Source organism: Globicephala melas, chromosome 5, assembly GCF_963455315.2.
Source record: "Globicephala melas chromosome 5, mGloMel1.2, whole genome shotgun sequence".
Lineage (NCBI taxonomy): Eukaryota > Metazoa > Chordata > Mammalia > Artiodactyla > Delphinidae > Globicephala > Globicephala melas.
In genome coordinates, this window is record NC_083318.1 from 113,539,095 (window position 1) to 114,026,681 (window position 487,587).

The following is a 487,587-nucleotide window of genomic DNA, read 5'->3' on the forward strand; positions in this document are numbered from 1 at the left end:
AGAATGGCTATCATCAAAAAGACAAACATAACAAATATTGGCAAGGATATGGAGAAAGGAGAACGCTTGTGCACTGTTGGTGGGAATGTAAATTGGTGCAACCACTACAGAAAACAGTATGGAGGTTCCTCAAAAATTTAAAAATAAAACTACCATATGATCCAGCAATTCCACTCTTGGATATATAACTGAAAAAAACAAAAACACTAATTAGAAAAGATACATGCACCGCAATGTTCATAGCAGCATTGTTTATAATAGCCAAGATGTGGAAGCAACCCATTGTCCATCAGCAGATGAATGGATAAAGATGTGGTATGTATGTGTGTGTATATATATCTACATATATACAATGTATATATGTATATGTATGTATATAATATATACAATGGCATATTACTCAGCCATAAAAAAGAATGAAATATTGCCATTTGAGACAACATGGATAGACCTAGAGGGTATTATGCTAAGTGAAATAAGTCAGACAGAGAAAGACAAATACTGTATGATCTCACTTATATGTAGAATCTAAAAAACAAAATGGAAACAGACTAATAGATACACAGAGCAAACTGGTGGTTACCAGAGAAGAAGGGGGTGAGGGGATAGACAAAATAGGTGAAGGGGATTAAGAGGTACAAACTTTCAGTTATAAAATAAATAAGCCATGAAGATAACAGCATAAAAATACAGTCAATAATACTGTGATAATATTGTATGGGGACAGATGGTTACTAGACTTATTGTGGTGATCATTTTGTAATGTATTTAAATGTCAAATCACTATGTTGTACATCTGAAACTAACATAATATTGTACATTAACTATATTGCAATTTTATTAAAAGCAAATCTGTTAAAAATTTTAAATAGATAACTGAATAAAATATAAAGACATTTACTTTCTCCAGATTCTTTAGGATATTATACACTACAGTGACAATAACCAGTATTTTCAAATGCTTATCGAGTTATTAGGTGCTTTATATATAGTCTCCCATTTGGTCTTTGCACTGACTCTGTAGGAAGTGCACTATTACTGCCCCTATTTAACTAAGGTGCTTAAAATAGGTAAGTGAATTGCCCATGTTCACAGCATATGTGGTGGGACCACGAACTTGAACACTGGTCTGCCTGATTTCAAAGCTCTTAAACACTAGTAACTGTCACTTTTTTTTTTGCACTATGTGGGCCTTTCACTGTTGTGGCCTCTCCCGTTGCGGAGCACAAGCTCCGGATGCGCAGGCTCAGCGGCCATGGCTCACGGGCCCAGCCGCTCCGCGGCATGTGGGATCCTCCCAGACCGGGGCACGAACCCATGTCCCCTGCGTCGGCAGGCGGACTCTCAACCACTGTGCCACCAGAGAAGCCCTAACTATCACTCCTTAAATGAAGTTATCACACCTCCAGCAAAGTATTTGAAAATTTATGCCCCACATTAGCAACACACAGTATGTTAGAGAAATTACACACAGCAGTACGTTAGAGAAAGCTCCAAGGAGATGATTAGAAACTTTTTGTGTGTGTTTTCAAGGTGCAACACCCAAATCATCAGTTCACAGGTGTAAGTACTATGCAAACCAACGGTGTTGGAAGGCAGAGGGTATGCTTTGGAATTAGGATTTGAGTAATTTTGTGTCTGTTTTCCTTTGTTCTTATCTCAAGATCAAGCATACCAACACATATGACAGTGCAACCTTGATTTGGCCCCTTAATTCCCATCATATCAGTATCATCTTAAATGACACCTAAAGGTGTGCTCAGTATTAAAAGTTTGTGGAACTCTTCCTTTTGAAATATGAAAGAATATCTTTGCTTCAAAGTACAGTCAAGGGCTTCCCTGGTGGTGCAGTGGTTGAGAGTCCACCTGCTGATGCAGGGGACACGGGTTTGTGCCCCGGTCCGGGAAGATCCCACATGCCGCGGAGTGGCTGGGCCCGTGAGCCATGGCCACTGAGCCTGCGCGTCCGGAGCCTGTGCTCTGCAACGGGAGAGGCCACAACAGTGAGAGGCCCGCGTACCGCAAAAAAAAAAAAAAGAAAAGAAAAAAGAAAAAAAAACAAAGTACAGTCAATCCTCATTATTTGCTGATTCCATATTTGCAAATGAGCCTACTCACTAAAATGTATTTGTGAACCCAAAATCAATACTTGTGTTGCTTCTGCTGTCATTTGCGGATGTGGGAAGAGTGGTGAAAATTTCAAGTCACTTGATGCACACATAATCAGCTGAGGGCCAATAAGGGGACACTCTGCCTTCTTGATTCAGCTCTCTTGCTATTTATAAACAAGTGTCCTTCCTCCTTCCTCCTATTTAGTGTCACTTTTAATTTTTTTTTCATCTTTGTGCTTTTTTTTTTTTTTTTTTTTTTTTGGTGATTTTGCTGTTTAAAATGGCTCTGAAGCCTAGTCCTGAAATGCTGCCTGGTGTTTCTAAGCACAGGAAGGTGTGACGTGACTTGCAGAGGAAATGTGTGTGTTAGAATAAGCTTCATTTAGGCATGAGTTTTAGTGTCGTTGACCACAAGTTCAATGTAAATGAGTCAACAATATGGTACATCCAGAGAAAGGAAGAGGAAATTCGCTCCTCTTCACATGAGGCTGCTCCACAGAGTGCTAAACTAACATCCGTAGTGTGTGATGAAGCTATGAGACAGATGTAAAGGTGGCTAAATTTGTGAATTCGTGAGATGATGATTCATAAAAAGGTGAAGTAGACAGCACTGCTGGGAGGGTAAAAGCCAGAGAACTTTACAGTCACATCCCCCAGGGTAAAGAAAATGTTAAACTCCTGGCTAGTGCTGGCTGTTAGGCTCATTTCAAGAAGTGATACAGCATGAAACATGTTAGACTTGCAAGCAACCAGGTTCTGCAGATCAAGAGGCTTTGGAAGAATTTAAAAAACACTTGCTAGGTATTATACAGGAAAAAGGTCATGTGGAAGAGCAGGTTTTCAATGCTGCTGAGATGGCTTGTTTAAGGAACTTGTGTAATGCAAATGCTGTCTTGGTTGAGAAAAATGTGGTCAGAGACTCATAGGAACCTAACCCTGTATTTCCCCTAGGAACATTGGGTCAGCATTCACTAATTCAGTGATTGTGGTGACTTCATAGAACTTAAGTGCCACAGATAACCAGAATGGACTGTATCTTCACCAAAGAAAATGAAGAGGGTTCTAACCCTCTAATCACCTGCTATTCATCTGGGACTGAGGACTTTTTGTCTTTCAACACATCTTTGAGCTTGCTTTCTTTCGCCATATAATGGTGCCTTCATCTTCATGATGTTCTCAAATCAATTCCATATAAAGGAAGAGATTGTCCTATTAGAACTGACCACCTGGGACTCAAAGGACCATGACCGCACATGCCCCTATCACATTATTTTGAAATAAAACAGTCATCTTCTTCAGTCAGTGGTTTTGTAAGCCTGAGTACAGTGTTTGGCCAATTAGGGGAGGAGAAACACAGTGGTATAAGCTCTCATTTTGGATTATTCTTTTGACTTGGGAATCATGGAGCAGCATTGACTTATTTAGCAGACATGTGAGTGTGCATTAATGCACAAGGCATTGTAAGTGTCTTGTGCCATCCCCTAAAAAGCAAGGAACTTCAGTGAAAAGTATAAAACTTTGGTGATAAAGAAACAAAGATGTATTCTTACAAAGATATATTCTTTAGGGGCCCACTTTCTGGTTTTTATCCTCTCTGAGGACCAGAACCTTGATTTTAATAGTCAGGAAGATTCTACCCAGTTGAGGTATCTACCTATCATAATATCTGGAGGGGTGATTTAAGTAAGTACTTTATAAAGATAGCAAAAGCTTATAATCTAGTCAGGACTGGGTAGAAAGCAGACACTGACATATTTATGAAATGGGTAAATAAATGAATGATAATTAACAGTGTGGGGTGGTAAATATATATATATGTATGTGTGTACACACACACAGAAAGTGACAAGGAACGTGTAAATGTGCTGTGGAGTCTTGCTATGTTTTCCAGTTCTCTCTTCTTACAGAATTGTACTGGAGTATAGCTTGGAGGATATATTCCATCCTGATCTAGTTTGAATTCCTCTTTTTTTAATTATCCAAATTCCTGCTGTACTATAAGGTCTACAAGGACAGGCATTGTATCTGTTTTGTTCATGAATGTATCTCAGGTATCTAGAACTGTGCCTGGCACATAGCAGATGCTCAGTAATATTTATTGGTTAAATGAATGAGTACTTATCCCCTTCTCTGTGTACTAGACTGTTGTGGTCCTATGCTTTCTGTACTGGAGTGTTAGGATACACTCACATATCAGTGCCCTTGTGGGTGAGTGGGTAATGGTACTTCTTCCGTTTTTAAATTTTTAAAAATTGTTTTTTAGCTCTTGCAATATAATTGACATGTAACATTGTATAAGTTTAAGGTGTACAATGTGTTGATTTGATGTAATATTGCAGAAACATTACCACCATAGAGTTAGCTAACACCTACACCATGTCACAATCACTGTTTCTTTTTTGTGGTGAGAACATTTAGGATCTACTCTTTTAGTAATTTTCAAGTATATAATGTTGTTAACAAAAGTCACCATGCTGTATATTAGATCCCCAGAACTTATTCATCTTATAACTGAAAGTTTGTACACTTTGATTAATATCTCCCTATCTCCCAAATCCTCAACCAGCCCCGGCAACCAGCATTCTACTCTATGTTTCTATAAGTTTAGTTTGTATAGATTCCATAATATATTAGTGAGATCATACAGTACTAGTCTTTCTCTATCTGACTTACTTCACTTAGCATGATGATCTCAAGATCCATCCATGTTGTTGCAAATGGCAGGATTTCCTTTTTATCTCATGGCTGAATAATATTCACACACACACACACACACACACACACACACTCACACACCACATCTTCTTTATCCATTCATCTGTTGATGGACATTTAGGTTGTTTTCATATCTTGGCTACTGTGAATAGTGCTGCTATGAACATAGGAGTGCAGATATCTCCTTGAGACCCTGATTTCATTTCCTTTGTATATTCCAGAAGTAGGAATGCTGGACCATAGGTAATTCTGTTTTTATCTTTTAGGAACCTCCATACTACATTCCATATTGACTGTACAAATTTATATTCCCACCAGCAGTGCACAAGGATTTCCTTTTCTTCACATCCTTGCCAGCTCTTGTTATTTCTTGTCTTTTTGTTAATAGCCAACCTAACAGGTGTGAGGTGATATTTCATTGTGGTTTTGATGTGCATTTACCTGATGATAAGTGATGTTGAGTACCTTTTCATACACCTGTTGGCCATTTGTATGACTTTTTTGGAAAAAATGTCTATTCAGATCCTCTGCCTGTTTTTTGATCAACTAATCTGTTTATTTGTTTTTGTTGCTTGTGCTTTTGGTGTCATATCCAAAAAATCATTGCCAAGACCAATGTCAAGGAATTTTTCCCTGTGTTTTCTTTTAGGAACTTAACAGTTTCAGGTCTTATTGTTTAAGCCTTTAACGATTTTGAGTTAATTTTTGTGAATGGTGTAAGATAGGATCCAGTTTCATTCTTTTGCATGTGGTTATCCAGTTTTCCCAACACCATTTATTGCAGACACTATCCTTTTCCCATTGAGTATTCTTAGCTCCCTTGTCAAGTATTAGTTGATCATACACATGTGCATTTAATTCTGGGCCCTTGATTTTGTTCCATTGGCCTATGTGTCTATATTTTATGCCAGTACCATACTGTTTTGATTACTTCAGCTTACAATATAGATTGAAATTAGGAAGTGTGAAGCCACTAGCTTTGTTCTTCTTTCTCAGAAATGCTTTAGATGTTTGGGTTCTTTTGGGGTCCCATACAAATTTTAGGATTGTGTTTTCAATTTTTGTGAAAAATTGCATTGAAATTTTGGCAGGAATTGCACTGAATCTATAGAATACTTTAGGTAGCATGGATATTTTAACAACATTAATTATTGGTATCCATGAACACTGGATATCTTTCCATTTATTTGTGTCATCTGTCATTTCTTTCATCAAAGTCTTATAGTTTTCAGTGTACAGATCTTTACCTCCATGGTTAAATTTATTCCTATGCATTTTATTCTTTTTGATGCTATTATAAATGCAATTATTTTATTTCTTTTTTAGATAGTTCATTGTTTGTATATAGAAACACAACTGAAGTTTATGTAATGACTTTGTATTCTACAAATTTATTGAATTCATTTATCAATTTTTAAAAAAATTTTAAAATCTTTTTTTAACATCTTTATTGGGGTATAATTGCTTTACATCATTTATCAATTCTAACAGTTTTTTGGGGGGGATGGAGTCAGGATTTTGTATGTATAAGATCACATCATCTGCAAACAGACAATTTTACTTCTTATTTTCTGATTTGTTGCTTTTTATTTCTTTTTCTTGCCTAAATTGCAATGGCTAAGATTTCCAGTACTATGTTGAATAAAAATGGCAGGAATGGGTACCTTTGTCTTGCTTCTGATCTAGAGGAAAAGCTTTCAACCTTTCACCATTAGTATGATGTTTGTCATATATGGCCTTTATTATGTTGAGGTATGTTCCTTCTATACCCAATTTGTTGAGAATTTTTATCGTAAAAGGATGTTGAATTTTGTGAAATGCTTTTCTGCATCTACTGAGATGATCAAATGATTTTTATCTTTCATTCTATGAATGTGATGTATCACATTAATTGATTTGCTGTGTTGAACCATCGTTGCATTCCAGGGATAAATCCTACTTCATCATGGTGTGTGATCGTCTTAATGTGCTGTTGAATTCAGTTTGCTAGTATTTTGTTAAGAATTTTTGCATCTGTATTCATCGGCGATATTGGCCTGTACTTCTTTCAAAGCTCAGAGCCTTTATTACGTTTTGCTAGAGTCATCTGCTTCACATCTCTGAACAAAACCAACTGCCTGCTTTAGTGACCACATGAGAATGTTTATTGCTGAAGTTTCTGCCTCTCTCTGATTGTGGCTGTATTTCTGGATTTGTACTCTGAATAATGTGGAAAAGAAAGAGGCATTTTAGACTTTCTTTAACTTGTGTGTGTTCCATGTGGACAGTGTGTGGGAAGATACAAAGAAGAGCAGCTGTGGCTTTCGACCAACAGCTGAGGTTATGTGGATTAAGCAGGCTTCTTATTTCCTAATTGGTAGGTTATTTCTTAAAAGGAATGCTTATGTCCAAGGAAGGACTTATCTAGTCATGAGCTAAAGGGTAAAATGTTAAAGGTTGGGTACAGTTTTTTAACTTTGTTGTCTTGAAAACATATTGCTTTGACTTTTAAAAGCTGGAGAGCTTTTTAGAAAATACAGTTTTTCAAACACTGCACTCATTCAGTTGGTCTGGGGTTATTGCAATGATAGGTTTAAAAACCACAAACAGCACTTATTATGATAGAGAGGGAGTGAGGCAGGGAAATGAATTCAGAGTGGAAAGGGATATCCATTATATCTTGTGAAAGCCTGCTGTCCTTTGTAAGAATGCTCCTAGGAGATCGTTCATATGCCCTGTGTGTTGTATCTTTGTGACTTAGGGTCCATTGGGGTTTGTTGAAAGGCTAGGTGAGGCTGTGCCCTGTCTGCTGTAGAAGTTGCTTCTATGGTGTCCAGAGTGCATCCCTGCCCATCTGAATTCCTCTCTTCGCTCTCTTCTGGGCTGTCATTCTGCTGGGAGCACCATGGGGTTCTAAATTGGCAATGTTTGTTCATAAGGAATTGGACTTGAAATAAGCTAAGCAAAACATTTTTAAAAAACTGTACAGCTCTGTACACATTTGGTGTATTATTATTACTACTAACAAAAACAGTAACTATTATTGCTGAATCTTGTGGGTGCTTTGAGGGATGTAGTTGGCAACCTGGACATGGGAAGTAGAAAGGCCTGAATGTGGCTGGTGGATGAACCTTGGGTAAATGCCAACTATGTAAGATAAATTGACTTTGCTTATGTTCTAAAGACCCATGAGGAAAATTTTTCACATTGTTTCCTTTGGCAATATTTAAAAAAAATTTTTTTCCAGACTTTTACTTGTAAAGTTTGTATATAATCCCTATAAAGCTACTCCTTATCAAATACATTGCTTTTCTATCAGATTTCTTTATCTTTTTTCATATACACACATGTTTTACATAATTTTATTCATGGTACAGACACAATTTCCTCAACTGCTTCTAATCTTGCTAATTATGATCCTAATGGCTACATAATATTTACTATTTTATTTGGTTGTTCTATTATTAGATAGTTAGGTTGTTTCCAAATTCTGCTGTTATAAATAACACTGAGATTAATAAGATATCTTCATGTCAACAGTGCAAAGCTGTTGACTTCCACCCTATTTGAATGCTTTCCTTTGTCCACACTTTCACATGTGAGATTGTAGTTGCAAAAGAGAGAAATATTTTTCCAGGCTCCAGATAACTACTAGAAAAATTATCTGTGCTTGGTTCACTCATCCCTAATAATATGTGAGGTTATAATAATATGTCAGGTGTTTAGCACAGGGCATTTGTTAGATGCTGACTACCTCTGTGGCCTCCTCCATCAACCCCATGCCTATCACTACCACTATTACTACTACTACGTACTATTATTTTTATTATTATTTTGATGAAGATGGGCTTTATTTTAAGGAATGAAAACATATATCTTAATACAAATTTAATCATCAGATTGCTCACATAGATGTTTTGCTTTCTCCTTGTCTTTTCAAGATGATTTGTAGGCGGTTTGGTTTTTGTCCTTCCGCCTCAGTACCAGAGCTCTCCCCTTAAAAGAATTCTTCTTAATTTTCACCTTTTCCTTTTCTTTTTCTCATGAAAATACTTCCACCTGGGAAAGTAAAATATATATATTTCTTATGTTTATATATAACTTTCTTATATTTGGTGGTGATAAAGCTAATTTGAAGATGATAACGGGGTGCTGAGAAAAGAGACACCATGGTCTCAGACCCAAGTTCAACATCTCTTGGGGACAGATGTAAAAGTCTGACCTCTGGTGGCTGTGAGCTGCAGCTGTAGGTCAGATGTACCAAGTCTGAAATGCCATCCTCCAGCAGTAGCTAAGCTGGTATAAGGCTGATTGGTGTTTAAAGCTCTTTTGTATTCATTGTGATGGTTCCTTATGTCAATTAAAACACCTTGCTCTCTTCCTTACAAAGGAATTATCTTAAAACAGTGTTCCTCAAAATGTAGGGCTTTAAGTACGTGTTGCAAGAATTGTAGTCTCCAAAAAATATTTTCTGAAAACCACCAACCACCATCACCATTACCACCACTTGATGATATATATGTAGAAAGTTCAGAGGGAAAAATGAATTGCTAAATATTATAAAAACGGAACACCAGAGGATTAAAATTCTATTTTTCTTAATTTCAAAACATCTTTAAATGAAAATTTATCTTATCTCCTAATCAAATATCATCAATTTTTTTTTACCTTCCAGGATTCAGTTTTTTTTAAAAGTAAGCTAAAAGTCTGAAAAATTATTTTCTGATATCATTATTTATCATACAATTAAAATAGAATAATATGAATGAAGAAAATAAAAATTAGATCTAAGATGTCACACAGAGTTTGTGAGAATACACATAGGATATTCTCATGGTTTAAACTGTTGTTAAAAATTATACGGGAATAGTGTCTCTTTGCTTATGCTTGAGAATAAATGCTTATGTTAAATTTTAATTATTTTGCTTTTATAAAAATCTCAGTTTTTGAGGTGGTTGAATTGACAGGGCACAATTAATAGTTAATAAAACTAGTTGGAAAATGAAGAATTTACTTAACCCTAGCTACTGGTTTAAATCACACAAAATTATAGAATTTGATGCAGTTGACATTGAAAATGATAGATTCTTCCATACTTTCTAGATGGATGACATATTCTTCTTTGGTCCCAACCCTAAGCAGATGCCAGTGTCTATGTTATTGTCTGCAGTCAGGAAGGAACTATTATTAATGACATGTTCTTAGCAAATTGGTTAATCAGCCCTCCCCAGCATTCGTACTAGTGACCTTGACTAGTGACTTGAACAAACAAGATTAATGCCTTCCTGCTAAAATAGGTTCTAAATCTGAGTGTATCTCTCAATTTCTTCAATACCAAATTTTAAAAGCAGAATTTATTTTCTAAAAGTTTACTAATGTTTTCTGTTATTTGAATATGTTTATTCGAATTCTATATTTTAGTTATAGATCATTTTTATATTTGTATGCTCATGGCAAAAAAGTTCAGAAAATATCAAAATATACAAAGAAGACAATAATATCTCATTTTAAAAGTATTTTGAGGGGGGAATTCCCTGGTGGTCTAGTGGTTAGGATTCAGCACTTTCACTGCTGTGACCCAGGTTCAATCCCTGGTGGGGAAACTGAGATCCCACAAGCCGCAGGGCAAAGCCAAAAAAAAAAAAAAAGTATTTTGACATTACTACAGTATAGTTGATTTGAAAAGGTCTTTGGTTTTCTTATCACTTGAGCAGAATTAATTAGCAAAAATAAATAACTAACTTTTACTGCAAGTGACTCTGTTCCAGGCACTTTTTCAGTCTTTACACACACATGTTACCTCATGTAATGCTTACACCAATCCAGTGAAGTAGGTACAGTGTTCTCCCTTATATGCAGTTTTGCTTTCCGCAGTTTCAGTTACCTGTGGTCAACCCAGGCCCAAAAATATTAAACAGAAAATTCCAGAAATAAACAATTCATAAGTTTTAAACTGCATGTCATTCTGAGTAGCATGATGGAATCTCATGCTGTCACTCTTCATTCTGCCCCGGGTGGAAATCATCCCGTTGTCCAGTGTATCCATGCTGATTATACTACCTACCCATCAATTTAGGAAAAAACATAGTATATAGAGGGTTCTATACTATCCACGATTTCAGGGATCCTCTGGGGGTCTTGAACGTCCCCTGTGGATAAGAAAGGGCCATTGTATTATTATGATGATCCACAATTTTATAGATGAAAAAAAATGCAGGAAAGTTGCCCAAGATGACATAGTAAATGGCTGAGTGAGACCCTGAATCCAGGTCACCTGGCTGTAAAGCCCATCTCTTACAGCACAATGCAATTTAAAGTTATAAGATCTGCATGTAGAATAGTAATCTGCCCATGGCCATGCCTTAAAACACCCACAACCAGACAGGTAGAACAGCTTAGTTTAAACCAGTTGAGATAATTGGAAGATATTCTATGCTATTAGTGAATTTTACTAGTATACAATTTATTTAAAACAAATCAGAAATATATGCATATATATGCATACTTTGACAATATACGGTCAACATCATTTCTTTCATACTGTAATCTATCCTGGGTATTTTGAGTGGCCAGGAATTGATTTACAGAAGGAATTTCTTCTTTACTCAAACCTTCTTCTAGTTCCAATCTTTTCAATTGACTGAACTTAAAAAATAAATCACTATCAGTAATTTTTTATATTTTTGCTGGAAATTAATTGCACTTCTGGAAAATGGTTTCCTTGTCTTCTCCTTCCTGCTTGGCATTTCCTTAGCTGAATCCATATCCAAACTCCCATCCCCACCCAATCAGTCCTGTGTGAATAAGCAAGAGGAAACAACAGCCACGGCAGGCACACGTGGGCAAAGGAGATTTAGGGATGGCAGGAGAGGCTCCCTCTGATCTGGTGTAGGATCAGAGGTGAGGACAGGTTTATCCCCTTGGGTCCGGAGGCTGTCAGTGAGCCTGGATCACTTCCTGAGTGACAGGCCCAGGGAGCCCCGACTCCCCGCTGACCGGGCTGCGTACCTGCCTCGGGAGCAGCCAGGAGCAGCCTCCTGCCTGCTAGCCACCGTGCAGAGCTCTGGGGTCCCGAGGCTGCAGCTCGCAGTGGCCCTCGGAGAAGCAAAGGGACACGGGGATTAGGAAGAGAGGGGACTCCATTTATAGGCTTCAGTTTATGGAGTTTCACGTGATGGATGAGACAAAGGCGATGCTAGCAATGCAGCTTCTCCTCTTTGATGTAAATCTTGCCCCTGATCCACAATAGAGCCGAGCAGAGCCCTGGGTCTGTTTGCTAACTAACGCCTGCATCTCCTGGTCTCAAGCTGCTCCAAGTGAGCGGCTGTGAGCAGTAACTATGGTTATTTCATTGATTCAGCAAATACTTATTTGATGCCTACTGTATGCCTTATACGGTTCCAGATACTGGGGATTTGGTACTGTTCAGGAACTGCTCTAGGTGCTGGGGTTGTAATGCCGTTCAGGAACTGCTCCAGTTACCAGGGAGGTAAAGCTTTCATTCAAAGCCAGTTTACAGAGCTCCGTCTTTTTCATCTTGTCCCCCTCCCCGCGACACACAGTTAGCATGGAGTCTGGTACCTACAATAGGTACCCTTGGTTCCTTGAAATAAATGGAAGCAGTGAAAAGTGCCAGGGCAGAGAGGAGCCACAGAGGATCGGAGGTCAAGGGTTCAACCTGATGAATCATGTCACCTCGCTGGTTCCAGTTTCCGAGCTGTGCTGAAATGGGCTTTCCCTCCACCTGGTTGCTCCCTCAACCTGCGGTGACTTCTCCTCCATTAGTGTTTTAGTTGAGCCTCTCCTTTTGGCTGCTTGGAGCTGTCTTCAGAACCTGATGGATGCTCCAGCGGCTTCCAGCCAGCTCTGAAAAGCTGGAGAGTCTGTGGTCTAGTGGAGAAGGATTGTATTTAGAGCGCCCGGGAAGGAGAGAGTCAGGGTAAATAGATAGAGGCAAGTGCCCCAATTGTCAAAAGTGACAGGAAACCCCAATAGATGAGGCGAGTTCTCTTTGCTATAGTCAGATGGCTGCGCTGTGTTCTGTTCCAGGGAATGTGGATAGAAACAGGATTCCAGAATCTATCGGTGGAGGTGTGTGAGTGATTTCCACAGAGACTGCTTCATTTTGCTATTTGCCTATTCAAACGTAAACACTCTGTCCCTTAAACTACAGCACACAGGTGTTTCTGTTCCAGAGTCAGTTTCAAAAAAATTTTATTGGAGTATAGTTGATTTACAGTGTTGTGTTAGTTTCAGGTGTACAGCAAAGGGAATCAGTTATACATATACATATATCCGCTCATTTTAAATTCCTTTCCCATATAGGTCATTACAGAGTATTGAGAAGAGTTCCCTGTGCTATACAGTAGGTCCTTATTAGTTATCTATTTTTTATATAATAGTGTGTATATGTCAATCTCAATCTCCCAATTTATCGCACCCCTCCCCAATTTCCCCCCTGGTAACCTGCAGTCATTTTTTAAGGTAGATCATTGTAGCCCAGGGGATACCCCCTGGCTGCCCACAGCTACTGGCCCTTTCCCTACCGGGAGGGGATGGTGACTGCTTCCTGGACGTCTTGCTTTTTCAAGAGCAAACCATTTGAACGGGCTGGAATCGCTACTCCTGCCGGCATGGTTGTGCAGGTTAAGGGCGCCTAGACAGTGCATCCGTCACATTTCATGTTATGGAGAGGTCGTAGGAAACTGCCTTGGCCGAAACCACGAAAATGTGGATGTTTTCTAGTTTTGTTTTTGCCAGGGGCAGTGTCAGCAGTAGATTCCCCCAGACCAAGAGGCTATTCCTGGTAGTTTGAAAGTGGGGTCAGGGCTAAGGAGGACCATGTCTGCTGCAGCAAAAGACAAAGCTCCTGGTCTCAAAGGCCTTTCCCCTGTCAGCACCCAATGTACTGCTACAGCCTCTGTTCTTCTGTCTGAATGGCGAAGTTCTAGAATGGCTGGAGAATCCAGGGCCACAAAGAGCACATCCAAGACCTGGGCCTGTGGCCTGGATGAGTCTTCTGTCAGATGCCAAAGACAGTTCTTGCTTTGAATCTATGGGTCACAGTAAACTCTCCAGTGAGCGAGTTTTCGCCTGTTTTGGTTTTAGTGTTTACTCTGCAGTTGTTATTTCAGAAATGTGGGCTCGGTGAGCACATTAAGAATGACACAAATTTAGGGCCCATTTTTCTTGTTAAGTGACAAAACTACAAGAGGATATTTACATGTTGGTTGCTACTCTCTCCTCTGAGTGCTAAGAGGCTCCTCATTCAGGGTCCTGCATGGCCCAGCTGATTAGGTCTAATGAGGTCTAAAGAGTCTGTGCTTCTGGAAAGCCACTGGAACACTTTGAGCAAATGACGGTTCCTAGTTGGTGACACACAATGGCATGTGAGCAGATTAAGTAAGCTGCATTCATGACTCAGCATTTAGGTGGATCTTGTATGGTATGGGTCTGGGAAAAATTAGAAAGAAGTAAAGTTTTTTTTTTTTAATTAATAGACAATTTTTATTAAAAAAATAATTATTTATTTGGCCGCGTCGGGTCTTAGTTGCAGCATGCAGAATCTTTCACTGCAGCACGCGGGCTTAGTTGCCCCATGGCATGTGGGATCTTAGTTCCCCGACCAGGGATCGAACCCCCATCCCCTGCATTGGAAGGCCAATTCTTAACCACTAGACTGCCAAGGAAGTCCCAATAGACAATTTTTAGAGCAGTTTTAGGTTTACAGAAAAATCAGGCAGGAAGTACAGAGTTTCCTTATGCTCTGTCTTCTCCTGCATATAGTTTCTTCTATTACTTACATCTTGCTTTAGTGTGCTATATTTGTCATACCTGATAAGCCAATATTGATACATTATTATTAACTAAAGTCCATAGTTGGCATTAGGGTTCACTGTTTGTGTGTGTGTTTATGAGTTTCAGGTGTACAGCGTTATAATTTGACATCTGTATACACTACAGAGTGATCACCACCTAAAGTCTAGTTATCGTCTGTCACCATAGAGTTGACCCCCTTCACCCCTTTCACCCACCCCATATCCCCTTCCTCTCTGGTAACCACTAATCTGTTCTCTGTATCTATGAGCTTGTTTTTGTTTTATTTTGTTTGTTCATTTGGTTTTTGCACATAGGAGTGAAATCTTACCGTATTTGTCTTTCTCCTTGTGACTTATCTCACTTCGAATAATACCTTCAAGGTCCTTCCATGTTGCAAATGGCAGGATTTCATGGAAAGAGGTGAAGTTTATCTTTTCCCCCCTTATGTGTCTTTCACTTGCTTTGCCTACATAAAGTTCAGGGATGTATATGAGTATCTGTGTGAATGCATGTGTGAGTCTGTGCTGTGTCTGCTGGTGGGTCCAGTCCCAGTCTTCCAAAAATGATAATCAGCTGTTACCTTCAGTGTATCACTGGTTAAGCATTCTAAAGCCCTTAGCTAACAATGGTTCTGTACAGCATGGATAGTGTTGTTTTGTATAAGAAATGTTTGTCTACGTTTTCCCTCATTTAGGTCTTTTTTTTTTTTTTAAGAATCCTCAACTCTGATATGCTGTGGTTTAATTTAGTCTTTAGTCAGCATTTCTCTCCTGAATGGCAGTCAACAGCACTTCTAACCCTTTCTAAAAAGAAAATATCCAAGTAATGCCTAAGGGAAAATATAGACCAGGGTACAAGGTCAAAGGGGAAATAACTCTGATTATATTGAACCCTCAAGAAGATCTGTTGACTGACCAGAGTTGACCATCACATAACTCACAACCACGGAGGACAGGGAAAGTCAGTCAGGGAAGTATCATGCTTTCTTAAACTATAAAACATGTCTAAATGCAGACAAATTATGGTTAATTTAAAAATATGGATAAAACTCATAGGCAAATTACAGCAGTATTTTAAAAATTGCTCTATAATTTCCTGTATGTATGTATGTACCTACCTGCCTATCTATTTGTTTCTCTATGATGGCTATGATGTAAATTGGCATTCCTCAAAGTGTATTCCATCTGGTATACACTCAGGGAAAAATGGTTCCATAGTGAATACATTTGGGAATAACTGTCTGCTTTCTGTATGCCTCTCTCATTGAGAGATTCAAAGGACTCTTAGATAGAGAATTCTGAGTTCTGCAATAAGCAAACCTATTAAACTTCATTCAGTCTAATGTTTCCCAAATATACTTTAATCCAACTCCTCTTTTTTCAACAATACCTGCTTTACTTTCTTCCTTTTGATAAGTGCAAGAAAATAGACAAATCTGTTTTAATGGGGAGCTAAATTTTACTAAAATTGATACACAGAAAGAAATTTTAAACAACAGTTTTTAAAAGAAATCTTAACAGATCAATAATTAGGAAATGAAAATTTCCACTTAAAAAATTTCTTATAGGTTTCTAGGTTACATGTTTTTGTAGTAACTTGTAGCAATCTTTAAGGACCTCATATTTCTTATACTGTATATTAAAATAATAAATTGTTCTGGAGCATATAAAATGATAGACAATATCCTTGCTACAAATACCTGGAAAAGATGCTCCTCTTCTCCCCCTCCCTCCCAGCCAAAAAAAAAAAAAAAAACTCAGAACAGTTGTTAGGAATGTATATACAAAGAATCTTTAATAATAGTAAATCATATTCCTTGGTATATTTAAGAAGAAATCCAACATAATTAACTCACGTTAGCCAGGAATGTAAGGGTAGTTTATTTATTAGGATATCTATTAACATAATTATTTCAAAAGTTTAGTAATGATAAACCATATGATTTTGAGAAATATTTTGAAAGCCCATGATAAAATGAAACCTCTAATTCTGTATAAAATTGTCTGTGATCTCGTACTTGAAGAATAATTCCTTAACAAGATAATTAGGCCTCACCTCAAAGCAACTGCCAACATTTTATTTAATAGTGAGAAACTACAGGCATATCATTTAACATCAAAAATGGGATAAGGGTGTCATTACCCTTAACATTTACATTTCAAACCAATATAAGATACAAAGCAGAAACAGGTTTATCCATAAAAATAAAAGTACAAAATTATTATTATTTTAAGATAATATAAATTACTCCAGAAAACCAAGGGAAGTCATCTAAAAAAGAATTCCAGTAGTTCAATATATCTGTCTGGTATACAGTAAATGCAGAGAAAAAACTAGAGTATTCGCTAAATACCTAAATACTCTATTAGCTGAAAGTAAAGATCTCACTAACAATATTAGCAATAGCAACAAAATATGATAAATCCCATATAAAGAAAACTTTAAACATTTACTGAGTAATTTTCCTTTCCATAAATAGTGACTCTAACAAATGAAGGTGTGATCTGTTCTTAAACAGTAGATTTATTCAAATAAACATAGCGGTTCTTCCCAATTAATTTAAAGTGTTAATGAATTCTAATTTAAAATTCAGAGTTGCTTTAATTTGAAAAAATTCTAATATTAATTTGCAAAACTAAACAGATGAGGAAGAGCTAAACTATTTTGAAGAAGAAAAGTGGAAAAATCTATCCATTTAAAAAAAATTGTATATTGCAGAACAGTTGGGCTGTTACAGGAAGCCCAAATGAGGCTATTTTAAATGGGTTTTCAAAAACTGTATAACATTACATAACCTTGATTTTGTTCACATATATTATGAATCTCCAAGATTGGAGTTTAATATGTCACATTCTCACACTCATTTAAACATGAAACTTTTTTTTTTTTCTTTGTAACCAGAGCATCATTGGAACCATTGTTTCTTGAAACATCCTTTGCAAAAGGCTGGCAGAAACCATCTAGAGACAGAAAATATTTGCTAAATAAGAAAGCCTCTCTTCCTCACTGCACAGTCTATAAATGTATCTCCTTACTGAGTGCTTTCTGCCAACCTCTGTATATGTTCCTCTCAGTCTGGAACAACAACCTTCTCTGTATCTCACAATTTTTGCTATTATTAGAATGCCCAGCTTCCTCTTTGTGCTACTATTTGGTTGCACCGGGAGAGTGTATGGCAGCATTTACTACTTAGATCTTATTTTTGATTATTAGCTGTACACATATAACATATATAAGCAGCATACAAATGTAATTAGCATTAGAATGTAATTGCACAAGAGATATTCTTAACCTACATATATACATATAACATATATATTTACATATGTGTGTGTGTTTGTGTGTGTGTGTGTTGTGTGTGTGTGTGTGTGTGTGTGTATATATATGGAGTTCACAAGCGGGGCCTGAGGAGAAGGTTAATTCATTCTAAATGGCATAGTTTACTAGGAGGGTCCTGAGAACAGCCGATAAGACAGTGAGTTTTGGGATCCTCTAGCTGTGGGTCCATGACTATAGGCCCATGGAAATTATAAAATTAATATGAAGGTTTGGCCAGAACTGTTAGATTACTTATTTGTTGTAGGTTTTTTTTCTTTTTTTAAGACAGACCCTTGTGTTGAGGTCTGACTTTCAAAAGATCGCAGCGAGGGAGCTACTTTTTCAATTTTAATTTGAACCCTAAGATAATACCAAAGACCAATGAAGTTAATTTTCTCATTTAGTAGTGTCACTGTGGCTATTCTCAGTATAAGTAAAAATATGCTCCTTGACCCCATTTCCCACCCACCTCACCTTGTCCCCACAGGTGGAACTGTTGACACCTGGTAAATACCATTTTTCTCCTCTGTCATATCATCTGTGTTCACTATTGAAATTTAATCCCTTCCTGACTTTTTATAACTCCTTTCCTCTCCCCACTTTCATCTTTTCATCTCAATCTTATGACTAAATCTTCACAGGTTGGCTGCTTTCTTATACACACTGTTTCACTGTCCCATAAGCAGGGTCACCACTGAGGACCAGAGCTTTCCCTTTCCCTTTGTCCTTCCCAGGGCTGCCTCGGAGTCACACATCTTTGGTTTAACATATCTCGGAGCTGAAAACAGCTTGAAGGTACAGTGAGCTGAGAAAGTTTCTTGCATACCTATGGATTTAAAATCCATACCATTCAGTGGAGTTGACTGCCTATATGGCAATATGATTATCATGTCCAGTATCAAGCAGCTGACCAAATGGTTCTCATTAGCATAACCCGACCGTTCCGCCTTTGTACCGAGCCTTACTCTATCTTTGAAAGATGGGAGTTAAGTCAGCAGTTCAACCGACTGGACACGTGTATTATGGAAATTTTAAAAATTAGTTCCAGCTTCCTCTGAAAGCTTCAAGCAACTTAAAGTAACATTGGGGGGAAAACGTCTAATCCATCACACCAAACTCCACGTGTCAATCTAATCAAGAATTTGATTGTAGATGAGGGACATTTTTCCCCAGGGGAAATTTATTCATTTGAGTTTAGGGAGCAAAGTTTCAGAAGAAGTAAGAGGATATATAATAGATATTATTTTGGTCAAATATTATGTTTCTTCTGCTTTATACCAAATATTACAAAACATTTTCCAGACTTAAAAATCGGATAGCATTTGTTTTAAATTATTCCTTTTCATAGACTATCACTGGCTCCATAAGCCTTTTATAATAAAAACGATATGCATAATTTAATTACATTATACTTTAGAATGTGAAAAGGTACATTTTGTCTTTTAAATGAAAGGCAGAATCTCAAGGTAATTCACTGAAAACAAATATATATTCAGTGATTAGATTGGTAAAAGTATTAAAGCACTCTAAGTGAAAAATATAAATTTTTATGAGTTAGCCAAAGGAAAACCTTCAGTGGAATGAAAAACTATATGGTAAAAATTTACATTTCTCTTGATGTGGTGCTAAAAAGCAGACCGCTTATGAGATTTGCTGTTTATTCCTGATCTCCACATGACATGAGGTGTGCCTGAGATCGCGGCCTGGAAATATGCTTACCGAGGGAAGAATACTGACAGGACCAGGAGCTGTGGCATTACTAAATCATAAGCCACACTCTAGGAGGGACACGCATTCACTGTCATTTTGTAATGCAAGCAGAAAAGAAAAAATTACTCCTGAATCTCATATATTAGTAGAAAAAAATGTGTGTTGTTTCAAGATAAAGAGAAAATAAAGGTAAAATAGAAAAAAGGATTGGGAGAATTTCCAACAAGGTTGGAAATTGATCAACACTCACTGTCAGCATCTTTCACACAATCAAATCCATTGTTTAAAGGTGAAGTTGTGGTTAGTAAAACTAACAAATTATATAACGCAGTATTGTAGCCTTTATTGAAATCTGTATTGTACATTATATCGCAAAATCTTTAAGATTGGTGTATTGTCATATTTTTTTTAAATAATGGACTTCTGAAAAATAAATACAAGTAAAATATACTGCTAAAATTACTGCAGTTTTAGTGGTCTCAGAAAAAGGAAAAGCCTATGAAATGTATATAAGTTAATATCAGAGAAAAATAATGAATTTCTTTCCATTTATATCAGGGAAGAGAAATTACTCTCTCCCTTCCAGGAGGAAAATGACATTCTGGTTTGGCCACTGTTGAATTTCAAACTAGCTTATTTTAAATCGAACTTCATGCAGAAATAGGGTGAAATGTGCTAGTTTTAAGAAATGACTACACATATAGTTTACAAAAAATAAAAACCTTCAAGGGGAAAAAATAAAATCAATAATATCTGGCTCATTCTTTTTTTGAGCTACACAAAAGTGAATAATCATATCAACAGTTTCACTTTTTAACTGGTTATTATTGAAACACATTCATGCTATTGAAATGCAAAGGTAAAACAGAATTGGTAGTACATCTGCGACTAAATAGTGAATGTTGTTAAATGTAAAGAATAAATATACTTCCACAAATGTGAAACATTAATAAGGGGTTTAACGTATTAAATCTATTTAAATAAAATCTAACAAAATAAAACTATATAGAGAAAACTTGAATACAGACATACGCACATCAAATTTCTAACACTGTCTATCTCTGACAGTGAATACAATGAAAAGAATGAATTCTTTACAAAGTTAACATTTTGTAAATTGATTTTCTGATCTCATTAAAAATGATAAAAATGCCATCAATATTCTTAGTTTACATCAACACCCAATAATGTGCATAAAAAATTAAGAGAATTGAAGAAAATGGCATTTGCCAGGCAGTAACTGTAGAGTCCAAAGAGCTCGTTCTATCATGAGTAAAGCCAGACTTTCCTTAAAACTATGGTGATTATGAAGAATTATTAGAATTTTTCATGTTTTTTTCTATTAATTATGAAGCAATTGCGATAGACCTGCAATCCTCAAAAGCTTTTCAATGACAAAGATGCTATGGGTGGAGCACTCCATCTGCTCATGGGAGATGGATAATCAGATAAAATAAATCTTTCCTCAAAATTGAAAGGCTATTTTTGAAATTGAAAAGGCTAGTTTTATGTTTTATGAAATACCAATAACTCACTAAATTTTATTCATCTCAGATAAATTGGTAACATAACAATGGTAACTAATTATCATTAGTATGATAACAGTGATAATAATTAGTTATAATGATTAAGATTAAAAAATGATAAATCACAATTCTGAAGACATCTTGAAGGCCTTCAGTGTCCATGTTCAAAGCATTTAAGAGCCGTTCTCTTCCTCCCCTGAAAAATTCTGTCCTAAGTCCATGGAGCAAAGATGGAGCAAAGCAGACATCCTAGATATGTGTGTGTCAGGGAGGGGTGGCAGGGGCTGAGAGTGCAAGCAGGGTGAAGGTGGTCCACACTAGGACACTGGTGTCAGAGCCCTAGCAGGGCAAGAAGGGTATCCCCGCAAAGAAGAGGGGAAGCTTGGGTGGGGAACCAGAGCCCCATCTGAGTAGGGAGGGCATCTATGCAGAGGAAATGGGAAGCTGGCATTGGGTGTCAGCACCTGAGCAGGGTAAGGGGTGTCCTAGGGCAGGGAGTTTGAGCGTAAGCAGGATAAAGAAGAGCATCTTCAAGGAGTGCTCGCCTGGTGCTGGTGGCAGAGCTCAAGCAGGGACAGGAGAGCATCCATGTTGAGAATGACCTCGGGTGGGGTGTTGGAGACCAAGTAGAGGGGAGATGGGGGACATAGTGAGGGGTATTAGAGCTCCAGTAAGATGAGGAGATCTTCCCTGCAAAGGGGAGATAGGAAGTGTCAGAGCCCAGGTAAGGTGTGAAGCTGTCCACGTGGAGGACAGAATATGGAATCAGAGCTGTGACAGAGAGAGCAGATAGCCACACAGGGAAAGACCTGTCAGTGGGATTGACCAATTAAGTAAGCATATTAACAATAAGTGGAGACAGCTTTCTCACTTTAGGAGAAGGGAGTTAGAAATCCAAAAAGGGAGGAAACGAAAATAAACCCTGTAATGTTGGACTGGACTTGCAAGTATTCAAGTGAACGCAGGGTCTGTGATAGATAGATAGTAGATGGATAGGTAGATGATAGGTAGATAGGTAGATAGATGATGGGTAGATATATAGATAGGTGAATGATAGGTAGATAAACAGACAGATGATCAATGGTTAGGTAGGTAAATAGATACAGAAATAATTAAAGGTGTAAATGGATGGATATGAAAGTGATTTGGATATGCATCCACTGACATATATTTCCTGGCTCTTTCCAGCAAAAGAGCCTTGGGGCAGTGACACCACAACTGCAATGAGCACATCTAGCACTCGGATCTTAGCTTTTAAATACTGTTTTCCAAGCAAAGGAACCAGGGCTCTTTGAAGAAGTGGATAATTCCAGCGGTGAGGCAGGGAAAATACGAGATAGGACATATTGTGCCAGAAAGCAAGGAAGTACTAGAAGGATGTTGGGGACATGTCAAAAGGAAACAGAAGCCACCATGAATAGCCTCCTTCTGTCCAAATTTGGGACAACTTGAGCATAAAAATAAAACCCATTGAATAAAATTGGAAATCCACTTAGATATAAATAAATTCATGACTAAATTGAAAATTTGAAGAGCATCAGGATATTCATATAGTCTTAAAGTAGCTCCCTGCAAAATAATTATTAATTTCTAAAGGGAAAGGAGGAACTTTACAGTAGAGAAGCTTTGCAGACACCACTTCACCCAAAAGATAAAAGTAAACATAGTCAGTAATGCACAAATAGAAATCACTTGCCATCTGATGGAATTAAGTGAGAAGAACATGTTTTCACTTCTGAAATATTCTTGCCAGAATTCACAATCTGAATCTAATCAAGAGGAAATATCCAATGAAGTCCAAGTGAGGGACATATTACAAAGTAGCTGGTTTGTAATTTTCTAAAGTGTCAGGGAGGTCAGGGAAGACTGAGAATCTGTTCCAGACTGAAGGAGGCTGGGGACAGCACAACCAAACCTGTGATTCTGGACTGAATTTTTTTGTTATAAAGGATGTTGTGGGGAAAATGTGTAAAATGTAAAAGGAGCCTGAGAATTAAAATGGTAGTATCATGGTTAATTATCACTGTTAATTTCTTGATGTGATGGATGTATTGTGGTTACACAGGAAAATTTTCTTGTTTATAGGTAACACACAATAAAGAATCCATGGGTAATAGGGCATCTGTTCAGCAACTTACTCTCAAATGGGTAAGAAAAATAAAATGTTCTGTACTGAACATCCAACTTTTCTGTAAGTTTGTGATCATTTCAAAAATATATAGATTGTTTTTTAAATCTAAGTGTGGTCAGAGTCCCCCAGCCAGCAGAGGCTGCAGCTATCTGGTGGTACTTCTAGGACCTACCACTTGCCTTGGCAGCCTCCCCACAAGGAGCTGAGGAACCAGCCTCTCTGCAGTCTTGGCTCTTGGAGACACTTAGAGAAGAATGTCCTAAGAAGAGAAAGTTCCTCTATCCTTTGGAGACTAGCACTTGCTCAAAAGTCCAGGCTTTGACTGACAGCTGTAGCCCCAGTGACTCCTGCCCTTCCTAGCAGTTGAGGCTTGGAGATCAAATAATCCTTTGTCTAAATAGTGAATGTTGTTAAATGAAAAGAATAAATATATTTCCACAAATGTGAAACATTAATAAGGGGTTTAACTTATTAAATCTATTTAAATAAAATCTAATAAAATAAAACTATATAGAGAAAACTTGAATACAGACACACGCACATCAGATTTCCAACACTGTCTATCTGACAGTGAATACAATGAAAAGAATGAGTTCTTCAGCTGGGCTCCCTAGTGAGCAAAACTGAATCCAGTCTGTAACTAAATCCTTCTAAGCAGCCTAAAGTGCCTACAACTCCAAGGCGAAAAGTGTGATTCATTCTTTGGAAACCCTGAGGGCAGCTGAATGCACCATGCCTCACATCTCTAACATCCTTGATCAGCACGTAAGACCTATGACCCTCCAGTTATTTCTTTTCTCAGGTATTCTTCTTCCACGAGCCAACCTTGAATGATTCCCCACCATCTCAGATTTTCACCTGTGACTCGTGGAACCCTCCTCGGTAGTTAACCAGCATCATTCCATCCTCCACCCATCTCTGTTGGTTCTGTCCACCTCCTGGCTCAGATTCCTGGCTGCTCCTAAGGAAATCGCTATCCCCAAAGCTCTCTCAAGTAGAGTCAGGTGATTTGTCCACACCTCATTTATCCACTCCTCAGGCTGAGCATCACTTTCTTTTGCTTCTTTCAAACTACTACAGTAAGTCCTCTACATGCGAATGAGTTCCATTCCGAGAACGTGTTTGTAAGTCCAACAAAGTTAGCCTAGGTACCCAACTAACACAATTGGCTACATAGTACTATACTGTAATAGGTTTATAATGCTTTTCACACAAATAATACATAAAAAACAAACAAACACACAAAATAAAACATTTTTAATCTTACAGTACAGTACCTTGAAAAGTACAGTAGTACAGTACAACAGCTGGCATACAGGGGCAGGCATCGAGTGAACAGGCAAGAAGAGTTACGGACTGGAGGAGGGAGAGGAGGTGGGAGAGGGTAGAGCTGAAGGATCCTCAGCAATAGGAGACGGAGGCCAAGCTGCATAACCACTTGTAGGGGATGCACACGTGTGACAGTGTGTGCCAGACACATGAACTAACTTACGTGATTGGACATGCGAACGCACGTTTGCATCTTTGAAAGTTTGCAACTTGAAGGTTCGTACGTAGGAGACTTGCTGTACTCATCCACCCTCACATAAGAACCACTGCCCCGTTGGGGCTCAGGCTATCTGACTGTATCATCTTTATCTCTATTCATTGAACTTACTTGCCAATGTGACCATACCCTTGTTTACTCAAGACGTTAGCAGCTATTTGTCTTCCCTGGGTCCGGCCGCTCCTGCATGTCTCAGTAGATGACCACCAACACCTTGCCTCTCAATTCCTTAACAATCTTATTTCCAATGACCTTCCCTTCCAGGTCTCTTCAGCTGTTCCCTCCCTTGTATACAACTGGATCTTGTCATCTCCTGGCACTTGTCTCCACCTCTGAATATTTAAATGCATTATGCAACTGTTCCACATCAACCTCCCCTCCTTCAGGATCTCATACATAATGACCCCCATTGCACTTGACCTCCTACTTCATAGAGGTCGTTTCTTGCCCCTTTTATTATCTCCATCCGTCTTCCCCATCCTGATTTCATTTCTTTCCAGCTTTCACTCCATGCTTTACCCTTTGGGTCAATGTCCTCAGATTCATTTGCCCTTTTGTTCTTCCTCCATACCCACCTTAAAGCTAGGTCATTCCAAATGTCTGCTCTCTAGAGAATTCACACAACTGGCCAGATTCGTGCCACTAGAAAGGTATGGCTTTGCTCTCAACCAAACGTTCAGCGTTACCCAGAGACTCTTCTGTGTGTACTCGGCATCCCTCTGTGCCATTTTCCAGCGTGGCAATTTCAGATCCCTTGCTTTTCTCAGACTTCTTACCCTAATTCCTCCCCTGTCACTCTTAGCAGCAAATCTTGCTAGAAGATCTCAGAGAAAAGAAAAGCAAGAGAATTCCCTCAATTCCTGCCACTGAATTTAAAACTTAATCTTCATCCACGTCCACCATTTCCTCTTTCCTCCTGTTCCAACGGGAGAGGTGTCTCCTCCAAGGCTGCTTCCTCAGTCTGCACTCTGGATCACAGTACACCTTATGTCCTCAAGGACTGCTTTACTGATTGTCCCCTCTCTTTATATCTTCAGTCTTTCATGTGGATTTGTTAACATCAATATTTAACATGCTCAATTTTCTCCCTTCCTGATAAACAGTCCCTCCTTTGGCCTATGACACCATCGCTCTGACCACCTTCTGCTTCTAGATGAGCTACCATCATCCATGTTTTCCTCCAATCTGTTTTTCAGTCTGTAGTCAGTGTTACTGTTTAAAATAGAAATCTATTTTCATGGCTGCCCTGCTTAAAAACTTCCAAAGGCTCCCCTTGCCTCCAGGATGAAATTCAAAATCTTTAATGTGGCTTATGAGACCCTTTACAACTTCTCCTGTGCTTACCTCCTTGAAAACTTGAGTTCAGTCCGCACCTCCCACCCCTCCCTCCCACTTCCACTCCCACTGCCCACCCCCCAATATACATAGCTACATACTTGTAATTTCTGGAACGTATCTCTCATCTCTGGAATTTTGAAAATATGTCTAGTTCTGATTAGGACATTCTTCCCTCTGTTCTCTACTTGGATAAATTCTTGTCATCCTTTATGTTTCAGTTTGATGTTGTTTCCCCTCTAAGATTTTCCTGACACCCCAAGACTGTCTGATAATGTGCCCTCATGGTTCCTGGTACTCATCTTCTGTCTTGGTCCTTGACACACTCTTGGAATTCGCTGTTTACTCGTGTTCACTAGGATGTCAGTGCCTCAGGGCAGGATCGGTTGTGCTTGATTGTCTCTCTCTTCCTATTGCCTAGTTCCGTAGCTGGCACAAAGTGGATGCACAGAGTGGTAAACATTTGTTGAATGAATGAATGGATCCAATCAAATATAATTTAAAAAATTATATTATGCTGGCAAAGAAATTTTAAAGTTAAAAAATTCGGGAAACTGAATGATTCAAATGCAGCTAAAATGCATCAAAGTTGGCGAGCGGGATCTTCTTATTTAATGCAATAATTATAATTAAGGGAAACCATCTCACTTTGGCGGGGTGGGGGGATGTTGTAGAGATGATGAGGGTGGAGAATTTTAGGAGAAGACATTGATACTATTTTAAAGACCTGTCTAGAAGTTTCTTTCCTTATCTTTAGGGATTAGAATACCTGTTCAAAAAAGGGATAAAATAAGTTTTACTTTAGAAGCATTCACTGAACTGTGATGGAGGGATAAGTGGAAAGAAAAAGAAGTATTTAATCAATCATTCCAGAAAGAACTCAAGGCCTTAACTGCTCCTATTTCTCCTGTTTTATCAACCAGTCCTTCCCTTGACCTGACATCACTGCTACGATCACTGCCTACTTTCTACGGGTTACTATAGTCCACATTTTCCTGAAATGTATTTTCAGATTTGTAACTTATTTATCTTTTTGTCCACAGTGCCTGACGTAGTACTTGGCACAAAGTACCCCCCAATAAATACTTGTCAAATAAACAGATGAAAGAGAGCAATGGCTTCTTTGATCCAAGTCTATAATTCTCCTTTCCAGGTTGTTCTTCAAAAGGAATTGCAACGCTTTTCCTTATCATATACTTTCTCCTGTGAGATTTTGGGAATATCTAGATGCTTATCATGATTAACACCTCATATTTTCACACAATTCTATTGCATGTTCAGTGGTTATACAACATTTTTATGAGAAGCTCTCTGCTGTGATGATAACTACAATTATCACATTCAGGTTTCACTTTGCCCATGTGAAAGCATGAATCTCAGGAAAACGGTGCCTCCTGTAAACTTCATTATTTAAGAAATTGGGAACAGTCGACTTCCCCCGCCTTTCCCCTTATCAGTAAATTGGCCATTATCTGCATTCTCCCAGAATGACCGTACCATGATCTTTACCTTTTCCCTTATCTTCAGAAACATATTTCGGTGTGTTTGCTCACCCAGTCTCTTTTCCCATTTTCTTCCTATCCCGTTGACTGGTCATGAGAGCAAAATTATATAAGATTGAAACAAACCCAGCTCCCAGGGCTGCTGACCAAAAGCAGGTCACAGCCCCGGGGACATCTTCTCTGCAGCACTCAACCTCACATTCCATTCTGGTCATGCTTTCCCTTGTTAATCCTGGCTCCACATGAAACCCACTTTAGAAGCCAAAGTTTGGTTAAGCACTTTTCCAGTGACCAGCTTTGGCTCTGATCTTTGTTGGCAGAGATAATTTTCAACCTATGTATATGAGTCATCTAAGTTGGCTGTTTGCTGAAATACTGCTACTTTACTTAACAGTATTTGTGAACTTCTTATAAAGTCATCACTATCCGGGAGAAAATCCGCAGTACTTTACCTTAATACATTAAGGAAAAATTATTTATTCTCTGCTCAAGGACAATTTTCTCAGGAAATTGCCCTGCAAAGGAGTAGCTTAAACTATACCAAACATGTCAAAGACACAAATAGCCTCCTGGAAAAGTTCATTTCCCGGCGAGTGAAGCCAAATATAGCTCTCTCTGTTTGTGTCAGTAACTCTGTTTTCTCTGGTTTAGTTTGTAAAGGCTAATGGCCTACCTCAAGACATTCGTCAGGATGTCCAACCCCTGACACACTCTTATCCCAAAGTACCTGCTATCTGGGTCTTGTTACATTTTCCCATGGCTGGGCCACAAGAGTTGGAATTAGCCCCCAGTTTTCTGTTCTTGTTCTGCTCATGTATTCATTCCATACCTATTTATTTTGTCCTTCCTATGTCCCAAGCATTATTATAGGGGCTGAAGATACAGCTGTACACTAGTAATTTCCTCTTTATATCCAGTGGGAGGGAATCAGAAGACAGGTGATGAATGGGGAGCTGGAGAAAAGATCAGATAGGGAAAGTGCTGTGTAGAGTCTTAAAAAGGGACTCTGAGTGAGAATAAGTGAGGGTTTGGGGAGAAGGGGTTTTAGACTGTGTGATTAGGGAAGGCTGTTCTAGAGAGACACTTAAGCAGAGAGCTAATGACAGGGACGAGCCAGGCCAGATGAGGCGATGGCCTACCCCACACAGGCCCTAAGACAGGTATAAACTTGGGGTGTTTGCAGGAGAGAAAGAAGGCACCCGAGTGTGATAGGAAAGGAGGAGGTAGTTTAAGATGAAGAAGGGTTTTCAGAAGAGCTTTACGAAGTAGAATAAGAAGATTGTGTTTTTATTCTAAGGCTCTGGAGATCGGATGGCCTGGCAGCTCTGGGGAGAATGGAGGCAGGGAGGAAAAAGGGAGGCCAATTAGGAGGCCATTGTGCGAGTCCAGGTGAGAGGGTGGCAGCTGAGACTGAGATGGTGGTGGCGGGGACAGACAGAGTAAGCAAATTTGGGAAACCTTTTAGGGGAGATACAGACAGCTTATGCTCAGATGGGGTGTGGGGAACTGAGTGAATCAAGGATGATTCCTAGGTTTTTTTTACTTCCTTTCCCTTCAATATTTGTGTTGTGTGAGCTTGAGAACCTTAGAAGTATCGTCCTCGAGAGTAAACAGGCATCCAGTGTTCCCAGAAATAACCACAAGGAAGCTTCCAGAATGAGGGAGCTAGGAAACAATATTTTATATTTTCCTCCAGACTGGGGAGGTGTGATTGATTTTAATTCGCTGGGGAAAATTTTGGGAGAGCTTTTTTGTTCACAAAGGAATTATTACAAGCAGGGAATAAGAGCTTCATTTAAGAGATATATTTTATGGAAAGCTTCTGGCATTTCATCTTAAAACAGACTACATTGACTCTTTGTCCTCAGCTCTTTTTGATTATGGAGAGACATGTGATTAACGTTTGTTTGGGGTTTTTAGCACTACTATGGTTACAGCGTGATGGTTGAAAATGTTATATCCAGCACATTATTAGTTATTCCATCTCTTGATAAAATGGACATTTAAGAACAAGGCAGAGTCTGGGAGGGCAGTAGGGGGGTGGGGAAACCCAAACTCTGTGAAATGTTTAACCTTTTCACATAGTTCAACAAAGTTTAGATTTCTGGCAAAACGCCTAGACTTTGCGAGGCTGTTCATGGTTGCAAAACCCGGCAAGACCCTAGTGCTTAAATTATTCTGGCTCAAAATTTGAGACAATGTGAAGAGAGCAAAAGGAAAGAAAAACATACACACACCCTGATAGCTACAGCTGGGCTCGTGGTACAGAGTAAGTCATTTGGAAAAGGATGCAGGGGGTGGTGAGTATTACAACCTACGATGCCTCAGAGGTACATCAAATGCCTCTGCTGAGAGAATAAACTATCCCCAAAGGGAAAGCAAGTTCTGCATTAAAGGTAAGGAAAGATCTTAAGAACACATGACCATCCAAGTATGTCATAGATTAGTAAGAATTGTTTGTTTTACAGAATCACAGCAATGTCCTTACAGAGAGCAGCGGCAAAGACCAAGGTGTCATGTCTCAAGCATTTAGTCTGGAAAGAGTTGTCTCCATCCAGAAATGCACATGTGGGTTACCATGGCTGCCAGTATCAGGGGTTGAATCTTCTAGCCAAAGAAAATGGGGGATTTGTAACCAGCTGGAAGTAATCACAAATTTCGCTACTACTGCCTTGTTGCCTTTCTTTGGTATGTGTCGACATATCTGTTGATTTGAATTCCCTGGGAGTTTCTCTAAAAGTTGTCAGAATGTATCTGTCTTTTGCAAATAAGAAAATATAAAACAATAATTATTAAAATATTAAAAATATTAATATTAAAATTATTAAATATTATGGGTGAATGTAGTACGTGTTTCCCACATATGGTCCTCAGAACTCTTAATTCTGACAGGTGGTCAGTAAATAAAGGGATGGCTTGAAAAATCAATTCAGTGGTCAGTATGATTGGGAAATATCTGAATGTCATCCCAATTTCGCTATTACATTTATTCTTCTTTTCAAAGTCTGCAGTAGTTTTACGTGTATTGCAAAGCTCTAGACAAATAGACTATCTAAGGTTTTCCAAATATATTTGGTCACAAAATTTCCCTATTCTCTTCCTCCATTTTCTTTTTTTTCTTTTTTTTTTTTTGGGTGGAGTATATCATCAAACATATGTTCTGAGGCACATACACTAGTAAACACTAATTTATATTTATATTTTATTAGTAGAATATATATCATAGATATGTCTGCAAAATAGACATACTTTCACATGTGAGTCTAAGAATAAGAGAGAGAATCTGACAAAGAGAAAAATAAATGAAGAAATAAACCACAGTAATGCAGGTTGGCCACCAATGGGTTATAAGAGATAAGAATGCTGTTACCTACAGAAAAATCCAACCACATTGACTTAAATAAACAATAAGAAACTGAAGGTAGGTTGTTTCTTGTTTTATTTCAGCACCTTAACAATGTTAGATCCAAGATTTCTGCACTTCTCTTGGCTATTCCCTCATAGTTGCAATATGGCTGCTGTGACTCTGACTCTCACATCTGCATCCTAGGCAGGAGAAAGTAGGAGAAAGGGGAAGGGTTTGGGAAAGGCTGTTCTTTAAATAAAGGAGTTAAAAATGTTTTCAGGAACCCCACAGCATAGTTGTGAATATATCTAATTGCATGGGACTGTGTCACAGAGCAAAGAGCTGTGGGAAAGATTACATTGGAATTTTATATTGATTATTGGGCTTTTTTTTTTTTTTTGGCGGTACACGGGCCTCCCACTGTTGTGGCCTCTCCCGTTGCGGAGCACAGGCTCCAGACACGCAGGCTCAGCAGCCGTGGCTCACGGGCCTAGCCACTCTGTGGCATGCGGGATCCTCTCGGGTCGGGGCACGAACCCACGTCCCCTGCATCGGCAGGTGGGCTCTCAACCACTGCGCCACCAGGAAATCCCCTATTGGGCATTTTTTGGTGTGACTTATGCAGTAACAGAAATGAGGCAAGTACAGGAGTTTGGAATGATTTGTATGTACCTGTATTTTGATCTATAGAAATATGGAAGTAGAATGTGTTATTTTAGGTACATTCCTTTAGGCGAATTTTTTGACGTATCTAGGTCCTTCTGAAACAAAGTGATAAAATATCCCACCTTCTTTTGCTGTCTGGGGAATAGTATACTCTCTTAAAAAAAACACTCATGCATGCAAACACACATACAGTTTTAAGCTGGGTTGGGAGCAGACATGCCCTCCATCCCTGGAAACACTGTCTAGTGTCTTGTCATCCAGATCTAGGTCAGTCACTTGCTGGAGGACAAAATGTTCTGGGGCTTTTCCTCAGGTTACTAGTAGACATTGTTGCTTTTACTAGATTGGATCTTTCAGGACCTAATTCAATCCATGGCTTAAAACATGAAAGCATTTAGAGACCTCTAAGATAATTACCATTTTTTTTCACTCTTGGAGCTCTTAATGGGGATAAACATACAGTTGGAAACAAATTGGTTCAGTTTGCTTATGAAATTTTCTTTGATAGTGAGACACAAACATGTTGCTACAGCACTGTTCTCCCTGAAATGGAATTTATTAAAGGAAATCCCATGATGAAACTCATAGAAGGGGCTATCCACTATTAGTCTGTGAATTACCAAAAAGCAACATTTGCTATAAAGTGATTTCTTCTAAAAAATGGCAATTATGTGGACCTCAGATTCATGTTACAACAAAATTCCACTAATATTCCTCTGGCATAGAAACTCAAAGCCTGTTTCTTCTTATTTTTCATTATAAAAGTAATATAAGCCTCATTATCAACATTTTGAAACATAGAGAAAAATACTACTCTGAATCCAATAATCTTAAACATGATTGTGAAATCTTCTCTTCTTTATGTTTTTTTTACATCTTTTTTTCTTCACTCACTGCTGTGTTGTAAGCATTGTTTTCATGATAACAATCTAATCTCATACTATTATATGAACAATTAGTCTGTTTCCTTTTTTTTTCTCAAAGTGTTTTGAACCCATATTATCATTCCTCTTATAGTAGTAGTGTTCTTGCCCATAGATGCAGAAGTTATTCATTAATACATTTAATCCTTCAATGTATGTATTGATACCTACTCACCATGTGCCCAGAAACCATGGGGAGTACAGAAGAGCAATAGTGGTCCCTTGAGTCAGGAGTATGTGGGTAAGTAATGCGTAAGGGGTTCACAAAACTACCCATTTATAGAAGGTAATTATAAAAGACAGTAGGTGCTATGAGGGGTTGACAGGAGTGAGAAAACACTGAGATTGGAAGTGAAATCACCATGTAGCCTGGGTATGGTGTGGATTTAGAGAAGTGGAGACAGTCCAGCTAGAAGCCCTTCCAGGCACAGGCAGAAAAGGGTGGAAAATCAGGGACTGTGTTTAAGGAGTAGTTAAATTTATGCCTGGTCTGCATAATGGAGTTTATTTTAACCTCAGTTTCCTGCATTTCCTAAGGAAAATGATCTGGAGCCTTTCTATGCTGAAAATGACCTCAGTTCTCTTCTTTACTTGCATGTACAGATTCCATCAGCGAGTGCGTGTTCGACAATGACTAGACACAAGGTCTCCTTTGTTCTAGTGTGAGCTGCTCTTCCCAGATTCATGCTCTTTGCTGTCATCTTTTGCAAAATCTAAAAAAGGAAAGCCTCATTTCAAAGAAAAATATCAGAGCCATTTGTACCTTTGCATACTCAGCCTTACGAGAACGTTCATATTGACTCATGTATTTTAGGTAAAAGCTGGAGCTATTATTTAATCTGAAAATGCCTCTGTGTTTTATTTTGTAAGAACAGTATTGAAATGTACATGCAAGTTGGGGAAGTTTTAGAATCAAAGTGTCAGAGCTGGAGAGGCCCTCTCACAGATTACTTATATCACCCAGCCAATGTTTCTCCAACACTGCATTTCTTTAGGTGTTATGTTTTCCTATTAAATGGAAACATTACCTTTAGGACCAAATGCAAATTATATAAAACCAGATCCTTAAGCACAGTATCTGAGTCCCTAAAGCTTCTCAGAACACAGATTAAAAAGTACTTGTTTCATCTTTCTGCTCATCTTACAGATAGGGAAGTTGAGTCCTAGAAAATGAAGAAGCCATGAAGGATCTATTGCCTTGAATTCCATTGTGAAAGCAGGTATATTCAGGGTCCAACTTCTTGGCTGACTTTAAGCCTTTAAATCAGAGATGAATGCATTGGGCTGGGCCATAGTAAGTAGCTCTACTCTTAATTCTTCTAACTTCCTTCTTTGAGAGAAAAGAAAAAAACAATCGCTCTCTTTTCTAGGGCCAGGATGCAGGGGCGATGAGAAGGGTATTCCCTGGTAGTCTGCCACACCCTCTACTTCTGGTTCGTCTGGGTCGCCCACATGTGGGCTTCCTCTTCCCAATGGAGCTGGGAGGCTCCTAACAGCACATCTGCTGGTTCAACAAGGTACCAAGCAAGACTGGGTCCCAGAGCAGTAATTCTCATTCTTAAAGAAAGACGTGGGACCGAAAAAATAATTTTTATTTTCCTGCTTGTTCCCAGTTGTGAACCTTGAAATTCTTCTAGTGAGTTGATTCTATTATACTAGACAATTATAAGAAAAATATTTAAAATGTAAAGACTTTCTGGTTCAGTACTTCTACTGGTACCTAATACGCCCTGATGCTTCACTGGCAAAAATGTTACTAAGGTAGGATTACCTTTTCATTCACACTGATAGTTTTTTGATTAAATCGACTCACAGGACAAATGGCCATGTTTACAACACGGCTGACCTATGTTAGGTGTATCTTGCAGGGACCGCAAATTACCGAACTGTGAACCAAATATAGCACACAGATTTGCTCTTAAAACTTAAAAATTAAGAGATTTCATATGAATATCCAGTTTCCCAGTGTCTCTTGAAAAAAATCAGAAGATTGGGCAATACTGTGTCCAAAGTCTTAAGGATTGCTGACAGGGTAACATTTGACCAAAGCTGTGCAGCATCTCGCCCCTGTAGACGGGACATGCATTCTTCAGTTTGCTACCATTCCTGGTGGGTAGGCTGGTGCTTTCCTTCTGGTGGACGATATTCATTTGTATCCACGTCTTTATTAAAACTGAGACAGGAAATAGTTGACATGGGCGGGGGCATGTTCTTTTTATATAGAATTTGACTAATGTACATAATTTATATAATGTACATGATTTTATGGGCATTTGAGTCTGCTACCCCTGTACAGTGTGAGAACAGGTAATACTGTGTTCTGCTAATTCTAAGATGCGCATTTTCCCTCATATTTGAGCATCTCTGAAATTGAGAGCCATTGTAGAATTGCTGTCAGCCAGGCAATAGTCATGATGAAGTGGCCACTGCCTGCAGACTTTGTCATAACTGTTTTTGTTGTTGTCACGTCGACTGATATTATGTGCAATGTTGGGGAGGTGCATGGTGGGTGTAATTGTTATGTCAAATGTCTTCAACAAGAAGCCCGTTATTCAGCCTTGACATGAAAAGTGACTGCCTGTGCAGAAAGACAGCAGCTGGCCATGAATTTGATTCTAGTTGAAGCCAACGTTCTTTGTGGGAGGGATGACTGCAATTCCTTCTTTTCTTGGAAAGAACAACCAAATGCTTTAGGGGACTAAGAAGGGAAACAATCCTACAGGTCTAGGAGGCTTTGTTACATTTTGTTACTGAGATAAGTGTAGAAGAATTTTCATTACAGGCCAAGCAGTCAATAGGAGGCAAGAGCAAATGCCAAATAACTTGGAAGAGATAAAAGAAATTTCCAGGCAAAGAAGGCTGTGTGGCCCACCCAGGCTTCAAGTAGAGCTGTCACTAAGGTGTTGTATCATAGATTGATTGGAAGTGTATATTCTTTTTCGTATTGCTGCATAAAATGGTGAATCTCTCAATCAATGTCTTAAATTCAAGAAAATATGGTAAAATAAAGGTAGAAAACAGTGTTGAGTGAAGAAAAAAAAAAAAGCACAATGTGAGAGTTGTGAGTTAAGTTTTATTTGGGACCAAATGAAGACTATAGCCTGGGAGACAGCATCTCAGATAGCTCTGAGGAACTGCTCTGACGAGGTAGAGGGGAAGGTCAGAATATATGTGATTTTGGTGAAGGGGGACGTGCAGTCAGGCACACATTTTGGCCGAGGTTTGCTGCTGGTCATGAGGAGCAGATGTCACCGTAAATGATTATAGTGCTTTTCTAGATAAGAGAAGATGCAAGAAATTGAGCTCATAAAATCTTCTCCTGAAATTATTTAACTCTCTGAAGGCCTGTTCTGCTATTTTTTCCCAGAGGACTGAGTGCCTCATTCCTGATCTGCACCCTGAGCTCCTTTCAGGGCATTGAAGGCCAGCGACTGCAGTGGCTAGTGACTTCACTCTTGTAGACAAGCGACCGTTTTTAATTGGCAACAGGAAGGACTTGTCGTCCGTGCTAGCCATGGACACCGTCTCTTCGCCTACCAACTACCCACCTTTTCCAAAATTGCTTCCTATCTCTTCCTGACCACTGAGTCAAATGAAATGAAAGCAAAATGAATAAATGGCATAACTCTTAGGAAACAGTAAATGCTGATGAAGCAGAAAATAGAACCTGAAATTAGTGCTCGGTCATAATATGTAACATAACCACCCAAGCTGCCTGTAAAGCTTTAAAGGAAGAATAAGACGAAAACTCCAGAGAATGTCTTCCCAAGTATTTCGTAGTTTAAAAAGGGCAGTTTTTCAACCCTAAGATTCTTGTAGGGAGCCACAACTGAAGGGTGAGGTGAACTTGGCCTACTGCCTTTACAGGCATGAAAACCCGCTGTTCAAGACAGTGACATATCCATCCCCTGTCACGTGTTATTACTTATAGTACGTACCATGGGACAAATGTTTGTTGTTAGCAGAAGTTTCATGAACAAGTTTTATCACCCATTTTCTGGTCCACACCAATTTAACAACAATTTTCAACAATTTGCCTGCAGGCTAGAAAGCTAAGTTTATGCCAAAGACATTTCTATTTTCGCTGTCATGGCCCTAAATGAACATTTTGTTTTGAAAAGAAACTGGAAAAATACATGCAAGAAGGGGAATGTAATTTATTTTTTGACGTTTTCTAAAATAATTTAAAGCAACTCCAACCAACAAATAGCTGCTTCCTTCAGTTGTCTTTCCAGAAAGTGAGATACTGGCTTTGGTTTGATTGGAAAAGATCTGTTTTTTTTTGGGTTTTTTTTTTTTGTGGTACGCGGGCCTCTCACTGTTGTGGTCTCTCCCGTTGCGGAGCACAGGCTACGGACACGCAGGCTCAGCGGCCATGGCTCACGGGCCCAGCCGCTCTGCAGCATGTGGGATCCTCCCGGACCGGGGCACGAACCCGTGTCTCCTGCATCGGCAGGCAGACTCTCAACCACTGCGCCACCAGGGAAGCCCAAAACATTGTTTTTTTACTCTGCAGAGGTCCACCTGGTTAATGCACATATTTGGGGTGTTGGCTAGTTTTATCTCTGTTCAAAAATCCCCTGAAATGGCCTTGGAAGGTATGAATTCACTTGGGTATTTTGTGTTTCTTACATTTTTAAGCTGTGACATCAACCAAATAAAATTCTAATTGGGATTGGCCTCAACCTATCCCTTTTGGTAAACTCCTTGACTTCTAGTCCTAATTACATCTTTTATTTGTAAAACAGAATGGAAATGACCTTTTATAAAAGTTAACCACACAGACTCCTCTCTTCAGAAGGAAAACCAGAGCTCAAGGTAAAAGTTGACTTTCTGTAGCAAATTTCTGCTTTTACTTTTAAATTGCTGAATGATTTTGCCTTTGGGCTGACATTTTGTCATACCTTTTACAATTTTCTAAAAGTGAGATTTTGATGATTGAGTTTTGAGAGTGTCATAGAAAGCCAATTGAAAATAGCTGCTGTTCATTGCTGGAAATTTTGCCCTTGAATAGAATTAAAGCTGGGAGGTGTCAGAAGCTTAGTTGGGCTGGAACATGTCAACGTAATTTTACTTTGTATGGTGTGTGATACAGAGTAGGCGTGTAATAGATATTTGTTGAATAAACTCTGCAGCATATACATGCACAGATGCCTCTATATGAGCTATACACACTATCTTTCAATAAAATTTGAAATTAAGACATGTCCTACAAGTAAAATATTTATGATTACTCAACAAGTGAACTCAATAATGATAGCCAGGGCTTCCCTGGTGACACAGTGGTTGAGAGTCTGCCTCCCGATGCAGGGGACGCAGGTTCGTGCCCCGGTCCGGGAAGATCCCACATGCCGCAGAGCGGCTGGGCCCGTGAGCCACGGCCGCTGAGCCTGTGCATCCGGAGCCAGTGCTCCACAACGGGAGAGGCCACAACAGTGAGAGGCCCGCATACTGCAAAAAAAAAAAAAAAAAAAAAAAAAAGATAGCCATAATAATGACAATTTTTATTATAAGTTGTAAATGATAATGATAATTAGCTAAGTTCATTTTCCTCGCCAGCTGTTAACTCCAACTCAGATAGTGCCTCCAAGACCTCAGTAAATTGGAGGGAAATGAAAAGTCTCCAGAGTGATCACCAGGTCCAAACTATGCTAGGCCACAGAGAGCTGCATCTTTATCATCTGATAGAACAAGACCAAGAAGGATCTTTTCACTGGTTATACTTGGTTGGGATGAGAAGAGCAAAAAGACAGACCATTTATTTATTCATTCATACATTCCATATATTTATGCAAAAGGGGCAAGTTATATAAAATTTCAGGTGATGGAAGAAAGCCATTTCTACACATACCAGAGCATCCCATTTCAACTATACCTAGAAATTCTCAAGAACTTCTCAGTGAATTAAAATTAATTTGATTTTGGAGGGATTTGGAAAAGTTTAAGAGTACAAATCATATTGATAGGGAGAGTCAGTATGTGGCAAACCAGGTGCCGTACAAGTGTGGTCAGCCAGGAGAGACTAACACCAAGATTGTAAAACTTATTTATTTAGATGTAAATATTCTCATAGCTTGTTTATAGACTGTAATTATTTTTCTTTTCTTTTTGAATTTTATTTTTTTATACAGCAGGTTCTTATTAGTTATCTATTTTATACATATTAGTGTATACATGTCAATCCCAATCTCCCAATTCATCCCACCACCACCACCCCCGCCCCCGCTTCCCCCCTTTGGTGTCCATACGTTTGTTCTCTACATCTATGTCTCTATTTCTGCCTTGCAAACTGGTTCATCTGTACCGTTTTTCTAGATTCCACATATATGCATTAATATATGATATTTTTCTCTTTCTGATTTAGTTCACTCTGTATGACAGTCTCTAGGTCCATCCATGTCTCTACAAATGACCCAATTTTGTTCCTTTTTATGGCTGAGTAATACTCCATTGTATATATGTACCACATCTTTATCCATTCATCTGCTGATGGACATTTAGGTTGCTTCCATGACCCTGCTATTGTAAATAGTGCTGCAATGAACATTGGGGTTCATGTGTCTTTTTGAATTATGGTTTTCTCTGGGTATACGCCCAGTAGTGGGATTGCTGGGTCATATAATGGCTGTATCAATTTACATTCCCACCAACAGTGCAGGAGGGTTCCCTTTTCTCCACACCCTCTCCAGGATTTGTTGTTTGTAGATTTTCTGATGATGCGCATTCTAACCAGTGTGAGGTGATACCTCATTGTAGTTTTGATTTGCATTTCTCTAATAATTAGTGATGTTAAGCAGCTTTTCATGTGCTTCTTGGCCATCTGTATGTCTTCTTTGGAGAAATGTCTATTTAGGTCTTCTGCCCATTTTTTGATTGGGTTTTTTTTTTTGATATTGAGCTGCATGAGCTGTTTATATATTTTGGAGATTAACCCTTTGTCTGTTGATTCATTTGCAAATATGTTCTCCCATTCTGAGGGTTGTCTTTTCATCTTCTTTATAGTTTCCTTTGCTGTGCAAAATCTTTTAAGTTTCATTAGGCCCCATTTGTTTATTTTTGTTTTTATTTCCATTACTCTATGAGGTGGGTCAAAAAAGATCTTGCTGTGATTTATGTCAAAGAGTGTTCTTCCTTTGTTTTCCTCTAAGAGTTTTATAGTGTCCTGTCTTACATTTGGGTCTTTAATCCATTTTGAGTTTATTTTCACGTATGGTGTTAAGGAGTGTTCTAATTTCATTCTTTTACACGTAGCTGTCCAGTTTTCCCAGCACCACTTACTGAAGAGACTGTCTTTTCTGCATTGTATATCCTTGCCTCCTTTGTCATAGATTAGTTGACCATAGGTGTGTGGGTTTATCTCTGGGCTTTCTATCCTGTTCCATTGAACTATATTTCTTTTTTTGTGCCAGTACCATATTGTCTTGATTACTGTAGCTTTGTAGTGTAGTCTGAAGTCAGGGAGTCTGATTCCTCCAGTTCCATTTTTTTCCCTCAAGATTGCTTTGGCTATTCGGAGACTTTTGTGTCTTCATACAAATTTTAAGATTTTTTTTTCTAGTTCTGTAAAAAATGTCATTGGTAATTTGATAGGGATTGCATTGAATCTGTAGATTATTTTGGATAGTATAGTCCTTCTCCCAGTATTGATTCTTCCAATCCAAAAACATGGTATATCTCTCCCTCTGTTTGTGTCGTCTTTGATTTCTTTCTTCAGTGTCTTATGGTTTTCTGAGTACAGGTCTTTTACCTCCTTAGGTAGGTTTATTCCTAGGTATTTTATTCTTTTTGTTGCAGTGGTTAATGGGATTGTTTCCTTAATTTCTCTTTCTGATTTTTCGTTGTTAGAGTATAGGAATGCAAGGGATTTCTGTGCATTAATTTTGTATCCTGCAACTTTACCAAATTCATCAATTAGCTCTAGTAGTTTTCTGGTGGCATCTTTAGGATTATCTATGTATAGTATCATGTCATCTGCAAACAGTGACGGTTTTACTTCTTCTTTTCCAATTTGTATTCCTTTTCTTTTTCTTCTCTGATTGCTGTGGCTAGGACTTCCAAAACTATGTTGAACAAACTCAAAGTAAGTAAACTGTAATTTAAATTGCTAAATTATTAATTTAATATTTGATTCCAAGTCAATGTAAGTATGTTAGATTACAGTAGTTAATACTATGAATAGTTACGACCTCTATCACCGATTTAAATTTTAGGGAATAGACAGTTCTGTATTGGCCCACAGAATGTCAAAAATAATAATAATTGATTTCCACTGTAATTTTATGTTTTTTATTTTATGCATTTATCCATTGGTTTCACCAAAGTGTTGAAGAGGTCCATGGCACAAAGATGATTTTTAAAAAAGGAAACCCTGAAATAACTGAAATAACTTTTAAAAATAAAATGTATGAGGGAGAATGTGTTTTACATGCCTTAGCTTGGTAGAACTTTGAACTGATGGTCAGATCAATGACTGTCCCTTTCAAGACAGCATTGGAAAGGACACATTGATGACCCAAGAGCAACATGAAACAAGTTGGTGTGATTTAAATCTGGATGGGGAGTTATGGGCTTGCTGTCCTGGATGGTACCAAGTGCAGTTCTACAGTAAACTGTAACTGAATTAATTTCCAGGGAAGCTCAAATTTGGACATTAAAGGGAAATGGCAAAAATTACAAAATTTGGCTCCTGGGAAATAAATGTCCTTTGAGGTACAATGACATGGCCCAGTTGATTAATTGGGAGAAAATGGTTTGTTTGTTTATTTGGAGGACTAAATATCTAACTATGACACATATCTACAGTTAGGGATATAAGGAGAGAAAAGAAACAATGTGAATTTTGTATTCTTACTTCGGTGGCTGACCAGATGTTGGACTGTTCACATGTATTGAGCATCCGTATTGCTCAGTAAATGGGCCCGGCATTGTCCTAGCTTTGGGGGAGTCTATAAAAATAAGTGAGACAATTTTAAAAAATGAGTGTATTATTTGGGCACAGAGAAGGATCATTATTTCCTTAGAACATGAATATTTTGTAAAAGGACATTGTTACGACTTTAAACAGTTAATTCTCCTTCTACTAAGATTTCTTATCATCAGGAAACAATTGAATTAACTAGTTTTCCTTTAGTCTAGAAATTCCCAGACTGTTAATATTCTCTGTCATACCAAGCATCAGATGTGAACTCCCTGAAGAGGATAACACATAGAAAAGAGGCCTGGTTGAGTTGGTGAAGTCATCAGATATCTATGAGGCTTGGCCTAGGGGACTAGGAAGGTGGTCTTGACCCAATAGATCTCTCCTAGATTGTCTGAGGTAATTCACTTTATTGAATAGCTCTTCATAAGAGAATCATTGGAATGAGTGAAGCCTCCCTGTTGAGACTGGCCTCAAATGAGGACACACAACTTCTGGTACATCTTCAGAGTACAGCTAAATGCAAGCAGGAATTTTGAAGAAAATTTTATTAACAACTTATGGCTATCTGAAAGAAAATAGAAACAGGAACGGTGATTTGCCTTATAAGGAATAATTCCTGGAGATATCACTGAGATGGCAACATAGAGTCTCCTGAATTCAGGCAAAGAACCTGAATAGACATTTTCCCAAAGAAGACATACAAATGGCCAACAGGTACATGAAAAAGTGCTCAACGTCACTAATCATCAGAGCAACACAAGTCAAAACCACAGTGAGATAAGACCTCACAACTGTTAGAACAGCTATTATCAAAAAGACAAGAAATAAAAGTGTTGGTGTGGACATGGAGAAAAGGGAACCCTTGCACACTGTTGGTGAGAATATAAACTGGTACAGCCACTATAGAAAAAACAGTATAGCAGTTCCTCAAAAGGCTAAAAATAGAACTACCATGTGATCCAGCATTCCACTTGTGGGTATATATCCAAAGGAAATGAAATCATTACCTCAAAGAGATATCTGCACTCCCATGTTAATTGCAGCATTATTCATAATAGTCGAGATATGGAAACAACCTAAGTGTCCATCAACAGATGAAAATGTGAGATATATATGTATAACATTCCATTATATATAATATTTCTATATATATATAGTAATATTATTCATAAGAAAAGGAATATTAAGAAATATTACTCATGAGAAAGAAGGAACATTAGCCATGAGAAAAAAGGAAATCCTGCCATTTGTGACGACATGGATGGACCTTGAGAGTATTATGCTAAGTGAAATAAACCAGACAGAGAAAGATAAATTCTGCATCGTATCACTTATATATGGAATCTGAAAAAAAAAAGTTGAACTCATAGAAATCAAGAATAGAATGGTGATTGCCAGCAGCTGGTGGGGTCAGGGGAATAGGGAGAGGTTGATAAAAGGGTACAAAATTTCAGTTATAAGTTACATAAGATCTGAGGATCTAATGTGTACCATAGTGACTGTAGTTGATAATACTTTATTGTATAAATAAATTTGCTGAGCCAAGAGAGTAGAACTTAAGTGTCCTCACCTGGAAAAAAAAAAAAAAGACAAATGGGTGAAGTGTAAGAGGTGTGTTAATTAACTCGATGAAGGGGACTTTCACAATGTATACATATATCAGATAACTTTGTACACTTTAAATATATTACAATTTTATTTGTCAAATATATGTCAATAAAACTGGGCGGGGGTGGGGCGAGGAATAACTCCTTTCTCTTCAGGTTGTGGGTCTGGCTCCGGATGGCAGAGACCATGCTTCTTCCTCCACCTGGGGGCGCCCTCCAGCACTTTCAGGCCCACTAGGCTCATCGAGGTCCCGACCACAAAAGGAAGCCCAGGGAGAAGAGATATCACTCCATGGACTGTAACCTTCCTGACGCCAGAGATCACACGTGTTTTGCTCACATTCCTTCATTGAACAGTTGTTCATTGAGCGCCCACCCTCTGCCAGATGCTTGGGATACATCGGGAAACCGAAGAGACAAAAGCAAAACAAAAGTTTCATCGAACAACAAACAGACAATCACGAAACATCGTAAGTTTGCTTAGAATGAATTAAGTGCCATGGAAAAAAAATAGAACAGGTTGAGGGAGATGGGAAATGCCGGCAGGGAGTTTGTGTGTTTGGGGTGGGCTGTCATTACAATACAAGATAGAGCAGTCGGGGGAGGCCTCCTAGAGAATGTAAATCTGAGAAAGATTTGAAAGAGGTATGAGAATTAACCATGCAAATATATGCTGGCAGGGAAAGGCAGAGGAAAGAACCAGCACCTAGAGCTTAAGTTCGTAGCTAATTAGAGGAAGGGTGCAGAGGCCAGTGTGTCTTGGGGAGGGGACATGGGATGATGTCAGAGAGGTGACAGGGAGCAAGTGGTCATGGGAGACTTCAAGGCCATAGTAAGGACTTTGGAATTTTCTTGAGTGAAATGTAGAGTCACTGGAAGATTTTGGGCAGAGGTGTGGCCTGATTTGAACATAAATTTTATCAGAATCATTTGGGCCATTGTGCTCAGAATAGACTATAGGGAAGAAAGGGGAAGGCTGAGAAACTGGTGTGCAGAGTGTTATAATACTCCAGTTGGGACAAGTCCACAATTGTCCATCCTACCAGAGTTTTAATGGAGGAGGTGGTAGAAAGGGGTCATGCTCTGGGTATGTTCTGAAGGTAGAGCCAACAGGATTTCTTGCTGGATTGAATGTGGAGTTTGAGAAAAGGGGAGGAATCAGGTCTGTTGAGCAACTGGAAACAGAGTTGCTACCAGCTGACCTTGGGAGCACATGGGGGAGTCAGAATGTGAGACCTTTACTTATGGACACATTGGATTGGAGATGCCTTGCTGAGTGGGTGTTGGATATATGATCTCAAAGAAGCCCAGAACATGCTACTCCAAAATATGCCTCTCTGGCATATTGACTATTTTGAGTTAAAGGCACTTGAAAAACAGCAAATACAAGGAAAACACTCTGATCTTCCTTCTTTTTCTTAAAAGCAGAACATGAAATTCCTATATGAAAGATGTCCTCCTTATACCAAAAGGAAAGTAACACTCTCAACCTCAAGGATGAGAAGCTGAGATGGAGAGAATCCTATACAGACATACTTTGTTAAAATAATTCTTATCTTCCTTCAGCCTCCCCACATAGTTTAGTCATTTTTCCACAATTGCCCCTCTTTGTTCAACCTAATGTAAAAAAGCAAATAGGTTTTGCCATTTCTTTGGGTCTTCATTCCTTATGAAGAACCCCGTGTCGCATAAAATTTCTACTAAATAAATGGGTGTGCTTTTCTCCTGTTGATCTATTTTATGTCAATTTAATTCTCAGGCCCAGTCAAAAGAGGGTAAAGGTACAAGTTTGTCACTCCTACAGCCTCTAGTTTGGGCAACAGTTCAGGCTGGAGAACACTGCCAGGTGTATAGTCAGCACTCAATAAATATTCATTGAATGAAAGAATGAATGAATTTAAGGTTTGTCTTCCAAGGTCCAGTTTTCTGACTGAGGACTTTCCTCTTCCCCAGATAATTACCACAGAAATATTAATTCTCTTTAGTGGAGACATCAGTCTGTTTGACATCACAAGAAAACATTGTCAAAATATAGCAGAGTGAGTCTAGCATACGTACAAAAGTACAAATTTATATATATGTAGATTGGTTGGGTGTAGGTGGGTGTGTTGGTTGGACAGGTGGCTATTATAATTTTTGCAAGGTCATTGAACAAATGGAGATTAGCGTGGAGCTAAGGAAAGTGACATAGGTAGTCTCAAATACATAGGGCATTCTTCTAAATTTTGCCTGGAGTTTCCTTAAAGGGGATTGAGAGACTTACATATCAGTATCATGAAATCAAAGACCTCTTGGAGGCCCTGTAAATTACTGTTTGACCTGAAAATGTTCTCAGTTATTCAGAGAGGGCAGAGGTGAGCATCTAGGTTTTAGATTCTATGATCTAGACTCCCTTCTTTCCCCATTTGCTCCATTTCTTTCTCTAGAAAATTTGTCCTTGTAGGAGGTAGCTTAGCTGTTGGAGGATTGGTCTCAATTGTAGTAATACTGTAGCACAACTTTACTCTTTAAAAATGAAACTTCCCCATCCAGTCAAAAATCATGTAGGTCTTTCATACACAATGCATTTCTATATAAGCAATTAAAACAACATAAAAGAACCACCAACTTGGTGCAGAGTCTTTTTAAACAGACCAACTAGTTTGTTTATAAATGTGGTTTTCTAAGGACATGCTTAGAATTCTTTGCAAATAAATATTTGCGTGATATTTTTGTACAAAGATTAATTTCTCCTGGGATAACATGAGTTTTTAGAAATATTCTGTGCATAGCTTCACACTGCCTTTCAGTGATATTAAGAATTTATAGAAATATTTCTATTAAGTGAAAATTGGTACACTGAACATATTATTTTGGTGAAATTAATTTAAAATGTGGACCATATTTAAACTGGAGTATGCTGTTTTAAATAATTCACCATTCAGATAAAGGAAAACAAAAATACATCTGTATGACAGTAGTTTAGCCATTTTAAGAAATCCATCTCACTAGTGGCTAGGTTACCCTCTTTATGAGATCATAATTTCTAAAGCACAAATATTGAGTTCTACTACCTATCCCTGAGAGTGACTGTACATCTGTGGAATATTTTTTAAAAGATAATCCATCTTTTTCTAAAAAGAAGCACAAAATTGGTTGTTGGACAAGGCTATTTTGTACACAAAATATAATTTTTTTGCCTAACCAGAAAAGGAGATTTGAAAATTTTGCATCCGAATCTCCTTGTTTTTCTTCTGCCCTAACCTATTCTTTTGTTTGTATCATAATGATCATCACTGAATGTGTTTTACTTGGTCTGATGCATATTTATTTTAATTCCCAGACATTCTATTTGTTCTTACATCAGTTATCTTATGAAAAGTGTAGAATATGTGGGTTGATTTTGGCAACAAGAACTCTTACAGCTTTACTACATGTTGAGTTGAATGTTGTCGTGAGGGAAATAAACAAAACTGGAACATGGAGTAGGTAGCAGATCTATATTTATCAAAGTACAGCAACTGAAACAATGAATTCAGGTAGCCGGTGGCTAGATTTGAGCATTAGCATCATTTTAAATGATTATGATTGTGGATTTAACCTACAAAAGTTTTAATTCCTGAAATATACGAATTTGTAAATAAGATCTGGCCTCCTAAGCAGGAAGATGGTATTGCCACACACAGACACAAATAGATCCTAAAGTAAGGTCTGTCCTCTGGCAGAATTTAGTTGAACCCAAACAATATCCTGGCTTGAAGGATGAGCTCAAGAAAGTATGTTTTTAAAAGAAAACCAGGTCCAAGGAATGATTTCTCACCACGAATTAAGCTTCATTAGGCTTAGCTTTCTTCCTAGAACTTGATGAGTGGGTTCCGTATAAACATCCTGATCCCTCCGGGGGCCAGACTTCTTCAGGCTTATCCTTCATTCACTTCAGTCCAATTGGCACGGAGCATCCTTGCCTGCATAGCTCTGGGTTCATGGTAACAAAGCCGGAGTTCTCTGATGACTCCAACTGCTCAAAGAGCAGTTTCTCTATCATCATGCATCTTTCCAGATGATTCTTCTCTCAGCTAGAATGGAGGAAAACTGCCACGAGGAAGGACAAGTTATACTCCTCTCCAACCCCTCCTTCTTTGCTTCTCCTTTCCTTTTTTTGTTCTACTGCAGGTAAGGGTCGAAAGGGACCTGCACTAGGGTGCTCGAGGAGGGGGGAATAAAAGCCTAACATAGGGCTTCCCTGGTGGCGCAGTGGTTGGGAGTCCGCCTGCCGATGCAGGGGACGCGGGTTCATGCCCCGGTCCGGGAGGATCCCGCGTGCCGTGGAGCAGCTGGGCCCGTGAGCCGTGGCCGCTGGGCCTGCGCGTCCGGAGCCTGTGCTCCGCAGCGGGATAGGCCGCAGCAGTGAGAGGCCCGCGTACCGAAAATCCTAACATAAATCCAGAGACACTTCTGTCCCATAAACAACGTGCTATCTGTGTTACTGAGTCCAAGCTTGTACTGCTCACTGCACAACAGGCCAAGATATCGAGAGATGAGTTTTTGGGGCAAGGAATAGTGACTTTATTTGCAAAGCCAGCAGATACAAAAGATGGTGGATTCTTTTTGCGAAGAACCATCTTGCCTGAGTTAGAATCCAGGCTTCTTTTATACTAAAAGGGGAGGGACTAAAGTCAAACACTTCCTAGTTCCGGTCAGCCTCCGCAAGGGCTGTGTTAATTTCTTCCTGCCTGCAGCCATTCACAGGTGGGCCTGGTCAGGGTGTTTCCTGTGTGCTAAACAAAGGTATTTTAGCTCAATGCTCATTACCTGGGAGGCAGGGTTTCCAGAGATGGGCCATCACGTATAATTAAACTTGTAGGCAATATCCCTTTAGTGATTAACTTGTAATAGAATGCAAACGGTTTTCCCTATTACACCTGGAGCTTCATTTCCCTGAAGTGTGTTACTCCAGATGGCAGGTCTCAGCTCCCTACTCCCTGTTTCTAACTTATATCACAGCACATAATGTTTTGAATAGTGTGCTTAATCAGAAAATCTAATGTTTGAAGACATTTGACAAAGGGGCTTTTGCTTGTTTGTTTGAGAGCAGTTTAAAAGACATAAATCATCCCACACACTTCTTTGGTGTTCTGGGCATAGGTACCCAAGGATATTTTAGCAGCCAACTGAGCTGGTAGCATCGAGGTAGACCTACCATTGTGTTAGGGCTTGTGAGATTTCCTAGTTGACAATACCTCTACATTCTTCTTTTAGGTAGTGAAATTATAATCAATTTATTTAAGCTTCGTGTTTTATGGAAAGCAAAAGGCCTGGATGAGTGAGCAGGGTTGGAGGCTTTTCTGGCTAGCTAGGTGAGTTTGAGTCACGAAGGATGGGACAAGCCAGCCAGAGACGCTAGGCATGGCTCTACTCTTACCTGAACAGGGTATTTTCAAGATCAACTGTCCTCAACCAGGACCAACAACCTCTGAGACTTCTGTGCTCCCTGAGCAGAAGTGATGCTGGAAGGGAAGGTTTTCTGGGCTGGGGGCGAATTAGCTGAACTGCCCAAACTCTAGAGCAGTGATGGGGGTGCAGGGAGAGGAAACTGTGGGGGAGAGGTGGGGATTCCCCACTGGTGGTCTGCACCGGCCTCACTTGTTCTGGCCTCATGCTCGACAGCTGGATGAGACAACGAGACGTGGGTGCTGGAGAAACTGGGCAGGGTTATGTTTTGATATGAACCTCCCCTGGACTGGACATCCTGATCCCACCATCACATTCGCAGCAATCTGAGGTCACAAGTTCCTCTCCGAGAGCAGAGTGTACTTGTCAGGGGTAAATGTTCCCTTAAAAATGATCAGAGAGTGGCAATAACATTGTAATCGGGGTACAGAGAATACTTTTCACCTCTGCCAAGTTTTCCTACTACGCTCTTGGAAGTACATGTTCTCATTTTCATGAATTCTCTTGTCTTAGGAGAGTTTAGAATTCTTCCTCTGCAAACAACGCCTTATTGTGTCTGCAGCTTCGAACAACTTTCACCTTTCCAATTGCCAGTGTGGATTGTGAAAGTGAGAGAATTTTGTTGGTTATCCTGCTGTTCTAATCCTGACCTGATCCTGGGTGCGAGTGAGGCCTGCTATGTGCTTTCGGGAGGTGTGTTTTCCAAATTGACACATTTCCCTAAAGTGCGTTTCCCTGGATAAGATAATTACTCTCATCTCTGTAATGACCAATGGTTCAAATACATTGGCAAAGGAAGGAAAATTGTGTAGCTATTAATAGAGATAACTACGTGTCAGATTTTATCTTTTAGAATATCCACTAGCTTAAGGTACTTTATTTTATTTTCTATTTACCTTGTCATTCAGGAAGCTTATTAGATGAAGAAATGAAAGACCCTGAATGGGAGAGCAAATTCCTCCTAACATGGATGCAATAAACCTCAGAGCTGGGATCACATGGTGGCTCGCAGCTCCAGTTTTGCTGTGCATCCTTCCTCTGCCCATTCTTGGTTATGTGACGTTGGACCAGTTCCTTAACTAGTCTTGCTATTAGAAGCAGTGACTGAAGGGGGTGGGCATTATAGAGAAGTAAAAATGCGAAATCAGTACCTGGAGCAGAGTGGTTGCTCAGTACACGTGTGCTGGTTGAATGAAATGACAGACAGGCTAGAGCATCTAAGTCTGGAGGAAGGGCAGTGCTCTGCAGAGGGTAACTAAGTGAAGCTATGCCACGGTGGCAGAGCAGGTTCTGAAGCAAGGCCAGGTGACCTGAAAGCAGAGCAAGCTGGGAGATGCTCCTATTAACAATTGGGGGCAAAAAGAGGCCAAATTCTTCTCTGCATTTATGTAGATGATGTCGATTGTGATATGTCACAAGTATGTAAACATTCCTTTCCCACACTTCCTAATCATCTATACCTGTACTCTCCAACCAACAATAGGGTTTGTGTGGGCAGCAGAGGCCCATATTTAAAAATACATATTATTTGTGGGTTTCTTTTTTACTATAAATAATCTAGGTTTTAAGATAAAATTTGAAATATTATTTTTCATAAAGTAAAGAGACTTGAGTTTCAACTAGATTGCATCTAGTGTACATTTATTTCATCTCTGTTTTGGATGGTCATCGAGAGAGGAAGCTTGAGTTTCGTGTGAGTTTTCCAGGTGCATTTGAGGCTGTTATCCAGAAAATGATGTTGAGAGGAGCAGAAGAAGAAACAGTGTCAGGGGGCGTGGAGTTGGGGGGCGGCGGGAAGAGGATGGAGAGAGTCCTTTTATCCTCCAGACATCTGAGATTTGCTGACAAGGAAAAGATTACATTTGCCTTAAAATGAAGAATGGAAAGGGAAACAGAGTTGTATTTTAGAACCTGATTGTTTTAAAAAATCTGAAATAGGTGAATTCCCTGGCAGTCAAGTGGTTAGGACTTTGTGCTTTCACTGCTGGGCCCCAGGTTTGACCCCTCGTTGGGCAACTAAGATCCCACAAGCCGTGTAGCACAGCCTAAAAAAAAAAAAAAATTAATTAATTAATTTTAAAAAATGAAATAATTAATTTAAAAAATCCGAAATAATGAGATTTGCCAGACTACACAGGGTCAGTAGAAAAGTCACCACCGTAACCATGTCTGACAAGAAATCGAAGGATCTACAGGAAGAGAGTAGAAAGCGTAAGAGTCATGCTGTTTTGACTTTGAGTTAAAGGAAGGAAAAATCCATAACCCAGGTGTGATTCAGGGAGGTGAAAAGCCAGAAGGCATCAGCTAGAACGCTGGCTTCTTTGTAGAGCAGCAGCTTGGCAGGACGAGCTCGTGGTGATGGAGACACACTACCTTGTCTCACCCAGAGAAAGCCTCCAGCTCTGAGCTTAATCATGTTGGCAAGGAAGAATCAGGGAGCTTAAGAGCTTGTAGCTTTGCTGGGCTGTGACTGCACCTACTGGAAGATAAATAACCCCAAAGCTCCCCACCACTCTTTAGCCTCAATAAGGATTATATTTCTCCAGATGGATGGGTATTTTTAAGCCAAAAAATGAGAGTGGGAACCCATCCACTATGGAAAGAGATAAGCTTTGGCCTGCTTAGACAGCTGAAGATCCGGAGAAACTAAATCCCAGGCCAAAATGTCACCCTGAGGAGTTTGAGGGGAAATTCCTAATTACAGGCTGGATGACAGACTGTAACTGATTCCTTCGGCAAATGGAATTACCTGGGACATGGTCCCAAAAAACAATAGACACATTTGTCTTAGGCTTAATATTTTTATCACCTATTACTTGGTCAGCCAAAGGTTTGGCACAATATTAAATGGTTTCGAAAGGGATGTGGCCAAAATAAAGGCAGCGTTTCTTTAGAGATGCAGCCTGGTGTAGCAGGATGAGCATGGCTTTGGGGGCCAAAAATGTGGGATTAAATCTGAAATCGTCATCCTCCTTTGTGATCTTACATAAGTTACTTACTATATCTGATCCTCCGTTTTTGTTTTTTTTTTCATCTGGAGATGTGAAAACCTGCATAATGTTTTGTGGTGAGGATTAAATGAGATACTGCTATGAATGTCCTGGGCTCAGAATAGACATGATAAATGACAGTTCCTAATATGATGTTGTAGGGGTTTGGGACATAATCTGAATCCTGAAATTCTCAGATGTCCTGAAATGACTTATTTTTTCTCTTCTTAGGTATAGAATTGGGAATGGGGACGAGGATGAAGTAATGGGAGAATTATTTTAAAATAAAAATAAAACATCAAAGTTTAAAAATAAAACTTAGAATGTGTTCTCGGTCATCTTCCATTGTTAGGTTGATCTGCTTTAGTGTATCCAACTCTAAAATAGGAATATCATTCCTTACAGTTGTGAATAATTTATAACAGAAGACAGAAGAGTAGCTGGCATTGTGCTTCTCCATGTCACAAGATCCACATTTTCAATGTTCTGTGCTCTTCTATCTTTACCTGTGGCAATCAAAAACATGAGGGGGGACTTCCCTGGTGGTGCAGTGGTTGAGAGTCCGCCTGCCGATGCAGGGGACAAGGGTTCATGCCCCGGTCCGGGAAGATCCCACGTGCCGTGGAGCAGCTGGGCCCGTGAGCCATGGCCGCTAAGCCTGCGTGTCCGGAGCCTGTGCTCCGCGACGGGAGAGGCCACAACAGCGAGAGGCCCGCGTACCGCAAAAAAAAAAAAAAAAAACATGAGGGGTTTTGAAATATCCCACTAAAGTGGACAGATTTTCTCCTGCTCTAGAAATGTGAGATGAGGTATATTCAAGTGGTAAGTCAGTGACACCCAGTGGCTGCTGCTTCTATATTTACCTTTTTCATTTTCAATGTAACTTGGGAAGGTTCTGCCCCAGAACAAATTGAAAAGGTGACGAGAATATGGAAGTCATAGAGGTCTTCAAAGAAAGAGTTTCTCAGCAGTGATACAGCTTCCCTAGGACATGGGAACGACCTAAAAGCAACACCAAAAATAGAGAGTGCTGGAAGGTGGGGAAAACAGTTCTGGGAATTTACTGCCCCATCATTTTGCATTTTATTAAAGCGTGTACTCAAGCTTTCCTGTCAATGTTGGATTTCCCGAGAAACATTCCCATCACTGAAGTGGCAGGTCAACTGCCCAAACTCCCCCCAAATCCTAATCTGTTAGAGACAGTTGAGAACATCCCCTAGAAATTAGACTTCCTAGGTGTAAATAAAACTTAGCTGGAGATTTAATCCAAAGCCCCCCAAAGCGCCTCTCCGACATAATAATGGTGGAGGGTTAAAAGTCTGTGAATTCCTGCAAATGCTCAGTGCTCCATGGATGAAATTGAGTAGATGCTAGCGTAATGAAACATCAGATCCCAGCTTGTACTCTGTTGTTGGATGCTCTTGGGCCACTCATAACCGCTTGGAGCCCTTATTTTTTCATCTGTACAATGAGGGTAATGATACCTAACTCATAGGATGTTATAAGGTTTTAATGAAATAATGTACAGAAAATGATGGGGCGTACAGCAGGCACCCCATAAATAGCAATTGTCCTTGCCCTTATTTTTATCAGCTGAGGTTCTCTGTCGACCCTGGTGTAAGATGACATCTGAGAAAAACCCTTCTCTGAAAGTGGATGAGTCCTTTTCAGGTGTTCTACAATCTGACTCCTCTCTCAGGTGACAGCATGGGTGGAAATGTACTCATTGTCATTTTTATAATTGGAGGCAGGACTATTTTCCATATAGGACTGATTAGGCTAAAGTACTTTGGGTTTCTTAGATGAAAGACTAGAGAAATAGTGCATTAGAAAATTGTTAGCTAATAACGTACATTGTAAGGATTAGTATTTTCCCCGCATAAAACACAGAAATATGTTAAGTCAGGCAATTAGGTAACACAGTTCATAAAGGATTCCACAGAGGGTTTGTTAAAACAGAAGACTCTTCTAGCTCTTGGTTTGCTGCTCCTTTTAATTGCTTGATAAATATTTTCAGTGAATGGTTTATTAAACTATGTAAATAGGAATATGGTAGTAAAATTCACAAAACATGGTCTTTTTCTCCTTCCTTCCTCTCTTCCTCCCCCTTTCTTCTTTCTTTCTTTCCTTCTTTCTTTCTTTCTTTCTTCCTTCCTTCCTTCCTTCTTTCTTTCTTTCTTTCTCTCTCTTTCTTCTTTCTTTCTTTCTCTCTTTCTTTCTTTCTTTCTTTCTTTCTTCCTTTCTGTCTTCCTTCCTTCCTTCCTTTCTTTCTTCCTTCCTTCCTTCCTTCCTTCCTTTCTTCCTTTCTGTCTTCCTTCCTTTCTTTCTTTCTTCCTTCCTTCCTTCCTTCCTTCCTTTCTTTCTTTCTTTCTTTCTTTCTTTCTCTCTTTCTTTCTTTCTTCCTTTCTGTCTTCCTTCCTTCCTTCCTTTCTTTCTTCCTTCCTTCCTTCCTTCCTTTCTTTCTTTCTTTCTTCCTTCCTTCCTTTCTTTCTTTCTTTCTTTCTTTCTTTCTCTCTTTCTTTCTTTCTTTCTCTCTTTCTTCCTTCCTTCCTTCCTTCTTTCTTTCTTTTTCTCTCTTCTTTCTTTCTTTCTTTCTCTCTTTCTTCCTTCCTTCCTTTCTTTCTTCCTTCCTTCCTTCCTTTCTTCCTTTCTGTCTTCCTTCCTTCCTTCCTTTCTTTCTTTCTTTCTTCCTTCCTTCCTTCCTTCCTTTCTTTCTTTCTTTCTCTTTCTTTCTTTCTTTCTTTCTTTCTTCCTTTCTGTCTTCCTTCCTTCCTTCCTTTCTTTCTTCCTTCCTTCCTTCCTTTCTTTCTTTCTTTCTTTCTTTCTCTCTTTCTTTCTATTAGTTGAATATGTGGGATGGTTAAGATGCCACGCCTTGCACCCATGTGAACTTGAATTTGAAAACTGGTTTTTCCACGTACTGGTTTACTTAGATTCTCTAAGCTGCAGTTTCATCCTCTATAGAATAGGGATGATAATGCCCACCTTACAGAATGGTTGAGACGAGTAAAGGGCAGCAAGTCTGGAAAACATTGAGTGCCTGGCACGTGGTAACTGCTCAATGTGGAGAGGGGAAAAGTGGGGACTGTCCAGAGCAGTAGCTCTTATCCTTACCTGATTTCAACTCTCTTTGTATAACAATCAGTTTTTATTCTCCCTTTACTATCTTAAAATGAAATTGTAGAGCTAATACTAGCCACCTACTACATTCTTTAAATATCAATGCAGTGCTCTAATTGAAATATAAAGGAGAGATAAAGGAGACTGACTTATGGTGAAATAATATGCATTTACATATAATGCTTGGGTACACCTGCACCAGAAGGCATAAGACTGGTGCTTCCATGATTGCCCTGAATGACAGCTAACCATGCAGACAGATTCAGCAGTGTGACACAGCTATAAAACGTAGTGCCGCTCTTGGTGACTTTTTGGAACTAGGGGAAAAACTCTTGGTGATATTGTAAACAAGGAAAAGAATCATCTTCTCTCATTTATACATTAGTTGCATTGCTGGAAATTTTATACTGGTTTATATCAACTAAATACATGGTTTATATTTAAACCATGCTGAAACAGTTTGTGAGAGTTAGGTTTTAAGCTCATAAAGTTGTAGATTTTTCATCTACACAGACTTTGGAAAGAATGATTTTTCATTATGGAACAGCCTCTTTCATGACAGGATGTTGAGCATCCTTGGTCCTCATCTCCGAACCTTGAGCTGCCCAATTTTTGTGACAACCAAAAGTAACAGTACAATTTTCCAAAATGTCCCCTAGAACCATTGGCCTAGAGAAGCTTAAATCTCAAAGCTGATTTTCTTAACTTCTTTGGAAAGCCAAAGGTTTTGAAAAACAGGCTGTGGAGAGCTAGCCTGACAAATTTCTAATAACTAAGCTTCTTTAAAATTTCAGGAGTCAGGGGCTTCCTTGGTGGTGCAGTGGTTAAGAATCTGCCTGCCAGTGCAGGGGACACGAGTTCGAGCCCTGGTCCAGGAAGATCCCACATGCCACGGAGCAACTAAGCCCATGCGTCACAACTACGGAGCCTGCGCTCTAGAGCCCGCGTGCCACAACTACTGAGCCCGCGTGCCACAACTACTGAAGCCTGCGTGCCTAGAGCTCGTGCTCCGCAACAAGAGAAGCCACCGCAATGAGAAGCCTGCGCACGGTAGTGAAGAGTTATCCCTGCTTGCCGCAACTAGAGAAAGCCTGGGCACAGCAACGAAGACCCAACACAGCCAAAAATAAATAAATTAATTAAAAAAAAAATTTCAGGAGTCAGGACTGGCTGGCCAGTTTGCAGCGTTTTCATAAGGGAATCCTGGCCCAACCTCCCACCAGGAGGTTGTTAGAAGGAGGGGAAAATGAGAGAGGCTGGGTGAAACACTTATGGCCCCACCTTTCCTCTTTCAGATTAGGTGCTGTGGGGAGGAGAGGTGTTAGGTTTAAGGCTGAGGCTGTTAGGTTTTGCCCACTTTGGAACTCTGCTTCCCTATGGACCAACAATGTCAACACTGGATGTGGGTTGGCTACCTCTGAGTAGATTCAGTGGCAGAGCAAGGTTGAACAGGGGGCACGGGCTTATATTTCCCAGGCCCATTACTTAGTCTGTTCAGGCTGCTGTAACAAAACTACCATAAACTGACCATAAGCTGGATATTTTCCTTACAGCATCATCATTCATGGTCAGGTTGGAGTCTCTTTTATGAGGGCACTAAACTCATTCATGAGGGCTCCACCCTCATAACCTAATCACCTCCCAAAGGCCTCCCCTCCTAATAGCATCACCTTGGGAGTTAGGATTTCAACAAATGAATGTGTGTGTAGCTGAAGGCTAGGGACACAAATCTCAATCTGTAGCAGTTCCCTGGGCTCTTCCAGGTGTGAAGGGAGTTCAGAAAGCTCCACAGGCCTCCAAGAGGAGCCAGTGAGTGGGCCATGGAGCTACACAGGGACAAGGGTGAGGAGGTAACCCCACAAAAGAGTGGACAGCCTGGCCAAGGGCAGATGGAAGATGAGGCAGACACTCCGATGGGCCAGCAGCACTTGTGCAACATGAACTGAAGCCTGGAACACAAGGGAGGCCACAGAATCCCACACATGAAGCCTGGAAAAACTGCGTCCTTTCAACAGCAGATGACGGCAGGAAGCCCAGAGGCGAACTCGTCATACCCAGTGTTTAAATCCAGCCTGAACAAGTCACTGTCTCCAAGGGGTCCATGAGGATCCAGAGGACACCCTCCGGTTCCATGGACTACCTGTCCCCTCTGCCATCATATGATCATATAAGCCACATTCCCTGATAATAGAACCAGAGATGATTTAGGGTGACATTTGAGAGACTGACCTTGACCGAAAGAGATAGAGCATTTACTTAAGGGGTATTTTTTTAAAATTTATTTTATTGAAGTACACTTGATTTACAATGTTTGTTTCTGGTGTACTAACCAGAAATTAACAGTTTTGGGTAAACTAATTCAGTTATACATATGTATAATAGTTTACATCTGCTAATCCCAAACTCCCAAATCCATCCCTTCCCCCCAACCCTTGGCAACCACAAGTCTGTTCTCTATGTCTGTTGAGTCTGTTTCTGTTTCATAGATAGGTTCATTTGTGTCATATTTTAGATTCCACATGTAAGTGATATCATATGGTATTTGTCTTTCTGTTTCTGACTTACTTCACTTAGTATGATAATCTCTAGGTCCATATATGTTGCTGCAAATGGCATTATTTCATTCTTTTTATGGCTGAGTAATATTCCATTGTGTGTATACAACACAACTTCTTTATCCATTCCTGTGTGATGGACACGTAGGTTGCTTCTGTGTCCTGGCTATTGTAAATAGTGCTGCAATGAACATTGTGGTACAGGACTCTTTTTGAATTATGGTTTTCTCAGGGTATATGCCCAGTAGTGGGATTGCTGGGTCATATGGTAGTTCTAGTTTTAGTTTTTTAAGGAACCTCCATACTGTTCTCCATAGTGGCTGTATCAATTTACATTCTCACCAGCAGTACGAGAGGGTTCCCTTTTCTCCACACCAGCATTTACTGTTTGTAGATATTTTGATGATGGCCATTCTGACTGGTGTGAAGTGATACCTCATTGTAGTTTTGATTTGCATTTCTCTAATGATTAATGATGTTGAGCATCCTTTCATGTGTTTGTTGGCAGTCTGTATATCTTCTTTGGAGAAATGTCTATTTAGGTCTTCTGCCCATTTTTGGATTGGGTTGTTTGTTGTTTTGATATTGAGCTGCATGAGCTGCTTATATATTTTGTAGATTAATCTTTTGTCAGTTGCTTTGTTTGCAAATATTTTCTCCCATTCTGAGGGTTGTCTTTTCGTCTTGTTTATGGTTTCTTTTGCTGTGCAAAAGCTTTTAAGTTTCATTAGGTCCCATTTGTTTATTTTTCTTTTTAATTCCATTTCTCTAGGAGGTGGGTCAAAAAGGATCTTGCTGTGATTTATGTCATAGAGCGTTATGCCTATGTTTTCCTCTAAGAGTTTTATAGTGTCTGACCTTACATGTAGGGCTTTAATCCATTTTGAGTTTATTTTTGTGTATGGTGTTAGGGAGTGTTCTAATTTCATATTTTTACATGTACCTGTCCAGTTTTCCCAGCACCACTTATTGAAGAGACTGTCTTTTCTCCACTGTATGTTCTTGCCTCCTTTATCAAAGGTAAGGTGACCATATGTGCGTGGGTTTATCTCTGGGCTTTCTATCCTGTTCCATTGATCTATCTTTCTGTTTTTGTGCCAGTACCGTACAGTTTTGTTTGGATATTTGCTCAGGACTGGGACTGCTGGGTCATATGGCAGCTATATTTTTTGTTTCTGAGGAACCTTCATACTGTTTTCCATAGTGGCTGCACCAATTTACATTCAAGAGGTATTTTTAATTATTGTGCCAGAATGAGTTGATTAAGAGATTTTTCTCCCATCCTCCAGCAGGTGGAGGAGTGTAAGAAAGAAAGACCCAATTATAGGGGGACGTTGAATATATGTTTGCTTTATGTATGATTACAGTGTGAATAAATTTGTGATCCTTCTATGCTATTATTAACACAAGTTTACCCCCAGGATCTAGACATTACCCTGTTAGAGCTGTTTTGGTGGGAGATGGCTTGAACTCACATATCCTAACTGCTTGATTTACAATATCAAGTCTGATTCATGTTTGGGGCCAGAATTTACCTTATTGACAGACAAAAGCAGCTCAGTAACTTCCACTGGAAAATTAAGAGACAATGGAATTTTTGTAGGAAAACCGGGTGTCATTTCTTAAATATAACTCATAGGCAAGTTAAGCTTGAATCTTATAAAAACTTAAACTTTCTTTTCCTTTGGTATGATCAAATAATGCTTCATAATTTGATATTACTTTTATAGGACAATTTTTTAAAAGTCACTCCCTAGACAAATATCATAATTTCATCTCATTAAGCTTTTTAAGAAAACATCCTGTGAGTTTTCCATTTCTAATCAGGGTCAGGGGTCAGATAGCACTAAAAATTAAGGGAGGTAGAAAATTACAGAAACTTAAAACGATTCCCATTATTATCATTTCACTGTAGGAAAAAAAAAAAAGTGCCTGCGTTTTGCAGTTTTCATGAATCTTCTCTTGTCACAGCCAGGAACAGGGACCTACAAGGAGAGGCAGTACTTCTTCTAAGGCAATCACAACCTCGCATCTCCCTCACCCGTTCCCTCCTCAGGGGACACCTCCTTGAGTCTGCCGGTCACAGTGGCCACGGCTGAGCTCCCACAATTATAAATAGACCCTTAGTGGTTCTGGGAAGGGTACCAGAAAATAGAGCAGTTCTGGGTGGGGTGGGAGACTGAGGCCGGGAGGTGGAGAAGGACCACGATACAAGTTAAATTGATGCCAGAACCCAGGGCTCTGCTATTAATAGTGTTTTCTTTCTCAGAAGGGACTGGTTGGGCAATTCTTTGACTCCGGGGGACTTTTTTCCCCTCTTGCCAAATCATTTGATTTCTGCTGGTGCACGCCCTCTTTGCCTCTTCCTGGTAAGCTCCAGGGCTGATTTCCAATCGCTTCTCCCAATGGGCACCCTCTTCCAGGGTCGTGTGAGCTCGTGGAGTTGATTTTTCTCTTCACAGTTTTTGGGCTACATTTATTCTACTTGGCTCTTTAAATACCACCAAAAATGCACATTTCTTAAAAATATGTGTACATTGGGAAAAGTATAAGTTTGAATAAAATGTAATGACTCGAAAAAGTTTACCGTAAAACAAAGTTTAAAAACAAGACAAAACTCTGCACCCCCCAACCTTGAATCGACTACGTGGTCCAAATTATGTAATAATATAGGCGTAGACTAAAGTTTATTTACTGTACAAATGCATAGACAAATGCAATGGCAACATAAAACTTGGAAGGAAATATAACGAAATGTTTATAGGAATCGACCTCTATGATGTGAATTACAAACGATTCTGTTTTCTTTATAATTTTCTTCACTTTCAAAATTTTTCTGTAATAAGCATCTATAATTTTTATAATAAGGAAAACTATTTTAAAACCACCAGCTATTTTTTGTTTCCTTTTTCATATCAGCTAGGATTTACATTTTTCTAAAATGACAATAGATATGTGTATGCCACTGCTGGTGGGTGGAGAGCATAACATAGGAAGAGGGATGGAGGAGAGAATAGTGTTTTCAGAAGGAATGAATTTAAGCTATTGTCTTAGACATAAAGGATTTTACTTGAATTGCTCCAAACTTCTCATTTACAAACATGGGTTATAAACTGTAATGACCATTGGCTGGATTTTGACAATGCAAAAGGCATTTTGCCCTTCTTTTTCTTAAATTTTTATTTTATATTGGAATATTGTTGATTTACAATGTGTTAGTTTCAGGTATACAGCAAAGTGATTCAGTTATACATATATATATATATATATATTTTTCTTTTTCAGATTCTTTCCCATATAGGTTATTACAGAGTATTGAGTAGAGTTCCCTGTGCTATACAGTAGGTCCTTATTAGTTATCTATGTATTTTATATATAGCAGTGAGTATATGTCGATCCCAACTGCCTATTGCCTTTCTAATAAGTTATTTTTTTCCAGAAATGACCTTTTACCCAGTCTAGTTCCATTGTTATCAGGGGTCCCACGCTTCCCTGGACTGGGGGCAGGTACATAGACACAAGTTTAGCCCGTTCCCTACAAATTTGAATTTTGAACAGAGGAAAAAGGGACTGAGGACTTGGTGGAACTCCATTAGCTGCTTGCAGCGCCTTGTCGTGCTTGCGTCCTTGTCTGGGACCTGAGTTGTTATTTAACAAGTTCTGTAACTGTTCTCAACTGTAATCCTCTTGCCTTCCTTGTGAGATCCCTCCAAGTAAATTTCCTTTTGCTTAAGTTGATCAGAAGCAGTTTCCTTTGCTTGCAGTCAAAGCACCTGTGTTGTAGGGTGATTTTACAGCTGGACTGGAGCAGCTCTTTGCTTATTTCCACAGACCCCTGGAAGTCTGGCTTTGGCTCTTGGCCAACTGAAGGTCAGTGGGCTAACTAACCAAGCAGCTCATGATTTATGAGGCACTGCTAACAGTCTGAAACTCCCCTGGTGAAACCCAGGGCCAGATTGTTGATAGCTCTCCGCTGGTGTAACCAGTTAGCCTGGCTTGGTTAAGGTGACCAAGAGGCATACAAGACTACTGGGAACTTATGCCTGGAGGTCTTGGGAAACCAAGATTCACAGCACAAATCCTAGTGGTTTAATCTGGAGACCAAGCAACTCCTTCTAAAAATAAGAAGAACCCTGGAGCCCTTTGCCTGGAAGTTTCTCAGATTCTCAGTGCTTGCATGTGCCTTCTCTTGGTAAACCAGGGCCTTATGAGAGTGTGCTCTGTGAAGTCTCCTGAGTCCTTCAGCCTAACTGAACATGAGAATCTTTATGGGACCCTAACCGGCATGGAAGTGAATAGCAGTTACAAGCTGGCGGAAGACCCTAGATGGTGGGCAGAGCCTGGGATCAAGAGTAGGTGGAGGTACCATTTCAGATGTAGAGAGGGACTGGGGGAGGCTAACAGTCTTTTATTTTTTTAATTGAAGTACAGTTGATTTACAATGTTGTGTTAATTTCTGCTGTACAGCAAAGTGATTCAGTTATACATATATATACATATATATATACACATACATATATATACATATATATACATTCCTTTTCAAATATTCTTCTCCATTATGGTTTATCACCATATTGAATATAGGATATTGAATATAGTTCTCTGTGCTAAACGGTAGGACCTTGTTTTGTATCCATTGTTTTTAACCTCAACCTCCTACTCCATCCGTCTTCCCAGTCCTCTCCCCTTTGTCAACCACAAGTCTGTTCTCTATGTCCGTGAGTCTGTTTCTGTTTCATAGATAGGTTCATTTGTGTCATATTTTAGATTCCACATATAAGCAATATCATATGATATTTGTCTTTCTCTTTCTGACTTACCTCACTTAGTATGATATTCTCTAGTTGCATCCATGTTGCTGCAAATGGCTTTATTTCGTTTTTTTAATAGCTGAGTAGTATTCCATCATATATATGTACAACATTTTCTTTATCCATTCGTCTGCTGATGGACATTTAGGTTGTTTCCGTGTCTTGGCTATTGTGACTAGTGCTGGGGCTAGCAGTCTTTAGTAACAGCTCCAGAGAGGGGAAATGTGCAGTAATTTCTTCATGAGTGGGTGAAAAACTAAGGGGCACCCTAGACAATTTTCCTAAGATACTGTAAATCATAATGACATTAGGAAAGATCTGGAACATCTTCTGCATATGATGTAAACCCCTTCTGTCGCTGGAATGATGTCACAGCCATGGCTTAATGGCAGAGCTAATGAGCGTGTGTTAATTGTTCTTCCTGGCTGCTTCGTCTTGGTCTTGCCTCCTCCACATAATTCCATTCGCTGGTTGCATCCTTTGTGCCTCTCTACTATTCTGCAGTTGCTTGGTGAATCTTAATCTAAGGTCTAGTGGGCTTTTTGAGAATAAGTAAACTGTATGTTCCAAAAATTCTGTTTATGCCTTGTGGTCAAGCTGTAGACTAATTCTGGTCCACAGAGAATTACAGGATACACAATCCCCATGACTCTGTGCCTCTCATTTAGAAGGAATCTCTTGCCTCATTGTACTATCACAGTTATTTTTGCATCTTTTTTTTATCTCCCCTACTGGCTGTGGGCATCTTAATTGCAGTGACTTATCATTTATCTTTCCATCCTCAACACCATCCAGCAAATGCCTTGCACATAGTAGGTGCTCAATAAGCATTTATAGACTAAATATACATGTGTTTGTATCTATACATTTGATGGACAAACTACCAAAAGCCCCCCAAAGCCTATGTTTTGCCTTCTGCTCTATTGTCATAATTTTGAGAGTGACAAAAAAGAAGTATAATAAATTGATACAAGACAGGAATTTTAAAATGCAGCATCTAATATTTGGAATAGAATGAGTTTGGATCATGTACATCATTTGTTGGCTTTGAGTCCCGGTCCAGACACAGCCTAATCTCTTTCCTGATCCAGCCAGTATAGTGCTGTGGGGTGAAGACCTACATTCCTCATGAGGAGCCAGAGGACTCTAGATCCCCCAAAGCCTTTAAATTAATCCAGGAAAATGCATTGCGTTCAATATCATTTTACTTGTGCTTTATTGAATTTTAATTCTTGAAAAGGGCTGAAGTTCCACAGAGTAAGGCAGTTTTGTACAGCAGCTAGATGTATAGATTCTGGAGACAGACTGCTTGGAATCAAATTACATTCCTACGATTGCTGGTCATGGCCTTGGGCAAGTCACTTAACCCTGCTCTGCCTTAACTTCCACATCTGTAAAATAGGGGGAATAAAAGTACCTACCTTTTAGGGACTTATGAGGATTAAATGAGTTAATTTATCTAAAGAGTGAAGAATAGTATCAGACACGTAGTAAGCCTTTCCCTCCTGCTTTCATGTACTTATTCAAAAAACTCCATATCTAAGGCCTCCCCAGCCAGGAGTTTTGGATACAATCTAGAAGACTGCTAGTAACCTGGTGTTCTCTATACCTTTCTCTAGGTTATCCTTATATATGTTCTCTCTGGCAGGTCTTCCAGTGCAAATACATGTTGGAACAGGCTGGGCATAGTCCTATTTCTACTGGCAGGGCACCTTTTCATTTTCATAGGACTGGATAACAAATACAGAGGCCTAAATCAATTAAGGAGGAGGAAATCTTGAGTAAGAAGGCCTTTTATTCAGATAAAGATGGAAGTGTGTCCCATTAAATGAAAAGAACAAGGAACAGTTAAGTCCCAGGCATGATCCAGGTCTCCCTCTAAGAAGTTTATTTGTGAGTTTTGCTATAGAACAGTCCTTTCTAGCCTTTCCTGGGGGACCCTGCTTCAGTGCATAAGACAGGCTATTTCACAGCTCTTTGAAAGACAGCATTACACCCTTCGCCTTCACCTTTGAAAGCCAGCATATATGATGGCTGCCCCAAACCAGTCTTGAAACCCTCAGAAAAAAAAAAAAAAAGAGTAACATTCAATTTAAGAGATATCATGACCTAATTGAGATCACTTAGACCAAACCAAATATTTAAAATTAAAATAACTATAATTGTCGAATAGCATGCCTTTTCTTTGACAGATGCCTTTCGCTTCCTCTCTGATGCTATGCGTGCTAACTTCTAGGGACGAGTGTACGTGCACGTTTTGACATGAAATCCTCCCTCACCCAAATGACTTGGGAGCCCAGCTCCATCACACGATGCAGTGCTGGGAACACGGGAGGCTTCTAGATGAAATACCTCAAGGAGTAGTGTACCTCCCCTGAGATGTCAGTGGTGGGGAACCCCTGTAGAATCTCCCCTTTAAAGGGTTTAAGGGTTCAGGCAGCCTGAGCAATCAGCGAAACCAATGGGGCTGCTACCATTGTGAAGGATGGTGCCACTGATGGTTTGAGAGGCCTCCTGGTGTTAAAATTCACCTCTGAACCTACACAAATTACACAAATGTCAGAAAGTTTACCATGTTATTTTTTAAAAAGCCAAACGAAACACAGCTCTGCTGTCAACTGACCACTACTGGTGATGCTAAGACTAGAAGCTGACACGAGGTTCAGAAAGCCTGGCTGTAGTAATCTGTAGTTTAGAAAAATTATTTCAATAATAGAAGTCTTTATTGAAATTTGTTTACCTTCTTTCCTTAGGGTTCACTTCCTCCAACTTGGCATTTCACAAGACATTCTGATTCTTTAATGTCTCCACTTGACCACTAGATGGCAACATTGTTCTTTCATGTCACAACTCTTGACTCCAATAAACACGACGGATTTATTTTTCTAACAACCAAATTTAAAAAATTAAAAAGCAAAGACTAGTAATTCAAACGCATCCCTCTGTGTCCTAGGAAAGGTGGAGCATATTAAATTATGAATTTGCAATTTACATACCTAGAAAGTGTACTAAACAGCGTTCTGTTTTTATGCCTCTTTTGAAAACAGGTGATTTGTGCCCGGTGCTTATAGAACATACAGTGGTCTCAGTTCCTCTGGGTTTTGTGGCTGCAAGGAACTACCCAGATATTGGATGATGTTTTAAAAAATCATTTAACAGCTCTCTTGATTTTGCAACATTCTGGAGCAGTGGTTTCCAAACCCAGAGGCATACTATTAAATAAATAAATAAAAGATTCCAGGGACGTTCCCTCAGAGACTCTCATTCAGTACATCTGAAGTGGGGCATGGGTGTCTGGATTCTTAAAAGCACCTTCACATGCTTCCAATTATCAGGAAGCAGGGAAGTGGACCTAGCGTCCTTAATTTCTCTGGCACCAGAATCCTCAAAACAAAATGTGTTAACTCAATTTAATTTAAAATTGCCATATACACTTTTTTTAGAGAAAATGTCTTAACTAAAAATACTCAAGCATCTCAATTACAAAAAAGTCAAAACTGTAGAAATAGTAGAGCTCTAGTAATTGAAATGTTTATTCATCTGATGTATCTAAAACAATGGTTACCAAACCTGTGTGTGGGCCGGCATTGACGTGATGAGAAGGTAGCTCGGGAACAATGCCCTCTCTCCTGTGTGTTTTTTATGAATGAAGATTCTCAAACTGGGGAGTGGTGGATTTCTACAGAAATGATTTCAGATATTCCAGAATGATGCCCCTCTATTGTTATTATATTAAATATTAGGATGTATATCTTTAAAAATCATTAATTGTAACTTGAAAAATTTGAGGGGCCCATCAGCTATATGAAGAACTGGTGGTTTTTTTTGTCATTATTCGTTTTCCCTCTTCTCCCCTCTCCTCCTCTGTCTGTCTTTCTCTGCATTTCCCTATCTCTCTTTCTCTCTGTTATTTTTTGCTCTGGGTCCTTATTTAGTTTTTGTTTTAAGGTGATAGGTTTAGACCAACTCATCACTATTCAAGTATTATTTGCCTTGACTCATCTGAATCCATGGACCTCATGATTTTTTTTCCCTCTATCTAATATGATCTTTTCTGTTCTGTAATTGAAAGTATCATGGTGATTAGCATTAGAAAATAAACACCACCGTTTCTCGTGTTAACTCATGGTTTTAAATAAAGGCCCTCATAATGACAATTTAAAGAGAACGGTGCTTTCTTGAATGTATTTAAAATGAAACTGCAGATTCTTTTTAAACATTATAGAACTATTTTATTTTCATTGAAGAACTCCAGAATGCCATACCACGATTCTCCAGTTTAAAAGAATCAAATCTGCTGCTCACAAGACTATACTTACAGGACTTCTGCTGCTAGCAGGCAAGATTCTGGGAAACTTACTGCTTTGTTAAATTCATGTGTCTTCGTTTGTTTCTTTGGTTCTTTAAAAAATCCTTGAACTTAAGGACAAGAAGATTCCTACAAGCTTTCTAGTTCATAAAAGGCACTTCTAATTTTTAAAAGACAATTGCAAAAAAAAAAAAAAAGCCTATGAGAAGATAGAGCATGAACTGAAATGTGCATTGGCTTCAGACTCAGGCACAAGTCAGAGGAACCCTCACTCAGGCAGCTGCTCGTTCTTCTTGTCCTAAATGGTGTCCACACGTTCCCCTCTCTGCATCCCAGTGGTGGTCCTGGGTGGTAGGAGCAGAGTAAACAGAACATTCTGTTTGGGAAGTTTTAATTTAGAGGCAGAATCTCTGAAGGCACACCGATGGGAGACGCTCCTGCAGAGCTGAGCCAGCAGAGGGACCTGGCGTTCCGCACATTTGTCCAGGGTGGCATGGGAACCTGTGTGTCCAAATAAACATTTATTGTCTGCGAATTGTATTACCCGTTCCTCTCCTTTAAAAAATGCAAGAGAATTATCTGCAGGAAAACATTCAGATTTAGATCAAAACAGAAAAATGAAGCTGTGCTCTGTAGTGAGAAAGCTGTACCTCTTCCCTCCTGAAAACTTGGCAGTGATTTTGATTAGCGGGAACCACTGACACTACAAATCAACCCTGTTTTAATTTTTAAAAGACACTTGAGGTGTGTTTCACAGTACCTTGTGCCTGTGAAAGCTAAAAAATTAAAATAAATTTTAAAAGTATTTGAAGCTAGAAAAAGAAGTGTGTGTGTGTGTGTGTGTGTGTGTGTGTGTGTGTGTGTGTATGGGGGCGGGGGGATTGCGGTCTCTAAATTTAGAAGATGCCAGGTCTTAAACACCAGAAAACCCTGTCCTGGTTTCCAAATGTTTACCTTTCTGCAAAGCTGGGCCCCTGATTACCTTCTCTCTTCAAAAGGAAATCCTGGCACCTAGAAGATGGGGCTGACAGTATTACAACGACTTGTTTAATGAGCAGCATGATTGAACCATGTGGGGGGACGCTGAGGAATTTTCTCGAAAGGACTAGGTTTGGTGTTTGCATCTTGTTATGTTGCATGCTTCCACTGCACCTTATTTTGACAAGCTATCGAAAAGTTTGGGATGAGCATGGGCAATTTTTTCTGTTTGTTTTTAAACCCAGTTGCTAAAAAAGAAACGGTACCTTCCCTCACCTGCCTCTAATGGAATCTGGAATCCAGGCTGTGCCCTTTAAGAGAGCACGTGGCATTAATACAGCACCAAAGATTCTCCAGGTCTGTATATACTGATGGGCAGGGACCTCAGGAGATGTGCTTATTCTTTTAAAACACTAAGCCACCGTCCAAGAAGTAAAGGCTATTTACTGAATGGTAGGCAAATTGCAGTGCTGAGGGCTGGCAGGAGCTCATCTTTAGAAATCATTAACTGCATTCCAGGCTTCTTCTTAGAGCTGCAGCTCCGTTTCCGGTGTCTGCAACCTCCCTCCTCTGAGATGAGTACTACTCATCTCCAGTCTTTAATTCCTCCATAGACTGTACACGTTCTGTCTCTCACATGTAAGATCACTTGCTTTAGGAGTCTACCTAAATTTTCCTTCACAAATTTACAGTGATTACCTTTTTTCTTATTAGAAAAATATAGAACATCCCTTTCCTTTGTCAAGAAAGAACTCCAAGTTCCTTTAGTTTTATGCATTTGTCATTTTGCTTCTGAAGTTTGGATGTCTTTCTCAGCTAGTTCAGTTTATCTTCTGAATCATTTGGAACTTTCTCCCATTTCCCTTATTTATGGAGCAATGAACTGAAAATAAGAGAATATGAAGTGACGAGGAAATGCTGAATCAAAAGAAACTTAGGATAATATACTGAAAACCATACATAGAAATATAGTATAAACCTACAATTATAGAATTCTAAATTCCACGGTTGACTAGTAGAAAGAATAAAATTTCATGTCCTATTAGTAAGCAGCTTTATTCCCTCCCAATTGATAGAATCAGACTTATTTACTTAACAGAATCCCTTAAAAGCAAACAAACGGGTTATAAATAGACTATAGACCCCAGACTCTTCTTTTTTTTAATTAATTTTTATTGGAGTATAGTTGCTTTACAATGTTGTGTTAGTTTCTGCTGTGTAGCAAAGTGAATCAGCTATATGTATACACATATCCCCTCTTCTTGGGATTTCCTTCTCATTTAGGTCACCACAGAGCATTGAGTAGACAGCCTCTTCTTCTTTTATCCTAGAATTTTCAGATTTTTGTGTATAATATTTTCTTCTTCATGTCTTCATGGCAAAAGGGAGTCTATATTGTTCAACAACTACATTATTTACCTAGTTCAGAGTCATTTTGCAAGAATGGTTTAAAGATCGGGACATAACTGCAAACATCTGCAAGACAAGACGTGTATATTTGTAAAAAACATGCATAGTTTGCAAGGCCTTCAAAGGAAAAGACTGTAGAACTGATTTTGTGAAAATTCAGCAATAATGTGATTAAATTGAACATCTACTCTCCTTTGGATAGACTTCCGTATTCACAAGGTGGAAGTTTCCCTCCACAGAGCTGTAGACGGGATGGCGTAAAATAACCGTAGTCGGGTTTTAAGGGGAAACGCTTCCAAGATCGGGAAGCCCATATTGCGACCAGCCGTAACTAGTAAAAGGTACAGTTGATTCAGAGAAAACTCTTCAAACTGACTCAGAAAGCAAACATGCAAACTAGGTTGCAGAATGGACGGTAGCACCCGTCACAAAAGAATGGACGGTAGTGCATGCGCGCACGTCTGTGTATGTGTGTGTGCGTGTGTGTGTGCGTGTGTGTGTGTGTGTGTGTGTGTGTGTGTGTATGTGGTGTTTTCTGTGGCTGAGGGCTTTTCTCCTCTGAGGCAACAGACAGTAAGAGGGGGTAGTGGTAGCCAGAATTGCTTGGGTAATTCTTTCTCAGTTTTAATGATCAAGACCCAAACAAATCCAAACTTTTAGAAGGAGAGCGGGGTGTTAACGTCTTCTTTTAAATTGAAGTATAGTTAATTTACAACGTTGTGTTAGTTTCAAGTGTACAGCAAAATGATTCAGTTATGCATATATGTATACATATATATATATATATTCTTTTTCAGATTCTTTTCCATTGTAGGTTATTACAAGATACTGAATATAGTTCCCTGTGCTACATAGTAAGACCTTGTTGTATATAGTAGTGTGTATCTATCTGTTAATCCCAAACTCCTCATTTGTCTCTCCCTCCCAGGCAACCCCATCCCCTTTGTTAGCCATAAGGTTTTTTCTATGTCTGTGAGTCTATTTCTGTTTTGTAAGTAAGTTCATTTGTATCATTTTTTTAGGGGGAGGGTGTTAACTTCGAAACAAAACCACGGGAAATGGAACCCCGAGGAGAGCAGCCATTGACAACCAGGGAACAGTAGAGCAGAAAGGATCCTTGGGACTCTGGGATGTCCAGGTTATGGAGGAGGAAGCTGGGCCCAGGTAATGTTGTCTGGTCAGGGATCCCTCAGCAAGACCGTGCTGGCCAAGTCAGCTCCCTGCACACCCTGCTAGGTCACTGCCCTTCTAGGTCAGATGGGTCATGAGTCCTTGCCTTTCTTTCCCCACCAGCTCTCCTCTTCCTTACTCTTCTCGAGGGGAAAATGCTCTTGAAGTGACAATATGAATACTTGCTGGATTTGATTTTGGTGAATTAAGTAAACGGTTTAAGCCAGATCACCGGAGAACTGTGTATTTCACCTGGTTGAGAATGGACTTCGGTGAAGTCTGCTTTTTTGTGATGCTACTAACTTGGGTTGTATTGTATCTAGGAGGAGGCTCTATGAAATCTGCTATCCTGCTCCCTGCAGGGATTCCCAGGCTGCCCTCCACAAAATCAGGCCCCTGGGAATGGTTTGACATGACCCAGGGGAAGGTATTTTTAAAGTTTCAGAATCCAGGAAAAGCCCTGTTTCTCCCCAACAGTTGGTATGTGTTTTTTTTTCCGAGTCTGTGAGTCTTGTAACTGTTTCTTTTTTGATCAGGCGGTTAGGAAGCATGATTTGTTACTAGAAAAGCAGTATAGGGTGGTGATTAGAGCTCAAACCTGAGAACCAGAAGGATCCAGGTTGGTGGCTTGGCACCCACACTTGGCCACTGGAAGCCTTGGTTTTCTCATCTGTAAAATGAAGATAATCGTAATCTTCCTATGGCTCCGCTGTGAAGAATAGACTTTTTCACAATGATGAAAGGAGGTAAAACCTTGGGCATCTTTTGTGGCCCATGCTAAATGCTTAATAGATGTCAGTGATTATTATTTATTCATGCAACAAACAGTAACGTACAGTTAAGCCATAATACGCCAGGCACTCTGCTAAATGCTGGGAATAAAGTACAGAGCGACTTATTTCCAGTTCCTATTCTCAAAGAGTGTGTTATCAGACAGCATAAGCAAGCTATTAAGTAAATGGTCAAGTGTGACAGATGCCATGAGGAGGGTGGTCAGGTGAGAGCAGGCACACCTGAATTGTTGACCAAGGTTCCATGTGGCCGGAGGGATGAGGTTGAGGGCAGTAATGAGCCAGGTCTCGAGAGCCTTGTAAGCTACAGGGAAGAATCCTGACATTATCCTAAATACAGCGGGAAGCCATCGCTGTGCTGCAAGCAGGAATAAGACCTGATCTGATTTGATTTTTAAAGGTACTACTCAGGCATGGAGAATGAGATTAGAGGGGGCAGGGCTGGAGGCATAGAGGTGAATTGGGCCTCGTTGGGTCCTGGACCTGGACCGGGCATCCACAGAGCCAGATGTACACTTCCCGCCTGCCAGCAGCCATACAGGAGTGAGTGGTTTACATTTATATATGTTGGAATGTTTCCTTTGACTTTCCTTGGCTTTAATTTCAACTATTTATCGTATACTTTTGCACTGTGTGACTTTTGGTTAGTCTCCTCAAAGATGTTTTGTGGAATGAAGATGGAGAGGAAGAAAGGAAAGAAAGATGGAAGAAAGAGAGGAGAGAGCACTCGCGGACTGGTGCCCCCTTTAAAAAATACATATATTTCAGTCCCAATCTCCCAATTTATCCCTCCCCCCTTTACCCCCTACTATATATAAAATAGATAACTAATGAGAACCTGCTGTGTAGCACAGGGAACTCCACTCAATACTCTGTAATGGCCTATATGGGAAAAGAATCTAAAAAAAAAAAAAGAAAAGAAAAGAGTGGAGATATGTATAACAGATTCACTTTGCTGTACACCTGAAATTAACACAACACTGTAAATCAACTAGACTCCAATAAAAATTTTTAAAAAACACGTGTATTTCTAAAGAGCTATAAGGTTTCTGATTCGGGAGAAAGGCCACAGAGCAGACTCTGTGGTATGTTTCCACCATCAAGTGCATTATATCCTTGTTGAGGATGTAACCCAGATGGCCTTACCATTTTGGGACAAACCCCAGCTTTTCTCCTCTGTTAAACATCTGACTATAATTCAGATATCTGTGTATTTAAGCCTGTGCAGCCGGAACAGTTTATAGAGTTCACCCCCTGTTTACCCAGCAAGGTGTGTCAGGGAGAAAGACCTGTGTAGCCAGGTGATACTCAGTTGCATAATAGGCTAACCTGAGCCCTTTGAATTCAAACAAAAGAAGTTCTCAACCTGATTGGATTTAACCTATGCTGACTTCTGCCTCATCTACCCTAAAGCAGGGATGATACAGTCAGGCAAGCAGGGAACCTTTTGGATGTTAATGGGGGGTTTTCAAGTTTGTCTTGCTTTTCTTAAACTATTAAGAAAGAACAAAAAACATTATTTCGAATGGAATCCGTTTCCAGGAAGGAGGAAAAAAAACCCTGAGAATTTATTATTAAAGAAAGAAATAGAGCCAAGGTGAAAAACATGCCTCCTCACATCTCCTGGCCAGGTGCTCCGTGCATATAAATGTTTCAAGTTAAGCTTTAAGATCAAGGGAAAGTCTTGGGAGCCTTGTTTCCTGGAGATCTGCTTGCAGGAACTGCTCCTGAATATAGGCTGCCCATTTTTATTTGGTTATTAAGGATTAAAGGGGGTGATGATTCTGGAATGGTAGTTCCTTGGTTTCCATTAACTTTGTCCAAGAGAGTGAAATACAAGCTTCCAAGGCAGGGTTTGCATATGTATTTTGGGCTATCAGTTCCCATCCCTCCCTGTCATCTTGTGTGTATGTTTAACATGAAATTGCCCTTCCTCTCATGAGCTCAAATCAGAAAGCAGCTTCGCTGCAATGATTGAGAATCTCGGTGCCTCTCAGAAATCCTCCTGGTTTGCACAGGATTGTGGAGGGAAGATGAAAAGAATTTCACATGAGATGGCTGGTTGCTCCAGATATCTCCGCTGAGCAATCGCCTTGGAAAGCAACTCGCCCTTCCCAAGTTTGCTGGGCTTTCAGCGTCTCTGAATACAGGAGCAGGGAGGTGACCCATCACTCCATGTCCGGATATAAAATTTTGCTGTTTTATTGCTGGTGTCACAGCGTGTCCTCAAAAGTAAACCGTGTCTGAAGCTACTTTTGTAAAGTGCCTATGAAAGTTTAGTGATAAAATGACATAGACTTGAAGAGAATGCCTTGCCATTGTCGTGGGTCATTTTATTACAAAGATCTCAGAGTTTGGGGTCATGAATGCTTATTGCAATAATAACCATTAAAATAAAAGTACCAATAAAGAGCTCAGCCATCAAAAAGAATAAAATAACCCAAATAAAAACCAATTCCTGATTTCATCCACTCCTAGCAGAATGAGGACTCAGAGTTTATAAAGATTTACAGTCTCTGTCATGGACAAAAGTTTTCAACCTCACAAGTACTCAGGAAGTTAAACCTATAGACCAACGTGTTGAGTCTAAGGGACCAAAGTGACTTGTCCCATGTCACGTGACTAGCAAATCATCCAATCTGGAATGGAACCTATATGTTTTCACTCGGATTCTTGCGATTTCAATACTGCACATTTTTCTTCGAGTATTCCTGTTTTGTAGCACAGAAGTAGGCTGCAAAGTGTGAATAGTGAAAGACTGGCTACAGAAATATAGTTCTGGAACGGTATCTCTTACTGACTGTATGTTTTTCACTGAAATTTGCGTATGCTCAGGGCCTAATTTATTTTATATTCTACCTTCATAGTTTCATGTTCGTGGCTACTCGATATCATGGCTATTTTAAGAGTTGTAATCAATGATTATACGTTCATAGTCATTACTTCTTAATAATGGACACAGTTAAAGATGATAAACGTGTAGTTTCACTTCATAGTTATAGCAATCTTCTACTAAAACATGAACTGCTTCTGTTTGAGATGGAATAATAGCCTAGAAATTAAGACTTAATATTTTAGTCATGCTAATCCTTAGACCTCTGCAAGGCATTTGCTTGTTCACTGCTTTTAGAATGCTCTGGTCTCTCATACAGAGTGAAGTAAGTCAGAAAGAGAAAAACAAATGCCGTATGCTAACACATACATATGGAATCTAAAAAGAAAAATAGTTCTGAAGAACCTAGGGACAGGACAGGAATAAAGACACAGACATAGAGAATGGACTTGAGGACACGGGGAGGGGGATGGGTAAGCTGGGACGAAGTGAGAGAGTGGCATGGACATATATACACTACCAAATGTAAAATAGATAGCTAGTGGGAAGCAGCCGCATAGCACAGGGAGATCAGCTCCGTGCTTTGTGACCACCTAGAGGGGTGGGATGGGGAGGGTGGGAGGGAGACGCAAGAGGGAGGAGATATGGGAACATATGTATATGTATAGCTGATTCACTTGGTTATAAAGCAGAAACTAACACACCATTGTAAAGCAATTATACTCCAATAAAGATGTTTAAAAAAAAATTGCTTCTGAATGCTGCTGTTCCAGTCTGGGATATAGAGGCATTACAGAAACCTCACCTTGAGAACAGCATTGTTCAGAGCAGATGACAGTCCATTTTATTTACTATTTGAATAAATCTTAGGAAAAATTCATACACAGGCATTTGGGGTGCTGAGTTTAGCCACGATCAGATGTGGGATTTGACTCCCTCTCTCGGTCCCACTAGCAGTGCCTTAACATGTGGGTCTTTAAGGAGAAGAGGCGAGTCAGCCTCACTCACCCACACAAGTCTCCATCCCTTTTCCACTGTGCTTCGGGCACTGAGCTGATCACCCAGAAGTCAGCTAGAGAGAAGACATCACTGACCTCAAAGAGCTTTGAGTCAGCAGATCCAGCAGTCAATAGGAGGCTGGTGGGAAGCGGGCATACTCAGTAGGCCGACCCTCGTGGAAACGCTGAAGAATCAGTATTGTCTCAGCATAACCATCACTGTTACGGAAATGAATGTGATGGCAATAAACTAATTATTTTCTACTGTAATTCTTGTTGCCAATGCACATGGTGAAAATTTGTAAAATAATTTACCATTGTGTTGCACCAAAGTTTTTCCGAAATAGTATTCATTATTGTAAGACAACTCTGCTTCGGGTTGAATTGTTTGGGGATAAGAATGAGAAAACATAACGAGAATTAAGCTAACAGACAAACCAATACAATGAAAATTGCAACTTGGGTGATCTAAGAAAACCCAGACTGCAAATTCCACCAGGGCCAGTAATAGTTTCCCTTTAAGTTTTGTTTTTTCCAAAACTTCTGTTTTAGTGTTACAGCAACAACTGAGATTCCATACAACTGCATGGTTTAGAGTTCATTCCCATGCATTTTTATTCCTAGATCTTTAAACAACCCTGTGACTATGACCTAGGCAGAGCAGATTTTAGTATCTTCATTATATAGAGGAGTAAACTACATTTACTACATTTATCCCTGTAGTAAACTACAGGGATACATTAAGATACCAATTAGTAGTAGAGACTGGAACTTAACTTCAAATCCAATCATCTTTCTACTACCTTCTACCTTTCTACTCTGAATTCTAACTCAGGTCTTCAAAAAATTTGAATATGATCAGCAGTTGTATCCAGAATTTAAAATACCCAGTATGTCTAGGTAAGTAGCTATTTGGGAGCTAAGTGATGTTCAAATTACCCACCCTTCCAAGCAACTCCATATCAGAACCGAGAGTGAATTCAGGAGTTTTTCCCAGCTTCAGAATAGAGGATTCTTTGGGAAAATAATTTTAAAGGTTGTGGATCACCAGTCAATTTTGACTGGTGATTTATTTTAATTAATTAATTAATTTATTGACTGTGTTGGGTCATTGGGTCTTCGTGCCATGCGCGGGCTTCTCACTGTGGTGGCTTCTCTTGTTGTGGAGCACGGGCTCTAGAGCGCAGGCTCAGTAGCTGTGGCGCATGGGCTTGGTTGCTCCATGGCATGTGGGATCTTCCCGGACCAGGGATTGAACCTGTGTCCCCTGCGTTGGCAGGTGGATTCTTAATCACTGCGCCACCAGAGAAGTCCTAGTAATTTTTTTTTCTTTTAAACCAAACCATCTGGCAGTCATGTCTTACTTCTTTCTGCTGCCAATAGCTGGACCCACACACGTTCAGACCTCACACAAAAATGCCAATGCCTGCACATTTTGTCACTACGAAGAAGCATTTTCAGTCAAAGCAGAGAGAAATGAGTCTCTGCCTGTCTGTTGCAATAACATTAATATTATCTCTGTAAAGATGCTTTTAGAAGTACGAAGTTAAATGCAGAGCCCTGGAGATGCCTAGGAGCACACATGAGATAAGCACAGCCATTCACAGAAGACCTAAGAAACTGAAAATTTGCAGGATAAACTTTTCACCATGACAAAGTAGAGCAATGTTGTCTATTCCAATATGAGATTGACAGCAGGAAATAATGACAGTAAGGTTAATGTAGGATGTATTTGTGATACAGAGAGGTGGAAGAGATATATATGTGTGCATTCTTGGTCAGAATAAGTCACGATATTATTAACTACCCATGTAAATTTAGGCTTCGGGAATAAAAAGGCTGAAATTTGAGGGAGGCAAAGTCAGTGTGGCTGTAGATAAACTAAGGAAGAGTAGATATGAAATAAACATTCACTGCAGGTGCTTTGACAAGGAAGACTGTTATATTAATGGATAGCATTTCAGAATTCAGAGGAGCAGAGGGTCAGCTTTGCAACCAGAGTTTCAACTGCTGAATGGAATGTGCTGAGTTAAACTGGCCTGAGATGGCCCTCACAAAGACAGTGATGGGCCAGGCTGGCCCCTGGGGATGGGGAAGAAAATGCTGGTGTCCAGTGGCCTATTGACCACTTCACCCAACTTTTCAACTGCTGTTAAGTGAGAAAAGGATTTTACACACACATACACATGCACATCTATATACATGCTTGCTTATTTATGTAAGCAAAATGTAAGACAATTTTTTTAGAGCAGTTTTAAGTTCACAGCAAAATTGAGAAGAAAGTACAGAGATTCTCCATGTACCCCCTGCCCCCATACATGCGAGGCCCCCCCCATTATCAAGATCCCCCACCAGAGTGGTACATTTGTTATAATCAATGAACCTACATGACTCATCATAATCACCCAAAGTCTATAGTTTACATAATGTTTCACTCTTGGTCTTGTACATTCTCCGGGTTTGGACAAATGTGTAATGACATGTATACATCATTATAGTATCATACAGAGATGTTTCACTGCCCTAAAAATCCTCTGTGCCCTGCCTATTCAACTCTCCCTACTCCCCCACCCCCAGTTCCTGGCACCATTGATCCTTTTACTGTCTCCATACTTTTGCCTATTTTCAGAATGTTGGAATTTTACAGAATGTAGCCTTTTCAGATTGGCTTTTTTCACTTAGTAATATGTGTTTAAGTTTCCTCCGTGTCTTTCATGGCTTAATAGCTCATTGCTTTCTAGTGCTGAGGAATATTGCATTGTCTAGATGTACTACAGTTTATGTATCCATTTACCTATTGAAGGACATTTTGGTTGCTTCCAAATTTTAGCAATTATGAAGAAAGTTGCCATAAATATCTGTGTGCAGGTTTCTGTGTGGACATAAATTTTCAACCCCTTTGGGTAAATACTAAGGAATGTGATTACTGGATTGTATGATAAGGGTATGTTTAGTTTTGTAAGAAGCTGCAAAACTGTCTTCCAAATGTCTGTGCCATTTTGCATTTCTACCAGCAATGAATGAGCGTTCCTGTTGCTCCACATCTCATCAGCATTTGGTGTTGTCAGTGTTCTGGATTTTTGGCCATTTTAACAGGTATACACCTGTATATTATTGTTGTCTTAATTTGCATTTCTTCCATGACCACTGATGTGGAGCATCTTTTCATATGCTTATTTGCCATCTGTATATCTTCTTTGGTGAGGTGTCTATTCAGATCTTTGGCCCAGTTTTTAAATTGGGTTGTTTGTTTTCTTATTGTTGAGTTTTAAGGGTTCTTTGTATATTTTGAATAACAGTCCTTTATCAGGTGTGCCTTTTGTAAATATTTTCTCCTAGTCTATGGTTTGTCTTGTCATTCTCATGATGTTTTCTTTCACAGAGCAGAAGTCCAGCTTATTAATTATTTCTTTCATAGACTGTACCTTTAGGGTTATATCTAAAAAGTTATCATCATACCCAAGGTCATCTAGAATTTCTCCTATGTTATCTTCTAGAAGTTTTATAGTTTTACATTTAGGTCTATGATCCATTTTGAGTTAATTTTTGTGAAGGGTGTAAGGTCTGTGTCTAGATCCATCTTTTTGTATATGGGTGTACAGTTGTTCCAGCACATTTGGTTGAAAATACTATCTTTGCCCCTTTGTCATAGATCAGTTGACTATATTTATGGAGTTCTATTTCTAGGTTCTTCCATTGACTTATTTGTCTATTCTTTCACCAATAGCACACTTGATTTCTGTAGCTTTATAGTAAGTCTTGAAATCAGGTAGTGTCAGTTCTCCAACTTTGTTCTTCTTCAATATTGTGTTGGCTCTGTTGGGTCTTTTACATCTAACATAAATTTTAGAATCAGTTTGTTGATATCCACAAAATAACTTGCTGGGATTTTGATTGAGGTTGCATTAAAACTATAGATAAAGTTGGGAAGAACTGACATCTTGAGTCTCCCTACCCATGAACATAGAATATCTCTTCATTTATTTAGCTCTTCTTTGATTTCATTCATCAGAGTTTTATAGTTTTCCTCATATAGATCTTGTTCATATTTTCTTAGCTTTATACCTCAGTACCTCCTTTTTTGGGGTGATAATGTAAATGATATTTTGTTTTGAATTTCAAATTCTACTTTTTCATTGCTGACATACAGGAAAGTGATTGGCTTTTTTTGTATTAACCTTGTATCCTATCCTGAAACTGTGCTATAATCCCTTGTTAGTTCCAGGAATTTTTTTTGTTGTTGATTCTTTCAGATTTTCTACATAGATGATCATGTCATCTGTGAACAAAGATGATTTTATTTCTTCCTTTCTAATCTTGGAAAGGATACCTTTTCTTATCTTGTCTTATTGCATTAGCTAGTACTTTTAGTACAATGTTAAAAAGGAGTGGTGAGAGGGGACGTCCTTGCCTTTTTCCTGATCTTAGTGAGAAAGTTTCAAATTTCTCATCATTATGTGTAATGTTAGCTGCAGGTATTTTTTAAATGTTCTTGATCAAGTTGAGGAAGTTCCCCTTTATCCCTAATTTGCTGAGAGTTTTTATCATGATGGGTGTTGTGTTTTACCAAATGCGTTTCGTGCATTTATTGATGTGATCATGTGATTTTTCATTTTTAGCATGTTGATGTGATATATTACATTAACTGATTTTTTAATGTTGAATCAGCTTTGCGTACCTGGAATATATCCCATTTGGTCATAGTATGTAATTCTTTTTACATATTGTAGGCAAGCATATTTATTTAATTTCCTATTTACCCTTCTAAATTTATGAGTGAGAGGAGAACATTTCCTAGACATTTAAAAAGATCTAAATGTCTACAACTGTTGGTTTATGTCATGAACTGAATATGAGGTCTGCATTTTCACGTTGATTTTGATCTCTATACTGAATTCTGCAGATTAACGAGGCTGGAAGTTTTCTCTTTGAAGATGATGGTAGTGATCAGACTCTGCAGTCTTGTACTTACCTAAAATTTGATACTATGGCCAAATATTATAGTATATTCATCTTACTTTAAAAAAGTACAAACTGTGTTTTTAGGAATATAATTTTAGAATTTCAAGTATGTGCACTTAGCAAAGATTTCACTACCCCACGATTTATGTCTGCTTTTTATTTTCCATGTAAATAGAACCAACATGTCATTATTTTCCAAATTAAGGGAGTTAGAAACTGGCATCTAGAAATTAGGAAAGCTGAAGATCAGTCTTGATTTTGTACTTTAACCACTATGTGTTTATTGCATTTTATAGTTGGATCATTTATTTCCCCACTCTTGTGAAGAGGAGATAACAAGATCAGTCACACATTAAGGATTTTATTCAACATCTATTGATAGCCAACTATATACCAGGAACTATGATAAATACTAGGGATCCAGGGATGAATAAAACAAGGCCTCTGTCTTAGGGGAGCTCACAGGTAAATGAAGCAAGTGAGTAAGCAGATAAATAATACGAGTGCTCTCATTGAGATATGACTAGAGTTTTCTGAAAATTTAGAGGATAAAGAAACTCTGCCTTGGGGAGTGGTGTTTGACTTGTGTCTTGAGTACTTTTTACACATGCTCATCAATTCTCTCCAGAAAAACGAAGCAAGGATCACTCTGTCTTCACGTATCTCACAAACCCTCTCCCCAAATGACCGAGATGTGCTTAAAACTGACTATCCCTACTGTAATAATATAATTTTTTCTTCAGTTTGCAGAGCGTTTTCTCATATAAGTTTCAGTGAACTGCCTGTAGCAGGGACATGGTTCTCCTCATTTTACATGTGAGAAAGCTGAGCACAGAAAGGTTAGTAACTTGCACGAGGGCCTGTTCAGTACAGCCTGGCTTTGAACCTTGGCTTCCTTCTGATTCCCCAAAACTGAAATCTTTCCTCTTGTTTAACTCTGGTTACATAAGTAATAAAGTCCGACAGCGCCTTTCATTAAGCTTCCTGTTTAAAATGGAACATTTTTCATTTATGCGTCTATTGAAGAGATGGGCGTTCATGTAGCCCAGATACCCATTTATTTAAAATGAATTTAGGAACCACTCTGCTGGGCAAGCCTGCCGTTCCATCCAACCCAGTATTTTGTTGACAACAGAGGCCTCGAGGGATTTGCCAGGAAAGGACAGAGTTTTCCTCCCTGACATTAACCTTAAAGGTTAGGTGTACTCTCAGTAGCCATTTATGGCTCTGACATTCATAAATTTGGTCAAAACCTTTATGAATCCATTTATATTCCTTGCCTGTACCTCTTTTGTGGTAATGAGCTCCATGCGTTTATTATTTTCTGATAAAGTAATACTTCCTTTTATTTGTCCTTAACTCACCTTACTCAACGTGAAGGAGCCTTCCTCTTCCAGTGAGGAATTGAGAATTATGAGAATAATTGCACTGGCATTTATTTTGCACATGATCTCCAAAATTCTCTAGGTTTATTTTATTTTTTTTCTTAAGCAAGAATAAATAAAATTGTACATTCTATTTCTGTTGCAGAGGGACCAATATTTTATTTAAAGATTAGGATTCTGTCCTCCGGCATGTTTTCCATACACTTTTTGATGATGCTAAAATGTGCTCTAGAGTTCCCTTAGAATAACCTCATTTTGGTATTCGTAATACATATTTGCATGTAGAAGGCAGCTCCGATCTGGCCCTAGGGAAGCTTGAGGTAATTTTTGTTCTAATCTACAACCACTTTTGGAGAGTAAGTGTATAGTGTTTTATGTTGCATGTATTTCATAACTGATTATAACTGACATATTATAGAACATCATAACATAGGAGAAGAATACAGGCCAGGGGGTGAAGAATCTGGTGTTCTAGAACCATCTCTGGACTGTGGTTTCCAAATTTATAAAATTAGGGGTTGAATTAAGTAAATTTCAACATCTCTTCATACTTTAAAATTCAGAGTCCCTGATTTCCTTGGCCACTGACTTGCTGATTTAACTGAACCCACTGAAATCTCTTCTCTCTAAGCCCCTACAGCTCTCCCCAAATTTCATCACAATTCATTTGTTCTCAATATTGTCGAAGGCAACATTGGATGCCTTCCAAGATGGATCACACACACTGTTTACTTTTATCCATGTTGCCTCCTTCTTACTTCAGAGATCTCTAGTAAATGAAAAAAATTATAAGTTCCCCACCCCACCCCCTTACAGAAATGATGGCCTTTCCTATAGGTTATTCTTAAGTGATGGGTTTCCTTTAGTTTCCCCAAGCTTGTCTAGTTTGGAGGTAAGTCTTGAAGGCCTCCTCTGGATCCCTTCTGTTTTAGGTGGTCACCCTTGTAATTGATCAGTATCATCCTTTAGGAGTCGTTATTGACAAGGGTAAATATTGACCCAAGGTTCTCCATTTGCATCTTTGAGTTTGCTCCAAATCTTAAGGCCAATGGTATCTATCCCAACTGTATTTTTTTGTTGACTTGGGTTAAAAGCTTTTTAGCATTGGCCACTTAGTGGTTTTCCCATGAAGAGTACACATTTGGTAAGATTTATTTTCTTCACTCTTTTTCAAATAGCAAATGCAGGGCTGTAAAGTTCTGAGTCATTTGAATACAACATTACTCTGCTCAGCAAATGAACACTCATCATCCATGCATTTGTGACCAGGTGTCTGCCTCTTCTACCCGGAGGCCCTAGTACTTCCAGTACACATTCGTGCCGTGGTGAAAGCCCATGAACTCACAGGCCCAACGATCTCATCTGTAAAATGGAGCCAGTGACACTCATGTCCTGGGATTGTGCTTGAGGAACGCACAGTGCATCTCTGACAAGAGGGTATTTCAGTTTATGGATGTTGTTTTTCTCCCTGGTGCTTTCTAGGTCTTTATTTCAGCCCTCCAACAATGCCAACAGGAATGGGCCACAGTGGCAGGGGGGTATGAAAGCAATAGGACCCTGAGTTCAGAAGCAATGTTGTTCACAAATAGAGAAATGCTCTGGTCTCTGAAAATATAAGTGGATTTAATGACTTATAAAATTAACCAGACTGATTATCATTGTTTTTAGAAAAGTTGCTTTTTATGGTCAGATTGGCTCTGGTTGTCACCAGTTGCTAGATGCTTCTGACTCTGCTGTGTAGCTCCTATTAACTGCGATGATCTGGGTCTTTCTCCTAGATAGCCTACTTTATTAGGCTATAAAGCTTTATCTGTCCAGGTTTGAAATCAGAGCTCCTTCTCCTTAAATGATTTCTTTTGACAGTTGAACACTTCTCCCAGCCTCTTTGTGCTGTCAGAGCATTACTGTCAGGAGAGAGTTGATTTCTGCCACCTGCCCTAGTACAGCCCTTAAAGGACTATTTTCCCCTTCTATTCACTACCCAGTACCTGTATCCTCTCTCTGAATCCCTGAATGGAGAGATGAGGGGGTTGGGAAGAGGGGAAAAAAAGGAAGCATAAATCCTGGCAAAATCTTCTGAAAATCCTCATTTCATACAGCATAATATTTTGGAAAATTACTCTCTTTTGGTATCTCTAAATTTAAAAATGTAACAATTTTAAAATATCAATAGAAAATAATGAATGACTTCATTACAGAAAAGATAGGCTGTGTATGTATTCATAAAGATACTCCACTAATGCTAGAGGATTCATGAGGTTGATTTTTGATATTTTAAGAAGCTCAGGGCTTCCCTGGTGGTGCAGTAGTTAAGAATCCGCCTGCCAATGCAGGGGACACGGGTTCGAGCCCTGGTCCAGGAAGATCCCACATGCCACAAGCAACAACGCCCGTGCACCACAACTACTGAGCCTGCGCTCTAGAGCCCGCGAGCCACAACTACTGAAGCCCGTGCATCTAGAACCCATGCTCCGCGACAAGAGAAGCCACCACAATGAGAAGCTTGCGCACCTCCACGAAGGGTAGCCTCCACTTTGCCGTAACTAGAGAAAGCCCGCGCCCAGCAACGAAGACCCAACACAGCCAAAAATAAATAAATAAAACAAATAATTTTTTTTTAAAAAAAGCTCAAATCTCTCTTTGAGGTTCCTAGTGGAAAGAACTTGGTAGACATTGGTGATTATAATGATGAATAAAACACAGGTGTTGCCTTAATTCCATTTATAGTCTGAGCAAGGAAGCTGGGCATAGACTTATATATCCAAATAAAAAATAATATCACGTGGGGCAACAGGATAAAAGTCTACATGTGATACAGGTGAAATGCTACTGGAATGCAATGGAGAGAGAAACCAGCTGTGAGGTGGGGGGAGCTGGGAGCTGGGGGTTTTAAACTGGGCTGCAGAAAGGACAAGATTTAGGCTGGCAAGCTGTGGGGAGAGTGGCACTACCAGAAGGACTATTTGAGCAAAGGGATGTGATGAAATTTTCCCGTGTTCGGAGAAAGGCAAGTAGACTTGCTTAGAAGGATCTGGGGAGTGTGAGAGAAGGATGTGGCAGAAGACGGCCATGGAAAAGCTGTCCAATTCTCCTTTTCACCTTTCTCCTAGCTACTTCTTCTGACAGCCATTGTCTCATCTAATACGCAACCCATCAAGACTTTAGATCTCACACTCTAATTTGAAGAAGGCAAAGTGTTTTCTAATGCCACTTTGTGGTCTGCTATTCTGAATATACCTTGGTGGATAACAGGATGATAGCTCAAAAATTCAGTTCGGAACATTTCTTACTGTGGTGTTAAAAAAATGCGGGTGTCTTTGTGGCTAGCAAGAGGAAGTTGGCAGGTTTAGGACGTGATGGTATTTTATTTATTTTCTTTTTAAGAAAATACCTGATGCTCTGCAAACAGACTGCCTAGGTTTGAATCCTGGTTTCCTGATTCCATGTCTCAGTTTCTTCAGCTCTAAAGTGGGGATAATAATAAGACCTACCTAGCATACCGTAAAAAGCGAAGGATCTGTGATTTAATAGAACAGGAAATCCAGAGGGAGAGCAGTTTTAGGGCTTACTCAGCAGAGAGCATGTCCCGGAGGACCCAGCTCCTTTCTTTCTTTTTCTCTGCCATGCTTAAGCAAATGGCTTGGTATTTAGGCTTCTCAACTAATGGTCCCAGTTTGACCGCTGCAATTCCCGGTGTGACATGGCTATTTCCTGCTAGTGCCTCTTCTGACCAATGAGGGAAATCTTTCCCAGAAATGCCCAGAAGACTACCTCTTATTTCTCTTGGTTTATAGCTTCACAAGGTAGAATATGCCTACCTTGAATCAATAACTGACAAAGGGGATTATTGACAGAGACCAAGCATGACTGCTCCCCTAGGACTGGGGGTAGAATAGACTTCTCTAAGCTCTTGGCAAAGGGGTGGTAAACACAGGAAAAAATACTGGGGCTGAGACAGCAAGGAGGAAGGGAAAGCAATGGCTTTGGGGCTGGCAGCAGAGTATCTGCCTCACTACCTCTGTATCGTTTGGAGGCTTAAGTGAAAAGATCCGTAAAAATAATTAGCAAAGTGCCTGATAAGCCCATGATAAAATGATAAAATTTAGTGGTTATCCTTATTCTTATTGATATCAGTATTTAATATTATTCACTTAAATGGGCATTTTCTCTGAGTGATGTGGGCAGAATCACCTTTCCCCTTATAGCTGGTTTTATCTTAAAGTGTGGTAACTCTGATATTCTCTCAAAGATGCAAATTGGGAATTCATCTGTTTCCCAGCCTATGTAGAATGGCAATATTTTTTTCTTCAAGGTACCTACTCTTCAGGGTATATACTCTGTAGGTTCAGTCTGAGCCATATAGATAATAGTGTTCTGCTGCTTCTTAGCTGGGTAACCTTGAATAAGTTACTCTGTGTCTTCACTGCCTCATCTTTAAGTGAGTGTAAACTTGATACCTACCTCATTGTGTTCTTATGAACACTAAGTGAGTTAATTCATTTACAGCAGCACTTAAAGAGTGCCTAGTATATAGTAAGCACTCAGTGAATGTAAGCTATAAGAAAGTCAGGCATTCAAGGACCTATGACTTAGATTTTCAACCTGTTTTCTGGAACATCATTGTTGGCTTACATTAATGTTTTACTTCAGGTAGATTTTGGACTAACCCCACTGTATCCTGATGGGTTTCTGGTGACAGTACATAGGGGAAAGAGAATGGGTATAACAAACATGTGTTTGCATGGTGACTTGATCAGAGTATAAACAGCTATTTTCATTATAAATGCTTTGGGCAGCAAACGACAGAACAGTTGTCTACGAGGTTTAGAGAAACAGGTTTATTTTTCTGCCACAGCAGAACGATGGAGCTACCTACTGATAAAAGAGATGCTTAACAGTCTCAAAATGATGAGTGCAGTTCTAGGAACATGTCCACATTCAAGCAGGAACAAGGGGAAGAGGGCAGTACAAGGCACATCTTTTATATCAGGAAAGCAAAAACTTCCCCAGACTCCCCCAGCAAAATTCTTCTGTCTTATTGGGCAAAACCAGGTGACAAGCCCATGCGAGCTTCAAGGGAAGCTGGGGAAATGAATATTCTCTTTTGCTAGCCTCTAAGTTAGAGGCGGGGCAAGGGAGAAGGGAGTTGGGAATGGAGAGTGGGACAGCCAACCTATGATGTATGCCATAAGAGTTTTAAATGTACGAGCCCCAAATCAATGCTTCATATTTTCACAAAGTCCAAGGCAGAGAAAGCAAAAAGCAGACACAACTGAGTGAAGATACCACTGCTCTGTCAAAACGGTCCATCAGGTATCTTCTAATTTGTACAGTTGCTTTAAGGAAAAAAATTCTCCATTTGGTTTTACCATGCTGAGTTTTCCTTAGTCTCTTTCCTTTTCCATAATTTATTGTGCAAACAGAAGAACACAAGGCCTGCCCTTTGGCAGGTGGGAGAAAAGCCATGAGTTACCTTCTTTTTTAAATATAAAATATCCTCTTGGAGTCCTACCCTGTGATGCTGGGAAGTCTGAGCCTTTCCTCTACACACCAAGCTGGGCTCTCATGTCTTTCCTAGAAATGGTCCATTTCCCATCTCACAGTATTTATAACCCTCTCTTAGAGAAGAAAATGGGCTGTACTAGGAAGTCATATGAAGATAGAAAGGGGATTTAGGCCGCCTCAGTAGTAAAGGATAAAGACATAATTTAAATTCATTTGGTTGCAAAGATAAATGCAGATAAAAGCCCAGTAAACAGGAACCAGATGCCCTGGCCCAGGAAGTAGACAGACAATGGACTTGGCGGTCAGCCACTGAGCCCTTCACCTTTGCTGGGCTTTGGTTCTGAGCAGCTGCAGGCAGGTACCTACCACTGGGCTCCATACTAGTGCTGTGTGAGGATGCTGAATGAAACCGCTGGGGGGGGGGGGGGGGACGGGCAGAAAGGGATTCAAGAGGGTAAGGAAGCAGATGGGCGGAGAGGGAGCCCACGAGGCTTCAAGAGCTACACAGTCAAAAATAGCCTTGGGCTACAGGGCTCGGAAAACTTTTTCAAATATGCCCTTTGCTTTTAGAAAGAAAACGCAGAATGCCTTTGTCCTTCTTAGTAGTGAAACATCGTGTTTAACTGGAAAATATCTTTATTTAGAAATAACTGAAAGAATGCTATTGACACCGCCTGGGCAGTCTGTGGCATTTTGCAGGAGCAGTGTCATACTTTCTGTGGTTCAGATCAATTCATTAAACACTGGCTGAGTGTAGGTTATGAGCCAGGAACTCTGCTAGTTTCTGAGCTTAACAAGGTGAAAAAGACAAGGCACAACCTGGAGTGGTTTATACTATAACTGGGGGTGATTTTGTGCTCCTGGGGGACATTGGGCAACATCTGGGAGATGTTTTTGGTTGTCACAACTTGGAGAGATGGTCCTGGAATTTAGAATTCTTCAACTGTGCTGAGGTTGAAAAACTCTGCACCGTCTTGAAGATTCATGGGGGAAAGTGAAAATAAAAAATAGTGCAATTGTAGAAGTGTGCACACAGTAAAAAAGTGCCTTAGAGACAGGATTCAGAAATTCCATCCACAGGAAGCTATGAAGTATATAAAAGTGATAGCAGTTTTTAGTGAGTTTTGAAGGTTGCTTAGGAGTTCACCAGAAGATGGGGGTGAGAGGGATCTCCTTAAGGGATTACATAAGGAAGAGAAGATAAGACTGTAGGCAGAAGCATATGCAAAAGGAGAATGCCTCCAAATTGCATGATGTGAGAGGTAGGAAGTACTGGGAAATGATTCTAGAGGGTAGACAAAATCAAATTATTACTAGCCCAGGGAGCCAGTCTAAGGAGCTTGAACTCAGTTCTATAACTGTTGGGGGACAATTGAAGAACTACAAGCAAATGAGTGATATAACCAAAATTTTAGGTGAGATAAGTAACTACGACATTCTGAAATAAATTGAAAAGGATTAGAGTGGCCCAATTATCCTAGCCATTAGCATTCTACCAGGTTTCTCTCTGTCTCTTTCTCTTTCTGTCTCTGTCTCTCTTTTTGCCTTTGCCTCTATCTCTTCCTCATTCTCTTTCTCTGACACACACACACACACACACACACACACACAAACACACCTCTGATGATATATCTCCAAAACCATCTATACTTTTATACTTTACTGAAATTGTTGGTGATCAACAAAGAGGTCTGGTCTAGAAAGAAAGTAAAGCAGGGAAGTGTCTAATCATCTGGGAGAATGTTGAGACACTGAGAGCTTAGAGATCGCTATGGAGCCAAAAGAACAAAGTTTAGCAGGAAAGAGACCATGAGAAAAATGATGAAGGACAGGAGGTTGTGGCTAGAGAGTAGAATATTGGAATCTAAGGGTTTTTTATGTAGAGCAGATCCAGGTGAGCCAAGGTGCCTAAGATGTCAGTGAATGAAGCAGAGGACAGTAACCATTGGGTCTGAAGAGAGCAATGAGTCGTTGGACTGAGGAGTTTGGTGGCTTATTCATGTGACCATCAAAGATGCCTGAGATGATGACAGGACTCGAGGTAAAGATGAAGAGTTTGAAGCAGGTATCAAATGTATCCATGAATACGATGGAATGGTTGGAAGATCACAGTGATGAGAGGGAGTAGAAGATATCCAATGGCTTCAACTGCAGAGCAAGAAGGAATTTTACAACCTACTGGGGGAGTAACTCCCTGGAAATAGCAACAGGGAGCCAAGAATACCAGCTTAGTACTTGATGACCAGTATTCGGAAAAGCCACGTGGATAACACTATCCTCAAGGGAGTGCCAGAAGTTGAGAAATTATTTGGTGAAGAAAACAAAGATGTTGGGAAGTTTATGTAGCGTGGAATGGAGGTTCCAGAGGTCACAGCTAACAGTTTTTACGAGAATAAGAGCAACAGATGGGCTGTATTAGTTTTCTAGGGCTGCATAACTCAATACTGTAAACTCGATGGCTTGAACAACAGACATTTATCGTCTCCCAGTTTTAGAGACTGGAAGTCCAAGATGAAGGTGTCGGCAGGGCTGGTTCCTTCTGAAGGCTGTGAGGGAGAATCTGTCTCGGGCCTCTCTCCTAGCTTCTCGTGGCTTGCTGGCCATTGTTGGCGTTCTTGGGTTTGTAGATGCATCTCCCTAATCCCCTCCTTCACCTTCACATGGAGGTCTCCCTGTGTCTCTGTCTCTTGTGATCTTTTTATAAAAACACTAGACTGAATTAGGGGCCCACTCTATTCCAGGATGACCTCATCTTACGAGTACATCGACAATGACCCTGTTTCCAAATAAGGTCGCATTCTGAGGTGCTGGGAGTTAGGCTGTCTATGTATCTTTTATTTTTGGGGGGGAAGTGTTGTCACAATTCAACCCATAACATGAGCAGTATTGGAAAAGACTAAGGGAGAGGAAAGAGGGCTAGAGAGACTTTCATTTTAGCCTCTGATCAGGAATGGCAATCATGTGAGAGTCAGTGGAATAAGCTGGCCATATGTCTCTAAATGTATCTCCAGTGGCGAGGTTAAGGACAGTTGAGAATGGACTGGGGCCTATCCCAGGACATGCAGGCTGGGCACTGCCTGACGTCAGGTGGCACCATTTACATAAACAGCCCTAGGTTACCGTGTGACTGGTGCTCTCTTTTGGCAGATTCTGGGACTGCAGTTCACCAGCCAAAGCTCGAGTGTAGATGAGGAAGTTTGCAATTGACTGCATAGGCCTCTGAGCTGGGAAAAATATCTCAGTGCCTATTGTGATGCATACTAGTGTAAAGGCTTTCAAGAGGCCTTTCTCTCTAAGCTAAACCCCTTGAGAATAGGAGCTATATCTTATTCACATGCACCTCCCTAGTGCCTGTAAGTCTGACACAAAGTAAGCGCTCAATACATAAATGAACTAATTCCAATTGGTAATAATATAGTCACACTTATTAACAATGAATTCATAGGGAAATATTGGGAATTGAAAGATTTCCTTCTTGAAGATTAACTCAATATCTTTGAGAATATGGTAGATATTTCTGAAGGATGCAATATGTCTATGGTATAGACTTTAGCAGACTCTCTGCAATACATTCTTTTCTCTTACATAGTCAACCTCCAGAAGCATTTTCTACTTGAACGTTTCTAAGAAGTTGCAAACACTTTTATCTGAAAGATGTTTGAAAACAAGCTTTCTGAAAGGCAAGGTTTGGGGTGTTTTTTGTTTCGTGTGTGTGTTTTGGTGTTGTTGATTTCTTCCTTTCCATTACTGTAAATTTTATAATTCAGTTTTGCCTGGTTGCATAAGAAAATTGTTTTGGCATCATTATCTCAATGGGAGAATTCAAATGCCTATAATAATGGGTTATGGTAGGTAAGTGATCTGATTAGTACCATCAAGTTAACCCTAAAAGTTATAAACCATTTAGCTGAATTTATCGAGATTATATGAGAAATGGAAAGAAAAAAATGTTCTTGAATGATATATTCCAGGATTTTAAATGTCAAAATTTTCTAGAAGGTTAGAATTATGCATCAGTTAGGACACTTTTTGCTGTGAGTAAGCAGCAAATTCAAATTAAAGTGACTTAAACATCTTACTGTCTCACATGACAAGAAGGAGGTAGGCTGTGCTTGATTGATGGATTCCACAGCTCAGGGATGTCACAGAGAATCTGAGTTCTTTCTGTACCACCTTCCATCACAAGTCAAGAAATTCCTTTAGCATCACAGGATGGTTGTAGCAGCTCTAGGCATAATGTATATTCATTTATTCCACAGTTAGTTGTCAAGTGAATATTGGTGCGAAGGTTCTACGTACTGGGGATATGATAGGACGATGTGGACCCAGTGGAATAAGTTGCCCGTAAGTTTCCAGATAGATGTCCTACTATATTATCAGATAAGTTTCTGTGCTTTTATCAAGTTTACATTCTAATGGGAACTGAGGCCCAAAAGAAGTGGGGGTGAGGGAATAAATATATATTTCAAGCAGTTGAATAGTGAAGAGCAATGAAGCTGGGCTTGGTAATACAGGATATTGGAAGGGCTACCTTGTAAATGATTGTCCAGGGAGTTTTCCTTGGCTACAAGGAAAGACTTGAATGAAGGAAGGGAGTGTATATGGGAACTTCTCAGGAAAGTGTTTCCAAGTAAGTGCCTCTAGGGTAGGAGCATGGTTATGATGTTTGAGAGACAGCAATGTCTCTCATTTCTCAGTGATAACAGGAATTTCTCAGTGATAACAGGAGGCCAATGTGGCTGGAAAGTAGTGAGTAGGGAGAGGATTTATAGGACCTGAGATCACCAAGGTAGGCAAATGTCAGATCATGAGGGCTTGACAGGCTGTGGTTAGAATATTGAATTTTATCAGAAAGTGGGAAGTTTGGGGAGAGTTTTGAGCAGGTAGGTGACATGATGTATGTTTGTAAAGGATAGATTCTTCCTGCTTCATGGAGAATTAACTGTGAAGGGGTGAGAGGGGAAATACAGAGGGTGCTTATAGGCTGTTGAAGCAGCCCAGGTGAGAGGTGACTGGGTTATAATAGAGGGGGGAAGGTGAAGTGGTCAGATTCAGGATATACTCTGGTAGACTCACTCCTCAATATCCTGAGATCAGAACAAAAGGAACGTTCCTCCACTGTCCCTTTTTGAGTTTGAGGAAAGGTTTTCCAGGAACTTCCCAGCTCACCTCTTCCTGGTTCTCATCTGTTTGAATGGCATCTTCTACCTAGATCTAAACCAACTTCCTGGCAATTGGAGTGAGACTAAAGTGTACGGCTCAGATGGATAAAAATGTCCTCTATCCTACAGAGGGGACCAGACTCTCCCGGAGGACTGGGCCACCTGGAGGGCGGAGAATGTTTGGGGGAATCTGTGGAGCTCAGTGTGAAATAAAAATGTGGAGCCCTTTGTTGAAAACTATGGAGAAGTTCAAGGTGCACCACTGGACAACAGAGTGTTAAACCAAGTGCAGGGCCCTTCTAAACGTGGGGCCTTGTGATGCTGCCAAGGAAGCCAGCCCTGGCTGTTAGCAAAGCAGTGGCTTTGGGTGACAATAAACATTTTTGTGTCACATCAAAATTATTTTCTAGGAGTAATTTACACAGTCTTGGAGGCAACATCAAGGCTTTCAGGTCATTGAATTCTTGGTTATTCTCCTCCTAGCCAGAAACAGAAATTAATGCCTACTTGATGTATCGGCTAACACTAAATTCCGTCTAGTTTTTATTCTCCTTTCACTGTTGCATTGAGGTGAATCCCTTGTCCACAATCTCAGAAACAGCGAACTCGTCTTCTACTCCATTTCCTGACTTAATTCTAATTTCTTTAACTCCGACCACTGGACTCCTTTCAAGTCTTGCTTCTCTCCTTAGACCTATATGTGTTGTAGTTCCTCTTTCCCTCATCCTTTAGGATTTTTTTTTTTTTTTTGCAGTACGCGGGCCTCTCACTGCTGTGGCCTCTCCCGTTGTGGAGCACAGGCTCCGGACGCGCAGGCTCAGCGGCCATGGCTCACGGACCCAGCCGCTCCGCAGCATGTGGGATCTTCCCGGACTGGGGCACGAACCCGTGTCCCCTGCATCGGCAGGCGGACTCTCAACCACTGCGCCACCAGGGAAGCCCCATCCTTTGGGATTTTTAGCCATGTTTTGACTATGCTTTTTGGGCTCTTACAGGATATTTACCTTTAAGGACGTACCCGGGCCGCTGGCATCATGATCAGTGTTCCTGCAGGGTTTCCCTTAAGCACCCACACATCCTCTTTTCAGCCAATTTTAGTTTGCGTTTTTTTTTCTTGGCCACCCCATTAGCAAGATGTCACTGAAGTACACACTACCTGCCTCCTCAGAGGAATTCTTGACAGTTATCACTGAATGTATTACTTACCAATGTACCTTTATAGCTTCCCAGGATTTGAACTATATTGTCAATGCTTGTGGGATTTCACCATCAGTGGGGACAAGGAACGGAGGGGGAAAATATCTCAACAGAGTCAACATTGCTACTTTAGAATGAGCAATTGTTTTCTGGGGAAAAAAGTATATAACTGCTGGCCAGTATGTGGAACAAAAGAAAGTTCCCTCTAAATAGGCAAAATTTGGTTTTTGAGGGGTAAGAAACTTCTTGCCTTTTAGGGCATGATTTTTTGTATCTTCAACTGCCCTGATGATTTAGATATTCACCAATCAGAATAATTTGGATGTCACTCCCTGAAATCAACGCTCTTCAGTTTTTCCTCTACCTTAGGTTAGAGTTCCAAGCGAAGGCTGTGGGTTCCCAGAACATTATTCTTTCAGAATAAGGACAAGCCCAGCAGCTTGCAAGTCAGGGAAGCCTAATTCTTGAGGTTTCCGATGGCTAGTGGAACTCAGTGTTCTACGTGATAATTCCTGTTATCACTGAGAAACGAAAATTATCTCAGTATGTTCAAAGATACCTGGCAAATTGTTTTTGTCTACTGAATTATTATCATCAACTAATCATAACAAAATACTTATAGGATCATATCTATATTTTATTTAATTTTTTTGATGAATTCTTTAAATTTTCTTCGGAAAATCAATGGTGCCCATCCAACCACTTTTGCTTGGGTAAATCCTTTCCTTGGGGCTGAGTGTAACCCTCTAATCCCAGCTGTCATTTATGACAAATTAGGGCTTCCAGGCCCACAAACACAGATCCTGCAGGTCACATGTCCCACAGATGGAGAATGTGCTTCCTCCCAGGGGCCAGCTCTGCAGACCATTATATCGTCTCACACTCTGAGACAGTCTCCCCTTCCCAGACTTACTGAGCACCCTTTGATTGTACAGCATCTCTGTCTCTGACCTCTAAGCAGGGTCACTGTTGTAACAGCCAAGAGAAAGCTTTCAGGAACGAACGAGTGCTCGGAGAAATCAGGGAGCAGGCTCTGTCCAGCACGGTGATCATTTCCAACAATGCTGATAGAGGGACTTCTTCTGCAGTCCATTGATTTCAGTGTCAGACAGATGGAAAGGAGCATATTGATGGGCCTTTGTCATTACTTTGCCAAAGGTGTCTTGTCAGATAAAAGACTGATAGAGAAAACCAACTTAAGACAGCCCATCGCATCAATTTTCTTGGTGCTGAAGGGAAGGGAATGAGCGGTGATATTTAAACTAATCGATGCCTGTAAAGACACTCTTAAACTCTTACAATAAATTGTTTTGACTTGCAGAAAAAAAAAAAGAAGAGTGGCATACAAAAAGGATAAAGGAAAATGGGCCACAGGTGTTGAAGTAAGAGAGTTCCATTCACAATGACAATGAAATTGCAACTGGGACTCTTTTTTTAACATTTACCTATAATTACAGGCTTATCAGTATAGCATGATAGTGTAAAACACCTTGTGGGATCTTTTTTAACTTCCCAGTATTGGCTCCTAGAACTCACAGCTGACAGCAGAAGCCACTGTGTGTTCTGCATTCTAAATTCAGAGAGAACTTCAGGCTGGGCTGCCAATCACCCTCCTGAAGGGCTTGCTGAAAGGTACCATTTCAGCAGAATCAGAGATGGACACTTTTTCCAACCTTTCTCATCCCACTGTCCACTTAGCCTCTCTTTATATAAAGAAAACTGGAAAAGGGCCAGGAGATAACTTTTAGAGGCCTTGACCTCCTGTGACTTTCCTAAAGGAAAGACAAGCAGGCACTTACTGGTTTCTCCTCTGAAGCCAAAGGGATTGGGAGATAAAAGACTTCCTCATAATGTTTGTAGGTGTTAGCAAGAAATAGACACTCTTCCCCACGTGATGTCTCCTAAGTAACAGGGCTTGCTGGCTTGCTCTGGTGTTCGGGGGCTGGTGCACTGAGGAAAGATGGTGGGATAATAAAGCTGGATGGAGGAGGCATGAATTGGATCTCTTATTTCAGGGTTCCCATGAATGGGCTGGGAAAGGATGCAGAGTAGAGAGGAGGTGGGGAGAGGCGGCTCTGAGCTTGCTGGGGACCACAACAGGCTGGGATGTGATAGGGTGGTCAGGTGATGCTTGACTTTTGAAGATGCTTTTGGATTTCTAAAGGAAATCCCTTGGAGTTGAGTCCAGTGCCTGCAGGGTCTTGGGACGTCTTCCTACCCACTTCTGTTTCAGAGATCACAGCTTGACGAAGGAAGCTGGCCACAGAAAAGCAACAGGAAATTTTGCACTGCTGAAGTGTGGTCGCTCACATCAAGGAAGAGTAGTTTGGGCCAACAAAGAAGAGGACAGCTTATTTGCCATGCATGTTGGGAGACAGATCTCCCTCCCTCTTCCCCGCACTGACACAACCAAAGGCTGAGCAAACTTCATGCATCTCAGGGGAAAAGCCTTGACTCTAACGGGAGGTTGGTCTGGACCACGTGTGAATAACTGAAGATGACAGCAAAGCCATGAGATTGGATTGAGAGATTGTTAACGGGAGGAGAGCTGGCAGCACAACTGATAGAAATGACTGGAAAATAAAATATTTCCATTCCTAGAACTCAAGGATTGGAGACCTCAAATAAACCAATACATTATTTTCTTTAGTGAATTTTTTAAGCTGAATAATTACAAGTGTATTTTTAAGAAGACAAGGAGAGGATTCATGGTTCATCCTCAACAACGAACACATCCTAAAATCATGATAGCCAACAGTGTAAATTCACCCCTTGATATAGGGAGGACACTGAGGTGTCCCTGTTCAAGGCCAGCCTGCCTCTGCTGATCTCACATCTGACTGCAGACACAGAGAGAACTCAGGTCAAATCAGTCAAAGTGGCCCAAACTGCTAACTGCATATCTGTGAATGAAATAGTTTATTTGTGTTTATGCCAATAAGTTTTAGGGTAGTTTGTTATGCAGCCAGAGCTATCTGATACAACATTATTATTTGATGTCTGGAAATCATAAAGAACCTTTAAAATAAAATCATCCCATGGTCCTATCATCCTAAAATAGCTCAGCACTTAAGAATTAGTCTACTACTTACGCTTGACCTAAAATTCCAATTGGAGATGTTATTCTTACAATTTCTGAGATGACATAGATATTCTGACCAAACTATACTGTCTTTCTAGCATGTATGCCCAGACATGCAGAATTCCCTTTTACGACACTGGCGTCATTGAGCAATTGCTTGTGTTGGGTCACCTTCCACACCAGTGCCTCAGCTCAATGAGGATTCCATCAAATTTTTACAGCTTAGCTATATCCTTGGTCAGATCAGAGGCCCAAATTGCTCAAAGTGCGTGGTGATGGTGGCAGCAGAACTGGCAGAAGCAGAAGAGAACACCTCGGCTAACCTGGGTGGCCACTGACATGAACGTTCACCCTGAAAAATGTTGTTTTCCGTGATTCTTTCAGTCCAATATCATTTTATGGGAAAAAATACACATTTTTTTCTTTTTTTGGCAGCGTCGCGTTGTGTGGCTTATGGGATCTCAGTTCCCCAACCAGGGACTGAACCCGGGCCACGGCAATGAAAGCGTCGAATCCTAACCACTAGACCACCAGGGAACTCCCCATCTTTTCTTGTTTTAAAGAATAGTCAGTTTTGCCCCCCAGTGCAATGAGATGCTTTTACACTTTAACACTCTTTTCTCCAGTTGGTCAGTCATTCAATGGCAGTTAATCACCTCGGGGCCAAGACAAAAGGTCTGCTTGGCGTAATCCAGGAAATAGCTTGAGACCCAGGCAGGAGCCTGGAGCTTCCTTTTGATCTTGGCTGCATCCCTGCTTAGTGGAACGCGAGAACAAATCGCTTTACTCCACGGTGCTTCAGTTTACCCCAAATTTAGAGTGAGAAGAATGTGCCTTAACTGGCTCAAAGTGCGGTAACGAGGATAATATGGAGAGAAACCACCTGCCCCCAGACAGGACAGAGGGTGTGGGTGCATGGACTTGGGAGGTAGGCGGTGCTCCAGGCGTCTTGTGGATCCAGGAGGAACAGGTGTGAATTCACATCCAGAAAATCAGCTGTTGTCACATGGTGTCTCCTTCCTCTCTCCTCCCTCCCCATTCAAAACAAGACTGTAGTCGATTGCTCTATATAGAAATCACATTCATAGATGAGCCAGCATGGAAACTTGAATCAAAAGGTACCAATTTCGACAAGCAACAAGAGTGTTTAACAGCTGAGAAAATCAAATTAACAAAACAAACATAAGTACACTGCATAAGTAGTAGTAATATCTTTATCAGGACAAGATAATCTCATTAGGGCATTTACAAAACAAAAGTAATTTCTGTTAAGTAATTAACAATATAGGAAATGAAATTATGATTGTAAAAATTAATAAATCCTCAAGAATGAATATTTATATGTACAGTCCCACTCAGAGTCAAACAAAATGAATAAAATATACAACCTAGGGACGTCAAAGTTCAGGAAGAAAATGATTTTGAACTCCAAATTCTACACATGGCCAAACTACAATGAATAGATATGGTAGAAAAGAAATGAAAATGCTATAAGAACACACAAATAAAGAGAATAGGAATGAGGTCATTAAGGGACCATAGACTTTCTAACATGTATTAGAAAGTCTATGGTCCCCTATGGTACAGACCATAGACTTTCTAACACGTATTAGAAAGCTTGAGAGCAGGTGGAAGGGTGGTTATCAGTGCAGCGGGGCAGAGAAACCAGGGCCTAGAGCATAGACAGCAGATCTGTCCTCCAAGAGAGCCAATTTGCTCCAAATCTATGGTGCCTGTATGCCAGCGGGCATCAGAATCGCCTGTCATGCTTGCTAAAATGCAGATTGCTAGTCCCTCATCCCACAGTTTCTGATTCAGTGGGTCAGAGAATTCAGAGCCAGAGAATTTGCATTCCTGATAAGTTCTCAAGTGGTACTGATGTTGCTAGTTTGGGAACCACATTAGAGAACCTTGGGTAATAATCTTGGGTAGGCTCAGGACTTTAATCACCAGTTGTTATAGAAGGCAACCACGAGACATAGGCCAGAAAACAGGAAGCTTACCAAGAGTCTGTGTACAGAAGAGTTAATTGTCCAATCTGCTCTTCAAACATGTTCAGCATGCTCTATAACCAGGAAGATTTCCTCAAACAAGAAATCCGAAGTTTTTTTGGCTGAAGCTCCAGTGAAAAAGCCTGGTGGGAATTAATCTGTATTGTTTAATTTTCCTACAAAAATAATATATTCATGTAGGATTTGTGCAATTAAAAACCAGAAACAGATGCTATACAGGAGTGGGATTCACTCCTGTCTCCATCTTTACCCTGAAAGATCAGGGAATATGCTAAAAGGGTATTGGTCCGCAAGAAAGAGGCTTTCACAAAATGAGCTTTTTGTATCTCTAGAAAAATTGAAAAGAAAGAAAAGAAAACACCTTCACCCACATATGGAAGAGTTCATTTCTATGTTTGTCGAGAATTAGCTTAGAGCATGGGCATATATGAATGATGAACCTTTTAATATCTGTATTTATGATGAAAACGTCTGCTACTAAGGACTAGAATAACTTAACCGCTCTATTTGTAACTGTTTGTGATGTGTCTTAGAGCCCAGATTTTCCTCACTAAAGTTGCATTATTTAGGGCCAGACAAGAAAGCTACAATTCATGAGACAATAATCATTTTCTCACTAAAAAATGAATGAGTACTAGTATATATGAATACTGGCTTGTGTTAAATAGTTCCAGTCAAATCTTTATACCTTCAAATGCTACTTTTGTTTCTAAAAATCCTATGACTTAACAAATGGTTCTTTAAAAATGTAATTGTCTAAATTCAGATCCACTCTAAACTGTATCCATCTTTGTGTGAACTTCAGTTTCTATTATGAGTTTCAACAGAAACCAAATGTATAATTCCAAGTAGGTTCAAGGAAAGAATTTTGCTTTGGTCCTCAGTAATATGGAACACTACCAGACCATGTTCCCTGGTACCCAAATTGAAATCCAGCAGAACTATTTTCCTTCCATGGGGACATCTTGCAAAGCAACTCTTTCCATCCCAAGAACTCGAGACTAAACCAATTTGCATTCCAGGCTTTTATGCTTTTCCTGTATAACTTCATTTTGTCAGCCCATTGCCAGCAGTGTAATGAAAAAGGGATGCCAGGATATCATGTTGCCAAAATATCATAATTGACGTAGCAAAAGTCTAGTCTTTGCTGCCTCGCTTGACTGTATGACTTCTATAAGAGTTCAAAGGCTATTGGGGATCTGACTTGGTATGTGCTCTGAGGAGGGAAAAAGGGTCCTTACCAGGTGAATGCTCTGACAGTAAAAAAGGGAGAGAATGAAATAGCCTCTTTAAAAAAAAGGAGGAGAGAGGGAAAAAGAGAGGGATTTTGTACCATCTTTCACACCCAAACACTCAGGGACAAGGTAATTCTAATTATCATAATCATTTTTGGCTTTAATTTTTTCAAGTTGTGTGAACTTTGTACATTCGAATCAGATTACTAACACTCAAACTAAAAATATAGAGAGAATATCTATTACTCTCCAGACACTGTTCAAAGCCTTTCATGTATTGCCTCCTTTCACTCTCATAATAACTCTTGAGGTGGGAATTATTATAAATCCTCGTTTTACAGATACTGAGGGTCAGAGAGGTGAACTAACTTGCCAAAGTGAGGTAGCTATTAATAGTGGGACTGGGCTTCAATCCCAGGTCTGTCTGACTCTGTCGCCCATGATCTGAATGCAGAGCTCTATGGCAAGCAGACAATAAGATGCCAAAGTTATGAAAAGTGAAAAACACTTTTAATCCATCACCTTGATATTTGGTGTGACACAAACTAACCTCTTACTGATAAATTGAATTTACCAAATGCAGTATGATGGATCATTCCTTATTGGAACAAGATGCTCCCATTTTGTCTCTTCTAAGGTCTGGTCTGATATGAGATAATTTGTGGAGGATATGACGTCCAATGTTATCTAATAGCATCAGTAGCTCCAGCTTGTAACAATGCATCAGCTAGCTAAGCCTCTAAAGCAAATACAAATCTTTCTCCTGCCTAGTGTTACTTCTTTTTATTGTTTGGTTTTTTATTTTGGTAATTTTTAGTGGAGTATAGTTGATTTACAGTGTTATGTTAGTTTCAGGTGTACAGTGTTACTTCATTTTTATAAAAGGAGAAACCAAGGCATTTATTTAAATGAAAAATAAATTACTGGCTACAGTACATACCAGAACCAGATTCATTCAAATGTCTCTGAAGGATTTTGCTTGCTATCAGCTCTGTTTTTTTCCCTTAAGAAAAGTGTTTTACAGTCTAATGGGCATTTTGTGTAGGGCTTCTGCCTTAGGAAAATGATATCAGTAATTCTGCGTGAAAAAAACTTAAATAATAAAAGGGTGAATGAACGAATGGGACACCAAAAATTTGATATAGGCTGACAATTAACATTGCAGGATAGTAGCAAATCCTGTCTGAGTTGTTTGGACTTCGGCACAATTCCCAACGTTAGAAATGACTTCTGACTAAATTTCAGAGGGGAGATATTTTTAAGGATTAAAAATATGATACATTTTAAGTGGGTTAGTAACCAATTCTGACTTTGCTGCCTTTTTTTTTTTTTTTTTTGCGGTACGCGGGCCTCTCACTGTCGTGGCCTCTCCCGTTGCGGAGCACAGGCTCCGGACGCGCAGGCTCAGCGGCCATGGCTCACGGGCCCAGGCGCTCCGCGGCATGTGGGATCCTCCCGGACCGGGGCACGAACCCGCATCCCCTGCATCGGCAGGCGGACTCTCAACCACTGCACCACCAGGGAAGCCCTGCTGCCGTTTTTCTTGTTTGAATTTTTTTTACTCTTTATGTAAAAATTCTCTGATATTTACCAACTCTTTAGAAAATTCTCCCTTACCAGTTCTATAGCCCAGCTCCCCACTCCGCCCTCTCCTCCTTCCCAGGCACTACCGTGTTATTGGACCCGACATCATTCCTCATAGTCCTGGGTAGGTAGCCTCAAAGAGTTAATGTAGTTCCCTGAGACCTTCACTTAGCTGGCTGGCAGTGGGGAGAACTGAACATATTCACTGTGAAATGCTTCAAGTGGAAGTGTATTTACTACCATGTGATCCAGCAATTCAACTTCTGGGAATATATCCAAGGGAAACAAAAGCACTATCTCAAAAAGATATCTGCAATCCCCACATTCATAGCAGCATTATTTGCAGTTGCCAAAACATAGAAACAATCTAAATAAAGAAATAAGTTGTGATATATATATATATATAAAAATATATATATATATAAAATTCAGTCATAAAAAAGAGGAAATCCTACCACAGTGACAACATGGATGGACCTTGAAGCCATTATACTAAGTGAAATAAGTCAGACAAAGAAAGACAAATACTGTATGATCTCACTTATACATGGAGTCAAAAACAAAACAAACAATCCACACCAAACTCACAGAAAAAGAAATCATATCTGTGGTTACCAGAGGTGGGGGAAGAGGAAGGGGAAATTAGAGGCAGGTGGTCAAAAGGCGCAAACTTCCAGTTATAAGGTAAATACATGCTAGGGATGTAATGTACACCGTGACAACCATAGCTAACACTGCTGTGTGATACCTAGGGAAGTTGTTAAGAGAGTAGATCCTAAGAGCTCTCATCACACGGAGATTTTTGTCTTTCCTTTTTCTTTCATCTATGTGAGATGATGGATGTTAACTAAGCCTATTGTGGTCATCATTTGACAATATATGTGAAATCAAACAATCATGCTGTATACTGTCAACTTGGAAGATTTTAAATACGTGTTAAAATTAAATTCATAATTTTCCACTGGAAATGTATTATATCCTGTGACATGTAAGACTACCACCCCAATGTACCCAATTTCACCTGTTTCCTGACCAAATTCCCAGCTGCCTGACAAACATCCTCCTTCCTTTGCAGACATTTCGAATTTGACGTTTCCAACATTTAAATAGTCATTACTCCTCTTTACATAAACCTTGCTCTTTTCTGAAGGAAAAATCCAAATGTTGTGTCACAATCACACGTTTTGTGTGGTAATTTGTTGGTAATTTGTTGGTAATTTGTTGAATTAAAGTAAATGCTGAAGGTAAAAGTTTTCTACCTAAAACTTGTAAATAATGACACCTGCCCATAGCTACATGGGGGTGGGGGACGATGCTTAGAGATTGTCAGAGATGTAAATAACATACTTTCCAGCTCAGGGATATGAGAGCTCTGTCTTTTCATTTTTTTCCTTCAATTTGTTCAAACATTTCTTTTTTTTTGTCACTCATAACTCCAAAATGGTTTAATGGAAAAACTTCAAGTGTTATATATATATATTGGTCCTTGATGAGAACTCAAATGTAAGACTAATTTTACCAACATGAAATTTAAAGTGTTTTTATTTATTGAAGGTTAATTTTTCTTTCCACGAGAGAGCCCCATGAAGTTCCTATGGATAAAATCATTTCCACCAGCCATCTGGCAATAGTTTCACTAATCTAAGGTTTCATTTTGAAAAATAAAATGCCCAGTCCTTTCTTTGAAAGGACAAACTCTCTGCCATAAATTGGTTTCCCGTGGGTCGAAGTTTGTCATATTTACTTCTGCAAAGTGGCAGGTTATCCCACGGGTTCTATTTTCATTTGCTCCATATTTCTGCTTCACCTTTGCTTGTAGATCTTTCCAGTGGAAGTCAACGTAATGCTTCTGTCTGGAGAAATGTGTGTTTACCAAAGGGAAAGACTGGGTCAACTAAGAACAAAGATTGCAACGAGCATCACCTCCCCAGATACCCTCAAAGCAAGGCTAGCCCCGATTCAGGAAGCAGAAGTAGTTTTCCTAAACTCTTCTATTCAGGTTAGATCTCTCCACCTCAGTGATTTAGTGAGCAGGGAAGTTCAGGCTTTCCCCCAAGAACGCCTGAGTTGTATGTCCCATGAATGAGTGTGGTCTACTGCTTTTCCAGTGCTTTCTCCAAAGAGGTATTGGGTCTAATGGAGACTCCTGGGCAGCAAGTAGGAAGGAAAATTGAAGTCACAGCTTTCAGGGCAAGTGCTTTCTCTTCCCACACATGCTACGTATTGCTTAATGCTCACACAAAGCCTGTGTGAGCCGTAAAGTTCCTTCCAGAAAGTCCCTTCAAAGAAACAGAATAAACCACAACCTGCCCATTATGGAAGGCTAGTAGGCTGCATCATCCTGCAGGGATGAAGGGCCTTTGGCTCCTAAAAGTCTCAGATTTTTTTTCAGCTTGATTTGTAGAACTGCTGACCCATCATCTCTAGGAAGCAGGAGATAATAATAAACAGGTAAAGGAATCGTTAAGGCCCACCTTGCTCATTGATGATGTTTCCTCTATGTTCCTTTTATTAAATGCTTTTAAAGCTGGCCGCCAAATAGGTTTACAATGCATTAAAACTCCTGCTGAAAGGATCAGCCTAATATAATATGGAAAAAGATGAAGAGCCATGAAGTACTGCATTGAGCTTATTGGCTTAGACGCGGAATAAACATATTTGTGGTTCACGCTGCCATTATAAACTCTTCTTGCGGTATGTAATTCTTACCACAGTCAGTGCAACTAGCAGACAAGATGTGGACTATTAAGCTCCATTACAAACAAAAGGGTTTTTTTCCTTCCCAGGAAAGCATACCTCCCCATACCGTTGTAATGATCGATATGCAGGCCTTCATCAGCTGGGATGCCCTGTTCTATCTGGACTATCACTGTGAACGTTTCTATTAGCATCAGTTAATCCTTGCCCCCGTCTTGTGTTGCTATTTCGGTTTCTTCCAGAGGGTGAATGGATGCTACAGAGTTTAGCTGCATTAGCCAGTACATCATGGAAAAGGATTCCAAATAGGTTCTGTCATATGTGCTGCTTGTAGGGGTTGTGGATTGGTTGACTGTTCACTTCTAGCATTTTTGCACCCTGAGTATGATCAAGGAGTCACCAAAAGTTGGTGAAAGAAAAACAAAAGTTGTTGACAGCATAGCATAAGCCCCAATTGGGGAATTAGATTGGACTGGAAGAGCTGCGAGGCCAAATAGGTTAAGGAGCAATGAACCTTAAAACAGCTTTAAAAGGAAACAGATGGGGCTTCCCTGGTGGCGCGGTGGTTGAGAGTCCGCCTGCCGATGTAGGGGACACGGGTTCGTGCCCCGGTCCGGGAAGATTCCAAAAGCCGAGGAGCGGCTGGGCCCGTGAGCCATGGCCGCTGAGCCTGCGCGTCCGGAGCCTGTGCTCCACAACGGGAGAGGCCACAACAGTGAGAGGCCCGCGTACCGCAAAAAAAAAAAAAAAAAAAAAAAAAAAAAAAGGAAACAGATGAAAAGAATGAAGAATTCACTGGAACACACACAAGCCTAAAGGCAGACACAGAGGAATCATAGCAATACCAACAGAAAGTATGAACTACTGCCAGAGGAAGAGGAATTCAAGCTGGCTGTGGGCATTTCAGAAGGAACACATTTTTTGCAGGCAGTCAGGAGAATATACAACATTCTACAATATATATTTCAGCTAATGAAGCATGAAATTGGGTAAACAGATTAACAAGAACTTAACATTATTCAGTTTTGTAAAAATAATAAGAAAAATTAGAAATTTCCATAAGAACTCAGATTTCCAACCCACTTCTTATCACATGCCCCTCTTAGTTGCTCTTTGAGCCCCTTATGAACATAGACTATTTATTTCTTCTGTTTTTAATTTTTTAAAATACATTGCAGATTTTAATTTGCAGATACACATTTTTAGAAGTTTTGTGTATATTTGTAATAGGCTATGGTTAAGACTACTGTTGTCCTAGTGATGCAATAAAAACACCAATATATTGACACAAATTGTGTCACTGTAGTATAGAAGGGAATTGCTTTATATAGTAGTAGAGAAACCCTTGAACGATGATAGGACCCCTCTCCATTTTTTTTTTTTTTTTTTTTTTTTTTGCGGTACGCGGGCCTCTCACTGTTGTGGCCTCTCCCGTTGCGGAGCACAGGCTCCGGACGCACAGGCTCAGCGGCCATGGCTCACGGGCCCAGCCGCTCCGCGGCACGTGGGATCTTCCCAGACCGGGGCACGAACCCGTGTCCCCTGCATCGGCAGGCGGACTCTCAACCACTGCACCACCAGGGTAGCCCCCCTCTCTCCATTTCTAATGTATAAATGGAAACAAGCTGGTGACAGATGGAAACAAGCTTTTTTGATGTGTGTTTCTCATCCTGCCCTCTCTTCTTTCAAAGCAAAACTTAGGAAGCACTTCTCTGGGAAACTGGGCAAGAACTGGGAAGCTGTATCTAGTTTCTCACTTCTGTCTTTATCTCATATATTTGTGTTTTATCTTCTTACTGGTTCAACAGGAAACTGAAATGAAGCTCACCATCAATTAGATTTGTCATGATTCCTACTAGTCTTTGAACTTAATCAAACGTTTCTGGTCCAGCCTCATTCTATATTAAAAGTAAAATTGGCTTATAATTGTTTTTTGTACTCTTCTGATTTTGACTTAAACTTATATTAATCTTATAAAATTACTTGAGATGTTCTTTATTTTTTTTAAGTTTGGCATAAATTGCTAATAGTATTACTTGGCCTTGACCTTTTGATATTATTCTTTGTGTTTGTGTGGGTTGGAAGGTATATTTTTATCTACTGATTCAATTTCTTTAGTGATCATTGGTATTTTTAGGTTGTTTCTCTTTCTTCTTAAGTTAAATCTTCCTAGAACACAATTTCTTTGTCTAAGTTTTCCATTTTTTTTAGCTTAAATTTATTTACAGACTATTTCTTCTTTCTGCCCTCTTGAATAGGGAAAGACGCTATATTATTTGGGATTCTTTTGTTAATAAATAATCAAAATCTGACTCCAACTCTTTCATGTTGTTTTATGGAAGATGGAAAAGTACTGGTTCCCAAAACTGATGTTCAGATATGACTGGACCCAGCTGCTCATAAAATATCATCAGGTATCAGACTTAATTTTTAAAAATTTCTTGATTCTGCTCTTCTATATAGGCTTCATTCTACTGATTTTCCCTTAATGGGAAAGAAATGCCCAACCCTAGCTCCAGGCTTATATTCTAAGCACTTAGCTACTCCAGAAATAAAAGAGAGATGCTCCTTTTCCCAACCTTTTCAGTTAAATCCCTCCCATGTGAATCACTTTATTACTGATAAAGTCATCTGTCTATCCCAAACCAGTTACTATGACCAGCATGCGGCGTAGGTGGAGACATGCACATCTTTGATTGGCGAGTCCTAGGAAAGTGTGGTGTGCTGCTCTCAGAGAGGGGAAGACTGGATACTGATCAGGCTAAAGAAACAGATGACCACTGCACATGCTCAGCAGCCAGCACTTTTCTCCATCATCAACTTTCATTGCATTCGTGCTTCACTAAAGTGATACTTACAAAAATGTAAGGCCTCCTGGGAACCACTTGTTTGCTATAGGAGAGTATATGGGTAATTGATGCTAGACTTTACTCCACTGAATTAACTTCTTTATTAAAGAAGTTAACAGTGAATTTGTACAATGAAGATTGTGTGAGGTGCGGTGGAAGTTGGAATTGCTGCTTTGGGAAGTGGGAGAAGAGGTTGATGGAAGACATGTGAACAATTTATAAGCAGTATTAAGGGTCGAGGTAAGATTGGGAACCCTAAATTTAGAGTCCTTTCAACTTAATGTGGTTTGAGATTTTTCTCTAGTTCTGAGTGAAGTAAAGCAATGTTAGAATTGGATCATGTTGGGAATCTTATCATGGTTACCTTGGAATGGGGAAGAAAGCCAGAAAGTGATGGACTATTACAGTGAAGACAGCAGGAAGATACTCGCTGAAGGCAGAGCAGTCTCTTTTCCGCATTACACGACCACTGAACACTACCGTCCCTAATACTTACCAAATGCACCTGAGAGGAGTTGACACATTCCTTTAACGCCATCTGCCTTCACACAGTGACATCATCACTCAGCTACCAGGCTTTTTAAGGAACACAGAAGCATCTTCTTAGATGAGGCTGAGTGTACAATGTTGGATTAAAAAAAAGTCCCAATTTATCTAATATAACAAGCTGTTGAAAGGGTGGAAGGTAGTTTGCAGTCTTTTCTGAGATCCTTGTTGGAGCTCTGCAGTTAGAAACAAGACGGGGAAAGAAAGTGTGGCTGGGGGTTATGGGGCAGTGATCGACTGAGAGAAAAGGGAAGGGGTCAAAGCTGGAATTTCAGCAAAGTCAGGGTGTTACAGCAGGACAGCATTGATAGTCTGGGATGTTAGGAACCTGTGGTCAGGGTGAGGAATTCAGATTTAGTATTTTAAAGGTGGCTCAGGGCTGGGGATGCGAAGTGATGTGTCTCAAGAGGTGCTGACAAAGAACTAGTAACATGAGTAGAGATGACAGAATGGCCATCTTCTAGCTGCATGTATCAAGGGGAACTTCATGGAGACGGTGACATCTGAAAGAGCATGGAAGAAAATGGGGAATGATGATTATTATTATTTACTGAAGCATAGTTGATTTACAATATATGTCAGTTTCTGGGGTACAGTATAGTGATTCAGGATTTTTACAGATTTTACTACATTGAAAGTTATTATAAGATAATGGCTATAATTCGTTGTGCTATACAATATGTCCTTGTATCTTATATATTTTATACCTAGTAGTTTGTTAATCCTGTACCCCTATTTTCCTCCTCCCCCATATTCTCTCCCTACTGGTAACTATTAGTTTGTTTTCTGTATCCATGAGTCTATTTCTGTTTGGCTATGTACATTCATTTCTTTTATTTTTTAGATTCCACATATATAAGTGATATCACATAGTATTTGTCTTTTTCGATCTGACTTATTGTACTAAAGAAAATATTTTCTAAATCCTTCCGCATTGCCCAAAATGGCAGGATTCCATTCTTTCTTACGGCTGAGTAATATTCCACTGTAAATGCACACCACATCTTCTTTATCCACTTGTCTGTTGATGGACACTTGGTTTGCTTGCATATCTTGGCTGTTGTAAGTAGTGCTGCTATGAACATTGGGGTGCATATATCCTTTTGAATGAGTGTTTTCTTTTTTCCATATATATACCCAAGAGTGGATCATATGCTAGTTCTATTTAAAAAATTTTTTTAACATCTTTATTGGAGTATAATTGCTTTACAACAGTGTGTTAGTTTCTGCTGTATAACAAAGTGAACCAGCTATATGTATACATATATCCCCATATCCTCTCCCTCTTGAGCCTCCCTCCCACCCTCCCTATCCCACCCCTCTAGGTGGTCACAAAGCACTGAGCTGATCTCCCTGTTCTATGCACTGCTTCCCACTAGCTAGCTATTTTACATTTGGTAGTATATATATGTCCATGCCACTCTCTCACTTCATCCCAGCTTATCCTTCCCCCTCCCCATGTCCTCAAGTACATTCTCTACGTCTGCGTCCAGCCCCTAGGTTCTTCAGAACCATTCTTTTTTTGTAGATACCATATATATGTGTTAGCATAAGGTATTTGTTTTTCTCTTTCTGACTTACTTCACTCTGTATGACAGACTCTATGTTCATCTACCTCACTCAATTTCATTTCTTTTTATGGCTGAGTAATATTCCATTGTATATATGTGCCACATCTTCTTAATCCATTTGTCTGTTGATGGACACTAAGGTTGCTTCCATGTCCTGGCTATTGTAAATAGAGCTGCAATGAACATTGTGGTACATGACTCTTTAAGAATTATGATTGTCTCTGGGTGTATGCCCAGTACAGGGATTTCTGGGTCGTATGGTAGTTCTATTTTTAGTTTTTGAAGGAACCTCCATACTGTTCTCCATAGTGACTGTATCAATTTATATTCCCACCAACAGTGCAAGAGTGTTCCCTTTTCTCCACACCCTCTCCAGCATTTATTGTTTATAGATTTTTTGCTGATGGCCATTCTGACTGGTGTGAGGTGATATCTCATTGTGGTTTTGATTTGCATTTCTCGATTAGTGATGTTGAGCATTCTTTCATGTGTTTGTTGGCAATCTGTATATCTTCTTGGAGAAATGTCTGTTTAGATCTTCTGCCCATTTTTGGATTGGGTTATTTGTTTTTTTTGATATTGAGCTGCATGAGCACCTTGTAAGTTTTGGAGATTAATCCTTTGTCAGTTGCTTCATTTGCAAATATTTTGTCCCATTCTGCAGGTAGTCTTTTCATCTTGTTTATGTTTTCATTTGCTGTGCAAAAGCTTTTAAGTTTCATTAGGTCCCATTTGTTTGTTTTTGTTTTTATTTCCATTTCTCTAGGAGGTGGGTCAAAAAGGATCTTGCTGTGATTTATGTCATAGAGTGTAAATATATAAATAAATAATAAATGAATAAATAAAGGTATTAAAATAAAAATAATTATTAGAAATAAAAATTTAAAAGGTAATTTAAAAAAAGAAAAAAAGGAAAGAAAGAAGGAAAGAAGAGAGCAACCAATCCAAAGAACAAATCCACCAACGATAACAAGCAGTTAAAACTATGCTAAAACAAAATCAAAATCAAAAACAGACAAACAAACAAAAAACCGGATAGACAGAACCCTAGGACAAATGGTAAAAGCAAAGCTATACAGACAAAATCACACAAAGAAGCATACCCATACATATTCATAAAAAGAGAAAAAGGAAAAATATATATATATAAAAAAAAATGAGGAAGAGAACGACCAAGTCAATAAACAAATCTACCAATGATAATATACTCTAAATACTAAACTAAGGTAAACATAAAACTAGAAACAAATTAGGGGCAGAAAGCAAACCCCAAGTCTACTGTTGCTCCCAAAGTGCACTGCCTCAATTTTGGGATGATTCGTTGTCTATTCAGGTATTCCACAGATGCAGGGTACATCAAGTTGATTGTGGAGATTTAATCTGCTGCTCTTGATGCTGCTGGGAGAGATTTCCCTTTCTCTTCTTTGTTCACACAGCTCTTGGGGTTCAGCTTTGGATTTGGCCCTGCCTCAATGTGCAGGTCACTTGAGGGCATCTGTTTCCACTCAGACAGGTTGTGGTTAAAGTAGCAGCTGATTAGGGGACTCTGGCTCACTCAGGCTGGGGGTAGGGAGTGGTACAGAATGCGGGGTGAACCTGCAATGGCAGAGGCCGGCGTGATGTTGCAACAGCCTGAGGTGCGCCATGTGTTCTCCTGGGGAAGTTGTCCTTGGATCACAGGACCCTGGCAGTGGCGGTCTGCACAGGTTCCCAGGAGGAGAGGTGTGGATAGTGTCCTGAGCTTGCAGACAGGCTTCTTCGTGGCTGCAGCAGCAGCCTTAGCATCTCATGCCGGTCTCTGGAGCTCGTTTCGGCGGTGCTCTGAATCCCCTCTCCTCGTGCATCCCGAAACAATGGTCTCTTGCCTCTTAGGCAGTTCCAGACTTTTTCCCGACTACCTCCTGGCTAGCTGTGGCTCACTAGCCCCCTTCAGGCTGTGTTCACGCAGCCAACCCCAGTCCTCTCCCTGGGATCTGACCTCCGAAGCCCGAGCCTCAGCTCCCAGCCCCCACCTGTCCTGGCGGGTGAGCAGACAAGCCTCTCAGGTTGGTGAGTGCTGGTCAGCACTGATCCTCTGTGCGGGAATCTCTCCGCTTTGCCCTCTGCACCCCTGTTGCTGCACTCTCCTCCATTTCTCTGAAGCTTCCCCCTCCGTGACCTCCCGTCTCCACCAGTGAAGGGGCTTCCTAGTGTGTGGAAACTTTTCTTCCTTCACAGCTCCCTCCCAGAGGTGCAGGTCCCATCCCTATTCTTTTGTCTCTGTTTTTTCTTTTTTCTTTTGCCCTACCCAGGTACGTGGGGAATTTCTTGCCTTTTGGGAAGGCTGAGATCTTCTGCCAATGTTCAGTAGGTGTTCTGTAGGAGTTGTTCCACATGTAGATGTGTTTCTGATGCATTTGTGTGGAGGAAGGTGATCTCCACGTCTTACTCCTCTGCCGTTTGGAAGGTCTCCCCACTGGTAGTTCTATTTTTAGTTTTTTGAGGAACCTCCATACTGTTCTCCATAGTGGCTGTACCAATTTACATTTCCACCTGTGGTGTAAAAAGGTTCCATTTTCTCCACATCCTCATCAACATTTGATATTTGTAGACTTTTTGATGATAGTCATTCTGACTGATGTAAGGTGATACCTTGCTGTTTTGATTTTCATTTCTCTAATAATTAGCAATGTTGAGCATATTTTCTTGTGCCTATTAGCCATCTGTATGTCTTCTTTGGAGAACTGTCTACTTAGGTCTTTTGCGCATTTTTTGATTGGGATATTTGTTTTTCAATGTTCAGTGGCATTAACTGATTGTTCAATTTGGATATTAACCCCTTGTTTGTCATATCATTTGCAACTACTTTTTCCTATTCATTAGGTTGTCTTTTCAATTTGTTGATGGTTTCACTTGCTGTGAAAAAACTTTTAAGTTTAATTAGGTCCCATTCATTTATTTTTGTTTTTATTTCTTTTGCCTTAGGAACAGATCCAAAAAATATATTGTTGCAATTTATGTCAAAGTGTGTTCCGCCTATGTTCTCTTCTAGGAGTTTTATGGTTTCAGGTCTTACATTTAGACCTTTAATCCATTTTGATTTTATTTTTGTATATGTTGTGACAAAGTGTTAGAAACTCACTGTTTCACATGTAGCTGTCCTGTTTTCCCAGTACCACTTTTTGAAGAGACTCTCTTTTCACCATTGTATATTCTCGCTTCCTTTGTCATAGATTAATTGGCCATAGGTACATGAGGTTATTTCTGGGATTTCTATTCTGTTCTATTGATCTATGTGTCTGTTTTTGCACCAGTACCATACTGTTTTGATTATTGTAGCTTTGTAGTATAGAAGGAAGTCAGGGAGGGTGATACCTCCATCTTTGTTCATTTTTTCTCAAGATTGTTTTGGAAGTTTGGGTTTTTTGTGTGTGTTGCCATATACATTTTAGGAGTATTTGTTTCAGTTCTCTGAAAAATGGGTATTTTGATAGAGATTGAATTAAATCTATAGTGTTTTGGGGGTAGTATGGCCTTTTAAACAATATTAATTCTTCCAATTCAAGAGCACAAGATATCTTTTCAATTTCTTTGAATCATCTTCAGTTTCCTTCATTAATGTTTTATAGTTTTTAGGGTATAAGTCTTTCACCTCCTTGGTTGAATTTATTCCTGGGTATTTTATTTTTGATGAGATTTTAAATAGGATTGTTTTCTTACTTTCTATTTCTGATTGTTCATTATTAGTGTATAGAAAAGCAACAAATTTCTCTATATTAATCTTGAATTCTGCAACTTTTCTGAATTTATTTACTAGTTCTAATAATTTTTGGGTGGAGACTGTAGTGTTTTCTATATAAAGTATCATGTCATCTGCAAATATTAACAGTGTTAGTTCTTCCCTTCCAATTTGGATGCCTCTTATTTCTTTTTCTTGTCTGACTGCTGGGACTTTTTCTTGTCTGTGGCTGGGACTTCCAATAGAATAGAAGTGGTGGGAGTGGGCATCCTTGTCTTATTCCTGAATTTAGGGAAAGGGTTATCAGCTTTTCACTGTTGAGTATGATGTTACCAGTGTGTTTGTCATAAATGGCTTTTATTATGTTGAGATTTATTCCCTCTGTACTCACATTTTTGAGATTTTTTTTATCACGAATGGATGTTGAATTTTGTCAAATGCATTTTCTGCATTTACTGGGATGATCATGTGATTTTTATACTTCCTTTTGTTTATGTGATGTTTCATGTAGATTGATTTGCAAATATTGAACCATCCTTGTGTCCCTGGAATAAATTCAACTTGATCATTATGTATAACCCCCTTTACATGTTGTTGGATTTGGTTTGCTAATATCTGGTGGGGACTTTTGCATCAATATTTATTGAAGACATTGGCCTGTAATTTTCCCTTTTTTGTAATATCTTTGTCTGGTTTTGGTATCAGGGTAATGGTGGCCTCATAGAATGCATTAGGAGTATTCTGCCCACTTCAATTTTTTGGAATAGTTTGAGAAGGATAGGTAGTAGCTCTTCTTCATAATTTTGTAGAATTCCCATGTGAAGTCATCCAGTCCTAGATTTTTGTTTGCTGGGAGTTTTTTATTATTATTATTATTATTACAGATTCAGTTTCACTACTAGTGATCAGTCTGTTCAAATTGCCTGTTTCTTCTTGATTCAGTCTTGGAAGTTTGCATGTTTCTAGAAATTTGTCCATGTCTTCTAGTTTGTCCAATTTGTTGGCATAAAACTTTTCATAGTATTCTCTTATGATATTTTATATCTATGTGGTATTGGTTGCTATTTCTACTCTTCCATTTCTTATTGTTTATTTGGGTCCTCTCTCTTCTAGGTGAGCCTAGCTAAAGGTTAATCGGTTTTGTTTATGTTTTCAAAAAAACCTGCTCTTGGTTTCATTGATCTTTTCTATTGTTTTTTTAATCTCTATTTTATTTATTTCCTCTCTGATCTGTATTATTTCCTTCCTCTGCTGACTTTGGTTCTGTTTGTTTTTCTTTTTCTTATTCCTTTAAGTTTGTAGGTTGGCTTGTCTATTTGAGATTTTTCCTGTTTCTTGAGGAAGACCTGTAATACTGTAAACTTCACTTTTAGAATTTTGTTGTATCCCATAGATTTTGGACTGTTGTGTTTCCATTTTCACTTGTCTCAAGGTATTTTCTGATATCCTCTTTGATTTTTTCATTGACTATTTTTTAGTTTTTTAGTAGCATGTTGTTTATTCTCCATGTGTTTGTTCTTTTCCCATTTTCCCTTCTGTAATTGATTTCTAGCTTTATACCATTGTGGTTAGAAAAAATGCTTGATATAATTTCTTTCCTCTTAAGTTTATTGAGACTTGTTTTGTGGCTTAGTGTGTGATCTATCCTGGAGAATGCTCCATGTGTACTTGAAAAGAATGTGTATTCTACTGTTAGGGGATGTAATATATTGTAGATATATTTAAGTCCAACTGGTCTATTGTGTCACTTAAGACCACTGTTGCCTTATTGATTTTCTATCTGGATGATCTATCCAGTCATATAAGTACGGTGTTAAAGTCCTCTACTATCATTGTATTATTGTCAATTTCTCCCTGGTAGTATTTACTTTATGTATTTAGGTGATCCTGTGTTGGGTGCATATATGTTAACAAGTGTAATATCCTCTTCTTATGTTGATCACTATAACATTTTATAATGCCCTTCTTTGTCTTTTGTTGTAGCCTTTGGTTTAAAGTTTACTTTGTCTGATATGAATATTGTAAAACCTGCCATAAAGGAATATTTACTTTTTTTTCTGGAGAATCATAAAGACAAAAGTTCCACTGTTTCTATTTATCTAAAGATCCCAAGACACTATTTTCATTAAATTTAAGTTTATTCTTATCCTGTTTTATTCAGATTATATTATTTACAAATTTCCTTTCCATGACAGATGCATGTCTGTTGTTACCATTATTATTAATGTCTACTTGGATCAGGCCCTGCAGAAGACCTGGTGTACCAAGATAGAAGGGCTCAGACCCTGCCTTCAAACTGTCTATCCACTGCTGTTGGAAACCAACATACACACAGACCATAATATGATTAGAGATGTGCAGAAGGTCCAGAAGAGAAGAAGAAAATAGTACTTAGCTCTTTTTAAGAGAGGCATTCACAGAAGTGGTACTAATTAAGTTGGGTCTTAAAGAATAATAAAATGATAATAATCATAATAACATATATTTATGCCAGTCACAGTTATAAGTGCTTTACATATATTGACTTTCCTTTAGTCTTCAAGGCAACTGTATGAGGTAGGTTCTATTATTATCCTCAATTTACAGGGGAGGAAACTAAGTCACAGGAAGTTTAAGTAACTTGACCAAGTTCATATAGCTAGTAAGCACTGCTGCCTGGGTTCAAACCAAGGCAGTCTGCTCATAACCACTACCTCACATTGGGTAAGTAGTTGTTTCCCTAGGAGACAAATATGGGAAGGCATGAGAGTATGGAATGTTCTGTAAATCACAAGCAGTTCAGTATTCTGGATATAAATTACATAATTGAAGGTTGGAGGTAATTAGGGAGAAGGACATCATCTAAGGGAGTTTAGATATTAGTCTGTTGACCATGGAGATCATTGAACAAGGTAGAGCCAGAGAGTGCCCTGTATCAGGTTTCCCTCTTAGAAAAACTATTCTGGGCAAAGTATGGAGAGATTGGAAGGAGGCAAAAACTAAAGACGAAAAGAGCTCTGCAGAGTTTTTTTGACAGATACCAGGTGAACGTGATGAAGTGAACCAGGACAATTGCAATAGGCAGTTAGTTACCAGGCTGGTTTGGAAGCATTCTTGCCATTTGTGCTCTCAGATCTGTTCCCTGCCCAGATCATCCTTATTCTCTGTTCTTGTGGTCAAGAATTGCATTTCTCAGATTTCCTCCCTTCTGGCTTCCAAGTAGCCATGGGCAATGGAAGACAATAGCTGAGATTTAGAGAAAGGGAAAATCCAGGGTATTTCTTCTTTCTTAACAGTGCTGCATCTTCAGCAATAGCTGCATGTCCTCCATGGCTCCAAATCAGCTGGACAACCTCTCCCTACATGACCCCAGTTCCTACAGGACGGCCTCTGCCATGTTATAGTTCTTACTCAAAGGTCCCACCTTCTGGCTTCTGACAGCACTACCTCTTCCATTTGTCCTTTTATCTCTAAGGCTGATAACAGCTTGTGGCTGTTACTAATTGCTGAGTTGTCTCACCACCCCCTTGTTGGCCACTTTCTGTCACCTGTGTAGCGAATGTCTTACATTAAATTCTCCACTGGAAACACCTAGAGTGATTTCTGTCTTCCTAACTGGACCCAGATTGATGCATATATCAAGAAGTCCAACCACTAACACCAATACCTCCCCAGGCTTAATATACAAATAAAGTTAAGAAGGAAGTTAGAAACTGCTTGGGAGGAAAGGGTGACGAGACACCATACTGCAGCCTGAATAGCTCATATGCTGAGGGACATTTTTGTAATAGGATTCTAATTTTTTTCTCAGTTTTACTGAGATATAATTGACATGTAGCACTGTATTAGTTTTAGAGGTACAAACTAATGATTTGATAGATGTCTATATTACAAAATAATCACCACAATAAATTTAGTTAACATCCATCACCTCACATAGTTACAAAAAATATTTTTTCTTGTGATGAAAAGAATTATTTTTAAAAAATAGATATTTTGACCTTTGTTTAGGTAATCTGAAATTAGACCTTATATGCCTTTTAAAGAAACAAAAAGGTGCTAAAATTACCTAAAGAGCTGAAGTACAAGTTGCAGTCAAGAGAATAAACTCTGTTTGAACTGTTGTCACTTTCTTAGCTCTTTTACAGATCTTTGAAGTTTTCATTAGTTATTTATCTGTCACTTGTGTTTTATTCTGAATGTCCTCAGGGATGATGCTCTTGCGTATTTCAAGAGAACTGTGAAAAGGCCCATTTACATATTATTGTCAGTTAATATTGACAATATTATTGTCCTGATGATCATTATTCTGAAAAATATTGATTAGGAACACACTATTTGATATTGTACCATTTGTTATCTTCAGTACGTGAACGCTTCAAAAGGCTTATTTTTTTTAGTTTTTCAAACTTATTATCATAATGCATATTATGTATAATAGAGCATAATATAATATAATTTAGTTATTATATTGTCGTAACTCCTAATATAGTATGATGCATTAAATTATAAAATTCAGCAGATAAAAATGATTATAGAAACTGAGAGTTTTGTCACAGGTTGACATCATACTCTTTGAGTTCTGATATATTTCTTGTATTTTTGGTAACATTTTTGACTCTTCAATTAATGAACCTATTTATATAACATGTATTTTTATTAACAAGAGGGAAACTCAAGGCTATGTTCTTCCAAGTTTAAGTCGTACCTTTCCTATAACTAGCATCTTACTATTATACAGAAGCTTGGAAATTAAAAACAAAATTAAATTCAACTCAGATGTTCCAATATGGCTTGGAACACGAATCTTGGAGAGAAACCACTTTTTTATGTGACTAGAGTCGCAGTAGTAAAGCAACTAATTGAAATTCTAGCTCTAAGGAAAGCCGTTAAGGTTCACATACTTCTGGAGGGAAAAAAAAATTCTTGAGGCAAAGGAATGCTTCCTTGAAAATCTCATACAGTATTTTTAAAAGAATCTTGATGTAAGTACTTTTTACCTGGTGGTCTTTAATATTTATCTCCTGATTTTTTTTTTTTTTTGGAGTGTGATTCCCTTTTACATTTCCTTGTTTTGTTTTCCTTAGAAATGTTGCATCAGTATGTACTTTTAGACCAGACAAATGGACACATTCCTCCTAAAAAAAGCACTGCTGAGGGGATGGAGCCCACAGAGTGTACAAAACAAAAGTGTATACAGGCAAGAACTTCCATAGTTTGCTTTTTGTCACGATTTACTTTTCTTGATTAAAGATCCTTTGCTCATAAGACTTTTTTAAGTTACTCATATTTTTGTATATTTCTTCTGAATAGATTTTCCCACCTCCCAATAATTTTATTTTTTGTGAATTTCTTTGCAACTTTACCACTATTTTACATTTTCACTTTCAACATACTCTGAGTTAACACAGCCAACAGACCTCCAAACTGCCAACCTTCTGAATTCTCAGAGTCCTAAATATGTTATTGGTTTACCTTAGGCAGCAGAATTTGTAATCAGATGCTTTTTCAGTTAATCCAACTAATTCGAAGAGTCAGTTTTCTCCATCACCCCATCTTCAAGCAAAACCCCCAATTTTGTATTTTAAAATTAAGAAAAAATAGCATTTGGATTAAATATAAAGACAACCAAAGTCACAGTAAAATTTTGTGCGCTCTTTCATCAGTCTTAGGCGTTTTTTCAACATCTTGTTTCGTGCTTTAAATTTAACCTAAGGAAGTTGTAGCAGGTTCTTCCTTTCAGCATTGCTCTCTGCACTCCCTCTAGTGATCCCACCATGTATAAACATTATTTCTGTGTGTGGGAGAGAATTTCCCCAGAGGCCCACAAAACACTTAATGAAGTGCTAAGCACAAACATTTCATTACAACATATTGTGTATTTTTGCCTTTAATAACTACATTCTTCATCCGCGAAGTCTCCATAGCTTTCAAAAATGAGTTGCAGGAGTATTATTTTTCCCAGAATACAGTTTTTCCATGACAGAAACAGCACTTTCCTAAAGTATTGTATTTATTAGCAACCTGTTGCCCTTCGACACCAGAGCCGTTTTCATCCACCCCAATTGAGTATGGATCATTTAAACTTCCTTTTAAAATTATTAAAGTAGTTTTATGTTATTGGATTCTTTTTTTCTTCACTGTACACAACCACCACCTAAAATGACACCCGGAGAGGGAAAGTGTGAATTCGTGGAATATTATGTTGAGTGGAAAAGAACGTTCTCCACTGCCAAAGAGCAAGCATTTAATTGAGGAGTGAGGGGGTAGTGGGGGCACCTTTCCCATGACTGAGCACAAAGGAGGCAAGTAAGCTCTGAATTCCTGCATTTTTCTACTCAGCACTTTGGTCCCTCCAGAGAAACCCTCTGTCTTCTGCCTTCAGTCTCTTCCTTCACAAGGCGGCCTCCCATTGGCTCTTTTAAACACATCAAGTGATTAGGAAGCAACTTGCCCTATTGACTATGGGCTTGTGCCTGTTAACAGAAGCTGATCGTCGTCCAACTCGATAACTCCAAAGGGACATTTAAAAGCTATCTTAAATGTTCACAGTGTGTGTGTGTACCTGTGTATTGTATCCTAAAACCACCTTTTCCACAAAATTAAAACAAACCCAAACAACAATAAAAACAGACCACACAAGAACCTGTGGCGTGTAAGGAGAAAGCCGGCCCTTTTCAGTAGGTGTATATTCTTAATTTCAAATGATGTAGGGTTCCTCAGATGAGGTGGGTTATGTAATGGTATTTTATATTATGGCTTTCTATTTCCTTTGGAATCATAGCTGCATCTCATAGCTTCCCTGAATATCGGTTTCTACTAATAGTCTGTTCAGAGTTATGGGAAAATTAAAAGGAAAATTTTGAAAGTGATATAGAGTTTTACGTGGTTTAGGAACATGTTTGTGCAAGCAGATATAAAGCTAGGTTCCTTTCTTCCAGAATCTTTTTTTACTACAGTGAATTACCACAGAGCTTGGAAAATCAGCTATCTTACCTCTACCTTCTCTAACAAAGCAATATTTCACTAAGCAAAAATATATTTTTTCGGTTTCTTGAAATATTTCATTTGTGTTTTTTTATATAAATTTATTTATTTATGGCTGCATTGGGTCTTTGTTGCTGCACGTTGGCTTTCTCTAGTTGCAGCGAGCGGGGCCTATTCTTTGTTGCTGTGCCCAGGCTTCTCATTGCGGTGCCTTCTCTTGTTGTGGAGCACGGGCTCTAGGCATGCGGGCTTCAGTAGTTGTGGAACACAGACTCAGTAGTTGTGGCTCATGGGCTTCAGTAGTTGTGGCATGAGGGCTCAGTAGTTGTGACACATGGGCTTAGTTGCTCTGCGGCATGTGGGATCTTCCCGGACCAAGGCTCGAACCCGTGTCCCCTGCATTGGCAGGCAGATTCTTAACCACTGCACCATGAGGGAAGCCCCTCATTTGTGTTTATTAAAATGGGAGATTTTTATCCACCTTTATTTCCATTAGATGTGACCCTAGAAGCTGCTTTTGAATCTCTTAATAATCCTGGTATTTGAGTGATGGGCTGCCATTAACTCATTAGGGAAGGCAGAAGGGACTAAAGCTTGTTGGTAGCTGTGAACTTAGGGATGGCAACACTCAATGACCAATATTATGAATATGATGTGAAATACTTTGTCTTTGTTCCATGATAGCCTTCGTGGCTTTATCAGTGAGTTATCTAAATGTTATTTAATATTGTTGATTTTTAATTCACTTTTTAATTGTTAATAGTTTATGTCTAAATTATCATTAGTACAAAACACCCATTTTTTTTACTTTCTTGGATTTTTTTCTTGGATTTTTCTTAGAAGGTAACCTTTTAAGAATGTTATCAAAATCTGTTCCTTACTTGTGAATGAAATTAAATTAGCACATGATAAGGTTCTCTTAGGCAGATTTTGAATAGACGAAATAAGAAAAGTTATTTCAGTGATTTATAAATCTATTATGTATATATTACATATATCATCAGTTGTTTAAGCTTTCATTCTTGGCCTATAAACTTTCCGAAAAAAAACCACATCTTTTTTTATTTTTAGAGGCAAAATGAACAAATTGCTGTTTTCCTTGCAGTCAGAGCATCCAAGCAATTTTTCATCAGTGGTAAAAGAAAAAGGAAGCAGTTGATGTTGAGGACCCTCTTTCTCTGCCACTTGCTTCTTTCTTCACAGCTTTCGGTAAACAAGGTAACTTATTTTAAAGGGTGGTAGTTTGATGATTTAAATAGAACTCTTAAATGAAACATCGAGGTTTTTACTGACTCCGGGTCCCTTTTCTTAACTCTCCTTTGCCCCTGTTTTCTATACCGTACCTGTAATATACATTCACTCAGACATTCATTCATTCAAACACAGTCACTGAGCAACTGCCTATGGGCAAATGGGAAACACAAAGCTGAACAAACATGGGTTCTGTCCTCAGTATGCCTACTAGACCTGGTAGATCTTGTAGGTTGGATTAATCTTCCCTGTCCCAGTTTTGTCATGCCTTTCTGTATTATAGAGGATGGACACCTAGGAATAACATTTCTCAGATTCCCTTGTAGCTAGAATTCCATGTAGGCACTAGGTTTCACTAAATAGATGCACCCACTTAAAACTTTGAAAATGGAAGTAAGTAACATGAGCTAGGGGTCACGTGTGGGGAGATTGAAGGTTGTGGTGGAAGTATTTGGTTTTCCCAAGACATCGATTTTAGACTCTATGTTTTGTCCTTGGTAGTTACCATGAATTGAGAGGAGGCAGTAGAAATGGAATTTCTATGCAAACAGTCCCTTTGGCTGCATTGCTCCTGGATGTAAATGACCTATGCTTGATTCCCTGGCCTTCCCAGTAATTCTACAAGCTATATGTTTATAGTAATTCTATAAACTAATCTATATGTATATATTACATATATAATTCTGTATGTAATAATCTGTAATAAATGCCATTCTGTGTAAGATAGCTGGAGTGGATTCTGTTGTCTGCATCGAAGTACTCTGACCTTTACACTATGCGAGTGGCAGGTGTTGTGGGCACAGATTATTTTCATATCAAGTAAATAATAACGTGCTATGGAAAGGGAAATATAAATTTGTAAGAAAGATGGGAGAAAGAGTTATTATTTCTTGCTTGGGTGTTCAGAGAGAAAGAGCTATTGATTCTTGAGAAAGGCTTTGAAAACTTCTGGAATGGGGGAAATGGCACACCACATGAAGGAAGAGCATAGAATAAGATATAAAAATAGGAGTAAAGCTGGAACTTAGAAACATAATAAGCAATCATGAAACAATGAGATATAGTGTTAGAAAGATAAAAAGAAAATAATGAGACACTGACATTTTTGTGTAGGATGGAAAAGAATCATCGACTGATTTGTTCATTTAACAAGTGTTTCTTGAGACCCTATCCTGTGCTGTGCGTTGTGCCAGACAGAACTCTGCCTCATTATGATTAATTTCATAGCAAACTAAAGAATAAATTTTAGTGATAAGAGCACTGAAGACAGGGATCCAGGAGACTTTTACCGTAGTCTAATGACAGATAATTAGCAGTGGCAATAAGAATGGAGTTTACTATTGTTTTCATTGTTAACTTCTTTACTTGTCCATTTTTATTGCATGGCACGATTTTTGACTTCGTTATAATAGTTTAAAAATTCTGATGTATGTATTGACACACACGTGATGAGTTGTGGCTGGCTTAAACTTCGTGTATGCCTGCTTTATCACCTCCCATGAGATTGCAAGTTCCCAATGAGTAAATGACTCATATTTTAGGCATACAATAGACACAATAAAAGTCTTGATAAAAATCCCCAAGTCTACATAAGATTTGCAGAAACTATCTGAGAGCTCTATGACCCCATGAAACCACATACAAGCCAGATATTAGCATGGGTCATCCAGGCTTTTGTGATTTAAGAAAAATTGGTTCAAACCTCCATCTCACCTGCAGTGGAAGACCTGGCCTCCCTGAGAACCTCTGAGAGTCCTCATGGGATGGGCTTGGGGTGGGTGAGGAAGGTTGGGATTATCCAGGTCTCCTCTGGTCCCAAGTCCTGGATCATCTAACTGTCCCAGTTTTGCCATTCTCTCCCATAGTGAACAACACCTGGACTCGTTCACTGACCAAAATACCGATACCAGCCTTGATGTAAACATTCTGATGGGTTCGAGTCACAGAGATGGTTTATATAGTTTATATTAAAGTAGACAAGTGCTTTTCAGTTGGTTACTAAGAAGTCCTGTTTCTAATAGTCTTTTTAAGCATCTGTCAATCTTTCTGCATTCATTTCTCTGTCAGATCCAGCTTTTTAACATGCTGTTCTCTTTTTTGGTTCTGTTTTGTTCTCCTTTTCCTCCATTTTACTCCCATCTCCAATCCTCATTAACTGTGTGAATGAAACAATCCAATTATTTGTTGGTTTACTACTCTCTCCTCCAGGCCATCCTCTTGGATTAAGTTAAGACCCAACTTCCTCATGCAAGGCTGCCATCCATCATGGAATTTTCCTAAACAATCAGGGAAGCTCTTGTGTTAACTGATAAAATATATGCATTCTGCTATGCAATAGTAACAAAGACAGTATATTTCAGGAGATTCTTCTGTTAGAGGAGGACTTGTATTCCTGTCAGGAAAAAGGAAGTAAAATTGATGACGGAGAATTCTCATCAATGAGAATAAATTGACGCCAAGTTATGAAAAATCATGTAGATAGAATTAAAGTGTCAATTGTTAAATTGTGATAAATTCTTGAATTCCATTCCCTATGGAAAAAAAGGAGTAAGCTATTATTAAAATTTTCTTTCTCTCTTTTTAAAAATTTGTCTAAAACTGTAAGAAGCGAACCTAATTTACTAGTCAATTCCACTATGGCAACACTGAAATACCATAGGGTTGTTGTGCTCAATAAAATGTAAATTTGTTTCAATGCCTTTAGAAGTTTAAATTCCAAATATTTTGCTACAGATCAACCAAACTTCTGAAAATTCTAAAATCCTTCCAAAACATAAGATTTTAATGTATTAGATGGTTTAAAATAAACAAAAGCCGTATTCCTTTGCCCATCTGTGAGCCAGAAATATATTGGCTTCTAGAAAGTCACAAATCAATTAACAAAGGCATCAGAGGCTTCTAAAGCAAGGGAAAGCATTCAATTAAGCCAGAAAAGCTCTGTCTGATGAGTCCTCTGTGGCTGGCTCACACTGATACTTCGTAAAACCTGAAAAAAGAACATCAGACAGTGCCAAACGAGGAATTTTTCTCTAACCTACTCATTGGCTTCCAAATATGCTGCTTTGCCTCATGAACAAACAACCCTCATGCATCTTTCTTATTTTGGGTTAATTCAGGCTGTCAGTGGTTGATGTCATGTGACCTATTTCAATTCACTTCTCTGCGCATATGCAATACTTTCAGCTCAGAATTCTCACTACTTTGGATAACTTACAGTCATTCATTTTTGAACAAAAGATATGAGTGCCTAGGGAGGGAAATGGTCTCAATTCCCCCTAGCTTGAACTAGGGAAAGGCATTTCTCTAAGGCCATATTAAAAATAGAGTTTGTTATATACTTTTTCTGAATATGGAAATGATACATTTTCATTTTGGAAAATATTGAAAAAGAAAAAAGTAATCATCATACCCAGAAATGATCATTGTTATTATTTTTCTGTTTTTACTCTAGTCTTACAAATACATTTAAATGTGTATAAATGTATGTGTCCTATTATACATAAGAGAAATCATACTATTTTGTAAACCTTTTTTTATATAATACACTGTGAGATCTTTCTATGTCACTGGATATTCTCCTAGATTATTATTTTCACTGGCTACATAATATACACATATACCATCATTTATTTCGATCAGTCCCATACTGTTGCATATTTTGTTTGCTTCTAACTGTTTAGTATTTCAAATCATGTTTCAAAAACTGCATATGCTTGCAAGTATGTATGAAATTGCACCTACTTCATTATAAAATAAATCCTGAGAAGCACAGTTTCTTCATTGAGAAATGGTAAGGTTTTTAACTGTTTTTGATAAATAATGCTAAATCATTCTCAAGAAATGCTATGCTGCCAGTGGTGTAGGAGAGTGGCCATTTTTTAGGTGGTCATTTTGATTGACATTGTTTACCTTAACCTTGCTTATTTCAATATTTATCATTTTTATGCTTTTTCTAGAAATTGCATTATATTAGCTTTCTGTTACTGGTATAACAAATTACCACAAATTTAGTGGCTTTAAAAAAAACCCCACAAATTTACCATCTTATAAGTATCATCTTATAGTTCAAGGCCAGCAGTTTGAAATGATCTCATGGGGCTAAAATGAAGGCATCAGTAGAATTCTAGGGGATAATCAGTTTTCTTGCCTTTTCCAGCTTCCAGAGCCTGCCTGCCTTCCTTGGCTAGTGGCCCCCACTCCATCTTTAAAGCCGGCAAGGGCTGATTGAGTCTTTCTAATAACACTATCTCTATGGTTCTGATTCTTCTGCCTCTCCATCCCCTTTTTATGAACCTTGTGTTTACATTGGCCCACCTGGATAATCCAGAATAATTTCTGTAGCTGATTATCAGCCTAAGTTCCATTTACAACCTTAATTTCCTCTTGCCTTGTAACACAACTCATTCACGGGCTCCGGGGTTAGGACATGGAAATCTTGGGGTGGATGGGTATTCTGCCTACAACTTGTTTCATCTCTTACAAGGAAAAATACAGCATAGCAAAGAATTTTTGATGAATCGGTACATGCAGTTTGAATTCTACATTCACATTACCTACGTGCAGATATATATATGTATGTATATGCATGTCATTTTATGTATACAGATGATCCCCAACTTAGATGGTTCAACTTACAGTTTTTTGACTTCATGATGGCGTGAAAGCAATACGTATTTAGTAGAACCTGTACTTCACATTTTGAATTTTGATCTTTTCCCCAGCTAGTGATATACGGTAGGATACTCTCTCATGATGCTGGACTGTGACAGCCACAGCTCCCAGTCAACTGTGCAATCACAGGGGTCGACAACCCATACACTGTTTGTGACTGTGTAAAAGTGACTTTTGGTACAGTAATCAATAAATTACATGAGATGTTCAGCACTTTATTATACAATAGGTTTTGTGTTAGATGATTTTGCCCAATTGTAGGCTAATGTAAGTGTTCTGAGCACTTTAATTGTAGGCGAGGCTAAACTATGATACTCAGTAAGTTAGGCATGTTAAATGCATTTTTGACTTACAATATTTTCAACTTACGGTGGGTTGATCAGAATGTAACTTCATCCTAAGTCGAGGAAGTTCTGTATTGTGCTTCTATATGTATGGCTCTGGAAAAAAATCCTTAAGCTTCCTTCTGGATGATTTCTCCATTAAAAATGGGACTCTGATAGGAGCTCTGTCAACTTCACTTGGATACCTATGTATTTTGATAAGCAACAGTGATAGTTGAGCTTTAAAAAGTAAATCTTGAGGGATCACTATTTTGAAAATAAATTGCCACATTGGTAAATTCTGTACTCCAGCACTAAAAAATGTTTTGGTTGTACTTTCCTGGCTTTCCTTTCTGTCACTGATGCCCTACAGGATCTCAGAATACCTTCATTATTTTTGGCATTGCTTTATGGCAAAGGACAAATAGGTTACAGACAAAACAGCATATTGAATTTTGCAGTAGCCCTTTGAAATATATTCAAATCCAAATGTTTAGAAGGTGTATTACTTCTTTTTTGACTGTAAGTGATCTAAAAAATAGTTTTGTAGCTTTCCATGCACAGGATACATGCCACAGAGATACAGAGATGCCACAGAGATCAGCGCTACTGTATTCTACTGAAATATACAGAGGCTAGAGCAGAGTGCCAAGAAGAACCAGCCCAAATTAATTTTGAGGAGCCTCCCTGTAATAAAGTTTAAAGTGAAGTGATTAGAAATATTTTTTCCTTTAGAGTACACTTGAAAGGAAGGGCAGAAAGTAGGGAAAGCCAACCACCATGACATAACTTCATCAAGAAGCACTTAAAAGCAAGAGAGAACAGCCCAGACAGTTTTAACACCTCTGGTTTTCAGAACACAGTTGGATGTAATGTCAACATCAAGGAACTGACAGATTGAAGCTAACTGGTTTGAAAAAAATCCACCCCACTCCTTCCGAAGCAGCTTCTAAATACCAGTTGTCTAAACCTATTGATAAGCATGGGTACATTATTAATGAAGCCAGCAGTCTGCCTGGTGCTACTCAGATGGTTCAAGCATTTAGTAGGAAACATTTCTGTGAAGTTCTGCACAAAATAATGACAGTGTCTGTCTTAAATCGAAACAAATGGCTGTTGCAGGCTCTGGGGAGGCTGGGAGGAAGCAGCTGCTTTCCAGAGAAAGGCAGAGGGCCACCACCTGCTGAAGACAGACGGGCAGGCAGTGGTCCACTGAATATTGACTACTTAATAATTCAGGATAACAGGAACCCCTGGCTCTTCAAACATGGCACTGCTCCTTCATCACAGGGTTTTCATCACCCTAATGAGCTACTTGAAGAATGAGATGCTAAAATGTCTTCCAGCAATTCTCCAAAGTCTGGGACTCAAACTGCCACAATGGAAAGTTCTCCTCTGGAACTAAAGGCTCTGTTTTTCTACTTTCTCTCTCTCTTCCTTTCTCTTTTTTTCCTTCTCCCTCCCTCTTACCCTCTCTTCTTTCTTTTCTTTCATTGTTTGTATTTCTTCCATCCTTCCATTGACATCATAAGTATGTCAGGTAAAATACTAAGTTGGAGGAAAGCTTGAGAATCACTTTTCTCCATAAACTTCTGATGCATTAAAGGAACAAAAACAGATACCTGGGTAGTCTGACTAGGTCCCTGCAAGAATCATTTGGAAAAGGTTGTGTGCTTGATGGGGTGTTTCTCTCTCTCGGAGACTTTCATAGCCAAGCTTGCAGATGAATCCAACTTTCCTACCTTGTCATGCAGAGGGAGAGAAACTCTTGGGTTCAGCAGATTGATTCCAGCCAACTGAACTGCCTCGGTTATCAGATATGAAGCCTGATTCTTGTGACTCAAACAGATCATAACTGTAAGAGGGGATTTAAGATTTAACTGGTCACACAAAAGGAAGGTATTGGCAAAGTGATGTTTTTATTTATTCATTGAATAACAATTTTCTTGGTATTTTTTTCCTGATTTGTTTAACAAGGGTTTATTGAACCCTACAACACGTTAGGCATGAGAGGAGGTTCTGGGAAAACAAGAGTGTTGAAGGCTGACCTCTGCTCTTATGGGGTTTACACTCTCTTTAGGGATATACAAGTAATAAACTAATAAGCAATACATAAAAGCAGCAATTAGTGACTGTGTTAAGTGGTTTGGGAGATGAAGCAGGGTATCATGGAGAGAATAACAGGGTTAGGGATGGAGGCTCTTACAGACTAGAGTTGTGAGGACGGTCTGGCTGAGGAGATGGCATTTTACCTGAAAAGTGAGAAGGAGCCAGCCGTGGAAAATGTCAGATGACAAACTTTCAATGGAGAAGGAAAGCACTTGTAGGAATTCTACAGGTCCTACCAGGAAGCTATTATGTTTGGAGCAGAGTGAGTGAACAGGAGAGGGCATGAGATAAGGTTAAAAATATTTATCTTCGGGCTTCCCTGGTGGCGCAGTGGTTGAGAGTCTGCCTGCCAATGCAGGGGACGCGGGTTCGTGCCCCGGTCCGGGAGGATCCCGCATGCCGCGGAGCGGCTGGGCCCGTGGGCCATGGCCGCTGAGCCTGCGTGTCTGGAGCATGTGCTCCACAACGGGAGAGGCCACAACAGTGAGAGGCCCGTGTACCGCAAAAAAAAAAAAAAAAAAAAATTATCTTCAAGTATATAAGTCATTTCAGCATTACAGAATGTGGTTTTCCCAATATCCATTCTTCTCTCATTCCTTACTAACAAAGTCATGATTTTATTCCAAACAGTAACATGCCTAGATAAAGATTACTTTAGTTTACTAAACTAAAATGTTTATTTTAGTTTAGTTTTTAGTGCTTGTTATCATTGGTGGATTTGTTTTTTGGTTTGGTTGCTCTCATCCTTCTTTTGGTAACGATGGTTAATGAAGTAGAAGCAGAAGATATTAACACATTGGGCAGGATTTCTAGGAAATCTCTTTAAGAGAATTGACTCAGCTAGGAAACATGACTTTTTTGTCCTTCTTCCCCTTCCTCTTTTTTCTTGCCTGGAATTCAGTAGTTAAGCTGGTGCTCCAGCAGCTATGTTGGGCCATGTGTCAATATTGAGAATAAAAGCTGTGACTAAAAACAGTAGAGCACAAACTAGAAGAAGCAAAGTCCCTGTTGACTAGGGCATCTCCATATTAGCCAATGAGTGCCTAGCCCCCATATAAGAAAATAATAAACCTCTTATCTGATTCAATTTATACTGAATTGCTATAAGCAATTAGTGGAACATAATTCTTTCAGAAACACCACACCAAGTTGTGTTTTAGATTTTACCTTCTGGATGCAAATACTGGTTGTTGAAAGAATGAATATGATGTAGTTTACTAGGAAAAGAGACATTGCTAAGATTTTTTTAAAAAGAGGAATTTTGAAAAGAATTTTCTCAGTACTAATAATCTTGGAAAATTATTTTCAGAGATGACTCATATATACATTCTTTCACCCTTTTAACATTTAAAATGAGACAACTTGAAAGATCTTACAAGTAGAGAAATGAAAATCTCAAAATGTCTTATGAGGGAGACCCTACAAGATGGTGGAGGAGTAAGACGTGGAGATCACCTTCCTCCACACAAATACATCAAAAATACATCTACATGTGGAACAACTCCTACAGAACACCTACTGAACGCTGGCAGAAGACCTTAGACTTCCCAAAAGGCAAGAAATTCCCCACGTACCTGGGTAGGGCAAAAGAAAAAAGAAAAAACAGAGACAAGAGAATAGGGACAGGACCTGCACCTCTGGGAGGGAGCTGTGAAGGAGGAAAAGTTTTCACACGCTAGGGAGCCCCTTCACTGGTAGGGACAGGGGGTGGGTGGGTGGGGGGAAGCTTTGGATCCATGGAGGAGAGTGCAGCAACAGGGGTGCAGAGGGCAAAGTGGAGAGATTTCCACAATGAAGATCGGTACTGACCAGCACTCACCAACCTGAGACGCTTTTCTGCTCACCCGCCGGGATGGGTGGGGGCTGGGAGCTGAGGCTCAGGCTTCGGAGGTCAGATCCCAGTAAGAAGACTGCGGTTGGCTGTGTGAACACAGCCTGAAGGGGGCTAGTGTACCACAGCTAGCCTAGCGGGAGTCTGGGAGAAAGTCTGGACCTGCTGGAGAAGCAAGAGACCATTGTTTTGGGGTGTGCGAGGAGAAGGGATTCCCTCCCTGTGTGCCCACAGAAGGCAGAACACTGACTCAATGATCTCCAGAGACGGGTGTGAGCAGCAGCTATCAGCTCGGACCACAGAGACGGGCCTGAACCGCTAACGCTTGCTGCCACTGCTGCCACCAAGAATCCTGTGTGCAAGCGCAGGTCACTACCCTCAGCCCCCTGGAAGCCTGTGCAGCCAGCCAATGCCAGGGTCCGTGATCCGGGGACAACATCCCTGGGGGAACACACGGAGTGCCTCAGGCTGTTGCAATGTCATGCTGGCCTCTGCAGCTGCAGGCTCGCCCCGCATTCCAATTATGACTACCATACCCCTCCCTTGCCCGGGCCTGAGTGAGGAAGAGAGCCCTAATCAGCTGCTGCTTTAATCCCCTGTCTGGGTGGGGAACAGATGCCTGAGGGCGGCCTACACATAGAGGCATGGCCAAAACCAAAGCTGAACCCCAGGAGCTGTGTGAACAAAGAAGAGAAAGGGAAATTTCATCATGCAGCCTCAGGAGCAGCGGATTAAATCCCCACCATCAACTTGGTAAACACTGCATATGTGGAATACCTGAATAGACAATGAATATTCCCAAAAAGGAGGCAGTGGACTTTGGGAGCAACTGTAGACTTGGGGTTTGCTTTCTGCATCTGATTTGTTTTTGGTTTTATGTTTATTTCAGTTTAGTTTTTAGTGCTTGTTATAATTGCTGGATTTGCTTTTTGGTTTGGTTGCTCTCTTCTTTTTTAAAAAAAATTTCATTCTTTTTATAATTTTACTATTTTTATTTAAAATTTTTTTTCTCTTTTTGTGAGTGTGTATGTGTATGTTTCTTTGTGTGATTGTGTCTAACGTTACTTTTACCATTTGTCCTAGGGTTCTTTCTGTTCAGTTTTTTCTTTTTGTTTGTTTCTTTTTAGGACTGTGTATGTGTATGTTTCTTAGTGTGACTTTGCCTGTATAGTTTTGCTTTTACCATTTGGTTTGGGGTTCTTTCTGTTCTTTTTTTTTTCTTCCTTTTCTTCTGAGCCGTGTGGCTGGCAGGGCCTTGTTGCTCCAGCCAGGTGTTGGGCCTGAACCTCTGAGGTGGGAGAGCTGAGTCCAGGACACTGGACGACCAGAGACCTCCTGGCCCCATGTAATATGAATTGGCAAGAGCTCTCCCAGAGATCTCCATCTTAACACTAAGAAACAGCTCCACCCAATGGTCAGTAAGCTCCAGTGCTGTATGCCCCATGGCCAAACAACTAGCAAGACAGAAACATAACCCCACCCACTAGCAGAGAGGATGCCTAAAGTCATACTAAATTCACAGACACCCCAAAACCACACCACTTGCCATGGCCTACCCCACCAGAAGGACAAGATCCAGCCCCACCCACCAGAGCACAGGCACGCCTCCACCAGGAAGCCTACACAAACGACTGAACCAACTTCACCCCCTGGGGACAGACACCAAAAATAACAGGAACTATGAACCTGCAGCCTGCGAAAAGGAGACCCCAAACACAGTAAGTTAAGCAAAATGAGAAGACAGAGAAACACACAGCAGATGTAGGAGCAAGGTAAAAACCCAGCAGACCAAACAAGTGAAGAGGAAATAGTCTACCTGAAAAACAATTCAGAGTAATGATAGTAAAGATGATCCAAAATCTCAGAAATATAATGGAGAAAATAGAAGAAATGTTTAACAAGGACGTAGAAGAACAAAAGAGCAAACAAACAATGATGGCAACACAAGAAATGAAATTAAAAATACTCTAGAAGGGATCAAGAGCAGAATAACTGAGGCAGAAGAATGGATAAGTGACCTGGAAGATAAAATAGTGGAAATAACTGCTGCAGAGCAGAATTTGGATTTATACTGTATAAATGAAAATGGAAATCAAAAGAAAGCTGGAGTAGCAATTCTCATATCAGAAAAAATAGATTTTAAAATAAAGACTATTAAAAGAGACAAAGAAGGACACTACATAATGATGAAGGGGTCAATCCAAGAAGAAGATATAACAATGTAAATACTTATGCACCCAACATAGGAGTACCTCAATACATAAGGCAAATGCTAACAGCCATAAAAGGGGAAATCAGCAGTGACACAATCATAGTAGGGGACTTTAACACTCCACTTTCACCAATGGACAGATCAACCAAAATGAAAATAAATAACGAAACACAAGCTTTAAATGATGCATTAGACTAGATGGACTTAATTGATATTTATAGGACATTCCATCCAAAAACAACAGAATACACCTTCTTCTCAAGTGCTCATGGAACATTCTCCAGGATAGATCATATCTTGGGTCACAAATCCAGCATTGATAAATTTAAGAAAATTGAAACCATATCAAGTATCATTTCCAAGCACAATGCTATGAGACTAGATATCAATTACAGGAAAAAAAAGTGTAAAAAATACAAATACATGGAGGCTAAACAATATGCTACTAAATAACTGAGAGATCGCTGAAGAAATCAAAGAGGAAATAAAAAAATACCTAGGAACAAATGACAATGAAAACATGATGACCCAAAACCTATGGGATCCAGCAAAAGCATTTCTAAGAGGGGAGTTTATAGCAATACAATCCTACCTCAAGAAACAAGAAACATCTCAAATAAACAACCTAACCTTACACATAAAGCAATTAGAGAAAGAAAAACAAAAAAAACCAAAGTTAGCCGAAGGAAAGAAATCATAAAGATCAGATCAGAAATAAAAGAAAAAGAAATGAAGGAAACGATAGCAAAGATCAATAAAACTAAAGCTGATTCTTTGAGAAGATAAACAAAATTGATAAACCATTAGCCAGACTCATCAAGAAAAAATGGGAGAAGACCCAGATCAACCAAATTAGAAATGAAAAAGGAGAAGTAACAACTGACAGTGCAGAAATACAAAGGATCATGAGAGATTACTACAAGCAACTATATGCCAATAAAATGGACAACCTGGAAGAAATGCACAAATTCTTAGAAAAGCACAAACTTCCGATACTGAACCATGAAGAAACAGAAAATACAAACAGACCAATCACAAGCACTGAAATTGACACTGTGATTAACAATCTCCCAACAAACAAAAGTCCAGGACCAGATGGCTTCACAGGTGAATTCTATCAAACATTTAGAGAAGAGCTAACCCTATCCTTCTCAAACTCTTCCAAAATAGAGCAGAGAGAGGAACACTCCCAAACTCATTCTATGAGGCCACCATCACCCTGATACCAAAACCAGACAAAGATGTCACAAAGAAAGAAAACAGCAGGTCAATCTCACTGATGAACATAGATGCAAAAATCCTCAACAAAATACTAGCAAACAGAATCCAACAGCACATTAAAAGGGTCATACACCATAATCAAGTGGGGTTTATCCCAGGAATGCAAGGATTCTTCAATATACACAAATCACCCAATGTTTACACCATATTAACAAATTGAAAGATAAAAACCATATGATCATCTCGACAGATGCAGAAAAAGCTTTCGACACAATCCAACACCCATTTATGATTAAAAAAACTCTCCAGAGGGCTTCCCTGGTGGTGCAGTGGTTGAGAGCCCACCTGCCAATGCAGGGGACGTGGGGTCATGCCCTGGTCTGGGAGGAACCCACATGCCACGGAGCGGCTGGGCCCGTGAGCCATGGCCGCTGAGCCTGCACGTCCGAAGCCTGTGCTCCGCAATGAGAGAGGCCACAGCAGTGAGAGGCCCGCGTACCACAAAAAAAAAAAAAAAAAAAGAACTCTCCAAAAAGTGAGCATAGAGGGTACCTACCTCAACATAATAAAGACCCATATATGACAAACCCACAGTCAATATTGTTCTCAGTGGTGAAAAAGTGAAACCATTTCCTCTAAGATCAGGAACAAAACAAGGTTGTCCACTGTCACCACTATTATTCAACATAGTTTTGGAAATTTTAGCCACAGCAGTCAGAGAAGAAAAAGAAATTAAAGGAATCCAAATTGGAAAAGAATGAGTAAAACTGTCACTGTTTACAGATGACATGATACTGTACATAGAGAATCCTAAAGATGCTACCAGAAAACTACTAGAGCTAAACAATGAATTTGGTAAAGTTATCAGGATACAAAATTAATGTACAGAAATCTCTTGCATTCCTATACACTAATGACAAAAAATCTGGAAGAGAAATGAAGGAAACACTCCTATTTTCCACTGCAACAAAAAGGATAAAATACCTAGAAATAAACCTACCTAAGGAGACAAAAGACCTGTACTCAGAAAACTATAAGACACTGATGAAAGAAATTAAAGACAATACAAACAGATGGAGAGATACACCATGTCTTGGATTTGAAGAATGAATCAATACTGTGAAAATGACTATACTACCCAAAGCAATCTACAGATTCAATGCAATCCCTGTCAAACTACCCATGACATTTTGCAGAGAACTAGAACAAAAAATTTTCAAAATTTGTATAGAAACACAAAAGACCCCAAATAGACAAAGGAATCTTGAGAAATAAAAATGGAGCTGGAGGAATCAGGCTCCCGGACTTCAGACTATACTACAAAGCTACAGTAATCAAGACAGTATGGTACTGGCACAAAAACAGAAATATAGATCAATGGAACAGGATAGAAAGCCCAGAGGTAAACCCATGCACATTTGGTCACCTTATCTTTGATAAAGGAGGCAAGAATATACAATGGAGAAAAGACAGCCTCTTCAATAAGCAGTGCTGGGAAAACTGGACAACTACATGTAAAAGAATGAAATTAGAACACTAACACCACACACAAAAATAAACTCAAAATGGATTAAAACCCTAAATGCAAGAGCAGACAGTATAGAACTCTTAGAGGAGAACATAGGCAGAAGACACCATGATATAAATCACAGCAAGATCCTTTTTGACCCACCTCCTAGAGAAATGGAAATAAAAACAAAAATAAACAAATGGAACCTAATGAAACTTAAAAACTTGCACAGCAAAGGAAACCATAGACAAGATGAAAAGACAGCCCTCAAAATGGGAGAAAATATTTGCAAATGAAGCAACTGACAAAGAATTAATGTCTAAAACATACAAGCAGCTTATGAAGTTCAATAAATGCCTGCTGTAAATGACTTATAAATGGCTGTTGTGAGACCTCATCATGTTCACATTCCTACGATATACCATCCATATTAGCAATGGCTGTTGACAAACTTTGTTCTCTGCTTTTAGCTGGAGAAAAGTAAAAATGTAAAGGTGGAAATATAATTGTTCTCATTGTTGCCCTATTTGTCAAATGGAATTTGAATTACTTTACTATTAACTTGCTTTCTCAAATAGCAAAGATTTTAGACATTTCAATGAAAATTCTTGTAGAGAAAACCATTGACTTCTTTACCAATTGTGTTTAATAAGTGGAAATATCCTTTGTCTATTAAGTTATACAATTTACTTGCTGAAAGGAGGTGAAGGCAGGGCATCAAATAAATATGGTCCAAAATTTAGAAAACCCATACTGAGAAAAATACCCCAAACAATCAGAAGTGTGGTTATGAAGGTGACAGACCTCTATATACCCAACCTTGGTTCACACCAAGATGGGATTGATAATATAAATAAAGTGGTACTGTAACTCCAGGAGAAATTAATTCTGAATATGAGAATCAAAGAAGTCTTCTGAGATGGGAAGGAAGTTGAGTGGGGTCTTGAAAGACAAGAAAGATTTTGAAAGTCTGTAGATTGTGAGAGCACTGTCCAGGCAGGGAGCAGTGTATTTGCAGAGCCTGGTGGGGTGGAAATGCTTGGTAAATTTGGGAGAACAGGGAAAGTTCAATTCTTGGAGGCAGGAGATGGGGGAGTGGATGTGGGACTTAGCACGACTCTTGTTCTTGAAAGCCACATCTTATTAAGCATACAGACATGAGACAAATACTTGAGTGATTAGGGAGGGAAGAATGAAAGGGGAAATAGGGTGTTAGGAGAGAGAACAGCCAAAGTAGGGCCCTGCTTGGGCAGACTGCCTGGCCCTTCCAGCAGTAGTGAAACAGACCTGAAAAGAACCAGCCATGGAACGTTTGGAAAGGATCACTTAGACAGAGGGAGCAGAACACAATATTTTTAAGAGACTGCAAGTGTGTTGAGAGGAGTTGAGCATTGATGGTGGAGTGGTGGGAGGTGAGGTTGGAGGCATGTATCAGCATCAGACCATGGCCAGCCTCTTGTGCCATGTAAGGAGCTTGGGTTTTATTCTGAGCACAGGTGAACCGTGAGTATTTATACATGGAGGTGGCATGATTTGGTTTATGATTTACTAGGTCATTAACTGACTTACAGAGAATAGATTGAGGAGGAAGCAGAAAGACTAGGAGGCCACTGCAGGAATCTGAATGAGATATGGCAGTGGGTTAAACTGAGGGACGGAGGTGGATATGAGAGACACTTGGGAGGTAGAATCAAGAGGATTCACTAAAAAAGCTGAACGTTGGGTTAGGGCAGTGGAGAGGGAGCAATCAAGTACGATTCCCTTAAAGTCCCATAACTAAAGTTATAATGAAATTCCTAGAGTCATCGAATTCGGGAAGAGGTTCTCAAAGAAGTTGGAATTCTCTAAAATTTTCAAGATTCCCATTCTACTTAAAAATTATAGAACAATAAACAGAGATAGGGACTCTGATGTTATAAAAGTCAGACCTGTTTAAATCATAGTCTCCCTTCAAAGGACCCAGTACTCTAAGCAAATTATTTTTGAACAAATTTATCTTACTGACAGTCTAAAAGTGGGTGTCCTAAAATAAATATAATAGTTGTGGTAGTTGTAGGTTAATTTTTTATTTTTCTTGCCACATTTTTGAATGTCTTCTTTATGCCAGTTACATTTTCTTGTTGGTTCTGACAATTTATAGCTTAATCTCTTTTTTTCTGATGTTAATGTTGAAATATTTATCTCCTGTGATGGTGGACAGATTCAGCTGAATAACTGAATATTTCAAAACTAATTTTAATCATCTAATTATTTTTCCTACCAAGACTTTGGTTTGTTACAAAGAACAAGGAAGAAGGATTTATTGCACTCCTCAATTTTGCACTTGATTTGGTGAAATGATGATCTGAGCAATCCCAAAAGGAGTAGAAAAGGAACTATATTGTTTGAGTGCCATGACTTTACCCATATAATTGATTTTTGGCTAAAACTTATTTTTAAATAGTCTACATATTACTACCTCATGCACTGACAGATTTTTAAACATCTGAGAAGCCACACATCTCTTTTTATTTTCAAATTTCAAAAGAAAAGTTTTCAGAGCTCAGGTAAATGAGAAGGTCAGTAATATTTTTCTTGATTACTGCTGTTCCACCATCTAGAAAGAATTTCTTTTGAAAGATGTATTTTTAAGTGTCTTTTAAAGAAGTTTGGATTTGGACTCCTGGTGGTGTCCAGGAAGTAAAATGAACCATAAATGAGACACATCAAAAGTAACTTACAAAGAACTTTTTTAATATTAAAGTGATGAATCAGAGCTCAAATTAACAAGTAAAGGAATCCACCTATAATGAAAATCTTTTTCCAACATAACACTTCATTATAAAGGGAGTTTTTCTATAATAGAAGCAAGTGTAATTACATTTTTATATATAATTAGGACATTATTATCATTTCACCATATCAAAGTTCATTATGACATCTCTGATACATTTTTCATAGAGCAAAAATAAAAAGAGAACAGGAGTCCTTCAATTAGACTCGTATAAGGACATCCACAGAGACTGAAAGAAGCTGATCAAACAGCTTACTTAGCCCAAAAGGGACCAGGTAGAACCCACGTTGCTTTTATGACACAGAAGGTGCTTTTTTTTGTATCCCGTATAATTTCTAATTATAGTTTTTCACCCCGTTCATATTCAGCCATAAGAAATTAAAGGTGCAACATTCCCAGCTGGACCCAACTTTCTCCAACGTTTCAAGCTCAGCTCCCCCGTGTTTACTGGGCTGGGCGGAATTCCTATTGTGCCCAGTGCAAACACCTGTCAAACGTGAGGCAATCTACAAACTGTTCTGTTTTGCCAGTTTTATAAAAATGGCTAAGGTTCCCTTCTTCCCTTGCTCCCACCATCTTGTAATATCTTTGGAAGATAACTAAAGTAGCTTCTAAAAATATTGAAAGGTTCCATATTTTAGAGCAGATTATCTAACAGAAATGTCTAGTTGAGCATGAAAAATGTGTCACGGGTCAGGATTTGTAAATGTGTGATCAAATACATTTTGACTTGTATAAATTAGCATATTAACATGTTCAAAGTTAATTAAAACAAAATGCATTTTTTATGCATGAGTTTACAGTGAATGTTGCTTTCGGTGCAGATGAAATGTTGAAGATAGCATGGTTTGAGGAACTGACTCTTAGTATTCCAATCTCAGAAATTTTTGCTCTTCAGTTTGTTTAAGACCACTCACTAAGCAATGCCCCCATGAATTTATCATTATGTTCAGCTTGGTTTTAAGATCTTCAGCCTCTGCTCTACATGCAGGATGTGTGGGAAGTGCCAGAGAAAGATTCTTTCCGACCCCGTAATTGGAGCACAGGAAGATCAGCACTGGGAGGGGTCAAGGGCTTCGGCTTTGTACAGATGGGGAAACTGAAACACACAAAAAGCCATCCCTGCTCCTACAACTGGACTTTCCTGACTCCATGGCCAGGGACCTTTCTGCTCCACTGCATTCCAATGGCACTTGTCATGTTTCTCTACAATTCTCAGTTTCAAAAAAGATTTTTTAAAAATTAAATTGTTATCTCTACTGCATTAAGTAATGTATTTTTATTTTAGAGATTTTGTGTGTGTGTGTGTGTGTGTGTGTGTGTGTGTGTGTTTACGCTATACCACTGCAAACTTCCCACCCTTTTTTTTCGATAGCAATTTGGTATGAATTAATATCTGTAAACAAACAAAAGACATATACGCTATCTCCAAAACTAATGATTCAGAAGGTACTTCAAGGGTGCCATATATATAATTCTAAATAGCAATATTTTTTATTATTTTTAAACTATTGACAGAAATATCACAATTAGTTGGATTTTCTGATTAATATAATTTAAATAAATAATTTACATATGACAGTTTTATCTGGGATCTATTGATCATTTTGTTCTTCGTTTTTGATTCTGCTGGATGCATGCTATTTCTTATAATATGCCCATAGACTGTACATCAACATGTTAAAGAAGAGGACTTTCCTGGTGGCGCAGTGGTTAAGAATCCGCCTGCGAATGCAGGGGACATGGGTTCGAGCCCTGGCCTGGGCAGATCCCACATGCCGCAGAGCAGCTAAGTCCGTGCGCCACAACTACTGAAGCCCGCGCGCCATGCTCTGCAATAAGAGAAGCCACTGCAATGAGAAGCCCGTGCACCGCAACAAAGACCCAACGCAGCCAAAAATAAAAATAAATTAAAAAAATTTTAAAAAAATGTTAAAGAAGACTCTAGAAAAACGGATCATTTATGGCAGAGATGGATTTGAAATAATGCTTTTATTATTTAAATCTAACCACACTGCTTTTCAAAATAAGTGGTAACTCATAGATGTTACAGTTGTGACTAACTTGTTTGACCATTCACTTACACAGCTGTAAGTATAGCTGTTCAGACAGAGTGAATACTGTTAAAAATTAACTTGTCTCCCGAATTTCTTAACCCAAATATAGAGATCAGTAATTTCTTACTGTACTCATGTTCCTGCCTGTAATCCTACCATGTATATGATTGTATCATCGTTGTCTTATGGGTTGAATCTTTATTAAAAAAAAAGCAGCAAGTATTTCTGTACTCAGATAGACCTTCTGCTTATTCCTTTAGAATGTTTATGAGATTTGGCTGTAACTATTAAAATTTTCTATGAGAAATTATTTCTTAGAACCAGATTCTTTCTTCTTTCTCTATCCTACTAAAATGTTAAGATGATTATAAAATTAAGATGATAGTCTCCGTTAGTGATTCTTAATGTAAGGGGGGAGAATCTGTTAAGATGCTTTTTTATTCCTTGCCTTGTAAATTTAAAATCCCTATATTAGCATAGAAATGTGTCGCATTTCCCTCCAATTAACCTAAAAAATTATCTTCTTTCTGGTACATTCTTTAAATATTTCAAGTTAAAAACCTACAAACTATCTTGGCGTGTTTCTAGTAGCTTTTCAATAGCTAAAGTAAAATTCATAGTCTGTGCAAGACAATCAACAGAAGACTGTAAATCAATTATTGGATTAATTTTATTAAATCTTTATCATATTATCAAACAGTAGAACTACTACCTTAACTCACAGTAAATAAATGCTTTGACAGAAAATGACCAAGTTGATATTGTGGACAGAACTGTCATGCAGCTGTGTTTCTGTGCCTGGCAGCCCAAGTTTGGAGGCCATCTCATATGAAATCAGCCTGCCAGTGAGGTGCCTTTGCACAAACTTGTGTGTATTCACTTGTGCTTGGTTTTGCATGTGCTGATTTTTAAAGATTCACATGCATTTGTTTATATATGTTTCTTCCATTTGACTATAGGCCTTTTGAGAAAAGGAACTCATTTGCTATTTTATTTATACCTTTCCATGGTACCTGGTAAAGAGCTCTGCCCATCACAGGTCTTCAGTAAATATGATTGAATCATTTTCCAACTGCTGATTACATTATGGTTTTTTCTTTCTTTCTTTCTTTTATTTTAGTTCTGTAGTATTGCTATCTCCCAAGTAAGCTGAAAACATCTTCCCTTTAAGAATATATGAATGCTGGTGGGGAAAACTGGGCCTGAGGAACTATAATGTATTATAATGTCACCACCACATTTGTGATAAATACATTCTAAGGTTTCAGATGTCTTCCTAAGGAAATGTCAAGTAGGTGCTTCTTATTTACAGCAGATGCATCTTTTCACGAATCAAAGGAAGTACAGGTTTTCCAATTTGCTTTTGGAGTACAGGGCTGGATGAAGCACCTGTTTTAGCCTATCAAAGGACTGATCCCATGGTCAGAGTCTGAAGTTATGTGGATTCATATTTAATTATGTTGGCCAATTATTTTGCTACACTCACAGGAGGGGAAGAGATTGTGACATAGAAGAGAATTCCCAGACCACATACTATTGTTATTCCTCTCAGCCATCACTCCAATACTATCTACATATTCCTGTATCCTTTTTTTAAAAATATGAAACTTTCAAAAAATAAAAAAATAAAAAATGAAACTTTCATCTGTGAAAAGAAAGCGTTAACATAAAGCACAACAGGAGGAAGCTGCATTTGGCATTGAGCAATGTGCTAGAAGGGCTTGCAGTTTAGAAATGCATGTTTTGCTTCTTCAGAAAGAAAAGTTCTTAATCTCACTGTGTTTACACTAGAAAGCTCTTGACGTGTTTTTACAGCCTTGACTCAAAATTGGACTGATTTATTACACTTGGAAATGGGAACTCTGCTCTTTTTAACCTTTAGCTCCTTGAGGTTAATATTAATTAATATTTTTCACAAAGAATGTGTGTATTATATTTGTATTTCTTTCTAAGTGGTGGCTATAATTGGGACAGCATTCAGGTAAAATTGAAAAGGTGCTTTGCAACACTTAATGAAGTGACCAACTCTCAATTCAGTATGTCATTTTCTTGTGCAAGAAACTAGAAATTTTATGATAAATTTAAGTATCTAGATCTATTCCTTTTATTAATATTTCTGGCCCTAGGTAAGGGGCCATTAATAAAAGACTGAAATTATTTTGTTTTAAGGTTTTGTTTGTGTCTTCATATATAAGATAGAGTAAATCCTGTTGTAATTCTCCAAGTGAACTTCTAACTTCATATGTCTACTCCAGAAAATTAGGTAAACAACAGTGAACTATCACTCACAGGAGAAGATCTTTTTATTTGACTGTACAACCAAAGAAATAGACTTAAAATGTTTTTTCATCCATGACACCTGTTCTTCTTTTTAACTTCTTTATTGGAGTATAATAGCTTTACAATGTTGTGCTAGTTTCTGCTGTATAACAAAGTGAATCACCTATACATATACATATATCCCCATGTCCCCTCCCTCTGGCGCCTCCATGCTACCCTCCCTATCCCACCCCTCTAGGTCATCACAAAGCACTGAGCTGATCTCCCTGTGCAGCTGCTTTCCACTACTTATCTATTTTACATTTGGTAGTGTATATATGTCAATGCTACTCTCTCATTTCATCCCAGCTTCCCCTTCCCCCTCTCCGTGTCCTCAAGTCCATCCTCTGCGTCTGCATCTTTATTCCTGTCCTGCCCCTAGATTCATCAGAACAATTTATTTTTTTAGATTCTATATTATGTGTTAGCATATGGTATTTGTTTTTCTCTTTCTGACATACATCACTCTGTATGACAGACTCTAGGTACATCCACCTCACTACAAATCACTCAATTTCATTTCTATTTATGGCCAAGTAATATTCCATTGTATATATGTGCCACATCTTTATCCATTCATCTGTCGATGGACACTTAGGTTGCTATTGTAAATAGCTTTTGCACAACACAGGAAACCATAAACAAGACAAAAAGACAACCCTCAGAATCGGAGAGATATCTGCAAATGAAGCAACTGACAAAGGATTTATCTCCAAAATATATGAGGCTCATAAATGTCAAAAAAACAAACAACGCAATCCAAAAATGGGCAGAAGACCTAAATAGACATTCTCCAAAGAAGATATACAGATTGCCAAGAAACACGTGAAAGGATGCTCAACATCACTAATCACTAAAATGCAAATCAAAACCATAATGAGGTAACAGCTCACAATGGTCAGAATGGCCATCATCAAAGAATCTACAAACTGCTCCAACCCAGCGCTGGGGCCTCTGAGGTGCCTGCAAGCAGCTGGAGCAGATCTGGGGCTTTGTGATCCACTTTCTGGGTGTCAAGGGGCTACTGGGCTGGGGCCAAGGCAGGGAGCAGCCCTCGGAGATGGTGGCTTATAGGTGCTTCTGCCAGTCTTCTAGGATTGCCATAATAAAATACCAGAAGATTGGGTGGCTTAAACAACAGAAATTTATTTTTTCACTGTTCTGGAGGATGAAGTCTAAGGTCAAGGTTTGGTTTCTTCTGAGGCCTCTTCCTTGCCTTCTGTGTGGCTGACAGGGTCTTGGTGCTCTGGCCAGATGTCAGGCCTGTGCCTCTGAGGTGGAGGAGCCGAGTTCAGGACATTGGTCCAGCAGAGACCTCCCAGCTCCACGTAATATCAAACAATGAAAGCTTTCCCAGAGATCTCCATCTCAATGCTAAGACCCAGCTCCACACAACAACCAGCAATCTACAGTGCTGGACACCCCATGCCAAACAACCAGCAAGACAGGAACACAACCTCACCCATTAGCAGAGAGGCTGCCTAAAATCATTATAAGGTCACAGATACCCCAAAACACACCACGGGACACAGTCCTGCCCACCAGAGAGACAAGATCCAGCCTCATCCACCAGAAAACAGGCACTAGTCCCGTCCACCAGGAAGCCTACACACCCACTGAACCAAACCTAGGCACTGGGGGCAGACAGCAAAAACAACAGGTATTATGAACCTGCAGCCTGCAAAAAGGAGACCCCAAACACAGTAAGTTAAGCAAAATGAGAAGACAGAGAAACACACAGCAGATGAAGGAGCAAGGTAAAAACACAGCAGACCAAACATATGAAGAGGAAATACGCAGTTGACCTGAAAAAAAATTCAGAGTAATGATAGTAAAGATGAGCCAAAATCTTGGAAATACAATGGAGGAAATAAAAGAAACGTTTAACAAGGACCTAAAAGAACTAAAGAGCAAATGAACAATAACAGTCTTAGAGAACACAGGGACAATATTAAACACACCAACATTCGAATTTAGGGGTCCCAGAAGAAGAAGAGAAAAAGTAAGGGTATGAGAAAGTATTTGAAGAGATTATAGTTGGAAACTTCCCTAATATGGGGAAGGAAATAGTTAATCAAGTCCAGGAAGCACAGAGAGTCCCATACAGGATAAATCTAAGAAGAAACATGCCAAGACACATATTAATCAAACTATCAAAAATTAAATACAGAGAAAAAATATTAAAGCAGCAAGGGAAAAACAACAAATAACACACAAGGGAATCCCCATAAGGTTAACAGCGGATCGTTCAGCAGAAACTCTGAAAGCCAGAAGGGAGTGGCAAGACATATTTAAAGTGATGAAAGGGAAAAACATGCAACCAAGATTTCTCTACCCAGCAAGGATCTCATTCAGATTCGACGGAGAAATTAAAACCTTTACAGACACGCAAAAGCTAAGAGAATTCAGCACCACCAAACCAGCTTTACAACAAATGCTAAAGGAACTTCTCTAGGCAGGAAACACAAGAGAAGGAAAAGACTTACAATAACAAACCCAAAACAATTAAGAAAATGGTAATAGGAGCATACATATTGATAATTACCTTAAATGTAAATAGATTAAATGCTCCCACCAAAAGACATAGACTGGCTGAATGGATACAAAAACAAGACCCATATATATGCTGGCTACAAGAGACCCACTTCAGACCTAGGGACACATACAGACAGAAAGTGAAGGGAGAGAAAAAGATATTCCATGCAAATGGAAATCAAAAGAAAGCTGGAGTAGCAATTCTCATATCAGAAAAGATAGACTTTAAAATAAAGACTATTACAAGAGACAAAGAATGACACTATATAATGATCAAGTGATCAATCCAAGAAGAAGATACAGCAATTGTAAATATTTATGCACCCAACATAGGAGCACCTCAATACATTAGGCAGATGCTAACAGCCATAAAAGGGGAAGTCGACAGTAACACAACCATAGTAGGGGACTTTAACTAGGGGACTTTAACACCCCACTTTCACCAATGGACAGTTCATCCAAAATGAAAATAAATAAGGTAACACAAGCTTTAAATGATACATTAAACAAGATGCACTTAATTGATATTTGTAGGACATTCCATCCAAAAACAACAGAATACACTTTCTCCTTAAGTGCTCATGGAACATTCTCCAGGATAGATCATATCTTGGGTCACAAATCAAGCATTGGTAAATTTAAGAAAATTGGAATCTTATCACGTAACTTTTCTGAACACAATGCTGTGAGACTAGACATCAATTAAAGGGAAAAAAATCTGTAAAAAATACAAAAACATGGAGGCTAAACAATACACTACTTAATAACCAAGAGATCACTGAAGAAATCAAAGAAATCAAAAAATACCTAGAAACAAATGACAATGATAACACGACGACTCAAAACCTATGGGATGAAGCAAAAGCATTTCTAAGAGGGAAGTTTATAGCAATACAATCCTACCTCAAGAAACAACAAACACCTCAAATAAACAACCTAACCTTACACCTAAAGCAATTAGAGAAAGAAAAACAAAACAAAAAAAAACCCCAAAGTTAGCAGAAGGAAGGAAATCATAAAGATCAGATCAGAAATAAATGAAAAAGAAATAAAGGAAATGATAGCAAAGATCAATAAAACTAAAAGCTGGTTGTTTGAGAAGAAAAACAAAATTGATAATCCATTAGCCAGGCTCATCAAGAAAAAAAGGAAGAGGACACAAATACAAAATTAGAAATTAAAAGGAGAAGTAACAACTGACACTGCAGAAATACAAAGGATCATGAGGGATTACAACAAGCAACTATATGTCAATAAAATGGACAACCTGGAGGAAATGGACAAATTCTTAGAAAGGCACAACGTTCTGAGACTGAACTAGGAAGAAATAGAAAATATAAACAGACAAATCACAAGCACTGAAATTGAGACTGTGATTAAAAATCTTCCAAAAAATAAAAGCTCAGGACCAGATGACTTCACAGGAAAATTCTATCAAACATTTAGAGAAGAGGTAACACCTATCCTTCTCAAACTCTTCCAAAATATAGCAGAGGGAAGAACACTCCCAAGCTCATTCTATGAGACCACCATTATCCTGATACCAAAGCAAGACAAAGAAGGAAAACTACAGGCTAATCTCACTGATGAACGCAGGTGCAAAAGTGTTCAACAAAATACTAGCAAACAGAATCCAACAGCACATTAAAAGGATCATACACCGTGATCAAGTGGGGTTTATCCCAGGAATCCAAGAATTCTTCAATATACGCAAATCAATCAATGTGATAAACCATATTAACAAATTGAAGGAGAAAAACCATATGATCATCTCAATAGATGCATAAAATGCTTTTGACAAAATTCAACACCCACTTATGATAAAAAAAAAAACCCTCCAGAAAGTAGGCATAGAGGGAACCTACCTGAACATAATAAGGGCCATATATGACAAACCCACAGCCAACATCATTCTCAATGGTGAAAAACTGAAAACTTTTTCTCTAAGAGCAGGAACAAGACAAGGTTTTCCACTCTTACCACTATTACTCAACATAGTTTTGGAAGTTTTAGCCACAGCAATCAGAGAAGAAAAAGAAATAAAAGGAATCCAAATCGGAAAACAAGAAGTAAAGCTGTCACTGTTTGCAGATGACTTGATACTATACATAGAGAATCCTAAAGATGCTACCAGAAAACTACTAGAGCTAGTCAATAAAGTTGGTAAAGTAGCAGGATACAAAGTTAATGCACAGAAATCTCTTGCATTCCTATACACTTATGATAAAAAATCTGAAAGAGAAATTAAGGAAACAGTCCCATTTACCACTGCAACAAAAAGAATAAAATACCTAGGAATAAACCTACCTAAGGAGACAAAAGGCCTGTATGCAGAAAACTATAAGACCCTGATGAAAGAAATTAAAGATGATACAAATAGATGGAGAGATATACCATGTTCTTGGATTGGAAGAATCAGCATTGTGAAAATGACTATACTACCCAAAGCTATCTACAGATTCAATGCAATCCTTATAAAACTAACAGTGGCATTTTTCCCAGAATGAGAACAAAAAACTTCACACTTTGTATGGAAACACAAAAGACCCCAAATAGCCAAAGCAATCTTGAGAGAAAAAAAAAATGGAGCTGGAGGAATCAGGCTCCTGGACTTCAGACTATACTACAAAGCTACAGTAATCAAGACAGTATGGTACTGGCACAAAAACAGAAATATAGGTCAATAGAACAGGATAGAAAGCCCAGAGTTAAACCCATGCACATGTGGTCACCTTATTTTTGATAAAGGAGGCAAGAATATACAATGGAGAAAAGACAGCCTCTTCAATAAGTGGTGGTGGGATAACTGGACAGCTACATGTAAAAGAATGAAATTAGAACACTCCCTAACACCATACACAAAAATAAACTCAAAATGGATTAAAGCCCTACATGTAAGGTCAGACACTATAAAACTCTTAGAGGAAAACATAGGCATAACACTCTATGACATAAATCACAGCAAGATCCTTTTTGACCTACCTCTTAGAGAAATTGAATTAAAAAGACAAATAAACAAATGGCACCTAATGAAACTTAAAAGCTTTTTCACAAAAAAGGAAAACATAAACAAGATGAAAATCAAACCTCAGAATGGGAGAAAATATTTTCAAATGAAGCAACTGACAAAGGATTAATCTCCAAAATTTACAAGCAGCTCATGCAGCTCAATATCAGAAAAACAAACAACCCAATCCAAAAACAGGCAGAAGACCTAAATAGACATTTCTCCAAAGAAGATATACAGATTGCCAACAAACACATGAAAGAATGCTCAATATCACTAATCATTAGAGAAATGCAAATCAAAGCTACAGTGAGGTATCACCTCACACCAGTCAGAATGGCCATCATCAAAAAATCTAGAAACAATAAATGCTGGAGAGGGTGTGGAGAAAAGAAAACATTCGTGCACTGTTGGTGGGAATATAAATTGATACAGCCACTATGGAGAACAGTATGGAGGTTCCTTAAAAACCTAAAAATGGAACTACCATACGACCCAGCAGTCCCACTACTGGGCATATACCCTGAGAAAACCATAATTCAAAAAGAGTTATGTACCACAATGTTCATTGCAGCTCTATTTACAATAGCCAGGGCATGGAAGCAATCTAAGTGTCCATTGACAGATGAATGGATAAAGAAGATGTGGCACATATATACAATGGAATATTACTCAGCCATAAAAAGAAACAAAATTGAGTTATTTGTAGTGAGGTGGATGGACCTAGAGTCTGTCCTACAGAGTGAAGTAAGTCAGAAAGAGAAAAACAAATACCGTATGCTAACACATATATACGGAATTTTAAAAAAATGGTTCTGAAGAACCTAGGGGCAGAACAGGAATAAAGATATAGACATAGAGAATGGACTTCAGGGCACGGGGAAGGGGAAGGGGAAGCTGGGACAAAGTGAGAGAGTGGCATGGACTTATATACACTACCAAATGTAAAATAGATAGCTAGTTGGAAGCAGCCGCATAGCACAGGGAGATCAGCTCAGTGCTTTGTGACCACCTAGAGGAGTGGGATAGGAAGTGTGAGAGGGAGACGCAAGGCAGAGGAGATATGGGGATATATGTATATGAATAGCTGATTCACTCTGTTATAAAGCAGAAACTAAGACACCATTGTAAAACAATTATACTACAATAAAAATGTTAAAAAACATCTACAAACAATAAATGCTGGAGAGGATGTGGAGAAAAGGGAACCCTCTTGCACTGTTGGTGGGAATGTAAATTGATATAGCTACTATGGAAAACAGTATGGAGGTTCCTTAAAAAACTAAAAATAGAACTACCATATGACCTAGCAATCCCACTAGTAGGCATATACCCTGAGAAAACCATAATTCAAAAAGAGACAGGTACCACAATGTTCATCACATCTGTTCATAAAAAGCTCTCTCGTCAACTCTCTACACCAGGGTGTATGTGTTGTTTTTTGCTGTCATCAAGCTGTCTGTTCATTCATGCCTGATACATGCTTTCATTCAGAGAGTTGCTTAAGGCCTAGCCACAATGCTAATAACTGCTCTTGGGGAGCTTCGAGCCTGGCATTAAAGCTCACTAGACAAGCACAAACACGAGATTAATGCTTTTTATATTTTAAAAGCAGTATTTGCTTGCTTTTCCTACATCCTCCTCCAGGAGGGTTGCTTTGCCTGGGAGACTTGCCCCAGGGTTGAAACAGCAGCAGCAGCAGCGAATCTGGTGGACAGAACCTCTTCTCCAAGAGAAGATGCAGCCCCAGCTCTGAAGCTGTGAGTTGCATCTCAAGGGCAGCTTGGACAGCTGTCATGGCCAGCTCATCTCTCATCTTTTCTGACCTCTTCTGACCTCATTTCATCCATAAGTAATGTCTGAAGTTTCATGCGGTGGACGATGCTCTGGCTTTGATAATGTAATTATTAGGGTCCCGCAGTCGACCAGTTGGCCAGATGAGCATGGAGAGCATCTCTCCCAGATGCCCTCGGCGCCTGACAGATGGCTGTGTCAATTGTGTTTAAAGACACTGTGTCCTCCTGTTCCCTTTCAGGTTCTTTTAAAGCTGTACCAGCCAAGCTGAGTGAGAGAGAAGGTGTAAACATCAGGGTTGAAATGAAACTCGAAAACCACTGAGAAAAGAAATGGGGAAGATATTTTGAAAGGACGCGACGCAGACTGGCGATAGGTATGATTGGGGCATTGTCTGTGAAACTGGTCCCAGCAATATGCTTTTCCATTCATTCTAGTCCTTTTACCTTGAGTCCAGGATCCCATTCTCCCATCCAGCTCTTGATTTAAAAAAAGAAAAACCCTCAAGATGGACACAACTCTTAGATTTTAGTTGCCACTTGCCCATCGGCAGGGTGTCTTGGTGCAGTGCCCAACCTACCCACTGTCCCTGTCAGCTGTGTTCACCTACTGCTTCTTCAGTAACATCAGCAGAAGGCAATGGATCTCTTATAGCATCAGGAGCTCACTACCTCCAAAAAGCCCAGGCCTGGACAGTCACTCCCTGAAGCACGTTTACCATGTAACCACATAGACCTGCTGTGTGTGCATCACTTGGAAATCTGGGAAATCAGCATTCTAGGTCACTACCTAAAAACTTAGTTTATACTTAGTTTATTTCTGCGAAGAGGTGGGCACTCATTTCAATAAAGCACCAGAGCATAGCTTTTTTATTGTTTACAATAAATTGATCACTTTCCTTCTCTCAAAATAAAAAAATTAAATTTTATAATCTAGCAACTATTTTAAACAAACACAATGTGTTTTTACAATCTGGATGGGGAGGAGGGTGTTACACTCCAGTTTTGTCACTCATTTTGATTCATTCATTTGGGAAAACGTCATAAATGTGTTCTCTTCAAAGTTCTATTTAGATGCCATCAGAGGTAACGAAGGGGATAAGGCATGGCTGCTGTCTGTGTTCACAAAGCTCAAGGTGTAAGAGGGAAGACCAATAAGATTTTTTTCATGTATCTTATTAGACCCTTATGCGCTGAGTGCATTTTACCTGGAAAGGAGCCTGGGCTTCCGAGCAAGTTACCTTGGAACTGCAAGATAACTGTAAGATCATCCTGGAGGGGCAGGGGGACGATGTGGTTACTGGCAAAAATTTTGAGCTGAAGCTCAATTCTGCTCCTCTAAGTTTCTCAATAGTGTCTCTTGAATCCAGCCTTTTTTCTTCAGCTAACTATTGTCATCACAGTCTGGAGAACTGCACAGACGTCCTAAACAGTCTCTTCTAGAGGGGCCATGTCCCTTCCTTACAACTATCATTTATCATAGAAGGGACGTCAGATTGTGTCACCCTTCCCCTTTGCCACAAGCTTTCTGTTGGCTTTCTGTTGCCTGTAGTGTAAATTCTAAATGCCTTAGCTCAGCATAAGAGGCCATGACGGGCTTCCCTGGTGGCGCAGTGGTTGAGAGCCCGCCTGCTGATGCAGGGGACATGGGTTTGTGCCCCGGTCCGGGAAGATCCCACATGCCGCGGAGCAGCTGGGCCTGTGAGCCATGGCCGCTGAGCCTCCGCGTCCAGAGCCTGTGCTCCGCAACTGGAGAGGCCACAACAGTGAGAGGCCTGCATACCGCAAAAAAAAAAGAAAAAAAGAGGCCTTGTAGAGGCTGCTTCAAACCCTAATCTTATTGCCCGTCATTCTGTCCCCCAACCGTGGCCTTCCCCTAAATACAGCTTAAGCTCTTGCCATGCTGACGTCCTGATCACTCCACAAAGCTCTGCTCATCCATGACTCCAGGCCTCAACACATGCTTCTCCATCATGTCTGTCCAGCTGGTATGTTTCTCCTCATGCCTTAAAGGTGCAGAACTCAGATGTAGTCTTGCCCCATGTGGTCTGGCAGACAGAGCCATTCCCTCCTGGGAGAACCCACAGCACTTCTTCCTTCCTTTAAAAGATGATATTATTGGTTTTCTGCTTGCATGTGTCTTCTCCACTAGACTATGAGTTCCTTGAGGGGAGGGGTTTTGTTATATCCTAGGGACCTAGCAAGGTCCCTGGCATAGAGTGGCATGTTGACAAATGCTCCTTGAATGAACAGATACATGAAAGAGAAATTGCACCTGCTCCAAGGTCTTATGTCATCAATACCCCCTTTTATTCATTGTTTAAAAGAGCTCAATGACAAAGTCATTCCATGGACGTTTCCAGAGTGAGTATGTGACCACCTCTGGCACACACCTCATTCAATATCAGGTTACTGATGCTTTGAATGTAGCTACAAAAAGCCAAGTTCAGTATACAAGCAGATTACTTCTTAAGCCCAGAACCTCTGTCCCTGCTTTCTCTCAGCTCCCCCATCATTAGCATCTGGGTCAGGTCTCTCTGTACGGAGCTGCTGACAGTCTTTATTTTCCCTATCTTTTTTTTTCCCCCTGGCTTCGAAGAAGTACAGCAGTGCTGTTTGGATGATTGTGGCTCTGTGATGCCAAGATATTTTAGAACAATGTTATGATGCCTGGTCACACCTACTACCACTGAGACAAGCCCAGAAGTTAAATTATGAAGCAAATGTAAGCTTTGAAGAAATTTTTATTTAATCTGTATTCCCCTGTTTCATCTGCACATCCATCCAACACAATCTGCATCATTATTAGCCACATCAACTTGCTAAAAAAAAAAAGAGAGAGAGTAAAAAGTAAGACATCTGTGTTACAGCATTAATATATTCAAAGGTTTTTACTTTCATCTTGCAGGCATTAACATTGTGTAAATGCAATGTAAGTGCAACTTACAACAGCACTAAGTTAGCAGAAGGAAAATGTACTCGGGAGCCTAGCCAAAGAAGGGAGCCAACAAAAGAGAAGAAAAAAAGAAAAGGTATGTTTGTGTGGAGGGGACAAGCAGGTTAGGAATTATGTAAAAAGCAGAATTTTACCTAGAAATAGAGTCTTTTGCCTATTGCTCTCACAGAGCTTCCTTTCTAATTGCTAGCACAATTTCTAAGGCACTGAGGCAACCCTCAAGCAGTGTGCGGAAGGTGTGTTTGTGCTCCTATGCCCTCTGGCCTGGCTGCCAGCCTATTCCCTTAGATCAGAGCCAGCAGGCAGACTGTTTTCGAATACCGATCACTTCACCCGGACCTAATCCTTTGAGTTCTCTTTGGCATCCATTCCTTCTGCCAGTTTCCTCTTCTGTTCCTCTCTTTTCTTCTGAAGTTGACAACAAAGACATCCTCGGGGCCCTCCTTGATGTAAGACCACTCTTGATGTTATTACAGTGTGTTTTTTTTTTTGTACCCTAAAGTTGCGCTACTTTTATATTCAACTAGCACAATATTTGCACACCAGAAGATAAAGAACATGTGAATAAGTTATCCAGAGTGATGGTTTCTTTTTAATTTGTACCCCTCCGTGTTTTTTTGATGTAAACCCTTTCCTTTCCCTGTCACTCATCTCCATACCTGATCAAGAACCCGAAGGTCTCTCTTTAGAGACGATGTTACTTCTATACCTTAAATTGGCCTGACCTGCCACTTTTAATTTCAAAACTATGGCTGTATGAGATATGGATGAATATGGAATTTCTATGAAGCACAAAACTTTTGAACAGTTCCTGTCCTCTGTGATAGTGAGTTTTTAAAGAGAAATCTCCAAAGAGCTAATTAGTAGACAAGTAGAGCTCAGCCTGAACAAAGCTGAAAAGATAGCAGGTAACTAAAAGGACCTGGCCATAGCTGACAAAAATCAAAGCCCTGACAGAGAGCTGGCAGTAACCTTGGGCTGCTAACTGACAGAGACAATAAAAAAAAAAAAACCCCTCTGAACCTGGCGGAGAGTGACAGCCCCACTAGAGATTCTCCAAAGAGCACAGGATCTCCACTGCAAGGAAGTGGTAATCTTCCAGCAGGCAAATCCAAAGGCTTTTACTGCCCATCTCAAGTCTAAAAGATGTGAACTGGTTCTGCTCCGACCATCCCTTATGGAGGAGAGAGAGAGAGAGAGAGAGAGAGAGAGAGAGAGAGAGAGAGAGAGAGAGGGAGAGAGATGAGGCCCAGGAGTTTTTTTAAGTTACTTGAAAAGTTCCATGCTGACCGTGAACTTGAGGATGGAGTCGTGGGAAGGAAGACTGTGCAGCAGCCCGAGGTGGAGAAGAAGCCTGACTGTTCCTGGGGGTTCGGGTGGATGGCAGTGAGGAAGAGCCGGGAGCAAGTGTCGGTTGGCAAAAGCCAGTGCAGGCCAGGACTTAACGAGCCCAGCGACCTACAAAATATGGTTGGAAATAAAAGGGATTGCCGTTGAAAGAAACCTGAGGCATGACAGGGATAAAAGAAAGTGGGAGTCAAGGAAAAGAGTCACAGCAAGGGCGAGAGTCATTCCTTATTAGAATACAGACTTTATAAGAAGGGTGTGGAGCAGAGAGCTGCATTTTCAAAGTCCTAGAAGCAAGAGAAAACACACAAATAATGATCTTTCTTTAAATTAATTTTTATTGGAGTATAGTTGCTTTACAATTAAAGAAGGTTTTTAAAAGATCATTATTTTTGACACAACATTGTAAAAATAATGATCTTTTAAAAACCCTCTTGAATTCACTAAGAAGAGAGAGCAAGCTCTTGATGGTTTTGTTAGGTTTAGGCACTCATGGGCCCTCTTCTAAAATTCCGAGGGTGCAAAGGGAGGTAAGAAAGGATGCTTCCGTTAACTGAGAGATCTGAAAATGTCTTTCTGTAAGCATGAGATTCCGTGGTGTAATTCTGGGCATACAAATAATTCTATTTAGGAAAGAAGCCAAGCTCTAACAAAGTGCTATAACTACGAGGAGGGAGAAAACTTGAAAGCGAGCAGTTAAAAAGCATTCTGCTTTGAAACCCAAATGCTAATAACATACATTAGGTGGTTTTCATTATCCCTAAAGAAGGTCTTAGTTCCAGACGAGTACTTCTGCTTCTATATTTATTCCTCCCCAAGATACTGAACTCTGAATCCTTACAGACATTGCAGCCCCTGAAGACACGACCAGTGTTTGCAGACCCCAGGGACATCATCTCAGAGGCAAATAAGCAGGACCAGGTGAAAGCTTTAAAAGGATAAACCCAAGGGATGGTTTTAAAAGAAAGGCATATAAATATGCTTACATTCAGGGAAACATGCATCTCAGGTTTCTTGCTCAGACTCCAGTGTCTGTAATCATATACCTCAAAATGTGTATCATATAATTATATTTTTATGGTAAATATGATTATATGTGTCATTTATCTTAAGAGTGTCATCGCCTCCTCCCTGCACGGCAACCCTATTTCCACGAAGAACACGTTTGATGAGTTAAAAAGCTTGGCTTTACTCAGAGTGAATCTGATCTCAGACATCTGTCGGAATCTGAGCAGGAATGACAAATAATTGAGAAAGGTCTCCCTGAGTCAAGCAAATATCTGAAGACTTGGATCATGGAAAATCTGCCCTGTGTTAAACTTGGAGTAAAGGGAAAATTTTCTCTTTTGATTTGGGCTTGAGATTCAACATCCAGTTTGAAAAACATAAATGTATATCAGAACACTGTTTTATTAAAAATATATCTGCTCATAGTTAGAGCTGAGAATATAATCTAAGGCAAGTTTTTAAAAACAATTATTTTTTTTTAAAAAAGCAAGTAACTTAGAAGCTATTACAAAGCACAGCCTAGCAAACTTTGGGTTTTGGGTTCTCCTTAACTGACATCTGTAAGAAAAACTAAGGGTTCTCTCTTTCATATTTAATAATTCAGGCATGGGGAAACATGTAATGAGTTATTTTCTCTAGGAATGGAAATAGATTTTTGGTGAGCCATTGATGGGGCTAAGTCAAACATCCTCATCCCAGGGGCTTCCCTGGTGGCGCAGTGGTTGAGAGTCCGCCTGCCGATGCAGGGGACACGGGTTCGTGCCCCGGTCCGGGAAGATCCCACATGCCGCGGAGCGGCTGGGCCCGTGAGCCATGGCCGCTGAGCCTGCGCATCCGGAGCCTGTGCTCTGCAACGGGAGAGGCCACAGCAGTGAGAGGCCCGCGCACCGCAAAAAAAAAAAAAAAAACCCAAAGAAACATCGTCATCCCAGACCACTAGCACATATTTGGGGTGCCTGCAGGATTCAGAGTAATAATAGGGAGAATCTAGAAGGGTTTTGGTCCCCTGCTATACAGATGAGGTTCCCACGGCCCAGAAAGGTTGGGAAACTTAAGCCGTGTGTTAAGCTGCACAGTGGCTAAGCCAGAAGTAGAGTGCAGTCCCGATTCTCTCCACCAGACCTTTCATCATTAAGAGACACACGAATCACACTGGTTTAGTCCTCTCTAGCTTATTGGTCTGCTTTAGTGTAAATCAATTACTGCTTTTTTTGTTTGTTTGTTTTGTTAGGGGTAAAAATAAACCTTCCAAATATAAAGGCCTTAATGACCATCTCTAAGCTGTGTATCTTACTGCTGAAATCCCCCTGCCCCCGACCCCTTTCTCCCCTGAAAGTACCCTCTCTGGCTCTCTTAATCTGCTTGGGCTGCTATAACAAAATGCTATAGACTGGGTGGATTAAACAACAGATCTTTATTTCTCGGTCTGGAGTCTGGAAGTTCTCCAGCACAGGGTGCCAGCGTGGTTGGGTTCTTGGTGGGGGGACCCTCCTCCTGGCTGCTGTCTTGCTGTATCCTCACATGGCAGACAGAGAGCAAGCTCTCTGATCTCTTCTTATAAGGACACTCATTCCATCCTGAGGGTTCTTCCCTCATGACCTCATGTAATGCTAATCACCTCCCAAAGGCCCCACTTCCAAATACCATCACACTGCGCGTTAGGGTTTTAACATGAATTTGGGGGAAGGACACGCATTCAGTTCATAACACTTGCCATCGTTTGTAGTTCTCGTTTTCATTTACCTTCCTAAGACATATCAGTTTGAGAAAACACAAGTATGATTTTGGTTTTTCCCCTCTAGCATCTATAGTGGTTTCTGGCATACAGATACTATGATAGCTGGCATGCAGAAGGTGTTCAATTATATTTTTTTGAATACGTGGATGAACCAGTTTTCAGTTCTTGGTTGAAAATCAGACAATAACTCTCCACACAAATCTTAGTTAGAACTCATGAACATGATCCTAATAGGCTCACTGCTCCTCTCTCAATTTTCCTGGTGGTTATGCCTTCCTGATTACCCATCTATAACTTATTGATTGAAACCTCTCCTACAATGGATTGATTGACACAAATGCTGAAAATCCTTCCTGTACTTAGTGACTTTTTCCTTTGTGGTTCCCTGTGACAAAACCTTGATGTATGTCATAGCAAAATGGAAGAGAGAGTTGGAAACACGGTCATGTTGACACAGATTATTTATGCTTCATTTGCATAATGTCTGACAGACTGCCTTTTTTTTTTTCTCTCTGAATTTCTTCAATGGGAACTCTTTAATGAATTCTTCAGATTCTTCAATGACTTTGAATAGATGCTTCCCAGTCGTTTTTTAGCCATCCAACTCAGCATTTTTTAACAGACTGCGGCAGCACCCATGTACATTGCTATCAACATAATATACAAATACTACATTTTCCCAGTCTTCACACATTTTCTCTTTCTTTCTTCCTTTCTTTCTTTCTCTCTCTTTCCTCCCTCCCTCCTTCCTTCCTTCCTTCCATCTCAATATATCATTTGAAAGTATGGAAAAATCATGTTTGAGATCTTCTAAATACATTCGTTAATGTGATTTCCTTTTCTTCCTTTTTAAAGATTTACTTAAGTCCATGTATTTCAGTGTAGGCTACATTATACCAATCATTAAATTGCATTTAGAGATTTCTTGCAAGCTAAAATTGCCTACCTTGCTTAGATTGGAGTAAGGATTCCTGATGGGAAATTTTTCTCTATATATTTTTATATGAATGCTCCTACATTTCTATGAATGGAATAAGTCACAAGGAAGTTATCTATAAAGTTGATGCTTATAATAAGACCAAGACCTCTGGTTCTAGAATAACTTTTGCTAGCTATTTAAAAAAATGATTTAGTTTTTTTAATGATTAATTATATGTTTTTTATAGATGTAGAGAATAAATGTAGAGAGTCCTTTATGGTCGTTTTCTTATTCAATTTTACAAGGTTTTGCCTCATGAAACAGAGGAAATAAATTAAAGATCTTAAAGTGAATCTACATAATCAAGTTAAGTTGACAAAACTAGTTGAATTAAATCAGTTATTCTCAGAACAAGCAGTGGAATTCAATCAAAGGCTATTTATAAAAGAACTCTGTTTAATGAACTCTTTTCATGTGTTTGTATGTATGTGTGTGTACATATCCACACATATGTACAAATATTCATATAGAAGAGATAGATAATCTCTAACTCTCAAAACAGTACATCACTCCTAAATACACAGCTCCAATATCATAAAGAGCATGTAGACTAGTCCATGAAAGCCAATTTAATAGGAATGGTGCACATTGGCAGTGAAAATTTGAATATATCCCCTTAGCCACATTTTACCTTTATAATTTGAAAAATGATAATTGTGCTTATGACACAGCTTTTATTGCCCTTTATCATCTAAAATAGGATTTATTAAATTTATACTTCTCATTTTAGCTGGGTGGGATTAAGAATAAAATTTATAAACTGATGAGTTGTAGTAATATATCCTTCTCTAACTCACTGTGACTTTGTAGGTTTCCCTTTCCTCAGTTATCTTATTTATAAAACAATGATTCCAATTAGAGTTGAGAAATACATACACTCAAAAAAAGAGAGACTACTGCTTGTAATGATTACATTAGATGTCTCCCAAGCTTCTCCACTTCTCAAATACATAAACTAACACCAACAGAATCTATTGTACTACGAGATCTCCAATTAGTGGCAAGTACAAATCATTATGGTGTTTCAATTTAGAACTGTACTCTGAGAACTACATTTTGTATATATGTGGTAACAATTTCCATCTTAAAGTGCTTCATGTAAATGCTTGTCGATGATCTCCCCACTCAGTTTTATAGATGGCAAAAGTAGGGAGTGTGTCAGCAAAGTTTTAAGTTCATGATTTCCTGATTCCCAGTTTATCCATGAGACCCACTCTGGTGATTCAGTTGCCTCTTTGAACATACTGATGAAAAATGTGCTGTCTCCTCCATAAACAGCCACAGAATAATATTTAATAGTAACATAATTTTTAATTAAAAAAGTAAAATAGCTTTCCAGTATAATAGCCTAATGCCTTTTAGTATAATTACTTCAAAGTTAATTTTTCTAGGTGAAGATAAACATACCATGCTTTTCTCTAGACAATGCTTTTCTGTATTTTATCATCAAATCAAATGATGCATATATCACAGAACTGACTAAATAATGCTCACAGTAACACCAACAATGGCTGCACTCAGCATTGGATTGAAAGCATTGTAAAAGCCAGCAGCTGTTCTATGTAAGAGGCAAATTATACATGATGAGTGTCTAATTTGAGAATAACACAAAGCTCATTTCATCCAAACAGCAAAGAGATTGATGTGACATACTCAATGTATCTTATGGAGTTTTTCATTGACCTCACTAAGATGAGGAATAAGGGAATGCCAGTCTCTACTTGTGGCTCAGAAACCAGGGAAGGGGGTAAATTTTCCTCTGGGAATGACTTCTGACTTGTTCATGCTGCTGAATAATTCCAAGTACCTTACTATTTAAATAGGAATTTCTTGGTTCAGTACTGAGATGCTGTACGTTGTCATTGAAGGCCAGTGTTGCCTTTCCTCAATACCTCTGCAAACTATAAAAGTACCCACTGGGTAAGCACGTTGATGAATTCAGAAAATCAACCACAAACTTTTCCTTTAATGACTTGTCTCATATTTATGAAATATCATGGTTGAAGTCTATCTGAAAAAATAAATATTTTAAGCCTGACTAAATAGAAAACATTACTATCCTGCTGCCTTCTTTAAATTTCATAAATTATTTCAAAGAAGCAGTAGCTCTTTGTACTTGGTTTCTCATACTCTGAGGCAGGCTGCATGGAACCATAGACCACTTCAGAGTCCAGAGGCCAATCTGTGCTCTGCTGTCCTCTGTAGGACATTTCCGTCTTGCTTGTCACTCTATCCCAAATGTCTATCCCAGAGCCTGGCAGATGGTTGGCAATCAAAGTAATATGTTTTTGGTGAAAAAATTGAATGGATGGAAAGAGAGCAGTTATGGCTAACCAATTGCTTTGAGGTCTAATGATGTCATGTCTAGGTAGTTGTAAGGACAATTTCTTACAATTTCCCGTTTTTTTCTAATCACTGTTTTGCCTTCTACAGGGGATATAGCATCATATATCACACATGGTGAGGTGAGACCCTTAGAGGGTTGAATCAATCAGATGATGTACTATCACCAGGTAAATGATAAGACCACTTAGAGGAAAGAACACATACCTTTGAAACAAATAGATTTAGGCTTGTATCCCAAGATACTTCAACTCTCAGCCCCTTGGGTACCTTGCCTTAAAATACCCACCTTGAAGAATTATTTTCTTAGATGAGAAAATGAATATACACTCTATAGCATCACACCTAATGATAGGTAGTAGATCTGGATTACATATCAGCTCCTTCCCTCTCCTTTATAGCTATATATAGGCGATTGTTATAGTCATATGGAGAATTTGAGGGAAAGAATTCTTGAGAATGCATTAAAATACTAACCTTCCATTTTAGCTTCACTATAACCTGTGAATTATGCATCATTCTGCTGTTTCCACTTACAGCTCCGGACGGCCTATCCTCTGCTTATTTGATCTAGTCTCTTTACAAAACACAGAACGTGACTCTTGCCTTAGATGGACTCATCATCCAAATTAAGCAAAGACACATAGACATAGATTTTCAGCGAGAAGAGAAACAGTTACTTAAAGGAAATCAACATTAAACTCAACAGACCATATTAAACCCACATTAAATCCACCTGAACTGCACTCTCCTCTTGACAGGGTAATTGCAGGGGTGAGTCCTGAGGCTGGAAGGTGAAGTGATTGCACAGATGGTGGGAGGGGGAGAGACAGGTGTTTGAGTAGACTCACTAGTCTGTCCACCTCAATGATTTTCAATATATTTTTTTTGCCCCACAAGCTCCGTTTTTTATTCGTATTGGTTCTGCAGATGGTCACTGAGTAAACAGATACAAATGACAGTAGAGTAGGTTTAAATATTAAACACGACATTGACGTGGACTGATCTAACCATTGGAAAGATAATTGTGTACATGGTGTCCTTTCATGATGAGAGGCTCTCAGTGTTTAATGCCATCAGTGGGCATGAATTCTGAAAGCTACAAGCAGGTTTGGCTGTCAGAAGAGAATCACCGAATCCTAACAGTTTTATCTGATCACTTATGTTGGAGTTAGCAGTGCACTGTCTACCCTACTCCCCGTCAACACCAGAAAGGAATAAGCATGCATAATAGGTCAGCTGATGTCAGTAATTTTAAAAGAATATTTGGGGACATAGGAACACAACTGGAAACTGCATTAGATTGAATCTGGCCCTGCTGGAGACTGTCCCAACCCAACTGGCAACATTTGGTCAAAAGTCTTTGAGGATCCTGGGATGTTAGAAACCAGTCATTGCACTGAGAAGCACAGATTTTTTTAAAAATTGAAGTATAGTCGATTTATAATGTTGTATTTGTTTCAGGTGTACAGCAAGGTGATTCAGTTATACATATATATATATATATATATATATATATATATGTATCCTTTTTCAGATTCTTTTCCCTATAGGTTATTAAAAAATATTGAGTAGAGTTCTCTGTGCCATGCAGTAGGTCCTTGTTGGTTATCTATTTTATATATCGTAGTTTGTATCTGTTAATCCCAAATTCCTAATTTATCCCTCCCCCCTTCTCCCTTTCATAACCGTAAGTTTGTTTTCTATGTCTGCAGGTCTATTTCTGTTTTGTAAATAAGTTCATTTGTATCATTTTTTTTTTAGATTCCACATGTAAGTGCTATCATATGATATTTGTCTTTCTCTGACTTACTTCACTTAGTGTGATAATCTCTAGGACCATCCATGTTCCTGCAAATGGCATGATTTCATTCTTTCTTTACGGCCGAGTAATAGTCCATTGTATACATGTACCACATCTTCTTTATCCATTCATCTTTTGGTGGACACTTAGGTTAGAAGCACAGATTTTGGATGTCGTTGTTTCAGAATAAAGCATGAGGGCCTGGTGACCAGTGTGAAGAAGCTGTGCAGTTGCACATCAGGGGAGGATAATAAGAGACTTGCTGCAAAGAAAGTGGTGTCAAGGAAGTAGAGAACCAAAGATACTGTCTCCTTTATTTCATACAACGTACTAGTCATTCTTCTCTTTCTTCCAACTACATTCTGCCCTTCAGCCAGATTCCACCTTAACTAAAAAGCACCGCAACTCTTCTGCCTACAGTGGCTGAAAAGGTGGTGAATACTGAGCATCACATTGTTTTCATGGGGGGACAATGACCGGCACCGCTCTGCACGTAGAAGGTTTGCAAGCTTGCTACTTCCATCCCTACCGTGGTGCTGCGATCTGGAGCCTATCCAGAACAATTCTACCTGGGGATGCAGAAGGGATCCTCTCTCTCCTCTCAGCAAATGAATGCATTGAAAACATTGTATGTGCTCTACCTGAGGCAGACACCTTGGGATGGAAACAAATCTGGGTTGTTGGAAATGCAGATCTCATTTGTTCCTTCACCCAGTCTATTTAGTGCTTGTCATGGGATAGGAACTCTGGCGGACACTAGGGAAAGAATGATGGGTAAGATACGCCGGACTTGACTTTCATAAGACTTACCACCAACTGGGGGTCACAGACAGCACAAATATGTACACAAATAAGTATTAAAGTATGTGACTTGGTATATAGAAGAAGCAAAATATTCCAGAAGCACGTGTAATAGAATGACCTGGCCTAGGCTGGGGCGGTCAGGCAAAGCTTCTCTGAGGAAAACAGTATTAATGCTGAGACAGGAAGGATGAGGGTTGGTTAGCCAGATGGAGAATGGGGAAGAGTGTTCCAGTCTTAGGACAGAACATGTGCGAAGGCTCTGGGATGAAGAAGAGGGTGGCACATCTGAGGGGAAAAAGGAACATGAGCGGAGTTGAACATAAAGATGAGATACACAGGGGCAAGATTGTGTAAGTCCTTATGGGAGCTTAGGTTTATCCCTTGTGCAGTGGAAACCATTGAAAATTTACATACAGGCTGAGGTACAATATTTTTAAAAGTTCACTTTGGATGTATTGTGGGTAACTGGAGAGATCAAAGGTGGAAAGGGGCTAAGAGACTCTCACAACATTTCAAGTCAGAGAGAGATGATGGTGAGTCGAACGAGGCTGGGGTGGTGAGGTTGGAGAGAGAAGCCTGTGCATATGTGAACTGGCTTTTCTGCAAACTTGACCTGGGCTATGTCCTTTTTCACAGCTAATTAGGCCAAAGCATTTAAGCCAGGTCATTTCCTGGGTAATAATGGCTCCCCTTTCTGTAAAATGGTACATCCATACTTATTTCATCACAAACAGTGCTTAGCACAGCCGGACACCACCAGGAAGATTCCAACAATGTAAGGTTAATCCACGTCTGAATAATAATAGATTTTAAGTGAAGTGATCTCACTTCTACCCCTTGATAAGGGAACCTCAATACACGATACATGGAAAATAATTGGTTTCGTGTAATGAATAAAATTATAACTGTAACTTAATAAGATTAAATGGAACACCCAGATGTATCAGAAATAGCTTAAACCATCCGAATTATAAACGAACAACGTGCATTTTATTTAGACCGCCAAGCCTTCCTTAAGTAGGTCACTGACGGTGGCTCCTCGCATCTTTATGCATTTGCCTCCTGTCTCTTTCTCTTTGCCCACCCGTCCCTGCTGGGCAGTCTGGTGGGATCCTCTGCGTTTCACCACCTTCTTGCTATGCTCATTCTCCTGCGCTCAGCTTTTCCGTTGCATTTCCTCCCTTTTTTCCTCTTACTTTGCAGCTCTCTCTTTTGTTCTCTCATTTCCCTTTGGCCTGATCTGCCCCTTCTCTTCTGCCGCTGCTCCCTGCACTGATTTCTTGCCCTCTCCTTCTGTTCTTTGTTCTTTCTTCTTTTCTATCCTCACTCATGGTTTCTCTCAGGAATCTCTGCTACTTTCCAGAGGAGAGAAAGAAGTTAAATTCCAAACTTACCCAGTTGGGAATGAAGCCTGTGTCTCTAATGCAGTCAGGAGAAAAAGCTGATTGGATTAACCAGAGAGCTCCAGCCCTATTTCTGGGAAGCAAAAACAAGAGATGTTTACCAGGGACTTTTCAAGGCTCCATCAGCACCATTTTTCCCCCCAAGAAGTTAGCCTTGATGCCCGAGTTCTACCACTAAAGCTCCTCCTTTGGATGAAGGCTTTACCTTCTTCTTTACCCTCTTTATTACCAGATAGGGGGTAACTATTAGCACATTTTTTGATAAACTAATGTCATCACACATACAGCAAACTGAAACAAACACACAGTCACACAAGATCAGAGTTTTTAGAATTGCAAGGGACGTTAGAAAAGTTTGAACAGCACGTTAGTTGACAAGAGTAATTAGGTCTCACCTACCAAGGAGGAGGCTTTAGGCAATAAAAGTAAGGACAGGTTCATTTTTATGGCATGTAGAGTAAAGGACAGCATGAAGGGAATGAAGAATGACTCGGCTGTGCTCAGGGTCCCTGGGAAGAAGATCCCAGGACAGAAGCCCACCAGCATAAGGAAGGGCAAAGAACACAAGTGCTTCCCACTTTGTCTCTGGGCATATGCGGTAGGTACAGCTTTGACAATGGAGACTATATTCACTCACTGTGAATTTTCACTGCTCATATCCTGAAAGTCACAGAAAAAGGAATATGAAGGCTTGAAGTCATTTATGTATTCATGCCTTTAACAAATAATTATTAAGCCTTTCCTTTGTGCTCGGTACTATTCTTGACAAAGAGAATACATAGTAAACTAGACGAAATTTCTGCCCTTAAGGAGCTTATGTTGTAGTGAAGGAGACAGATAATAAATCCCTAAACCTATAAATGAACAACTACAACTATTATTCCTCTTGTCATTACTACCACTACTGTTCCTCTACTATTAATAATGATAATCAACCCTTATCTGATGCTTACAGTTGGCCAAATATTGTTCTGATTCTTTTTTTTTTTTTGTCTGCGCCACGCGACTTACGGGATCTTAGTTCCCTGACCAGGGACTGAACCTGGGCCCTTGGCAGTGAAAACGCAGAGTCCTAACCATTGGACTGCCAGGAAATTCCCTGTTCTGATTCTTTTACATATATTAACTTCCTTAATTCTCACAACTCTCTTCTAAGGTAGGTGGTATAATAATTCTCATTTTTTTTAAACTAATTTTTTAAAATTTATTTATTTATTTATTTTTGGCTGCATTGGGTCTTCATTGCTGCGCGCGGGCTTTCTCTAGTTGCGGCGAGCGGGGGCTCCTCTTTGTTGTGGTGCACAGGCTTCTCATTGCCGTGGCTTCTCTTGTTGCAGAGCATGGGCTCTAGGCGTGTGGGCTTCAGTAGTTGTGGCATGCAGGCTCAGTAGTTGTGGTGCATGGGCTTAGTTGCTCTGCGGCATGTAGGATTTTTCCAGACCAGGGATCGAACCCATGTCCCCTGCAATGGCAGGCGTATTCTTAACCACTGTGCCACCAGGGAAGTCCCATGATTCCCATTTTTACAGATGAAGCATAAATAGGTATTTGTGGTGTCAAGATCACCTGGCCATAAGTGGAAAAGTAACATAATGTCAGTGATAAATATTATGAATAAAAAGTCCGTGCCTGCCATCTACGATGGAAGTAATAGAATGCAGAGAGTAACAACAGTATAGCACTTGGAATCTGAGATCTTGGGTCAATGTGCTATATCTGAGCTCTGTGACTTTAGGTAAAACGTATTGCTTATTTGGGGCCTCAGATTTCTCATCTGTTAAATGCGGATAATGAAACCTAGTTATAACTATAACTAGTTATAACCTAGTTATAAACATAAAATCAGATTGTGTAATGATCATAAAGGACTGAGCACAGTCATGGCCTTCAATATATACATAAAAATTAAACAATGGGGCCAAAACAAAGTGAGGAGAAAACAAATTGCTTGTGGCTGAATGTTTCTGGGACAGGAAATAATTGTGTTTTCTTAAGGATTCAGTAAGTCAGAAGACTAAGAAGAAATAGAGGAGACTCAGATCTTCCTGAGGGAAACGAACTCCTCAAGAAGTGATCATTTCCGGCAGATGTGTGAGGAGCTCAGGCTGGCTAGGAGAGAGCATCAGAGCAGAGGGAGAAGCCAAGCCCTGGGGGACTGTGGGACTTGACACACCACAGGGGCCCCTGGAGGGATCTCACAACCCCTGTTGGTCCTAAAACACAGGCTGAAAAAAAAACAAGGGCTGGACCAGCCTGGGGCCTTGTTACTGAAAGACATCTCACCTCATGGTGTATAGGTGGCTCTTTATAGAGATCTAACAGGAGAGAACTTGGCCTGAAGCACCGACGTCTATTTTCATTAGTCTTAGGCAACCTCATAATCCTCCCTTTTGCTTTTCCCAGACTTAACTCTGCTCAGCAGGGATCTAGATAGTGTTTCCCATTATCATAAAATGAAAAGAAAAATCTTTAGTTGTCACTAATGTGTTCCTCGGGTTGTTTTCTCCTTCCTGTAATCATGTTCTTTGCTTGTCAAACAATTCTGCTTCATTATTACCAGTCTGAGATGTGGCCAAGTTCATTCAAAGGATATTGTGGAGAGACATTTTATTCTTGGTTGGTTAGTTGGTATCCTGAAGAAATGTAGGCTTCGTGATCCCAGAGTGATTTTCTTGGTCAGTCAGAAAGACTTCAGGAACCATGACTTCTGCCCAAGGGCAAAATAAAAAATGTTTAGTTCTGGTGTTAGAATGTACATTAGCATTGGAGTCAATACTCATGGTTTGGAAGTAAAGATAAATGGATTTTATGCTGGGTTTTGCCAATATAACATTTTTGGAAAGCTGTTTAGCCTGTTTATGACGTGCTTTTTTCAGTGGTAAATGGGGATAATAAAGGTTCATCAGATGAGTGTATTAGACTGTGGTGTGGCTTCAACGGGATTTGTCTTAACTCATACTGGGGCATTCAATCAAGAGAGAGTAACTTACTGCAATAACTTTGTGGGGACAGAAGACACATATGGTACAAGGTAAACTTTGTTATATTACAAAACATGGAGTTTAACCCATGTAATATCCTTAATAAAAAATGTATTAAAAATAAATACATTCTTTCAAACTACTTGATTTTATTTAGTGCACTTGAGAAGTATACTAGGTGGAAAGTGCTGAGGGAAGAATTACCATATATTTGTCATTATCAGTATTAACATGCTTCCTTAAATGACTGAGTATATATCATCCTTTGTGGAATACCTAAAACACACTTGCTGGTGGCATGCGTCAGTGAGGTCAACCTTGATCTAGCTTCCTTGGTTTACCAGATGGCCTGTGGGCACTTTTGAGTGACTTCTAAGTGAGTCAAAGTTGGAGCTCTCAATTGCTTTCTGGCCTCTACTTTTTAAATTATGAAATTAATAATCAATTAATTTCCAGCTTTGACCTCCCTATATTCTCTTGATTCAAATGCCTGACACTTGTTAGTTAAATTTTCTGAGACAAATAACCTGGAATGACTAATTGTCACCACAGCAACTTCAAGTTTTATTCATTAATATATGTTCTTACCTGTAAATCTAAGTAGGTGCCCAATAAATACATGTAAGTCTATTATTAGTCATCACCAGTGTGAGTGATTGATGCTCTCCTCCTTTACTTGAAAGACCCTGTCCTTTGAGTGTGAAGCCATTTGGACATATAATTGATGGAGAATCAACACTTGATAGAGAGTTTTGATTCACTCAGAGGAGTTACAATAAGAGATTCAAAATGGCAACAACACACACAATATTTTTAAAAAAGCTTCAGGGAAACTGGTCTGTAAACCTGACAGGTACTTTGAGTGGCATTGGGATAGTAGTCTTTATGGAAAGACACACATTAGTAGCTCTAGACTGGATTGATGGACTTGTAGGCAACATCTGAGCAAAAATGATTGATTGCCTTTTCAGTATAAAAAAAGTCAGTTTCACATTCACTTTTCAAACATTTTTTTTGCTGAGTTTCTAGCAAATCAAAAGCATCATCCTTCATTTTTTAAAAAGTAGAGTAGAATCTGTGAAATATTTTGAGCTCTTGGGATATAAAAACAGAAATACTCACGTTACTTTTCTTTTTCCCTAAGTTTATTAGAGCCCACTTTCCATAATGGCAGTTACCTAAGCTAACTCTGCCTCTCTCCCCACCAAGGTCAATAGCAGGTTATGGAAGGAATGGTAGCAACGTGACGCCCCATTCCGTGAGTGCGGGGTGTCATTTTGCTCTACTCTTCCTGGGTAACTACATTCTTTCATTAATTCAACAATTATTTATTCAGAGCCTCCTATGCCAGATGCTGAAGTAATTTATGGCTGAGGCAAGCCCACCAAGCCAAGTGGGTTTTTTCACTGTTTCTTGTGTAACCCTTTCAAAGAGAAAAACTTACCTGTCAAATACCCACCCCTATATCATCCTGTCCTATGAAGGCATATTCCTCGTATTAAGTTTTTTTTTAAATAAAGGATGAAGCTTTTGATTTGCTAGAAACTCAGCAAAAAGTGTTTGAAAAGTGAATGTGAAACGGACTTTTTTTATACTGAAAAGGCAATCACTTTTCTCAAACGCTGCCTACAAGAACCAGGGAGGCCAGATGTGGGTGTCCACGCTTTCTAGTCCTTGTTCATGGAGAGTAGTGTTTGCACGCTGCTGTCCTGCTTGCAGTGCATCTGCTTCTCTCCCAGGACTGAGGTGATGCTACAACAAAGTACTCATGGAGCAATACAGAGTAGAGGTCAAGAGCTGGGGTCTTGGAGCCACCCTGCCTGGATTCCAAGCCTGCTTCTCCATGTGTGAATCTGAGACCTTGAGAAATTTGCTTGAACTCTCTGTAACTCAGATTCTTCCTTGTAAATAGACAACACAAAAATAAATATATACTGTCAAAAAGATAAGTGCTATGCAGAAAAATAAATGATGGTGAGAGACTAGACAGATGGAGTCATCAGAACAGTCTTCTCTTAGAAGATAACATTTAACCAGAGGTCTGATTGTAGTGAAGAATAAACCACATACGTAACTGCTGTTCCTTTCGTAGAAACATGCAGGTGCAAAGGCCCTGAGGCTGAAGTGTGCTTGGGATAATATTACCTATTAAATACAGTTGTGCGTTAATTCAGTTAAGAACTTTAAATAGAGCCTGTACATAAATATTTCTTGATAAATGCTAGTTGTTAGTATTATAAGACTGCTTCATATATTATAGCCCAGCTAGTTCAGATCCCCACCTGATGGGAGGCCACCTGATGTTTGGGAACACTGCCACCTGCTGGAAAAACTAGTTCGTATGTGTAAAAAGTTGAGACGCCAGTGCTATGTCTCATCTGGGGCTCATCCTTCCTCCCGTGTCTTGGTTTCTACTGGCCAGACATCCATTCAACTCCTTACGTCAACTCTACCTTCTGCTTCGTATGAGATTTCTGTTGCCAGTACTGTCTATGTCACTTGTCAAGCCCCAGCCCTCTCACCACCATCGTGCCAGGGATCCAGGACAATTGTTTATCTTGTAGGGAGATGTCTTTAGACACAGAATACATGTGTCATTGGGGCCTGTATTTTTGTCAAATGGCTACTTCTCTCTTTGAGCTTAAGAAACCCTACAGAAGAATAAAGACACCCAATTATGGTGGAGTTTATTAGACCACCCACCTGCTCCAGGGGGGCTCTGGTGGTCTCATGAAAGAAAACTAGACAAGCTCCCACAGAGCTACCACTGTCTCAATGCACTCACCAATGGGGGCTTGCACCTGCTCCCCCGGACTCAGGGCCTTCTGAAACAGTTCTGTTGAATGATTTGTCATTTTTAGAAAATTATACTTCTGGGTACCTACCATCTTGTCCATAGTTGGAAAAGTGACAAGTAGAAAATCGCCTTCTAGTCACACCTTGGTCTGGCTGTGCGCACAATGGTGCCATTTGGTGTTTTCGTGTGTAAGAGTGTGGGTATCTACAGAACTTGCTTAAGGAGCACATCTTATATGACCTTGTGTTCCAGCGCCCTAACATAATCCCCTAACATGGTATACCATAGTCAATTACAATAACATCAGCAACAGCAGATATTAATTGTGAGCCTATTAAACGTTAGATATTATGCTAAGGTTTTTCCTTTGTTACCTCATTTCAACCTCACAACAATCCCATGTCACCCAGAAATTCCATACTTCGGTAGCACCATTAATACCCAGGTCGCAATCATCTGGGTCTATACTTTTGGTCACTATCAGATATTCAGCATCTTTACCAGTTTCCCTTCCATGAATCTGTTGGAACCCTAGGAAATTCTTCCCACCCCCAAACCTGGCTCTCTAGGCCATGTCGGTGTGGATTTGGGCCACCCCTGGGCTTTTTGCAGGTCTCCTTCTCCTGCCCTGAGATTTGTTTCACTCAGGCAGCAGCTTCTATTCTCCCTGGCACAGCTTTGTCTCAAGTGTAGGCTCAGATGCTTCCCATATTTCCCTTCTGTGGTAGGGAAGGTTGAGCTGTGATGTTTTAGCGAGACTCATGAAGGCTTTGCGGAACAGATGGAATAATACACAGAAGATTTAAAATTGGTTACTAGGTATGATTGCTTTCAGAGTCCTTGGGCCCAAGCCCCTCTGAGGCCCCTTCTGAGACCGAAGCCCCTACCATGTACTGATCTCCCACTCCTTTCTTCCAACGTGTTGCAGAGGCCAGCTCATGTTGGCAATGAGACTTCCTCACAAATGCGTCTTGTACTCTGATTCCAAATTTCTCCTTCAGTTCTAAAGATGGACCAGCCATGGGGGCAGTTATCCCCATTATCTGAAACCTAATCCTTGGGCTCTCATTTTCCACCCCAGGATGAAGAACAACCTGGTCCCTACGCACAAGGCCTTTCCCTAAGCCCTACCCCCATAGGCAATGCACGAAAACACAACAAACCAACATCAGGACGTTTGCTAATTTCTGAGTTACTTCCTGTTGACTCACCTCACATTTGAGATATAAAGAGAGACATCCAAATTCAGCTTCAACATTCCCAGCCCAGGCCCTCATAAACATGAGACTGAGACTAGTGACTGTATCCTCCTGACACTTCCAGGCTCTGCTCCCAACCTCTACAGTACATGTTATCCCAGTGGATTCCCACCACAGCCCTATGGAATAGGTAGTATAGGTGTGCCTTTTGTCATTTATTATGCATAAACATTGATGAGATTGGAACTATTATTAGGTCCATGTAACAGACAAGGAACACCCGGTTTAGAAAGTTTAAATAACTTGTCAGACATGGTGGACACTTGTGCACAGAGCGCATCCTGGGTACTACACGTTCCCTCATCCAATGCTACCCTCTTGGTCAAGGATAATCTATCCTTATAAACTCCTTGGCCATTTTGAGACAGGCTGGGACCTGGGACCTGGGATCCTTTGCTGCAGTGCTTGCACCTGAACAAACATCTCCTCAAGCAACAAAATACAAAGAAGCTATAAGGGGCTAAAAATAGCTGTATGTATGCACAGTTGGGGCAAATTATGGACAACAAGATACAAAAAGACCAGAAAAATCCAACTGCCACTTCTGACGATCTGAGAGAAAAACAGGGTGTCAGGAGAAAAAACAGGGTACAGCAGCACGCCCCCTGCACTCAACACCACCAAAGGGGTGGAAAAACCACCTAAGACAATCCTCGCACCTCACCCCTGGACACATACCTACCCTCACCCCATATAAGGAACCAGTTCAGCTCATCCCTCCTCAGGGAGTAAAGCCTTGACTGAATTTCTTGACTGGCCTCTTATCAATTTCTATTGATTGGGGAAGGCCAAGAACCCTGATCAGTATCAATTTCACTAACTACCACTGTGTCTAGTTTGCTTTCTAGCTTTGGAGTGGGCTGTACAGATGTGCAAGCATGTCTCCAGGTCTATACCCACGGACTAATCACCAAAAAACACAAAAACCACATTTTCGAAACATGCCATCCCTGATTTATCACTCATGGACAACACAGCCCTCACTCCTCAACCTTGGGGTCTCTACAAAGACTTTTTTGGACTCCTTGATCCACAGAGACCTTCTTTGTCTGCACTGCTATAAGCACTTCTTTTTATTTTCCTTAAACCACAAAACACGGCGTTTTAGTATGTATTACAAAAGGTCTTTCTTAATCACTACATTTCATCATACTTTGTTCCCCTATGCTTTTTATTTCTATATGTGTTGGACTTGTCTTCCACATAAAATTAGAACTCATTTGAAGGTAAGGACCATGTCAAACTTATGTTTTCTCCGAAGAATTTAATATTATGCTAAGTTCATACAAAAAGCTAAATGAATATTGGCTTGATATATTGTTAACAAGAATTAACCAAAAAAAAAAGAAACTGGTACAAATAATTTTATAATGTCCCTTAAAGTGTATGTTTTGAATTATTTTCATATGGACAAAACATTTATAAGTGCTACAAATTGTCAGTGATCACTCTAGAAGCAAGCAGTAAAGCCTTTTTATCTTTATTAAAATTTTTCAGAGATGAATCTTATAGTTCATAGATAAATGGTGGAAAAGGAAACATCCACTTATGATTTTTAATAACTTGAAAGAAGAGTTAAGTTTCTTAGGGTTTCTGAGTAATAATTTTCACACATTAATTGTTAAGTAGTCTTTTTTTTTTAAAGCTTGGTGCTATTTTAATATTGATTGATTGATTGAGTTTTGGCTGTGTCGGGTCTTAGTTGCGGCGTCTGGACTTCTCTCTAGCTGTGGCGCAGGGGCTCCAGAGTGTGTGGACTTTGTAGTTGTGGCACACGGGCTTAGTTGCCCCTCGGGCATGTGGGATCTTAGTTCCCCGACCAGGGATTGAACCCATGTCCCCTGCATCAGAAGGCATGTTTTTAACCACTGGACCACCGGGGAAGTCCCAACTGTATGTAGTCTTATCTCAACATTTTCTAAAGTGTCTCTAGATGTCTTAATCATCCACCTTATATAAACATATTAAAAACTTGAGCCTTGCAATTATATATAAAAAAAAGGAGGGTAGCGTTTTGGTTTGATTTTGGTGACACTGCTTCATGAAGGCAAATGCCAACACCTCCTGTTGAAGCATTTCAGTTTAATGAAGTTCCTTTTAACATATATTTAATAAAATACTGTATAAAAAGCTCAGGTATTTTACTACGTGCTTTGTGAGCAGCACTTCTCTTTCTGCCTTTTTGGGAAACTCTGCTGCCTTCTGATTATAAATGATCTGTATTTTGTGTTGTTTCTTAATGTTTCCGGAGTCTAACATTATGGAAAAACAAAACCTACCTCAGGAACATTAACATATAAAGCCAAAGATTATCTTGCCATGAGCCATCGCTATGCCCTTAAATGATATAAATTTGATCAAAATCAGGTATTGAAGTAGACGACATTCACTGTGGAAAGTTGGCATTCCTTTTCCTACTTTCTGAAAATCCCCAGAAACTTGTTTATTTCAGTAAAGAGCCCACCATCCTCCAAACACATCAGCCTTTCGAAAGCTTTATTTAAATACCTCTGCCAAATGAAAGGTTCCTTTCATGCCATTTCAAGCCCTGAAGTACCAAAAGGGTAAATAACTTGAAGTATCACTTTTGACTGACTTGACTTTGAAAGAGGCACAGGCTGGGTAAACAGCCGCTCAGCCGCCAGACGCTCACCTGCCTCTCTAAACAGTCATCTGCTAATATTGGGAACAATGATCAACACCTTAATTCACCCGATTAATGAGTTAGAGCCCATAGAAAAGGACAAAAACCCATAACTTTTCCACAAACTTAGTTAAATGTCAAGGTGTTTAAAGGCCTAGTTAGCAAGTATATTAGATGAGATATGTCAGTTTCCCAATTTATGACTCTGACTTGTCTCTTGTGATTCCTTATAGCCTCTAGCCATTCTCCTCTTACCTGAGGCATTCTCTGGCAAAAACCTGATGCTTCCAGTCATTCTGCATTCTTGTGTTTCTTCAAAAATAATTGGACAGGCACCTTTCCATAAACAATCATCATTAGTTATATACAGTACACAGATCCGAACACCACACAAATAAGTTTCAATGGAATGTCTTGAGCCAAATAGTAGTAATTTGCCCTGTGTGTTACAGATGTGATTGACAGAGAGTTAATGCACTTAGCACTTTTCCAGGAGGCTCTGAGCATCGGCTCCTTGATGCTCAGAAAGTCCTGCTCCCAGAAAAGTGACATAGACATTGACCATTGAGTTTGTTGCTATTCAATAGACGGTCCGTTTCCAGAATCTATGATTAAAGTCATTATAGGAACTGTCAGCGGGGGAAAGAAATGGAAACTGTCACAAGAAGCAACTGTCTGAAATGTTCATGATTCCCATAATATTTAACAGTTTTAAAGCAGGGGATTTTAACCTAATGAAGATCAACCTAAATTATAAAGCTGCAAGCTTCAAATATTTTCTGCTAGGTTGGTGAATCCCACATCCCTTTATTTTTCTTGACTTTTAACCTCCTTGGGAAAATTCCGAGAAAATAAAAATCAAAATAAATCTTTGTACTTATGGCTATGAATGAAGTTTACAACAAAAATGAATTAACATCTTTCAAGTATCTGTTATTAGAAGCAGGCATACTCTGTAAAAAGATTGAGGAAATAAAGCTGAAACTGAGTAAACTAGTAGCACATAATTTGAAAGATTTGAATCATTATTTTTATATTCAAAGATGATGATAACTTTAATTTGATAGAACACAGTATTTCTAATCCGGCAATGATCCTGGACATGTTTATAAGTTGCCAGCAGGTTTTTTTTTTTTTTTTTTTTCTGATGTTAAAAATGAAAATTTCTGATTTAAAATCAGAATTTGTTATGGTTTTTTAATCTTCTATAGAGAGCATTGGCTCTACAGACCGTTAAAATGATTTATAAGTTCAAACATATTTTTTGAAATGCATTCATTCCAAAAAGATTCTAAGTATATATTTCGAGTGTTTATTACCACCTATTAGACGATCAATGACTAGTTTAGCTCACTTTGTACAGTATTTAAAAACAAATGGCATGTCTGAAAAACTGTCACAGACGGGAGGAGCTTCAGAGACAGGATGACTAATTGTAATGTGGTATCCTGAACGGGATCCCAGGACAGAAAAGAGACATTAGGAGAGGCTAGTGAAGTTGAATAAAGCATAGAGCTTAGTTAACCAGCACTGGTTCCTTTGTTGTGACAAATATGTAATAGCACTTAGAGTATGCCATGGGACACGTATACTAAAAAAAAATGATTTGTTGTTTATCTGAAATTCCAATTTAACTGCGTGTCCTGTACTTTATCAGCTAAATCTGGCAACCCTAGGAGTAACGTAAGATAATAATGTTAGGAGAAACTGGATGAGGGGTATACCGGAACTTTCTCTAATATCTTTGCAACTTTTCTGTAAATCTAAAATTATTCCAAAATAAAAAAGTGTATTTACATTTTTAAAAAGCAATGGGAAAACATACAGCCAAGAAATGTAGTTTGCTTCACTATTTTAGTCAGAGCATTTTACACACCTAAGAAAGATTAAAATCTGACACCAGCCTAAACTTTAATTTTTTTCAATATGTAAACAAGTTCACCCTTTAAAAATAATGTATGTTTTAACCTCATTTGTCATTAAAAGGAGAGCCTAGTACAATAATACTAACAGTAATATTCTTCTATTTATTTTTCGTTCCTCACCTGCTACGCCCAGGTTTTGACATTAAGAATATTGTGTTTGATATTTTCTGCATTAAAAGCCACTTTAGGCTTTGGTTCCATTTTACTCCCAGTCAGAAAGATCAGAAAAAGCTCAGGTCACACAGTGAGAAACTTTATCCACTGAATGAGACATTATCCATTCCACCAGACTGCAAATCAAAGAGTATCTCTTAGGCTGCTTAAAAATTCATTTTAAAATCTGATCCTGATTGTACTTTTATGGTAATTTCATACCATCAATCATCCTTTTACCTTTAGTCTCTGGGTCCACTGGTCTCCCCATAGATCTCATTCACTCTCCCTCATTATAATTCTTTAGGTGAGAAAACAGGGGAAGAAACCTTAACAGAAAATGAGGGAAAGATGTAAATTTCTTGAGAAAAGTCAGGTTCACTAAGAAGCAGAGCTAATGATATGTTCTGATCTTCCCTTCTTTGGGCAATTAAAAGATGGGAGGAAAAAAGAACCCCAAAAAGGAAAAAAAAAAAAAATCTCCCATGCAAATAACGTATTTGTAATCTGCATTTGATCTTACTAATAGACCTCATAGTTTTAACTTATCAGCCTCCTGACTTGTTTTTGCCATTGGACGTGAACAAAAGAAATATTTTTGAAACTCTTGAGAACTCTTTCATTGTGTGATGCTTGCCTGCCCTTCACCGGGCTGCCTCCTTTCTAATTCTGTTTTTAGTAAACGGAATTATCAGAGTGTAGAATTATCAGCAGGCAGCTATGAGCCACACAGAGTAGGCCCCTCTCTAGGTATATAAGTTCACATAGAGTTATGGGAAATCAATAATATAACTTTGGTTATTATTCTCCATTTGGCAATGTATATATGCCTGCTCCAGCTAACAATTAATCACTGGAAGGGAGTAGCATGGGGCTCTGTATCAGCCAGAAAGCACTCGTGGCAAGTGAAATGATTTCTAACATCCAGTTTAAGTCAAGCATTCAGTCAGCCTTTTCAGCATGATTCAATTTTACTAACAGTAAATGCTATATTTTGGCTCCATTGATTTGAATGCTGACTCCGGTGTAAAGCATATTTCTTAGAGCAACAAGAAATGTAGCAGGTAATAAACTCAGCAGCGAGCTCAGCCTCGGTACATTTAGATTGGAATAAAAAAAAGAAATGGCCATTAACCACAAGGGAAGCGACTGACTTCACTGAAGCCCCAAGTCCAGCTGCACCATCGTTTTTAATGCCTTTAACAAAATGTTGCCATAAACCACAGAATGCCAATAATAGCAATAATCCCTCCAAAATGGGTTGTTACCAGCAGTTAGTGACCAGTTTCTTAGTTAATGGCCTGAGGGGAAAGGCTTTAAGAAAGCCGCATTCGCTATTTCCTCTCAGGCAATTTAACTGGATGCATTAAACTGCATTTTCAGTGGGATTTCAAAATGTTTGTGCTCTGACAAGGCACTCATCTTAAGGTCTTTTGATTAAATCTCCGTCTCCCACAGTCTTAGGAAGAACAAATAAGCAACCCATCGAAGTGTGGGAGGGGGATAATTTGAACAGTCTCTTAATTAATATCAAGTGACAATCTGAAATATGTAAAAATATATTTGCCGATATCATGCAGAGGTTCTTTGTTCTGATGTAACGCTCTCTTATTGATGAGCCGTAAATGGAAGCCTCCCCTCCACCCCCACCCCCACCCCCGCCCCGTTCATTCATTTCTTCATGCAAATAATAATCTCGCTGCTATCTTTGTGGGGTTGACTGTGAAGATCAAAGGCGATTCTATTTGTGAAAGAGATCTTGGTGATGCTGGGTACCAGAGGCAGGAACTGCTAGCCAGCCTCCACCTTCATCACTAGTAACCAGATGTGCTTTGGCACAGCTACCTGGTTGATTCTCACATACGCCCAGAGGGTTAAATGCTAACTTCCCTTGCAAAGGCAACTGGGGGTGGGAGTGAGGAGGTGACCAAGGAAATGAGCTTTTGGTAACTGCTCCCAGCCAGAGTTTAAGCCCATTCAAATTTAGATTGAAAAATCAGGATTTAAGGGATTCCGTTTTTACTTTAGGGCTTATAAAACACCAACCCCACTTCTGAAAATGTAAACTTTTGATCAGATGTCTGTTTCTTATAGGATAGTTTCCGTTAGAAAGAAATTGTGCTCAGCATGCAAATTAAATCAGGCCCATAGACCTGGGACTTTGAAGTGATTATGAGTTTTAAAGTTCCATAAGTGAAATAATAAGAATGTTGTCATTATTAATATTGGGACAAACTGTCTGATGCTGTTCTTATTGGGCACCATACTGTACATGAACACAGAGGTGTTTTACTCACATGTGTGAGAAAAGCTGACTTAAATATAGTTCAGGTGATAATACAGTATACCATAGCTGAGATGGTCATAACTAAATAAGAATAAGAATAATAGTAATAATGCATGTAACATTTTTCTCTCAGAAACTCCAACATAATATTTCAAATGCCGTCTTTTTTGATGCATTGTTTTTCCTATTTACACCTAAAGTAATTTCTTCTGATTCATAGTTTACATATGCAATTAACATATTAGCATGAGGCATGGCCATCAAAACACTTCTCTTAGTTCAACACGTTAATCACAGGAATACACTTCTAGATTTTTTTTTTTTTTTTTTTTGTGATACGCGGGCCTCTCACTGTTGTGGCCTCTCCCGTTGCGGAACACAGGCTCCGGACCCGCAGGCTCAGCGGCCATGGCTCACGGACCCAGCCGCTCCGTGGCATGTGGGATCTTCCCAGACTGGGGCACGAACCCATGTCCCCTGCATCGGCAGGCAGACTCTAAACCACTGCGCCATCAGGGAAGCCCCTATACTTCTAGATGTAAACTCAAATGTTCTGACACTTTTTATATACCAATCATTCAGAAAGGTGAATAGGTTAGGTAGTATTATCTAATTCATCTACTTCCACAGTCTATTGGTTTTAAGTGAAACACTTCAGTTGTTCATTATTCGCAACCATTTATCTAACTTTGCAAATTAAGACAAAAATGATTGACATTACAAAGAAAATGGCCTGCCTCAGGCACTGGTCTGCTGCTACTCATCAGGTTCAGTGCAGTCTCAGATTACAGATGCTCACTTTTATGTGTGCACTGAGGGGACAAAAGTAAAGGGCATGCCGTTTGTACCATCTAATCTATCTATCATCATCATCTTTTATTACATATTATATGTAATATGTTTCATATTTCACTGTGTGGGAAAAAAACAAGCAATATAAATGAAGCCTTACGTAATAAGTTTATCAAATTGAAATTGTATTTCAAGGAAAATCAAATATCCATTTGAAATCAGAAGTTCCTGTTTTCCTCATAACCAAAGTTCAGGTGGGTCTAGCACCAATCCCTTTTAAAGGATGGTTGGAAAATGACAGAGGGCAGGGTTTGTCCCCTGAAGTGGATGTGTTATGAATGAATGGAAAGGAAGATGCTGCCCCACTCTGAGGCGCCATTTGACAGTGTGAAGGGAGGACAGTGTGAAGGGCAGGATTCATCTGCCAGCTCGAGGCAGATGAATCGGAATCCTTGCCCCAGAAACAGAGTTGAGCTTGTGCAGAGGAGGGAGGTGCTGAATCCGCTTCCCTCAAATCTGGCCTTTCTCCCCCAGCCCCACAAATGGCCATTTTATAGATGTCTGAAGTTATTGTAGGGTAGAAAACGCTGTTTATCCTGCAATGCACCTCAGGAGAAAATGATGATGTAAAAGGTCTGGTTGAAAGTGTGTGAGGTCATGGCTTCTGCAGGGGAAGAATGGAGGGATTCTAAGTGTGGGCATGGATGCATGAGGAGAGGCTGTGGACGCAGTGACCCAACTTTGCAGCTCTTCGGTGTTTCTTCATTTGGCCAGTCCTTTTGCCTGTAAATGCATCTCTCAGGAACGTTATACAGATTCTAAAATAGATTAAGAGTGCTGAATTCCTCGGAAGGAAGATAAGCAAGCATTCCACTATGACCACGTCTTGAAAGATTACGCAGAATGGAGAGAAAATGCCATGTCTTGCATATAAAACATAACATTAATTCAGAATTCTGCTAACTTAACTTTCTTTTATTTGACACAGTGCTAATGTATTATAATCCGAAGAGTAAACAAAAATGTGAAAGGAACGTAACGAGTACACATTCTTTTGGAGGACCCAAGTGCTTTGTTTTTTGTTTGTTTGATGTTTTGCGGTACATGGGCCTCTCACTGTTGTGGCCTCTCCCGTTGCGGAGCACAGGCTGTGGACGCGCAGGCTCAGCGGACGCGCAGGCTCAGCGGCCATGGCTCACGGGCCCAGCTGCTCCGCGGCATGTGGGATCTTCCCTGAGCGGGGCACGAACCCGTGTTCCCTGCATCAGCAGGCGGACTCTCAACCACTGCGCCACCAGGGAAGCCCCCAAGTGCTTTGTGTTCACTCAAAAATGTTGCCATTAGTGGGAGAGAGTGATGAGGGGTCACAGGGAAGAGGAAGACAACATGCTGATTGTACTGTTTGGTGTTTTCTTACATATTATTACAGTTTAATTCTCAACTACGAGGTAACTATTATTATCTCCAGTTTACAACTGGGAAAGCCATGGCATTACGCCCAGGCTAGTATTTTGCACAGCTAGTTAACTGGCTGAGACCCCAAACCCCACACCAAGTCTCCCAGAGGCCAACACCCAAGCTCTTTCTTTGGCAATAATTTAGGGTCCCAGTACATGCAAAATCAGCCTAGCAGGGCCTCTGCCTACAAACCCGTCGATAACAATTAATTTGAATAATTAGAACATATCTGTTATTGCAGTTACATTTTTAAATACCAATTTTAAAGTCTACATATTTCCAAAATAAATTTTCCACATATAGTTTTGATCCCTGACATAAGTTTCCATATCGTCTTGGCCGGAAAAAAAAGTCTTTGGAAAGGATGTTTTTACCTCCACTCATGGCCTACTTACTTTGCCAAATGATCAAAAGATTAAAAAGAGCTTTTCTGAAAGGTTTTCTTAGGATTATATAGTATGTACATTTCTTTCACTCACTGCTCCCTAATCTGCTTTTATTTTCAGACTTTAAGAGATTTCCTAGGGACACACTTTTCCAAAGAATCTGACACCAACCCTTGGGCTGCTTATGGAAATGGAACTGCAAACACACAGCCCTGGTACCTTGGGCTTAGCCAAATGTGAAAGATTTTTCAAATTACAAGGTTATTCAGTAACCTAAGCCATTTAATATGAAATCACAAAATTTTAGGGCTAAAAGGGACCCCTAAGAACATCAAGTTCAACTCCTCAAATGTGTTTGAAATCATTAAAGTGAAGCACAAAGTACCAAGTAAAGCTGATTTCTTCAAAAGTTTTTATCTCAGTGTGGAACCTCCTTGCTAAGGACACTTTACTACAAGAAATTCTCAGCATTCTGGCTGGATAACAGTCCTTGAATGTGAACAAAGTAATCAAATCAGATTTGTGCACATAAACTATATTATAACAGGGCAATGAGTTTCAGACTCTGCTCCCATTCCACAAGCTGGACCGTGGGGCCTCACTGTTAAAACTTAATGAATGTCATCTTTTTTCAAATATGTAGGAAAAAATTTAATCGATAGAATTTTCTCTGCTAAAATTTTTAGCCCCCGGCATATTTTTAAAGCCTTCTCTGTATAAGACTTTACTATAAACTATCTCGTTTAGAACCAAACTGAATTTGTCCCTTTAATATTTCATTATGTTTCACGTTATGACTTTTAGTTGTTCAACTAGTTGAATATCTTTGGGACTCACAGTAATAGCAGGCTACTTTCCTGACCAAGAAACTGGTGCCACAAAAATAAATTATTTTCCTTTTTAAAAAAAATTTTATTGAAGAATAGTTGATTTACAATGTTGTGTTTAATTTCTGCTGTACAGCAAAGTGACTCAGTTATACATATATTATTTTCCATTATGGTTTATCACAGAATATTGAATATAATTCCCCGTGCTACAGAGTAGGACCTTGTTGTTATTCCATCTTATGTATAATAGTTTGCACCGGCTAATCCCAAACTCCCAAATCATCCCTCCCCCACCCCACCTCCCCCTTGGCAATCACAAGTCTGTTCTCTATATCTGTGGGTCTGTTGTTGTTTTGTAGATATGTTCATCCGTGTCATATTTTAGATTCCATATATAAGTGATATCATATGATATTTGTCTTTTTCTGCCTGACTTACTTCGATTAGTATGATAATCTCTAGGTCCATCCATGTTGCTGCAAATGGCATTATTTCATTCTTTTTAGTGGCTGACTAATACTCCATTGTATATATGTACCACATCTTCTCACAAAGATACCATTTAACCAATTGTCAGAACTACTTTTACATCACACAGCATAAAATGTTCTAACCACATTTCTGTAAATGGTACATTATAAATAACATTCTGTAACGTGTTTGTTAATCAAATAGGGAAGCAAGAATGATACACATCACCAATGATACACATTTATCCAATAGATTCCCAGAGAAGCAACTGAGGACTCCTGGGCTTGGGCCTGTCCTGGGTGGGCCTGGACCAAGGGGTCAGGTCAGCAAATGGGGGGAGGGGTGAGATGCACCCCAGCAGGTGGTACAGTTGGTTCATTCTCTTCAATAAAGAAAGTAAATAAATAACATGGGTATGATTTCCAGGATTTTGCCCATATGGCTCATAGTAAGTCATTTGTGAGTCAAGAATGAATCATAGTATGAGTGATGAAAGCACAAAATAATAGAAAGGATTCTATTGTAAAATACATGAAAAGAAAGTCTAATAGGAAAAGTTGAGTTCATAAAGTAGAAAGGAAGTGGTTACTGCTAATTCTTCAAAGAACTGACATAGAAATTTGAGACTTTTTTTTTAATGGATCTGGAAAGACCTATAAATTGTGCCTGACCTGGAATTTTTCAAACAAGTTCCTAAGGCTAGTATTGTCTCCTTTTGTTGGCATAGCATTGTGATTCTCATTTAGAATGTCCAAAGTCAATGTAGGATTGCAGGATTAGCTTCCCGACTTTTAGGTATCAGAACAGAGGTTAGATGCTGAAAAAAGCCACCTAAGAAAAATGGGGCAGAAAGGTGGTAGTAACATATATTAGGATTCAAGCCTACATAGCAAGTTGTATGGGTGTCTCATTCAACCTCGGCAGCAGAGCAAGTCAGGGGAGCTGAAAGTAGGAAGAATTCTTCTCCTAGCAAGTGTCTGCGGAAGCTCTCCTAGTTGGTCCTCTAATTGGCCATGAAGATGGATAAGAGGATATGAATGAGATGAAATCAGCAAATAGAATTCTATGGAATAAGGATAGACTATAAGCAGAAAAAATAAACTAAAGGATAGAATTCTCCTGGCTGTACATTTTAATCCCCCAGGTTTTTTTTATGCCTTCTCTGTGTGAGACTTTAGCCTAAAATAGTATCTCATTCAGAACTTGTTTCTTAGGATGAAGTGGTTTGGTTTTGATGACTGAGCAAAATGATGTGTTGGAAACAGCTGTTCTTTATCCTTCAGTGTGTCCTTACCACCTTGCTCTGCATCTGACACGTAGTAAGTGTGTAATAAACTATCATTAGTGATAAAATAAATGAATAACTGCTGTATGCATGGGATTCTGATGAGTGGAGAGGGAGACGATTCTAAAGTCGAATATTAGTACTACCTCAAAAGGGTTGTAATTTCAAAATTTCTTTCCATTTCCACTGCTACCGCCTTGGTCCAAATGTTATCATCTCTCACGTCAACCACTGCTAGTTGGCCTTCCTGCTTTTACTCTTGCCTCTTACACCATTCTGTTCTCTGCAGAAAGGCTGAAGTAATCTTGTAAAAATATGAACCGTATCGTGTCATGCTCCTGCTTTAAACCCTTCGATGTGTTCCTGGAGCAGTTAAAGTACAATCCGACCTCCTCACTGAGCCTACAAGGGCCCTGCCTCACCTGGCACCTGCCTAACTTTCTTACATTTTATGCTTTGCTATCTGCTTTAACCCCTGTGCTCATCTTACACTTACCTTCTTCCTATGCCAAGTATGTGCCAAACTTATTCCCACCACAGGACCTATGCGCTAGCTGTTCTCTCGCCTGGTAAGCCCAGATGCTCAAAAAGCACACTCCTTCCTATCATGAAGCCCTCAGCTTACACCTCCTCTTTGGAGAAGGCGTCTCTGAACGCTCTGACCACTCAGCCAAAAAAGTTCCCAGGTGTCCTCTAGGATATCACTGATTATCCTCATCATTTGGCACCTGTAACAGTTTGCTCCTTTCTTGTTAACTTTTTTATTGTCTGTCGCCCCTGTGTTAAAGGATAAGTGTCCTGAGAACTTATTCCAACATGCATCCCCAGGAACCAATCTGGCATTTAGTAAGTGTTCAGTAAAAGATTGTAGAAGAAAATGGACAAATGAGTCGTCTTGTCGTGACTATGCAAAGAGAAGTGCTTAGAGGAGTTAGTACATCGGACGGGGGCGCCGCAGCGTGTGGACACAGCACAGAACATAGCACGGGCCGCCGCCGGCGGATTGGGGAACTGACGGCTGAGTGGAACCCGCAATCCGCTGCCCACTCGCCGTTATGGAAAAGCACGCCACGCTACACTATTGGCTGTTCTACACCAGCCGAAAGAGGGAGGTGGGTCTACACTCCTGTAAGGGCCGGGGTGGGGTTCTCGTGAAGCCCCCCGGGTGAAGGGGACGCCAGGGGCAGGAGGGGTGGGCAGAGGAAGGTCTTGGGGAATCCTGACAAAAGAATGGATGTTCTGTGGGCTTATGGGTATTCCTTTGCATGTCCCAAATGTCAAACAACAGATTAACACAAGGGAGACATCATTTAAACAAGAATATTTTTGGTATCATGGAGACAAAGCAATGGCTTCTTGAATGGGATTCTTTTCTTTTCAGCCTTTTGTTTGGAGCACTCCTCAGATGTGAACTATTTAAATTTCATCTGAGCACGTTTGAAACAAAGTTTTCAAGGGGCTGTTTTCTCATAACTTCTGGCCAGTTTCACAAAATCTATAGCGTTTGGGTGGAAAGAAGGGAACCCTCCTACACTGCTAGTGGGAATGTAAATTGCTGCAGCCACTATGGAGAACAGGATGGAGGTTCCTTAAAAAACTAAAACTAGAACTACATATGACCCTGCAATCCCACTCCTGGGCATATAGCTGGAGAAAAACATGGTCCAAAAGGACACATGCACCCCAGTGTTCATGGCTATTTACCATAGCCAAGACATGGAAGCATCCTAAGTGTCCATCAACAGAGGAATGGATAAAGATGTGGTACATATATACAATGGAATATTACTCAGCCATTAAAAAGAATGAAGTAATGCCATTTGCAGCAACATGGATAGACCTAGAGATTGTCATACTGAGTGAAGTCAGACAGAGAAAGAGAAATATCGTATGATATCCCTTATATGCAGAATCTAGAAAGAAATGATACAAATTAACTTATTTACAAAACAGAAACAAACTCACAGACTTAGAGAGCAAACTTATGGTTACAGGGGTGGGGTGGCGAAGGGTCTGGGAGAGGGATAGTTAGGGAGCTTGTACACACGACTATATTTAAAATGGATAACCAACAAGGACCTACTGTATAGCACAGGGAACTCTGCTGAATGTTATGTGGCAGCCGGGATGGGCAGGGAGTTTGGGGGAGAATGGATACATGTATATGTATGGCTGAGTTGCTTTGCTGTGCACCTGAAACTATCACAGCATTGTTAATCAGCTATACTCCAATATAAAATAAAAAGTTTAAAAAAAAATCTGTAGTGTTTTAGTGCGATTCTTGCCAGCCAGTGCAGGCAGGATGGTTTTCTGTGTTTCAGGTGTATAAAATTGTTGACAAATAAACACCGACTGTGTCAGGAGCTAACATATTCCTAGGCAGGGTGTTCTAATAGGAATTTGCGATGGGCTGGGGGAAGGGGTGTGGGTGATGAGGTGGAAATCTGTCCACCCACACTGGTGGAAAACCTACTTTAAAACTCACCCAGCACCAACTGTACTTAATACGGTTGTTACAGGGAGTATGTGTGCTATGATGGCAATGTGTCAGGCCTAATTGGGACCTTCTGAGAGCTAAGAGGACGTGCAATTCTAGCAGGAAAATGTTAATTCAGTCACAAACACTGTATTCACAGGAAAACTTCCCTTCAGCCCTCCCTGACTTTCTTACTTAGCTATTCAAGGCAAGTGATGGGTGCATGCAAACTTATAAAAATTTAAACTATTTGGGTGCTTTCGGAAATGAGTTACAGAGCCCAACTCAACAAAAAATATTCCTCCATGAAAATGTGGTACTTAATAGGTACAGCTGAATCCTCTCTCACACAGGGGCAGGTCCAGCCAGTCAGAAAACCACCTGGATTTACAGGAGTGACATTTGCAGGTGATTCAAATACAAACCAAGCCTACCCTGTGAATGTAAGCCCCAAGGAATTCACAGCTCTCGGCATTCACCTTAATTTCCAATTTTAGGTTAAGTGTTCGCCAAACCATTTCTGGAATGATAAATGGAAAGTGATATGAGAGAGACATCTCTCCTTTTCTGGCTTAGAGGGAAGCTGAGGAGGGGTGGAAGGTTGTCTATGTTGATATAATCAATTCTGATGTCATTAATACCCAGAGAGGGGGCTATTCCCTGCAGGGGGCTGACCAAGCGTATGGTTTCCATTGGTCTTTTGCTGAAGTAGAAGCAAGGGGTCAAGGTACTTCTCAGGTCATGAGATGACTCTAGAGGTCATAACCTTCACATCACCTTGCTAATTAACAAACAGTGAACGAGAAAAGCAACAGCTCATAGATGCCAAGAAACAGTTTCCACTTCTCACTTGTGGGCCATACAGTGTGGCCCACCATGAAAAGAAGCTTTGACCAATAAACCGTGAAGACTATAAAGATAGATCTAAAGGGAATAAAGCCAGAGAACTTAGGGAAAGGTACTTTACCATGTCTCTCCTTTGTATGTGAAAACAAAAAAAAACTCTATGGGGTTTCATTGGGAATCTAGATGTATTGGGGAAGTTTGATGTAATTATTGAATATTTTTTGTCTTGGCCTGTCTGTAATAACATTCACTGATCACATACTATGTGCCAGATACTACCCATGGGCTTTACATTCAATTCTCACAAAGCAAGTATATTACTATACCCATTTTCACAGACAAAGGAGGTGCACTAAATTGCAGCACTCCAATGAGAATAAAATCCCACCTAATGTATTGTTTTCCAAAAAGGATTTGAGCAAAACTGGAAAAATATTTTGACTTGCAAGAAGTGCAGACTAGACGATCCTTAGGAAAGGACATTGGCCACGATGAGGAGGAAGAGAACAGCGTTCCAGACTTAAATGAGACTTTCAGACACGGGGTATGAGCACTCGTGAGTCAGAAGCAGAGCTTCCATGGATCAGAAATCTTGCAGTCAGACCTTTTCCCCTGCTACCTAAAATGAAAGAGGCCCTGGTTCATAGTATTTGCCTGGACTGCTCACCTGTGTCCTGATAGCTGTTTACTAATGTGTTTGCTTTGTTTGTATAAACATGTTATCTCGAGGGCTGCAAGGGGAGTGATGTGGTAAATCTCCGTAACAAGAGCTCTTCTAGGAGATCATTTGTTTCCCTGCATCCAGTGTATAACCACACATCACTTCCTGATCAGTTACATTTAGGATGAGGTGGGGTGATGTGTCCTGCCAGGTTCCCCAGAAGCAACCCTTTGTTTATCCAGATTTCTTCCAGATCATTTCCAAAGATCTGTCTACTTGTGTTTTAGTTCACCAATGTTTTGTTTACAGCATCTCACGGAGACCAGGCAGTATAGAGAGGGACGCTGTGTTTTGTGATGTTTTCCTTTCAAAGCTTCAGGCTCAAAGAGAATTGACTAGTGTCAGGTGACCTTTAGCTGAGGCTTAACAAATCAGTACCATCCTCTGAACAGAAAACAGCTTTATTGGACATCACGCACCAAACCAACCACAGCAGCTTAAGTCGTTCTCAAGGATTCAAAGTTAGAATAATGCCTATTTTAAAATAAATTTTAAAAATTTCCCTTGGGGAATTTTTGTCCCTTAAAATATTTTTCCTCTCTGATGAAACTTATACAGAAGTAGCAAACATTACTTTTCCAGCCAGAGACACTAACTCCCACCTTGTCATACAAGCTAAAGTGCTCTCTCTATCTGCCATGCCAGCTCGAAACTTACTCAAGGGAAAAAAAAAAAAAAATCTCAGCATGAAACTCATTCTGACTGTAGGAGGCCCCATGAACCGTGTTTAAAAATTCAGCAGAAAATGTCCTCATCTCATATGTGAAGTTCTTTTTATAAATGCTTAATGCTTTGAATTTTAGGAGCCACTTTCATGATTGTTTTTCTGGGGAATCTATGAACTCAAGAAAATATGCTATTACAGGTGGCATTTTCGGAGAAGACGGCATGCTCCTGGCTTAAGAAGACCATGCCGACACTGCTGGTCCTTGTTGGATTCACACAGTGAATGCTTTTAACATTGTCTTGGAACGCTTATTTCTGAAACTGATGAACCAGCCGGTGGCAAAATGGGGAATATTGCAAAATAGTTTCGGACACGGAAAAGACCAGCTTGGTGAGTGTATCGGATACCTGTATCCCCAGTCTACACCCACACACAACCCACATCCCCCATTAAGGTGGAGGGACACAATAGTCAGGTTTCTAATGTGTAGGATAACGTATTCAGGGACAGTTGTCAATGCTACTCGATGCTCCATCATCAGTAGTAAATGTAGAATTTTCTTTCTTTTGTACTTACTCTCCCCGATTCATCTCAGGCATCTCTGCTTCGGGTCATATGCATCTGTGTCAAGGCCCTCTAAAAGACAGGGCCAGGGAGATTTCTCTCTCTCTTTGGGGTGTGAGATAGGTCACAATTCCCCCAGAGCTGAATGGATATGATGGGATACATAAACTTAAGGACATAAAAGGAGAAGCAAAGCTTTAGATTCCAATGGTCCAAGAAGACTGACTAACTCACCAGGCCCTGATGGTTTTCCATGGTGACCCACTCAGCACCCCTTCTAGAAAACAAGGATTCTTTGTTACTTAAGATAATCCAATGTGGATATTTTTAGTGTCCTCCTGGGACCAAAATCACTTACCATGGATACTCATTGCTCTAGGTCCACAGCAGTGAAAGGGCATTGGGGAAGGATTTGGGCATGGCCAGGGTGTAGACTCGGGCTGTCTATGAAATTAACATCTCTAGCATGATGGTTCTCAAACTTTGCAGCCAGAGTTTAGAAGACACCGACACATGTCTTGTGGCTCTTGACAGAGGCAATCTGACTGATGCATCCTTTGCATAATCTGCCTATAAAGAATAGCAATTTTTTTGTTTCATCCGTTTGTTTTTTGTATTGAAGCCCTAAGATTGTGCAACCAAAGGGCAGATTACAATGACTTGATTCTGAACAAGAACGCAGAAATTGCTTACCGTAAATCTGGGAGCCTGAACAAAGAGGGGAGGGTCAAAACTTTATGATATGTGTCAAATATATTCATAAGTCAAATTTTGGTAACATGCTAATATATGGAGGTTTAGGCATATTAAGAATAATTTTGGGGGCTTCCCTGGTGGCACAGTGGTTGAGAGTCTGCCTGCCAATGCAGGGGACACGGGTTCGTGCCCCGGTCCGGGAAGATCCCACATGCTGCGGAGCGGCTGGGTCCGTGAGCCATGGCCGCTGAGCCTGCACTTCCGGAGCCTGTGCTCCGCAACGGGAGAGGCCACAGCAGTGAGAGGCCCACGTACCGCAAAAAAAAAAAAAAAAAAAAAGAATAATTTTTGGAATGGCAGACTGTATTGTTCATATATGGAATCATACCTTAAAATGTGGAACACTTAGCATTGCATGTCATTTCCATATCCTCTTGTCCATTTACTCCTAATCAATGTCACGGTTAAGACCCTCAATAATTAATGCATTCCTAGTTTCCCCTCCTTAAATTTCTTCTAAAGTACTAGGAAGACACAATGCCTCATTACGTACATCCTTTATCACCTCTACATTTACCTGGTCATCAGAATACTTATCCATGTGAAGGATTTCTCTACTTCTATAATAAAACATTTTGAAGTATTAAAAATGTTTACTTGAACTCATTGTATGAGAGAACATGAGGTGTTCCTTTCAAATTTCAGCACCTTACACAGTGTCTGGCCCATAATGGCACTCAATAAACTCTTACTGAATTGATTTAAAAAATTTTATTGCTGAAATGAAACAGGGGTATTAGCCTTTTTACACAGCCTCTCATATCCTCCTCTTCGAAAACTACAATATGCTCACTGCTACCTACTACTTTCACTTCCAAAACTGTGATTTAAAAAAAAAAAAAACCTTATCGGGAATAAAAATTAAGCTGTTCTACAACATTGAGAATGCTAAATTTGAGAAGATTTTAAAACACTTCTGCAGTGAAAAATGACACTTAAATATTCATATTAAAACCATCATATAGGAGTAAGTTTTCTTATCAACTTGTATTTAATATCAAGAGCTTCATATCTTTTGAAAAACTATGAAAGAGCAAAGATGAAAGAGCAAAGATTTAACTTATAAAGGAAAATGGCATTTGAGAGGGGTCTGGAAGAGCAGGCAGGTCTTTATATTGAAGAGGGACAAAGATGGGAAGCCAGGTACTGGTCAGTGTGAGATCAAGGATTATGTCTTACACATAGTAGGGCCTGGCACATAGTAGGTGCTCTGTGATTGTTTAGTGAAGGAATAATGGAAAGAAAGCTACAAAGGTGAAACACACAGAGACTATTTAAGAAACCACAAGTTGTCCCATTTGGCCAGAGAATAAGTTAGGTCAGAGTTTTCCAATGTTGGTACTACTGATGGTTAGGACAAGATAATTCCTTGTTGTGGGAAGGGATGTTCCTCGCATTTCAGGATGTTTAGCAGGGTCACTGACTTCTACCTACTAGATGCGAGTAACATCTCCCAAGTTATGACAGCCCCAAACATCTGCAGACATTGCTAAACATCCCCCAGGGGACAAAAATCATTCCTGGTTGAGGACCATCGTGTTAGGTAATTGCTGGAAAACAGAGGAGGAGAAGGGAGGTAGGATCAAAATTTGAGAGCTCTGGTATGTCAGGATAAGGTATTTGTACTTAATCTGATAGACAAAGGGTATTTACTAAAGATTTCTGGGCTAGGGAATTACAGAATCAGGGTTGTGATTTAGGGAGAATAATTTGACAGTTTCTATAACTGCATTTTTGTAAAATATATAGAAGTATGCATATACTACATATCAAATAACTGAATTACTTAACATTCTTGTGCTTCAGTTTTCTCATATGAAAAATGGGGATAATTGGGGCATTATAATGATGATTAAATGGGGTAAATCATATAAGTACTTGGAACAGTGCCTGGTACTTTTTTTTTTTTTTTTTTTTTGGCGGTATGCAGACCTCTCACTGTTGTGGCCTCTCCCGTTGAGGAGCACAGGCTCCGGACGCGCAGGCTCCGGACGTGCAGGCTCAGTGGCCATGGCTCACAGGCCCAGCCGCTCCGCGGCATGTGGGATCTTCCCGGACCGGGGCACGAACCCGTGTCCCCTGCATCGGCAGGCGGACTCTCAACCACTGTGCCACCAGGGAAGCCCAGTGCCTGGTACTTTTTAAGTGAAAAACAATTCTTTTGTCATTATTGTTAATATTATCAAAAATCAGGGCACTGCTGCAGCTCAAACGACTTTGAAATATTTTTGAGGTACAACTGCCATTTCTAATATGAGTCGGTATCAAACCATGTGTTCCCAAACTAAGTCCAAGTATAACCCAAATCATCACATGCAAAAGGATTGCTATTCTCATTTCTCCTTAAATCCTGGATGAAAAGCTCATCAAATCACAAAAAAATAAAATGGGAGAAAAGTGGAAAGGAGGAAGAAAACTGATTTTAAAGCTTATTCTCGAAGGACCTTCAAGATGGCAGAGGAGTAAGATGTGGAGATCACCTTCCTCCCAAAAAATACATCAAAAATACATCTACAGGGCTTCCCTGGTGGCGCAGTTGTTGAGAGTCTGCCTGCCAATGCAGGGGATGTGGGTTCGTGCCCCAGTCCAGGAAGATCCCACATGCCACGGAGCGGCTCGGCCCGTGAGCCACGGTCGCTGAGCCTGCATGTCCAGAGCCTGTGCTCCGCAATGGGAGAGGCCACAACAGTGAGAGGCCCGCATACCACAAAAAAAAAGAAAAAACATCTACATGTGGAACAACTCCTACAGAACACCTACTGAATGCTGGCAGAAGACCTCAGACTTCCCAAAAAGCAAGAAACTCCCCACGTACCTGGGTAAGGCAAAAGAAAAAAGAAAAAACAGAAACAAAAGAATAGAGACAGGACCTGCACCACCGAGAGGGAGCTGTGAAGCAGGAAAAGTTTCCACACACTAGGAAGCTCCTTCACTGATGGAGACAGGGGTTGGTGGGGGGGAAGCTTCGGAGCCACGGAGGACAGCACAGCAACAGGGGTGCAGAGGGGAAAGGGGAGATATTCCCGCACAGGATCGATGCCAACCAGCACTCACCAGCCCAAGAGGCTTGTCTGCTCACCCCCTGGGGCAGGTGGGAGCTGGGAACTGAGGCTCCAGCTTCGGAGGTCAGATCCCAGGGAGAGGATTGGGGCTGACTGCGTGAACACAGCCTGAAGGGGGTTAGTGCACCACAGCTAACTGGAGGGAATCCTGGAAAAAGTCTGGAACTGCCTAAGAGTCAAGAGACCATTGTTTTGGGGTGTGTGAGGAGAGGGTATTCAGAGCACCGCCTAAACCAGCTTCAGAGATGGGTGTGAGTGGCAGTTGTCAGTGCGGACCCCAGAGACGGGTATGAAATGCTAATGCTGCTCCTGCAGCCACTGAGAATCCTGTGTGCGAGCACAGGTCACTATCCACAACTCTCCTCCCAGGAGCCTGTGCAGCCCACCACTGCCAGGGTCCCATGATGCAGGGACAATTTCCCTAGGAGAACACACAGTGGGCCTCAGGCTGTTGCAACACCATGCCAGCCTCTGCCGCCACAAGCTCACCCTACATTCTGTACTCCTCCCTCCCCCTGGCCTGAGTGAGCCAGAGCCCCCGAATCAGCTGCTACTTTAACCCGGTCCTGTCTGAGTGCAGAACAGGTGCCCTCAGGAGACCTACATGCAGAGGCAGGTCCAAATCCAAAGCTGAACCCCAGGAGCTGTGCAAACAAAGAAGAGAAAGGGAAATCTCTCCTAGCAGCCTCAGGAGCAGTGGATTAAATCTCCACTATCAACCTGATGTACCCTGCATCTGTGGAATACCTGAATAGACAATGAATCATCCTAAAAATGAGGCAGTGGACTTTGGGAGCAACTGTAGACCTGGGGTTAGCTGTATGCGGCTGACTAGTTTCTGCTTTATATGTTTATCTTAGCTTAGTTTTTAGTGCTTGTTATCATTGGTGGATTTGTTTATTGGTTTGGTTGCTCTTTTCTTTTTATTACGTTTTAAATTTTTTTATTTTAATTTAATTTAATTTAATTTTATTACTTTTTCTTTCTTTCTTTTCTTTCTCCATTTTCTTCTGAGCCTTGTGGCTGACACAGTCTTGGTTCTCCAGCCGGGTGTCAGGCCTGAGCCTCTGAGGTGGAAGAGCTGAGCTCAGGACATTGGTCCACCAGAGACCTCCCGGCCACATGTAATATCAATCAGCAAGAGCTCTCCAAGAGATCTCCATCTAAATGATAAGACCCAGCTCCACTCAATGACCAGCAAACTTCAAGGCTGGACACTGCATGCCAAACAACTAGCAAGACAGGTACACAACCCCACCCATTAGCAGAGAGGCTGCCTAAAATTATAAAAAGTTCACACATGCCCCAAAACACACCATGGGACGCGGTCCTGCCCACCAGAAAGACAAGATCTAGCCTCATTGACCAGAACACAGGCACCAGTGCCCTCCACCTGGAAGCCTACTCAACACACTGAACCAAATTTACCCACTGGGGGCAGACACCAAAAACCATGGGAACTACAAACGTGCAGCCTGAGAAAAGGAGACCACAAAAACAGTAAGTTAAGCAAAATGAGAAGACAGAGAAATACACAGCAAATGAAGGAGCAAGGAAAAAACCCAACAGACCAAACAAATGAGAGGAAATAGGCAGTCTACCTGAAAAAGAATTCAGAGTAATGATAGTAAAGATGATCCAAAATCTTGGAAATAGAATGGATAAAATACAAGAAACATTTAACAAGGAACTAGAAGAACTAAAGAGCAAACAAAAAATGATGAACAACACAATAAATGAAATTAAAAATTCTCTAGAAGGAATCAGTAGCAGAATAACCGAAGCAGAAAAACGGATAAGTGACCTGGAAGATAAAATAGTGGAAATAACTACCACAGTAGAGAATAAAGAAAAAAGAATGAAAACAATTGAGGACAGTCTCAGAGACATCTGGGACAACATTAAACACACCAACATTCAAATTATAGGGGTCCCAGAAGAAGAAGAGAAAAAGAAAGGGACTGAGAAAATACTTGAAGAGATTATAGTTGAAAACTTCCCTAATATGAGAAAGGAAATAGTCAATCAAGTCCAGGAAGCACAGAGAGTCCCATACAGGATAAGTCCAAGAAGAAACACACCAAGACACATATTAATGAAACTATCAAAAATTAAATACAAAGAAAAAATATTAAAAGTAGCAAGGAAAAAGCAGCATATAACATACAAGGGAATCCCCATAAGGTTAACAGCTGATCTTTCAGCAGAAAATTTGCAAGCCAGAAGGGAGTGGCAGGAGATATTTAAAGTGACGAAAGGGAGAAACCTACAACCAAGATTACTCTACCCAACAAGGATCTCATTCAGATTTGATGGAGAAATTAAAACCTTTACAGACAAGCAAAAGCTGAGAGAGTTCAGCACCACCAAACCAGCTTTACAACAAATGCTAAAGGAAGTTCTCTAGGCAGGAAACACAAGAGAAGGAAAAGACCTACAATAACAAACCCAAAACAATTAAGAAAATGGTAATGGGAATATACATATTGATAATTACCTTAAATATAAATGGACTAAATCCTCCAACAAAAAGACATAGACTGGCTGAATGGATACCAAAACAAGACGCATATATATGCTGTCTACAAGAGACCATTTCAGACCTAGGGACACATACAGATTGAAAGTGAGAGGATGGAAAAAAATATTCCATGCAAATGAAAATCAAAAGAAAGCTGGAGCAGCAATTCTCATGTCAGACAAAATGGACTTTAAAGTAAAGACTATTACAAGAGACAAAGAAGGACACTACATAGTGATCACTACATAGTGATCAAGGAATCAATCCAAGAAGAAGATATAACAATTGTATATATTTATGCATCCAACATAGGAGCACCTCAATACATAAGGCAAATGTTAACAGCCATAAAAGGGGAAGTCAACAGTAACACAATCATAGAAGGAGACTTGAACCCCACTTTCACCAATGGACAGATCATCAAAAATGAAAATAAATAAGGAAACACAAGCTTTAAATGATACATTAAACAAGATGCACTTAACTGATATTTATAGGGCATTCCATCAAAAAACAACAAAATACCCTTTCTTCTCAAGTGCTCATGGAACATTCTCCAGGATAGATCATATCTTGGGTCACATTCAAGCCTTGGTAAATTTAAGAAAATTGAAATTGTGTTGAGTATCTTTTCCAACCACAATGCTATAAGACTAGATATCAATTAAAGGAAAAAAATCTGTAAAAAATACAAACACATGGAGGCTAAAAAATAAACTACTAAATAACCAAGAGATCACTGAAGAAATCAAAGAGGGAATAAAAAAATACCTAGAAACAAATGACAATGAAAACACGACCCAAAACCTATGGGATGCAGCAAAAGCAGTTCTAAGAGGGAAATTTATAACAATACAATCCTACCTCAAGAAACAAGAAACATCTCAAATAAACTACCTAAACTTACACCTAAAGCAATTAGAGAAAGAAGAAAAAAATAAACCCAAAGTTAGCAGAAGGAAAGAAATCATAAAGATCAGATCAGAAATAAATGAAAAAGAAATGAAGGAATCAATAGCAAAGATCCTCTTGGACCGGGGCTCATTGCAGCTCTATTTACAACAGCCCGGAGATGGAAACAACCTAAGTGTCCGTCATCGGTTGAATGGATAAAGAAGATGTGGCACATATATACAATGGAATATTACTCAGCCATAAAAAGAAACGAAATTGAGCTATTTGTAATGAGGTGGATAGACCTAGAGTCTGTCATACAGAGTGAAGTAAGTCAGAAAGAGAGAGACAAATACCGTATACTAACACATATATATGGAATTTAAGAAAAAATAATGTCATGAAGAACCTAGGGGTAAAACAGGAATAAAGACACAGACTTACTGGAGAATGGACTTGAGGATATGGGGAGGGGGAAGGGTAAACTGTGACAAAGCGAGAGAGAGGCATGGACATATATACACTACCAAACGTAAGGTAGATAGCTAGTGGGAAGCAGCCGCATAGCACAGGGAGATCAGCTCGGTGCTTTGTGACCGCCTGGAAGGGTGGGATAGGGAGGGTGGGAGGGAGGGAGATGCAAGAGGGAAGAGATATGGGAACATATGTATATATATAACTGATTCATTTTGTTGTGAAGCTGAAACTAACATAACATTGTAAAGCAATTATACTCCAGTAAAGATGTTAAAAAAAATTAGCAAAGATCAATAAAACTAAAAGCTGGTTCTTTGAGAAAATAAACAAAATTGATAAACCATTAGCCAGACTCATCAAGGAAAAAAGGGAGAAGACTCAAATCAATAGAATTTGAAATGCAAAAGGAGAAGTAACAACTGACGCCACAGAAATACAAAGGATCATGAGAGAGTACTACAAGCAACTCTAGGCCAATAAAATGTACAACATGGAAGAAATGCACAAATTCTTAGAAAAACACAACCTTCCCAGACTGAACCAGGAAGAAATAGAAAATATAAACAGACCAATCTCAAGCACTGAAATTGAAACTGTGATTAAAAATCTTCCAAAAAACCAAAGCCCAGGAACAGATGGCTTCACAGGCAAATTCTATCAAACATTTAGAAAAGAGCTAACACCTATCCTTCTCAAATTTTTCCAAAATATAGCAGAGGGAGGAACACTCCCAAACTCCTTCTACGAGGCCACCATCACCCTGATACCAAAACCAGACAAAGATGTCACAAAGAAGGAAAACTACAGGACAATATCCCTGATGAACATAGATGCAAAAATCCTCAACAAAATACTAGCAAACAGAATCCAGCAGCACATTAAAGGATCATACACCATGACATAGTGGGGTTTATCCCAGGAATGCAAGGATTCTTCATTACATGCAAATCAATCAATGTGATACACCATATTAACAAACTGAAGGATAAAAACCATATGATAATCTCAATGGATGTAGAAAAGCTTTTGACAAAATTAAACACTTACTTATGAGAAAAATTCTCCAGAATGTAGGCATAGAGGGAACGTAACTCAATGTAATAAAGGCCATATATGACAAACCCACAGGCAACATCATTCTCAATGGTGAAAACCTGAAACCATTTCCCCTAAGATCAGGAACAAGACAAGGTTGCCCACTCTCACCACTCTTATTCAATATAGTTTTGGAAGTTTTAGCCAGGCAATCAGAGAAGAAAAAGAAATAAAAGGAATCCAAATTGGAAAAGAAGAAGTAAAGCTGTCACTGTTTGCAGATGACATGACACTACACATAGAGAATCCTAAAGATGCTACCAGAAAACTACTAGAGCTCATCAATGAATGTGGTAAGGTAGCAAGATATAAAATTAATACACAGAAATCTCTTGCATTCCAACACACTAATGATGAAAAATCTGAAAGAGAAATTAAGAAAACACTTCCATATACCATTGCAACAAAAAGAAGCCAATACCTAGGAATAAACCTACCTAAGGAGACAAAAGACCTGTACTCAGAAAACTATAAGACACTGATAAAAGAAATTAAAAATGATACAAACAGATGGAGTGATATACCATGTTCTTGGATTGGAAGAATCAACATTGTGAAAATGACTATACTACTCAAAGCAATCTACAGATTCAATGCAATCCCTATCAAATTACCAATGGCATTTTTCACAGAACGAGAACAAAAAATTTCACGATTTGTATGGAAACACAAAGGACTCTGAATAGCCAAAGCAATCTTGAGAAAGAAACATGGAGCTGGAGGAATCAGGCTCCCGCACTTCAGGCTATACTACAAAGCTACAGTAATCACGAGAGTATGGTAATGGCACAGAAACAGAAAGATACATCAATGGAACAGGATAGAAAGCCCAGAGATAAACCCATGCACATATGGTCACCTTATCTTTGATAAAGGAAGCAAGAATATACAATGGAGAAAAGACAGCTGCTTCAATAAGCAGTGCTGGGAAAACTGGACAGCTACATGTAAAAGAATGAAATTAGAACACTAACACCACACACAAAAATAAACTCAAAATGGATTAAAGCCCTAAATGTAAGGCCAGACACTAAAAAACTTTTAGAGGAAAACATAGGCAGAACACTCTATGACATAAATCACAACAAGATCCTTTTACACCCACCTGCTAGAGAAATGGAAATAAAAACAAAAGTAAACAAATGAAACCTAATGAAACTTAAAAGTTTTTGCACAACAAAGTAAACCATAGACAAGATGAAAAGACAACCCTCAGATGGGAGAAAATATTTGCAAATGAAGCAACTGACAAAGGGTTAATCTCTAAAATATACATGCAGCTTAATATCAAAAAAGCAATCAACCCAATCCCAAACTAGGCAGAAGACCTAAATAGACATTTCTCCAAAGAATACATACAGATTACCAACAATCACATGAAAGGATGCTCAACATCACTAATTTTTAGAGAAATGCACATCAAAACTACAATGAGGTATCACCTCACACCGGTCAGAATGGCCATCATCAAAAAATCTACAAACAATAAATGCTGGAGGAGGTGAGGAGAAAAGTGCACTGTTGGTGGGAATGTGAATTGATACAGCCATTATAGAGAACAGTATGGAAGTTCCTTAAAAAACTACAAATAGAACTACCATACGACCCAGCAATCCCACTACTGGGCATATACCCTGAGAAAACCAAAATTTATAAAGAGTCATGTTCATTGAAGCACCATTTACAATAGCCAGGACATGGAAGCAACCTAAATGTCCATCAACAGATGAATGGATAAAGAAGATGTAGCACATATATACAATGGAATATTACTCAACCATAAAAAGAAACGAAATTGAGTTATTGTAATGAGGTGGATGGAGCTAGAGTCTGTCATACAGAGTGAAGTAAGTCAGAAAGAGAAAAACAAATACCGTATGCTAACACATGTATGTGGAATCTAAAAAAAAAATGTTCTGAAAAACCTGGTTCTGAAGAACCAGGACAGGAATAAAGATGGAGACGTAGAGAATGGACTTGAGGACACGGGGAGGGGGAAGGGTAAGTTGGGATGAAGTGAGAGAGTGGCACTGACATATATACACTACCAAATGTAAAATAGATAGCTAGTGGGAAGCAGCCGCATAGCACAGGGGGATCAGCTCGGTGCTTTGTGACCACCTAGAGGGATGGGATAGGGAGGGTGGGAAGGAGACGCAAGAGGGAGGGGATATGGGGATATATGTATACATATAGCTGAATCACTTTGTTATACAGCAGAAACTAACACAGCATTGTAAAGCAATTATACTCCAATAAAGATGTTAAAAATATATATATATAAAGAGGTTGTGGACAGTGAAAATAAATAAATAAATAAAATAAAACTTCTTCTCATACACATATGGGAGTGCCCTGAAACCATGTAAAGACAGACTGAAGGCAAGAGCCGAAAACTGTTTGCTCTACAGGGGCCATTTGAATGGGCTGGCTTCCACATGTAATTGCTAACAAGCCACAGGAGCCAGTGCTGGCCTGATTTTGAAAAGAGAAATGACAAGTCTTTACCCATCATTCATCCCAAGGTGCGCTTGTCATCTCTCATAGCACATAGCGTGTTACCTTTTTATTAGTGGCTTTGGAAATGTTTTCGCAAGTGAGAAGCTGCAGCACCCTTACCCGCAAAACTGCTCGTAAATGAGACTATGCTGGATGGAGGATGTGCGATCCACCTGCCAGGAGGATGAAAGTTGTGTGTGCCAAATCTCAGGCAGTCGGATTAGGGACTCTTTCCTTCCTGCCTGTCTCTTCACACCGGCCAAAATGATGGGCACGTGTGCTTCTCCCATCTTCCCAATTTCCCTGAGCATCTAACCTGGAAATAAAGAAAATACTTTAGAGTTTTAAAATACAAAAATCAAGTTAATTTTACTGGTTTGTTTAATAATACAATCTTATGTTTAGTTTTCAAAATGCTTTCTCATGAGTCATTTTGCTTGAGCCCTACCAAAGCTCTTAAGATGAATATGATCTACTCCTTACAGAGGAAACGGAGGTTCAGTGAAATTTAATGCCTTGTCCATGGAAATCATGGAACTTGAGAATAGAAGGCGAGTTTTCTGATTCAAGGTTCCAACACTGTGACTGTGGGCAAGTCTCAATTATTCTGCACCACCATGTCCAACCATATTCACATATCGCTTCCTTTTTTATTCTAGCCAGAGTCATATTTCCAATTAACAAATTTATAAGAATAATTAGACCATTCTCATCCTTTGACGATCTTCATAAAGCTTCTTGCTTGGTCTTCATGCCTTTATTGTGACCCCCTTAAATCTCTCATCACCCACTGCTGTCAGAGTCAACCTCTCAACACCTTGGCAGGATTCCATCAATTTTCAGGTACTTTCAGTACCATTCATGTATTTAAGTACCATTCATGTATTTAAGATTTGTCCTTCTCATCCTATCTTTTATCTCAATCTCGTCTAAAGCTCTTTTTTCCTACTCCCAATGTAAGTAGGATTTAGCACTATAGATTCTAACATGGCAGTAAAAACATTATCTGGGTCTCCCGTGTGTACTCTCCCTCCCTCTTCTAGGTTAGTTCCTCCAGTTTCGGGATGGGAAAAAGGGAGAAAATAAAGAATATCTCCTAACTTTACGAAGCTGCAAAGATTGCAGACAGCAGACGGGAAGAAACATTATAAAATTGTTCCATGTTCTGGAGCTTCGACTGGCACTGTGTTCTTGCTGACCTGCTGATTCACTTCCTTCGTGTGAAGCAGCAGCTGGGCCTTCAACTACTCTCTCTTTGCCCCTGGATCTTCCTTCAGTTTCTCTCACTCCTGGGTTCAGGTGTGTGTGTTCACCTCCATGAAGAAGAGTCCTGGCTTCTGAAGGAGACACTCATCATCAAGGTCAGAGGCAACAGGAATGGACACAAGTTTCAATCTGTCCTTGTAGGGGTCCATCATCTTCCGTTCTCGAGTGCCTGCCTGCCCACTTCCGGCTTCAGCATTTGACAGAGACATTTTCACAGAGACTGCTCAGCCAGCCCCTGCAATTGTGTAAACCGATTCTACCTCTTGTGTAAATCTATGGATGTGTGTGTGTGTGTGTGTGTGTGTGTGTGTGTGTGTGTGTAGACTTCTGGTTCTGCTTCTCTGGTCAAATCCTAACTATACAAAATTTGGTTGTGGGCGTTAAGAGGCCATTGCTTTAAGGATGATAGAAATGACTGCATACCTTTAGGCTGATGGGAATGAAGCCAGAATTGTAGGGTAGTGGGAGAGGATGGCTGGAGCCACACCCTCGAGTAGCAAAAGGGGATGAAGCGTGGTGTATACGAGAGAGTCCTGGCCCTGGCTAGGTGCGTGAAAAGGTCATCTACAACAGCTAGAGAAAACTAAGGCTCATATGGCTCGGATGTTTGTAAGTGGATAATTATGGTGCTGGCGCCTTGTGGAAATTTTCTTTAGAGCATTAAATCGAGTGGACATACAAAGTGGAATTTCTAAAATATGTACTTCAAGAAGAAGGAACATAATATGATCCTAGAAAGAAAATCTGAGATACAAAAAGTAATCATGAGCAAAGAAAACGGTAAATGTGTGGGTAAAACTAACAAGATAGGGCTAAGTGGGCCTATACACTTGAATTAAGATCCACAAAGAAAACTGCAGGCTGAGATGGCTTCGGTGGTGGATTCTACCAAAAATAGATGACAGAAAAAAGTACTAGTTTTACCCAAACTATTCTAGATAATAGAAGAAGAGGGAAAACACCTCAACTCACTCTTTGCAACCAACATTACACTAGTGACCAAAACCAGACAAAAACTCTTAACATTTTAACAAATCAAATCCAGCAGCATGTAAGATGGATAATATAACAAAAGGAATTTAACTCAGGAATGCAACATTACCTTAACATACTAAAATAAATTATTATGATTCATAGTATAGAGTTTAAAAAATAGTAAACATTTGATAAAATGTATCACCCATTTGTAGTAAAAGTTCTCAGTAAAGGAGACAGAAACTTTCTTAATCTGATGAATGACATCTACTAAAATATGTAGATAACACCACACTAAATGGTAAGAGACTGGGCGGGTTTTTTTTGTTTTTTTGTTTTTGTTTTGTGCGGTACGCGGGCCTCTCACTGTTGTGGCCTCTCCCGTTGCAGAGCACAGGCTCCGGACGCGCAGGCTCAGCGTCCATGGCTCACGGACCCAGCCGCTCCGTGGCATGTGGGATCTTCCCGGACCGGGGCACGAACCCGTGTCCCCTGCATCGGCAGGCGGACTCTTAAACACTGCGCCACCAGGGAAGCCCGAGGCTGGGTGTTTTCCCCTTAAGATCAGGTATAAGGCAAGGATATCTGCCTTTCTGGTTTGGAAATGTTTAAGTAAAATTTTTTATGTAGAAGCAAACGAAAAATCATGCCAACATGGGTAAATGAGTTAAGCAACGCTGCAGCATTCAAAAATTAATGGTATTTTTATATACTAGTAAGAAACAATTAGAAATTGAAATTAATAAAATAAAATCATACGAAGTAGCATTACAAATTTGAAATAAATAGGGAAAATTTAACAAAATATGTGCAAGATCTGTACACTGAAAACTTCAATACATTACAAGAGAGATCAAGAAACACCTAAGTAAACGAGAGGTATGTCTTTTCCATGGGTCAGAAGACTCAATATTGCTAAGATGTCAATTATCCTGAAACCGATTTAGAGATTCAAGGCAATTCTGATCAAAATCTCAGCAAGATTTTTACTGGAAATTGACAGGGTAATTCTAGAAGTGTATGGAAATCAAAGAACCTATAATAGCTAAACTATTTGGAAGAAAATAAAAACCAGCAAAGTCAGAAGACTCACACTATTTGATTTTAAGACTTACTATAAAGTTAACAAGGATTCTAGTAAGGCTAAACCTACAAATCAATGGAACAGAATAGAGAGTTGAGAAATAGACTCACTCATAGATGGTTAACTGAGTTTCCATAAAGGGACCAAGGACACTCAAAAAAAGAAAAAATTGCTGGAACAAATGGATAATCTTAAGCAAAAAAAAAAAGAAAAAATATTAACCTTGATCCTTGCCTTACTCCATACATAAAAGATTAACTTGAAATGGATCACAGTCCTAAATGCAAGGGTAAATCTATAAAACTTCTAGAAGAAAACAGAAATTTTTGTGACCTCGAGATAGACAAAGATTTCTAACTAATTTTTATGTCTCATTTCAAGGATACAAAAAGCACAGATCATAAAAGAAAAAACTGTTAGATTCAGTTCATCAAAATTAAAAACATTTTCTCTTTGAAAGGCACTGTTAAGATTTAAAAAAAGCAAGCCACAGACTGAGAGAATACATTCACAAAACACATTTGGTAAAAGACTTGTTTACAGAACACATAAAGAATTTTTACAACTTAATAAGACAAAGCAACATGATTAAAAAGCAGTAAAAAGCTTTGCATTGACTCTTCACCAAATAACATATGCAAAATATATACATAAGTGGCAAACATGCAAGAAAAGATGCAATATCGTTAGTCATTAGGGAAATGCAAATTACACCCCCATTAGAAAGGCTGTAGTAGAAAGAATGGCGATAAGAACCAAGTATTGCCAAGAACTCGGAGCAATAGGAACTCCTGGATGTTGCTCTTGGGAAAGTGAAATTATATAGCTATTTGGAAAATAGCTTGGCAACCATAAAGTGAGATGTTTACCATATTACCCAGTAATGCGATTCCTAAGTGTTTTCCCAAGATAAAGATATATATATATGTCCATACAAGGACTTGTACTCAAATGATCACAACAGTTTTATTTATAACAAATTTAAAAACAGAAACAACCCAAATATCCATAAACACATGAATTGATTTTAAAAAATGTTGCATATTCATACAGTGGACTATTATCCAACAATAAAAGCTACAAACTCTTATTTGAAAAGATACATGCATCCCAATGTTCATAGCAGCACTATTTACAATAGCCAAGACATGGAAGCAACCTAAATGTCCATCAACAGATGAATAGATAAAGAAGATGTGGTACATATATACAATGGAATACTACTCAGCGGTAAAAAAAAAAAAGAATGACATAAAGAAGAATGAAATAATGCCATTTTCAGCAACATGGATGGACCTAGAGATTGTCATACTAAGTGAAGTGAGTCAGACAGAGAAAGGCATATACCATATGGTATCACTTTTATGTGGAATCTAAAAAAAAATGATACAGATGAACTTATTTACAAAACAGAAACAGACTCACAGACATAGAAAACAAACTTATGGTTACCAAACGGGAAAGTTGGGGGAGGGATAAATCATGAATTTGGGATTGGCAGGTACAAGCTACTGTGTATAAAATAGATAAACAACAAGGTCCTACTGTATAGCACAGGGAACTATATTCAATATCTTGTAATAAACTATAATGGAAAAGAAATTTTTAAAAAGACCCACTGCCTAGCCCACTCCAGCTTAAGGAGACTTTTGTTTGGGACTCAATTTGCCCATTTGGCCAAATCATTGAATAAATTGTTGAATAGGAAGAACAGAAAGAATGGGTGAAGGATAATCAAATGCCAAGTCAATTACCTTGACCCATGAGATAAATTTTCTCTTGTCATTTACAGTATGTGTTGCTTATTTAATAGCAAGCCCACCAGGCAGAAGCCTTATGTTTCTGCAAGTTTATCATGGAGTCAAAATGTCATCAGCACTCATTGAAAAAGAGTAATATACTGAAGCGAGCTACTTTTTTATAATTGTTCATAATGCTGCATTACATCCAGACCATACAAGCAATTATGTATCAGAAGGTAGAACTTTGTGGCTCTTGGTGATAAACTATCATATGAATTTTTTTCTTTAAAATCATCATGGCGAACATTTAGCATTTATTGCATGCTGATAGTATACTGAGCACTGTACCAAAAGGAAAAATGACAATCTTTCTCATAATATATTTTCTATCTATAATTCACTGATACAAAAAGAAAGAAACAAACAAACAAACAAAAAACAAATACTCAAACCCACAAGAAATCTCCGAACTCACTTGCGTGCACTGCAGAGAATGTTCGCCAGCCTTCTCTGATAGGACAGGCAGCTAACTAGGGTACCGCGGGAGCCTGAATCTGCCCTCTGCTCAGTTCATGTAATCAGAGACCCGAATATTCTTAACCTCTTCTGGGTGGATGAACAACAGATTAGGAATTTCTAATTGCCTTCTCTCTGAGGGCTCTCTCCCAATCAAGTGGCGAAGGTATTAGCAGAAAAGTGTTGTGCTTCCAAGGTGATGTTAACTTTTTGTGAAAGTAAGAGACCTTTATTTGAAAACAACTTCAATAGCTAGAGGCATAGAATAGAAAGAAAGGTACTCCAGGCTGTAATAATTGCTGGCTGCCCTGGGAAATGGCTCCAAGGCTGGAGCAGTCGTGGTTTCATGCAAGCACATCCTCTAATTATTGAAAAACCGATGTCGAGTCTACATGTTAATCAGTCTCTCAGAGACTTCAGCTTTATGTAGTTAGTGCAGATTTATAGCACTTTTCTTTTCCTGTTATTAAAACTGATATTTCACAAGGAAGAAACTATCTCCAGACAACTGTTAAAATGCGAAGTTTCAGTCATAATAGAAAACTGCCAGATTATTCTGAGAAGATTCCATAGAGATTTCCAAACAAGGATAAGAAACAACACATCAAAGACAGGCGGCGGGGCGGTGGAATTCAAAAATAAAAGGGCATGAGTTTAAAACGTTAACCAAAAGACTCAACAGTTGGCCCATAGAATCAAGAGGTTAGAGTGTAATTAATTTAAGTGCTTGTTACAATTATGGAAATAAACATTTCATGCATAAATGCAAACTGAATTATACATAATTATGAAGGTACTAAACTAATTGGAACATTTGGATTAGCATAGTAGAAGCCAAATTGCCTTTTTAAACCAATGATACAGTGCTTTGTACGTATCCTGCATGTGCATGGCAAATATTAGTTAATAATGGAAAGGAGCATGTTTAGAAACATATATTTCTATCAAGCTAGCATTTTGTTTCTCTTGTAAAGTATACACAGATATTTATCGATTAAATTATGTGATTCTCACTGAAGAAGAACAAGGCTAGAGCTGGCTGGTTGTGTCCATTGCAGCTGATTTGTAAAAGAAGACCGAGGACAGAGACTTATGTTCCAGGCTCAACTCTCCTTCCCACTCACCATCGAATACCCCAAGCTTGATGGGATACACGAGGATTGGTGGCAGGAACTGGCGATCTGAGAAAAGTGAAAGAAATATGTACTTAGCTGGGATGAGGCAAAGAAGGTTGAGGATGAGGTTCTCTCTCATCAAGTCTAAATTTAAAAGCTTGTCTGCACTTTCCTAGCTACCTTCTGGCATTTTTCAGCATTGTCCATTAATGTGCTCTCTCCTCTCCCACATGTACCACATCATTGCAAGACTTTAAGGCTGTGCAAATCTTTATCGGTATATGCAGACATGACCCTCCCTGAAGTGTCCTATGTTGCAAAAACAAAAAGAAAAACAAACAATTATAGTGACAAAAATTGTCCTCTTTCTACACTTCTTCTATCATTCAAAACTCACATTCCTATAGAGAAGCAGAATCTAATCATCGCCTGACTTTAGGAAAGCAATCTCATTAAAATACATTGTACTAAGGTTGAAATGACTAACAAGATCCTTTTTAACTGTCTCAGTGATAACATGTTGTTAATCCAAGTGACTCTGTAATTAGGTGGAAACAGTTCCCCAGACATGACATTTACATCAGATGAGGGATCATATTAACAGTAGTGACTCTCATCTCACTGGCTTCGACTCTGTGTGTTCATACATCATCTCATTCCCTTGCAAGACCTCACTTCATGATTTCTATAGTCCCGGGGAATATCTTCCATGTGCTTAGGTACGAGGTAGCTGGTTACAATATGTAGTTACGCACCATGGTCCTCCTGTCCAACTGTGGTCTTTTTCATTTATGTGCTCTCTGCAAACCCCCTCACTATGACCATTGTTCCTGGTGCCCTTAATGAAAATCTTGGCCTCAGACAAAAAGTACCAGGTACTCTTTGAGAATGTTAGGAACACAGTCATTGGGGTCTTCAGTGATTTAAAGCCATTCTACCCAGTAGTAAGGACAATGTTTTCATTTCTAACCCTAGGTCACATGTAGACACCAAAGTAACCCCATGAACATATGTCTCCTGGAATCTCATTAAAATAGTTTCTTGAGCTTTTTTGCTTCAAGTCCTCTTTACACAGGGCTCTAATACAAATTTCTGGAGGTAGGTTGCATGAAGCAACAGACTCAACCTTCAAGCCTATTCCCTCCTTTCCCAACTCTTTTATCCAGACTCTCAACCCCACACAACTCAGTTTATAAAATTAATTGCCTGTGGGCCTTTGCCTCACTAAACCTTCTGACTTTCAAACCTATAACTGTGTCTGGAAAATAGCAAGGGTTTGGTGAATCTTTACAGAATTGACAAATAAATGAATCAATGAAAAAAATAGAATATTATAGATCCCAGTAGTAGACATTGTTTAAGCTATCGCTGGAGCTACTTTTATAAGCAAATTTCCAGAGGAATATAAAAAAAGTATAGCAGCCTTTCTGAGGCTCCTGAAACCCACTTGCCCCTCTACCTGAACACAAGCACACACAAACACACACATATATATATGGGACTACAGAGAAGGAAAAGAAGATTCTTGGTAGTCCTGGCCCTTCCTTCTCCTTGGGAAGAGCCCTCTGGTAATGTTTGCCCCCCTCTTTTTTTTAACATCTTTATTGGAGTACAATTGCTTTACAATGGTGTGTTAGTTTCTGCTGTATAACAAAGTGTATCAGCTATATGTATACCTATACCCCCATATCCCCTCCCTCTTGTGTCTCCCTCCCACCCTCCCTATCCCACCCCTCTATGTGGTCACAAAGCACCGAGCTGATCTCCCTGTGCTATGCGTGCTTGCCCTTTTATTGCCAGTGTTAATGCCAGGTTACTTGACTGTGGGTCACGGTCAACTTGATGAACCAGGACAAGAGGATCTGTCATATGCTTAGCAGTTGGGGGCCACAGGGCAAAAAGGAAGGAAACTACAAGTAGATAATCAAAGCTTTGAAGGGAGACAATCACACCTGAAGCTGGCTACTTATCATTGAGGACTGAATATTTTATTAATGTTATCTGGGTCTCTGAAAAGTTATAAAACTTGCCTAAAGTCACATGTCTAGTGAGATTCGACCCTAGTCTGTTTGAATCAAGAACTTAAGCAATTTCTACTCCCATGCAACCTCAAAGCTAGCATGTGTATCATAAAGTCTGATCCACAATGAATAAGTAAATGGAAGATAATTATCATTTGATTCTATAAATGTTACCTTTATAAGTTTTCCTCTTATCCTGAATACATTTTTCTTTTCATTTACAGAAAAAGTACTGTCCATTAAAACGAGATGAGATTTTAGTCTTAGTCTAGCATCCTACTTATTTAAAAGTTGTAATCTTTAGTTAACTTTAGTAAAAATGTTTTTTATCCCGTCTATTATCTATCCCTAATCAGAATCTCTAACCTTTATTCAATAATTGCTCTGGGGCTTCCCTGGTGGCGCAGTGGTTGAGAGTCCACCTGCCGATGCAGGGGACGTGGGTTCGTGCCCCGGTCCGGGAAGATCCCACATGCCGCGGAGCGGCTGGGCCCGTGAGCCATGGCCGCTGAGCCTGCATGTCTGGAGCCTGTGCTCCGCAGCGGGAGAGGCCACAACAGTGAGAGGCCTGCGTACCGCAAAAAAAAATAATAAATAAATAAATAAATAAAATAATAATAATTGCTCTGTGTCTGGCACTTTATACAGAGTATTTTATCTAATCCCTTTACTGTTGTTATAAAGCTATTATCATTAATCTCATAAAGTAGATGAATAAACTGATGTCTAGAAAATGTAAGTATCTTGCCAAGATTACATGAAGAGAAGTGTCAGGGCTGGAATGTGCATTTGGATTAACAAAATGTGTGCTCCTCTCCAGATGGAAATTTTAACTGTCTTTCACCTCTTGAATTCCCACTTATTCTCCATTTTACTGATAGCATTCTGAAAGTCATTTTCCCTTACTGTGGAAACATTTGGCAGTGTAATATTGTAACATATTGATCGATTACAGTTTATAGTGTTCTTAGACATCCAAGAGCTCATCAGCGGACTCTCAGGGTGGTCTTTTAAACCTAACCATTTCCCCCTTCTTTTCTCAGCTGCCCTTAGACATGTTCATCCTTTGCTACTCACTGCACTTCATCATTTTTTTTTTAGTTTATTTATTTATTTATTTATTTTTGCTGCATTGGGTCTTCGTTGCTGCGCGCGGGCTTTCCCTAGTTGAGGCGAGCGGGGGCTAGTCTTCGTTGCGGTGCACGAGCTTCTCATTGCGGTGGCTCCTCTTGTTGCAGAGCACGGGCTCTAGGCACGCGGGCTTCAGTACTGCCGCACGCAGGCTCAGTAGTGGCTCACGGGCTCAGCTGCTCTGCGGCATGTGGGATCTTCCCCGACCAGGGCTCAAACCCGTGTCCCCTGCATTGGCAGGCAGACTCCCCACCACTGTGCCACCAGGGAAGCCCTGCACTTCATCTTTTTTACTTCCTCTCTCCTATTGCAGGTTGAACTGCCAGTAGAGAAATTTGGATATGATTTATTAGATAGTTTTAACCAGAAGCATCTGTCCAAAAAGAGGTGGCCTGACTGCTTTGCCCTGGGTGGACTTCTCAGACCAGGTGTGTTTCCCTGGAGGGGCTTAGGTGTGATGGGACAGGTAAGCCAAGGGTTTTCCACCATAGTAGACTCCCCACAAGCTGTGGACCAGCATCTGCTGCTTTACAACATTGCTATCTACTTACCCTGTGTTTAAGCATCCACCTGCAATTTTTTAAAGTTTTATAGAATTTTTATTAGAGCTAGAATTGCCTAAAGAGCCAATATTCCCCACTGGCCATCAGTGGACAAGCAAGGGACAATCTTTCAATCTAATGGTTGGTTGATTTAAGTATTAACTCTTTTTCAGAAGATTTCTAAAAATCATGAGAGTAAAAATAATCTACTCTCATAACAAAAGGATAAACATATGCATAATTAATCATTTGATCTTAATCATATTAAGTTCAATAGCTCCAAATGAATACAAGATTTAATAACTAAAGACACTTTTTCAACAGATAATTGAAAGGTTAACAGACACATGGACCCAGCCCTGTATATTCTGATTTAGTACTTCTCAGGTAGGACTTGGGTGCCCACATAAAAAATAAAAACAACTCGTAGATGAAACAGTAAACAGATGCATATATAAATGAACATATATCCAGGGTTGAGAAGCAATGATATACTATGTACCATTTCTTAATAGATACCACTTGCCTTTACAACATCTCTTAAGTGGAAATGGCACTCAGTTTAAGAGAGAGAAGCTGCCACCCACACTGGGAGAAAACAGAGTAAGCTCAAAGCTCCTTATGAAAAAAAAAATGTCATCCATCTTTGTTGGCCTCTCCCTTGTGCCTTGCATTGGTCAGAGTCCAGGGATGGAGGAGAGAGGAATTAAGTAAGCCCTTAGGCAGCCCAGCCAGTAACAGCCTGGCTGTTCACCTCGTGAGAAATAAAGCCACTCTCAATGCCTCCTGGTTCTCTCAGAAGAAACCTAAGGGAACATGCCTTAGGAACATGGTCCAGCTGGTGAGGTAGCTGTTCTTTCCTGGGGTTCTTCAAGTTGCTAGAATCACTTACCCTGTCCTGCCAGGGCCCTGGAGTTTTTTTCACCCAATCTGGAAGAGTGGCATCAAACCCTTTCATCTTCTTTGGGGTGAGGAAGCCCTCACTGGGTGTGGAAAAGTTGGGGGAGCATTAAAGGTTGCTTTGGTTTTACTCTGTTATAGGGTCTGTGAACCTGTGTAAAAAGTTTTTTCTTAGTTTTATTTTGGGAACGAGAAAAGGAGTGTTTCATAAGACAGACTACCGTAGCTCCCTTTCTACCTCATCTGAAATTGCTACCATTAGAAGTACTTCTACAAATTCAGAACTCAATATGGGGACTTTATCCTCAGGAAGACAAAGTCGATTGGCACAGGTCACTTCAGATGGGAAAGGGGTAGGAAAATTATTAACTACACAGATAACTTTGATATTGTCAGTTTCCAAGTGAATAGGTAACGAATCAGGCAAAGTTGGATGGAATATGGTGCCAGGGAAAAGGAACGTAACAGGAGAATGTTTAAACACCTCAATTCTAGTTTCAGACCTGCTATGAGTTTGCTTAAAGACCCCATGCAAAGTGGAAAGGTGCTGGATTGTTTCACAATTTTTGTGCCCTTGGTTGCAAAGCAAACATATAGGGCATGGACACCCACAAAAAGTATTAATTCAGAAAGAAGGAGATTGTAAAATTAGAAGGAGGCAGATGCTGCGTATTAATTTAGAATTATTAAATCCTGGTATCCCATTGATTGGAAATGACCACAGAAAGCATTGATTCATTGGCGCTCCTTGTACAGATGGAAGAGATAGCCACCCCTGAAGTTAAACAATATGTTCCAGGCTGCAAAAACTAACACATATATATGGAATCCAAAAAAAAAAAAAAAAGTTGTTCTGATGAACCTAGGGGCAGGACAGGAATAAAGACACAGCTGTAGAGAATGGACTTGAGGACACGGGGAGGGGGAAGGGTAAACTGGGACAAAATGAGAGAGTAGCATGGACATATATACACTACCAAATGTAAAATAGATAGCTAGTGGGAAACAGCTGCATCACACGGGGAGATCAGTTGTGACCGCCTAGAGGGGTGAGATAGGGAGGGTGGGAGGGAGACGCAAGAGGGAGGGGATATGGGGTTATATATATACATATAGCTGATTCACTTTGTTATACGGCAGAAACTAACGTAACATTGTAAAGCAATTACACTCCAATAAAGATGTTAAAAAAAAGCATACTTTATAAAAGTGATGTGTGTGTATGTATGTGCCTGTGTGTGCGTGTGTGTACTTTAGGACAATGAAGATGGAGTTAAATAGACATATTAGAAAAAACTCCACAAAACTATTGATCCAACTAAAACCGTGGTTGTCTGATTCCCGCAGTTCAATGTTTTCCATTTGGTTTAGAGCCAGTCCTGATTTCCAGCTAAAAGTTTTATTTTCAAGACTTTCAGTGTAATGTGGTTACTCTCAATAAGTAACTTAGCCCCTCTAAACCTCAGTTTCCACATTTGTGACAGGCTTGGACCAGTTTTTCCTACTACCTTAATAGGTCCTCCAGAATCTGAGACCATGATTCTTGAAAGCAAAGCCATTTTTCCATCATCAGAAAAGAGCTGAAGTAGGAACGTTTGCTACGTGGATGCAAACTTTGCAGGCACATGTGTTGGAAGATGAATGAATCCAAGCCTTAGCTAATCTTTCTTGTCTCCAATTCCTGTTGTTCTTATTTTCCATGTCTCTCAAGAGGTATTTATCACTTGCCTTACACATAGTTAGAAGTACATATATGTACATGTTTACACACAGGTTTACTTGGAGTCCATGGAAGGCGGGAACTGTGACAAAATTCTTCAAATTCTCAATACCTTGTACATAAACGTATAATAACCTTTTGATGGCATGAAGTTAGATGCTTCATTATAACTTTCTTAATAAAGACATAGATGGTAAATTCATAGGGTATCTGGCAGGATCATTTCCTTACAACTAGCTCAGGTTCTCATTGGTATGGACACATCTCTTCAGATTTCCTTCTCATTGCAAGGGATACGGATGGGAGCAAGGATGGGCCTAAATACAGAACCAAACTGCAGAACCATTAAGCAATCTAAAAGCTTCGCTCTCTCTCATTTTTTTAACAAAAGGAAACAAAAGTAGCTTTATTTTTGCAATATTCACATTGCTTAATGAAAATGTACATCATATGTTCACACGGCTATATTTAAAATGGAAAAACAACAAGGACCTACTGTATAGCACAGGGAACTCTGCTCAATATTATGTAACAACCTAAATGGGAAAAGAATTTGAAAAATAATTTAAAAATAAATAAATAAAATAATTTCTAACACAACACTAGAAAGTTGCATTGTGAGAACTTTTCTAGGCAGCCTTCCCTTTTCATCTCTCAAAGAGAATGGAGGCGTGTGTGATGGGAAGAGTTTGGGTTTGTACCAGATAAGGCAATGTGACTTAATTTCTCTGAGTCTCAGAACCTCCATCCTGAAATGGAAGCAATAATGCCTTTCAGGAAATTCTTGTGGGAATTAAATGGAATAGTCCAGAGGATCCAGAATTGTCCCTGGTCCATGACAGGTACTCAATAAAATACTTGAGTTTGCAAGAAAAATGGACAAGACAACTATACTACTTGTTCACCGTTCCCAGCCAGTCGCTTTTCTCCTTAAAATACTTATCACAATACTTACTTTTTTGCAAATGTCTTAATGAAATGGAATTTATCCTTCATAACTAGGAAGCTGACTATATACAGATACACACATGTACACACACACTACTGCTCTCTCCTGTAAGTTAAGAAAATTTTAATATTTATGCATACATATGGTCCCTAGTTTTATATATGTATGTATTGTATACATATTATATACCTATTATGTAGTCATATCGAATGTAACTTCTTTAAGTACTAGTTTAATTCTGTTTAGCTCCTCTGGATATGAGAACACTACATAAATGCTAGAATATTATGTTAGAATAAGAGTTTCACTCACCACTGACTCATCCCTCGAGTGTTTCATATTCTAAGCAATTTTTTCCTCCCCAATCCTCATGCCTCCTCCATGCATTTGTCTTTATATTTACATTGTCTGGTAATTTGGATATTTTTATTTGAGATTATTTGGCCTATGTCAGGTATTCTTCTCTGTGGTCCCCAGGGTCTTGTATCTTGTTTTTAACTTCTTCTTTTGCCTTGCTCTCTTTTTATCAGATGTCATCCATTGTGCCTCACTGTTTTACCCTTGGGTGTTTCAATTATGCATGAATGAGATCTGCCTCACAGTTGCACGTTTCCATTTTCAGTCTAAATAACTGTGCACAAGAATGAAAGTCTCTGCATTGCACTTGAGGGGCTCTCCAGCTGCTTGCAGGTTTCATTTGGGCTCACTCTGGTCCTCTCCCAGTAGCAGTTGTAGGGTTGTGTTGAAGTCAGCTGTCTTCGGCATTTACCCTGCTGTTAGTATCACCCAAGCTCTTGCATGCAGCTCTCTCCATCCCTTCCTCCCATATTCCAGCTAAGCCACTATTTCCACGTTCGTGTATTTGTGATGACTGTGGTTATTTGAGTTTCTTTTCAAACAAGCACCAGATAATTTAGCAGCAGATTCCCTAAGAGTCTTAAATCAATGACCAGTGTTTCAGCAGTACCGATAAATCACTATTCCCCTAGAAAGCCCCATGGTTTAAATCAGTCAGTTTCTCAGAATTTCAAACTTACTATGCTTCTGGGGAGGCAGGAAAGAAAGGGATGGAAAATATCGTCTTAGTTAGCCTTAAAAGGTGTGTGTGTCCAAGGTAGGTATGGAGAAGAGCAGAAAGGGGATGAAGGTTAGGGTTGGTTTCCCTTTTGTGAATCATCAGTCTGGCCATGAATTATATTGTAGCTTATAGCTCTCAGCTGCCCCAGCTTGCTCCTGACATAGAACTTACCATTTTTTATTAATTATTGTATTGCATTTGTATGATTTTGTGTCTCCAATACCCTGCACAATGCCTAACCCATAAAAGAAACTCAGTGATGGATGAATGAAAGAATGAATCTCAAGGACGTTACAACTCTGACAATACAAAGAATTATTATGCTATGCATTTTAATTATACAGTGTAAATTAGTAAAGTAAATCTGAGGTAGTCAATATAAACAGCTGACCTCTAAAATCCTAGCTTTGGAACTAGAACAATTTTAGGGAGTCTTTTTCTTGAGCATGATTCTTGTAATCCTTTGAATCCCACAAAATGATTTTAAATATGTAAATGCCATCTTTATATAAGGAGGCTTCTTATATATTAATACAATCAGAGTGGCTTGTGTGGTTAGAGAAACACAATACAAAGTAACTCCTCGCTTGAGAGAGCAAGGTGGGTATGCCTGCACTTAGAGTCATACCTCAGAGCATTTGTAGGGTACTTTTCAGCCCAGTTAACGGTGTAATTCTCCTAACTCTGCAGAGCCCCAGACATGGTTCATGCTGTGTAAACAATCCTTAGAGGCAGCGTATAGAGCAGAGTCAAGGTCTGGCTAACAGTCTCATTTAGAAGAGAAGCACGTGCTGCCCGGGCAAACGCGTGTGCGGATTCCTGAGTTGTTCTAGCTCCATCCCATCAAAGGAGAGCACCTCCTTTAATGACTTTGTGTCAAACACTCCAGTAGTGCCATCTGGTCACAGAGATCAGTACCCTGCCCCATGGAGGTGACAACAACCATGTGTTCTCCATTGCGTAGACATACACTCTTACCACATCAGAGGGGTGACTAGCATTCGGAAGCCGTAGCATCAAACATAAGCAAGAAAGCTGTACGTTAGGCCAGCATTTTCCAGGCATTTTCATAAGACAGACAATTTCAAAATATTTTTTAAAAGAATGAGCAGAACCAACATAGAGGCCATTAAGAAAACAAACACATGCACCAGACTATTAACTGTCACCATCATACGTAGAAGGATAAGTAATGCTAATAAATAAATAAATTGGGAAGGACATTATTTCAGTAGTTCTATAAGTGGCAGTTCTTTGGTTTTTGTTTCTGGTTTTTTTTCACAAGTTTTGGCCCTTGTGGTTGAGGGTTCATCTTGGCAACCTCCCAGGGAAGCCACCTGCCTCATCCTCTTCAGGAACAATTGTGTAAGTCCTGTACTGAAGAGCTCACCAGCCACTTCTGTTCAGTCCTGTGTGGGCACACAAGACATGTTTAGATTTTTACTGTTTCTTTAAATAACCAAATAGAAGTCTGTGTTTGTCCTTAAAGTAAACATTCAAAACCCACTCCACTAATACCAGAGTGACCCTCTTGTCCTGTGGAAATCTATGGAATACCAGGACTAAGAAAATCCCTAGGATATACAAGCATGTAAAAAAGATGGAAGACTGAGTTTTTTTCACTTGCCATCTGTGTTTTTTTCTCTTAAGAGGCTTCATTGTCATTCAATCTGGTCAATAATTACTCTTGAGTATACATTTTCAAGGATACTAAACAAAAGTGTTCATCTGTGCTGTGATCAGCAGTGCTTCTAACTGGATAAGGAGGAGAAGCAAAGTAAATACACATCAATAAACAAATGACTTTAGAAAAAATAACACCATCCCTCTAGGGAACTTGAGAGAAAAAAAAAAAAAACAGAAAACAATCAACTTGCTCAAAAAAGACTGGGTATAAGAGACATGATGGTTAGTTAAACCATCTTAATGAAATGTACAGACCTATGTGCTCTTAGATAGATAATTCACGTGCAATTTTATCTCTCAAGGTTTAATTAAATATTTGCATTTTGGCTAATCAACAGCAATTAATAAGAGATGCTTATAGTCATACAGCTTATAAGAAATGGGGACGGGCTTCCCTGGTGGTGCAGTGGTTGAGAGTCCGCCTGCCGATGCAGGGCACGCGGGTTCGTGCCAGGGTCCGGGAGGATCCCACATGCTGCAGAGCGGCTGGGCCCGTGAGCCGTGGCCGCTGAGCCTGCACGTCCGGAGCCTGTGCTCCGCAATGGGAGAGGCCACAGCAGTGAGAGACCCGCGTACCGCAAAGAAAAAAAAAAAAAATGGGAACATGGCCTGCACTTGAATTTTAATGGTCTTTTTTTTTTTTTGCCACTCCGCGGCATGTGGGATCCTCCCGGACCAGGGCACGAACCCGCATCCCCTGCATCGGCAGGCAGACTCTCAAGCACTGCACCACCAGGGAAGCCCCAATAACAGGCTTTTTAAAAAGCTGGCTGTTGATTTCACTCAGCCCAGTTACTCTTCATATCTGAACGAGGTTATTCCTCTTGCATTTTCCACACACAGCACATTCATTAAGTGATCAAACTTAGTTTTCCCTTTAGAAAAAGAGAGAGGAATTTCCCAGTCTTGGGCACTAGAGAAAAGAAAGAAATTGTTTTAAAAAACAAACAGGAAAAAGAAGCCACCCCTTTCTGCAGGGGTTACAGTCCTGGTTGGGGCACAAAGCAGGCAACTGGAAATGGGCTGGATTTTAGCCCTCACTTCACATCCCCTCTCCTCAGGAGTCTCTGTGACAGGTCTGAGGCACACAGCGGTGTCTTTGACCCTGTACTCATGTTCCTGAAGGGTCTGAATGAGATATTTCACATGACCATATCTGCTAGGTAAATTCAGTATCTTTCTCTCTTTCTGCTGATGGGAGTTGTTATCAAGTTACACAGCATTATCCTAATAGATGGATATATAAAGCTTTTTAACAAAGAAAACTTCAACTCACGCAGCAACAACCAGAAATGGATTGTTTGGGGGAATAGATCAATTTTCTACTCTTACATTCTGCTCACCCTTCCTAGAATCTGCATCTAAAAAAGCCAGGAAGAGGCTAGCTACTCACAGAAACAGGAGATGAGCCCCAGAAGAGTCACCCTGGTTAGCAGATGGGGCTGATTTGGTTAGATATTTCACCTTCAGACCAGACCTTTTCAGGGGTCACTTTCTTTTTCTGGATCCTCTATCCATTGCTCTGAGAATTAGAAAAATCCTCTTTTTCCTTGCTAACAGGGAGACAAGCCAGGAGAAAATATCTGAAACTCTGGGTAGGTCTGGGCCACAGGAGTTGGTAGTTGCTCGGAAGGATGGGAGGAAATTTTTGTTTTTTAACTTTTTATTTTATATTGGAGTACAGTTGATTAACACTGTTGTGTTAGTTTCAGGTGTACAGCAAAGTGATTCAGTTATACATATACACATATCTATTCTTTTTCAAATTCTTTTCCCATTTAGGTTGTTACAGAATATTGAGCAGAGTTCCCTGTGCTACACAGTAGGTCCTTGTTGGTTATTCATTTTAAATATAGCAGTGTGTACATGACCATCCCAAACTCCCTAACTATCCCTTCCCCTCACCCTTCTCCCCTGGTAACCATAAGTTTGTTCTCTAAGTCTGTTTCTGTTTTGTAAATAAGTTCATTTGTATTGATATCATTTCTTTTTAGATTCTGCATATCAGTGATATCATATGATATTTCTCTTTCTCTGTCTGACTTACTTTACTCAGTATGGCAACCTCTAGGCCCATCCATGTTGCTGCAAATTGCATTATTTCATTCTTTTTAATGGCCGAGGGAAACGGTTTTAAAGGCCAAGGGATGGGGATTATCTGGGATTGGGAGGGTGGGGCTGAGATAAAAGAGTGTCAAGGAAGATGGACTCACCAATGACCAAGGAAGCTCTCTTAATACATGGTGGGGTGGGGCTGGTGTGGAGGATGTGAGCCCAAGAAAGTCGGTGTGGGTAAGTTAGCCACCCCAGGAAAACACTCTCGAGGACTGTGGCCCTTTGGCGTCTGTCTATCTGTCTGTATTGGTGTGTATGGAATGACAGCTCTTCAGGAAGAAGCGGGCCGATTACACGTCCCTCGTGTGTGTGCGCATGCTCGGAAGTGGAAAGGAACACCTCAGTTTTCCTCTCCCCAGTCTGAAGATCATCTGTTGCCTAAACTTGTCCGGGGCAGAAGATGGGAAGGTGAAGGAATCGTGCACGGAAGTGACTCACCAGTAGACCATTTTCATGTTCAGTTACAACCGCGCCTCTTGTGATGAGAGTAATTGTGCCTCAGTTTCCTATGGCAAGTTTCAATCGATTCTGGGGGAGGCTGGCCAGTCTTTATATTCCAGAGAAATTGTTCTACCAGGTCCAGATTCACCTGTGTTCTTTGAGATCTGAACATATGGTGAAGATTTTTGATCTGTACCAAATAAATACCTTAGTGTTAGTCACATTGGGGCAGATGAGTCACTTGGTGGGTTTTTCTGTATCCTTTGTTTTCTCTCCTTTCCTGATTTTTTGGCCGTTTCACTGCTCATTAGCAACCCCGTAAGAAATAAAAGAGGAAATAAAAGAAGATAAAACTCTGATCAACTATGTTCTATTATTTCTCTCTGATTTACTCTGATTTAGCTCTGGGGAAAGTTGGACCCGTTGGCTGAAAAGTTCAGGGCTTATCTGTGAATTTCAATGATCCGTGGAAGGATTCAAAGATCCGTCTCTCTAAAGGAGAGAGGGTAGATTGTGTGCTGGAGAGAGGCCTGGCCTTGTAAGAGCTGGATGACCTGTGTTCTTCTGCCTTTGCTTTTAGCTGGATGCTCATGTCATCCTTTGGACCTCAATTTCCTCAGTTATAATTTGGACTGGATGATCTGTATATACCTAGAAAGCTTCTGTTGAGCCGCTGGAAGTTATGGAAATGTATTTGCAACTAAGAGTCCTTACACCTGTCTAACCTCCTTGTGACTGTTAGGCATCATTTTTGAGAAAGGCATCACTTTATGGAAGTTTGGTGCAATTTTTTGGTCATAAAACAGAGCCAGAAATCTGGCCTTGCTTTCGTTAATCCTTTGCTCTTTCCCCTGCTCTCACCTCCCTACAGAGCTCTAGCCAGTTCCTGTTGCCATGCCTTACTCTCCTTGTTCTCAAGGACTAATCAGAAGTGCCACTTCTTCCATCCTCAGTGCTGGATGTGTGAACTTTACTGTGAATAACTCGCTCAATCCTACAGTTCAGGGCCCTGGCTATCCAGTCTACCTCTTGAGCGTCTCTAGACTTCAAGTTATGTAGCTAACACTTATTCTAACATAACTCAAACATGTATTCTAACATAACTCTCTTATTCTATTATAACTCAAACATGCTGTTTCTGTCTCTTTTAACACTTTATTTTTTTTCTTCCAAATAGTCCTGTGGAGCCTTTAGCCAGAGAATGCAATTTCGGTCTGTGTCTGCGTCTTTTGGAACTCACTTTGACTTTATCCTAATTTCATTCATGGTATGATGTATGTTTCTTCATAGGGAGCCAGTGTTCATAACCAACTATATGAATGCATTGATAAGATAAAAGAAACTCACAAACTACTTAATGTAGTTCATTTAAATACACGAATACCAAATTCACTTGTTGTATGCTACAAACTAGAACGATTTTGTTGAAATGTAGATCATATGCAGTACAGCTTAATTTCTTCCATAAAAAGTATTCATATTGAATAATTATTTTTATTCCCCACCAATTGTTCCACACGTTATATAATTTTGCTAATTAATAAATTTTTTACTTCTTATTTTTAAATAATTATTACAAAATTTAAAATGTGCTATTACTAATGATAACTAGAACCCTCTTGTTCTCTGAGGGTAAACTTTCCTTGTTATGCATCAGACTATAGATCCTTCTTCTTTGCCACTTTTTCCATTCTGTTTCATTCTTTTTTACCATAAACCCTCTGTTTTCATTCTCTTTCTGAAAAGGTGTATTGAAGTTTCTAAAGCTTTCAGACTCATATTGCATACCTGTGTCTTGAGAAATAAATGCAATGAGGAAGTTTGATATCTTTGTAATGATAATTTAATGGCTGTTCCACTTGATGTTAGAAAATTCCTCATAATAAAATGGTCCGAATGATATTACAACGTGTGCAGTCATTAAGAATATCTGATAGGCATGGTATGAATCATATATTAAAATGCATTCTGACTTAAATTTAAAGCATTAACTTAAACAATTCTCTGCAGAATAAATAGTATCTTGACCTAGATTTTGATTATTATCTTTCATTCACTCTTGAAGAAGACCTTCAAACTCACTTGCCTGAGGCACTGCTGAGCTCCAGGCTTTTTTCAAACTCATAAAAGAAAGATAAGAGTCACTCTTGAGAAGTGAGAAATCCTACCGTAAAAACTCAGTGTGGGATTATCTGTTTCCTTTAACCAAATCACATCTTTGTAGACCCTTGGTTTATTTTCTTCAATTTGTTTGACTCTTAAACCATAGTCCATGGCTGTCACGTGTTGGCATTACCACAACTAAAGAGTAAGAGAGGGTATAATTCAAATGTGTACCATTAGGTCATTTTATTTTGGAAGGAATCATTTCTAACTACTAAATTAAAATGGCAATTTAACAGGTATGACTAACAGCTGAAAGCAAGGAAGCAACGAGATCACACAAAACTAGGAAAGGGTGAAGGTAGATTAGTAGAGATGGCTCACCAGGGCTGAATCAAAGGCTCAAATGGAAACAGGGGTGGTGATGATGGGGGAACAGGAAGGGCTACCCAGGGAGGAGCTGGCCACCAAGATGGCTGCAGTGGGACTTCAGCCAACCTTGGTTTCACTATATCTACATCACTCCCATTCTCCAAATTCCAAGCAAATACTAAGGGCACATAAAATAATTATTTTATGAATATTGTTGAACATAGTGATAATAGCCTACTGATAGTGTATCTTCTGATAGTGTATCAAGTTCTTCTCGCCCACTTCCTCTAACCCAGCCCTGGTCTACTCACCATCTGTTGGAAGGATAGCACAAGCCCCTTGCTCTACAGCTTCTCTCACCTTTCATTTATTCCCACTTAACATGCTCTTTCTCCCCAACCTTCCTGCCCCACCCCTCCTTCCCAAAGCCCCCTGACATAGGTCCTTTGGACTGAGTTCCTCAGGGATGCCCATGCCACCCCCAGCTCCTCTTGGCATCGGTCTGAAGTCCAACCTGGGAGCTGGAGACTGGGTGTTTGCAGACATCTTCCTTCAGTTGTATGATCCTTTCCCATGGGCTTGATTTTGCCCTCAGTAGTTGGGCAAAACTCTGGGCTGTCCCAGACAGAAAAGCTGATCAGCACCGAGGCACAGAGCTCTGTACATGGAGCTCTCTGCACACCTACATGGCGGGGCTCTGCTTGTGCTCCTCAGAGCCCAGAGCTTTCCAGTGCTCCCAGAAGGCATCAGAAAAAGACAACTTGAGTTTAACTGGCCTGACACCCTTCTCCAGGGAAAACCTGTGAACCTGAGCCAAAGGGCTAGTAACACTTGTTTACTGTGTAAGCAAGAGGAGAAGAATGTGTGATGTACAGTGGAACTTTGTACAGAAAACATAATAGATTTGAGAAACAAAAAAAAATGATGTTGACAAAGCAAAATTCTCTATTCAGTGTCAGAAGCGACATTATATATTTATTTAATTTTTTCCTTATTACATATCATATTAACCCTTTGATGGTTTTCATCCCATTTTTGGTTTTAACTACAGTCGGTGTTTTTTGTTTTCTTTTTTTTTCTGTTTTTTTTTAATTAATTAATTTATTTTTGCTGTGTTGCGTCTTTCATTTCTGTGCGAGGGCTTTCTCTAGTTGTGGCAAGCGGGGGCCACTCTTCATTGTGGTGTGCGGGCCTCTCACTATCGCAGCCTCTCTTGTTGCGGAGCACAGGCTTCGGACGCACAGGCTCAGTAGTTGTGGCTCACGGGCCCAGTTGCTCCGCGGCATGTGGGATCTTCCCAGACTGGGGCTCGAACCCGTGTCCCCTGCATTGGCAGGCGGATTCTCAACCACTGCGCCACCAGGGAAGCCCTCCCAAGTCGGTGTTTTAATTACTTCCAAATATATATCACTCATACTGAGTTCCAGACCTATTTATTCAACAGCTTCCTTGACAACTTACCCCTGAATATCTCACTGACATCTCAAATTTAACATGTCAAAATAGCACCCTGGATTTGCCCTCTTTCTGTTCCACCTGAGAAACCCAGCAAAGGTCTAGGATTTTGTAGACTGCATTCAAATGTCTCCTGACTCTTCTTTCTCTCTCTCTCTCTTTTTTTTTTAACCATACTCCATTTCTACCACCCTCCTCTGAGCCACCACATTCTCTCACCTAGATGAATGAATGCAGCTGGCTTCTGAGAAGTCTCCTTGTTCACTCTGGTCAGCCCATAGTTCACCCTTCACAAGTAACCAGGAAACTTTTAATCATGTCACTCCTTTGCTTAAATCTCCGTGATGACTTTCTAATACACTTCTAGTAAAATCTGATTCTCTTACCATGGCCTGAAGTTCTATGTAGTCACCCTTCTACCTCATTTCAAATGTACTCCTATCCCCTTGGTTCATTACCCTCCAACCAAATGTGTATTCTGACTGTTGGGCCATGAATTGACTTTTATGTTCTGTAACAGATTGCTACAAATTTAACAAGTTAGAGGAACAACACATCTATTATCTCATAGTTTCTGTGGGTCAGGAGTCCAGGCATGGTTTACCTGGATCCTCTGCTTAGGGTCTCACATGCTGCCATCAAGGGACTGGCTAGGGCTGTGTTCTCACATGGAGGCCCAACTAAGGAAACGTCGGTTTCCCCACTGGTGTGGTTTTTGGAAGTATTCAGTTCCTTGTGGCTGTGGTTGTTCCAAAGCCAGCAAAAGAAAAAGAGACTAGAGTGAGTCTGATAGCAAGATAGAGTCCTATGTCACATAAAACAATCATGGAAGTGACTGCTTATCATTTTATTGGTTAGAAGTACATCACAGATATTACCTACACATATGGGGAGAGGATTATCCAAAGATGTAAACACCAGAAAGAGTCAATCGTAAGGAAGCCCCTGAATTGTCTGTCTGCCACAGGCCAACATACCGACTCTGTTCCCACCTCTGGAGCTCTGCTTGTTCTATTCCATCTACCTGTGATGCTCTCTCCCCAGATCTGTGCCTGACTTCTCTATTCCATCATTCACTCAGGTTTCAGCTCCAATGTTACTTTCACATGGAGGCCTTCTCTAAGAATTCAGCCCCCAAACACACACACACACACACACACACACACACACACACACACACACACACACACTACTCTTATATTATCTTGTTTTGTCTTATTCATAGCCCTGAAATCATCTTGTTTACTTATTTACTATCTGTCTCCCATTTCCCCCACTAGAATGTAATGTCCAAAAGGCCAGTGAGACTAGAGACCTGTGTGTCTTTTTTCGCACTGTGTTTTCAGCACTTAAAAGTGGTATGTACTAGCATGAATAATGTTGTTGGGTAAATTTAAAATAATATTGGATTAAATAACTGATCGTTCATAATTTTACTTAGCATAAAGAACTGAAAGATTATAAGATTCACATCTGAAGTTTTTTTAAAAAATGAATAAGTTTATCAAAACCCTGTTCTAAAAATTAATCTGTTAATGTGAGCAACAAAGTATAAAATAAAATACTTGGACTATGAAAGTCTAAATTAAAGCTTATGATTATTTATGCCTTCTTATTTAAAAGGATTATGAAAGAAAAAGATAGGGCTTATAAAATTTTTATCTCTGCTGTGATAATTCTATTCCTAAATACATAATATTTATTTATATGAAGATTAGCATCTCCACGTATATATGGTAGTGTGTCATTTTGTAAATTGTGCAGACTCTAATCACGAAGTTTCATCTCAATTTAGATAACTCCTATGCCTTTCCAAGTTGGAAAAATAGAAAAAATGAATGGTTGTAATACTTACTGGAGTAACAGAGATACCGAAGTAAGCTGCTCTGTAGAGTTTCATGGGAAGGCAACCTTTGGTGGAAGCACCAGCTCAGTGTCTGGTTTATAGCCCTGCAGTTTCCAAAAGAAAAATATTTCCCAGTTCACCAAGAAATAATCAGGAAACAGAAACCGATTTACATTAACCAAACATTGTAAAAGCTAGTTTATACACCAGATTGCCAATTTATGTTCAAATCTGTGTTTGACCAGGCAACAAATCCTGATTACTTACTTAGGACATAACTTCCCATTTCACGGCAGAAAGCAAATTGTAGGTCAGAAAGTCCACTGGTGAGCACAGAATAAGAATGGTGTCAGATGACCTTACAAGACACATCTGCCAAGCTTTGGCCACCTATAGGACCGCATTACTCTAGGGAGATCTCTGGCTCCATGATTGGAATTTGCCATTGGAGTCAACCCCAGCTTCTCTGGAAACTGCTACAGGACACATGGCAAATTTTTCTTCATCTACTGCTTTCCGTTTTTGTCAGTCATGACATTATCTCTTCTAGGCAACTTATATTTCGGTGGAATCAATTACAGCACAATTTTCCGAAAATACTACTAGGCCTTGATAACCCCAAGCCCTCAGTCTCAGAGGCAACACTGTTATAAGCCATTCATACAATGGGCTACTTTTACAGGGGTTTCATCTGCCCATGAGAGTTGATTTTCACAGCTCTCTGTTTCACTTGATAACTTCTTCTCACTGTTCTCAAAACCTCTTGGTAACAACCTCTTTGGTACCTGTAGCTTCCTATGAATTGACTATAGGCATTGTTCTTTATTTTATTAAACAATCATCTGCTTCAATCGTTTTGGTGGCACTAACAGGAAAACTAAAAAATATTTTCATTATGAATTTCATCAATATTTTAGAAGAATAAGCTATTGGAAAACATCTGAAACTTTCTATCACAATTTTCAACTTTTTCTCTCTGGAACAGAAGGTGATGAAGAGAAAAATGAAAATACTGAAATAAGCAATTTGGTGTCAAATGTATTGAAAATATTTTACTCGTCTTTTGATGTGTTATTGGAAGTGAAACATGACATCGATATGCGCTTCTGGAATTTATGTGTTTAATGACTTGTGGGATGAGCTCTATCTACAGAGGACACACACAATGGTAGTTTATTTGATCTTTGACAGCTCTGCTGTCACCATCCCATCTTTAAATCTGAACATTTTTTAAAGGGAGAGGTGATTTAGAATGGAAACAAAATGTGTCTCTTGGTAGAATCATTTCTCCCTTTGTTACTGAGAACTCTTAACTCAGCACATCTTGGAGTTGTGTTGCTGAGAAGTAAATTTTTGCAAATGGTATACTAGGTGTAATATCAAGCAGTACCATTCATTCCCTCTTCTACCTCTTGGTTCTTGGACCCAAGTATCCTGGCTCTGGTACAAGTACTCCTGGTTCAGAGTACATGCTGTATCCTATAGCACAATACCCCAAGCTTAGAAAGAAGTGTATGCCAGCTGTTCAAGCCTTCATTTGTTTCTTTCTATAAGATCCAGTCTTTGTGGATGACAGGTTATGTGTAAAGGCAGTTTATCCATGAATATCAACCCCCTGACTTAATCCTCGGAAGCCATCGGTACTGTGGCCATAAATAAGGCATTTATAAGTCCATAGGTGATGCTGCTTTCAGAAGCATAGCCGATAAGGAAGGCAAACCTATATACGGAATACATGTCTATTCTAATTAGGACAAGATACTGCCTCCTCTGTGATGGAGGGGATATAATATGACCAACTTGCTACCATCTAGTAGGTTGGCCCTTCCAGGGTATTGTGTCAGGAACATGGGGTTGCCAAATGGGCTTTCAGCAGTGGGAAAGACCATGTCACTGTCTTGGGGAGGGCAAATTCTTGTTACTGTGCCTGACCATGTATAACCTCCAATCCTATCAATACGACCAAGTTGTTCATAAATTATTTAGTAAACGTTGGAATAAATTTACCTCCACTGAGCAAGAAAGTATGTCTACCTGGTTATTAGGAGCCTCTTCTGTCCATTCTGGGTCCATTCTAAGTAGTTGTCCATGTAACTCTTTCCCCAAACCCCATGTTAGCAATCGTGCTTATTTCAGGTCTCTGATCATTCAGGAAAGCTACTAGAAAATGCCCATATATCAGTGTGGACTCTTTTCTCAGACACTTTCTCCATCTGGGTAAAGTGGACAAGAGTAAATGCCATTTAATGGCCACTGGCAGGATTAGCCCAATTGGCATTCTGACTTTGAATATCAAGACATAATATGTTGATAAGAATTTAGTTAAGTTTTTAGAGGTACTTGTCAGGTCCTCCAAGAGCTGATGCAAAGATGGGGTAATATGCAAGGGTTTTATCTGAAGATATTCCTGTTGGAGAGAAAATAGGGAAGGCGCTGAAGAAGGCTAAAAAAGCCATCAGACTGTGATGCAATTCTGACCCCAAGGAGAGAGGGAGAGGTCAATTGAAAGTAATCTTAGACAGCTAGGAAAACCATAGGGGAATCCTTTAGCCAAAGTTGGCTTTCTGGGGAGTGCAGTGTCTCTCATGAATGGGTTTGCCTTAGTACCTTTGGTGCAGAGTCATTGGCTGTGAGTGACCCATGAAAGGTGAGGAAACAAATTTCAAAACACAGTAACTGGGACCCTTGATTAACTACACACATTGTAGTTAGCAGCCTATAAGGTACACTCTCATGACCACTGCAATGGATGATATATCCTTAATTATCTTATTATCCTAGAAAAATATTAAGAGGTTACTGCTGAAGTTGTTTATAGAACCACTGAAATTATTGTTTTTTGAACACTTTGGTTTGTAATATCCAAAATTCTGCCTTCCTAGCTACGTTACTAATTAAGTTTCATTGATCTTCTATTTTCTCTTATGGTTCTTCATGGTACTTAAAAATTTTTAATAAATCACATGGACTCATTATTAGTAGTAATAAAGAGGGTCATGATAGAGGTATTACCAGGAGAAGTCAATGATCACTAAACTGGCCAGTATAAGATGATCCTTCTTGGATAGATTACCCTAGTCAAAGACGTATTCCTCAATTTTGGAAATCCAGAACCATGACTTTGAAGTATACCCAGAGGTGATCGAGCTCAGTAAAGGCTTTAACCCTAAATAACCAAACTCACACATATTGACACACAAACCAAATGCCGGTGTATTAATTTACAGTGAAAATATAATTTCCAGGAGAACATAAATATTCATGTTAGTTAGCCAGAACATAATTTCCACCCATTTAAGAATCTCTACACTATACATAAATTATGCTTATGAGATTGCTTGGGAAGCATGGGATTAGTGGAAAAAGAGTTAATTAAAAGCATAATTTAGGAGAAAAGCTTTAGAGTCAGCCAGACCAAGGTTCTTTGTAGAATGTTTTTTATAAGTAACCAAATTTCACCAATTTCATAAAGGACTGATGAATCTTTTATTTTATTTTCAAAGAATGACTTTATTTCTCTTTTCTTTTTTAAATTTATTTATTTATTTATTTTTGGCTGCATTGGGTCTTCATTGCTGCACGAAGGCTTTCTCTAGTTGCTGCGAGCGGGGGCTACTCTTCGTTGCAGTGCACAGGCTTCTCATTGCGGTGGCTTCTATCATTGCAGGGCACAGGCTCTAGGCGCACGGGCTTCAGTAGTTGCGGTGCCTGGGCTCAGTAGTTGTGCCGCACGGGCTTAGTTGCTCCGGGGCATGTGGGATCTTCCCGGACCAGGGATTGAACCCATGTCCCCTGCATTTGCAGGCGGATTCTTAACCACTGTGCCACCAGGGAAGTCCCAGAATGACTTTATTTCAATCTTCTTGAGGGGTATTCATAATTTTCCCATGTCCTAGCTATGACAAATACTATAAAATCAGCATCTATTCCAATTATAATCCTAAATATGCTACATTAATGAATATGTTGCTGTGTGTTCAGGTTTTCATTTCCTTTGTTGGAGCTCAAAACGTTTTACTGCTATATTTTTTTCTGTGGGATAGATTCATCTTCTACAGCTCTCTGCCTCTGTATTCTAGAATTGGTGGTATCCCCAAAGCTAAGGTTTTCTGCACTTCTATTCCCTTCAGTACACCTGACACACCTCTACTCTTTTTTTCAAGGCTCAAAATCACATCTCAAGAACTATCCCCTCTGTGAACACTTTTGTGACTGACAAACTTCCACTCAGTCCTGGGCAGCAGTGTGGTCCTTCCTTGAGGCACCAAACGTGATACCACTTTTATAGCACATGTTATGTGGACTGTGGATGTCCACAGGACTGGATGATCCAGGGAGAAGTATCAGTCACAATGGTCTGTGCTGTACCAAGTTCCATTGGGATAACTGGTTATGAAAACTGTCTGGAGGCAGGTAACTAATGGGGTATAAATGCCTGGGAGGCCTGAGGTCAGTACTAGAGAAGAAAGCGTCCCATCTAAGTGCCAAGTTTAAGACCCTATATAAGAAATGAAACCCGTCGAAAACCATGCTTCAAAAAGATACATATATCCCAATGTTCATTGCAGCACTATTTACAATAACCAGGACATAGAAGCAACCTAAATGTCCATCAACAGAGGAATGGATAAAGAAGATGTGGTATGCATATATACAATGGAATATTACTCAGCCATAAAAAGGAATGAAATAGTGCCGTTTGCAAAGATGCGGATAAACCTACAGACTGTCATATAGAGTGAAGTAAGTCAGAAAGAGAAAAACAAATATTGTATAATATCACTTATATGTGGAATCTAGAAAAATGGTACAGATGAACTTACTTGCAAAGCAGAAATAGAGTCACAGATATAGAGAAGAAACTTATGGATACCAAGGCGGGGTGGGATGAATTGGGAGATTGGGATTGACATATATACACTACTATGTATAAAATAGATAACTAATGAGAACCTACTGTATAGCACAGGGAACTCTATGCAGTGCTCTGTGGTGACCGAAATGGGAAGGAAATCTAAAAAAGAGGAGATATATGTATACTTATAACTGATTCACTTTGCTGTACAGCAGAAACTAATACAACATTGTAAAGCAACTACACGCCAATAAAAAAAAAAAAACAGCAAGCAGGAGGAATAAGTCCAACGAGGCAGGAAGGAGCCTCCAAAAAGCCAGCTGGAAGAGTCTCATGTAGGAAGGAAGGTGCATGGAATTCACAGACGTTGAACCTGAAAAGGCAGGAAGGACTGGAACAGAATTAACACAGGTCACCGTGGAGTTGTGTTAAGGTGTTGCTAGAAACTGGGAAATGAGTTCATGAGAATAGAATGATCCTTACTGATGTGAGGGATCGCATGGAGCCCAGTCACAGATAGTCACAGTGATCAACTGAATGTATAGTGTAAATTGGTGGAAATAATTTAGTAATTTATTGCAGCAAATTAGATGTTGGAATGAAAGCGTGGTTATGGTTGTTATGCTTGTAGTCCAAATAGAATCGATTTATGGTTAGTAGAATGATTGGTGTGAGCAGTATTGCTGGCTTTCCTACAGTGCGTGACAGTAGGCAATGAATAAAAGCCTTGCCTTCCAGCACGTCTATATTTGGTGGAGTAAAAAACAACAGCCTCACTCTCTTGCCCTCTATCTGTATGCGACAATGAGCTAGGAAGTTCACTTTCTTACATTTATATGTGAGAGGAGGGATGAAAGCATGGGCTGGGATTAACAGGCTGACATTAAGTGGGTGTAAATATAAAATCCTGAGTTTCAGGGGAAATTTTAAAATATATACATATAAAGACAGGACGGAGGAGGAGTCTATGTAAGAGACCTCGGGTTTTTAGCTCACCACAACTCAAAATTGGATTCTCTTTCTGGAGACAGGATTGGGAAAGGTATTTGCATGGGGCTGGGAAAAGATGGTTCTGACAGCAACAGAGGCTAAGGAAGGACTTATTCAGCTGGTTAAAGTGACTTCGGGTCTTGATGGTCTTGATTCCCAGCCTGAGCGTTTTTCCATCAATCTGTGGACGACAGGGAAATGTTGCAAAATACTGAGGATTCGGTGCCGTGAAGGAAATGATTCAGGGCGGCAAATTCGAGGCTCTTCGGTTGCGTGAACTAATTTCTGAAATAAGTCTAACTTCTGAGAGCAGTCTGGCGGGAAAAGCCTGCTGGGTCTGGAGACCCAGCGCACGGCTCAGTAGGCTCCGCCCCCTATAGGCTCCGCCCCCGTGCCCGACGAGCCAGGAAACTGCCCCAATCCCGAATCCCGGTTTAGCCTAACCCCGCCCCCGCCCGGCCCTCCCCGCCCCCTCTGTATCCCTGGAAACGCTCTCGCGTCTTCTCTCTGCGCCTGCTCTGCAGGGTGCGGAAACTACCGCGGGAGGAGAGGGCAGCGCCGGCGCCCAGCACCTGCTACCGGTCGGGGATACACTTAGGCGGAACGGAAAACCAGAGCTGTTCACCAGGGCCAGTCCCTCGAGGTTCGTGACGAACTCTTAGAAGAGACGAGTCGTTCTTTCGGGCAGTCCTTCCCCTGACCCCGACAGACCTTCCTCCGTCAATCTAGGGACTCAGGCTTCCTGAGCCAAGGCCCTCACCATTTACTTCAAGAAATGCATAGAAGGAGGAGCGCAGAAAGGCGCTCTTCTCGCCGCCCAGTTCACCCTGTGAGGGCAATGGAAAAAATAAACAGGAGTAGGAATAAATCAATTAGTCCTGTTTAGAACTGGATGGGAGCACAAGGGAACTGAGATGCCCTCGGTTTTGGTAGATAACCCAGTCTGTCATAAGTTTGAGAGATCCCTAATGTCACATTTGTATAAGAATATATCAAAACACATACATATTTCAGATGTATTGGCATTTCATTGAATTAGTGATTAGTTTCTTCCATAGGAGCTATACTTTGTAATTTTTTTTATGGTTTGCATCTTTAATCATCGACATAATAAGTCATCTATCACAGCAGGATTTTTTTTTTTAAGTTTATCTAACTGTATAGTAAGTACCTGGTTTTTGTTGTATGAATAAATCTTATTCCACTATTTGGAGCAGGAAGGGGGGTTATTCCTTTAACTAATTTTTAACTTTTTTCCTTCTCTCCTTTGCTGTTATTCTTTGCTTCCAAATTTTCAGGCTGAAGTCTGTAAGCCTGGAGAGGCCTTCAGCAGTAATCTCCAAATGTAAGTCGAATGAAACATGGCCTGCCTTCAAACACTTTTCCCGCTTTAAATTTTGATTTAACTGTCAATAAATGTTAATGAGTAGGAAATCTGTGATTTCTATTTATTTAACAACCTAATAACCTACCATAGAATGCTAGATGTATGCAAAAATTATGATACAAGGGATAAACATTTACTGACTCTTTAAGCTATTTTATGTGATTTTTTTTTACTCTTTTCGGGAGCAAATTATTGATATTTCTTCTGTAGTTTTCTTTAAACTTTCATAGTAAAAGAGCTTATGGTGATAATATGAAAAGTTCCAATTCTTATCAATGATTTTGTTGGTGATAGTAAAATCATATTTATTTTGAACTCTCTTGATGACACATGATACATTTGCTTGCTCTGGTTTATTGGCTTTATTTCTCACATTTCAGCTTTTACCCCCAAATGACTGAATTCTGGAGACAGTGGTCGGCCTCAGACATAGTTACTCCCAGGTAGCCTCTGCCTATACAACTCTAGGCCTCCCCCTCCTTTGTGTTTCCTGATAAGGATATCTGGGGATCATGAGCAAGAGGGCTACTCTTTGAAGAATTTTACCTGGGGACCAGAAATGTAAACTCACACCATGGGACACATTCAGCCTGATCCATCCCTCTCAAACCCTTCATCCTGTATTTCTCCATTCTCATTTGTTTTTTGCATGTGCGGGCCAAACTTAGAGACTGTAACTGTGAAACAGGAGCCAACCAGGAGATCAGAGAATCCACCAAATCTCTTCTGAATACCAAGAGTGGAATGGCTAAAGGCAGCCTTTTGATCTTTGTCTCAGCACCTGTGGTGGCCGGAGTAGACTGCCCGTTTGGTAGCACTGGGGGAGCTGCCTCTCGGTCCCCTAACAGACTGCTTCACCCTAACCTTCTGGGGCTAAGCTCATTTTGGTACCAGCCAAAGTAGTACCTCTCATTATCCTCCCTTATATACCTGAATCTGAACCATTCCCCTTCCTGCAGTAGCACCCACTTTATCATTCTGCCCTGACCACCCCCATTCAGAGTTGTGCCTTGAGGCTTGCCAGCAGGCCTTGCAATACTTACATTAAACTAAATTTAAGAGTAAAGGTGCTCCTGCTGCTAATGTTCTCAGATCAGAGAGGAGCAAAATGAAGGAACTGGCAGCTGAAACTTTAATGGTTGGAAACGTTGACTCTGATTTTGAAAAAGAAAAATCGCAGTTGATCTGGGTGACAAAGAAGACGTTTTCCTCTCCGTGTATATAACATTTGCATAAGATTTCATTAGAGGCTTATATTTTCTAGGAAAAACAGCCTGACCCAAGTAAACATCAATAAGGATAAATTTTATGTCCCAACCTGGTAGGCCAGTTCTTGGGAGGCTTATACACACCTTGATGGGAAATGTGAGATGGATCGGAGCTTCTGGGGTTTGATCCCTCTATCTGTGTACAAGTAGGTGGGTCTTCCTAGTTTGGGGAGAAATTACGAGTACTCTTTTCTCGTTTTGAAGTTCCTTGGGGAACCCTTCAGAGGTCCCTGCAATTATGCAGAGATACCTCTGCCCAGTGCCCTTGATGACCAAAGTGGGAGCTCTCAGAACAAAGTCTTAATTTGTCAGGGAAGGACCTGCGTGCTGAAGCCAGCACAGGCATTGTTTCTTTCCCCTTTCAAATCCCCTGGGGGCAGAGAGGTCTGGGTTAAGAACTGAGATGGCCCAGATTTGCTCCATATCCTTGGAGGACTCTGGAACGTAGAGTCTTCACAGCTTCTCTGAAATAGGCTTACAAGAGGTAGGTTTAGGGAGCCTTTGCCCTTCAAATCTGTACACGAGGTCTAATCCTATGTTAGTTTTAACTTCTTGCCACATGTTCTACATAATGTTGCCACTTAGTAAGTTCTGGTTATCCAATTAACTCAAAGCGTTGATAAAACATGTGATCAGAAAAACAGATTTATTTTTAAATACAAAAGAGTTAAGTCACTATATTAGGAAGTTATGGAGTATAATACATTATGTTTCTAATGTTTGTTTTGGAGGAGAGGACTAACATTTGCTGTTTAGACTGAGTGCTTTAAAGCTATAACTGTATAAAAATAAGTTGACCTTATATTTCATGGATCATACCATGCACTGATAATCTGGGTAATATCAGGATTCTGTTATATCATGACACTGATCTCCATTAGAATATTCTCTTTAATTATGTGAATAATTATTTTCAGGCTGGAGTAATAATCTTTTTTTCAGAAACAAAAAACTGCCTATTTCTACACTGAATTTCAAAAGATTTTCCCTCAAATCTCATTGCTTTCCACCCTCCGTCCCCCCATGGCTTTGTAGCACTAGAGGAATATCTTGTCTCTGCTGGCCACAGGTGGTGCTACCTCGGCTGTGACCATGTCTGTCCACCTCTATCATTCTCTGTCACCCAGATTTCACAGCAACCTCCAACTGGCCTCCGCTGCCTTTCCTTCTGCCCCCTACAGTCTAAGTCCAAAAGAGAAGCCAGAGCAATCCTTTCAAGGTGTAACTCAGACCGTGTCACTCCTGGGCTCAAAATCCTCCAATCAGAGTAAAAGTCACATTTTTTTACAGTAACTTTCAAGACCCTATACCATCAGAACAGCACCAGATTCCTCCTTAGCTTCTCTGACTTCATCTTTTTCTGCTCTTATTCATCCCTTGGCTACTGGTGAGCAGCCGATTTTTACAGTGGAAGAGATGCTATGTGACTTCCAAAGCCAGGCCCTAGAAGGGGATACAGCTTCCATCTGGCTTTTCTTTGGGTACTTGCCTTTGGAGCCCTGAGTTGCCACCTAAGAAGTCTGAGGCTGCCATACTGAGAGGAAGCCCAAGTTGTATGAGGAGGTCACATGTATGTGTTCTGACAGACAGCCCCAGCTGAGGTCCCAGCTAGTAGCATCAGCCACCAGTTACATGAGTGAAGACCTTACAGAAAATTCCTGTTTCCCACCACTGAGTTACCCCCATGCTCTGAGTCTTCCCAGCAGAGGCCCCAGTCAAAATTGAGTAGAGAAAAGCCATCCATTCCCATTGTGCTTTCTCCTAATTCCTGACCCACATAAAGTAAAAGACTTCTTTTTACTTTGATTATTGTTTTAAACCGCTACTTTTTTTTTAGTTGCAGTATAGTTGATTTACAATGTTTCAAGTATATAGCAAATTGATTCAATTATATATATATATATGAATATATATATGTATATTCTTTTTCAAATTCTTTTCCAGTATAGGTTATTACAAGGTACTGAATATGGTTCCTTGTGCTCTACAGTAGATCCTATTGTTTATTTTATATATAGTAGTGTGTATCTGTTAATCCCAAATTTCTAATTTATCCCTCCCCTTTTCCCCTTTGGTAACCATAAGATTTTTTTTACTGCATCTGTGAGTCTATTTCCACTTTGTAAATAAGGTCATTTGTATCAGTTTTTTTAAGATTCCACATATAAGTAATATCATATGATATTTGTCTTTCTCTGTCTGACTTACTTCACTTAGTATGATAATCTCTAGGTCCATCCGTGTTGCTGCAAATGGCATTATTTCATTCTTTTTATGGCTGAGTAATATTTCCACTGTGTGTGTGTGTGTGTGTGTGTGTGTGTGTGTATCATATCTTCTTTATCCATTCATTGGTCAATGGGCATTTAGGTTGCTCTCATGTCTTGGCTATTGTAAATAGTGCTGCTGTGAACATGGGGGTGCATGTATCTTTTTGATTTAGAGTTTTCATCTTTTCCAGATATGTGCCCAGGAATGGGATTGCTGGATCATATGGTAACTCTATTTTTAGTTTTTTTTAAGGAAACTCCATACTGTTTTCCATAGTGGCTGCACCAATTTACATTCCTACTCACAGTGTAGGAGATTTCCTTTTTTTTAACACTCTCTCCAGCATTTATTACTTGCAGGCTTTTTGATGATGGCCATTCTGACTCGTGTGAGGTGACACCTCATTGTAGTTTTGATTTGTATTTCTCTAATAATTAGTGACATTGAGCATCTTTTCACGTGCCTGTTGGCCATCTGTATGTCTTATTTGGAGAAATGTCTATTTAGGTCTCTGCCCATTTTTTGATTGGGTTGTTTGCTTTTTAGATATTGAGCTGTATGAGCTATTTGTACATGTTGGAAATTAATCCCTTGTCAGTCACATTGTTTGCAAATATTTTCTCTCATTTCATAGGTTGTCTTTTCATTTTGTTTATGGTTTCCTTTGTTGTGCAAAGTCTTTTAAGTTTAATTAGGTGCTATTTGTTTATCTTTGCTTTTGTTTCCATTACTCTGGGGGACAGATCCAAAAAAATACTGCTGCAATTTATGTCAAAGAATGTTCTGCCTATGTTTTCCTCTAGGAACTTTATATCCAGTCTTACATTTAGGTCTTTAATCCATTTTGAGTTTAATTTTGTATATGGTGTTAGAGAATGTTCTAATCTCATTCTTTTACATGTAACTGTCCAGTTCTCCCAGCACCACTTATTGAAGAGATTGTCTTTTTTCCATTGTATATTCTCACCTCCTTCATCATAGATTTGTTGACCTTAAGAGTATGGATTTATTTCTGGACTTTCTATCCCATTCCATTGATCTTTGTGTCTGTTTTTGTGCTGGTACCATACTGTTTTGATTACTGTAGCTTTGTAGTATAGTGTGAAATGAGGGAGTGTGATTCCTCCAGCTCCATTCTTCTTTCTCAAGATTGTTTTGGCTCTTTGGGGTCTTTTGTATTTCCATACATATTCTCAAATTTTTTGTTCCAGTTTTGTGAAAAATGCCATTGGTAATTTGATAGGGATTGCATTGAATCTGTAGATTGCCATGGGTAGTACAGTCATTTTAACAATATTTATTCTTCCAATCCAAGAACATGGTGTATCTTTCCATCTGTTTGTATTGTCTTCAACTTCTTTCATCAGCATCTTATAGGTTTCAGAGTACAGGTCTTTTGCCTCCTTAGGTAGGTTTATTCCTAGGTATTTTATTCTTTTTGGTGCGATTAAACCACTACATTTTGAAGTGATCTGTACAGTGTTGTAGCTATGTGCTCTCTCAGGGAAGCTGTCTCCTTGTTGAGAATTGTTCTTAGCATTTATCACTTCTAAGGGAAAGGCTTTATTTGTGAGTGAGAAAGTTTTAGAAGACAGCAAAGTATGAAAAAATTTTAATTATTGATTGTAACAGGAGAGAAAAGCATGAGCATTTGAAATCTATAGCTGTCCTAAAAATCTTCACTTTTTAATTGCAACCAGCTCCACTAACAAAACCCATAACAAAGCTCCTAATTGTCTGAATCTTCAATGCATTTATCAAATTTTCTCCTTTTCCATTTTGTGATGGAGGTGCAGACAAGTAATAAATTGGCCAAAAGGTAGATAGTAGAAGAAAATAATGAGAGAAGCAACCTGCAGAATTCACTCTCTGAGCTTCATGACTGAATAACAGAGCTATAGATCTACACACAGAGGCATTCTCGGCTCAGACAACTGACTGTGGATCTCTAATAATGTCTTAAAAGATTCTTTGAATGATTTATTCTTTAAAATACCATTTCTGGTTTTTTTTTTTTGGTAGTCCAAAATGACCACCCTGCCCCCACTGTGCATGACACGCCCAAAGCTTACGGCCTTAGCCAGAAAGAAGCTGCCATGTTCCCCCAGAACAATTCCAAGGTACGTGACCCTGGCTTTCATTTTTTATTCCTACAGAACAAATTTCTTGCAGTAAAAAATGTAAATAGCATATCTCAGAAAACAAAATTGTTTGAAAACAAAAGTATACTGTTATATTCAGAATATTCAAATTTGCTGTTTCAGAAGGATTGATGAACCTCATTCAAAGATTAAGAATCTATTTATTTAGCAGGCTAGCACTCATTTGATCATTTTCTTTTCTATTACCATTATATTGTGCTTCCTGTAAAGCTTTGGAAATACATTTCCTTTTTCAAATACGTGTGGAGAATTGAAAGCAGAAGCTTTAGGCATGAAAGATGTATGGCATCTAAACCACAAGGTCCCAAGCACTGATTTCTGTTTTGGAGGAAGGATGACACAGTCTTACTACCGGGGTAAACTGGCAGGCACGATTTAGCTCCTGAAATGATCCTGGGGCTTGAAAATGCATCATCGAACCACCACTGCCTGTGAATGTCTGCTGAGCTTATGGAGTTTTCAAATGCAGCCGAAAAACTGCAGGACAGGAACTTGATGTATTTTATCATAATTATGAATATTAACTAAGATTGTGTTATTTAGAAATTTCCACTTATAGTTTTATTGATTTTTAGTAATGCACATATTATTTATCAATATAAACCTATATATAGGATAGGTGGATGTGGAGAAAAACCCATTTACTTAAGAATGCAGAGTATTTTAATGTGTTGGTGTTTTATTTGTTTACACACTGAGGTTAGTATTCTTCCCTGCCTCTTTCCATTCAAGAAAATTAAAACCTATATATAGGTTTGATTTTTTTTATGCTTACCTTTCAATTCCTACAAGGCATAATGATCAAAGTATTATGAGACTACTTTGTTCTGAGAAGGACCATACCTCATTTTTGGTATTTCTGGCAAAGACCAAAGCCCCTGGACCAAAATAAATACATTCAGCTGAACTACCATCAAAGTTCTTTGGTAATAGAATTGAAAACTGTAGAAATAGTAAAATAGAAGTGTAGAAAATTGTAATTTTATTTTCAAATAATGTGAAAAATAGAAAATTTTCAATAGATGCATAATTCCAGTATATACATTCTTATTTTCCATTTTCCTCTTGAATAATGTGATGTATTTACAAAATCTGAAATAGCTAGCTGCTTCTTCCTGTCTTTTGTAATAATTGAGATTACATTTTCTTTTCAACACGAGCAAAAACATAGCCCAGTCTCACATCCCTAGAATAAGAGAGATTTTAAAGAAAATTTTTTTGTATTCATTTTAGTGAAGAAAAACATTTTTATCATAACCATTTAAGGCAAAACTTTGTATCAACATTCTCCATTAGCTTCTGAATAAAAAGGTATCTGTGTATCCCATACTCCTATTGTCATAAGATGTTCATAGTCTGCTTATTTTTAAAGGTGCCAGGTGTATGAAGATTGAACATACTACATGTATAATATATTTCTCATTAAAGTCTTCTTAAAATCACTTTCACCTTGAACTTTTAATAATAATTTGAGTTTTATGTGTGATTTTAAAAACCACTCAGACAGCATGTCAGAGCAAAATTCTGTAATGTTTGCAACCAATAATTTTAACACATTTGTATCAAATAAGTATTATTAGTTCAAGATCCTGTGCCAAACAGAATCTGACTTCTGTAGCTGGAAAGTTATATTATGAGAAAACATGAATAAAATGGAAGATCTTATAATGCTTTGAGGAGAAAACCCTATTTACTTAAGAATGCGAGTATTTTAATGTGTTGGTGTTTTATCTGTTTACACACTGAGGTTAGTATTCTCCTCTGCCTCTTTCCTTTCAAGAAAATTAAAATTTTGAAATTATCAATGAACAACCTAACTCTATAGCTTTTACAGAACATTTATTATGTATGATATTGTCCCCAGAATATTTCTGTTCTTCTGGTGGCATTTTATATGTTTGGTAGCTTTTCAACTCGATTTAAGGCAGTGCTTTATTATTTCTTTCCATTTCATTTAGGTCTCAATTGATCAAAGAAAAAGATGACATAGATTATTATCTGGAGGTGAATTTCAAAGGATTGTCAAAAGAGGAGGTTGCTGCGTAAGTATATACCTCTTAAAGGTACTTTAATATAAAGTTTGTTTATTTTGTCTTGATTCTTTATTGAAATTTCAATTTTCCTGTGCAGTCCACTTTTTTATTGGAACATAACATTTAAAAGTTAAAGCTCATATTAAATAGTGATAAATCATGTCTATTGATCTTACACATATCAGTCTTTAATTTTATGACTTTCAAAATTCTCATATTTACCAAGATATTATACTATCATATTTGCAATATTTTAGTTACTTCTGTGTTATTAATTGCTTAATAACTTCCATTTTAAGGTATATTGCCTCCATGGGGGAGAAAAAAAAACTTTAAGAGAAGGATTCATATATCTTTTTTCCTGGTGATTTAAAAAAAAATCCCTTACTAATGTATATTCTCTCTCCTGCCAAGAACCCACAAAAAGAATTAATGGATCATAGTTTATTGGTTAATTTAAAAATAATTCTAAATTGTCTGGATTTATTTTTTTAATGAACAAAGTAAACTTTGCCATTTTACGGCTAGTCAGAACCTAATTTATGATCTGAGTAAAAACAGTATAAAAATCCAAGTAGGTTAGTGAGAAATAAATAGAAACCTAGAATAATAGCTAAACAGGTTTAATATTTCTTACCTATAGACTTGGTGACTCTGTTATCAGATTTTTATATGTAAGTATTGACAAATAGAAATCTTATATATGCACATGCATCTTACAGAATTCATTAAATGATTCAACTATTCAACTATTCAAAAATATTTTATACAATAGATGCTTTTAAAAGATTGTCTCTATTAATGTTGCCTAGTGCTATGGGATTCCACTGACAGGGTATTCGTATTGATGGTTTTGGTATAGGTTTTCACATAGTCTAAAATTCTAAGTCTCTTGATATATTTCATTAGATAATTGTCAGTATGCATATAGCATGGAAAAATGGAATAGTTCATTCTATCAGTAGCTGCTTTATTTTATAGAGTGACAAAATTTATAGTAGCTATAATCACTGTCTTCCTTGGAGTTGTATTGACTGCCAAGTGTAATATCTGGGACCTTTGGTTTTTAACTGCTATTCTAATTGCTAATTCATTAGCTTTCCATGGTAGCCTATTGGACAAAATTAAAGGTCAGTGTTGTCTGATGATACAATTCCATCTTAAAAGAAAAATATATGAGTGATATTTGCTTTCTGATTTAAATATACCTAAATAGCTATAATTGGCTTAAGAATTAAATTTGGAATTAAACTTATGCTTCACATATTTTAACAAATTAGACATCTATATACTTAATATCTGCTTTCAGTCTGCACTGAAGAAAACATTATTATAAGACAATGCAAAATAGGCTATGTTAATGAGTGTTCTGTTACAAATATTTTTTTTTTCACTAAGGATATTACCAAATTGATTTCAAATCCATATTATGCTACAGAACACAAGTAGCCCTGGGTAATTCTCAACCCTTACTGTTGAATTCTCCTTAAAGCTTCCTACCCTTGAATACTTTTTTATATCAAAGCTCAAAGATAGTGGGTGCAAACCTTAGTAGGAAGGTAACTTGTACTTGGCTCACTATTATGCTCCTGATGGATATACCTTGTAGACCTTGCCCCAAACAAACTGAATAGCATGTAAAGGAGAAAATTGATTTCAGCATCTCTCAGCAGCACCCAGCAGGCGCCATGAGGAATTATGCATATTCCAAAGAATTTCTGTGTAAAACTTTTTATCAGCCATTGAACTCTAAAAGGTAAATTGGTCAGCAAACATTTATTAAGTGCCTACTTTATATCTAACACTAGGTTTTTCACAGAGGGGAAAACAATGTTATTTTAGTATAAAGTACTTGGTCTTATCCTTGTCTCTATTTGAAATAATACAAGCAGGAAATAAACATGCAATGAATGAGTTGCATAATTATACTGTGAGGTGCAGCCTAGAGGTCTGGAAAAAATCAGAGAAAATTAAGATGTTGGATAAAACTTGCCAAAGAAGACAGATTTTGAGTTTGACTCCCTATCTGTTAGCATTACAAAATGATCAAACTGGTGCGTCACAGATCCTCAGTATACAAGAATATAAAGGGGAGAAACTGGTGAATCAAATTTCCAATCAGGCAAAAGCAGTATCTAAGATATATTCTCAAATTCTTCTCTAAACTGCCTTATTCTTCCCTAAGATGATAACAGAAATACATACTTAAATAATTCATGTACACTAGCTTTGATATCCTGTAATATGGATGTGTTCTTTGTCTAGTCCCAGAATAACACTTCATCATCTACTCCAAAACATACCAACCTGCTAATACGTAAACTCACACTCTGTGTCCCACCTATTGCAATGGGTGGAGAGTTCCTGTTCTTGTCTAAGGATGATGTCTCTACTTGTGCTCTGGATACCATCCCCTCTTACTTGTTCCAAGACTTTCTCCACCAGTTAAATGTGTTTTCTTGCTATATCATCAGTTTCTCCTTTTCCATTGAAGCAATCTCACTAATATTCGTATCTACCCTAGTATCTCCCTTGACTTTTTTTCCTCCTCCAGTTTCTACCCCATTTTTCTGTACCCTTCGCAGTAACCAGAAGCATTGTCTCCATCTTTCCACATCGCATTCTTAGCTCAATTGACTCTAAATAGGTTTCCAGACCCAGAACTCACTGAAATCTGTTTACTGTGACTGATGTCCTCCATTTTTATTACATCTAATGGTCATGTTTCTGTCCTCATCTTGCCTGATGTCTTCACATTATTTGATAGAGATGAATACTCTGTCCTTGAACATTCTGTGCTTGTGGCTTCCAGGATGCCATGTTCTATGGTTTTCCTCCAAACTCTTCAACTATGCTGCCTTCAGTCTCCTTTGCTGGCTGCTTTTCTGTTTTCAAACTCTCAATGGTGGATTGTTCTAGGGGTGGGTCTTTGACCCTCTACTCCAGCTACACTCTCTACCTGGATCTAGTCCTATAGCTTTAAATACAAGCAATACCTGATGGCTATCACATTTATAAATCCAGCCCTGACCTCTCCATTAAGCCTCAAATTTTTATATCCAACTGTTTCCTTGACATATTTACTTGAATTTTTAATACACATTCCAAGGCTAACATGGCCCCCCACTGGACTCTTGCTTTACCTCTGCTGCCCCTCACACTCCCCCCTCCTAATATCCCTCCCCCAGTCTTCCCTCAGTTCAGTAAATGGTACCAAGGCAGCCTTGAGTTTCACCTTGCCTTCACCACCACTCCCCCATCTAATGCATCAGTAGGTACTATCAGATATAACTCCAAAACTTATCCTGTGTTCATCTATTCTCTTCATTGCATAGTCACCATCATCTCTTGCCAAGATCACTAGAAGAGTCTCCTACTTGCTCTTCTAAAATCCCCTTGAATTCCACCACAATTCAGCCACGAGAATGACCTTTTAAAAATTAGATCATGGGGACACTCACCTGTTTAAAACCCTCCAAGAGCTTCCCATTGGTCTTATGATAAACTCTAAATTCTTCATCATGACCTAAAGCTGTGTGTGATTTGGGCTTTGCTGACCTCTCTGGCCTTATCCCCCGTTCTCTCTACCATTCACTCCTTTCAGTGTGGCCTTACTGCTGACACTTCTTGTCATGCAGGTGTCACCTTGAATGTGACCTCAGTCTGCTATTCCCTGACCCCATAATCAAGGAGCCCTCACCCCACTCACACTTATTCCCAGTCAAATCACCTGGGTGTATTTCTGCAGTCAGCTGGTCCTCATCTTCTGTTGGGAGTTTGTACATCAGCTGTGTCATCCCTAGTGGAATGGATGCCCCACAGGACAGGAACGTGTCTGTGTGTACGCCACTGTGTCCCCAGGACTTAAACAGGGCCTGGCACTCGGGCGGAGCTCAATAACTTGCTGTTAAATGAATAAATTAGTGAAGAATAAATGTTGGATTACTAGCACCATGAAATAGGTATCCTGCTGTGAATATTTTTTGATTACAACATTTTTTAGTTCAGTGTTGTAGGTAGCTAGTTTAACTGTTGTATTGAGGAAGTTTAATTCCTCAAAAATGTTATATGTTTACAAGTAAGAGTATAAAATTTAAGTGAGTAATTGAGCAAGACAAGCTAAAGTAGTTTTTTCTGGAATGGTCAAACCCAATTGATGGGGGATCATTTTACCTTGGATTGGGGTAAAATGGGTCAAAGGCAAAGGGCTTCTGAGTTTTTTATCATCCACATTTACAGAAGGAATTCTACTATACTTTATTACTTTTTAAGTGACCAGATTATTGCTGTGCCTAATAGGTATATTTTTTTCAAACGTATTGTACTAAAGTACAACATAGTTGACACTGGTAATTTGACTTTCTTAGATAAGCCGTTGAATAGTCCATTGATAGTATTTAACTGATCTTTACCAACTAAAGAAGGGCATGTTGTAGTTCTGTACTTTGTGCTTTTTTATTCTGTACTATATTATCAGAATGCATTATTTAAGTGATACTTAAAGTATCACTTATTATCATATCATAATTGCTTTGAGTAGCTAAGTAATAAAAGTGTATTTATAGATTCAAATAAAATTTTCTGGGGGCAGTTTTTACAGCTTTAGCTGTGTATATGAGGATACTAATAAGCAAAATTATCAAGGGACAGAGAATGTTAATCTGCTCAATATTATTTTCTGCTTCAGATATCAAGTTCTATTATACAGAAGAATAGATTTAGCTCAAAATTGTGTACATCTCCAAGATATTGCTTTCTTTCAGAATATCTTTCAGCGTCACCAATTGGTGTTTACTGAGCGTCACTTGGGCAGCACAACCTCTCTCTCCTGCCTTTGAACTGTATTATACTTACTCAGTTAAAGTAAATTAGCATTTTGCCCATCTTAGGTTTTCATCTTGAAAATATTCCAAAACTGTCTTCCAAAGGTGCTTTTACAAACTACAGATATACTTGTTATGAGAAAATTTAGCATTTGGATTTGCTCCATGGTCAGGCACTCAAAGTATCTGTAACAAGGTGAAGATGTTTATTCACGATATACTATTTCATGATAACATTATGGGAATTTAGGCCCCTTTAGGTGAGCTCTTCCTCTGCTTCATTCATCTTGTTTACTTTTGAATAATTTTGTGATATCATCTAGTTTTATCTTAACATTTTGCATCTCTTTTAAAGTAATAAATTAAATTCCATGCAGAGGTTTGCCAGTTAAACTTTCTGAAGATGCCAATTGCTGAATAAATGGTTACTTGACTAACAGGAATAGGCAGGAGAGAGAAGGAAAGGAAGATGACCCTCTTTCCTTCTAAGTAGCAAATTGGGTTTTAAGATCTTCTTCCTTATTCAAGAAAAAGAGACAGGATTTTGGTGTTCTGAAGTGGAGAGACAACTATTCCTTACTTTCTCCTGAATGTATAAAAAAAAGCAACAGCAGAGAATACACATGGGAACACAGGAGAGATGCCACTCCTTTTTATTTTTATTATTTACTTATTTACATTCTGATACTGTCTTCCACAGCAGATCTCTAAGATGTGAAACTAGGAAAGAAAAGAATTTTTGACAATAAAGTTTTTAAAAAGAATATTGATATCAATAAAGTTTACAATTTGGGAATTTAAAAAAATGCAGTTGAAAGGCACTTTTAAAAATTGTTTAATAAGTGCAAAAAGGATCTCAAATTTACACCAAAGCCAAGTCTAAATAAATACGAAAGGAGGAAAGATTTCAAATGTCAACGGAACACAGAAATGCCAATTTCTTAGGCATTTATGTCTTTGCTTTAACAGCTGCATAGCACAGGAAGATCAGCTTGGTGCTTTGTGACCACCTAGAGGGGTAGGATAGGGAGGGTGGAAGGGAGATGCAAGAGGGAAGGGATATGGGGATATATGTAAACATATAGCTGATTCACTTTGTTATACAGCAGAAACTAAACATTGTAAAGCAATTATACTCCAATAAAGATGTTAAAAAAAGTTTTCTTTAAAATATTATTTTCACATATGGTGTTTAAACTTATCAGCTCTAAATAGACCTAAAAAAAATCTTTGTAAGGGAAAAGCATAGGAATCATGACATTGCAGCTCTGGCTGTTAGGGGAGATGATTTCTTCCTCAGCTGGAAATTTGGCTCTGCTATTAATACTTCTGTAATTTTTTGCAGGTTACCTGACTTTGCTAATCTTTGATTTCCACAACTATTTGGAGACCATAATAATAATAGGACATTCTTGTGGAAGTTAAAAGAGATTCTCTATATGAAACACATGTAGACAATTCTCACTTCAGCTATTATCATTAACTGTCATTGATCATTTTTCTTTGGCTTTTAAAAGTTATAATGTAAATATCCTAAATATTTTGCATTAACTTTGTCTTGATATAGGTAGTAATATTAATTTATCATTTTTCTTTAAATATGTATAGTTACATATTTACTTTGTGCTAGGTATCATATTCATCATGTTTAGAAGACAGAGTTTTTAGTGAGATACATTTCAAACGGTAATGCTAACTAATGAGGGGAATTTTTTTTTAATTTCAACTTATAGTAAACTTTTCAGAAATTTTTTATGCTGTACTAAACAATATAATTTGCAGAGCCCACTGAGCTATTGTAAACAGTTTTTTAAAATGTCTATAAATTGCTTAAACTTATTGTTACTACCATAAGATTGCTTTAAGTATAAACCTACTGCTTTAGAAATGTGTAGAAGATAGCCAGAGAATGTGACTTTTCCTACAATAGCTCATAAACCTGGAAGTGCATAATGGCACTCTATTTAGAAATCATTTGGGAAATTTAGTAATGAAGAACAAAGTGATAAAAAGACATAAGCACCCAGGTACTACAGAGGTTGAATCAGTGGGAATTAAAAGTGGGGTGAACAATGACCAAGCCTCATCATGCATAATTCATGGGGCAAGATGATTTTACTAAGTTGAGCTTTGTTTCTGATATTGTGTTCTGTCCATATTAAGGAAAGCTTGCATGGGAATATCTGAAACTAATTTGACTCTTTCCCATTCTCTGTTATGGTTAAAACATAATCCTCAAAATGTTGATATTGCTGCAATTCTATGAAAATCATCCCCCTAACTCATATCCATACCCTATTCTGTTTTCCATGTTGGAAAATGGAGATATTATAGTAAACAGTGTCATCTCAGTACTTAAAGCAAAATCAGATTATGGGCTCACAAGTACTCTTTTGCTTTCCTAGGGCTTGCAGTATCCTCAAGTTTCTTCCATGTTGTAGCATTTGTAACAATTTCCTTCCTTTTTAAGGCTGAATAATATTTCATGGTATGTTTATATTTTGCTTATCCATTCATTTGTCAATGGACACTTGGGCTGCTTCAGTGTTTTACCTATTGTGAATAATGTTTCCTGTGAACACGGGTGTATAAATATCTCCTTAAGACCCTGTTCTCAATTCATTTGAGTATATACCCAGGAGTGGAATTACTGAATAATTTGATAACTTTATTTAAAATTTTTTGAGAACACCATTCTGCCACCACAATGGCTGTACCATTTTTCATTCTCACCAACAATGCACACGGGTTACAGTTGCTTCACATCTTCACCAACATTTATCGTTTTCTGCTTTCATGCTAGTAGCCATCATAATGAGTATGAGGGGTATCTCACTGAGATCTTGATTTACATTTCTCCAGTGATTAGTAATGTTGAGCATCTTTTCATGTGCTTATTGGTCCTTTGGATCTCTTCTTTGGAGGACTGTTTATTCAAGTCCTTTCTGTTTTTGAATTGAGTTGTTTGTTTTTTATTATTAAGTTTTAGGAATACTTCTATATTCTGGATATTAATTCCTTATCAGATATGTGATTTGCAATTATTTTCTCCTATTCCATTGATTGCCTTTCACTCTGTTGATAGTATCCTTTGATGACAAAGTTTTTTTAATTTCATGAAGTCTAATTTGTCTATTTTTTCTTGTGTTGCCTGTACTTTTGCTGTCATATCCAAGAAATCATTGCCAAATCCAATGTTGTAAAGCTTTTGCCCTATGATTTCTTCTAAGAGTTTTGTGCTTTTGGCTACTGTGTTTAGGTCTTTGATCCATTTTGAGTTAATTTATGTCTATAGTGTTAAGTAAGCATCCAACTTCATTCTTTTGCATGTGGATATCTAGTTTTCACATCATCATTTGTTGAAAAAAACTGTCCTTTTCCTTTTGAATAGTCTTAATACCCTTGTCAAAAATTGTTTGACCATATATGTGAAGATTTATTTCTGAGCTCTCTATCCTATTCCTTTGGTCTATATATTTGTCTTTATGTCAGTACCATGCTGATTACTGTAACTGTGTAGTAAGTTTTGAAATCAGGAAGTGTGAGTCCACCTTTTTTCTTTTTCAAGATTATTTTGGTTATTCAGGTTCCTTGACATTACATATGAATTTTAGAATGAATTTTTCTACTTCTAAAAAAATAGTCATTGGTATTTTGATAGGGATTGCATTGAATCTGTAAATTGCTTTAGGTAGTATTGACATCATAACAATATTAAATATTCTAATCCATGAACATAAGATGTCTTTTTATTTATTTATGTCTTCTTTAATTTCTTTCAGCAATGTTTTATAGTTTTCATTGCACAGGTCCTTTACCTCCTTGGTAAAGTTAATTCCTGAGTATTTTATTTTATTATTTTTGTTATTGTAAGTGGAATTGTTTTCTTAATTTCCTTTTCAGATTATTTATTCTTAGTGTATACATATACTACTGAATTTTGAATGTTGATCTTGTATCCAGAATTTGTTATTACTTTGCTGAATTTGTTTATTAGTTCTAATAGCTTTTTGTGGAATCTTTCGAGTTTTTGACATATAAAAATCACAACAGCTAGAAACAGAGATAATTTTACTTCTTCCTTTCCAGTTTGAATGCCTTTTATTTCTTTTTCTTGCCTAATTGCTCTAAGTACTGTGTTGAATACAAGTGATGAAACTGGGCCTTCTTGCCTTGTTTCTAATCGTAGAGGAAAGCTTTCAGTCTTTCACTGTTGCGTATGATGCTCACTGTGAGTTTTTCATATATGAGTTTTGTTATGTTGAGGCAGTTTCCTTCTATTCCTAATTTGTTGAGTATTTTATCATGAAAGGGTATTTAATTTTGTCAAATACTTTTTCTTAATTGAGATGATCATATGGTAATTTTTTCTTCATTTTTTTAATATGATGTATTACATTGATAAGTATTAGTATGTTGAACCATCCTTGCATTCCAATTGGCCATGATGTATAATCCTTTTAATATGCTGCTGAATTCACTTCACTAGTATTTTGTTGAATTAATGTTCATAAGAGATATTTGTCTGTAGCTCTCTTTTCTTGAAGTGTTTTTTTCTGACTTTGGTATCAGGGCAATGCTGGCCTAATAGAACAAAATAGGAAGTGTTCTCTCCCATTCAGTTTTTTGAAATGTTTGGAAAGAATTTGTGTTAGTCCGTTACATTTTTGGTAGAATGAATCAGTGAGGCCATCATCCAGGGCTTTTCTTTGTTGGGAGATTTTTTTATTACTGACTCATTACAAGTTATAGGTCAGTTCAGGCTTATTATTTCTTCATGATTCAGTCTTGGTAGGTTTTGTTTCTAGGAATTTGTCCATTTCATCTAGGTTATCCAATTTTTTACACAGAGTTGTTCACAGTACTCTCTAATAATCCTTTTTATCTCTAAAATTGGTAGTACTTTCATTTCTTCCTTTTTCATTTCTTCCTTTTTATTGGAGTATAGTTGCTTTACAATGTTGTGTTAGTTTCTGCTGTACAGCAAAGCCTACTTTCATTTCTGATTGTAGTACTTTGAGTCTTCTCTGTTTTTTCCTTAGTTGATCTAGCTAAAGGTTTCTCAATTTTGTTGATCTTTTCAAAGAACCAACTTTTGTTTTCATTGAGTTCTTTTTCTATCCTCTATTTCATTTATCTCTGCCCTAATCTTTATTATTTTTTTTCTTCTGAAAGCTTTGGGTTTAGTTTGTTCTTTTCCTAATTAATTAAATTGTAAGGTTAGAATGTTGATTTGAGATCTTTTTGTTTTTAAATGTTTTTTAAAAGATCTTTCTTTTTTATAAATTTAAGCATTTATGGTTATAAATTTCCCCTTTAGCACTGCTTTCACTGAATTCCATAAGTTTTGCCATGTTGTGTTTTCATTTTCATTCATCTCTAAGTATTTTCTAATTTCCCTTGTGATTTCTTCTTTGATCCATTGGTTGTTTAAGAGTGTGCTATTTAATTTCCACAATTTGTGAATTCTCCAGTTTTCCCTCCCTTAATGACTACTCTAGTTGTCGCCAAAGAAGGTACTTTGTGTGATATCTCTCAAGACTTAATTTTTGGCCTAATATATGGTCAATCCTGGAAAATGTCCTGTGTGCCCCTGAGAAGACTGTGTATTCTGTCGTTGGGTAGAGTGTTCTGCATATATCTGTTACATCTAGTTGGTTTATTGTATTGTTCAAGTCCTCTGTTTTCTTACTTATCTTCTGTTTGGTTGTTCTATCCATTATTGAAAGTCAGGTATTGAAATCTCTAGCTATTATTGCATAACTGTCTATTTCTCCCCTCAATTCTGTCAATTTTTGCTTTATTTATTTTGATGGTCTCTTATTAAGTGCATGAACGTTTATGACAGTTGTATCTTCTTCCTGTATTTGATCTGTTATTAATATATTATGGCCTCCTTTGACTCTTATAGCCCTTTTTTAGTTTCAAGTCTATTTTGTTGGACATTAGTATAGCCACCCCTACTCTCTTTTTGTTACTATTGCCATGAAATATCTTTCTCCATCATTCCATTTTAAACCTATTTGTGTCTTTGGATCTAAAGTGAGTGTCTTGTAGACAGCACATAGTTGGATCACATTTTTTTATTCATTCTTCCAGTCTCTGTCCTTTGATTGGAGAGTTTAATCCACTTACATTTAAAGTAATTACTAATGAGGGACTTCTGTCACTTACTATTTGTTTTTTATGTACCTTATAGCTTCTTTGTTCCTTATTTCCTGCATTACTGTATTCTTTTATGTTGATTTTTTTTTTTTTGTAGTGAAACCAATGAATTCCCTTCTCATTTCCTTTTGTGTATATTCTGTAACTATTTTCTTTGTGGTTGCCATGGGGCTTACATCTGATATCCTAAAATTATAACCTCTGTTTTGAATTTATACCAGTTTATCTTCACTAACATACAAAAACTTTGCTTCTTGAGAGGTCCATTCCTACCTCTTTTGATTATCGATGTTGTAAAACTACATCTTTATACATTTTGCATCCAAAAAACAAACTAATCATTTTGTTATTGAAAGGCTTTATTTTTTTAGAGTTTTAGGTTCACAGCAAAACTGACGGGAAGGTATAGAGATTTACAGATACCCTCTGCTCCCACACATACATTAATAATTATTTTTTTAATGCTATATCCTAAATTATGTAGAAAGCAACATGTGGAGTTACAAATCAAATATACAATACTGCTAGTTCTTAGAATAATTATTTTTATAAATGCATTAGTCTCTTAAATCATGTAGAAAACAAAATATGAAGTTACCAACTATTGTTACAAAAATACTAGCTTCTATAATTGACCATGTGTCTAACTTTACTGAGACTTTTATTTCTTCATATGACTTCAGGTTACTCTTTTTCAACCTGCAGGACTCCTTTTAGCACTTCTTGCAGGGCAGGTCCAGTAGAAATAAAGTTCCTCAGCTTTTGTTTATCTGGGAATGTTCTTAATTTCTTCCTTACTTTTGAAGGACAGTTTTGCCAGATGTAAGATTATTGGTTGACAGTTTTTTCTTTTAGCATTTTGAATATATAATTCACTTCACTGTACGGTAGAAACTAACACAACATTGTAAAACAACTATACCCCAATTAAAAAAGAAAAAAAAAGACCCTGTTTTCTGGCCTCCAAAGTTTCTAGTGAGAAATCTGCTTAAAACCTTATTGAGGATGCTGTGTTGAGTTGCTTCTCTATTGCTGCTTTAAAGATTCACTCTTTGTCTTTGCCTTTGGGAGTTTGATTATAATGTGCCTCAATGTGTATCTCTGAATTTTCCTACTTAGAGTTTGTTGAATTTCTCAAATATTTATATTCATGACATTTATGAAACTTGGGAAGTTTTCACCACTTTTCTTAAAAGAATCTCTGTTCTCCTCCTGGGACTCCCACAATGCATATGTTGGTCTATTAAATTGAATATATAAATTTGTAGGAAATATTTTTCCTCTATTATTTTTAATTAGATTATTTGGAAATTTTCAAAATTTTGTACTGGGATGAGTCTCTGAGATCATTTTAAATACTCTGTACTTTGAGCTGGGAGGTGTGTGTTTATAAATAAATATATATAGTGTGTATTTGTATGTATGTATGGAGCCATGGCTACTTTGCTCACATGTGCATCCTCAGTACTCATACAGTGCTTGGCTCACAGGTGTTGGGGCAGTTGATGAATGGGGACCTTTTACCCCTTTGTAGCCTTATATATGTGCTCTGCCTGAAATGCCCTTCTCCTTCTCCCATGCCTTGTGTACTTGATAAACTTCTCTACCAGCCTCAGCTTAACTGTTTCTTGCCCTGTGAGGCCTCCTTTGATCCATCCTCACTCACATGGTAAGAGTTCAGAGTGCCTGCTTGAACTCTCTTAATAGCCATTGACAGTCATGTACATGTGTTTTGGTTTTTTTTTCCTTCCTGATTAATGTTTAAAAATCTAAGGTTGTGGTCCATTAGTGGGTAGTGATTATGACCCATGAGTTTGGGTATCATGATAAGCATTTAAAATATGAAAGACTATAGAATTAGAAAGGGGTTCATTACATAGAGCGGGTTGCCAGATGTAATGAAATAGAGCATGGGTTCTAAAACCAGACTCCCTGGACTCAAACCCAGCTTTATACTTACTAGCAAGGTAACTGGTCAACTTTGGCCAAGTTACTTAACCTTTCTGTGCCTCAGTTTTCTTATGTAAAAAATAGGGGTAACAATAAGAGGGCCTGGCTCATGGAATGGTTATGAGGATTAATTGAGTTAATATTTACAAAGAGATCAGAACATTTTGAGTATTAGTGCTTTTACATTTTGTTTCATATACATACATATGTGTAATATATATGTACACGTACTGAATTGCAATGTAAAATGTCTTTCTTGTTGTGAATTGCCATAAGGAAAGGATTCTTCTCTAGACTCAGAGTTCTTTGAAAGCAGTGTTTCATTCTCCTTTAAGATTCTTCTGACTTACATAAAATAATGCTTTATTTCTTGTTAACTTTCTTTCTGGAGAGGATTGAAGAAACTTAAAATTAATGTTTTATATTACATAGCTGTCAGATTATATATAGAAAATGAAAGGCAAATAAAGGAAAAGTATATAAATATACTCCCCATCAGGGTTAATATAGTTCCCCTGAAGAAACATTAAATTTCACTCTGAACTTCTGGGCAGACTGGGCAAAAAGGGAGATGTGACGGACTAGAGAATCCTCATTACCCGATGAAAGGAAACATATCATTTCTTCAAGAGAGATAAGCTTTTTCCTGATACTAAATTCCAAAAGAAAGTTATCACATGATCTTATATAAGAAAAATGGAGCAATATAATAAAACTTGGCACACCTAATGAACAATGAAATGGATGTATAGGCAGCTAGTCATAGATATTACATCTCTTAGCCAGGTTTTATTTTAGGCCAAATAGTAATGGGTAAGACATATTACATTAATACTGTGTGCTCGTCTGTGTTTTTAGTGATCCTCACAATAAACCTGGAAATAAACCTTGTTATTACTTCCAGAGACCAAGGCATAGAGAGATTAAGTACTTTGACCAAGGCAATCTAATGTTATAAAGAAGCAGAAACAATGAGACAGAAAAAATGATTCATAGAGAGGAAGGAATGAACAAGCTAGAAAGAAAATGAATCAGGCATGAATCAGAGATCAGATTTCTAGACTCCTCGTGAATTCCCAGTACTGTTATGGATCTAGAACCTCCCTCTGGGTTCACCTCGTAAGGACCCAGTTATTCTATAACCCTGACTCATATTTCCATAAAATCCCCTTAAGCTTGTCTGAAACAATCCCTTATCCTACAGCCAATGTAGCCACAGAAATACATTGCTGAATGAGGCAATGGTCTTAAAAGTTTAGTTTAGGGGTTTTTCTACTTCAAGATCAAGATGGATGGCTAAACACATTTCCTTCCTATATTTGAAATGACCACTAAAATGTCCAAAAGATAGTAAATTCTTAACATGATAGGAAAGGAAGAAAAATGAGAGATTCCAAGATTTTCAGAAATACATTTTCAGAAAGCAGTTGGAATATTACCAGAGATAAAAAGTAACATTTCATAATGATACAAGAAGTTGATTCATCAAGAACACATAATCCTAAATGTTTGTGTTCCTATGACAGAACTTCAAAGTAATAAAACAAAAACTGATAGAAGGAAAAGGAAAAACAGACAAGTCCACAATTATAGTTGGAGATTCTAACACCACTCTCAATAATTGATTAAAAAATCAGTAGAATATTGAAGACTTGAACAATACCATTGATCAGCTTAAATAATTGGCATTTACATACATTCCACCAAACAACAGCAGAACACACATTATTTTCAAGTACACGTGGAATACTTTTCAAAGGAGATGATATTCTGAGCCATAAAACAAATTTCAATATACTTAAGAGGATTTAAATCCTAAAAATTATTTTCTCTTACAACAATGGAATTAAATTAGAAATAATGGCAGGAAGATCTCTGAAAAATCCCCACAAATTTGGAAGCTAGACAATGTATTTCTAAATAAACCATAGATCAAAGAAGAAATCAAGGCAAATTAGAAAATCCTTTGAACTGAATTAAAAAAATATGGTATATCAAAATTGGTAAGATGAAGCTAAAGCAGTGCTTAAAGGGAAGTTTATAGCATTAAAATGTTTATATTTGAAAAATAGAAATGTCTAAAGTTATTGCCCTAAGTTTTCATTTTAAAAAATTAGAAAAAAATTAAACTGAAAATAGAGAAAAAGGAGTAGTAAAATGGGGGCAGAAAACAGGAAGACAGTAGAGAAAAATCAATGAAACTAAAAATGGCTTCTTTGAAAAGATCAGTAAAGTTGATCAATCTTTAGTCATAATGGTCAGAGAAAAGGAAAGAAGACACAATTTACCAATTTCAGAAGTGAAAGAGGGGACACATCACTACAGATTACATAAATATTAAAACGCTAATTAGGAAATAAACTTTATACTGGTAAACTCAACAACTTACAGAAATGGCTAAATTTCGTGAGACACTGCCAAAATTCACTTAAGTAGAAATAGATATCACAGTAGATTCACTAAACACATTGAATTAATAGTTTAAAAACTTCCCACAAAGAAAATTCCAGGCCCATTTTGCTTCACTGGTGAATTCTACCTAACATTTGGGAAAAAAAAAAAAATCCATCAATTTGGCACAAACTCTTCAATAAAATAGAAGAAACACTTCTCAACTCATTCTGTGAGACCAGAATTATCCTGATACCAATACCAGAAAAAGCCATTACATAAAAAGAAAACCACAGAATAATAATATTCCTCATAAACAGTGATGCAAAAAAACCTTAAAAAGTAACAGTTGGCCTGAGCTCCTGTCAGGGAAGCTAGTGTACCTTACAGAGTCCTTTTCATTTGGCATCAGGGCAAGGAATAGCCAGCTTGTGCTCTCCCAACCCATAAATCTCAGGATGAATCCTGCAAACAGAGGAAACCCAAATTCACTACCTATGTTAAGAAATTGAGAACTTCATTATTATGAATAGACAAATAGTCTCTGATATTTGAGAAAATATTACAATAAAAAAGGAAAAAAGATGAACAAAGAGAACACTCAATGTCAGCTGAAACAGTTTCTATAGGGAAAAGAGGAACTTTGAGAGATTTCCAACTTCTTTCCTTACAGACATTGTAGAAAATCTTACATCCCTCAAATGTAACCTGATGCTATGAAATCATTTAAAGAAAAAGAATTCTTCAAAATTAAAGGTAGCTGAAATATTTTTTAAAACTCAAAAGGAAAGGATGGAAAAGAAAGATAAGGCTATCAACATGTAGAATAAAAACATAAAAGATATAGAAAATATTTTAAAAGGCATAAGATACAGAACACAGTCCAGGTGGTGAATATTTATCCAAGAGAAAGAGATGAGAGAATGAATGATGATAGCTATATAGGTAGATATAGATGGCCAGAGATAGAGATATGGTTAGAGACACAGACACAGATATCTTAGACTGGAAAAAACCCACAGACCTTTGGGCTGTGACTACCAAAGTAACCAGAAAGGAAAGAACAACGACAAAAAAAAAAAAAAAAAAAAAAAGGGAAAGAAGGAAAAAAAAGAAAAAACCCACTTCGATACATCTTTATGAAATATCAAAATGCTAAGTATACAGAGAAGGTACTAGAAGCTTTCAGGGTTTGGGAGAATGGTTGTCATCAAGAAACAAAGATCAGACTACCATCACAGTTGTCAGTAATAATACTTGGTTCTATAAAAAAAGGGAGGATGTCTTTAAGATATGCAGAACGATTATTTTAACTTAGAATTCTGTACCCAGATAAACTATTAATCAAAACTGAGGGCAAAACAAAAATCTTTTCAGATATGAGGACTGGAAAACATCTCTTCCTATGCAGTCTTTCTGGACCCTTCATCCCTGCCCCAAATGGCCACTTTAGAGTCTAGAGGAAAGAAAAGAGAATTCAAGAAAGAGGAAGCTAGGGGGCTAAGAAAAAAAGTACTTAACTCAGAAGTTCAAAATGAATGTTACAAAGTTGCTTTAAAACGATTGTGATTAAGCACCTGAAAGTTCTTAGTGATAAAGGTTTAATATATACGTAACACATACATTAAGGTCAAGAAAATGATTAGGAAATTGAGATTTGTGTATCACTTAAATATTCCATTAAATGTGGAAAGGTAATATAACATATGCTATCATCTATATTATTTATATACAAAAATAATAATATAGAAATATTAATATATAAAACATACAACCAACAAAATTTGCAAATAGATCAATTGTACCCAAAACTTTCCCCTGAACTGAAATGTCACTTCTATTAAATACCAAATTTTCATGTGTGTATACATACACATATACATATATATTCTGTTCCATTAACTTATTTGTCTTTTCTTGTGTCAGTGCCACAAATCACTTTATTAACATAGTTAAAATGTATTTTATATCTGGCAGACAGTCCCCCTCTTTGTTCCAAATGATCAGGTTTTTCTTGTACATTAACCATTCTATATGAATTTTGAATTATCTTGCCAAGAGTCAGGAGAATATAATTGAGGTTTTATAAGGACTGCCTTGATTTTATGTTATTTTAGGAGAATTGGTATCATTAAAATATTGAATCCCACATTGGCAAGAACGTCCATTTAACAGTACATGGTGTTAAATAATAGGAGTGACAGCAGGGATCCCTTCAAATTCCTTACTTTAGTGGAAATGATTCTAATGTATCTCAAAACATGAAGCTTTATGCTATAGGGTTTTAATAGATACATATTACCAAGATAGAGAATTCATTTTTTACTCTCCACTTTTCTTAATCATAAATGAGTTTTGAACTTTACTAAATAATTTTCTAACATCTCCTGAGATTATCATAAAGTTAAGAGATTTTCTAATTTTGAACCGTTCTTGGAATTCTGGGATAAACCCTATTTATTCATTATGCTTTTAGTTTGCTATGAGTTCTTTTTTGGGGGAGTGGTATGAGGGAAATTTGTATCTAAATTATAATAATATTAACCCATAATTTTCTTTTCTTTTGCTACACTAAAAGTGAGCAGTTACTATAATTGTAATAGAAGATATATTATCTCTTCCATTCCTGGTACAATTTTGACGACTTATCTATTTTTGTTTTTCTTGATTATAAAGTACTTGCAAAATTTATTTTTCTTTTCACATAACCAGGTTTTTTGTTTGTTTGTTTTATGGGTCACATTTTTTGTTCTCTATTTTATGAATTCATACATTTGCCTTTAATATTTCCCTCCCTGTCCTTTATTTGACTTCATGTCATTGTTTAATTTGTTAGGATTTTATTTCTAGCATCCTAAGTTGAAAGCTAGCTTTTTCACTCCCAAGTGTTGCTCTTGTTTTCTAACAAATGAATTTAACTTATAAATTTCCTTTTAATACCATGATGATTTCTTCCCCCAGGATTTAATGTTTAATTTTTTTCTTTCAGTTCTAAGTGTATGAAAATTTCTACAGTGGTTTCCCCTTTTGGCCATGAATAAACTAGAAGTGTATTTATAAATTTGCAGGTGAATAGTTTTTTCTTGTGGCTTTTTGGTTTTTTGTGTTGTTTTTTGCAAGAGGGAATGCAGGATTGGGGAGTGAATATATACTTGTGCTCAGGAAATGTGCCATATGTGATATCAGTTTATGACATTTTTAGTGTGGCCAGTACATGATTAATTTTATAAATATTCCTTGTATGTCTGAAAACTAAATATATATTTTCTATTTGGTAGATAGTTCTCATACAGAAAATGATCAGAATCTAATAATTAGATTGAGCCTGTTATTTCAATCAAGCTAGACAATTGTTATTCAAATCTTTTTTCCCTCTATTTAATTTATAATTTTCTGAAAAAAATATAAGATCAATTTCTCCTTTTTCTGTGAATTTTATATATTTTGAAGCTATTGTTATTAGTATTGTTTTCTAGCTGCCATATTTCTCAGTAAAATAATCTATTTATGAATCTCTAATATTCATATGCCCTTTTAATTTTTTATGCCCTGATTCTATTTTATTTGATATTAATAATGTTGTATAATCTTTATTTGTGTTGGCATTTGCGCTATTATAAAAAAATACAAAAGGAACAAATAACATGTTCTCCATCTCAAGGAAGTTATAATCCCTACTATATATCTATCTTGTACAATTTTTTAAAAGTTTGAATTCAAGGCTCTTTTATTTTATCTTCTCACAAATACTTCCTTTTGTTCTTCCAATATTCTTATTGATGCACATATTTGATTTGATATACCCTAAGGTCTTAGTTATAAGTAGGAATTTCCTAAATGTTTGAGATAGCTGCAATAAAATTAACATTCAGGAAATGCAATAAAATGCAACATTCAGGAAAATAAGATAGCTATATACAGATGTTGTCTGAAAAAAGCTTCAAAATTATCAACTTATTTTTTGTTTTTATTAATTTAGTTTTTACTAAATGTAAAATGAAAAGTATGTTCTGGAAGTTTGATCACTGTGTACATATAGTTTGTGAGAAATCCTGGCTTCACTGTTTGTATGTGTAATGCATACCTCCTTTGCAACGGTAATTAAAGAGCACACAGTATGAAAGATTTCTTCACATGGCTTACAACATGGTAGTTACCTTTTTAAGCATTCATGTTTGAAAGGGGAAAATATATTCTTGATTTATTTTTTGATATGGGGAAAATTGAAATATATTTATTGGAAAGAATTATGACACAAAAAATTTTTAAAAACCTAATGAGGTCACCAGCTGCCCTAAAATAGTCAGAACTTGACATTTATCTTCAGTTAAATTTACTCCAGATTTCTCATCCAAGAAATAAAGAATGATAGAGCAAGAATGAGCCTAAAAATCATTTGTTTTTTGGGTTTTTTTAATCTTAAAAAAAGGCAAAAGAAAAAAGAGGGGTATATGTATACGTATAGCTGATTCACTTTGCTGTACAGTAGAAACTAACACAACATTGTAAAGCAACTATACTCCAATTAAAATTAATTTTTAAAAAAGGCAAAAGAAAAAGAATGTAGTTAACAGATCCCAACGGCTAGTTTTGCAAGGAAAAGTTTTATAAAGGTACATATTTTTTTCTCATGACAAAATATTACCTCACTAGAAGAAATGCCATAATAAGAGACATCTAAATGTAGGTTTTATTATTTACCCTCATGCTATCTTCCATTACATTGCTGAAAAGAGCACAAATAATGTTTTGTTTTCATTTCTAATTTATGTGATTTTTCCCTTTGTAATTTAAACATCAGTTATATATTTCTTAGATACTTGTCATGTTTATAGCCCAATGTACACTATTTTTCTTGCCATCATTTTAATAACTACTTACACATTATAAAGGGATATATGTTTGGAAAGAGCAACATTTGAATATGTATGATAAAGCCATAGGTATAAGGAATTGATTGGTTTACTTTTCCCAAAGAAAACCTCCACATGCAGTTGTTTAATGTGAAAGGTTTTTTCCTGAAAAGGTTAAAAAAGTTCTAATCAACTTTTGTACATTATGTAGAACTTCATTTTCTAAACTCTGCAAAAGAAAGTTTCATATTTAATGGGAAATCATGAATTATTCCATTTATTATCTACTTCCTCCTTTCAAAGACATGATCTGGATAAAAGGCGGGGTGAATAATTTCAAAAAAATACAATACATTTTTAATGGGAAGGTGCAAACTACAGATTCTCATGACTATTAGCAAGTGTAGAGGAAACAGAATTTTACTTGCAAAATTCGTCAAACTCTTGCAAAGATAAAATGTATGACATACTTTAGTAAAAAAAAAATACAGTGAGCTGAAGTTTTCTTTTTAATGCAACTTGTTGTTTTTACTAAGTTTTGTCTTTATATTCTCCAGCTTTCCATCTTTATTAAAGTTTGATTATTTCCCTCAATTTATGTGGAAAATTGATAGTTCTTTTATTTATAAAGGTGTAAAGATGAAGAATTGAAAGAAAAGTTTTAAGTGATATTATTTGAGACAAAATTTCCTAAGTAATTGAATTTCAAGAAATTTGGAGAGCAATCACTGAATTGTTTAAAAAAAAACAGTGACTCATATTATATGGAGTTTTATGTTAATTAAAACTGTCAGTACTAATTTAGACAAAAATATGGCGTTGAACTAGAATGATCATGTTTACATGTGTGTATAGTCCATTGTTTGTAGCATGAACCTTATTTTTTGTTTTTCTTACATTTATTGCCATGATAGTAGGATACAGAATCTGACAGGATGATATTATTTATTCAGTTTTTTTTTTAATCATTATAACTTAATCCAAAAGCTAAGGTTATTTTTAGGCTTTATTTTTTAGGCTATATTTAACTCGATAAGTAACAATATAATCAATATAAATTGGTTATATAATTATGTTTTCCTATATTGGAAAGTTACAGTGTAAATTGAAAGTACAAGACTTGATACGATTGCTTCGTTTAGCCAAAGGTGTTTGGATTCAAGTGTGGTACTTCTGGGTTGAAAATATGTTCCCTGAAAATTCTTCTTAAACAATGACATTCATTTTATACCTTTCCATGTTTGATCTTTGGCATAAAACATTCTTTCATTAAAAAGTTTGAATTTCTTGAAGGGGTTTGCAAGTAATAAGACCATTTATAAAGATTATATCTGTAATTAGCCTCACATAAGGAGGTTTCTTCTGGTGCTTTTTCACTGAACTGCTAATGAAATACTTTAAAAATGTGTTTAAGTTTGAGATTTTTCCAGTAAAGAAAATCTTTCAGTAAAGAAAATGTGTGTGACAGCTACATGGGTAAATATTTTGGTAATACCTTATATTGATTGATGCATAGTTTATTCCTTCCTGATTGATGATGATCACTGTACTTCAGATATTTGACTGAATGGAAATCATTTGAGTAAATCATTCTTACAGGGTATACACATAAAAAAATGCCTTTATATTATTAAGGGAATCATTTAAAGACATTGTAAGGATTGCAGTCAGTACTGCTTGCTGAATAACCACAGCTTTCCTCTGATAAAGGCTAATAATCACCAGCAAAAATACTATTTGACAGATTAACATTTATTGATCTCACAAAAAGTTACTGCCTTTTGTGCTAAATACCAGCTCTAACATAATCGAATCTGAGAAATCATCTTTGTTCCATTCTACACCTATAGCCCATATATCCTAAAATAAAAATCACTCATGTTGAAGTGAATTCTTACTGTGCTATTGGGAGAATTCTTTGCTGATCAGATTTTTTAGTATTTTATTTTTTGTCGAAAGAATTAAATTAGTAATAGTCACATTTACAAAATGCCATGGGGTAAACTCTCTTAGTTATTATTATTAACATTTTTAGAAAAGAATTAAAGGTTGAACTTAGTTAAATAATTGTTTTCCAAATGGAATATTTCAATGTACATATACCTTTAAAATGTTGAAAATCTAACTGTGCTTTCTAAGTTTGATTATTAATAGGTGAAAATTTGTATTTTCAAAAAACACAAAGCAAAACTTGTATATGTAACAGTTTCCTCTAAAAATTCAAATTAGCAAACTTCTAATTGTTTAGAAAATCACAAAAAATTATATTCCATAACCTCTTGGGGGTGGAATTTATTTATTTAGTTAGTTATCAAGTACATACAGCTATAAAATGAATCTAAATCTAAACTGAAACAAAAGTCCTGCTATATTAATAACTTATGTTCTGATTTGATAACATTTTATGTTGATTAGTTTTTTCAGTTTATACAATTAAAGGTGATATCACATTTATTTGGATGGTAATTCTAGTGAAGTTTCCAGAAACTATAAACTTACACATGCGTAGTGGTATTTCTTTGGAATGAAGCTAAAATGTTAAATATTTCAATCTTTATTAGAGGGGTTTATATAAAATTATAGCAATAAAAAGTATATTATAGTACAATTAAGTATAGCACAATAGATATATCCTTATAATTATTTTAAATATTTTCTCTTAAAGTAAATATGACCAATATATTTTACAAAGAAAATCAAGATTGTTATAATGCCTGTGATACTAAAAATTCCTGTTACAAGATTAGTCACAACTGCAATAATATTATGAGTTATTTGGTTTATTTTAAATATATGTTAAAACTATGCATGAGGGGCTTTCCTGGTGGCACAGTGGTTAAGAATCCGCCTGCCAGTGCAGGGGGCACAGGTTCGAGCCCTGGTCCAGGAAGATCCCACATGCCGCGGAGCAACTAAGCCCGTGCACCACAACTACTGAGCCTGCGCTCTAGAGCCCACGAGCCACAACTACTGAAACCTCTGCACCTAGAGCACATGCTCCGCAAGAAGAGAAGCCACTTCAATGAGAAGCCCGTACACCGTAACGAAGAGTAGCCCCCGCTCCCCACACACAGCAGCGAAGACCCAACACAGCCAATACTAACTAAATAAAATTTAAAATATATATATATATGAGCTGCAGTGATTGTATCATGTTCATTATATGTTCATTTTTCTTAAAGAAATTCTCCAAAAATGTTAAGGAAAATTAATAACAATATTTATATTAATAACTAATTCTAATTGTAATATTATAATGATAGATACATTCTTTTGTTCCAAGTATAACAAATTCTAAATACTTTTTGAGATAGTAACACATGAATAGTCAAATTAAATTATATAGAAAATAAGTACTGATTACCAGGTTATTTATGATTCGTGGACATACTGAGATACAAAATGAATTTGTTTTAGAGAAACCATCATAATTTTAAAAGTGTTTTTTTTTTTTTTTTTTGCGGTACGCGGGCCTCTCACTGTTGTGGCCTCTCTCCCGTTGCGGAGCACAGGCTCCGGACGCGCAGGCTCAGCGGCCATGGCTCACGGGCCCAGCCGCTCCGCGGCATGTGGGACCCTCCCGGACCGGGGCACGAACCCGTGTCCCCTGCATCAGCAGGCGGACTCTCAACCGCTGCGCCACCAGGGAAGCCCAAAAGTGCTTTTTATATGCATTTAATTTGGATTAATAAAAATTCCTTACTAAGTATGTATATGTTTCTCTCTAGAATATATTTTTAATTTTTCCAAGCTTGAGAATTGGATGGTTTGGAAACTGTTAATCTGTGATATGCCACCTGCCCTATTTACATTTTTAACAGTTGAGTATTTGTTGACTGATCCCAAAGACAGCTACATGTTTTGTTGTTACCAGATGGATGAGATAGAATACCATGCATAACTTTACATTTATCTTCTTTGAGTGTCACCTTATTTGCATACCAATTAAAGTAATATCTGTATTAAAATGGATAATGAAAGTTATCACATTGACATGATGTGACTGCAGTTTGTGAAATTTCCAGTAGATGCCCCCAGAGACCAGTCAACTCATTGGAAATCCTTTAAATTTAAAAAGAGCCTTTTCTGTATTGAAACTTTTTTCTTGCTCTATTTTGAAGTACATAGAAAATAAATTTAAAGTTCTAAAAATCTCAACTCCAATGGTTTATTACACAAAAATACGTATGAGTGATAGTATTCTTAATCCATATCAATCGTTAAAAACCTAAGTGGGTAATATTAAGAAAAACGCTTTCCGTTTTCATTGTAAAAGCATTCTATATGCTTTTAAAGTAAAATCATTTAAAACATAATTAATTTTTTTCTTTCTAATTCCTCTCTCTTTATGTATTTATGTGGCTAAAGAAATGCTATGTCCTTGTTTTAGCTTTTTAGGAAAGAAAAGTATCCTTTTCATACACACAAAAAAACTATAAAACATATCCATACGAGATATGAGTTTTGTCAGTGTGTGTGAGTGTGTGTGTGTGTGAAGAAATGGATTTTTTCCTTCAAATTATACCTAATATCTACCTACACTGAAAAGTATGAGTAAGAATAGAGACTCACTTTATTCCATGGAAATTATATTAACTGAAGCTATTTAAGTATTCATTTAAGAGTCAATGTAATTATCCCGTCGTGATTCCAATAACATTTATCCCTACAATATGAATGTAAGACTGTTGTTACTGGCACATAGATAACCCACTAGTGACTTATAAATATTAACTTAATGGAATAAAGGTATTATCCTGACTTTTGATTAGGTATAGCATATCTTTTGAGTTTATCTTTGTCAGATTAAATAAAAGTTTTATGATCTTGTTTTAAAGTATTGAGCTTATTGAACTGCTTTTGAAATATTTTACTGAATGTGCAGCTTCACCTTGATACAGTATTTCAGTGTGACTTATGAAAAAATATGTTAAATATATTAATCATATACTAGAATAGTTGATAATGCATTTTAATTTTGAAAGGTCATGTAATAACTAGTATAAATACCTAAGTACAAAGAGAATAAGATAGATTGACATAGCTATTCATTCACGTTTTTCATATTTGTACAGTATTATCCTTTTTTATGTTTGTTTTATGTTTGTCGGTGTTTTCCCCATTAGACTTTACACCCTTGTGTGGGAATCGCATCTATTTAATTTGCTTTGCACGGATGCTACTGGTTGTCTGCTCCCTCATTTTAAGGAAGGGGATTCTCTGAGTCACAAAATAACACCAGTCTCTTTCCCCAGTCCAGAGCAAATGTGGATTAACATGGATAAAGAAAATGGCTTTCTTTTTTTTTCTTTTTGATTGAAGTATAGTTGATTTACAATGTTGTGTTAGTTTCAGATGTACAACAAAGTGATTCAGTTATATATATATGTATATTACAAAATATTGAGTATAGTTCCTTGTGTTATACAGTAGGTCCTTGTTGTTTACCTATTTTACATATAATGGTGTGTATATATTACTCCCAAGAAAGATAATGGCTTTCTAATTGGAGAGTGACATCATACTTGTATAATGCTGTCAAATTTCTAAACAATCAATACAAATAAACCCAAAAAATGTGTGCATGATGAGGAGGAGAAGAAAACTTAACGATATTTGATATAATAGGAGGCAATGTGGTAAAGAGAAAAAATTCAGAATTTGTAATCAGAGAAACCTGAGTGTGAAACCCACCCCTGCCACTTATTAGCTTATATGATTTTGGGCAACTCACAACCTCACTGAAGATGGTTTCTTTATCTGTGAAAATGGAAGTAGTATTTGTAGAGTTATTGTGTGATTTAGAAATGATGTCTGACACATCGTAGGTGCTCTATAAATAGTAGCTATTCAAAATGGTTTAAGGTAGAATTTAAAAATGATATAATATCTCCTCTGTGGCTGTTTAATAGAAAGCTCCCCATTTCCCAGCATCTCCACACATTCAACTGCTATGGAGTTATGTCAGATTGTTCAGATTTACTTTATTCCAGTATACAGATTTTTTTTTAACTTAGAAGTTTTGGGGAAATTTGGATGTAAATTCAAAATATTTAGAATCTCTATTGAATAATGCCTTTAAATAGTAATAAAAATCCATATGAAATGCATGACCACTTAATTCCATTCTTAAAACCATTCTTCTCCAGCTACATCCCTTAGCCTGGTAAAGCCTTAGGTATCTGCAGTGGCAAAGATCTTCCTTAGGATGTAAATTTCTAGATATTCAGCATATCTGTGAATGTCACAACTTCTGCTTCTATGAATGGCCTCTTTTCTGTCGGGAGAACTCTCCTCAAACTCCATAATATCAAATCTCTCCAGAAATTTTACTAGAATTCTTAGCTTCCACCCAGTATAGTGACGTCAGGTCAAGGAGATTTTTCTTCTGATACTTAAAAAGAGCATGTTTTAATTTAGATAAGTATTTGTTTTAATATGTAAATAAAACCAAAGACTAATAACTTCATGTCCAAATGAAATAAATAAAATAATGAATTTGGATTCTCTTTGTATTTCTATTTGCATTTTTTAAAAATTCCTTTTTGTAAGCAAGTAAACTTGGGCTATGATTCTCTGTTATGAAATATAAAGCCTGAGAAATTCACATACAATGGTAGAAATTGACATACAACTTTATAAATATTTTCAGATAGCAAATTTAAAAGATGAAAATTATTCTGGCTAAAAGAAATGATATTCATTAACTATGAAGGTTGAAATAGGAACCCATTTAGTAAAACACTAACTGCTCTTTCTGGCTTTCAAATATTAGTAATGAGGCTTAAATAATACCATACGTACGTTTGTGTGTGCACACAAAACTGTGTATAAAATAGAGATGATATCAGCATAGTTATATAGGCATTTTAAATACATCTCTATTTGAAATCTCTTTTGCAAAGAATGGTCTTTTTAAAAAATTTACTAGAAATTTTAAAAATTGATATTAATTATATATCATGGATGTTTTGAAGCTGAAAAATGTCTTGGGTACCAAGACAGTCCCTTCTGAAGCAGTTCGTATTCTTTGCGCACAGGGAGCAGAAACTGATTCTGACCAAATAAAATGGAAATGATTTTATTAGCAGGATATTTGGTAACTAGCTGAATTTAGGGGAGAACCCGGCTCAAAAGAAAAGACATGGGACACTTGAATGGATCTAGGTAGCAAGAACTACTTGCAACTCTAGTCAGGATGTCGCTGCCAGGTTGACTGAGTTCCAGCAACCTTCTACATCTTTGTGTTTCTTGCCTCAAGATTCAAAATCCTGGGAGAGAGGCCAGTGGCTTAATTTGGGTCACTGATCCACCCCTTGGCTAGGGAGTCTTTGAAATCAAGTCCCACCAAGATGACACACAATGTGCCATTTCCAAAAATACTTTGGAGTCTGTGGACATGAAACGAGATGCTGGGTGGACCAAATCCAGCCAGAGCACCTTCGTCTTCCAGGTGAGGGAAATAAGGTCTAGGGAATGATGTTCTGCATTTCTGTCCCAGCTGGGTTTAGAACTGAGATGGCCTCCTCACATGTACTTATTTTCATTGTTTAAATCAACGTTCTAATTTTTATTTATTTATAATTTTTTTGCCCCAGTATGCTTTTTTCACTCAGAGGAAAACATGATGGCAGCCAAGGCATAGACATACAAAGGTGGCAGTGCTTGTTGTTGTTTTTTAATTGAAGTAGAGTTGATTTACAATGTTGTGTTAGTTTCAGGTATACAGCAAAGCGATTCAGTTATATATACATGTGTGTGTGTATATATATATATATATATATATATACACACACACACATATATCTATATGTATACATATAGATAATCTTTTCCAGATTCTTTTCCATTATAGGTTATCACAAGATATTGAATACAGTTCCCCGTGCTATACAGTAGGTCCCTGCTTATCTATTTTATACACAGCAGTGTGTATCTGTTAATCCCAAACTCCTAATTTGTCCCTTTCCCCACCTTCCCCCTTTGGTAACCATAAGCTTGTTCTCTGTGTGGCAGTGCTTGTTTGAGGCAAGGTTGGATTTCCAGCCCTTGTCCCCTCAAACCTCCTTACCATCCCTCGTACTGCCCTTTTGGGTACCATCTGGATGTCCCCTTCAGTCTCCTCAAACTCAAGTTATCTGAACCCAGACTTATTATCTTTCCCCAAACCTGTTCATTCTTTTGTGTTCCCCTCTTTAGCAAATTACCAAATACCCACACGCGACTCCTGTTGTCACCCTAGCTCTTCTCTTTCCATCAACCCCAACATCCAATCAGTTACCAAGTAATCGGTATTTTTATCTCCTAAATATGTATTGAATCCACCTACTTCTGTTTATCCCCCTGCCTTACTTCAGTTCAGCCCCCGTGTCCTCTCCTTTGCGTGAACACCAGAGTCTCCCGTTTCTTCTCCCTGCTCCCGCTTCTGTTCTCTTGGATCTGGTGTGAATTTCAGAGTCAACAAGCTCAAGCATGCTAAATTGAAAGTCTTTGTTTTTTTATGACTTAATTTTAATTCCTGGCCCTAAGCCTTGATCCTCCCTAGTGTAAAATTCCAATCTCATCCCTCTTAGGTAAAGTCAGTCCAATTCAGTGATTTGTCAGGTTATTCAGATTCTAACACTTCCCCTCACCCTGTTTTCCCATGCAGAAGCAACACAGCATGGGTGCAGGGTAGAGGGAAATAGGGTTACTAGGTTTTGCAAATAAAAATACAACATACACTTCAATTTGAGTTTCAAAAAAACAGAAAGTTTTTTGGTGTAAGTATTCCCATGCATTATTTGGGGCATACTAATAATACTAAGAAAAAATCATTTGTGGTTTATGTGATATTCAAATTTAACTGGGTATCCTGCCCAGTTTTATCTGGCAAACTTCGGAGTGGGAGTTTGTCAGCATTTACTCCCTGGTCTTAATCTAGGACCTTGTGATAGATATTGAACTTGCCTCCCTGGTGTCCATTTCTCCCTCTTTGCTAACATAACCCCAGTTTCATTTGGGGGCAGCAGTGTGCCCCAAAACAGGCAGGATATTTGTTTTTCTAGTCTCCTGCAGCCAGGGATGGCCAAGTGACACAGTTCTCACCCATGGAACCAAAGTGGAACTCCAACAGAAGTTGCAGGAATGCTTTTGTTTTCCCCAATAATGGAGAAAGACACAGCTGATGCCACCGAACTCTCCCCTTTCTTCTTGCCTTGAAGGTGGACATGATGTCTGGAGCTGGGGCAGCCCTCCAGTGACCAGTGAGGGGAAGGATAAAATAATCCCAGAGGCATGGGCCTTGAACTTGCCAGGCCATGGAACCAAGGCCAGCAGCTGCCTACCCTTAGGTGTTTTGTGCTGTGAGAAATAGAAACCTCTAGTTTTGAAGGCACTGTGAGCCGAGTTTTCTCTTCCTTGGAGTTGAATGCATTCCTCACCTATGGGATGCTGTCCAGGGGTCCATCACTGATGTACTCTATTCATCCTTTTCTGTCAGCTCTGGAAATATGCTGACCTGACTCTTTCAGTAGCTCCCCAGTGCTTCTTATCTGCAGAGTTACAGCTGTGTCCCCCTTCCGTCCCCAGTGGGCAGCGCATCCGACAGCCTTTTAGCACACATCCCCTTGCTGTGGCCAGCGACATTGTGGCAAACATACCAACCCTCTCTTCCCATTAACTCTTATGTCACACACTCGGAGGCCGCTAGACAATTACGGTATTGGGCCCGTACCATTCAGAGGCTATGGGACATTGTGCGGGCTGGTTCCAATCCTCTTCTGCTGAGAAAGTCTCTGCATTGACTTTTGCTGCCTTTCCATGCCCTTGTGCAGGGGCAGGGGGGTGGGGGGAGGGGAGAGAGGACCTGGCCCTTCTGAGCATCTCACTGTTTCCTTCTCCACACTCTCAGCTAAAGGGCAGAAACAAAAATCTGTGATAGTTCCTGTCCTCTCCACTTCAAATATTTTTGGTCATCATTTTGACAAGATGGTGGTTTTTGACTTTTTGGCCTGGGACTGCAGTTTCCTTACTCTCTTTGTGAACTAGTTCTATAACAATAGGTGGCTTGTACTGGCCACCAGGTGCAGGAGGAGGAGGGTTGCAGTTCAGCTGGGACATTCCTTCCATATGATTTTTCTAAAAGATAATCTCTTTGACTCATTTCCCTGACCCAAACCCTTCTACGGCTCTATCTCACTCTTAGCTTGGAGTCCAAACTTCTTACCATGGCTTTGAGGTGTCCATGATCTGAGTCTTTCCCCCCTTTTCTTTTTTTCACTTCCCTCTCCCCACTCCGTTTCTCACTGTAAGTATTTTGTTCTAGACCTAAGCTGATCCCCTGAGTAAAAAATTATTGGCGATGGGAGCTGGGCATTTTTGTTTCATTTGTAGGGTGAGTCTATTGCAGGACTTAATGTTTCTCAGAGCATCTTCACATACATAATTTTGCTTGGTTCTTAGAAGAATCCTGTGATGTAGGTAGGGCATAGATTAATACAGATTAATATACACATTTCACAGATGAGAAGAAATGAAGTCCAGAGAGGTTAGAAAGAGCTGACCTCAACCTTGGGTGTTCTAATTCCAGACTGTCTCCACTCCACACTGAAATGCTTATTGATAGTAGTAGCACACCAAGTCAGTTCTAAATATTTAATTGTCTCCTATTTTAAAAAATGTAAAATAATTAGTATAAAGGTATATCATTAGGCCTCTTGCTTAGTGTAATAATAGCCACCACAGAGCTGTTATTCCATAACCCTGTTTTATTTCCTATATAGCAATTTTCATCATCTGAAATTATTTATGGTTTGTTTGCTTATTTGTTGGTTGTGTTCTCCCACTAGAATATACACTTCACAAGGGCATTGAATCTATTTGGTCTAGAACAATGCCTGGCACTTAGCAGGAAACTCAATAGCTATTTGTTGGATAAATAAATGGGCTATTCAATTGTCATTTCATCTCCTTGCGTATGATTTATTATTGTTAGAAGTGAAATAGTACATAACAAATCATTAAGTTAGTCCTAACTGAAAATAATTTTTAAAATATATTTAGCAAGAGATTTCAATAAACATTTTCTGCCTAAATGAATTAATGAATGAATGAACCTCCATAATATACAGTGAAACCACTTAATAGAACTTTGTTTTGATATTTGACAACACATTTAAATTTTGCTTGCCTTACTGGATTTTTGTTTTGTTTTGGTGGGTGGCTAACGTGTTAAGTATTTTTGGATACTGTCAGTTGCTATGGTCTGAATGTTGTGTTCCCTAAAATTCATGTACTGAAATCCTAATCCCCAAAGCTGTAGGTCACTGGGGCTTTTCGAAGGTGATTAGGTCAGGAGGGTGGGGCGCTCATGAATGGGATTAGTGCTCTTATAAAAGAGGTTCCAGATTATTCCCTAGCTCCTTATACTATGTGAGGATATGACTAGAAAATGCCGGCTGTGAACCAGGAAGAGGGCCCTCAGCAGAAGACGACCTTCCTGGAGCCTTGATCTTGGACTTCCAGCCTGCAGAACTCTGAGCAATAAATTTCAGTTGTTTATAAGCTACTCAGTCAGGGGTATTTTGTTATATCAGCCCAAACAGACTAAAACATCAGTCAGCTAGCTTATTTGTCCTTATCAAAGGGAGCTCAGCTCTGGAACTGATATATTTATAATGTAATTTCACTAAAATTACTGTATTTAGATAGTTCCTGGCATCTTTCATTAAACTGAAGTTGTTCAGTTATAAGTGTTTGAGGTCAAGATTGTTTTCAGCGCTTCCACTGAGGGAAAAAAATGCAGCGTGATTCAACTTTTAATTATTATAAAGATCAAAACACTGCACAGATTTAAAGGATTAAAATAACGTGTTCAGTGTTCTGTTCTTATTCCCAGTTACCGGAACTCGTACAAGAAGAACATCTGTGTGGACATGCTGCGAGATGGTTATCATAAGTCTTTTACTGAGCTCTTTGCTCTGATGGAGAAGTGGGATGCCCTGAGGGAGGCTGCAAAAGTAAGGTCCCTCTTCTGGCTGCAGAGACCCCTGGAAGAGCAGCCTGACAAGCTGGATCACTTCTACTACTACCTGACCAGGGCCGAAGCAGCTGAAAGGAAAGGTGAGTGGATGGATTTGGGGAAGCAGCACTGCAAAAGGCAGAACAGTGAGCGCCTGAGGGAAGGTTCCAAATTGTTTCAAGTATGAATTTAAAACATTGAGACACCTTAGCACAATTCAACCTAGTCAGCTAAGCATCTAAATGGAATAAATGGTAGAGAACGCTGAATCGCAAGGCTGGCCAGACACACAGCCATCCTGGTGTTGTCACTCTAAGCCAGGGAAGACAATGAATAGCACCTAATAACATCTCCAGGGCTTTCCAATGTATTAAAATCTTTGGTATCATTAATTATACATCTTTCCATAGTTTTTTTTTTTATATATAATCTGATTGTTGACTTTCACTGAGGAGACACTTTCAGAGTATTATAACTTGACAGTTATACTTATTTTCTAGTATTTGTATAATGTAATTTAAAGATTTTATCCGTAAGTTCTATAGAGTTCTATCAGAGAATTTTTATTAGTGAATAGTGAGGAGACATAAAAAGCCTGCAATTTACAATTACGAATAAAATTGTTAATTTTATATTTTCCATCACATCATCTCTAATAAATTCCTTTTTTTTTTTTTTTGGTATCCTGAAATTTTCCAGAAAGTCTATATGCTTCAAGTATTGAAGAAAATATTTTAATCTCTACTATAATTATACCAATATTGTCATAAGTATTTCTTATTTACATATTCATAATTGGTCATTTTGTATAATCAAAGAAAGGAAATCCCAAAAGTTGGCATATAAATTTGGTGTTTTCACCAAACAAATCCTTTTGTTCAACTTTTTGTGTGAAAACACCATAGGACTCAAAAAGAGAAGCTCAGGCCACAACATGACGATGTCTGTACTTCATCTCAGGCCTTTCTATGGGAAAATAGAGTATTAGACAATGTTTTGTTAGCCAGTGCTGCAATGTGGAAAATTGATAGGGACATAGAAACAGCATCAGAGGGGTAGCAGAAGTCTTTTAGCCTCTATAGTGGAGTCAATATACATATTTCCTATCTGGTTGTGACCTGACTTACAAATATGAGATATACAAAAGTCCTAACAACACCACATGTGAACTAGAGTGTGTGTGTGTGTGTGTGTGTGTGTGTGTGTGTATGTGTAGACAAGAGGTGATTATTTGATTATTTGTATAATGAAAATTATTTAACTGCAGAACTGACTTTAAAAATAGAGTCCTTTGGTGAATTTTAAAGTGTGATTTACATATAATTTCTCAAGAAATTAACTGTTTAAAATGCTATTGTAAGAAAACCTACATTCTTGTGTAAGCCCCAAACTCTGAAATGATATTTTTACTGAAAATAGAATTGATGCAGATAAAATTTGCTCACAGTCATTTTCTAAGGTGAATTAATCACATTCACTAAATGTTTTAAATAGAAGCATTCATTTTAGCAGCATAATACGAGCCAAACACATCACTAGTCATAAAGTGTCATAAATATGAGAAACTTGTCATAAAGCATTTTGTAATTGTAAAGAAACTAAATGCTGAATAATCTGAAGGTAGAAAACTTTTAATTTGTAATCTTTTATTAAAGAAAAGTAAATATACATATAAATTAAAATGATTCTCCAATTCCAAATATTTTAAAAGTCCAAACTTTACAATAGCCAATGTCTTATACACATGGTACAAGTAATGAAATATTTTCTTTACTGAGTGGTTTATCATATATTCATGGTAACTGAGGTTACATTTGTTAAATGGAACAAAATTACCTCTTGCTCAGAACAACTCTTCTGTAAGGTAATCGACTTCAAAATGCAGTGGCTTTTGCCTGGTTAAAATACAGAAAGTTAAAATTATTGCAAAAAAGTATTATTGGAAATACTTCAGTTGAAGGACATGTAAATATTTGTATGCTCTTTTTTAAAAATGTGTATAATTTTTTCACATTTCTCCTATGAACTTCATAGGAGAAAAATTGTGATTGAGTTAAGCATGTCCCAGAAAATGGTGTAGGGGATATGCACAGAAACTCTTATTAACTTGAATTAATTTTAAATCTTAAAACCCATACACACACACACACACACACACACACACACACACTTAATCTAGAATACAGAGATCTCTTAATAGTGCCTTGAAGATTTCACCCCATATGGTTGTGGAATCTGAGACAATTATCTTGAAGCAGCATATCTCTGAGTATTGTCATTGCTTTTCACTGGAAAGACCATCACTCTAGGGTCACAGTGAAGTCCATGTAATCAAAGCTGTGGCACTAACAATAGTCATCTCAGGTCAATTCTGTCCCTTGAGACTTGGCAGAGCAGGAACCTAGAGTTATTTAAATTACTTTTCAAAATAGCACTTTCTGTTTTATAGCAAAGAAGTGTTTAAAGTAAGGCAGTCATTTCTTTTTGGATTATTTTCTATTTGTTAAAGCGTTTCTTTGTCCCTGATAGCATTTCTTATATTTCCCATTGTTGTGAATCATCTCTGTACCATCTGTAACATTATGATTAGGGCCTTGTGCCCCATGGGACTGGGGAGGAGATGGCAATAATGGTAATGGGTAGCCAAATCAATAGATAATTCAAACATGATTTACACTTGACTTTAAATTATTGTTAAGGGTTAAGCAGCAATTTTCTTTTCTAATAACATTTATTTAAGATACCCAAAGTATGTTCTACTTAAGCAGAGTCCCACAGGATGTTTATACAGTTTATGTAAAGCAAAACAAAAGTAATTGTCTGGTGAAATAAGTTTGAGAAACAACCAGGTGAATTAACATATACATTAAGCAGGTTGGTTTATTGCAGGACTTATCAGAGCCTTTAACATGCTCATGTATATTGTGTGGTTCACTGAAAGAGGGAAATTAGCAAGAGCATTTTCCAAATTTATTTCATCATGAGATCTCCTTTTTAGGTAGCATAATGAATATTGGTCTCAATAATAAATCAACAATAAAATTGATTTTCATCTTATAAATATACCTGCTGACAATTCAAGGAAGTGTTCCGCAAGCAAGGAGAAAAGGCTGCTGAGAATGTAAAGGGTACAGACCATATATTTGGATTATTCAAAGATTCAAAACTTGATATAGTCCTTTATACTTAATACTCTGAAAAACATTCAATTTTTCCATAGAAAAATAGCTTAGCTGACAAGTAGTCTTTAAGTATGTAATCTAAATAGCTTATATAACTCATTCTAAACAGAACCAAAAACTTCGTTTATGAAATGTTGGAAATGTTTTTCTATTAAGGTTTAATTACTGAAAAAAGGAAAAATTATTTCAGGATTACATATATTTTTAAAATCTCTTCATGTAACTTTTTAAAATGGAAGATATGAAATGTTTTATTTACAGGTTTTAAAAAACAGCAACCCTCTAATCATTAAATATGAGAAAGAATATAAAATGTTACAAAACATATTTTAGTGCTCTATTCATATTAGGCAGAAGGTTCAGAATGGAAAGATAAAGCATAGGAGAAGTCAGTTCTGAAATGAGAGTATTCGTTTTAAGTAAATAGCTCAGGGTACCCTCTACTTTTCACCTAAGCTATTGCCTATTGTGAATACCTTAAAAAGCAGAATGGTCTCCAGAATCCCCAGTGCCTTCAAAAATGGGAGATAGGGAGAACAGTTTTTAACTTTAATTTTTAGGTCTAAAACTTATTTTGAGATAAATCTTCATTTCCTATGGAATTATGAAGCAATGTCTGTAAAAACATGACATAGGTTTTAGAAATTTCTTTGGAAACATTGGAGTGACTTATGTACAGTTTTTGAAAGTTAATTTTTGTGGTAATCAGCCTAATGTCATTTTTTCTGAGCCTTTTGATTTTAATCTTATAGGAGTATCAGTGGGCAATATACAAATGCTTTTCATAATTGTAATTCTTTCAGGAGTGTATAGGTTGACTCTTCAATTAATATCAGTTAATTCCAATAGATAATTATTGTTGTTAAAAATCCTTGGAATGGTAATCCAGAGGCTACCACACGTTTACTACTGTGCTTTAAGCACAAATGCAAAGAAACATAAAGGTAATGAATTTGTTCATATCCACAAATAGAATGAAATTTACGAGGGTAAGGCACAATTTAACACAATTTTTGTTTAAGTTTATGACTGATTGCAGTGGAGTTTATAAGACTGATTCACAGTTTATTAATATACTTTTCTGTGTACAAATAGGTCAGATGCCACTTTAGGAAAATAAAGGGGGGTTTTAATAAACTGACAACTAATAAACTAGTAACTGAGTGAGAAGGATGACTAATATTAATGCATTTTCAGCAGAAAAAAATACTCATAGAAAAGATAAGCATAGAAATCCACTTTTTCTTAACATTGTTGGTAACTTGTATTGTCAGAAACAGCACTAGAAAGTGTAAGGAGGTTATGTGGTCATTGTGATCATCATTTCTTCTATCTATAAGCTGCATGCTTGCCTTTTCTTCTGGGTGAAAATACCTTGCTATTTTCAGATTCCATCTGCTTTCTTCATTCATCTTTTTGCCATGGTTAAGAAACATTGCTTTCTCTGGAATCTCTAAATAATTTTCATATCTTCAATGGGAAAAGTACTTGCTGATACCACATACTCATTTCTTCCAAAAGAACTGAGCACATTGCTGGTAGATATCATTCTGTTTTTTTGTGTTATGTAAAGACTCCTGTTTCAACCAAAGAGTATGTCAATTTCTAACAGGGTCTAAGCTCTCCGAAAGAATTTTGTTGTTTTTCTCGTGTGCACATCCTTTAATTAATGTAATTATTTAAATAGTTAAAACATTAATTTTTGCATTTCCATTTTTTAAATGGTTAATCATGCTTTTAAGGAAAAATAGAAGATAAATGTCACTATATTTGTTTGCCATTTGAAGGGATGTACCTTGAGACATCTTTCTAATGCATTTTATGATGTTTTTCTCTCTTTGAAGAATACTTTGAAGAGGTCTATAATAACTTGTATGCTCTGGCCTGTTACTTCAATAATTCTGAAGACAAGTGGGTAAGGAACCACTTCTATGAACGATGTTTTCAGATTGCTCAACTCATCAAAATTGACGGTGGGAAGAAGGAAGCCGAGGCGCACGCACACATGGGGCTGCTCTTCGAGGAGGATGGTGAGTAGCCATTTGTCAGGCTGCTGCGGGGGCTTTGAAGCATCCCAAGTCCAGGCAACCAGAAAGCACATGGGGGTAGAGAAAAAGACCCGAGGCTGAGTAGAAGAATGTGAGTTACTGGGATTAAAAAGCAAAAGGGAGCTCCCCTGGTGGCAGTGGTTGAGAGTCCGCCTGCCGATGCAGGGGAGATGGGTTCGTGCCCCGGTCCGGGAAGATCCCACATGCCGCGGAGCGGGTGGGCCCGTGAGCCATGGCCGCTGAGCCTGCGCGTCCGGAGCCTGTGCTCCGCAACGGGAGAGGCCACAACAGTGAGAGGCCCGCGTACCGCAGGAAAAAAAAAAAAAAAAGAATAGCAAAGGAGTGAGACTTTGGACTCACCCTCCATATTGCTACAGTCATACCTCTGCTGAGTGCTCAGCCTAGAGTTCCCAGAAGCGTCATCACAGAAGGAAAGCATCTTCCTCCAGGCCTCCACACACATCCTTCGTCCACATATGTGCTGCATTGTTTTGAAATGCTTTTCCTTTCTTACAGACCTGCTTGTTCATTTTAACTTGATTTCTCATGTATGAAAATGGGAAAAAGGAAGGGCACACTTTGTGATTTTCCTAGCATCCCAAGTCCCATATATATAACCTATATAACTCGGGTACCACCCCGTTGTGATTTTATAATAATTTCTGAAGGAAATGTTCCTTTAAAAATAATGTCATTCTTAATAATGTTATCTTAAGACAAGCCAAAGTCTGAAAAGACAACAAAAATTCATTAGAAACATATTTTATTTGGTGGTTTAATAAGGATTGCAAACAGAAAGTTAAGAATTAAATTTATTTATAGAAGGATAGTGGGTAGATAGTATGCAAATAAAATATGTGAGAAGGTGAAAATATTTGCTCAGAAATAATTCTGTTTCTTCCCTCAGAACACTGTCTCATTTTCCACAAGAGTTTTGACTTTGGCAAAAGAGTTAAATTAGAAAATATTTATTATCTTGTGGCTAGAACTGCATAGGGCTTTGAGAAGGGAGTGGAAAAGGTTTTTGTGCTTCAGGAAATTGCACTTTGTAATCTACAGCACGGTCGATGCTGGAACGTGGCTGATAGTCAGGGGCTCTCTTGAGTGATAGGTATGGGGAAGAACAGAACAATTCAAAGAAGTGAGAGATCGTACAAACTAGATCCAAGGAAGGCACGATGGAGTCAGAAGGGACTGGTGGGGGATCTGGACGATGGGTGGACTTTAGGCGGGTAAAGAAACAGGAATATATTCTGTAAGAGGGAACTACATACGAAAGCATAGTTAGAGAAACTGATAAGAGGAGCGACCTGGTTAAAGTGGAAAGTATATTTCTGAGCAGTGATGGGAACTGAGTATGGAAAGGCAAACTAGGAACATGCCAGCGTTCAGAGCTTGGGCTGAACCAAACTCTATAGAGTTCGGGCTATACCTTCAGGCCAAGGAAAGGAGTGTGATGGAAGTCTGGCTGTGATACACCCTGTGGGAAGAGGAATAAGAGAAAGGAGGGATGGTTAGGAAGCTGCCCCACTAATTCAACCCTGAAGAAACAATCCAAAAATATTTAAGAGAATGTGTTTAAGTGTATCCATGGCAGTACAATTCATGATGTCTCAAAACAGGGGATTAGCAGCATTAAGCAACACCCATGCAACAGAGTTCTGTGCAGTCATGAAATTACAAACTAGAGCCAAATTCATTCATTCAACAAATATATGTTTAGAACCTAGTACCTGGGGATGAAACAGTAAACAAGAGAGACAAAATCTTTGCCCTCCTGGCACTAACATTCTACTGGGAAAAACAGGCCTTAACCACTCATAGCTATATAACATATGAAGCACTGGTACGTGCTGTGATGAAAAATAAAACAAGGCAAAAGGATAGATAGTGGTTGCTACTTTACATAAGGTGTTCACCTTTTAGAAGGTGAGGCATGAATAAAGTGAGGGAGTAAGCCTTATGAGAATCTGGAGGAAGAGGTTTTTAGAGAGAGGACATGGGAAGTGCAAAGGCCCTGAGGCAAGTGCATGCTGAGCACTGTCTGGAGCCCAGTGAGGAAGGTTGGGGGTAGAAGGAAAGGAGCTAAGTTTAGACCAGGAGGCTTGGGATCACACTGGGGCTTGTAGGACAAGCTGAGGACTTTGGATTTTATTCTAAATTGTATAGGAAATCTCAAATGTATATTGATTTGAGAAAATACTCACGATACGTTAAATAGAAAACAAGATTCAAAACACAACGTAAGGGCTTCCCTGGTGGTGCAGTGGTTGAGAGTCTGCCTGCCGATGCAGGGGACACGGGTTCGTGCCCTGGTCCGGGAGGATCCCACATGCCACGGAGCGGCTGGGCCCGTGAGCCATGGCCGCTGAGCCTGCGCGTCCGGAACCTGTGCTCCGCAATGGGAGAGGCCACAACAGTGAGAGGCCCGTGTACCGTAAAAAAAAAAAAAAAAAAAAAAAAAAAACCACAATGTAAAATATCATTATATTTGGTATGTATCATATACCAATGTGTTAACAGCGCTTGTTTTTGAATGTGGAACCGTAGGTGATTATAGAATTGTGTACTGAAGGGTTATTACTTACTATAATCGAGAGGTTACCTGTTAAAACTCTTAGCCTATTGTTAAAAGTAGAGTTTAGTGTTTCAATTTGTAAAAATGGAATAAATTCTTTCTTAAGTAAAATTCAAAGTAAAACCTTTGCTTAAGCTTTTTAAAATTATTATTCTCATTTCATCAGTGATGTAAATACTCTTTTAAGCTTTTAGAAATTATTAACTTCATTTTGAATGATGAGGATACTGGGGCACAAAGAAATTAAGCTGGTTAGTGGCGGGGCTAGTGTTAAGTCAGCTGGATTCAGAGCCTGTGCTAGCAGCCATTACTCTATGCAGACCAAGAATTGCTTTACTTTCTTGATGTGCTAATGATGAAAATTCCTGAAAATTATACACTAAAGTATAGTTTAGCACTTTTTTGTTCTCTACTCTAGGAACATCCCTCAGTTGAACAGAATAAGAGTTGTTTTCAGTCTTATTTTGTTTTTATAATTGGAAGCATCAAATTCTCCAATTATGAGAAATCAAATAATGGAACTGTCAATTACTGGCTCCAAAAAAAGAAGTCACAAAATAAATATGAAATAATGTATGAAAATGAGGGCTGAAGACGCCAGGGCTACATTGATGAAAATTTAAGAGTGGCCTCAGTGAGGTTCAGATAGCTATCATAAACATATTCTGAATTTTCCTATAAATTTTATTTCTGACTTTTAAATTTGGTTTGACTTTTTGAAAATTTATTGCAGTAAAAAATGTGTAACAGAATTTACCATCTTAACTATGTGTAAGTGTACAGTTCGGTAGCTTTAAGTATAATCGCCCTATTCTGCAACTGGTCTCCAGAACTTTTTCATCAGCAAAACTGGCACTCAATACTCGTTAAACTACAATTCCTGATTTCTCTCGCCTTCTGATTTTTTAAAATCTGTGAATGTATTTCTATTGGAGGATTTATTCATTGCTTCCTTTGCTTATTTATTTATTCATTCATCTTTCCATTCACTCATTCAACAAATACTGGAGCACTTACTAATGGCTACTAATACGATTAGTAACCATGGCACTGTATCATTTTAGTAGCTGAGAGTGAGGATGAGTTTGGGAAATGTGATCAGGGTGGGGCTGCTGTGATATTACCTTCATGGGTCAGTGGCTTACTCACAGTTAGATGCCCCACCCCATAGCATGATAAAATGCACCCAAATTCCATAATACGTAGAAAGTTTTGGCTATAAACCTGTTTTTAAGTTCGATTGTGTTATTTTGTTTTGCAACCACTTTTTGAAAGATCTAAACTATTTTTCTATGGCCTTAATCAGTTCATTGGCCACAAGAACCAATGGATATTATTGGTATTATTTGATGGATAAAATGTATTATTTGATGGATAAAATGACAGAGTTGATGCTGATGGCAATTCTAGAGATTGACTTTGAGTATCTGATGTACTTAGCCATGGTGAAAATTATCTGTGCAGCTTTTGTAATCTGGGGTAGAATTTTTATGAGGAGGGTAAACTAGGACTACTTAAACTATGTGGCTAGAGTGCAGTGAGAGCTCACCTGAATATGGGGGTCCCCCTGAGGTGATGATGGCGTAGCTTCCGCATACCTGATCTGATTGGTCCAGACAAGCCCCACATAGGGAGGCCCTGCAGCAACAGCTAGGCGGTAGCTGTGCTCAGGGGCAGGTGGCATCCTCCTGGTTCCAGAGGTGCCCATTCAGATTAAAAAAGCAGGATACCAGCCGGCAGATGGCAAAGGTCAGGTTGTCAGGGCCCAGCAAAGCAGCTGTAGGCCAGGGCATGGCTCCAGCACCCTCAGGGAACTAGAGAGCAAATGAACATGAGCAGAAACCATGTCACAGGGCTGGGCACCTGGGTGCAGTCAGGGCCAATGTTCAGCCCACAAGCACACGTGGGACCAGAGTCCCCTGGCCAGAGTTGAGCACAAGCTCTAGTTCCCACTGCTGCTGAAGATGGTGCTCTAGTATGCAATGGCCTGGCTTCTATTGGCGCAGGGGCTGGCAGTCCCATTCTTCAGGTGAAATATCTGCTGGGGTAGCAGGTGTGGAGTAGTTGTGGTCTGACAAATACTTGTAGCACATCAGTGGCTGTATCTTCTTTCAGAATTGTCACCTATTTGGAAGGACAAATGGACAAGCGGTATTCACACCACATCTGTGTAGCATTGGAGAAAGCTCTCAGACCCTGGACCTCAAAGAAATGTGCACATACATTCTAGAGCAGCACACAGAGGTCTAGCAGGGCCAGTGTCAGAGCCTGGGAGAGAGAGGGTTTTTTAAGAGCCATGACTAGGGAAGCACCAACTTCCCCCCAGGTATGGTCTGCGGCCAAGGCAACAATAATAAGATGATGTGTCAGAACCTTAACTTCAATCCTCCCTTGCCAGGTCAGTATTTAGTGGTTGGGTCAGGGGACTAGGGTCCAAGCCTCGCAGTTGCAGCTTTATTGGTGGGGAGCAAATCAGTGGCAGGGTTGATCAATTGGCATTCACAGTTGAGCAAGCACCAACACCTTTCACCTTCTCCCCTTCCATTGACTTAGGATCTGAGTCCAAGCCTCGCCTTTGACCAGATTAATGAACTTAGCACTGAGACTGGCTGGTTTCCACGGAGCCTTGTAGGAGGCAAGTCTGTTTTCAGCAGGGGCTAGCCTAGAGGATTAGTATCGGTCAGGGTAGCCCTTGATTTCTGTCTAGCTTTTTGTTATGTTCCTTCTCCCCCAGTTCAAAGAGGGGTGGCTTCTATGTAGCATCTCTCACTCTGTCAGCAATCCATTCCATTTCAACCCATGTGGGCTTGGGGTCTAGACCTCGCATCCTGAGAGACCGGGAGGATGATTAGAAGTAGATGTTGGGTGACAACGACGGGTGCTGATCATGTTCACTGAGAACAGGCAGGGGAAGGCCATTGTAGGTACAGCTTGGAAAGTGCACATCTTCCAGTTCTGCAGGCCTTCATCTGCGATTTTAGCATAGGGATTGAGTAAAGGCTAACCCAGATCTATAACATTGACCCCAAATTCTCCTAATGACCGGGAACTTCTGAAGAAGAGCTATCCTGGTTGGCTTGCTCAGTTCAGGGCCTAGAATTGATTGTTGACAGTCAGTTCTTTGGACACATTCTAGATGGTGTATCCCAGTGTGATTTGCCAGGGGCTGGAAGGAATGAGGAGAAGAGCAGTGTTGTGAATATACAGTGGAATGGTCCCCCTCTCCCCTGATGCATCCAGTAGTGAAAGGCAGCTACAGCAACAGATTTATGGAGGAATCCACCACTGTAAGGGACCATCTACCTTACAATCTTGATCTCATGGAAAGGAGTAGAATTTGGAAGTCCACTTATCCTGTCTTGCTCAGTCCTTCCCTAACACATGCTCCACCCATTTTTAGTGGTCATGGGGAAGATGCCCCCTTTCATTTTTTTTGCATGAATTTTATGAGGGGCAGTAGTTCAGCTTTCCTCTCAGCGAAGTATTCACCATGTATTAGGCCATTCCTTCCCATATCACACAAACACACAAAAAGGAATTCTATCACTGAGAGTCTTAACCCCATAGGGTTCCCACTGCCAAGGATTTCTCAAGGCTAGTTCCTGCTAATGGCCACTAACCAGCCATTCTGAAGGCTGACCACAACAACATCACTAGCAGACTCTTCCCACTCCCATCTTGGTCTTTGATCTATTTCCAGTCCCCTGACTTGCTTCCAGAAGGCCATGTTATTGGCCTGGAGAGATGCCCAGTTTGCTGAGACAACTGCCATGCTAACAAAGTAATGGGTCAGCAGCACTCACAGCAGGCCTGCTGGAGCAGTGCTGCTCTGAGAAAACTCAGAGAGACAGGAGCTGAGCAGGTGTGCTGGTCTCCCATTGCCCTTTCATTGGATGCTCTATGTTTAGGGGAGTATTTTCTGATTGGGGCCAGGCACAATAGCAACATGACATGGCAGAGCCTTGACACACGCTCTATCCTGCCAGCCCAGCATTCATCTTTTGAGGTAGGATCAACCAGCCCCTCTGGGGGAGGGCGCAAAGGGGAGGGGCAGGGGATAAGGTCTCTGCCTTGTGGTTGCAGTCATAGGATATGGCACACAAATAGCAAGACTTGCCGCATAGGCATTCATAATTTGGGGAGCCCCAACCTCTCCCCTGTCAGGAGAGAAGAACTCTAGGGTCTAAGTCTAGGGTCTAGGTCAGAATTAATTGTCCTAAAAGCACTGAGCCTAACTGGTTTCCTTGGAATTTTGCTAGAGTCCATCTCCTTTTCTAGGAAACTGGCCTGCAGGGTATCAGTCCTGGACAAGTTAACCCTTACTGCTTAAATCTAGAAGTTCTGAATAAGGAGTGATGTTAACATACAGAGACCAGGGTCAGATTATGACCACAGAGTGCTGTCTTTTAAGAACTAGGACAAAGATAGAACCATGAGCAAGACTAAAAGTGTCAAAACGAGCTCTACCACCAAAGACTAGCTATTTTAAAGAACGGATTAAAATAGAAGAGAAGCAGTCAGTAAAAGGAAGAGAAGATCCAATCTCAGTCCTAGAAGAATGCCTGCTAGACACTGGTACTGAGTGAGTGCTGTTCTTACCAACTGGAGGTAGAAGTGGAGGATTCTACTAGCTCCACCTAGCCAGCGAGCAGAGCCTAGGGCAGACTGTCTACTCTGCTTGCCTTTAAATACCTGGACTAAAAAGACCGCTCTTTTTAGTCTTTTAAAGGGATGTAGAAAATACAAGGAAAACAAAACATTAATCTGAAGAACAAACCTGTAAATGTGATCATTTTAGAAAAATTCTTAATGTCTTCAGAAAGATACAAGTAGGAGGCAGAAAGGCTTAAGGATAGAACCAAATGAGATGACAGTGAGCTCCAGATGAAATAAGGAAGGCTTTTTAAGAAAAGCGTTGGTAGAATTAAAATGCAGAGCAGAAAAAGGGCAGGATTGGCCCAATGGAATATTGAATCAGTGATGTTGAGGACAAGCTCAAAACATTTTCCCAAAATGCAAGTGAAAGACTAAGAAGTGAAAACAATGACATTATCAGTATGGAAGTTTCTGAGGTAGAGTAGATGATAACCAAAATGAAAGTCATAACCAAAGACATTTTAAGAAAGCTTTCTTGACCCTAAAAAGATATGAATATTCAGATTGAAATAGCTCTTTATGCTCCAGTCAAAACTATAAGGAAAAATCCATTGCTAGATAATTCTCGGGAATTTTTTGAATGACTCAGATTAAGACAGACTCCCACCTGCATCCAAAGAAAAAGCACAGATTGCCTTCATTGGAACAAAAATTAGATAAGACTCACTTTTTTCTCCTTTGCTACAATAAGTGCCCCCCCAAAAAAAAATGTAGAGTCCAGGAGGTTTGAGGGTAAAGAGAGTGGAATGCTATAAACTTGAGAACTGATAGTATGCTACAGAAGTAAGTTCTGTCCCATAAGAAGCAATGGGAAGGTATTCTTACTTATGTACTTCAGAAAGTACACTGTGAATGTAGTTTCCGTGTATGCTGCATTCTATCTACAACCCAACAAGAGATAAATCAAAATTAAAAATTTTAAGAAGAGGGAAGTCCTAATATCAAAGAACTGACAGTATACACTGGAACTGATTAAATGTTAAGTCTACAAAAAATGTCAATAATTTTGGAAGTAGAAGATACAAAGTATAAAAACTAAGTGTGATTTAAATTTTTCTCTTTATGATTTTCCAAACATTTTATGGTAATGTTAATTACTTCTGTATCTTATTTTAAAATTACATTATATGAGAAACATTTAAAAATAAACGATGAAAAAAGTAGAAACTCGAGGCAAATATATATTTCAGTCTTAGATGAGAAAGACCTTCGAAACGTGAAAACAATGGAACAAAGCACAAAGAAAAATGATGGGCTTTATAGGAGAGGTAATTATAATCTTCTCACTGCTCCAAGTTCAGAACCAATTCAGAAGAAACATGGGAATCAGACAGATCATAATAGCTAAGGCTAGTTAGGGAACAGAGCTTATATCTGTTCAAATCAAACTCTATTATCTCACAGAATTCATCATAACCACCTAGTTACTGAAAGACTGGTCATGTTCAGACTCTTCTACAGGTTCTAAGCCTGTGCCTGTGAACTTCAGCATGGAGCTTGAGAGCAGAGTCCAGAGAGAATGGAAGTTCAGGATTTCACCAGTCAGATACATTGTTTTTCCTCCTCTGTGGTGAGAAGTGAAGAGGGAAAGAGAGAGGAGGTCCCCTCATGGAAACACGAGGCTAGTGGTACAGCGTTCCCACTATCAGAAACAAACACTGAGAGAGTTGACATGTACTTAAAGAAAAAATTATTTATTAAAGACTTCATATAATTAAAGATAAACTAAAATTGGGAATTATTGGAAACAAATATAACTGGTTAGTATCATTATTATATAAAGGACATTTACAAATTGGTAAGAAAAAACACTAACACACCAGTAGAAGAAATTAAACTGGGTAATAAACATTAAAATAAAAGCCAACATTGACAATAAAAAGCACAAATTAAAGCACTAAAGATATGCTACTTTTCCCGTGTAATTTTCTAACAAGCATTTATTGTACTTCTACTATGTGCAAGATACTGGGATAAGTGCTGGAAGTATATGGCTGAAAAAGATATTTGTGGCCCCTTGATTCAGAGGCTTACATTTTAGTGGAAGAGGCAAGTCAATACTCTAGAATTACAGTAATCTGAGAGAGTCGACTGATAGGATAGGTACAGAATGTTTAAATGTTTACATGTGCAGGGATAAATGTTGTCTATTTACTTATTAAAGATAGCATTTAATGCTGTGAAATTTTAAAAATTTAAGCAGGTTTTTCACATTGCTGGTGATAGGATCAATTAGCCTGACATTTCTAGCAAACAATTTAGGATTACATATCTAGGAAAAAATCAGATATGAAGACAAAAATTTATGTGAAGACATATTATGTCTTTATACATGTATTATTGGTAATAATAAAAATAAATGGAAACAATACAAATGCCCTACATTAGGGTAATAATCAATGGTGCTAGTTACACATGATAAACTCTTATCCAGCTAGTCACAATGCTGTTTTCCATTGACTATAATGATAAGAGCTACCACTTATTGAGTGCTATGTGCCAGCCACTATAAAAGTGCTAATTCTGGCCAATGGTCTATGAGCAGTCCCTTCCAGGCTGAAACTTGGAGGAGCAGATATGAGTCCTCCCTACTATCTCTGTTTTTGCCATGGTGACCATGGAGGAATTATGTTGAGATGGTGAAACCATGAGATGGAAGCAACCAGTTCCCCGAATGAGCATTGGGTGACTCTAGAGAGTCACCCACCCTCAGTGGACCTCATGTGAGCAAGAAAACTACTTTGTCTAAGCCTCTGGGATTTCAGGGTCTATTTACTACCACAGTGTAGCCTAATCTAACTTTGACTGATACAATCTCCAACACTTATATGCCCTTATTTTGAATGAGGGATTTCACGAGCCGTCTGAGTGGTTTTTTGCTATTTCTTCGAAAATTTTACACTAAAGATTCCCTTTGGGATGTGATATATAATGTCTTTGTGCTTTTCCAAAAACTTCCATTTTAACATTTTTAGACACTTTACAAATCTCTCAATTTATTAATATAATTTAGTCTTCCAAAAATTCCATTTTTATTTTTAATATAGAAAAAATATATGCATTTTTGTAACACATTTCTGTATTGTTTGAATATAATAGATGAACAACATATTTATAATCCAAAAAATAAAAATAGACAACTTTTTAAGCTCACTGACATAGAATGACTCCATCACAAGTCTACAATAGTGTTTTGCCTGCTATCCAGGGTCCTAGACTATTTCAAGATCCCATGATTATCATTATTTAATCCAGGAGGAAATAGTGGGTCCCTTGGCTGATCCAGTCTTGAAGTGTTTCCATCTGGAGCAGAGACTCATTCCCTGATCATGGGTCTTGGAATTGGGATCCAAACTTGAGCTCTCTGACTCAGTTCTGGACTCCTAATTCCCCTCACTGAAGTCTCCTGGAAGCTCCTGCCAGGCTAACTTAGTAACTCAGTGTAGAAGAAGAACCAACCATTACAGCAAAGATGTTAAAGGCGCAGGCATAGCAGTTGTGATTGTTAACATTGAAAACTGCTCACAGACACTTCAGACACTCGTCAAGTGGAAACATTTAGCTGATGTAACAGATTCTGTAGATGCCTTATCTGAGAACTCAGGGGTGTCTGATCTGCTACCCCCAAGATAACCTACCCTGCAAGTATCTCTGCCACTCAGTCCCACTTGAACTATCATCTCAGGTAATTCATACAACTAGAAACATCTAGATATCTGTGGACATTCCCAGAACAGGCTTCCATTGCTGAAGAACAGCTTTAGAGAGATGTGTTACCTGTAGATCCCCACCGTGGGCACACAGACTCTCGTGTTCTGCCTGTAGAAACATTTGGTGGCCTTAAACCATGTCAGTATATCTGCTCAAAAGAAAAAAAAATCCCTGTACCCCTGCTCACCACCTATTGTTCATGAGCTTCTATATCTTTTTTATCTTCCGGCTGCCCCAGCCTTGGGGCAGTGATTCTGTGCAGGATAGCTGCCATTCTCAACCTAGTTTCTCAGGGAAGCAAATATGATTGTTAATGTTGACTTAGAGAGCATTCTTATGAGACTGCTGAAATCCCAACACACGCATCGTGCCCCCGAAGCAGAAGTAGTAACACCACCACAGATTATGGGCTGTGGTCAAACGGAAATAGGCTGAGGGTCATGTGCTCCCTGAAGTCCTACAGCCTCTCTCTCCCACCTAGAAAGCACATTGGAATTCAAATAAAGAGGACTTTTTAAAATGGATAATAACAGATCATCATTATATGTAAAAAAAGCAAACCATTCCATAAGTTTGGTTGTTTTTTGTTGTAAAAATTATTGGCAGTGCCTTTTACAATTGATCATGACACACAACTGGGCCTCAAAACGGTTCAGAGTAGTTTCTAGCTCTGCTTGATCCATCCATCCCGAAGTTTGACTAATACACTTCTGAGACCCTTTTCATCAACGCCACCATCCATCTGGCTTTCTTCCCTCCCACCTTCCCTTCTTTATCTCTCTGTGTACACTCCATATTTTCAAATCCATCATCTGCCAGACCATGAGACCCCATCCTTCATTTGATGCCTTTCCCAGTGGGTCCTTCAGAAGGTAAAGGAGCCCTCCATACCACCCTGTCTCCTCTCTGCTTTGAGCTCAGATTTGCCACTGGCTTGGGCTCCCACACACACCTTATTCGTAACTGTGTCTGTGATTCTAGTTGTCTCCATGTTTGGTGGGGTAAGACTTTTCACACCCAGCCTGCAGTCTCTTGTCATAGAGTCACATGTGCTGCACTGCTTGGCTTTCCTTCCCCAGTGTTGGTGCTGAATAGTTTTGGTAACTACACAGCCAAGACAGGACAAGTATTGCATGGGATGCTGGTACTTTCTGCTTTCTCATTTGAGAGAAAAATTTTCAACCCTATTTGTCATGAGTTGCATTGTGGAACCCCCAAAAGATGTTGAATTCTTAACCTTAACCTCCACTACCCATGAACGTGACCTTATTTGGAAATAGGATCTTTGCAGGCAATCAAGTTAAGATGAAGTTTTTAGGGTGGCCCTAATCCAATATGACTGGTATCCTTATAAAAAGGGGAAGTTTGGGCACAAAGAGAGACATGTACTGAGAGAAGATGATGTGAAGATATAGAGAGAACACCATCTACAAACCAAGAAACACCTGCTACCAAAAGCTAAGAGGGAGACACTGAACAGATTCTCCCCCCACAGTCCTGAGGAGGAACCAGCCCTGCAAATCCACAACTTGATTTTGGACTTCCAGCCCCCAGTTTAAGCCACCCAGTTTGTGGTACTGTTATGGCAGCCTCAGGAAACCGGTACAATATTCAATGTAGTGTCAGTGACTTTTCTTAACTAAAAAAAAAAAAAGATGTTATTTTAGGAAAAAATAAAGGAATATAATAATGGTGGAGTGATATGATTTGACATGTGAAAAATGTAATGTTCTTTCATTTTAAATTCTGACAGATAGAACATTTATTGTGAGAATACTACCTAAATTAATAGAAGGCAATTTAAAAAAAACTCCTTAGAATCTGATGTAAACAATCTCTTCCTAGAGTTTTGGCTTTTTACCTTATTCTATATTCTATCATAAATATCACTTCATTTGGTGAATACTTTTATTCTTCAGCATTTGAAATGAAGTTTATCATCACAGTATTCAGTTCTCCAAAAAAAGGTTAAAATACAATAATATCATCAAAGATGCCACATCAAAATTGATAGATATTTCATGGTAATTTCTATTTTGTCATGGAATAATGTTTGCCAGTTTCTTTAGAAAAACAGCCTTAATAACTAAAAGAAATGCAAAGGATATATCAGTTTTTAGTGTGGTGTTTTATTTTCTCTTTCATTTTATTAAAAATTAATAGAGATGTAAACGCTGTTGAGAAGATTTAAAACCCATCAAATACACAAAATCTCAACTGAGGCTACCCCAGAGAAGGGCACCAATGATGTGGAATGGCAGGAGGTATTTTGCATTATACGCCGTTTTGCACTATTAGAATTGGTTATCTTGTGCATGTGTTATTTTTTAATAGCGGGGGGGAACTAGCTAATTTTAAAGATTTCATTGAATTAAAAAGTATTGAAAAGGACAGAAGGTTTTTACAGTTGGTAAGAAAAAAAATGGTGATGATTAAGAACTATTAGAGATCCAATGATATTATTATCATGTAGAAAAGTGGGAGGAAATGTTAATTATTGATGGTTTTTCTGATAGTAAGGGAAGCCCAAATCTACAGGGATATTAGAAATATGGGACAAAAGCTTTTATAGAGATATAAGTCGGAAGCCTGCAAATTCATAACAGAGATTAAATTAGTGATGGTTGGATGATTGACGTTGGATGACTATCTTGGTCTGCACAGTTAACCTAACAGCATTTGAGCATCAGATTAGAGAAGAAATCTAGCAGAGGAAAAACTATTAGATTGGGCAATAAACTTAGACTCTCTTTGGACACTGCCACTTGCTAAGTAACTGTGTATCTGGGTAAGTTATTTAATCATTGTGGATCTTGCTCTCCTCGTCTGTAAAATGAGGCAGTGGGAGCAGATGCTCTTTGCTCTGAGTTCACTTCCAGCTCTGACTTTTGTGGTCACTTAAATGTCTACTGAAAGATCAGTCCTTAAAAACTGTCAACTTCTTTACTTTTCCTTCAGAACATTAAGCCTATCTGGAGACGGGAGACCTTGCTTCCATGAATAACTTCCCTGCTGCCTTTCCAAGTGGTAGGGTAACTTTTGTTTGTGCAGTAGGTGCTTAGTAGGTATGTATCCTCTTGGTCTCTAGGGCTTGCAGGCTTTTTATGCTTGTCCTTGTTGTACCACTTGGATGCTGGGCTACTGCATACAAATGAGGAAACTCTTTGAAGGGTAGTAGCTTGGGTGGGAAATAGAAGAGAATCGTTCTCTGAGGGATTAATTTTATATGTGTTCATGATTCCTGCAGTTGATGTTCAGGAAGGGATGATATAAGGGTGGCCCTAAGGGTCAGGAAAAACCTTTTCTATGGATTAACAGGTAGGTATGTATTTAGTAGATTGTAAAATTGTTCTCAATTGTTGAAAACTGGGTTGGGAAATTATGTTGTTTAATTCTTTTAGATGAATGAATGTTAGAGCCATATTAGGTCTTAAAAGTCATCTATTCCAGACTCTAATTTACCAGATGAAGAAGCTGAAACAGAGTAATGAAGCAATTTTGCCATGGCCACGTATTTTGTTAGTAGCAGGCACAAGACTTGGATTCAGAGTTCTACATTCATGTCAGCTCCCTCTCCCCTCTCTGTGTCATACTCAACACAAATACACACAAACATCTCTATATGTGCATGGCTCTGCAAACTGATTTAACTAACATTTAGGCAGACATAGAACAAATCAGATGTATCTGCAATGTACATAATGGCAGTCACATATAGAAAGGTGTATTAGTAGATATAGATGGTACCGATGTCATGCTTTTTCTCATGAATGAGGTAGGAGATATTATTCCCATTTCAGATTTGCAGGAAATAGGATTCTGACAGGTTAAATGACAACTAAAGCCTGTCAGAGCCAAGACGGGACCCTGTGTCCTCAGATCTTTGGTTCAGTGTCTTTCCCACTCCCCAACAACACCTCCCTAGACAAAGGTTTGCTCAGCGGACACCTCACAAAGTTGACCTTCTGGGTTTATTTTTCCTGCATTTATTTTTACTTAGATTGTCACAAGAAAAGGCTTCTGAAAAAAAAAAAAACTGGCCCTCACAAAATTATGAATAAAAAAAATTGTATCTCCTTTTCTGTGTCCTCTGTCATTTGCCAACTTGTCCAACTGTTTGCCTCCATGGTCCTTCCCCAGCCCTACCCCTCCAGATGCCCTGGAGTGCTCAGTGAGAAGCCCATTCCATCAGGGAGTACCAGTGACATGACCCCCTCATGACTTAATCTCCTCTGCCATTTTAGCCTATCCAGATTACGCATATAAAGGATGGTTCTCTAAGAAAACTAAATCCATAAAGGCTAATACTGTATAGAGGGCCTTCCAAATATGGAGAGCAAAGTGGAAAAGAAAATGACTAGCAAACTGAGTGAGTGGGGACCGGAAGGCTTGGGTGGTTTTATAACAAAGCTTTTTGTCATTTGGTGGAATCCATGTATGAATTAGGTTGTCCAGTAATTGTGGCGGGGTAGCCTAGAACTGGGGGAACTAGAAGCAGGGGAAGATTAAGGAGGCATTAAGACTGATAAGGAGTGAGCCAGTCTGCTGGCTGAATCGATGGAAAGGATGACTTCCAGACATTTCAACAGAAGAGACAGTATTCAGATATGGAGTAGGGGGTTGGAGAAAGGAGAAAAAATAACTTTATATGCAGCATATATTACAAAGAAATTAGTAGGTGTATTCTATGTAATGAATACATCAGTTGGTAAGGAAAATGTTAAGACCACTGTAATGAGTAGAAAAGGGATACAAACAGATAATTTGCCAAAAAGGAAATATGATATGTAATGAACATATAGGAAAATAACTAACTTCTCTAAAAATCAGTTTGAATAATTGTGAAATATTTGTAAAATGCGAAAACAAAGCAATCATGGTTTGTTAAAATAATACTTATGTGTATTGCTGGTGATAATATGAATCATTTAAATGGTTTTGGACAGTAATATGGCAATGCATAGGAACTACAAAATTTTCCATACATCTTTATCTATTAATTTCACTTATAGAAATTTTAAAAAAATTCAATATAGAAAAATACATGAAGGGGTTCATTGAAACATTATTTATAGTGGAGAAATAATCTAAATATAAAAGCACTAGACAGATGATTAAAGTATACATCCCCCCGCAAAAAAATATCATGCAGCCTTTTATAATGCAGTTATGGAAATATTTAATATGGAAAGTAATAGTTCTAATAAAATAATTTAGATAGGCAAACTAACTATAGTAATCTCTTTATAACTGTATAAAAATTATGCATGGATAAGGAGTAGAATGATGCTTGACCCAAAAAAAACATTTTCATTGACTGATGGTGTCATTGTTAGTAATTTTTAAGATTTTTCCATGTAGTATTTCATTCATGCTGATGTAATATTTTTGCCCATAAAACAAGTAAAACACATACTGCATTATGCTTTTGCTAAATATCACTTTTGTGTTTTACTCAATTATATTTTCAAAATTCTTTGTATTTTGGGTCAGTGTTTCGGAGACTGATCATCCCATTTGCCTGAGAATCAGGGGGTTCCCAGGACTCCACACTTTTGGGGTAGGAACAAAAAATGTCCTGGCAAACCTGGAGGAATTGGCCATCCTAAATATAGTGAAGATTCAAATTTTTCTTTTGTCTTTCTAAACCTAGTAGTTTATTCATGTACCAAACAGTGGTGAGAAAATGATGTCTTTGTTATTTGCTATTAATAGATTTTGACAAGCATAATATGGTTGTTTTTGGTTTTAGACAACTCTTATTTTCTATTTAAATTGCTATCATATTTTAAAATTTGTAACAATGAAGCTTCCATTACATACAGAATACTGTAAGAGAAAACAGCACTTGAATCAACAAAGGACATCATATTCCATGTTTATCCTTGAAAATAGATTCACTAGTGGACACTGTGGATATTTCAAAACAGGGAAAACAAACAAAAACCAACTCTAACAAAACCTCCCAATGGTTGCCACTGATGACCAAAACTCTGCCGGCTTTCCTGCTGGCCTCTTTAAGTCCTACTGTACTTGCCCTACCTGTTCATACCTCTAGTACAACTCTGCCTGTTCATTGGGAACATTTTTTTCCTCTTCAGAGTTAAAAAAATAAGTCCTGTTTGTTTGTTTTCCCCCACTTCTAAACTGCTTCTAATTTAGCATCTTAAAGTTTCCCTTTGGAGGAAACTTTTCCAAAAAGATTCTCTGGAAGAGCAAAGGCGTTATTCCATTGAGGTTTCCTAGTAACAATATGAAGTAAATCCAATCCAGAAAGTGTCTAAGTATGAGCATTGATTACTCTCACACACCCACCCGTCACTAAGGCTCTTGGGTTGACTGCAGGCCTGTTGAAGCATCTCCCCTTTAATCTCTGCAAGACTGCAAGACTTGCTACTTCCAGGATTTCATTTTCCAGGTAAATTCCAAAAATGGATTTAGAAAGTGGGCACTAGTATATGTTTTCTAAGGGGCATCTGATTTGATCAGTATTAGAAACTGAGTCACTTTATATTTGAATAAAAGTGAATGTCATAGTTAAAAAGTTTTTTTTTTTCAGAAGTTAAGTGAATTAGCATTGCTATTTCTACATAACTTAACTGTCACTTTTAAGGGCATGTCAGTTTATTCTCCATCTACTATGTGTACACGTTCCTAAGACCTTATAGTATTTAATGAAGAGATCCTTTTTAAGTATTGATAGCCACAAGAAAATTATTCCATGTTTGATCTGTGTTAAAGAATCAAAGTCCAAGATCTTTGAATGGAACTTAGAATAAAAATGTAATTAGGTTACATCCCTAAAGTCTGATATATCTTTAAACAAGACTGAAAATGAAACTTTATTAGAGCTTCAAATGAATTATTTCATTGCCTTTTTTTAATTCATTTTTTTCCCCTTCTCTTTCATGTCTGTGTTACTGACATTGTGGCTTGTATTTTACCTGTCTTTTTCAGGGGGTTTTAATTATTTACTGCTTAAGGAGTAGCACGCAGAGGAAGCCTCATTCAGAGGTGCCTGCTCTGTAGCGGGTTTCTCTTTTTCAAAGCTTTGCAAGGAGGTCTCGAATCGCTGCACTGAGCCTGCAGTTCCTGCCCCACTGATTCACCCTTCTGGACGCAGTATCTCCTCTGACTCTCTGAGAAGAGGCACTGCTCCTAGGAGGTACCACTCACCAAGAGTGAGAGGGGTGCTGGGCGCAAGTTGGATGAAGTGTGCTGTTTCCAACTAGTGTCTTAAAAGGCTTTCCATTTGAATAAGTGACACTGTTGCATAACGTTTTGACGTTGAAGCATTCCACACAACAGATATGGCTCCAAATGGCAGATATGGCTCCAAATGGCAAACCTGAAAAAAATAGATAAAATGGCATGAAAACTTACTGAACGTCCACAGAGCACCAGGCACTTTGCAGGGTGCCGACGCAGCTCTTTTAGTGCCTGTTACAGTCATACCCTGAGGTTGGCATTGCTGTCCTTGTTTCAGAGCCCTTAAAGAAAGGGTGCGAGGGGTCCAATGATATCATGGTGCTCAGGTTTAAACCTTGGCCTTTGCTTTTAAGTCAAACTGTCCTCCTTGTACAGTTTCCAAAGAGGGGTCACCTTGAGCAGATAAAGCCATCATGAGCTTTGGGCATCAGCTCTGCCACCTGCTTGGTATGTGAAATTTAGGCAAGAGAACCCCTGAGGCTCATTTTCTCCATCCCTAAAATATAGATACTATTATCACGTATATATGGAATCTAAAACAATTAACAAATGACAATAACAAAATAGAAATGGACTCTCACATACAGAGAACAAACTAGTGGTTACCAGTGGAGAGAGGGAAGGGGAGAGGGGCAAGAGAAGGGTAGGGAGTTACGAGGTACAAACTGCAATGTACAAAATAAATAAGCTACAAGGATATATTGCACAACACAGGGAATATAGCCAATATTTTATAACATTAAATAATCTCTAACAATTTGGAATCACTCTGTTGTACAACTGAAACTAATATACTATTGTAAATCAACTATACCTCAATAAAAAATAAATAAAAATTTAAGATGTAGACACTTATATATGTATATGTATGTATATATATATATATATACACACACACACACACACACATGTATCAGTTACTATTTATGCTAGACACATGGTGGTAATGTCTCCACTAACATTATTTTTCTCCCTCCATACTCATCTAAATAGATTACTTTCAGTTAATTAGGTTTTTGTAATATCCAAAATTAGCGCGTGCCTGTTGTCAATCAGAGCGACAATGTAAAGGGGAAAAGTTAATGTCCTCGCTCTCCACCATCTCCCATAAGAGAATCAATACTGATACTTCGGCAAGTATGCTCTACATCTTTCTCTTTGCTCATAAAGCATATAGTACACACAATCCGAATGTGGTTTATTTAAAATCGTGAGCAATCTATAATTCAAGCAAGAATTACATTATTGATTAAGTCCAGAGCAATATAATTCATTAGCTGATCTAATGTCAATATTGACTTTATTCCTCCTCAGACTTTTACACTTGTCGACACATTTTACTTAGTATTTTGAGATGAGGTGGAATGTTTATAAGCTTTTTAATGGCTAGTATCAATTTCCTATTGTTTATTCATTATACAAGTGGTTTACATTTTTAAAAATTCTTTGAGTGATTTCAATACTTCCAATCGTGAGCATTTAAAAGCAAAACTGCCCAATGCTTAATCCTTAGAAATTATAACACTTGGATGGAAACTACCATCTGAGGTTTAGTATGACAAGTTTATTATGACAAGTTGGGGTACCATGTCCATCCCTGACCACAATTCAGTAATCTAAAATCACAAACAACAACAATTAATAACAGTTCCTCCAGAATATTTGAAAAGTCCAGGCAAATTTTCTGGAATTTAAAAATTAACTCACCAGTATTGCCGACATTAGTGATCAAGCCTCTGGTGAGTTTCACCCACACCTGGCTTCCTGTCTTCCTGGGATCCTTTCCATTGTCTGGTTTAGTGACCTGTACTCTTTAACAGGGATATGATAGCATTCCTGTAATGTCTATCTGAAACCTTTGCTCAAAATGATAAAGGATTCCATTTTTTAAATGACACTTTAAATTTCTTCTAAGTATCCCAAAGCAGCTACTCAAAAGTACGGGCACATTTTCTTCCCAGTTTATTAGGGAAGCCATTGAGTTACAGAAACCCAATCTTTGTTTTCCAGCATTCCATTTTGCAATGGTGTGCAGTGGGTTATAGTACAGAGCAAATCTCCCCTGACGAGAGATAAACCCTTGAAAGTGATAGTTTCCATTGGGAAGTATGACGAGCCCTTAATATTTCAGCGTGTATCATGCCATTATAATTATCATAATTGAATGTTACAACCTAAAGATAATATAAATTGCTCATGCAGTTAAACTGAAGCGGAAAGCAATGTCTTTTGTTTTTACAAAAAGGCAATAACATATTTCTCTTTTTGCTACTGTTCAATTTGCTTCCAGCAGATTTTATGTCTACGTTGCACAGAATAGTAACTTAACCGCCGAAGATGTCCAGGAGCTCCAGATTAAAATGTAATATAATATACAAAAAGCTTTATTGTTCCTTTAGGTTGTTGTTTTAAACCAAAGTGGAATATTTCACTAAATTCTTCAACAAATGTGCACCATTTACAACTAAATATGCTTATGACTTATACCAGGGCTGCTGAAGAAATAGGCCTTACGGACCTGTCAAATTATTTTCATGCAATTTTTCCTGTAGCGTTATTTTTACTGGCAAGTGTGCAAGTTGATAGAAAAGGAAATAATTAGCTATTTTCAGAATTGCTGATGCATGGAGCTAAAGCAGGCCCGCCTGTGCATCTTAGAGATTGTGACATTTGAAATTACCTGAACGATACCAGAGCCATTTTTGGACATAATTAACACCTTGCCTAATTAATGTCAGGTCTAGACAGAGTCACACTCTATTTAGGAAATTTTATTTCAAACTTGCTTATGCCTTTATTATATTGCAAACTTTAGATTTGTTTGCTGTTTTCTTAAGTGGAGCGACTTCTTTTTTTTTTTTCTTTTTTCTTTTCCCTCCCCCTTCAAGTAATCAATGCACTGCTGAACGAGTTCATTTTAATGCACTCAATCATGCCTCTAATGTTCGTAGCTTACGGGCGCAAGCATCAGTAATGCAGGAATGTTATATGGCTTTAGTTTGGGCCATTTCATAAAATATTCATGGAATCAAAAATGTGCATCAAAATAGCGGCTGGGAGAATTACATTTATGTTCCTGCTTTTATGGCAGCTTCACATTTAAACCCATTTGTGTTAATATCTAGTCAATCTTCCTACTTTAAAAAAAAACTAAAATGGGAGAGATCATATACATTCTCCTTTGCTTAATATTTGTTCTAGACATCTGCAGTGATACAACAAATATCTATAAACTTTCAGAGATGTTGTACCAGGGAAGAGGGGTAAGCAACAACCTGGGTAATACCCAAATGTATAAAATCTTATTTTCTCTGCGTAGTATTTATCTTAACATCCTACCAGACATTTTGCAGTTTACAACATTGTTTGGGTTTTGTTTGTATTTTTAAATAAATGGCTAGATTTCTTGTTTATGTGGGCTTTAGGTAAAGTGAAGCTCCTTTGTAGTAGTTTTATTTTAAGAGTACACTTTCTTTTGGGTGAAAAACTATAAATGCATATAACATTGTCGTTTATGTAGATGTTACATAATTGTTTTAAAAAAACAAAAGCAAACCAAAAGAAAAAAAAAAAAAACAAACCTGAGACTGAGGCTACTTCTATCCATGCCTGGATTCTTGTCTTACACAATTGTTCACAGTGTCTCCCACGATGTGTTTTCTGATACTATCTCGTGTTCTTGAGCTAAATCCGTTACTGATGGTATTGGTGGAAGGTCACCACCTGTCGCTCCCACAAAACATCTTGGCTCCATTTTCTTCCCTGATTCACTTGAAATATTAGTGGACGCTCTGGATTTTTTTCTTAGCATAGAACCAGGCACTTCGCTGAACAATGGTTAGTATGCCTTTCTTGTCACAGTTACTCCTGTGATGTTTGTTACTCATAGTGATGAGTAATTCCTGGTGCAACAAGATAAAGCTCATGTCCCCTTAGGAGACCTTTAACATCTATGAATGTGCCCTTCTCTTTTCTGTTTTCCGTAAACTTTTACTTTTGTGATACCTTTGGTGTAATTCTTCTTCTTCTCTCTGCCCTCTTTCTCAATGAAAAATAATGTTAACACCTGTGAATTCCGGAGAAGGACGATTATCTAGATGCTTGTCCTTCAACACGATTGATGGTGGGATCTGGGAATCTTGTCTGGTCCTGATATATTAAAGTTTATTTGGTAACAAAGGGCAGACAACACATGAACACCGTGAAGAAGCTATAAAGGTTTGCCGTGAGCCAAATTTGAAAATCTGGTTCATGATCTTCATTTGTATTTACATGTGTAGTGTCAGAATGACCACTTCCAACATTTCTCTCAGGTATATTTAAAAATATCAGATGAAAACAGGATGCATTATGTCTTAATAAATATCTAGGGCTTCCCTGGTGGCGCAGTGGTTGAGTCCGCCTGCCGATTCAGGGGACGCGGGTTCGTGCCCCGGTCCGGGAGGATCCCACATGCCGCGGAGCGGCTGGGCCCGTGAGCCATGGCCGCTGAGCCTGCGCGTCCGGAGCCTGTGCTCCGCAACGGGAGAGGCCACAACAGTGAGAGGCCCGCATACCACCAAAAAAAAAAAAAAAAAAAAAAAAAAAATTAAAATAAAATAAATAAATAAATAAATAAATAAATATCTAGTCAATAGTAATATGAGTCTTTACTCAGAAAGTAAGAAAACCTTTAAAATCCTGTTCATAGTTGGAAATATAAATTGCATGGAAATGATATCATTGTTAATCATGCTTAAAGGGAGATACTTGCCTATTTAAACTACTATGCTCCCTTCATAGTGTAGACATATTTTAATATTTTTAAATCAAATATTATACCATATTATAATATGTACTTTCAAATTCTGACCAGCCTTTAGAAATTGCAGCCTGGTCATTTGTGTGCTTCTGATTATTTGGATCAAATCCTTGCTGGCTTACTTACAGTCCTATTTGCCACCAAATAACTTTAGAAACGATTCCCTACATCTGAGAAGGGCTGGAAAACTCTTCTTCTTCTACGTAGTCACCTTGGTTTAAAACGGTGCTGATCACTACTATATATAAAATAGATAACTAGTAAGGGCCTACTGGGTAGCACAGGAAACTCTACTCAATATTCTTTAATAACCCGTATGGGAAAAGAATCTAAAAAGAGTGGATATATGTATATGTATAACTGAATCACTTTGCTGTGCACCTGAAACTAACACAACATTGTAAATTAACTAGACTCCAATAAAAAATTTAAAATAAATTAATTAATTAATTTAAAAAACCACGCTGTGCTGATCAGAATCCCCAGTGACCTCCTCTGTGGCAAAGTGGTTAAGGAAGGGGACATGAAACCATGAATAACCTGTGACCACAGGTTAGGACTAAGTATGGGACATCCTAGGTGCCTTCACCCCATGGATGTCACCTCACGGTTTAGGTTAGAGAATTTAGATGCAGGTTACAGAGCTGTTTTTACATCAGACTCCTTCAGGTAGACCAATGAGAAGCACATCAGTGGCCAGTATCTGTTCTTTCATTTTGGAGGATCTTGTGATTGCCTGAGTAGAGTCACAGAATTACAGAACTGGTAGAGACTAGAAATCACATAACTCAAGCATTGTTTTTAACTTCAGATATTTATGTCCAGAGAATCTAACTTACTCCACCCAAGTTTTCTGACTTGTACCTAATGTGGCAGAACTAAGTTGTGTGGGCATTTGGTGATCCTGGGTTTAAATCCTAAACATCACTTTTTAGCTCTTTGAGTCATTTAATGTTTGTGAGCCTCGGTTTTCTCTTTGGTGCAAAAGAAAAGTCATATTTACTGCACCAGTTTTGGAAGGTTAAATAAGATAATGTCTGGGGAAAAAAACGTTCCATTTTGACTAGCACCCAGTAGGCCTTCAAGAAATAGTAGCTCCCTGTTCCTTTTACCCAAGCATCTTGGACTGCTCCTTCCTCATGGCAAACTTCAAATATATCCTTGTAAGAGCTGAACCCTGGCAGATTATCATGACCTAAGCAGTACACTGATACTAGTCCCAAGTGCTCAAGCAAAAATCAAACTCAACTGAAAAGTCTGTTTCTCAATCATTCCAAGGCCCCCTTCCATAGTAGCCAATTGAAACCAATGTCCCGAGAACCTCTCATTTCACTTCTGCTTAGCCTGTGCAGGAAACCTAATCACATCAGTACACAGAGGGAAGTCTGGCTTGTTTGGAATACAGAGACATGGTCCCCACCTTTGTCTCCCCCCTTCCCCCTCTTCAGCCCTCTCTGCATTTCCTCCGCATATCCTTTCCCCACTTTCACCCTCCCCTCTCCTTACCTCCCCTTTCTTCCACCATGTGGATCAAATCTTGGACCCAGCTATCAGTTCTCATATGCTATTAACATCATTATGCCTCATTTGCATCTCATTGTAATTAGTCGGGTTATCCAAAGCTTCATCTCCTGGCTCTCCTCCTGGAATTCTTAGTGAATCTGTTATTTTATAACACACTTTTGGACTCTCTTTCCATATGGTTACTGTGTGTGACCACAGATGCTGTTAGGCCCTTCCTAGTCTCCTTATGGTCCCAAGTTTTTCTGGAACTATCTGGTTTACTCACAGTTCCCTGTATCCACTTGTCCCTATTCACATGGCCAAAAAGAAATATGTATCCATACTTTATAAATAGATGGATGCTGGATAAAAAAAAAAGAACTCTCGTATACATCTTTCCAGGGATACAGAGCTATACTTTACAGGCAGAAATATAGTTAACAGAGGAAACATAACACACATATATGTCAACGCTCCATTTGAGTTTTAAAAAAGAAACGAGAGTCATGGGTATTTGGGGAAAGGTGTTTCTGGCAGAGGTGCTGCAGGAGAGAGGTGAAAAACTATGCCTGCTTTTGTGGGAGGTAAGAGAAAAATTGTCAGTTAAATGTAGATAGAACAGTAAACTTCAACCTTCAGTATTTGCATCAAAATGAAAAAGGACTGGGCATTAATTTTAAAATAGTTTCCATTATATATTTCTCTTTACAAACTGAACACATTTTGATGATAGAAACATCAGAAAATGCCAATAATCAGAGAAAAAAAGCAGAAAAGAAACCAATTCATCACCCATATAACACTGGTAATGCTTTGTAAATGTTATCTGATGTTTTTCAATATTTTCACTTATCATAAGCACCTGTCCATGGAATCAAATATTCTTCTGTAATATCATGTTTATGGCTTTGTAGTCTTTTATCATGTGAAAATTTCATAATACAAGTTTATAAACAGCTCAGCAGCACACACCCGCCTCTCTCTATGTATCTTTGCTGATATGCCCTCCTTCTGCATGGGACTCAGACTGGCCATGTCTTTACTGAATTTTTGTACAGCTTATTTGCTGATTATGCATCTCCGTTGTGTTTCTTTTAAAATACTATTTGTCTTTATCTGTGCATTTTTAATATTTATTTTGATAGCAAATTCAGTGCAAAAATAGGAGGAAATTATATGCAATAGTGATGGCAGTGGCTACAGTATCCTGGAATGTCCAATCTGTAATATGCAGTGCATCTTATTTGAGGAAATGTATTGAGCCTAATATGGCCTACATAGGTTAATTTAATCAGTTGTGATAATATTGTCATAAGGACTCAACTACATATTTCGCAGGAAGACTATGTTGTACTTAAAGAAAGGGAAAATAAATAGTGGCGATAATTCAATTGGCCTGTGGGTTTTTAAAAATATTATCACTATGCCAACTGGTAACAGCAGCTGTGTTTATTGAGTACCTACTCTGTATCAGATATTGAACAGGTATTAATTCATTTCTCATAATAACACCTTGAATAGTTACACTATAATCTTACTTGCAGAAGAATTAAATTTGGGCACAGAGAGTGTAGTAATTAACCTGAGGCTAAACAGCAAAAATGGTAAAACTGGTATAGGAATTCAGGCTGTCTGTTTGGAGCCTGCACTCACTCTTAACTACGATTGTTGAAATGCCTAGATGTAAGTGATTTTCCAGTTCATTCCAATTAGGTAACTCCAATACCATAAAAGAGCATTTACATTACAGGATTTTGTGTGCATTTCTACAAGGCAATTCACAAGTAAAATACAATCTGTATCATGGAACTACAAACTACCCTTCCAGAAACGTGCTTGCTCACATTTCAAGGAATCAAATGACTTAAAGTTAATTTAGAGTTTTGGCTTTGAGAAGATATATTTCGGGCTATATTATAAAATATAATTGAGAAGGGCAGTTAAGTTACATTGTAATTTTAAAATTAAGTAACTTGGAAATTCCAATCAAACGTTGAGAAGTAGTTTAAAGCTCCATAATACTTAAATCTGAAATTTGTAACAGTTGCATCCTTTCTCAAGACACCTGAATTCTCGAGAATGAAGAACTGCTTTCTGTTGGGAAAGCAGTGCAAGAAAGTGGTTTAGAGTGTGGGCTCTGGAATCAGACTGCCTGGATCTACTAAACCACTGGCCAGGCAATCTTGTGCAGAATTCTTAACCTCACTCTTTTCTACCTTAAAATGGAATCATAACAATCTCTTTTCCACAGGCCTGTTTCGACAATTAAATGAGAAATGCATATAAAGTGCACAGCACAATTCCTTGCATATATAATGTTGAATAAATGTTAGCTAATATGATTGTTATTAATAATTATTAGTTTACATTCACACCGTCTCTAAACATTTGTAATTCTCCTCAATTTCTGCTAGCCCAAGTATATCCCTTTAGCGGGTGTCCATTCAAAATCAGTGCTGAATCTGAGGTCCAAATTGAGATAGCTCCTTTCCCAGCTGAAGTCCTCTTCAGCCTTAGAAATACGTGGCTGCATTCCGTGGTTCTCTCCCCGCCCACACACACTTTAATAGTAAAGCACAAGACGTATGCAAAATATCTGAAAATATGTTCTGGCCTGTGGTTTGTATTTATGAATGGCTTTTATTCTTCAGGTCAGCTTCTGGAAGCTGCGGAGCATTATGAGGCCTTCCATCAATTGACGCAGGGACGGATATGGAAGGATGAGACAGGCCGCGTTCTCAACTTGTTGGCCTGTGAGAGTCTCCTGAGGACTTACAGATTACTCTCAGACAAAATGCTGGAAAATAAAGAATACAAACAGGCCATCAGAATTCTTATAAAAGCTTCTGAAATAGCCAAAGAAGGTGGGTGGAAAAGAGCACTCTCACGTTGCTGCCTTTAATGGGCAGATACTGCTTCTCCCAAGAGGGAGGTAAAAATTGTCAAGTGTTCGGGTGATTATTTCCTATGAAATGCAGGGACAAATGCCATCAATATACTTTCAAATTTCACTCTAAAACAGAGGGGCCTTAGTGCTGACAGCAAGAAATCCATTAGTTTCTTGAAAGCTTTACCTCCAAAATTGCAACCCTCTGGGAATAATGTTATAAAACAGTAAACCCATGATGAGAAGGTAAGGTCATTTGCAAAAGTTAACTCTGTGTGTGTGTGTGTGTGTGTGTGTGTGTGTGTGTGTGTGTGTGTGCTTAAGGTCATATATTTCTTACAATCTGAGAGACCTTTCATTGTTTGTAAATTCCCTATTGTCGGGTAATAGGAAAGATATGATAAATATTTAGTTAAGAGTAACAGGAAGATAGAACTTTAATATATTTTAGACCCATGCCTGTCAAAGTGTGTGGCCTTTGGACTGGCAGCATCAGCATCACCAGGAAGCTTATAAGAAACGCAGCATCTCAGGCCCCACCCCAGACCGACTGCATCAGAATCTGCAGGTTTGCAAGATCTCCAGGTGATTTGTATGCACGCTTACAGCAGTGAAAATGCTTTTGTGACAGCTGATCACATCCTTAATATTCTATTATCATTAAAATATGTATAAAATGTAAAGAAAAAAATTGGAACATATAATCATAAGCTTTTACTCTGTGAGATGCAAGGATATTTTGTGACCTCAGAGTAGTATATTAATAAATTACTTTTCATGAAGGAGAAAAAGATGGAAGTTACACTCTTGAACTAAGTTCATTAGCTTGTGGACATATTTAATCAGTTGGCTTATTGAGTAACAAATGGCTTATATGGAGTAAACAGGACTGATTTTCTGGGTTTGATTTTAATTTTTTAAAGAATGAAAGTAAAATCTTAGCTTATTCTCTCTGTTAATTTTTAAAAGTAATATTAGTTAAATTACCCATAGGACATCACCCCCAGTGAAAGATGTATCCCATTGAATGAACTGCTTTTGAATGAACGGTGATCTAGTATCTTCCCCAAAGGGGTACACACTGACATAAATAGTTACCTCTTAGATCAATTTCAGCAGCTAACTTTAGTCACGTGAAAAGTTATGTGGATTTTTTTAACATCTTTATTGGAGTATAATTGCTTTACAATGGTATGTTAGTTTCTGCTTTACAACAAAATGAATCAGTTATATATATACATATGTTCCCACATCTCTTCCCTCTTGCGTCTCCGTCCCTCCCACCCTCCCTATCCCACACCTGCAGGCGGTCACAAAGCACCGAGCTGATCTCCCTGTGCTTTGCGGCTGCTTCCCACTAGCTATCTACGTTAAGTTTGGTAGTGTATATATGTCCATGTCTCTCTCTCGCTTTGTCACAGCTTACCCTTCCCCCTCCTCATATCCTCAACTCCATTCTCTAGTAGGTCTGTGTCTTTATTCCTGTCTTACCCCTAGGTTCTTCATGACATTTTTTTTCCCCTTAAAATCCATATATATGTGTTAGCATACGGTATTTGTTTTTCTCTTTCTGACTTACTTCACTCTGTATGACAGACTCTAGGTCTATCCACCTCATTACAAATAGCTCAATTTCATTTCTTTTTATGGCTGGGTAATATTCCATTGTATATATGTGCCACATCTTCTTTATCCATTCATCTGTTGATGGACACTCAGGTTGTTTCCATCTCCAGGCTATTGTAAATAGAGCTGTAATGAACGTTTTGGTACATGACTCTTTTTGAATTATGGTTTTCTCAGGGTATATGCCCAGTAGTGGGATTGCTGGGTCATATGGTAGTTCTATTTGTAGTTTTTTAAGGAACCTCCATACTGTTCTCCACAGTGGCTGTATCAATTTACATTTCCACCAACAGTGCAAGAGTGTTCCCTTTTCTCCACACCCTCTCCAGCATTTATTGTTTCTAGATTTTTTGATGATGGACATTCTGACTGGTGTGAGATGATATCTCATTGTAGTTTTGATTTGCATTTCTCTAATGATTAGTGATGTTGAGCATTCTTTCATGTGTTTGTTGGCAGTCTGTATATCTTCTTTGGAGAAATGTCTGTTTAGGTCTTCTGCCCATTTTTGGATTGGGTTGGTTTTTTTTTGTTATTCAGCTGCATAAGCTGCTTATAAATTTTGGAGATTAATCCTTTGCAATCATTTGCAAATATTTTCTCCCACTCTGAGGGTTGTCTTTTGGTCTTTTTTATGGTTTCCTTTGCTGTGCAAAAACTTTGAAGTTTCATTGGGTCCCATTTGTTTATTTTTGTTTTTACTTCCATTTCTCTAGGAGGTGGGTCAAAAAGGATCTTGCTGTGATTTATGTCATAGAGTGTCCTGCCTATATTTTCCTCTAAGAGTTTTATAGTGTCTGGCCTTACATTTAGGTCTTTAATCCATTTTGAGCTTATTTTTGTGTATGGTGTTAGGGAGTGATCTAATCTCATACTTTTACATGTACCTGTCCAGTTTTCCCAGCACCACTTATTGAAGAGGCTGTCCTTTCTCCACTGTACATTCCTGCCTCCTTTATCAAACATAAGGTGACCATATGTGCGTGGGTTTATCTCTGGGCTTTCTATCCTGTTCCATTGATCTATCTTTCTGTTTTTGTGCCAGTACCATACTGTCTTGATTACTGTAGCTTTGTAGTATAGTCTGAAGTCAGGGAGCCTGATTCCTCCAGCTCCGTTTTTCGTTCTCAAGATTGCTTTGGCTATTTGGGGTCTTTTGTGTTTCCATACAAAGTGTGAAATTTTTTGTTCTAGTTCTGTGAAAAATGCCAGTGGTAGTTTGATAGGGATTGCATTGAATCTGTAGATTGCTTTGGGTAGTAGAGTCATTTTCACAATATTGATTCTTCCAATCCAAGAACATGGTATATCTCTCCATCTATTTGTATCATCTTTAATATCTTTCATCAGTGTCTTATAATTTGCTGCATACAGGTCTTTTGTCTCCTTAGGTAGGTTTATTCCAAGATATTTTATTCTTTTGTTGCAATAGTAAATGGGAGTGTTTTCTTGATTTCACTTTCAGATTTTTCATCATTAGTGTATAGGAATGCCAGAGATTTCTGTGCATTAATTTTGTATCCTGCTACTTTACCAAATTTATTGATTAGCTCTAGTAGTTTTCTGGTATCATCTTTAGGATTCTCTATGTATAGTATCATGTCATCTGCAAACAGTGACAGCTTTACTTCTTCTCTTGGATTTGGATTTCTTTTATTTCCTTTTCTTCTCTGATTGCTGTGGCTAAAACTTCCGAAACTATGTTGAATAAGAGTGGTTAGAGTGGGCAACCTTGTCTTGTTCCTGATCTTAGTGGAAATGCTTTCAGTTTTTCACCATTGAGGACGATGTTGGCTGTGGGTTTGTCATATATGGCCTTTATTATGTTGAGGGAAGGTCCCTGTATGCCTACTTTTTGCAGGGTTTTTATCATAAATGGGTTTTGAATTTTTTTGAAAGCTTTCTCTGCATCTATTGAGATGATCATATGGTTTTTCTCCTTCAATTTGTTAATATGGTATATCACGTTGATTGATTTGCATATATTGAAGAATCCTTGAATTCCTGGAATAAACCCCACTTGATCATGGTGTATGATCTGTTTAATGTGCTGTTGGATTCTGTTTGCTAGTATTTTGTTGAGGATTTTTGCATCTATGTTCATCAGTGATATTGGCCTGTAGTTTTCTTTCTTTGTGACATCCTTCTCTGGTTTTGGTATCAGGGTGATGGTGGCCTCGTAGAATGAGTTTGGGAGTGTTCCTCCCTCTGCTATATTTTGGAAGAGTTTGAGAAGGATAGGTGTTAGGTCTTCTCTAAATATTTGATAGAATTCTCCTGTGAAGCCATGTGGTGCTGGGCTTTTGTTTGTTGGAAGATTTTTAATCACAGTTTCAGTTTCAGTGCTTGTGATTGGTCTGTTCATATTTTCTATTTATTCCTGATTCAGTCTTGGCAGGTTGTGCATTTCTAAGAATTTGTCCATTTCTTCCAGGTTGTCCATTTTATTGGCATAGAGTTGCTTGTAGTAATCTCTCATGATCTTTCGTATTTCTGCAGTGTCAGTTGTTACTTCTCCTTTTTCATTTCTAATTCTATTGATTTGAGTCTTCTCCCTTTTTATCTTGATGAGTCTGGCTAATGGTTTATCTATTTTGTTTATCTTCTCAAAGAACCAGCTTTTAGTTTTATTGATCTTTGCTATTGTTTCCTTCATTTCTTTTTCATTTATTTCTGATCTGATTTTTATGATTTCTTTCCTTCTGCTAACTTTGGGGGTTTTTTTTGTTCTTCTCTCTATAGTTGTTTTAAGTGTAGGGTTAGATTGTTTATTTGACATTTTTCTTGTTTCTTGAGGTGAGATTGAATTGCTATAAACTTCCCTCTTAGAACTGCTTTTGCTGCATCCCATAGGTTTTGGGTCGTCGTGTCTCCATTGTCATTTGTTTCTAGGCAGTTTTTTATTTCCTCTTTGATTTCTTCAGTGATCACTTCGTTATTAAGTAGTGTATTGTTTAGCCTCCATATGTTTGTATTTTTTATAGATCTTTTCCTGTTATTGATATTTAGTCTCATAATGTTGTGGTCGGAAAAGATACTTGATACAATTTCAATTTTCTTAAATTTACCAAGGCTTGATTTGTGACCCAAGATATGATCTATCCTGGAGAATGTTCCATGAGCACTTGAGAAAAATGTGTATTCTGTTGTTTTTGGATGGAATGTCCTATAAATATCAATTAAGTCCATCTTGTTTAATATATCATTTAAAGCTTGTGTTACCTTATTTATTTTCATTTTGGATGATCTGTCCATTGGTGAAAGTGGGGTGTTAAAGTCCCCTACTATGAATGTGTTACTGTCGATTTCCCCTTTTATGGCTGTTAGTATTTGCCTTATGTATTGAGGTGCTCCTATGTTGGGTGCATAAATATTTACAATTGTTATATCTTCTTCTTGGATCGATCCCTTGATCATTACGTAGTGTCCTTCTTTGTCTCTTCTAATAGTCTTTATTTTAAAGTCTATTTTGTCTGAAATGAGAATTGCTACTCCAGCTTTATTTTGGTTTCCATTTGCATGAAATATCTTTTTCCATCCCCTTACTTTCAGTCTGTATATGTCTCTAGGTCTGAAGTGGGTCTCTTGTAGATAGCAAATATATGGGTCTTGTTTTTGTATCCATTCAGACAATCTGTGTCTTTTGGTGGGAGCATTTAGTCCATTTACATTTAAGGTAATTATCGATATGTATGTTCCTATTCCCATTTTCTTAATTGTTTTGGGTTCGTTATTGTAGGTCTTTTCCTTCTCTTGTGTTTCTTGCCTAGAGAAGTTCCTTTAGCAGTTGTTGTAGAGCTGGTTAGGTGGTGCTGAACTCTCAGCTTTTGCTTGTCCGTAAAGGTTTTAATTTCTCCATCAAATCTGAATGAGATCCTTGGTGGGTAGAGTAATCTTGGTTGCAGGTTTTTCTCCTTCATCACTTTAAATATGTCCTGCCAGTCCCTTCTGGCTTGCAGAGTTTCTGCTGAAAGATCAGCTGTTAACCTTATGGGGATTCCCTTGTGTGTAATTTTTCCCTTGCTGCTTTTAATATGTTTTCTTTGTATTTAATTTTTGACAGTTTGGTTAATATGTGTCTTGGCATATTTCTCCTTGGATTTATCCTGTATGGGACTCTCTGTGCTTCCTGGACTTGATTAACTATTTCCTTTCCCATATTAGGGAAGTTTTCAACTAGAATCTCTTAAAATATTTTCTCAGTCCCTTTCTTTTTCTCTTCTTCTTCTGGAACCCCTATAATTCGGATGTTGGTGCATTCAGTGTTGTCCCAGAGGTCTCTGAGATTGTCCTCAGTTATTTTCATTCTTTTTTCTGCTCTGCAGTAGTTATTTCCACAATTTTATCTTCCAGGTCACTTATCCATTCTTCTGCCTCAGTTATTCTGCTATTGATCCCATCTAGAGTATTTTTCATTTCATTTATTGTGTTGTTCATTGTTGTTTGTTTCACCTTTAGTTCTTCTAGGTCCTTGTTAAATGTTTCTTGCATTTTGTCTATTCTATTTCCAAGATTTTGGATCATCTTTACTATCATTATTCTGAATTCTTTTTCAGGTAGACTGCCTATTTCCTCTTCCGTTTTTAGGTCTGGTGGGTTTTTATCTTGCTCCTTCATCTGCTGTGTGTTTTGCTGTCTTCTCATTTTGCTTATCTTACTGTGTTTGGGGTCTTCTTTTTGCAGGCTGCAGGTTCATAGTACCCGTTGTTTTTGGTGTCTGTCCCCAGTGTCTAAGGTTGTTTCAGTGGGTTGTGTAGGCTTCCTGGTGGATGGGACTAGTACCTTCATTCTGGTGGATGAGGCTGGATCTTGTCTTTCTGGTGGGCAGGTCCACATCTGGTTGTGTGTTTTGGGGTGTCTGTGGACTTAGTATGATTTTAGGCAGCCTCTCTGCTAATGGGTGGGGTTGTGTTCCTGTCTTGCTAGTTGTTTGGCATAGGATGTCCAGCACTGTAGCTTGCTGGTGGTTGAGTGAAGCTGGGTGTTGGGGTTGAGATGGAGATCTCTGGGAGATTTTTGCCATTTGATATTATGTGGAGCTGGGAGGTCTCTTGTGGACCAGTGTCCTGAAGTTGGCTCTCCCACCTCAGAGGCACAGCACTGACTCCTGGCTATAGCACAAAGAGCCTTTCATCCACACGGCTCAGAATAAAAGGGAGAAAAAGAAAGAAAGAATTAGTAGAAGTAGAAAGAAAGAAAGGAAGGAGGGTGGGAGGGAGGAAGGAAGGAGGGAGGGAAGGAACGAAAAATGAAAGAAAGAATATAAAGTAAAATAAAATAAAGTAAGAGAAAATATAATAAGGTTATTAAAATAAAGAAATAATTATTAAGAAAAAAGTTAAAAAACAAACAAACAAACAAATATAAAAAAACGGACGGATAGAACCCTGGGACAAATTGTGGAAGCAAAGCTATACAGACAAAATCTCACACAGAAGCATACACATACACACTCAGAAAAAGAGGAAAAGTGGAAAAAATCATAAATCTTGCTCTCAAAGTCCACCTCCTCAATTTGGGATGATTCGTTGTCTATTCATGTATTCCACAGATGCAGGGTACATCAAGTTGATTGTGGAGCTTTAATCCGCTGCTTCTGCGGCTGCTGGGAGAGATTTCCCTTTCTCTTCTTTGTTCTCACAGCTCCCAGGGGCTCAGCTTTGGATTTGGCCCCACCTCTGCGTGTAGGTCGCTGGAGGGCGTCTGTTCTTCGATCACACAGGACGGGGTTAAAGGAGCCGCTGATTCAGGACCTCTGTCTCACTCAGGCCGGGGGGAGGGAGGGGCACGGAGTGCGGGGCGGGCCTGCTGCGGCAGAGGCCGGCGTGACGTTGCACCAGCCTGAAGCACGCCGTGCGTTCTCCCCGGTAAGTTGTCCCTGGATCCCGGGACCCTGGCAGTGGCGGGCTGCACAGGGTCCCCGGAAGGGGTGTGTGGAGAGTGACTTGTGCTCGCACACAGGCTTCTTGGTGGCAGCAGCAGCAGCCTTAGCGTCTCAGGCCCGCCTCTGGGGTCCGCGCTTTTAGCCGCGGCTCGCGCCCGTCTCTGGAGCTCCTTTAAGCAGCGCTGTTAATCCCCTCTCCTCGCGCACCAGGAAACAAAGAGGGAAGAAAAAGTCTCTTGCCTCTTCGGCAGCTCCAGACTTTTCCTCGGACTCCCTCCCGGCTAGCCGTGGCGCACTAACCCCCTGCAGGCAGTGTTCATGCCGTCAACCCCAGTCCTCTCCCGGTGCTCCTACCGAAGCCCGAGCCTCAGCTCCCAGCCCCGCCCGCCCCGGCGGGTGAGCAGACAAGCCTCTCCGGTTGGTGAGTGCCAGTCGGCCCTGATTCTCTGTGCGGGAATCTCTCTGCTTTGCCCTCCGCACCCCTGTTGCTGTGCTCTCCTCCTTGGCTCCAAAGCTACCCCCCTCCGCCACCCGCAGTCTCCGCCCGCGAAGGGGCTTCCTAGTGTGTGGAGACCTTTCCTCCTTCACAGCTCCCTCCCACTGGTGCAGGTCCCATCCCTATCCTTTTGTCTCTGTTTATTCTTTTTTCTTTTGCCCTACCCAGGTACGTGGGGGTTTCTTGCCTTTTGGGAGGTCTGAGGTCTTCTGCCAGCGTTCAGTAGGTGTTCTGTAGGAGTTGTTCCACGGGTAGGTGTATTTCTGGTGTATCTGTGGGGAGGAAGGTGATCTCCGCGTCTTACTCTTCCGCCATCTTCCCGGAAGGTCCTATGTGGACTTTTAATGTAAGTTAATGTTATCAGGTAGGAAAAGGTATTTCACTTTAGGTTCACATTTGCTAAATTGTAAGGTTGTTCACAAAGAAAGCAAGGTTCCTAGGCCCTCTTCCAATAGTCAGAGCCTGCCAAGCTGTCTCCTTTCTGAAAGCATCTCTCACTTTCTGAAGGACAGATGAAGGACTTGCTTCTTCTGCTGTAATAATTTTTAATATCTTTTAAAGCCAATAAATATTTGTGCCCATGTTTTTCATATAAGATAGTAGACAGGTTAAAAGATTGCACAGCATTTTACAGAGCTCTGACAGCCGCTGAAATGCTCTGGGACAAAGCATCCCTTCTTACCGTTGTCTCCTACTTTGGTCAGGGAACCTGAAGCAGCAAGCTGACAATTGCATGGATAACGCCTGCCTCCCACATTGATTTACATGGTACTTAAGGAGGACCGACATCCACTGTGCACCTTAGTTAGGACACCTTGGTGTAATGCACAAGTATAGTGCCAGCCATACAGTGGTCTCATGAGTCTGTTATTCTATTATTTTCATCTTTCAGACATCAGTGCTCTTTAATAAATACACAAAGTTGTACAAACATCAACACCGACCCCATACTCATTAGAAGGCATTCCCCATACCCTCCTTCCCCTATGCCCTAGCAGCCATTAATCTACTTTCCGTCTCTGTGGATTTACCTCTTCTGGATAGTTCACACAGATGGAATCATGCTATGTGTATTCTTTTGAGTCCAGCTTCTTTCACTTAGCATCATGTTTTCAAGGTTCATCCATCTTGTAGATGGTATCACTACTTCATTCATTTTTATGGCCAAACAATACACTATTGTATGGTTGTATCACATTTTCTTTCTCCATTCATCAGTTGATGGACATGTACGTTGTTCCCACCTTTTGTCTATTATGATTAATGCTACTATGAACATCTGTGTACATGTTTTCAGTTCCTTTGGGTATATACGTAGACGTGGCATTGCTGTGTGGTACAATTCTATGTTTAACTTCTTGAGGAACTGGCAAAGAGTTTTCCCAAGTCGCTGAACCATTTTACATTCCCATCAACAATGTATAAAGGGTTTCAATTTAGCCACATCCTCACCAGTACTTGTTACTTTCTGTCTTTTTGTTATAGTCATCTTAGTAGGTATAAAGTGATATCTCACTCGTGCTTATTGCCCATTTGTATATCTTCTTTGCAGAAATGTCTATTCAATTCCTTTGCCCATTTTTAATTGGATTATTTTGTCCTTTTATTATTGAGTTACAAGAATCCTCTAATATTCTAGATGCAAGTCCTTCATCAGATTTGGTTTCTTTTCACTTTCTGATGGTATCCATTGAAGCCCGAGTTTTTAATTTGATAAAGTGCAAAGTCATTTGTTTTTTCTTTTGTTGTTTGTGCTTTTGGTTTCATAACTAAGAAGGCTTCCACTAATCCAAACTCATGAAGATTTACTTCTGCACTTTATTCTAAGAGTTTTATAGTTTTAACTCCTATATTTAGGTGTGTGTATGTGTGTGTGTGTGTGATGTCAAGAGGGTCCAACTTCACGTTTTGTATGTGGATATCCAGTTGCCCCAGTACCAGTTGTTGAAAATGCTGTTCTTTCTCAATAAATTGTCTTGGGACCCTTGTTAAAAATAATTGACCATAAATGTGAGGGTTGTTTTCTGGATTCTTAATTCTATTGAAGTGATCCTCATGTCTGTCCTTATTTTACTACTACATATTTTTTATTGTGGTTTTGTAGTAAGTTTTAAAATTGGGAAGTGCGAGTCTTCCAAATTGTCCTTTTTCAATATTGTTTTGGTCCTTCCACATTGCTTATATTTCCACATGATGTTTAGGCTCAGTCTGTCTACTTCTCCAAAAATGACAGCTGGGATTTTGATAGGGATTGCATTGAATTTGTAGATCAGTTTGGGAAATATCGCTATCTTCACACTGTCTTCCAATTCATGAATATGGTTATCAGTCTATTTACATGTTATCTAATTTCTTTTAATGATGTTTTATAGTTTTCAGTGTACACATTTTGCCCTTGGTTTGTTACATTTATTTCTAATATTTTATTCTTTTTGATGCTGTTGAAAATGAAATTTTTTCTTTTATTTTCAGATTGTTCATTGCTCTTGTGTAGAAATAAAATCAACTTTTTTTTTTCTTTTTTGCGGTACACGGGCCTCTCACTGTTGTGGCCTCTCCCGTTGCGGAGCACAGGCTCCGGACACTCAGGCCCAGCGGCCATGGCTCACGGGCCCAGCCGCTCTGCGGCACGTGGGATCTTCCTGGACTGGGGCACGAACACGCGTCCCCTGCATCGGCAGGCAGACTCTCAACCACTGCGCCACCAGGGAAGCCCAGGCTGATACTCTTTATCAATTATTTCACATATGTAGTCACAGCTATGATGAATGACTATAGGTTTTACATGGTGGACCGGTATGGAATTTACATATGAATGTCAAAATGCTAATACTGGGTTTTGTATGTAGAGGGAAACTCCTCATAATTATATTGCTAATGCATGTTACTCACTTATTATCTGTGACCCAGGTAAATTGTATTAACATCAGCCTTTTTTTTTTTAAACATCTTTATTGGAGTATAATTACTTTAAAATGTTGTGTTAGTTTCTGCTTTATAACAAAGTGAATCAGTTATACATATACATATGTCCCCATATCTCTTTCCTCTTGCATCTCCCTCCCTCCCACCCTCCCTATCCCACCCCTCCAGGCGGTCACAAAGCACCGAGCTGATCTCCCTGTGCTATGCGGCTGCTTCCCACTAGCTATCTACCTTACGTTTGGTAGTGTATATATGTCCATGCCTCTCTTTCGCCCTGTCACAGCTCACCCTTCCCCCTCCCCATATCCTCAAGTCCGTTCTCCAGTAGGTCTGTGTCTTTATTCCTGTCTTACCCCTAGGTTCTTCATGACATTTTTTTTCTTAAATTCCATATATATGTGTTAGCATATGGTATTTGTCTTTCTCTTTCTGACTTACTTCACTCTGTATGACAGACTCTAGGTCTATCCACCTCATTACATGTAGCTCAATTTCGTTTCTTTTTATGGCTGAGTAATATTCCATTGTATATATGTGCCACATCTTCTTTATCCATTCATCCGATGATGGGCACTTAGGTTGTTTTCATCTCCGGGCTATTGTAAATAGAGATGCAATTAACATTTTGGTACATGACTCTTTTTGAATTTTGGTTTTCTCAGGGTATATGCCCAGTAGTGGGATTGCTGGGTCATATGGTAGTTCTATTTGTAGTTTTTTAAAGAACCTCCATACTGTACTCCATAGTGGCTGAACCAATTCACATTCCCACCAGCAGTGCAAGAGTGTTCCCTTTTCTCCAACGTCAGCCTTTTTGATGAGTACACAGTTAGGTTTCAGAGATTGTTGATATAAATCTGTATACTTTGTTATAATAACTTTCTACTTTCTTAAAAAGCAAAGATTCTGTTTGTTGTAATAAACCAATTTCTTTAATACCATAATGATTTTTTCTACATTTTCGTTTTAGGAAATGACAAAAAGATGGAAGAAGAAGCTTCCTATTACTTGGGCTTAGCGCACTTGGCTGCTGGAGAGTATGAAACAGCATTAGCAGTAAGTCCAAGTTGACTTTAATCACTATCACTTTTAATTTTTATTTTATTATATTCTATTTTATTATGTTTGTTTTATATTTTTTATTGTATGTTGTTATAAGGCCAATAGAAATGGGATGGGCTGGATGTCAGTGTACCTATTTATAGAGACTAAAGCAGAATAGCACTATTCTAGAAGCATTAAAAATTGGTTTTATTGATGAAAGTTAAATATATGGAGTAATGGGACCCTCCACTCCTATATCACCAAGGACAAGAGGAAATGGGTTTAAATGACAGCAAAAAGTAAATAGTAAAAAAAAATTACGGCACACATAATATGATCTGAGAAAGTTTTCTTAGGAAAAACTGTAGTTAATAAGCAATAGATTGAATTGCATTGCAGTGAACCTTTCCTTTGTGTGTGGGGAGCGGGGGGAAGGCGGGCTGCAAAGGTGGAAGGCATTGCTAGTCCCAATCTGAGAAGTAACCTGCTTCAGGATAAAAATCAGTGTTCGCCTATCTTATGACCAGGCTTGGTGTGTTTGACTAAAAAACCCAAAAAACAAAATGTCAAGAGCTATCTTTTCCATATTAAAACTGAAATCATTTTTCTTTCATTCTTCTCTTACCTCTAATATATTCCAACTGTAACTTCTTATTGAATTTCACATACATCTCATGCAATAATCCTATTCGATAAGAAGTATTGGCTTTATATTTCAGCTTCGAGGAGCTCTTGTTGGCTCTTTTAGATATTCATGTTAAATAGCATTTCTGTGATTGGGCTAAGTATTTTTCTCTATCATCCTTAAAATTGGGTTTAATCGTAAGAGACTTGGGTTTTCCTAGTTGACTCTTCTACTTAATATTTTTTAGTTAATGACATGCACACAGCAAGGCTGTTGTGTTCCAGGTACTTTGAGGAACACAGAGGCCAACAAGATGCACATTTCCCTTTAGGAGCTAGTTGAATGAGGGGGACCAACTTGTAAACAACTATAATTCAAAGCAGGATGAACAGGGGTTTTCTGAGTTCAGAGTAGTTAGTTTCAACACTGAAGATCAGGAAGGTTGCACAGAAGAGCTTTTGAGGGGCAGGATTTATACAGGCAGAAAGCGTGAGAGTCAAGGATGATAGCATATTAGACACACACACACTCCCACACTCTCAATATGATCATAGTCAGTGGGTTTGAGAAGCAATGAATTGTCATGTACAAGATAGGATACAGTAGGAGTTCAAGTTGGAAAATTAGGTGAAAATTAGCCTATAGATTCTCTCTGTCTCTCTATCACATGGCAGGCACATGGCAAAATAAATTCAAACAATACAATAGAGTTTACAGTGAAAAATAAATCTTCCTTCTGTCCCTGTACTCAGTCTCACAGTTCTTTTCTCAAAGGCAAATACAGTTACAAGTTTCTGGTTTATCCTTCCAAAAATATTCATAGGTATGCCTGGCATATAGGTGCATATATATATGTGTGTCCTTTTTGTTGTTTACAAAATGGTAACGTTTTATACACACTGTTCTGTCCCCTGAGTTAACTTCCTCCATACTAATGTATATATAGACATGCCTCATTTTAAAAGGGACTCATAGTATCCCATGATATAGTTGTACTGTAATGGATTTAACTATCTCCTATTGGTGGGCATTTAGGTTATTTCCAATCAGTTTTGTTTCACAAAGGGTATAGCAGTGAATAGCTTTGTGCCAAAGTGAGAGAAGATCTACAGAATAAATTCCTAAGGGTGGAAATGCTGGTTCAAAGAGGAGAGGATATGAATTTAAAGATAAGTTTATTTTTATTTCTAATCTTCCCTTCAAAGAAGCGTAACAAGTTTATTGTCACACAACAATAAATGAAGGTGCCTGTTTCCTCAGGAGCTATGTATATCTTTAGGAAATTAGGCATATGTATTAATACATGTTGGGAATATTTTTCCAGGCCACTGTTTTTTGGCCTTATTATGAAATTCTTCCATCAACTTTTAGATATGTGTGTGGCCAAATTTATCCATTTCTTCTTGTATGATTTCTGGACATTCTTAGAAAGGCTGTACTCATTCTAAGTACAGCCTTTCTAAGAATTAGGAATTCATCGTAATTCCGGGATTATACTTTTTAATCTTTTGGAGGGTTGGAGGGTCTTGAATGCTTTGTTGGAATGTGAAGCTTAGTTTTTAAGCAATGTGGAATGTTTGGTGACTTTGATGAGGCTGGTGGCATGATCTCATTCATTTACTGACAGCTGTTTATTGAGCACCTTCTAAGTGACAGACAACATGCCAGGCATGATGGATCTGATCTATAGTTTTGGAAGATAACACTAGTGGTGTAGGATAGTCTAGTAATGAATGTATTTAAGAAGCAGCATTTGGCATCCAAGTGACAAATTTCTTGATACTGTTACTCCTTTCAGAAAAGTATTGAAATTATTTTTCTGGAGGTAAGGAAGCCATAAATCAAATGTGAAGCTCACATTCATATTAACTGTGTGACCTTGGACAAATCCCTTAAATTCTCTAAGTCTCAACAGACTCAACTAATAAGTATATTTACTTTTTGGGGGTTGAATGGTGTTTTAAAAAGATATGTCCACTTTCTAACCCCTGGAATCTATGAATTTTACCATACTTAGAAAAAAGGTCTTTGCAGAGGTAATTAAGTTAAGGCTCTTGAGATGAGGTGATCATTGTGCTGGATTTTCTGGCTGGGCTCTAAATCCAGTGACAGGGTCCTTACAAGAAAAAGGCAGAAGGAGGTTTGAAACAGACAGAAGACAAGAAGACATGCCCGCAGAAGACAAGTCCCTGTGAAGATGCTGGTAGAGATTGAAGTTGCAGTGCCACAAGTCAAGGGATGCCTGGGGCCACCAGAAGCTTGAAGAGACAGGAAGGATCCCCTCCCCATAAGAACATGGTCCTGCCAACCCTTTGATTTCAGATCGCTAGGCTTCAAAACTGTGAAAGAATCCATTCCTTTATTTTACTTTTAACATCTTTATTGGAGTGTAATTGCTTTACATTGTTGTGTTAGTTTCTACTGTATAGTAAAGTGAATCAGCTATACATACATATATATCCCCATATCCCCTCCCTCTTGGTCTCCCTCCCACCCTCCCTATCCCACCCTTCTAGGTGGTCACAAAGCACCGAGCTGATCTCCCTGTGCTATGCGGCTGCTTCCCACTAGCTATCTATTTTACATTTGGTAGTGTACATATGTCCATGCCACTCTGTCACTTCTTCCCAGCTTACCCTTCCCCCTCCCCGTGTCCACAAGTCCATTCTCTATGTCTGCGTCTTCATTCCTGTCCTGCCCCTAGGTTCTTCAGAATCTTTTTTTTTAGATTCCATATATATGTGATAGCATATGGTAATTGTTTTTCTCTTTCTGACTGACTTCACTCTGTATGACAGACTCTAGGTCCATCCCCCTCATTACCAATAACTCAATTTCGTTTCTTTTTATGGCTGAGTAATATTCCATTGTATATATGTGCCACATCTTCTTTATCCATTCATCTGTCGATGGACACTTAGGTTGCTTTCATGTCCTGGCTATTGCAAATAGTGCTGCAATGAACATTGTGGTACATGACTCTTTGAATTATGGCTTTCTCAGGGTATATGCCCAGTAGTGGGATTTCTGGGTTATATGGTAGTTCTATTTTTAGTTTTTTAGGGAATCTCCATACTGTTCTCCATAGTGGCTGTATCAATTTACATTCCAACTATAAGACACTGATGAAAGAAATTAAAGATGATACAAACAGATGGAGAGATATACCATGTTCTTGGATTGGAAGAATCAACACTGTGAAAATGACTACACTACCCAAAGCAATCTACAGATTCAATGCAATCCCTATCAAACTACCAATGGCATTTTTCACAGAACTAGAACAGAAAATTGCACAGTTTGTATAGAAACAAAAAAGACCCCGAATAGTCAAAGGAATCTTGAGAAAGAAAAGCAGAGCTGGAGAAATCAGGCTCCTGGACTTCAGACTATACTACAAAGCTACAGTAATCAAGACAGTATGGTACTGACACAATAAAAGAAATATAGATCAATGGAACAGGATAGAAAGCCCAGAGATAAATCCATGCACATATGGTCACCTTATCTTTGATAAAGGACGCAAGAATATACAATGGAGAAAAGACAGCCTCTTCAATAAGTGGTGCTGGGAAAACTGGAAAGCTACATGTAAGAGAATGAAATTAGAACACTACCTAACACCATACACAAAACTCAAAATAGATTAAAGACCTAAATGTAAGGCCAGACACTATAAAACTCTTAGAGGAAAACATAGGCAGAACACTCTATGACATAAATCACAGCAAGATCCTTTTTGACCCACCTCCTAGAGAAAGGGAAATAAAAACAAAAATAAACAATGGGACCTAATGAAACCTAAAAGCACAGCAAAGGAAACCATAAACAAGATGAAAAGACAACCCTTTGCAAACGAAGCAACTGACAAAGGATTAATCTCCAAAATATACAAGCAGCTCATGCAGCTCAATATCAAAATAACAAACAACCCAATCCAAAAATGGGCAGAAGACCTAAACAGACATTTCTCCAAAGAAGATATACAGATTGCCAACAAACACATGAAAGGATGCTCAACATCATTAATTATTAGAGAAATGCAAATCAAAACTACAATGAGGTATCACCTCACACAGGTCAGAATGGCCATCATCAAAAATTTTACAAACAATAAATGCTGGAGAGGGTGCGGAGAAAAGGGAACTCTCTTGCATTCCTTTATTTTTGAGCCATTTAGTTTGCCTTGTTACTTCAGTCCTAGGAAACTAATAATAGGATGATTAGAAAAGACAATTTATATCAAGTTTTAAAAGAGTGCCTGCCTGGTATATAAAAACTTTTGATAATTAGTAGCTTTTATTATTTTTACACTAATCAACTAAATCTCTGGGCTTTAGTAGTAGTAATGAATATGGAAGGAAATAGATTCAGAAGTTCTGGGGGACTTGGAATTAGATTAAATCTGGGAGGTGCAGGAGACAGTGGGGTCCAGACGGGCCTAGGTTCCTGGCTGTAGAGCTGCATGGCCTCTGGTGGGGGATGCCACAGGATGCCCAGGCTTGGGGGTAAACGAGGAGTTCAGTTTTGAATGTGTTGAGTTTGAGGAGTTTTTGAGATAGCCAAAGAGAGATCTATAGACAGTGGTATATGTGGGCCTGGAGCTCAAGAGGAGGTCTGGATTGAGGATGCTGTGTAAATTTGAGGCTGTATAAATTTGCAAGTTTTCAGCATATTGAAATTGTTGAGTGGAGGAGATTTCCTAGAGACAGTTAATGTTGAATGAAAAAGTTCAAGGGCCAAGCTGGGAGAAGGAGGTGCCAAGGAGATTAAGCAGTGTCTCTGGAGAGGTAGCAGGAAAACCAGGAATAGATGATGGCATATAAGCCAAGGAAACCAGCATGTCTAAAGGAGAGAAATGAGCACATTCCTTCTGTCTCCTATCCCTGTTTGGGGCTGGAATGAGAGAGCCCCTTGCAGATATTTCCAGTAAGATCTCAACCCCCTTAGCCAGGCATGTACCTCACTGAGAATCAAGGTTAGTTCATTCTTGTCATGTAACTCTCCAGGCAGGGCAGAGTCTTTGGAAAACCAGGCAGGCCATATTCCAGGCCTTGGCTCACTGCTACTGTCAAGAATAGCCTGTGTGGTTGGGAAGAACCACGGACTTGCTTGAGGCAGAATATTGTTACCTTTTTGGAACACAGCTCACCCAGAACTGAGAATTTGCAGGAATTGAGCATAAGATTTGAGCCAGACCCACGGGCAGAGCTGCAGTGCCAGTGAAGAATCTGTTGTCAGGTCTGGATACAAGATGCTAAGAGCAAACTCGAAAAGGCATCAGATTCACAGCTGGAAGACAGGAGGCAGGAAACAGGTACCAGGGAATCACCAGAGAATGGGAATTTGGCACTGGGGTGTGGCTGGGTGGAGAATGGACACTGAACAGTTGTACCTGATTCGGGGCATGGAGGCCTTCCAGCTCGGGCTGATTTTAGAGGGCAGCGTGTTTTTGCTGTTGCACTGAAATTAGTTCCCACAAAACCTGACATCTTGCTTTGATTTCAGATAGATGGCCGCCATCTTTTCATTCTCTCTAGTATCTTACTTTAGCCACTTTTCCCTCCTTCTTTTCAGATATAAAAGGACATTCTTCAGACTTGAGTTTGAATCCCCTTTCAGTTTTTCTAAAATTTATTTTTTTGAAGTACAGTTGATACACAATGTTGTGTTAATTTCTGCTGAACAGCAAAGTGACTCAGTTATACATATATATACATTCTTTTTCATATTCTTTTCCATTATGGTTTATCACAGGATACTGAATAGAGTTCCCTGTGCCTTTTCACTTTTTTCTTTCTGGACTTGGTGAAGGTGATCGTATAACCTAGTGATCTATTTTCTATTTGCAAACTACAGCCTGTCTTTCCTTCTGCAGCTGCTCTCCATCTGAAGGCATGGCTTCTAGTTTACAAGATGTCTATTGGAAACCCACACCTTATTTAGTGAATGTATTGTGAAAGAAGAATTACATGATCAATTAATAAATAAGATTGATTCCCTGATTGGTTGATTAGGTATCTGCCTGGTTATCTAATCACAAGGTAAAAATTCAACACATAAAAAAAGAATTTTTCTTTTGAAGTCCTTTTTTATCCTACTTTCCCACCCTGTGCAGTATTACCAACACTATCTTCATCTGTTCTAAAGCATCGATGGTGTTTCTGTCACACTGTAGTTCTGGAGGGCAGTAAGAATGCCTTGAAATCAGCTTCGTCATGCGGGAACCAGCATGAGAAGCTGTCCAGTTAGATTTAACATTGCCTTTTCATATTCAGTCTATCTCATCATCAATTCTGTACACTGTTTTTATTCTCTCACTTGTATTTTAAGTTTATAATTTGGAATATTTTCCAATTTTCAGGATCTTGCCCCTAGATTCAACCACTACCTCTAACAAATTTCTTCTCCCATCCAGTAATGTTGTTCATCTGTTTAAAGATTTTTACGTGAATTTTTCAAAGAATCTTGGCTTAGAGAAACCTGTCACAAGTAAATATCCCTAATTAATGGTTCTGATGATCTGAAACAGAAGGGACTCTGAAATTTTGCTAATGTATCTCAATTTAAAAGCTTTAATTTATTAATAAATGATTAATACATTTAATAGAAGAATATGTTGACAAGTATATGAATAAGATTTGGTCATCCATTCCTTGCTGACCAAGCATTCTTTACTGAATGACGGACTAGCACTAAACTAAAAACAAATAATGGATTTATTTAGGGCTGAAATCTACTAATGAGAAAAGGGCATTTGGTGAAGAGAAGTGATAGTTCCTGTAATAAAGCTGTGCGGCAGGTCACAGAGACACTGACATTTAAAGAGGAGAAAGCTACCCACGTACATCAATCAGGTGCTGAGGAAAGAAGTAGTAATTCCCTTTGGCCATCATCAATTTCCACCTGAAAATGTCCCAAGTAGAGTAGATTCTGAATTTTAGAAAGTAAATATATCTTATGAGGGCTTCCCTGGTGGCGCAGTGGTTGGGAGTCCGCCTGCCGATGCAGGGGACAGGGGTTAGTGCCCCGGTCCGGGAGGATCCCACGTGCCGCGGAGCGGCTGGGCCCGTGAGCCGTTGCCGCTGGGCCTGCGCATCCGGAGCCTGTGCTCCGCAACGGGAGAGGCCACAGCAGGGAGAGGCCCTCGTACCGCAAAAACAAAAAAAAAAAGAAAAAAAAATGTATCTTATGAAGTCCTAAGATTTCAAAGAGAAAAATATTTTACCAAAAATCACATTCAAGACCTTATGCAAAGTTGGCCCAGCTCCCACAATCAAATATTGCAACCATAAAGTTATTTTAAGAAAAAGGATGGTCCTATCGTAGTAAATTGTTTTCATGCACGAATTTTCTTTCTCTCTAAATGCTCTATTCCACTTACTAATCTTAGAAACATCAACTTTGTCTTCGGTACATTCAGTGAGTTATTTGCTTCCCATTGTTTAGTGATAAGGTAGCCTATCAAAAATTATACTGTGAAAGAAAAATTCACCATATTGATTTTGCTTTCGTAGTACAAAATTCTTGTCCTAGTATTTAATTATTCCATATACAAAACAGTAGCTATTTGTATGTTTGAAGACATGTCAGCATCTTTATAATAACTTAGAATGCTTCTAATATTGGTGTTAGCTTGTATGCATGGTTAACCCAAATCTCTAGCCTCATCAGCAGCATCCCATAGAGAAATGCATGTAAACGATGTAGCAGAAAAAAATAGTTACACTAATATTCTAGCAGCTAATGGATTGTAGGTAAATATTAACAATGGAGGGTATGGGTCATATTTGTAAAATGATATATTCTTAAGTTTTCACTAAGTAATTATAATTAAATTTTAGTTATTATTTTAACTCAATAGATGCAAACAAAGACAAAGCTATTGTATATCAGCAGGCATTTTTAACAAAGGATGATTTATTTGATTTGTAATGTTTAAGGCACAGAAAGTTTGGGGATTCTTACAGTTGTTTCCATTTAGTTTTTTCTGTGTTCAATTTGATACCTTCTCCCTTAAAAGTCACTCCATCCTGGATGACAGTGGGCTCTTCATCTAAATGGTAATCTAGCTGACACATACGTGCCTTGGCAGATTCTAAGGTAACATACATAAAACAAATTTTCCTTTTGGTCACTTTTATAAGTGAAGATTTTTATCTACCATGAAACCATGATGCAACCCGAATAAATGTGAGTTCTTCATGGCTCTCTTGGTGGAATACCATATTAAAAGGAAAACATCCACCAAGCTAAAAGGAAAGTAATATCAATTTCTCCTTACTTGTCCTCAAAGAACAAGAGGTAAAGTTCTTAACTCACAGTAACATCGTTTAGACTCTTCTCTCCTTCCATTTAAATTTTTTTTTCAATTTGTCTTTCTCTAGATATCCTGAAGCCTGTATCTTCATGTCACTCTCTGGACCCCAAAGTTCCTTCCTGTGTTCCACTCACACATGGTTCATCACCCCTCTCCCTTCCCTCTCTCATCTGCCTGCTTTTCTTTCTCACATCAAGAAATTGTGGCTCTTCAACAGGCACATGAAAAGATGCTCAACATTGCTAATTATTAGAGAAATGCAAGTCAAAACTATAATAAGGTACACCTCACACTGGTCAGAAGGGCCATCATTAAAAAGTCTACCAATAACAAATGCTGGAGAAGGTGTGGAGAAAAGGGAACCCTCATACACCATTGGTGGGAAAGTAAATTAGTGTAGCCACTATGGAAAACAGTATGGAGGTTCCTCAAAAAACTCAAAGTAGAGTTGCCATATGATCCAACAATCCCACTCCTGGGCATATATCTAGAGAAAACTCTAATTCGAAAACATACATGCACCCCAGTGTTCATAGCAGCACTATTTACAATAAGCCAAGACATGGAAACAACCTAAATGTCCATGGACAGATGAATGGATAAAGAAGATGTGGTATATATATATATAATGGAATACTACTGAGCCATAAAAAAGAATGAAATAATGCCATTTGCAGCAACATGGATGGACCTAGAGATTATCATACTAAGTGAAGTAAGTCAGACACCATATGATATCACTTATATGTGGAATCTGAAATATGATGCAAATGAACCTATCTATGAAACAGAAACAGACTCACAGACATTGAGAACAGACCTGTGGTTGCCAAGGGGGAGGTGGAGTGGGGGAGGGATGGATTGGGAGTTTGGTATTAGCAGATGCACACTATTATATATGGAATGGTTGGACAACAAAGTCCTACTGTATAGTACCGGGAACTATATTCATAGTTTCCTGTGATTAACCATAAGGGAAAAGAATATGAAAAGAATGTATATGTGTATATGTATAACTGAATCACTTTGCTATACAGTAGAAATTAACACAACATTGTAAAGTACTATACTTTAATAAAATAAATTAAAAAGAAATTGTGGTTCTTTTTAGCAGGCTCATTTCTACTTCTTCTATCCCTACTCTTTCCCCCCAAAATTCTAACTCTCATCTGCATAGTAGAGGCCCAGTATGGGGGGCTGGTTTGGGGGAGGAAGGAGGAGTGGGCCAGGCCAGAACTAATAGCTGGGAAAGGAAACAAATACTCATGCAGGAATTGCTTTTGATTCTCTTGCTCTTTTTTTTTTTTTTTTTTTTTTTTCTTGCAGTACACGGGCCTCTCACTGCTGTGGCCTCTCCTGTTGCGGAGCACAGGCTCCGGACGCACAGGCTCAGCAGCCATGGCTCACGGGCCCAGCCGCTCCATGGCATGTGGGATCTTCCCAGACCGGGGCACGAACCTGTGTCCCCTGCATCGGCAGGTGGACTCTCAACCACTGTGCCACCAGGGAAGCCTGATTCTCTTGCTCTTTATGTGACACATTGTTGAAAACTATATGTGAAAAGAAAAGAAATGTTAAAAAAAAAAAAAGGAGAGAAATGGAAAGAAAGTAAAGAAGCCAAGGACCAAGGCAAAGGAGAGATGGAGAAAGAGGTGCTCTGAGGCTCTATCTTCATTTAGGTCTTTGGTGCATCCATTCACATGCTTCAACTCTGCAAAGTTCTGCATATTTGCAGTATAGGATGATATGATAAATCTTTCTGATGGACCATACCTACTAATGCACATAGTCTGAATCAGTTTGTCTACAGGAGGAATTGCTTCTTCAATCTGCCTTTCACCCTTTCCTGTCTTCTTTCAGCTCTGTGTACTAGACTGTGAGAAGTTTAGGACCAGTTTAATAGGGTATCATAATATTTAGTTAGAGTTGCCTGGGTGGATACAATGCTCACATCTGTTACCAAATCTGTGATTCTTAGAAGTCTGCATGAAGTAAAGGCAGTAAATGCTAGCATTCTTCAGATAACTCTCAGTTGCTTTTTAGAGAGTACATTTAACAACTCTTTGAAAAGAGAGGACAATGTGAAATGGTTAAGATGGTGGACTTTAAAATCAGCCGATGGAGGATGGAATCCCAGCTCTGCTATCACTGCACCGTATGACATTACATAAGCAAAGTGATGTTTCTGAGCATTAGTTTCTTCGTCTGTAAAATGGGAATAATACCGCTCCCTAACTCAGCACAGCTCTGTGAAAACTAAGTGAGAAAACGTGTGTAAAGTTTGTGGCGTAAAGTCTAACATATAGAAAACTGTGACTATTATATTACCATTAATATGCATAAAATAACTAGCTTCCAAACTGCTAGATGGTCAAACATCTACAGAAATCACAATTTCTGGTTTTTGCTCTAGGCCCAAGTATTCCCAAACCAACAGTTAACGTAGGATAAAATATTAAATATGTAGGTGAAAGTCTTTAAAAAGCTGTTGGAAGTAGGATTTTATTTAGAAAGTATGTTACATGATAAAGATCATCTTTATGTAATATAGTTCAAGTGTAATAGCAATATCTCTCTAATTGTTTTTTTATTGAAGTATAGTTGATTTATTATACAATGTTTCAGGTGTACCAGCAAAGTGATTCACATATATATATGAATATATATTTATTCTTTATATATATATATTTTTTTCTTTTCCAGATTCTTTTCCATTATAAGTTATTACAAGATGTTAAATATAGTTCCCTGTGCTACACAGTAGGTCCTTGTTGTTACCTATTTTATATATAGTAGTATCTGTTAATGCCAAATTCCTAATTTATGCCCCCCTTTCCCCTTTTGTAACCATTAGTTTATTTTCTATGTCTGTGAGTCTATTTCTGTTTTGTAAATAAGTTCATTTGTATCTTTTTTTTTTTTTAGATTTCACATATAAGTGATATCTCTAACTGTTAAGTGGTTAAATATTTGAACTGACAGTAGGTTTTGAACTATAGTCTTTATAAGGAAGGTAACTACGGTGTAGAAAGAGCATGTGAGAGTTGAAGTTAGAAGAGATGGCTCTTAGGCCTGTCTGCCACATACGAGCTGCTGACCTTAGCTTAGTCACTTAATTTCTTGGAGGCTCAGTTTCATTTGTAAAATAAGGATGACGATGGCAGCTTCACCATATCTTTGTGAAAATCAAAAGAAATAAAAGTATCTTTACACTTTAGACTATCAACAGTTTTCAGATGTAAGGTGCCATTATTACTACAGGCTATGATATAATTAGCACTGAGCAATGACAGCAATGATACTCTAGTAGGTAATATTTACTGAGTATCTATTGAGAGCTCCTGCTTTGTACTTATTTTTTTCTTAACTGTAATTCACTAAATGTATCATATGTAAATTACATAGCGCTTACATTTATCTTTGTAGTGGCACATATTTTTCTAATGGAAATATAATAAACCAACATTTTATGGAAAAGTTTTTATTAATAACTTTTCCTTGAGTTAAAAAAGGCATTTATCCCCCCCCAAAAAGAAATTTGAGTCATTTCTTAATTTAAAGATCAGAGCTCTTCACTGTCGATTAAATAGAAGTTGTCTTTACTTGCAATTAGAAATCATTACCTAAAATTGACCCTTCTGTTCCTGTTTAATGGCCTCAGTGTCTGAGAGGAGCTCAGGTGCTGGCACAGAGGAAACATGGCCTCCTCCTCCCAGAGGACCTCTGGTTATCATTATATAAAACATGCAGACAGTCCTGTGTGCAACCAGTGCGCCTCCTAGTCCTGTGTAGTTCATCACCAGCTTGGGAAGCATGCTACAGAGGGCTCGCCATGCAGCTTGAGATGGTTCAGGTGTAAGCTCAGGGGACTCGGCAGTCATTTTCCTGCTTTACATCAGAGTTTTTATCCGCCTTATCCTATTGCCCCGTGACCCACCTCAAGCAGTCTCCTTCTCGGGAATCTAAAGGAGCAGCTGTCCCATATCCCATTTCCCCCAGTTGTTGCCGTGCAGGCCTCTTTCTATTCAGCATCGTAGACCCTCCACACACACCCCAACCACTATCCAAATAGCGCTTCCTTCATTTTCATTCCATACATTTTGCTAAGTAGAGAAATGTTCAAAATACCTGTTTTCTGACAAGCAAAAAAAGGTCATAGGATTAGAAAAAACACTGATATAAGAAGAAAATAGTCATATTTCCTAATTTTAAAAAATGGATTTATTTCCAAATCATAGAATTCTATTACTCTAAATTATTAAGCAATAACTTACAGCATGGTATGTGTGTATTCCACATCTGATCTTATTTAATACCTTTTGAACAGTTAGCCTTATTTGGAAAATAGTATTTTAAGTAGCTCGTTAAAAATGTGTTTTAATAATTTGGAGATTATGGAAACATAAAATGTTTTACTAATAATTTTGCTACTGTTATCTCTGTATTTAAAGTCGTGACCTTTCTAAAGCATTAAAACAGATGACCTTACAGTAACAAGTTAATAAAAATTTCTGTAGCAAAGACTGCAGACTAAAATCTTAGTAAATTAAATTTTAATTTTAAAATTTCGCTGTTAATGGGAGCTAACTCTCTTTAAACCCTTTATTTATTTATTTTTTTAGGTTTCCTAATGGTTCTTTTTCTTTACAATGTTACAGCTTAGGAAAATAGCATGTGTGTTATGTGTGTTTTTCTTCTTTTTAAATGATGAATACATAATGGTACTTCTCATAGAAATTACAGTATTTGTCACTTAAATGACAAAAGCATTATAGAAAAATTTTAAAACTCAAGAAAAAATAAAAGTCTGTTTTTTTTTGTTTTTTGTTTTTTTTTGTGTGGTATGCGGGCCTCTCACTGTTGTGGCCTCTCCCGTTGCGGAGCACAGGCTCCGGATGCTCAGGCTCAGCGTCCATGGCTCACAGGCCCAGACGCTCCGTGGCATGTGGGATCTTCCCGGACCGGGGCACGAACCCATATCCCCTGCATCGGCAGGCGGACTCTCAACCACTGCACCACCAGGGAAGCCCAGAAGTCTGTATTTTTAAAAACAGTAATCTGTATGGCAAAATTTACAAGTTGTAGACTTTCACGGAAATGAAAAGATGTTTTATGTCAGGAAAGAAAGTTCATAGCCTAAATGAATATAAACACTGATTTTCTAGTAATAAAGTTTATTTATTTATTTTTTAAATGTGAAAGCTGGTTTTAAATTCCTTTGAGCTCTAGAATACCACTTTAATCAAAACTTTCTGAATATTATTATTATTTCTTGTAAAAAAAAAAAGTGCTGCTAGAGTAGCTCTTTACAAAGCTGCTGAAATTTTTGTTTCCAGTCATTTTAAGAAATAGTGCACAAATTTCAGATATCTGCTTTGAGAGAAAATGAAGAGAAGGATAATTATTTCTATTTGGTTCATTCTAAAGAGGGTGAACTTCAAGACTCTGAAAATTGAGACTCTAATCAACTATCCCGAATAGTGACATATGGAACATAATGTATGTAGACTCCTTAAAGTTCAAGGCCTAGCATATGAAAATGTTCTCTGGAGCAATAAAGCAACCTGCATAGTTCATCACAAGACTAATTGTATGACAGACCTAGAGGCAACGGCACAGCTGTTAGCAAATGTTAATCCAGAGGCCACCAAAGAAGAGGCATCACACCTGCAAGAAGCCGGGGATGATTATAGGATTAGATGGGTTAAACAGCAATCCTGTGCAGATCATACTTCATCATTATAAACTGAGCCAAATTATATATTTTTCCTCTACAACATGGGAGGAGTAACTTCAGAAAAAAATACGTCATTCAACATCTTAAAACTTACCCAAAGTATTCTCAAATGTATCTGCAGTGTAGATAGTTTCTTGATCTTCAGTTAACAGCTATATTGACTTATAGAGATTATCAGTATATTAGTGCTCAATAAAAACAACGTATACTAGACTCTAATAAAAGCATTAATCCTATACTACTAATATTCAATCTATATACTTAAAAATATTTTAAAACCATTTTACCCAGTAATTTCAACTTTCTCCCTAAATAAACATGTAAAAGTTTAGTTAATAACTAATAAAAGTCGACTTGTTGAAGATTTAATCACCGTTTTTTTCATGAATGTCTTCTTTTGACCCTCTTTTTTTTTTTCTAAATGATAATGCTGATGGCCAGGGATAGAGAAAGAGAAGGAAGATAATGAAGAAACTAACCAACCCACAAAATGATGTTCAGTTCCTGAATAATCGAGGGTTGATTACATAGGTGTATGTAACAGCTTTCGTTTGTGAGCGTTTCAAGGGAGCAGGTTAATATTCTTTTACATAAAAGTGTGACTTAGAGGCAAAAAATTGGAAGGTCAAATAGTATCAAAGTCTGGCAAGGATGTGAAACAGCAGGAACTATGGTTAGAAGTGGAGTCTGGTTCGGGGTGATGGGTGGGGGACAGTCAGTGTATGATTACCCTGTGGTGCCAGCCCCACTCCACAGAGAAGCTCTTCAGTGACATGTTACAGAGGGCCTTTGAGTGGAAAGGGAATAAAAGAGGGGGGGAGAAGGGAGAAAAAACCTTATTAGAAACAATCGAGAGGGCGTGCACGAATCAATAGTGTGCCCTGCTCTGAAGAGTGCGGCTAACTTGATTCTGCGTGCTAGAGTTTCATAATAAATCATCACATAATGTAGCAGTGACACAATGCTTTTGATTGCAGCCTGAATGTGTCTCACGGTTCTTGCTCAAATAGATATTTGAGATATTTAGATGTTTTTTTTCTTTACAAAGCTCACAAAGAGTTCTTTGAGTTTCTGGTGGACATTTTTGCACTAGTATTCAACTAACCATCTTGATGTTTTGATTTGGGTTCCCCAGTAGCAGACTTTGAGACATGGTTTTGAGTACAGTTGTTTATCTGGGAGAGGTTCCACAAGCAGTAGCATCAAGCCAAAGAAGGAGGCCACAGAAGGTGTGTTGCCGCCAATGGAACTCCATCCTGCTGGCCCACTCTGGGAAACAGAGCAGTTATCCCAATGGAGGAACAAGGGAGCTGCTGTATTTATCCACCAATTCCCAGCCTCTGTTGGTTGAGAGCTGCTTCCAGGGACACATTCTCTGGCAATTCCAGTTTACCATGAGGCCAGCCATCAGACAGAAAGTTCCAGGTGCCGCCTCAGCAGCCTTTGGCTGCAGAGATTACAGGAGCGGCACTGACAGTGTCAGCTACACCCGTGCAAATCATTTGATTTCTAAGCTTCCTTTTCCATCCCATAAAATGGGATGATATAGTTGCTGTGAGGATTAAATGAGACAAGATAGTAATGTGCTTGGCACTTAGTAAGCATTCAATAAATGGTAGCTTTGTTCTGTTTTAAGAACACTCACAATTTTGCATATCTTTTGACTCAGGAATTACTCACTTCAGAATTTATCTAAAGGAAATAATTATTAATGTATATAAACATTTAGCTGTAATATTGTTTGTATAATTATTAATATATTCAGAGATTCAGCTATAACTTTTTTATACAATGTTATGTGTTGTTTATAATGGGGAAAAATCCAGAAGCAAAGTAAATGTACAATAGCAAATTAATTAAACATTGTTGAGTATCCTGACACAAAAAAATAAATATTTTATAACAATAAAAGCAATATCAATATATTAAATAAAATATCAGGATACAATACAATGTACATTATGACTGTACTTATATGTTTATATACACACATATACATATGTATATATGAAAATACTAGAAACAACAAATTGTTTTCAGTGATTATCTGTGGAAGCTAGGATACGGATGATTTTAATTTTCTATTTTGGGGGGCGTGAGGGGCCTGTATTCCTCAAAATTTCTAACAATTAACATATATTGATTTTGTAATAAGAAAAAGTAAGCTATTATTTTTCCATTCCATTAAAATTTAAAGACCTTAATTAATGTTTTCAGTAGGTTTTATATAGACTGTATTCATAGTAAAAATCTTCTACACAGGATTGATAGTAGCAGTTAGCCATTTCTGCAGCTCATCTTATCCCAAACATTAGAGAAAGTTATTAAATGCTTGACAACTAATAAAGGACATATAAAGATGACCTGATAAAGTGAAAAGACAATCATATAAATTATAAAGCAAAAACAATAAAATAGGGAGAAAACTACAGCCCTATGCCTTTTGGTATCCTGAGTAAATCTGGCCAAAGTCCATGTAAACAAGAATAGTAACTACTATGTTGATGATGGACTATTTTATGTGTTTATTTATTTATTGAAGTGTAGTTGATTTACAGTGTTGTGTTAGTTTCAGGTGTACAGCAGAATGAATCAGTTATACATATATATGTGCATATATCTATTCTTTTTCAGATTCTTTTCCATTATAGGTTATTACAATATAGTTCCCATATTCCTATAGTGCCATACAGTAGGACCTTGTTGTTTATCTATTTTATATATAGTGATGATTTGTTTTAAATTTAAGTTTGGTGCACATTTTTGAATAACAGATCTGAGCCATTTCCTCATGCTCAAGTAGATTCTTATTATGCTGCAAGACTGAATTGTCTGTACAGGAAATAGGCACCTAATGCGTACTTGTGCCACACTTTAACAGGAACCAAGAGCTAGAGAAGCAACAGGGAAACTTTGTCTTATTTCGAGATGGAGGCAAAGACATTTGAATTGAACTTTTCAAGGTAAAGGGCAGCTGTCCCCTCAGTGGAGAAGAGACAACACAAGTGAAGGCCTGGGAGGGCCGAAAATGCTTTCCAGTCACGCTGGGGTGTCAAACTCGGATGGTGGTGGTGTAGCTCCTAATAGGCACATTTGACAGACATTTCACAACTTTACAGTTTTTCTGGCTGGGTAGATGAAAGTAAGGAGACAGGATGGAGACCAGGATGAATCTGGAGTTTTTTGTTCAAGTAATCCAAAGTACGATGGTACTGTTAACTGAGATAAAGCCGCAGGAGGAGAAGCAGCTACACAGAGGAATTTTTAATAGCGATTTGGAGGACATCTGTTGTCTCTGTCTTCCCAGAGCATCACACCATTCCCACCGCCACTTCTCTGCGGGCTACGGTCTTGTTTCTAACGTTGGGTTACAGATATCACCACCACTATTACATCTCACCCCAGCGAATCTCTAGGAGAGGGTCCTGAAATAAGCTAAGCCAATCAGATTGCTTGCCTGATAATTTTGTTTATTTAAATCAGAGCCAGTCCTCTGTGGTGAGGCTGGGAGCTTCTAGAACCATGGAGGATGGTGCGCTGAGAGAATAAAGCTAATACACAGAGGAAAAACCAAGATAAGAAATGGAGAGAACAATTCCTAGTGGCATTTGAGTCCTTAGTTTCCCCTTTGGCCTAAATTAGATTGGGGTGGTTTTTGTCCCATGAAATCAAATGAGCCCTAACTGATAGAACAGCATCATCCTGAACAATAACAACTGATGTGTCTTTGTGTGTTATGTGTCTAGAACTGTACCCAAACCTTTATCTCATTTAATACTCACAAGAACCCTAAGAGGCAGATATTACTAGTATTTTCTATTTACTCCCGTTTCACAGATGAAGAAGGCTGAGACTTAGACGAAGTGACCTCCCCATGGAGATCATAAAGCTAGCAAACGCAGAGCCAAGACTGAGGAGTCAGCTACGCCCCTAACTGCTAATGCTGTTGCAACTGACGAAGTCGTCAGTAAGATGTTTTGTTTTGTTTTGTTTTTGCGGTACGTGGGCCTCTCACTGTTGTGGCCTCTCCCGTTGCGCAGCACAGGTTCCGGACGCGCAGGCTCAGCGGCCATGGCTCACGGGCCCAGCCGCTCCGCGGTATGTGGGATCTTCCCGGACCGGGGCACAAACCCATGTCCCCTGCATCGGCAGGCAGACTCTCAACCACTGTGCCACCAGGGAAGCCCCAGTAAGATGATTTTAAACTCCTTTGTTTAACTCCTTTGTTAAGTCTCATCACAAATTTCTCATGTACATTTTAAAAAATATTCTCATCTGTTCTGCTTAATGAACTATTTATTGGCATAAATAACACTTTGTTATTCTTGTCCAGTAGAAATTATTATTGAATAACACTTGATGCCTAAAAAGAAAAATCACCTCCCTGCTGCCAGGCCAGTTCAGAATCAGCACAGAATTGGGGGAAGAGAGTGAGAGGGCACAGGACGTGGGAGTGTCAAGTGGCATCAGGCTAAGAGTGACCCACTGCTTTGTAGCTTCTCCAGAGAAAGAGACGCCAGGAATTCTCACCTCTCATTTTCATTTCCCATCTCCCTCTTACGCTCCATTGGCATAGATAATGGCGTACCATAGATTCCTCGTTGGTTATGACTTACCTGCTTAGCTGAATTTGCCTTGTTTTCTCTGGATGTTTTGCTGACAATGAACTATGTAGCAGCGCTAGAGTTAATACATCTGTAAAAAGAAAAAAAAAAAAGTAGTAGAGTTCTTTTTCAAAAGCGGTGTGTTCAACACTTTATTCCTATGACCCCTGGTCTCTTCTTTCTAGTGATACAAATTTGCTATCTACCAGCAACTCTTAGTAAATGCAAGGGAAAGAGCATAAAAAGTATAATTTGTTAGATTTTCAGTTGAAAAATCTGGTAGAGCAGAATGTTTGTCACTTTTGGATAAAATAAATTGGGGGAGGGAGATAGGTCCTTCCTGTACATTTCAAATCTCTCTGTTACTGTCTTAACCATTATCACAGTATGATGTCATGGTTAAGAGCACGGCCCCTGGAGTCACATCGCCTGATTCCAAATCTTGGAATCACTTCTAATCCTGTGACTTCTGCCACTTCTAATCCTGTGACCTTGGGTGAGTTACTTAACCTCTCTTGTGCCTCCGTTTCTCACTGGCAGCATAAGGAATATGTTAGTACCAGTTAGGTACTAATAGATACACATAGGGTGGTTGTGAAGGTTGAATAGGTTCATATGTAGAAAGTACTTAGATCTATGCCTGGCATACTGCACTCCCTCAATAAATGCTAGTGAATAGTATGGAATAGTAAAAGAATGATTTGCTGGGTTAGTGCAAGGATTATGTTATTCCTGCTGCCATCGCTGACTTACCACATCATAGATAAATCTCTTAGCATCCCACTTTGTAAAATGAAGATGATATTTATTAATATAGCATGTAGCTGAAAATTCCATTGGAATAGTAACGAGATAATGGTCTATTGGTCCTTATTATTGTACTGCAAATGATTTAACTATACATTTTTCCTAAATTTAATTAAACATATTTATTTTCCCTATGAGCTTATATTAGCTTACAGCAAAGTGACTGTTCATGATGTTCATTTTTATATGTTATAATATCGCAGATATTACCAAAATAAACATTTTCACTTTAAAATATTATGTAAATAATTACTAATGTTTGTCAAAAGCTTGCAAGGCAAAAATTACTTTTTAATTGTTTATTGTAATAGATTATGTGGGAATGGAAAAGTACTGTCCAGGCAATCATTATGATTTTCAAAATTGGTTTTGAAAATACTAGAGAGACCACCAAACTGGGAGTCAGACATCCTGAGTTCTAGTTGTGGTTTTGTTAACAAGCTCTTTGGCCTTGGACAAGTCATTAAACCTTGTTCAATTTCCTTAGCAACATTGTTGCAGGACACCATTGTTGTAATCTTGGTTGACAGTAGGACAGGTGGTACCAAAAGGAACCAGAACTTGGAGCCTGGTCTGCATGGTGGCAGACTGCAGGCAGCATCGTGGCACTGAGGTGGGAGAGAGGACCAGATAAAAGTGCTGTCTCTGAAATCAGATGGCTTGGGTCCAAATCTTTCCTTAATCACTTACCATTTATATGATCTTGGCCCAGTGGCTTCACCTCTATGTGCCTCACTTTTCTCACCTTTAAAAAAAATGTAATAATAATAATAATGCCTACCTGTGGGTGTCAGGGAGATTAAATTAGTTAATATGTGTAGTCTTAAGAGTAATCTATGACTTACTTACTCAACAAATAGTTTTGGAGCACCTATTGCCAAATCCTGCTCTAGACACTTGGAATACATCAACAGCAAAACAGACAAAGACCTTTGTCCTCATGGGCTTTCATCCCATTGGAGAAAGATGGACAACGAAGATGAAACATAATGAACAATTGAGTTATGACAGCAGTTGATAGTTTGTTAGACAATCATAAGCGATAGAGAAATAAAGAAAAAAAAATACAAAGGAATGATTCAGGAATGCCAAAGCAAGTGGTGGGTGGGAGGAATTTTAAACAGATGATCAGAGAAGGAAGGCGTTGTGGAGAAGTTGACTTTGCCGGAAGACTGAAGCAGATGAAAGAGTTAGTCATGCAGATGAGGGAAGCAGGGGCGATGGTCAAGGTCAGAGCCCCGAGGCAGCAATGTGCCTCAGAGGCTTGGGGCCAGGAAGGCTGGAAAGAAGCAAAAGGAGAGCAAAGTAATAGGAGCCGAAGTTGGAGAGATGAGGGGTGGGATCACGGAAGGCATCCCATTATAATGAGATGTGTTTTTTGTCTGGGTGAAAAGGGGGTCATTCAGGCAGAGGAATAACATAAGAAATACTCCTGCTATCATCAGTTGTTATCATTAGGCCATGTGGTGAAAAAAGTAGCAGCTGGTAATAGGCAAAGCTGAAACCAGACCAGCATGAGGTTAACATCTAGAACATCGGACACCAGGCAGTGGGTAGCCCTGTAGGTAAGTGGAGAGTACCTTCCGGGAAAGGCACCAGGAGGCAGTAAGCTGTGAGGCCTCCATCAGCACACCACCCTCAGGGTCACCCTGCAGTAGGCATGTCACAGTGCTCTAGAAGAAAACAAGTAGGATTCGAAGTCCAATAAACCCAGTCCAAATCCTTTCTCCTCCTCCAACTCTAGGACTGTGGGCACCAGAGAGAGTTACTCAGCCTCTCTGTGCTTCGTGTTTCTCGTTTGTGCAATGGGAATGTTAATATTTATCTCAAAAAGCTCTGTGAAGAGTAAATGTACCAAGAATATAAAACACTCTGCATAGGTAGTTTTTGCTCAATTAATGGTAGTGACCACCATTGGCAAGTGACAAGCACCAAGTCACAGGGACTGGGGTTCAGGAATGGGACTTGTGGTGGGAGCACATTGATGGTGGTAAGGTAGGTCTCCAGACTCACAGTAAGTAGGGACCCAACCACGTACCAAGTGCCAAGACAGAGATTCAAGCAAGAGGAATAAGGGATGCAGCTCCAAAGGCTGGATACATGTTGGGGCCTTGGTCTCAAGGCACCCAGCAAGAGCCTGGTCACTTTTTTTTTTAATTTATTTTTGGCTGCATTGGGTCTTCGTTACTGCGCACGGGCTTTCTCTAGCTGCGGTGAGCAGGGGCTACTCTTTGCTTTGGTGCGCGGGCTTCTTATTGCGGTGGCTTCTCTTGTTGCCGAGCACGGGCTCTAGGCACGCGGGCTCGGAAGTTGTGGCACGTGGACTCAGTAGTTGTGGCTGGCAGGCTCTAGGAGCACAGGCTTGGTAGTTGTGGTGCATGGGCTTAGTTGCTCCATGGCATGTGGGATCTTCCCAGACCAGGGCTTGAACCCATGTCCCCTGCATTGGCAGGCGGATTCTTAACCACTGCGCCACCGGGGAAGCCTGAGCCTGGTCACTTTTAACAAAGGTTAAAATCAGAATATAATCTGTGGCAAACTAACGTGTTACCAAGCTTCCGCCCTGGTAGACCAGGGGCAGAGATGGTCCCGGAGACTGGGGTAGGTCGAAGTTGCTAACTGGGCGGACCCCCAGCAGGGCAGACGGCAGAGCTCAGGGAGCAGAGTAACTAGCACGTTATTACAAAAATTATCTTTTTGGCTCTATTAATTCTCCATTTCTAAGTATTGATAAATAATTTGAAAATGCCAAATATAATGGAAATTTTCTAGTTTAGCCTATAAAGCCTAAAGCTTACTATAGAATGTAAGCAGCAATTTGTTTTACCATTTTATTTTCAGCTCATATGTTATTTCAGAGCTGATCAAAGGCATTGGTTGCAAAGTATAAAATAAATCACACTTCTAAATAAACCACTAAAGGGTGTTAAATTGATTTAAGTGATTTTCGGAATATTAATATTTCAAACATCTCTGTCCCAAGCCTCTTTACAACTACCTATAGCAATAATAACTACCATTTCATTCTACCATTCTTCATCTTATAATACTACATAGTAAACTGTGTAAAAAGAACATTGTTTTTTAGCACTGGAATAGAAATGTAGGATTTCAGCCGTTTATTTATGTTTAACTATCTTGAATTTTATTCAGTCAGTAAAAGTATACTCGATTAATGCATTTCTTATACTCTTTGCCTAGGTTGAGGTTCTAGAGTGCCATGTTTGTTTTTCATTATTAAAGAAAACTTTGCCTTCCACTCCCATTCCTTTGCGGTAAATTTGATTTTAAGCAGCATGTATTTCAGAGTTAGTCTCCGTCTTGAGAAATTTTCCAGCCACAAAATTATGCATCTTTGGCTTATCTAAAAATATGGTTTAAATTGCACACATGATTTTCCTAGAATTTTTTTAATATATACGGAAGAAAAACCGGTATCTGCAGTGTTAAATGGAATGTCAATGAATATCCCTCAGTGGGAGGTTTGGACACCAAAGCGTCCCACGCATACACTTTGGTGGTAGAGTCACCTGGGCGGCACAGTGTGACAGCCAGCGATGTGAGCAAAGACACGCCGGTGATGAAAGCAGCCACCAGACGGCTGCATCACGGTGCACGCATTCAAAGGTATTTCTGAACCGCACGCATTTGTACTTACCTGGGTCCCCAGCCTTACCCTGGGCCACCATCCTTTTCTTCTCTGCCTCCAAATGTCTCCCCTTTTTTTCTTTTTGTACTTCAGCAACCTCCCTTTTCCTTTTCAAGTCCCCTGCATCTGCTTGTGTGTCAGCGTGCCCTACTGCCTCTCGGCTTGCTGAGGAATCCTGGCGTCCTCCCTGCCTCTGCTCAGCCCTGTCACCCGCCTGTCACTGCTCCGCGCTCTGTGCCACGCTGGCTTGTTTTGTCAATAACCATTTATTTGTTGCTGGAATAGTAGCAGCCATTACATCTGACCTCCCTGTTTCATCAATTATGGATAGATTATTGGATGTGAACATCTGCAAAAGCTTGCTGTTGAACTCACCTCCTGGCTAGGATTAGATAAAGTACTAAACTGTTGTTTATTGTCAGGCCAAAACTCTACTGGGAAGGCAGGGAATTCCAAGAGAAGCAGAGCCCCATCCGAAGTACCCCAAACCGTTTCATATTGCCAGCATTTCCCCTAAGATTCCAGCGATTTATTATTTACACTTATTAGTCGTCGTTATAACGTACTTGATAAAAGCTCTTGGCAGGCTTCGCATTTCCCGTCATTGTCACATCTGTCAGAATGGAAATGACTCATAAATTGTTTTCTTGTCTCGTCTATCATGGTGAAAGGGTAATAGATGAAGCTTCCTCTGTGTTCAAGCCTTCAGAGGAAGACTTTCCTACCATGTTTTATTTTAAAGAAACATTTTCGCGCAGCCAGTTATGAAAGCATTACATCGTGGACCTAAATTAGGGTTTACCGAGTTTACCAGAATAATGGCCTGTGGTGGAAAGGATATCAAATTGTACAGACACAATATGCTCAAAATGTTTTTCAAGGCTTTTATGGATTTCTGAGAAGGGGGAAACAAAATGAAATTTTATTGAATCCTGCCTTAAATGAGGAAGAAATCTAGTAAGAGGGATTATGAATAGATGATGGCTTTACCGCCAGGGGAAAGATACATCTCCTAGTGGTAATTGGTTCATGCAGAAATATAGAAATTTTCACAGGATTAGTGTTTATTAAAACCTTCTAGATCGTCACTCGCTAGTATAGAACCCTCCTTGATCCTTCCCTGCGGAACCAGAAACCGTTTTGTGCAAAGTGGTCCAATGGGAGGAGGTTGCTAAGTGGCCATTTCACGAGAAGCGGAGGAGCTTGGTGTGTCGCCGAGCTAGTGGCTTTTCACTCTCCGTATTAACTTGTTGCTTGTGAAGGTAGAAACTGTAGTTGCTCACCATTCTAGATTAAAAGAGAGAAAAAAACTCTTTTATATTTCTTCCAAAGACAGGAAGAATTACTCCTCAAGATGCCATGACGAATCTAACATAATTTCAACCTCTGATCTGCGTGTACTCACTGAGCATAATGCCACATGGGCTCGTAATGGGGGAAAGCTATTTATTTGGGAATGTGACTGGATGAAACAGGCACACATTTAGATGGGGGGGGGGTTCTTATGTCATTTTAAAATGTCATTTAGGCACTTCCCTGGCGGTCCAGTGGTTAGGACTCCACACTTTCACTGCCGTGGCCCTGGAACTAAGATCCCGCAAGCCACGCGGCGCGGCCTCTCCCCCAAAAAGTGTCATTTATGTCTTCCTTTAGGAATCTGGCTTGTTTGCTGATACTTGAACTCTCTAGGATGGCTGTTAACTGAAAATGTTCACATACTTTCCAGTTGCCATAGTTTTAAAGTGCCATCTTTTTTCCTTTATTGAGATATAATGCAAAACATTATGTAATATAATTAATATATAACAAGCTCTAACATACATTATATGTAATATATTAATATTATATAATACTTGATTTATGAGCTTAATTTCCTTTAAGCCAAGTAAATAGTTATATATAATAGTATATTATGTAATACAACAGCTCATTACATCCACATTAATGCTTCTGCAGGTACTTTACCACCAGCACCTTCCAAAAGCTCTACCATATTCGTTCAACAATATTCTATGTTAACGTAAGACTAGGAGCTAGGGGTGCAATGGAGAGCAAAACACATGTGGTTCCTGATCTCGTGGCAGCTACGATCTGATTGGAGAGAGATAAATATTATTAAGCAGATACATGCGGTGCTTTGCTAAGCAGTGGAACAGCACAGAGAAGTGGTCGGTGTGGTGGAGGCCTGGGGAGCGCAGGACAGGCACTGGAGGAGCCGGGCGTGAAATAAGAAAGAGCAATGCAGGCAGAGGGGCGTGGAAGTGGAGAGAACTGAGTTTATTCCTGACAGTGGGAGGTCTATGTGGCTAGAGGGAGGTTCCCAGAGTCCTGCCCATTCCAGCAAGCCATAATTGTTGCCGTTTCTGCATGGACAAAGTGACCATACATGTTTGGTCAGATTAGATTTGACTGGCGCTTCATTTGATCCCGTTTGCCATCACCATCTTTAGTCTCCATAAGTAACAGAGAACTGAAATTACTGATAATGTTATCATAGGCGTAATAGAGTCGCTCGTCACACTCACTTTTCATCCTCCCATAAACATAATCAAGTGGAATTGGAGACTTTCTTAGTTTAAAAAAATATGCAAACCTTTTCCCCCCAAATCTTTTCTGACAATGAGATCTCTAATCATTTTATATAACCTATGTCTCTCGCCATAGAAGGAATCCACCCGTATTGTCTTTCACTGACAAACATGGAAGGGGAAAAGGCTTGAAGTTACATCCTTGCCACTTTAGCTCTAGAGAACCCTTTTATTTCTCCCTTGAAGAAATATTTATATTTTGTTAGAAGGCCCTATTTTTTTTTTCTTGGCAAATACTGAGGATTTTTGAATAAGAAGTGTAATTAAAATAATATTTTTTAAGACGCTAAACTAATTTTTAAAATCTGTCCCCCAAGTTTTGTTGCCTCATAACTCTCAATCCAGAGAATCAATTGAGTGCATTGCATCAGTGGGTACAATAGAGAATAAAGTCAATGTTCAATTTGGAATTTCAAGTTCAAATGGGTTTTTTTGGTTTGATTTTAGGGGCTTTTATTTTGATTTTTGGTTCAGAGCAAGGCAATATCTACCAAGTTAGGTTTTCGTGAAAAAAAAAAAAAAAGATTTCTATATCCTGAATCTTCCTTTTTGTATCAAGGATGAAACTTGGGATTCAAGGCAGAATAAAAGGGTCCTCTAGAGCTCAAACTTCTCCGTTTTTTTCTTTGGGTGCTAGAAAGAGATTCATTCAGATTACCTCAGGCAAGGGGACTGATTGCAAAGATTCCTGTGGCCATGAGGGAGATCATAGCCCATGAGTACCCAGGATGAGCAGACAGTTGGGCTTCATAAACTGAAAGACTCCTGGGAACTGGAGGAGCCCTGGGAGAAGAGGGGCTGAGTTTCCCTATTATCTCCTCAGCAGTAGCCGTCAGTCTGACCCACTCTGTTGACATAACTTGATCACGCTCTTGGTGGTCTTTGAGCACCTTCTCACTTTTGCCATTACCAACTACTCAACAGGTCTGGATTTCCTAAGAGAACGTGATTGAACTAACTAATCACTCTACTCTTCCACTGAATATTTTCATGTCAGACCACTGCACAGATGACTGAACTGCCTTTGGGCACCGGCCTTCTAACAAAATATAAAGCAAAACCTCCTATGGATTTCCCTTGCAGGAGATTAAGGGCAGGGAAATTTTCTTTTCAAGGACCTGTAAATATAACTCACACCATGATTGGGCTGCACAGGATAAATGTTTGCATGCTTTCTGATTCAAAGTATAGAAAATAGTTGAGAATTAGAATAGAAATTCTTCATGAATATGTCCCTTGTTAACATAGTATACAAGTATAACGACCAATTTAGAAAATGGCAGTATTAAGCAATATGTTCCAATTTACTACTGAGGAAACTTTGTTTTTAACTGTAAGTGGAATTCTGTTTCATTGTTTTGGGGTTTGAGAAGCATCTCTATATTGAATGTGTAGAGAGAGAGTTTTTGCTGAAAGAAAATTCTTGGAAGTTTTTGAGATATATTTCTATCCTTATAGCTTTTGAAAATACAATGTAAACTCCTACTGTGTGAGAGATTAACTAGCAATTCTAATTTTATGAATTTAAGGATAACCTTGAATTTTCATCACATTTTTAAATATTTCAGGCTGTAAAAAAATTGCTATTCTTGAAGAGCACTGATCATTGCATTTGTAACAATTGGTATTTAATATGAACCAAAAGCTTTGTAGATTTAGCTCTCCTTGTTATCACCTATTGCATGGTAGGGACATTTTTTTAAAGCAGTTCATTAAGAATATGCAAGCTTTTTCAAATGAGGGGGAAGGCTGAAAATAAAATTTCAACTGAATGAAATGACTCATCATTTTGTTTCTCGTGTTTTAAAAAGTATTTTTAAACATAAAATAAATTCATCAGGGATTTTTAAAGCCAAAGATAAACGATTGAAAATAATTAGGGCATATCTTCAATTAGTAAATATAGCCATGTAGAGTCTAAAATCAAAATCATATTTTTGGAAGGGAGAATTCTAGATCATTTGGTCCTGCCCCTTTATCTTTCAGACTTCGAAACTGAAGCTCAAGTTAACCAAGTGACCTGTCCGAGGTCACACCCTGAGCTCATGTCAAAAGAGAAGTGAGAGCTCATATCTTTTAACACTCAGTTCTTTCTGCGCTGGACTATTCAGCCCTCACTTTATGTGTCAGGTGATGTAAACAGTCCAAATGATGAGTAATGCATTTCAGGGAGAAAGAGTACACTGTCCAAATGATCAGTGTAAATAGCAAGGCAAGACTACTCCTAACTTAAGGATATAGTTTCAGCAGAATGCAAAATATATAACTACTTTCATGTGTTATTGTTTGCAGAGCTGCACACTTCACTGTCCTCAGTGTTCATTCAATATAACATATTTGTAGCAAAAGATTACTGTATTTATCGCATGTCAGATACTATGCCTTCACAGAAAGTGTATAAGAGCCTTTAAGTGATGGGAAACCAGTTCTGTTTACCTCTGTTTTTATCATCTTCTCCCATTGCCTATTCCTGGCTCTAGTAAAATGCTCTGAATGCTGTTGCTACCCAGTCTGGTCCTCAGCCTGTTACTGCAGGGCTTGTCAGAAATCATTAGCCACTGATTTCTTTGACTAATGTTGCAGTTGATTGTCTGAATCATGTTCAGACGCTGTAAATGAGGCAGAAACATCCTTTCTGCTCACCAACTGTGAAATGGCTAAAGGGGGTTAGATTGCCAGAAATCAGAATAAATGTATTTCCGATAAGATTTGACAATGATTTCAAGCTCAAGATGGCAAACTTGATTTTTTTATTTCTATATTTCTTATTTCACAAGAATAAATCTGTATCATTGCCTTTTCCTCCTCAAAGTAATGCACTGTATTGAGCTCAGTGCTGAACCTTTGTTATGAAATGGCATAATTTGGGGTTTGTGCAGGGATTGTATAACAGTGTTAGCTCTGCTGCCTTTTTATGGTGGGCAAGGAAGAAAGAGATAAAAAACGTACCCTAGGCAATGGACTCATAACTTATTTACAGATAAGTCCGATGGGTGCCCCTTATGGTTTTATAGATGTATTTTGGTCCAGGTGGCTTTATTTAAACTCTTCTAGAACTCTTAGACTTGTAGACAAAATTAGAAATTAAACGTTCAAATGTAGTACAGCTTCTGGGGTTTCATTCTCACATGTTTCAGAGCATCCTGGATGCCTCTATAAGTTTGGATGCTTTGAGGAGGAAAAACAGCTTTCTTTCAGTATTGGAAGAGCCGTCACATGGAGGAAGGATGCGCTCATCTTGTCCCACAAAACATAACCTTGGCTAGCAGGCAGAGTTGCAGATTTTGCTTCCACTTAACCAATAGATTTTTCACATAACTCTCCAATGATTGAGTAGTCTCACAAGAGAATAGTTTCCCATCAGGAAAATTGTTCAAGAAAAGGCTTCATGAGGATTTCTCAACAGCAACACTATTCACATTTGGAGCTGGATCATTCTTTTTTATGGGGGTGGGTATTGTGTGAATTGTAGGCTATTGGGCAGCATCCCTGGCTTCTCCCAATGACGACAACCTAAAATGTCTCCAGACATTCCCAGGAGGCAAAATCGCCCCCATGTGAGAACCAATAGGTTAGATGGTTAGATAAGCACTCGGGGAAACTAAGCACTTGCTTCATTCAAATCCTTGGTAAGTACTTTTAAATTCCTCATCCTAGTGGAAACTTATAACATCATTTCAAGGTAGACTTTACTCATTTTCATTTTACACCCGAGGAAATAAACTCACAGACATTAAATCACTTGACATATGTCACTCAGCTCGGTAGTGAACCTGTCTGAATCAAAAGCCTATGATATTTGGAGAAACTTTGAACACCCAGAGGGAGATTTGATTAATTTTCCCATAAGGCCCTTCCAAAGCCTGGTCTATGCCCTCAGAGTAGGGGTCCCTACTGATTTCAAGTATTAAATTAACTAAGGAAGAGAGCAGTGGGGGGAGGGTAGTAAGTGGAGAAAGGAATTTACATAGAAAAAAATACGAAAAACATGAAATAAAAGTAGAATTGGAGTTTACAGAAAATTTTCAAAAACTACAAAATTTCCATCTCAAGTAGGCTAGATGCTGTAACTTATTTTATATGATATTTTCCATGGGTTATTTTCCTACAGAAACAATGGCAGTTCGGGTCACCAGCCAGAGCACAGAGACCCATTTAAACTTCATGTCACTGATCTGTATTAGTTTGAGTTGTTCGTGCTCTGTGCTATGCCTGAAGGAGAAATAAAAGTATTTCCTCTCCTTTTCCTAGGCATGAGAATAACTCTGCATAAAATTTGGAAAACTTGGAATGTTGGGAAACAAGGCAGCCAACTGCACCATCTTACATGTGGCATTTTTCACCAAACACGTTGAGCTGCCTAGAAAGCAGAAAAGACAAAAACTATGAATAAAAATGTCCTGCAAAAGACTGCTTTTATGTACATGTAGAATAAAGGATGAAAGTGAAGGACCTGCCTTACCTTCAAAACAATAGTCAAATTCTTTCTTTGTCATCAGAAAGATAAATTGCAGCTTGAAAGTTTGTCACTTCATACCATCAGTTAAAACTGTGATTAGTTAGTGGATGTTACTAGAAAAAAACATTCTATGCAGGAACCTTAAAGCAAACTTTTCTATTGGTCATTGTTGCTACTATGTACCTGGGAAAGCTTTTTTTCCTCATTGTATCACCCATTCCTGTCTCCAGTCCTTGGCGTAGGCTCCTCTCAGTAGGGACCCAATTCTATCATTCCTTTAAAATGCAGATTGTTTCCCTTTCTATAGGAAGCCTTTCCCCGTTGTATTTTCTTCATTGCTCTTATTACTATTTGAGATTTATTCATTTATTTATTTAATTACAAATTATCTCCCCATCACCTAAATACAACGTAGACTGCATGGGGGCCAGGGATTCGCTGCTATATCATTAGCACCTAGAACAAAGCTTGGCTCATAGAAAACACTCAGTATTTGTTGAATGAGTTAAAAAAATTTTTAGCTGTTTATGCAGGCTTATAGCACTATATAGTTTCTGCGTCTGTATGTCTTATTGCCTTAGATAGTAAGGTCTTTAAGAGTAGGGATATGTCTCTATCCGGAAAAGATGAAAACTCTAATTCAAAAAGATACATGTACCTCAATGTTCATAGCAGCACTATTTACAATAGCCAAGACATGGAAGCAACCTAAATGTCCATTGACAGATGAATGGATAATGAAGATGTGGTATATATACAATGGAATACTACTCAGCCATAAAAATTATGTGTGTGTGTGTATATATACACACACACACACACACACACACACACACACACATAATTTTATCCCGCAGTCACATCTAATGATGGAATGGAATGTACTGGAAGAGTTCTTTGCATAATACATTGGTTCTGAAGGCTAAGCATTATGAAAAAAGTGGTAACAAGAGGGAATGAAAATAGCATGTAGTTATTGTTTCAGGGAACGGTGACTTACAAATGCCTGATTTTCACGTCTGCTGCTTCACATTTCCCTCCTCCCTGTTTTCATCTCTTCCACACCACCGTGATAAGGAACATTGTGGAAAAGCATGTGGAGCGTCTAGAAAATCTGAAGGCACAGAAGTAGACCCCAGAGGAGGTTATAAAAATCAGTACCTGCCTAAGGGATCATATCATAAGGTGGAATTTCAAGACAAGGCTGGCCTTTTTTTTTAATAACCTTTGCCCCAAATTATCCTGCCAGACACTATCTGAATTGTTTCATTTCCCTTTGTTAGACTGCAGAACACTCCTCCCAGAAGAAATAATTGGGACCTACAAAGCATCCTCTTTTTATTTATTTTTTATTTTTTATTTTTAGCATTCTCTTTTTAAAACAACAACTTCTTCTGGGAGGATTAATGATTTTTGAGTCATTCATACCAAAGTATAAATTTGTTTAATCAACTACTATTCTTCTGTCACTTAACTGAGGAAATTTCCCTGGGGAGATACAAACACACAAGGTAGGGGAGGTGTACCAAAAGGGAAGAGGTCAGATGCCAAGTTATTTCAGAATTTTTCCCAAGGCAGACCTTTCTTTAACCCAAGGCAGACCTTTCTTTAACCTAAGGAAAAGAGAAAAAATTTTTTCCATCTCTCTCTCTTCTAAGCAGCAAACATATTAAAAATTAATTGAGAAAGGGTAGTATGAGAGATCATTGTAGTGATAGAACTTTTCTATATCTTGACTGTGGTGGTGGTTACGTGAATATATACATGTGATGAAATGGTATAAAATTAACATGCCATGTGTGCATGCGTGGGTGCACACACACACACACACACACAGACACGAGTGTGTGTAAAACTGGTGAAAAAAGGTGGGTGGATTGTGAATTCCCTGGTTGTGATATACTATAGCCGTGCAAGATTTAACCACTGGGAAAAGCTGAAGGATATATGAGCATGCTCTGTATTGTTTCTTACAATTGCATATGAATCTACAATTATCTTAAAATTAAAAAAAGGTTTAAAACAAATAAAGGGGACAGTGTTTTCTTATAATGGCTGGTTGGGCAGAGGGGTAGGGAGAGAATTCCATCTAATTTGGGAAAATTAGGCCAGGAGTGATCATCATCATAGTAGCTTAAAGTAAGTTTCAGTTTTGAAAGCAAATATGAGGGCCATGATTTCTGGAATTTCTTCTGTTTTAATGTCTAAAATAAAGGGACTCTAAGAGAGGAACTGCAGTGGAGTAAGGAATGGGAAAATAGTGGAAGACAAGAAGGGGCATCAATATCAGATAGTTCATTTTCTTTTGTTCCAAGGTGCCCTGATCATTGGAAATCCTAAAGATGTAGAAGAAAGGAAACAACTGGGTGTCTGATATTATTAGGCATAGTAATGCGTTCTTATGTTTCCTGCCTTAAAGGTGCTCAGGCACAGAATTCATTCTTATAATCTTCCGGGGGGACCAGGCTCCTTTTCTATTCTATTTCTCAATCTCTCTAGATATAGATATAGATATAGTCTAATATTCGTGTATATCTATCTATGTAAACACAACATATATATATAAATATATATATATATACACCACTCACTTACTTGACCGATGACAATCTTGACTTAAATCCAATGTTTCCTTGAAGGCTATTGCAGCAAAATGAATTAATGATCCTTAAATTTTGATTTTACAGCAAACAGTTCTTCAAAGAACTTGTAGCATATTGCCAGCATTATTCTTTTGCACACTCTCATTTTTTATGTTAAGTGTTCTACTGGTTTCACTTTTAGGTAACCAATAGAAATTATCTCATTTTAAGAACCTGGATTTTATTTGAAAATATCTTTTCAAGTTAATCAGTTTTATTTCAGTGGGAAGATAAAGTCCATTGCCTTTAAAACTTCTAGTACAATAGCTTTCAAAACTTCATCTCCATTATTCAGGGAAATCATTGGAGCAATGTGATTGAGTGGCCACAAAGCACTCAGTTTTTATTAGGTACATGAACTGACTTTTCCAACTTCGGTAATCTTGTAATCATGCTCATTGAAATTGACATAGTAGCACGCTTAAGCAGTGTTTTCCTTGATCTTTTGACAAAGATTGATTAAGTTCATTGTCCATAAAATTTAAGGATATATAATGAATTTTGAACTCATCAAAATATTTTTCACCTGAGATTCTTTTTTTCTCTCCTCTTATCTCTGATTTGCAATGACAGAATTTAACCTTCCACACCCTGGATTTGTTTCCAACATATTGCATGCCACAGGGGTATTCAGTCAAGTACAGTGGATCCCTCAGATTTCTACACTGTATTTTCTCACTTGAAGTAATCTTTGTAAAGAAGATTCCTATTTGTCTGATGATTCAAGTTGATCAATATTTATTAATTTGTAAATTATACCTTAATTAAAAAGCAGGTAACATAATTTACCGTAAGGTCAATATAAAACATCTTTATTTTCTACACAATTTGGGTTTTTTGAGATATTTAATATTCATGCTTTTTAAAATTGAAGTATAGTTGACTTACAATATTTTGTTAGTTTCAGGTGTATAGCAAAGTGATTCAGTTATATATATTTTTTCAGATTATTTTCCATTATAGATTATTACACCTATCTATTTTATATATAGTAGTGTGTATCTGTTAATCCCATACTCCTAATTTATCCCTCCCTTTCCTCTTTGGTAACTATAGGTTTGTTTTCTGTGTCTGTTTCTATTTTGTATATAGATTCTTTTGTATTATTTTTTGGATTTCACATATAAGTGATATCACATAATATTTGTCTTTGTTTGACTTATTTCACTTAGTTTGATAATCTCTAGGTCCACCCATGTTGCTACAAATGGCATTATTTCATTCTTTTTATGGCTGAGTAATATTCCATTGTATATGTGTACCACATCTTCTTTATCCACTCATCTGTTGATGGACATTTAGGTTGCTTCCATATCTTGGCTATTGTAAATAGTGCTGCTATGCACATTGAGGTGCATGTATCTATTTGAATTAGAGTTTTTTTTCTTTTCTGGATATTTGCCCAGGAGTGGGATTGCTGGATCATATGGCAACTCTATTTTTAGTTTTTTGTTTTTTATTGGGGGACGGTTGCTTTACAATGTAGTGTTAGTTTCTGCTGTACAGCAAAGTGAATCAGCTATATGTATGCATATATCCCCTCTTTTTTGGATTTACAAAAAAACAATCAATTTACATTCCCACCAACAGTTATTTTCTACACAATTTGTAATCTTGTTATTTTTCCACTTACTTTTATATTTTTTTTCCTTTTAACACTATCCTTCCTACTTCCCTTAGGTTGGACTACACAATTCACCAATCTGCTGAGTCTCGTCTTGTGTTCCCCTTATGATTTTACCTGAGTTGGCCTTCTCCAGTCAGAGCTCACATTCCTGAGGAGCAGAGGCCCTGTCTTTGATTTAGATGAGCTCCCCTGTAGCACTTTCAAGGTTCTCAGTACTGACTTCATGAACAGTAGTCCCCCCTTACCTGTGTTTTCACTTTCCGAAGTTTCAGTTACCCACGGTCAACCGAGGTCTGAAAATATTAAATGGAAAATTTCAGAAATAAACCAGTCATAGGTTTTAAATTGTACAGTGTTCTAAGTAGCATGATGAAATCTTGTGGCTTCCATCCTGATCCATCCCGGACGTGAATCATCCCCTTGTCCAGCATATCCCGACCATTAGTCACTTAGTAGCCATAAAGGTTACTGGGTTATTGTTGAGATATCATAGTGCTTGTGTTCAGATAACCCTTATTTTACTTAATAACGGTCCAAAAGTGCAAGGCGAGTGATGCTGGCAATTTGGATATGCCAAAGAAGAGCCCAGAGTGCTTCCTTTAAGTAAAAAGGTGAAAGTTCTCAACTTAGGAAGGAAAGAAAAAAAATTGTATGCTGAATTTGCTAAAATCTATAGTAAGAACGAATCTTCTACCTGTGAAACTGTGAAGAAGGAAAAAGAAATTCATGCTAGTTTTGCTGTCACACCTCAAACAGCAAGTTATAGCCACGGTGTGTGATAAGTGCTTAGTTAAGATGCAAAATACATTAAATTTGTAAGATATTTTGAGAAAGAGTGACCACATTTACATAACTTTTATTACAGTATATTGTTATGATTGTTCTATGTTATTGTAAGTTATAGTTGTTAACCTCTTACTGTGCCTAATTTATAAATTAAACTTTATCATAGGTATGTATGTACAGGAGAAAGCATAGTCTATGTCCAAGATTTCAGGCATCCACTGGTGGTCTGGGAATGTAGCCCCCGTGGATATGGGGGGGTCCAGTGTAATTGAGTATTTCCCTATTGGGCCAGTAGTGAACTATGTTCTTCCCACTGCCTATATATTTCCTGTTTTTAGGTAAAGCATGTAAGCTGAGAGAGGCACTCTCTCAAGTCACAAATAAAATGTGTCGCCTTTACTCTGAGGAGGGAACTCTCCAGGAGCTCTTCACTGATGGCTGGTTAACAGAGTCCCAGAAACTTCTCATCCCAGGTTCAAATAGAACTCTGTATCATCTCACAGCAGCCTCATAACAACTCTCAGAGGGAGGTTTTCTTTTTTGCTTCGAGGAAAGCTTCTCAGGGAGATTTCTTGGGCCAGGTGTGTTGGGTGTGGTAGAATTAGGTCTTGAATCCAAGTCTTCTTACTCTAAGTTGGGTGTTCATTTCAGGAAACCCCATTGGGTTCCATGAGGAAGCTTCTATAGAATCAAGTCCAAGGCCAAAACCAGAAGCCCAGGCTGAGCTGGTATTTGCTCCTTGATTCTATAGAAGCTTCCTCATGGAAACTACCCTCCTAACCATGGTCCAAGGAGTCACAGCCCTAAGATAATGTTGGGTACTTCTGGATGCTACTGTACTGCTTCCGGGTTCATGGTGGCCAGGGGTGTGGGAGAGTGGTGCAGAGGAAGCACAGCTGAAGCCCTGGAGAAATCTGTTTTCAGCTAATTCACACAGCCGCATCAGTGCAAACCTCTGTACCACTAGACTATAAATGCCTCGAAGGTTTGCAAGCATACTCTCTTCTCTTTAAGATTTCCTAGGGTTTAACACAACATTGGCACACAGTAACAATATTTACCGAAAAACAAACTATTTTTGACACAAAATATATAATATTCAATCTTTAAGTTTCTAGAATGCCATATAAAACATATATGAACCAAAAGAGACACTTGACAGTCTCTTCCTAAATATTTTGATATTTGGATTTAATAAGGTCTCTTACAAATTCACAAAATTCAGAGGTTCTGCCCCTTAACGCAGAAAGCTCAATGTCAAGTCATATCGGACTTAATCTGGGTGAATCAGTTTTGCACAACAGAGTGAAAAGAATAGTCTCAGGTTTATACAAGACTTATTAAGAGACTTAAAAAGAAGAACCAAAATGATGAACTTTGCAGGTTTAACAGGAATTAAAATACTGGGTCAATATGTATCAGTAAGTTTTAATACCAGTATTATTTCAAGTCACTTGTAAACCACACACACACACAGACACATATACACACACAAATTAGGAGGTATCACATGGCCTCACTGAAGTTATTTCCCAAATATTAACTTTAAGAAAGTAAAGCTGAATATCAACACCGCCTTTCATACACAAACTTTCTAAGATGCCTAATTCAGGCCGGATGTACATCCTCCCTCATGCTGACTCTCCCACTCAACGCCATCAAATGACTTTTGCTAATTTCTTCTTAGAAAATGAGCAAAAAGGATTTCCATAGAGGTCTTTGGAGATTTCCTGTGTCTTCATGTGTGTAATAGGTTGGTTCAAGTAACAATGAAGGAGGAAGAGGAAAAGGGGATTTTATTTTACATATTTTCCTTCTTCTGGCCTTTGAAAGGGAAAAAGAATAAAAAGGAAAATTATACCATGCAGATGATGTCAGTGTTAAGATCATACGTCTGGCTGTGGCAGCCGTAATCTTTTGATTATTGAAGAGATTGTTGGTAATGAAGTACATTTGTAAGAAATGTTTTTAGTGTATACTGAATATGTGTACAAACTGTGAGATATGCCTCTAATAAAATGATAGATTTAGAAATTGCCTGGCACATAAATTCGTGCTTTTCAAACAGCTATTTATAGAAGGAAAAGTGATATTTAAGCTACCCTAGTAGACTATTATAATCTGCCTTATATTACCTAAGATAGTGGTCCCATATTTGAAAATAATGTTGTAAACCATCCAATTATTTACTCACCCCTAAGTTATATCAATTGGAAGATTTTGGATTGTTCAGGAAAAGAATTACTTTTACAAAAGTAAGACTTCACTGTCATGGCTCAAAGAGATCACTGCAAAACAAGTTATACTATAGATAAACCAAACCAACATGAATTTTTAATAAACAAAAAAATATTTTATGGTGATGTGAAAAACAACTATTAATTTGAATCTTTTCTGTTATGAAATGAAACATCAGTGAATCTGGTCATGTTATATGTTTAATAAGGATTCCTCTTCCCCCATAGGTCCTCAACACTTATGCTAAAATCTCTACAGACCTGGATGATGATCTCAGCCTGGGGAGAGCCTATGAAGCAACAGCCAAGGTCCTGCAGAGGTAAGTTAGCACATCCTTGTCTTGCTGTCACTGTGAATTCACTCAACTGTGAAAGACAAATTGTTTGAGGTCTGTCGCTTTCCATTACTGCCTGCTTAAATTTTAAGCAGTGCCCTTCTTAAGTGACCCTTTCATTGTAAGTTATTTTAAACCAATGTGGTATTTTTAAATATACACCTAAACTCTTCTTTGTCTTTTCCTCCTTCGTGTTATTTTATTTTTGATGTTCTGGAAGTTTAGTGATGACCTTGATTGAATGAGAGGGAAAAATCAGGTCACATCTCACAGGTTAAAAAGGCAGAGAGCACAGAGATACACAGTACGCTTCAGTAACTGTGGTTCACCGTAACCTTTCCAGATCTCTTCTTTGAGGCAAGTTTCCATTTTGTGCTTCAATCGTCCTTCTTCCATTAAGACATCTCTCCTTTGAGCATGTCTGGATAAACAATTGGGTGCAAAACCAATATTCCCAATATTTCCTTTAAAACAGAAAATTGAACAAAAGTATATATGAACAATTTGTGATACAAATTTTTCCATGGAAAATATATGATATAGCCTTCACTTATTGTATTGTGATTGCTGTATACTCCATTTAATCACAGCATTATATTTAAGCCAAGATAGAGTAAGAATAAAAAAAGTTATCAAAGTTATGGCCTTGGTTTTTGGTATGTTACCTTATATCCAAGATATAGCTGTTAAATAATTTTGTAGTAGTAGTAGTAGCAATAATAATAATAATAAACGTAGATTGTGTCAAATTCTAATCTTCCCATTTGTATTTCAGTTGTAAACACATACAAAGTGGTGTTTTAAAAGGCAAAATTGTTATTCCAAAGGCATTTGAAATGTGTAATGCCTTGAAAGTGGATCTTCATTATGTAATTACAATTCCAATATAATAATCATTACATATTAAATAAATGATTAATTAAAGATCAAAACACCAACACCAATCAAATGTATAAGGTGCCCGACAAAATAAATACAATGCACTGCAGTCATCACTGGATGAGCAGTAAGGAACAGACATAGTTATAAGGAGAGTATAGACATTTACTCAAGGAAGGCAGGGCCAGCCATGAGTGAAGCAAGCAACCTGTGAGTGTTGTGGTCCCTCCACATAAAGACTGATAACCATCCTGTGCATGATGAACCCAGCTATCCCTTAAACTTCTTTTTTCCAAATAATCACCGGAAAGAAGCAGATGTTTGAACACGAAAAAGAGATGTATAAGCATTCAATGTAATGTCTGTTTGGAACACACCAACTCTGTGCCCTTTTATCCAGCTCATTTTGATTATTTAATTATTTGATTCTGCTGTTAACACTGCCCAGAATCAGTAGAAGATGATTGATTTGTCTTGCTTTATAGTAGCAGACCTGGTCTAAGCCTAAACAGTTAAATAAATGCATCCCTCAACATGTTTATAAAATAATTTCTACAAAATAACATTGTGTTCCAACCTAGATAGAGAGAGAAAACTTCAGGGAAAAATGTTTTCTTTCATAAACCTGTACTGAGCACTTACTATGTCACACGACAAGTGTTGGATTTCCCCTTCAGTTACTGATAGTCTTTATAATTATTTTTGAAACTTCTGGAGACCTGAGGTTATCTTAAAATACTTCTCACCTGTTAAACCGGGGTCTCATCTGGAATATTTTAGTTTCCACTCCAGGATTTGAATTCCTGCTCTATACTATGAAAGCTAAGGGGAAGTGTTGAATAAGTATCTTGGCAACAACAACAACAGATAATCAAATGTTTTAATTTGGTTGCTTAAGTATTATTTTAGGTTGAGGTATGGAAAAGGATCCATATATATATATATTTTTTTGAAGAGGAGTTAATTTACAATGTTGTGTTATTTTCTGGTGTACAGCAAAGTGATTCAGTTATATATATACACATATATATATTCTTTTTCATATTCTTTTCCTTTATGGTTTATTATAGGATATTGAACATAGTTCCCTGTGATGTATAGTAGGACCTTGTGGTTTATCTATTTTATATATAGTGGTTTGTATCTGCTAATCCAAAACTCCTAATTTATCCCTCCTTCCCCTTCCCCTTTGGTAATCATAAGTTTGTTTTGTATGTCTATGAGTCTGTTTCTGTTTTGTAAATAAGTCCATGTGTATCGTATTTTAAATTCCATATATAAGTGTTATCATATGATATGTCTTTCTCTGTCTGACTTACTTCACCTAGTATGGTAATCTCTAGGTCCATCCATGTTGCTGCAAACGGCATTATTTCATTCTTTTTTATGGCTGAGTAGTAGTCCATTGTATATATGTACCATATTTTCTTTATCCATTCATCTGTTGATAGACAATTAGGTTGCTTCCATGTGTTGGTTATTGTAAATACTGCTGCTATGAACATTGGGGTGTGTGAATCTTTTCAAATGAGTGTTTTTGTATTTTTCCAATATATAACCAGGAGTGGAATTGCTGGGTCATATGGTAGTTCTATTTTTAGTTTTTTGAGAAACTTCCGTACTATTTTCCACAGTGGCTGCACCAATTTACATTCCCGTCAACAGTGTAGGAGGGTTCCCTTTTCTCCACACCCTCTCCAGCATTTATTATTTGTAGACTTTTTAATGATGGCCATTCTGACCAGTGTGAGATGCTTGTATTTTTGATTTGAGTTTCTCTAATAATTAGCAAAGTTGAGCATCTTTTCATGTGCCTATTGGCCATCTGTACGTCTTCTTTGGAGAAATGTCTGTTTAGGTCTTCTGTCCATTTTTTGATTGGGTTGGGTTTTTTTGATGTTGAGTTGTATGAGCTGTTTGTATATTTAGGAAATTAAGCCCTTATTGGTCGCATCATTTGCGAATATTTTCTTGCAGTCCATAGGTTGTCTTCATTTTGTTTATGGTTTCATTCACTGTGCAAAAGCTTATAAGTTTAATTTGGTACCATGTGTTTAGTTTTACTTTTATTTCTTTTGTCTTGGGAGGCTGATCTAAGATAACATTTCTAGAATTCATGTCAGAGAATGTTTTACCTATGTTCTTTTCTAGGAGTTTTTTGGTGTCATGTCTTATATTTAAGTCTTTAAGCCATTTTGAGTTTATTTTTGTGTATGGTGTGAGGGTGTGTTCTAACTTCACTAATTTAAATGTGGCTGTCCAACTTTCCCAACATCACTTGCTGAGGAGACTGTCTTTTCTCCATGTACATTCTTGCCTTCTATGTGAAAGATTAATTGACTGTCGGTGTGTGGGTTTATTTCTGGGCTGTCTATTCTGTTCCATTGATCCATATGTCTGTTTTTGTGCTGATACCACACTGTTCTGATTACTGTAGCTTTGTAGTATTGTCTGAAGTCTGGGAAGGTTATGCCTCCTGCTTTGTTCTTTTACTTCAGGATTGCTTTGGCAATTCTGGGTCTTTTATGGTTCCACATAAATTTTAAGATTATTTGTTCTAGGTTTGTGAAAAATGTCATGGGTAATTTGATAGGGATCACATTAAATCTGTAGATTGCTTTGGGTAGTATGGCCATTTTAATGATATTAATTCTTCCAATCTAAGAGCATGGGCTACCTTTCCATTTCTTTCTTATCATCTTCACTTTACTTTATCAATGTTTTATAGTTCTCAGAATATAAGTCTTTTAACTCCTTGGGTAGGTTTATTCCTAAGTATTTTATTTTATTAACATTTTTATTGGAGTATAATTGATTTACAATGTTGTATTAATTTCTGCTGTATAACAAAGTAAATCAGCTATATGTATACATATATCCCCATACCCCCTCCCTCTTGTTAATCCCTCCCACCCTCCCTATCCCACCCCTCTAAGTCTTAACAAAGTGCGGAGTTGATCTCCCTGTGCTATGCAGCTGCTACCCACTAGCTATCTATTTTACATTTGGTAGTGTATATTGTCAGTGCTACTCTGTCACTTCATCCCAGCTTACCCTTCCCCCTCTCTGTGTCCTCAAGTCCATTCTCTGCGCCTGCATCTTTATCCTTGTCCTGCCCCTTGGTTCATCAAAACCATTTTTTTTTTTAGATTCCATATATATGTGTTAGCATAGGATATTTGTTTTGTTTCATTGTTTTTGTTTTCTTGCTAGTATGATAAGCTTTATATTTTTTAACATCTTTATTGGAGTATAATTGCTTAACAATGGTGTATTAGTTTCTGCTTTATAACAAAGTGAATCAACTATACATATACATATATCGCCATATCTTCTCCCTCTTGTGTCACCCTCCCACCCTCCCTAAACCATCCCTCTAGGTGGTCACAAAGCACTGAGCTGATCTCCCTGTGCTAAGTGGCTGCTTCCCACTAGCTATCTACTCTACATTTGGTAGTGTATATATGTCCACACCACTCTCTCACTTCATCCCAGCTTACCCTTCCCCCTCCCCGTGTCCTCAAGTCCATTCTCTACCTCTGTGATGTTATTCCTATCCTGCCCCTAGGTGCATCAGAACCATTTTTTTTTTAGATTCGATATACATGTGTTAGCATATGGTATTTATTTTTCTTTTCCTGACTTACTTCACTCTGTATGACAGACTCTAGATCCATTCACCTCACTACAAATAACTCAATTTCATTTCTTTTTATGGCTAAGTAATATTCCATTGTATATAGGGGCCACATCTTCTTTATCCATTCATCTGTCAGTGGACATTTAGGTTGCTTCCATGTCCAGGCTGTTGCAAATAGTGCTGCGATGAACATTGTGGTACATGTCTCTCTTTGAATTATGGTTTTCTCAGGGTATATGCCCAGTACTGGGATTGCTGGGTCATATGGTAGTTCTATTTTTATTTTCTAAGGAAGCTCCATACTGTTCTCCAGAGTGGCTGTATTAATTTACATTCCCATCAACAGTGCAAGAGGGTACCCATTTCTCCACACCCTCTCCAGCATTTATTGTTTGTAGATTTTTTGATGATGGCCATTCTGAACGGTGTGAGGTGATACCTCATCATGCTTTTGATTTGCATTTCTCTAATGATTAGTGATGTTGAGCAATCTTTCATGTGTTTGTTGGCAATCTGTATATCTTTTTTGGAGAAATGTCTATTAAGCTCTACCATGCATTTTTGGATTGGGTTGTTTGTTTATTTCATATTGTGCTACATGAGCTGCTTGTATATTTTGGAAATTAATCCTTTGTCAGTTGCTTCATTTGCAAATATTTTCTCCCATCTGAGTGTTGTCTTTTTGTCTTGTCTCTGGTTTCCTTTGCTGTGCAAAAGCTTTTAAGTTTCATTAGGTCCCATTTGTTTATTTTTTATTTTATTTCCATTTATCTAGGAGGTGGGTCAAAAAGGATCTTGCTGTGATTTATGTCATAGAGTGTTCTGCCTATGTTTTCCTCTAAGAGTTTGATAGTGTCTGGCCTTACATTTAGGTCTTTAATCCATTTTGAGTTTATTTTTGTGTATGGTGTTAGAGAGTGTTCTAATGTCATTCTTTTACATGTGGTTGTCCAGTTTTCCCAGCACCACTTATTGAAAAGGCTGTCTTTTCTCCATTGTATATTCTTGCCTCCTTTATCAAAGATAAGGTGACCGTATCTGCGTGGGTTTATCTCTGGGCTTTCTATCCAGTTCCATTGATCTATATTTCTGTTTTTGTGCCAATACCATATTGTCTTGATTACTGTAGCTTTGTAGTATAGTCTGAAGTTCAGGAGCCTGATTCCTCCAGCTCCATTTTTCTTTCACAAGATTGCTTTGGCTATTTGGGGTCTTTTGTGTTTCCATACAAATTATTCAATTTTTTGTTCTAGTTCTGTGAAAAATGCTATTGATAATTTCATAGGAATTGCATTGAATCTGTAGATTGCTTTGGGTAGTGTAGTCATTTTCATAGTGTTGATTCTTCCAATCCAAGAACATGGTATATCTCTCCATCTGTTTGTATCATCTTTAATTTTTTTTATCAGTGTCTTATAATTTTCTGCATACAGGTCTTTTGTCTCCTTAGGTAACTTTATTTCTAGATATTTTATTCTTTTTGTTGCAATGGTAAATGAGAGTGTTTCCTTAATTTCTCTTTCAGCTATTTCATTGTTAGTGTATAGGAATGCAAGAGATTTCTGTGCATTAATTTTGTATCCTGCTATTTTACCAAATTCATTGATTATGTTGGCTGTCGGTTTCTGGTAGCATCTTTATGATTCTCTGTATATAGTATGATGTCATCTGCAAGGAGTGACAGTTTTATTTCTTCTTTTCTGATTTGGATTCCTTTTATTTCTTTTATTTGTCTGAATGCCATGGCTAAAACTTCCAAAACTGTGTTGAATAAGAGTGGTGAGAGTGGGCAACCTTGTCTTGTTCCTGACCTTAGAGGAAATGATTTCAGTTTTTCACCACTGAGAACAATGTTGGCTGTCGGTTTGTCATATATGGCCTTTATTATGTTGAAGTAGGTTCCCTCTATGCCCACTTTCTGGAGAGTTTTTATCATAAATGCGTGTTGAATTTTGTCAAAAGCTTTTTCTGCATCTACTGAGATGATCATATAGTTTTTATTCTTCAATTTGTTAATATGGTGTATCACATTGATTGATTTGCATATAATGAAGAATCCTTGCATTCCTGGGATAAACCCCACTTGATCGTGGTGTATGATTCTTTTAATGCACTGTTGGATTCTGTTTGCTAGTATTTTGTTGAGGATTTTTGCATCTATATTCAACAGTGATATTGTCCTGTAGCTTTCCTTCTTTGTGACATCTTTGTCTGGTTTTGGTATCAGGGTGATGGTGGCCTCATAGAATGATTTTGGGATTGTTCCTCCCTCTGCTATATTTTGGAAGAGCTTGAGTAGGATAGATGTTAGCTCTTCTCTAAATGTTTGATGGAATTTGCCTGTGAAGCCATGTGGTGCTGGGCTTTTGTTTGTTGGAAGTTTTATCATAGTTCCAGTTTCAGTGCTTGTGATTGGTCTTTTCATATTTTCTATTTCGTCCTGGTTCAGTCACGGAAGGTTGTGCTTTTCTAAGAATTTGTCCATTTCTTCCAGGTTTCCATTTTATTGACATAGAGTTGCTTGTAGTAGTTTCTCATAATCTTTGTATTTCTGCAGTGTCAGTTTCATTTCTAATTCTATTGATTTGAGTCTTCTCCCTTTTTTTCTTGATGAGTCTGGCTAATGGTTTATCAATTTTGCTTATCTTCTCAAAGAACCAGCTTTTAGTTATACTGAACTTTGTTATACTTTCCTTCATTTTTTTAAATTTAGGATCTGATCTTTATGATTTCTTTCCTTCTGTTAACTTTGGGTTTTTTTGTTCTTCATTTTATAATTGCTTTAGGTGTAAGTTTAGGTTGTTTATTTGAGTTTTTTCTCATTTCTTGAGGTAGGATTATATTGCTATAAACTTCCCTCTTAGAGATGCTTTTGCTGCATCCCATAGAATTTGGGTCATTGTGTTTTCATTGTGATTTGTTTCTAGGTGTTTTTTGATTTCCTCTTTGATTTCTTCAGTGACCTCTTGGTTATTAATAGTGTATTGTTTAGCCCCCATGTGTTTGTATTTTTTTAACTTTTTGTCCTGTAATTAATATCTAGTCTCATAGCGTTGTGGTCAGAAAAGATACTTGATATACTTTCAACTTTCTTAAATATACCAAGGCTTGATTTGTGACCCAAGATATGATCTATCCTGGAGAATGTTCCGTGAGCACTTGAGAAGAAAGTGTACTCTTGTTTTTGGATGGAATGTCCTATAAATATCAATTAAGTCCATCTTGTCTAATGTGTCATTTAAAGCTTGTGTTTCCTCATTTATTTTCATTTTGAATGATCTGTCCGTTGGTGAAAGTGGGGTGTTAAAGTCCCCTACTATAGTTGTGTTACTGTCAATTTCCCCTTTTATGGCTGTTAGCATTTGCCTTATGTATTGAGGTGTTCCTATGCTGGGTGCATAAATATTTACAATTGTTTTATCTTCTTCTTGGATTGATCCCTTGATCATTATGTAGTGTCCTTCTTTGTCTCTTGTAATAATCTTTATGTTAAAGTCTATTTTGTCTGATATGAGAATTGCTACTCCAGATTTCTTTTGATTCCCATTTGCATGGAATATCTTTTTCCATCCCTTCGCTTTCTGTCTGTATGTGTCCCTGAGTCTGAAGTGGGTCTCTTGCAGACAGCATATATATGGGTCTTGTTTTTGTATCCATTCAGCCAGTCTATGTCTTTTGGTGGGAGCATTTAATCCACTTACATTTAAGGAAATTATCAATATGTGTGTCCCTATTACCATTTTCTTAATTGTTTTGGGTTTGTTATTGTAGGTCTTTTCCTTCTCTTGTGTTTCCTGCCTAGAGAAGTTCCTTTAGCATTTGTCGTAAAGCTGGTTTGGTGGTGCTGAATTCTCTTAGCTTTTGCGTGTCTGCAAAGGTTTTAATTTCTCTGTGGAATCTGAATGAGATCCTTGCTGGGTAGAGTAATCTTGGCTGCAGCTTTTTCCCTTTCATCACTTTAAATATCTCCTGCCACTCCCTTCTGGCTTGCAAATTTTCTGCTGAAAGATCAGCTGCTAACCTTATGGGGATTCCCTTGTATGTTATTTGTTGCTTTTCCCTTGCTGCTTTAATATTTTTTCCTTGTATTTAATTTTTGATAGTTTGATTAATATATGTCATGGCATGTTTCTCCTTGGATTTATCCTGTATGGGACTCTCTGTGCTTCCTGGGCTTGATTGCCTATTTCCTTTCCCATGTTAGGGAAGTTTTCAACAAAATCTCTTCAACTATTTTGTCAGACTGTTTCTTTCTCTCTTCTTCTTCTGGATTCCCTATAATTCGAACGTTGTGTGTTTAATGTTGTCCCAGAGGTCTCTGAGACTGTCCTCAATTCTTTTCATTCTTTATTCTGCTCTGTGGCAGTTATTTCCACTATTGTATCTTCCAGGTCACTATACATTCTTCTGCCTCAGATATTCTGCTATTGATCCCTTCTAGAGAATTTTTAATTTCATTTATTGTGTTGTTCATCATTGTTGGTTTGCTCTTTAATTCTTCTGGGTCCTTGTTAAACGTTTATTGTATTTTCTCCATTCTATTTCCAAGATTTTGGATCGTCTTTACTATCATTATTCCTAATTCTTTTTCAGGTAGACTGCCTATCTCATTTTCATTTGCTTGGTCTGGTAGGTTTTTACCTTGCTACTTCAACTGCTGTGTACTTCTCTATCTTCTCATTTTGTTTAACTTATTGTGTTTGGGGTCTCCTTTTTTCAGGCTGCAGGTTCATAGTTCCCGTTGTATTTGATGTGTGCCCCCAGCGGGTGAGGTTGGTTCAGTGGCTTGTGTAGGCTTCCTGGTGGAGGGGACTAGTGCCTCTGCTCTGGTGGGTGGGACTGGATCTTGTCTTTCTAGTGGGCAGGGCCACATCCGGTGGTGTGTTTTGGAGTGTTTCTGAACTTAGTATGATTTTAGGCAGCCTCTCTGCTAATGGGTGGGATTGTGTTCCTATCTTGCTAGTTGTTTGGCATGAGGTGTCTAGCCGTGGAGCTTGCTAGCCATTGGGTATAGCTGGGTCTTAGCGTTGAGGTTGAGATCTCTGGGAGAGCTCTCACCAATTGATATTACATGGGACCAGGAAGTCTCTGGTGGTCCCATGTGCTGGACTTGGCTCTCCCTCCTCATAAGCTCAGGCCTGACACGTGGCCAGAGCACCAAGACCCTTTCAGCCACATGACTCAGAAGAAAAGGAAGGAAAAGAAGGAAGAAAAATATAATAAATAAATATAAATAATAAATTTAAAAAATAATAAAATTTAAAAAATAAAAAATTTTTAAAAATTTAAGTTTTTTTTAAAAAGAAGAGAGCAACCAAACCAATGAACAAATCCACCAATAATAGCAAGCACTAAAATGTAAACTAAGATAAACATAAAAATCAGAAACAAATCAGTTGCAGACAGCAAGCCCTAGTCTACAGTTGCTCCCCAAATCCACCACCTCATTTTGGGGAGCATTCATTGTCTCTGCAGGTATTCCACAGATGCAGCATTCATCAAGTTGACTGTGGGAATTTAATCTGCTGCTCCTGAGGGTACATGGAGAAATTTCCCTTTCTCTTCTTTGTTCACACAGCTCTTGGGGTTCAGCCTCAGTTTTGGCCCCACCTCTGCGTGTAGGTCATCTTCAGGCGTCTGTTCCCCACCCAGACAGGTGAGGGTTAAAGCAGCGGCTGATTAGAGCTCTCTTGCTCTCTCAGGCTGGGGAGAGGGAGGGGTACTGTAGTCATAATTGGACTGCAGGGCTAGCCTCCAGTGTCAGAGGCCCAAGTGACATTGCAACAGCCTGTGGTGTGCCAGGTGTTCTCCCAGGGAAGTTGTGCCTGGATTTCAGGACTCTGGCAGTGGCAGTCTGCACAGGCTCCTGGAGGTGGGGGTGGGGGTTGGGGAGGTAGTAACCTGTGCTTGCACACAGGATTCTTCGTGGCAGTGGCAGCAGCGTTAGCATTTCATGACCATCTCTGGGGTCCAAGCTGATAGCCGCAGCTCACGCCCATCTCTGGAGCTTGCTTAGGTGGTGCTCTGCCTTCTGTGAGCATACAGGGAAGGAATCCCCTCTCCTGTGCACCCCGAAACAATGATCTCTTGCCTCTTCGGCAGGTCCAGACTTTTTACCTGACTCCCTCTCAGCTAGTTGTGATGCACTAGCCCCCTTCACGCAGCCAACCAACCCCAGTCCACTTCCTGTGGTCTGACCTCCGAAGCCTAAGCCTCAGCTCCCAGCCTCCACCCACCCTGGCTGGTGAGGAGACAAGCGTCTCAGACTGGTGAGTGCTGGTCAGCACCGATCCTCTCTGTGGGAATCTCTCTGCTTTGCCCTCTTCACCCCTGTGCTGCACTCTCCTCCATGGCTCTGAAGCTTGCCCCCCCCACTCACACCCTGTCTCTGCCAGTGTAGTGGCTCCCTAGTGTGTGGAGGTGCAAGTCAGTTCCTATTCTTTTGTCTCTGTTTTTCCTTTTTTCTTTTGCCCTACCCAAGTAAGTGGGGATTTTCTTGCCTTTTGGGAAGTCTGAGGTCTTCTGCCAGTGTTCAGTAGGTGTTCTGTAGGAGTTGTTCCACATGTAGGTGTATTTTTGATGTATTTGTGGGGAGGAAGGTGATCTCCACATCTTACTCCTCCACCATCTTGAAGGTCCCCCTAAGTATTTTATTTTTTGATGTGACTTTAAAAGGGATTTTTTTTTACTTTTACTTTCTGATATTTCATTGTTATTGTAAAGAAATGCAACAGATTTCTGTATATTAATCTTGTATCCTGCTACCTTTCTGAATTTGTTCATCAGTTCTAGTAGTTTTTATGTGGAGTCTTTAGGGTTTTCTACATGGAGTAACATGTTATCTGCATATATTGACAATTTTACCTCTTCCCTTCCAATCTGGATACTTTTAATTTCTTTTTCTTGTCTGATTGCTGTGGCTAGGATTTCTAATAGTATGTTGAACAGAAGTGGTGAGAGTGGGCATTCTTGTCTTGTTCCAGATTTTAGCAGTAAGGCTTTCAGCTTTTTATTGTTGAGTATTATGTTGGCTGTGGGTTTGTCATAAATAGCTTTTATTATGTTGAGATATGTTCCCTCTATACCCACTTCGGTAAGACTTTTTATCATGAATGGATGTTGAATTTTATCAAATGCTTTCTGCATCTATTGAGGTGATCATGTGGTTTTTGTCTTTTTTTTTTTTTGGTTGATATGGTGTATCACATTGATTGATTTGCATATGTTAAACAATCCTTGTGACCATGGGAGGAATCCACCTTGATCATGATGTTTGACCCTTTTTATGTGTTGTTGGATTTGGTTTTCTAATATTTTGTTAAGAATCTTTGCATCTTATTCATCAAAGATATGACCTGTAATTTTCTTTTTTGGTAGTGTCTTTGTGTGGTTTTGGTATCAGGCTTCATAGAATGACTTTGAGAGTGTCCCCTCCTTCCAATATTTTGGAAGAGGTTGAGAAGAATTGGTATGAGTTCTTTGTATGTTTGGGTAGAATTCCCCAGTGAAGCCATCTGGTCCTGGACTTTTGTTTGCAGGGAGTTTGTTTCATTTTGTTTTACAGATTCTATTTCACTTCTAGTGATCAGTCTGCTCAAAATATCTATTTCTTCTTGATTCAGTTTTGGTGGGCTGTATGCTTCTAGAAACCTGTTCATTTTTTCTAGGTTGTCAAATTTGTTGGCATATAATTGTTCATAGTATTCTTTTATGTTTTTTTGTGTTTCTGTGGTATCAGTTGTTATTTCACCTCTTTCATTCTTAGTTTGTTTATTTGGGTCCTCTCTGCAGGACTGGAGCACTCTCACTGTGAGAGGAGCCACTGAGTATTCCTCCACAGGAGCTTCCCACCAGGAAGTGTGCTCTGTGGTGTTGCCTGTCATCTGCTGTGTGGGTTCACAAAGTACGCTGTTTTGGACACTGCCCTCAGCAGTGCCTCAACTGTGGAATGCAGGCAGTCAGCCTTGGTGTCCCTCAGGCACTGTGTTCACAAACCCACCAGTGCAGATTTGTAGTCACAGATCCACTGAAGTCACGTACCAGGACCACAGCAGTCACGCACCTGGACATGCCATGGGACCTATGGAAGCAGCCTAGACCCTTGCCCTGTCTCCATGTGTGTGCACCCACAAAGCCCACATCTTCTAACTCTGGATCTGCCCCAGACACGGGAGCACATGTAATCTACTTGGGTGACCCACAGGCACTGAGTTTATAAAGCCAGCGGTGGCAGCAGTGGCATAAATCCATAGATCACACAACCACAAGGAGAGGACTCAGATTTCAGCCCTGCTTCCATAGTGGCATGGCCCATGGGGATCGGCTCTGATTTCAGCCCAGCCTCCATGTGTGGGCAACCTGCTTGCATGCTCCCAGAGCTCATAGAGGTGGAGCCACACCAGCTGTGAGCCCTCCAAGAATGAGGCTACTATAGTGTGGGCTCTGCTCCTCCCTTCATGTACCTATTAACAGTGGTATTTCACTTTTATGGAGGGCCCAGGCTCCTTCTGCATACACCCCCCCAGTTGCAGCCTGTCCCACACTCTGTCCCCTTCAGGCTGTCTCTGTGAAGCCAACCCCAGTCCTCTCCCTGGGTCTGTCTTCTGAAGCCTGAGTTTCAGCACCCAGCCCCTGTGCACACCAGCAAATGTACATATTGGGCTGGGGAGTGCAGTGAGGTGACACGGACTATCTGTGTAGGTCTCTCTGTTCTGCCTGCTGCAAGCTGGTTGCTGCACTCTTCTCTGAACCTCTGAAGTTCCCTTCCTGTCCCAGCTGATCTTCTCACCCATGAAGGAGGCTTCCCAGGGTGAGGGAACCTTCCCTCTTTCACAGCTCCCTCCCAGGGTCACAGGTCCTGTCACAATTCCTATTTTTCTCTTTTTTTTCTTTCATCCTGCATGGTTACATGGTGATCTTTCTTTCAATTTTGACTGTCTGAGATCTTGTGCCAGCATTCACTAGGTATTCTGTCAGAATTTTTCCACATGTAGAAGTATTTTTGGTGTATTTGTGGGAGGAGGTGAGCTCCAGGTCCTTCTATTCCACCATGTTGATTGGAGCCCTTCGGATCCAGCTATGTTTGATATATCATGAAGTAGGGTATGTTTCTGGTAGGACTGGGGATGATTATATTCCAACACTCTCAACAATCTAGCAACCTGCCTTGGGGCAAACATATAATGGGCAAGAAAATGTATCCCCATCTCACTTTTATACCAGATGAAGTGAATTCCACTTGTAAGAATTCCCATCTACTAAAATACCAATGAAGTCATCAATGATTTGTATGGTAGGCATGGGTTCTTAATTGTATAATGTTATATAATGCACAAAAGAGTACAGGAAAAGCTTCCTCTGAGGTCATAAGGAAATAGTGTCCCAAGGCCACCGCAGGATTTCCAATCCAAATCTGCCATTTTGCTGCACTGTTGCTGTATTTGGAGGAGCACTCAGGGGAGTGTAAACCTCAGCATATTCTTTCACCATTTGTGCATGATAACTCAGAAACATATGTTTCAAAAAAAAAAATTCTATATACATGTAGGCAACAGCACCCTAGATATCTGATAAGCCTTATTAACTTGAGTCCACTAATTACTAGAAGTATTTTGATATACATTTTGTGGTCATTTTTAGAATATTTCACTTCAAGGGCTTGGTGTTCTTTGACACATGCACACACACACAAATGCACAAATGCACGCACACACACATATATCCCTTTCGTCACCCTAAACTGTCCCCAGATTAGCAGTAACATGCAAGAAATGGAGCACAACCAAAATAGAGGAAATTATTGTTGTGGTGACTGAAAAATAAATCAAGCTGCATATGAAGCTTAGCATCACCTCTAAATCTCTCTCTCCTACCCTGTGCAATTGCACAAGTTTCACTAATGGGAGCCTATCTCTATAAACATATTTTATCTCTTTAAAGGAAATGGAAGAGGATAGCCATGTCTAGGATAAGTGTGTGTTTAAGGCCATCAGCAGAGCATGCATGAAAGGTGAATAAGCTGTGATGCTGGAAGCGTCTAAAATGGTTATAAGAATTTATACTAAGCCTTCAATTGAAAAACATGCCACATTCCCTCAAGACTCAGGACTTGGTAATACAGTTGCCCATTTGGTAAGGCTAGGCTCAGCCCTGGCATTAGGGTCATTGATGAAGGTTTCAATAGTGAGCAGGGTTTTTTATTTTTGCTATTGGTCTGAATTATATTAATTGCACAAGGGTTTAAGTAGCATAACAGAAAAATAAGGATTTACAATGTCTTTTCCCCTCCTACTTGGAATACTGGTGAAAAAAAAAAAGTTGGTATTCTAAAATGAGAAAAATTGCCTATGACACAGCTATAAAAGCCAGAATTATGGTCCATAAAACAAAGAGATAGTGAGTTGAGAAATTACCAACTAAATATTATTATTACATAGATAAACAATTTGAGTAAATATAGAGGGAAAAATCCTTATTTTCCTTATGGCATTTTTTTTTTTGCCTCATTTACTGAAATGCTACAACTCTCCAAATAATCAGGATGACTTTTAAAAAGAATCTAGGGGGAAAATCACAAAAATGAGAGTCATTCAAGACATACTGGTCACAACTAGCCCATCTCTGGGTTTATTCCTTACCAACTGTTAAATTTTCTTGCAAACTCGGGTTACATTATTTCCTAGAAAATTTTCCACAGTGGAGATCTTTAAATCAATCAGTACAAAGTTTCAAGTGTGAAAATTACCCTTTCTGTTATAGCTGAAAATTAATTTCTTCTTGCTTGAGAGAAATGACATGCCCTAGTAATTTTCATATATTCTTTAAAATGGAACATCCAGGCTTTGATGTGAAATTTCCTAAAACTGACCCCCCAAAATACATCAAAACATTTCTATTAATTCATGAAATTAAGAATAGCTTTTCACATTTTCTCCTGTCACTGATTCCATTTGCCTTATTACTTTCATCCGTGGCCCACAAACTTGGTGGCACAATCAACAAACCCCTCAGTGGCTGTTTCATCTCTGCTCTATTTGATTTCTTCTCTCTGAGTAAATGATTAAGTTTTCATGCATTGGTTCAACCAAAATCTATGTTCACTCAACCACATCCTTTATTGATTACTTCTACTGCAAACAGTAGGCCAAGTGTGATATACATAATTGGACAGTTGTCAGGGGATGTGGGTGTTAACAGTCCTGTTTTCCCAGTTGGAAACTGGAATCACCTTGATACACAAATATTCTGCACTGTTTCATTCTCATTCTTTGGACCGAGGAGTCCTGTTCCTCAGAATATATGTTTTTAACTCTCTAAGGTCTGGTTGAATGAATTTAATGATTATACCATATAATATGCTGTTCAAGTTGCACCTGTGCACTGCATATAGAAAACTGGAATTAATATTCGTCTAACATTTTAACCTTGTCCTTTAACTTATACAAATAATCTGTAGCTTTTCTGTAAGAAAATATTTGATTCCTCCCCTTCCAAAGAACGACTGGTTTCTAAATCTATTGCTAACTTTTAAATTTGGAAATCCTTTAAGCAGCATATAATGTTTATATTTCAGATGCTATATTAACAACTTTCCTGGCTACAGCACTGTACATTCACTGAGTGGGGCATATAAGTTATAATAGGAAGCCTTTTTCTCTAGCATTATTTGTTAGAACAAGTTCCAGATAATTCTGGATGTTTTGGAGATCTGTTGCTCCTTTGTGAGAAAAACAACTTGACTCACCCAGCGATAGTTATTTATTTATTTATGCTGTTGCGTTTCTTGTTCACTGAACTCGTTTTTTTGTTTGTGTATGTTGTGATTTAACAATCCTCAGCCAGCCAAACCTAATCCAAAATGTTCTTCCATCAAAAATAGATCAGCTTTTATAACACATATATATGGAATCTAAAAAAAATCCAACATGGTTCCGATGAACCTAGGGGCAGGACAGGAATAAAGACGCAGATGTAGAGAATGGACTTGAGGACATGGGGAGAGGGAAGGGTAAGCTGGGACGAAGTGAGAGTGACATCGACATATATACACTACCAAAGGCAAAATAGATAGCTAGTGGGATGCAGCTGCATCGCACAGGGAGATCAGCTTGGTGCTTTGTGACGACCTAGAGGGGTGGGATAGGGAGGGTGGGAGGGAGACACAAGAGGCAGGGGATATGGGGATATATGGATACATATAGCTGATTCACTTTGTTATACAGCAGAAACTAACACAACATTGTAAAACAATTATACTCCAATAAAGATGTTAAAAAAAAATTTAAATAAGATGTTAAAAAAAATAGATCAGCTTTTAGAAACATGAACATAAATAAGCTTCAGTGAATCCATTTTTACTGAATAAAAATAGTAATCTTCCCCTACAGTTTTAAAATGCTATGCAAAGTCTCTACTTTTTTCTTATTTCATCAATTTTTTCTTGAATATTACAGTACAAGAAAGATCTTTGAGAGTTAACACTAATATGATAAATTTAGTCCTAGAAATCCGCAAGTTTGCTTAAAATTCTAAGTAAAATAACTATTTTATTTACTAATTTTTTATACTCTCGAGCTCTCTCAATACCATTTTAGTTCCACAAAATAAATTTTAAATTAATGAGTGCACCTCTCATGATATTTTACTCCATGTCTGCATTTGAAATATTCCTCAAACAATTCATAATTTTTCTGGAGAATTGAACTGTGCCGAAGTGTGGAAGAAGATTATTCATAATGTTGTTATGAAAAGGTGAGAACGGAATCATAAAAAGCAGTATTCGGGCTTCCCTGGTGGCGCAGTGGTTGAGAGTCCGCCTGCCGATGCAGGGGACACGGGTTCGTGCCCCGGTCCGGGATGATCCGACATGCCGTGGAGCGGCTGGGCCCGGGAGCCATGGCCGCTGAGCCTGCGTGTCCGGAGCCTGTGCTCCGCAACGGGAGAGGCCACAGCAGTGAGAGGCCCGCATACCACAAAAAACAAAACAAAACAAAACAAAAAAACACGCAAGCAGTATTCACAACTTTGGGAATATAAAATTCCATTCCATTTCTGATATGTGGAGCATTCTTTTACCAATAAGAAAGGAAAAAAGAATGCATTGACAGTACCTGATACTCAAGTAAACAAAAAGTGTTAGTTCTTTGACTGTGCCCCCTAGAAAATAGACATCAAGGCTTTATGTGCCTGTCTTGCAGAATGTGTGTTTAATTCGTTGCATAATGGAAGACTTTCAAACAGTAATGCTTAGCTAAATTGACTTTTCTATCAGCTGGTGGCAGATAATACCAAGTAGAGAGCTATGGATATGATAGCTTTTTATTTCACTGAGAGGTAATAGTAATAACTAGCTGTCATTTATTGAATTGTTACTATGTGCCAGGTTTTACATATATGTAGTTTTTCATTTCACAGTAACTTATGGCCATTTTTAAAATGAGGAAACAAACAAACAAAAAAATGAGGAAACAAGCTGAGAAAGAGTGCAGATGTCATCAAACTTATTCGTCTAAGAGGCCAAACTGGGATTCAAGCTTACATCTTTCTAATATCCACCATAGCACACATAGTGATTTTAAAGCAATTTAATTTATTTTCACAAACATACCACAGCTTATCTATGAAAATAAATGTTGTTCTCATCAAATCTTGGGAGGTTATGCAACGTTATACCTCTAATCCTGCCACTACCTGCTTAAAATCAAACTCTTTTGAAATACTTTCTGAGCTGTCGCATATCCTTTTGAATAGCTCCTATATCCACACATCACTGATTGAGAGGTGGGCTTGATCTTTGAAAACAGCCAAAAGGATCTAGAGACACGTTTAGAAAACACAGAAAATAATCTCTCTGGGTAAACCCATTTTTAGAACAAAATACATTAAATTACTTGTGAATACTTTATACCGCTACACTATAAAAAGGTTTCCTGATGATTGATTCCCAGAATGCCATCATTCTCATCATTAGATGACATCACTTGGAGGGAACTGTCTTCCTTTGCATGCCTTGTATGTCTGGACAATTGGAAATATGGATGTGAAGTACAGGGAGAAATCAGGGCTAGAAATATAGATGTGCCAGGCATGTGCATATAGGAATTAGAACATACCGTAGCATTATATGAAATTGCCCATAGAAGCATTTAATGGAGGGAAGAGAAAGGACTTGGACAGAACCCTGCAAACAGCCAACTTTGGGTAAACAGAGACCTCAGTGTCAGTAAGATACTGAGAAAATGAGAGATATAGGAAAAATGAGAGAATAAGACACTGGCTGGGAGTGCTAGGCACTAGACAGGGAGAAACATTTGGAGAAAGATGGATGGTTAACAGCAGTGACCCCCAACCTGTGCTGAAGGCCTGGGTAAGGGTGGAAGAGGAAGAAAGATGGAGTGGAGCAAACAGCCTGTGACTCTGTAAGCACACTAAACCTTTTATGCCGTTCAAAGATATCTCCCACAATGCATATTACAATTTTTCAAATTTCTATTGATGCTTTGAGATCCCCATTGTATTCACTAGATTTGGCCCCATATCCTTTTGGCTCCCTTTTAAGACCAAATTTACCCCACAAACACTAGACCTGCTCTTGCAAAGATATTCAAATGAATGTGCTCCAGGTTTCAAAGCACTACAGACAGTTCATAGTACTTATCACAGTTAATCCCGCATATGAATGTATAAATTAATCTCTCCAAACAGTGAAACTGTTTAGTGGCAGGATCCATATTCCCCAGTCATGAGAACATTCTAGGGTGTTTGATAGTCTCTCAAAGATGTTCCCGAAATAAAAAGATGTTCTTTTTTTTTTTGCGGTACGCGGGCCTCTCACTGCTGTGGCCTCTCCCGCTGCAGAGCACAGGCTCCAGACGCGCAGGCTCAACGGCCATGGCCCACGGGCCCAGCCGCTCCACGGCATGTGGGACCCTCCCGGACTGGGGCACGAACCCGTGTCCCCTGCATCGGCAGGCGGACTCCCAACCACTGCGCCACCAGGGAAGCCCTAAAAAGATGTTCGTGATGTTACTGAAATATCCAGGATACAGGAGTTTACAGTCATGGTCTCCAAATATCCAATGACAGGTTCTCCAATGACTTACCTGGAAGCTGAACTTTTATGTGTACTACGTAAGTGTTTCCCTTCTCAAATTTTCGACTGTTTCTTTATTCAGAAATATATGAAGGCCTAATACATGCCAAGCACTCTGCTAGAACCTGTATGTCTCTCTAAGCATTTTGCCACTTGTATAGGTGATTTTAGTGATACCTGAGATTTCACCACTGAGGGACACTTGCAAGGACAAACTACCCTTCAGCTTTTACAAACGTTTTTTTTTTCATCTTAATGACAGCACTGTTATTTTGTTGTAATTCCTTCCAGTATTTTTCCCCAGTGTTTATTGTTTATTAGATATTTGCAAACATATGTAGTAAAATTTGAGTCATGGTTTTTAACTGAACATATCTTAAGATTTTTATTTGCAGGTGGATGAATTTCTTCAGAAAAAAATATTTTAGGCCACTAACCACTGCGTTGTTAGAATCAATTTACATAACCATTCTTTGACACCTATTTTGATTCCACTTGTTTGCAGACTAATGCAGTGGTGAATATCATTCCCCTTCTATTTAAAACAACATCCATTAGGACAGATTACCACATGTCTGATCGCAGAGCCCAATGATACAAAAATTTATAATAGCTCCTCAGGTGTGTTAACTGATACTTTCCAATTCATTATTATTATTTATTATTATTATTATTCCCATTTGCTGGTTTACCAGATGCTTCCAGAGATATACAAGAATGCCAATTTCATTACACTGTTGCCAGCACTAGGTATTTCCACTAAATACATTTTAATGTTAGTTTAATAGGCAAAAGGGACCTGCTGCCTGTTTTCACTTCCATTCCTTTGTGGAACAGTCAGGTGGAACATTCCAGTCCCCTGGAGAGGGCAGAAGCATCACATCTCCAAGGAGACCTCCCCCATGGCCTCTGCTCTCCTCCCCAGCTCCTGCAGGAAGCTGCCCCTCGCCTCTCGCCGTTGGAACAGGCTTCCTGTCCGTGAATCAGTCCCAGCGTCACGCGTGTGCCTTTGTCACGGCACGTTTGTTCCACGGTCCGCTTCGTCACAAGGCTGCCTATGCCATTTCTCTGTCCTTGCCAGAGACCCAGCTCTGGGGATAGAAACTTTTTAAAGGTTTTATCCTTTTAAATAACCATACAATTCACCCCTCTTTTTTTGACATTTAAAGACTAATTTTATTAAGTGCTTAGTATAGATCAAAGACTGTGGACTAATGATATGCAGTTTTTCCTCAGAGCTGCTGTGTTTATTTCCATACAGGTTATAGAATAGTAGCACTTAGACAAAATATTTCATTTCAGTCAGTGTTTCACGGCAGTTTGACATTTTTTCCAAGTTAAATATGAGTTCTAATCTTAGATAATTCTTCCTTGGTTATAAGCATAATTTTCCAACTCATTTTATTTGATTTCGTAAAACAGCCAAACAAATTTAATTTTCCCAATAGTGATGCTAACATATGCACCCCATTCATGGGATTATTTTATGAAAATTCTAAATGTATGAAAATGTTTTTGCATGAACTTATTTATTCCGTATACTGACCATTTCTGGTGTGACAAATCTCAAGTTCTTACCACTAAAAACCAAATATTACCTTTTATCTTACTTCTTAGTGCTTTTCCAACTATTTATTGCATATGGTAATGCTCATTGATTATTGATTATAGATATTCTTGGAAAAAATGATTCTGTGGTGAGTTCTAGTTGCTCAGAGATTTGGGTGAATGTTAACTTTTCCTATTTTAACTGCAACCAGGAAAATGAGGGCCATTTCACAAATAAGTGTGTAAGGTTAGAACTGTTAATATTTTGATGCCCAGCATACAAACAGAACAGTGTTGACTATTTGATTGCCTTATGGCTATACACATATGACATAAACACAAACAAAAAATTAGGTAAGTTAATTTTTGCATAAAATTTAATTGAGTCAGTACAGATAGAAATTTATTAGAACTATAAAGTAATTAGACCAGTTTTAGAGTTGTTCAATCTCATATGTCCTAGTCATATCATGTATACACATATAAATTTAATGTGAATTTTAAACTTCCTAGCAAATTTTAATCAAAAATTTACTAACCAATGAACTAACCTAATCCATTATACTGAACGAGTAGCTCTATTCTCACATTCACCGAATCTAACTTTTTTTTATTGGACTACACACCCTACATACCCAAGGAAGAAAAATATTCTAACTAAACTGTGACATAATATTTTCCTATTGTTTAGAATTTTGATCTTATACTTAATAAAAGAGCTATTTTAGACTCACACATAGGTATTTTTTACAACTCTTGAGAATTCATGTAAAAAGAAAATATAGACAAAGTAAGTTTATTATACTCCTCAAACATCTTTCCATTCAAAGTCCAATTTTTCTGAATCACTTTTAAACTCAGAATTGACTCTATCTTTTTTTCCTCATCCATATTATCTTTTGTGTCATCAAGAACGTTGGTGCTATGTAGCCTTTCTTAAAATAGTGCCCCAATACCCCCTCCAGTATTTCTTCCAAGTCATGGACACTCAGTCTGCCAATCTTGAAGCCAGTACTTTCTTATCTTCCAGAATTTCAGTGAAAGGTTTTTAGAAAACAACCAGTCCTCATATTTCTCTCTGAAATTACCCTTTAATAGTTGTTGACAGAAAGATCAAGGCATTGCGATTGCAAGTCATAACCAGAAACATGGACAAATCCAGCAACAGCTATGACTTGACTGCTCTCTGTCTGACAGAGATTATAAGATGCCACCTGTTCTAAGGGATCCTGATTTCAGAAATGTTAAAATATGGGAAAGTAGGTGTTTTAGAATCCGTGAAGTATGTATTAGAGTTGCTAAATTTTTCTATAGTTGCAATAATTTAAAAATTTATAGCAAACTTCTCCATATGCCGTATTTGACACCATCCTATCTGGAGCTCCTATGAGTAAATCCTTGCCCTATGAACATAAAGAAATGCCCATGCAAGAATCAGCTTAATTGTAAAACAACCTCTTCCTTTCAGAATTTCATCTTGTGATTTATTAAGGGTCGTGGCACAGATGCTCACTGGGAACTGCTGACCTATGAAAGCAAAGAGAGGGAGGTAGTTCTAGGGATTCAGACATGTTCAGGAGTAAGAGTTTTCCCTTTATTATGCTCCATTGAAGAACACAATTACAGGGGTTTTTGTTATTTTAAAATCTCTAAATTCTGGATTTTGTCACTTTAATAAAACAATTTCAAAAGTTCTGACATGATTTAATAGTGGAATTGCATATCATCTTAGATTCACCATTCTTTTTTAGGGATTGACAAAAAAAAAACAAAAAAAGCCAAACATTCAACAGATATTGAATTTCTTCAGCATGCTTAATTTGGAGCCATTATTTTGAAATCGCTTCTTGCTTTGTCCGTAACGTTTTAATTCTTTGTGGCTCAGAATCAACAGTCCTTGAATCAGTAGTCAAATGTCCCTTGAGCAGGACTTTGGCTTCAACTACCTCTGCAAAAGGCAGTCACAGCTTATGATACCTTGGATGGAGCTGTTTTCAAAAATTACTGTTTGTCTCTTTGGTTGCTCAAGGATTTTTCACCTTGGTTCTTAATCTTGTAGGCCCCCAAGTGTTCTTCACATAGGACATCACTACAACTGGCTCCTAGAAGAAAAGAGCCCGTCTCTTTAGACTGGCTTTCAAATAATTAGCTCCTTTAGAGAAATTTTTAGACTCTTTCCACTTCTTATTTTACTGTTTAGCTCTTACTCATATGAAACTAAGATTTGTGTATCTTTGGGGTAGCATTCAGATCATGAGGAACTAATGAGTATTTGGGACTCAGATTTGTAAAATGAGAGCAAAATTCAAATAATAGAAGTTTCTGAATATAATTCATTGAAATCTTTAAAATGGTGTGCCTCTCTTATTTTTTTTGGCCGATACTCCCCACGTATTATTTATTTGTTTGTTCAATATTCTAGATACAAGTACTTTATTATTTTTCTTCCAGTTTTATTGAGATGTTATTAACATACAGCACTAATTTTACAGTATAATGATCTGACTGACCCCTCTATTCTTTATGAAAGAAAAAAAAAATAGCCAAACTTGTTTTAGTCATTCTGGGTTATTTGAGCTGTGCTAACAGTCGCCAAAATCTCAGTGACGTATGACAATAAAGTCTTATCTCTTGTTTATGTAAATTCTTGCCGTTTGCCAGATTCTTGTGCGAGGAGCCAGGCTCCTTCCATCTTCAGGCTTTATCTTTCCTTCCTTGAATCCTGGTTAGATTTCAGAATCCTCTATTTTCATCATATTTGTTCTAATACCTCCAGAAGGTATTATATGAATCGCATATGACTCCCCTCAAAGAACTGGTTTCATTTGCAAAGGAATGTGGAAATTTTCAACCTTTTTAGAGGTTCTATTTTTTCAAAAAAAAATAACAGCTTTACTGAGATATAATCCATATACCATACATTTCTCCTTTTAAAGTCTACAATTCAGTAGTTCTTAGTATGTTCACAGAGTTGTGCAGCCATCGCCACTATTTAATTTCAGATAATTTTCTTCACTTCAAAAAGAAACCCACACCCATTAGCAGCCACTCCCAAATTCCCCACGCACACCCCCATGGCCTCTAGTAACTACTAACCTACTTCCTGTTTCTATAGATTCGCCTGTTCTGGACATTTCATGTAGATGGAATCATACAATATGTGGGCTTTTTTGTGTAACTGGCACAAAAAAATATGTGTCACTTCACATATTTTCAAGGTTTATCCATGTCGTAGTATGTATCACTACTGCATTCCTTTTTGTGGCTGAATAATGTTCCACTGTACGAATACGGCACAATTGATAGACATTTGGGTTGTTTCCACTTCTTAGCTATTATTATAGCATTGATATGAACATTCATGTCCAAGTGTTTGTGTTTTCATTTCTCTTGGGTATATACATAGGAGTGGAATTCTTGGGTCATATGGTAACTGTATATTATACTTTTTGAAGAACTGACAAGTTGTTTTTCCAAGCAGCTGCACTATTTTACAATCCTACCAGCAATGCATAAGAGTTTAAAGGCTTAAGTTCTAACTCACTGTATACTCCGTCACAGACGAGCCACATATTTTTAAAATATACACTTTACATTTCATTATCCTGATAACTGTCTTACACTTTCTAAAGCAAAGACACAAAACAATCTTCTCTTTACTGTGATATTAAATGAGATGACACTCCAGTAGTTTCTTATTTTATTTTTTCTAGCCAAGGACAAATGGCAGAAGCAGTGAAATACTTGAAAAAAGTTGTGAAAATTGCAAGAAAAAATTTTCAAAGCCTAGATTTTGTGAGAGCAAGTACAATGCTTGGAGACATCTACAACGAAAAAGTGAGTATAATGTGTTTCTTGCTTATACGGGAGAAATTTGCAGAATTTTAAACTTCTGTTTTTATTTGATCCTCACCTTCGCATAGCATGTTGTACAGAATGGCCCCAGGACTGCAGGACTTAGTCAATGCACAAGGCAGTGACTGGGAAGAGAAATGCCTCTTACTTCTTCCTCTTCCAGGACCTGATCGCCACCTTAACCCAGTCACCACAATCTGCTAACGCTGATTCCTATCTTCACATCCAATTCAGAGTCAAGTGATTTGGGATTTGAAGAGCAATTAAAATATGTCAATTCAAAGAAACTTTGTTATAACAGTTGGTTCTTATCTGCTGGCACTAACATTCACCTCTCTTGCTACAAATTCTTGTTTTATTAATCCAGCTGCGATGCCTCCATTAAGTCCCTCAAGTGAAGAACAGACAATCCCAAGAGTAATTCTGAAGGAAATATGGAAATCTAGCAACAGGTTGGCTATGTGAAAAAAAAGGGAAAGAAGAGGAAAAAGTCTAAAAGTATCTCATTCAGGGGCTATTACTCGTGAAATGCATACATCATAATGGACTTCTGGTTTATTTTCTCCTGACTTTATCTTTTATTATGCAGATTCTCCTTTAGAAGCAGTATGAAAAAGGCTTGTTTCTCCAGTTATAATTGCAGTTTTGATCACGAGTAGGATCTATCATTTTTGAGGGTAGTGACATTCTCACGCTGTGTTGATACCCCTTGTCTGAATCTTTTTGAGAGACTGTATATAGTAATGAAAAGTACTAACTCTGAGACCATACTGGAGTAAAAGCCCAGTTTTTTCCCTAATAAGATCTGTGACCTGAGACAAGCTACTTACCTTCTGAACACTTCAATTTTCTCACCTCATAGGGTTGCTGTGAATGTTGACGTAATATATGGAAGGCACTTAGAACAGTACTTGGCAGGGGAAGCAAGTGCCATCTATATAAAGCGGTACAGCCATTCTTAATCTCCATATCCTTATGTGATACCACACAATTCCCCTTTTCCCGAGGCTCAGAGGGTTTGAGTAACCTACGCCAGGTCTCCAAGCTTCCAGGCGGCAGTGGTATTCAAACCCATACCCTGAACGACTATAATCCTTTATTTGCCATATAATTGATTTTGATTATTTCAGAATTATTTAGGCTTTTTTTAATGTTTATTTTATTTTTTTATACAGCAGATTCTTATTAGTCATCAATTTTATACACATCAGTGTATACATGTCAATCCCAATCGCCCAATTCAGCACCCCACCATCCCCAGACCCCCACGGCTTTCCCCTCTTGGTGTTCATACGTTTGTTCTCTACATCTGTGTCTCAGCTTCTGCCCTGCAAACCGGTTCATCTGTACCATTTTTCTAGGTTCCACATACATGCGTTAATATATGATATTTGTTGTTCTCTTTCTGACTTACTTCACTCTGTCTCTAGATCCATCTATGTCTCAACAAATGACTCAGTTTCGTTCCTTTTTATGGCTGAGTAATATTCCATTTTATATATGTACCACATCTTCTTTATCTGTTTGTCTGTCGATGGGCACTTAGGTTGCTTCCATGACCTGGCTATTGTAAATAGTGCTGCAATGAACATTGGAGTGCATGTGTCTTTTTGAATTATGGTTTTCTCTGGGTATATGCCTAGTAGTGGGATTGCTGGATCATATGGTAATTCTATTTTTAGTTTTTTAAGGAACCTCCATACTGTTCTCTATAGTGGCTGTATCAATTTACATTCCCACCAACAGTGCAAGAGGGTTCCCTTTTCTCCACACCCGCTCCAGCATTTGTTGTTTGTAGATTTTTTGATGATGCCCGTTCTAACTGGTGTGAGGTGATACCTCATTGTAGTTTTGATTTGCATTCCTCTAATAATTAGTGATGTTGAGCAGCTTTTCGTGTGCTTCTTGGCCATCTGTATGTCTTCTTTGGAGAAATGTCTATTTAGGTCTTCTGCCCATTTTTGGATTGGCTTGTTTGTTTCTTTAATATTGAGCTGCATGAGCTGTTTATATATTTTAGAGATTAATCGTTTGTCCATTGATTTGTTTGCAAATATTTTCTCCCATTCTGAGGGTTGCCTTTTTGTCTTGTTTATGGTTTCCTCTGCTATGAAAAAGCTTTGAAGTTTCATTAGGTCCCATTTGTTTATTTTTGTTTTTATTTCCATTACTCTAGCAGGTGGATCAAAAAAGATCTTGCTGTGATTTATGTCAAAGAGTATTCTTCCTATGTTTTCCTCTAAGAGTTTTATAGAGTCTGGTCTTACATTTAGGTCTCAAATCCATTTTAAGTTTATTTTTGTTTATGGTGTTAGGGAGTGTTCTAATTTCATTCTTTTACATGTAGCTGTCTAGTTTTCCCAGCACCACTTATTGAAGAGATTTTCTTTTCTCCATTGTATATCCTTGCCTCCTTTGTCATAGATTAGTTGACCATAGGTCCGTGGGTTTATCTCTAGGCTTTTTATCTTGTTCCATTGATCTCTGTTTCTGTTTTTGTGTCAGTACCATATTGTCTTGATTACTGTAGCTTTGTAGTATAGTCTGAAGTCAGGGAGTCTGATTCCTCCAGCTCTGTTCTTTTCCCTCAAGACTGCTTTGGCTATTCGGATTCTTTTGTGTCTCCATACATATTTTAAGATTTTTTTGTTCTAGTTCTGTAAAAAATGCCATTTTTAATTTGATAGGGATTGCATTGTATCTGTAGATTGCTTTGGGTAGTATAGTTATTTTTTACAATATTGATTCCTCCAATCCAAGAACAAGGTATATCTCTCCATCTGTTGGTATCATCTTTAATTTCTTTCTTATACTTTTCTGCATACAGGTCTTTTGTCTCCCTAGGTAGGTTTATTCCTAGGTATTTTATACTTTTGGTTGCAGTGGTAAATGGGAGTGGTTCCTTAATTTCTCTTTCAGATTTTTCATCATTAGTGTATAGGAATGCAAAAGATTTCTGGGCATTAATTTTGTATCTTGCAACTTTACCAAACTCATTGATTAGCTCTAGTAGTTTTCTGATGGCATCTTTAGGATTCTCTATGTACAGTAGCATGTCATCTGCAAACAGTGACAGTTTTACTTCTTCTTTTCCAGTTTGTATTCCTTTTATTTCTTTTTCTTCTCTGATTGCTGTGGCTAGGACTTCCAAAACTATGTTGAATAATAATGGTGAGAGTGGATATCCTTGTCTTGTTCCTGATCTTAGAGGAAATGCTTTCAGTTTTTCACCATTGAAAATGATGTTTGCTGTGGGTTTGTCGTATATGACCTTTATTATGTTGAGGGAGGTTCCCTCTATGCCAACTTTCTGGAGAGTTTTTATCATAAATCAGTGTTGAATTTTGTCAAAAGCTTTTTCTGCATCTATTGAGATGATCATATGGTTTTTATTCTTCAATTCGTTAATGTGGTGTATCACATTGATTGATTTGCATATATTGAAGAATCTGTGCATCCCTGGGATAAATCCCACCTAATCTTGGTGTATGTTCCTTTTAATATGTTGTTGGGTTCTGTTTGCTAGTATTTTGTTGAGGATTTTTGCATCTATATTCATCAGTGATATTGGTCTGTAATTTTCTGTTTTTGTAGTATCTTTGTCTGGTTTTGGTATCAGGGTGATGGTGGCCTCATAGAATGAGTTATGAGTTTGGGAGTGTTCCTTCTTCTGCAATTTTTTGGAAGGGTTTGAGAAGGATGGGTATTAGCTCTTCTCTAAATGTTTGATAGAATTCACCTGTGAAGCCATCTGGTCCTGGACTTTTGTTTGTTGGAAGAATTTTAATCACAGTTTCAATTTCAGTGCTTGTAATTGGTCTGTTCATATTTTCTATTTCTTCCTGGTTCAGTCTTGGAAGGTTATACCTTTCTAAGAATTTGTCCATTTCTTCCAGTTTGTCCATTTTGTTGGCATAGAGTTGCTTGTAGTAGTCTCTTAGGATGCTTTGTATCTCTGCGGTGTCTGTTGTAACGTCTCCTTTTTCATTTTTAATTTTATTGGTTTGAGTCTTCTCCCTCTTTTTCTTGATGTGTCTGGCTAATGGTTTATCAATTTTGTTTATCTTCTTAAAGATCCAGCTTTTAGTTTTATTGATCTTTGCTATTGTTTTCTTTGTTTCTATTTCATTTATTTCTGCTCTGATCTGTATGATTTCTTTCCTTCTGCTAACTTTTGGTTTTGTTTGTTCTTCTTTCTGTAGTTCCTTTAGGTGTAAAGTTAGATTGTTTATTGAGATTTTTGTTGTTTCCTGAGGTAGGTTTGTATAGCTATAAACTGCCCTCTTAGAACTGCTTTTGCTGCATCCCATAGGTTTTGGATCAATGTATTTTCATTGCCATTTGTCTCTAGGTATTTTTTGATTTCCTCTTTGATTTCTTCAGTGATCTCTTGGTTATTTAGTAACGTATTGTTTAGCCTCCGTGTATTTGTGTTTTTACGGTTTTTTTCCCTGTAATTCATTTCTAATCTCATAGCATTGTGTTCAGAAAATATGCTTGATATGATTTCAATTTTCTTAAATTTACTGAGGCTTGATTTGTGACCCAAGATGTGATCTATCCTGGAGAATGTTCCATGCTCACTTGAGAAGAAAATGTAATCTGTTGTTTTTGGATGGAATGTACTATAAATATCAATTAAATCTATCTGGTCTGTTGTGTCATTTAAAGCTTCTGTTTCCTTATTTATTTTCATTTTGGATGATCTGTCCATTGGTGTAAGTGAGGTGTTGAAGTCCCCCACTATTACTGTGTCACTCTCGATTTCCTCTTTTATAGCTGTTAGTAGTTGCCTTATGTATTGAGGTGCTCCTGTGTTGGGTGCATATATATTTATAATCATTATATCTTCTTCTTGGATTGATCCCTTGATCATTATGTAGTGTCCTACCTTGTCTCTTATAACATTCTTTATTTTAAAATCGATTTTATCTGATATGAGTATTGCTACTCCAGCTTTCTTTTGATTTCCATTTGCATGGAATATCTTTTTCCATCCCCTCACTTTCAGTCTGTATGTGTCCCTAGGTCTGAAATGGGTCTCTTGTAGACAGCATATGTATGGGTCTTGTTTTTGTATCCATTCAGCAAGCCTGTGTCTTTTGGTTGGAGCATTTAATCCATTCATGTTTAAGGTAATTATCAATATGTATGTTCCTATGACCATTTTCTTAATTGTTTTGGGTTTGTTCTTGTAGGTCTTCTTCTTCAAAAGGGAAGTGCAAAAAGCACAAATTGTTTTACCCTACCACGAAACAATATCCAGAACTCAGGTTTTTAGTATAATGTGGACATCAAGTATTAGCCTGTATTTTCCCAATTACAGAAAGCATAAGGAAGATAAAAACAATAAACATTTCTGAGGGGTAATATTTTTATACTTGCATTTTCTTAATTTTTTTTTTACCAAGAGTTTGTATCTTAACAATATGTATTTTATTCTCTGATTAGTAATTCTTGAAGAAGAGTTTAATATCTAAAGCTAGAGACATGAGTAATATCCAAAGGCTGTGTCAACTACCAAAAGTTATTTTTTTTTACCAGCTTATCCTTATTCTAGTATAAAATTTGTAGGATTCCAAGTATTCATGCTCTCTTGAAATATGCATGCCTTCAGATATACAAGTTGATTCGTATACCTTCATGGTTGCTTACATCTTAATGTAATAAATAGTCACTGATAAATAGTATAGTATTAAGAACATAATACTATAATAGTTTTATGATGTCATAGACTTCAAGAGAAACCTTTATTTGATACTAAACTTGTTAACGTTACATTCAGTTTTTGTGCATTACTGTGATTCTTTGTGGGTATTTTCTCAAGTCAGAAAATCTACTGATGACTTCTCAGGCTCACTCTGAGTTGTTATATCATTACTATAAGAGTATAATTTGAACATGTATAGCTAAGTGGATTAGAACTAAGCCTGAGAACTAGACTTCTCAGGCTCACTCTGAGTTGTTATATCATTACTATAAGAGTATAATTTGAAAATGTATAGCTAAGTGGATTAGAACTAAGTGATAGTTATCTTTTTCTCCTTGTAATTTTGAGACAAAATGATAGCCTTGATGACATCCTGAATTTCCTCCTAGTTCTACAAAGCCATTTCCTAGGAAAGCATTGACAAAGAGTTATTTCATGTCTGCTATTCAGTTGCTTATGCATGTTTCCTAATTGTGTCAAATGCCTTTGTTCCAATTTTACACCCAAACAGTTTCACAAACTATTTGCACCACACACTATCTATTAAGCTTTCCCTTGAAGGAAACTGTAGCAGGACAAAGGAACTACACCAAGTTTTGCCCACCTGACTTTGAATCTGCACTCAGCTGTTTATTAACTGTGACCTTGGGCGAGTTAATTCTTTGATCCTCTGTTTCCTCATCTTTCAAATGTCAATAACAAGATACCTTGAAGACTGGTTATATGAGGATTAGAAATTTTAAAACATGTACATGGTACCTAATAGAGTTCCTAGCATATATTGGGTACACAATAGCACTTAACCGTCTTAATATCTCAAACTCAGATCTCTCTCCTCCGTTGCAGACTCATTCTCACTGCCTATTTGACATCTTCACTTAGACCTCTTCAAATGTAACCTATTAAAAACTGAACTCAACTCATCAGCTTTCCCCTAAATTCTATTTCTCTCCCTACTTAATGTTCAACCAGGATAGAATACCATTCAGGCATTTCATAGGCAACCTTCTTTTCTCAATCTGTGAGCTCTCCTTATCTGACCTTATACAGGCCCATGGTTTAAATACCATCCATACACTGATGACTCTCAACTTTATATCTCCAACCCTGATCTCTCCTTGGGACTCCAGACTTGTGATTCTGGCTGCCTCCCTAGCATCTCTCCCTGGATGTCTTCTAATTGACATCTCAAGTTTAATGTGATTCCTCCCTCCTTGGCCTACTTCTCCCCAGTCCTCCACATCTTAATAAATGGTACCATTATCCATCAACTCGATTGCTCAAGCCAATAATCTGGATATTCTTGCTTCATCTTTCTCCTCCTGCTCCATATCCAATCCAGAAGAAAACCCTGACCTTCATGCCACCAAAACGCATCTCAAATCCACCCACTTCTTCTCTCTATCTCTGCTACTATCAACACATCTGGTTATGACACTATGTTTTCTCACTTGTACTATTGCAATAAGCTCTGAACCCATTTTCCCATTTCTCCTCCATCCAATCCAGTCTCCACACAGAAGCCCAAGTAATCCTTTTAAAATGTAAATAAAATCATGTTATTTCTCAGCTTAAAATACTTCCATTGCTGACCAGTCTTCTGAGAACGTAAATATAAATCCTCACCCTGACTTGAAACAATCTATATGAGATGCATTACCTCCCCCACTCCCAGTCTCTGACTTTATTGCCTTCTACTCTCCTTATGCTGTCCACCAGAGCCAAAGGGACTTTTGTGGAGTTCTTCAAACATGCTGAGCTGATTTCTGCCTGAGGACATTTGCTTTAGCTGGAATGCTTTGCGTGGACCACTCCCCAATCTGAACTTCACATTGCTGGCTTCTTGTCATTCAGAGCTCAGCTAAATGCCACAACTTCAGAAAGGTCTTCCTTGACTCAACCCAATCAAAATTATGCTGCACTTGTCTCGTAGTTTTCTTGTTTGTGATATTTTTCTTCTTGTTGTTGAATGTGTCTAGAATGGAAGCTTAATGAGAAAAGAGACCAGATCTGCCTGTTTTTTAATTTCATTCCAATTTCTAGAAGAGAACCTGGCACAGAGTTGGTGAACAAAAATATGCGAGTTCATTGAATCAATCCATAAATTTGTAACCAATTTTATACCAGTTGAGAGTAGTAGTCTCTCACTTTTGAAATTCCAAACTTCTGTTTCATTTTTGTCCAATATTTTGGCATTTTGAAAACTTGCACTGAATTTTTAAAAGCAACTCTGATATTACTGATATTTGTCAGTCTACCTTTTAAGGACCTCTACCAACTGCCCTTATCGTACCTTTTCTGGCTTCATATTATTCATGCAACATATTCTAATTGTATTCTTAACAGTAATTTCCAAGAAATAATATTGTTATAAGACCACAATTATCATATAAAACTGTATGTGGAAAAATATAGTTTTCTCTAATTATTATAGTGTTATTATAATTTAAGTTAATACATCTTAAAAACATCCTAATTAGTTTACCTTTTACTATATAATCATGGAAGATGGGCCACCCATCTCACCCTCCTGATGTGATTGGTTTTTAACTGAAAATATATCATCAAAGTAAAGGGGTCTAGTGAGAATATTTTAGGGAAAATAACTAGGTATAGACCCTTCATGAGATCTTTTATTCTCTAATAAGAGCAAAGCATAATCACATAGTTAAAACAATGGTAGTTCCAACACTAACACAGTAAGGAAACTGTGTAAGAAAAGAGTCTTCCTCAGTACTGAGAAAATGCCCATTTATTTTGAGCTTGCTCATTGGACAGAGTGACAATTCAGACACTAAGAAGGATCTGATAAGAATCACAATAATGCATGAAAATTCTATGTTATAGTGTAATAATGCAAGTTTTGTTTCAACGTCTATGATGTCAAGATCTTGACCTGAAATTGTCCACCTAATGCTTATTAGTGATATTTATAACATTAAATGAAGTTTTCTCTTCCAATAAGATGCACTTATGAAGTGCATAAATTCACTTCTGTATTCCCAAACTCATATTTAAGATTGCCAGGATTCATTACTAGAATCTTCTGAATTTTATAACAGCATAGGGCTTCACTGATAACAGGAACTGTGGAAAGTTGGGCAGAACCTTTAGAGAAGAGATTAAATTTCGATAGTAAACTCTTTAAGAATGAAAAATCTGGAAATACAATGCACATTAATGAAACCGCGTTCTAAAAAGGTATGTATAAAAATTCTTGCGTCTGAGAGGAACCAATGTTGTATTTCTTAAGGGTGCCTTAAACTAGAAAAATCTAGCTTGATACCAGTTTTATGACAGGTATGTGTGTGTCTCAAGATTGAACACTAGGCACAATTTGAGGGAAGACTAATTACCTAATTATAATGCCTAATTACCTATTATAATAATAGAAGTATTCAGGGGGAAAAGGCATTTGTTAAAAAAGATCTAATAAAAGTTATAGGCAGATGACTACTTCCACTAGCAGCAAGCTCACCTGCTTGACCTTGAACTTTGTTCACTGCTGAATCTCTACTGCCTGGCATTGGCCTGGTAAATAGTAGTTATTCATTGGATGAATGAGTTTGTTCCAAAATAATAATATATCAAAATAATTCTGGAAATTCAAATATATGTCCATTTATTTATGGTCCCTAATTCTCCTAATTGAGACTCTCATCTAAAGCAATGAACAGCCTAAAGCTCAGGATTATAGCTGGAACAATAATTAGATATTTATACTTCTCTGTTTTTAAAAATAGAAACATTTGGTCTAGTCATATATTTTCATCTATTTTGTCCCATATCTTTGATATCTAACAGGGCAATCTATAATTTTAACTAGTTTTATTGTCTTCAATATTGATATTATTTCTCAATCATATAATTTATTTCATTGACATATAAATATCTTTGTTATATTTTCTTAATTAAGTGATCTTAGTCTCATATAAATCCTGTTTTATGCTTTAAAATAAGAGAAAGAATTGTTCATCTCAACAAACAAAAATTGTTTTTGATGTAATATAGAGGAAGTCTGTTTAAATTAGAAAATTTAATTGGAGTGAGCCATTTGAATGGTTCACCTAAATTGTCCCTGTGGGTATATAGCAGTGTTACATGTGCTGCTCATGTATGTAACATAACTGTCACATAAGCCCTACTCCTCACCTTGCCAGCAGCCTCTTTATTCAATCAGTTTTTCTGCTCTTTGGACTCTATGATTGTACAGAGATGTGTGGTCGTTGAGTATGCATTTTACCTGTACTGGCATATGGTATAAAGCTGTTTCTATGGTGTTTTTTCATTTCCAGTTCCGTCATAATACATTGTGAGAAAAATGACTTGAAAGCTCATAGTAAAACATTTCTCTTCAAGAGTGTGCATACATGTTTTTGTACATATGAGAGAGAGAAAGAAAGGAGAGAGGAGGAAAGGGAAGAGGATGGACTCCCCAGGGTTATAAATCAGTGAAGAAAGGAAGTTTTTCTTCCCTAGAGTTTTTACAAGTATAGCTTAATCCTAAAAATAATATCCCCTTTTGAGGAAGAGTTTTTAAAGGAAAATTTTTAGAAGACTTGGGGAGGTGGCAGAAGATAGTCTTTTCTCTGAGGCTCAATTTCATTATTTGTAAAATAAGAATAATATTTCCTCATAGAGTGACCTATGAAAGCTAATGACATAATACATATGAAGTATTTACCACTGTCCCTGACGCTTCATAAGAGTTAGGTAAATGTTATTTATTTGTAGACAGTAGCTTTTAGAAGGAGAGATGAGAATGAGAAAGAAGAAAGAAAGAAAGAAGAAAGAGAAAGGAAGAGAGAGGGAGAGAGAGAAGGGAGGGAGGAAGGAAGGAAGGAAGGAAAGAAGGAAGGAAAGAAGGAAGGAAGGGAAGGGGAGGAAACCTTGAGTTTTTGCAAGTTAAAATGTTGCAAGGAACTTGGAGAAGATATAAACATTTAAATGATCTTTTGAGTTATGCTAGTGCTGTTGTCAAGATCATGTTATTTCGAAATCTTGTCTTCCACATTCTTAGCCAAGAATGACATGTGCACATGGGAAAATACAAGTAATAACGGAAGAGCGGAATATACATCCATTTTCACTCACCACTGATTAAATGGGTTGGCTAGAATGATCTCTTGCTGTGACCAAAAACTGGTTAAAAAGATTTCATTTGGTAAATCCAATGCAACAAGTAAGAAAACTCCATCCAAATCAAAGTGAATCAGTTCACTCTTTCCCAAACTTCTTTTTTCTTCCTTATATTAGGAAGCAGAATGCTAATATTTGACCATTTTTAATCCAAAAAAAAATTAAGTTTCATACGGTTCAACCTGGTAGATACACCTTTCTTGGTGAATGAACTTCAAGATATTGCATGGTTAGTAATCACAGCTTTTAAAAGGAAACTGATTCTAATAGAGGCCCTGCTTGCCATCTCTTTCTTCTTGAAGATGAACTGCTAAAACTGCTGAAGGATCAGTGTGGCACATGCCAAGGTGGGCAGACATGTGGAATGGTAAATTAAAATTAAGAAAAAATTATTTCTCTTACATTTTTAGGGATACTACAACAAAGCTTCTGAATACTTTCAGCAAGCTTTTGACACAACAGCAGAGTTAACGAACATACCTCTGATGGATGAGACAAAAGTTCATTATGGAATAGCAAAAGCTCATCAGATGATGCTGACCATTAATAGTAATATAGAATCTGCAGATCTCACCAGCCTTGACTACCTGCTGTCATGGAAGGAGAATAGAAGTGATGTTGCACCTGATCCGACTATTGGTAAGGCCTTGGTTTCTGAAAACAATTTAGATCTTTGTACCATTCTTATTGGCTAAGTCATTTTCTTTGCAAAGGTTTATTCGACAATTGGCAATTTTATTTTTATTTATTCATTACTATGTTAATGTTGGATGCATTTTTGTGCTGTATCATATCTTCAGTGTTTAAGGGAGGCATACAATAGTGATAGATTTATTCAATTTGATAAATCACCATTTTTTCAGTTACCTTAAATATTCAACAGTAGGTACTGATCAGTTGTAAGGAATATGAAATAGGTTTATGTTTTAAAAAATGTTCAGTGTTGTATCTTGTGGACAAGAGCAAGTGTTCAGAGATGCTAGTTAGTATTATACTCTTACTTTTCTGATGATAGTAAGTTTTCCTATTGTTTCTCAATTCAGGTGTGAATGTTAATTGAGAAAATATTTGATAGTAATTTCTCTTAATTCTACTTTTTTTTCCTACATACTTTTCTTGTGATAATTAGTCAAAATAGTCAATTAAAAACAAATAACTAGGGCTTCCCTGGTGGCGCAGTGGTTGAGAGTCCGCCTGCCAATGCAGGGGACACGGGTTCATGCCCCGGTCTGGGAGGATCCCACATGCCGCGGAGCAGCTGGGCCCGTGAGCCATGGCCACTGAGCCTGCGCGTCCGGAGCCTGTGCTCCACAATGGGAGAGGCCACAACAGTGAGAGGCCCGTGTACCTCAAAAAAACCAAAAAACAAAAAACAAATAACTAGAGGGGGGATGTAAGGGTCAGTTTTATGTATCAACTTGACTGGGCTCTAGTCCCAAGTTAAGAATTTCATTCATTTTTATGGCTGAGTAGTATTCCATTGTGTGTGTGTGTGTGTGTGTGTGTGAATGGCACATCTTCTCTATCCATTAATCTGTTGATGGACACTTAGGTTGTTTCCATACCTTGGCAATTGTAAATAATACTAATATGAGCATTGGGGTGCAAGCATGTTTTTGAATTAGTGGAGGTTTTTTTTGTCTATATACTCAGGAGTGGAATTGCTGGGCATCTCCTATCTGGAACTCTTTTTTTTTCCCCCCCCTTAGGTCATTTAGATGAAACAATAATTTGTTTTGGTGTTTATTTCCTCCATAGAATAAATAGTAAATAATAGTAACTTTGGCACAAAGAAATTTTATTGGCTCTTTTACATCAGTAGAATACCACTTCACCGCTGTCTGTCCTCTAGTTAGAAAATAAGGAAAGGTCTCGTTCCTAATAGATGCATAATAAGAGAAAGCAAGATGAAGTCTTCAGAAATAGAGGACTTGTTGAATTTCAATGCACTCAGTGCTCAAGAAATATTTATAGTTGACTATTAACTAACTACTTTCAGATAATACTTTGCTTATTCAGGATGTTGTCTTGTCACATATTTGGGCATTTGTTCTGTAGTTTTGTGTTATCTTCCCTTTATGCTCTCACTTTTTCTGCCCAGGAGCTAAAGCAGAGGAAGTATGATCCAGCTATTAGATTACTTGCTTTGATAAATGGTTTGGTGGAGAATATGTTGAGCTACTCACATTTTCAGATTTATCTGGGATAAACCCTAATCATCATAATGATAATCATGAAAAAAATACTCCTCAAAACTAGCTTCTGATAAGAGCCATTTATTGCAATCCTGTTTTTGGCTTTTTAAAAATATATTTTGCTTTGCTTTACTCTATGAAGTTATTTATTTTTCTATTCTTGTTACGTTTTATCTCCCCATTTTTTGTAAGGGCATGTTGTGCTCTAAAGGGCTTAGGAGGAAACAAAAAATGCACTTCAAAATATTATTCAGACATGTAAAAAACAAAATAAATGAACAAACCAATGAACAAAAACCAACACATAGATACAGAGAACAGAGTAGTGGTTTTACCACAGGGGAAAATGGGGAGGGCAAAATGGGTGAAGGGGAGCAACTGTATGGTGACAGATGAAAACTAAATTTTTGGTGGTGAGCACGCTGTGAAGTATACAGAAGTAGAAGTATAGTGTTGTACACATGCAACTTATATAATGTATAAACCAATGCTACCTCAATAAAATATAAATTAAGAAAAATATTACTCAGACAGTAAAAATTCAGCTGTTCATGTGGTGGAGAAGATTAAACTCGCCAGAATGCTATAAAAGTACACCCCCTTACTGATTCCTTTGACCAAGAATAGAAATCTATGCGTGGATGAGCTACGTCATTATTAGAGTGAAAATAATAATCTTTCAGATTCAAATATAAATGAGAAGTTAGTTCAGTCAACATTTTAAGTGATAGACATTCTGTTTGGAAATAAGACCTGTAAGACATTATCAAACACTTGTTGTTTACACAGACATAGTTTTACCTCAAAATACACTAAAAAGCTAAATTTTACACTAAAATTTTAAAATTCTTCAAAAATATTTCTTAAACCACAACTCGTATTATTCTATCTTTGCTCTGCTTAAAAATCCTCATGGACTCGCTACTGTCCACAAGTTAAACACAAGCTTCTCAACCTTTTTTGACCACCTCCCTCCCCCGACAACACACACACACACACACACACACACGCAACATACACTATTATCACCTTACTTCCAGCTCCAGTTCCATCCACAGAAATCTCACCCACCTTGCAAGGTCCTTCTCAAATGCTGAAATCTTCCCTCACCCCCTCTCACTTGAATATTACTTCTTCTCTCTCTTCCCATATTGAATGTCATTCATTTCTCTGCAAGCATTTTTCATTTGTCATATTCTGCATCCCATCATGGCCATTTCTGTAATTGCCTTGTCTGCCCAATTAGAGTATGAATCTCTTGAACACAGGTCCTGATTCTTGGTATTCCCTACAAAAGAAGGCACAATGTCTGACACCTACTAGGTACTAAGTAAATATTTGTCAAATTAAATAGAATCAAATGAGTATGTGTGTCCTCGCCATAGGCTAGTTTGCACTAACCACTTTTTGAAACAAGATTTGTAGTTCCCTGCCTCCTTGAAAAATATGGGGAAAAAACCCACAAGCCAATGATCTAACACTGTATTTTGATTACCATCCGATTATCACACGAATGCAGGACAACAGCAAGTACGATGTTGACAAAATGAAGAAATACAGAAATATTATTTGGAAATCTGAGGAGCTTTTAGGTTTTCAAAGTTTACCTTTGTTCTCTGAAGAGGCATCTTTAATCTTGCTATTGAGGGGTCCCAGGTATTCAGAAAAAAGCAGATCAAAGATTTGAAAGATACATCATAAAAGCTGTGCAGTTATCTTTACCTGTGAGACTTCCATCCTCCAAACAAATCATTAGCTCACAGAGCAGGCAATATTCTTTTAAGCAGAGGAACATGACCCCCTAAGGGAATACAGCAGTGAGAGCACTCAGGTCTCTAGATAAAATAGAACAGTGATTCACCAGCAATCACCTCTCATCTTTGTATCTTTCAGAGGGAACACAGCAAATATAGGAACCTTCATACTCTTCTGATACGTTTAGATATGGCTGGAATGATTTCATACTCCTCCTTTCCCTTCCAATAGTAAAAAAAGAATAGATTCTCCTCCCAAATTTAGGAATTTAGAAGGAATTCAAATATTATTACAGTTCAATAAAATTATTCAGGCCCGAAGCAACAGAAATTGGTTGGCTCTGGAAGGCTTAAGGGTCTATGAATTTCTGCTGATTTCTCCAGAATATAATTTATTTTCCTTACCAGAACTATTAAGATGAACACACTGGCTAGTCAGTAAAGACACTTACAGTTTTCTACCAAAAAGCATGTAAAGGTTTCCTTGAGTGCCAAAACTATCATCCTAGTTTTATGAATCATTTAATATTCTTAAAGGAAAACAATAAAGAGCATGAATTTGTCTCTCATCCTTGGTTTGTGCTGGCTTGATGTGTGTTCCTTGGTTTAATGTCAAGCCACGTTTTCCTACCCTGTCCTTTTCTTGTATTTTTCATTCATGAATTTAACCATTTTAAAGAATGTGAAAAAAACACATTCACAAGTGAGTCTCACATTCTATTATACTTTGATCGCTACTTCTGTTTGTTAAATAACGATAACAATGAGGGAAATGTAATGGAACTAGCCAAAAAGTAAGCATGCAGGTTTTATATCATCCTATCGTCACAGAGCAAACCCGTCTCTGATAATGTGTTCAAAAACATGACATATAAAAAGAAGATTCTCGTGAAAATTGTGGATGAATCAAAGCTCACCCTACTGGCAGCTTGGTGTAATTGAGAGAGACTGTTACTCAAGAGTGTGATGACCCGGGTTATAATACCCTATTGAAGAGTAATTAGCTTCATGACTTTTGGCAATAGATTTCACTTCAAGTCTCTTTAGCCTGTTATCTGAGGTTTGAAATAAGTCATTGATAAGATTCCTCTGGAACCAACCACAATTCCTCAGTAAGAGCATTTTCTAAACAAGGAAGATATTTTGTAGTCCTTAAGAATATAATCTAGAGCTTCATGAGCATTTTATTTGTTGTTTTTCCCCCATAAACACTGGTTTCTGAGGGTTTCCGCAAGAGGTAATTATTATTATTATTATTATTATCATCCTCATAATCATCACTATAATATATCAAACAGCTGTATAAATGCCAGATGTATTACTTGATCCTTCTGCTAGAATTTATAATAAAGGAGTTTCTAGCTATCTGATGTCACATGCAATTTAACTTTTCCCTGGTTGGTTGACACGGTTGAGGTTGCTAAACCTAGTTAACCATTTTATCCGCAGACTTTCAATTCATTTGCCTGTTTTCAACCCTATGTCATACTTCCCCTCAGCATTTCCTCAGCCCCTACTTTTTCCCCACTATTCCTGGGGCCTCCAATTCCTATACATGCCTGGTTCTCTGATCATCATTATCTCTTCTTCATGCACTTTAGTTTGTGGATGTCTCTGCCCTCCTAAACCTGATACCACTCCTCTAGTACCTTTCTATCTTCTGAAAATGAGTTAAAATCTTCTTGAATTTTTTTTTTTTTTTTGGTTTCATAGAATCAGGAAAAGACTGAGTTGTGTGGTTACCAAAAAAATTACTTGGTCCACATGTTTTATTTCCAAATGTTCTCAGGTCCAGGGGAAGGCAGTCGTGCAATAATCTGAAAGACAAAATGGATCTATAATCTAGTTTTCTAGAACTCTAGTCCAGGATTCTTTCCATGCCTTACAGTTCCTTACATATTATCTTATAGCTAGTAAAAGCCATATCTAACTTTTTAAAAGATTACATTTTAAATTAAAGTCTGGTTAAAAATATTCAGTGAAAAGAAACAAGTGGGACTTTACTTTTGGCCAAGATGGAATAACAAGGAAAAGATTTACCCTCCTATCTTAAACAACTAAAAAAACCCAAACAAAACATATAAGACAAAAGTTTGCAGAAATTGGACAACACACAGTGCAGGACAGTGATCCCTGAGAAAGGGAAACCAAATGAGCTGAGCTGTATGATTTCCTCAAGCCTAGAGGAAGTTGCCAGGCTGTAACACAGGGAAGGGAACGAAGGTAGAGGCAGCCCAGGAGATCCTTGGGTTGAGGAGACTGAATTAGGAGTCCAGGGAGACCAAGATGGCTGGAATTCACAGCAAAGGGTACTAGAAAGGAGAGAGCTGCAGAGAAGGAAAGAATGAGAGAGATCGACTGAGTGAGAGCTCCAGAGATATGCAGTCTTCTGCATACTGATCTGTATGTGCATGTAAAGAAACTATGGAAGGCTAAGGAAAGAACCACCCAAAAGGCTCAAGCAGAATAATCACCTAAGCTCAAACAGAGCCAGGAATTTTTTATGCTCCCACCAGCCAGAATGGAAAAGCCTCATAAAATATGGGGCATCAGGTGGAGGACTCATAAGCCTTAATAGTAGAGAAAAATTATCTCTAGATGAAAGACTACTTCGGTACCACCTACCAAAATTTAAAAACAAGTATCAAAAGCATCAAACTGCTTCTAAGTAATTTAACTGAATTCTAGAACAAAACTCAAGAATATTTATAGGAGTAAAAAATAAAAAGGTAAACTCCATAGTATCTGGCATCCAATCAACATTACATAGATAATACCAAGAAGCAGGAAGTTATAACTCATGATGAGGAGAAAATATATAAATGGAAATTGATGCAGAAATGCAACAGATGATAGAATTAGCATAACAGGACATAAAAATGTTATTAAAACTATATTTCATATGTTGAAGGATGTAATGGAAAGATTAAACATATAGAGCCAAGAAAGATATTTTAAAAAGCCAAATTCAATTTCTAGAAGTAAGAAATAAAATGTCCAAGCTGAAAAAGAAAACAAAACAACAACTTGGATGGGATTAGCAGCAGATTTAGATAATGCAAAAGACAAGATTAGCTTTGGAAATATAGCAGTAGAAACTATCCAAAATGAAATACAGAGAAAAAATACTGAAAGGATATGAATAGAGCATGTTAGAGAACCACGGTTAAACTTCAGGAAGCCTAAATGTGAGTAATTTGGAGACCCCAAAGAAGAGGAAAACAGGAAGGAACTGAAAAAATATTTTAAAAAATAATGAATGGCTGATTTTTTTTCTGAATTTGATGAAAACTATAAACCCAAATCTAAGAAGCTCTATGAACCCTAAGCAAAAGAAACATGAAAATTAAACCAAGATACACCATAATCACAGTGCTTAAAATGAGTGATAAACTGAAAAATCTTAAAAGCAGCTATGGTAGTGGTGCGGTGGCATAAACATAATAGGAGCTGGAGTCTCCCTGGAAACATGTAAATCAAACAAGAATGAATGAAGGAAACATGTAAATCAAACAAGAATGAATGAAGGAACTTATTTAAAGTACTAGAAGAAAAAAAGAACCATCAAACCTAGAATTCTATACCCAATGAAAGTATCTTTCAAAAACATAGTTAATACCATATAACCCAGCAATCCCACTACTGGGCATATACCCTGAGAAAACCATAATTCAAAAAGAGTCATGTACCACAATGTTCATTGCAGCTCTATTTACAATAGCCAGGACATGGAAGCAACCTAAGTGTCCATTGACAGATGAATGGATAAAGAAGATGTAGCACATATATACAATGGAATATTACTCAGCCATAAAAGGAAACAAAATTGAGTTATTTGTAGTGAGGTAGATGGACCTAGAGTCTGTCATACAGAGTGAAGTAAGTCAGAAAGAGAAAAACAAATACCATATGCTAACACATATATATGGAATCTAAAAAAAAAAATGGTTCTGACGAACCTAGGGGCAGGACAAGAATAAAGACGCAGACATAGAAAATGGACTTGAGGACACGGGGAGGGGGAAGGGTAAGCTGGGACGAAGTGAGAGAGTGGCCTGGACATGTATACACTACCAAATGTAAAATCGATAGCTAGTGGGAAGCAGCTGCATAGCACAGGGAGATCAGCTCAATGCTTTGTGACCACCTAGAGGGGTGGGATAGGGAGGGTGGGAGGGAGACGCAAGAGGGAGGGGATATGGGGATATATGTATACATATAGCTGATTCACTTTGTTATACAGCAGAAACTAACACAACATTGTAAAGCAATTATACTCCAATAAAGATGTTAAAAAATTAATTAATAAAATTTAAAAAAAAACAAGAAAATGTAGTTAAAATGAAGATTTTTCCAGGCATACAAAAGCTGAGAAAATTCATGACTAATATACCAGTACAAGGAATGGTAAACTCCTCCAGGCAGAAAGAACATGAATCTAGATAGAAACCTGGATCTACATAAAGAATGAATAAGAAAATGAGAAATGTGTCAGTAAAAATAAAATATTTTTCTTTCAAAAATTGCTTGAAAAAATAATTGACTGTTGAAAGCAAAAGTAATAACAACGTATTGTGGAGTTTATAACAGATGTGAAATTCAATTAAATTAAATGGAGAAATCTGATTCTATAAAAACACATTCAGTTTCAACCAGGCAGACAGCTGCCAACTTGGGGACCACAATAGCTCCCTATTTGGACTGAATTTCTTAGTGCTCATCCCATCAACTCCTTTTTTGGGAACCCCCTGTTTTTGAAGCTCTATTCTCATTGCCTAGTGGTTGGGTCTCTTTAAAGGGGATTTATCAACATTTTGAGTTCCATCTTGTTTTTCCTTGGATTGAAAACAAACAATCTGGTTTAGGATGAGTGATCCATTTCTATCCTGAGTATCTTTCGGCCCCAAGTCATCCCAGCCTCCCGCAAACAGCCTCTGGTGTAGGCTTTGTGGATTTTGATGGCTTCCTTGCTATCTGTTATGAAAATTGTTTCAGACTCATAATATACGTCTTTGACTTCAGATCTGCCATCAGCCTCTTCTCCAAGGAGCCTATAAACTTTGAAAAAGCAGTCTCTAAAAATCCAAAATAAAATAAAACTAATGATCCTAAATATGTATCCAGTTGGTGATATAGTCACAGAGAAATGAAATATTCGAAGTAGCTTTAAACAGAAATTTCACTGTGTGTCTCTAGTTGGCTAAATCCTAAAAAATGTACCCCCTCCAAAAAAAAAGTAAACTGTTTTCAGTATTCATACTATTGATATTTATATTGGTTTTATTATTGTGAGACTGTTTTGTGTGTGATGTAGGATACATCAAATAGACAATTATTTCATATACTAAATCTTTTATTCCCAGTATCTTTGCAAACTAGGATTTTCAGTGTTGCACAAGTTTCCTCATTTGTAAAATCAGTGTAAGAAAGTAATTAAACTACATGATCTCTGAATTTCTTTTTCGTTCTTTTTTTTTTAACATCTTTATTGGGGTATAATTGCTTTACAATGGTGTGTTAGTTTCTGCTTTATAACAAAGTGAATCAGTTTTACATATACATATGTTCCCATATCTCTTCCCTCTTGCGTCTCTTTTTAGTTCTTTAAGTCTATGACTCCTAGATTTCTAAGAAAATTCTTATGCTTTTAAAATTCGCTTTGTTCTAATTAAATTTAAGGAAATCTTGAAAACCAAAAGAATTAGTATGGGTTTTTAAAGCATCATGTTCTCAATATGATTTGCAGTAAACCCCATGTAATAACTCCTTTACATTGTTTTTGCCATAATACTACAATTATATCAACATATAGTGAAAGGGGAGGGGAAAATGAAGATTTATGAGAAGAATCGTTACATAAACTGAAATACAGTTACTTCAAAGTTCCTTCGCCATACTCTACAGTAACAGTTCTCTAAGGCTTTTTCAACAGACAAACTGAAGTACAGATTTAAGGCAAATTCAAAAGAGACAAGGCTGTGAATTTGGAAAAGGCATGTTTCAGTGATGAGCAGTTTTCTTTGACCAGATTCATCAGATTTTGTGTGGTGATTGAAGGCAGGCAATCTCTGTTTGAATCCCAGCTCCTTCACTTCATAGCTGGTGGACCTGGGTAACTTTACCTCACCTATAAAGAAAGATGACAGTTCCCACCCCACAAGGTTGCCTTGAGGGTCCAGTGACATAATGTATCTGTGTGGAAGACCCTGTTGGTTCCCTACCCAGTGGCCATTGCCCAACTTCCTTCCTGCTAACATAATCCTGATTGTTCTCTCTCTTCAAGTCACCGTGTCCTTGCAGAGGATGGACCTTCTCTATCCCCAGTGGTGGAGTATTTACTAATATTATGCCAGTCACCATGACCTCATTATACTTGCCAAGTGATAGCTTTCGGGAGGATACGGAACACAATTGTAATTAATGATACAAGAAGATTCTCCTGAGGAATTCCTAGAAAGGTTTTCTTCATTCTTAAAAAGAGGCACAAACGAGGAGATTCCCTTTTTCCTGACTTTAAATGTTGATATATGAGTATGTACTGCCTGGAGCTGCCATAGCCAGTGTGCAACTAAGATATGAAAATGATGAGGATGGCGGTGGGAAAGCATAGAAGAAATCTAGATCCTTGATGACATCCTTGCTTGCTAAATTATCTAACCCTGTAATTGCCACCACCAGTTTTTTGTGTGTGACATAAATTTCCCTATCTAAGCCACTTTCAGCTCAGTTTTGTTACTTGCAGCTAAAAGCACTCTGACAATAAGATGCCAAGTAGTGCTGACACATTATCACAGCACAGAGTGGCGACTGTGTTTGTTGTCATAGCCCCAGCAGCTAGCACGATGCCTAGCACATAGTAGCGCTCAACGAATACTGAACTGTGGACAGTTTGTTGAAAAACCTACTTTTTATTGAATTCAGTTTTCAAGCATTAGACAGTATCTCAAAATCTGACATTCTTTCTGAATTTTAAAAATGCCCCATGTTCTAAATTTACTTACCCCTTCTCCCAACTTAATTCCTTTTCTAATTAGGATACCTGTTCTGCGGAGGGTCAAAGTTATGAGCATGATGAGGAGGAAATCAATCTAATTGAACTGATAACACCTTATTAGGAATGACTGAAAGTGCTTTAACCTATTCAAAAAACTAGGATTTTTTAAATGTTGGAAGGTTACCTATTGCAAGAACTTAATTGAAATCACTCAGGGAGTAAGAGGCAAGCCAATTATGAATAATGAGGTCAATACATGGACTGGTCTTCCTAAGTCTTGGGATTTGCCCTAAATTCAACTTCACTGAGTTGTTCCTGAATTTCAGAGCTTTCCTTTCTTCAATATAAATCTCTACCTTTAAAAAAACGCTTATTAGGGTTTTCAGATGACAGATCACTCTCCCCTTAAGGAATCTGATGAAAGCTAAGGTCTCTCTCCTCTCTTCAGGAAAACATACATATAATACATGTATATGCATACATGCATATAATTTTCAGACAGTTCAGTAACCCCTGTGGAAGGGAGTAGAGATTACAAGTGCTTGCCAAGGTCTGCTTCTTTACTCTTCTGGTCACATGGAAGACTGCATTTCTCAGCCTCTGGCAACTAGGCTGGGCTCTGTGACTAGTTCTGGCCAATGGGCAAAAGTTACTTCCCAGTGAAAGCAAAGCAGAGCCCACCTGAGATACTGCAGCTGATTCTCTCCCTTCTACAGTGATCATGGAGAAAGCCTTTAAAAACACTATGGAGCCACAAGATCAAAGCAGCTTGGGTCACTAAATATCCACATTTGTCCTGGAAAGCCATTCATGTCTGCAGCAGACCTTGTGTGAACACAGAATAATCCTTCCTTGTGGTGAACCACTGAGATTTTCAGAGTTGTTTGTTACCACAGCTTAATTTAGCCTGCCCTGACATCCACAAGCTTCAGGATTCTTCGTGATGGCTCCCTAGATAGTAGCAGTGGGAACTCCAGTGGGAGAGCTGGGATAGCAGTTTTCTATGACAATTTATAAATTGTGTGTTTATAGGTTGTAGGTCTGCCTATAATTTTTTAGAGGCAGAGATCCCTAAAATCCTTTTTTTTTCATTTCCAGTCCTAGTCACAGGAAGCAAGTTTGATAAGACAAATGGGAGATAAAACAGTAAAATGTATTCTTTTTTTTTGCATTATGTGGGCCTCTCCCTGTTGTGGCCTCTCCCGTTGCGGAGCACAGGCTCCGGACACGCAGGCTCAGCGGCCATGGCTCACGGGCCCAGTCGCTCCGCGGCATGTGGGATCATTCCGGACTGGGGCACGAACCCATGTCCCCTGGGTAGGCGGACTCTCAACCACTGTGCCACCAGGGAAGCCCTAAAATGTATTCTATATATACTCTATGCTATTGTCAAAAACTTAAGAAAGATAAGCATCTTTTCTGTTACTATCATTTAAATCATGATAGATTAATCAAAGTGTACTTCTAATAAATTTCAAGAAAGAGCTTAGAGAATTCTATGGCTTCTGTACCTGATAAGAAAATAATTCCAAAGATGAAACATGCTGAAAAAGACAAATCAATACTTAATTGTAGCCAAATTTTTAAATAAAAAAGAGCACAGAACTTGAGCCTTAATTTCAAATTTCCTCATTCAAATGCAGTTCACTTATCTTCATATATTTTCTACAAGTGACAACTTTGCTTTCTTAGGAATCAAGTATGTCTTCAGAAAACTAATGCTCACTTCATTGGGAAATAATAATGTAGTTCAAGATCCCTCGGGTTGAAAGATCTTTTTTTTTCTTTTTCCTTTTTCCCCCCTCTGAGAGCCTCCTTCTCTATCTGCTGCCTTGGTTCAATAAAAGAGAATTCTTGATTGCTCAGACAAAAACTCTACTTCTTTTAGATTCTGTTCACAGTTCTTAGTAGCTGATGGCGTTACCAGTTTTAACCTTCCAATGTATACTGAATTCACCACTTTTAAGAAAAATGTAACTGGGTTTTTCTAATCTGGTTTTATTTCAATTTTGTCTTTAATTGCTAGTTTGAGAAGCTTATGAAAAGTTTGTTGGTTGCTTGGTTAGACCATTGTAAAACCAGAGTAAATGCTATAGCTGTACCAGTGCAAGGCTAGGGTTTGAAGTTCTGGGGGAACCCTGTTGTCACCCATTTATGTTTATCTCATTCCCAGTGAGGGGTCTTACCTCTGCTTCTAACTATGTCCTTTTACTTGCGGTCATGGATCCCAAATACTCTGTCAATTTAGCTAAATACTTTCTACCATTGTTAGAATTGGGGGGAAAACAACCCTCCCCTATGTATATTTAATCCCTCTTTAGTAAGGCTCTATGTGGACAATTCCATATGATTTCTTCTGAAAAAAGAAGTTAACATTAACATTTAAAATATGAACATACTGAAGGCACAAATTCTGTTGGCTTCTAATTTTTTCCAGAGTTTCCCTGAAACTTTGGGTATTGTGTGGGAGTTTTATTTCTATTTACCTCTCACCTTGGTATTTTCATTATTATTAATTTTAATTTTTTTAACCACAACATCAATAAAAAATTATATCCATGGTCCCAGAATTTGCTTTCCTGTTAAATTCTTTTACTCTGTCCTCACTGTATTTTTTTTTTTTTTTTTTTTTTTTTTTGCGGTACGCGGGCCTCTCACTGTTGTGGCCTCTCTCGTTGCGCAGCACAGGCTCCGGACGCGCAGGCTCCGGACGCGCAGGCTCCAGACGCGCAGGCCCAGTGGCCATCGCTCACGGGCCCAGCCGCTCCGCGGCATGTGGGATCTTCCCGGACTGGGGCACGAACCCGTGTCCCCTGCATCGGCAGGTGAACTCTCAACCACTGTGCCACCAGGGAAGCCCTTTCCTCACTGTATTTTTAACTCCCAGACCTGAGTGAAGGCTTTTATAATCTAGTTTCCCTAGCATAATTAATAGAAAAATAAGTATTTTTCATGATGAATATTCTTTTAAAAATTAGAAATCATTTATAATGCCTTGTTATGATGACTGACTTGACTAACAATCCTTGGATGTATATTTCACTTCTCATGGATAATGTCTGCCTCCCGGGGTGGGTACAGTGTGCTCAGTATGGGAAATATTGAGCAAGAGTCTAATCAGATGAAATGATAGTATATTTCTTAATTTTAATGCCATATCATCCTGACTGGTGTCTTGACCTTCCTGAAGTGAATCCCTGAAAACACTACAAATGCACCTGAATACAGTTACTTTTTGAATCATCTGAACTACTGTAGCAATAAAATAACTATTAACAGCACCAATATTTATCACCCCAAATCCTTTAACAGGACAGTGTACTCAGGTTTTTTTCTTCCTTTCATTGCCTGCTAACCTTCAATCAAAAAATCTGAGCCAAATAGATGTTCTTTCATCACTCCCTCAAGGTAAACAAAGTTGGACTTTGTCACACCAATAGGGAAAACTAAAGGTAGCTCATTTAAGGGCTGTGCCTCTAAGGGACTGTATTTATTGACTTCTAACATGGAATCAGGCACTCAAAGTGAGAAAAAACCAGTTAATTTTGGCCTTTAGTGAGACGAGTCTGATTTCTCAGAATTAAGACTACATATACATTTCATTGTATCAGTAGGTAATAAAGTGTATTTTGCACTCTTATCAAAGGAAGTTTAATTTAACACTTTCAAAGATCTAGTTTTGCTTATTAAGTGTGCTCCTGGGAAAAGATACATCGTTTTCCTCAAGTCTCCACATACTTGTAACTCAGATATAAAAGTAACAATGAAGACATATGAAATGAAATGAAGCTTCAAAATCAATAGTCAGGAAGCAGATTAATGAGAAAGACCGGGGGAGAAATTTGGGTCAAAATGACCATCATAAAATTTTGAGGTTAATATTTTTACTATTCACATTTATTTGGCCCAAGTTTTCACCACCACCCACTAACAGGATTATGAAAAGGAGAAAATCTGCTATACAGAAGGAAGCTATTATGTCCAGCCTTTAGGTCTTAATTAAAATTAAAAACTAAATTAATAAAAATTAAAAATTCATTGTGTTGAATACAACATTAGGAAAGGAAACTCTTTTTCCATATAAATCTTAGTAGAGACAGATGAACAGAATGATACAATTTTATCATAAGAATACTCCCTAAAATATTGATGTCCAAATAGATATATTATTAATAGACATATATATATCAATAGATATATAGATTATAGATATGTCTAATATATCTTTGGATATATATATATATATACACATACATATACAAATATATATCATCTGAATGAATTCACTTGTTCACTCACTTTCATCCAGGGCTTTTACCCTGTAATCTTACTTGAAGATTTATATGATGAAATGTGAATATAGTATATTCCTTAGTAATTTGATTGGCAGGAAACAGAGAACAAAACATTACACACACAGCTTTTAAATAATTTATGATTACTTACATGAATCTACTAAGTTTAGGCACACAATTATATGACTAATTATGTTGAAAATCCAAGTGGATGCTTAAATAGATGACCATGCCCTGAGGCCTTTCCAGTTGTTTCTGCTGTCTCATTTAACCATGCAAATGTTATTAAGCATTTCCTGGCTAAAAATTTTCAAGCATGTGCAAGTGTAATTGCATAGATAATTATGCATAATACTGTCACTTTCTATATCTAACATAGAATTTTCCTTTTAAAAAAATACATCAGTTTTCTACTGGTAGCCTTCTCAATACATGCCAAGAAAAATATAATTTGTAAAAGATAGGTAAATCAAAATCAATCTATTTTGCTCTTTCTCCAGGAGACTTCTTGACTCTCTTTAGTACATCAATTTGAAGGGAAACAAAGAAAGATCAAGCCATATACTAAAATTAAAGAAAATTCTAAATACCTGTATATGAAACAATCTATATTTGTAATAATTCAACAACTATTTTTAGATCCACACAAATATACAAACTTGATAACAGGGTATACAAAAGAACTAACTGTTCTGATCTACAACTAAATATGTATATGGCAGGTCTTTCAGGTTTGCAGATACTAAGCCTAGTTTATAAAACAGCAAAAAATGTTCAGAAAAAAATTAATGAGCACATACACATTGGCAGGTTAATTTCTTGTCATGAGAATATTAAGGAAGCTTTACAATATAGAATCCTGCCTGATGCCATGTCTCGCCAGCCCTGCCTAACAAATCACAGGTCCCAAGGCAAAGTTCAGCATGTGTGCAGCTGATTGGTGGAGACTGGCTCACATGACCCTTTCCAGCTGCAGGGGAAGCTGGGAAAGTGAATATCTGGCTTTTCAATGAATAGGCTGGGAACAAGTCCTAGTTTTCCACTTAAATTTATAAAGTAGAGAATCCCTTAAGCATGGAAACAGTGGTTTAGATGCTGTCAGGGAACCACTAGAAATAGTGCTGAGTGCTATGAAGGAAAAAATAAAGAGGGGTAAGAAGACACAAAGTGATTGGGTTTGGGGAGGGCTATGTTAAACAGAAAGTTCAGAGAAGTCTTTCAAAAGAGGCATGGTTTGTAAAGAAACCTGAATTGAAATGAGGAAGCAAGCTGTGTGAATATCTAGGAGGGTGGGGAGAAGATATCCAGGTAAAGCTGGGCTTGTTTGAGTAACAACAAGAAGACCAATATGGTGGGAGAAAATTGAGTGAGGAGAAGGAAGAACGAGGATCCAGTGGTAGCTAGTTAATTTAGGTCTTTCAGGCCATAGTGATGACTTTGGATTTTATTCCAATTGTGATGGAAAATTGTTACTGAGGTCTGAGAATAGGACTCTGACTTTTTAAAAAGATCACTTTGGCTGCTGTGTGAAGAACAGGTTGTAAAGCTTTTTGTGGGCTTTTTGACTAAAACCTACAGTAAGAAATATATTTTACTTTGTGATGCAGAATAAGCAATTGAATCAAGAATTTGACAAAACCATACTTACTACATGTGATGCACTCTGGTAATTTTTCTATTGTAGTCTAATCTATTTCATCTTTAATGATTTTAAAGAAAGTTTAAGTAGAAGATTCTTAGGAGGAAAAATGACACTGAAATTAGTATTGTTCATTGGTGATTCAAGATATTCTGTTGCATTTTCTATTATGATTCAAGTATTTGAAGATACCCTGTGTAAAATTAAACTTCACAATAAGCCTTAGGCATTTTCTCAAGAGTGCAACTCAAGGACCACTTGCATCAAAAATTATCTGATCGGTGATGGTGGGAGGTTGTTATAAATGCATATGCTAGGGCCTTACCACGGACTCATTGAACCAGAATCTCCAGTGAAGGGGCTTGAGAATCTACTTTCAACAAGCTCACCAGGTGATTCTCATGTGTGAGAACTGCTCTTAAATTTTTCAATATTTTAAGGCTTAGATAATGCAAGGTTAGCTTTTCCTCATGAATATGTGATATTTCACTAATGTATGTAAACCTATTTAGTGAGTCTTCAGATAACATTTCTTATCAATATTTAAATTCATATATGATAAATGGAAAACACTGTAAACCAATACATCTCTTCCCTTGGCTTCCTTTATATATCTATTTTAAAATCAAGTGAACACCTTTGAACTCTTCCTTTTTAATTCCAACTCTTACTGTTAGTTCACATCTTTTATCAGAAATAATAATCTTTTTCTCTGCTCAGTTACCTTCCCTTTTCCTTCTAAATGTTTCTAAAATTTCACTTCCCCAAGAATCTACCTACCCATGTTGAAACATGGTTAAATACCACATATTCACAACTCCACAGGTCTAAGTGGTATATGGCAGTGGTATATGGTATGGCATATCATTTCTCAATAGGTTCGTGTGTCACTGATATTTACTAAACATATCCTCCACTGTGGCACAGGGGGAGTTTTCTCATCATGTCATTCTGTTTTGATGCATTATGGGTACAACAGTTTAGATGGTTTCTCTAGAAAAAAAGTTTTCACAGTATCATTAAAGTGTATGGGAAATTTGTCTTTACTCGGTTCTAAAATGGAACAGGAAACCCGCTAAACAGCTGTCATATGGATCACACGCATGTGAAATCAGGCTTCAATCCGGCACATTTGATGTTGGTAAAGAATGGGGCTTGAGACCTGATGTCATAAAGTCACTTTGTAAAATGTTTTCCAGTTTCACATTCACTGTTGATGTGGATGGAACAAAGTCCCCTATATCGCTGGTTTCACCATAGCAAAGCCTATCACGGGGACATTATCCTCATCCTTAGCGAAAGCAAAATGTCCTGACTTACATGCCCATACATCAAAGGGATCCTCTCCCGTTGACTCTGCTTCAAAAACAAAAAAGGGACAGAATTCTTATGTGTTGGGGAAACATGGGGTTAAAGTGGACTGCATTTCGGGAAGTGTGCAGTTGACTTGCTCTGTGGCGAGAGGCTGCAGCCCTAGCTAATGACTTGTAGGTACGGAATCCTCAGTTCTCTCAGGTGGTTTCAGTCGATCAGTTTCAGCAGAATGATGAAAAGGTTGAGATAAAATAAACTGACAGTTGCTACTCATCGTAGGCAGCAAGCTGTACCCAGGCAGCTGAGACCCTGGGAGCCCTCTTTCTTAAACAAAGGCTTTCACTGCAGTGAGCAATGCACTCCAAATAACAAAAAAATGGGGGCAGGTTGGCAGCTGGTGACGGACAGGAGGAGGGAAACTGGGAAACACAGCCATTGTTGGCTAATTAGAAGCCATTCCCGCCTACTTAATACCAACCCATTAAGCAGAAAATACTTTTCATCTTTCTCTCCTGCTACACATGACATTATACTCCAATCAGTACCCTTCCGCTGGCTGCCTCAGTGCCCACAAACGACTACACTGCAAGTTTAAGAATGTGGTAATTGATTTGGGACAGTGAAACTGCAGCTTTCACAGTATATTTTCTGAAGATACTAATGCAGTGTTTGTGATGCTTAGATAAAGTAGTCATAACTGTAAACTGACAGCTGTCAAAATTGAAAAACATAAGAGAAAACCGAATCATGGTAGACTCATTTGAGCCTTAATAGCAAACAATCATGTAAATCAATTTTCCCCCTTTTGGGGAACAACGCAAATATTTGGCTTACTAAATTCACTATCACTACCTCCATTTCAGTCTTCACACAGACACACAGACACACACACATGAAATTTATAAGGTGACATATGGGAAGTATAATAGGTGTACATAAAATTATCTTACATTGTGTTTGAGCAGGATTTTAATAGAATTCTTTCATTGGCCCCACTTTTAAACTTATGGGAATTGATCTCAACAACTCAAATAAACTACTGGAAATTTATCCTAATGCAATAGGATAATACTTGTGTACCATTACCTTCATATTACTTTGAACAATTTCCCATCTGCCCTTTGCATATGAGAAACAGATTCTATCTTAAATAATATTTACATAAAAATAATATGTATATAATATTATTCTTCCTTGTTTCAGTACTGTGACATTTGTAAAGCTTTTTTTTTTCTGAACCTAAATATCACCTTCCAAATTTTATATAGTTTTCTAACCAATAGTCAATCCCCACACACTGTTTCTGAGACATTGATCGCAGAGTTAACCAATACTTACAGATTTTGGAGTAGTAGGTAATAAAAAGGAAAACAGATTGTTTCCTATGCTGTATCAAAATAACTAGGAAAGTCTTGAGGAGCAAAAAGGATTTCAGAAACTGAGGTTTAAAGTCACTGTACAGAAGGTGGTGATACAAGACTGCCTTGGGATTTTAGAGTAGACCTTGAGTAGGGAAAATTTACTGGAAATTAATACTGATCCAAAGGGTAGAGCATGGTGCTCTGGTTTCATTTGTGTGCATAAAACAAATGAGGTGAGATCCAAATTATCTTTGTACTGAATGTGAGAATGGATTAAGCTTTACATGTTGACTCAACTGTGTTATTTTAAAGCACGCATTTCAAACACAGTCACGATTATTACCCAAAGTATTGCCTGGCAGTGCCAGACTTTTGTAGAAGAACAGATACTAACCACCCCTGCATTACAACTTACACACACCTGTAAGAGGAGACTTCCAAACATGGCACACTGCAGGAAGAGTAATAGGAAGAGGGAGTCTTCTTGCTTTAAAATTATGACCTGATTTCAAAACACAGCCCCATTCATTAGTTTTATTTCTCAGAAAAAGTTAAATTACTGATATCAGGCCTTATGAGTAACTCATAGAAATATTCTTCTGGTCTCCTTAGCCAACCAAGTCTACTATTTCAATTGAGAGAGAGAGAGAGAGCGTGTGTGTGCGCTCGCGCGTAGGTTCATGGGTATGTATAGTCATAGATACTATTAGAAAAATGGAAACAACAGCAAAAGAGTTAATATCACTTTAAGATTTATTAACAGAAATGTTAATAGAAATAGCAAGTCTTTTGTTATTAGACTACAGTTTTGCCTTTGAAACCAGACAGCTTGAGAGGCATGTGAAAGCATTGAGCGGGATTTACAAAATTATAATGAAGAAGGTTAATCATTGGGAAAATGTGACACATGAGTAAAGGTTCAGAGTATTAGACTGTGGGGAGATAAGATTCTCTAATAACTGTCTTCAAGTAGGTGTCATTAAGGAAAAGATACTTTAACAGCTGCCCTCCGTCTTCTAAGGGAAAAAGCAAAAGAAAATGGATTTACTACTAGAGCATATAAATACTTCACTTATCAATCAGTCAAACTTTGATGACTTCAACAAACCAAACATTTACTTTGTTGATGCTGTTGAGTCAATTGCAACATACTTTATAGAAGAGTATATTTACCCCTTAATAAGTATATTAAAAACAAGGCGGCATATTATAAACAGACACAGTGACAACATCAATAAACATTAGCTGAAAATAAGAAGAAGGTTGACACACACACACATAAACATTCGTACAAGCACTCAGTAGTCTGGGGCCAATTTACGTGGGAGCAAAGAAACCTTACAAATTCATATATTGTTTTTTCTATTGATGGCCCTTAGCCACCGAGAAAAGATTAAATTACATTCATTTTTAGTCTATTTAAACATGCAGGGTAATCTTAAGGAAATTTTCTTTTGTAGAACTTTAGTGATGTATAAAAGTCCCAGATTTCTAGTTGAGTCTTCATTTTACAGATGAAGAAAATTACATTTACGTGGGGTAAGCTGTCCTACCACAGGCCAAACAGAGGAAGTGGTAGCATCAGAACTTGAATGGATATCCAAAAAGCACACCTCACACCCTTTCCATTTTACTCTACTGCCTGCAACAAGTTTACCATTAAAATTTTTTTTTTTGGTACCTGGTAAATTTATCTAAAAAGTTTACCCTCTGCCATCTAAAACAGAAGATTAGAAACATAAGGGGATTTGAAAACTACTGAATTAATTCAAGCACTGAGTTAATTGTTCAGTCTACGTCACAAGTTTTTAGAAAGTTTAGAGATAGAAGTGTGTCTTTGGGGGATGGTCCAAGATAGCAACATAGGAAGATCCTGAACTCACCTCCTCCTGGACACACAAAGTCTGCAGCTACCTATGGGATAACTCCCACTGAAAAAGGACCGAAAACTAGCTTAACATCCTCCTCCACAACAAGGGATAGAAGGGCACAGTGAGACGGTAGGAAAGGCAGAGACATGGTCTCACCAAAACCGTCACTCCTGGTGCAATGACACACACTAGGGAAGGCTCTCGCAGACCCAGAGCCTCTCCCTTGAGGACCAAGGGGTTTGTGCCACACATCGGGCACCCCAACCCTAAGAACCTGCACCAGAGAAACAAGCCCCTCCCAAAAAAAATCTGGTTTTGGAGACAAACAGGGCTTGTATCCAGGGGATCTGGAGGATTGTGGGGATCTAAGATACTCCTGTTGAGGGGCTAATGTGCAAATTCTCTTATCCCGGGAGCCAGTGCAAAGGCAACAGTTTGAGAGATGACTGAAATATATGTGAAGGAGATTCAGTTGCTAATCTTATAGTGTCTGTCAGAGGGGCAGGGATTAGTTGGAATTTTCCTCAGGGACAGAGGCACTGGAGAACACTATTTTTTACACATTCCCTTTACCTTGCTAGCACAGATGGGCATGTGCAGACACATGGATAAAGCTGAGGGCATGCCGTGCACCCAGTGCTCATCCCAGGCCTCGCTAAAAACACAGGTGTGCTCCACCCCAGCACTCTTCTCTGGCATCGTTAAAACCAAGGGCATGCCGAATCCAATACTCTTCCACAGCCTCATTGAAGCTGGTGGGTCAGCACAGTACACACATGGGATACCTCTTGATTGCCTGGCTCTGATGGACAGAAAGGTTTGTGCTCCTGGACACAACAAGACTGTAATAATTGGGAAGACAGAGTTCTGGGCAGGATACCACACCCAGAACACTCCACAGACAGCAGCCTGAAACATACCACCAGTCCACAAGTGAAAAAGGCCCTTTTAATTGTCCTAGAGCTTTAACCTGAGGGACAGGCTTCAGGTTTGCTATAAATCTAAAGGCTACAGACATGCACCATCTATGTGTCCTCCCTTGAACTCACCACAGCTCGTTGGTACCTCACAGAAGTGAGACTCTACATTCATATGAATCCCTGATTCTTGCAAATGTTGCCCTGAGGACATCTCCAGATCTTCTAGTCTGAAGGTCAGCAGCATCTACAATTCCAGTCCCACAGGACTGTATATATCTGTGCACTTTAAAGCTGATGCCTGAGAATCTAGATTCCAGGAAGCTTGATCTGAGATCACTGACTGAAGTGCTGACTGAGATCACTTCCTTTGGAACACTGAGATCTTGGCACACCCTCAACAACTGAGACATATCAAGAATAAATCAGGGGCTTCCCTGGTGGCGCAGTGGTTGAGAGTCCGCCTGCTGATGCAGGGGACGCAGGTTCATGCCCCAGTCTGGGAAGATCCCACATGTTGTGGAGTGGCTGGGCCCCTGAACCGTGGCCACTGACCCTGCGCGTCTGGAGCCTGTGCTCCGCAATGGGAGAGGCCACAACAGTGAGAGGCCCGCATACCACACACAAAAAAAGAATAAATCAGGCTACTAAAACAATCGCAAAGGTTCAAGAGACAATCAAGAGCTAGGGTGAGGATGAATGATAAGGTTCATCTCCGACACAAGACCACTCTTTCAAGACTAGGAGAGGTAGCTGTTTCACCTAATACATACAAACAACACAGACATTCAAGGAAAATGAGAAAACAGGAATATGTTCCAAACCAAAGAACAAGACAAAATCTCAGAAAAAGACCTTAATGAAACAGGGATAAGTAATCTACCTGATAAAGTGTTCAAAGTAATGGTCATAAAAATGCTCACCAAACTCAAGAGAAGAATGGATGAACATGGTGAGAACATCAACAAAGAGATAGGAAATATAGGAAAATACCAAATAGAAGTCACAAAGTTGAAGAACTGAACTGAAAAATACACTAGAGGCATTCAATAGCAGACTAGGTGAAGTAGAAGAACAAATCAGTGACCTGGAAGACAGGGCATTGGAACTCACCCAAACAGAGCAGCAAAAAGAAAAAAGAATTTTGAAAACTGAAGATAACTTAAGACCTGTGGGACAACATCAAGTGGAATTACATTCACATTATTTGGGTCCCAGAAGGAGAAGAGAGAGAGAAAGGGGGAGAAAGCTTATTTGAAGAAATAACTGAAAACTGCTCTAACCTGGGGAAGAAAGCAGACATCCAGGTCTAGGAAGCCCAGAGAGTTCCAAATAAGAAGAACTCAAAGAGATCCACACCAAGACACATTAAAATGTCTAAAGTTAAATAGAGAATCATAAAAGCAGCAGGAGAAAAACAATTTGATATGTACAAGGGAACCCCCATAAGACTATCAGCTGATTTCTCAGCAGAAATTCTGCAGAGCAAAAGGGAGTGGTATGATATATACAAAGTGCTAAAAAGAAAGAGTATCCAACCCTGAATACTCTACTCAATAAGGGTATCATAAGAATGGAAAGAGAGTTAAAGAATCTCCATACAAGCAAAAGATAAAGGAGTTCATCACCACTAAACTGGCCTTGCAAGAAATTTTGAAAGGTCTTATTTAAACTGAAAAGAAAAGGCACTAACAAATAATAAGGAAACATATGAAAGTAAAAATCTCACTTGCAAAGGTAAATATATAGCAAGGGCAGTGGATCAACCACTATGGTTAGTAGTGGTTAGTATGAAGGTAAAAATACAAGAGCAATAAAATTAATTGTAACTACCATAATTAGTTAAGGGATATACAAAATTAAAAGATTTAAAATATAATATCAAAAACATAAAATGAGGGGTGGGGATGTAAAAATGTAGTTTTTGATATGTGTTCAAATTTAAGTTGCGACCAACTTAAAATAGACTGCTATATATGTAGACCGTTATATGTGAGCCTCATAGTAACTAAAAAGAAAAACCTACAGTAGATACACAAAAGATAAAAAGAAAGGAATCTAAACATAACACTAAAGAAATTATCAACCCACAGAGGAAGAAAAGGAAAAAGGAACAGAAAGGAACTACAAAAACAGCCAGAATACAATTAATAAAGGCCAATAAGTACATACTTATCAAAAATTACTTTAAATGTAAATGGTCTAAATTCTCCAATTGAAAGACATAGAGTGGCTAAATGGATTAAAAAAAAAGCTCATCTATATGTTACCTACGAGAGACTCACTTCAGATCTAAGGACACACAGTATAAAAAGGAAGGGATGGAAAAAGATTTTCCATGGAAATAGAAACAAAAGATAGCTGGTGTAGCTGTACTTGTATTAGACAAAACAGACTTTAAAACACAGAATGTAATAAAAGACAAAGAAGGGCATTACATAATGATAAAGGGGTCAATCCAACAAGGGGATTTGATATTTGTAAATATTTATACACCCAGCATAGGAACATCTAAATACATAAAGCAAATATTAACAAACCTAAAGGGAGATTTTGACAGTAATACAATAATAGTAGGGAACTTGAAAATCCCACTTACATCAATGGGTATATCATCCAGATAGAAATAAATAAGAAAACATCAGCCTTAAACAACACATTAGACCTGATGAAATTAATAGATATCTACAGAACGTTCCATCCAAAAGCAGCAGAATACACATTTCTCTCAAGTGCACATGGAACATTCTCCAGGATAGATTGTATGTTAGGCCACAACACAAGCCTCAATAAATTTAAGAATATTGAAATCATATCAAGCACCTTTTCCAACCACAACAGTATGAAACTAGAAATCAATTTAAAGAAGAAACCTGAAAACACCACATATAGATGGAGATTAAATAACATGCTACTAAACAGCCAGTGGGTCAGTAAAAAATTAAAGGGGAAAGTAAAAAGTACCTAGAGACAATGAAAATAGAAATACAACATAGCAAAATCTATGGAATGCAGCATAAGTAGATCCAAGAGGAAAGTTCATAGTTATAAAATCCCACCTCAAAAAACAGAAAAATCTCAAATAAATAAATTAACTTAATACTTAAAGGAACTAGAAAAAGATGAAGCCCAAAGTTAGTAGAAAGCAGAACATAATAAATGAGAACCAAGGGGCTTCCCTGGTGACGCAGTGGTTGAGAGTCCGCCTGCCGATGCAGGGGACGCAGATTCATGCCACAGTCTGGGAAGATCCCACATGCTGCGGAGCGGCTGGGCCCATGAGCCGTGGCTGCTGAGCCTGCACGTCCGGAGCCTGTGCTCCGCAACAGGGAGAGGCCACAACAGCGAGAGGCCCACATACTGCAAAAATAAATAAATAAAATAAAATAAGTGAGAGCCAAAATAAAAGAAATAGAAACTAAAAAAATCACTAGAAAAGATCAGTGAAGCTAACAGCTTGTTCTTTGAAAGGATAAATAAAATTGAACAAAACTCTAGCTACACTCACTAAGAAAAATAGAGAGAGGGCTCAAATAAATAAAATCAGAAATGAAAGCGAAGTTACAACAAATACTAAAAAAATACAAAGGATCATAAGAGAATGCTATAAATGCCAATAAACTGGACAACAGTTAAGAAATGAATAAATTCCTAGAAACATGCAATCTTCCAAAACTGAATCATGAAGAAATACAGAATATGAATAAACCAATTACTAGTAAGGAGGTTGAATCAGTATCAAAACCTCCCAACAAACAAGAGTCCAAGACCAGAGGCCTTAGTGATTAATTCTATCAAACATTCAAAGAAGATTTGATACCTATCCTACACAAATGCTTCCAAAAGGTTCAAGAGGAGGAAGTGCTTCCAAACACATGTTATAAGGCCAGCATTACCCTGATACCAAAACCAAAAAGGGACACCACACACACACAATAATTACAGACCACTATCCCTGATGAGCATAGATGCATAAATTCTCAGTAGAATATTTGCAAACTGAGTTCAACAATACTATCCCTGATGAGCATAGATGCATAAATTCTCAGTAGAATATTTGCAAACTGAGTTCAACAATACATTAAGAGTTCAACAATACATTAATACTGTGATCTAGTGGAATTTATTCCAGGTGTTCAGGGATGGTTCAACATCTGCAAATCAATCAATCTGATACACCACATTAACAAAATGAAGGATAAAAACTTTAAGATCATCTTAATAGATGCAAAAAAAGCATTTGACAAAATTCAACATTCACTCATGATAAAAACTCTCAATAAAGTGGGTATAGAGGGAATGTACCTCAACCTAATAAAGACAACATATGACAAACCTACAGCTAACTTCATACTCAATAGTGAAAAACTGAAAGCTTTTCCTCTAAGATGAGGAACAAGACAAGATTGTCCACTCTCCACTTTTATTCAGCATAGTACTGAAAATCCTAGCCATTGCAATTAGGCAATAAAAAGAAATAAAAAGCATCCAAATAGGAAAGAAAGGAGTAAAACTGTCACTATTTGCAGATGACATGATTCTAATATATAGGAAACCCCAAAGACTCCACCAAAAAACTCTTAGAATTAATAATAAATTCAATAAAATTGCAGGATACAAAATCAATATTCAGAAATCGGTCATGTTTCTGTACACTAATAACAAACTAGCAGAAAGAGGAATTAGGAGAGCAATCCTACTTATAGTTGCATCAAAAAAAATTTAATACCTAGGAATAAATTTCACCAAGGAGGTAAAAGAACTGTACACTGAAAACTATGACATCAATGAAAAAAACTGAAGAAGACACAAATAAATAGAAAGATATTTCATGTTCATAAATTTCAAGAATTAATGTTGTTGAAATGTCCATACTCATACTACCCAAGCAATCCATACATTCAATAAAATTCCTATCAAAATTCCAATGGCATTTTTCACAGAAATAGAACAAACAATCCTAAAATTTCCATTAAACCACAAAAGATCCCAAAGAGCCAAAGCAACCTTGAAAAAAAGAACAAATTTGTAAGTATCACACTCTGATTTCAAACTATACTACAAAGCTACAGCAATATAAACAGTATGGTATTGTCATAAAAAGAGACACAAATCAATGGAACAAATTATTGCACCTAGAAATAAACCCACGCATATATGGTTAATTAATTTGCGACAAAGGAACAAAGAATATACAATGAAGAAAGGACAGTCTCTTCAATAAACTGTGTTGAGAAAATTGGACCGCCATATGCAAAAGAATGAAATTGTACCACTGTCTTACACCGTACACAAAAATTAACTCAAAATGAATTAAAGACTTTAATATAAGTCCAGAAACCATAAAACTCTTAGAAGAAAGAATAGCTGGTAAGTTTCTTTACATCACTCTTAGCAATATTTTTCCAAAGGCAATGGCAACAAAAGCAAATATAAACAAATGGGACTACATCAAACTAAAAAGCTTCTGCACAGCAGAGAAGACCACAATAAAACAAAAAGGCAACCTACTGAATGGGAGAATATATTTGCAAATCATATATCTGATAAAAGATAATACTCAAAATATAAATAACTCATACAAGGCAATAACAAAAAAGCAAACAATTCAGTTTAAAAAATGGGCAAAGGATCTGAATAAACATTTCTCCAAAGAAGACATACAGATGGCCAATAGGCTCATGAAAAGATGCTCAACATCACTAATCATCTGGGAAATGCAAATCAAACTACAGTGCATTATCATCTCACAGCTGTTAGAATATCTGTTACCAAAATGACAAGAAACAACAAGTGTTGGAAAGGTTGTAGAGAAAAGGGAACCCTCCTACACAGATACTGGGAATGTAAAATTATGCAGCCACTATGGAAAACAGCCTGCAGGTTCCTCAAAAAATTAAAAATAAAACCACCATATGATCCAGCAATCCCAGGTCCAGGCGGTTAGAAAAGAACAAAAACACAATCTCAAAAAGATATATATACCCCATGTTCATTGCAGCATTATTTATATTAACTAAGACATGAAAACAACCTAAATTTCCATCAGTGGATGAATGGATAAAGAAAACATGGTAAAAATACACAATGGAATACTACTCAGCCATAAAAATGAAAGAAATCTTGCTGTTTGTGACAACATATATGAACCTTGAGGGTATTATACTAAGTGAAATAAGTCATCCAGAGAAAAACCAATACATTATGATTTCACCTATATGTGGGATCTAAAAAAACAAAAGTAATGGACAAAACAAAACATACAGATAGAGAGAACAAATTGGTGGTTATCAAAGGGGAAGAGGTCAACTGTATGGTGACAGATGGTAACTAGAATTATTGTGGTGATGACTTTGTAGTCATCGAATTATTATGTTATACACCTGAAACTAATATTATGTTATATGCCAATTTTACCTCTATTAAAAAAAAAGGGAGGGCTTCTCTGGTGGCACAGTGGTTAAGAATCTGCCTGCCAATACAGGGGACATGGGTTCGAGTCCTGGTCTGGGAAGATCCCACATGCCACAGAGCAACTAAGCCTGTGCGCCACAACTACTGAAGCCTGTGCTCTAGAGCCTGTACTCCGCAACAAGAGAAGCCACCGCAATGAGAAGCCCCTGCTCACCGCAACTAGAGAAAGCCCATGCACAGTAATGAAAGACCCAACACAGCCAAAAAATAAATAAATAAAATCTGTTAAAAAAAAAAAAAGGGGAAAAAATGAGTCTTAGGTTAGTTGAATGTACCATATAAGATTAGGGTCCTAGGAGCAACTATACTCCCATAAAAATTACTTTAAAAATAAAATAAAATAAAATTATTAATAGCCATTTTTTTAAAAGAGTACGGTCCTAGGTTAATTGCTCTATGTATTACCAAATAAAGAACCCTATATTTTCCTTTTTATCTTGAAAAAGTAATTGAGTTTTTTTAAAATGTGTTATGTTATATCCCAAAAGAAATGGTATTATAGGTATTATTTGGTACTCTTAAAAACAAACAAAAAATACTATAATGGACAGCATTTTACATTATGGAATAGATTACGATGACATAAGAAAATCAGTCACTATCATTTCTTATTAAATGAAAACAATGGGCATTGTTTTTGCATTGAATGTGGTATTCCCAAATTTATTTTTCTATACATTTCACCCACAGAGTAATGTCACAGTAAATACATAATAAATATTTTATTTCTTATGTAACATTGGAATATAATTTAACAATCATTTACCTTGTTATTTATTCGACTTTTCCCTTCTCTTGATAACACATTCTCAACAACCATTAATTTAAATAATAATATTTTCCATACAAATGGCCAAGATACAATATTTAATATCTATAAAGTAATGACCTCAATAATTTATTTTAAAAGTGGTCACTCTCTGCACTGAAATGGCAGGGAAGGGACTATTAGGAAACCAGATAATACTTCATTACTGTGTAAAAGGAGTAAAGAAATGTACTACCAAGTATTAAACTTTCATTGTCTTCTGCATGTGTTAGATCAGAATGTCAGAAATCAATTTGTACAAGTAAAAATAAAGATAGGGAATTTGAAATTGACAATTGCACCACAAGATTCACTTATAAGTGAGGGTATTACATCTAAAAAGATGTCATTTTAGATACCATGTTTTAATTTGTCAAACAGCATGTTTAATAGCTGCCTTTGTTTTGTTTTTCAGTTTGATTTCTTCCTCATAGTAATTAGCCTGGAGGTTTACTTGTGGTTGTCATTTTAGATTTTTTTTTACTGAAAATGAATAGTCAAGATTTTCTCATACAGATACAGAGAACAGAATAGTGGTTACCAGAAGGGAAGGGATGGGGGGCGGGGGGGAAATGGATAAAGGAATCAACTGTATGGTTTCAGATGGAAACTAAATTTTTGGTGGTGTTCACGGTGTAGTGCATACAGAAGTAAAAATATAATATTGCACACATGAGACATATAACTTTATAAACCAATGTTATCGCAATAAAAAACAAATTTTAAAAACTAGAGGTTTTCTCTTCACTATCAGAATAGTCATATAGTTTACCACTGAATTTCTACTACCACCAAATTTCTTTAATAATCCATATGTGCATACAAAGACTTCTGTAGAGAGGCACTCCATATGTGCACAGCTAGGTGTATTTCACTTTGTAAAGAGAGCAAAGTAAAAACATTTCAAAAGTCTATTGTGATAAATTTCATTTTCTGGTAGTCCTACAAGAGAGATGAATAATTTGAGATAATGCAGTATTGAAGCAGCATGTTAGTGAACATTGCTTGTAATGAAGTCTTACTGAATTCAAAATATAGTGACTTGGTTTTATATAACACTTGCTTTTATTGAGTAAATCTTTCAGAATACATTGTGCCCAGCAAACTTTATAATCTACTGATTTGTTTGTCATGTGCATTTCAAGATTTTAATCTTAAGCTATAAAATTACACGTTTTCAACCATCATTTGCTTCTGGATATTGAAGTTACACCATATTTTCTATTTTGGTTTCAAAATCTCAGCTTCAGGAGTCTTAAAAAAAAGGAATCTTGTTTTTAGAGGTTGATTCTTTTAATCCCTTTTCTTCAGGTTAATATAAAAGTTAACTCATTTCAATATGATGGAATCTATATATTTTTATTCAAAATATATTTTTGGTTGGGAAAGATAGAAAGCCATCTAATACTGGATAATCCAATGTAGCAGTTTTTCTACTCTCATTCTTTGTCACAGACACTATATTGTCAGGTGTATTTCTGAACATACACTGTTATTTCAAGAAGGGGAAGATGTATTTTTATAAACAAAGTATGTCTGCTGACATTATCTTTTCCTTTATAAATCATTGTCTTTCTTGTAGTTTATGTTGTATGCCTAACTAGTAAGTTACACAAAGTTTATCTGTTATAAGTCCTCAATTCCAAGATTGTCAGGATATTTTGATGTTTGTGAGACTCATGCAAATCCACAAGCTCCAGTGCCCTGGGCTGGAATCAAGAGAAGTTATCTGTAGTGAGACACAGAAATGTGGATTCTATAATAATACAAGTGATAAAGAAAAGTAGACAGATTTGAGGTGCATTTTTGTATAGAACCAAGGCTTGTTGAGGGATTACCTTTGAGGATGAACAACAAAGAGAAATAAAAGATGATTCTTAAAATTTTGTCTTGTAGACATGATTTTGACTGGGAAAAACCAAAGGTTCTATTTTGATATATTGTTTTAGATGTTTAAGATGTTTTTTAGATCCTAAACTACAGGTTTCAAGCAAGAGTTGGATATATAAGTCTGGAGCTCAGAGGGAAGGACTGGGCTGCAGATACAAATTTAGAGTCATAGCTTATAGATAGTATTTGAGGCAGTGGTACTTCATGAAATAACCTTGAGAGAGCATATGAGGAAAGAGAAAATGAGGTCACTCTGCAAGTAAAAGTTAGGATTTATAGGAGCTAGCAGTAGAGGACAGGAAAGAGCACAGATGACTGTGTATCCATGAGACACTATTTCCATTGAAATGTAGAACAAATTTTTTTTAACTTTCAAAATAAATGGCCAATCTGGCAAAAAGTAAGGAAAATACCCAAGGGCTTAAAAGATGATGTGCTCATTATGCTTGAAGTCATCTTGTCTTAAGAGGGGTGAACAAGAAAACAAGTAAGAGCATATGAGGTCCCAGAGTTAATGGTTGGGATAGGGTAGGAATGACCCAATAGAGAGGAGCGAAATTACAGTGAAGAAGAGAGGAGAATCGTTGGAACAATGTTCTTGGTTGGGCAAGAGGGAATGGGATCTACTGCACAAATAGCAGGGTTGGCCTTTGATGGCAGCATGGACACATCTCCATTGAAACAGTAGTGCAGGCACAGTGCAAGTTAGGTGAGTAGATATGTTGGAAGTTTATCAAAGTTATCTTTTAACTGCTATAGTTTTCTTAGTGAAAAAAGAAACAACATTATTATCTAGAAGTCAGATGGGAGGTTTAAGGAGAAAAGGGAAAACATGAAATCATTTTCTAGGAGAATGAAAGATTATGTGGACTACACCAATACATGATTATTCCAAGGCAAATCTAACCTCTTTCCACAAACACACCAAATCTACAGCTACATATGGAACAACTCCCTTTGAAAAAGAACTGAAAACTAGCTGAACAGCTCCTCCACAACAAAGGAAAAAAGGGCCACATGAGATGGGTCTTGGCACAACCTCAACAACTGGGACCCAACAAGAATGTATCAGGCTACTTAGATCACAAAGGATTGACAGACAACCAAGAGCTTGGGCAAGGTTGAATAATAAGGTTCACCTCCTACTCAAGGCCACTCCTTCAAGACTGGGAGAGGTAGCTGTTTGCTTAATACATAGAAACAAACACAGAGAGTCAACCAATATGAAGCAAAAAAGGAATATGTTTTCAACTGAAAGAACAAGGTAAAACCCCAGAAAAAATCTTAATGAAATAGAGATAAGTAATCTATCTGATAAAGAGTTCAAAGTAATGGTCATAAAAATGGTCACCAACTCTGGAGAAAATGGATGAACATGGTGAGCACTTCAACAAAGAGATAGAAAACATAAGAAAGTACCAAACAGAGGACACAGAGTTGAAGAATACAATAACTAAACTGAAAATTACACAAGAGGGGTTCACAGCAGTCTTGATGAAGCAAAAGAAGGGATCAGTGATCTGGAAGACAGGGCATTGGGACTCACCCAAACAGAGCAGCAAAAAGAAAAAAGAATTTTAAAAAGTGAAGATAGCTTAAGGAACCAATGGGATAACATCAAGTAGAACAACATTCTTATTATAGGGGTCCCAAAAGAAGAAGAAAGAGAGAAAAGGACAGACAACTTATTTCAAAACATAATGGCTGGAATTCCCTGGTGATGCAGTGGTTAGAATCTGCCTGCCAATGCAGGGGACACAGGTTTGATCCCTGGTCCGGGAAGATCCCACATGCCACAGAGCAACTAAGCCCATGCACCACAAGTACTGAAACCCATGCACCCTAGGGCCCACATGCTGCAACTACTGAGCCCGTGTGCTGCAACTACTGAAGCCCACATGCCTAGAGCCTGTGCTCTGCAATGAGAAGCCACCACAATGAGAAGCCCGCGCACCACAACAAAGACTAGCCCCCACTTGCTGCAACTAGAGAAAGCCCACATGCAGCAATGAAGACCCAACGCAGCCAAAAAAAAAAAAAAAAGCTGAAAACTTTCCTAACCTGAGGATGGAACAGACCTTCAGATCAAATTGTCCACAGAGTTCCAAATAAGAGGAACCCAAATAAATCTATATTAGGACACATTATAATTAAAAAGTCAAAGATAAAGAGAGAATCTTAAAAACTGAAAAGGTAAATAATTTGATATGTACAAGGGAAAGCCCCCTAACACTATCAGTAGATTTTTCAGCAGAGACTTTGCAAGCCAAAAGGTAATGGAGTAATATATTTAAAGTGCTGAAAGAGAAAAATTTCCAACAAAAATTCTCTACCCAGCAAGATTATCATTCAGAATTGAAGGAGAGGAAAAGAGTTTTCCATACAAGGAAAAGGTAAAGGAGTTCATCATCACTAAACCAGCCCCCAAGAAATTTTAAAAGGTCTTTAAGCTGCAAAGAAAGGACACTAATTAGTAACGAGAAAACATATGAAACTAAAAATCATACTGGTAAAGGTAAATATACAGTAAAGATAGTGTGTTAATCACCTATAAAGCTAGGATGAAGGTTAAAAGAAAACAACTATAATTACAGTATTAGTTAAGGGATACACAAAATAAAAATATGTATAAAAGACATCAAAAACATAAAACTTGTTGGGCGGGGAGTAAAGATGTACAGTTTTAGAATGCAGTCAAACTTAAGTTGCCATTGACTTAGAATAGACTACTGTATAAGTAGACTATTATATGTGAGTCACATTGTAACCGTAAGGCAAAAAGCTGTAGTAAATATACAAAAAACAACAAGAAAAGAATCTAAGTATAACATTAAAGAATGTTATCAAACAATAACAGGAGAGAACAAAGAAGGAAGAAGCAGAGAGAAACTAAAAAACAGGCAGAAAACAATTAACAAAATGTCAATAAGTACATATTTATCAGTAATTATTTTAAATGTAAATGATCTAAATGCTCCAATCAAAAGACTTAGAGTGGCTGATTGGATTAAAAAAGCAATACCGATCTTAATGCTGTCCACCAGAGACACACTTCAGAGGTAAGGGCATACACAGACTAAAAGTGAAAGGATAGAAAAAGATGTTTCAGGAAAATGGAAACCAATAGAAAGCTGGAATACCTATGCTTATATCAGACAAAATAGACTTTAAAACAAAAAATGTCATAAAAGACAAAGATGGGCATTACATAATGTTAAGGCATCAGTCCAACAAGAGGATACAACATTTGTAAATATTTATTCACCCAGCATAGGAGCACCTAAATACATAAAGCAAATATTAAGAGGCCTAAAGAGAGAACTGACAGCAGTACAATAATAGTAGAGACTCTAAAACCCAACTTACATCAATGAATAGATCATCCAGACAGAAAATCAATAAAGGAACATCAGCCTTAAATGACACATTAGACCAGAAGAAGTTAACAGGTAAATACAAAACATTCCATCCAAAAGGAGCAGAACACTCTTGCTTCTCAAGTACACATGGAACATTCTCCAGGATAGATCATATTTTAGAGCACAAAACAAGTCTCAACAAATTTTGGAAGATTGAAATCATATCAAGCACCTTTTTCAACCACAATGCTATGAGACTAGAAATTGAATACAAGAAGAAAACTGGAAAAATCACAAATAGGTGGAGATTAAACAACGTGCTACTAAACAACAAATGGGTCATGAAGAAATCAAAGGGAAATTTTTTAAAATACCTCAAGACAAAAGAAAATGGAAATACAACAATCCAATATCTATGGATGCATCAAAAGCAGTTTTAAGAGTAAAGTTCATAGCAATACAGGCCTACCTCAGGAAACAATAAAAATCTCAAACAAACAATCTAACTCTATGCTAAAAAAAGAACAGAGAATCCCAAAGTTAGTAGAAGGAAGAAAACAATAAAAATCAAAGCAGAAAAAAATAAAATAGAAGATAAAAAGACAAAAGAAAACATCAGTGAAACTAGAAGGTTGTTCTTTTAAAGGATAAACAAAATTGACAAACCTTTAGCTAGTCTCACTAAGGAAAAAAGAGGGAGGACTCAAACAAAATCAGTAATGAAAGACGAGAAATTACAAGTGACACCACAGAAACACAAAGAATCATAAGAGACTACTATGAACAATTATACACAAACAAAATGGACAATGTAGAAGAAATGGATAAATTCTTAAAAGCATACAACCCACCATACTGAATTGTGACTTAATAGAAAATATAAGTAGACTGATTACTAATAAAAAGATTGAATCAGTAATCAAAATCCTCCCAACAAACAAGAGTTTAGGACCAGATGGCTTCACTGGTGAATTCTACCAAACATTCAAAGAAGATTTAATACTCTTCCTTCTCAAACTCTTCCAAAAAATTCAAGAGGAAGGAATGCTTCCAAACTTATTTTATGAGGGCAGCATTACCCCAATACCAAAACCAGATGAGGACGTCACATAAAAAGAAAATTACAGGCCAAACATTCCTGATGAACAATGATGCATTAATCCTCAACAAAATATTAGCAAAACAAATTCAGTAATACATTAAAAGGATCATATACCATGATCTAGTGGGATTTATTCCAGGGACTCAATGATGGTTCAACATCTGCAAATCAATCGACCTGATACACCACATTAACAAAATGAAGGATAAAAGTTATAAGATCATCTCAATAGATGCAGAAAAAGTATTTGACAAAATTCAACATCCATCATGATAAAAACTTTCAACAAAGTATGATTAGAGGTAATACACTTCAGCTAAATAAAGGTAATGTATGACAGTCCCACAGCTAATAAGACTCAATGATGAAAAGCTGAAAGGTTTTTCTCTAGGATGAGGAAAAAGACAATGGCCATTCGGCCATTCTCTCCACTTTTAGTCAACATAGTATTGAGTTAGGACTTCCAACAAATGCATCCAAATAAGAAAAAGAAAGAAAAACTCACTATTTGCAGAGGATATTATTCTGAAAATGACATAGAAAACTATCTAAAGACTTCACCAAAAAAAAAAATCCTTTAGAATTAATAAATGAGTTCAGTAAAGTTGCAGGATACAAAGTTCATATAGAGAAATAGGTTGTGTTTCTATACATTAATAACAAACTATCAGAAAGAGAAATTAAGAAATAATCCCATTGATAATTGCATCTAAAAGAATTTAAAACCTAGGAATGAATTTCACAAAGGAAATAAAGGAACTGTACCCTGAAAACTACAGGACTTTGATGAAAGAAATTGAAGAAGACACAATTGAATGGAGAGATATTCCATGGTCAGGAATTAGAAGAATTAATATTGTTAAAATGTCCATACTACCCAAAGCAATCTATAGATTCAATGCAATCCCTATCAAAATTCCAATGGCATTTTTCACAGTAATAGAACAAACAGTTCTAAAACTTGGATGGAACAACAACAGATCCTGAAAAGCCAGAGCAATTTTGAAAAAGAAGAACAAAGCTGGAGGCATCACACTCTCTGATTTCACACTATCTTATAAAGCTACAGTAATCAAAACAGTATGGTATTGGCATAAAAAGAGACATATAGATCAATGGAGCAAATAGAGAGTCCTGAAATAAAATCATGCATGTATGTTCAATTAATTTATGACAAAGGAACCAAGAATATACAATGGGAAAAGGACAGTCACTTCAATACATAGTGTTGGGGAAACTGGACAGCCAGTGAAAAGAATGAAAGTAGACCACTATCTTACCATGCACAAAAATTAACTCAAAATTGGTTAAAGACTGAATGTAAGACCTGAAAGCATAAAACTCTTAGAAGAAAACAGAGGCATTAATCTCCTTGACATTGGTTTTGGTGATAAATTTGTAGCACTGACTCCAAAGGCAAGGACAACAAATGCAAAAATATCCAAGTGTGACTACAGCAAACTAAAATGCTCTTGCACAGTGAAGGAAACCAACAACAAAACGAAAAGGCAATCTACTAAAAAAGAGAAGATATTTGCAAATCATATATCCAGTAAGGGTTTAATATTCAAAATATACAAAGAACTCATGCAACCCAACAACATATCTGATTAAAAAATTGGCAGAGAGGGCTTCCCTGGTGGCGCAGTGGTTGAGAGTCCACCTGCCGATGCAAGGGACACGGGTTCGTGCCCCGGTCCGGGAAGATCCCACATGCCGCGGAGCGGCTGGGCCCGTGAGCCATGGCTGCTGAGCCTGCGCGTCCAGAGCCTGTGCTCCGCAACGGGAGAGGCCACAACAGTGAGAGGCTCGCATACCACAAAAAAAAATAAATAAATAAAATAAAATGGCAGAGGATCTGAATACCTGTTTTTCCAAAGAAGACATACAGATGGCCAACAAGCACATGAAAAGGTGTTCAACGTCACTAATCATCAGGAAATGCAAATCAAAACCACACCTGGTAGAATGGGTATTAGCAAAAAGATGGAATAACAAGTGTTGGTGAGGATGTGGAGAAAAGGAAACCCAGATACACTGTTGGAAAGACTGTGAAATGATGCAGTCCCTATGGAAAAGAGTGTGGAGGTTCTCCAAAAAGTAAAAATAGAACTACAAAATGATCCAGCAATTCCACTTCTGGGTATTTATCTGAAGAAAATGAAAACACTAATTTGAAAAGAGATATGTACCCCTATGTTCACTACAGCAGTATTTACAATAGCCAAGGTATGGAAACAACCTAAGAGTCCGTGGATGGATGGATGAATGGATAAAGAAGAGCCATAAAAAAATAATAAAATCTTGCCATTTGCAGCAACATGGATGGACCTCAAGGATATTTTGCTATTTGAAATAATTCAGACAGAGAAAGACAAAAACCATATGATTTCACTTATATGTGGAATCTAAAAAAACAAAACAAACAAACAAAACAAAACATAATAGGTACAGAGGACAGATTGGTGGCTGCCAAAGGGGAGGGAGGTTGGGAGCTAGACAAAAGGGGGTCAAGAGGTACAGTCTTCCAGTTATAAAATAAATAAGTCATAGGGAAGTACTGTACAGCATGATGACTATAGTCAATAATATTGTATTGCATATTTGAAAAGTTCTTGTCACAAAAAAAAAAATTGTAACTTTGTATGGTGACAGATGGTAACTAGACTTATTGTGGTAATCATTTCGCAATGTATACAAATATTGAATTATTATGTTGTACACCTGAAACTAACATAATGTGATATGTCAATTATACCTCAACTTAAAAAAAAAAGGTATCTTTTTAAAAATGTAAAAAAATGGAAAATCTGCTTTAAAAAATATTTTATAATTAAATGAACCATTTTCAACAATACTAAGCTAATGAGATGCAAAGCTTTTAGCAATGAATTTGCATTCAAGGAAATTTTAAATTTTTTTCAATATTGCCACTACTTGAATTTACTGATCACATTTACAGACATACGTAGTCATTAGTTTTATTAGAAACATCCGAACAACATATAGCCTTTGACCAAACACTGACCATAAAACTAAGAACTAAAGTCCATGCATTTTGTAATAATGAAAGCTTAAGCTCTCTGCTCCTGGGCATATTGACATAATGTGCCTGTGTAAGCTCTTTTCTGTATCCAAAATTATGATTAGTATATTTAATCAATGGTTCCTGTCCTTATTGGGGCTATCAACATATCAAAACAGTATACGCTAATTGGACATAATAACAGCTAAGTCTTAGAGCTAATATAAAATAATGACTAACATTTATTGAGCCTTTACATGTTATGTCCCATACTAAGCAATTTCTAGGCAGTATCTCTTTTATTCCTACAAAGATATTATAAGCTAGGTACAGGTAAGCTTCTTGGTGGCAGGGACCTTGGCTACCCTCTTCTCCACTGAATATTAGTGCCTCTCATTGAGTAGGCTTTGAATGTATTTATCGAATAAATGAACGAATATTATTAGTACTACCGTTCTGCACATTAGAAAACTGAGGTTTAGGAAGATTAGGAGACACGGTAGTGAGTGACAGAGCTGCAATCTGAACCCAGGTTTGTTTGATCGCAGAATCCATGCTTTGAACCAAGATCTATGCCCTGTTTGGTCATTGACCCCAAATTTTCTGAATTTGGAGTTTATCTCTTATTAGATCGTGCTTAATTTTGAGCCCCTTAAAGATCAGAATTCAGTTGAGTGTATTTCTGTCAAACAAATTATAATTTATTTAAGTCAAATTACAGACCTACTCAAGGAAATACTTGCCTCTAATTCCTTAAATATAAAAGATCCTATTTTTTAGAAAGTGAAGATGTTTTACAATTTCCCATTGAGGTAGTAATAGAAACTGATGTGAAGGAGGAAGGATGACTTTGTTACTCAAAATGTTTGAACATCACCTGGGAGTTTTACCTGCAATAGAAATGCAGAAGCTCAGGCCCACGCAGATCTACTGGATCAGAATCTGCATTTTAACAAGTTCCCTACGGTTCTCAACCTAGGCTGCACTTTAGAATCCTCTGTCAGCTTTTTAAAACCACTGATGTAGAGATCTCATACCCAAGGATTTAGATATAAATGGGCATTCACTGGGTGGCACCCAGACAATGGTATTTTTTTAAAGCTTCCCAAGTGATTTCTAAGAAGCAGCTAGGATTGAGAACCACTAGAATTATAAGCTTAAGAAGTCTAGATTCTTTTCCCAGTTGCCCCTGCTAGCTGAACAAATCAGCTAACTTCTATAGGTCTGCCTTTTAATCTATTCAATGAAGGTGATATATATACCCTCTCTACTTCAGGGGAGTTGCAACAGACACAAAATGCTTTAAGCACAAAACCCGTGTTATTTTTTTTTATTATTTGTGTTCAGCTATTGTGTTCAGCTACACGTGTAATTTCTAATGTTCATCATTTGAATGTTATTTTAAATGACCTAGAGTGTGCAGTGTAATATTTTTTTAGAAATTTAGAAATTATTAAAGCAACTAAAGACATACAAGCTCCATAAACTTTATGAGAAATAATAGAAAAGTATCCGAATGAAAGCCAGTTCTGGGTCATTTTTGTGTGACACTGATTATCAGCCCAAAGCGTAACTAGAACTAGAAGCGTAATTAGAACTAAGGCACACCCACTATGTGAAGATACATTTGTTCTATTCTGCTTGAATCACAGCAGAAACTGGGACTGACTTTCTGTTGCTTTTAATAATGTGTAAAGTGCTTTTGAATCTACATCTTTATTTGGAACATGTATAAAACTATATTCTTTATCCTTATTTTAGTATCTAAAAACTAAATAACCAATGGTATACCCTTGTACTACATTTCACTATTATATTTTTTGTAGGTATGCCTTAGTAAAAACTCATAATTCATAAAATAAGAAAGAAAATTTAAATCCTCAAAATCAGGAAAATATTCTGTAACATGATTTAAAAACTTGGGTATTTGACTTTCTCAGATATGGTATTTTTTATTTCAAAAATGTCAATTTCCATCTAAAAGGAAAGTAAAAATATTTGCGATCATTAATATAAAACATTCATGACATCATGTGTACTTTTAGAATTTCAACCATAAATACTGATACCAAGGACTTGATTCAAAACTCTAATATTATACAGCAATATGTAGTTTTAAGAAAAGAAAGATTTGAAGAGGAGAGAAATGCTTGAAAGCAACCATCTTGTTGACGAAAGTTAGGCATAGTTAATAGGTTAATTTCTGTTTATTGAATAAGAGCACCCAATGCTGATTGATACAGTAATTTCAGTGTTTGCTATGGCAACTCTTTAGCTCATTATCAGTTTTAATAACATTTTGAAGAACAAGCCTTTTCTTGACATCTAGAAAATACTATTAAATTTCCCTGCATAGATACATTGTTATGACACGCAATAACTACTTGAATATAAAGGGGATTAATAATTTAAAAGGTGTTAACAAATTAGGGCCATCATTAAAAATAGACTTTGAACCATTTTGTAGCAAAATCAGATTGAGGTAATGCTCTGCTCTTATGATAAAGAATTACTGCGTTAATTCTGCAAAGTGAACTTATTGCTTCTATTCGTCTCCAAAACCCTGGAGCATTAAAAGACAGGAAGAATGAAATGATCACTGCCTTTTTTTCAGACACAACAGCTCTAATATTTCCATCACAGTTTCACAGCTCAGTCGGCCTCATTGTGTTAATGGTGGGGGGGGGGGGACCTTCAAAATGTCATCTTTTTCTTTAATTTTGCTTTTAGCCTATCCTATAAAATTGGGCCAGATTTTCTCAGACAGTTTATAATAATAATAGAGAATTGTGTTTAACTTAGGCAACATCAGTATTGACTACGTGGCTTAATACTGTTTTACATCTGACTTTTTAAAATTTAATCCACAAGTATGTTGAAGATCTTATTTCCACGTCTCTTTATTTGCACATTTCCAACCCCTAATGGCTAGAGTTGATATGACTGATGGGGATGGCGCCCCCTTCTTATTCCATGGACATCCCTCCTAAAACTAAGCACTTTTCCATATAGAAGGCAACCCCACAGAAGCTGTTGTTTGGTTAAGAGAAATTGGTAGTTATACTTTCCTATTTGAATCTTTAAATTTAATACTCAATTTTCTCTACTCTCTCTCCTTATCTTAAAAATATATATGATAACACATTTTTAAACACTATTATACTTGCTGATAATTAAATTCTCTGTGCAAACTATTGACATAAACTGAAAAGAAAGTGAAAATTGGTATAGAAATTGCAACTATGATGCTAATATTCATAGAATCATGGAATGTTAAAGCTGAAATGAACCTAAGAGGTCCAGCCCTTGAATTTTAAAGGTGCAGAGACTGAGGCCCAGACAGGTTAAATAGATTGTCTTAGAACACATGGCTATGAGTGATGGGTAGAATCTCTCCATTGTTATGTTTGCATTATCAGCTATTCCTCAGTTCTGAGGTTTCTGTATTTCTCAGTACTACCTGATTACAGCTGTGAAGAGGAATGAATACTGCACTTACGGTAAGCTGGCCTAGAACTCGAGTCTCAACTTATCCACGTATTCTTGAGAAGATCTCCTGACCTCTTGTTAGTTTCTGTTTCCTCATCCGCTAAATATAGATAATAATACCCGACTTCAGGGATGCCATGTGAATTAACTGAGATTATATATGTATAGGCACTATAAACTATAAATCATTATACAAATATAAGTTATTATCATTAAGAAGAAATGTCTGCTTCCACTAAATTAAGTCATTTTGTTTTCTTGGAGAGGAATTATTAGCTAGCTAACATGTGAGCAAGGCCTTGAGGCAATGGGACAAAATAATAAGTTTTCATTTGTGGGAGAAGAAAAGTAGAGAAAGGTCTAAGGCATGGGCAATTGGAACAGAAGAGTGAGGCACCAAGGTCAGTTGTCAAAAACAGAAGAGAGAAAGCAGAGGAGAGGACAACTCCAATTTACAATTGAGAAAATGGAGGTTTGGGAGAGGTTAAGTAATTTGACCCCAGTGACCCAGCCAGAGGGTGGTAGAACTAGGACTGAAACTAGGCCTTTCTGATTCAAGACCAGATATAATTAACTATAAGGGGAATAAATTACAGAATCACAAGTAGAATGAAATTTTTGCACTAAGACCATAAGAAAACATTTTTTTCTCACGTCCAAAGCTGGAGGTGAAAAATATTATGAAGGAAACCTAAGGAAACTCTAGAGATCTATAACGTCAACTTGCTAAAGCAATGATGGACTCAGTGTTTCGTTTACAGCACAATTCAGTGAATGATTCCAAAGGAATTCAGGTTGAAATTTGTCAGTGATCTTCTTTAACCTTAAATAATTCATTGAAGAACTGAACAGCTTCTAAATGTTCTAAGAACACTGATTAACCCACCAAGGCTTCCTCTCAATTCACAATCCTTCTAACAATCCATCTAACCCAGCTAAAATTTATATTTTCTTCTTGGCTTATAAATTGATTGCAGGGCTTCCCTGGTGGCACAGTGGTTAAGAATCCACCTGCCAATGCAGGGGACCCGGGTTTGAGCCCTGGTCCAGGAAGATCCCACATGCCACAGAGCAACTAAGCCCGTGCACCACAACTACTGAGCCTGTGCTCTAGAGCCAGCGAGCCAGAACTACTGAGCCCATGCACCACAACTACAGAAGCCTGTGCACTCTAGGGCCCACGTGCTGCAACTACTGAACCCGCATGCTGCAATTACTGCAGCCCATGTGCCTAGAGCCCGTGCTCCACAGCGAGAGAAGCCACCACAATGAGAAGCTTGCGCATTGCAATGAAGAGTAGCCCCAGCTCACCACAACTAGAGAAAGCCCATGCACAGCAATGAAGACCCAACGCAGCCAAAAATAAAATAAATAAATTGACTGCAAAAAAGTTGTTTAACAATTCATTATATCTTGTGATTTCATCCTCTGCCAAAGATCCCATAAAACCTAATGCTGAAATATATTTACATATAATATCATTTAACCCAGTTTGGAATATCACTTGCAATGGAATTTAGCAGTTATGAGACTAATGGCTTTATCACAAACTGACTTTTAAAAAATACTGAGTTTTCTTGTTTCTTTTTTTTTAATCAGACAGGTAGTCCATGTACAATAAATATATTATTAAAATATTCACTTAGAAACATTCAGCTCTGCCAATCCCATCCAAACAACGAAGCTTCCTCATCTACCATCAATGCCATAAGAATGTTAAATGATTTGTAAACTTCTGAGAATACCTACTGGTACGGAAGTAAAGAGAGAGAAACAGCTATGAAAATAGTAACAAATGAAAGAGGGATTTGTTCTGGGGTAGACACCAACCCAAAGACCAGCCTTGTACATAACAATCTCCTTATCAAAAGCATTTTTTTCATGTGTCAAAATTACTTGCTTATATGTATCTTGCTTCTCTATTCAGTAATTAGGTACTTCTAGTTAGGTTCAGTAATTAGGTATTTCTTTAAGTTAACAAACATTCATTTTTAAATGTGAACACCTGTAAGAAGGTTATGGCCATTCATACATTAGAATTGGTTGGCGTAATCTGACTTCTTTCTTCCTAACGTTTAGCAGAGCACAGCTGAACTGAGACACTGAGTGTGAGTAAATAAGTTTTAGACTCAAGACCTCTCTTCTCCCCAGATGTACTCCATTTCTCAGACCCCCAACTTGCCCTTAGCATTCTGCTCTCCTTGAGAATTCAGCTATCTGACTTGCATATGTGTTTATGGCAGAGGGCATATATTCTGAGCAACAGTCCCCTCTAGAGAGTTGAAGCTTTAAAAACATTTCAGTCAATGTTATTGACAGTTGATTTACATCCTTTGAATTCGCACTCCTAGATCAAGATTTCTTTTTTATTTCCAGCCATAGAGTATCACCATTTAAAATGGTAAATCTGGGCAAATGCCAAGGTCTGCCCGTCTTTTGAAGGCTGCCTGTCTAATCGATTCACTTGGTTTGAAGCCACATGACAAACCAAATCAACTGCATTTGTGCTGAAGTAGGACGATGAATACCTTGTTATCACTGAAGGGTCGTATACTTACATGCAGAGATGCTTTCAGGGAGCAATTATATAAAATGCTCTCAATTTTGTAGGTAAGATAAAAATTAAAGTTTTATTTTCAAAGTTAGCCCATGCTTTGATTTAGAAATTAAGACCTGGAAGTTGAATGCATTTTACTAAATGTTAACTTGTGATTTGGGTTTCTTTTAAAGAAATAACTAGACATTTAAATTATAATTTAACTTACAAGGAATTACTTTCTATGAAAAATTTACCTCTTCCATGTGAATTTACCTTAATATAAACTTTTCTGGGACTTCCCTGGTGGCACAGTGGTTAAGAATTCGCCTGCTAACGCTGGGGACACGGGTTCTATCCCTGGTCTGGGAAGATCCCACATGCTGCGGAGCAGCTAAGCCTGTGCACCACAACTACTGAGCCTGCACTCCAGAGTCCGCAAGCCACACCTACTGAGCCCACATGCCCTAAAGCCCATGCTTCACAGCAAGAGAAGCCACCGCAATGAGAAGCCCGTGCACCCCAACGAAGAGTAGACCCCGCTTCGCCGCAACTAGAAAAAGCCCGCTTGCAACAACGAAGACCCAATGCAGCCAAAAAACATTAAAAGAAAAGTTATAAACTTTTCTCTTTTTTTATATTGAGGATGTAATGTTCTAAATGTTAAAAATAGCAGACAATTACACTTTAAGACATACCTATACATACATGCCTTTAAGATATACCAGGCTAACGATTTTTAAATAAGCCCTAAAATTCTTCCAAACCTTTAAGTGCAATTTTATGATCTATACAATGATGAAATCGTACATTAAGATCTGACTTATAATGTTAATGAAGATTTTTTTGGTAACACATATAAAAGTGTATAAACAATGCTTATGGCCAAACTTAAAGTCAACAAGCCTTTGCATGAAAAATGCAACAGTCTAATCAGTAAACTGGAAACTGGTGGTCTTTGTGCAAAAAAAATGAGAAAAAAAAGAAAAAAAACTCTTTATAGCTGCTGTCACTTTTAGCAGACAGTAAGAAAAAACATTCACATTAGTGTAACCTCAGGACATGATCATCCTTTTTGAACTGAATTTATTCAGTGCATTTCTGTTCCTCAGCATCTTGTCTCCAAGCATCTCTTTGCTCATCATTGTTAAGAGCCTCAGTCTGGAGGTGATCCCTTTATTATATTTTGATTATCTGTAGATAAAATGTCAAGCACAAGTGATATAACAGAAGCAAATGATATCTATGTTCAAACATGATAAAAAACCAAAATCCTCCTACCTCACTGAGCCTAGGTGTATGTACTCTCCTAAATGGATTCTACTGTGAAGTGTTTTCTTTCTCTTTAAAATTAATTATTCTTATTGAAATACTTATTAACCAATTAACCAGGGAACTGCATGTCAGTAATGCCTTAAGGAATATTTCTTATTGGGCTGACGGAGGCTTGGAATTGGGATCGGATATGATACTATCAGTCCCCCCCTGCCCCGTGAGAGGGGTGAAGGCTGCATCTCTCTCGAGTAGCCCCTTGAGGTTAGCTTAGAGCAGCGCTTCTGCTTTGGAAGAGGCTGTAAGCCCTCTGGGCTACAGAAATATGCTGTTTTTAATAAGAACCTTGCACAAGACAGTAGCTATGATTTGGAGTCTATTTTCTCCTCTCTACCACTCTTGAAATGGAACAGATCACAAGGTGATTGAATACTTAATGCCAAACTAGTTCTGAGCATTAGAAATCACCAAGAACATCAAATCCATAAGTCAGACTTTCAAAAAATGGTTTGATTAAGATGATTTGGGGGTGTATCCTCTGCTTTGTGCTCTGGGAACATCACTATGTTGCATTGTTGTAGAAGAAGGATGGAAAAGTGGGAATTAAATTCAGGTCACTGTCGTCCTTGCCCTCCCCTCTGGCTTAGCAATAATCAACCCTGTTATTTAGTGTCATCTTTTCTCTAGAACAAAGTTTAGAACTTGCATGGAGTTAGCCTATAAATATTAATGTGCCATCTCTGAAAAAGGAATAAGGTGCAGATGGGGAAAAAAAGGAGGCTTTTTGGTGAAGTCTATAAGTGCAGCAAGTTTGGAGGTCACAGTCTATGACTTCCACTTTTGGAGCTCAGTTTAGGTGGTAACTAAAATAAAGAAACTGATATAGCCTCTACTTCTCTCTTGGCTATGCTCTCTGCCTTCAATCAGTTAACCACTGAGAGATTTCACCTTTTTCAAAAATGTGTCGTTTACCTAAACCTATCATATCTGAAAGTTATGAGCTAAGTACATCTGCTCATTTGTGTTACCTTAAAAGCAGTAGCTTAAATTCCATCGCTTATCACCTTTAACAAACCCTTTGCAATCTCACACTACGCACACTAATTTGCATGCAGATGAATGTTCTGTTTTACCATACTTTCCACTATGTTCCAGTGAAGGTGGGGATGCCTGAGATCTATAACCACCATGCAGTGAGTTGGACTTTGACTTGGATTGCCTTGTACTTAGTAAAGTCAGAAATAGGAGAACTGAGTATGTGTAGTGGAGATCAGGCAATTTTTCATCCCTCTCCGCAAGACTATATGGCTCTTCAATGTAAAGTAAATGAAGAGATGAAGAAGAGCTCATTGACTTTGAAGAAGAGCTTCTCATTTACTTAAAGCAGTCATAGTTCAAGGCAGGGATGGGGGACGCGGGGGGAGGGTAGGTGGCGGAGAGAGAACTCAGAAGTAGAGCACAAACAACTGAGAAGAGAATGTTTGAATTTAGTATGACTAAAGAACCTTGCACTTTAGCCAAAGACAGAAAGTTGTGCAATTAAAATAGAGACAGAGAAGTTCTGGGAACTGAAATTCCTCACTCTGAGGAACCAAAGAGGGGAGAGAACTATTGAAAAGTCAAGAGCACTGACTCCTAGGAAAACTTCATCCCTAGGGAACTGACTACAAGTCCCAAGACCAGAAATAACTTTAGCTTAATCGTTTGCAGCTCAAAACTCAAATAACAAAGCTTTGTTTGGTTGTCAAATCTGATAACTAATGGAGAACATGGGAGTATATTATTATTTTTTTAAAGGAAGGTGTTCATGTTGTCATGGAAGTGTATCAGAAGTCAGAAAAATGTGGCAAATCATATTTCATCCACACTCCTTAGTATCAGATAAGCCAGGCAAACTATAAGTCTGGGTCACTGAGAACTCAATTCTCATCTCTTTTTCAGCCCTGAATTCCTTTATGCCTATATTTCAGTAGTTAAAATTTTTTAACTGTAATGATGTGCATATGTGAAAAGTACCTTCTTCCTTAAAAGATATATTGTGAATTAATAAGTAGAAACTAAATATATATATATATATATAATGCAGTTACTTGCATTAATATGTATATATATATAAAATGCACAATCATTTCTTGCATTAATTTGGGGGGAGGAGAGATGATTGCCTAGGTTAGACAAATTATTCCTAAATCCGAAAGACTCAAAGCAGTAACCACGTGTTCATTACCACTCATTAATTAAACACAGTTAATAAAATTGATGTTTCATAGAGGCCTCATTGTATGTTTAACAGTTGCTTACTGTATACTTTATCTGAGAAGGTGATTCTTGAGGGGCTCTAACATCCATGGGATCACAGTAGAGAGAGATGGCCAGCTTTTGTTGTCTACACACTACATTGCCTTAAGAGACATTGAGACCAGCAGACAAAAAATGAAATTATACTGATCCAATAGATATACCTCTGAGAGCTTTCTATTATATTCCTACCTCAGACATTGTACCGCCATTAAATTCACACATTGAGGTCCTGGGAATCAAGCCAGCCTAACACAGAGTTTGGCTGAAATAAATCTACTGTATCAGTTTTTGCAAAAATGATTAAACTCTATGGATTCAAGATCAGTTCTATTTTTCAAGCAGTGAAAGGCAAATAAACCCTAATGTAAGAGACAAAATGAGAAGAAGCCTGGCAGAGATAAAATTGAATCACAGAGTGAAGCAAGCTGCCATAAGACGTGATTTGAGCCAGAAAACAACACAAGGTCATCAATTTGGCACTTTCGTTTTGTTTGTTTTTTTTTAATCTGCTAACAGGAAACATTTCTTAAAAGCCTTTTAAGGAGACTGTCCATCACAAAGGCACAATTTTAATCAGAATTCTTATAACGTTTCCCAAATTCCTAAAGGCAATCAGCTCCACTCAAATTAGTAACTCAGATAAATCACCATTAATTAGCTAATATAAGCCAGCAGGTGGTTTTGAGCCCAGAGACATTCCCTGGTTACTTAAATTATGTATACTACACCACACTAAAGAAAGAGTAAGTAAAAGGGAGCAAAGAGACAAGTCTATAAAAAAAATCTGTTTAGGGATAATACTCAACTAAAATCTCCTGCAACTTCTACATCTCACCCAGAGGAATACAAGGCAGCCTTGACCCCTGACTCAGAAAATATTATTCACCAACATCCAGCTCTCATTTCAACACTGATTATGCATGCGATGTACAAAGTGTGCATTGGAAGCTTACTTGAATATATTTGTTCTAGAAAGATTACCAATTACTAAAGAATAGGAGAGGAAGAATTGTTTTTCATGCATAATTTGTGACACAAGAGAATCTTCTTCATAATCTTTATGCCCTGGTGTTCTTTAATTGACCTACTCTAATTCATGTAATTGAGGGTTATTTCCTAGACTATAAAAAGAAGCAGAGGCACGGCATAGCTGCCAACCATCTAAGATTGAATTTGCAATGGAATGGTGCAGAAGATGGTAGTTTGTATTGAAAATTCCCTCGTGCATATGGGGACTACTTTCTTTAAGCCTGTTACAGAGCTATCCCTTTACTTTCCTAAACAAACAGAGAACCTTTTGACAGTCAAACCACAGACTAATTTTTGGACAAAATCACGTTAGACTTCAGACACCTAACTTTATTCTGCTCTTCAAATGCTGTCCATAGGATGTATCATGTCAAACTTCATAGCTGTAACATCTACTTAATAGGATTCCTAAGACATGAGCATAATAAAATAAGTAGGTATCTGAATCTAACTAAAGACTTCACTAAGGAAAATCAGAGTCTGACTCTTTTTTAAACATGAGGGTCAAATTTCAGTAAACTATAATATGTTGAGTAGGGAGATATACATTCGTTTTAAGAAGACCCAAAGTCTTTTTGAATGGAAGCTTCCAGAAATAAACTAGCTCCTGGGATAGGCCAAACTTGGTTCTGGGTCCTTCTCTGAGCTACCTTTGGACCTGTGATGCAGGACCTTAAATTTCTATTTCAATCACACCTGGAAGGGGGCAGAAACCAGACCAACTCAAGAAATCAGGGAAGTGAGAAGCTGACCTCTCCAGAATTCTCTAAACATACTTCCATCTCGGTGGGGCAGGGCGAGAGACAACAACCCCAAAAGCAAAAAATAAAAATTACCTGAAAGTAGTATTGTTGTTTAAACTAAAATTATCTGGAAAATACTTGTAAACCATTATTTCACTGTGTTTGAATATTTGCCGCAAGATCAAACAAAAAGGAAAATCATGACTACTTTAATTTCTCAAGTTAGGGTTCACCATCAAACAGCATAATTTCTTCCCAAATACAAATATCTAACATCATAATGTTAAGGCAACTGGAAAATCGGCACCAGCATATTTGGATTTTGTGACATCTTCAACATCCCTACTTTTTAATACAACTCGCCATCCTCTTTGGAGCAAACTAACAAGTCCTGCTTGGTGGTGCAGCCCTGGATGATTCAGAGAAGCAAATGCTGGCTTGTTGCTGGCTTCATGTATCCGTGCCCTTTGATATCTTTTTTTTAAGTTTGTAATAATGCTGTGACTACTGCTGTTCACAGATATTTTATTTATAAAATCTATCCTCCCCTAGGGCTGGTACAGAGGATCTACAAGCTGAAGGCTAGTCTGTAAACTCCACTCGCTCTAGGAGACTGAGCTGCTTTCTCTAACATCAGTTTCTGAGCTGGGTGTTTCGACAGAGTGAACTAGCTGTGCTTCCCAATCAGTATAGAAAGCAAAGCGAATAGGTTTTCCTGTTGTGGCATTCTTTAAACAAAACACATTTAGAGAAATACCTTGTAAAGTAACAGGGCCTTTTCCTTCAATGGACATGCTAGAGGCCAGTACTAAAGGCAAGAGAAAAAATGGTTTTTTAGAAACCTGTCACCAAGAAGGAATGGATCTCTTTTCCAGAAACAAAGTTTAAAAACTGCTGTTGTTTTTATCTCAGTTTCAAGGAGGGGGGGAAACCCTGTCTGAATAAGTGGATTCTTCCACTTTTTTTCACTGAAAGGATAAAAATGACCAATTAGTTAAAGGCTAAATGAATCATTTTCATGTACACCATTTTATACTGTTCTAAAAACTCTTTCAGTAAAGATTGCTTAAAGGTGCACACACAAAAGAAAAAAAAATCACCATTTCTAGATTAACATTTAAATAATAAACCTTAGGTACTTCACACTATTGACATGTGACCATGCTGTTCCAGGATTATTGAAAACAATGGTACAGCATGAGTCAAGGTAGGGTGGGAAGAAGGGCACTACATTTTGTATCAGAAGACCTGGGGTTTCCAAAGCACAAAGATTGTTCCCATCAGGTATGGTTTAAGTGGCCTTCCACCCAAGGGGTATTAAGCATGACTATAGTTAATACTAAACTATGATCTATATTTCAGACTTCAGCTAAATTTTATTTAATAGCTACAACTGGAAGGAAAAGGCATTCTTCATTTCCTCTCTGTTGATTGCCTAGCCAAGCTTTACTTACTGCAATCACCAAAGAACACGGCCATGGCCAACCACTGGAGGCTGACTTCTCCAACACCCACAGCCAGTCCCAGCTCCATGACCAGGGGTGCTCTACCTGCCTGCCTGCATTTCATTTTCCCCTTCTGCATCCAGGAGACATTAGTTCTTGCCAACAAATTTCTTCTACTTTATCTCAGTCGGCTCAGAGCGCCCTATGCCCTTTTTTCCTAGGCTGTTGCCTCATTCCTGCCTTACTCATCGGTCCCCCACAACTTCTGCCACTGTCTGTCTCAGACCTCTAATATTCCCCCAACTGAATATGACAGGAGCTTGATCAAAACTGATGATAATTCAACACCCACATCAGGCATCTGGGTCTTAATGTTCAGCATTGTCTGCTCTCTGGTTCTTTATTTATTTATTTATTTTTATTTTTTTGAGGTACGCGGGCCTTTCACTGTTGTGGCCTCTCCCGTTGCGGAGCACAGGCTCCGGACACGCAGGCTCAGTGGCCATGGCTCACAGGCCCAGCCGCTCCGCGGCATGTGGGACCTTCCTGGACCGGGTCACAAACCTGCGTCCCCTGCATCTGCAGGCGGACTCTCAACCACTGCACCACCAGGGAAGCCCTGCTCTCTGGTTCTTGATCTGTTGATGATGAATGACAGGGAATCTCTCTCCACTTTCCTTTTAATTGTTTAGATTTTTTACTCCTAAAATATTACAGCATGGGGGGACCACTCCCCATCTTCACCTCTAATACATCCCCACATGGAGTAGCCATATAGCCCACTAGCCACTCACTCCTCAACTTGAGTACAAACCACAAACCAGACATTCTCTAGGCCTTGGAAATAGAAGATGAATCAAACACAATCCCTGTCATCAAAGAGCTCATATACAGACAAGTGAGCAGATGACAGCATACTTCAGTGGTTGATAAGAAAGGCATTCATCACACCTGTGGGAGTGCAGAGAGGCTGCCACCTGTCCTGCTGTTGAGTTAGTTACTGCCTCTCCACACAATGCTCAGGGAGTAATTCAGAAACTGGGTTACACCCTTTGTGGGACTAGAATGTATATGAGAAGACAGCTTGGGAAACTTAATAGGCATTTACTACATCACATCTGTATTTGAAGAACCTCTAGCTTCTAACGCTGCTACTATTTACCTGTTCACTCTTTTCTCTCCTCTGAATCCCCTCCCCTTCCCTCCCCCTCCTTCCTTCCCTCCATTGCTCGCTCACTCTCTCTCTCACACACACATACACACGTACGCATGCACTCCAAACACACTCTGCATGGGAGCCATCTAATAAAAGCCACCTTCATTCAGAATACAGAGAAGCAACAACCAGATACGCTGAGATATTAATCGTACAGACTTAGAGGTATTTCAGAGGATATCAAGGATATCCATACTCATTCCTTTCCCCTCTTCACTCCCCGAAGCCACTCTGGCAACGCTCTTCCTTATTGATAAATAAGCCACTCTTATCAATAAGGCACCCTTCCTTATTGACAAGTCAAGTCTGGGTGACTTAGCTTTGTGGGCATTTGCTCCTCATAGCGAATGAACGTTCTAAAAGTCCCTATTATGAGGCTGGGGCTGCTCCTTTGATTAACTGTTCCATGTGAGGGAAGCTCTCACAGTGCAATTTGTAGTTCTTTCCTTTCAATCAATCCCGGATATAAAGGATGCACACTCTGCTGGTGGACCGATTCAATAATTGAGCCGCCTCCTCCTTTATGGGACAATGCAGATGAAATGCTCTGTCAATTTAAACTGACAAATCTTGGTTTTTCCAAAGCTAAGTGAGAGGCAAAATGCACTGAAGAAGGAGATTAAAGCAAACTGTAATCATCCTCAAACTATATGTATTTATGACCCCTCAACTGACACTTGAAGGAAACTGATGGGCAAAAGACATGAGTGAAATTGGACTAAATATTTCTTTGGGTGCCATAAAACTGAAGGCTGTCTTATATTCCATGCTTTGTCTGTAAGACATGAAAAGAAAAAAAAAAAAAAACACCCAGAAAAGGCAATCTGGCTGTGCTGCTTGTTCACTCTTGAACTCTCTAAACCATCCGCCTCTAATACAACCTGACACTGCTAATTTTGGCATTAAAGTTTGAAACGAAAATCAATATCTGTTTTGAGCTTGAAAACAGAGTGACTGTACCTTGGGTAGAGCATGGACCAGGCACTTGTTTTCAGTGATCTGTAAGGAAGATAATAGAAATTTTCCAGTTTGGAGCATTTAAAACACTTATTCAGATGAAATCTGATTGTCTTGAAATTCACTATGAACTGCATTCTTTCAACCCTCCTAAGACCTATCATAAAATGCTTTTCAAGCTTCCTTGCATGTTTTCCTTTTTAAAAACCGTGTTCCTGAGCACGTTTCCCAATAGACTTTACCTGGCCTTTCCTGCTAGGACAAAAGGTCTTCAACTAGTGCTGGTGGAGAGTGGAAGGCTCAGGACCAGAGGACTGATTTCTCCTGTGATGTCAGGCTGAGAACTTACCTAATGCTTTTGCTGAAAAAAAAAGTCCTGTCTGGGGAGTTTACTTTGCATTGTGTTCTCTGTTATCTTGGTTTGTTTTATATTACATTCAAATCTCTTCTGAGAAGAAAATTATATCATTAAAAGACGTTTTATGTAACGTAGGCTGTTCTAATCTAATCTTTACTTCAATCTAGTCATTTTTCCTTTCCTTTCCTCCTACCTCTTACTGCCATATGAAAAGGGGAGGAAGAGGAGGGAGGAAAGGAAAGGGAAAAGGGAAGAAGAAAGGAGGGAGGGAAGGAAGAAGGAAGGTTAGTTCACACTGATGTGTATAAACAAAAAAAATTTAGTGTTTCGAAATATTTATTTTATTTATAATTATTAGATATATTTGCTATATAGACTGAGTTCTATACCATCCCAGCTGTAAAAAGTGCAAGGATTGTCTCCTTCCAGAAAAAGAGAAGTATGGGAAGAATCCTAGTGTCCCCCTCTATAAAATTCTTTAGTAGCTCCAGCAATATACATTCTATTGCTATTCCAAAAGTGACAGAAATAAATTCTTCTTTTTTAACCAAAATGTCACATTCCTTACCACTCTATATCTGATCTTAACTTTTAACTTGAGCCTCCACACACACCCATTAATACTTAGACAGCATCCTTTCCCCAAATGCTCTACGAAGGATAAAGTTAAAATGTATACGGTAAAGGGTGAGAGTGCCTTCCACGCACAGATACTTTCTTGAAGAGTAATACTATTGACAGCTTAGTATGCATCCTCCCAGGCATGTTTCTATGCAGCTGAGTGCGTGGTTTTGGTTTTTTGGTTTTTGTTTTGTCTTATTTTGAAGTATAATTGACCTACAACACTATGGAGATCCAGGTGCACAACAAAGTGACTTGATATTTCTCTACATTCCAAAATGATCGCCACAATAAGGCTACTTACCATCTGTCACCATACAAAGATATTACCATGTTACTGACTATATTCCCCATGCTATACATGACTAAACATGTGACTCGTTTATTTTGTAACTGGAAGTTTGTACCTATTAATCTCCCTCATCTATTTCACTCATCCCCTCAACCCTGACAGACACCTGTTTGTTCTCTGCATCTGTTAAGTCTGTTTCTGCTTTGTTATGTTTGTGCATTTATTTTGTTTTTAGATTACACACACAAGTGAAATCGAATGGTATTTGTCTTTCCTTGTCTGACATTTCATTTAGCATAATACCCTCTAGGTTCATCTATGTTGTTGCAAATGGTAAGACTTCATTATTTTTTGTGGCTGAGTAATATTCCATTTTATATATATATATATATATATATATATATATATATATACACACACATATCACATCTTCTTTATCCATTTATCTATCAATGGACACTTAGGTTGCTTCCATATCTTGGCTATTGTAAATAATGCTGCAATGAATATAGCAGTGCATATATCCACTCAAACTATTGTTTTTGTCTTCTTTGGGAAAATACCCAGCACCAAGGGAGGGAAGTGGGAGGGTGGGGGGTGGGATGAACTGGGAGATTGGGATTGATGTATATACACTAATATATATAAAATAGATAACTAATAAGAACCTGCTGTATAAAAATAAATTAATAAAATAAAATTCAAATCAAAAAAGAAAATACCCAGAAGTGGAATTGCTGGATCCATATGGTAGTTTTAATTTTTTGAGGAACCCCCATACTGTTTTTCATAGTGGTTGTAACAATTTACATTCCCACCGACAGTGCATGAAAGTTCCCTTTTCTCCACATCCTCAGGACTTATCTGTCTTTTTGATGATGGCCATTCTAACGGGTGTGAGGTGATATCTCACCATGGTTTTGATTTGCATTTTCCTGATGATTAGTTATGCTGAGCATCTTTCCATGTGTCTGTTAGCCATCCATATGTCTTTGGAAAAATATCTATTCAGGCCCTCTGCTCATTTTTTAATTGGGCTGTTTGGTTTTTGTTGATGTTAACTTGCATGAGTTCTTTGTATATTTTGAATATTAACTGCTTATCAGATATGTCATTTGCAAATATTCTCTCCCATTCAATATGCTGCCTTTTTGTTTTGTTAAGAGTTTCCTTGGTATGCAAAAGCTTTTTATTTTGACGTAGTCCATTTGTTTATTTTTGCTTTTGTTTCCCTTGCCTGAGGAGACATATCCAAAAGAATATTACTATGACCAGTGTCAAAGAGAGTACTGCCTATGCTTTCTTCTAGGAGTTTTATGGTTTCAGGTCTTACATTTAAGTTTTTAATCCATTTTGAATTTATTTCTGTGCATGGTGTGAGAAAGTAGTCCAGCTTGATTCTTTTGTGTGTAGCTATCCAGTTTTCCCGACACCATTTATTGAAGAGACTGTATATTCTTGCCTCCTTTGACATAGATTAATTGACCATATAAGCATGTGCTTATTTCTGGGCTTTCTATTCTGTTCCATTGATCTATGTGTCTGTTTCTATGCTGGTACCATACTGTTATGATGATTGTAGGTTTGTAGTATAGTTTGAAACCAGAGAGTGTGGTACCTCTATATTCTTCTTCCTCAAGACTTTTTGGCTATTCAGGCTCTTTTGTGTTTCCATACAAGTATTTTAATTATTTGTTCTAGTTCTGTAAAAAATGCCATTACTATTTTGATAGGGACTGCACGGAATCTGTAGAATGCCTTGGGCTCTGTGGTCATTTTAACAATATTAATTCTTCCAATCCATGAGCACAGTATATCTTTCTTTGGTCATCTTCAGTTTTTTTCATTAATGTTGCATGGTTTTCCAAGTACAGATCTTTCACCTATTAGTTAGATTTATTCTTTTTGATGCAATTGTAAATGAGATTTTTTTAATTTCTCTTTCTGACCTTTTGTTGTCAGTATATAGAAATGCAACACATTTTGCATATTAATTTGTATCCTACAACTTTATTGAATTTAGATTGCCAGCACCAGTGTCCTAGTGGTAGAGTGAACTCCCAAAAATGGCTGCCGCCCATGTCCCTGTCTGCTGCTGCCAGTGTCCCTGTCCCTGGAGGGAGTCCCAGTTGCCTCCTACCTCTCCAGTAGGCTCTGCAAATTCAGCAAGTGGGTCTGACCCAGGCCCCTTTCAAAATACTGCCTCTGTCATAGGTCTCAGAGCTGGTGAGGTTCTGCATGAGCCCTTTAAGAGTGGAGTCTGTTTCCTACAGCCCTCTGGCTCTCCTGTACACAAGCTCTGATGGCCTTCAAAGCCAGATGTTCTGGAGGCTTATCTTCTGCTACAGGACCACCAGGCTGGGGAGCCCAATATGGGGCTGTGAGCCGTCGCTCCTTATGGAAAACCTCTGCATTTTTAAAAAATACTTCACTTATAGTGTAAAGAGACACCAGTGGTCTCTCAGAAGTAAATATCTAGGTACACTGAAAAGCTGTTACATTGTGTTTACATGCTAATAACAGCCTGGCTTGTTCAAATATTATCTGAAAATCATCAGTGTAATAGTTCTATTTCCTCAATCTCTTATTTGAGGTCTAGAGAAAGCCACTCAGGAAGACATTTTTCGTAGGCGTTTGTCACTCTTAAGATGAAAACCAGTGATTTTAAACAATAAGTTATCCATTACTACAGCTAGATAACATAATAACATAAAATAGGATCAGTAAATAGATTTTTTTAACATCTTTATTAGACTATAATAGCTTTACAATGGTGTGTTAGTTTCTGCTGTATAACAAAGTGAATCAGTTATACATATACATATGTCCCCATATCTCTTCCCTCTTGCATCTCCCTCCCTCCCACCCTCCATATCCCACCACTCTAGGTGGTCACAAAGCACCGAGCTGATCTCCCTGTGCTATGCGGCTGCTTCCCACTAGCTATCTATTTTATGTTTGGTAGTGTATATATGTCCGTGACACTCTCACTTTGTCCCAGCTTACCTTTCCCCTCCCTGTAACCTCAAGTTCATTCTCTAATAGGTCTGCATCTTTATTCCCGTCTTGCCCCTAGGTTCTTCTGACCATTTTTTTTCCTTTTGTTTTTAGATTCCATATATATGTGTGAGCAGACGGTATTTGTTTTTCTCTTTCTGAATTACTTCACTCTGGATGACAGTCTCTAAGTCCATCTACCTCACTACAAATAACTCAGTTTCATTCCTTTTTATGGCTGAGTAATATTCCATTGTATATATGTGCCACATCTTCTTTATCCATTCATCTGTTGATGGACACGTAGGTTGCTTCCATATCCTGGCTATTGTAAATAGAGCTGCAATGAACATTTTGGTACATGACTCTTTTTGAATTATGGTTTTCTCAGGGTATATGCCCAGTAGTGGGATTGCTGGGTCGTATGGTAGTTCTATTTGTAGATTTTAAGGAACCTCCATACTGTTCTCCATAGCGGCTGTAACAATTTACATTCCCACCAACAGTGCAAGAGAGTTCCCTTTTCTCCACACCCTCTCTAGCATTTATTGTTTCTAGATTTTTTGATGATGGCCATTCTGACTAGTGAGGTGATATCTCATTGTAGTTTTGATTTGCATTTCTCTATTGATTAGTGATGTTGAGCATTCTTTCATGTGTTTGTTGGCAATCTGTATATCTTCTTTAGAGAAATGTCTATTTAGCTCTTCTGCCATTTTTGGATTGGGTTGTTTGTTTTTTTGTTATTGAGCTGCATGAGCTCTTTGTAAATTTTGGAGATTAATCCTTTGTCAGTTGCTTCATTTGCAAATATTTTCTCCCATTCTGAGGGTTGTCTTTTGGTCTTCTTTATGGTTTCCTTTGCTGTGCAAAAGCTTTGAAGTTGTATTAGGGCCCATTTGTTTATTTTTGTTTTTATTTCCATTTCTCTAGGAGGTGGGTCAAGAAGGATCTTGCTGTGATTTATGTCATAGAGTGTTCTGCCTATGTTTTCCTCTAAGAGTTTGATAGTTTCTGGCCTTACATTTAGGTCTTTAATCCATTTTGAGCTTATTTTTGTGTATGCTGTTAGGGAGTGATCTAATCTCATACTTTTACATGTACCTGTCCACTTCTCCCAGCACCACTTATTGAAGAGGCTGTCCTTTCTCCACATTCCTGCCTCCTTTATCAAAGATAAGGTGACCATATGTGCGTGGGTTTATCTCTGGGCTTTCTATCCTGTTCCATTGATCTATCTTTCTGTTTTTGTGCCAGTACCATACTGTCTTGATTACTGCAGTTTTGTAGTATAGTCTGAAGTCAGGGAGCCTGATTCCTCCAGCTCCATTTTTCGTTCTCAAGATTGCTTTGGCTATTTGGGGTCTTTTGTGTTTCCATACAAATTGTGAAATTTTTTGTTCTAGTTCTGTGAAAAATGCCAGTGGTAGTTTGATAGGGATTGCATTGAATCTGTAGATTGCTTTGGGTAGTAGAGTCATTTTCACAATGTTGATTCTTCCAATCCAAGAACATGGTATATCTCTCCATCTGTTTGTATCATCTTTAGTTTCTTTCATCAGTGTCTTATAATTGTCTGCATACAGGTCTTTTGTCTCCTTAGGTAGGTTTATTCTTGATATTTTATTCTTTTTGTTGCAATGGTAAATGGGAGTGTTTCCTTGATTTCACTTTCAGATTTTTCATCTTTAGTGTATAGGAATGCCAGAGATTTCTGTGCATTAATTTTGTATCCTGCTACTTTACCAAATTCATTGATTAGCTCTAGTAGTTTTCTGGTAGCATCTTTAGGAGTCTCTATGAATAATATCATGTCATATGCAAACAGTGACAGCTTTACTTCTTCTTTTCCAATTTGGATTCCTTTTTTTTCTTTTTCATCTCTGATTGTCGTGGCTTAAACTTCCAAAACTACGTTGAATAACAGTGGTGACAGTGGGCAACCTTGTCTTTTTCCTGATCTTAGTGGAAATGCTTTCAGTTTTTCACCATTGAGGACGATGTTGTCTATGGGTTTGTCATATATGACCTTTATTATGTTAAGGTAAGTTCCCTCTATGCCTACTTCTGGAGGGTTTTTATCATAAATGGGTGTTGAATTTTGTCGAATGTTTTCTCTGCACCTATTGAGATGATCATATGTTTTTTCTCCTTCAGTTTGTTAATATGGCTTATCACGTTGATGGATTTGTGTATATTGAAGAATCCTTGCATTCCTGGGATAAACCCCATTTGATCATAGTGTATGATCCTTTAATGTGCTGTTGGATTCTGTTTGCTAGCATTTTGTTAAGGATTTTTGCATCTATGTTCATCAGTGATATTGCCCTGTAGTTTTCTTTCTTTGTGACATCCTTGTCTGGTTTTGGTATCAGAGTGATGGTGGCCTCATAGAATGAGTTTGGGAGTGATCCTGCCTCTGCTGTATTTTGGAAGCGCTTGAGAAGGATAGATGTTAGCTCTTCTCTGAATATTTGATAGAATTCGCCTGTGAAGCCATCTGTTGCTGGGCTTTTGTTTGTTGGAAGATTTTTAATCACAGTTTCAATTTCAGTGCTTGTGATTGGTCTGTTCATATTTTCTTTTTCTTCCTGGTTCGGTCTCGGAAGGTTGTGCTTTTCTAAGAATTTGTCCATTTCTTCCAGGTTTTCCATTTTTTGGCATATAGTTGCTTGTAGTAATCTCTCATGATCCTTTGCATTTCTGCAGTGCCAGTTGTCACTTCTCCTTTTTCATTTCCAATTCTATTGATATGAGTCTCCTCCCTTTTTTTCTTGATAAGTCTGGCTAACGGTTTATCAATTTTCCTTATCTTCTCAAGAAACCAGCTTTTAGTTTTATTGACCTTTGCCATCATTTCCTTCATTTCTTTTTCATTTATTTCTGATCTGATCTTTATCATTTCTTTAATTCTGCTAACTTTGAGGGTTTTTTGTTCTTCTTTCCCTAATTGCTTTAGGTGTAAGGTTAGGTTGTTTATTTGAGATGTTTCTTGTTTCTTAAGGTAGGATTGTATTCCTACAAACTTCCCTCTTAGAACTGCTTTTGCTGCATCCCATAGGTTTTGGGTCATTGTATTTTCATTGTCATTTGTTTCTAGGTATTTTTTTATTCCCTCTTTGATTTCTTCAGTGATCTCTTTGTTATTCAGTAGTGTGTTGTTTGGCCTCCATGTGTTTGTATTTCCTACAGATTTTTTCCTGTAATTGATATCTAGTCTCATAGCGTTGTGGTTGGAAAAGATAGCTGATACAATTTCAATTTTCTTAAATTTACCAAGGCTTGATTTGTGACCCAAGATATGATCTATCCTGGAGAATGTTCCATGAGCACTTGAGAAGAATGTATATTCTGTTGTTTTTGGATGAAATGTCCTATAAATATCAATTAAGTCCATCTTGTTTAATGTATCATTTAAAGCTTGTGTTTCCTTATTTATTTTCATTTGGGATGATCTGTCCATTGGTGAAAGTGGAGTGTTAAAGTCCCATACTATGTTTTTTTTACTGTTGATATCCCTTTTTATCACTGTTAGTGTTTGCCTTATGTATTGAGCTGCTGCTATGTTGGGTGCATAAATATTTACAATTGTTATATCTTCTTCTTGGATTGATCCCTTGATCATTATGCAGTGTCCTTCTTTGTCTCTTGTAATAGTCTTTTTTTTAAAGTCTATTTTGTCTGATATGAGAATTGCTACTCCAGCTTTCTTTTGATTTCCATTTGTATGGAATATCTTTTTCCATCCCCTCACTTTCAGTCTGTTTGTGTCCATTGGTCTGAAGTGGGTCTCTTGTAGACAGCATATGTACAGGTCTTGTTTTTGTATCCATTCAGCCAGTCTATGTCTTTTGGTGAGAGCATTTAATCCATTTACATTTAAAGTAATTATCGATATGTATGTTCCTATTACCATTTTCTTAATTGTTTGGGGTTTATTATTATAGGTCTTTTCCTTCTCTTGTGTTTCCTGCCTAGAGAAGTTCCTTTAGCATTTGTTGTAAAGCTGGTTTGGTGGTGCTGAATTCTCTTAGCTTTTGCATGTCTGTAAAGTTTTAATTTCTCCATCAAATCTGAATGAGATCCTTGCTGGGTAGAGTAATCTTGGTTGTAGATTTTTCTCCTTCATCTCTTTAAATATGTCCTGCCACTCCCTTCTGGCTTGCAGAGTTTCTGCTGAAAGATCAGCTGTTAACCTTATGGGGATTCCCTTATGTGTTATTTGTTTTTTTTCCCTTGCTGCTTTTAATATTTGTTCTTTGTATTTAATTTTTGATAGTTTGATTAATATGTGTCCTGGCATGTTTCTCCTTGGATTTATCCTGTATGGGACTCTTTCTGCTTCGTGGACTTGATTAAATATTTCCTTTCCCATTTTAGGGAAGTTTTCAACTATAATCTCTTCAAATATTTTCTTGGTCCCTTTCTTTTTCTCTTCTTCTTCTGGGACCCCTATAATTCGAATGTTGGTGCGTTTAATATTGTTCCAGAGGTCTCTGAGACTATCCTCAATTCTTTTCATTCTTTTTTCTTTATTGTGCTCTGCAGTAGTTATTTCCGCTATTTTATCTTCCAGGACACTTATCCGTTCTTCTGCCTCAGTTATTCTGCTATTGATTCCTTCTAGATAATTTTTAATTTCATTTATTGTGTTGTTCATCACTGTTTGTTTGCTCTTTAATTCTTCTAGGTCCTTGTTAAACGTTTCTTGTATTTTCGCCATTCTATATCCAAGATTTTGGATCATTTTTACTATGATTATTCTGAATTCTTTTCCGGGTAGACTGCCTACTTCCTCGTCCTTTGTTTGGTCTGGTGGATTTTTATCTTGCTCCTTCATGTGCTGTGTGTTTCTTTGTCTTCTCATTTTGCTTAACTTACTGTGTTTGGGGTCTCCTTTTCGCAGGCTGCAGGTTCGTAGTTTCCATTGTTTTTGGTGTCTGCCCCCAGTGACTAAGGTTGTTTCAGTGGGTTGTGTAGGTTTCCTGGTAGAGAGGACTAGTGACTGTGCTCTGGTGGGTGAGGCTGGATCTTGTCTTTCTGGTGGGCAGGCCCACGTCTGGTGGTATGATTTGGGGTGTCTGTGGCCTTATTATGATTTTAGGCAGCCTCTGTTCTGACAGATGGGGTTGTGTTCCTCTCTTGCTAGTTGCTTGGCATAGGGTGTCCAGCACTGTAGCTTGCTGGTTGTTGAGTGGAGCTGGGTCTTGACCTTGAGATGGCGATCTCTGGGAGATTTTCATCGTTTGATATTACCTGGACCTGGGAGGTCTCTTTTGGACCAGTGTCCTGAACTTAGCTCTCCCACCTCAGTGGCACAGCCCTGACGCCTGCCTGGAGCACCAAGAGCCTGTCTTCCACATGGCTCAGAATAAAAGGGAGGAAAAAAAAGAAAGAAAGAAGAAGATAAAATAAAGTTATTAATATAAAGAATAAAAAATAATTATTAAGAAAAAAATTTTTAAGTAATAATAAACAAAACAAAACAAAACTGGACAGACAGAACCCTAGGACAAATGGTAAAAGCAAAGCTATACAGACAAAATCACACACAGAAGCATAAACATACACACTCACAAAAAGAGAAAAAAGGAAAAAATATATATATTGTTGCTCCCAAAATCCACCTCCTCAATTTGGGATGATTGGTTGTCTATTCATGTGTTCCACAGATGCAGGGTACATCAAGTTGATTGTGGAGATTTAATCCGCTGCTCCTGAGGCTGCTGGGAGAGATTTCCCTTTCTCTTTGTTCGCACAGCTCCCGGAGTTCAGCTTTGGATTTGGCCCCGCCTCTGCGTGTAGGTCTCTGGAGGGCATCTGTTCTTCACTCAGACAGGACAGGGTTAAAGAAGCAGCTGATTCGGGGGCTCTGGATCACTCAGGCAAGGGGGAGGGAGGGGTACGGAGTGCGGGGCGAGCCTGCGGCGGCAGAGGCCGGCATGACATTGTACCAGCCTGAGGCGCGCCCTGCGTTCTCCCGGAGGAGTTGTCCCTGGATCCGGGGACCCTGGCAGTGACGGGCTGCACAGGCTCCCGGGAGGGGAGGTGTGGATAGTGACCTGTGCTCGCACACAGGCTTCTTGGTGGCGGCAGCAGCAGCCTTAGCGTCTCATGCCCGTCTCTGGTGTCCGCGCTGATAGCCGCGGCTCGCGCCCGTCTCTGGAACTTCTTTAAGCAGCGCTCTTAATCCCCTCTCCTCCAGGAAACAAAGAGGGAAGCAAACGTCTCTTGTGTCTTCGGCAGGTTCAGGCTTTTTCCCCAACTCCCTCCCGCCTAGCCGTGGCGCACTAGGCCCTTCAGGCTGTGTTCACGCAGCCAACCCCAGTCCTCTCCCTGGGATCCGACTGAAGCCCGAGCCTCAGCTCCCAGCCCCCGCTCCACCCCGGCGGGTGAGCAGACAAACCTCTCGGGCTGGTGAGTGCTGGTCGGCACCGATCCTCTGTGTGGGAATCTCTCTGCTTTACCCTCCACACCGCTATGGCTGCGCTCTCCTCCGTGCCTCCGATGCTTCCCCCTCCGCCACCCGCAGTCTCCGCCCGCAAAGGGGCTTCTAGTGTGTGGAGACCTTTCCTCCTTAACAGCTCCCTCCCACTGGTGCAGATCCCGTCCCTATTCTTTTGGCTCTGTTTTTTCTTTTTTCTTTTGCCCTACCCAGGTACGTGGGGAGTTTCTTGCCTTTTGGGAGGTCTGAGGTCTTCTGCCAGCGTTCAGTAGGTGTTCTGTAGGAGTTGTTCCACATGTAGATGTATTTCTGATGTATTTGTGGGGAGGATGGTGATCTCCATGTCTTACTCTTCCACCGTCTTGAAGCAGTAAATAGATTCTATTTAAATAATAGGTCTAATAATATTTTAAAATATGCCTCTTAAAGTCCATTATTAATCTATTATTTTTTCAAGGAAAACATATTTGAAATTATGTCTATGACTGCCATTATTTCATGCAAGCTCATGAATTTTTATAATTATATATATAAATATATATATATGATATATATCATACTTACAGGAGTGTGTAAAACATATATATTTCATCCAAATATTCATGTGTTAATCAGAACATGATGCTAAATTCCATAGCATGTCAAATCCATACTAAAGGAGAATGTTCAGAATTTACCTTAAATGGTTAGAATAAGTCATTATCAGTTTATAGATCTATTCATTCGCCCATTCAAAACTTAATTATTGAATAAATGCTGTAAGTTTTGTAAAGATCTCTAAGTTAGGATTCTTACCTTCAAGAAGTTTTCATTTTACTAGAGGATACAAGATAAATACACATGTTTTTTTTTCAAAGAATTATGAGAGATAACTCTGTCTTCATGGATGAATTCATGGAAGAGGTGAACTTGAGAGATGAGCAGGATTCTTTGGCCAGTAGGGACAAGGGAATAGAATAAAAAGCCTAAATAAATAGTGGCATAGCATGAACGAAGGACAGAAATGATAAGACAAAAATTGTATGGGAAATGGCAAGGAACACAGCTTACCTAAACATAGTGTATCTGTGGGGAAATAGTGGAAGACAAAGGGAAGGTGGATTGAGATGGAGAGCAGTGAAAAGTTTGCACTTGTGTTTTAGCCACTGGGAAGCTTCTCAAGGTTTTTGTGCAAGGGTTGGATGGACCTAGAGATTATTATACTAAGTGAAGTAAGTCAGACAGAGAAAGACAAATACCATATGATATCACTTATATGTGGAATCTAAAATATGACAAAAAATGGACTTATCTACAAAACAAAAACAAACTCAGAAACATAGAAAACAGACTTGTGGTTGCCAAGGGTGAGGGGTTGTGGGGAGGGATGAATGGGAGTTTGGGATTAGCAGATACAAAGTATTATGCAGAATGGATAAACAAGGTCCTTCTGTATAGCGTAGGGAACTATATTCAATATCCTGTAATAAACCATAATGGAAAAGAATATGAAAAAGAATATAAATATAGCTGAATCACTTTGCTGTACACCAGAAATTAATACAACATTGTAAATCAACTATACTTCAATAAAATAAAAAAAGTTTTTTACGGTTTTTATGCAAGTGTCAAATGATCAGAGCAGCCCTTTAGGAAGGTTAATCTGGGATAGAATATAAGATGGATATTGGAGATAAGAAAGAGAGAAGCCAGAGAGACCAGTTAGAAGACTATTGTAATAGAGGTAATAGAGGGTAAATTAAGGTGGAAGCCTTGAAAATGGAGAGGGACAGCTAATACAAATCTTCATGTTAAGGTATTTTAATATACTTTTTCTTCTTGAAATACGAATCTCAATTTATAATGTTGATGATAGTATAGTTTGTTTCAGCCACTGAGCTAGGTGCTAAGGCTACAAAGATAAAATGTGGATCCTCTTTCTAAATAATCAATATAATAAAAAGTAATGGTAACATTTCAACCCTATGAAAAGTTTTCACAATTGAATTCTGTCAAACTTTTAAGGAACAGGTAACTCCAGTGCTATTTAATCTTTTCAAGGTTACAAGATAAAAGAAACATCCAATTATTTTTATGAAGCCACTATAAGATTTAATACAAAAATTTAACAAAACATGGGGACTTCCCTGGTAGTCCAGTGGTTAAGAATCTGCCTTCCAATGTAGGGGACGTGGGTTTGACCCTTGGTTGGTGAACTGAGATCCCACATGCTACAGGGCAACTAAGCCCACGTGCCACAACTACTGAGCCCATGCACTCTGGATCCTGCACGCCACAACTAGAGAGAAGCCCATATGCCACAACAAAGAGCCCACATGCTGCAACTAAGACCTGATGCAGCCAAATAAAATACAAAAAAAAAAAAAAAAATTAACAAAGCACTAAAAGAGAAAAATAATTATAGACCAATCTCACTTTCAAACAACACTACAAAATTTTGAATAAGCAGACTGAAGTAGACCAGTTGTCCCCTGCCTTTTTGGTACCAGGGACCAGTTTCATGGAAGACATTTTTTCCACAGACCACGGGGTAAGGGTGGGGAGATGGTTCAGGGGGTAATGCGAGCGATGGGGAGCAGCAGATGAAGCTTCACTAACTCTCCCGCCGCTCACCTCCTGCTGTGCGTCCCGGTTCCTAACAGGCCACGGACCGGTAGCGGTCCACAGCCCAGTGGTTGGGGGCCCCTGATGTAGACCATTAAAAGAATAACATGCCATGACCAACTGAGGTTTCTAACAGGAGTGTAAAGATAGCCCAGTATTAGGAGATCTATTAATATAACTCACTGCAACTGGGATAAGACTGCCTTTCCCTCAGTCTCCTCTATAAGAGTCAAGATGAATCCTCCTACTCATCCAGAGATCCATGTGTTCTGTATAAAGTCACTTCACTTATGCCTCCACATCAAAGTTGGCAGGAACAGAGGGGGCAGCCAATCATTGTGAGCTCCAGGCAAAACCCCTTGTGTTGGCTCCGGACTCCCAGCTTTAACCCCACTATCTATCTGAGGCTATCAGGAGTAATCTTATAATGTCTATTATCACTGTTCAGAGCAGCGATGACAAAAAATCCCGATCTCCCAAGACTCTCATACCATAAGGTTTTCTATATACACATTTTTCCCCATCCCATCTCCTAATTCTCTTCAACCACTGAAATCCTTTCAGTAAGTCCTCAGAAATCCATGGTCAGAAAAGCAATACCCTCCACCTTTTCTCCCAATATTCCTTTTGCTGCCTGTGCTTACTGAAACCTGGCTGTCCTCCAAGGACACTGCTTTCTCTGCAGTGCTCTCAAGTGATGGCTGTTTTCTCTCCCATATACTTTGGACCTAAAGGTATCACAAGTAACCTTGACCTTACTGCCACTTTTTATAGGCTAAAACCCTACCTATAAATCCCAAGTAATGAGACTATATTCTTCTACCTCCTATGGTTTGCAGTCATCTCTCTCCAGGTATCTCCTTTCATCCTTTGAAGCTTTCAACTCCTGGTTCATTGTCACTACACACAATAATCCTTCCAGCATTTTCTTCTCTCAGTTTCTTGACCTCCTCTATTTCAGTGACCTTGTCTTCCGTCTTATCTTACCTACTCATTCTTGTCGTTAAACCTAGACCTTTTCAATAGTGAAAATTGCACTGCCTTCATAAACTCAATTTCAAAAATCCCACTATCTCCTGTCCCTCCACTTTGCTTCATGTAATAAATGGGTTCCTATCAGGACCTATCATCAGTGGGTCCTACCACCTTTTCATTTACCCTCACTCAGTTTCCTCATGTTCCCACTTCTGTCTACCGTTTCCAAGTTCCCAGCATATATTAATCTTTGGGTATTGGGAATGAGAAACAAAATTTCTAGAAATTCCCCAAATCATAAGTTATTCTTAAAACACTTTCCACAGTCTTTATCCTCCTGACTTACTATCAATATATTAAATAGTCTACAGTCTAAAAAATATAAATATATAAAGAAATATTAAGTTGAGTAAAATTTACAAAGAGCTGTTGCCTGTAGTGAATATTCAAACACTGGAAAATGCCAGCAAACATTATTGGGTGAGTATTCAAATAACATTCCAATCACCTAGCAGCATAAAAACACTACTCAGAATCACATATCCAAAATGCAAACTTACAGATTTTTTTTTCTTCCAAAACTTATTTCTTGGAACACCATTCATAGAATTTCTATAAAGTATACTATTCATGTAAGCTGAATAACATTTATGTTGCTTGCAACACATCTCACCCTTAGCAGCAGACAGTGCCACAAGCACATACTTATGGCAACACCTAAAAACAAGCCTCACTAGAACACGACTATTTCTCTCTTACATGCTCTCATTAAGTTTCCAGCAATGTCAACCTTAACTTTGATCCTGAGTGTCAGCATTTCCTGCTTTGCTTTCAACTTGATGCTAGTGATGCTAGTGGATTTCTTCCCCCCAAACTAACATCTTTATGTTGTTAACTTTTGTCTCACATGGGAGTTCTAATACTTTTACCTGTTTCCCCAATTTATCAACTTATCTTTTTTTCCTAGGATTCAGGATTTAGCAAAACACATAAATTTCCTGAAAAATTCCAGGAAGAAATTGCCTCACGGAAACTACTTCTGTCTTTAAGCAGCTTAAAGTCTGTGATCCATCCCTTACCTATCTTTCTTCTGCATACTTGCCTGGTAAAACCATTACATTAACTAACCTCAACTGTCTGCCTACTTCCTGTTTGTATCCTTACAACAGAATGTTGCTGCAGAAAAACATACAGCCATGCCGATTGATCTCGTTTTAAATTCATGATCACTAACCTCAAGTGGGCCCTTAATGCTCACCCCAATCACTATATATCCCGAGTTCATTCTCTCTCCCTTCTCCTAGACAGCTACTTCACATTTTGTCCTCTTGACCCAAACCTCCAACACTTTCTCACCATCCTCAGTCTCAGTTGATGACGCTATTTCTTATTTCATTAAAAAAAATCAAAAGAAAATTTCAATAAAATATTATCACCTCTACTCACTCACCTACATCTCCGCTCAATATACATTTTCTCCTTTTACTGAGGATTGACTGTCATGCTCCTAGCCTAGGCCAACCTGTCCACCTGTGTACTATATCTCATCCATTCTCATTTTCTCAAAGCCATTACCTCCAACAATTCTCCCCTTTCTCTCCATCTGCATCAAATGGTCTGTAAATCATTCTTATCAGTATACAGACATGCTATAATTTCTCTCATCTTTAAAAAGAAGTCTTTTGACCTCACACTTCTCACCAGTTACTGTCTCATTTCTCTGCTCCACTTTGTTACAATACTCTTTAAAGGATCATCTATGCTCGTCGTCTCTAATTACTCTCTTCCCATTCTCTCCTGAATCCACTCTCATCAGTCTCACCTTCTACCAAGATTGCTCTTCTCAAGCTCACTGATGACTTTCACATCGCCAAGCCCAACTGTCATTTCTCAACCCTCCTCATCTTACTTGACTATCAGCAATACTGAACAGAGTTGACTACTCCTTCCTCCTTTAAATACTCTTTTCAAATGGCTTACCCTACTGGCTCTGTTACTGAATGTAAGTCTGTGTGCCTGACACACAGTGAAGCCAAACAATACAGAAACATCGGAGTTTGGAGCAGAGAAAGGTTTATTGCAGGGCCGTGCAAGGACATGAGTGGCTCATGCCAAACTCCTTGAAGACTTTCAGCAAAGCTCTTTTAAAGGCAAAGTGAGGGAGGGGCGGGGTTAGTTGTTGCAAACTTCTTGGTGTTGGATTCTTTGTTCTTGTGGCTATCCGTGTAGGTGAGGTCACAGCCAAGCCACAGTGTTCATGTATATTTCAAGCTGTAGGCAACATTCTTTTACAAAAGGTACAGAGCCAGCATGACGAAGCACAGGCAACAGAGCCCAAAGGTTAAAGTGAGGTTAAAGTGAAAGGAACAGATCTAATATGGAGTCAGATTTGTTCTTCCCTATTACAGCTCCTCCTTCCTCCCTAGCTCCTTCTCAATCTCCTTTGCTGGTTCCGCCTAATCTTCCTGTTCTTTAAATGTTAGAGTGACCCATGGCTCAAGCTTTAGTTTCTTCTCTTTTCTATTTGCACTCATTCTCTTATTGATCTCATCCAATTACATGGCCTTAAATATTATCTATTCACTAATAATTCTCAACTTTATATATACTGCCTGGAGCTCTCTCCTGAATTCCAGGCTTGTGTACACAAATTCCTACTTGACACCTTCACTTGGATATCTAGCACACATCTCAGACTCGGAATGTGCAAAATCATCCTCTTATTAGTTACCTCAAATAAGCCCAAAGGGTCCTCCCCCCAGGCTTTCATGTCTTAATTAATGGGACATTTGCACAAATTTAAAACCTGAGAGTCATCCTTAATCTCCTCACATCCCACACCAAATCTGCCAACAAATCCTATTCCTTGAAAATGTATCCAGTATCATGTAACTTCTTACTATCTCCTAGTCCAAGCCACCCCCATACCTTGCTTGGACTGTTGTAATAGCTTCTCATACAGTCTATTCTCAACACAGTAGTCAGTGTAACCCTTTTAAAATACAAGTTAGATTATGTCACTCCTCTGCTTAAACTCTCCAAATGATTTCCTATCTCGTGTGGAATAAAGCTAACATACCTATAATGGCCTGTGAGACCATGCATGATCTGGCCCCCTATTACCTCTCTGATAATCATTCCTACTATTCCTACCCACCCTCGATTAGCCTCCTCTTCCCACACAGGTCTTATTTATGTTCCTGGAACATACTAGGCATGTCTCCACCTCAGGACTTTTGTACTTGCTGTCCTTTTTGCCTGTGCTGCTCTTCTTCAAGATATTCCCATAGCTTATTTCCCTAAGAATTTTAATCAAATATCACCTGGTCATACTTTTAAAAGTTGCAAATCACCCCCCATGCACACTCGTACATACATTCCCTGTGTTTATATGCTTCCCTCCATAGCATATGTTATCATATGACATAATGTATGTTTTATTTATCAAAATTTACTGTTTGTCCTTAACCTCTAGAATTATAAGCACCATGACAACAGGATTTTTGTCTGTTTTCCTTCCTCAGTGTTGTGTCCCCAAAACTTAGAACATAGACACATTATAGGCACTCATCAAGTATTTGTTGAATGAATGAACAGCTGAAAAGAGGAAGATCACATGATTATTCCTAATGGATGCTCATAATACATTTAATAAAATTCATTATCTATACTAGGAGTAATTCCATTAAAGGCAATAATAAAATAAAGGTAACCACTATCACTACTATCATTTAACACTGTTATAGAGAAAAAAAGAAGGTATATAAGAACTGGAAAAGGATAAAAGTGTATGCTTATTTACATAATTCCTCAATTGGAAAACCAAGGAAAAGCAAATGAAAAGCCTTATAAACAACAACAGAATTTGATAAGATGGCTAGACACAAAATTAATGTGTAAAAATCAATTATCTTGTAGCTTCTGCTTGAATGCAGAAAACTAGAAAGAATGTCATTCTCATCCTTATAGCAACAACAACAACAAAATCTGCAAAAAAAAATTTTCTTGAACCCATAAAAGACCTGAGATCACAAGGCAACCACCCCAACTCTACAACCAAAACAGAAAAGCATGACAATATGCCTTCATAAAATAAAACAGTTCTGCATGACAAAACACCACAAACAAGTTTTTTTTAAGTGAACTTGGAAAAAAATCTGCAAATGTCACAAAGAGCTCTTCTCTTTTACGAAAAAAGTCATAAATCAGTAGGCCAAAGACCAATAGCCCAATTTTTTAAAATGGAAAAAGGATATGAAGAGTTTACTAAAAAGTGAATTTTAATGTGAAAAAAAATTGCTGTCTTTACTCATGATAAGAAAAATGTGAATTAAAAGTATAGGAAGGGGGCTTCCCTGGTGGCACAGTGATTAAGAATCCGCCTGCCAATGCAGGGGGCACAGGTTCGAGCCCTGGTCTGAGAAGATCCCACATGCCGCGGAGCAACTAAGCCCACGCGACACAACTACTGAGCCCGTGCTCTAGGGCCCACGAGCTGCAACTACTGAAGCCTGTGCGCCTAGAGCCCGTGCTCCACAACAAGAGAAGCCACCACAGTGAGAAGCCCGTGCACCGCAAGGAAGAGTAGCCCCCGCTCACCGCAACTAGAGAGAGCCCGCGCTCAGCAGCGAAAACACAGCGCAGCCAAAAATAAATTTTAAAAACTGTAGGAAGGAATTTTCAGCTGTCTGATTGGCGAGTTTAATAATGCAATATTTTGGTGAGCGTGTGATGATACAGGATCTCCCATGTATTACTAGTGAAAGAATAAATACAACCTCTAGGGAGAGTATTTTGGCAATACAGAAATTTAAAATGCATGCAGCTTTGACCCATAATTTTATGTTTACCCAACACATTCATTCATTTACTAAGCATCTCTATGCACTAAGGGTTGTCTGAGGTACTGGCAGCAAATAAAACAAAGTTTCCACCCTCATGCAACTTATTCACTAGAGGGGAATCTAGACAGCTGAAAACATAAACAGGTAACATGACATAATACATTATAATATAATATGCAGTAAAATGTGATATATGTGTGTGTATATATATATATATCCCACTATGTGTGGACAGGGAGTGATGGAATGGAACAATTCTACTTTAGATAGAATGGATATAGAAGACCTTTCAGAGGAGGTAACATTTCAGGAGACACCTGGATAAAGTAAAGGAGTGAGACATAAGCATCTCTTGGAGGGGAAAACAATCCAGGCTGAAGGATGAACAAATGCAAAAGCCTTACAAAGGTTTAAGTATCAATTTACAGTATTTTAATTATAAAAGATTGCAAACAATTTAAATGTTCAACAAGCCATTTAGTGATTGGTTAAATTATGGTACATCCATATGTTAGACTATTCCATCTGTTAGACTATTCCACTGTTAGCAGCAAATGAAGCAACTCCATATGTACTGAAAAATAATAGTCAAGAGAATGAGAAGACTAGCCACAGACTGGAAAAAGATATTTGCAAAGGACACTTCTTATAAAGGACCTTATCCAAAATATACAAAAAACTCTTAAAACTCAACAATAAGAAAACAAGCAACCCAATTAAAAAAAAAAAAAGCCAAAGATCTGGACAGATGCCTCACCAAAGAAAATACACAAATGGCAAAAAAAGCATATGAAAAGATGCTCAACATCATATGTCATTTAGGAATTTCAAATTTTAATTTGCAATTCCTTAATGATACTAGATACTACTACAACTAGATACTACTACACGCCTAGTAGAGTGGCCAGCATCTGGAGCACGACAGCACCAAATTTGGTGAAGATGTGGAGCAACAGGAATTCTCATTCATTGTTGGTGAGAATGCACAATGTTAGAGCCACCTTAGAAAACAGATTGGCAGTTTCTTACAGAGCTAAACATACTCTTATCTTACCATTGAGCAGTCACACTCCTTGGTATTTACCCAAAAGAGTTGAAAACTATGTCCACACAGACACCTGCACATGGATGATTATAGCAGCTTTATTCCTATTTGCCAAAACTTGGAAATAACCAAGATGTCTTTCAGTAGGTAAATGGATAAATAAATTGTGATACATCCCAGAAAATGAAATATTACTCAGTGCTAAAAAGAAATGTTAAGCCATGGAAAGACATGGAAGAAAAAAATGCATATTGCTAAGTGAAATAAACCAACTTGAAAAGGTTACATACTGTATGATTCCAACTCTGTGACATTCTGGAAAAGACAAAACTGTGAAGACAGTAAAAAAAAAATCATTGGTTGCCGGAGTTTGGGGGTGAGGGAGGAATGAATAGGTAGAGCACAGTGGATTTTTTTTGGCAGTGAAACTATTCTGTATGATATTATAATGATGGATACATGTCATTATATATTTGTCCAAACCCATAGAATATCAACCCATGGAACATGGAATGTGTTCATAGTAGGGTAGACTCTGACATGTGGGGATGAGAGGTATAAGGGAACTCTCTGTACTTTTCGCTCAGTTTTTCTGTGAACCCAAAACTAGTCTAAAAAAGTAAAGTCTATTTTTTTCTAAGAAAAGACAGAAAGAGAACAATATCCAATATATACTGTTTCTTAAAAAGTACAGAAATATGTGTATAGTATGGTGACATTTGTGTATAAATAAGATAAAAATATGTATTCTATATTTATATGTGAATATGGATTCTTTTATATAAGCATGAAGTACTTCCAAAAGGACACTCAAGAAATAGTAACAGTTGATTGCCTCTAGGGAAGAGAAGTAAGTAGCTGGGGATCAAGGATTTTGAACAGATTTTTTACTGTCCAACTTTTAAAAAAAAGTACCATGTGTACGTATCACCTCTTAAAAAATAATTAACTTTTAAAGTAAAGAATATGATATGCAAAGGAATAATTACAGAATTCTTAGAGCCTATCTTAGTCCGTTGGACTGCTGTAACAAAAATACAATAGATTGGATAGCTTGTAAAGAACAGGAATTTATTTCTCACAGTTCTGGAGGCTGGGAAGTCCAAGATCAAGGCATTTTTTGACAAATTCAGTGTCTGGTGAGGGCTCACTTCCTGGTTCATAGCAGGCCATCCTTTTGCTGTTCTCATGTGACAGAAGGGATGAGGGAGTTCTCTGGCTGCTTCTTTTATAGGGACACTAATCCCATTCATAAGGGCTCCACCCACATGATCTAATCATCTCCCAAAGGCCTCACCTCTAAACACCATCACATTGGGCATTAGGATTTAACATGTGAATCTGGGGGGACACAAACATTCAGCCTATAGCAAGACCTATTATTTCTTCACTCTTTCACAAAGGATTTAATAAAGTTTTTCAACTGTAATAGTGTCAATGCAATGAGAATATTCTATTTATTCTACTTTCTAAAGTTGAAGTTCTTTACTACACTTAATTTATATATTATAGTATTAAAAACAGTAGCATCATAGAGTCATCAGTGATCACTCATCTTTAATGTCATTCCAGATACATTGTTTTTGTACCATCTTAAAGAAAAGTATCACTCCACCTTGGGCAAGATAACAGATATCAAAAAGAAGTGTAATTATGTGGTAATATTTAAATAAGAAAACAGGTCAGCGTGAGTGAGAGATAACTGACATGTGAGGACAAGGCCATGTCAATGGCCTTGATTTAAATAGGTTGTTTAGGTGCATTTATACAATCAAGGCCATGTCAATGGCCTTGATTTAAATAGGTTGTTTAGGTGCATTTATACAAGCAACTCTATTCAAGTTGATATGTAACTTACTTGACATTTCCAATATGTGCAATGAAATGCTGCAAGATGCTGGAGCAAATCCACACAACTTTAAACTACACGGAGTATTTGGTTTCTTACTCCCAGTTTCCTAGGTCACATAAAAATGGCAATTGAATATATATATTTTTAAATGTATTTTTTATTTATATCATATGCATTTTAATATATTTATATTATATTCAATTATATATTTTATTATTTATATATTAATTTTTTTACAATTACATATTATATATATATATATATACACACACACATAAATTCGATGTGGTCTTATTACTGAAAAGCCTATTTTATATTCAACTTAATTCATTCTCATCGGCTTAGCCATCAAAGTAGTCCTTTCCCAGTGATTATTGTCATCTGAATATGTATTGTTATCATTTTTAATATCTTCCCATTCATTAAAGCATAATTTACGTAGTGTCTTCCCTCATAAAATTTGTCGGCTTTATGACCCAGCAATCCCACTACTGGGCCTACACCCTGACAAAACCATAATTCAAAAAGACACATGCGGGCTTCCCTGGTGGCGCAGTGGTTGAGAGTCCGCCTGCCGATGCAGGGGACACGGGTTCGTGCCCCGGTCCAGGAAGATCCCACAGGCCGCGGAGCAACTAGGCCCGTGAGCCATGGCCGCTGAGCCTGCGCGTCCGGAGCCTGTGCTCCGCAACGGGAGAGGCCACAACAGTGAGAGGCCCACGTACCGCAAAAAAAAAAAAAAAAAAAAAAGACACATGCACCGCAATGTTCATTGCAGCACTATTTACAATAACCAGGGCATGGAAGCAACCTAAATGTCCATTGACAGAGGAATGGATAAAGAAGATGTGGTACATATATACAATGGAATATTACCCAGCCATAAAAGGGAACGAAATTGGGTCATTTTTAGAGATGTGGATGGACCTAGAGTCTGTCATACAGAGTGAAGTAAGTCAGAAAGAGAAAAACAAATATCATATATTAATGCATATATGAGGAATCTAGAAAAATGGTACAGATGAACCTATCTGCAGGGCAGGAATAGAGACACAGATGTAGAGAACCATCCTGTGGACACAGGGAGGCAGGGGGTGGGGATGGAGGGAGGATGAATTGGGAGATTGGGATTGACATATATACACTACCATGTGTAAAACAGATAGCTAGTGGGAACCTGCTGTATAGCACAGGGAGCTCAGCTTAGTGCTCTGTGGTGACCTAGATGGGTGGGATAGGGGGAGAGGGAGGTCCAAGAGGGAGGGGATATATGTATACATATAGCTGATTCACTTCATTGCACAGCAGAAACTACCACAACATTATAAAGCAACTATACCCTAATAAAAAAAATTGATGAAAGAAAAAAAAAGGATATAGTACCTTTCTTTTTTTTCCCCAACCACAGTGCAAGAAAGCCAAAGAAGGTAAACTTGAAGGGAGGAGGTTATTTGTGTAGTAAGGAAAAACAGTCTTCCAACTCTGCTGTTCTTCCCCTCTTCTGCCCTCTATGCCAAATACAATTACATAACCAATATACAGAAAGGTGACTCCATATCCTCATTGCTCTTTAAAATAAGTGAATCCATGAAAATTAAGATACTTTGTGTAGGTTAAGCCTTCTTTAAGATGGAAGGAAGGAAAAATTAAGTAAGCAGTTCTTTCTTATTTACAAAACAGCAGTAGACCCACGGACATAGAAAACAAACTTATGGTTACCAAAGGGGGAAGGGCAGGGGAGGGATAAATTAGGAGTTTGGGATTAACAACACACTACCATATATAAAATAGATAACCAACAAGGACCTACTGTGTAGCACAGAGAACTCTACTCAATATTTTGCAATAACCTATAAGGGAAACGAATCTGAAAAAAAAAATAGATACAGATGTGTGTATAACTGAATCACTTTGCTGTACACCTGAAACTAACACAACATTGTAAATCAACTATACAGTACTTCAATTAAAAAAATCGATAATAGTCCCTCCCTCAAAAAAAAAAAGGATTTCTTCAAACTTAACTGTGTTAAATTATTTTAAGCAATTGTTCATAAAGATCCCATTTCTTCCCTGAAGAACTTCAGATATTGTGACTAAAAGTTTAGACTTTGTCTGCTTTACTTGTAAGATAAGCAAATAATATATTCAAGAAGAAAACCAGTCCTTAAAAACGGAGTATTTCTTATGTACTCGTTAAAGAGTTGTCCGTAGATCTTGCTGGAGAATTTTTTTTATTAGCTACCTTTTCAAACCAATAGTTTTGTCTTTATATATGTTTTGTGCTCTCACCTAAACATTTAAGAACAGGTGTAAGTCGTTCATTCTGTCTTTCAACAGACATTTATTGGTCATCTACTATGTGCCAAGCAATACTTTATTATGTCACTTTTGGTTTTGGTACAAGCGAAGTTGAGATTCTTTTTTTACTGAAGTATAGTTGATTTACAATGCTGTGTTAATTTCTGCTGTACAGCAAAGTGATTCAGTTGTACATATATATACCTTCTTTTTTAATATTCTTTTCCATTATGGTTTATCACAGGATACTGAATAGAGTTCCCTGTGCTATACAGTAGGACCTTGTTTATCCATTCTATATATAATAGTTTGCATCTGCTAGCCCCAAACTCCCAGTCCTTCCCTCCCTGCCCCTTGGCACCCACAAGTCTGTTCTCTATGTCTGTGAGTCTGTTTCTGTTTCATAGATAAGTTCATTTGTGTCACATTTTAGATTCCACATATAAGTGATATCATATGATATTTGTCTTACTCTGTTTGGCTTACTTCACTTAGTATGACAATCTCTAGGTTCATCCATGTTGCTGCAAATGGCATTGTTTCATTCTTTTTTATAGCTGAGTAGTATTCCATTGCAAATATGTACCACATCTTCTTCACCCATTCATCTGTCGATGGAATGTCACATTTTTTAAAGTAAATCACAAGCTAAAAACTGTGTTCATTCAGAAAACACTAAATATGTACTATCTCTAAGATATCATGCAAGGTACAGGTATGAATATACTACTTTTCAAAAAAGAAAAGTCTATAATACGAAGATAACAAAGAAATGGTGATTATATACTTAAGTTCAAACCACAAAAAGTTTTTCAAAAATGACTTCTTCTTATCTATAATTCAAAATATGTGTGCAGTATGTAATGTGTACCCATTAAGGGAACGTGCTCTAACAGAGAGATTCTCTGCTCTTCAAATTTTTGACCCACCAATCAAGCTACTGAGGAATCTGAGTCTTACCATGGAAAACCCAACAGGCTTATTTTCCCTGAGACAAGCATTTAAATGCATTTATTATATGTATTCTGTTAATGTCTTAGTGTTTGTTTTGAAACCCTGTGCTCCCTCCTAGACTATCCTATTAATTGCTTTAATAAATTGTACATAAAACTCTCATTCCTTCTCTGAAGACCAGGCACTAGTACAGAGAATCATGCTGTGATTATAGATTGAGTCCCCCACTGCAACCCCTTCCCCAGCCATGCACTCCTGAATCCATCTAATTTGAATACTGCTACCAACTGTACCCCAACACCTATGTCAGAAATGTGTGTTTTTCTCTCAGGTGATACCCAGTGAATATCTGTTGAATGAATGACAACTGAATAGGGGTTACCAGTGGACAGACCCAGCGTATGGGTAACATAAGCTATATCCACTATTGGAAAAGCAGTCTAAAATTTGTGTCATTTGGAGAGTAAAGTAGCGTGAGTCTGTCTCATTTATTATTATACAACTGGAATTAAAAATATGTTTAATAAAGAGTGTTCACTGAGCAATTGGTTTGCTACTTGGATTTTACAAAACACATGTGGTAATGGCCCAGAGCTGGTCTAAGTAGCATTGTAGAAGTCTTTGTGTATAATTTGTATTTCTCATTGTCCTCACCTTCTCTGAAAAGAATGGCTGACAACCTTTCCTTGTGATATCTGAGCCTTTAAGAGTGTTGTTTTATCTATTTTTATGACCAACCTTACCCTTGTTAAGTGTAATTTTTGCTTTATGTAGCATAACAAATCTGTGATATGGTGCCCTGTGAATTAAGAAGATTGGACAAAAGACAAGAAATCTTTTAAAAACAAATATTCACATTAAATACCTTGCATAGGTAAGCCTTGTGGGGATTTTTCTTTAATGCAACAAAAGTGCACCGTTTCTGTTTTCAGAAATAGTTTCTCTCAGATCCTAGCTCGTCTAGAACCATATTACATAAGTAAGGGCTTTGCTTGTACGTTAGTATTTTACATCTTAGAGTCTTACTAAATCCTTTTTTGATCAATCTGATATTGAGCAGATCTATATTGATTTCTTCTACACTTGTTTATGGTATTTGTTTTGTTATATCTAGGATTAAAAGCCAAATTAACAAGTGTAATCAATTCTCTTAGTGATAAAGAAAGTCCCCTAGTACGCTTATACACATTCATCTAGGGAGAAAAAACTTAAGTGAAGATGTTGTAATAAATGGATCGATTTATTCAATCACTGAGCATGAAAACATTAGCTCTGGGAAAGCGCTTTCCTCTAAGAGCTTTAGCTACTGAGTTTCTCTTGTGTTGCACCAAATGATTTGCATTTTTAGAGAAAGTTCATGTCTGCAGTGAGTTCCAGTGAAAACATGAATAAATTGCTTTTCTTCCCCTCTTTTTCTTACTTTATGAAGCTGAATCCATTAGGGGTTGAGTCAAAGTATAATGAAATAAAGGCAACAACGCACCTGATGGAAACCCTGGATTAGGTTCCTCATTGCCCAAGCCCAGTTGTCCTAGATTTCCTGTCAGCTTAGTGGTCTTCAGGGAGATCCCTGGGGCACGTGGCAATTTTTTTTAACTGCTATGTTAGAAACCATCTCTAGAAGACAAGAAAATAGACAAACGACAATTAAGGACTAGATAGGATTTTCATGGCAGTTCTCCACAAGGTCAAATAAATCCTCCTCTACAGCTGCCTAATACAGCTGCCTAAGAGGCTTTCCTATTACCTTCCTTCTTTTGAATTCACTGGTGTGAGAGTGAGTATAGAAGTTATGAACATGGGCTTTGGATCCAAACTGACCTGGGTTTGCATCTCCACTGAGCCAGTTTTCACCTGTGTTATATTGAGCAAAAGTCAATCCCTTAGTATGATAATGTCTAGTTGCATCCATGTTGCTGCATGTGTATAACTGAGTCACTTTGCTGTACAGCAGAGATTGCCACAGCATTGTAAATCAACTCTACTTCAATTAAAAAAAAAAAGTCAATCCCTTCAACCTTTGGTTTCCTTATCGTCACGTTAGGGAGGTTGAGCAGTTTAAAAAAAGAGGCTCCCATCCAAGTACTAACCAGGCCCAACCCTGCTTAGCTTCTGAGATCAGGCACTTCCGGAGTGTAAGAATGAAATAATGCCATTTGCAGCAACATGGATGGACCTGGAGATTATCATACTAAGTGAAGTAAATCAGACAGAGAAAAACAAATATCATATCACTTATATGTGGAATCTAAACTATGATACAAATGATCTTATTTACAAAAGAGAAACAGACTCACAGACATAGAAAACAAACTTATGGTTACCAAAGGGGAAAGGGGGTGGGGGAGGGAAAAATTAGAGGTATGGGATTAGCAGATACAAACTACTATATATAATATAGATTAAAAGACAAGGTCCTAATGTATAGCACAAGGAACTATATTTAATGTCTTGTACTAACCTATAATGAAAAAGAATATGAAAAAGAATATATATATGTATGTATGTATGCACAACTGAATCACTTTTGCTGTACACCAGAAACTAGCACAATATTGTATATACTTCAATAAAGTATGTATGACAATAGTTAGGATATGAAATTTTTTTAATTTAAAAAATGTTTTAAAGTTCTATCACATTCCCTCATACAAAATACACTCTCAATCCATGGAAATGAATTTAATTTTTACTCATGATCTGAATGTTGCAACTGAACAAAAGACAAGCTATCCTTCCTCTTTTTACCAAACAGGCTATTTTGCTCCTACCTTAAATAGTAGGTATAAATAAGAGGAAGGTTATACAAAACAAAGGGTCTCAAACTTTAGTGAGCAAACAGATGACCTTGGTGTTCTTTTAAAATGCAGATTCTGATTTACTAGGTCTAGTGTGGGGTCTGAGACTTAGGGCGTTTTTTGGGGGGAAGGGGAGATGTTTCAGGAAAGAGGGTACTCTGATTTTGGTTATTCCATCTTGACTAGAAAAACTGCAGAATTTGTAATGTGGCATTAATTGGAGAAATTTTAAAAACTGTATGAAGACATCAACACTATATTTATCTTAAGAAAGTATTCAGTGTCTGAACAGACTGACAGATGTGAATAAGATACTCTCATTAAAAGTTTAGATACCTTGAAAAAGAAACTCAGAATAATTCTGTGTCAATGTGATCTCTTCAATGCTTCATCCAAGTCTGGCTCCATTCTATTTAAGATAATGATGCTTAAGGGAGGGGAAAGAACCTATAATTTTGAGTTCAAATATACTTCTGATCCTTGTACAAATTTTAATAGGCTTCATATATGAACAAGAACCTTTGAAAAGGGAATTGCTGTATACCAGAACCTGTAATATGAAAGGTCACATGTCAGTTTTTGACACTTAAGAGAGTCTACCCAAACTTGATGTGTTCTGCCTTAAAAGTGTTTATATCTTGACTCTTATACTCATCAGATATAGAATAACCACATCATTACTTCTGCTTCAAAACACAGTTGGAAGAAATTACCTTTTTGTTTGTTAACAGAAAATAGGAAAGTATTACTAATAAAACTTGTATGGTTTTGGTTTTTTGGGTTGTTTTGGTTGGCTTTGGTGGTGGTTTTTGTTTTGTTTGTTTTTATGGGAAAGTGGGATTAACTCTGTAATCTCAGTCTTCGGTTCATAGAGTTTTTATAGACTGTAAATGAGAAGTACCATGAATGACAAACCAGTATTATAAAAAAAAACACAAAAAAAACAGGGGGGCAAGGAGGAGAAAAAGAGAAAGGGGAAAGAAAGACAAGGAAAAGAGAAATATCAAATCATATACTAGCATCAAGTATGTTGACATTTAAACCATGCTTCACATGACCAAACTGGTGACATTTGCACTTTGTGATTATTATATGCAATTTGACACCACACACACACACACACACACACACACACACACACACACTACACAAGATCCATTCTCCCACTTTGCTCTGTGTCCCAGGAGACTGATTTCAGACTGCATCTCACAGGTTAACTTGCCTGCTGTCTTCCTGGTTTGGATTTATCTAAAGGGAGTCATCAGCAGGGGATGGGAGGTTAGGAGGTGGAAAGATCAGGAATTATTCCTTAGGCCCTGACTTCAGCTGAGTTCTGACAGCTGTGACACTACAACCGCTGCTTCTAGGTTCAGTTGGGTGAGCACTATTCTAAACTTCCATCCCTCACTCAGGGTCCAATAACGCCATCCAGTCCCCCTTTACCTTCAGCTTGGGGAAGATAATGGCGTAGCATCCCTCCACTGGCAGTCACTGGGTGCCTCAGGATCTCTTGTCATTCTAGCCCTGCCCTCATCTCTTAATAGCCCCTCATTAACATCTCTTCAAAATCCCAGTTGAATGTGCCATCTGCTTCCTCCTGACTGATACGCAAGGCCTTCTCTATTGTAACAAGTGGGGTGGCTAAAGGCAAGCAAGTACAAGAAATATTAGGAAACTTCCACTTGCTAAAAAGTTCAATTGATGAGAGAACAGTGCCAATGAGGCCATAATGTGTATCTGGCTGTGCTCCAGGCTCACAGGCTATATCCCTGACCAGCCATTTTACACACCATCAGTTACAAGGAGGACCATGCCAAAAAGGACACGGGAGTCTGTGCCGATCCTACTTCTGGGAACATAATTCAAAGATGAGCTGTTCAATTGAGATAGCTTCAAAATCATCTTTGTTCCCAAAGAACAGCTTTTGTGATTCTAGTGAAAATTTTATACAGGCTATTTGAAATAATAAAACCATCCCTGTCAATATCTTTATCAAAAATATACTTTCATTTTGTTACTTTGTCATTAATTCCTAATGACATAGGTTAAAAGTCAAGGTTATCAAAATATGCCTTATATTGGCAATTGGACTCGGGACTTATAAGAATATATATTCAACTTGTTTCTTTAAAATTTTCCAACTGTTGTGATTAAATGAATGAAACTACATAACACTGTCTAGAAGATAAGCAGTTAAATTTTAATTTATTTATTTAAAGTGATTTTCTGATTATCAAGTATGAATGACAAATTTTCAATGTATATACTCTGTTCTCCTCAGTACAGTTACTTTCTAAAACCACATTGTAATAGGCCATTGTAGATATAGCACTGTATTAATATTGATATACTGGGCTTACTTCCATGGTGTTAATTTTATGTGATTTGAATACATGAGAGAGGGGGAGCGACTTCTGTCCTTTTTTTGGAAATCAGTCTCTGAGACTGTCTACTATGAGCATGAAAAAACTATTTCTACTAAAATTGAATTGTGCTATAATACTAAAGCAAAATATAATCTCCTCACTAATAATGGCGTAATGCTAAGATCACCCATAAGATACGAGCAGTTTTCATACATGGTATTTATTCTTAATCATTTTCATGAAACACAACCTGAATTTTATTTGTTAACAAAGCCTTTTGAGACATTTTGATAAGGTCAACAGAAAACACAGTCTTTTAACATTTGGTGATCAACTTTGTGACAATAGCAGGACTGGCAGACCTAATGGAATAATAGCCTGCAGGGTCCAGCTAAATATAATATACAAACGTAATCAACCCTATAATGACTATTCAGAAGTAATACCTTTAGCTTTGAACTGCAACACATATTTCAACAAAGCAAAAACCTTTTGAAGAAATCCTCTGCAGACCACACTGATACAATACATCCTTCATATCCTGCTCTACGTGTTTGCTGCTTATAGTGAGTTTTAAATTTAAGGTAATGACTGTTGTATATTCATGTGAGCATACAACAATACTTTTGATTTGTTGTGGAAAGGTTGAATCCATTACCAGGGGTCTAGTCTATAAACTGACACAACATTTATGTATGAGTTATTATTTACCTTTTTCTAGTAAGGCCACTAAAAATGTTTTGCATGACGAAATGATAAAAATTCATTCACCTTTTCAGTCACAAAACTACCAGGTAGCATCTCTCATTTCAACTTATACTCCCCTATAGATAACATTTTTTTTAATCTCATTTATATGTAGTACTGTATTATATGAAAATTATATGCCATTGTTTTCAAGTAAAGGAATGGGTTTGTAGGTTTATTGCAATTCAGCATCGTTGACTTATTCTATTGCTCTTTGGTACAAGGTAGGCTAAAATGTGGTAAAATGAGATCCTTTTGTTGCCCACTTGAGGGAATCTACCCTTTGAGAGTCTTTACTATTAGCAACAGGGAAGTGCCTATTTCTATTGAAATGGTAGGCGGTGTAAGCAAATACCAAACTCTCAGCTTTGCACTGGTTCTGGTCTCCCTTGCTGGAGTGATATGGGTCCTAATCTTCCAGCTTCCTTGAAGATCAAACATCTCAAATCATACCCTAAGAACAGACCCACAACAGGAAACCTAGGTTAGGAATCAAAATGAGTGCTTTTCCAAGATGGAACCAAGAGTCAACAATCCCATGATGCTCACCTTGTTGCAAATGAACAGAAGTCTCAGAAAACCTGAATGATAACTTCAAATATTCCCCTGTATAAATTAACCTTTGCTAAGGTTTCCTAACTCAGCAAGTATCAATGTCTTTTTTTTAAACTAGCAATTGTGGCCCAAGTTGAATAAAAGAGTAGCTGCAGATGTAGCTATTCTTCTCAGAGAATCTACATGAAAACTGTTCCACAGTAAAAATCACCTTTGGTGAGCATCTGAGGATTGAATGCTAAACAATTATTTGAGACCAACCAGGCATAATTTCAAACTTGGAAAATCCAGGAACAATTTCTCCAATTTAAAAAATATTGTTACATCCTGCCAAACCAAAGAGAATGCTGAGTTTAAGACATTAGATAGTATAAAACAGGCATTAGGGTGTCAGGATGGTTCTCTGTATTGTGGTGCAATCAAAATATTAAACTGAGAAGCCCAGCGTAGTTCTTTACTTCAAAAGGTGATGGAATATATCAGTTAAAGTAAAGGCTAAGCTACTATTACAAAGAGTCCCAAAAGTACAGTAGCTTAAGAATATAGAAGTTTGTTTCTTCCTTAATCCTGAAGTGAGCTGTCTACATTTACAAGGTAGTCCCACAGGCATTCAGGGAACCATGACCTTCTGTCTTATTGTTCCACCATCCCCCAGGGCAGGGTTTCTCAATATAGCACTATAAAAATTTTGAGCTGGATGATTTTTTTTGTTGGAGAGAAGGGTGGGGAATGGCTGTCCTGAGCATTGTAGGATATTAAGCAGCATTCCTGGTCTCTACCCACTAGATGCCAGTAGCACTTCCACCGACCAGTTTTGATGACAAAAATATCTCCAGATATTTCCAAATCTGCCCTGTGGAGCAAAATCATCCCAGTTGAGAACCATTAACTTGGATGTTGTTATTGTCTGCATGGTTGAAACTGAATCGTAAATTTCCATGTTCAAGATTGAGGAAAATGGGAAGCTTAAGGAGAAATGAATGCCCAATGCCTAATGCTCAGGCCCAGAAGCAGTATGTATCATTCTGTCCACATTCATTGATGAGAACTTACTCATGTGTCTTCAACAAAATATGTATATGTTGATTGGAAAGATTTAGTAGAGTGCAAAAAAACTGATAAGTGAAAGACAGAAGGAATTACTAGAGCCGTGTCTTGTGTAGGTAAGAGAGGATGAGATCTAGTGAAGACCTAGAGGGGTTGACCTTAGATGGGAGTATGGGAGACATGAAGCATATAGAACAGAAACAAGTAAGTAACTCTTGACACAGCTTGTGGAAGCTTTTTCCTACTATGTTATATTTCCTCTATGAAACTGGAAAATAAATCATCAGCTGAGAATGATAATGAATATAGAGAGTTGGAGGTTTGAGAAAATGGAAGAAAGAGTAAATGTCATCTAGGAGAGTGGAAGAATGAATGGACTAGGAACATTTAATAGGATGGCCTTAAAGTATTGAGTTCCCCCTAATGTCGGTGACCATGAATTTAAAGTGAGACCCACTTGTATGTTTTTCCAGCCACACAGAGCCTTACACTGCGGGAGAGGAATAGGAAGAGAGTTGGATTTAACTGGGATTATAGTTTTGTCAAGAGAATATAACAAAGTGAGAAAAAAAGGTTAAGGAAGTCAGCCTATATGCAAGAGGGTGAATGACCATGGAGTTTAAATGGTACAAAGAAGGGAAAGAAGAAATCCAAACAGGGAGGAACAATGAAAAGATAGTAGAATTGCAAGTCCCAGTGGGGTTGAAGAATTGCTAGTGGTGGGGTAATAGAGGGAGTGATCCAGAAAAAAAAAAAGCTGGCAGTCTACTAGTTGAATGCAGAAAACTGAGTTTGAGGGGGGCTTGCAATTACAGGTAATGAAAAAGTCTGAGAATAAGCATGGGAATTAATGGCTATGGTAAGGTAAAAGACAAGATCTAAAAGAACAGAGCTCAAGGAATTGAGACCCAGGGTGAAAGACTCTTCTAAACATACACTTAAATTGCTAAATTAAGAAAGTAGTGGGAAATTGACAATGAGCCAATGATGAAATGAACTGAGAACAATCCAGTTGCAGGTAGATCACAGCAATAGTTGATTATATAAACTGATGATGTGAGTTTTAGGAAGGGAAGAAGGGAGGGCAAATACGCTGAAAGAGAACAATAAGGAGGAGGACACCTGCCCATCTCCAAGTACCATGGTAAGAGGACTGATGAAAAGAAAAACAAGAAGGGCTTCTGGGCTAGCAGTATCCTCAGAGGACAGCCAAGATTCTGTCAGAGCAAGAAAGTAGAAGGAATTTCAGAAAATAAAGTGAGAATATAGTGGAAATGTTTCAGGAGTTGTGGTACGTGGGATATGAGGACAAAATATGAAATATGCAGAACTTTATGAAAAGTAGAATGCAGGAAATGAAAGGGGACCTGGACACTGAGGCCTGTTATAAGCAAGGATAAAGAGCATCTTATTAGATAAGTGCATTCAAGTCAAAAGTAGAAGGGTAGGAGACCTTCAAGATGGCGGAAGAGGAAGATGTGAAGATCACCTTCCTCCCCACAAATACGTCAGAAATACATCTACACGTGGAACAACTCTTACAGAACACCTACTGAATGCTGGCAGAAGACCTCAGACCTCCCAAAAGGCAAGAAACTCCCCACATACCTGGGTAGGGCAAAAGATAAAACAGGGACGGGACCTGCACCACTGGGAGAGAGCTGTGAAGGAAGAAAAGTTTCCACACACTAGGAAGCCCCTTCACTGGTGGAGATGAGGGGTGGCGGGGGGGGAAGCTTCAGAGCCACAGAGGAGAGCGCAGCAACAGGGGTGCAGAGGGCAAAGTGGAGAGATGCCCACACAGAGGATCGTTACCAACCAGCTCTCACCAGCCTGAGAGGCTTGTTTGCTCACCTGCCGGAGGGGTGAGGTCTGGGAGCTGAGGCTCAGGCTTCAGAGGTCGGATCCCAGGAAGAGGACTGGGGTTGGCTGTGTGAACACAGCCTGAAAGGGGATAGTGTGCCACAGCTAGCTGGGAGGGAGTCTGGGAAAAAGTCTGGAACTGCCTAAGAGGCAAGAGACCATTGTTGCATGGTGCGCAAGGAGAGGGGATTCGGAACACCACCTAAACAAGCTCCAGAGACTGGCGCTAGCCACGGGTATCAGTGTGGGCCCTGGAGATGGGCATGAGATGCTAAGGCTGCTGCTGCAGCCACCAAGAATCCTGTGTGCAAGCACAGGTCACTATCCACACCTTCCCTCCCGGGAGCCTGTGCAGCCCGCCACTGCCAGGGTCCCATGATCCAGGGAAAACTGCCCCGGGAGAACACATGCCATGCCTCAGACTGTTGCAATGGCATGCAGACCTCTGCCACAGCAGGCTCTCCCCGCATTCTGTACCCCTCCCTCCCCCCAACCTGAGTGAGCCAGAGCCCCCTAATCAGCTGCTCCTTTAACCCCGTCCTGTCTGAGCAAAGAACAGACGCCCTCAGGTCACCTACATGCAGAGGCAGGGCCAAATCCAAAGTTGAACCCCAGGAGCTGTGCAAACAAAGAAGAGAAAGGGAAATCTCTCCCAGCAGCCTCAGGAGCAGCAGATAAAATCTCCACAATCAACTCGATGTACCCTGCATTAGTGGAGTACCTGAGTAGACAACGAATCATCCCAAAATTGAGGTGGTGGACTTTGGGAACAACGATATATATATATTTTTCCTTTTTCTCTTTTTCTGAGTGTGTATGTATATGCTTCTGTGTGTGATTTTGTCTGTATAGCTTTGCTATTACCATTAGTCCTAGGATTCGGTCTGTCCTTTTTTTTTTTTTTTTTGGATAGTTTTGTGTTTTTTTTAGTATACTTTTTAGTGCTTGTTATCATTGCTGGATTTGTTTTTTGGTTTAGTTGCTCTCTTCTTTCTCTCTTTCCTTTTTTTCTTTTTAAAATTAATTTATTTTTTTTAATTTTTAATAATTATTTTTTATTTTAATATCTTTTATTTTATTTTTCCTTTCTTTCTTTTTTCTCCCTTTTCTTCTGAGCCATGTGGCTGACAGGGTCTTGGTGCTCCGGCTGATGTCAGGCCTGTGCCTCTGAGGTGGGAGCGCTGAGGTCAGGAAATGGGTCCACCAGAGACCTCCCAGCTCCACATAACATCAAACGGCAAAAGTGCTCCCAGAGATCTCCATCTCAATGCTAAGACCCAGCTCCACTCAACGACCAGCAAGCTACAGTGCTGGACACCCTATGCCAAACAACTAGCAAGACAGGAACACAACCCCACCCATTAGCAGAGAGACTGCCTAAAATCATAATAAGTTCACAGACACCCCAAAACACACCACCAGATGTGGTCCTACCCACCAGAAAGACAAGATCCAGTCTCATCAACCAGAATGAAGGCACTAGTCCTATCCACCAGGAAGCCTACACAACCCACTGAAACAACCTTAGTCACTGGGAGCAGACACCAAAAACAATGGGAAATACAAACCTTCAGCCTGCATAAAGGAGACCCCAAACACAGTAAATTAAGCAAAATGAGAAGACAAAGAAACACACAGCACATGAAGGAGCAAGATAAAAATCCACCAGAACAAACAAATGAAGAGTAGTCAGTCTACCTGAAAAAGAATTCAGAGTAATGACAGTAAAGGTGCTCCAAAATCTTGGAAAGAGAATGGAGAAAGTACAAGAAATGTTTAACAAGGACCTAGAAGAACTAAAGAGCAAACAATGTTGAACAACAGAATAAATGAAATTAAAAATTCTCTAGAAGGAATCAATAGCAGAATAACTGAGTCAGAAAAACGGACACGTGACCTGGAAGATAAAATAGTGGAAATAACTACTGCAGAGCACAATAAAGAAAAAAGAATGAAAAGAATGGAGGACAGTCTCAGAGACCTCTGGGACAACATTAAACACACCAACATTCACATTATAGGGGTCCCAGAAGAAGAAGAGGAAAAGAAAGGGACTGAGAAAATATTTGAAGAGATTAGACTTGAAAACTTCCCTAATATGGGAAAAGAAATAGTCAATAAAGTCCAGGTAGCGCAAAGAGTCCCATACAGGATAAATCCAAGGAGAAACACACCAAGACATATATTAATCAAACTATCAAAAATTAAATGCAGGGCTTCCCTGGTGGTGCAGTGGTTGAGAGTCTGCCTGCCGACACAAGGGACATGGGTTCGTGCCCGGGTCCAGGAGGATCCCACATGCTGCAGAGCGGCTAGGCCCGTGAGCCATGGCCACTGAGCCTGCGTGTCTGGAGCGTATGCTCTGCAATGGGAGAGGCCACAACAGTGAGAGGGCCGCGTACCGCAAAAAAAGAAAAAAAAATTAAATGCAAAAAACAAATATTAAAAGCAGCAAGGGTTAAAAAACAAATAATACATAAGGGAATCCCCATACGGTTAACAGCTGATCTTTCAGCAGAAACTCTGCAAGCCAGAAGGGAGTGGCAGGATATATTTAAAGAGATGAAGGAGAAAAACCTAAAACCAAGATTACTCTACCCAGCAAGGATCACAGTCAGATTTGAGAGAAAAATTAAAACTTTTACAGACAAGCAAAAGCTAAGAGAATTCAGCACCACCAAACCAGCTTTACGACAAAAAGGAACTTCTCTAGGCAGGAATCACAAGAGAAGGAAAAGTTCTACAATAACAAACCCAAAACAATGAAGAAAATTGTAATAGGCACACACATATCGATACTTACCTTAAATGTAAATGGATTAAATCCTCCAACCAAAAGACATAGACTGGCTTGAATGGATACAGAAACAAGACCTGTATGTATGCTCTCTACAGGAGACCCACTTCAGACCTAGGGACACAAACAGACTGAAAGTGAGAGGATGGAAAAACATATTCCATGCAAATGGAAATCAAAAGAAACCTGGAGTAGCAATTCTTGTATCAGGCAAAATAGACTTTAAAGACTATTTCAAGAGATAATGAAGGACACTACACAATGATCAAGGGATCAATCCAAGAGGAAGATATAACAATTGTAAATATTTATGCACCCAACATAGGAGCACCTGAATACATAAGGTAAGTGCTAACAGCCATAAAAGGGGAAATAGACAGTAACACAATAGTAGTAGGGGACTTTAACACCCCACTTTCACCAATGGAGAGATCATTTAAAATGAAAATAAATGTGGAAACACAAGCTTTAAATGACACGTTAAACAAGATGGAATTAATTGATATTTGGAAGACATTCCATCTAAAAACACAATACACTTTCTTCTCAAGTGCTCATGGAACATTGTCCAGGATAGATCATATCTTGGGTCACAAATCAAGCCTTGGTATATTTAAGAAAATTGAAATTGTATCAAGTGTCTTTTCTGATCACAACACTGTGACACTAGATATCAACAACAGGAAAAAATCTGGAAAAAATACAAACACATGGACGCTAAACCATACACTACTTAATAATCAAGAGATTACTGAAGAAATCAAAGAGGAAATAAAAAAGACCTATAAACAAATGACAATGAAAACACGATGACACAAAACCTATTGGATGCAGCAAAAGCAGTTCTAAGAGGGAAGTTTATAGCAATAAAATCCTACCTCAAGAAGCAAGAAACATCTCAAATAAACAACCTAACCTTACACCTAAAGTAATTAGAGAAAGAAGAACAAAAACCCCAAAGTTAGCAGAAGGAAAGAAATCATAAATATCAGATCAGAAATAAATGAAAAAGAAATGAAGGAAACAATAGCAAAGATCAATAAAACTAGAAGGTGGTTCTCTGAGAAGATAAACAAAATAGATAAACCATTAGCCAGATTCATAAAGAAAAGAAGGGAGAAGGTTCAAATCAAGAGAATTAGAAACGAAAAAGGAGAAGTAACAGCTGACACTGCAGACATACAAAGGATCATGACAGATTACTACAAGCAACTGTATGTCAATAAAATGGACCACCTGGAAGAAATGGACAAATTCTTAGAAAAGCACAACCTTCCAAGACTGAACCAGGAAGAAATAGAAAATATGAAAAGACCAATCAGAAGCACTGAAATTGAGACTGTGATTAAAAATCTTCCAAAAACCAAAAGCCCAGGACCAGACAGCCTCACTGGCGAACTCTATCAAACATTTGAGAAGAGCTAACACCTATCCTTCTCAAACTCTTCCAAAATAGAGCTGACATAGGAACACTCCCAAACTCATTCTATAAGACCACCATCACCCTGATACCAAAACCAGACAAAGATGTCACAAAGAAAGAAAAGTACAGGGCAATATCTGTGATGAACTTAGATGCAAAAATCCTCAACAAAATACTAGCAAACAGAATCCAACAGCACATTACAAGGATCATACACCATGGTCAAGTGGGGTTTATCCCAGGAATTCAAGGATTCTTCAATATATGCAAATCAATCAATGTGATACACCATATTAACACACTGAAGCATAAAAACCATATGATCATCTTAATGGATTCAGAAAACGCTTTTGACAAAATTCAACACTCATTTGTGATAAAAACCCTCCAGAAAGTAGGCATAGAAGGAACTTACCTCAACATAATAAAGGCCATATACGACAGACCCACAGCCAACATCATTCTCAATGGTGGAAAACTGAAACCATTTCCACTAAGATCAGGAACAAGACACGGTTGCCCACTCTCACCGCTATTATTCAACATAGTTTTGGAAGTTTTAGCCACAGCAATCAGAGAAGAAAAAGAAAAAATAGGAATCGAAATCAGAAAGGAAATAAAACTGTCACTGTTTGCAGATGACATGACCCTATATGTAGAGAATCCTAAAGATGCTACCAAAAAATTACTAGAGCTAATCAATGAGTTTGGTAAAGTAGCAGGATACAAAATTAATGCACAGAAATCTCTTGCATTCCTATGCACTAATGATGCAATATCTGAAAGAGAAGTTAAGGAAACACTCCCATTTACCACTGCAACAAAAAGAATAAAATTCCTAGGAATAAACCTACCTAAGGAGACAAAAGACCTTTATGCAAAGAACTATAAGACACTGATGAAAGAAATTAAAGATGATACAAACAGATGGAGAGATATACTATGTTCTTGGATTGGAACAATCAACATTGTGAAAATGACTATTCTACCCAAGCAATCTACAGATTCCATGCAATCCCTGTCAAATTACCGATGGCATTTTCCACAGAACTAGAACAGAAATTTCACAATTTGTATGGAAACACAAAAGACCCTCAATAACTAAACCAATCTTGAGAAACCAAAACAGAGCTGGAGGAATCAGGCTCCCTGACTTCAGACTATACTACAAAACTACAGTAATCAAGACTGTATGGTCCTGGCATAAAAACAGAAATGTAGATCAATGGAACAGGATAGAAAACCCAGAGATAAACCCACACACATGTGGTCACCTTATTTTTGATAAAAGAGGCAAGAATATACAATGGAGAAAAGACAGCCTCTTCAATAAGTGGTTCTGGGAAAACTGGACAGCTACATGTAAAAGAATGACATTAGAACACTCCCTAACACTATACACAAAAATAAACTGAAAATGGATTAAAGACCTAAATGTTAGGCCAGACATTAGAAAACTCTTAGAGGAAAACACAGGTAGAACTCTCTATGATATAAATCACAGCAAGATTATTTTTGACCCACCTCCTAGAGAAATGGAAGTAAAAACAAAAATAGACACATGGGACGCAATGAAACAAAAGCTTTTGCACAGCAAAGGAAAACATAAACAAGACAAAAAGACAACCCTCAGAATGGGAGAAAATATTTGCAAATGAAGCAACTGACAAAACATTAATCTCCAAAATTTACAAGCAGCACAGCAGCTCAATATCTAAAAAACAAAAAACCCAATCCAAAACTGGGCAGAAGACCTAAATAGACATTTCTCCAAAGAAGATATACAGATTGCCAACAAACACATGAAAGATTGCTCAACATCACTAATCATTAGAGAAATGCAAATCAAAACTACAATGAGGTAGCACCTCACACAGGTCAGAATGGCCATCTTCAAAAAATCTACAAACAATAAATGCTGGAGTGGGTGTGGAGAAAAGGGAACCCTCTTGCACTCTTGGTAGTAGTGTAAATTGATACAGCCACTATGGAGAACTTTATGGAGGGTCCTTAGAAAACTAAAAATAGAACTACCATATGACCCAGCAATCCCACTACTGGGCATATTCCCTGAGAAAACCATAATTCAAAGACACTCATGTACCAAATTGTCATTGCAGCTCTATTTACAATAGGCAGGACATGGAAGCAACCTCAATGTCCATCGATAGATGAATGGATAAAGAAGATGTGGCCCATATATACAATGGAATATTACTCAGCCATAAAAAGAAATGAAATTGAGTTATTTGTAATGAGGTGGATGAACTTAGAGTCTGTCATACAGAGTACAGTAAGTCAGAAAGAGAAAAACAAATACCAAATGCTAACACATATATATGGAATCTAAAAAAAAAAAAATGGTCATGAAGAACCTAGGAGCAGGACCAGAATAAAGATGCAGATGTACAGGGGAGGACATGGGGAGGAGGAAGGGTAACCCTGGGATGAAGTGTGAGAGTGGCATGAACTTATATATACTACCAAATGTAAAATAGATAGCTAGTGGGAAGCAGCCACATAGCACAGGGAGATCAGCTCAGTGCTTTGTGACCACCTAGAGGGGTGGGATAGGGAGAGTGGGAGGGAGATACAAGAGGGAGGAGATATGGGGATATATGTATATGTACAGCTGATTCACTTTGCTATAAAGCAGAAACTAACACACCATTATAAAGCAATTACACTTCAATAAAGATGTTAAAAAAAAGTAGAAGGGCAGATATGAAAGTTAAGTAATAAATTAATATTTCTGTTTATGTCTAAATTTCCCATATCATATTTGATTATTTGGTTACTTTATATTGCTCTCTAAATTAATTGTCCTTCAGAGTTTTGCTTTAACAAGTCATCTTATCCCCAAACAGTGGCTGTTCCATTTGCCATTTCATATATCACAAGAATTCTGTGGGTTAGGAATTCGAACCTGGCTTGGCTAGACATCCATTTAGGTTACCCAATGATAATACTCAACAGACAGATGGGTTGATCTGAAGGATCCAAGAAAGTTTTACTCACATAGTGGAGCTTTGGCAGGATAGCTAGAAGGCTGGGCTCAGCTGGGACTGTCAACTGGAGCATCTGTACATGGTCTCACCAGGATGATAATCTCAGGGTGGTAAGACTTCTTATATGGCGACTGGCTTCCTCCAAAGCAAATATCCTAAGAGAACCAGGTGGAAGCAGCACAGCCTTTTCTTATCTAGGTTTGGAAGTCATGCAGTCACTTCCTCCACATTCTATTGATTACAAAATAGTACTATGCCTAGCCCAGTTTCAAGAGGAGGGCAATTGGATTCCACCTCTTGAAGGGGAAGTGGCAAGAACATACTTTTGAGGAATGTGTAGAGTGGGAGATATCATTGTGGCCATCTTTGACCAATATAATCTGCACTGGTGGTACAAGTTATACATAAACTTTTGTCATACAGGTGATAAGGGTAGAGACCCCTGAAAAGAGATTCCCACGTTCAAACTCAAAAGAACTGTAAATTCTATTTGTGATAAGACATTAAATGTATACATCTTTTTTTTTTAGAAGAGTCTAGAAGATCCACAATGGAAAGTTTATATCAAACCTCAGAGTTTTCAGAAGAGGACCTCAGTGGGTATGATAAATCTAGTTAAACTTTCTATTAAGTATCCACATTATGCAAGATACTAAGTATAATGTAATTCTCCAAACACAAAAAAGTAACTTCATCTAACACTTGATAAGCTAATACTGAAACACTGGTTAAAAAAAAAAGAAAGAAAGAAATAATAGAGGTACTTTTAAATAATACATAAGGTTAAGTACTTTTAAGCTATGTCTAAAAATTACAGAATACAAAATCCAGTCGACCCTTGAACAACATGGAGGTTAGGGATGCCAACCCTCCCCACAGTCAAAAATATGCATATAACCTATAGTCAGCCCTCCGTATACATATTTTTCTCCATATCTTTGGCTCTGAATTTGCAGATTCAACCAGCCACTGATTGTATAGTACTGTAGTATTTACTATTGAAAAAAGTCTGCATATAAGTGGACTCCCACAGTTCAAGACCATGTTATTCAAGGCCAATTGCAATATCTTAAAGGCAAGGTTTTGGGGTTTTTGTGTTTTTTTTTTTTTTTTTTTTTTTGCTTTCTAGTCCAATGTAAAGTTTAATTTTATAATTTATTTTATTTCAGATTTCCAGATAATTAAAAAAAATGAGACTTAAACCAACTTTTGACTCAACAACAAATCAAGAAGTAACTTATCATATCACTTCAGTCTTTGATACCTGTAATATGAGTATGTTACAAATAATACAGAGTTATAATAAAACTATGACTATATTTTCATTGGATTTTGTATTATAATTTGCTACTACAAATTTGGCCTAAAACATCTAAATCCATGAAAGTTAAATATATCCCAAATGCTTAGAAATAGCAATAATTATCCATAAGCTAAACTGTAAAATTTTCCTCTTATCCATTATTCTACCAGAAATAGTGCTATTACACTTAATCTTAACCAAAAGGCTGAGAAGCAATAGAAATAATGGTATTATAGAATCAAAATTTAGTTGTGTCTAATGAGAAAATTGTTTTAAACTTAAGGAAGTTTATGCTGAATAAAGGTAGGAAAAGATTTACTAAAATTCCTGGGAACCTTTTCAACATATGTAAAAGGATTATAACAAATAGAGACTATCATACTTATAAGTACTGCTCAAAACAGTCTGCTTCATCCAGGTAAAGGAAAACTCTGTTTCCTCTATTTGCCCCACTTCTGACACCAAATGTGTGAGTTTTTCCACTCCAGTTCTCAGCAGACACTGACTGG

General features: G+C 38.3%; 1 protein-coding gene and 1 long non-coding RNA gene across 2 annotated transcripts; both read left to right on the forward strand.

The window, feature by feature from the left end:
* Positions 1-148,910: 148,910 nt before the first annotated feature.
* LOC138842694 (uncharacterized) lies at positions 148,911-188,549 on the forward strand. Its single transcript, XR_011377454.1, has 5 exons — positions 148,911-149,012; positions 149,818-149,896; positions 151,544-151,667; positions 187,194-187,385; positions 188,429-188,549. It is a non-coding gene; the product is annotated as an uncharacterized lncRNA (long non-coding RNA).
* Positions 188,550-230,285: 41,736 nt separating this feature from the next.
* On the forward strand, positions 230,286-487,068 carry TTC29 (tetratricopeptide repeat domain 29). The gene is made up of 13 exons (XM_060298809.1): positions 230,286-230,408; positions 231,064-231,110; positions 236,714-236,811; positions 238,812-238,895; positions 270,947-271,170; positions 276,096-276,281; positions 303,409-303,621; positions 315,546-315,631; positions 353,929-354,020; positions 378,907-379,030; positions 390,308-390,536; positions 486,306-486,375; positions 486,945-487,068. Exons 3-13 carry the CDS (start codon positions 236,720-236,722, stop codon positions 486,958-486,960), a joined length of 1,416 nt encoding a protein of 471 aa, XP_060154792.1. The 5' UTR covers positions 230,286-230,408; positions 231,064-231,110; positions 236,714-236,719; the 3' UTR covers positions 486,961-487,068.
* Positions 487,069-487,587: the final 519 nt, after the last annotated feature.

Bases quoted from the DNA above. Each gene is read 5' to 3' on its own strand.
- TTC29 (XM_060298809.1), top strand. From the start codon at position 236,720: ATGACCACCCTGCCCCCACTGTGCATGACACGCCCAAAGCTTACGGCC. The intron at 271,171-276,095 runs GTGAGTGGATGG...CTCTCTTTGAAG, and splicing joins CGAAGCAGCTGAAAGGAAAG to AATACTTTGAAGAGGTCTAT. The intron at 379,031-390,307 runs GTGAGTATAATG...TTACATTTTTAG, and splicing joins GAGACATCTACAACGAAAAA to GGATACTACAACAAAGCTTC.